We start from the raw sequence: 576,716 nt of genomic DNA, 5'->3' as shown, positions 1-576,716 counted from the left end.
TGATATCCGTTGCTCGTCCCTTTTCCACCGATGCTGTCAACCTGTTATAGAAGGCCACCAAATTGGTCAGGCACGATCTGCCCTTGGTGAAGCCATGTTGGCTGTCACCAACCACCTCCTTGCTCTCCATGTGCCTTAGCATGGTTTCCAGGAGAATCTGCTCCATGACCTCGCCAGGCACAGGGGTGAGGCTGACCAGCCTGTAGTGGCCTGGGTCCTCCTTGTTCCCCTTTTTAAAAATGGGGGTTATGTTCCCTCTCTTCCAGTCATCAGGGACCTCACCAGACCGCCACAACGTCTCAAATATGATGGTCAGTGGCTTGGCAACTTCATCCACAAGTTCCCTTAGGACCCGCGGATGGATCTCATCAGGTCCCATGGTCTTGTGCACCTTCAGGTTCCTCAGATGATCCCGAACCTGCTCTTCCAGTATAGTGGGCGGTTCTTCATCCTCGCAGTCCTTGCTTGTGCCTTCTACAGCTTGGGTGGTGAGACAAGAGCCCTTATCAGTGAAGACTGAGGCAAAAATTCATTGAGTACCTCAGCCTTCTCCATGTCCCAGGTAACCAGGACACCGGTTTCCTTCCGGAGGGGGCCTACATTCTCCTTGGACTTTCTTTTGTCCCCTACATAGCTATAGAAGCTTTTCTTGTTGCATTTTATATCCCTGGCCAGATTCAATTCCGTCAGGGCTTTAACCTTCCTCACCCAATCCCTGGCCATTTGCACAGCCTCTTTGTAGTCCTCTCAGGCTACCTGTCTCCACTTCCACCCTCTCTGGGCTTTCCTCTTCACTTTCAGCTGGTCCAGGAGCTCCTTCCTCATCCACGCGGGCCTCGTGGCCTTTTTACCCGACTTGTTCTTCATCAGGATGCACCTCTGTTGAGCTTGGAGGAGGTGCTCCTTGAATACAGACCAACCTTCCTGGGCCCCTCTTCCCTCCAGGGCCGCTTCCCATGGCACTTGGCCCATCAGGTCCCTGAAGAGGCCAAAGTCCGACCTCTTGAAGTCTAGGGCAGAGAGCTTGCCATGTAGTTTCCTCACTGCCCCGTGGGTCTTGAACTCAACCGTGTCGTGGTCGCTGCAGCCAAGGATGTCCTTTAGTTTCACATCCCCCACCAGCCCCTCCCTCTTGGTCGAGCACAAGGTCGAGCATGGCACCCCTCCTTGTCGGCTCCTCTATCGCCTGCAGGAGAAAGTTGTCGTCCACGCATTCCAGGAACCTCCTGGACTGCCTGTGCCCTGCCATGTTGTCTCTCCAACAGATGTCAGGGTGGTTGAAGTCCCCCATGAGGACCAGGGCTTGTGACTGTGAGACTGCTGCTATCTGGCTATAGAGCGCCTCGTCTGCTCTGTCGTCCTGGCCAGATGGCCTGTAACAGACCCCCACCGTAACGTCCCCTGTCCATCCCCATCCTCTAATCTTGACCCATAAGCTCTCTGTCAGCTCCTCCTCCATCCCCAGGAGGAGCTCCACACACTCCAGCCGGTTGCTGATGTAGAGAGTGACACCCCCTCCTCGTCTCCCCTTCCTGCCCTTTCTAAAAAGCCTATACCCCTCCATGTTGACGCTCCAGTCGTACAAGTTGTCCCACCACATGTCTTTGATGCCAACAAGGTCGTAGCCCTGCTCGTGTGCACGCATCTCCAGCTCTTCCTGTTTATTCCCCATGCTGCGTGCATTGGTATATAGACACTTCAGCTGGGCTGAAGAGGACTATTGAACTCCCAGGGAAAAAAATATACAACATGCAGGAGAAGTTCTGTATTTACTAGAAGCTGTCCAGCTCCCTGAGAAAGTGGCAATTATGCATATTAAGGCACACCAGAAAGTGAGCTCAGATTTGGAAAAAGGGAATGAGCTGGCAGACAGAAAGGCAAAACAAGTGGCCAAAACAAAGGTGAGAATAGAAGGGGCTCTAATTCCTGACAGGCAAATCTCCCTAGAAGGTAAGCCAGAATATACCAAGGAAGATCAGAAATTTATTACAGACTTAGAAGGGTCATATAATGAAGAGGGGTGGGCTCATACCCCACAGGGAAAACTAATTATTCCCTCTTGTTTACTGTGGCACTTGTTACGGGAGGAACATAGAAAAAGGCATTGGGGAATGGAGACTCTGTATAAACATTTGATAAGAGTAATTGTGGCTAGAAACTTATATACCACGGTGAGACAGGTGACTTAACAGTGTGATCTTTGCCTCCAGCCTAATCCTAAAAATACTCCCAAACCAGAAATGGGCCAAATTGGGCAAGGCAATGGGCCTGGACAACAATGGCAGGTTAATTTTACAGAACTTCCAAGAAAAGGAGGGTATCTATATTTACTGGTATTAACTGATACCTTTTCAGGTTGGCCAGAAGCATTCCCAACCAGAACAGCTAAGGCTCAGGAGATAACTCAAGTATTGGTACAAGAGATAATACCACATTTTGGGGTTCCAGCAACCATATCCTCTGACAGAGGACCACATTTTGTCTCAAAAGTAGTACAACAAACTAGCCACCATTTGGGTATAGACTGGCAACTTCATACCCCATATCGCCCTCAGTCGAGTGGCCAAGTGGGAAAAATGAACCACTTAATCAAACAGCAAATTGTGAAATTGGGACAAGAAGCAAACCTGACATGGCCTCAGTCTCCCTTTAGCCCTTTTGCGTACCAAGGGCGAAGGAAGGACTGAGCTCCTTTGAAATTTTGTATGGGCGACCCTATGGAATACAGAGGGGGATGTCTGTGCAAGCTGGGGATTAAATTATGACTTCCTACATGGTGGCATTGAGCAAACAGCTCGATAAAATTGGAAAGCATGTAATTGGGACCTGGAGAAGAAGTCTAGATAAACCTGTGCATGATATACAACCTGGAGATTATGTATATGTAAAGTCTCTTGCAGAAAAAACCTTGGAACCACAGTGGGAAGGACCATACCAGGTACTCTTCACCTCCTTTACAGCAATCAAGATCAGAGAGCAGAATGCCTGGATACACCACACTAGGGTAAAAAAGGCAGGACAAAAACTCTGGACTTCTGAAGTTCAGGGATCCCTAAAGCTTAAACTGAGAAGGTAGAATATGGATTAAGATTTGTGTCCATAATCTTTTATATAGCAATTTGATGAAGCTTGTTGTCTTTTCAGAATACAGGAGATTCCTACAGTGAATGGAAAAAGAACCAATTACGACAAAGACTTGAGTCTAACAAATATTTTGAGAAAATGCTAGAAAATGCTGGAAACACTATACTAGAATTAAATACAGTAAAAGAATTTACTAATTTTCTAGAAAAAGGGGGAACTAAGAGAAGGAGTTAAAGAAATTTTAGTCGATATGGCATTGATTAATTATTGCTGTGCATACTAAGGAATCTAGTTGATAAATAGTGCTTAATGTTTTGCTAACCACGTGCTTAACGATTTGCTAACCATTGTGCAAACTATCTGAAGCAGAAAGTCTTGCAATTCTTTACAAAAGACAGTCACTGGTAAGGAATAGGGGGTCATTTCAAGAACCAGCTGAAACCAACCCTGCAGCTTGAATAAAAGCCAAAGGATAACTGAGTTTGCGCAAGAACAAAAGGTTACTAGTGGTGACGAAGAGGAGTGACCTACCTTCATCCCCACGAACCCCGACGACCACCACCAGGAGGCACTGCGCAAGCACAGATGGGAGGGGTTTATGAAAATGACCCCTTGGGACTAATTTTAATAGGAAGTGGGGATAGGTAATGCATATGTATAGGCGTATTGTGAAACTTTTTGTATATGTAACACTTGGCTATATAAATTTGAAGTGAGTTGCCACATCAGGTGCACACGGTTTTGGTGGGACTACCTCCCCTGTGCTGCCTAACGCTGAATAAACATACCTACTTTACAATCTTACTGATTGTGGAGTCTGTTTTCCGCATGTCAATATCTAATCTGAATCTACCTCCCTGTATTTTAAAACCATTACCCCTCATCCTGTCACAACAGGCCCTACTGAAGATTTTTCCCCCATCTTTCCTGTAGGCCCCCTTTGGGTACTGGAAAGCCACGATAAGGTCGTGGCCAGGCTGAACAGCCCCAACTCTTTCAGCCTGTGCTCTTTGGAGAGGTTCTTCAGCCCTCTAATCATCTTTGTGGCCCTCCTCTGGACGATCTCCATCTGGTCCTTGTCCCTCTTTTGTTGGGGGCTCCAGAGCTGGACACAGTACGCCAGGTGGGGTCTCATGAGAGTTGAGTAGAGGGGAGAATCACCTCCCTCAACATGCTAGCCACGCTTCTTTTGATGTAGCCCAGGATGCAATTGGCTTTCTGAGCTGCAAGCATGCATTGTCAGCTCATGTTGAGCTTCTCATCCAGACTGACTTCCCCAAAATATTCCTTACATGCACTACAGGGACTTTATCTCCCTCTATAGTATGTAGAAATTCTGACTGGGCAGGGCCAGCTTGTCTTGTGGATCCTGGAGTGTTGACTAACCAGGTAGCTTTTGCTAAATGTGTATCCCAGTTTTTGAAAGTTCCATCATCCATTGCTCTCAGTGTAGTTTTCAGCAGTCCATTGTATCATTCAGTTTTTCCAGAGGATGGTGCATGATAGGGGATGTGATATACCCACTCGATGCCATGCTCTTTGGTCCAGGTGTCTATGAGGTTGTTTCAGAAATGAATCCCATTGTCTGACTCAATTATTATCTGGAGGGCCATGTTGCCAGAGAACTTGCTTCTAATGGCCCAGGATAGTGTTTCGGGTGGTGGAATGGGGTACAGGATGTCTCTAGCCACTCAGTAGTTACTTCCACCGTTGTAAGCACGTGGCGCTTGCCTTGGCAGATTTGTGGGATTGTGATGTAACTAATTTGCCAGGCCTCTCCATATTTATGTTTCAATCATCATCCTCCAGACCAAAGAGGCATTAACTGCTTGGCTTGCTTGATTGCAGTAGATGTTTCACATTCATGGATAACCTGTGCAATAGTGTTGCACAGGTTAACTCCACCCCTTGATCACAAGCCCATTATGTTGCATCTCTTCCTTGATGGTCCAAGATATCATGGGCCCGTGGAGCTAAAAATAGTTCACTCCTATCTTGCCAGTCTAGGTCCACTTGGGAAATGTTAATCCTAGCAGCCTGATCCACTCACTGGTTGTTTTGATGTTCTTCAGTGGCTCACATGGATATCTACATGATGTACTTTTACAATCAGATTCTCTAACCAGTGAGCAATATCTTGCCACAATGTGTCAGCCTAGATGGGTTTGCCTCTACACTGCAAGCTGCTCTGCTTCCATTGCTTCAGCCACCCCCACAGGGCATTTGCCATGATCCGTGAATCAGTATAGAGATAAAGCACAGGCCATTTTTCCCGTTTACCAATATCTAAAGCCAGCTGGATGGATTTAACCTCTGCAAACTGACTTGATTCACCTTGGCCTTCAGCAGCTTCTGTGACTCATCATGTAGGACTCAACAGAGAAGCTTTCCACTTTTCATGTTTTTCTACAGTATCACAGGTCCCGTCAGTGAACCAGTGAACCACATGACCAACCAAAGAAATACCATAACCAGTGACTATTAAATTAGTATAATAAGTGCATATAACAAATTTTGTTTCAGCCCCCTCTGGTCAGATCTGTTATTATCTCAACGTTTCCTGCCACACAGTGATCGCCATTGTGTGGGGTTTTTTAGCAATGACCAAGTTGTCATTGCTAAACTGAATGACAACTGCTGAATTAAAATTGAATGCTGTCATTCCTGGGTTTCTACTGAGGTATTACATGAAATTTTCATATCTCCTTTAAAAGATGTATTCAAACAAAGTGTGAAGTGTCTCTATACCAATGTGAAAACCAAGTGTCTCTATACCAAAGTGAAGTGTCTCTATACCAAGGCACGCAGCATGGGGAATAAACAGGAAGAGCTGGAGATGCGTGCACACGAGCAGGGCTACGACCTTGTTGGCATCACGGAGACGTGGTGGGATGACACATACAACTGGAGTGTCAACATGGAGGGGTATAAGCTTTTTAGAAAGGACAGGAAGGGGAGACGAGAAAGGGGTGTCGCTCTCTACATCAGCAACCAGCTGGAGTGTGTGGAGCTCCACTTGGGGATGGAGGAAGAGCTGACAGAGAGCTTATGGGTCAAGATTAGAGGATGGGGATGGACAGGGGACGTTACGGTGGGGGTCTGTTACAGGCCACCTGGCCAAGAAGACAGAGCAGACGAGGCGCTCTATAGGCAGATAGGAGCAGCCTCATGGTCACAGGCCCTGGTCCTCATGGGGGACTTCAACCACCCTGACATCTGTTGGAGAGACAACATGGCAGGGCACAGGCAGTCCAGGAGGTTCCTGGAATGCGTGGACGACAACTTTCTCCTGCAGGCGATAGAGGAGCCGACAAGGAGGGGTGCCATGCTCGACCTTGTGCTCGACCAAGAGGGAGGGGCTGGTGGGGGATGTGAAACTAAAGGACATCCTTGGCTGCAGCGACCACGACACGGTTGAGTTCAAGACCCACGGGGCAGTGAGGAAACTACATGGCAAGCTCTCTGCCCTAGACTTCAAGAGGTCGGACTTTGGCCTCTTCAGGGACCTGATGGGCCAAGTGCCATGGGAGGCGGCCGTGGAGGGAAGAGGGGCCCAGGAAGGTTGGTCTATATTCAAGGAGCACCTCCTCCAAGCTCAACAGAGGTGCATCCTGATGAAGAACAAGTCGGGTAAAAAGGCCACGAGGCCCGCGTGGATGAGGAAGGAGCTCCTGGACCAGCTGAAAGTGAAGAGGAAAGCCCAGAGAGGGTGGAAGTGGAGACAGGTAGCCTGAGAGGACTACAAAGAGGCTGTGCAAATGGCCAGGGATTGGGTGAGGAAGGTTAAAGCCCTGATGGAATTGAATCTGGCCAGGGATATAAAATGCAACAAGAAAAGCTTCTATAGCTATGTAGGGGACAAAAGAAAGTCCAAGGAGAATGTAGGCCCCCTCCGGAAGGAAACTGGTGTCCTGGTTACCTGGGACATGGAGAAGGCTGAGGTACTCAATGAATTTTTGCCTCAGTCTTCACCGATAAGGGCTCTTGTCTCACCACCCAAGCTGTAGAAGGCACAAGCAAGGACTGCGAGGATGAAGAACCGCCCACTATACTGGAAGAGCAGGTTCGGGATCATCTGAGGAACCTGAAGGTGCACAAGACCATGGGACCTGATGAGATCCATCCGTGGGTCCTAAGGGAACTTGTGGATGAAGTTGCCAAGCCACTGACCATCATATTTGAGACGTTGTGGCGGTCTGGTGAGGTCCCTGATGACTGGAAGAGAGGGAACATAACCCCCATTTTTAAAAAGGGGAACAAGGAGGACCCAGGCCACTACAGGCTGGTCAGCCTCACCCCTGTGCCTGGCGAGGTCATGGAGCAGATTCTCCTGGAAACCATGCTAAGGCACATGGAGAGCAAGGAGGTGGTTGGTGACAGCCAACATGGCTTCACCAAGGGCAGATCGTGCCTGACCAATTTGGTGGCCTTCTATGACAGGTTGACAGCATCGGTGGAAAAGGGACGAGCAACGGATATCATCTACCTGGACTTGTGCAAAGCTTTTGACACTGTCCCACACAACATCCTTCTCTCTAAACTAGAGAGGCATGGGTTTGATGGACGGACCACTCGGTGGATAAGGAGTTGGCTGGATGGCCACACTCAGAGAGTGGTGGTCAACAGCTCAAGTGGAGACCGGTCACGAGTGGCGTCCGTCAGGGGTCCGTGCTGGGCCCGGCCCTGTTCAACATCTCTGTTGGTGACACAGACAGTGGGACAGAGTGCACTCTCAGCAAGTTCGCTGATGACACCACGGCTGTGTGGTGCCGTCAACACACTGGAAGGGAGGGATGCCATCCAGAGGGACCTTGACAGGCTGGAGAGGTGGGCCCGTGCCAACCTCATGAAGTTCAACCAGGCCAAGTGCAAGGTCCTGCACCTGGGTCGTGGCAATCCCAGGCACAAATACAGGCTGGACAGATAATGGATTGAGAGCAGCCCTGAGGAGAAGAACTTGGGAGTGCTGGTGGATGAGAAGCTCAACATGAGCCGGCAATGTGCCCTTGCGGCCCAGAAGGCCAACCGCATCCCGGGCTGCATCAAGAGGAGCGTGGCCAGTAGGTTAAGGGAGGTGATTCTCCCCCTCTACTCTGCCCTGGTGAGACCCCACCTGGAATACTGTGTCCAGTTCTGGAGCCCTCCAACACAAGAAGGACATGGACCTGTTGGAGAGGGTTCAAAGGAGGGCCACGAAGATGATAAGAGGGCTCGAGCACCTTTCCTATGAGGACAGGCTGAGAGAGTTGGGGCCATTCAGCCTGGAGAAGAGGAGGCTCCGGGGAGACCTTATAGCAGTCTTTCAGTACCTCAAGTAGGCCTACAAGAAAGATGGGGAGAGGATGTTCAGTAGGGCCTGTTCTGATAGGACGAGGGGTAATGTTTTTAAAATAGAGGGAGGTAGATTTAGATTGGATGTTAGGGAAAAATTTTTTACAATGTGAGTTGTAGAACACTGGAACAGGTTTCTCAGAGAGGTGGTGGAAGCCCCATCCCTGGAAACGTTCAAGGCCAGGCTGGATGAGGCTCTGAGCAACCTGATCTAGTTGGGGATGTCCCTGCTCCTTGCAGGGGGGTTGGACTAGATGACCTTTGAAGGTCCCTTCCAACCCTAACCATTCTATGATTCTATGATTCTATATTTATATTGGTTTCAACAATGTATGATTGCTAGTTAATGAGTTAAAATATAGAAAGTACAGAGGTCACGATTTATCAGAATACAGAATTTATCTATCTGTTCATATCTACTTGATGTAATTTTTCCTTTTTTGAAATAAATTATCTAAAATTACTATTTCCTTTGTCAGTTTTATATTTGTTATGGCTTTAATTTTTCAAAATATAATTGATCTAGGGCTCAGAGTAGTGGGCATGTGTCAACAATTAGCATCATGTAGTATTCTGAGAATACTTATTTCTGGGAAAAATAATTTTAATAATGTGTGTACGTATATACCTAAACTCTACTTAAAATTTAATTAAGTTTATTGCTAAACATAAAAATATGCTGTAGATTTTATTGAAGAAATTTTAATTACAAGTTAGAGACAAAGGGCTTGGATACAGAACCAGTTTATCAGAAGACGAAAATAACCATTATCCATATTGACTGTCCATAAGACAGGTGCTTTGGGCCAAAATTTAAAATGCAAGCAATTTGAACTATTTTGGATGCACTTACAGAAGTTTAAGAGCATTAAGCATGTATGGAAGATCAGCTCACACAATATCTCTTCTTTCTCTCTAGATATCTGTCTTGGTTTTGGCAGGGATGGAGTTAACCTAATATCTAAATTGGGTAAATGGACAATATCTAAACAGTTCATGATTTTGATGAAAAAAAAAAATTGAAATATAAGGTTATCTCTTTTTTTTTTTAAAGCACGTAAGGAATTGCTGCAGTTAGAAGAAGTAATGTTTTTAAACCAGCAGTATCCTCCATTCAGTCTTTTCTCCTCTCCCCTCTCTGCCTCTTTTTGAATTTTTTTTTCTATTTTTGCTATCATTTTCTTCTCTGTTACTGTCATAAGTACATTTTCTATTTAAACTAATGTTATCTATAACATATGCACAGTTATTTCCTTTTCTTGCAGATTGTTGGGAAAAATTCTGTCAACCATACCTTATACCTTGTAGAATGAGATTGGTCATGTTTGTTTTTTTTTATGCTAACTTTTCACTAATGTGTAGTCTATGTTCCAGAATATATAATTTCTGCTATTGCAGAATGCACTTCCTGCATTCACTGTTTCTATGACACCAGATACACACTTCGGCACAGGCATCTTAAATTTAAGGAAGGATTTTCTCCTGGCCATACTTTCAGAGAGATTTTCTAATCTAAATATCAGTAGTTCTCTTACAATTCAGTTGTTTGTATGCAAATGAGTGTTGTAAACTCTTCTTTCTTCCTACTTTTTTCTGTGCTTTCTTTTATCAGTTTGGCCAAGTATTGTGAAGAGTGGAACAACTTTTCTAAGCTATTGAAGAAAAAAAAATGTTTTAAAGAGAAATATAATTTTAATTAAGTCTCCTTACAGGTGTTTCTGATAGGATTCATAAAGCTTATGGCTGAGGAGCTATTTCTTCAAACAAACAAAGTAAGTGTAACAGAAAAACATATAATCAATTGATCAGTAAAACAGGCAAAAAAAAAAAAACCTCAACCCTCTACTTAGTTTATTTATTTAGCAATATTCTAGGATTAATTCACCACATTTCCCCACAAACAATGAGAGAAATTATGAAATGGAAAGAAAAATGTGAAATAGACTAGATGACCTTTGAAGGTCCCTTCCAACCCTAACCATTCAATGATTCTGTGATTCTATGAAATACGTAAAAATTTAAGGAAGCATTGTAGTAATTATGCAAATGCAAACATCATTAACTAGTGTTATTATAGCAACGTGTTCTTTTTGGTTGTCATAAATGTTTCATAGTCAGCTCCCAAAACCTCAGAAATAATTTCTCACGTATTTGATGTGTTCTAAAACACTGAACATAAGTTTCATACTAATTGAACTTATGACCTACTGGTTACTTGATGTCTGGAGAAATAAAGCCTTCTGGAGATATAATGAATTTATTAAACTTTCATTTTGGATCAGTAGATCACAAAATGAAGTGTCTACCAAAAAAAAAAAAAAATTGTACAGTAAATGCCTCTTACTTTTGCAATTTAATATAGGGCCACAGAAGTTCATTTGTTTCTTACATGATTGTATACAAGGAAGCCAAAAGATTTCAAATACAAATGGAGAGGTTAGAATTGTCTTTTTCTGTAATGGAACCAACAAATCTTGGGTCAACCACTTTAGAGAAAATCAGAGAATGTAATGAAACAGTTGTACTGTTCTGTGAAAAGTAGCATCTTTGCGTTGTGAGTGCAGGAAGACCGCCTGGTATAAGAAAAAAAAAAAAGAAGATAGCTTCACCGCTTCAAATGGAAAAAAATAAATTGCAATGATACATTAAATTACATCAAACACTACTATTATATTTGAGTAACAATAATGCATTAAAAATATTCAAACTTACTTAAAAAATTGTTTCAAGTCACTCCTTTGTGAGTAGAAAATTATACACCTTAACTTATCTCTACACTGTTATTCAAACACAGTTGAATTTCCAAGGGAATGTCATATTTTTATCAGCTCAGATACCGTAACTATTACTATCTTACATTAATTCTGACTTACAGTGTGTTACAAAGACAGTCTTCTCTACTAACCCTGACTTCACGCATTGAATGTGAAAGAATACGAATTTAAGACCATTGCCTTCAGACAATGCAGGGGTATATCTAGCAAGGAAATAATTTTTCAGTTCTGTATCATGTAATCCTTCCCTTAGTGTTTTAAATATTTTTCTCTTTCTCTCTGCCTTTTTTTTTAAGATCTAATCATACAAACAATATTATTTAGAGAAATAATCTATTTCTTTATGTATGCAGAATGATTTTTTCAAAGTCTTACTTTTTTTTATATAGAGCTAAGGGCTTTTGTTTAGTTTGAGGTCTCTCCATATTTAATATCAAACTGATTAAAGAAATACTTTTACTTTCTTTCCAATGTGTTGATGTTGGATGTCTATATATTTGTTAACTTTACCATCTTTATTTCAAACTGTCTGATTTTATGACAGTAAAATTGTCTCCAAGTTTATCTCAAGACTCACTTTCTCAAGAGCTAAATCTAACAACGTTTTAAATTGCTTTCTGTCATCATTAATCTTCTCATTTATTTGTCTAGTGATTTTACAGCAAAATTTTTAGAAATTAATTAAGAATTCTGCCTGAAAAGTTAGAAAGTGGATAAAGGATGGAAAAACAGAAATATTTTGTGTCTGTGACTGAACAACCAAAGATCTTAAGAAAAAGAATTTTTCATGATACTAAATACTGACTTTAATGGTGTACATTTTTTCCAGAGCCGGTTAATTGAGGCAAGTGGGACAAAGAGCAAACTTCCAATAGTCTCCGAGTTTGTTAATATCTCACAGGAAATATTGAGTGACAGCTAAACTGCCTTTTTTTTTTTATCCTTCGGCTGTTCTGTCACTTCTCTCTCTTATTACCTACCTACATCCCATTTCATTTTCCTATTTCTGTGGCATCTGTCTTGCTGTGACTTGACTTTAAAAATGCGTATTAAGTATTTAAACTGCATATGAGGTTTTTAGCATTAGCAGTTGTTGAAGCTTTATTCGTAATGGTGGCTTACCTTTGCAATTGTGAGAGGCAATTCCTAGGCAACTATATAGTTAATCTTTTGTCATATTCATTATATCATTCATACGTTTAATTAATTTGCAAATTATATTATTCCACTTCATTATTCTATATAAGGATTTTGAGGCATCTAAATACATACATAATACACACATAATACATAATACATACATTTAGCAAAGCTGAAATTTTGAAAAAATATAAATTAAAAAGCCTCTACTGTTTTTCTTACCTTCAAATGCTTTTTAATTCTTTGTACTGAGCTATGAATGGGCTGCACAAACCCCATCAGTGTAGTGCTATGCAGCAAATTCTTCGTTTTGATTCAGAGAAAATTGCAATGGTTAGAGAAACTAGGATTACAAACAAATGTTAAATGATTTTGACTACAAGAAGGGGGACATCTGTCAAAAAGCTGACTATGTAGGCCACTTAAGTAAGAAGTAGGTGCATTTCCTAATATTTATATTCACAAGATTCCACGTGGTGGATCAGAAACTTTGGTTTGTTTAACAGATCTCCTCTGACGACTTCTGATGCACAATTAAGTCTGAAGCTGTAATCATATAATCCTCCACGAAAATCTTAATCTTATGTTACCTCCACTGTTGGACAAGAATTAGGTTTCACTTACTTCCAATAATTTTCTTAAGAAAATTGTATATACAATTTTCTCAATGATCTGCCGTTGTATATGATAAGTTGTGGTTACTAAATAAATACATATGTGTGTAATTATACATCTACATACAAGTCTAGATGGACTGTCTCAAACTAAAGAGCTCTAGTCTGTGTGTTAGTAACCTACTGTGCTTGCACAAAGCATATTTTAATGATTACATCTAAACATTATTTTATTGATAAATGAAAAATATTAATATTTCTTTCATGCTCTTAAAAGGTCTTTTTCTGCAATCCCTACCAAAATAAATATTTCCATTGTGAATAATTTTTGTGAAATTTAGTTATCTCCATTGGGAAAATTTTGGAGTTTCATTCTTCATGTTTCTTTGTGTTTTAAAACTAGTTCAATGAAAAAAAAAGCACTATCACATCTATGTAGAATCAAATCTCTAAACCAATCTGAAATAATTCAGGACTAATTGATTATTGTTTCCTTACTGTTGAGAAGAAAAAACAATAAAAAATTGAAAAATTATAACAGATATTATTCATTGTATTGATATATTATTGATAAAGGTTATCAAAGCATAGCAAGTTGCTTTGTTTTGCTTGTTAATTTTTTTTCCTTTGATTCATCTTTTTTTTCTCTGTTTTTCTACCTCATTCCAAACTGGCTTTTGATTTACTTGATTTTTTTCTGTTGTTCAGACTTGCTAAAGTGCTCTTGTCAACAGTTCAGTGGTTGAGTGAAGCAAAGTGTTAGTTAATAGTGTGAAAGCTCGGTGTGCTGTCAGAAAAGGGCAAGCCATTAACTTGTGAAATTTTGCATTCAATGTTCCACAGTCCTAGTGCTGGCAGAACAAATCTCACTGATGATTTACTATTGAAGTTACAAATGGCATATGAATTTACGGCTCTTTGTAATTAAGCACCACACTTCTATCTAGAGTAGTTAAGATGGCGGACTATGGAAGATAGTATATAAGAAAAAAAAAGGTAAACAAAGAAAAAAAAACACAGTAAAAAAAAAAAAAAAAATACAGCCACACTGAAGAGCAGCTCTTTTTCACCAATAGCAGTAAGTATGTCAAAGGACTGCAATCTTGACATCACAATGCTATCTTTAGACTATCAGATCAGTCAGTAAACGACTGCAACAACTGAGTTAATTACTACAGTTATATGAACTATAAGAACAGATTATCTTGAATGTAAAAAATAAATATTATCTGATCCCAGTCCTGACAAGAAAGGAAAGTGATACCTTTGCATTGCAACAGAGAGCCCTGAAATGACAAAGATCTTTTAAAATTCTAAATAATATGTAATGATAGGGTACATTACGTGCTATTTTTCTGTCTTGAAAAATGACATATCATTGCATCTAAAACCCTGCAAGACAGCTGATCTCAAGTCTAGTAACTTCAAAACATTTATGTCACTTGTAATTTGTGTCACTACTTGAAGTTACTTTCTAACAACTACTAAATAGCTACAGGGTTATTTGGTACAAATGAACAATGTTCACTTTAAACAAACCTGCTGTGGACCTGCTGATAATATTGTGGTTATGCTTTTCCTCTTCTGTCAAATTTGCTTGATTTTTAGACACGTGGTAAAGTAAACAATGATATGTCACCCTACAAACCTTGTATTTCTGTTGTTTAAGTTGATTTTGAAATATTATGTCATGCAGTTCTGACTACATTAATTTAGTTCCCTCTTTTTGTTGTTCTTACCTTTAAGTTGGACACCTCTTAATATGTCCATCTCCTGTTATAAATAAAAGAACACCATTTGACCGTTGAAAAATAAGCTGAAGGACAGCTTCCTTTCCTAAGAAAGGAAGACTTAATTGTACAAATCCACAGTGGTGGATTAAATTATTCATACTGATTAGAATTTATCTCCTTTAAAACTTCTGTTTCACTTACATGTTCCATCTTGTTTAAAATTATATTGTGAATTCTTCAGGATGGACTTGTGGTTTATTGTGGCACAACATAGACAGTGATTTTTATTAGATTCCTGAGTCTGTCAGAATACAAGTATTGCCAAAATTCAGTAGATATTAAATCAGGCTTTAGTAAACAAAGAAGTAAACATATTTACTTAAATATGGAAGTCTGACATACTAAATGATGTATAATTCTAAGCAAATTACAACTACCATATAAAATTCTTTTGAGGAAACTTTGGTGGTTTGGTGTTTTTTTTTTGGTTAATCTATAAAAGGCTTTTTAAGATGATAGTAAAGGAAGCTGAAATAGCAAAATAGATAACGATAATTATGCTTAAAGACAATGCAGAGGATCAGTGTAGGTACTTCTATTTTGGCATCATGTAGCCTTTAAACATGTCCTGTGGTGTCTTTTTAAATGTCGTTCTATAATGATTTATTTTAAACATCATTACTGCATGTTTATCACTTTCCTCTCCCAGTTTTGAACACTATTACTATATTTCCTATTATTATTTCGAATACAAATGGTGATTATTTTGTCACCAGAATCAGAGGAGTTTTTCTTTATAATTCAGACAAGGTTAGGACAACTACTATAAATTGATGGTTTTTGCAGAAGAATAAATAAATTAAATCAAGTTTTCCAATGAAGTCGACTGAAATTACACAGACATAGGTTCATGCATATGTACAGTTATGAAGTCACCTCAAATGCAGTTATATGGTATAGTTTTTAACAGACTGATTCTTAAAGCATAAATAGAATAAACATGTTTTTAACATTTTTTCACTCTGACTTTTGTTTAGACAGTAAGTGAAACAAGATAAAAAACAACTGGAAAATGTTGAGTCACATTTTCTAGAGTGTTAATGGTTGGTTGTCTGCTGTTGACAGATTGCGAACTACTTTAGCCCAGACCAGATCTCATACAAGGAACTGTCAGAAAAATGTTTAAGAGACAACATTTATAAACGCATTTATAAACACATTCAATTTTTTTTTCAGACTTCTCACTTATTAGTTTCAGCCTGGATTGAAAATATAATCATTGAAAGTATTATCACAACAGAGATTTAGGTTCAAGTTTTAAACAACCGAATTAAAAACTGTAGTTACTAAGTCACTGTAAGTAAATGTAGAGGCCAAATGTGACAGACTTAATAGATTAGAGTCAAATATAGGAACAAAGCAATTCATCCAGGACAGAGAGCTGGAGACAAGCTACCTGCAATATCAATGCAGGAAACAAAATCAGAGATAATGCTGGAGCTTTTTTTATCTAACTTTCAGCAAGATACTTCTGAATGTTTCAGTGTCAATTATAAAACCATTGATTTATTCTTGTATACATATATTTTAGTTTTAAACCTTAATAGCATTCCTTTAGGATTTAAGGAATCAGTTGTGTAAACTACTCAAAATCCATTTGATTTCCTCCATAGGTCCTCAAGGGCCACTGTAATTTTGGTGGAAATGCAAGGAATATTACGCTAAGAACTCGGTGGAAGGGATGTGTAAAAATACCTAAGAACTCCTGTTATCTGCGGATCATTGACATGTTAGAACATAATTACACTTTTCAAGAAGCTGTAGAAATCCATGGTTTCTTGCTTATTTAAGGGCCTTAATCTGCAAGTTGTCATCTGAATACATGGTTGCCTATCAGCTGGTAATGCTGGAGCCTGTGTCTGCTGATTTTACAATTCCTCTTGCTATGCAAGGTCATTTTTTTTTCTTTTCCTTTCCTTCTGTTTTCTTTCTGCCTTTCTTGGAGGAGTTTCTGAAGAAAACCTTATTGGCAAAAAAATAAATTCTGTTTCTTTCCATGCAAAATAGTGTAGTACACTGAGTTCCACACTCCAACATCATCCCTGAGGCAGGGACTGACAGCCCCAAGCTAGGTTGAAACTGGGTCCTGGGCTGTGGGGATAATGGGACAAGGTGCTGGTGGGGCTGAGCAAGGCCAGTTAGGTGTGGTAGTGCCCTCAGGACTCCAATACTCTCTCCAGTCTTGAGTTCAATGCCTTTGAAATATCATGTTTTAGGTTTCTTTTTTGCTGTTTTGTTTTGTTTTGTTTTGTTTTGTTTTTGTGAAGACATAGTCAATCTTATAGCATCTCTACTTGACAGCTCCTCATCTGAACTTCTGTTAATCATGTCCTCTGATACATAATTTTATCCACATATTTTACAGGGATACACATTCAATTAAAAAACAGGGCTCTTGCTGGCTTAACACTGTGATCTCCTGAGTAATGATACCTTTGACAGATCCAGTCTAGAGATTTCAAGGCAATGAATTTCCTTTAATTTTATAAATCCAGTTTAAGGCCAGTAGAACCTGATGCTTTCTAAGTATTCAGTGTTCACTCTGAAAAAGTGTGTCTGAAGGCCAGCTCCCAAAGATTCAGTTTCTACTGTAAGAATTCAGAATTTGTGAAAATATTTCTCAAAATTAATCATAGTAGCCATTGGCTAGAAGGTAAAGTTTTTACAGCCTGATGTTCTGCCTGTCATGATCAACACTGTGTCTATGTTAGTGTGTAAAAGGTGTGCAAGCATACCTGATTTTGTGCTCAAAAATGTTTTGAATTGGATGTGATATCCTTTTTAATTAGTTCCCTCTGAGCTCAGAAGACTTTCCACAACTTTGGCCATCATTGTTATCTTTGAATCTCTTCCTGTCCCATTATATCTTTTGTAGCAGAGTGAGATGAACAGAAGCAAATAGTATTGTAAATGAATATCCACATCAGGCTGGTTTGTGAATAAAATGCTGTTCTCACTCATTGATTTTCCTATTACTTTTCTAATCAGTCCTAGTATTCAGTTTACTTTCTTTCACTGTCTGTTCCAAGGTATTTAATTGTGTGCCCAAAAGACAGAAAAATATGCGATTAGTGACCAACTATGAAATGTTTGGTTAAAATATTCCTTGGCATCACATAAAAATTCTAAGGTAGAAGGCAGATTTCAAATGCTTTAGCCTTCAAGGCTCTGTGTCTATTTCCTGTAATCCTCTTCATCATTCACTCCCAAATGTGAAAATTATGCCAAATAAACAAGTTCTCATGGCAAACAATCTGCTTACAAAAAGCTTTAATTTTTACACCTCCATCCTAGCAAAACGTTAAAATAGAGGATTAACTTTAAACATGCTATTACACTTACACCTAGCACTAATTAGGAATACCTCGGGAATATCTTTTATTTATTGAGACAAAGGGGGAAAAAAAAGAGAAAAATCGTGTTTCTTATGTATACATCAACAGTTGATAAAAATGTTTCTTATGTATTCCACTGTGGTTGGGGTGTATGGATGGCTTACAGACTGTAATTGAGGTGTGATACAAAGACATTGAAAATTATTTTAAACCCAAAGATTTTAATATGACCTATGTGAGATCATTTATTCATCCTTTCCAGGAACTATCTTAGCTCCTCTCACATGTGATGTGCTTATCCCTTCTGAGCTAAGTTATTGCTAACTCTTGTTTGCTTTGAGGTTACAGGGATAGATACTACAAATTTCATGTGTGCAGAATATGTTGTTTCCTTTTGATTCTTCTTGCACAATGCGGCAAGAAAAGAACAGGACAACAATAGAGATAAGGCTGACCAACTGCAATATTCAGTTCAATACTGGAAAATATCTAGAAATATCTATATAGCTCAAACCTACCTGACATCCTAAACACAAAAGCGTAGTGAGTGACATATATATTCATGCACATTTATGCATGGCAGTCACACAGATTTCAAACATGTGAGATATTTCCAGTTAGAGTACTTGGGTAAAATTTGATTTCCTACATACAATACTAAAGGAATCTCTTTAATCCAAGGAGATCCGGGCAAATGAGAGACATTGGAAAAAATTGGCAACTAGGTTTCACTTTAAAAACAAAAGTCCATTGTGCTGTCACTGAATAATATGAAGATAGTCCCTTTTCTGATCATTATTCTGCTACCACCTTAGCATCATTTATTGTATGAACTACTTTTTAAATGCGTAACATCTATGCCTTCTGGTAGTAGCTGGAGTTTGAACAGGAAAATTACTTTAGGCTGGACCCAAATGAGTAAGAATGAAGTTAAATGGCCTGGAAGCTTGACTTATATGAACAGTTATGTTGTCACTATAATTTCAAAGATACATTTTTGTGTTTCAAAATAGCTGACAGCTTTACACTGTGGTAGAAGCCATTCTACTTTTGACTAGCTCTTAGTAACCCTAAAGATAAATGTACAGTATTTTTGTTTTGTTTACAAAAGGTTGTTATTTCCAGTTGATTGGTTGATAGGACTTAGGAAAGCTAAGCTATTTTTCCCATGTGTTGCCAACTCTTATTATTCGTACCAAGGAGTATTCAGAATCCTCAGTCCTTATTATTCCTCTTTCAGGAATAAGTAGTTTTCTTTTATACTAAAATAAGCTGAAAGTAAACATTATTTTCAGAATTATCAGAGGTACTCAATGGCCACTCACAGGGCAAGACTTCAAAACTGCAATCCTTACTTATTCCTCAGATAACTGGCAGCTGTTTAGAAGAGTTGAGCTACACAGGGAGAGTTTGAGTAAGTGGCTAAGGACCTCCTTGTCAAACTGATACATGCTTTAACTTGGTCAGCCCTGAATTGGTCAGGCAGTTGGACTAGATGATCATCATACTTCTCTTCCAAGTGAAAAAGTCTATTATATTCTATTACTTTTTTACCCAACATAAGACAAAAGTGCACAGGCACTGTAAGCAGGGACATATATCTTGGGAAGAGTACAGGGATACTGCCTGGGAGTGTAAGGATGGAATAAGGAAAGCTAAATCACAGCTGGAGTTGAGTTTGGCAAGACATATGAAGAATAATAAGGGCTTCTACAGGTACATCAGTCAGAAAAAGAAGAATAAAGAAAATGTACCCTTCCTAATAAGTGAAACAGGGAATCTAGTGACAACTGACTTCTCATGGAGAAGGCTGAAGTACTCAACAATTTCTTGCCTAGGTTTTCACTGACAATTGCTCTTCCCACATCTCTTGAGTCCTTGAATCTCAAGGCAGGGAGTGGGAGAATGAAGTCCCATCTGTTGTAGGAGAAGACTAGCTTTGAGACCATATGAGGAACCCAAACATAAGCAAGTTCAGATGAGATCATAGAATCATAGAATGGTTTGGGTTGGAAGAGACCTTCAAAGGTCATCTAGTCCAGCCCTCCTGCAAGAAGCAGGGACATCTTCAACTAGATCAGGTTGCTCAGAGCCCCATCCAACCTGACCATGAACATCTCCAGGGATGCAGCAACCACCGCCTCTCTGGGCAACCTGTTCCAGTGCTTCACCAACCTCCTTGTAAATTTTTTTTCCTTATATCTAGTTTAAATCTACCCTCTTTTAGTTTAAAACCGTTACCCCTTGTCCTTTCACTACAGGCTCTGTTAAAATGTTTCTCCCCATCTTTCTTATAGGCCCCTTTGAAGTACTGGAAGGCCGCTATAATGGGTCCCTGGAGCCTTCTTTTCTCCAAGCTGAACAGCCCCAACTCTCTCAGCCTGACCTCACAGGAGAGGTGCTCCAGCCCTCTGATCCTCTTCATGGCCCTCCTCTGGACCCACTCCAACAAGTTTATGTCCTTCAATATCCTTGTTAATGACACAGACAGTGGGATTGAGTGCACACTCAGCAAATATGCAGATGACCTCAAGCTGTGTGGTGTGATCAACATGCTGGAGGGAAAGGATGCCATCCAGAGGGATCTTGACAGTCTTGAGAAGTGGATCAATGTGAACCTCACAAAGTTCAACAAGGCCAAGTGTAAAGTCCTGCACCTAGGTCAGGGCAATCACCAGTATCTGTACAGACTGAGTGATTAACAGATTGAGGGCAGCCCTGCAGAGATAGAGTTAGGGATACTGGTAGATTAAACATTGGATATGAACCACCAATGTGAGCTTGCAACTCAGGAATTATTCTGAACTGCATAAAACAAAGCATGGCCAGCAGGTTGAGGGAGGTGATTCTGCCCCTCTACTCCTCTCTCAGGAGATCTCATTTGGAGTACTGTATCCAGCTCTGAGGCCCTCAGCACAAGAAAGACACAGACGTGGTGGAGTAAGACTAGAGGAGAAAATTATGAGAGGGCTGGAACATGACCCCTGTGAAGAAAGGTTGAGGGAGTTCGGATTGTTCTGTCTGGAGAAGTCTTGGGGAGACCTTATTGTGGCCTTTCAATACTTAGAGGGGACTTATGAAAAAGATGGAGAGAGACTTTCTTCCAGGGTCTGTAGTAATAGGGGTAATGATTTTAAACTAAAAGAGGGTAGATTTCCATTGGATATAAGGAAAGAAATTCTTTATGGTGTGGGTGGTAAGACACTGGAACAGGTTGCCCACACAAGCGACTGATGATACGCACCCCTGTAAGTATTCAGGGTCAGGCTGGATGGAGCTTTGAGCAATCTGATCTTGTAGAAGATGTCTTTGCCTGTGGCAGGGTGTTTGGTCCAGATGATCTTTAAAGGTCCCTTCTGACTCAAATCATTCTATGATTGTATGACCATTTTTCATTTAAAAATCATTTTAAAATGTGATAATTTCTGTTGCTTTATATGTTGTTCTCATTTAAATCCTAGGCTTTCTTAGGCAAGTTTTGATTCTGTTCTCTCACTTTTCTCAATTTAGTTCTGTCTACCTGTCCAAAAGATGAGTGAAATACTGATCTAATTAAATCAAGATTCCAATATCTGTTAACTTCCCTATGCCAGCGTTTCACTCACAGTTGCTATTTTTTGGAAAGCCACTCTACCTTTTATCAAAGCTAGTTTCCTGCATTATGAAAGATCCAGTAATCTGGTAACAAGCAACTAGCTTTGAAATAAAATTGAGAGTAGTTGTAAATATATTTAAGAAGTATGGGTCAAGTTTCTTAAACTGAACTACCTTCAAAATTACTAATGTTGCAACATGGGTGTAAGTACAGTCAGATCTCCATTAAGTCAGAGATTTGTAGCATTCACCTCTGGAAAAACAAAAAACTTATTTTATCTAACAATGCCTATCTTATATGTCACCGTTCCTGAATTTCACTCATCTTACAGTCAAACACAAAGATAACTGTGAACCAGAATGATACCTCACAAATATTGATCAGAGGAACAGTAAGACTAAGAGCCATCACTTTACGGTCATGTTTCAATCATTACTCCTGCTTTCTGTTAATAGCAATTTTTGCCGTATTTCCTATTTTCATTTGCCAAACTTCAGTTTTCTGCTTTTGGTTATCACTAAACATTCCCATTTAAGTACACAGTATTTTCTTTACATTATGGCCTTTATACACTTTCTTCAGCTCACCTCACCTGACCTGATGTCAGGTCTTCACTTGATTTCCTTTGGATTAACTACAAAGAGTAAGTACATTTCATTTCTTGCCGTGCAGATTTTTTTTCTAGCTCTTGCATTATTGTAGGGTTACATTTCCACATTTCTTTCTAGCTTTCTATCTCCTTTTAAAAAGAGGATAACAAAATTGAATAAAACATTCCAGCATCAGTATCACCATTATCTTTATCTAAGTATGCTAAGTTTACATGTTGAAAGTTCTCATTCTCTTTTCTTGACCTATCATTGCACTCCAGCTTTATAAGCATGAATTGCCCACTCTAATGCCTTAATAAATTTTTTAATTTCAATTTGTTCTTTCAAAATTATGTAGGTATTGTCTAAAATTGTGTGCACATGTATATACATACATGTGTGCATTGGAACATTTGTGTGGAGAGAAATTAATGTGTCCTGGTTTTGGCAGGGATGGAGTTAATTTTTCCTCTCAGTAGCTGGTATGTTTTGGATTTTGTGTGTGAAGAATGTTCATAAACACCCTGATGATACCAGTTGTTGTGAATGAGACCAAGGACACCGTCCTGCTTTCCAAGTCTCGCTAATTTGCAGATGCAGGAAGCTGGGAGAAAGACAGACAGCATAATTGATCCAAACTGGCCAAAGAGAGTATTCCATGCCATAAACGTCATGCTCAGTATATAAGTGGGGGCAGGCGAGGGTGGGTATCTGCCTTCCTGGCATCCATCCTTCCTGCTTGTTTTTGCTGGCATCGTTCCCCCTACCTTGCTGGCTCCCTTTTGCTCCTTTGCTTGCTGCTCGGTTTTGTTTTCCGTGATGGCTGCTCGGGACAGGCTGTATCGGTCATTGGGACATCGGGTGGTGAGAAAACACATATTGTTCACTTTGTATATTTTTTAATATCCTTATATTCTGTTATTATTGTAGTTTTCCCTTTTATTTTAGTAAATTGTCTTCATCTCAACCCACGAGTTCTCCTTCCTTCCCAATTCTCTCCCCCATCCCCCTGGGGAGGGGGAGAGTGAGCGAGAAGCTGTGTGGTGATTTGGGCTAAACCATCACAGTCATTTTGGCGCCCAACGTGGGGCTCGAAGGGTTGAGGTAAGGACAGATCTGACTAGAGTGTGTTAAAGTTGTTACAAGTGCTCATTATTTTATTTGAATCCCTGGTCACAATGTTGTACTACGTGTTCACATGGTTGTGTTATGTCTCTCCTAAGTTGCATCACATATTTCCTTTGGTGCTGTTTATCATTTCTCGGAAATGGATGAGAATTCTCATTTTGATTTACTGGGCACTACTGGCTTATGATATGGTATCATCACTGGTCATTAAATTAATCTGGTCCTTGTTTTCGGCATTGCTGGCAACTCCGTACTTTGGATGCCATTTGGTAAGAATTATTAATAATCACACATTTTTCTTTTTCTCCCCGGAGAACCAATCTATGGGGAAGTCAGAGGAGGGTACCTTCCCATACTCCTTTACCTTCCCTTTTTCTTTTGAGCGAGTCACATCAGCTCTCGAGAATTTTGAATATCCTTGGGATGTGCAAGCCAGCATACTCCTATTGCTCTGTGTCCTAAATGGGTTTCAGATGTTGTTTAGGATTAAACAATTATTTACAAAATTCACCCGGAGATCTACCTTGAGGTTGGAGGGGCAGGGGTGGCATGGTATGTGGGAGAAGACAGGCAGGTACCTAGAAAACTTCTCACCTCCAATGGTCTGGAACTTCACTCCCGAACAACTGCAGAATCCAGATGAAGTGATTGAATATTTGAAAGAAAAATGCCATAGCTATTCTAAAGAGGCAAAGCTTACCGCTTTGTGCTGGGCACTGGCTAGTATCTACCAAACACTGCTTAACGTGCAGCACCCTCAGGAAGAAGGGAGAAAAAATCAACCGACCGATACCCTGGCTACTCCAGCCCTGGCTACCAGCCCTGCGGCTACTCCAGCCCCGGCTACCGGCCCTGCGGCTACTCCAGCCCCGGCTACCGGCACTGCAGCTGCTCCAGCCCCAATGACAGGCACTGCGGCTACTCCAACTCTAGCTACTGGCACTGCAGCCGAATCAGAGAACCAACCTGTGTCAGTATCAGTCACCCCTGTACAGAAGAAGAAATCTTGGAAGCGAAAGTCAGCTCGTTTAGTAAGGGATGAGGGAAAACCAGGACCATCACGAACAGATGAAGAAGAAGAGGAACTCATGAGAGAGGAACTCATGAGAGAGGAACTCATAAATGAGACTGAAACCACCCGATCCTTATCCCTGAATGAGTTGCGAGACATACGAAAAGATTTTGGCCGCCGTCCAGGCAAGCACTTTCTCACCTGGTTGCTTCGATGCTGGGATAATGGGGCCAGTAGCCTGGAATTAGAAGGTAAGGAAGCTAAACAGCTGGGATCCCTTTCTAGGGAAGCAGGCATTGACAAAGTAATTGGAAGAGGTGCACAAGCTCTCAGCCTCTGGAGGCGGCTCCTGTCAAGTATGAAGGAAAGATATCCCTTCAAGGAAGATATTACTTATCATCCAGGCAAGTGGACCACTATAGAGAGAGGTATCCAGTACCTAAGGGAATTAGCTGTGCTGGAAGCCATTTATAGTGACCTAGACAGCGAGGAGTCACCCCAAGATCCAGATGAAGTCCGGTGCACACGGCTCATGTGGCGGAAGTTTCTACGGAGCGTACCATCATCGTATGCCAATTCATTGGCAATTATGCTCTGGAAAGAGGGAGAGGGACCAACAATAGATGAATTGGCTACTCAGCTCCGGCAATATGAAGACACTCTCTCTTCTTCCCTCGTCTCAGCTGTGGAGAAACTGTCTCGGGAGGTCCAGCAGTTAAAAGAGGATAGGTCCTACTCCCCGCCCATACAGAGCAGTATTTCAGCTATTAGGAGTAAACGTTTCCCTGCTCAAGAGAGACGGTACACACGGCGAGGTATCCTGTGGTTTACCTTGCGTGACCAAGGAGAGGACATGAGAAAGTGGGATGGGAAACCTACCTCAGACCTAGAGGCACGGGTACGTGAGCTGCGGGGAAAAACATTTGCAAATAGAGGTTCTCCCCGGAAAACTGCTGCTCTGATCTCCAGTGGACAGTTCCCCAGACGGAATAGAAGGGCTGATCTTACCTATGATCCTATGGAAGGGAATTCTGATTCATATTCACAGGAAGTGAGCGATGAATATTATGAACAGGATTAGAGGGGCCCTGCCTCCAGCCAGGCAGAGGAGAGGGACAACAGAGTTTATTGGACTGTATGGATTAAATGGCCTGGCACATCAGACCCACGAGAGTATAAGGCTCTAGTAGACACTGGTGCACAGTGTACCCTAATGCCATCAAGCTATAAAGGGGCAGAACCCATTTGTATTTCTGGAGTGACAGGAGGATCCCAAGAACTGACTGTATTGGAGGCTGAAGTAAGTTTGACTGGAAATGAGTGGCAAAAGCACCCCATAGTGACTGGCCCAGATGCTCCATGCATTCTTGGTATAGATTACCTCAGGAGTGGGTATTTCAAAGACCCAAGAGGGTACCGGTGGGCTTTTGGTATAGGTGCTTTAGAGATGGAGGAAATTATACAGCTGGCCACCTTGCCCAAGCTCTCAAAGGACCCTTCTGTTGTGGGATTACTGAAGGTTGAGGAACAACAGGTACCAATTGCTACCACCACAGTGCACTGGCGGCAATATCGCACCAACCGAGACTCCACAATCCCCATCCTCAAGCTGATTCGTCGACTGGAGAGCCAGGGAGTGATCAGCAAGTCCCGTTCACCCTTTAACAGTCCCATATGGCCAGTGAGAAAATCTAACGGAGAATGGAGACTAACAGTGGACTATCGTGGCCTGAATGAGGTAACACCACCACTGAGTGCTGCCATGCCGGACATGCTAGAACTTCAGTATGAACTGGAATCAAAAGCAGCCAAGTGGTATGCCACCATCGACATTGCCAATGCGTTCTTCTCCATCCCTTTGGCACCAGAATGCAGGCCACAGTTTGCTTTCACTTGGAGGGGTGTCCAGTACACCTGGAATCGACTGCCCCAGGGGTGGAAACACAGCCCCACCATTTGCCATGGACTGATCCAGACTGTACTAGAAAAGGGTGGAGCTCCAGAGCACCTGCAATACATTGATGACATCATCGTATGGGGCAACACAGCAGCAGAAGTTTTTCAAAAAGGAGAGAAAATAATCCAAATCCTTCTGAAAGCCGGTTTTGCCATAAAACAAAGCAAAGTCAAGGGGCCTGCACAAGAGATCCAGTTTTTAGGAGTAAAATGGCAAGATGGACGTCGTCACATTCCAATGGATGTGGTCAACAAAATAACAGCTATGGCTCCACCAGCTAACAAAAAGGAAACACAGGCTTTCTTGGGCGTTGTGGGTTTCTGGAGAATGCATATTCCAAATTACAGTATGATTGTAAGCCCTCTCTATGAAGTGACTCGAAAGAGGAATGATTTTAAATGGGGCCCTGAACAACGACAAGCCTTTGAACAAATTAAACAGGAGATTGTTCATGCAGTAGCCCTTGGGCCAGTCCGGACAGGGCAAGATGTTAAAAACATCCTCTACACCGCAGCCGGGGAGAATGGCCCTACCTGGAGTCTTTGGCAGAGAACACCAGGGGAAACTCGAGGTCGACCCCTAGGCTTTTAGAGCCGGGGATATAGAGGATCTGAGGCCTGCTATACTCCAACTGAAAAAGAGATACTGGCAGCATACGAAGGAGTTCGAGCTGCTTCAGAAGTGATTGGTACTGAAGCACAGCTCCTCCTGGCACCCCGACTGCCAGTGCTGGGCTGGATGTTCAAAGGGAAGGTCCCCTCTACACATCATGCAACTGATGCCACATGGAGTAAATGGGTCGCACTGATCACACAGCGAGCCCGAATAGGAAACCCCAATCGCCCAGGAATCTTAGAAGTGATCACAGATTGGCCAGAAGGCAAAGATTTTGGAATGCCACCGGAGGAAGAGGTGACACGTGCTGAAGAAGCCCCACCATATAATAATTTACCAGAAGATGAGAAGAGATACGCCCTGTTCACTGATGGGTCCTGTCGTATTGTAGGAAAACATCGGAAGTGGAAAGCTGCTGTGTGGAGTCCTACACGACGAGTTGTAGAAGCTACTGATGGCCAAGGTGAATCGAGTCAGTTTGCAGAGGTGAAGGCCATCCAGTTGGCTTTGGACATCGCTGAACGGGAAAAATGGCCAAAACTCTATCTCTACACTGACTCATGGATGGTGGCAAATGCTCTGTGGGGGTGGTTAAAGCAATGGAAGCAGAGCAACTGACAGCGCAGAGGCAAGCCCATCTGGGCTGCCGCATTGTGGCAAGATATTGCTGCCCGGTTAGAGAATCTCGTTGTAAAAGTACGTCACATAGATGCCCACATACCCAAGAGTCGAGCCACAGAAGAACACCAAAATAACCACAGGGTGGATCAGGCTGCTAAGATTAAGTTTCCCAAGTGGACCTAGACTGGCAACACAGAAGTGAACTATTTTTAGCTCGGTGGGCTCATGACACCTCGGGCCATCAAGGTAGAGATGCAACATACAATTTGGCTCGTGATCGAGGGGTGGACTTGACCATGGATACCATTGCACAGGTTATCCATGAATGTGAAACATGTGCTGCAATTAAGCAGGCCAAGCGGTTAAAGCCTCTTTGGTATGGGGAACGATGGCTGAAGTATAAGTATGGAGAGGCCTGGCAAATTGATTACATCACACTCCCACAAACCCGTCAAGGTAAGCGCCATGTGCTTACAATGGTGGAAGCCACCACTGGGTGGCTAGAGACCTATCCTGTACCCCATGCCACTGCCCGAAACACCATCTTGGGCCTTGAGAAGCAAGTTCTCTGGCGACATGGTACTCCAGAAAGAATTGAGTCAGACAACGGGACTCATTTCCGAAACAATCTCATAGATACCTGGGCCAAAGAGCACGGCATTGAGTGGGTATATCACATCCCCTATCACGCACCAGCCTCTGGAAAGATTGAACGGTACAATGGACTGCTGAAAACTACACTGAAAGCAATGGGTGGTGGGACCTTCAAAAATTGGGATAAACATTTAGCAAAAGCTACCTGGTTAGTTAACACTCGGGGATCCACCAATCGAGCTGGCCCTGCCCAGTCAGAACTGTTACATATTGTAGAGGGTGATAAAGTCCCTGTAGTGCATCTAAGGAATATGTTAGGAAAGACGGTCTGGGTTATTCCTCCCCTGGGCAAAGGCAAACCCACCCGAGGAATTGCTTTTGCTCAGGGACCTGGATGTACTTGGTGGGTGATGCGGGAGGATGGGGAAGTCCGATGTGTACCTCAAGGAGATCTGATTTTAGGTGAGAACAGCCAATAATTTGAACTGTATATAATCATTTCCATAGTTCTTATATGTCATATCAAAGGTATTGCAGCAAGAACACCCTGATCAGTGAAGAATGAGTTTCATTAAAACCAAGAGAGATGCAACGATGATGGAACAGGAACTGGCGCCCAACAATTTCCTCAAGATCAACATCTTCAATTTGCAGACCATGGACATGATACACCAGCCACGCCGGATGTACCAACTGCGAGTTCCAGATGCAGCATGCAACAGTCCCATACTACATACCATCTCCCTTGTCCTGAAAGACTGTATGACATATGGAACCCAAAGTCATGGACTAAATGAACTCAACAGACTTTGGAGGGATAGCCCATAGATTGAAGGAGTTACATCTATGTGTGTGTATATGTATACGCATGACGTAGATGGTATGGAATAAGGGGTGGATACTGTCCTGGTTTTGGCAGGGATGGAGTTAATTTTTCCTCTCAGTAGCTGGTATGTTTTGGATTTTGTGTGTGAAGAATGTTCATAAACACCCTGATGATACCAGTTGTTGTGAATGAGACCAAGGACACCGTCCTGCTTTCCAAGTCTCGCTAATTTGCAGATGCAGGAAGCTGGGAGAAAGACAGACAGCATAATTGATCCAAACTGGCCAAAGAGAGTATTCCATGCCATAAACGTCATGCTCAGTATATAAGTGGGGGCAGGCGAGGGTGGGTATCTGCCTTCCTGGCATCCATCCTTCCTGCTTGTTTTTGCTGGCATCGTTCCCCCTACCTTGCTGGCTCCCTTTTGCTCCTTTGCTTGCTGCTCGGTTTTGTTTTCCGTGATGGCTGCTCGGGACAGGCTGTATCGGTCATTGGGACATCGGGTGGTGAGAAAACACATATTGTTCACTTTGTATATTTTTTAATATCCTTATATTCTGTTATTATTGTAGTTTTCCCTTTTATTTTAGTAAATTGTCTTCATCTCAACCCACGAGTTCTCCTTCCTTCCCAATTCTCTCCCCCATCCCCCTGGGGAGGGGGAGAGTGAGCGAGAAACTGTGTGGTGATTTGGGCTAAACCATCACATAATGTTAACTTTAATGCATCAAAAATACATTGTATTTGAAAATATCCCCCATCAAGCATCCATAATGCACTCTGTAATTGCCTTTTACTTGTTGGCTACTACTTTAGCAGCTGGAGTTGGTTAATATCTCCCCATTTATTTCAATTCTTATTAAAGCAGTGCCCTGAAATTAATTTTGATAAGCTATTCCTGCTTCATTATTCCAAAGTTATGATGCAGTCTGTGTAAAAGCTCTTATTCTTCATTCCAATTGTTCTTTTCAGAATTCTCAAGATAACTTTGTTTACCTTTACAAATGATACAGATACAAGTTATAGTTTAAGCCCACCACCACCTCTTCTGTTTAAGGTTTATCATGCTCTTAACATTGAGATGTTTATGAGAATACGAAGAGTTTGAAAGGATTAAAAAAAGTGGAAGTGTTGCAGGCTTTCTACCTTGTTTTTCTGTGCTGCTTTCTGTTTGTGCTTGTGTGTTGGTATCCTAGGAAACCACCGAAGGTGGAATTTGTGAGCTGAGAGTGCGCAGTTACATTAAACATCAAAAATATTTCAGTTGTGAAAAGTTTGTTAGGAAATTAGGTAATGTTAGTTTTATTTCATATGAAAAGATAGAATTCTGATTGTTGTGCAGAAAGATTACTTAAGTAAGTAAGTGAGCCAAAGTACTGGGAAATAACACAACAAATAAACTCACAACTTTGTCAAAATATCTGGAATAAGATTCTTTCAATAAAGTTCCTTTAAAAATCAAGCGTATGATTCTCATTGCTTCTCGTTACTTCAGTACCATGCCAGTGACATCTATGGAGAGCAATGCAAGTGCATAAATGTAAAGGAGTATGTTTCTGATTCCATCAGTCATGAAACTACAATACTTATTAAACAGAAATGTGGTAAGAGATTCTAAAACCAGGAGATCTAATATTAAAATCAGAAATCGAGATTAAATTACTTTGTACTTCACACAGACAGCAATAAACATGCGCAGTGAATTATTGAAGAAGGCAATGAAAGCAGAATGTAAATAAACTCATGTTAAATCTAGATTTATTCATGGAAAAATCAATAGATAAAAGTATAGAATGGAAAAAAGAGGATACTGGCATTAAAACAAAATTTAAAGAGTAAATTATGTTTTAGAGTTTGTTAAATTCTTGTGACAGCTATAAAATACATTGTTTTGAAAACAGATAAAAGTGAACAAAGAGGCAAATTTCAATATGCAGGTGCTCTGTTTGCATGAGTAGATAAGCATGCAATTACTTGACAGCTATTCACGATTAAACTGCTGAGAAATCCATAAATACTGGACTTCTTGGGAAAGCATGTGACTAGCTTTCCACATACTGTCCACAAAATACCAGCAAGCTCAAACTGCAGCTTGTATGCAACAAAAAGAAAAAGGCTACTAAAAATGATAATCTGACTGTGACTCTGGTTACTGGAATCTGGGCATAAGTAAGAAAAGATGGATCACTGTGTATTTTCCTACTTTTTTTTAGGGTTACAGTTGCTGTAGGGAAAGTTGAAAACTGAATATGGAGCATGTCCCTTGTCGGAACAGCCTTCTTTTCAGGTGAGTCTTGCATCATGATAACACATCCAGTCATTAAAGGAAAAACATTTTTGCCACCAGTCTCCCTTGCACTCTTTTGTTCACTCACATGTGTTCAGGATTCATTTTCAGCTATGGAAACTGAAAGGGAAGGTGGACTGTGAGAATACCTGCTTCATTAAGGTTAACAAAACAAGGACCTTTTCAGTTCAAAGGGAGTTGTAATTAACAGGGAAAGTGGTAAACAAAGCACACAGAGACTCACACCTGATAGACAAGTGCTAAAAGAAACAATAACAAAGATCAGCACTCTTCAGTGACTAATTCATGGGCTGTTGAGAAACTCCAGGCATACTTTTGGAGAGGGTCAGCCTGGAATTTGTAACCATAAGAAGAAGGAAACAACAGATTTGAGAGGGGGCTGTTGCAAAACTTACTAGGGAGTGCTTTGTAACTAGAGAGATAGAAAGAGTGAATTCAGGGCCAGTAACTGGAGTCAGACCAGGTGTGATAGGGTTGGTGCATCTGTGACGGAGTTGGTAATCAAATACTGGAACAGGGTTCCTAGAGAGATGGTCAGTGCACCAGGCATGTCAGTGTTTAAGAATCATTTGGATAATGCCCTTAACAACGTACTTTAACTTTTGTTCAGCCCCAGATTAGTCAGATAGTTGGACTAGATGATCATTGTGGGTCACTTCCAACTGAAATTCAATTCAATTCAATTCAATTCTAGTCTAGTCTAGTCTAGTCTAATGTCAGCAAGTAGGTTGTTTGTATTTTACTCTAATGCAATGTGTGGGGGTGCACGTGTTTAATTAATTACCAAACTTCAAGCTGAACTAGCCAGCATGTAGGACGAGAACCTTTCTCTGAGGTGAGTGAGGCACCCTAGGGTGCACGGTGCCTGTGAGACGAGTGTGAGTGTGTGCATCTGTTCACTAGGGAATATCAAACTAGATCCACCATTCAGGAGGATGCCCCAGGTCTGGGCAGGGTTATCAGGCAGGCAGAGGGCCTGTACAGGTATTTGGGGGAGACCTGTGACTGCGGGCTGGCTGTAAGATGGTTGTCTCACTGCATGAGTGTTTACTAGCGAGCACCAAGCTGGACCAGCTGGTAGGAGTAGGAGACCTATGGAGCAGATAAGATGGGCCCAGGATCCAGGCAGGGGTGTCAGACGGACCAAGGAATCCATGATTGTGCATGCAGTTGTGAATCTGTAGTGTTAAGTGTGTGCTTTCAGCAGCGTGCTTCAATCTCTACCGGTTGAAGAGGAGGAAGGGGACTTGACTTTCCGTGCTTGTTTTTTCCATGAGTGCTGGTGACTCTAGTGCCCTGGGGCAGTGCTCCTTCTAAGGTAGTTGCTGCAGTTGACCATGTCAGTGTCCTCTGTGTGTGTCTCATATAGATACTTAGCCTCACCACTGGCTGGACCTGTAAACAAGATGGTAGCAGCCATGTCCCTCAGCGTGGGATGGAGACTCCTGGGCTGGCCTCCAGCAGCTGCGATAGAGGAATCCCCAGGTCCCAGAGCCCACTAGGGTCAGAGGCTTTACAAAATCTCTTGACATAAAGAGAATAAGAGAAAGAACAGGTAAGAGAGAAGCATTGTTATCTTTTTAAAGCTTTGAAAGCACTAAGTTAAAATTGACATGATTTGAGAAACCACTGTCCAAAATGTTTGTACACTAACTGAAACTGCCAATGAGGTCTTGGATTGTTTTATGGGGTTAAGGGCAGCTACATTCAGAGAGCATTTACTAGTACTCACTGCAAATAATTTTTTAGCTTTAGTAGCTAAAGAGAAGTGGATGGAGGTTTTAAGCGTAGATACCCACCTTGCAAAGACAGGCAGTCTGTAGAAAGAGTTCAAGGAAGCAAAGGCTTGCTACTTAAGTGCTTTCTCTGTGTTTTCAAAATGTTTTCAAAATATTCATGTGAAATGTAGATCTATAACATAGTGACTTAGGAAATAATTTACAAACTAAAAATTAAAAAAATCAGAAACTCAAGATTATCAGATACTTTTATTGCACATACTGTCTGCAATTAATTATGTGACATTTGTTATTAAAGAGTGTTACAAAAGGACCGTGTTGCATTTTAGAATGCCATAAGTATAGTTTTAGAATTTTTTTTACAGAGACTTAGCCTTACTTAACTATGGGATTGATCTGAAAGTGTAATTTGGGAGGATGGGTGATCTTAGTATTTGAACACTGGATTAGGACACAAGAGAGTTATTTCTTAACTTTTCCAGAGATCTGCTTAACCTTGGACAAAATCTCACAGACTCACACCTGGAAGACAAGTGCTTTAGTTCTTTATCTGTTTTTTTTTTTAAAGAGAAAAATAAAAGAAAGGAAAAAAAAATTATTTTTCTCTTCTTGTTTAGACAGCCCCACCACCTCAGATTTGCAAGTCTTAGAGATTTTAGCATATAGCATATGTGCAGTTTCACTGAAATTATTTCAAACATATTCATTATTTATTATACTTACTTGCATTTCTTTGATATCATGAGCAGACTTCCATTGGACTGTGTATTGTCTATGATTATATATGAAATGTTGAGATAAACTTTGCAATTCATTTTCTGGAAAAGTATATTCTTTCCTACTGTATGCTTCACTTTATGCACTTACCCAAAAAGGTTGGAAGTACAGTACTGCCTGAGGACTTACAAACCATATAGTAAGGGGAACGGAGTCATAAAAGAAGTTTCTGACTTGCCAAGGACTGCTTACAAGAAATGATCTGCTGTTTGTACTCTTTTGTCTTTGTACATGCAACACTCATTGTATCACAAGGAGAAATAAATCACTATTCACACTGCCTTTGCAGTTAGTATATAAGGCATTGTTTTTCATATACATAATTAAATTATATTTTGTGTATCTAGCATATTTTATGTTCAGTACAGTTGAAAGTTTTCCCTTTTGTAAAACAAGTAAACAAATAGTCTGTAAAGCAAGTAAACAAATAGCCTTATATCACTACAGCCATCCATCTTTTATCTCATGTTAGTATTTCTCCTTTTTATATCCATCATTTAAAAATCATTTAGGTTTTCCCATAAACTCCATGGTTTTGACCTGTGTACAGTACTTTCCAATGAAACTTATAAGAAGTCTAGAAAAAACTTTGGTAGCAATAATTCATCATACGTAAAGAAATATATAACACTCAGTAGCTAGCAATAATATATACCAGATATCTGGATTAAGGCTGAAGGGTGAAAAAAGTTTTACTTGGCATTTTTTCGAGCTATAAGGTATAAGGTCTTGTTATATTTTCATGTCATGCTTTTGCAACTAGGACAAGCAGTTGTTTTCATAGCAAAAATTAGTAAGGTTAATTGGTGACTTTTGCACTGTCTCTCAAATGAAATCAACAATTTTTTCATCTTGCTTCATAAATTAACAAAAAGATTTGTTTGAAGTCAGTGAGTAGTTGCTTCAAACTCAGCATATATTTAAGCATTGTCTTAACTTGCAGTAGAGATAAACATGTGCATAAGTGTTTTCTTGTATTTGAAACTAAAGCACACATAGCATATAGAATGAACTTAAAATAATGGTGAATATAATTATGTATATGCATGCACGTATATAAGGTACATACAAATTATGTACATTTATATACATGTATACACACGTATACATGTACATACAAATTTATAAATATACCCACTTACGTAGATAAAAATAAATATGCATTATTGAGTGTTAAGTCTGAGTGTCCAAAAGTCCTAAATACAGTTATTTTGCAAAGTATTGTACAAATGCAAAACAAACCTACTTAATAAAATGTATATCAGAGTCTGAAGACATACATTTTCTTTCCATTTCTTTCACACCAGAACACCAACACTGAAGACAGTAAAAGGTGATTCGCCTACTACCATTTCTTCCTAAAACATAAGCTTTCACTCTGAAAATTGTATATAATCCTGTATTAATCCTTGGATTGTGAGCCCTACAGAGTGTAGTTGAAGTGAGAACAAGTAGAAGCTGTAAAAACAGGATTTTATATGAATGAATAGAAGTAATTTCCAGGTAACTTGAATTAATTACTGTATTTTAACACTCAAGTTACACTTATGGTCCTGGTATACGAAAGATACTTAACTATTGTATGTGAATTATGTTTAGAATAACAAAGCATAGGAAACTAAATAAGGCATTCCAGTAATGGCATGATTTGACTCTTGCTACAAAGAGGGATACTGTGCCCTACTGATATAATCACGAGCACAGTACGAGTGTGTCTCATTACATCAACACAATTTAACATACTATAAAACCCCACAGAGCAGAAATAATAAGCTGGAGAGAGAATATGAAGGATGAACATTAAATACTTTACAATAGGGATATTGAGGTACAACACAATTGTTAGATTCTAATCACGCGTGCAAAGTGCACAGAGATCTACAGATATAAATTCTAAATACACCTCTGAATATTTTTTGCTGTTATTATTACTATTATGTTATTAACCACAAGAGGACTGAAAAGTATTTTAATGTTATGGATACGTAACAATAGAGCTTGTCAGGCCAAATTGTAAATCATTTACAAACAGCTTGCATGAAGAATGTTTAATTAGACTGTATATGACATGAAGGGGATTCAGACAAAATAAATGTATCCAATTTTATTGTAGCTACAGAAAAAGTCATTCTAAGTCTATCTCTGCATTTTAAGTAGAGTCGGAAAGCTAGGTTTGAGACCATATTTGTAGGCCATACACTGCTGAATCACAGAAGATTACTAAAGGTAGTGTTTAGAGCAGAGCAGCTCCTGTGTCCAAGAAAGATGACTTGGGAATATGACTTATATTTCAGAGTGTTCTCAGGAAAGTACATTCCAGGAACGTAGAGGGTCACTGGCAAGCATAGCCATCCTATTTCCATACATGTGACTTGCCTTGCTTTGGTGGGTGAAACTATGCACTCACTTAGCTGTTCACTCACTCCACTGCAGCGGGATAGGGGAGAGATCAGAAGAGCAAAAGGAAGAAAACTCCTTGGTCAAGATAAAAACAGTTTCATAAGCAAAGTAAAGCTGCATGTGGAAGCACAGCAAAATGAGAAATCCTTATACCCCTTCCCATGGGCAGCCAGACAAGCAGGTACTTCCCGGAAAGCAGGACCCCAGTATATACAGTGATCACCTGGGAAGGCAAATGACATGACCATGAACTTCCCTGCTTCCTCATACTTTTCCTGAGCTTTTATTGCCAAGTACGATATCGTATGATACGGAATATCCTTTCAGTCAGCTCAGGTCAGCTGTTCTGGCTGTGTCCCCTCTCAACTTTTTGCATGCTCCTAGTCTACTCACTGGGGATTCAAATTGGGAAAAAGAGAAAGTCTCGATGTTGTGCAAGCACTGGTGAGCAATAGCCAGTGTGTTATAACTGATTTACTGACAAATCCAAAACAAAGCTTCATATGAGCTGCTATGAAAAATCTAACTCCATCCCAGCCAGACTCAGTACACTTGTCCTTTCAATAATATAACAAAATCACTAAAGAGGATGGTTTGGATTATTCCTGGAAGAACACTGGCTAACCTCAGTGTTGGCTTCTACAGGAATAATGGGACTTACAGAGTCTGTGTTCAAAATACCTGAAGTTCACACCAATTTGCTGATCAGCTTGGCAGGCTGGATTTCTGAGGACTATGAAAATTTTCTATAAGCTGATTTCTTCAGGATGAGTGTGGATAAAGCTAAAATAATCAAGCAAAGTAAGAGTACTGCCAGATGTTGCTGCCAGTAAAAGACATGACTTTGTCTGTTGTACTCATCAACATAAATGGTTGGTTGGCAGATTGAGTACACTTGTTCAATATAAAGTATATATTCCTTTTCGGTATAAAAGTTATTATTCTGCTTCTCCTCTAGAAATTATAATTCAAATTCTATAGCCCATAGAATGTGTGTGTGTGTGTGTGTGTGTATAAAGTGTGTATATATGTCTAATGTAAAGCTTCACATTGTTAGTTATGTTTGTGGGAAAGAATGGTGGAACCAATATTCATTAGATAGTCTACAGAAAAAAAAGGGAATTTCTTTCTCCAAAATGAAACGATGAAGCAGCCTTCTAGGGAATTAACATTTGCATTGGTAGAAATTAGAATAGCATGTCTCTTTTCCAAGTAATTCTATATTTTCATTTGTTTTGGTATGCCTTCAGTTAAGCTACAGTTTCATTCAGATACTATAATATAATTTTCTAATATTTAATAAAGTAAGGGAAATAATTCAGAATATTTTTTTTCTGTCTGTCTTTATCTTTGTAGAATTACAAAGCAACATCATAGATCTTAAGCTGCTTCCAAGAACAGGAGTATTTTAACAAAGCCATGAGGTCAGGAGAAGCTGCAGGTCTGAGGATACTTGAAAACTAAACATTAACCAACTCCTCTAAGTTTATATGTTTCAGTGCAGCATATGATTTATTTTAAAAGACATCAGAAATGTTAATTCAACAGCATATTATAGGCTTACTTTCTAATCACCATAATGCTTCTTAAGTTTCTTTTATGCATAAGGGTCTCTATGGATAGAAATACATATTAAACTTTAGTATCAAATGTCAGGGTCTTGTTTTATCTCATGGAAGTCTGAACATTTCTTTAGAGGCATTTTTCAATTTTGAAAATTTTGAAAATTTTATGCTGCACTTAGTTGAAGGTGGTGTCAATTTATCATTTACCAGATGCAACTACTTTAAAAATATATATATTGGAGAGTGTAAAATATCTTGAAAGCTGGGAATATATATTCTGAAGCAAGAATAAGGGAACTGGGTTAATTCTACTTAGGAAGAATAACCTCAAAAAGACCTGCAGCAAAAAAAATCTTTTTAGGTCTTCAGGTTCTGAAATAGATAAGTGACTCATACCAATAAAGGAATTTAAAATTAAAAGCTACAATATATGATAAAGGCTACAAGATATTATGTAGGCTACAAGAACTAATAATAATGAACTAAATAAATCTATCCAGATACCTTAAAAATTATTGCTATTAAACAACAAGATTTATATGGAATCCATATATCAAAAACTTGAAATAAAGCAAAATCATTGGTCTACTCACAAAGATGCCATATCCCTTAAACACAAACTTTGAAAGATCGTTTTTCCCCTTCCCTGTCCTTCTGCCTTTCAGATAGGTTGTGGGTTTTTTCCTTCTATGACTTTTTAACAATAATAAATAACTTTATTTAACACTTTGAGGCTTTAAAGCATATTCTCTAAAAGTCTTTCTTACTCTCTCATAACATTCAGGTTCCATATCCTACCTTCCACGATCTTCTGTGGGTATAAATTACAACTTATACTTCTTTGGGGTTTTTTCAGAAAATTCTGTTGTTGACAGAGTTTCAATTTAAGTGACATGGAAAACAGTAATTATGTATTAATTTGTGGAAAATAAATTAATTTATTTTTTAAATTTTACTCAGAAAAAAATATTGCTGCCATCAACCCTGCTTTACAAAGATTAAAATTTTACAATTCAACATTTCAAATGGCCACAAATCTCACTAGGAAATTTCCAATCATCTCTAATCTTCAAACTTCTTTCTAAGTTTCTGTCATAGTTCAGCCCCGCTCGAGACCAAGTCTCTCACTCACTCCCCCCACCCTCCGAGGGAATGGGGGAAAGATAATATAACAAAAAGGCTTGAAGTTTGAGATAAGGACAGGGAGAGATTATTGAAGTTACTGTTATGGGCAAAACAGACTTGATTTGGGGAAAACTATTTCAAATTCATTATTAATAAAATCAAAACAGGATAATGAGGAAGAGAACAAACACACCTTCCCCCCACCCCTCTGTCTTTCTCAAGCTCAACTTAATGTCAGTTATCTCTAATTCCTTCCCCCTCCCCAAGTAGCACAGGGGAGGAGTAGGGAATGGCGGTTATGGTCAGTTCATCACATATTGCGTGGGGTCCCTCACGCAGGCTATAGTCCTTCACGAACTGCTCAGTGCAGTGTCCTTTTCCACAGGGTGCAGTCCCTCAGGAATCAGTTGCCTCAGCACGGGCCCTCTATGTGCCACAGCCTCCTCTGGGCGTTTGCCTGCCCTGGCATAGGATCCTCCACAGGCTGCAGGTGGATCTCTGCTCCTCCGTGGGCCTCCATGGGCTGCACGGGGACAGCCTGCCTCACCAGAGTCTTCATCACAGGCTGCAGGGGAATCTTGGCCAGGAGCAGCATTACTCCTCCCCCTCCTTCTTCACTGACCTTGATGTCTGCAGCCGTTCCTCTCACAGGAAATTCTTCACAACAGGTAGGCAGATGCCTCTCAGGTTCTCTTCACATCTCCTCTCTTCACTTCTTGTGGCTGTGCTGGGCCAAGTCAGGCCCAGACAGTTGCCTGGTTGCAGGTCAGAGGGTGAGGGCCACAAGGCCCACAAGGCTCGCATGTCCCCCTCTGCCTCCACTTCTACTTCTTCACTTCTTTTTTTTTAAATTATTTAGTTTTCCCCTTCTTAAATATGTTGTCATAGAGACGTTATCACTGAACATTCCATCACCAATTGGCTCGGCCCTGGCTAGTGGCTGAGTCCACTGGACAAAGGGGAAACTTCCAGCAGCTTCTTGCAGAAGCTGTGACTGTAGCCTCTCCCACTGAACAAAACCAACACAGTTTGTTTTTTAATTCTCTTAACTTCCTTTTGATTATGAGGAAGAATATGTACTGCCAGCCCAACTATCTATAAATAAGCAAATACTCTTTCCACACTCGTCCTTACAGACTAAGAAAAAATAATGGAAAAAGAGCATTGGAAATAATGGAAAAAGAGATTATAAACAAGCTGATAAATACAACTTCCTGCTTGTGTTAAGGAGATGATGCAATACTGATTCAATTGATTGAATTTATGAGATAATTTCACTTACAAACCATACAGACACATACACTAACTATAGGAGCCTGTGTTCTCTTCTATGTATAGGTATCTGCATGTCTAGTACCTATGCATAGTTTCCTGGTCCAGAAGGAAAAAGGGTCCTTCTTTATTTTGGTTAAAATCATGCATATTTTTGGAGGAGTTTATTCCTGATTATTTCTGGCTTGCCATACAGCACATTTCTCTTCCTTTTCAGAAACTCCTCCTTTTCTCTTGTTCTTCTTATGTCTACCTGCTACTTTTTAATTCAAAATGGCCTCTTTTCCTTATTCGCTAACAAAACCCCTCATTGTTTCAGATACCCTAATTTCTCTACTTCACTGAAATTTTCTTGTCCCATGCTCGTTTACTATCTCCACTCTCTCAGGTCTGCTCTCCTGATATTTCTACTTCTTTTCAGATCCCGTTTCAGCTTTAGATCAGGTTCAACTGAACTGTAAATCACATCCTCTTCTACGAAATAACTTTTTTTATTACATAATCAAACTTTTCTTGTAAACCCTTTAGAAACTTGCTGAGCTAGCAGATCGCTTCTGCTGACTGCCCAAAGGGCAAAAAAATCTTGCCCTCTGTTGTACTAAATATGTCAAAGTAATTATTGATAATCTATGTTCCTCCTAGTGAATGTTTAAATAAAAATAAACTGGTCAACAGAGACCTTTTAAAAATAATCTGCAAATGAAAACACTAATGTATTTGCTACTAGTAACAGGCCTCAGAGAGAATTTGTTTAACATCAGGAGTTTAATGACTATCTTGTTCTAAGAAAGTACTGTGGAGTGATGCCTTTAAATTAGCTTTATAATCAGTCAGAACACATTTGAAGAGGATTTTATTTGCAAGGTTTAACCATTAATCTTGGCTTAAATATATAATCTCTGGTGGGTTGGTCATTTCTCCAACAAAGAATTTCAGCACCAGGTGTTCAGCCTTTGCCAAAGCTCTGTAAATTGACTGATCTGTCCGAGTTCATACCCTCAGGACATGGTTGGTCTATTGGCCCCTGTAATCCTGAATGACAGTGTGGATTATAGCATGCACAGCATCTGAATTAATTTGTGTTTTGTGAGTAAAATACATACTGTAAGTAAGCTTTTGAATTTTAAACCATTTTTTTTTTTAATTATCCCCATATACTACAAGAATAGTATTCTACAAACACACACACAATTAACACATCCATATGCAAAGTTTACAGCCTGACTGCACGGTCTGGATACAAACACATTTTACAGCCCTAAATTCAATGATAGGCAGAAGAAGGAGACTTAGGTGGCAGAAGGGTGGAAGAAATATCTAAGGAACAAAAGCTGCTCTTAACCACCAAATGTTTAATGTTCATCATGATGAAATTAGAAAAATACTCTTCTCTGTTTATTTTTTTATTGGATTATTAATAATTGATTATATTAAGACACATAGTAAATACTGGAATAATTTCTTAATCAACATTGAAATAAATCTACATACACTTATGTCATCTCAGATACAGCATGAATATCTTTACTGGCTCTTGAACTCCCCATGTTTTAGAGCACAATGAAAGGATATCTTTTCAAATTAAAATCCTAAATTTAGCAGTAAATTGTCAGATGCTGAAGATTTAAAATAATGATCGGTTCGTTTCCAACTTACTATCAATAAGGATATGGAAAGATGAGAATAATTTGCGACAGAATGGCTTATCATTTAACAAGTCAGTATATTCCCACAGAGAGAGTTCGAAGGCTAAATGAAATCAACGGACATCTTTTTTGTCAATCTACATATGTACATGCTATTTGTGGTTGGTCCCAAAAAGGCATATCATGGGTATATTTTAAAGCAAAAGTCCAAACACTTGAGTTATCGTCCTGTGCTTGTCCTTTAAACACATTTTCTTCAGCTCACTGGAAGTTCTTACCTTAATAAACAGGGAATAAAAAGTCTGCTGATGAAAATATATAAGTTGATTTCACACAGTTGGGCATCCCAGCACGCACTGGAAACAGAGCAAATAAAAGAATCAGGATATTTATAATAAAGATCCCTGCAGACTCATTATTGGTGATATCATTCACCATTACAACAGTTCAGTCCCAAAAGCTCAGAAAAGCACATTAGGCAACTTGGAATTCCTAAAGTACCTAAAAGCATAATGTATTTTCTTACTATTTAACTCATTTTTGTTGAATAAACTAATTGTTTAGTTAGAACTCCTACATCCTTGGTAGTGCAAATATTTTGCTGAGCTAAGGATCTTTTTACATCCTTAAAGCTTTTATTAAAAATCATCAACAAAGTTAGTAAGGTGATTGAAATTATTTCCATATAGTTATAATCTGTGTGTTAACTGTCATCTGCACAAGTGAATTTTAACAGTGAGCTGTGTTAGAGACAGTCACAATTTTTTAAAACTGTTCCTTGATATGTTTGGAAGAGTACTACTCAGAATATTGTTCCAGTTCATATTTCTTAAATAGAATTTCCAATTTCAGAAAAAGTTATTTTTGTAAAATAATATTTTCTGTGTTCCTTTTTTTTTAAATGAAGTTTTCTATTAAAAAATAACACCAGTATTTTCAGTCTTTGAGAAATAAAAATTCACATAATATATATTTATTTTGCATATCAAAAAGCAAACAAACAAACAAACAAACAACCCGAAACATTTCAAAGAAAAACAATTCTGTGTAGCAGAAATAAAGAAATAGCTTGTTGAGGAAAATATAGAAGTTTTAACAGAACAGGTAATTGAAATTACCTTTCACTCTATGACTCCTTTATATTTGTATAATCTAAAATAATGATTAAAACCAAAAGACATAGTTCTTATATATCTGCTTTAGCAACTGTATAGTTTCATACAACATGTAGATATGGTCTTCTTGAATTAGTTGATTTAATGATTTTCCTGAATATTGAAACTTCTGGGGTTTTGAGATTTAAGGAATCAAAATCAGGCTCCTGATGTTTACTATTAGGGAATTACTTGTAGGTAATTTTATTTACGAAGTTTAATTTACACTGTATATGACTAGTTCAACTAGGAATTTTTTCATATTAAATCAAAGGCATACATGTTAAACTTCACATATATATGCACGCATACAGACATGCACACATACATTCCCTCATATACATATTATATATACTACATTAAAAAAAATCTCATGGTCTTTTTTTTTTATAAATTATTTTCAACATTTATGCAAGTATGTACTAAATAAAGAAATGAAAGTAGATTCATGTTTATCTGCTAGCTAATTCATATATTTTTTACTCAGATAGAAAAAAAAATGGTGCAAAAGCTAAGAACACTTCAGAGTGCATATTACACAAAGGCTCAATCCATTGCCACTGACATGAATGGCCAATTATAGTGGCAGGAAAATATTGTGTAATAATGAGAAATCAGCTCTTCCCTCTTTCTAGAGGGCTGCCACATCTAATAGTGAAGCTCTAGCCAAATGGCTTTGAAGGACAAGCTTGAGAGTAGTTGCTTAGATGTCCTCTCAGATTCCTGCTCTCTTATAAGGTATCTTTGCCATCTCCATGCATTGTGATTATGTATCAGAGATCTCTGAGTGGAAATTTTTCTGTTTCCTTTCTCTTTTTGCACAAAAGCTTTGCAATTCTCTTTCCTTATAAGACTGAATCCCTGAATCGGCAGATTTTTACTTAATCTATTATGCTTGTTTTCATATGAAGAGGAAAGGGAATATCAAGAGGGGACAGGAATAACATAAATTAAGGCAGATGCTTTTTAAAGTTGATTAAATAATAATAAAAAATATCTTGAAGAATCTTAAGTGTTAAAAAGTAGACTTACAGTCTGATGTGCTTAGGTAAAAAATATATTCAATCCAGATGAGTGAGTTAGGTAGACTAAAGAGCAGACTGAAGAAGATAATAGTACTGTCAAAAAAATATCTCTTTTTCAAAGATTGCTTTTGAAACAGGAATTTTATCAGCCACACTTTTTATTACAGGTATAATTTCTTAAGAGTTTCAACATGGATATGAGCATAAGATCAATGCCCACAGTTAGGAGGAGAAAAGATTATAACTAGAGGTGAGATGTTGAGTTGATATGACTACTGACTACACTCACAACCTGATGCACAACACACATCTAAAATAATATCTGATATATTAGGCATATAAATAATGCTTATTTTATGAAATAATTCATCCTGAAGGTAAATACGTGGCTGAGGTTTGAGGTCAATGTCTTTGCTTTAAAATGAATACATAAATTAATTCAGAACTCAATTCCATGTACAAAAGGAAGGTGACCTTTAAAACTATGCTTGCCCATATTTAATTGCAAGAATATTGCACTTTATTTGTGCTAGTATAACCAGCTGTTCCAAAACTGTTTCAAAAAGCAGCTCTGTCACTTCGATGGTTCAGAATCTCTAAAGGCTGTATTTTCTCTAGATATACCCAAATTGTTTTAGAAGGAATCTCCTTAAGTGTTTCCCCATAAACTCGATTACAATCTCAAAGGAAAGCAAGGTCCCCTGTACCTATTGTCTACATTGCTGGCTTTAAAATAATTATCATGGCATAGCCAAAATTAGATATTCTCAAATAGGAAACCACTATGATTTCACTTTTTAAAGCAACAGTGCATTCTCTCTATGATAGTAAATGCTTTCATTGCCACCCTGGGAAAATAGATTTTCTAAATACTGTTACTTTTATTGTGACTGCAATGAGAGAAGGTAAGATGATGCAAGTAGCTATTTCTGATCTAAACTCCTGGCTCCTCTCCTGTCTTTGTGATAGACAACAGTGATTCTTTCTGTGTAAGGGAGATTCTTCATCTTTTACAGAGTCCATTCATCTGGTGTGAGATAGCGAACAATACTACAGATATGTGTGAGACTGTAGAATTGCACCTGTAAGTAAAAGAAAAAGAATGGTAGGAGCTAGGGAACAGACAGAAAACATAACAAAAACTGATGGATATGAGAAAGAGAACAGCTGTGTCTAGCAGAAGCAGATACACGCAGAGCTAGAGGAAGACAGACATAGTTGTCTAGATTTAGAATAATTCTGGGTGGCAGGGAGCATACTATTTTTTATTATAAGAAAACCTCACTTTCTTAGAGTAATCTCTGAAAATGATTATACATTCCTTAGTTTAAGGAATTTTAGGAAATTTAAGGAAAATTATTGTCATTCCTTAATTTAAGAAATACTTGTTATTCATTTGCTTGTCAAGTGAATAAGAAGGCAAAAATTAATCAACCAGACTTTCACAGAGGAACATTAAACAATGTTGCTGTCAATTAAATTATATTTTCAGTACAATATTGAGCCTGTAGGAAGCCAGACTTTGGGCCAGAAAAGAAAACCAAAACAAAAACAAAAAAACAAAACTACAAAATACAAAACACAGAAGGATACTTCTTTTCTGTTGCTTAAAACTGCAAATACTGCATAAGCTTAAGACACTTTGTGCATTACCATAATCTCTACATTTTTATTTCGAACTCAAGTAAAGAAATGGCATTCAAAAAAGATAAGATCTAGCAATGTTAATTAATGATTAAGTGAACAACAAATGCAGGCATCAGTACTTTTACAGAAAATGTTCAATGAGCACAGGAAGAATACAGAAACATTATCCAGACATTCAGAAACATTATAAAGCCAAAACTCAGCTAGACTTGGATATGAAGAAGAGCTGCAAAGGGACAAAAGATGGCTTCTACATTTACAGCTGAAGCAAAAATAAAGGTAAATAAAGTTATATTCTCATGCAAAAAGAGGTGGGAGAACTCATGAGAATGGACCCAGAAAAGGGTGAGGTAATCAGTGCCACCTTTGTTTTTGTCTTCAGTGGCAACATTTGTTCAAAAGTGTTTCAGGTTTACGTTGCCTAGTGGCAGAGTCTGAAGGATTACAGTACTATTCATAATATAAGAAGATGAATTCAGGGACAACTTGAGTAAATTGGGTAGGCATAGGAACCGGATAGCAAAAGCACAAAAGGAACTGATCAATTTCATTAGTAGGTTACTCTTTGTCATCTTTGAGGGGTCATGGTAGACTTTCCCAGTGGCAAGAAAAGAAATGTTATGCCCATTTTTCAGAAATAGCAAGAAAATAACTGTAATTTAGCCTTTTTAAAACCAATCTTCTAAGGCCTTCATGTGAGGAAATTTGAAAATACAGATACAAAATACTTGTACCAGAACCAATAAAAACTGTATCACATAACTACTTGTGGTCATTCACTGATTACTTAGATACTGTGGCAGTATTTTCCAGGACTGACTGAAAACTAAACTGATCAGTTTGGGTATGGTCATTTAACTCCAGTCAGCAATCAAGTACTACACAGCTGCTCACTCACTCTCCCCCTCTCGAGGCGATGGAGGAGAGAATTAGGAAGAAAAGAAAACTCATGGGTTGAGATAAAGACAGTTTACTAGGATAGAAAAGGAAAAGACAATTTATATATATATATATTATTATAATAGGAATAACAATATGAATAATAAAAAATACAAAAAGAATTATGCACAATTTCTCAACACTCACTGACCCTATGACTAATATAGCCCATCCCAAGCAGCAATCATGGAATGAAAAAAAAAAACCTGAAAATGATCCCAGAATGATTCTGAACAGCGAGAGTGAAACAAGCCAGCTCACCGGACAACCTCCACTTTTATATTAAGCGTGATATTTATGGCATGAAACACTCTCTTTGGCCAGTTTGGATCAACTGTACTGGCTATACCACTCCCAGCTTCCTGCACCTGCACATTAGTGAAACCTGGGAATCTGGAGAGTGTCCTTGGTCTCTTTAGGAACAACCAATGTCTTTAGTGTATTATCGATATTCTTCACATACTAAATCCCATACGAAATCCAAAACACAGCAGCTACTAGGAAGAAAATTAGCTCCATCTCAGACAAAATCAGGACACAAACATTAGTGAACTGATAGAGCTGTCTTATCTGTTCTTTCATCTGAAAAATAGATTAGGGACTCTGAAATGAAATTCTCTTTCTCTGTGGCTTTACATCATTGAGATATCAAAATATTTAGGATCATCAGTTGTTATGCACCAAGTAAAAGGTGAAAGGGGTTTTTTTTCCTGTTATTTTCAAGATTCTCCTGACAGAAACACTAAAAAATGCAAGAACTTTATTATAATAATACAGTTTGTTTTTTTCTTCTGATGGATTACAAATTTCTAGCTGATAATGAAAATAATTAACTGGGACAGCAAGATAGGTAAAAAGAAGGGCTTCTAGAAGAACATAAGTAGCAAATGATAGACCAGGAAAATGTGAGACTGCTGATGAATGGGGCAGGGGACCTAGCAACACAGGACATTGAAAAGGCTGAGGTACTGAATGCCTTCTTTGCCTTAGTCTTTACTAGTAAGACTATTCTTCAGGAATCCAATGCCTCAGAGACGAGGGGGAAGGCTGGAGTAAGGAAGGCATAGCCCTGGTGGAAGAGGAACAGGTCAGGGAATACTCAAGCAAAGTGGATTTAAGCAAGACCATAGGCCTTGATGGGATGCAACCATGAGTGCTGAGGGAAGTTGGCTTATGTCATTGTGAAGTCACTTTCCATAATCCTTGATTGCTCATGGCAATTGAGAGATGTACCTCAGAACAGAAGGAAAGCAAAAGTTACTTCTATCTTCAAGAAGGGTAAGAAGGAGGATCCAGGGAATTACAGGCCAGCCAGACTCACCTCAGTCCGTGAGAAGGTGAAGAAGCAGCTAATCCTGGAAACCATTTCCAGGCACATGAAGGACAGGAAAGTGACTAGGAATAGTTGACATGCACTCGTGAAGCAGAAGTCTTCCTTGATCAACCTGATAAACTTCTGTGATGAAATGACTGGCTTGGTAGACAAGGAGGAAGTAGTGGATATTGTCTACCTAGACTTCAGGAAGGCTTTAGACACTGTCTCCTGAGTAACCTCCAGAGGTTACTTCTGACCTCAACCATCCTGTGATTCCATGGGACATAACCACTGTGCAAAATACTGGAAAATGAGAGTATTTGCTATAAACAATATCTGACATACTGTTCAATGTAGTAAATTAAAGTAGTCATGGCATTATCTGATACAGAATCCTAGTTAAAAGTTTCAGTTAATTTTCCTTATCTGCAAAAGAGATTGAGAATTACAAAGGACGTTTCTTTGTTGTCAACTCTTTGTGCTTGGAACAAAGCCCAAATAAAACAGTTGTCTTTAAAATCTGCAATTTTAAAGAACTTAAAATGTTTTTTAGATAGTAAAAATTTGCTTTTACACATCTTATGACTATTTTTCAGTTGTGTGTTTTTTTAACAGCAGAAATTAATATGACAGAGTGACATTTTATTACAAAATTTATTTATTTTTCTTCCCCCAAATTCAGGACTATTTCTAATATGATTTTTTTAATTATAAAACTTGAACTTTCTGATGTTTATGACAGTACATGATTTAAGAGATAAATTGCAATGAAGATTTGATGACAGCTTATTTGGGCATAGTACTAATGTATCAAAAATTTCATAGTCAAGCAGGAAAAAAAGCAAGAATTCCATTTAATATCATATACTGACTGTCAAATAGTGTATTACACATTCTTAATTTTTCCAAGAAAAGTCACTTAAGTGTGAAAATACCTTGCTCGTTCTTTTCATCTCAAAGAATTTTCCAAAAAGTGAAAACACTGTTAAAATTTAAAACTTATCAAAAGCTGAGTATGTATTCCTTTAGGTTAGGAAAAAAAATGGCGATTTTCGAAGTTTCTTTATCCTCCTTTCTTTTTGTTGTTCCAAAAGGAGATGTATCAGTATGGCTGAGCAAGAAAATAAATTGGTAAACTGATCCACCTGAAAAATTATCATTTTTTCCTTTCTTTCTTGAGCGAGTTTTCAAACAATTCCCTGATCTAATGTTTAGTATGACACAGCAGAGCATGATAAAGGATTGAAAAAGTAGCTGAAATGGAAAATAAGGATAAGAGATGTTCAAAATAGCTGAAGCCATAATTCCACTGAATGCAAAACTATAGTCTTAGAGATTCAGTTCAGTTGAGAGTTCGTGCTTCAAGAGACTTACATTAAAAGAAGATTTAACACTCAGTCATTAAATTCTAGTCTTTTAGTTGTCTTTATCTCAAGGAAGAGATTAAATGGGAAGGAGACAGTCATACATGAGAAAATAGGATTGAAGAGAAAGGCTAGGAAAGAAAGAAGACTTCAGCAGAACTAAAGAAAAAAAAGGATAACTGGCAATAGAAGTAGGAAATAAGAGAAGGATGTAAAAATACAGAAAACATGCTAGAAAGAAAAACTAATGGAAATGAAATGTGTGAGAATAAAAAAAAAGAGCAAAGATATGTAGTGAGACTAAAAAAAAATCTGTATCCCATCATGTAAAGTTATTACATTAAAATATATGTAAATTTATATATATCTATCTGTCCACATTTTGCCCAAATAAGAGGGAAATTTTAAAATTCTTGAAAAATTCATTCATTCATCTGAGGATATGCTATGAAATTTTCCTCTCAGAATCATTTTTTTTCTCTCTGAGCTGATTTTTATGATGCATCAGCAAAATCAAACTGTAGGATTATAGTATACGTTACACATTTCTCAGTTTCACTGTCAGAATTGCACTGATAGGTCCATTTAATTCACTTTGTCCTTTGTAACAAAAGACATTGCAAATGAATTTCACAATAAAAATTACTCCTTGCAACTTTCAATCAAGATTTATCTCCTGTCTTTCCCTGCTAGTTCCAGCTCAAGATGTAGATTCAAAGTATGTTCAACTGATCTAAATCTAGGCTGCCACTTAAAGTTAGACATTTAGTCAAAGGTAGGTGGGATTAGGTCACAAAAATAAACATGCAGAAAGAAAAGGCTCCAGAAAAGTTTGTCCCAGTTTTTTCAGACACTGGTCTCAGGATGAAGAATTCTTGTTTTTCAATTGGTTATATAAAAAATTCATACAATTATCTGAGACCATATGCTTACTTTTTAGAGGATCACAATAAAAAAAAGAGTTGCAGTCACCTGTCATTTATATTTGTCTTCATGCATGCAGGCATGTGCATGAACACAGATACAGTATTTTAATTTTTTAAATATAAATCATATTTACATATTAGAAAGCCATTCATAAGAAAATGCATTTTCAGAACTAAGCATAATAGGAGGCAATGGACACTCAAGGAATCTGTTTAAATGGAGTTGGGGGCAACAAAGCCGTACAGAAGAAAGGATTGTCTTCCAGTAGTGCAGTACTGTAAATTAATACCTGGAACAGCAAGAGAATAATAACCATTCCTTTAATATTTTTAGGCATTTCCTCCTAGTAATTTTCTTTACATTCAATAATTGTTTTACAAGAATCAAATGTAATTTGCATTACAAGCTAGGAAGGATTTTATGTTACTATGCTAGTGTGCTTCCTTTCATAAACATCTGTGTGCTGTGAAAAATTTTATTTACTTCACTCATGATAAAATGTGCACAGGCTTCTTGTCCTCACTGTACATTCTACCCATAGAAAGCTGATTCATGCAAAGTCATGTAGCAGGACTTAAAGATTCTGTAGGTCTTCCATAGGCTCTGATCTTTAAACCTTAGCCAAATTTTGTATAAGGCTATGTAATCCAGTATATTTTTATTTTGATTCTGAACATTATTGGTAGAACCTGGAAGAACAGGTTGCCCAGAGAGGTGGTGGAAACCCCATTCCTGGAAACATTCAAGGCCAGGTTGGATGAGGCTCTAAGCAACCTGATCTAGTCAGGGATGTCCCTGCTCCTTGCAGGGGGATTGGACTAGATGACCTTCGAAGGTCCCTTCCAACCCAAACCATTCTATGATTCTATGATTATCAAAATGATCTCTTATTTAAGCAGTACAATTTTTTCTGGGGTTTATATTTGGCTACAGAGAAACCTGCCAATACAAGCTTCCTATGAACTCTAAACACTAAATTTTCTTCAAGTGTGTTCTTGTTAATACAAATACAAAGGAAAAATTAAAACCATGATTCCTGTGAAACACTTGGCATTCTGAAACTAAGGCAAAAATGAAATTTCTTTAAATGTATCTATTTTCCAGGTGATATATTTCATTATAATTTTTGTACTTTCAAGTATTTCTAGCAGGTAAATTTTGAATCCACTGCCAATAAACCCCATAGTTTTAAGAACTTTGGGAATCTACTGTGATTACGTTTTATAGATAAAATTTTTCTCAAAGTATATAGTGAATTTTGTAATAAGTGCACTAAAATTGCTAAAGTTAATTATTTGAATATGATTGGGTTCAGTTTTTTTTACACAGAAGTTATAATACACAAAGGTGCTTAGAATTTACATTAAATTAATTTTTCTTTTGTATTTACTTCAGTATGCATATTTGGCTATGGCAGGACCCAGTCCTGCAAATGTTTGTGTAAATGATTACCTTTCTTTATACATAGGTTACCCTGTTATCTTCATTAGGGCTTTTGTGATCTTAAAGCACATATACAGACATGTATCTAACAATACCAATACCTTAAGGGTTGAACTAGATGATCTTAAGGGTCTTTTCCAATCTAAATGATTCTATGATTCTTACTCTTAATTTCAGTGGAAGATTTGAAAATACGAAACTGGAATGAGACAAAAGTTAACTTTCTGCTACCATAGATACATTTTATTTAATGTGACAATTAGTGAGGAAAAAAGTTTACCTATTAAAAGATCTCTGTGATGGTCAAAGCTATCCTCCAGCTCAAATAACAATTAGTTATACTAATCCATAACCAAGGAATGCTCAGAGCGATCTTTGTTTAAATATCACTTCTGAAAGTTAAAATTTGTGACTTCTATTGAAGTTTCCCCAGATTTTCATGGCAGAGAAAGTAATTTCTTATATTAGACTATTTATTTATTGCAAGTTGTAAATAATTGCCCAGGACACACACTCCTAGCACGTACATACTGTGCAAGTAATAATTGCAAATAACAGCAAAGATAGCATATCTGTCATTTATTGATTTACTTGATTTTTATCTTAATTTAGTTGCCCTAAAACATATATGGAATATGATAAAATAGTAATTATTTTATACCATTTGAACTATCAAAATATATAATATATTAAAAATTATCTCAGCTCTGGGAGTAATCTCTAATTAAAATGAGTATCTGGATCTCCTAAACAATTTTTAAAAGACAAAAAATACCATACAGCAACTGTATAAAATCATTGCTTCTGTGCTTCCCTACAGTTTAAGCAGGAATTGAATTGAAAGCTTCTACCTCCAACTGTTGCAGGATAACCAGGAGAACACAGCAAAAACTGCACCAGGCACTATTGCCTGAATTAGGAAAAATGTAGAAAGAGCAATTGCATAGAGGCTCTTCTCTGGAACTAAGTATAGACCTCCAACGTCTAACCCAGAACTTTACACTACAAGTATGAGGAATCTTTAGGTTTTACTTACTCAGCGAACAAAATACGTGGTTCCTCTAATACACAGTGCAATTTTTTTTTATGCAGTGTTATATCTGATGCTTTATTCTGGCAAGGTGCTCAGTGTCTCCTATGAGGTGAAAAAGCTTCTCTTCCCACTGAAATCAGGGATGCAAGGAGGCTCCATACTTTTCAGAATCAGATTTACTGGAAGACTTCTCTTTTACCTAAACATTCATAAATACACACACACACGCAGAGACACATGCACACATACACACAGAGGAATACATACATACGCCACTATCTGGAAACTGTTCTGAATATTCTATTACTATGAAATTTTACTTAGCAATTAATTAAGATAATATCAGCGTACCCCACTGCCATGCATTCGTTGTGTTTTAATAGGACTTTTAAAAAATACTATGTAAGATATCTGATTATAATGAGGACTGTCAAGGTCATATAGGTTCTACATACTGTAAATGTTTATTTCTCATACTTCATGACACAGAGAATTAATTAAGCTTGCCAGTGTGTTCTCAGCCTGTTCAGTGTGGTTTCAAAGTAAATGGAACTTTTTTTTTTTTTTTCAAATTCCTAGCAGTCTAACAACAGAGGGTTTTTTTCTGATTTGATACTGTATGATATTGCTGGGGAATTTATCACTAATTTATTTACTCATTTTCATCATGTATTGCATGAGTTAGGAAATGCAGGTGCATTATTCACCTACGAGGTGAAACAAACTAGGGAAGTTCTAGTGACTTCATAGTAACTGTAAAAAAAGATGAACAAATAATTTTTAATACTTGACTGAAATATCTTTTCTGAGTCTAAATCTTTTCAAATTATTAGGACCTCACCAAGTAAGTATAAACAAATCTGCTAAAATATATTTGTATTAAAAAATGCAAATGCAAAGAAAAGATGAAGGGATAAAAACACTTCAAATATATATGTTTTATAAAATATTTAGGAAAACAATAAAACAATAAAACAATATTTATATTCAGCCATGTCCATGCTGTCAGAAGCCAAATTACCACTACCACAAATAGTGACACTTTTTCATTGCAGCAAATTATCATTGTTTATCTCATTTTACTCAGTGACCCACCAGATACTGGCTATCATACTAGCTGTCCACTAACTAGCATGTGGTAAATATAAATAACTAAGCTGTATCTATTGTGATGGTATTTTTAACACAGAAATCTCTCTGCTTGAGTACAATTTATAACCAAATATACAGATAAAACATTAATAAAACGGGAAAATCTATGCTTCTGAACTCATAAAACACCAGATACATTTATATTAAAGATTTCATTATATCCACATATGTTATCAGCTTATTATTTTGTAGAAGAAGTCGAGTCCTGTGACACACATATATTAGCATTTTACAGATGCATGTGAGCAACTTGGCCACCAAAAGGGCAAACGAGTTGTACATGGATCACATCCAAGTAACAGAAAGCTGGAAAACAAAGAACAAGAGAAATAGAAAAGACTGTAAATATAGTCCTGATCAATAAATTAGAAGGAGTACTACTGGCAAAAATAAACCCAAGAAAAACACTGCTGCAAGTCAATTTTAAAGTTCTTCTTTTGAGAGTTAAAGAAATAGCTTAAAAACATCAAGCATGAAGAGGAAAGGTGGAAACACCATGAGATGTACTGCTAATGAGGAATTTTGTAAAGTTTAGTTTTAAAGCTTAAAACTAGCCTTAACAGTTATCACTAGCTAAACAGTTCCACCACAGTAATCTCTAAGATGACATTTATTTGCAAAACAAAAGTAAAAAAGCAGCAATAAACTACTTTAGTAGCAATAGCTTAATAAAAATAATCAATATTTAGTCTTAAAATGAACTCCAAAAATGAGACAACCTAAAGAAATGTCATTCAAAATTTTACCTTCATGTCTATATCTACTGAGTATACTTAGTCACTGAATCATATTATTTCTGAGTCTGAATTATAACTGACTTTCAATGAGTAATACATATAAGCTGTTCTCACAAGTCCCTTAAAACTCTGACATAGTGTACAAATTTTTATTTATTTTTAGTACTGTAGTAAGGTATACAAAATGCCAAACACTACACTCACATTGATAGAAACAAAATAAGTCTGGCATTGCAGCACAGTCAGTATAACCGGCTGGATTTGGACAGAGGATCTAATTCTTTTGTTTGTAACTGCCTTTTCCTCCTTGTTCATGTCAGCTCGCAGCCCATGTTGCTCCAAATATAGCTTAAAATCTCTGTCCCTATTTGCCATCTTTATCATGTGACACTACTGACACTGTTGCTACTGTGGGCATGAGTAACATCAATACTCTGACAGAAGAACACGACAGTTGTTGTTCCATCTTTTTCTCATCTCTTTTGTAATGTCAGTGATCCTTATACATGCATTATGTTTCAGCCCTGAAAATATGTAGTACAATACACTATTCCATACCAACAATAGATTCATAGAATCATGGAATAGTTAGGGTTGGAAGGGACCTTCAAAGGTTATGTGGTCCAGCCTTCAAGGAGGAGGGACATCTTCAACTAGATCAGGTTGCTCAGAGCCCCATTCAAACTAGCCTTGAATGTTTCCAGGGATGGGGAATCTACCAATGAGCTTCTTAGGTTGGAAAGTCTTCAAGCTTAACATTATTTAGTTTATCCATAAGGTTGACAGATTTTGAACACAAAGATCATCAGCACAAAGAGAAGCTTCCCTTTAGGGAAGAAAAAAATTGATACTAGCTGAGGAGCCTAACAACTTGGCTATTGGATAAACCACAAAAAAAAACCAACCCTCCTCCTAGCATAAGGAATTTTAACCTGAAGTAGCCTGGTGAAAAGGGCTTAAATCTGTTGTGATTTCTGTCCACTTGTCAGTCTCTTGACTTCTTGGAGAGGTCAGATGGCACTGGCTGCAGTAGTTTCACCTCCTGTGAGACAGTCTTGTTGGCTTCCTAGCCCAGTCTAACTTTGAAATATATGTTTTGCATTCCTCCTGGTGCTACTCAGTCAACACGTGCTCTGACCTGTGAATATTGGTCACTTGGTACTTTGGGATAGACCATGTACTTTTACAGTTTTTATGCTAGTCAGACGAAAAACTAAATTCATCTCTACATTTTGCAGTACATATCTAATGTTTAGGTACTTTTTAATTGGTCTTTTAAGTGCATGAAAATAACAGCTTGCTTGAACATTTGGAAACCTTTATTTTTTTTTCCTCATTTTCATATCAGGTGAAATGGAAATTTCAGGCAATATGAAAAAAAAAATTACACAATTCACGAATGCTTTTGATCCCTACTTTTAGTGACTAAAATGATCTACAAAACCAAACCAAAACAACAACAAAAAATAAATAGCCAGTCTTAAAATGATCATAAGCTACAATATTCAGATACTGAATACTTTTATGGTTGATACTTTGTGGTAAGTCAGTGTTAAATAACTGTAGACTTGAATAGTTCAATCAAATGAGCTTGCACAGACTCCAAGCGTTTATTCCCAATCAAGGTTCAACCTAGGAATCATGGCTACAATATTAACTTCTACATGTTTACCTGCTTCTCTCTCCTATACTTGGGAAACTTACTGGAGTAAAATGTTGACCTGCTCTTTCTGTCTTGGTGCTTCATAACAGTTCAAAACTCCCAGCTTTCACCCAGTGCAAATCACTAAACAGAGGAAACAAATCTGTGAAATAGGTGAGTATGTTGAACTTACATATAGTTGGAACCAAAGCAATTCAGTGTTATAACAATGACAATTACATATAAAATTATATGCACTCAGACAATTTGCTTAAATGGAAACTCTTAATACAGCAATTTGTGAACTAGACCATTATGTCTGTCTTTTTGGTTTCAATTTTAGAAAATTAATTCAAAAAATAGATTGTGTCAGGAATGTTCTCAAGATAATTATTGTAAAATTCTGTTTGCTATAATTATATTAAGATATAAGTGCATGATAATAAAGATGCATATGCAAAAAAAATCTTCCTGTCTATAAAATATCCTCAGAAATATTGAACAAATAAATAAAATTCAAGTATTTATTTCATAATTTTACTATTAGAGCTCAAAGAAGACACTTTTGTTGCTACAGAATTAACTGTGTGAGAAATCAACTGGAGGCCCAAATGTAATTTATTTAGAGAATATCATCTAATGGAAGGAAACAAAAGCTTTTAAAGACTATAGCTTTTTAATGCTATAGTAATTCTTGTCAACAATGGGCTTCCATGTTACTTCACTCATTTACAGTTTTCTTTAACAGTCCAATACAAAAGAACTGGAGATGTCTGAGAAATCTCTGATAGAACTATTTTGGAGAACAGAAATATTTAATTTTGTAAATATATTTTAATGAATAAATAATATTCACCCTTTCTTACAACTTACTACTGACTTCATAATTGCTATAGACTTTGAAATTCAACCAAGTAATAAAAAAGACTGATTTTTTTTTAATTATTATTTTATGCGAGACAGAAGTAATTAGGCTCACAAGGTAAATGTAAAATCCTCTATTTGTGGAAAAAGATTTGACATGTCCTAATAAGTATAGAAGTCATGTAAACACAGCCTTACACAAACAGATAGCGTATCTATGAATCCTTGTTTACACTAGGACAAATAATGTATTTTGTAAGTGAAATAAAAGCTATATCAATACAAAATAAATATGTTTAATCTTTCGCCTTAGAAAATCTCGTAAGAGTCCCAAATTAAAACATAAATAAATAAATGATTGAATTTTGCTGAAATACTCCCTGCACTGTAGAAGCTGAGTAATCACTTACTACAAATGCACTGCCTTCAAATGGAAAGTTCATTGTCTCAAGTCTTTTGTATCCACACTGCAAACAGCTTCAGGTGTCAAGTGTGAAACAATACTCCCCTCAAAATTTCCCTCACGGAAAAGTCTGTTCTGTAGAAAACAGGAAGGATTTGGAGACTGATGTAACTGTACATACATTGGTTACATACATAGAAATTATGGTAAACACTCCCTGACTCTTAGAGTCAGATGATTGTGTCCTGACAGCAATAAAAACAAAACAAAAGGCATAAAAAAAAAAAAAGAAACACACCAAGGTCAGGAAAGCCACATCAATCTCTTCTCTGTCTCATGATTTCACCAAAAAAACCCCCTAGGTAGTGGGCTGACTGGAAAGCATAGAAAGATAGAACCTAATCCTGCTGTGTGATCAGTGAAGCAGGAAGCACAACAAAGCATATCCACACACAGTCAGACATACAGATGAAAGATCATCACAAGCTAAATTAAAGTCTGGACAAAAAAAAAATTCTTGATTTTTTTTTTTTTGTGTATTATGGGCATTTGAGTGGGATATATTGCCATGAATTAATATACAGTATCCTTTTCCTAGTTTTTAACATTTCTTCAGTAAATTGAGTTCCTCAAGTTTTGCTCTTTTAGCGTTCCTTGGGATTTAAGTGGCACTTTCTGTAGATTCACTGCAGGGGAAACAAATGAAAAACCAAAGGAATCAAAATAACAAGAAGAACCTCATCCTCCCATCCTCTAAAAAAAATGCACCTCCCCTGAAAAAAAAAAAAAAAACCCTCAAAACTAAGCTTTATCTTTTGTCTTCGGACAGATCCAGAAACATGTAAGGCTGGTCAAATGATCATGATCAAGGGGAAAAAAAGTCTTTAAAACTTGTAGTCTCTATGAAACAACAGGAGGGGAAAATATTCTCTCTCTTAACAAAACAAATACTATAATAAATTCTAGAAAAGCAAGGAAAAAAGAGTTTGTGTTTTCTAATTAAAAATTAAATGGGAATCTGAAACTTTCATCCAACTCCTGCAACCTGCTGCCTTGACATGATTTTTCATCTACAACAAGTCACAAATTAATACTGTCATTTCGGGGGCTGGGGCGGGGGGGGGAGTTGTTTTTTTTTTCCTGTAGGGACAGTATACCTACCATATAGTGGCAATCTTATTTTTTCCTTCCTTACTTTCTCATCTATTATGATTGTAGAACTACACCTGAAGATAAGAATCGAGGCTCAAAGACTCAATAAATAGCAAGGAAAACTAATCTTAAATGTATATATTTTTTTAAGTCAATTCCATAAGGCTTTTTCAAAGGCATGATTCATAGTTGACTACTTTGGACTGTTAATGCTTACGATTACTCCATAAGTAGCTAGCATTGCACTTTGTTCTAACATTCTTAATTCTGTTTCTATTATTCAAGTTTCTGAGCATCTCATTCTTCCTGTATGACGTTTTTATTTCCTTCTGTATAAAACCACCCAACTCTGTGCTACTAGCAGATTTTCTTAGTGCATCCCTTATTTTTTTTTTGTGTAGAAGACAACTGGTGAAAACATTCAGTGAAATTATTCATACATGTTCCCAAAGCTGCATGAATATCCCTTTCCTTCTGTGAATCCACAGAAGTGGCATTCCTTCTTCTGCAATAATTTCATTCCTAAAATCAATCTGATTAGTCTGGAGGAAATTAGATATTGACTTAAATGCAAAAACGGCTGCCTCCATGGGAAGACATCACTGGCCTTCATATGTGCATGACATACTATTTATTCTCTTCCTGTGCTCAGTCAGATAATTCTTCATTCTGGATCACAGAAACTGTTGACCAGGAGGTAGTTTAGCTAAAACTATTCTGTTAAAATCTTTTTTCTTCCTAAAAAGTTAAACATTTAACTACAATTCCACATAATAAGGATCTCAATAGTGCTATTGTAAATCTTTATTACCATTCAGTTGCATGCAGTATTGATTAATACAGAACCCGTTCTATTCATGTGGCTGAGCAATACATTTGAAAAATAACTTTTACAAAATTTCTAACCATGTTAAACAATAAAAGCTTATTTAGACTATCATGTCTATACTCTGAGTCATTCTTTAGTCAAGTATAAATTCAGATATGATAGAACTGTAATTTCTAAAACCCCTAACAAGATAGAACTGGTTGCAGAGAATCCTCTGTAGCAATCCAAACTTAAACTACCTATAAATCTGACTGACTGATGTAAATTTAATATAGGATTTCCTCCACGTGAATGGTTTTAACTCTTCAACAATTCTTTCCACTAAATTAGAATCAATTAAAAAAAAATTGTGGTTTATTTATTTTTCTCCATAACAGACTTTGGGTGGCGGAAAAAAAAAGTAGCTCTCGATGTCAAAAATCTTAGTTGTAAGTTTGCAATGTGACCTTTCATCAGTGACTTCATTATACTTCATGGTTTGTTTATCCTTTTAGAATAGTACATTGATCATAGGAAAAACCTGCATCTGAGAGTGATTGTCTACCAGAATAAAGGAAAAAGACAAATTCAAAGTAAAGATTTCCTAGGGCAATTCCTTTCCAGGAAAGCAATTAATTTTCTTATTCAGTAGAACTGATTAAAAGGAAAACATTATGTATTTTTAAATGTAATTTATACCACATTTCCATTAAATTTCTGAGTCCATTACATTTTTTTCTTGTTTTACTTTTCTATGTAAACTGAATTGTGTCATGGAAAATGCCAATTTGCAGAAGCCTCATTTTTTCAATTCAAGTTTTACAGTTACACTTTCTTCATTTTATTGTTTCCTGTTACATAGTTACATATATTTTTTTGCAACAGCTGCAATTATATATACATTTGAAAAAAAAAGAAAACTAGGGAAGAAAATATGAGTTACTTTTGTAATTCAGTGATTTGTATGTGACCTTGTTCCGAAAGTCAATATACCACAAGGCAGTAATTTTGTTTTCTATAAATTAATACAAGATCAATTAAAACAAAAATCTACAACAAGCTGTGGAACATTTTATTTTAACTTCTAATTTTTCCCTCTTTCTTTCTTGCTATTTTACTGAAATATTTATCAGGAGCAAATGTATCTTTCAACATAAGCACATAGATTCACGATAAGTCTGTTGTTTCGGCCTCATGAATACCAAAACTATGATTGCAGTTCCAAATGATAGTACATTAATCAGACTTACTTTCCTTGTGTTTTCTGAATTGTTTTCCCAGGTTTATAAAGATGTCAAAAATAAATGAGTAGTAATATTTTGTAGACAATAACTAATTTGTTCTTTTTCCAGAGAAAATAGGAGAGATCAAAGCAAAATTAATTTTTTTTCAAAAGCCATTCTGAGGGGTTTCATCTGCAGGGAAAAAAGAAAGGAACAAAACCAAAAACTCCACTGAGTTGTTATGGCCATATACTATTAAATTATTTTAGATTATTATATTAGATAATTTTAAATTTCTCACTGCTGATATGCTATCACAGTGCTCAGGATGTCTGCAGCAGTATATATAGTGTATAGCTAAAGGGCTCATCAGATCTCTAATGATTGATATATATAAATCTTTTGAAAGTTTAATTTCTTTCTGAAAGCAGAGAAGAAAATACAGGACTGTGACTCTGTTTTCCCCCATTTGAGTAGTCCTTTGAAACTCAAATCCTTAATGAAAAAAAAAAAATTAAAATCATACCAAAACCTAATTTTTGTTAAATGCATATTTTTTTTTTGCGTAAAGAAAAAACCCTAACACATTTCCAGCAGAGTTAGAAGAATGTTTTTTTAAATTGCTTAGAATAGACAGACTCCTATTTACTTCTTCTTTAAATTAGCTGTAAATAACTGTTGACCATTTTATGGTCACTGAAGAGAATAAAATAATTTTCAAACTTCTGATGTAAGCGGTAAATGTTTTTCTTGTATAATTGGGTTATCAAGTAACAAGCAACTAATAGAGTATGATTTATAACTCATGTTCTGCTATCAGACTAAATGGAACAGGTTTGTCCCATCATTCAGGAGCACTGCTAAACTACAGTGCTCTTTAGCATCAAAAATTTCTACTTTCCCTTGGACAACTTTTCCTTGAAAAAGTAATCTCCTTGCTAATTTTTCCCAATCTAGTTTTGTATTCTAGCATTCAGCATATTATCTACATTAGAGGGCAAGTTGAAAATTGTTATTTATAATACAAGACTGACAAACTTTCCCTTTAATATGTTTGTGTATATAATAGGAAGAGAGAGATGGTATTCAGAGCTACTATTTTAGTTATTTGCCTAAATTAGAGGTTTAATCTTCCTAAATTCTCTCTACACATTCATTGTGATTAACCTAGGTAAGAAGCACTATCAGGATAAAGCAAAAAAAAAAAATGGAAATCAAGTAAAACCTGTGTAAACTAGGTTATAAAGTCATGCACTGTATACAAGGAATGCTGTTAGTTAACAGCCATGGATTGTACGGGATATCTGTGCTGGGCTAGCAACTGGGGCACCTGGAAAGGCAAGCTACGATTAAGTGACCACCCAAGTAATCCACCTGTAGGTATTCAGGAGTCCATTTAACTCTTTTAGGAGAGGTGAATACTTCCTTCCTTCATTAATCACATAAGGCATCTACAGAAAATAAGCCATCCTGGGAATACGCCAAACACATGGAGAAAAAGACTGTCATTACCTTGATTAAAGTCTTAAATGTCTCAACAAATATAGCAAAAGTATCAGCACTCATACTCTAAATTAATATAGAAAAGTCTCAGTATTTTAAAAATTGCTGTACAAAAAGATCTGATAATATTTGCCCCTTTCCTCTGGCATTATACTCATCCCTCCACCATCCTGGATCCTAAGGTCAATAGCACCAGTCTTCCTCAGACAGGGAGGTGGTGAGAGGTCACAGCAAGTTCTCAGCATCTCAAGTTTTTTTGTTGCAAGTAGGTACTCACAGAGCTTCTCCTGCAACAGGTGAGGCACTGATCACTGGTCCACCTGCCAAGTTAAACCAGCTAAAATCAGCTGCAGCCAAGGGAAGCCCTAACTAGTCCTGAGATGTTGCAATGCCAGGTCAGTATGAAGCTTATGGCTTTTTATTAGTAATGACAAAATCATATTCTTGAGTATGTCACAAAGCATCATCTTATTTCTGTGATCTAGCTGAGTGATGGGATCGAGTATCTTTAAAAAAAAAAAAAAAAGCACAACACTTTAGCCCCATGATTAAGGATGATCAGAATTCATATAGAGGGTCAGGACCTTTGCAAGAACTGTTTTGACACAGGAGATTTATGAGGCCAGATTACTTTTTCAGGGGAAAACAACAAAAAAAAATTTACCTTCCAGAAGTTCATAAGACTTGCATAACAGATTTTTATTGCTTTCTGGAAGCCCTATTTGTTTCGTATAAGAAAATCTACAAAGTTAAAAACCCCAGGCATGGTACTTTTTTTTGTATATTGTTTGCTTAGAAGCTTTTTCACAGGAGATCTGGAAGGTGTAAACAAATATAATATGTTCAGTACTTCTAGCAACAACCACCTAGTAAAGGGTAATGGAAACCTCTGTATTAAACTACAATGTAGTCACTGATAATGACTGATGTTCTGTCAGAATGGTATGCTGAGCACTACCCAAAAGAGTCTATCAGTGCATAATTAATTCATTGTTTACTATATTATTTAGCAGATTTTTGCAACATTATTGTTGTAGTTCAGCTCCGATCGGGACCAGACTATGCAGTCTCTCTCTCACACCCCCCACCGTCAAAGAGAATAGGGGGAGATGATATAAGAAAAACGGCTCAAGGTTTGAGATAAGGACAGGGAGAAAATCCTTAAAGTTACCGTTAAGGGCAAAACAGACTCGACTTGGGGCAAACTATTCATTTATTACTACAAACAGCAGGATAATGAGACAGAGAACAAGATAACCTCCCCCCACCCCTCCCTCTTCCTGGGCTTAACATTATCTCTACTACCTTCCCCCACCCCGAGCAGCACAGGGAAGAAGAGGGAATGGGGTTGCAGTCAGTTCATCATGCGTTGTTTTACACCGCTGCTTCATCGTTGAGGGAAGAACTCCTCACATTCCTTCCCTGCTCCATTGTGGGGTCCCTCCCACGGGCCACAGTCCTTCATGAAACTGCTCTGGTGTGGGTCATCTCTTCCAGGAGGTGCAGTTTCCCCAGAATGGCTGCCCCAGCGGGCCCTCCATGGGCCACAGCCTCCTTCAGACATCCACCTCCCCCGATGTGGGGTCCTCCACGGCCTGCAGGTGGATTTCTGCCCCTCCATGGACCTCCGTGGGCTGCAGGGAGCAACCTGCTCCACCATGGTTGTCACCACAGGCTGCAGGGGAATCTTGGCCAGGAGCCGCATTACTCCTTCACCTCCTTCTTCACCGACCTTGGCATCTGCACCCGTTCCTCTCACAAGAAAAATTCTTCACAACAGGCTGGCAGATGCCTCTCAGGATCTTTTTACATCTCATTCACATCTCTCTTCACTTCTTGCAGCCGGGCCGGGACGAGTCGGGCCCAGTCGGCCACCTGGTGGGAGGCCAGAGGGTGAGGCCTGCAAGGCCCACAAGGCTCACGCCTCCCCCTCTCTGCCCCAGCTCAGCTTCACATCTCCTCTTCTTTTTTTTTCTGTTTTCCTCTTCTTAAATACGTTATTGCAGAGGTGTTATCACGGAACATTCTGCTACCAATTGGCTTGGCCTTGGCCAGCAGTGGGTCCGCCATAGGCACAGTCGAGTCCACTGAACAAAGGGGAGCAATTTCTAGCAGTTTCGTACAGAAGCTACCAGCTTAGGCCCCTCCTCACTAAACAAAACCACAATTATCCACAAATTTCCCTAAGTTATTCAAGAATTTATAATGATACTATTTGCGTAATGTTCACTAAAAATAATATCTCAAGCATTTACATTTTCCCTATATCCTTCCCTGTTTTTTATCTAGTTTTTCTGTGATTAAATCAGTCAGCTGCATTATGTCTGGTTGCATTCTGAGACTGGAAAACTTAGCATCATGGACACAGAACTGAATATACTTATAAGTATAAAAAGGTTTGTAGTTTGGAGAAAACTAACTTTAACTTATATAGCAGTGGAGAAATGCTATGCTGAATACTATTGTAGCTAGATAAAGTAATTTCTTACTAATCTATTGTCATAAAACTTTGCAAAAACATGGAAAACAGCTGCTCTGTGAGGTAGAGTCAGTTTGATTCTATTACAATGCTGAATTTTATTTCTTTTTCACAAATACTGCTATATCATGAAGAAATATAAAGTACTAAATGATGAAGTGTGTGCATATGAAGTGTATTTATACGCCATAGTATTCTGCTGTTCATCATCCCTTGACAGAGAAAATGGAAGCCACAATTGCAAATTCAAAGCTGAGACAACTCAAGAATATCACTGAAATGAGATGCTACAAAGTCTAGTTCCTGAAAGAAAGAATTCTGCATGAAGGAAATTTCATTCTCTGCAAAATATCTCTTCATTTGTCCTTCCTCTTCTGATAATCCTTTAGCAGTTTTTATGGTATTCTTTACTTGCACTATAACTGCTGTCTTTGAAGTGAAAATTACTTACTTCAAACTCGAAGTATCACATTTTTTGTCTGTATATACAACCAGACTATAAATAAAATACTTACATATAAAGTTAAGCTCATAATTGATGTTTATCCATCAGAAAAATGTAGTCAAACAACCTTAGTAGTCACTATATATAACAACAAAAAACCTTCTGGGTCAATTAAAAAGCTGGAGAAAGCTATTCTTCAGCTTAATACTTAGGTTGGAAACAAGCAAGCTGGATTCCCATACTGTAAAATGGAAGTTGAAGTATGCTGACTCTGAATCTACTCTTAGCTGCTTTTGTCACTGAACAATCAATAATACACTTGGCTTTTCGATCAGGTCTTCATTCCTTTTTCAGAGTGACTACATCAATACATCATGCAGAATTATGACCATTTGCTAGGCAAATGTGAGGTCTTATATCTTTCCTCAGAGTTTCTGAACAAATATTTTAGGTTTTGGTTATGCAGATCTGCTTATTTATATGATCTTGTCTGGGTAAATCTGCATTTCTTTTTGAGAATTGAGTGTTTGCCAGAAAATTTAGAAGTTTCTCTGATAAACTGTCCTGGTTTTGGCAGGGATGGAGTTAATTTTTCCTCTCAGTAGCTGGTATGTTTTGGATTTTGTGTGTGAAGAATGTTCATAAACACCCTGATGATACCAGTTGTTGTGAATGAGACCAAGGACACCGTCCTGCTTTCCAAGTCTCACTAATTTTGCAGATGCAGGAAGCTGGGAGAAAGACAGACAGCATAATTGATCCAAACTGGCCAAAGAGAGTATTCCATGCCATAAACGTCATGCTCAGTATATAAGTGGGGGCAGGCGAGGGTGGGTATCTGCCTTCCTGGCATCCATCCTTCCTGCTTGTTTTTGCTGGCATCGTTCCCCCTACCTTGCTGGCTCCCTTTTGCTCCTTTGCTTGCTGCTCGGTTTTGTTTTCCGTGATGGCTGCTCGGGACAGGCTGTATCGGTCATTGGGACATCGGGTGGTGAGAAAACACATATTGTTCACTTTGTATATTTTTTAATATCCTTATATTCTGTTATTATTGTAGTTTTCCCTTTTATTTTAGTAAATTGTCTTCATCTCAACCCACGAGTTCTCCTTCCTTCCCAATTCTCTCCCCCATCCCCCTGGGGAGGGGGAGAGTGAGCGAGAAGCTGTGTGGTGATTTGGGCTAAACCATCACAGTCATTTTGGCGCCCAACGTGGGGCTCGAAGGGTTGAGGTAAGGACAGATCTGACTAGAGTGTGTTAAAGTTGTTACAAGTGCTCATTATTTTATTTGAATCCCTGGTCACAATGTTGTACTATGTGTTCACATGGTTGTGTTATGTCTCTCCTAAGTTGCATCACATATTTCCTTTGGTGCTGTTTATCACTTCTCGGAAATGGATGAGAATTCTCATTTTGATTTACTGGGCACTACTGGCTTATGATATGGTATCATCACTGGTCATTAAACTAATCTGGTCCTTGTTTTCGGCATTGCTGGCAACTCCGTACTTTGGATGCCATTTGGTAAGAATTATTAATAATCACACATTTTTCTTTTTCTCCCCGGAGAACCAATCTATGGGGAAGTCAGAGGAGGGTACCTTCCCATACTCCTTTACCTTCCCTTTTTCTTTTGAGCGAGTCACATCAGCTCTCGAGAATTTTGAATATCCTTGGGATGTGCAAGCCAGCATACTCCTATTGCTCTGTGTCCTAAATGGGTTTCAGATGTTGTTTAGGATTAAACAATTATTTACAAAATTCACCCGGAGATCTACCTTGAGGTTGGAGGGGCAGGGGTGGCATGGTATGTGGGAGAAGACAGGCAGGTACCTAGAAAACTTCTCACCTCCAATGGTCTGGAACTTCACTCCCGAACAACTACAGAATCCAGATGAAGTGATTGAATATTTGAAAGAAAAATGCCATAGCTATTCTAAAGAGGCAAAGCTTACCGCTTTGTGCTGGGCACTGGCTAGTATCTACCAAACACTGCTTAACGTGCAGCACCCTCAGGAAGAAGGGAGAAAAAATCAACCGACCGATACCCTGGCTACTCCAGCCCCGGCTACCGGCCCTGCGGCTACTCCAGCCCCGGCTACCGGCACTGCAGCTGCTCCAGCCCCAGCTACCGGCCCTGCGGCTACACCAGCCCCGGCTACCGGCACTGCAGCTGCTCCAGCCCTGGCTACCGGCCCTGCGGCTACTCCAGCCCCGGCTACCGGCACTGCGGCTACTCCAACTCTAGCTACTGGCACTGCAGCCGAATCAGAGAACCAACCTGTGTCAGTATCAGTCACCCCTGTACAGAAGAAGAAATCTTGGAAGCGAAAGTCAGCTCGTTTAGTAAGGGATGAGGGAAAACCAGGACCATCACGAACAGAGGAAGAAGAAGAGGAACTCATGAGAGAGGAACTCATGAGAGAGGAACTCATAAATGAGACTGAAACCACCCGATCCTTATCCCTGAATGAGTTGCGAGACATACGAAAAGATTTTGGCCGCCGTCCAGGCGAGCACTTTCTCACCTGGTTGCTTCGATGCTGGGATAATGGGGCCAGTAGCCTGGAATTAGAAGGTAAGGAAGCTAAACAGCTGGGATCCCTTTCTAGGGAAGCAGGCATTGACAAAGTAATTGGAAGAGGTGCACAAGCTCTCAGCCTCTGGAGGCGGCTCCTGTCAAGTATGAAGGAAAGATATCCCTTCAAGGAAGATATTACTTATCATCCAGGCAAGTGGACCACTATAGAGAGAGGTATCCAGTACCTAAGGGAATTAGCTGTGCTGGAAGCCATTTATAGTGACCTAGACAGCGAGGAGTCACCCCAAGATCCAGATGAAGTCCGGTGCACACGGCTCATGTGGCGGAAGTTTCTACGGAGCGTACCATCATCGTATGCCAATTCATTGGCAATTATGCTCTGGAAAGAGGGAGAGGGACCAACAATAGATGAATTGGCTACTCAGCTCCGGCAATATGAAGACACTCTCTCTTCTTCCCTCGTCTCAGCTGTGGAGAAACTGTCTCAGGAGGTCCAGCAGTTAAAAGAGGATAGGTCCTACTCCCCGCCCATACAGAGCAGTATTTCAGCTATTAGGAGTAAACATTTCCCTGCTCAAGAGAGACGGTACACACGGCGAGGTATCCTGTGGTTTACCTTGCGTGACCAAGGAGAGGACATGAGAAAGTGGGATGGGAAACCTACCTCAGACCTAGAGGCACGGGTACGTGAGCTGCGGGGAAAAACATTTGCAAATAGAGGTTCTCCCCGGAAAACTGCTGCTCTGATCTCCAGTGGACAGTTCCCCAGACGGAATAGAAGGGCTGATCTTACCTATGATCCTATGGAAGGGAATTCTGATTCATATTCACAGGAAGTGAGCGATGAATATTATGAACAGGATTAGAGGGGCCCTGCCTCCAGCCAGGCAGAGGAGAGGGACAACAGAGTTTATTGGACTGTATGGATTAAATGGCCTGGCACATCAGACCCACGAGAGTATAAGGCTCTAGTAGACACTGGTGCACAGTGTACCCTAATGCCATCAAGCTATAAAGGGGCAGAACCCATTTGTATTTCTGGAGTGACAGGAGGATCCCAAGAACTGACTGTATTGGAGGCTGAAGTAAGTTTGACTGGAAATGAGTGGCAAAAGCACCCCATAGTGACTGGCCCAGATGCTCCATGCATTCTTGGTATAGATTACCTCAGGAGTGGGTATTTCAAAGACCCAAGAGGGTACCGGTGGGCTTTTGGTATAGCCACTGTGGAGACGGAGGAAAATAAACAGCTGGCCACCTTGCCCAAGCTCTCAAAGGACCCTTCTGTGGTGGGATTACTGAAGGTTGAGGAACAACAGGTACCAATTGCTACCACCACAGTGCACCGGCGGCAATACCGCACCAACCGAGACTCCACAATCCCCATCCTCAAGCTGATTCGTCGACTGGAGAGCCAGGGAGTGATCAGCAAGTCCCGTTCACCCTTTAACAGTCCCATATGGCCAGTGAGAAAATCTAACGGAGAATGGAGACTAACAGTGGACTATCGTGGCCTGAATGAGGTAACACCACCACTGAGTGCTGCCATGCCGGACATGCTAGAACTTCAGTATGAACTGGAATCAAAAGCAGCCAAGTGGTATGCCACCATCGACATTGCCAATGCGTTCTTCTCCATCCCTTTGGCACCAGAATGCAGGCCACAGTTTGCTTTCACTTGGAGGGGTGTCCAGTACACCTGGAATCGACTGCCCCAGGGGTGGAAACACAGCCCCACCATTTGCCATGGACTGATCCAGACTGTACTAGAAAAGGGTGGAGCTCCAGAGCACCTGCAATACATTGATGACATCATCATATGGGGCAACACAGCAGCAGAAGTTTTTCAAAAAGGAGAGAAAATAATCCAAATCCTTCTGAAAGCCGGTTTTGCCATAAAACAAAGCAAAGTCAAGGGGCCTGCACAAGAGATCCAGTTTTTAGGAGTAAAATGGCAAGATGGACGTCGTCACATTCCAATGGATGTGGTCAACAAAATAACAGCTATGGCTCCACCAGCTAACAAAAAGGAAACACAGGCTTTCTTGGGCGTTGTGGGTTTCTGGAGAATGCATATTCCAAATTACAGTATGATTGTAAGCCCTCTCTATGAAGTGACTCGAAAGAGGAATGATTTTAAATGGGGCCCTGAACAACGACAAGCCTTTGAACAAATTAAACAGGAGATTGTTCATGCAGTAGCCCTTGGGCCAGTCCGGACAGGGCAAGATGTTAAAAACATCCTCTACACCGCAGCCGGGGAGAATGGCCCTACCTGGAGTCTTTGGCAGAGAACACCAGGGGAGACTCGAGGTCGACCCCATGGCTTTTGGAGCCAGGGATATAGAGGATCTGAGGCCTGCTATACTCCAACTGAAAAAGAGATACTGGCAGCATACGAAGGAGTTCGAGCTGCTTCAGAAGTGATTGGTACTGAAGCACAGCTCCTCCTGGCACCCCGACTGCCAGTGCTGGGCTGGATGTTCAAAGGGAAGGTCCCCTCTACACATCATGCAACTGATGCCACATGGAGTAAATGGGTCGCACTGATCACACAGCGAGCCCGAATAGGAAACCCCAATCGCCCAGGAATCTTGGAAGTAATCACAGATTGGCCAGAAGGCAAAGATTTTGGAATGCCACCGGAGGAAGAGGTGACACGTGCTGAAGAAGCCCCACCATATAATAATTTACCAGAAGATGAGAAGAGATACGCCCTGTTCACTGATGGGTCCTGTCGTATTGTAGGAAAACATCGGAAGTGGAAAGCTGCTGTGTGGAGTCCTACACGACGAGTTGTAGAAGCTACTGATGGCCAAGGTGAATCGAGTCAGTTTGCAGAGGTGAAGGCCATCCAGTTGGCTTTGGACATCGCTGAACGGGAAAAATGGCCAAAACTCTATCTCTACACTGACTCATGGATGGTGGCAAATGCTCTGTGGGGGTGGTTAAAGCAGTGGAAGCAGAGCAACTGGCAGCGCAGAGGCAAGCCCATCTGGGCTGCCGCACTGTGGCAAGATATTGCTGCCCGGTTAGAGAATCTCGTTGTAAAAGTACGTCACATAGATGCCCACATACCCAAGAGTCGAGCCACAGAAGAACACCAAAATAACCACAGGGTGGATCAGGCTGCTAAGATTAAAGTTTCCCAAGTGGACCTAGACTGGCAACACAGAAGTGAACTATTTTTAGCTCGGTGGGCTCATGACACCTCGGGCCATCAAGGTAGAGATGCAACATACAATTTGGCTCATGATCGAGGGGTGGACTTGACCATGGATACCATTGCACAGGTTATCCATGAATGTGAAACATGTGCTGCAATTAAGCAGGCCAAGCGGTTAAAGCCTCTTTGGTATGGGGAACGATGGCTGAAGTATAAGTATGGAGAGGCCTGGCAAATTGATTACATCACACTCCCACAAACCCGTCAAGGTAAGCGCCATGTGCTTACAATGGTGGAAGCCACCACTGGGTGGCTAGAGACCTATCCTGTACCCCATGCCACTGCCCGAAACACCATCTTGGGCCTTGAGAAGCAAGTTCTCTGGCGACATGGTACTCCAGAAAGAATTGAGTCAGACAACGGGACTCATTTCCGAAACAATCTCATAGATACCTGGGCCAAAGAGCACGGCATTGAGTGGGTATATCACATCCCCTATCACGCACCAGCCTCTGGAAAGATTGAACGGTACAATGGACTGCTGAAAACTACACTGAAAGCAATGGGTGGTGGGACCTTCAAAAATTGGGATAAACATTTAGCAAAAGCTACCTGGTTAGTTAACACTCGGGGATCCACCAATCGAGCTGGCCCTGCCCAGTCAGAACTGTTACATATTGTAGAGGGTGATAAAGTCCCTGTAGTGCATCTAAGGAATATGTTAGGAAAGACGGTCTGGGTTATTCCTCCCCTGGGCAAAGGCAAACCCACCCGAGGAATTGCTTTTGCTCAGGGACCTGGATGTACTTGGTGGGTGATGCGGGAGGATGGGGAAGTCCGATGTGTACCTCAAGGAGATCTGATTTTAGGTGAGAACAGCCAATAATTTGAACTGTATATAATCATTTCCATAGTTCTTATATGTCATATCAAAGGTATTGCAGCAAGAACACCCTGATCAGTGAAGAATGAGTTTCAATAAAACCAAGAGAGATGCAACGATGATGGAACAGGAACTGGCGCCCAACAATTCCCTCAAGATCAACATCTTCAATTTGCAGACCATGGACATGATACACCAGCCACGCCAGATGTACCAACTGCGAGTTCCAGATGCAGCATGCAACAGTCCCATGCTACATACCATCTCTCTTGTCCTGAAAGACTGTATGACATATGGAACCCAAAGTCATGGACTAAATGAACTCAACAGACTTTGGAGGGATAGCCCATAGATTGAAGGAGTTACATCTGTGTGTGTGTATATGTATACGCATGACGTAGATGGTATGGAATAAGGGGTGGATACTGTCCTGGTTTTGGCAGGGATGGAGTTAATTTTTCCTCTCAGTAGCTGGTATGTTTTGGATTTTGTGTGTGAAGAATGTTCATAAACACCCTGATGATACCAGTTGTTGTGAATGAGACCAAGGACACCGTCCTGCTTTCCAAGTCTCGCTAATTTGCAGAGAAGCTGGGAGAAAGACAGACAGCATAATTGATCCAAACTGGCCAAAGAGAGTATTCCATGCCATAAACGTCATGCTCAGTATATAAGTGGGGGCAGGCGAGGGTGGGTATCTGCCTTCCTGGCATCCATCCTTCCTGCTTGTTTTTGCTGGCATCGTTCCCCCTACCTTGCTGGCTCCCTTTTGCTCCTTTGCTTGCTGCTCGGGTTTGTTTCCGTGATCGCTGCTCGGGACAGGCTGTATCGGTCATTGGGACATCGGGTGGTGAGAAAACACATATTGTTCACTTTGTATATTTTTTAATATCCTTATATTCTGTTATTATTGTAGTTTTCCCTTTTATTTTAGTAAATTGTCTTCATCTCAACCCACGAGTTCTCCTTCCTTCCCAATTCTCTCCCCCATCCCCCTGGGGAGGGGGAGAGTGAGCGAGAAACTGTGTGGTGATTTGGGCTAAACCATCACATAAACACAGTTCTTTTAGACACATTTCACGTAATAAGTTCTGTTACTTAGGTTGCCCTACATATATATATATTTTTTTTTTAAATCACATAAAACAGATATCAAAGGGGTTTTGTTTGTTTAGGTTTTTTACCATTTAATCCTAAGATACACAGCTGTACATTATCTTGAGAATTTCAAAGGCACCAAACTAAAGTTTATTGAAAATACACACACATGCACACTTATCAATGAAAAGCATTGCTTTAAACTATGAACTATGTTTTAAACTATCTGTTTTTCCCTGAAAATTTAAACTCAAAGAGCCAGGGGGCTAAAATCCTTTTAATTTTGTAGTAAATATACTTTCCTTTCCCCTTTTACAGACATTGAAATTTTACATTCAGGATTTTTTTTTTTTTTTTTTTAACAGAGGTCCTGAGGGAAGATACTACTGTCCGGTGACTGGTGACTTTCATTTTCCAGCCAGCAATGAGTACACACAGGTTTTATTTATTTGTTTATTTCCTCAGTCCTCTGAAACTGCAGTCTAGAAGTCTGTATTCCTTTGAATTTTCATCTTGATTTCCATCTTTCAGAAAGACTTTGCTTCTTTGGTTTCTCAAACGAAAAATTTATTACCTTAAAATCTACTGCACCAATGTAATTTAAGTCAAATAGAGACACCGGAAGTTGTTATTCTGGATGTGATCTGAAGGTCCATCCAACTCTAGACTTTTTTGGACTTGAGTTTCAGATTGATCTTAAGCCTAAAAATACATTGTTTAATATAATAAAAGTATTCTGTCTGTATTAAGTCAAACTAAGAATCTGAGATTCTATAGTGCTGTTTTGACAGTGGCCACTAGATGATTTTTAGAGAAAGAAAAATTAGTAAGAGCAGTACAGGATGATCTTTCCCTGGCATATTGTCCTAGCCTCTGGCAGTCAGCAGGTTAATAGCTTCCAAAGCTAGAAATAATATCTAGCCTTTTTCTTTAATAGCCATCAATGCTGGAGCTTTGTGTTGTATCCTTTTTAAACTAATTGCATATGTTTTATATACATGCTTTTTATATATAATGCCATGTATAATTTGCATATATATATGTGTGTGTACACATATTCATTTACAATAATTTAATGGAGTAGTATATAAGAATGTATATACTTTATTATCTAATTTTCACTGTTTTCAAAGAAAACCAATCCTGCCAATAACTTGCAGAAACTTTTTGCCTGTAGACATAAAGATACATGGCAGCTTTTAACAGGGAGACATGAAGTAAACTTCCCTTCTGTCACTCATGCAAGTGTGAAACTCACAATGCTACTGAACTAAGCCAAAAAGAAATACAGAAAAAGCAAAGTAGGGGAAAAAGTTTACAGTTAGCCTATGAGTTCTATGTATGGGAACACAGTACTTCCTATTTTGTTTTAATTTTGATGCTTTAGGTTATTCCCTTTTATTAATTTTAATCTTGCTAATTTAGGCTACCACTAACTTTAGCATAATGAACAATGCTGAACTCTGTACTGAACTACCACATCATTCTTCCTTATTCATCTCTTCTCCACACCAAACCATCCTAATCTATATCCTTGACTGGAAGACATTTTGTAAATTTGGATTTTTTTAAAGATATGTAATATATCTTTATAGAGAACCCAGTGACCAGAACTCTAAATAATGCTAGAGATACCAGAAAACCGGAATTCCTTCCAGAATTTTAGCATTAGTGTGGCATGTATTTCTCCAAAATCAAATATTTCATCTTTTGGTTTTGGATAGTTGTTTCTTATAACTATGGAAAACAATTTTCATGTGATTGATTATTTCTTTCCTTTCAAAGGCTGAAGTTTAGCATGTTTGTTATTTCATAATGAACGATTAGGCTTTCTTTATTTATTCTGGAAGGAGATATTTGTTAGAAACATACCTCTGTTTCAATTTGCTCATTTTGACCTTGACTATGCTTTGAAAACTACTGTCTCTGGTCCAACTGTGCATCTGCCCTGTAATTCATTAAAGAACATAGTAAGCCCAAGTGTGGACGCGATCCAGAAAGTTTCATGACAAAATAATAAAATATTGCTCACTTCAGCAGTTATATGTGTTTTGACCCAGATTATCTGTGCTGAAATTATCTGGAATGAGCTTGTCTTTTCTTGAAATGTAATACTAGGAAATCTGTATGTGGTATTTACGGTGTCCTTGTTACAGGAAAAAAAAATGTAATCATCTTGCAATCATTAATGTTATCATCCTCAAAATACCCAAGAGAGCTTAGAAAATATTATTATAAGAGTGCAATGTAATGTGTGGCAAGATTTTGAAAGCTGGCAGTGGCTAAGGCATACAGCTTCTCTGTCCAGAATCCACCACAATGAACTGAGGATGCATAAACATGAAGAGCCTGTTTGGTTAGAAATAATGAATTGTTGTCTGGTTTTCTTTGCTTGCTTGCTTGCTTGTTTGTTTGTTCTAAGAAGAGAAGAAGCAGGAGGAGAGGAGAGTGCTTATATCCAGTTTTTCTATGATCACAAGAACCACCAGCTCTGGGCTTACTTCTTTTCAAGTCAGCCTTGTTACTCTGTGGGAGCACATTCTAGGTACTAGACTACAGTAACAATGAGTACAAAGCAGCACCGTGACCTGGACACTATCCATATTTGGTGTGGAAAATTGGATAAAAGCAGAAATAGTCTCAAAATAAAAAGCCAAACTTTGGCCCTTCTTCCAAAATAGCAAAAATATTGAATTTCATAGTCATGTGTCCTCCTGTCTTCCCCCATAAGACTCCACTCCAACCGTACAGCAGCTTAGTCTTCCACAGGGAATGAAGGCCTCCCTCAATGCACTCTTCTGCCAAAGTAGCAGCAATATCTCCTCGGCCTTCACTGCAATGAGACAGGTGCAAACTTAAAATTCCTTCTGACTCTTAGTGCCTAAACACTTTTTAAATAACCCTCCAAGTCTTCAGTGACAATCTTGATGCCTAAGTGCATGTTTGGATCTCACTACTGCTGTTTATTGATTCCAATGGCATTTAAATGTTGTGGTGCTTTCAAAAACCTGATTAAACTTCAATCTGTATTTTTAGGAAGCTATTGCTTTTAAAACCCATCATACAGCAAAAATCTGAACCTGGATTTGCTGAATCACAGGCTGGCCAATCTAATCAATGATGTGGACTTCCTCACTAATCGTGTATCTGCTAATGTACATACAGTTAGATAATAAAAGTCTATTCCAAAAGTCTGAGTTAGTGCATATGCTTACTTTCATACAGCTCAGTGAACCAAATGGTCAATTGTTGAAAGTAACTATTTTACAGTATATATCCATCCCATTTTCATTTACAGAGGTTTTAGTTCTCTCTTAATGCATATAATTTTTCCTTTTATATTTTTTTTTTCCTGAGGAACACTTAGACATAATCTAAAATGTGTGGAAATAGAGTCAATGTCTATCCACTCAATTTTATGTGAGTAGAAAAACAGCACTCCTTTTAGGGAAATGTACTTAAAACATTCGTATTATAGTAGCAACATTTTATGATAAAAAAGGTATTATCTTCTGTACAGATACTAATAACAGCAGCAACAACAAAGGGTTTTTTTTCTGCCACAAAAGTATTCAAGATATGTTAAAGTCACATGTGAAATGTTCATCTTTTGTTTATGATAGTTTCTTTGTCCAGAAATAAATATTTTAAAAAACCCACAGAAATCCCATAAAAGTGTTTTCCTATAAGGATAATACAGAAAGATTTGCTTGTCAGAGAATTATTTCAGCTATACTGCAGACCTTGCATTTCAAGAAGAAGAGCAAAGGAGAGAATATTGATCCACAAAACATACAAGAACACTATGTACAATATGTAATCTTGAAATCACTGTTTTCCTTTATAGTTAGCTTCCAAATAGGTTTCTCTAATAAATAAAAAAAGTATTCAAAAGAATCAAAAGCACTTTTGTGTAGTTGTAAAAATGTTAACTTGGGTAGGATTATGTCCCATAAAGAAAGTTTATTTTACATTTTACCTTTAAAATAAGTTTTGTATTATTATTTAAACATCATTATTTTCTAAATACACCTAATAAAATAGAAAAGACTGCATTTCAGTGTCTTAAAATAGTTCTGTTACTCTTTCTAAGATAAGATACCATGTTTACAGGAAGCTTAAAACATCTATGAATCCTTACTTAGTATTGTCTTCAATTTTAAAGCTAAATGCTTAAAAGATAAGAAGAAATTTTACTGGCTAGTCAAAACATTTGCTGAACATTTCACTATGAACCTACGCAGAACTGCATGATCTGAAGAAAACTAGTATAAAATTTAGGATATTTTTCTTTATCTGGTGTCCTGGTTTCAGTTGGGATAGAGTTAATTTTCTTTCTAGTAGCTGGTATAGTTTTATTATGTTTCGGATGTAGGATGAGAATAATGTTGATATCACACTGATGTTTTGGTTGATTTAAGCAGTACTTAGCACTCATTCTAGGAGTTTGCAGCTTCTCATGCCCTGCCAGCAAGAAGGCTGGAGGTACACAGGAAGCTAGGAGGGGGCACACTCAAGACAGCTGACCCAAGCTAGCCAAAGGGATATTCCATACCTTATGATATCATGCTGCACATATAAACTGGGGGAAGCTGGGCAGGGGGCAGTGATTGGCGAGTATACTGGCTAGGCATCTGTTGGTGGGTAGTGCACAGTTGCATCACTTGTTTTTCTTGGTTTTTTTTCTCTCTCTTTTTGTTTTTTTTTTTTTTTTCCTTTTCATTCCAATTTACTATTATTATTACTATTACTATTATTATATTTTATTTCAATTGTTAAACTGTTCTTATTTCAACTCATGAGTTTTCTTACTTTTACCCTTCCAATTCTCTCCCCCATCCCACCAGGAAGGGGAAAAGCGAGTGAGCGTCTGTGTGGTACTTAGTTGCTGACTGGGGTTAAATGATGACATCTGCAAAGTCATCAGATGGAAGCCACTGTCAGAAAGCTTTATCTGATTTTATATTACAATATCTTTACCTTTTTGGCTTTTACATTTTTACCTTTCTGGGTTCCTTAAACAGGAATAATAAATTTCTTAAGAAATAAAGAGAACATAAATATGTGTAATTATAAAATGAGAAAAGAAATACAGAACAACAAAAAAAAGAAATAATTCAGAACAATGAGTTATAGTGCAGCTTCCAGAGTGCATTTAAGCAGCTGCTTAAATGTTTTGTTAATTTCATAGAATTATAGAATAGTTTGGGTTGGAAGGGACCTTTAAAGGTCACCTAGTCCAACCCCCTTGCAAGGATCAGGGACATCTCCAACCAGATCAGGTTGCTCACAGCCCCATCCAACCCGACCTTGAATGTTTCCCGGGATGGGGCATCTACTACCTCCCCGGGCAACCTGTTCCAGTGTTTCACCACCCTCATTGTAATTTTTATTTTCCAGTCTGAATCTACTTCCCTCTATTTTAAAACCATTACCCCTCATCCCATCACAACAGGCACTGCTAAAGAGTTTCTCCCCATCTTTCCTATAAGCCCCCGTTAGGTACTGGAAGGCCACAATAAGGTCTCCGCAGAGCCTTTTCTTCTCCAGGCTGAACAGTCCCAACTCTCTCAGCCTGTCAATTTGTTGGAAATATTTCTGTCACATGTTTTCAAGGAAAGATACTCGGATAAAATTGTAAAGAATTATTGAATTTGCCTGAATAGATGTTATTCTTGATATTTCTTATCACAAATCATGTCCTATTCTGCTGTTTTTCTATCACTGGTAAAATAAATCTGATTTTGCTAGTATAATTTACCTTTGTTGCTTTGTCATGTTCCGATTTCGGATGAGAGGAAGGCCCCCTTACATTCTAGCCAACCTCAGACAAGTCTGGGAGGCTAGGGGCGGCTAGACCAACCTCTCACACACCGGAGCATGGTTTTGCTCATATTCTTGGGAACAGAATTAAGACTCAAAACGGAGTCAAGCGCCAGGTAACTTTATTTACCTGAGGACAAGCTCGCAAATGCAAGAGAAAAGAGAGAGAGAAAGGAAAGAGAGAAAAGAAAAGAGTTTCAGTTGCAATAGCTACCACCATGGAGCTGCAGCATCCTGCCAGTCCAGTTCACTCGGTGGGGGAACGTTCCATCCGATGTTGATTCCGTTGATGTTGATTTCCATCGATGTGTATTCCCCTTTTATGTTGGTATTTCTCAGAATCAGTTCTGTATTCAGGTTTGCAAGACAACAGGAGTTGGTTTGCAAGATAACTGGAAGCCATTGTTCGGGTGGTGGTTTGATGTTTCGACAATGTTGAGACAAATATTCGACAGTTTTTTACAAGCTTGTAGTGCTTCACACTCCTGGAAGTGTGTGCAAGTAGTTGGAGATGTGGGTACTACAGCTTCACACATACCTAGGTCATTACCTGTAATCTACTAATGCTCGCATCAGTGAGAAAGCACCCTACTGTGCCAGTTACACATCTCAAGGTGTGGGTCCCTATGTGCTGTGCTCCGTACTGTCACTCAAGGAGGTTGTGTAGACTCTGCACAGTGCCTGATGGAGAGGCTGCTCTGTGCAGCCAGAATGGGTAGAGGCCATGATGCCCTGGGGAGACTGGCAGCACCAAAGCAGGTTTGCAGTTTTGACTCGTTAAGTCACCCTGAAATCTTAAATTGGAATTAATGTCTTTCAGGATTCAGAATGCCAAGCATCAAAACCTCTAATAGGACAGCAATTAAAACATTATTTTAATTGCTGCTAATGCTGTAAAAAGACAACAGAGACTTTGCTTAAACATCTGCAAAAAAAGTAAGTATGCATATATCAGTTGCGTAAAATGCTACTAATTTTGCCTTGTCACTTTTTTGACTTTCAGCTCATTTCCACCTTGATCCTCAATAAAATCCATGTAGCACAATTATTTGATAATTCTGTTTTGTAGCATAATGTTATTGCATAGTTGAGGTAGAAACATCAATAGGTTTCTTGTAGTCCTAATATTTTCTAGAGCTTCAGAGTTTCTATGAGCAAATATAGTGAGACAATCACTAGTCCCCAGATCCTCAGACAGATTGTCGAACAAAATATTTTCTTTTCTATACTAACTTCAGTCAGTGCATCATGATCAAACACTGAGCGGTGATTCTTCTTCTACAGAAACTAACCAGGCACTATAAGATGGTCACTGCTACTGGATAAAATTTTTTTCACATACTAATACTGTAGCTATAGGAAAGACTATTCCATAAACTTTGAACATTCAGAAGTCTAGATGGATTTGTTAAATATTTTCCTTTCAATCAAATACTAAAATTAGTTAAAATAATATTATTTTTACCTTCTCTTCTTCAACTGAAATTCTTCTCTTCCTTTTGTGGCAGGCACACCCACCCTAAGCTAGGAAGATTCTAGAGCCATGTGGCTGTTGTAAAGTGGAGTCTTCAGCCAATGAGAACTGACATGACCATATACGACCACAGAACAGATGTGACCAGGTGTTCTGGTTTTGTTTAGTGAGGGGGGGCCTAAGGTGGTAGCTTCTATAGGAAACTGCTAGAAATCGCTCCCCTTTGTTTAGTGGACTCGGCCGGGCCTAGGGCGGACCCACTGCTGGCCAAGGCCGAGCCAATTGGTAGCAGAATGTCCCGTGATAATGGCTCTGCGATAACATATTTAAGAAGGGGATAACAGTAAAAAAAGAAGAAAGAAGATGTGAAGCAGCTGATTGGGGGCAGAGAGGGGGAGACACGAGTCCTTGTGGGCCTTGCAGGCCTCACCCTCTGGCCTCTCGCTGGGCAGCCAATTGGGCCCAACTAGGCCCAGCCTGGCTGCAAGAAGTGGAGAGGAGATGAGATGTGAATGAGATGTAAAAAGGATCCTGAGAGGCGTCTGCCAGCCTGTTGTGAGGAACGGCTGCAGACGCCAAGGTCAGTGAAGAAGGAGGGGGAGGAGTAATGTGGCTCCTGGCCAAGATTCCACTGCAGCCTGTGGTGATAACATGGTAGAGCAGGCTGTCCCCCTGCAGCCCATGGAGGTCCATGGAGGGGCAGAGATCCACCTGCAGGCCATGGAGGACTCCACATCGGGAGAGGTGGATGCCTGAAGGAGGCTGTGGCCCATGGAGGGCCCACTGGGGCAGCCATTCTGGAGAAACTGCACCCCGTGGAAGAGATGGCCCACGCTGAAGCAGTTTCATGAAGGACTGCAGCCCATTGGAGGGACCCCATGCTGGAACAGAGGAGGAATGCGAGGAGTTTTTCCCCTGACAACGAAGTAGCGGTGTTAAACAACACATGATGAACTGACCGCAACCCCCATTTCCTCTTCCCTCTGTGCCACTCGGGAGGGTGAAGGTAGTAGAGATAATGTTAAGCCCGGGAAGAGGGAGGGGTGGGGGGAGGTTATCTTGTTCCCTGTCTCATCCTCCTGCTAGTTTTAGAAATAAATGAATAGTTTTCCCCAAGTCAAGTCTGTTTTGCCTGTGATGGTAATTTTAAGGATTTTCTCCCCGTCCTTATCTCAAACCTCAAGCCATTTTTCTTATATCATCTCTCCCTATTCTCTTCGAGGGTGGGGGGAGTGAGAGAGAGACTGCGTAGTCTGGTCCTGATTGGGGCTGAACTACGACACTAGGGTTTAAATGGAGCTGGCCAGAGGGTGAGCTTGAGCCAGTCCTCCTTGAAGCAGTGGGTGTGCAGCTGGGAACTTCTCCCTTATGTTGAGATACTGCCTAAGGAAACTCCTTGAGGTTGAGAGCCCTCCCTTTGGTAGGTGAGTGATTGTGTGTTTTGAATCATTGGAATTCCTGGATGTAGTATTAATTCCTAAGTGACATTTTGAACCTGTAGATTGTTAATGTTATTGGAGTTTTAAAGCAATTTTGCTTAAAGTAGAGCTAGGTTTGAATTTGTTATGAGTTTGTTACAGGTAACTCCCAGCTGATAAAAACTTGATCTATCTGATTTCCAACCAGTGCTGCTAAACAATTTTGGTTAGAACAAAGTTTACTTTGAATTTATCACCTTGTCAAATTTAATTTTTTGTGACTTCCTGTGACATTCAAATTGGCATACAAGTACTGGTTCTGAACATGCAGAACAGTTATGAAAGTATTTTACATGATAAAGTCATGTAAATGACTTTATTGAATATCCACACTTAATGGTGGATTTTTTTAACTTATCGTCACAGTCAAGAGCACTATGTTTTTATGTTAATGGCAGGGTATTCAGATTAAATGCATAAAAATAGGTTGGAACCTTTCCATGTTCAGATGATATAGTAGTGGCACTGTGGTGTGATCAGGAGATATAAAGCTTTTGTGTTTTTCCAGTCAGTGATTTCTGTAATTATGACAAACAATTTGCTAGATTTCTGCCTTAAATCCAATCATAAAGAATTTGTAAAAAAAAACAACTTTACATAGATAACCATGGCTTTTTATCCATACGGCAAAGTCTTCAATTATATTTGAAGATTAAATCAGGAATTTCCCAAACAGCTTTTATGTGATGAGATCTTCACACAGAAGAAGAGTCTGTATCAAAATAGGGTTTGAAAATTATTGTTCTTTATTATTTTTGTAGTATGGTTCACAAATGAAGTGTAAGGAGGTAATTTCTACTGGTAATTTCCATTTGTATTGAAAACAAAATTAGAATTTTTAATTTTATTCCCTTTATATTTTTTTATACTTTCTGGGTTGCCTGAGATATTAATGACTCAACACTTTACAGAGCATATTCATTAGGAGAAGTGATGACATTAAATAATTACATAAGGAACTCTGTCAAAGGAAATCTCACAGATTTTGTGCAAGAGAAGACATTTCATTTTTGTATGCGTACCTAGATCAGTGTATTTTTTGTCTGTAGTTGTGGTCATAGCTAAACATACTCATAATCCAGGAAGAGCAACACATCATCTGGATGTAACAACTTGAAGAACATGTAAGACAATTCTGAATAACATTTTAAAGACTATTAAGGCAGACATCTTAAATGGGTTATGAAGATTCATGAAGGAGAAACTGACTGAGACCTCAGTGGTGATATTCACCTGAGACACATTAATTACAGACTTCTTGTCATTCAGGATTAATATATGTCTCACCATAATATAAAAAGGGGCAGATTGAACAAAAATGGAAAAAAAGTCATTTTATGCTGAACAAGGGGCAGCATAAGAAAGCAGAGGCTTACTGTGCCTATACTAGCTGCATTATATTTCCCTTCCTTTACAACATAACACATGCTGACTTTTTTAAGGTACTGTGAGACAGAGATCGTAGAAAAAGTCAAACACTACTTACTCATTTCCAATAATGAAGGCAAAAATAAAGAAGCATATGACAAAAATGTTCTTTTCGTGCTCTTACTTTCTATCTAGGTCAAGCAACTGGGATGTCAACAATAAGTAGTACCTTATGTCCCACTTAACTAAGCAGACACACACAAACCAAACCACTTTTTCCTTTTTAACAGGTAAAAGATCTGTCTAGACATTTGTTCTGTCGATTCTGCATGTCCATCTTACACTGGTACCATTTGATTTTTTTTTTTTCAAGGTCTGGCTTGCTGTAAGATACTTCAGTGAAAAGGAATTAAAATATAAACAATTTTTATCTCTGTCTGTTACATAGCCTCTTAAACTTTTATCTGTGGTAAAAGAGCACTCTTCATAATAAATTATCATTTATGCCCACAGGTCAGAAGGACCGTTTGTCTCTCTGTACAAAATGCAAAGATGACACAATGACATTTATCTCTGTGGGGCTTCTCTAACAACATTTCTAATGGACAACAATATATTATACATCTATAACGAAACACTAAGCTAAATGCAGGTCCCCAGAAATTGTTTTTTAAAAGTGTGATACTCATATCACACAATATATTACAGACACTGAAACTATCCACATTAAGTTTTTGTGCAATTAAATTAGACTAGATTAGATGTCACTCATGAATTATCTTCTGCTCTTGTACAGTAATTCATTTAATTGGCCTCAATGATCAGCTCTGAGGTTTCTCATCTCTAGTGAATTTGTTCTGCCCAGGAGCAGAGTTTGCAGATGTATCACTTCTGAACACTTTTTTTTTCAGTTCACTCCAGGTTCTCAGTGATTACATGACTAGACAAGAATGAGCATTCAGCAAAAGTCACCAAAAAAAACCATAATCCAGACAATTTTAAAAATATCACTTCTTTAAAGTTCCTGATTAGTTTCTACTTATCCAGCAAGGCATGTCTTTAAATTTATTTCTCATCAGGTTATTCTTATTAAGTAATATCCAGAGTTAAATATCAGGTGCTAAATGTTATAGCTAGCTATATTCTTTCATGTTTGAAAGCAGTGGATATACAGAATCATCTGCAATAGGTTTTGTAGTTGAATTATATGACAATATTACTAAAGGTATGGGTCAGTAGCTGAAATCCTTCTGATCAGGTTGCAGTGCACATGAGGATCATATTAATTTTTTTTTTTAATACTATTTAAAGCAGACCAGTATCCAGAAGAATAAATTATTTGAAAGTGAAAGGCATACAGATTAGGACAAGAAGAGCAAGATATTAATGCAATGTAGAAAACCTTTTTTTCCTTTACCATTATTGTGTGTATGTATGTGCATGGGTGAGTATTGCATTTTTTGAGTGTGCTGTGATCTGTATTCAGACTGAGGGAAGAGAGATGTATCTGTAGCCTGATGACAGCGATATTCCTCCAGGAAAAGAAAAAAAAAAAATTGTATACTTAAACCTTGTGAAATAAGCTTTCCTGCTTTTGGGAGAATATTTCAACCAGACTTCTATGCTACGCACTTCTTTTCATTGAATGAAAATGATCAGAGTTGCTAATCTGCTTTCCTGGATTCAACCAAGTAGAATGCAATTCAATACTTTTGATGTAAGATATTTTCCAAGTATACCATAATACCAGATAATTCTGCCTGTGTTTAGATGTGTTTCTGAAAATGTGCAGGCATTCAAATTTAGGCAAGTAGTTCATACTGTGGGCCAACATTCATTTCAGACTCTGCAAGTTTAAGTAGCTATGGAAAATAGGTTCTTTAGAGTGTTTTATGAGATCTACATACCTTGACCTTCCTAAATGCCTAAATATGAAACTTGGGTTAGCCTAAAGTCATTTAGATAGTTTTAGGCATTTAGCCTACACTTCAAACATTTCCACATAAGAAATGCAGGAGCTTTACCAAGCTAGTCATTTAGAACATATTATAATTGCATGAGACTTAAGGAACTGACATTCTATTTCCATAGTCAAACAGTACATTCATTCTATACTGAAACTGTGAAAAGAAAAGGAATTTTTTCTATACTTGTAATTACTTCTACAGTGTTATATACTGTAAAGAAAAGTTTTGCATTCTTCTTTATAATAAATTTATAATAAAGCATTTCATGCATTCAGTTTCAATGCAGGCATGATCATCGTCCCAGTGAATTAGTGAGAAATTTTCATTAACTTCACTTGTTCAGGATAAAAAATTAGTAAATATTACTGAAATCTGCTTGTAGAGTCCTAATTAGTTGGGGGGTGAGGGTGCCTTTATGTTATTTTTATATTTTAAAACATGAAATGTAACTTTTTTTTCTGATTTTGAATTCGATGATGGCAAGCATAAGTTTATTTTTAGCCGCATATAATTTACTAAAAGTCACCAAAAGCACCTCCTCCAAACTCAGGAGCAGTGCATGCCAAAGAGGAAGTCAGGCAAAAACACAAGAAGGCCTTCATGGACGAACAAGGAGCTCCTGGACCAACAGAGAAACAAAAAGTAAGCCTACAAAAGGTGGAAACAAGGACAGGTAGTCTGGGAAGATTACAGATACGTTGTCTGAGCAGCCAGGGATCAGGTAAGGAGGGCTAAAGCCCTGACAGTATTAAATTTGGCCATGTACATCAAAGGCAACAAGACAAGCTTCTGTGGGTACATGAGGGATAAAAGGAAGACCAGGGAGAATGTAGGCACTCTCCAGAAGGAAGCAGGAGACCTGGTTATCTGGGACATGGAGAATGCTGAGGTGCTTAATGACTTTTTTTGCCTCAGTCTTCACAAATGAGGGCTCTAGCGACATCACCCAAGTCACAGAAGGCAAAAGCAGGGACTAGGAGAACGAAGCTGTAGCAGAAGAGCAGGTTCAGGACCATCTAAAGAACATGAAGATGCACAAGTCCATGGGACCTGACAAAATGCATCCGCAGGTCCTGAGGGAACTGTCAGATAAAGTTGCCAAGCCACTGTCCATCCTACTTGAGAACTTGTGGCAGTTTGGTGAGGTTCCCACTGACTGGAAGAGGGGAAACAGAATCCCCATTTTTAGAAAGGGAAACAAAGAAGACCTAGGGACCTAGAGGCCGATCAATGTCACCTCAGTGTCTGGCAAGGTCATGGAACAGATTCTCCTGGAAACCATGCTAAGGCACATGGAAAATAAGGAGGTGATTGGTGACAGCCAACAAGGCTTCACAAATGGCAAATCATGCCTGACTAATTTGGTGGCCTTCTATGACAGGGTTACAGCCTTGGTGGACAAGGGATGACCAACTGACGTCATCTACCTGGACTTGTGCCAAGCATTTGACACTGTCCTGCATGACATCCTTCTCTAAACTGGAGAGACATGGATTTGATGGTTGAACTACTTGGTGGATAAGGAATTGCCTGGATGGCCGCACTCAAGGAGTGGTGGTCAATAGCTCTATGTCCAGGTGGAGACTGGTGATGAGTGATGTTCCTCAAGGGTTGGTATTGGGGCTGACCCTGTTTAACATATTTGTCAGCAACGTGGCCTTGGGAGTGCTGGTGGAGGAGAAGCTCAACATGAGGTAGCAATGTGCACTTGCAGCCCAGAAAGCCAACTGCATCTTGGGTTGCATCAAAAGAAGTGTGGCCAGCAGGTCAAGGGAGGTGATTCTCCCCCTTTAGTCCGCTCTCATGAGACCCCACCTAGAGCTCTGCATCCAGCTCTGAAGCCCTCAACATAAGAAGGACATAGACTTGGTGTGGGTCCAGAGAAGGGCTATGAAGATGATCAGAGTGCTGAGCACCTCTCCTATGACAGGCTGAGAGAGTTGAGGTTGTTCAGCTTGCAGAAGAGAAGGTTCCAAGGAGACTTTGTAGCAGTTTTCCAGTACCTAAAGTACCTTAAAATAAAGGGAGGTAGATTCAGACTTGATATAAGGAATTTTTTTTTCTGTTATGAGGATGGAGGAACACTGGAACAGGTTGCCCAGAGAGGTGGTAGATGCCCCATCCCTGGAAGCATTCAAGGCCAGGCGGGACAGGGCTCTGAGCAACCTGATCTAGTTGGAGGGAGGCTGGACTAGGTGACTTTTTAAGGTCCCTTCCAGCCCAAACTATTCTATGATTCTGTGATAAATGAAATGAGAAAGAAAATACTATTGAAAGCGTTGCAAGGAGTAGAAATACCACTTGGAAATTTCTGACTTGCCTCTTGCAATTATTTCTTTAGGTTCTATACATTCCTACGAGCAAGCTACAGCCTGGATCTGAAGTTTACTCTGTTCTGTCTTACCCTACTGATTCTTTTTCATTCTGACAGGTGAAACGATTTCCAGGTATGTCTGAATTGCATCTATCACTTTTTTTTTCTATTCTGTGGATCTCTTTTCATATAAATACTTGATAAAATGGTTCAAGTTTAAACATACAAGACTGGTAATAGTCATCTTTGGTCATCTTTCTTAAATTAGCACTGACTAGAAATGATTTTTTTTTTTTTTGCAGGCACAGCAATTTAATTATAAGTCCTAACCTGTGGATTTGTAAACTGCAGCTGTTTTCAGCTATATTTGTTATGTAATATAAAGCTAAGCTTATTTGAAGTTTCCAATGCTGGTTAAATAATACCAATAGGCAAAAGACAGCTGATGACCGTTAATAAGAGATTCATTGTACAAAAAATCATACATTGATCAAAAAGTGTTTTAGATCTCAGTAATAAGAATTGCATATATCCTAACTATACTTTGCACAGAAAGTTTCCTGAAGTAGGAGTTTTCAGGGACCTTCCTATTCCACAGGTTTCCAGATACTGGACTGGCTTTTCCATGTCATGTAGCCACATTTAAGGCACATTTATTATTCACAACAAGGGCTAGCCTAGCAGACCAGAGGCAAGTTACCATTGCTTCCTTTCCATCCATTCCAGCAACATATGCAGCTCAGCTAAAACAAAGAAAAGTTACAGTCTCCAAAGTTTTGCTTTCACTGTTAACCTCTTAAATCCCATGCACCCATACAACCCATTATCAATATTAAAGAAATCCTTCAGACATTCAGCCCTAGTCCTTGTCCATGAGACAGGTGATGTGTAAATAAGTATTTGAGAGAAATCATAGATTTCCACTAGTAGTTCTTCCTCTGTACAACAGTTCTTGCAAGCATGGGTTCTACAGATTCATTTAGTAGTATCAAGGAACTCAAAATTTTCTTAGACATCTTAAATATTGTCAAAATACAAAGGCTGCTTCCAATACAAAAGAATAAGGTAAAAGTGTTTACAAAGAACTTGACAAAATAAATATCTTCACATACCACTGAGCTTGATTTTAATGATTATATAGTAAAAGATAAACTCTACCCTGGAGTTTTGTTCCTTTGGTATGTTTATGATTAAGTTCCCACCTGCATTTGCAATGAGATATTCCTTTCATAGCAACATAACAGCTTGGGAAAGATCAGCCCTAACATACCAGCCACCTGAGAGCTTTTATTAATTTAAATGTGCAAGTCTTTGAGAATTAAGTTATTTCTGACAGATTATTAAAATTTAGCATTTACGTATTGATTTCAAGCACTGTTTCTATTATATTAATTTGATTCTATTGAGTATGACTTTGTTTTGTGAGTAAAGTTGTTTTAAAATTAATTATTTTACTTTCAGATTGTGTTCTTCTTTTCTTAGCACATTCCAACAGCTTTCAATACTAGTAATGTTTTTATTCCTATAGGATAAGCATTATGCAAGTAAAATAGCATTATTCTACAATTAGGGCAAGTCTGTTCTTAGTTATATTCCCATATCCCAAGATGGTAAAATCACTTTAGCATGACCATGTCCTCCTTAAATGAAGTGGCTGGTTGTTCAGGACTTGATAATTTCTTGTAGTTTCTTTGTGCAACCTATTTAAAAATATTCTTAGCTTGAAGTTTTCACTGCATGATTTTCAGGTGAAGAGTCAAAGACGATTTTCTTGACGATAACTCCACTAAAACAAAACTAACAAACCCACCATATTTTATTAATTTAAGAGGCTAAGATGGTCAAAAAGAAAACACTTGTTTGTTTGTCAGTGTTCTGGTTTTGTTTAGTGAGGAGGGGCCTAAGGTGGCAGCTTCTGTAGGAAGCTGCTAGAAGTTGCTCCCCTTTGTTCAGTGGAATCAGCGAGGCCTAGGGCGGACCCACTGCTGGACAAGGCCAAGCCAATTGGTAGCAGAATGTTCCGTGATAACACCTCTGCAATAATGTATTTAAGAAGAGGAAAACAGAAAAAAAAAAGAAGAGGAGATGTGAAGCTGAGCTGGGGCAGAGAGGGGGAGGCGTGAGCCTTGTGGGCCTTGCAGGCCTCACCCTCTGGCCTCCCACCAGGTGGCCGACTGGGCCCGACTCGTCCCGGCCCGGCTGCAAGAAGTGAAGAGAGATGTGAATGAGATGTAAAAAGATCCTGAGAGGCGTCTGCCAGCCTGTTGTGAAGAATTTTTCTTGTGAGAGGAACGGGTGCAGATGCCAAGGTTGGTGAAGAAGGAGGGGAAGGAGTAATGCAGCTCCTGGCCGAAATTCCCCTGCAGCCTGTGGTGACAACCATGGTGGAGCAGGTTGTCCCCCTGCAGCCCATGGAGGTCCATGGAGGAGCAGAGATCCACCTGCAGCCTGTGGAGGACCCCACAAAGGGGCAGGTGGAGGCCTGAAGGAGGCTGTGGCCTGTGGAGGGCCCGCTGGGGCAGCTGTTCTGGAGGGACTGCACCTCCTGGAAGAGATGACCCACGCTGGAGCAGGGGAGTTCTTCTTCCCCTGACAACGAAACAATGGCATGAAACAACGTGTGATGAACTGACTGCAATCCCCATTCCCTCATCTCCCCTGTGCCTTTCAGTCAGGGGGAAGGTAGTAGAGATAATGTTAAGAGGGATGAGGGGAGGTTATCTTGTTCTCTGTCTCATTCTCCTGCCAGTTTTAGTAATAAGTGAATAGTGTTCCCCAAGTCGAGTCTGTAACTTTAAGGTGACTTTAAGGATTTCTCCCTGTCCTTATCTCAAATCTTGAGCCTTTTTTCTCATATTATGTCCCGCTATGCTCTTGGAGGGTGGGAGGAGTGAAAGAGAGACTGCATAATCTGGTCCCAATCGGGGCTGAACTATGACAGTCAGCTAACCCCAAGAATGGAAGAAGGCTCAGAGGAGAGGGGCAGAGGTGATGTACTCCTGAAGCTCAAATATGAATATAAGGAATGAGCAAAGCTCTTGTAAAGAAAGCAGAACTTACATCAGCTCAAAGGGGATTGAAGCGAGATCTTTGGTTGGTTTATATCAGATGAATGAATCAACTGGCTATATCAGCTGAGGGAAACTGGTTCTGTGAATGGCCTTCCCTGAGTCAAATAAGAGTGAATGTCTTCTTGAGCCAGCCAGACCAGCCCAGGGGAAGTGACATGGGGCAGGCATGTTTATGGCTTGACTCAGTCTGACATAAAGTATACATCGTGAGCAACCAGCAAAATGACCTTTGAAGAGAGCAATAGGCTTCAACTAGCTTCAACCTGTGTAATCCTTCCTGGTGACTGGGGATGCTCAGCATCATGATGGTGAGCTTATAGAGATTGGCAATGGGAATCATTTTTGTATTATGATCCAATTGCAATAGCAATATTGTGCTTGTATTGTGATTTCAGTACATTGCTGTGTTACTTTGCTAATAAAATCAAGAGTAACATCAAATATCTTCAAATAGGAAGTTTACTATTAAAACATTAAACCCTCCTTGTGTGGAATATCTAAAAGAACTTGTTCAGAGAATACTGGACTCTGACACATCTGAAGGGTATGTGACTCATCTGCCTTCAAATTTAACTCAAGTCACTTCTCTCTGTGTTATTACACTCCTGGTTGTCTTCTGAACAACCATCATCGAGTATTTCCATGGGAAATAATATGGTAATTTTGAAATTAAATTAATATCATTATACAATTAAAGTTCCCCTGTGTTTTAGCTTATTTGATAAGATTTGTTTAAACACATCTATTTCATCTGACAGTAAATAACCTTCAGGAAAAAAAAGTATATTAGTAGCCTGATTTCTTTTTTTTTCTTCAATAAAACATAATTACTGAATCTTATTTATACTAATGCACTGGATATTTCAATTACCAAAAAAAAATCCTACATGATAAGTAGTTCCCATTCAATTCAAGTCAATGTCAGTTGTATCTCAATATAAATGGAGTCATACCTTTTATCTTTGAAATTTTAGAAAATAATTCAAGTTGTTACACCCATGTAGAGAAATTTTTGATTGTGTCAGAAGTTTCTCAATATGTGATATACAAAATCCCAAAGCAAATGAAAAGCAGTGATTATTCCTATTCCCTCACCTCATTTTGCCAGTGCCTGACTCCAGTGTGTTCTCTGTCTGTTCTTTACCATAGAATCATTTAGATCGAGTCCAACTGTAAACTGAGATTATGCTGTCAGTCCTTCTGTGCTACCCTCATACTTTATTTTTACTCTGTTTGGCAGTTTGTATTTCTTTCATAAATCATAAAATCTCCTCCAAACAGTATTTTTTCTTCTGCTTTGTGTCAGTAGTGCTAAGTCTTTATATTTGAAGTGAGGATCATTGCTGCTTCACCTATTTCTATTCAGAGTAGCATCTGTACCTTGCAACTAATGTCTTAAAGGATAGGGTTAAGGGAACAGTCTTGACCTCCCACTTCAGCATGATTTCTCTCATTCCAGAACTGAAACTGGGACTGATATCTTGTTCATTGTAAGATATTTAAATTTATCCGATTCCCAGTAGCTCTGATAATAACTACCTTGAGACACAGTAAATTGTTACATTCACTGAAAAAGAGCCAAGATTTTTAAAAAATATTTAGAATGATTGTCTGAAAAATGTTTTGAAAATCTTGTATGATGAATGAGACAGAATAACCAGCAGTCCTGTGAGGGAGTGACAGACAGGACCTCTGAGCAAAGGGCATAGGTTGATGTGATAGGAATGGATCACAAAATCAACAAAATGGGATGTAAGCACCCAGCACTTGCATGTAAGCAAGGAAGGCTCCATTATGGAGAAAACACTCCCAGACACTTTCCAGAAACTCAACATGCTCTGTATACTAATGCGTGCAGTACAAGGAATAAACATCGTGAGTTAGAGATTTGTGTGCAGTTACAGGGCTACAATCTTGTTGGGATCATGTAGACATATTGCGATGGCTTCCATGATTGGAGTGTTGCAGTGGTAGCATACAGGCTCTTTAGGAGGGATAGGAGGAGTTGCTCTTTATGTGACAGACCAGCTGGAGTACTTGGAGCTTTGCCTGGGGATGGAAAAGGAGCCAAATGAGAGTTTATGGGTTAGGATTAAAGAGAGGACAGTTAAAGGTGACATTATAATGGATAATCAGTGGCTACAGGCCACTGATCAGGAAGAACAAGTGGATCATTCCTTCTACAGACAGATAGGAGCAGCCTCAAGTTTGCAGGCCCTGGTCCTCGCAGGGGACTTCAACTGCCCTAGTATCTACTGGAGGGACAGCACAAGAAGACATAAGCAATCCAGGAGCTTCCCGAAATGCATTGATGATAACTTTCTCTTCCAAGTGACAGAGGAGCCAATGAGGAGAGGTGCTGTACTGGATCTCATACCTATCAACAGTGAGGCTCATTGGGGACGTGAAAGTCAAAGGCAGACATGTCTGCAGTGACCATGAGATGGTGGAGTTCAGGATCCTGAGGGCAGGGAGGAGGGTGAAAAGCAAGCTCACAGCCTTAGAATTTAGGAGAGCAGACTTTGGCCTTTTCAAAGATCTTCTTGGAAGAAGACTTACGATAAGTCCCTGTAGGGAAGTGTCCTGGTTTCGGCAGGGATGGAGTTAATTTTCCTCTCAGTAGCCAGTATGTTTTGGATTTTAGATGTGAAGCATGTTGATAAAAACGCCCTGATTATACGAGTTGTTAATGAGACCAAGGACACTGGCTTTCCAAGTCTTGTTAACGTGCAGATGCAGGAAGCTGGGAGAGACAGACAGAATAATTGACTCAAACTTGCCAGAGAATATCCCATGCCATAAACGTCATGCTCAGTATATAAGCGGGGGTTGTCCATGGGAGGGGGCATCCTTGGCATCCACCTTCTATTCTTCCATCTCTCTCTCGCTTGCTGGCATTGTTCCCTCTACCTTGCTGGCTCGCTTTCGCTCCTTTTCTTGCTGCTTGGGTTTCGTTTCCGTGATTGCTGCTCAGGACAGGCTGTATTGGTAATTCAGACATTGGGCAGTGAGAAGAGCCCAAGAAGGACAGTTAATATTCAAGAATCACCTCCTCCAAGCTCAGGAGAATTCCATTCCAACATGTAAGAAGTCAGGCAAAAATGCGAGGAGGCTTGTGTGGGTGAACAAAGAGCTCCTAGCGAAACTCAAATACACAAAGGAAGCATAGAGAGGGTGGAAGCAAGGATGAGTAACTTGGGAGGAATACAGATACATTGTTTGAGCATCCAAGGATGAAGTTAGGAAAACTAAAGCCCAGATGGAATTGATTCTGGCCAAGGATGTCAAAGACAACAAGAAGAGCTTCTGTAAGTAGGTAGGTGACAGTAGGTAGGTAGGTAGGTGACAAAAAGTAGACTAGGGAAAATGGAGGCCCATTGCTCAGCTAAGATGGGAGACCTAGTTATGCAGGATATGGAAAAAGCTGAGGTACTGCATGCCTTCTTTGCCTTAATCTTTACTAGTAAGAACAGTCTTCAGGAATCCCACACCCTGGAGATTGGAGTAGAGGCTGGAGCAAGGAAAACATAGCCTTGGTAGAAGAGGATCAGATCAGGGAATACTTAAGCAAAGCAAACAAAGATAAGTCCATAGGCCCCAATGGGATGCAACCACGAATGCTGAGGGAGATGGCTGATGTCATTTTGAGGACATTTTCCATAATCCTTGATTGATCATGGTGACTGGGAGAAGTGCCTGAAGACTGAAGGAAAGCAAAAGTCACTCCTATCTTCAAGAAGGGCAAAAAGGATGATCCAGGGAACTACAGGCTAGTCAGCTTCACCTCAGTCCCTAGGAAGGTTATGGAATAGCTAATCCTGGAAACCATTTCCAGGCACATGAAGGACAAGAAAATCATCAGGAGTAGTCAGCATGATTTCACCAAGGGGAAGTCCCTTGATAAACCAACTTGATAAACTTCTACAATGACATGACTGGCCTGGTAGACAAGGAGAGATCAGTGGATATTTTCTACCTGGACTTCAGTAAGGCTTTTGACAGTGTCTCCTGTAAGATCCTCATGGACAATCTGTTGATGTATGGGCTAGAGAAGTGGACAGTGAGATGGATTGAAAAGTGGCTGAGCAGTTGGGCCTGGAGAGTGGTGATCAGTCTCATGAAATGTAGTTATTGCCAGCAATTAGTGGTGTAGCCCAGGGGTCAACACAGAGTCCGGTACTGTTCAACATCTTCATCAATGATCTGTATAATGGGACAGTGTTTCCTGATGACATAAAACTAGGAAGAGTGGCTGATATGCCAAATAGTCATACTACGATCCAGAGGACTTTGAGAGGCTGGAGAAGTGGGCCAACAAGAACTTCGTGAAGGTCAAAAAGGAGAAGTGAAAAGTCCTGCGCCCGGAGAGGAACAACCCCATGCACCAATATTTGCTGAGGGTAATCCAGCTGGAAAGCAGCTTGCCAGAAAAGGATCTGGAGATCCTAGTGGAAAATAAGTTAAACACGAGTCAGCAATGTGCCCTTGCAGCAAAGGTGGCTAATGGTGTCTTGAGCTGTATTAGACAAAGTATTGGCAGCAGGTATGTGGAAGTGATCCTTCCTCTCTACGCAGCACTGGTGAGGCCACAGCTGGAGTCCTGTGTCCAGGTTTGGGCTCCTCAGTACAAGAGACACACGATCATACTGGAGAATGTCCAATGGAGGGCCACAAAGATTATTAATGGACTGTAGGATCTTGTACAAGGAGAGGCTGAGAGACCTGAGACTGTTTAGCCTAGAGAAGAGAAGGCTCAGGGGGCTTCTTATCAACGTATATGAATATCTGAAGGGAGATTGTAAAGAAGGTTGGGCCAGGCTCTTTTCAGTGGTGCTCAGTGACAGGAGGCAACGGGCAAAAACTGAAGCACAGAAGGTTCAGTCTGAATGTAAGGAAACACTTTTTTACTGTAGGGGTGACTGAGCACTGGCACAGATTGCCCATAAAGGCTGTGGAGTCTCCTTCTTGGAGATATTCAAAATGCGGCTGAACATGATCCTATGTAACCTGCACTAGGTGGCCCTGCTTGAGCAGGCATGTTGGACCAGATGACCTCCAGAGGTGCCTTTCAACCTCAGCCATTCTATGATTCTGTGAATCATGTTATGTCTATATTCATACACACATGGATATAACAGTAGAGAAAGAATTCCTGTTTGCATGTTTAGTCGTACATACATATATAACCTGAATATATATGAAATAGGCATTCAGTTGAAACAACTTAATTTTCTTTGAACTTGGATTATCTCTTTAGATATCAGTATTTTAACACTCTAACCTGTTTATTTTGACAGATATCACAGAAACTATTAAGCTGTTCTGTCTTGTGTAAAGAAAAATCACCAGTCGTTCAGTAGAGGGGTATACACAGGTACAGACAGCTCAAAGGAAAAAGATAGGGACCTCACATAAATGTTAGTATCTTTGAGCATAAACTCAGAAACATTTCTTCCTAAAGTTGGTTGTTTGCCTGATTGTCAGGAACTGTGTTTAATTTCTAATCTTCAGAAAAATTCAGATACAAACTATTTTTCCTAGTACCATTGTCATCATGTTACAATTTCAGAGTAGTCTCATGTGGTAAATAGTTAGAAATAATTCCTTAAATGTAACAGTCCATTTCAAAGTCCTATTTTCTGAATTATATGTGGTCTGGAGCAATAAGCCTTAGAAGAAAAACTAAGAGGATGGGAAATTTGCTGAAAATTTGAGATTCACTAGGTTAGTTATTTTGTAAATTAGTAGCAAATATGCTGCATCACTTTAGCTGAAAAAAAAAAAGTAAATAAACAGTGAAGTGTAATTAAAGTATTTCACTTGGGAAATTCCTAATTATTTTATTATTTTATTTTACTATTTTATTAGAATATTTTCAAAATAAACTACTTTAAAGTGGTATTTTAATTTAAATATTAATCTAGTTTACTTTAAAAGCAATTTTAAAAATTTAAGTGACCCAGGAAACAAAACATTGTGTTCCATACTGAAGAAAGGTTTTATTTTATACCCATCTGACTGAGAAAAACTTGGAAAAACAGTTTTGCTTCAATGTAAGCTTTTCCCTCCTCTCACCATTTTCCTCTTTGGTTTTAGGGAGCCTAAAAAAAGAATCTATTATTTTTTCATTTCCTGCTAATAATATTTGATTCCACTGAAAGCAGGCAGAAGGAAATTTGAGAGACAAAAGTAAACACGTAAATTTGTAAGAATACATCATTTCAAGGCATGAGGAAGTAGATACTAAAAAGGCTATCCACAGAACAACAAAATTGTATCAACTTCATCTTCTTCACCCTCAAAATAAAGAAAAAAAAAATCCACTCTAAGAGCAAATCTGCAAAAGCCTTATACTAATTGACTGTCTGCATACACATCATTAATGGCTCTTGTGAATAGGTTGTGGATGACAGTGCTCTGCTTAATGGAGATGGCTAGACACACATACACTCAGCACACTTATGAAATAATGCGTGCTTTGCTGAGTAAGTGTTGAGACTAAATGCTTTATTTAAAGCTGAGGAAAAAAAATGGTTAATTTATGCATTATTTTCCAGAGAACTGCTTAAATTAAAGAATATTAGTCAATACATAATAATTCTTAATAAATTATTGTTTCACTCTAAATAAGGTCAAATCTTGTATAAAATGGTGTGCATACAAATGAACTAATAGTCATTTATATCATAAGCATGTTGAAGAGTTACTTTAACAGTACGTGAAAACTGGACATTTGTGCATAAATGTAAGCATATATTTATGTATCTTAACTCAATTATACTTGGAGCATAATGCGATACTCTTTGCATCATACTATAAGCAGTAAAATTGCCTCGTTTCAAGAACTTGTTTCCATAAAATGTCACTTACAACAGATGGGTGTAGCAATAATGCTTTAAAGAATGAACAAATATTTACAGCTCTCAGCATATCATGGGCACCCATTAAAATTCAGTCTGCAGCAGGACTAGAGAATATTCTCACTGATGTGATATTTCAGTGTTTGAAGGAAGAATGCCTCCTCTGCTATTACTTTTATCATTTGGCATATGATGTTACCTGATTCCAATAATAATAAAAATTACTTGTTTTCTGTCATTTCAGTTGAATACATTTTCTTAATAAAAGCATAAAGCCATAGGAAAGATTTTACTAACTCTTAGTCCACCTTTTATAAATATAGGGGTTTTTTTTTCCTAGAGTGTGTGACTCTATAAATAGTATAGGACATATTGCATAGATCTCTGTAGGACTGAGTTTTAAAGGTAGCAAATGAGTATACTCTTTCTCTAAAAATCTATTTCAATTATTTAGGGGAGCAGCCCAGACTTTGTTTTAACCTCTGTTATATTCATCAGTCTTGTCTATCTGACTTTATTTCAGCTACTAAATGGCGTATTTTTTAGGTTAAGATGATTTTAAATATTTGTGATGTGGTTTCTTGCCTGTATGTTTATATATGCCACATCAGTTTTAGAGTTGCCAAAGTTCACTACTCTACTGCAAAAAAAAATTAATCTTAATGGACTTCCCTGTGGTGTCATTCTACCACTGTGCTTTCTGTATTATTTTCTTTAAAGTTTCCCATTTCTCTTCCTGATCACTGTTTCTCCTCCCTTACATGTTCAAAATCTACCTTCAAGTCCATTCTCTGCCTGCTTCTTTAAAAACCAAACTTTTCAGCAGCCACATACGGTTTTTGCTTAAGAGCCACTGTCAAGAATTACTTCTCATGAGATTACTTCTCATCAGATAGTCTACTTCTTTTCATTTGACTTTAAGGAACATACTTCTCATGTCAACCTATCAAAACCTTTTAAAATACTTTTCCAGAGAACTCACAGCTAACATTATTACTTTGACAAGAGAGTTGCTAACATCTGTTCCTTTAAAAAGAAAAAATAAAATAAAATAAAAGGAGTGCTATACTACTCTGTTCAAGCTCTAGTATTGCAATCAATATTTGTACAATAAAAATAAAAAATTATACTAATTTCTCCAAATTCCGTAGACATTTTAAGTTGATAAATTGTTATCTATTTTAGCAACACAGAAAACATAACTTTCAATAATGAATTGCATAATATTTAAAAATAAAATTTGTTTACCTCCTAAGAGATGTTAGCTGCTGTATTCCCAGCAAAGCACACACCTTTGAAGTGTAAAAAGAAGAAATAATTTGTTTTCTAACAATATCAGTTTCAACTTTTTTCTCTAAAATTCATAGGCACATTATTCATCACTATTTCAAGTGGCTAATTGTAGATACTTTTTGACAGTAATAACAGAAAAGCAAGATTATTTTTTTCCTGAATGAAAGATAGCAGGTTGACATTCCTAAATAAATAATAAAAATAATAAAAACTTAAATACAAGATTAGTTTTAAAAAATCTAGTTTTGATATATTAATTGCTTTCCAAGAGTGAAGAGGAAAAAAACAAAAGAGAAGACATGAGAAACAGAAATTAAATGGGTAATACATTCTTCACATTGACATCAAATGATCCATACTTTAATCTAAAACTTAACAGAGTATTTTCAGTGTTTCTCTCCATAGTTTAGCTAAGTTGACTGTAATTATTACTGGAGGAGATTTAGTCCTTTATTTCAAGTATCCATTCCTCACATTCAGATTGTAACTTGATCCTTTTAAAATATTCCTTTGTTCTCATTTCCTGAAGAAACATAATTTCATATATTTGGGAAAAGCAGTATAGAAGGACATATAGTAGTGTTCCTGGTGCCAGAACTAAAAATAAACCTCAGTCAAATACCAAAAATTTTGAAACCGTTTTAATACAAGACTGACTACGTAAGTTCCTCTAAGCAGACTAAAAGTATGAAATATACACAGAATAAAATTTAAAGGGAGATATTACATGAATTGAAATTTGGAACTGTAGATTATTGACAGAAACTAAGAAAATCTCAATAAATAATATATCAAGGAGAAAGTCATTTGCTGTAGATGAAATGTAATTAAATGTTATGAAAGTAAAATAATAGACATTAACTTATTTTAAATGTTAACACAGAGTACCTAAGGATTTAAGTTTAGTCCCTCTATAGGAAGAAAATATTCCTGGGACAGCTGTCAGTAGTATTATACCAGAATGGTGACAGAGACAGAGACATTTTATCACAGATTAGAGAAATGACAAAGGCAGAAAAAAAAAAAAAACAGTAGTAGTACCCACATACAGGTCAGACAGTTTCTGGATTTTAAATTAGCAGGAGGTAATGCAGTGAGGAAAATATTTTACATGCTAAAAGTGATCTCACTTGGGGCAATTAGTCAGAAAAAACTGAATTAGTTCCTTTTTCAGTACTGACCTGTATCTGGCACTTGATGTAACTATTCAAGAAACAGTCTATAACACTGATAATGAAATGTCCAAACTGACCGTTTTATACAAAAGAAAAACCAAAAGCAACAAAAAGTCATTACAACAGTCAACATTACAGTAACAGAACTTTATAAACTAAAACTACATAAAAATGAGAAAACTTGTAAAAAGAAAATAAACAGATCTACTAACAAAGTAGAATGTTTAAACACAGTATAGCATTTGTTTCAGGTCATAATTTTTCAAACTCAAAGTAAGCATATAGTGCTTTTCTAGAAAAGTCTCTAAAATAGCACAGAAACAAATGAAAACAAGAATGTCATGCTGTGTTTCTGTAATTAAAGACTCAAAATAAGAAGGATATATATTTAAAAACTAGAGATTGTACCCAAATAAAAGAAACAGATAGGAACATAAATTATTTTATATGTCAAAGCACTAAAAGACAAGCCAAACTATTACTTTGAAAAGCAACTGGGTAAGGACATAAAAAACAGTGGCAAAAATTTTTCAGTTCCTTCAGTAGCAGGATTACATTCCAGAGAGTCAACGAGACTGATAGGTGATAAAGATATAGAAGAATCACTCCAAAAAGACAAAGCCATGCTACAGGACAAATATAATTCTTTGTCTCAGTGACCACCACTGAGGGGACACAATACCCTGGTATCAGAGACTTTTTACCACAGATACACCTGAGGAATTTTCTGAAACAAATGAGTCAGTAGCAGAGATTTAAAGCAGATTTTTAAAAATCAAAGAATAGTACATTGCAAAGATCAGACCATTATCTTCCAGGAGCTCTAAAGCAACTCACTTGCAGAATTGCTGAACTAATAGCTGTAGCATATAATATATTGCTTGAATTAGCCTTAGTATTGGGAGGACAGAAGGTGGCCAATACAATTGCAATTTTTAAAAAGATATATAAAAGCGATCTAGAGAACCAAGGATTCATAAGTTTTATTTTTCTGTCAGGTAAATTATGGAGTATATAATGAATGATACATTGCCTACGTGCATGCACTGTATTTGTATTAACGAGCTGTAGAGCACAATAGAAGTGGACTTGCAGTGTAAGCAGTTCAACCTGCATACCTGAATCAACATTTTAAGTGCTTTGGAGGTTTTTACTTTGGACTAACTCTAGTCTGGTCCCATGAAAAGAACATCTGTTAGCATTTGTAGTGCATCAGGAACATACTAGAGTAATGTTTATGGTTTAGTTTATCCAAAAGGAATCCAATTCAAGTCAACCATGAATATTTTGAGGTATGAATCAAAGCAGATACAAGAGTGCAGCTTCTAGGCAGCTAACACAGTGGCAGTAGTTGTCACAGCAGGACACAAATGGGCCTAGAGCCTCTGCTGAAGTGATATGTTCAGTGATGATGATAGAATCATAGAATCATTGCAGTTGGAGAAGACCGTTAAGATCATGAAGTCCAACTGTTAACCCAACACTACCAGGTCCACTGCTGAAGCATGTCCCCAAGCACCACATCTACAAGTTTTTTTAAATACCTCACAGGATAGTCACTCAACCACTTCCCTGGGCAGTCTGTTCCAATGTTTGATAACTCTTTCAGTGAATAAAATTTTCCTAATATCCAATCTAAACCTCCCCTGATGCAACTTGAGGCCATTTCCTCTCATCCTATCACTTGTTACTTGAGAGAAGAGACTGACATCCACCTTGTTACAACCTCTTTTCAGGTAGTTGTAGAGAATGATAAGGTTTTCCCCCAGCCTCCTTTTCTCCAGACTAAACAACACCAGTTCTCTGAGCCAGTCCTCATAAGTCTTCTTCTCTAGACCCTTCATGAGCTTCGTCGCCCTTCTTTAGACGCACTCCAGCACCTCAATGTCTTTCTTATAGTGAGGGGACCAAAACTGAACACAGTATCTGAGGTGCAGCCTCGCCAGTGCTGAGTACGGGGAGACGATCACTTCCCTTCTCCTGCTGACTACACTGTTTCTGATACAAGCCAGGATGCTGTTGGCTGCCTTGGCCACCTGGGCACACTGGCAGCTCATGTTCAGCTGGCTGTTGACCAACTTCCCCGAGGTCCTTTTCTGCCAGGCAGCTTTCTAGCTACTCTTCCTCAAGCCTCTAGAATTGCATGGGGTTGTTGTGACTTAAGTACAAGACCCAGCACTTAGCCTTGTTGAATCTCATACAATTGGCCTCAGCCCATTAATCCAGCCTGTTGAGGTCCCTGGGTAGAGCCTTTCTACCCTCAGACAGATCAATACTCCCATCCAACTTGGTGTTGTCTACAAACTTACTGAGAATGCAGTGAATCCCCTTATCCAGATCACTGATAAAGATATTAAACAAAACTGGCCCCAGTACTGAGCCCTGGGGAATACCACTTGTGACTGGCTACCAACTGGATTCAACTCCGTTCACCACAACCCTTTGGGCTGAACCATCCAGACAGTTTTTTACCCAGCGAAGAGTACACATGATCACAGTCTCTAACACGGGCTGGAGCAGCTGTCCCTAGTGCATCAAAGGCTTTGACCCAGGCAGAAATCCTGAGGGAAGATACTGCTGTCCAGTGAGTGCTGACTCTCTATGGGGCTGGGGACAGCATTATCCTTACCTGTGATAGGTGTTCTCTGGCTGCAGCACTGAGTCACCAGGTGAAGAAGCTGCAGAAAAAAAGCGGGCACACTCCATGCCTTCAGGGAAGATGCACAGATCTGTAAGATCTTCAGGTCTTCACAAAAACCTTACAACACCAGAAGCCCAAGACTTGTTTTGGAAGGAAAGACTCGTGAAAGAGAAGGGGTTATTTGAAGCAGTCAGCATGGATCAGCCAGGGATAAACCATGCCTGACCAATCTAATCAGCTGCCCTGGTCAAATGTCCGGATCTGCTTCAGCTTCAAGGGGTCTTCCAATACCTATGCAGAGTATTTCAAGAAGATGGATTCAGACTTTTCACAGTGGTGCATGATAGGAGAATTGGAGTCCATAGGCATTAATTGAAATAGGAGAGGCTCCACCTGAAGTTAAGAGAAACTTTGTCACCGTGAAGAACTGGAAGAGGTTGCCCAAAGACATGACACAGTCTCCATCCTTGAAGGTTTTCAAAATCAAACTGGATCAAGTGCTGAGAAGCCTGGTCCAATCTTATAGCTAAATCTGCTTTGAGCGGGAGGTTGGATCAGTGACCTCCTCAGGTCCTTTCTTATCTTAATAATTCTATGATTCTAATTAGGGATAAAGAGGAGATGGACCTGAAAATTACATCCTGGTCACAACTAAAATAGTAAGGTAGGTGCATCTTGTAGACATGTACCGTATACTGAGGTAGACTTAATAAAGGAAATAAGAGAAATAATGCATCACAAAGATCAGCAGCATATGTTTGTTCTATGGAGCCTGATGTGAAGATACTATGATCTCACAAAGAAATGGGAAAATAGTTGACAAAGTTTGATGCTGCTACCACATTATTTAAGTTAATTGGTGTAATACTGGCTTTAAAAAGCAGTTGGATAATGCAGTAGTAGAGGAAATATAGTATTGATAAAAGCAACATAAAGCATATTTAGAAAAGCAACTCTAATTACACTTGCATAGTGATGCATCTTAAATCAGTCATTAAAAGTCAGGAAACAAACATTAGACTTTTGATCATGCTCTGAAATTGAAAGTGACAGCTGGAAGTGGTAGTAGAATGTTAGAAAGGAACTGGAACTAAACCCTAACATAGTTATACCATTATATTAATCTTTGATGCACCTAGATCTTCAGTACTGTGTTCAGGTCTAGTCTCTGTGTTTCCAAATGAGCTACAAAAGGTGCAGAAAACAGTGGCAAAATGATCACTGAAGTGGAAAGTGATTTCTGTGATTCCCTGCAATGGAAATGAAAAAAAAAAAAGGAAAATAATGCTATATTAGGGGATATTAAATAGACCGTGCTTGTCAATCTGGAAAAGATACAGTCAAAATAAGCTGTAATACAGGTCTAAAAATATCATATGGGATACGAAAAAGCTGAATAGGAAAAGTCTACCTGTTTCTCCTCTTGGAGTAACTCCTCATCATGGATTTTAGGATACTGTGGGGGCCTCCAGTATAAATGGCTTTAAGTAGAATTAAACACATTTCTGGAGGAGAGTTTCGTCAAGACCTATGAAACCAGAAGTTCCTGATGAAAATATTCAGCTCTGAAAACCGCTAAACCCCTGGTTGCCAGAAGTCAGGAAGGTATTTCAAGGAAAAAGGTATCTTCTGTATGTGAATCATTCCTATTCTTTTTTTTTCTTAAGACTTTACATTGCTATCAGAGGCTTACACAACTATTATAATATTTTTTTAACGACAAATGTTAAATTGCACATTCAGATTTAAACACACAGTCAACGAGATAAAGTCAACAACTTATAGGTGTTTCTTTGAGTCTCTTCTCATTTTAAGTGTGACATGGATCCTTATTTTAGAAGAAGATGAGCATACTACCAATCTTCTGCGAATTGTTTCTGTTCTTATAGCTGCTGGCAATCCAATGAACATTTTTTAGAACCCTTGAAACAATGTAGGCTCATGTAAAACTTGCCCATAATTATTAAATGAGCAAAATCACTTCTACTGCAAATAACTTTCTATTCTATTGCTCCCCTACAATAACTCTCATATGAGATAGCATGCTGATAGCTATCTGTGCTAAATGACTAATCAGTGCAAAGACATTAGTGACTTTGCAGCCCTGCAGGATAGCAATGCTTCTCTGTAACACCTGCTTAATGGACCACAGGACATCTGTAAATCCTTTCACTGACATATTTTGAGAAAGCCACCCTAGTGTTAAGCAGCAATGAAGCTGGTCTTACTGCGATCAGATTTTTTATTTGCCTACTGAAAAACACAATATGATGCATACAGAATCTCCTGGAAGTGGTTGTTGATGTTGCTCAGTACCTGCAGTGAAGATTAAATTAGTGACCATGGGATGTGTTTGGTTTTTTTCTCAGCTGGAAATAAAACATGCAAACAGTTTTTCCTACAAAGAAATCTCTCAATGATTCTCCTTTCTCTCGGGAATATTTAGTAAAGAACACACTTATAAACTGACCATGCATTTCTTCTTGGTGTATACATATCTGATATGCATAGCATGCTTGATAGGATCATAATTTTAAAAAACCAACAATTTTTAGAATTATTTTAATATTACCTCCTGTAGTTTATGTATATTGGCACATCTGTTTCTTTCCATAAATCCTGAGGGTCCTCCAATTTCAAAGGTTTAGACAGCAATCTTCCTGTAATCTGAAACTCAGAAGATCCCTCTTTAATCCATGTGATGTACATTACTTTGGAAAATATCAATCATTCTCATATTTTAATATCTCTTCTTCTCTTACAGTTCAGAGTTTATATCTTAATACTCTGATCACTTTATCTTATCCTCTATTCTGTTAATTTCTTTTCTCCTCTTTTTTATTTTGTCAATTCCCTCATGTAAAAGGAATGGGAAGGTTTTTATCAGATGCCAGCAACACTTAGAAACATTCCAAATAAAAATGTACTTTAAAGTGCATGATGCTATGAATCACATATAACCTACAAAAAAAAAACCTGCCAAATTAATTTAATCGTATTCTTGGGCCTCCTTATTCTCCTTCTCCTCTTCTTATTTTAAAATGTTTGATTTTTCATGTACCTGTACCTGTTTCAAAAACTGCAATTGCTCCTTGTGTGCTTACAGTTATCTGACCACATTGAGATTATAATTCTCAATTAGGTGGTATTTGGAATTATACTACATTGGAAGGTTGTTAGCAGGCAGATTAAAGGAGGCAGCAATATATTTTGTTATTTGGGAAAAAAAAAAAGTTTTCCTTCCTATGAGGATAGCCTGTGGAAAAGTAGCATGTGCCAACGCAAACATGGCTGTACCTAATCCAAAGATAAGTTCTGAGAAATGTATAGTTTTGTGCTTCACAGAGGGAAAATACTAGCACCATAGACAATGGAATTGGGAAGGAGATATTGTTGTGGTTTAACCCTAGTCACCACAGTTTCTTGCTCACCCTCCCCAGTGGGATGGGGGAGAGAATTGGGAAGAAAGGAAAACTCATGGGTTGAGATAAAGATAGTTTACAAAGGAAAAGTACAATAATAACAGAATATAAGGATATTAAAATATACAAAATGAACAATGCATGATTTCTCACCACTTGATGTCCCAATGACTGATATAGCCCATCCTGAGCAGTGATCATGGAAACTAAATCAAGCAGCAAGCAAAAGAGCAAGAGAGAGCCAGCAAGGCAAAGAAAGCAATGCCGATGAGCTAGATGCCCCGCGTGGCCAATGCCCACTTAAATACTGAGTATGACGTTTAAGGCATGGAATACTCTATTTGGCTAGTTTGTCTCTTTGTACTCTTTTTGGCTAGACTGTCTGTCTTTCTCCCAGCTTCCTGCATCTGCACATTAGCAAGACCTGGAAAACCAGACAGTGTCTTTGGTCTCAGTAGCAACAACTCATATCACCAGTATGTTTATCAACATTCTTCATATTCAAAATCCAAAACACACCAGCTACTGAGAGGAGAATTAACTCCATCCCTGCCAAAACCAGGACAGATATCAAATATAGAAATGACACTTATAAATAGGAAAAGGTTAACAGCAGAAAATAAAATTGGTATTTTGACAGAGAATAGGAAGAAAAAAAAAATTGTAAACTAATATGAGATGCTGTAGGAAAGTTAAAAGCTGCTAGTATCACAGGAGCTCCAGCAAAAGTTCACACTAGAGACAGAGAGATTATAGCAAAATTGAAAAAACAGTCCATTTGACTGAAATGGAAGTCAATATTTAGTGATAATAGACAGCTGCATATGATACTTTGCAGCAATAAAATCAATGACACCATGTTGAATGGTGCAGTCAACACGAGGGAATGGATGTCATGCAGAGGGACCTTGACAAACTTGAGAGGTGGGCCCTTGCAAATCTCATTAAGTTTAACAAGGCCAAGTGCAAGGTCCGGCACATGGATAGGGCCAATCTCAAGCACAAATGCAGGCTAGGTGGAAAATAGATTGAGAGCAGCCCTGAGGAGAAGTACTTGGGAGTGCTGGTGGACGAGAAGCTCAACATGAGCTGGCAATGTGCCCTTGCGGCCCAGAAGGCCAACCGCATCCTGGGCTGCATCGAGAGAAGCATGGCCAGCAAGTCAATAGAGATAATTATCCCTCTCTATTCACTCATGAGACTCCACCTGGAGTACTGTATCTAGCTCTGGAGTCCCCAACATAAGAAGGACATGGACCTGTTGGAGTGAGTCCAAAGAAGGGCCATGAAGATGATCAGCTATGAAGAAAGACTGACAGAGCTGAGGGTGTTGAGTCTGGACAACAAAAAGGCTCCGGGGAGACCTTATAGCAGCCTTCAAGTAAGTAAACAGGGCTTCAAGAAAACTGGAGAGGGGATTTTGACAGGGACATGTAGTGACAGGACAAGAGCTAATGGCTTTAAACTGAAAGAGGGTAGATTTAGATTAGATGTAAGGAGGAAATTCTTTACTGTGAAGATAGTGAGCCACTGCAACGGGTTACCCAGAGAAGTTGTGGATGCCCCATCCCTGGAGGTGTTCAAGGCCAGGTTGGATGGCATGTTGAGTGACCTGGTCTAGTGGAAGTTGTCCCTGCTTCTTGCAGGGGGTTTCGACCTAGATGATCTTTAAGGTCCCTACCAACCCAAACCATTCTATGATTCTAAGATAATTAAGGTTAAATCATCATCTATTCCTCAGAATCATTCTGGATCATGGACTCTAAGGTCAAATCAGAACAGAATATGAGCCACAGCTTAGTGCTGAAAAGTTCCACAGATATGTAAGGGTTTAGCAACTAAATAAATAAAACACAAAGAAATGTCATCATGCTCATAGCTCAGAGGAAAAAAAAATATGCTGAAAGAAATAGTTGTGAATATATTGAAGAATACCATACTAAATAGTGTTACTAAACTCAAAATAATGAAAGATGTGAAATATATGTCTCAAGGTGAAATTGAGTGACATACAGGGTGAGCTTACAAAAAATAGATTATGCTAGAAACATTTCTTTTTTTAACAATATTGCTTTTATTTTAGTCAAAGGAGACATATTAGATCTAATTCATCTGCAATTTGGCAAAATACTAGATTTCGTATCTAGTATTCTTAGATAAACTATGTCGGATAAATATAGCTAGATTATGTAACTGAAGTACTGGCTGTAGAAATATAGGAGAATAAAAGTTCCTGTTAGAACTGCTGCATTTAATGATATTACTATGTGTTTCTGAGTCTCACACTTATCTTTAAGTTCATATGTATGTACAAGCACCTATATATAAATGTTTATCTATAGTCATGTTGACAGTGATTAAATATAGTCATGTATCCACATACATTTAATATAGATTTTGTATATAAAGTGTTTATGTATGTATCTAGCCTTTTTTCTGCTTCTTGGGGCTTTCACTGCAGATTGCAATTCTTTTTAATCAATGTTTGTTACAAGGAAAGGAGGTAGAATTAGATCTTCAGATAAAATACTTCCATCTGCTTCTGCATATTCTCCGTTTATATAACCTTGTGCATCATTTCTCAAAAACTTTGTTCTTAAATAAAATTAGTATTCTACTTACATTCTACAGGCCAAAAGAGAGCACTTTATATGGTGTGATATAAAATTTGATCATGAGTGTTTAGAAAATTCTCACCAACTTCATACTTTTTCTGGCAAATACAAAAGTACATTAGTGATGTCAATATAATGAGGAGGACAGAGAGAGAAATATAATGTGAAAGACATAGAAAAAGGAACAGATATTTCAGTCTCTGTATTTTTCCTGCAAATCATCTTGGTTCACACCAAGTAAACTAGCGGGTCACACAGACAATCTTTTCAGTTTCTTGAAATGAACACCTTTTTCAATTCTAATCATTCTTATAACTTAACACTTAATGTCCTCTAAAACTTGCTTATGAAGGGGTCAAAAATGAACATGTATTGTACATGAAAGCATATGAGTATACAACTTTTCCGTATTATTCTGATTTAGTTTTACACTTAGACTTTTTTTTTGCTATTATCTTAGCTATTGCACTTGACATGTTCAGTATAATGCCAATATCCTGAGCTGATATAACTAAATTATTGATCCTGTGTATGAGTATTCAAGTAATTCCCTTTGCATTGCTTTTCCTCTATTAGCTTTGATTTTTCTCCATGGTTCTTATTCATTAATCTCTATAAGGTGTCATTGGAACTTTTCAGTTGTATGTCTTCTCGATCACCATTTTAAATGGTTTTCCAGTATCACTGCTTCCACCTTTTCCAGATCATCAGTGAATACCACACTACTTAACACTAGTTCTTTCTCTAAGCCACAGTCGTCCTCTTCCCATCAAGAACGAAATAATTATTCTCATGTTTTGTTTTGCTTTATTTTAGTCAGTTTTTGATTTATGATAACACTTGTCTTTTACATAGTAATAATTTAACTTCATAAATTGCTATTTGTGAAGATTTTGCCCAAAGTATCTGAAAAATACATGAACATGTTGTGTCATCTAATTCTCCACAATTTGTTATTATCTTAAATTCCAACAAATATATTTTTGGCAAGGAAAAAAAGAACAGAAACTAAGCTAGAGGACAAGAAGGATGCAAAGTAAAATTAGACACCTATAAAGGACAAAAGAAAAGGCAACATTAAAAGTAGAGATGTAACATATTAAATTAGGCCATGGAAACATCAAAGTTAAGGTTTCTTGCTTTTGTATTTGTGTGTTAGCTCCCTCCATTGATGATTCATTAACACAGTTTTCATTTTAGTAAAAAACCCAATTTTTCTTTCAAAATGTTTGCCAACCATTAGCTCAAACTGTTCCTTCTTTCTTTAGAGCAATGTCTTAGCTATCTGTTATTTGACTATGTATTAAGCTTGCTCTTTTTTCACTGTCAAGAAGCTAATGGAGAATAGACTGGAATCTATGAATCTGAAACTTTTATTTTAAAGCATTCTGCATACTATTAAAATTTGTTTGTAAATCTTTCTCTAACTTTTAAGTTGTCTTCACATCTTGTCAGTGACATGGTTACTCAGTGTTAGGTGGCCTTCTTTATTGTATATAGTTGATGATCCACATGTTACCATTACAGCTTAGCTCCAATAGTACATTAAACATTTTGAAAACATTCTCTGGCACTGAGGACAGTTAACAAGGAAGAATCTCATCATGTGTTCATAAGCTCTCTCAGCTCCCAAACCAGAATGGCTTCATTCAAACTGTCTGCTGAGAATAATTAATGCATCTCCCTATGTGTTGAACTCCATCCAGTAATTATTGGGGAGAAGACTAGTTGGCATATGACAAACTCAAGCCATATTCTAACAGTTTCTTACTATAGATGATCACATCTCATTGCCTGAGAATATTCACAGGTAGTGTTTAATTTAGTTAAGACACAGCCTCAGTATACCATAATTTAGCTTCAAATATTGGTTTATGGACACATATAGTTTCATTTTTAATATGTTACTTTGTTCAGTGTTCCATTTCTTTGTCCTAATTTGCCCTTAGATTTCCAGAAGTAAATTTTACAATTTGTCACTATTTCTTTTAGGATTCCCTTGTTTGTCACATTTAACGTTCCTTTAAAACTGTAATATATGTGAACACTTATACTTTGAGTGATATTGAAAGCATTTTTATATCTTAATTTTTCATGTCTCGATGATTTTTTTTTTAATAAATCACTGCAACTATAGCTGTGTTTCTAGTTGTTGTTTCTTTTTCTTTTCAATTCTATTTTTTTTTTCCTTTTTCCTTTTTTCAAGTATTACAGCTTATTTTTACTTAGGTCCATTTCTTGCATATACCCATCCTTTCTGCCTGTCCACAAGCGGAAACAGGGTCACTGATAAGTCACCTATTTTCTGGCTTGGTTATTCGGCATGATGTGCTTTATTAAATTTGACAAATATTTTGTGGTAAGCTATGTTACTATGATCATGGAAATTCTACTGATACTGTGTTTATTAATGTGTCAAAACTCTTGATCTGGTTAATTGCAGGAGAAATTAACAATTTAGGGGTTTGTGATCAAGTGGTAAATTGATTTTCTAGTTACTTAATTTTCAGAAAACAAATTGTGAAGCTTCAAGGTACCTTATCACGGCCTTTTTACATTACCTTCCAGGGTCCTACCAGACTCAGTCTTTTTTGCTTAGCATTCTGTAAATGATCTGTTAGCAGCTCCTACATTCAGACCGTTATTCACTTGCATATAGTACACATCTGACAACAGTTCATTATCATACAAAAACTAGTAAATATAACATAGTTACGATTTATGCAAAAACTTCTTTAAAGTAGAATATCATTAAGGCACAGTGGGGGCTGGCTTCGCCCCTGGGGATGGGAAGCTGCAAGGCCTCCCTACGAGAATGGCAGGAGAGGGACTTACCAGTCAGAGGAACTCACCCTAGTCAGCAAACAGGGCAGGCTGGGAATGGACAGTCACCCTCAGCCCTGTACATTGGGCACCTCCATCGGGACAGGGATATGACAAGGCCAGGCCAGGACATCAGCCCGCAGGTCTGGCCCAGATTAGCAAACTGATAGTTTGCAAATTGCATATCAACTGATTTCCTTTAACATTTTACGCAAAATGAATCATACAGAAATACGTGAAAAATGTCACCCTTTGAGATATTTAACTTTGCATTTTTTCATTAGGTTAGTGACTATTAAAATGAGATAAAGGAAAATAAATTAACCCTTCAATAACAAGTCTTACTGTTATTTGATCATTTATTAATATATCTGTTAAGAAAGATTAACACTAAAAAGTCAGCTAAGTAATTAAGTGATGCATTTGATAACTGTGTATGATATTTCAAAAAAAATACCCTAAATGTTAACAAAACCAACAGTTAATTAAAGCCAAAGGATTTTTTTACCCGTAATCAACTTCCTTAATTAACGTGCATTAGCAGCATTAACTCCAGTTATGTCTCAACTCATACACAAATTTTAAAATTGTCAGGACAAAGATCACAGCTCCTTAAATTTTACAGATTACCCAAACATCAGCTTGGGACACTAGCATTACACTAGTAATAATAGTAGCCAATAGTGCCCTATATGCTCTGTCAATCAGTAGCTTTAAGACTGATCCCTGAATCTTTTCATAGGTTTTATAGAAACAACCATATTGCTTTGGCATGAATCTTAGACAGTTGAGTTGATGAATTTTTCTCTAGGCTTAAAATTATTCATGTGCTTAAGTATTAAGTTAGAAGAGGCATTTGTGGACTTGAGAGGAAACCTGTACTCAAGCCTCCTAACTGTATGGCATATTTTTGTTCAGTTAGTTATTTTTGACAGCTGTCATTCCAAATGATTAATAAATTATTTTTTCAGTCAATGTTCAATCAGTTTGTAGTCCAAGAAATAATGCAACATGTAATGGTATGTATTTTAATATCTCATCCTCAGAATATATACAGGCAGAAAAAAACCCATGCAAAATGTAAATTTAGGAAATGTAGCACAAATTATATGAATTAATAATAGCTTCTTTATTTGTGTATACTTACTTAAGGACCTAATATAAAATATACTAAAGTTGATGGGTACTGCTTCATTATTTCTAAATTGTTTTAAATTACTTCAGTAGCACACTTGGAGTTAATTTAAAATTCCATAAGAAAAAAAAAGAATATAGTAGACCAGATATGGCAGAAAAAGAATAGTACAGCTAGAAAAGTTTCAGAGAAAGTAACACATACGAAAAAACATCTGGAACAGTCTCCATAATGAAAGCAGTGAAATAATGGAATCAAAGAAATATCAGTTGGATGGCACTTCTGGAGGTTATCTAGCCCAGCATGCTGTTAAAAGCAGTGTTATTGCCAATTCTAGATCAGGACAACCATGGCTTTGTCTATAAAAATCTGGAAACTTCCAAGGATGGAAAATCCACAGCCTGTTTTGGTAGCCTTCTCTGGACAGTTATAGCACTGTTTTAGCCTCCCACAGGAAAAAAGGATTTTCCTCATGTCCAGTCTCAATCTTCCAAGCCACAACTTCTGATTGTTGCCCATTGTCATACTGTCTGTCACTACAGAGGTGTTTGGCTTCATTATTTCTGTAGCTCAGAGATTCAAGTAATTGTAGGCTGCTACTTTGTTTGTCCCTTCATTCTAGAAATGACTACACAATGAACATCTCAGCCATGAGCTCAGGGCATAGGGCATGCTGTTACCCTCCCACATATTTTCTGTGAGTGTGACTGGCTGTGCTCAAGCACTCCAATAAGAGCTGTTATGAAGAAAGAGCAGAAAGAAACCTTGAAGGGTGTTCCACCTTCATTCATTTAGAAAATGAAGAAAAAACACACTGGAGCTTTAGCCCCTCAAAAAAAAAAAATAATCCTGCTGCTGTCAGAGATCCTGCTGTAAGGAAGGCAGGCTTACAAGTTCACCCAGGTAATATAAGTGCTCCTCAGTAAGCAGAAAAAAAACAGAAGGGGAAATAAATCCACTTTAAAAGTCTTGAGACTTTTGTTCAAGATTGCTGATGGGAACACTGAGATAAGGTTCAGCTAAGGCATGTGGGACAGAAACCTGGAGAGATAACTCTGTATATGAGGAGTATGGACTAGATTTTGTTCTGTGGCTTGTACAGTCTAGTTACCAGATCCAGTTACCTTGGATCTTCATCAGCCATGGACTTTCCTGAGGATCTGAGCCTGGCTGCCATACCTAGGCCTGCCCTGCACGCTGCACTTGGATACTGTGGGACAGAGCTCTGACTGGCTAGGTGCTTGCCCTGATAGATGTGTTATTGTGCTTGACTTCCAGCACTCCCTCCTTTGGAGAACAGCTAGCCCTCAATGCTCCTCTTGCTCACCTTACTGCATACTGTCTTTTTTAACTTGGCTGATCCTTTTCTGCTAAGCTCCTACTCAATGAGCCCCTTTCCAGCCTGTTATAATATATACGGTTATTCTTTATGAGCTTCATAATGCTTCTGTTGACCAATACTAACTCCAGGGATTCTCCACTTATCATCAGCCACCAGACATCAAGCCACTAACCATCACGCTTTGAAGGTGACAGTTCGCCCAGTCTTAAATCTATCTAACAGTCAGCATATTCAGCTTATATTTGCTAGAACAATATTCTCCAGCCTGAAAGAGGTAACTAAAGAGATGAACATGATGGAGGTCTTTAAAATCAAGACTGGCATGGAGAAATTGAATAGAGAAGAACTATTCACTTGGTCATAAGCTGAAAGGAGAAGGTGGTAAATTCAGAACAAAGATAAGGAGTAACTTCTTATAATGAATTAGAGAATACTCACAGCTCTTCACTAAAATGATAAAAATCACTGGGATAAATGAAAAAAAAAGCAAAATTCATCAAAATAAGAGCTACCATTTCTGCATAGCAGAATAATTGTACTATATACCACTGTAATGTGGAAAAGTGTAGCAGAAAAGAATGAGCAACCCAGTTCTTATACACTTTCATTGACTTGTGCTAGTGACCATTAGATCACAGAATCATAGAATGGTTAGGGTTGGAAGAGACCTTCAAAGGTCACCTAGTCCAACTCCCCTGCAAGAAGCAGTGACATCTTCGACTATATCAGGTTGCTCAGAGCCTCATCCAACCTGGCAATGGATGCTTGTTCTAGCACTCTGTGCTATTCATGTCTTATAAAGACATTGGTTTGACTAAGAAAAAGTAAACTTTTTTTTTTTATATAGTGATGGAGCCTGGCAATGTTATTACTCTGTACTATTAACTGAAGTAAGGCAGATTACATAGGAAGTAAAGCCTATTTTTAAAATATTATCTACTGAAATACAATAACAGGTCACTAAGGTACACCAGCAAAAAAATATTTGTCATACTCTTCCATCTTGATCATCTGATCTACTCATAGTAAAGATCCAGTAAAGTTATCAATATAAATTACCTGCTGTTCCTTGGACTGAAGTTGCTGAGGGGAGATAAATATGTGAAACTTGGTTTTGAAGCTTTGTTTCTTTTATCCTTTCCATCTAGCAGTTCTTCATCAGGAAAGAAAGACAAGAGATTTTCTTTGTAAACAAGAACTAACTTGTTAGACATTGCAGTTTTAAGTGCATCCTGTTGTTAGGGTAACTAAAGTTCTAAAAATACTTTAAATATAAAGGACATCACTTTAAAAGCTACTCAAGTAGTCATAGCAACAGTATTTTTTTAGAATAAAAGCAGTTCATAGAGGGTTTTTTCCTCCTGATCCTAAGCTTTACAAAGATACACAGCCAATTTATTTTATAAAGTACATGTGTACCTGAAGTCAGATAAAATCTAAATTAAGAATATACTGAAGTATTCCAAAGAATTTTATGTATATATAGGCTACTAACCAACTTAAAAGCACTTTAAAATTTATATTACTCTTTTCTGTATTTCCAGAAAACATATTCCTATTGCAAAGTGTTACAAATCCTGATACTCAAAACCACTTTCAATTTAAGATTCATCTTAGTGTACCATAATAAATATGCATTTTAAAGTTATTTTCAAACATTCATATACATTCTATATTTATCAGATTGATAATTTCTCAATTATTTTTTCTTTCAAAAATATGTGCTAATGAAATTTTACTCTTTTTAAAGATATTCATTCCTAGACTGAAGAAATAAGTCTTACAGAAACCTAAAGTACAATTTTGCTACACACTGATTACTCAAAAACAGTGCTTATTTTTTGTGAAAGAGTAACCCTTCTGGGCACCTCTCTACTACATTGCTTTTAAGCGTAAATTTGTGAGATACTTATTTTCATGTATGTTTTCAGATAGTTGTTTAAAATTTGCCTTCTTAAAAAACAATTAGCAATACTTTATGTTGTTGTTACTAGCCAACATAGCTAAGAGGGAATGAGAGAGGTATTAATCCTTTCTTGCACTTTATTAACGGTTGTTAATTAAAGACCTTATTTAAAGCTAATTGAAGTCAATATAAAGACAGTCATTGTTTTCAATAACCTTTGGTTCAGGCTTAATATCTGTTTAGCTACAAGTGTACCACCAAAATTAAGGTTATGAAATTATGGAGTTATCACTGAGGACATAATTCGAAAGTAATGGAATTTCATCTATAACCAAGGGCTTAATTTGGCATGCAAATCCTTATTAACAGTGATGACAGATACAAGGAGAAGAACAGAGTTTGAGCCTGACAGCTCAGGTTGTGATTTCAGGAGTGAAATTAGAAATAAATATAATACCATTGTAAATATGCACACTTAATATCATTGAGAGGTATCAAGCATACAACTCATGAAAAAGTGACTCTTTAAAACAAAGATATATTCAAAGTTCCTTACCATCTCAGAACAGAGTACTGCTTCTTCTACACCAATAAAAATTTAATTCAGACAAATAGTATCCATATTTTGAGTAAACACAGAAAAAAAATATATATATTAAATAGTCTTTTTGTGCATGGATAATATTTTAAGCTTCTGAGAAGTTTGAATACAAGCAGCATTGATGAGGGATTAAGGGAAAGCATATGAGTGAACCATGCATGTGGAAAATTCATATTGTCTCCCACAAAATACTTTTTGTCATCTATCTGTGCAACTTATCAAAATATTTTTATCACCATCTATGCAGTTAGTGTTTTAAAATGTTTATGGAACTACCTTAGAGAAATTAAAATATTTGTGGATGCTATATATAGAAAGATGCAAAAGGCAGCATTATAAAATCATAACCAGGTTATTTGTCGAAATGCAACAATAGCAAAAGTCCAGATTTGTGAAGGAGCCACAGATAAAGGCAGTTAAATTGGAAGAAAGCAAATATTAACCGTGAAAATATAATGGAAGAAGAGAGAGAACAGTTAACTTTTCCTCTATTATTGGTAAATACACTACTAATAGTAAATCTAATCAGTAAATATAGGCTGAAAAGTCCTAGTTTACTATGAATTCTAGTCAGGAGTTGTGGAGATGATTGAAATCTGTCAACGAGCTTTATTTCTCAATAGATTTCAGATGGTTATTTAGACATTTCATGTTGTTACCTATTTAAAAAAAAAAATTATAGTTGCTACCAAGGTTTGTAGGTTCAGGACTTAACAGTCAGCATGATCAAAGAATTCTTGATGCAAGAATGTGACTGTATGTACTTCTTACTCTGTTAAGTAAAGAAAAAAGAAAGATGACAAATTGTAAAAATATTATGTCTTCCAGGCTGACAGCACTATTCTGAAGTCTTCCACATGGAAATCCAAAGGAATGGAACTTCATGTTATGAGTCCATTTACAAAGCAGCAGTATATAAGTCTTATTAGCCAGATAATTCTGAATTCATAGGTCGATGCTCAAACCCAGTTTTCCAAAACAAAATGGTCTTCAGAGTCTTTGTCAGATTCACTTATCCTAGAGCACATTTTCAGTCTCCTTTGCAATAAAGGAGAGAGATCCTTTGCAAAATGCTTACATGGTACTACCAAACAAGGGAGACTGGGAGACCAAGAGACAGAGGAACCAGTTTTCTCATCCTTTGTAGATAAGAAATCTGTGCTTATTTTGTGCTGGATTGAGCACAGAATAGGCAAACACAATCCTTTCTGATGGAATGATTAAGTGTTTAAAATTATGTTTTCATTCAATCAATTAAAAGCATAGACAGCATGAGTTTAAAGAATTACACAGAAGCCAATGTGGTTGTCAGCAGAGGTGAAAAATTCATGTATCACCTACACACAGCTTGAATTCTGTAGTTCTCAATTAGATATTACAAAAAACCTACTCTGCTATATCACAGAAGAATAGCTCTTGAGTAAGAAAAAAACATCGCAAAGCTTTTGAAACATGCAGTTAATTAAAATATAGGCAGTCAGCAACCACTGTCAAACATTTAATAAATACGACAGCTTTGTTAGACTTTATTTATTCTGTGTCTTCCATAGACAATTTCAAGAAAATGTTTAATATATTTCAGATTTAGATATGCTTTTAAGAGGGAAAAAAAAAGTTTTAGCATTTAATGAAACATCTGCCTTTTAAGAAAATGTCATTTTTTTATTCAGTAAATGCATTCCTAAAACACGATAGATTAGGAAGAACCATAAATATTTAACTATAGTTAGTTGTGTATCAAGTACTTAAGAAATAGCAATATGAGAGGAAATAAAAACATGCAATTGCTATTGTAAGATAAAATTGCTTTTATCCTACAATACACATATTTGTATGGTAATTTAACATGTTAATATTAGGGCACTACTTTCCAGAAGTACTCAGTTTTGGCCTAAGCGACTATGTGCATCAGTGACAGGAATCATTGCCTTTAAGGTAACCTTTGTTAGAAGGAAACATGGGACATTAGGTGCTTTTGAAAAAATACCTTCCAAAAATTAACACAAAAAGATTGTTCTGGTTTTGTTCAGTGAGGGGGGGCCTAAGGTGGCAGCTTCTGTAGGAAACTGCTAGAAACTGCTCCCCTTTGTTCAGTTGACTCAGCTGGGCCTAGGGCAGACCCACTGCTGGCCAAAGCCGAACCAATTGATAGCAGAATGTTCTGTAATAACACCTCTGCAATAACTTATTTAAGAAGAGGAAAACAGAAAAGAAAAAAAAAAAAAAAAAAAGAGGAGATGATGTGAAGCAGCTGAGCGTGATGAGAGAGAGGGAGGCACAAGCCTTGTAGGCCTCACCCTCTGGCCTCCCACTGGGCAACCAACTGGGCCCAACTCGGCCTGGCCCAGCTGCACGAAGTGGAGAGGAGATGAGACGGAAATAGATCCTGAGAGTTGTCTGCCAGCCTGTTGTGAAGAATTTTTCTTGTGAGAGGAACAGCTGCAGACATCAAGGTCAGCGAAGAAGGAGAGGGAGGAGTAATGTGGCTCCTGGCCAAGATTCCCCTGCAGCCTGTGGTGATGACTATGCTGGAGCAGGTTGTCCTCCTGCAGTCCATGGAGGTCCACGGAGGGGCAGAGATCCACCTGCAGCCTGTGGAGGACCCCACGCTGGAGCAGGCAGATGCCTGAAGAAGGCTGTGGCCTGTGGAGGGCCTGCTGGGGCAGCTGTTCTGGAGGGACAGAAAAGCTCTGTGTTTGACAGAGAACAGCTCTCTGTGGACATCTCTCCCCCATGGAAGAGATGACCCACACCGGAGCAGTTTCACGAAAGACTGTGGCCCGTGGGAGGGACCCCACGACGGAGCAGGGGAGCAATGCGAGGAGTTCTTCCCCTGACAACGAAGCAGCGGCATGAAACAATGCATGATGAATTGACCATGGCCCCCATTCCCTCTTCCCCCCTGTGCCGCTTGCGGGGGAGAAGGTAGTAGAGATAAGCCCAGGAAGAGGGAGGGGTGGGGGGAGGTTATCTTGTTCCCTGTCTCATTCTCCTGCTAGTTTTAGAAATAAATGAGTACTTTTCCCCAAGTCGAGTCTGTTTTGCCCGTAACGGTAATTTTAAGGATTTCTCCCCATCCTTATCTCAAACCTTGAGCCATTTTTCCTTATATCATCTCCCCCTATTTTCCCGGAGGGTGGGGGGAGCGGGAGAGAGACTGCGTAGGCTGGTCCTGATAGGGGTTGAGCTATGACAGGGTATTAAAAGACTTTGGGAACTTTAGATTGCTTTGTTTTAACTACAGTCATGTATATAACCACTAGATTTTATACTGGGAAAAACTTTAGAAAAGCAAATTTTTTACAATTTTTACTAGTGGCATTTTACAATAACTAGTTTCAGATACAACAATAACAAAAAAGAGAAGCTCTTGCTTTATTATGTCTTTACTATCCAAGGAATAGCATAATTTTTTGCAAAAAAGTAACCGTAACTAATTCATGAAGTAACATTTTCAGTCTGCTCAGCTGACGATTGTGCAACTTGTGTGATCACAGTCATTCATAAGAAACAGATCTATCCATGTTTCTGTTCCTCCAGCTGGGTAAAGAATGGCTGAAGTGATTTCACTTCAGAGTTTATTCAAGAAGATTTCCTATATCAGTACTTGAACAGTCACATTTAATACTTCATAGTAAGAAATTTTATAGCCAGGTGTGAGTTGGGCACCCATGTGCATATCACCATTCATTGACATAGCACTGAAAGATGCAATTTCATAACTTGCCTCAGCTCTTTGTTTCTTTTTACATTCCTCTTTTGGCTCCTAACGCATTCTACCTTTGCTTTTTTCTCCAATAGTATTTCTGGTAGTTGAGTCCTATGCCAGTATCCCGTTCTAAGTTTTGCCTGATGATAAAACCTAATGACTTGAGCATCCTGCTAAAGAACAGAATCTTACCTCATCCTACCAAACAAGCTTCAAAGATTTCATATATTTAATAAAGACCTGAGTTACTTCATTTCTAGGCCTAGCTGACAGAAACCCAGAAACCATAAGCTATGTTCCAATTACTTCCATGTTTGTACAAGCTCTTAATGCACTGAACCCGCCCTGACTTTTAGTTTAACATAGACTACTAGTACTTTGAAATTGTCTCAGTAAGTGCTGTTCATTTCTGATACAACCTTTTGCTTATGTTTTGTTTATGCTTTGTGTTTAAATTCTAAATTAATTACCTTCTGCATTATAACTGATGCTTACTCAAGTGAAAGCTCAGACAGATTAGGAGCCTTTATTTAGTCTTTCTATCCAACTCCAGCCCACTGTGTCTTGTAGACCTTAAGGCCTATTTTGATGAACACAGTTAATTGTCATCCTGACAAGAATATTGATAGCAACAGGAATTTATTTCTATGGGACTTTCTTGTGGTGGTGGTGGTTTTGTTGTTTTTTAGCAGTTAACCAGCCTGTAAGAACCTCAAATTGCCTGTGAGCTAATCTCTTCACTGAAACATAGAACCATCATAGACTACTTGATCTACACCTTATTCTCACAACAAATACACTTATGGTGCCCTTGCACCTCAGAATTTTAGTGGTTTATGATTGAAAATTTTACTCTGAAATTTAAGTTTCTGAGGTGGAAGAGGCTATAGGTGAGCCCTGACTCATGCTGTTTCCTACAAATAGGTGATCTTTAAGGGAAAATCTGTTTTATCTTGGAAAGCTATATATTGGTCATCAAACAACCCAAAAACTTGGGAAATGTATGGATCTGGTTTTTGCACTTAAGCAAAAGCTCTACATGTCCTTTCAGGTGAGGGACTTCAAAAGTTTAGCTTTGATTTTTCTCTTCCCTGCTTCAGTGTTTTAGGAGAAATTACACTGGTTCAGTCAATTCTTAAAGAAAGTCTAAAACTTCAGAAAAATATAAAGTGCCAAATGTATCATCTGAGAAAATTAATATTCTTTACTGGATATGAAGCATTTAGATTACTGTAATATCTTTGACAAGAGAGAGAACAAAATATATCTTTGCAGATTAGACTTTGGGTACATTTGTACAGTTTAGTAAAATTAGTCAGATGATAAATAGAAAACCACTTTCCAAAGCAGACACAAATAATCTGAGTATTCTTTACACTTTTTGGCCTATTTCGTGTGTTCTAGATATTTTTCTGGTTCATTTTTATGTGATACCATGATTTATCAGATTATTTTCTAATATAGTTGGATGAAATCCATATTTTCTGAAAGAACACAGATCATCTTAAACAGCATGTGATAACATTCTGGAAAGCTTGTGTTACCACCATCTGTATACCAAATCAGAAAAATTCCACTTCTTATCTGTAATAGAATTTCTGTGTCACAGTATTTTTCTGGAAAGCTGAAAATAGACTCCAGAAAGTGAGGACTGATACAGTACAGTCTTTTGGAAACCTCAGCACTTTCTACTGTTGTCCAACTTAACCGCTGCTTCACTAAAGATTTCTGTCAAGTAAGCTCTCCTATTATTTGTTAAAGAACAAGGTGATTCATGCTCAGCATCCAGTCCACCCAAACTAGCAAAGACACCTGGAAAATGCAAAGTCTAAGCATGCTGGTCCCATATGAATCTCCAAACTTTAATATGAGAAAAGGCCTAGCTTACTGTCAGTCACCTGCTAATACCTCATACATCTAATAAACTGCTTAGAATCTCAGACCTTCACAGTTTCTGCTCTGATTAACCCAGTTATCCATTGCCTTGCTCTATTAGGCTTTTATATGTCCCTTTAAAATTCCTCGATACAAAAGGAAATTGTAGGTGGATAAGGAATAAGACAAGGGTGACCTTGAGGTTACTAAATTAATGATCTGTGATTAGATGTCCTAGATCAATGGTGAGGTGATATTGACAACCTTCTTAAAATTAATCCTCTTTTTAGCCTTCATCACTTTTTAGGTTTTTTTACTCCATTTGAGTCACTTTGTTATTCTATCCAGGTATCAGGTCATTCTGATAGTAAAAAATATGCTGTCCAAAAAGCAAAAGATATGTAGCTGGATAACATCTGCATTATCACAGTGCTCTTATAATTTAAATACAGCACATGATGCAGTCATAAACCAAAGTAAAATTTAAAAAAAGAATGAATGGAAACAGTTCAATACTAAGCATTTAATGATTTAAATTTTATATATTTTTTTGTACATATATATACACACACACAAAAATTTTATAACATATATTACAGAACTTTGCTATTGTTTCAAACATGTCCAAGAAAACTTCAAATTACAGGAAATGAAGCATTTTTTGGAGCTGAATGTCCTTTTTTCTATTTTTCATTTCTGGTGGTAGGCGTCTACTTACATTACCATTTGCTGCTTTTATGGGAAAAAAAGCAAAGTAGGAAAATTGCTTTCACTTATGAAGCTCTTCTAAAAGGGAGAGAGTACCTACTTTTAAAAAGTTTTAGCTGTAAACTGAACAGTAAAATCAAGAATTAACAAAGCTGTAACAAAAAATTTTATGTGCACCACTACTGAAGGAGATGACTGAATTTCGCATTGTTCTTGAAACATTTTTAGACATCAATAAATAAAATACTGGCATTTTAATCCAAAATTATAAGAACTCCTCTATTTAAAACATTTCAGTATGATTTTTTTAAGTTAAATTATACAAGCATTCTTCAAATTTGATTTAATTTTTGAATTATTAGAATCATAGAATGGTTAGAGTTGGAAAAGTTCTTCAAAAGTCATCTAGTCCAACCCCCCTGCAAGGAGCAGGGACATCCCTGACTAGATCAGGTTGCTCAGAGCCTCATCCAGCCTGGCCTTGAACATTTCCAGGGACGGGGCTTCCACCACCTCTCTGGGCAACCTGTTCCACCACCCTCATTGTAAAAATTTTTTTCCTAATATCCAATCTAAGTCTACCCCCCTCTATTTAAAACCATTACTCCTTCTCCTGTCGCAACAGGCCCTACTGAACAGCCTCTTCCCATCTTTCTTGTAGGCCCCCTTGAGGTACTGGAAGACCGCTATCAGGTCTCCCCGGAGCCTCCTCTTCTCCAGGCTGAACAGCCCCAACTCTCTCAGCCTGTCCTCATAGGAGAGGTGCTCCAGCCCCCTGATCATCTTCATGGCCCTCCTCCGGACCAACTCCAACTGGTCCATGTCCTTCTTATGTTGGGGGCTCCAGAACTGGACGCAGTACTCCAGGTGAGGTCTCACCAGGGCAGAGTAGAGGGGCAGAATGCTCCAGAACTGGACACAGTACTCCAGGTGGGGTCTCACCAGGGCAGAGTAGAGGGGCAGAATCACCTCCCTCGACCTGCTGGCCACGCTTCTCTTGATGCAGCCCAGGATGCGGTTGGCCTTCTGGGCCTCCAGGGCGCATTGCTGTCTCATGTTGAGCTTCTCGTCCACCATTATTTTCTCCTGTTTGAAAAGACATGTATGCATTATTCCCAAGCAATTCTGAACTATGTCAAGCTCTAATGCATTAAATGCATCAGAACATGTCATGCTGTAATGTACATAAATGCACTGTATGAAGCTCAGCGAAACAGTTTTTAGTTAAAATAAAGGTCAGTCTAAGCATTGCTGGTTTTATCCTGACAGCAATTAAGTACCTTAAAGGATTAGCTAATGAAGTGTTATTGCTGATAAGTACTAAAGTAGTTGATTATCACAAAAATCATATTTGAACATTCAGCATAACATATCTAACAAAACATTCGTTGATGTTTAGAAAAATAGACAGTAGGTTAAATCTTTTATTTAGATTACTTTCCTATCTAGCTTAATTGGGGCGCAACTACTAAACTAGTATTTATTTTATTCTGTGTGTCTTCTTATAGAAATGCTTATCTAGCACATGAGATACTGAACAACTAATTATAAATATGTACAGAAAACCTTCCAAGCACAAAGGAACACAGAAGGCACTCTGAATGAGTAAAGCAAGATATAGTCTGTTTCTTCCTATCATCTCCAACTCCTTTCCTTACTCATTAATTAATGATAATGAAATCTTGTAGTCTCTGAAGGTCATTAAATCAAAGAAAAAGTAATAGTAAATAGCAGATTTCATCACTGTAGCTCCAATCATCTTCCACTAACTTATATACATAATATACTAATTCAGATGGCCAAATTCTGATCTCTTAAGCTACTCAGAATCAATGTCGATAGAGTTACTTTAAAGTTAAACTTAGGAAACCGAATACAAAATCATACATGTTAAATAGTCAGGTTATGTTTTAAAGATTGGTCTAAAAATATTTATCCATTCATTTTATGCAACAGTTCAGATTTTAGTCTTGCGTGTTCATGATTGTAGTGACACTACAAACTGTTCCATTTCTACCCTATTATAGGTCTTCATCCATCAAAAAAAGGGAGCAGATGAGAGCAGGAATTGGGAGAAAAAGAAGGACATTTCGCCCTAAATACAGAATTTAAAAAGCATATAGATAATAACGGAATGCCTACAGTGATAACTTGTGATTTCAGAGTGCTTCAAACATTAAAAAGCTTTGCATGAGTAATTGAATTTACCAAACATATAACTTATTTTTTAAATTCCCCTTGTTTTCCACAAGTTTTATGTTTACAGGACTGTATTTCTCCACATGTAAGTGTGTAAAAAGGTCTTTATGAGATTAAGATGAAAACACTCAGCTCTGAGAATTGGCTTTAGCATACTAGCTAAATAAAATCTAGACTCAAAAAAATCCTTAATTGTCTCCAAATGTCAATAAAATTGCTTTCTACAGGCCAACCATGTTCCTAAAAGGAAGGAAATGATAATTTGATTATTATAATGAAAAAAAATCAGAGAAAGCAACAAAAAAGCATGGAATTTTTCATATAGCTAACATAATTGTAATTGCAGTTAGTTAGAACACATTGCACTGTATTTTTTTTCGAGCAGTTCTTACATGTCCAAGTTCTATTCTCATCACAGACCACAGTACAAAAAAAAGACTAGGAAAAAATGGTCAAGAGTTTAACACTCCTGAAAAGGAAGAGTTTGAAGTTTGAGTTATTGTAATTTTCCTTAGGAAATGTATTCCTTTCCTCCATTTTTTTTTTTTATAACAATTACACAACTGAAAATGTAATTGTAGAGCTGGGGGCGAGGGGGAAGAATCAGCTTGAATGTCACGTTACTGTGTACATTTTGCAGGTTTATAACAGCAGCAATCTGTTATGAGACTTACTAGAATGAATTCTTTGTGTAATTTGATGTAGCCAGATATTACATGTGCTCAAGAACATATGTCTGCATATACGAAAATCATTCTGAAAAAGCTGGCATTTACTTACTCTGATGCACATTCTTCATCAGCAATTCTGTCGTCTCTCTGTATGTATGTGTGGCTCACCAAACTTATGTTGATGTAACTTCACGTCACAATCTAGAAGTAAAAAAACATTTTTTAAATGTTATGCAGAATCATAAAACCACTTCAAAATATATGTTACTCCATATGTCATGACTACTGTGAGTATAAATGTACTTAATGTATGTTTATGGTATTTTGAAAAGTCATGTTTTAAAGTTAGATGTTAGTCCTTTTCTGGATAATTATATCTGTCAGAAAGCTGGGGATATCTTATTTCCATAAGCATAAAATATAAATTCTGAACTCAGCAGGCAAGATTGAACTGATTTATAGACATGGCATTTTTCAAAGTTTTCTGATCTGGATATGTATGCAGTTTGAGAGAAGGAGGAACTGATTCTCTGGAAAGCAGGTCCAACTTTCGAATTATTACTCTAGGGACCTAATATTGGTCAGTGCAGGGGAATTAAGAGTGCTAGAATGACCCCAAGACTATGCATGAGTGAGAACAATTTTTTGTTTTGCCCTCTGCTCATGGCCTGGTGTCAGCTCTACCGGCAGAACCTCTGTTCTTCATGCAGTTGTATTAACTATATATGGAGTCAAAGCCATTCTGTCTGGTCTCCAATCTAGTAGTGCACACACATCAATATTTTTTTTTCAGGTTTTTTTTTTTTTCCCCTATAGATGGCTAGACTTATTTCTTACACTATTTTCAAATACTTTTTTTTGGTAGCACAGCTTTAAATTGTGCACTGAATTTTGTCAGCTTGTTGTTCCACAGACTACAGAACAAAAAGTAAGAATTTGTTTACAGTTACATTTCCTTGTACTTGAGGCCCATAAACTTTCTTTCTAGAGAAAGAAAGTAACACATTACAAAAAATGGTGTACAAAGATATTCAGAAATCTTGAAGACATAGGAATCATATTAGCTTTGCCAGATTCCTGTGGACAAATATTTTGTATCATGAACAGGTGGAGAGGATGAGACATGTAGTAGCCGAATTACTCATGCATGTCATACCTGGAAAGTATAAATAAGCAAGAAAAGGATCCAGATTTTCTATGATGTAAGCAATAAACAATCTTCCTGCTTGCTGAAAATTAAGAACCCAGAAAATTGTTGCTTCTTTAGACTTTTCCTTTCTAACAGTTTCTCCTACTTATCTGATTAGGACCTCAATAAAATCAGTTCTTCTGTGAAAGGAAGGAAAATACAGGAAGGGAATTATATGGCATATGTTCCTTTTATCAGAGTCTTTAATTATACCTTGGACATTATGTGAGTCAGGACCCTATTCAGCCCTGGCAGGAGCTTGTTCTGCATGTCACAGCGCTGTTAAAGCAACTGAGATCTAGCACTTTAGATTTCCTCTCAGGAACTTGTAGCCCTCAGGGACATCCCCAATTAAACACTTAGCCAACATTTGATATAATTTTACAGTCCTTCTGTAATATGTTTCTGGATATAGCCAATCTGATATTCAATAACAGGGGCTGGAGTATGCCACCTGGGCATTATTAATACCATTGGTTTGCTCAGAGATGACATCCTGAGTAAAGTCTTTTACAAATAATAATAGTACTCTTATTCATTTCTTTAAATTTTTGGGGGTTTTTATGTGAACTAAATTGCACAGTACCAGATTATCTGCTCAGCAAACAAGCTGTATGGTTTGTAGTAGAATATCAGATCTTTATATATATGCCTAGAAGGTGCCTTAAAGTTAAGTCAGTATCATAGCAGGTTGAAGATTGTAATTATTGGCAACATCTTACACCTTCCTTATGGTAATATTTTACACAATTTTAGTAGATTAAGGGTCAGATGTAGTCACTGGTTCAAAGACTAAAGATACCTCCAGGCACATCTTCAGTACAAGAAATATTTCTGGTTCTTGGCAGGATTTTGCACAGCAAGCCACTGCAACAGCAGGATTCCTTTTGCAGCTCCTGTGATCGTGCTGACTTGTTATCAGCCATCATTTGCTAGTAATGGACTCTTATATAGGCTTTAGGTTGAGATACAATCTTCCTTAATGAATACCATGCCTGAAGAGGCAAGTCGTTGCTGAGGAACATCAGTCACGAACCTCTGATTATATACTTCTTAATCACGGGGCTTTGTGTCCAGTTAGGTGCATGATAAGATCCTCTGTGTTTCTCCCATTTTCCCCACTCTTTACAGGGCAATTAACCTAAAATGTTAGAATCTATCTGGGAAACAGTTATTATATTAGCAGTGGAGATAATTAACAAGCTTAGCTGAAGTTACCAACTCCAGGTTGGTAATTTCAGTTCCCTTTTTTTTTTCTCCTTAATTTTAGTTAGTCATCATCTGTCTCTTTTCTGCATAACGAATTATAACTTTATTGTATAAATCCTAATATCAAATAAAAGTCTTTTATGAAATACTACAAAGAATATGTTTTCCAATAATTAGTTCTTCCTAAACACATTCCTGGTGGATATTTTTACTTTATTTTAGAAGCTCAGAATGTTTTTATCACACAGCTACAAGCAGGAGTGCAATGTTATTCTATTAAGGCTAACAAAACTTCTGTAAAACTTGGTTAATATTCATAAATATATAAATAGATGTAAAAATATTTTTAATGGTTTGGTAGAATTTATGAAAAAAAATAAAACCAGAAAAACAGTTTTCTGAAGTGCTTATCTATACAACATTTTACATGAGTTTTCTCTTTCCCTTCGCTCTCCTGATTCTAATAACTGTTAAGAGACTCACTTCACAATTGCCCCACAAATCAGAGAGGTAACATTTTAAACCAATTTTGCAATGTTATAAATGAGTACACAAGGCAAAGTAATGAGTAATCTGGCCTCTAGTGATACTTGCTTCAGATCCAACAAGACTGTAAACCCATTGTAAGAAATACTGACAGAACTAAAACAGAGTCACAGGGACAGAAGCCAATGGGTTACATAGACGTACCTAAGAACATAATGTTGTCTGTAAGCTTTAGCAAATAATCCAAGGAAAAGGACAGAAACTATTGCCATATGTAATGTGCTTGCCACTGTTAAACTTTTTGCTTGTTAAACTCAGTTGCTCTTTTATTGCTTGACTAGTTTTTGTTGGGTTTTTTTTTTTTATATAGCTCATTTCATCTGCTTTTAGTTCACTTGCTTTTGTCAATGCTTACTCCATATTATAAACAATTCTTGTAAATTAAAATACAAACATATTCCTAGCCACACTCCAAACATAGCCATCGATTTGATGTTGATCTGTCAACAGCCCTAGTTTATCTGAGCTGTTAGTTAGCTTTTAGTAAATAGAAAAATATTCATATGCTAGTAGTACTCCATTAAGTAATCCTTTATGGCATGGTTCTTCATTAAGTGTTAACTGATCCTCCTGCAGATCATATGTATGACTAAGAACATAACACTGTTTCAACACCAGGAAACCCATCACCTGATACACACAAACAAGTACAAAAGTACTAGGATAAGGCTTTGTTCCAGTATCCTTCCCATCTGGATTAAGCTGTAGTGCTCAGGCTTCATGTGCAACTTTATTCAATATGTACTGAAATTACAATAGTGTATTGGATTGATCTGTATCTCCCCACAACACAGATTTATTTGTATACATGCTTTTCTGGTGCATTTCAGAAATATAGTTCCTACCAGTTGCCATGGTTGCTGCCTGCAATCTTAATAAACTTCTTAAAGTGTTTTGAAGAGTGCACAGAAATACCATCCTAGGCAGACTGCCAGCTGGAAGGATATTATAAAATACTGCATTTGCTCAGCAGGGGTTTCCCACATTATCTCTCCAGCTGGCAGCCTGCCCTGCTAGACAGGAGCCTCTAGGAGGGCAGCACTGTACCTGTTGCTGGAAGATTTGATCTCACAGTAGGGGTGGGAGTGTCCCAGGAAGAGCTTTTAACAATTTCTTCAAGCCTAGACATTTATGTGGCTTTATTTCTCCTACACCATTGTTGTGCTTGATATAAATCTGCCTATTTAAAAAACAACAACATAGGAACTGAAATTTTCCTCAGTTTACAGAAATCTTCAAAGAATAATAAAATTTCTGAAGATCATCACACTAGATTTAGGAACTTTAAACTTTATATTGTTAGAATAAATAGTGTAATACTGTACCACAGTAATGATCTGTAATGCAGATGTCAAATAGTTCTCTCAGATGTCATTGGTTCACTAAATTAGTATTGACTGGACAGTGTGTTAGCATAAGTTGCAGTTTCCTAAGTAGTTTAGGACCATAACTTTGATAGGAAAAACAAAAAGGATTTAGGTTTCACAAGTCACTCAAACTCATTTTGAAAATCTCATTGAAGGATCTGAAGAAGACTTCTTTATAGTCTGCTTTCTTAGGGTTTCTGACTGTTTTTAGGAGGACCATAACAGAGATTTCTCGGGATAGTTTTTCATTAATGTAGATCCTGCTCTCTGAATTTTAACACATATTATTTCACTGAGTGAAGATTCAGCAACTAATAAATTAAAAAGTTGAAGTTGACCTGAGAAATAATATTTCAAAATATAAAACAGAACTGATAGCTGTAATTCATATAATTCTAAACTTTTCCATCTATGTCTGCTAAGAGAGCACAAATCTTGACAGAGTACAAACACAAGGGAGAAGAACAAAACATAACTGCCAAACTATGCACTTTCAAACATCAAGTTATTTATGGTAACTGGTAACTGGGATAATTTTTAAATTCTGCAGGGTGCCATTGAGAAGGCAAGTTGAATATGATAGAGAATGTTAAAGTTTCATAGGAAATTGGGAATGCTTGAATTCTTCTCTTGACCAGACAAGCAGGTTTTGACATTTTTTCCAATTTGGGCAGAAGTATATTCATAAAATGTTCATGGTGTCATTTTCTTCAGCCCTTGCATGTATAGCACACACGTTGGCAGTAGAGTTTCTGATCTGGTGTGGATGGCCAGATTGAGCTATGACTCAGTCCACTGCATATGAAACAAATATACCTACTCTGGAGGACAGTATTTTGGTGCCAAGTAATAGAGAGCAAGAGCAGGTATCCAAAACATTGTAAAAATTAGTTCCTCAGGCAAATCATTAGAGTTTAGAAGTAAGTAGGCCTTGATTTTGGCAGCCATACTTACCAGATGATGATACTAAAAGAACTATCAAGAAAATGGGCTAGGTTTCAGCAGGCACTTTTTCAGGGCAAGACATTAATTTTGTAATGCTTCAACCAATCAAATGTTGATCAAATACTAGCACTAGCAGTCCTCTGGTACCCAGAATGACAAATGCATTCCTCCAAGATTTACTGTAGAAGAATGAAAGAGTGTTGCAGTCTCCTTATGAATGAAGAATACCCAGATTAACCCCAGGAATTTGTTTTATTGCAGAGAGTTTACTAAATTAACACAGGAGGCTTCTCACTTCTTATTTTCTTAACTTATAAAATATATTGTTTTGGTTTTTTTTCTAAGTACGAAAAGTACTAGCTTTCATGATTGTATTTTTAGCACTGTCATTGTTGTACTCTATCCCACATTTTAAATTTCTGTCTTTCGTCACACCTGATTTTATTCTAGATTATAAACGATGGAACAAATATTATGTAGTTTACCACAGAGGTGTATATACATGGATCATAACTGTGATCTCTATGGGCTACCATTAATAGCCACTTTTCAATAGCTATTACTCAAAACAGAATTGAAATTAATTTATCTTTCTGCTTCATCTGAAGACTCAGTTTAAGAATTCCGAGAGCTCAATTAAACTAATGCAATGTTTTAATTCTGAAGATCTCAATATCAAGTATATTACTTGTGATGATAGCCTTCAAAACACAAATAGTTCTACTGTTACTTGTAGCTGACTGATATGGAACAACTGGAGATATCTGGTGATTTTTCATTTGGATGTTTTTGCTACTTTGAGAACTCTGTGATATAGAATTACATGAGTCAGAGAAGCAGGATGTACATTTGCAAAAGTAGTCAAGGAACAGCATAATTGCATGACTTCTGGGTACACTTCTTCTATACCAATTTGTTTAAGAGAGCACCTCACTGGAGGTCTTTTAAGTGCCACAGAGTAAAATACGACAAAGTAGCACAAAAGTAGAAAGAGATCGTCACTTAATCATTTTATTTTAGTGTTATACACTGGGACTTGCTACACCTTAGGGCAGGCAATAAATTTTATAATCAAAACATTAGAGAAGTCCTACATCTACAGAGGACACTTCCTAAGTTAATCTTCTGGATCGCTCTGTGGGTTCTGTGATCAGAATCCTAACAATTCTAATGCAGACTGACACAGAACTATTTTATTTACAAAAGGCATGAGAAAGAATAAAGCTTTTCCTTAAAAAAAAAAATCTGAATGAATTGTCCCTAAAAATGTTGGATAAATCAAATAATACTATCTTTAAGTTGAGCAAATTATTAACATTTATGCAATTGCCACTGAAGCAGTTACCTTGATCACATCCACCAAAAAAGAAAGGACAAAATACCTGCCTTAGCACAGCCATTTTCTGGGATTATTAAGCCAAGGTGCTTGGATTTGGAATTTTTCAACATCATTCAAATGCATAACTATACTATAATTACAGGAAGATTGATTTAAGGTAAGTGAGTTTAATAAACTATTAACGATAATGCACTCCTTCAGTACCTCTGTACCACCAATTCTATCTTTACAAGTACGAAAATGGTGCACTTAATTTACTTTAACCTCCTTATTTATTAGTTTATATGTTCTCACACTTAAATTTTCTTTAATATAAACTCTATTTTATTAATCTTAGAAGAATTTTCTGCATTCAGACACATTCAGAAGCTTGATAATATTGCCAGAGCACAATCACTATTAATATAAAGTTAAATAATTAAAACTTTTGCATAAGCAAACACAAGGTACTTGAAAAGTTGTTTTCATAATATTTCCTTTTCTTTTCTGTTACAACTTCCTGAGAAAGAGGCATTTGACTATAATATTTTCAAGTTTAAATTCAATCCTATTAAATTTTGGAGAACCAATTAGAGATACACCAGCAGGTGTTTGAGATAAATCTGTAAGATTATTCTGGAGGTGATTTTGCTTTGTAAAAACTGCTAGAACTGAGAAATAGGTAAGTCAATAGTTAACAAAATTATCATAACTATATGGCTTCCTTACAGGGGAAAAAAAAAACAAAAAAACAAAAAACAAAACCATAGTCTTTAAGTTATTAGTCAAGACTTTTCAAATACCACACACTAAATCAGTTACAGTCAGGAAAAAAAAAAAAAAACAAACCTCAAGGAAATGATCCATTAATTTATATGTGATTACACAACTAAAAAATTGTATCTTAACGCATATGCACAGGAGGGTCAAATTAAGACTGCAGAGGGATTAAGTTTGTCCTTTCCAAGTGCTAAGTATATTTCCTAGCTATCATGCTGAACTATATTGCTTTGATAGTCTCAAAGGCAGCAATATCTTTGCTTGAATATCATAACACTCACCAATTGATTGACTATTTCTGTAGCTATTTTTTCCCCCAAATTAGACAACTACTTAAGTGCTAGAAAAAAAAGTATGATTCTATTATTTCATGGTGTCCCTGGAATTTCTGAGGGGGCAATGGTGCTTATAAATGTATAATGATATATAACCAAAAAAACCCTCATAAAATATAGTGATAAATGCTTTCATACAATAATCTTGTTATATGTCGTTTTAACGTAGCTGCTAGAGAAAAGATGTATACCTTTCAAGTGGTAAAATCAACTTCTAATGCAGTACAATAACATAATATAAAACTAAAATTGGAGTAAAGTATATTTCAGAGCACCATATTCATTCAGATGTTGTTAGGATGCCATTTAAGCCCGTGGTAAAATAAGGCTTGTTTTGTGAGAATGTAAATTATAAATAGATGTATCAAAATGAATGTATACAATGCATTTCAAAAATATATAGTACGTTCATTTTAAACAGTTTCAGAGTGTTGAGTATTATTACACTAGTAGAATATCTATTAGCATTTTACCAATAGCAAGCATTTATAGCAACACTATAAATGCTGCACAGAAAAAAATATCTTTAATTATTGTAAATATATTTTCCATACATTAACTTTAGGACCATAACAGAAAAATAATTTAGAAACTATTTGGGTCTGGGAAGTTACTCCTAGCTTCTGCCAGATTAAAGCAACAATTGGTACTGAGAAGTCTTGGCAAAATGCCAATAAATTTACTGATTGCAGTTATCTAGGTATGATCTCACTAAAGTTCGTTGAAACAGAAATCAGTCCTTGTTTTCTTTTCTACTTTTGCTAAATGTACAAATATTCTAAGTCCATAACACTCTCTACTGATTTCAAATATGTAGTTTGAGTGATTAGGGCCAGTTAGACATTTTCTGCTAACATCTTCTAAATCGTAAAAATGCTCATTTGTTAAATATATATATATAGGAGAGAAAACATGTTAGCTACTGCTGTTTTGCAGTATAAATCGTTCTATTCTGCTGTAGGATGGAACTTTAAATAAAAACAGGAAAATACTGCTATACAATACAGTAGCCAGTGCTCAAGGAGTATGCAAGCAGGTAAGAAGCCAAACTTCAAATCTTTGTATTAAAAAAAGCTAATGGTTTAAACGCTCTTAGGGACATAGGAATATTTTAATCACCAGACTTATGAAGTGCTTCATAAAAGGCATCTCTCAAGCTCTCTTTGGGGGAAAATAGTCTTATTTTGTAAAAATAATTAGTAAGTGTGCCAAAAAGAAGGATAACAGGGGGAAAAAAAAAAGTCAAATAACTCTGTATTTTAGTGCTTAAAATATTCAGATGCGTTTTGGATTATTCCACTTTTATGTCTTAAGTCATTAAAGGGTGTTCAACTGTATGTATAAAATTACATCTGTATGATGAAAATAAGAGAGTACAAAATGAAAATAACCAGTTGTTAGACAAACCATAGGAACAGTGATAACAGCAGGCACCCAATTTGAAAGCCCTTGCTTAACAATAGTAGAGACTTGATGTGGTCTGATGAATCTTGAATTCTTTTTCTACACAATGGAACAATTTCACTAAGACAAGCAGGAAAGACACCTTTGCCATTAACTGATGCATCAATCTCTTACATTTTAGGCAAGGTGAGGTTCATCAGTCTTCTATGCTCCAAGATTTTCATATTCTTTTGTCTGACACCTTTTCTTCATTTGTTTGGGTTTTTTTTACTGTTTGTATCACAGTTCCTCCCTATTTACAATTACCACCTTGTATCAGTATAGGGGAGCACAAAGAACAGGGCCACTCCACAACAAAGAGCAATGAAAATTGTCCACAACACAGGCAGACCAATGCCCTTACCAACTGAGGTGAACAGGTCAGTGTGCTGATAATGGAGTCCAGCATCAGTCCCAGAAAAGGCAAGGTGATGAACCAGGCACAGGATCTATGCGGGGAATCCAATTAGGAGCAGCAGAAGACAAGACCACAGACAAGATGTAATATACATATTGCAGGTCCATTCACGAGACAAGCTACCTACAGTGTAGGTCCAAGGTTCATTCAGGAGACAGGACTGGAAACTGGAGAGGCACACTTAAGCCACAGCCCAGGAAAGGGAGCTGGGTGATGAGACCTCAGCTTAATTGAGGTTCCTGGAACCCAAGGCAGACAATGTTAATGGAAGCCCCAGGTGAAGCTTGTCAGGGTCATTAAGACCTATGGGTATCTTAAGAGCTCTGATAATCATAGCATTTAAGCTTCTTTATGCTACCACAACTTACGAATTCAGTCAAACGGGTTTCTAGTAAAGCTGGACTCAGAAATAAAATTAGCCTAACTGTACTATCAGTACAGTTATAACTTTATTTTACCACTTTATGCATATTTTCACTATGTATTTCAAAAGTCCCATTACATTAGCTATGTCAATTTATTTACATTTACACCTGTTCTAAAACTATAAGGTTATAACAAAAAAATAACCTGATAAATATTTTATCAAATCCTTTTAGGATCACAGTAACTTCCCTAATAATTTATAAAAACAGAAAAATCTCAAAAAGATCTTCTCAAAAGTTAGAAAAAAATTAACACAAAAAGTCTTCCATGTTTTCTATTTGATTAATAGAAATTAAATTCCTAAATTTCATAGGATCATAGAGTCATAGAAGCATTGAATCATAGAACAGTTTGGAAGGGGCCTTTAAAGGTCATCTAGTCTAAACCCCCTGCAAGGAGCAGGGACGTCTCCAACTAGATCAGGTTGCTCACAGCCCCGTCCAACCTGGCCTTGAATGTTTCCAGGGATGGGGCATCCACCACCTCTCTGGGTAACCTGTTCTAGTGTTCCACCACTCTCAGTGTAAAAACATTTTTCCTTTATATCAAGTCTGAATCTTCCTTGCTCTATTTTAAAACCATTACCTCCTGTCCTATTACAATAGGCCCTGCTAAACAGTTTCTCACTGTCTTTCCTGTAGGCCCCCTTTAGGTACTGGAAGACTGCTATAAGGTCTCCCTGGAGCCTCCTCTTCTCCAGGCTGAACAGCCCCAACTCTCTCAGGCTGTCCTCATAAGAGAGACATAGAGAGAGAGAGGGAAAAATCATCTAATTAATGAGAGAAACTTAATCTAAATAATAAAACCAACACTTTCTTTGTGATAAAGGTAACTTTTTTTCTATTATACCTATATAAAAAGTTTTCAAGAAGACAACTTTCTCATGAACCTACCCCTCTTTAAGCACAAAAATGACACCAAACTTTCACATGCTCAGAAATTGTCCCTTATGCTTCATAAACCACAAACTGATATTAATTTTGAATATATATGTAATTATCTCTTCGTCTTCACCTTCCCAGGAACATCTCAGCCATGTCATTTTGAGCAAGACCAGACATCAATCAGTTCAGCATTTGGCACTAGTGAGGGCATTTGAAGTGAAGCATTTGAAGTGGGACCAAGGATTTCTAATGGTGGATCTTTCACTAAAGTAGCAAGTTTCAATGCTATTTGACACAAAACCACTTTAAGAGGTTCTGTAGTTCTTCTGTTGTCACTACTTCATCCATACCTCTAGGAGCTGGGGTGAAACATCTATCAACTGACATAGGACCATGCTCTTCAGGGATGAAATTTTATTGGGGAATAAAATAGAGAATGGGTTAAAACAATTATAAAAAGAAAACCTGTGATTCCTTTATGGTCATTGGAAAGGTGATCATCACTTAAAAAGCCAAGCTTTGACTTTTTTGGTGAAAACAGAAGAACAAAAAGATATTTCCAGAAGAGCAGTGAAGTATGCATCAAAAGGGTAAATTCCTCTATCAGTAACTCAAAAGCGAGAGTGTCCTTTTCAAAAAATTGAGGTAAGGAAAAGAGATTAATTTAGCAATGTATTTAGAAGATCAAAGGGCTCATTTCTATTCAGTTTGATTTTTATTTGTCTTGAATTATATACATCAAAAGTACATACTTCAGGCTTAAGAGAAAAAGAGAATAAGAAAGCTGAAGCACTGAAATTAACATCAGGGGAACAGAACAGGAAACAACTTCAAGACCAATAAGTAGCTATGACTTTTTCTGTTATAAAGATAAACATTTTGACCTTTTTAAAATATGACTTCTGGAATTGCAAGGGCAACATAATCAGGGCACTTTCAAAGGACACTGATTCAATGCAATAAATTGAAGAGTTCTCAAAGAGCTGGAAAAAAAAAAGTGGAACTAATAAAATGTTAAACCATAATTTACTTGGTTTTAATAATCTTGGACATTTTAAATTCAAGCATTAGAACACTGATAGATTTCTGTACAGTTGATGGCAAATTTTAAAACTTATTTGAATTATCAATGCAATGGAAGCTGTTTTTCAAAGGCTGTCTATGCAATGGCATTGCAACTGTAAATGCTAACACAATCTTATTGCTAACTGTATATATCTTATTGCTATGTACATATATCTTATGTATATAAAATAAAACACTATTTAAAACATTATCTTTAGCAATGCAGTTCCAAGGAGTCCTTATAAGATACAGAAAGCATGTTAAGAGAAAATACTGTGCTGCTCTGAAAAAAACACAGAAAACTTTAGCTTGTGAGAAAAATAGCATGCAATGTGTCACCTATCTAAAAAAAAAACAGAAAGCTGTTTGTGAGGCTGAGTAGAATAACAGCTGAGAGTAGTTCCCTTTTCCCTGAGGCAAATGATTGATGATTTAGAGGAATCCTTTCTCATCCACTTTTAAGTTGTTCTCTGAGTGTATTTTTTATTATGGAGAAGTCTGAGCCAACAGCGCCCTCGTGGCTGGGAACTGGGAGGCATGGGGAATCCCTAGGCTGGGCAGGCAGGGCCTGGCAGGCAGGGCCTGTCCCACTGCCCCAGCTTGGGGTAGCGTAGCTGGAGGCAGCCCCAGGCCCTGGCACCAGGCACCTCCCTGGGGATGGCGGTGAGGCTGAGGCTGGGCCAGGACATGAGCCCATAGGAGGCTGGCCTGGCTTGGAGGGGCCCATGGCCAGACAGGGCAGGGCTATGGGCAGCTGGAGACCAGCTCTGCTACAGTCTGCCCTGTCCCTCGGGCAAGGACTGAAGTCTGCAGGGGGCTAAAATGAGGTCATGGGCCCTGGGGAGCGATGCAGAGAGGTGTCAGGTAAGGCTGGGCAAGGCCAGTAAGGCTTGACAGTGTCCTTAGGGCCCCGACACAATTAGCCTGTACTTTTACATCCAAATAATCTATTCACCTAGCTTCTATTCTCTCTCTTCATGTTTTAAAGCTCTTCTCATTACCCTTTTTGATTGTCTTCGTGACACCTTAGGGCCTGCAGGTCTGTTGTGGCCATTTTATTTATAGTGAAATCAGAAGTACTTTTTTTTGCAGTTGGAAGCAAACGTTGTTTCATGTTAGAACCAGTGCAACCTCTGAGGTTATTAGCTAATGTTTTGTAAGTAAGGGTGATGATTAGGGGCTAACATCACATAAAGATTCAGCTGTTGCTGTATTTGTGAAATCTAACTTTCAATGTCTCTATTATAAAATAGAAATCAATGCTTTGAATTAGGCAAGTACTGTCATTATCTGGGAGGAGTTAAATATCTGAGAAAGAAATCCACAAAGACCATAACAATGAGTAAGAAAGTACCTCTATTATGCTGTAGAAAATTAACATTCTCCTGATTAAAAGACAATAAAAGGAAAGATGCCTGCTGGTGAGATCCTCTTGTACTTCCCTATCAACTTCTTTCTCCTGGCCCTGTTTTCCACATCTCTTATTCTGCAGTAGAAAGGCTGATGTTTCTCATCTACCTAGGAGTTGCAGCAGTTGAGTTTTCACTCCTGCCTAGAAAGATCAGTGACAACTCCAAGAGAAGCACAGAAACTAGGAAGCTAAAAAAATTCAGCAGTGGGGAGTGAAGAATTTGGGGTCCCACCAGCAAAGACAAAGTTCAAATTCACCTATTTGCAATAAAAGAATAGATTTCTTAGTACAGAAAGGAAAACAACGCAAGTACTTCATTCAACCTACTCATTGGAGTCCTCACAGAAGCAAAGATAACTCTGGTTCTAATTCATGCTCCAGTTATTTTAACTGTTTAAAAAAAAATAATTTTCATTTGCAAACATACTAATTCTGAAGTTTCTGTTGTCTTGAGGAATAGCTTTATTCATCCCCTCTTACCCTTGCTTTTCTCTAGCTTTCAAAAGCATTAACAAGAACACTTTAGACCATCATCAACCTATCCAGTCCAGAACAAACTGGCAATTTGAACACTCCTCTGAGAGGTCCTTATTTCAGTCAGAAATACAATTAATATCTTTCACATTCTTGATAATCCTATAACTGCTAAGATACTGCAAAAAGAACTGCCCATTCTTCTGACTCTTTCTGGGACAAGAATGTTGACACAAACATACTGGTTTTGTCTGGGATAGAGTTAATTCTCTTCATAGTAGCTTGTATGGAGCTATGACCAAAACAGTGGTGTTAATGCACCAATGTTTTAGCTGTTGCTGAACAGTGCTTACACACCATCAAGACCTTTTCTGTTTCTCATACTGCTCTACCAGTGAGTTGGCTGTGGGTGCACAACAAGCTGGGAGGGGACACAGCCAAGACAGCTGACCCCAACTGACCAAAGGGATATTCCATACTGTTTGACATCATGCTCAGCAATAAAATCTCTAAAGAGGATGTTCAGAGTTACCATGTTTGTATTCCCAAGTAAACGTTATATGTGATGAAGCCCTGCTTTCCTGGTAATGGTTGAACACCTGGCCTGTCGAGGGGAAGTAGTGAATGAATTCTTTATTTTGCTTGGCTTGCATGCACAGCTTTTGCTTTACCTATTAAACTGTCTTTATTTCTTACTTTTACATTTCTGATTCTCTCCCCCTTCGCACTGTGGGGGAGTTAGTGAGTGGCTCTGTGAGGCTTAGCTGCATACTGGGTTTAACTCACAACACGCAGCTTACGCTATTTGAGTAATAGTGCCCAAGTAATACCATGAGCAATTGTGCAAGTTTGATGTAAATGAAAATAATTTCACTATCTAGTAGATATTCTGATTAATTAATCAATAAAAATTAGGAAGCACTTAGGAAATTGATAGAAATTAATATTCAATGTTGGCAAATTAAAGAATTTCATAGGAAAAACACTAGGCAGATGTTTTTTTTTTCTACTAGGAAAAATGAAGGAACTAGCTGATGAAAAAAAGCATAGAGGGGAAGAATAACTTCCCTCAACCTGGGAACAGTGCTGGCAACGCTCTTGCTAACACAACACAGCATAATTTATTCAATTATAAAATAAAAGATTGTTAGTTTTAATATGACTAGTCAAAGATTGACCTAATGTGTGTCACAACTGTTATTGCTTTGTAATTCCAGTCCAATCAGAAGGTCAACAAATCTATTCTGCAACAGTTACTTTGGCATTCAGTTTACAGTTTCTTTTCCTTAATGTCATGCCAGTATTCTAGCTACATCATTTTGTCCTAAGTTATTTCTCTCTGATTTAATATTTAAATCCATTGGCTATTTGTAGCCTGTTAATTCTCCCTGCCCTTTATCACTGCTGAGTCAAGTTATACACTTTCTTCTTTTTATCTTTTCTCAAAAATCAATCCCTCCATCTCCTTGAATTTTTTTTTCTGTCCTCTGAACTTCATTCACCTTGTCAATATCTTTTTGGAATGTAGTGTCTAATATGAAATGCAATATTCCAAATATATTCACCCCAGAACACTACAAAGAAAGAGTTCTTTCCTTAGTGGTTTAAACCACGCCAAACTCTTTGCTACCTTATGACCACTTCGTGCTCATTATGCCAGCTGCTAAACCATAATACACCTCCAAGATCCTTCATAATATATATCTCTATCTGTTGCATACCGCTGTTTGACTGGGTTCATACAATTATAGAGTTATTTGGAATGTCAATGAAGGAATCTCTCAGAATTGAACACCATCAGTAATCAAGGCAGAGCACAAAAAAAAAAACCAAACAGCTTTTGTAAACACATTACCTCTCTATCTTTATCTGCTATCTTTACATTCAAAGTTTATATCAGACTTTTAGATTTTGTAGTTTTCACCAAAACTACATAGGTTTCTGTTAAAACTACTCCTGTTAGAGTTGCACAATGACAGTAAGAGGTATCCTTTTAGCTATCTACTATGTCAGATTAGAATATTCTGTATACTCATGTGGTCAGAATATAAAATGTGAAGTGGCTATCCTTAACTTCAATTTCTTCTGTGTCTTTGAAGTTAATGTAGAGAAGAAAATAGTCTACAGAGTGATTATAATGAATCTGTATACCTGGCAGTACTACACACTTTCTGGCAGGATAAAGAATTTAAAGTTATGTCATATTTAATAAATTTTCTTTATTCCTGTACTTAAGCTCATTTAAAAAATATATATTTTTGCTTTTTTTTTTAATACCAAAATCTAAATCCCTAAAAATATTTTTTCTCTTTTCAATCTGAACAGGAACTTCAAAATATAAACCATAAAAATACTATTTTTTTCTTTTTAAAAAGGTCTTTTATTTCCACTTTTTTTTCAGTCAGCTGTAGTTCATCAAAAGACTAAGTTTTATTATGCCAAAACTGAACTTGCCATTTCTTTCTCTCCAGAATCTTTTATTTTCTTCATTTATCAGCTATGATGATAACACCATAATCCTTCTCATACATCTAGAGTTGAGATTGCCTTCTGTTTGCTTTCCTTTATTTGTCCTGCATGTATAGGCTATTTTCAACTCTTACATAGACTGTGACATGCTAAGCCAACTCTAGTTCACACAATCACTAAGATAATTTTGTTACAATTTTAATAATTTTTGTTATAATTTTAATATCACTCCATCATTTTTTTCTCTACTTTTCCGCAAACACATTTAACTGCATCAAGCTTGATTTCTTATGATATACCTGTCTTTTCTCACATAGTTCCACTCCTTTTTACTTAAGCTTTGTAAGTTTTATTGCATCTTTCTCTTCTACTAAAATTTTGATTCTTTTAGTTTCTGTTCCTTTCTGTCAGAAACTGGGTTTCTGAGCAAAGCTATTCCAAGAAAGGAGATTCAACAAGCTTTCTGGATTGCCAGTGCTAGTGTCATACTACCTTCTTAGTGAAAATATTTTTTCTAATGTCTAGTCTGAAGTCCATGCAACAATTTCAGTCTACTGTGTTATATTATATTGTATTATCTTACACTTCACCTCCATCATATTTTTAACTCTGTCAAGATGTTGTGGGCTGCCATTTAGACTGCACCTCACTCTTCCCTTCAATGTACTAAACTAGCCCTGTTCTCTCATTTGCTCCCTGCAGTAATCTGTAGATCTGCCTCCAAGTTTGTCAAGATCCTTTTGGATTGAACCTCCAGAGTGTGGTGTATTAGCTATTCCCATTTTAGTATTACCCACAAATTTGCTGAAGATGCATTTTGACCTGTCATAGATGTTGCTGGTGAAGATATGGAATAATATTAACACAGTATCAAACACAGAGATAGTCTCCTTGTTACCAGCCACCAAATGGATATCAAGGCTGATTATAACCAACAGAAAACAGTGAAAAGGCAGATAAGATTAAACACATTATATATACTTCTTTTGGTGAGTTCAGTCCTCTGAAAAAAAATATTTATTAATGAAAGCCGTTTACTTTACACAGTTCAATTTAGCAAATCTAAACTAAGAGCTAGAGAAGCTAGTGAAGAACTTATCAATACATGATTTTCTAACTTTCCCTTATGATAATTCTTGGCATTTCTGAGGGAATGGAAAAAGAAAATGTCCTAAACTGTGATGAAATCCAAAATGATCTGTCAGTAGCATCAGTTCTGTTGTAGCCTTTCAGTATTAAATTTATTCCATTAGTTGCTAAGTAACTAACCTTTTAGGACCACAGAGCGTAATTCCAAAACAAAGCCAAGTAAGTAAAATATGAAGAGAAGTTTCCAAAAGAAAGAAAATACTGCAGTTTTTCTCATAGTATTGTTCCTTTGTACTTCAATTTATTTTTCTCTGACTCTTAAAATATTATTAATAAACTTCACAGTTGATATGTTTAGACATGTGGAATTTTCACACCTTCCCAGTCTTAATTTTTTTGAGAGTTATTTTTCACTATGACAGAAGCCTATCAACTCTTTTGATTTAAAGAATTTGGAAACTGAAGCTACTACAATACAATACTACAGTCCAATAATTCTACCTCATTGGAAAAAAATGGAAAAGACAAGCTTTACAAATCATTCTCTGAGAGTTTTAAACAGTAAAGAATTACTGGTAGTAATGCTGTGGCCAAACCCTTCCAGATCTTTATCACAGTACGAAGAGATAAGGGTATGCTTTGCCAGGGTAAGTAGGAGCCATCTTTTCTGTAAGCAAGGATTTCTTTATAATATTAATGAAGCTTGGAATTGCAGTTTGCAAATATTTTGAATTGATTAATGAACACTGTATAAATAAGTGTACAACTGGGAAAAGGAGAGCAGAAGAGGGGTTCAGGAAGAGGTATTTTTAATAAGCGTTAGTGGTGTCTACTTAGCTTGTTTATAACAGGTTTCTTAAATGAAAAGACTGTGGTAGCTACATGACATCATGACAATGGAGTTATCTGGTGATTTGACATTGGAGGATTCAACTTTTGTGGCTTCCAGAGAAAGAAATTAGTTCAATTATTTTCAGCAGGCAAGTGGTTGTAAACGCCATAGACAGATTCACTACATCTGCTTTCCTCTAGTGTGCTACAGGGTAGCAATCCTGTTTTGCTCATGAGATTTGATGGCATCAACACATTGTTATCTGCTACAGCAGATGGTCTTCAGCTGTACTTCCCATATTGTGGAATTAAAGCCATACAACCAAAAATTTCCTGAGTATAGATTTGTAAATATTTAACTGGCCAGAATTTCAGCCACTTACTATATTTTTGCAGGTCATTAAGAAAATGTCTTTCCACAGCAGGTTCTCCAGAATTCATGCTGAATACTAAAACCATCCTGGCTAAACCTACTGGATCAATGCTTCAGTGCTAAATAGTTAACAAAATAAATTATGTCATAATATAGGAATATCAGGTATATGAATGTGGCTACATTAAGTCTCTGAGTACCTTCCATGGAATAAAAAGTTTCAAATTGTTCAAATCAGAGATGTGTTTATGTAATAAAAACCTTATTTTTTCCCCCTAGGAAACTTAACTTCCAATTGTTATTGGGAATTTGAATAAGCTACATCTTCTTCACTTTTTTAATTGAGTTAGAACTGACAACCAGGGCAAATGCAGTTGTCTGCAGTTCTCTTTAAGCTGTTGCTTAAAGGTCTTAGGAGTCCTACACTGCAAGAATTCAGGAATTTTCTTGGCGTAAGAATGGATATTATGATGAAAAGTACTAAGATAATTTGCAGAGATTAAAAGAGTAAGGGAAATTAGGCTAGTCTTTTTTTCACAGTATCCTAATTCTCACTTAATGCACTGGCATTCCATCCAGGGGATGCACATGTGAGAAAAATCTCAATTTCTTCATCAAGTGGGTTAAAAATGGAGCCTCTTTTTGGACTAATCTATAAAGAATCCTAATCAGGTGTCCTGACAGAATAGTTCCTGACAAGGCATACTGACAGATATAATGAGAGCAACTTTAAATTGAAGCATGCTGAGGTAAGGACCATAGGTTGGGGAAATAATAATGTAGAAAGAATGATAATCAGTTGAAGATAAAGTTACTTTAATGGACTTTAAGACTCCTGAAACTGTGCAATGAGATGGAGTCAGAATATATTGTTATTTGTTATCAACTGAAGGAAAAAAAAAACAAAAACCTATAATATTACATCATTCTAAGGTAGCCAAGTGCAAGCAAAAAAAAAAGTGAGAGTAAAATATTTAAAATGGGAGGAAAAAAAACCCAATAATTCCATCCTATCTTTTTCCCCCCTTTCCTTCCTTATGCAAATTGTCTAACTAAACTTAAAGCTCTTCAGAGTAGCAACTTACCTTCTGCAATGACTGTATAGCATCTAACAAACTTCTGTGGACCCTACACAAATTTCCTACAAAATGGCTTTAGTGACATTATTTAGACTGATCAAGTTATCAATATAAGACACGAAAACTAACTTCTACCACCTTTGAAGACAATAGCAAGATTTTGACCTCATTTGAGAGAACCATTCATTTTAAATACGAAAATATCTTTAAATACGGGCATATATGCCTTATAATATGCATGTCCCTACATATTTTAGGGTTTTTTTTCTGAATGTAAATCTTCACAAAACCTGGGTTTTTTTCCTGAAGATTTATGCATCCTTTGAAGAATAAATTCAAGTGGAAGGACTTAAGTCCTTAAGGCTCAAATTCCAAAGAAATCACCTGCACTGTCAACCTAAAATAGTATCTCTGAGCAGCCCTAATAAAGCTACTGAGTCCCGAAGAGAGATGAAATTTGAGAAAGTCCTTGTTTTTACTATTATTTCTATGGACTATAACTCTAGGCAGCCTTTTTTTTTCCCTAGAGAGTGGGCTTTTTGTTTTGTTTTCTGTTGAATCCATTGTGACGTGCTTGTTGTTTCCTTTCAGGATAGATGGAGCCTAAGTATTTGACCCAACATTCAGGATGAGTTGGTCCCTTTCTGGATTCAATCTTAAGCACATACTGGTACATCAATTATGAAAACAAATATAAATCTTTTCAGATATAAGTCTAGGCTTTTAATTAATTGCACTAGGGAAAGTCAGCAAACATTTTTACCTCAGCATCTTCATCTTTAAAAGACATTGATAATATTCACTTCATACAGAGAAGTATTGTGAAAATTAGTGTTTGCCCTGCATTTTAAACACATCAAAGGTTATAAAATGCTATTACTTTTTTTTTTGTTCCTGCTGCTTAAGAACCATTACTGCTCATTCTGTACTTGTTGGCTATTGAAAATAATTGATCCCTTCACCTTTATTATGTCCCTCTACGTTTCCACCGATAGTTATTGCATCTCTCCTTAACATTGTTTTCTTCAGGACAAACAAAAACAGCTCTGTTTTGACCATTCTTTCTAGGTTCAATTATCCAAACCTTTCATTGTGTTTTTTTTCTCTTCTCTGAAAATATATTCAATTTCTACTGTAAATTTTGAACTACTGCATTCCTTACTGATTGAAGGGCTCTGACTAAGGTCTACCCATTACTGAATAGGAAGATTTTTTTTTTAATGCACTTTATTAGATTTCCATGAGCCAGTGTTTACATTTTGGTTGTTGCATCAACACAATGACAAAAGATTATTTTTTAGCTACATCAGCTCCCTTATCCATCTCACTGCAAAGTCACAAGAACATTAGTGTTGATGGAAGAGGGCAACAGGCAAAACATGGGGAGTGGGAAAGGCATAATTGCCCCTTTCATGAGTTATGTGTCCTTGTGACAAATTAAAGTGACCAGCTTTATCCTAATGCCAGTTCTTCCTGTCTTTTCAATCCTAAGTAGTTCCTGATTGTATTTAATTTTCACTTTATTTTAACAACTAAAACTTTTCATAGTTCATTTATCTTTGAGGTTTCCATGTCCAGTTTTTTTTTTCACAAATTCTTCCTAGGGTTTCTGCAATCTTTATGGTAATAGCTCAGAAATCCTAAAAGGGGTGTTCTCTGTGTGGAATGAAAGTGTTATTAAATGAGGACAAATACAGAGGTAAATATGAAAGAAACCATAGCTCCTGGCTCTATGTTCCTGCTGGGTTTGAAAGTCAGTAGAATGTGGGAGTCTTTCCTCTTCTCAGAGGCAAGATATTTCTAATCAGCACTATCACGCTCTAAGGCAATAGCTTGCAACACCTATTAGTTGTCAACTCAGCAGGAACTGCAACTACCTACCTCTCAAAGAAACAATTTTTTCCTCTGTGTGATGCAGATTATCTAGAAAAAGGGAGAGAAAGAGATACAAATTAGATGTGAAAATGTGCTATAGTCCCATTCAAGCTGCTTTTGACAATGCATTATACAAAAGTTATGTTCCTACAAGCTATTGAGTATTTTTCACTTAAGTTAATTTTGGTACGAACAGGATTTGCAGATTACTCCTCCTGTGTGCCATGAGCTCCAGGGATCAGGAAAAGATTACTGACTGAATTATCTACATTCCATTGGTTGTAGAAGAGAACATCCTATCCTACAAATGAACACAAGCAGTATTGAAAGGGGATAGGCACACACAAATATTGTAATAAAATGATCATTTTTCTGTGTCTGGGAGCCTAAGTTACCTACATAACTGATGTCCTCAGGAGTCTTTATTGGTAGCATAGCAAGTAAGGGCTGGTTTGAAGTTTGAAACTGTACAGTTAGGCAGAGTTAAAATAAAAGCAGGCTTTAATCCTCAACCTCCCTTCTTGGAATGAATTGTCCTTTTGATATGGATATTCTAACAGATTCAGATTACAGTTCTTGTATTTCAATTCCTACATAAAACATACTGTTTCATATTTCTATTATTTTCCAAAGAGGTAGACAAGGAACAGACATGGAACAGGCCAATTTCCTTTGAAAAGATCAGAGCTTGTCAGGCAACAGTATGGGCAAGAAACGAGTCACAGAAGACTTCTTCTATAGAACAAAATAGTTTTCAATGAAGCAATGACAGGAACTTGAATATTTAGAAAGGGACCACCACAGTTCTTGTCTCACAAAATACTCCACAAAACTAAGACAGGAGAAAAAGGAGTTGTTTTTTTTTCACTTAGACTTGAGATAACCCTCTTCACCATTTGTGTGAAGAAACACTTATTTGATGACACATCATTGCCTTTTGCTGAGACAGCTTAGAAATTCTCAAAACCTCGTACTTTATTTCTCATCTCTTCACATTCAAATACACTCTTTTTCAGCTTCAGCACATCAAACTCACAAGGTTCATTAATTTAAAACAATCTTCATACAAAAAATTTTCCTCCTCACAGCACTCTGTCAATTATGTTGCAAGAAAGCAAGAGTTTTGACTGAATTAGTATTCAAATATTGTCTCCCAGCTACATGAGAACTAGTGAAAATACTTCGATCTTTGCCAAGCTAGAGAAGATGTGTAGGCTTTGTAATAGGTTAGTTTCTAGCTGGAAATGAAATTCATTACATATGCTCTTGATATTTCCTAATGTAATTTATTTTTATAGGGAACATACTCTAACATTATTTGGCCACTAGTGCCCAAACTATAAAGAGACAATCCTACTAGAGAGTACATAAAAATGACATTCAATCAACCCCAGTTACAAATGTATAAAATAATAGGAACAAAATTACAGAATCATAGAATCATAGAACGGTTAGGGTTGGAAGGGACCTTCAAAGGTCATCTAGTTCAACCCCCCTGCAAGGAGCAGGGACATCCCCAACTAGATCAGGTTGCTCAGAGCCTTATCCAGCCTGGCCTTAAACGTTTCCAGGGATGGGGCCTCCACCACCTTTCTGGGCAACATGTTCCAGTGTTCTATAACTCGCATTGTAAAAAATTTTTTCCTAATATCCAATCTAAATCTACCCCCAACTATTTTAAAACCATTACCACTTGTCCTACTGCAACAGGCCCTACTAAACAGCCTCTCTCCATCTTTCTTGTAGGCCCCCTTGAGGTACTGGAAGACTGCTATCAGATCTCCCCGGAGCCTCCTCTTCTGCAGGCTGAACAGCCCCAACTCTCTCAACCAGTCCTCATAAGAGAGGTGCTCCAGCCCTTTTATCATCTTCGTGGCCTTCCTCTGGATCTTCTCCAACTGGTCCATGTCCTTCTTATGTTGGGGGCTCCAGAACTGGACACAGTACTCCAGGTGGGGTCTCACCAGGGCAGAGTAAAGGGGGAGAATCACCTCCCTCGACCTGCTGGCCACGCTTCTCTTGATGCAGCCCAGGATGCGGTTGGCCTTCTGGGCCTCCAGGGCGCATTGCTGGCTCATGTTGAGCTTTTCGTCCACCAGCACTCCCAAGTCCTTCTCCTCAGGGCTGCTCTCAATCCATTCCCTGCCCAGCCTGTATTTGTGCCTGGGATTGCCATGACCCAGGTGCAGGACCTTGCACTTGGCCTGGTTGAACTTCATGAGGTTGGCACGGGCCCACCTCTCCAGCCTGTCAAAGTCCCTCTGGATGGCATCCCTCCCTTCCAGCATGTCGACAGCACCACACAACTTGGTGTCGTCGGCGAACTTGCTGAGGGTGCACTCTATCCCACTGTCCATGTCAATGACAAAGATGTTGAACAGGGCCAGGCCCAACATGGACCCCTGAGGGACACCACTCGTGACCGGTCTCCACATGGACATTGAGCCGTTAACCACCACTCTCTGAGTGCGGCCATCCAGCCAACTCCTTATCCACCGAGTGGTCCGTCCAACAAACCCATGTCTCTCTAGTTTAGAGAGAAGGATGTTGTGCGGGACAGTGTCAAAAGCTTTGCACAAGTCCAGGTAGATGATATCCGTTGCTCATCCCTTGTCCACCGATGCTGTCACCCCGTCATAGAAGGCCACCAAATTGGTCAGGCACGATCTGCCCTTGGTGAAGCCATGTTGGCTGTCACCAACCACCTCCTTGTTCTCCATGTGCCTTAGCATGGTTTCCAGGAGAATCTGCTCCATGACCTTGCCAGGCACAGAGGTGAGGCTGACCGGCCTGTAGTTACCTGGGTCTTCCTTATTCCCCTTTTTAAAAATGGGGGTTATGTTCCCTCTCTTCCAGTCATCGGGGACCTCACCAGACCGCCACGACTTCTCAAATACAATAGCCAGTGGCTTGGCAACTTCATCTGCCAGTTCCCTCAGGACCTGCGGATGGATCTCATCAGGTCCCATGGACTTGTGCACCTTCAGGTTCCTCAGATGATCCCGAACCTGCTCTTCCAGTACAGTGGGCAGTTCTTCATTCTCGCAGTCCCTGCTTGCACCTTCTACAGCTTTGGTGGTGGGACAAGAACCCTTTTTGGTGAAGACTGAGGCAAAAAAGTCATTGAGTACCTCAGCCTTCTCCATGTCCTGGGTAACCAGGACACCAGTTTCCTTCCGGAGGGGGCCTACATTTTCCTTGGACTTTCTTTTGTCCCCTACGTACCTATAGAAGCTCTTCTTGTTGCATTTTATATCCCTGGCCAGATTCAGTTCTGCCAGGGCTTTGGCCTTCCTCACCTGATCCCTGGCAACTTGCACAGCCTCTTTGTAGTCCTCCCAGGCTACCTGTCTCCGCTTCCACCCTCTATAGGCCTCCTTTTTTACTTTCAGTTGGTCCAAGAGCTCCTTGCTCATCCACGCTGGCCTCCTGGCCTTTTTGCCCGACTTGTTCTTCATCGGGATGCACCTCTGCTGAGCTTGGAGGAGGTGCTCCTTGAATATGGACCAACTTTCCTGGGCCCCTCTTCCCTCCAGGGCCGCCTCCCATGGCACTTGGCCCATCAGGTACCTGAAGAGGCCGAAGTCAGCCCTCTTGAAGTGTAGGGTAGAGAGCTTGCCATGTAGTTTCCTTGCTGCCCCGTGGATCTTGAACTCCACTGTTTCATGGTCACTGCAGCCAAGGCTGTCCTTCAGTTTCACATCCCCGACCAGCCCCTCCCTGTTGGTGAGCACAAGGTCGAGCATGGCACCCCTCCTTGTCAGGTTCTCTATCGCCTGCAGGAGGAAGTTGTCATCCACGCATTCCAGGAACCTCCTGGACTGCCTGTGCCCTGCCGTGTTGTCTCTCCAACAGATGTCAGGGTGGTTGAAGTCCCCCATGAGGACCAGAGCCTGTGACTGTGAGACTGCTCCTATCTGCCTATAGAGCGCTTCGTCTGCTCTGTCTTCCTGTCCAGGCGGCCTGTAACAGACCCCCACCGTAACGTCCCCTGTCCGTCCCCATCCTCTAATCTTGACCCATAAGCTCTCTGTCAGCTCCTCCTCCATCCCCAGGTGGAGCTCCACGCACTCCAGCTGGTTGCTGATGTAGAGAGCGACACCCCCTCCTCATCTCCCCTTCCTGTCTTTTCTAAAAAGCCTATACCCCTCCATGTTGATGCTCCAGTCATATGTGTCATCCCACCACGTCTCCGTGATGCCAATGAGGTCGTAGCCCTGCTCGTGTGCACGCATCTCCAGCTCTTCCTGCTTATTCCCCATGCTGCGTGCATTGGTATAGAGACACTTCAGCTGGGCCCCCGACAAAGCCGACTTGCTGGCTTGAGCAACAGGGGTGCTATTGGACTGCAGTTTAGGTTCATTTGCACTTACCTGTGATCCATCCTCAGCTTCTGGACCCTTGGTGCTGGCACTGGCGCCATGCTGACAGCAGTGGGCTGAACTGTGCTCCCCCTCCCCCAGCAACACTAGTTTAAAGCCCTCCGGACGAGCCTGGCAAGTCTTTGTCCAAGCACACTCTTCCCCCTCTTGGTTAGGTGCACGCCATCCGCCCCTAGCAGCCCGGGCTTCTCAAAGCACGCCCCGTGATCTAGATACCCAAAGCCCTGGCTGTAGCACCACTCCCTGAGCCACGAGTTAACCTGCCAGATACATCTGACCCTTTCAGGTCCCTGCCCTTCGAGCAGGAGGATTGACGAGAATACCACCTACGCCCCAGAACCTTTGACTGTTGAACCCAGAGCCCTGAAATCCCTTTTGATGTTTTTTAGACTGCTGCCAGCTGTGTCGCTGGCCCCCACATGAAACACCAGTAGTGGATAATATTCCATGGGCCGTATGAGGCTAGGTAGTCTCTCGGTGACATCCCTGATACGAGCGCCCGGGAGACAGCATACCTCCCGAGAGACCGCATAGGGGCGGCAGATGGGTGCCTCCGTACCTCTCAGGAGGGAGTCACCCACTACTACCACTCGTCTCTTTTTCTTGGTAGCATTACTTATTGCACGAGCCAGTTGGTCTACCTCCCACAGCTCCAGTGCCTCCCCCGAGGTGTTGGGTCTTACTTCTTCAGTGTGCAGAGCAGCAAAATGTTTCTGCAGGGGCACCTCGGGGTTCTGAGGAAGCTGCTTCCTCAGAATACATAAAGAGAGAGTGAAACACCACTGTTTCACTCTCTTACTTTTAGGGGAAATCTATTTTTTGAATGTTAGAATAACTCCACAATCACTTTATTAAAAGTACATTTTTACTGAACAAGACTTTTCTACAACTGAGAAAGCAAGGCACAAGACTTATCCAAATTAGATATTTACCCAAGTTGTAAAAGTTGCTTAGTTCTTCCTGCTGATGTAAAATGGTACAACTACTAGAGCTGCAAAGGAGCTATTCTGACTGCAAAGCAAGACCATCCAAAAAGCCCACATATTGGAAAAGCAACCAATATTTAAATAGAGATGTGAAAAATGAAGCTAGGGGTGGAATTTCCAAACACAATGTGTTCATTGTAGCCCTGATAATTATAGCCTCCAGAATGATGGTAATACCTTGCAGAAGATGCATGAAATTTGCACTGATTATTCATTGGGAGTAGGAGTGGACTTACTAAAATTTCTGACCTGTCTGTGTGGTCACTGTAGTTTCTTCTCACTGCACACTGCAGTGATGTTGTTGCATGAAAAAGGTTTGTCATGTTCACTGACAGTGATTCATCTAGAAAGGATGGTCACGTGTTTCCTACTATGTAGAGTAATTTCCTTTTCTGAATTAAGTACCTTTGCTACACCTCACATTTATGACATTTTCCTTCCTGATACTTAGTTTAAAATTTTATTACTTCTAATTCATATTTTGACCCCTTTAATTATACACATCTTTGCATGTTTTACCTTTATTTGGTATCCTCCAGAACAAGCCATTTATTGTATCTTATTTGTACGTTCTACTGCAGGACTGATTTCGTACTATAGTTCATACTATATATCTTTTACATAGCTGGCCCCTTTTTATGGTGGTACCACAATATAAGTATTAATAAAAGTAATATAACAAGAATTCACCCCTAACTGGATCTCAGGCAGTATTTTTCCTCCTCCCTCATGTGTAAAAGCATTCACCTCTCCCGACCTTTACAAATCCTTTTTAAGATTAATAAATGTTGTTTTGTCCTGTCTCTTCCCATTGTATACATCAGCTAAGAAAAGGCAGGGGTCACAGATACTTATCCTTCACCTTGTTCTCTTTTAAATTTTATTAAATTAGTTACTACTGTTAATGCTTTAGCAATCATCATTCTGTATAAAGTATTTTCTTAAGTGCAGTGATATTTCTTAATGTTTCAATAATTTTAAAGGATTTTAGGAACATCACACATCTGTTAGATATCCACATGCAACACATCCTTGAAATGAAAATATTAGTGTGGAAAAGCGTATACGAGGATTTTTTTTCATTAAAAATATAAAAATTCTAACAAAAAGTGGAGAACACACATTTAAATGGCAAAGAGTATTCAGCGCAGCATGTTGCAGCCTCATGCAACAGAGGCAGTCAGACTACATCATTACATTCCTGTTCTGCATGATACTTCTTTTGCCACTGCTTTCATTGAAAGGCAGAGTATGACTAACAGCGTTCAAGCTAGCAAAGGAAGAAGCTGGAAAAAAATCAGATTTTTATTCAGGTTTCTGCTGTTGATCATAAAGTTGTGGAAAACTCTTATAACCCAATCTCCTTAGAAAAATGTTAAAAATGAAAGTTTACAAGAAGTATATGACGTGGAGGGCAATGAGGGCAAAAGTCATTCTTCAGTTCTTACGTTTTCTTTTCTCCACTTGTGGCAGAGGGTACAAGATAAAAGGCTTTCCTTGTTGTTTCTTCATGTGACTAACATTCCTTCTGTCCTCTGTATTCTTTCTAAGTAGCAAAATGCCTCTTTAGGTTAAATTCCACGTGGCCTCTTTGTCCACACAAACTTCAAGTTTGAATTAAATGTTTCCTCTGAGTGACTTGTAAGTGGTATCCTCAGTAACATGTAAAAAGAAACATAAATTAACAAATACAATAAGCTGCATGCAAAGGCTGAAGTGCTATTTGGAAAAAGTTCAAGATTTTAATGTTATGAAGATTATATTATAACTGGTAACTATTATACAACCCATCCCAAAGTAAAAATTCTTTTACAAGTACAATATGTCTATATTAATGTGAGCCACTAAAAGAAAAGACTTGTGATCAACAATATTCTGACTTCCTAATTTTAAATAAACTTTACTTATACTATTCCTGATACTTTATATGCCCTCCTCCTGATTGTGGCTAAATTTGTATTTCCTGTTTCTTTAGGATTTCAGTTTTCTATAATGTTTTCCATAATAAAATTCAAACTCTGATCCTATTATTACTGAGAATGAACTAACACAGCATACAGAAGGTTCTCCACTGCTAGATAGTTACTTTCACATGTTGATGGGTGGCTGAGCTTCTTCCTCATTCTCTCCTGTCACCTTAGGGCATCTCAGTAAATTGTGATTTTCTAGTTATAGAACATACTCCAAAGGTGAATCACAATATGGGCCACCTCAGATTTCCTTATTATTGTACTTCACTTAACCAAAAGTATACCGCTAAGGAAATATATGGAAAACTTTATGAGAAAGAAAAAAAAAAATTAAAAAGGGGAGAAAGGAGCAGGTAAATATAGTTCTACTTCACTCAAAGGTCAGATATCTTTCAACTGCAGACATTTTATTGCAATACACTATGTGCCCTTCTATCCCAAAAGACTTAATGAAATAATCCTATTCATAGTCTTTTCAATATTAATTTCTCTCATGCTTAGAAACATTCCTTTAATCAATAATCTAAATTTAGTCTGAGAGAGATTATACCTGTTTGTTATCGTGCAAACATTGTCTTTTAGCTTAAGTAATTCTTTTCTCTGGTATTTATTTCTAGAAAGCAAACATATCCTCTCCCAGGCTTTACTTTACCAAACAGACTATGCTCATTGAGTTTCCTTCCATAAAATAAACTTTCCATCTTTCGAATCATCTGAATAACCTTTCTATACACTTGATCTTAAAAAAGATGTCCAGAACTCTACAAAAGATGCTATGAAGGATTTTACCTATGCCTTGAAATACGTCATTACTGCTTCCCTTTCTGTAACAGAAATACCTTTTCTGACAGAATCTCTGATGTGTCCCACCCCGCACCTCTCCCCCTTCCACCTTGGAAACTCTAGTCATTCTGTAATTGCTTAGAATGTTCATTTCCTCCATTTGGATGTTTTTGAGTAGAAAAATCCCAGTTTATGACACAAATTATTTTCATTAATACATAAATGGATGATCACACATATTTCATCCCATTTTTAAGGTCATCTAATTCTTCAGGCTGAGAGAGTTGGGGCTGTTCAGCCTGCAGAAGAGAAGGCTCCGGGGAGATCTGATAGCAGTTTACAGTACCTCAAGGGGGCCTATAAGAAAGATGGAGAGAGGCTGTTTAGTAGGGTCTGTTGCAATAGGACAAGGAGTAATGGTTTTAAAATAGTGGGGAGTAGATTTAGATTGGAAATTAGGAAAAAATTTTTTACAATGCGAGTTATAGAACACTGGAACAGGTTGCCCAGAGAGGTGGTGGAAGCCCCATCCCTGGAAACATTCAAGGCTAGGTTGGATGAGGCTCTGAGTAACCTGATCTAGTTGGGGATGTCCCTGCTCCTTGCAGGGGGGTTGGACTAGATGACCTTTGAAGGTCCCTTCCAACCCTAACCATTCTATGATTCTATGATTCTATGATTCTATGATTCTATGAACTTCTTCTGTATTGATGATAACTTCCAATTTTATATCATCAGAAAATTTCATGAGTACCTTATGGCTTTTGGTGAACATTAACGAAAATCAAATTGCTTCCACAAAGATCCTTTAAGATAAATATAATCTAATGGATACAGTTTTCTTGGGTTTCAAAAGGCTTTGAAAAGTTTATTCCCAAATGCTTTTAAAGAAACAGAGCAGTGATGGCATAAAAGAGCTTTGCAAGATTAAATTATTTACAGAAAGATAGAAAAGGAAGGTACGAAAAGTCAGTTAGTTCTCACAGGAAAGAGAGGTCAACAATTGGTGGCCTACATTGAACTGGTAGTGATGAGTTACACTGACATGACCTATAGAAATATTCATATACAACTCAGGAAATGGACAAGAAGCAAAGTGACAAAGTTTGCTGGTGACAGGAGTTTATTCCAGATAGGAAGCATAAAGGCTGGTTGTGAGTAATTGCAGAAGGATCTTACAGAAACTAGGTACTAAAATGGCAGATGAAGTTCAATATGAATAAATATAAGATTGAAGGCAATAATAATCGTCTTTACAATTCTAATAACAATTTTAATTAACCATTCTAATTTTTCATTAAAAAATTACCAACTCTGAACTGACAATCAACCCCTCAGATGCATGTTTTGGGGGTGCAAAAGCAAGCACCATAAGAAACATTAGCTTGATATTCAGTAGTGGTCACAAAAGCAAATCAGGATATTAGGAGCTAGTAAAAAAATTGCATAGAAAATGTCATATTTTTTTTCCACTATACAAGTCAAATATTCTCCTACATTTCAAGTACTGTGTAAAAGTCTGGTTTACTCTCCTCAGTAAGAATAAAACAAAAACGGAAAAGGTTCAGAGAATGGAAACAAGTATGATCAAAAGTCTAGAAAAGCATCCCTAAGATTAAAATCTTAGTATAAGCAAAAGGAAATGCATCATAAATGTTATAAATATATATACATATAGCCAAGAAGTTTTGTTCATAAAAACTGAGCAATCTAATCAGAATAAAACATGTGATAATAAAGCCAGCAGTCACAGTCTGAATGAATACACAGAGACTCATTAATAATAGTATCTTTAATTGCTTTCTTTGCTGTTAAGTTCACCTCTATAAAGTCCCTCTAGGTCCTAAGGTCTATGTTACCATTTTTCCTCAAGCAGAGGAGTTGGACTCACGGGGAACTGTTAACATCCTTCAGGGAAGATCCCTGCTTCTTCAATGTTGGGATCCATTTGGGGATTATTTTCTATGTTTTCCAGTCACAGTCCTCTCCTTCTCACTGGTTCCCATCTAGTTTCCCCTCAACTGACAAAGGATTGTACCGTAGTTCAGCCCTGAACAGAACCAGACTACGCAGTCTCTCTCTCACTCCCCTCACCCTCCGAAAGAATAGGAGGAGATGATATAAGAAAAAACAGCTCAAGGTTTGAGATAAGGACAGGGAGAAATCCTTAAAGTTACCGTTAAGGGCAAAACAGACTCAACTTGGGGAAAAGTATTCATTTATTTCTAAAACTAGCAGGAGAATGAGGCAGGGAACAGGATAACCTCCCCCTACCCCTCCCTGTTCCCGGGCTTATCTCTACTACCTTCTCCCCGCCGAGTGGCACAGGGGGGAAAAGGGAATGGGGGTCACGGTCAATTCATCATGTGTTGTTTCATGCCGCTGCTTCGTTGTCGGGGGAAGAACTCCTCGCATTCCTCCTCTGCTCCATCATGGGGTCCCTCCCACGCACCACAGTCCTTCATGAAACTGCTCTGGCGTGGGTCATCTCTTCCATGGGGTGCAGTCCCTCCAGAACAGCTGTCCCAGTGGGCCCTCCACGGGCCACAGCCTCCTTCAGGCCTCCACGTGCTCCGGTGTAGGGTCCTCCACGGCCTGCAGGTGGATCTCTGCCCCTCCGTGGACCTCCATGGGCTGCAGGGGGACAACCTGCTCCACCATGGTCATCACCACAGGCTGCAGGGGAATCTTGGCCAGGAGCCGCGTTACTCCTCCCCCTCCTTCTTCACTGACCTTGGCGTCTGTAGCCGTTCCTCACAACAGGCTGGCAGACACCTCTCAGGATCCTTTTTACATCTCATTCACTTCAACTTCGCATCCCCTCTCCACTTCTTGCAGCCAGGCCGGGCCGAGTTGGGCCCAGTCGGCTGCCCGGCGGGAGGCCAGAGGGTGAGGCCTGCAAGGCCCACAAGGCTCGCGCCTCCCCCTCTCTGCCCCCCGCTCAGCTGCTTCACATCTTCCTCCCTCTCTTTTTCCTTTTTTCCCCTTCTTAAATACATTATCACAGAGGCGTTATCACAGGACATTCTGCTACCAATTGCCTCAGCCTTGGCCAGCAGAGGGTCTGCCCTAGGCCCAGCCGAGTCCACTGAACAAAGGGGAGAAACTTCTAGCAGTTTCATACAGAAGCTACCACCTTAGGCCCCCCTCACTAATAAAACTTACAGCTCCGCCAGAGCCCCGCCCTGGGCCACAAGCTGGCCCAAGCTGAACATTGATGTCCTGGCCTGGCCTCAGTCTTTCCTCCACCTCCCCAGGGCTGTGTCTGACAGTGGTTCCCCTTAATGGGCCCAATCCTGACCCCTATGTGCAGGCTGATGTGCCAGCATGTCCTCAGCACACCCCACCACTGCCACCACCATCAACTTCTGTGGCAATCCGCCTGTTTCTGGCCCTGGTCACTGTCGTTGGATCTGATCCTGACTTATGTTCTTGACTTGCCCTTGGTCTTGCTTCAACTCCATGGATTTGCCTGGTGGCCTGGGCTCTGTGCTGACTCTGGCCACCACTGCTGGCTGTCATGGGCTAAACAGTATCAACTCAGAAAATTTCACTTAATTAAATTCAATGCCAATTATCAGAAGCGTTTAATTATTCATTCAGATACTGAGAAACAAAAAATATAATTAAACAAACACATAGCGAGATGCCTTTCCTTCCTCTTCTCCAGGCTCAGCTTCAGTTCAATGCATCTCCTCTCCCTTCCTCATCTCAACTACTCTTGTTTTCACCACGTATTTTACTCAGTCCCTCCAAACCCCTTTGGTGAGGAAACAAATGGTGCAGGAGGTTAGGAACAGAGCACAGAGGTTTCTTTCTACTACTCCTTGCTTCTTACTGCTCCCGTGCTCTGGCATGGATTATCCCTGGGCCACAGTCCCTTCAGACATGTCCCTGCCCCAGCACAGGTCACCCAAAGAATGCAGAACCTCAGGGGTGCCCCTCCTCTAGCATAGAGCACATCCTTCCAGGAGGGCATCGCTATATGTGTCCCCAAAAATGTTGCTTTCCACTAGTCTCGCCATTCGTTCTCCCTTTTCTCCATACATTCCTCTTCACATACCTCCTCCTTTGTCTCCTTTTGAATGTCCTCCTGTGTCTCCTGTCATATATCTCCTTCTTGCATTTCCCGCCTCCTGCAGCTACCACTCTTCCTCAAACATGCCTGAAGAGAAGTGTCACGTGATCCTCTGTCTGGTTGAAGTTTTGAGGTATGATGGACTATTTCCATCGATTTAGAGCCATCTGGAACCCACTGTGAGCAGTACAGGACAGTTCATAGCCTCCTCCCACATAAGGTAACCTGCAGTCTCTGCTATCTAACCCTGCATTTTGTGCATCAGGCCTTGCCTGCTCCCTCCCTGGGGTTGGTGGGACAGGCACTGGCTGGTAAGGATTGTGCCCTGCCATCCCTTGTGATGGACTCATATTTCTTATGACTTCCCAACTCCCTAGGGAGCTGCTGTGCCGTAATTAAAAAAAAAAATAGTTTTCTATCTAACAAGTTTGTATCTCGTGAGACTTCTACCATACCAGACATTCAAGGAGATAAAGTTAAAACTGGTATGTGAGTGGCCACCAGCCAGTTGTTAAAACAAGACAAAATAAGCTGAGGTCAACCAAACCCTGACATATGGCTCTGTAACTTCATTAAAAATCCTGTGACCTTTTACTAGGAATTACAAAAATTATATTTTATGGGTTATATATGAGGACCAACTAAAAAATTCATTTTTCTGGTCAATATGAAAACTCAAAAATCAGGAAATGATAGATAAATCAGAATGGATGGAGCTTATATATATAATTATTCATGAAAGAGGTTGAACTTGTTGCCAGAGGATATTGCAAAAGTTAAAAATGTACTAAGTCTGAAAGTGTCAAGGGCAGACCATATGTAAGAGATCCACTGAAGGTTGCAAAGTAAATTTCGTGTCTGGATTAGGAAGTCTAGAGCTGAGAAGAGTTAGAGGTTAGGAGAGCATTAAGATGAAGCATCGTATGTTGGCTGTGTTCTTATTCTGCCCTAGGTAAATATATGGTCAGTGTGGAGGTGATACTAGAGGAGATAGACTTCTGTCACACTTACTACAGATATTCCTACATTCTTGTGTTCTAAGAGTAATAAGTACTAAAACTGCTACTCCCATTCATTCTCCATTCTTCAAACACTTTTCTTATGCATTCTTATGGAAAAGAGCCAACGTCCCTAAAGACAAGTCTGGTTTATTTTCTAATTGTCACTTTTGTTCCAACTTTTTAATTAGCATTTCCCCTGTGAGGATAAGTTTCATCTTTTCATTTGTTTTTGCACAGTAAGGTTTTCTCTTTAACTGAGTGAAAGAGAAACACAGAACATATTTTGCTAGTGGCCACAAGGTAGTCCAGACTTATTTTCACTTTAAGTAGAGCCTCCCTCTGCAATCACTTCATAATGAGCAAGGGCCAACTCAGTAGCACAGTTTGGCTATTAATAATGAGTTATTCTTCTAATGAATAAATTTGTTCTACATATGATGTTTCAGTAATTGCTCTCCAGAAAGGGGTCATTCTGTGGATTTTGCAAAGGGCCTAAAGCTGACAACTTCATCCCAAGCTCAAAATGCAGGACTATCTGTCATCTGGAATATTAGATACAGTTCAAATCCTGAATCCAGTCCACAGAAATGTACATACCAGTTCTTTAGTAGAATACAATCAGTGATCATCTTTGATCCATCTTTTTAGAGGTAGGACCCTGCTCCTGTATGGCATGAAAATTTTTCAGAGCCTTGTCCCTAGACAAAGTAGTAAAAAACTGGTGGCCTACAGAACCATTTCAAACAAGCAAATAGCATTCAGGAAAACATGTTTATTCAAAATGTGTTGATTTGGAAACAAGTGTCCAAATTTCTCACAGAGAGAGGTGTCTGGAATCAATGTGAAGCCAGCATGTGAAGGCATCTACATTGTGTAGAAAAAGGTAAATGGAGCTCCAGTTGATTCCAAAACTTAGGCATCTGACTCAGCATTTAATGCAAAAAATCTTTTCCTAGTTTTTTTTAATAGAATTCATTAAATAAAATTCAGAAAGAGTCCTAGCAGCAGCGAGAATAACCTATGTCTCCACCCTATCAAAAAGTTATAGCCATAGTTTGCAGGATCATACTTCCTTAAATCTGTTTTCTCTTTTTCACACTTTATTCCTCCCTCTCATTCTTTCCCCAGGAACCTTATCTTCTTAACTATATAATGACAGATTTAACAGGAGGGATGGAAACTTTCTTTTTCATATTTCTTTTTTCTTCCTTTTCAGAATTGTCCCAGACTACAGGCTGTTGATTAAAGAATTAAGTTGGGGATGAAAGTGAATCTGGATGTCTGACTTTCTTCACTCTGAAAAGGTCAGTGGTATGGCACTAGCATATTTTGAGACAGTTTTCTATCCATCCAGCTACTACGCAATAAGGCAGTCTCCTTTCAGTGAACTACATTATAAAATAAAGTAATCTCTCAAAACAAAGTATATTTTTAAAGAGAACAGTCACAAGTGTACTTTCCCAGATAATTTCTTCTGATATCAGACATATGTAAGAATACTTGCTGCACTGAGCCATTCAGAGAATTTAAATAAAGGAACATCTGAATCATTTATTACCTTAATATGTAAGCATGTATTCACCTGGCAGAGGACATTCTAGTAACACCTCAAAGTGGATGAATGTGTATAGGAACTAAACATTGCAATGTTTGACTCTTACATGGACCATTGCCTGGTAGAATCCTTTGAGGCAGGCAGTCAGTTTTGCTGTACTGTTTATATGGAGAACAGTATTCATACATGCTGTTTAGAAAACTACCTAATTTATTATGTACAAAATGAATACAAATGGAAAAAAAACAAATCCTTTTTCAAGGAGTAGAGTGGCACGTTTTAGCTTTCACTGCTCAAAGTCAGAAAATGGATTTTGAGATAAGAGAGCTAAACAAGGATCCTCGTATTCTATATCCTAACAAATATCTAGGATGGGAAAGACTTGGATTCAAATTATGTCTTGGTTGACCTAGACATAATTGAACACCTAGAAATACCACTAAAATATAAGACATTCTAAAACAAATTCAGCTGATTCCCTTTTGAAATTAACTCAGTATAAATATTTGACTATAAATGTCTAAAATCACTGTTACACAGAACAAGACATTCTCTTTAGAAATTATAGAAATAGGTTTACAGACCCCCAAAAGCATGCAAACAAGGAATTATATAAATCTAGTACTCTACTTACAAGATTAAAATGCATACAAGTACAATTTCACAAGCATACAATGTACGTGTTTACTAGACTGAAGAACCTCTGTCATCAGATGTCTTCTTCCTCATAGGGTCTCATAGATTCTACATACAGTCTGATAAAATTTTTGTTAGTTTTATATATATTTTTTTTATCAAAGGGATGAAGAAGTCTCCATCCAGGCTCTATTTGTATTCCAGATATCACATATTTACAAGAATAACTCAACTTTGTGATGTAACAGAGAATTACTGTAGGATAAATATTCATTGTAGCTATTATTATGGCTAGGGAATTTGGACAGTAAATTCAAATATCAGAAAGTCTTTAATATATAACAACGTCTTAAAAGGTTGAAGAAATTTTGAGTGAGAAAAAAAACAGAAGCTAGTTGAAACCTTTTCTGGATTTTATTTTATTTAATCACTGAAGTAAATATGAAATACTCATTATATTCTGCTTTTGGATATCTGTGTAATTCCTGAACAGGAAAGGTATCTCTTTTCTCACAATCAGTCACATTAAATGTCATGAAGGACTTAAATGACAGTAGTATATATAGTCAAATTTTGTGTTTGTAGGTGAATATATAAGCCGTCAATTTTTGATATTTTTAATTTTCTCAAAATATTTATTTGCTGTAGGTCATGTTGCCAGAAGAATGTAAATAGCTAATTAAAAAAAAATATCTACTAGGTGATGAAATCAAGTCCAAAACTAGTCTTAGTCATCTAAAAGAGGGAAGGGGTACCTAGTGACAGATCAAGTCCAGAATCATTCTTCCATAAAGATTCCATTCAGCAGCTATTTAACTTCTGTAGATGACATATCCTGTTTGAGTTATATGCTTCTTTACAGATGGTTATTGTCCTTTTTTGTGTTCAGAGAAACAGTCTGATAAACAGTGTTCCACCTAAGGCCAGTGGAAATCAGAAACTAGACTAGGTGTCGATGTTTAGTAGATGCTGCCAAAGAAAGCCCAGCTCAAAAATGATTATGCCTTTAAGAAATTACAGCTGTAGCTACCTTTTTAAAACTCAAACAAAAATGGTTTGGAAATGCCCTCAATGACATGAGCTCAAAAGTCGGAAAAATTTTGCTAGATGGTTCAAATATGCTTCTGAGATGTGAGTTTTGGAGATGACATTAGAACATGATGAATGTTTATTATTTGAATATTTCTTCAAATTAATGGATTGTTGTTTCAGGGATTAAAACACTGTGCAAACTAGACCTTATTTTTTCAGCCTTGTTTCACAGAGAAGAACTATTCAGTTCCCAGAAAGGATGTATGTGCCTATCCCCAGGATAGGATTTCACTCTCAGTAGCTCAAATGAATAAAGGCATTTAACTGAACACCTGAGTTTGATAGTTACTTATCAAACAAAAGACAGAATCTCAAGAACTAGCCTCATACGGCCCACAGACTACTATCCATTACTGGTGTTTCATGTGGGGGCCAGCGACACAGCTGGCAGCAGTCTAAAAAACATCAAAAGGGATTTCAGGGCTCTGGGTTCAACAGTCAAAGGTTCTGGGGCGTAGGTGGTCTTCTCGTCAATCCTCCTGCTCGAAGGGCAGGGACCTGAAAGGGCCAGACGTATCTGGCAGGTTAACTCTTGGCTCAGGGAGTGGTGCTACAGCCAGGGCTTTGGGTATCTAGATCACGGGGCGTGCTTTGAGAAGCCCGGGCTGCTAGGGGCGGACGGCGTGCACCTAACCAAGAGGGGGAAGAGTGTGCTTGGACAAAGACTTGGCAGGCTCGTCCAGAGGGCTTTAAACTAGTGTTGCTGGGGGAGGGGGAGCACAGTTCAGCCCACTGCTGTCAGCATGGTGCCAGTGCCAGCACCAAGGGTCCAGAAGCTGAGGATGGATCACAGATAAGTGCAAATAAACCTAAACTGCGGTCCAATAGCACGCCTGTCACTCAAGCCAGCAAGTCGGCTTTGTCGGGGGCCCAGCTGAAGTGTCTCTATACCAATGCACGCAGCATGGGGAATAAACAGGAAGAGCTGGAGATGCGTGCACACGAGCAGGGCTACGACCTCGTTGGCATCACAGAGACGTGGTGGGATGACACATATGACTGGAGCGTCAACATGGAGGGGTATAGGCTTTTTAGAAAGGACAGGAAGGGGAGAAGAGGAGGGGGTGTCGCTCTCTATGTCAGGAACCGGCTGGAGTGTGTGGAGCTCCTCCTGGGGATGGAGGAGGAGCTGACAGAGAGCTTATGGGTCAAGATTAGAGGATGGGGACGGACAGGGGACGTTACGGTGGGGGTCTGTTACAGGCCGCCTGGCCAGGAGGACAGAGCAGATGAAGTGCTCTATAGGAAGATAGGAGCAGTCTCACGGTCACAGGCCCTGGTCCTCATGGGGGACTTCAACCACCCTGACATCTGTTGGAGAGACAACACGGCAGGGCACAGGCAGTCCAGGAGGTTCCTGGAATGTGTGGATGACAACTTCCTCCTGCAGGCGATAGAGGAGCCGACAAGGAGGGGTGCCATGCTCGACCTTGTGCTCACCAACAGGGAGGGACTGGTCGGGGATGTGAAATTAAAGGACAGCCTTGGCTGCAGCGACCATGACATGGTGGAGTTCAAGATCCACGGGGCAGCAAGGAAAATACATGGCAAGCTCTCTACCCTACATTTCAGGAAGGCGGACTTCGGCCTCTTCAGGTACCTGATGGGCCAAGTGCCATGGGAGGCGGCCCTGGAGGCAAGAGGGGCCCAGGAAAGTTGGTCTATATTCAAGGAGCACCTCCTCCAAGCTCAGCAGAGGTGCATCCCGATGAAAAACAAGTCAGGCAAAAAGGCCAGGAGGCCTGCGTGGATGAGCAAGGAGCTCTTGGACCAACTGAAAGTGAAAAAGGAAGCCTATAGAGGGTGGAGGTGGGGACAGGTAGCCTGGGAGGACTACAAAGAGGCTGTGCAAGTCGCCAGGGATCAGGTGAGGAAGGCCAAAGCCCTGGCAGAACTGAATCTGGCCAGGGATATAAAATGTAACAAGAAGAGCTTTTATAGGTACGTAGGGGACAAAAGAAAGTCCAAGGAAAATGTAGGCCCCCTCTGGAAGGAAACCGGTGTCCTGGTTACCTGGAACATGGAGAAGGCTGAGGTTCTCAATGACTTTTTTGCCTCAGTCTTCACCGACAAGAGCTCCTGTCCCACCGCCCAAGCTGTAGAAGGTGCAAGCAGGGACTGCGAGAATGAAGAACTGCCCACTGTACTGGAAGAGCAGGTTCAGGATCATCTGAGGAACCTAAAGGTGCACAAGTCCATGGGACCTGATGAGATCCATCCGCAGGTCCTGAGGGAACTGGCAGATGAACTTGCCAAGCCACTGGCTATTGTATTTGAGAAGTCGTGGCGGTCTGGTGAGGTCCCCGATGACTGGAAGAGAGGGAACATAACCCCAATTTTTAAAAAGGGGAATAAGGAAGACCCGGGTAACTACAGGCCGGTCAGCCTCACCTTTGTGCCTGGCAAGGTCATGGAGCAGATTCTCCTGGAAACCATGCTAAGGCACATGGAGAGCAAGGAGGTGGTTGGTGACAGCCAACATGGCTTCACCAAGGGCAGATCGTGCCTGACCAATTTGGTGGCCTTCTATGATGGGGTGACAGCATCGGTGGACAAGGGACGAGCAACTGACATCATCTACCTGGACTTGTGCAAAGCTTTTGACACTGTCCCACACAACATCCTTCTCTCTAAACTAGAGAGACATGGGTTTGATGGACGGACCACTCAGTGGATAAGGAGTTGGCTGGATGGCCGCACTCAGAGAGTGGTGGTCAACGGCTCAATGTCCATGTGGAGACCGGTCACGAGTGGCGTCCGTCAGGGGTCCGTGCTGGGCCCGGCCCTGTTCAACATCTTTGTCGGCGACATGGACAGTGGGATAGAGTGCACCCTCAGCAAGTTCGCCGACAACACCAAGTTGTGTGGTACCGTCGACACGCTGGAAGGGAGGGATGCCATCCAGAGGGACTTTGACAGGCTGGAGAGGTGGGCCTGTGCCAACTTCATGAAGTTCAACCAGGCCAAGTGCAAGGTCCTGCACCTGGGTCATGGCAATCCCAGGCACAAATACAGGCTGGGCGGGGAATGGATTGAGAGCAGCCCTGAGGAGAAGGACTTGGGAGTGCTGGTGGATGAGAAGCTTAACATGAGCCAGCAATGCGCCCTGGAGGCCCAGAAGGCCAACCGCATCCTGGGCTGCATCAAGAGAAGCGTGGCCATCAGGTCGAGGGAGGTGATTCTCCCCCTCTACTCTGCCCTGGTGAGACCCCACCTGGAGTACTGTGTCCAGTTCTGGAGCCCCCAACACAAGAAGGACATGGACCAGTTGGAGAAGGTGCAGAGGAGGGCCACGAAGATGATAAAAGGGCTGGAGCACCTCTCTTATGAGGACAGGCTGAGAGAGTTGGGGCTGTTCAGCCTGCAGAAGAGGAGGCTCCGGGGAGACCTGATAGCGGTCTTCCAGTACCTCAAGGGGGCCTACAAGAAAGATGGAGAGAGGCTGTTTAGTAGGGCCTGTTGCGATAGGACAAGGGGTAATGGTTTTAAAATAGAGGGGGGTAGATTTAGATTAGAAATTAGGAAAAAATTTTTTACAATGCGAGTTATAGAACACTGGAACATGTTGCCCAGAAAGGTGGGGTGCCCCATCCCTGGAAACGTTCAAGGCCAGGCTGGATGAGGCTCTGAGCAACCTGATCTAGTCAGGAATGTCCCTGCTCCTTGCAGGGGGGTTGGACTAGATGACCTCTGAAGGTTCCTTCCAACCCTAACCATTCTATGATTCTATGATTCTAACTATGATAAGCATTTGCTAAGAGCTAATGCTTCACACCTCCCTGTTCAACAGGCTGGTTGAATTGGCTAATGCTTTTATGTACTTAACCGTCTCCATATAGACTTCGTAGGGAGTTAGTAGTTTTAGCCACTTTGGATTCTACATGTTAACACCTGGTTGCACAGCTGGTGTTGGCAGCCGAGTTTCCATTTCAATGACCATAGGATCCTCTTTGAATGTCAACAGCTGTTTGGAAGAGATGGGATGCACCTGACAAAGCAGGGAAAAAGTATTTTTTTGCTAACAGGTTGTCCAACCTGGTAAAGAGAGCTTTAAACTATGAATGAGGCAGGAGGGATAGATTCCTCAACAAACAGGTAAGGAAGTTGTGAAAGGCATACACAAGCCCCATGACTGAGTTAGATAAGTCTAACTTTGATCTACAACTTCATTCAGAACAAATAGAATCAGTTATTGGCACCAGCCACTTATTGCTCAGGGAAAACATCTTGATCAATCTAGAACGGTTGGATAAATAGATGCCTTTCTAGCACTGCTATCAAATCTTGAATTTACTACATCTGCAGTTTAGCCATATGGAGCATTACATGAATATCTCTTCATCTATTTCAGTTCTAGATCACCCTTTTTTATCACAAATCTTTATAGGTGGTTTAGGATTTAAGCTGAAGCTAATGAAGAGCACTCCCATTTCCTTCTGTTTTTCTTTTTGCAATTTCTTTATCATATTAATGAAGTGATCCCTAGTTAGAAAATATTTTGTAGCCTTTTAGAATGACTAGTGAAAAATTTCATTTCCCTTGCCCCCCAAATGATCATTAATGAGCAGTAAAATAATTTGAACTGCTACAGTTTGAATTATTTTTAATCCTTTCCAAGGCAGATTACAGGAAGTAATTATTCTCTTAGTATTACAAGTGTCTGATTGCTAGCAGTCTCACATCTCTAGATGCCTTTAATTATCCATAATAATTTGTTAATTCAGAAAGACTGTTTCTTCTAATACAGAAATATAGAATGATATGGACCTCTTTCCTCACGCAGTGTACTAATTGCTAAATTTTATTTTGTATAACAGTATAACAGCATCTGAAGGTTCTGTGAAGAAATTAACTTTCCCATTCCAAAGACAGAATAATTAGTCTTACAAATTAAGTAGCCCTCTCTGTCACGAGTGAAGAATCTAATTCTATTCTATAATCTGTGTAATTGATGGTCAGTTCATATACAAAAAAAAAAATAGTATCAGCTGTTCAACCATTATTTGAAGATGTTTGCAGTAACTGATATAATTGATCTGAATTTTAAATACAAACATTGTCAGTGAGACTGTAACATGTATTGAGCATATATTTTTGTTCTGGTTTTGTTAGTGAGGGGGGGCCTAAGGTGGTAGCTTCTGTAGGAAACTGCCAGAAGTTGCTCCCCTTTGTTTAGTGGACTCAGCCAGGCCTAGGGTGGACCCGGTGCTGGCCAAGGCCAGCAGAATGTCCCGTGATAACGCCTCTGCAATAACGTATTTAAGTAGGGGAAAACAGGAAAAAAAAAAGGGAGAGATGTGATGTGAAGCAGCTGAGCGGGGGGCAGAGAGGGGGAGGCGCGAGCCTTGTGGGCCTTGCAGGCCTCACCCTCTGGCCTCTCGCCGGGCAGCCAACTGGACCCAACTCGGCCCGGCCTGGCTGCAAGAAGTGGAGAGGAGATGAGAAGTGAATAAGATGTAAAAAGGATCCTGAGAGGCGTCTGCCAGCCTGTTGTGAGGAACGGCTACAGACGCCAAGGTCAGTGAAGAAGGAGGGGGAGGAGTAATATGGCTCCTGGCCAAGATTCCTCTGCAGCCTGTGGTGAAGACCATGGTGGAGCGGGTTGTCCCCCTGCAGCCCATGGAGGTCCACGGAGGGGCAGAGATCCACCTGGAGCCCATGAAGGACCCCACGCTGGAGCAGGTGGAGGCCTGAAGGAGCCTGTGGCCCGTGGAGGGCCCACTGGGACAGCTGTTCTAGAGAGACTGCACCCCATGGAAGAGATGACCCACACCGGAGCAGTTTCATGGAGGACTGTGGTGCGTGGGAGGGACCCCATGCTGGAGCAGACAAGGAATGCGAGGAGTTCTTCCCCCAACGATGATACAGCGGCGTAAAACAACGCGTGATGAACTGACCGTGACCCCCGTTTCCTTTTCCCCCCCATGCCATTCGGGAGGGGAAGGTAGTAGAGATAATGTTAAGCCCGGGAACAGGGAGGGGTGGGGGGAGGTTATCCTGTTCCCTGTCTCATTCTCCTGCTAGTTTTAGAAATAAGTGAATAGTTTTCCCCAAGTCGAGTCTGTTTTGCCCGTGACAGTAACTTTAAGGATTTCTCCCTATCCTTATCTCAAACCTTGAGCCATTTTTCTTATATCATCTCCCCCTATTCTCTCGGAGGGTGGGGGGAGCGAGAGAGAGACTGCGTAGTCTGGTCCCGATCGGGGCTGAACTACGACACTTTTAAATAGAATTTATTAAAAGTATTGTCAGGAGTATAATTCATTGTAAGAAATAAAAGTGAACAATGTATTACACACTAAAATCATATGCATCACATAATTGCATATTCTTTACTGAAATATTTTTTTTTAAATGTACAAAATGTGTGTTCAGTAAAACTCAGCAAAGAAATGCAGGTATATATGCTCTAATTAGTATACCATTTTTTAAAAATTGGACCTAGATACATACAGTAGATTAAGGATTTAGCTACACAGTGTGATTCAGGCAGAACTGAAATATTAAACTACAAATCATATTTTTCAAAGTTCCAGGCTTACATATTCATCTGTTAAGTAAAGTTGGTTTCTTCTTACTTGAGGAACATAGACAGTGCATAAGTGACACTGTTGTCTCTATTTATTTGATAAACCAGTTGTTAGGAAGCTGCATCAAAAGAAGTTCGGGTTTTCCTTGAACTAAGAAAATTCAAACCTATGCATTTCTCAACAGTGTTCCATTTACTACCATATTGGTGGTAAGAAACTATTGAAAGGAATAGAAGATCTATAAACACCTATGCAAGCAGAACTTTGACTTCACCATTATGAGTGGAAAGCCAGGATGTGAGTCCCTGTTCTGTATCTGTTTGGTATTAAACAGTCATTGGACAAAATTCAGAAAGAGTCATATCCCTTCAGAATAGAATTTTCCAAGTGTTTGACTTTTTATGGTTTTTTTTTTTTCATTCGCAAAGTGACTTAAAGTCAGAGAGCAAATAGTCTAAAAAGTTATCTAGAGAATTAGACTCCCTTTTCATCTTCTGCTATGAGCCAATCAGTGTTTAATTATTTCATGCAAGACAGGAGTAAATGAGTGAGCTCTATTTAAACGTGGTGGTTAGGCATATACTGCTGATAGAATTCTGCTAGTAACTGATTAAATTCTTCACAGATAAAGGAAATAAATTGTATGTCTTATTGTCGTAGTTCAGCCCCAACGGGGACCAGACTACACAGTCTCTCTCTCACTCCCCCCACTCTCCAAGAGAATAGGAGGAGATTTGACAAACAAAAGAAAACCAGGAAAAAAAAAACCAAACACGCGGGTTGAGATTGAACAAAAAGTAAATTTAACAGTAATTGACAGAAGAAAACAAGAGAGTGATGGAACACAAATACAGTACAATAGTTCACAACAGACCTCCACATCCAGTTTCTTCCAACTAGGAGAGCCTCCCCTCAGCACCCTCCTCACTTATATACTGAGCATGATGTCAGATGGGATGGAATAGCCCTTTGGCTAATTTGGGTAAATTAACCCCAGCTGTTAGCTAATTAGTTAACTATCCCAGCCATAGGGGCTACCAGCTTCAGTTCTCCACCCAGCTCAGGTAAATAATAACTCTATCCTGGCCAGAACCAGGACATTTATACTTAAAGTACTCTCACCTGTATAAAATTCAGCAGAAGGTAGTGTTATTTATCTCATATTTATCTGTGATCCAAATGTATAATGTCCAACTCCAGAACAGTACTGAGGTTTATGAAATTCAACTGCAAGTTGTATTTAGTCAGATAAGTAGGGTCAATCTATTTTCTATTCCTAACAATATGACACATTTTAGTTAATCATGAACAGATTTTCCATCAGAGATTAAAAAGAGAAAATAAAACTTCATTACTTGTAAATAGCTTTGTTTTTTTTTCAAGAGAGAAGAGGAAATAAATATTAAATAATTATTATTACTATGAATAAATAGTTTATGAAAAAATTTAAAAGAACAAATATCAAACTCTAACATTGATTCATATTACAAGGGTGATACAAAAGCACACAAGCAGATATTAATATAGAAACTGTTTATTAACAAGTAAATTACAGCTATGTATGTAGAAAACATGTAAAGAAAAATCAAAATTCTATTCTTCTACTAGAGATGATTACTTAAACAAAGTAGTAAGTTTTAATTGTGTCCGTCAAAATAGGTTAAACTCTTTAAATCACTACTGTGTCAATATTATGGTTACCATTATCTCTGGTCTTTTCTGAGATATACTAAGTCAGCTTATTCATGCAACTATTAGAAGTATGACTAACAGATTTTGCGAATGTGAACTATGAGATTTATATGTGACAAAAATTCACAATGGAGTTTGAATGATTCCTAGTGAGGAAGAACGCTGTGTCTCACAATGAATTTTTATCTTGTTGTTGTGGTTTTGTTTAGTGAGGGGGGCCTAAGGTGGTAGCTTCTGTAGGAAACTGCTAGAAGTCGCTCCCCTTTGTTCAGTGGACTCGGCCAGGCCTAGGGCGGACCTGCTGCTGGCCAAGGCCAAACCTATTGGTAGCAGAATGTTCCGTGATAACGCGTCTGCAATAACATATTTAAGAAGGGGAAAGAGAAGATATGAAGAAGCTGATCAGGGGCAGAGGCCCAGAGGGGGAGGCATGGGCCTTGTAGGCCTCACCCTCTGGCCTCTTGCCAGGCGGCTGACTGGGCCCAACTTGGCCCGGCTTAGCTGCACGAAGTGGAGAGGAGATGAGCTGGATGATGTGAAGAGATTCTGAGAGGCATCTGCCAGCCTGTTGTGAATAATTTTTCTTATGACAGGAACGGCTGCAGACGCCAAGGTCAGTTCAGAAGGAGTGGGAGGAGTAATGCAGCTCCTGGCCAAGACTCCCCTGCAGCCTGTGGCGATGACCATGGTGGAGCAGGTTGTCCCCCTGCAGCCCATGGAGGTCCACGGAGTAGCAGAGATCCACCTGGAGCCCATGAAGGACCCCACACCGGGGGAGGTGGATGCCTGAAGGAGGCTGTGGCCCGTGGAGGGCCCACTGGGGCAGCTGTTCTGGAGGGACTGCACCCCATGGAAGAGATGACCCACGCCAGAGCAGTTTCACGAAGGACTGTGGCCCGTGGGAGGGACCCCATGCTGGAGCAGACAAGGAATGGGAGGAGTTCTTCCCCCGACAATGAAGCAGCGGCGTAAAACAACGCGTGATGAACTGACCGCAACCCCCATTCCCTCTTCCCCTCTGTGCCGCTCAGGAGGGAGAAGGTAATAGAGATAATGTTAAGCTTGGGAAGAGGAAGGGGTGTGGGGGAGGTTATCTCATTCTCTGTCTCATTCTCCTGCTAGTTTTAGTAATAAATGAATACTTTTCCCCAAGTCGAGTCTGTTTTGCCCATAACAGTAACTTTAAGGATTTTCTCTCTGTCCTTATCTCAAACCTTGAGCTGTTTTTCTTGTACTGTCTCCCCCTATTCTCTCAGAGGGTGGAGGGAGTGAGAGAGAGACTGTGTAGTCTGGTTCCTATCGGGGCTGAACTACGACACTTGTTAGTAGCTCAGCTAAGCATAGACTATTTGTCACAAACCTCATATTAAAATTGTTCAGTCCATTCGTAATGCATTTATTATTTTCAAATGAAAAGGTAGAAAACTGTAGCTTGTTAGAAATACAGCTAAACACCTTAGTTGGGTTAAAGAACAACAAATAAAGGGAGAGAAAACTATTATTAACCGAAGTAACTTCCAACAAGAGAAATTAATTACAAAGACATCCAGATATGGAAACTGTTAAAAAGGTTGAAGGACTGTGTGGCTGATATAGTTGTCTTCTCCAATGAAAGGCATACCAGTTTGTCACATGAACCTTGAGGGGAACAAAATATTTTGCATTCATAGTAATTCAGCTGTCTTATGTGGTTAAATTTAATTGGCTAAATCTTAAGCATTCTTCTTTACCTATTAGTAAACAATTCTAAAATTTAGCCACATGAAACATTTTTGACAGCCGGAAATATAGGATGTTTGCTAATATTCAAAAGACATGGAGGTGATGTTATGTCTATGCTAAACATGGCTGGGACCATTTTCTGACACTGTGACCAGCTAAGGAAACATCTCACATTCATATTTTCAAATTTGAAACAGGTGACTGGCATTCAGGGATTTTTCTCTGACCTATGCTAGCTTCAGAACTCTGTCCAGTAACAGTTTGGGCAAGTTCAAAATCACAGAGCAAAAGCATTTCAGGGATCATTCTAACAATTTTAAAGTATAAACAGCAAAGTTTCAAAGCCTGAAAATGTCCCTTGCCTCTATCTAATTTACTAGAATTTCTTTGAGTAACCTTGCTTCATTAGCAAGGAAAATCCTGTGACATGCATCAAAGTCATGGAAAGTTAGCCTACACCCTGAAAGTGCTGAGACACACACACAATTCTTGCATCCTGCTTAATTTAAAAGAGAGAGTCTTTTTTTTTCACTGGGAGCTGAAATACCAAACAAGTTTTCAGATGTTTCACTAGCTACTAGATTTCAAGGTGCAAATATAAGCCCTTTCTCAATGTAGATAGATCCTGGGAAAACTATAAAACCATGCTTCATGGAGAAGAACGAATGTTGTTGAATATCATTCAAGAAACTATTGTTGAAACCAGGAAAAAAATTAGAAATGCTCCCTTAGCTTAAGTTTGTTTTAAATCCCAGATGCTGTTTCTTTCCTTGGAATTCCATCACAAGTGAAGACAATAAAAAAAGAGTATATAATGTGTATAATCAAAGAAGAGAAACTTTAGGAGAGAGAATAATATAGGAGGCTGCATGATACTGGAAGCTTATATAGGCTATGTTTTCTGTCAGTGGCTACTATGGAGAAGTAAATCTCCAATAAAGGGAGAGAAGGAGAAACCTATTCTACAAACTCAAAGTCATCCTAAATTCTGATAATAAATATTGTCTTGTGATATAAAGACAAATTTAGCATTCATTCCAATTTTATGGGTTTTATTCAGAAGGGCAACTGAATATTTTGTGTCTATGTTACAGCTCCAGTTGAGTTTTCTCTGCTGGGGGGAAAAATAAAAATTGAAGAAAAAACTTACATTTTTACAAGAACACTGCTTCCAGATCTAAGTGTTCTTTGCCTCCAGAACCGACCTCTAAAAACGTCATTCATGTTCTTTAAATGCAAAGTTTTCCCAGACTTCAAATTTTGTAGGTTCTTCTTTTTTTTTTTTTTTTCCCCCACAGTTCTTCCTTCCAGAGGTACATACTATGAGAGAGATACAGATGCCCAAACTTTACACAGATATTGTATGGCTAAAATGGCAAATACAGTTCTACAAACAGAAAAATATTCAGATTTTTTCTGTCATTCCCCAGGAGGTTTCTTGAACTCAGGACAGTCTTTTGGAGACTACAATATCATTCATTGGTTCCTCTTTTCATCTAAATTATAGAATCATTGTGCCACTACCCTTGCAAAGAAAGGATCACGAGTTGTCAGGTACAAAGTCAACATTTCCAGATAATTGCAATATGCAGTAATAACATGCAAGTAAATCAGTTGCCAGAGAGGATCGCTAGTCTTTGAATAGAAGTTACAAGTTATCTTCAAGGGTGCTTCCCTGTCAATGCAGAATAATGAAATCCTCTTATTAGCTCTGTTTTGTTACCCTGGAAATGCAGGACAGAGATGGAGATAAAAAATTGCAAGAATCAAAAAGGAATTGTTAAGATAGCAGTGGTTCTGCAGCCTGTACTATCAAATAAAATTTCTGCCTTTTATACACATGCATTCCTCAAACTGTCTTTGCTTCCTTCTAAATTAATAGAGTTAAATTAACTCGCATGCATACAGGAATCCTCTTATATTTGTCCTTTAAAGCAAGCTTTTGCTCTTTCTTTTGGTTTAAATGTACATAAGTGTTCAATAAAGTAATCTCATCATTCATACCAATATATACTTTGATGAAAACATATTAGGTTGAGTTGCATTGACTCAGGCTGGTAAGCCTTACTTCATTACTATTTCAAAGTCCTTTGCTTACTCAGACACTTCTAGGAGCTTAGTTGGCCATGCTCAAGGTCACCTGATAAGAACTGTTCTGAGGAAAAAGTTGGAAAAAGCTCCAGTGAGGCCCTGCACCTCCATCTTTCAGGAGCTGCTTTTAAACTGAGGCCCTTTGCCCCACTTAACTACTTTGCATCTGCATTGCAGCCTTGCCTCTATGCCTGACCCTGTACCCCACTGACTTAAATCCTAACCCATGGACTCACTTGCTGGCTTAACCTCCAACCGGCTTCATCAATAGGGACATTTTCGATGATCTGCCTGCAGCTGCCTCCCCCGTTAGCCTGCCCTGCTCCCATGCTGGGGGTGGTAGGATGAGCCCTTGCTGGTGAGGCCCCAGCCCTGCCAGCCCCCCTGGTTATCACCTGCAGTGCCTGTCTCTCAGGGAATTGCCAGCCCATAGTGCACCTTGACATTCCAGACAAACAGGTTGAAACTGTTATTAATGACCGAATTACAAACCATCTCAATAAAGTCATTACAAGCAGGATAAACCAGCATGGCTTCTGCAAAGGAAATTCAAGCCCCTTTAATCTACTCAAACAGTGGATAAAAGAGAATAGGTTCATATAATTTATTTTGACCTTCAGGTTTTACAATAAACTTCCTAATCATGTCATGAAAGGTAAAATACTGTGATGCACTATAAACAGATTTAGATATAGAAAATAAAGTGTAAGAATAAATTACCAACTTGCAGCATGATAATAAAGTTAATAACTGGATTCCCCAAAGGTTTGTATGAGGAATGTGGTTATTAGATATACTAAGTACTGATATGGAAAAGGAGATGAAGGGGAAGGTGGTAATACTTGCTAGGAGAACATTATTCAATGAAGATTAGTCAAGATTGCAGAAATAGTGTAAGATTTCTGGAGAAACTGAGATTTACTTCCATAATGACAATTGGAAGTTATAGAACAAATGAGGAAATAATTTCACATACATAAATAACTAGCAGTCTTACATTAATTCTACCCAGTCACAAACTTAGGTAATAATCGATACATAAATGCATACATAAACATGCACATTTATTTTGTTTCATTATGAAGTCTCCATTGCTGCTTTTGTGTGGAAGGATAGTTGGACTTTCAAATCCTAGTATTTCTGTGGGATTAGTTTTTACTGTTTTAATCTCTCGAGACAGAAAATAAAAATGAGACTTGCTGACCAAATCTACAAAGTTATTTCTTTTACTTATTTTTGAAATTTCATCTTCCTCAAACTCACAAAAAATATCATAGAGAAATCCTATCTTGTTCCCAACAGTGATGATGTGAAGTTTATGAACTAAATTCAGTAAATGAACTGTGAAATGGAAGCTCTTAAACTTACTGAAAGAAAAAGATGGACTTTGTAATATCCACTGACACTTTCTTTGAATATGATATATAAGGATGCAGAAAACACTGTATATGAAGTAATTTACATGAATAAACCTGAATACGCTTATGGCATAGACATAAATGTGAGATCTATCTTTCCGTTTAATAGGTAATTATGTAACAGTGAATGAAACAAACTATTAGTTGTATAGTTTTTTGATCTTACTGGTTTGTGGAAGAAATTAAAATACGAGTAGATATAACTTGACACTGCAGATTCTGTTACAGCTAGCCAATATTATAGTCTATTAGCCTAATTAATCTGCTTAGAGATCCATATTGGTACCTGAAGGATCATGCAAAATTGTATCCAAAAAAATACTATTAGTGATAAATGGAGGCAGATAATAGAGAATATTGTTAATGACTCCAGATAGATATTGCAGTCCTCTGATGTGTAAAACGCTGAACAGCCCTACACTTCTTGTTAAACTTCCCTCCTTGTAGACAGTTAAAGACTTTCAAATCTCATCTCATTTGCAGAACATGAAATATTCCCTATTGATGTCTTTTTGTCTCTGCCTTTTATTTCCTTAGATTACTATGAGATTTAACGACTCTGATTTCCAAGATCTGTTAACAGTAAGGAAAAATAAACTTCTTCCCTCCTCTCATACACCACAAATCAATATAGGTAAGATGAAATTCAGTTTGCAAGGGAGATAGTAAAAAGGTTTTTTCAAGGATTGCACAAGGCTGTGGAAATGTGTCTTCACTAGTGCTTTGTTATCGTGTGTTCTAAATGCAACACACATTGCTTTGACATCAGCCAGACAAATAAAACTCATAAAACATCTCATGACTAGTTTATTGCAGGGTCAAAAGTTGTGGAGAAGCCACCAACAAGAATTCAATTCAGATACTAATTAACAAGTCCAAGGAGGTTCTGGGGTAAGAATCTACAGAATATTTTCTCACTAGAACAACAATAATCCATTTTCTTTTCTGTTTCATTTTTAGTGTTAGAAGTATGATATTGAGGAAAATCTGTCAGTAAAAGTATTATGAAAAGAAGAAAAATATTTTGTTTGAAAAATAACAATTCAAACATCTACTGAGTCATTTCATACAGCTGGACTGTATCTTTATTTATGTGCAAATGAATATTCATGTACATACCTTTATATATAAACTTCTATTTATTGTTATACACCAGCAGCAGTATCAGTATCAGTTTTGGTTTTCAACTAATTTTTTTCCACGAAGAAGTATAGATATCCAATGTGTGACAACTTCTGGCCTAAAGATGCACTGTTGATAATGATTCCCCTAGAGGCAATATTATCTGTTCAAAAAGGGATAAACCAAACTACCTATCAGATTCTAATGGGCAAAGGTCAGTGTAACATCTGCCCTATCTATTTTCTACTTGTCTCTGAATTCATGCACAGCATTCCTCTATCCCAAAAGTTGTTCAAGCATATAACTGCAGTACCAATGAATTAATTCTTCTTTTACTTTTTCAGTTGATATTGTGCTAAATTGTTTTTCAGCTACAAGAGCAGCTTTTTTTTTTTTCTAGCTTTGTTAAGAGTGAATAAAGTGGCCAGAGACTGTGTACTTTACAGTCTCCTTGCTACAAGAAGTCGGTGATAATGAGCAATTTGTGAAGTGTGATGCTTATGCTCTAGTATCAAAAGTAATATTATCCAACAAATTTTTCAATTTGTACAGTAGCTTCTTTGCTCCTTTTTCAGTTTTACTTTGCTAGTAGCACTAGCTTTTGGGCCACCCTTATTTTTAATCCTCTTTTATAACAGGAATCAACTGGTACTCAGCTTGCATGTCTACTGTAATCCATTCCTATAAAAGAAACTTTGAGAGACATAAAGAATTCCAGGCTCAGCAGAAGTTCTGTCTCCAGACCTGCAGGCTACAGCAAACTAAGTGCCTGTTTTACTTTCATTTCTGCAGATACTGGAAGAAATTTTCAGTAACTGGAACCAGAACTGAAGCTTGTTACTATAATGAGTTTTATTTGATCACTTTTTACACTAATAGCTTCTTACTTGGTATGTTTGCTCATTTTTCCTAACAAGGGAAGATAAATATGAGCAAAACAGTAAATCTAGTTAGAAAGAAAAAGTCAAACCCGCAGATTAACAGAATGTTTTTTTTTCAAACAAGACCTTGGATCACAAGGAAAATATAGAAAAGTACAATGACATGGCAGTGAGTTAGCAGAGGGCTTCACAGTACTATGACATTTAAGTTCAAAGACAGTATAATTCAATGATTTATGTGAAAGGCATAGGTTGTTCCAGTCTTAGCATATGCACATACCATACCACAAGAACAGCATTGCAGTTGACGTTAATGGATTTTGTTCTTGCAGCTTGAACAAAGATGCCAAGGGCTAAGTGAGCTTGGAGGCTGAACCAGCTGCTGATCACACTAGGTCAGAGTTTGCAATTATGCGTGAAGAAGGAAAAAAGAAAAAAATCTCTATAACCATTGGGCTATGTCTGATTCATTTGAGTACAAAAGCTAACAATGCTGTGCTACTTTGTAAGGCATCATTTCCCCACATGGAGAATTCACCTTCTGCCATGCACAGATTATTTTGGGAAAGGCAGAAATATATGCTGGGGATACACAAGACTAATCTGGGAAGAACAGATTACAAAATCTGACAGAGCCTCTGCCTTGTAGCATCAGTACAAGGGTTAAAGGGATAAGAAGAGAGGATTAAGGTTTAGGAAAGCATTGTTTTTGCTCTCCTCAAATCCTACTGAGTTCAGATAATGGTTCTTTTCCTGAGGGATCCTTCATATGGGACTCTCCTTGCTTTTCTCTTTGTGGTTACTTGAAGCAAAAAGACCTCAAGAAGCAAGCAGGAGTTGTGAGAGAATGAGGAGGGACATTGCTACAGAAGAAGACTGAAGATACTGAAAACAGTGGTCAGAAGTGAGCCACTCATCTGCTTGCTCGCTGCTCTGATTTCTGAATATATGCTTAATTCTGATTGTTTCTTTCTTATACATTTATTTAATTGTATACCTCTATCTTTGTGACTACTCTCCCTGTTCCTGTATTTATTTACTCATACATACCATCATGCACAATCATTTGTATACAGAACTGAAGGCAAATGACTTGTCAGTGAAGGTGCAGCATATGCGCCACAGAAGGCATTTAGAATGAGACAAGTATGGAGTCAATGGCCTCGGAAAGTCTGAGAGCAAGCCATCATCCATAAAGAATTAGATATGAAACATAAACTCTGAATGAATGGAAGAAAAGTGACTGTATCTATGTGATATGTTGCAAGTAAATACTTTATATGTAATGTGATATGATCTCATAATATATGATATATATTGTATCATATTTCATTGTATTTGATACTGTGTATCATATTTGATACTGTGACTGAGCACTGGCACGTGTTGCCCAAGGAGGCTGCAGAGCCTCCATCCTTGGAGATTTTGAAAAGCCATCTGGACATGGACACCTGGATCACTGCTCGCTGGCAGACCAGCCTTTTTGGACACCTTCAACAAGCATCATGGGATTTAACTATATGGATCTTTGAGGAACTTCTTTATGGTATCTTTAGAACAATCAGCTTTCAGTATAGATTGGGGTTCCATGGAGTTCCCAAGATTTTTTAGAGAGGTTTAAATAGTGGTCATATTGATGACTACATTCCAGTAAATACCTAGATGTGGACTGGTTTTCTCTTTATGTAAAAATAGTATGGAAGTATCCCTGAGTACTACAGAGAGAAGAGCCTCTTCCATGCATTTGTTTTGTTTTTTTTTTTCATTATTGAGCTGAGTAAAGGCAGAAATCTATGAAATCCAGTGGACGTTTGGTCTGGAATAAGCTTTTAGCAGCCCAATGAGGAAAAGTGAACAAGGGTTCAGAAACCACTTCTTGAAGGTACAATTTAAAAATTATAGCAGCACATTTTGCTATAGAAAGAACAAGACATATTTCATAGCCACAGTAACTCTAACAGAAATTTAAATCCCAGCAAATTAGGAGCAGACATTTAAAGAAGGCAACATTGAACGTATGATGAGGGAGGATTTTTTTTTCCTTTTTCTTCCTGAAGAAGAGTAATACTAAAAGTTGCAACAAGTGCCTTATGTGAAAACAAATCTGTTCTAGCAATGTGCACCACTTCTGGAAATCAAATTAAATTTTTTTTGAGCCAAGGGATTCAATGTGAATTGGTTTTATTGGGTTTATTTCTCCTTTTCTGGCTAGTGAAGGTAAATTCTACTGTCAGTAGTACATTGTAAGGAATGTTAAACATTAGAGCTGAATAAAAAAAAAAAATGAATTGCATAATTCCTGTATTCACTGTTTTTATGATTGCTCAGAGTTACATGATAATGAATTTATATTTAAGGTAAAAAGAAGTGATCTTATAAATCAAATAAGGGTTTTTTTAAGTAGTAATAATTATATTAAAATCTTAAGTATTACTCTATTTAAACTCAGTTTCACTTACCCTGTTTTTCTTTTTTGACCTTTTCTATATTCTTTTTTTACCTTTTCTATATTCTTTGTTTACCTGTAAGGCAATCTTTCCCTCCTTTCCCACAGTTCTGGTGCAATGACTGTTTGGAGGAGTGTCAAGAACACCTAAGTCCTCAAAGGCAAACAGATGGCTTTTTTTTTTCCAAGTGCCAGAAGACATAATGTGCCTTTGCACAGGTACACAAGTAGGGGTAATAAGCTGATTGCAGCCTGTACCAGCTGTTACCAGCCTGTAATGATAATCAATATACTTTACCAGAAAAGTAGTGTAGGAGTAAATGGAACTATACCTGTGAAGTTGTATTTCTTCTTAATTTTGTAAAACCACACTGTGTTACCAAAATGTAATGAATATATACGTATGTATTACAGATTTCACAGTTGCCCTATGTTGAGATTTTGCTGCTTCTCCATACTTCACATCTTTCTCCACAGTATGTTTATATCTAGAATATATATCTAGTTATGACATTTTACACTGATAATGTGAAAATTGAAGTACTGATGTTCTCACTCTGAGAAACTGAATCATACACAAGTATATTTAAATGCAGTATATTATTCTTATTATCAAAGAATGAAGTCTTCGGGGAATTTTTGTTGGAACAGTTCCTTTCATGACAACAAGAATATCATAAAGATTTTAAGCAAGACTATTGGCACCATTTATTATTAAGGTTGGCCAACGGTTTGTATTTTCAGTTGGTTATACCTTTGCTTAGGTTCAACAATTTGAACTCAAATTTTCCATACTGAGTGAACAACTCAGGATGGATGTATTTGCCCTTTTTTTTTTCTGTCAGATCTGCTATTCCCAAGACTGTCTAAAGAATACCAAAGCAAAATAAAATATAGTTTCCTTGTATCGATAAAGCTACAATGCCTATTTTGGAAAAGAGATTTTTGCAAAGTCTGTCAAAAAATTGTCTGTGGTTATCACATTAAAATCTTCAAATTTGCTCAAGGTATAAGCCCCTGAAAATCTTTCACATGCTCATCATTACAGAACTGCTAACAATAAAATCTATGTGGATTGACTGAATCTTTACTCAGATAACTACTATTGCCTGGAACTCTTGACATCCATACTGGTACTAAATTCAGGAAGTTCACTTTCTTAGGCTACTTTAACACAAAAGTAGCCTTTTTCAATGCAGAGGCAGAAATAGACGTGCACTAAGTTAGAAAGAAGGACATGGCAACTGGAACTAGGAACATGATGGACAAGGAATCATAGGCTCAGTGCTCACTTTTTCATGAGAAGGAGCATAAGACTAAAAGATTGAAAGAGAAGATGTCAATGGTTGGACAGAAAGCTAAAGCATTGAACTTGTGATGGTAAACAGAAATTACAAGGAAAGATCCAAGAATAAGCAGAGCAAAAGAAATGGAGATGACTGGTGAGGAGCCAATGTATTTGGATGAACCCTAACTGATGGCACAGAAAGCCTAGATGAAATAATAAAGGGGATAAGTGAAATAAAAAATGAGCTGGAGGAGAGAACTGGGAGTACACAGAAAGGCAATTGGGTTAACAACTGAATTATAGTGGTGCAAACTGGGACTCCCTACTCTTCAAACTATCAGTGTAGGCCAAAGAGATTTTTATGCACATTATGGCAGTGAAACCCTCAAAGACTAGGAAGACTGGTTTCTACAGTTGTACGATAAACCAAACCATGTGATAGTTCATTGCATGTTATGCTTATAGGGGAAGGTTTAACAACAGGGGAAAAGGCTACTTGTCCAGGCTGCTGCTTTCCTAATCAAAATTCTTATGGGGAAGGGAAGATTGCTGTCTTAGGACGAGCATCTGGTCAGCATGAAAAATACTGCATGAGGCAGGCAGGCACCGAGGGGGAGCCTACAGGATGAGGGTAACTGAGACCTTGTGAAAAGCAAAGGGGCTGTTGTTAGGTAGAAACAAAAGACAAGCCTGGGAGGGAGAAGATTTCTTAAAGGCTGGAGGGAATCCATGGAGTTTCTTCACCCAGAATGTATGGAATTATTTGACTGAAAAGCAAAGCTGGGAAAAGAGATATAGTGGGAGTAAGGAAGAATTGTTTCAAACCTTCTCAGGTAATTCTGATGTGTGAAACAGAATACATCTGGCATTTACTAGGGAGGTTTCTTTAATTTTTTTTTAATAAAAATAATTACCTTGCTTCAGTTTATGTATTTTTATGTTCTAAATAATCCAGGATTAAAGACTGACAGACTTTGATGTCTTTTGGTGTATCCATATTTAAAAAAGAAATATGGAGACCTACTCCCTTCAAGGTTCTCCTCTACTTGGGTTTGTCACAATCGAGCCATGCAAAAAACTTGTGATACAAGGTAGAACACTTAAATCACATCATTTACATCATTTTCTTTTTTCATGTAGCAAGTTGTGAGTTCCTCTTTTTCTGGATGTTCAGTTAATACCATGAACGGCTAAACTGCTGAACTACAGTATGCCTGCAGCTGCAGTTGAAGATTCTGGGAACAGTACTCCAAATTGAAGGGCTTGAGTACTCCAAAAATCAGTTTCTAGATACTCAAACCAGTCTTAGATTTATTAGATAATGCACCTCAGTGTCCTAACAATAAAATCAGGATAATTCTACCTCTTTACATCTCCAATCTATGTTGAAAAGAAATTGAATGATATGTTTTGAGGCAGTCAAATAGCATAAAGTGATGACTGCTGTAAAAGATAATGTTAAAGTTAACAACCTTGTCAATAAACCCATTCAGAGCAGGTTTTCACTAGTATGAATTGGATAAAACATGGGTCATCTCATAGAATCATATAATAGTTAGAGTTGGAAGGAACATTTAAAGGTCATATAGTCCAACTCCACTGCAAGGAGTAGGGACATCTTCAACTAGATCAGGTTGCTCAGAGCCCTGTCCAACCCAGCCTTGAATGTTTCCAGGGATGAGGCACCTACCACCTCTCTGGGCAACCTGTTCCAGTGTTTCACCACTCTCATTGTAAGGTTTTTTTTCTTATATCAAGTCTGAAACTACTTTGTTCTATTTTAAAATCACTACCGCTCATCCTACCACAACAGGTCCCGTTAAAGTGTTTCTCCCCATCTCTCTCATAAGTCGACCTTAAGATACTAGAAGACCACTATAATGTCTCCCTGTAGCCTTCTCTTCTGCAGGCTGAACAACCCCAACTCTCTCAGCCTGTTCTCATAGGAGAGGTGCTCCAGTCCTCCTCTGACCACCTTCGTGGCCCTCCTCTGGTCTCAATGCAACAGATCCACGTCCTTGTTATGTTGGGGGCTCAAGAGCTGGATGCGGTACTCCAGGTGCAGTATCATGACAGTGGAGTAGAGATGCAGAATCACCTCCCTCGACCTGCTGGCCACGGTGCTTTTGATGCAGCCCAGGATGTAGTTGGCTCTCTGGGCTGCAAGGGCACATTGCTGCCTCATGTTGAGCTTTTCATCCACCAGCATTCCCAAGTCCTTCTCCTTAGGACTGCTCTCAATCCATTCTCCACCCAGCCTGTATTTGTGTCTGGGATTGCCCTGACCCATGTGCAGGACCTTGCACTCAGCCTTGTTGAATTTCATGAGGTTTTCATGGGTCCACCTCTCAAGTTTATCAAGGTCCCTCTACACTATATCCCTTCCCTCCAGCATGTTGACTACACCACATAGCTTGGTGTTGTTGGCGAACTTGCTCAGGGTGCACTCTATCCCACTGTCCATGTGTAAAAAACTGTGTCAAAAATTTGTCTTAACATTGTTGAAACATCAAACCACCCTCCGAACAATGGAACTTCAGTTACTAGAGTCTTCCTGTTATCTTGCAAGCCAGCTCCTGTTATCTTGCAAGCCAATTCCCATTAACTTGCAAGCCAACTCCTGTTGTCCTGCAGTCCTGAATGAAGAGCTGATTCTGAGAAATTTAGCCCTAGCCCCCAGCATGAGCCCAAACCCGAGGCCAGAAGAAAAAAACAGAGGGGCCCAGAGACAGTAATGGGCATGCATATCACTGCCAGGTGAGGGGTGCGGCTAGGCAAACCAGCTCTTGGAATACAATGAATATACAATGAAAGGAACAATAAAAGAACAAAAACAACCAACATGAAAAAGAGGAACAAACATCAAGGAAACAACACATTGACAGAAATCAACATCAACGGAATCAACATCGGACAGAAAGTTCCCCCACCAAGTGAACTGCACTGTCGGGATGCTGCAGCTCCATGGTGGTAGCTATTGCAACTGAAACTCTTTTCTTTTCTCTCTCTTTCCTTTCTTTCTCTCTTTTCTCTTGCATTTGCAAACTTTTTCTTGGGTAAATAAAGTTACCTGGCGCTTGACTCCGTTTTGAGTCTTAATTCTGTTCCCAAGAATATGAGCAAAACCATGCTCCGGTGTGTGAGAGGTTGGTCCAGCTGCCCTTAGCCTCCCAGACTCGTCTGAGGTTGGCTAGAACACAAGGGGGCCTTCCTCTCATCTGAAATCAGAACGTGTCACCATGTCGCCAACAGAGATTTCAAACAAGGTCAGTCCCAATATCAGCCACTGAGGAATGCCACTCATCACTGGTCTCCACTTGGACATCAAGCTATTGACCACAAGTCTTTAAGTGTGGCCATCCAGCCAATTTCTTATTCACCAGGTGGTCCATCCATCAAATCCACGTCTCTCCAGTTTAGAGAAAAGGATATCGTGTGGGACAGTGTCAAATGCTTTGCACAAGTCCAGGTAGATAACATCAGTTGGTCATCCCTTGTCCACCAATGCTGTAACGTTGTCATAGAAGGTCACCAAATTGGTCAGACACCAAAGCCATGTTGGCTGTCACCAGTCACCTCTTTCTATTCCATGTGCCTTAGTATGGTTTCCAGGAGAATCTGTTCCATGACCTAGCCAAGCACAGCAGTGAGACTGACCGGCCTGTAGTTCCCCAGGTCTTGCTTTTTTCCTTTTTAAAAATGGGGGTTATGTTACCCTTCTTCTGGTCAGCAGGAACCTCACCTGATCATCTCAACCTGACAGACTGTGGCTTGGCAACTTCATCTGCCAGTTCCCTCAGGACCCACGGATGGATCTCATCAGGTCCCATGGATTTGTGCCCCTTCACATTCCTTAGATGGACCTGAATCTGCTCTTCTGCTACAGTGGGCAGTTCTTCATTCTCCCAGTCCCTGCTTTTGCCTTCTGCAACTCAGGTGATGTGTCTAGAGCCCTCATTGGAGAAGACTGAGGCAAAAAAAATCATTAAGTACCTCAGCCTTCTCCATGTCCCAGGTAACCAGGTCTCCCGTTTCCTTCTGGAGAGGGCCTACATTCACCCTAGTCATCCTTTTATCCCTGAAGTAGCTAAAGAAGCTTTTCTTGTTGTCCTTTACATCCCTGGCCAGATTTAATTCTGTCAGGCTTTAGCCTTTCTTACCTGATGCCTGGCTGCTCAGACAACCTCTCTGTAATCTTCCTAGGCTACCTGTCCTTGCTTCCACCCTCTGCAGGCTTTCTTTTTTTTTTTTTCCAGTTTGTCCAGGAGCTCCTTGTTCAACCATGAAATCCTCCTGGCTTTTTTGCCCAACTTCCTCTTTGTTGAGACGCATCGCTCCTGAGCGTGGAGGCGATACTCCTTGAATATCAGCCAATGTATTGAAGAATACTCTGGACTGAACAAGACCAAGAGTCCTTCGGAAAATACACCCAGTGTTCAAGTTGTTGAAAGCACTATCGAGAGATTGGATGTTAATAAGGGTGTGGAGCCAGGTAAAACAAAACAAAAAAAAGCTTTGTTACAATCAAATACCTATAAAAAGTAGAATACCTTTAGATTTATAATTACTACAAATGAGCTTAATAAAAAATTGTATTATCTATTTAAATGTCTTCCTTTTTATAATATTGTCCTTCCAGAAAAAAAAAGTGTATTAGCATCAAGGCTATTAATGTAATCAGCACTCAGCTATTAAAGATATTTTCAAGACGTTTAGAAATGTCAGAACTAATATCTCATTTTTAGTCATTTAACCACATTTTTTTAAGTATCACTTTTCTTTGACACTTTTAACTCTGCATCTATTTTCCAGACATTACTAGAGTCACTTTTGCCACAGCTAAAGACAGTTCCTCAATTAAATTACCCTCCACTGAAATCTACTCCTAAATAACTATCTTCCAAAGTTAGTGTCTTTCCTGGTTTGGGCTAGGATAGAGTTAATATTCACCTGAGCTGGGAGATGAACTGGAGCTGGTGGCATCTATGACTGGGGGACACAACTGGGATAGTTTAGTAGTCAGCCAACAGTTAGGGTAGTTTACTCAAATTAGCCAAAGGGCTATTCTGTACCATGTGACATCATGCTCAGTATATAAATTGGGGATGGTGCTAAGAGGTAGGTTTTGCCACTCAGGAGGAAACTGGGCATCAGGATCCACTGTGAGCTATTGTACTCTACATTATGTGCTTATAATTTTTTTCCGTCTCTTTTTTCTTTTCCTCAGTTGTTCTCTTAAGATGTTTTTATCTCAACCCATGAGCTTTGTCTTCTTTTCTTTCCTGATTCTTCTCCTCATCCCCCTGTGGGGGAGATGGTGAGAGAAGGGTACTGAGTGAGCAAGCAACTGTGTGGTATTTTAGCTGCTGAGTGGGGCTAAACCACGACAGTGTCCCAGAATTAAATAATTTGCTGAAGAAATTCAGTGTAACTTGTGAATAGACCTTTTACAGAAGCAAGGATTTATTCCCTTTAAGGACTTATGCTCTACCTTAAGGGCTAAGTGCTAGACATAAAATAATTTGTTTAGGAAAGCTTCAACCATCATAATATTTGTATTGCTATATGCCAGCTGGAAAATGTATTATCAACAACTTTTACATATTAAGTTTTTTTCAATGTAGGTAGCTTTACACAATTCTATGAATTTGTTTTCAAATATAGTTCACAGTAATTTGTTAAGAATTCTTCAGAATCTGTAGGGCTGAATGATTATAACAATTTAAAATCAATAAATAAAATGTTTTAAAATCAAGAAATTATCTAAGCAAAGAATAGGATTTATTTTGAACTAGGGGTTAGTAATTTAAAAGGAAAAGATAGTGTTAGATTGTAGATGTATTCTGTCTGATAAGATTTGGGGATTTTTTTTATTATGAAGATACTTTTCTGCTCTTAACTTTTTAATGAAACTACAGAGCTTTTATGTCCAGGTAAGAAATGGTCATTTAAACTTGAAAGAGACATGTAAACATCTGAAGACTGTATCTTAGAATGGATTCAACACGAATGATGGAGTAAAATATAAAGGATTCAGAAGGAAATGTCCCCATACTCAGTATGAATTTTAAAGAAAACAACAATGAATTTGCATTTTCTGTCGTACCTGAAAAGATCAATGCTCATTGAGTATGCTTGGAATGTTGAATTGAGCCCTTCTGAGAAAAGTTCTGAATCTTGCTGAGTTTAAGCATCAGAAACATCATAGTGAAGGGTATGAGACCATAAACTTGATTAATAATTTAAGAAATTCTTCTACCAGATCATATACCATGATTTAGAAATGACAGTAGGAGAAAGATCAATCACTGCATTGCTATGAGATATTTAGATGACTCAGAAGTCAGGGAAAAAACATGATATGGAAATGCGATGGAGAATTATTTCTAATAGAGATAGAAAAACATTAATACTGTCTTATAAGTCACTAGTGAGACCTCATCTGGAATTCTGTGACCAATAACTACAAAATATTCAAACTGGTGAAGTCTAGAGGAAAACTGCTGAAACAACTTGAAGAAAAAGATTAAGAAATTGTAGCACAAAAAAAAAAAAAAAGAAATCTTTAAGAAGGATAAAATAAATTTTTGTCATAGAATGATAGAACACCAGGTTGGAAGGGACCTCAAGGATCACATAGTCCAACCTTTCTTAGCAAAAGCAGACTCTAGACAAGATGGTTCAGCACTCTGGGCACTTTTAAGATTCAGCTGGACAAAGCTGGGGAATCCACCACTTCTCTGGGAAGATTATTCTAATAGCTGATTGTTCTCATTGTGAAAAATTTTTCCTCAGGATCTCCCCAGGATTAACTTGTAGCCATTCCCCCTCATCTTTTTCATGTAACTCTTTGTGAAAAGGGAGTCTCCATCTTCTTTGTAGCTGATAAGGAATATGGTGATAAGGTCTCCTCTAAGCCTTTGTTCAGCCTCAAGGCTGAACAAACCCAATTCTCTCAGCCTTTCCTTACATGGCAAGCTTCCCAGTCCTTTAATCATCTTTGTGGCCCTTCCCTGGACTCTCTCCAGCATGTCCACATCTTTTTTGCATAGTGGGGACCAAAACTGAACACAATATTCCAGGTGTGTGTGTGAGGGATTTCAGTGATGGTCCATGTAGGGCCACTGTGGGAAATTACAAGCTGCACACAGCTGTGAGAACGCGACCTTGGAGAGGGGAGCTAGGAGGGTTGTTATCTCAGAGAGGGGAATTAGGAGGGTTGTTATTGAGCAGTATGTTGCTGCTATCCGGGAACCGCTGTTAGCCAGCAGGGCACGTACTTGGCAGGCCTTGCTGCATGCACTGGCCATGCGTGCATCAACACCTGGTCAGTACTCTTCCACTGAATCTGCTGAGGGTATAAACAGAGGCGGCTCGGAGTGGAAGAGAGAGAAAGGACCCAGAGCACATTCTACGAACAACAGGGAACACCCTGAAGGTGCTGCGCCTACCTCCCTTCTCTGCTCTGACCCTGCTGGTCATCATCCTCCTGCTCGGCGATGTCTCCGGTTTAGTCAGGTTGGTAAGACTCTCACAAAGGGAAAACAACACGCTGGTAACTGCTTATGCTAGGAACTGTAACTGCTTATGCTGGTAACTGCTTATGCAAGGCTATAATAGAGCAATAAATACTGTTGTGCTTTTAAATATCATGTTAGGCGAACTCTGTGCATAGGAATCCTACGAACCGGTTACAGTGTGGCCTGACAAGTGCTGAGTAGAGTCGGATAATGACTTCTTGATCTCTGCTGGTGATGCCCTTGATGTGACCCAACATCCTATTAGCTTTCTTTGCAGCAGCAGCATACTGTTTACTTATATTGAGCTTGTTGTCCACCAGGACCCTCAGGTCCCTTTCCACAGAGCAACTCCCCAGCTGGGTAGATCCCAGCCTGTGCTGCACTTCTAGATTATGTTTTCCCAGGTGCAAGAACTTTCAGTCATCTTTGTTCATAAGGTTCTTGTTAGCACACTCTTCCAGCCTATACAGGTCTTCCTGCAGGGTGACTGTCCCTTCCAAAGTGTCCACTTCCCCACTCAGTTTGGTATGATCAGTGAAACTTTATCAGGGTACACTTGATCCCATTTTCCAGATGGCTTATAGGATATTAAATAGTGTTGGGCCCAATATCAATTTCTGGGGCACCCCATTTGTGACAGGTTGCCGGTTTGAAAAGGAGTTATTTACTACCATCCTATGGTCAGCCAGTTCCCCACTCACCCCACAGACCACTTGTCTAGACCATAACACATCAGTTTTTCTAGGAGGAGGCTGCGGGAAACCGTATCAAAAGCCTTGGAGAAATCCAGGTAGACAATGCCCGCTACTCACCCCATATCAATCAAGCAGGTTACTTTGTTGAAGAAGATGATCAGGTTTGTCAAGAACAAATTGTGCTTGGTGAATCTGTGATGGTTTTTCCCAATCATGTGCTTCATTTAACTTGTGATAGAACCCAGGAGGATTCATTCCATAACTTTCCCAGGGACTGAAGTAAGATTCATGGGCCTATAATTTCCTGGATTCTTCTTTAAGCCCTTCTTCTAGATAGCTGTAACATTAGCCTTCTTCCAGTCTTCTGAGACATCCCCTGATCTCCATGACTTCTCAAAGATTATGGAGAGCAGCCTCACAATGATATCAACCAGCTCTTTTAACACCCTTAGGAGCATAATGTCAGAGCCCATTGATTTATACAGGTCAAGCTCCTGTAATAGTTCACATAACTCTTCCTTCACTGATGGTGGGTCTGTGTTTGCAACAACTTGGATTTTTGCTCCCAAGGCCTGAGGCCTAACTGTGCTGGTAAAGACAAAGGTGAAGAAAGTGTTGATTTAGAAATTGTGTTTGGACAAAAACAGGAATTCAGGAGATATTTAAGGATGGCTGTCATCCAGTATCAAGTGTACTATCAATATAAGTTGATAGCAGCACACACAAAATATGAAAGAATGTTGTCAAACTGCTGGATAACATCTTAAAAAACTTTTGAAATGTGAGACAAGAATAATGGAGATGAGGGACATGGTGACAAGAATTCTAGATTTTTCCAAGAGGAAGCCAGAAACATTCTATTTACATATAGAGTCGTATGGAGTGGTATGGATTATGAAGCAGCAAAAGACAGGCAATCCTAGTAATTAAAGTTTGTGAAATAGCTTATCATGTGTCTGATTTGTTGATAATAACAGTTTTGGTGTAATTTGTAGTTAACTAATTTATTCAAAGCTTCTACGGACGAGTGCAGAAGTGTGATTTTTTTGCCCTTTGCCATGATTTGGCACTGTGAAGGATAATAGAGGTTCACCTTTCTCTAAAGCATCAAATACAGATGATACTCAGAAACAAGAGGCTTCTCTTGCCCACTAATATTTTTTCACACCTTTTTCTAAGCCAAATAGTGGAAAAGATATCAGGAGTAGTTTGGTCATACAAGATGAATAGAAATTTCTGAGTTTGAAGAGTTTGGGAGAGCAGAGCCTGCTACTGAAATGTCTGCCTTCTAGATGAAAATATTCAGATCCCTAGTATTGTGAATACTCAAGAAAAACAGGTTTTTGAGTCTTTTGACTTTCTATACAAAGTACAAAATGAATTAAGAGGTTCTGAGGTGGATTTCATGACTTGCAGTATGTCACAGTGTACAATGGCAACAGAATGAATATTCTCTTAGTATCTTGTAATTTAACATGTAGTTGTCTCCTCTCACCTCCTGTTATTGAGGACAGAACTGAAGGACTCAGAATATCTCAGATGAAAAAATAAAAATCTACATTTTTTTCTTTTGCTTTGTCATCTTTATTTGATATATGCAGGTGTAAGGTAGTAGTCAAATGCAGTTTAGATGTTTTAAAGATAAGAAAGGCTATACTGACTTCAATTAGCTGAATAAAAGATTTATTATACTGAGGGGATAAATACTGATGAACTTATCTTAATTCAGCCTGGATAAATTTATTTTCCCCTGCAGTCTAAATCAGCTAGAATTGTACTTTCCATCTGTGAACAGGTAGATATTTTTTAAATAAATAGAATAATTTTCATTTACATTTATATTCACAATATTTATATAGAATAGATTTTGATACAAATAACAAAAGGACATTAAAACAATACCTTTCCTCAACCCTCTTCCAGGCTCAACTTTTCTCCTTCACTCCCAACTCCTCTCTCCAACTCAAGCGGCACAGGGGTGATGAATAAGGGTTATCCCTGCTGCTCCTTCCTCCCCATGTTTTTCCTCTTCTCCAATGTGAGCCCACCATGGGCTGCAGTCCTTTAGGAGTATTCATCTGTACAACAGGAGAATATCAGCTCTGTCGTGGGGCACCACCCTCTCCTTTTTTTCTGACCTTGATGTTTGCACTGATATTTCTCACTCTTTCCCTTCTCTTCCCTTCTCTTCCCTTCTCTTCTCCCTGTTCAGCATTTTTTGCCCTTTCTTAAACACATTTTCACAGAGGTGCTACAGGTTGGCTGACAGGCTCAGCTATGTCCTGTGGTGGGTCCATTGGAGCTAGGTGGAACCGACTGTGTCCTCACAGAGGCTGCCCTTGCAGCCCCCAGCTGCTGCCAGCACCTCACCAGTAAACCCAAACGTGGAGGAAGCTTAGCACAGAACATTGTATATGAACTGTTTAATAAAGAAGACAAAAACACAGGAAGGAACAACAAGGATGGGAACACAGGTCTCTAACTGAAAATTTTCATCACAAGATGGCAGAAACACTCACATTTTCCATTCAAGGTGCAGAGTTAGCCTCAAGATCCAGCTACATAAAAATTACACATATCAATGAGGCAGCTTGTTTCTATTTTAGATCTATCCTCAACATGCTTTTAGAAAGATATCTCCAGATCTTAATCAGTGTGCAGAATCAGAGCCATCATAGTTTTCCATTGCTGTATTTTTCTCCTAGGAACAAACACAATTATGGACCATCCCATCTTTCGTTAAGGAGATATTACCTACAATTATGTAAAGTATAGGACATAATTCAGTACACAGGCCTATGCCTAAAAAGTAGGTATCTAGGACCTTTCCAAAATTCTAAAAGCTTAGGCAGATTTCCCTCTGTTTTCAAAACAGCCAAAAATGAGCATTGCAGTATTTCTGTCATGCAGGGCACTGCCAATATTCAATCTAAACTCCATGGTTACCAGGAATTTGCTTTAGAGTTGCAGGTGTGATGCTATACTGCTTCAGTATTATTTTCATTACTGGAAGTATATTATTCCATTAATACATTTCAGAATTCTAAGGAAAACAAAAATGTTTTTGTACTGTTCAGCTGACATTACATACCTGCCTGGTCAAATAGAACTTTCCAAAATGTGTCCAAATAAGAATGAAATGTCACTGTTGAATGAGATGGAGGGAGTGGAATGATGTCAGCAACAACTATTTATTTCTACATACAGTAGCCTGTGACAGCTAGCATATTTTAGGGCAAAGTGAGGCAAAACTAAAAATATACGACCTCTATAAATAATTTATTTTCCTATAAAGTATAGGAAAGTATATATATATATATATATATATTTTCTGGCAGTATAACTTAGAAAAATAAAATATTTGTATTTTTGTTAAAAAACAAGGTTATGGGTGACATTTGTACCTTCACTTCATGTTTGCATTCTGTTTTTAAGGGACCTCTAGAGCTTTATTATTTATTCAAGGCATTATTTGCTTTGGAAGAATGATATTCTTTTTTGCAGTGGTTCCTTACTTTAATTTCTATTTTATTTCCCCTAGGCAGATCTTTGTAAATATTTATCTGAATGTTAAGCAATATTCTAATACAGCTTTCAAAAAGTTCTTTGTCACTCTTTTCATACTTTGCTCATAGTTACAATATTCTTTCTCAAACAGTCATGATATACGTAATTGTGAAAGCTGCTTTGATCTCTGAAAGACGCTTGTTGGAGCTTATCAGTGTGGATTTGGAAAATATGTATAACCAACTCTACACAGAATTAGAATCTGGATTCGTATACTTACTAAACAACCTGACTCACCTGTCCTCATAAACAGTACAATTTTTAGCACTGTGTCAGAACATGCAGCATGAGAGCCTTGCTTAGAAAGAATTACCTTAGAAAAAATTAAATCCTCCTACTTTCTGAAGAGATCGTAACATCTTTTTCTTCATACTGACGTATACTCCTTGTACCTTCTGTAATCATATGCTTTTTGTCAGTGAGTTGTCATAATCACTTACAAGTTGTAGAAGTATAGACCTTTAAACAGAGGTCACTGTATTATTAAAATAATCTGACATTTTGTAGCATCTTCTTTATAATTTATAATTATAAATTATAATTCTATATAAATTATAATATAAATTATAAAATTATATATCTATATAATCTATATAAATTATAGTTCTATATAAATTATAATAAATTATAAGTTTATAATTCTTTGATAAGAGGTATACTATGTCTATATGAAGCCTAGGTTTGGTTTGTAAATCCCTGGATGTACAGAAAAATATTTTTGGTGAACACTTTGCAATCCCTAGTAATGTAACTAACTAATTACCAGGAGCAATTACTTAGAGATGTAAATATGTACAACTTTAATATTTATAATGGCAAGGTTCTAAACTCACAAATCACATAAAGTTCTATCTTCAGGCTAACTCAAACACATTAAAAGAAAATTCAGAACTAACCTTAAGACTACTTGTGATGTTTTATTGCTTTTAGATCATTTAGGTTGCAGTATAATTTTTCTTTTTTTACAGGACAAGCAGAGGTAGAGCTCAGAATATGCTAATATTCATGACTTGTATTATGTACTGTGTAATTTTCTTTCAATATTTTGCTCCAATAACCTTCACTAAAACATACTGGGCAACAACAACAACTGACTGACTTTAAAAAACACAGTGTATTCAACAAAACCACTAAAAGATACATGATATTTAACTTCATTTTTACATATTTTCATGGTGTGATTTTATCATTAGAGTGAATTGAATAGATTAGAACAGAATAATGGAATAATATAAATTCTTAGGATTAAAGTGGTGCAACTGAAAAAGGATTGATTGACAACTGAAGAGTTGGATAGCAATTGTCTTCTGTTTCACAAGATTAATATGGAGAGCCAGATGGAGACATTTCAGAGAAGGAGGAAGTTAAAGAAAAGCAGAAATGGATGTCTTCTAACAAAGACAAAACAAATAAAAAGAATAAATTATTCAAAAACAAAAAAGGCAATTTCTATAAGTAAATAAGGAATTAATCAATGGATAAGAACATCCTAATTCTTGGGCTCTACACTTAATTGAGAAACAGCTGAATTTTTTACTTTGATATGGAGTCAGATCCTTTTTGAGGTCATGGTTAAATGTTGTAAGCATCCGGAACAAAAAATTACATGTGATCCTTTATTTTTAGCTATAATGCAAGGGCTCTGCTGGTAAAATAGCAACAATAATAAATGACAAATATAGTAAAGCAGACATCATTCAAACACATTAATAACATGTGTTGATTTATCAAAGTACATTCTGAACACTCTGTTCCATTAGCCTGTCAGAATTTTGCCTGTGATCCTGTCCAAGACATCTAATTTCTTTAAATCTCCACTTTACAGATATAAAACATCAACTCAAAATATATCTAGGTGTTTAATATTTCATGTATTAATCAGTACATGGGAGATGCACAGAAGCAGAGCTGACAGGAACACTTTGAATAATACAAATAAAACTTTTGTTTTAGAAGATTTTTTATGTCTAATCTGCTCAGAAAAAATTAAAATAAATATTAAACAAATATTTTTAGTAGGAAGGTTATACTTATTAATGAATCTGTAGTTACAAAATAATTTTATAATGGTGGTTGCCATGTGCAAAAAAAAATATAAAACCTAAAACAAAAACCCAGTCAAATAAACCATTAACACGAGAATGATCCCATCTTTTACTTATTCTGTTTATTTTTTTTGAGGAGCTGGTAGCCACCATGGCATAGTTCTGGTAAATATTAACACAGGTATTTCTAAGGCATTCTAACTCTAATAGAATGTATAATTAACTGTTGAATTTTATTACATTTTTTTACTTCTCTCTTCTTTCTGAAGTTCATACATTCAAATTTTCTACCCAAATCAACAGAAGACTGAAATTTGCAGTTCCATGAGTGAGTCTGTGAAGAAAGAACTAGTACCGCTACAAAGACAATGATACTTGCAAGCTCCACTGTCAAATATTAATTATTTTTTTTTTATTTGCACCTCATTCACTATTTATTTAAAAAAAAACCAGAACTATGAAGCTTCACTTTTGAAGACCTTGCTACCAGGTCTAGAGTAACCTCATTCCACATACCACTTAACTGTAATGCCAAGCAAAAGGATACTGAAAAGCAGAATCAACTTTGAGAAGTTTGGTTATCATTCAGTAATAAGACATACGAATAAAACAGAAGGCTTCCAAGGCTTCCAAATTTGCTATTCCTTTCAGTTCCTTGAAACTGGATCAGCAGAGGCTGGAAGTTTTTTGGGCTATGACATATATTCTAGGCATGAAGACTGAATACCCCTTGAAAGTGAAGTTCCAAACTTACAGTCTTTTTAGAGATTCAAAGAGTAGCTGAGCTCACACAGCTTTATTGAATGGACAGTCCCATCCTACATTCCTTTAAGGGGCTGAAGGAATGAATGGACAGAATGAAAATAGAAACATTCTTAAGACATGACAAAAAGTTCCTGGGAAACTGAAATATCAGTGGACTGATTTACTAGCTTGATTCAAATTTTAAAATATTATAGTAACTGAAGAAGTTTCACTTGTGTGAAATTTACTGCACTCCTGCAGCAATAATTCGTGATACATGGTTTAGCATTTTAAGTATATACGAACTTTAAGTATATGCCAACCAATGTGTTATGAAATTACCTCCTCGGAGGACATAATAGGTAACTTATAAGGTGTCTCCACAATACACTCATCAGTGCTTGTTTCACCTTCTATTCCTTTCCTAGCAAGTGGCTTGGTTTACCAAGGAGCAAAATCTTAGCATGTGGAGAGAGACCATACGATACGTATGTACTACTCAAGATATAGATATGCAGCCTCATCTCTGCATTGCAACATGTCTGTAGTTACTTTCCAGCAGTGCTTCCCTCTGTAGCTACTGAAATATCCTACTTGGATAATGACAGTATACATTTACTTTTCATTATTATTACTGCTAGTAATATTATTTCCTACCTCTGGCATATATGATAGTTTTACTTACAAAGAGAGATGAAAGAAACCATTGAATATCTCTTCCTCTGAGTCTGATTCAAATGATTCCTTTAATTCTGTATGAATTTATTTTACCCTTTATTAGTATGTACTGTTTTATTCTTCATTTGAACTTTATATCCAGCATGCTGTCATAGAACATGGTTATGTGTTGCCATTCAGTTTGAAAATTCTGTTTTCTGCTTTATTGGAACTTCAGCTTCTCAAGAAGGGCACAGTATATGGACAGGTCGAAAGCTTTACTATGCCTTACCTACTACTTTGTGACCTTTTTCTCTATCTTTCCTCAAGGTCGCTTAAACTAATACTGAGGAGTGCTCTCAAATCAAGGGATCTCAAAAAGAGTGCTCTTCTATATATTCAGTATAAGGCAGATACTTAATTTACTTGCTGAAACAATAATAATAATAAACCATTGTCTTTCACAGCAAAAAAAAAAAAGATAGTTTCAAAAGATGTGCTATCAAATGAGAATTACCTGCATTGAAAACTCTGAATGTAAAAAATCAGTGTTATTGCTTCCTTTCAGATTTGTATTCACTGAAAACATGACATCTGAAAGAAAATGCATTAGTTTTTAAATCTGTTCTTTTTAACAAAGAAATGATAGTTAAAAACATTCAGGACAGAACTAGAAGCTGAGGTATGAGAGGAAATAAGCATGCATTTATTTATTTGCAATGAAAACAAATATAGTCTTTCAGTGCTAAAATTGTAAGTAATTATATAAGACTAAACTACAAAAAAAAAAAAAAAAAAAAAAACAAAACACTAAAACCCAGTCAAAATATGGGATCCATGGATCTCATCAGAGTGGTAAAAATCATGAAAATTCTTGCAGCTCAAAACTATATTGACCTGAATTTTTCTGCTGATGTATTTTATTCTTTTTTTTTTTTTTTTTTTGCCTGCTAGAGCCAAAAACTTATCACTATGTGTAGCCCTAGAGCCAAAAAGAATGCACAGCTCGTGTAATATGGTAAGTGCTATCTCCAGTCAGGAAGTCCCTCCTGTGATATTTAAGTGCCAAAAAAAAAGATTATCTGCAAAGTGAAGAAAAGTACATAGAATTTCTGAGTATCTGAAACTGCTAACAAGACAAATTGTTTTTATAGTAAGTGCCTAAGAAACCCATTAGTACTACTTCCACTTGGAAACCAAAATGAAACATAAGATCACAGTCTGTTTGTAAAGCAAGCCTATGGCAGACAATGACATTGTTGGCACCTGCAGCATAAAGGAGGAAACTGAGAAAAGTTGTCCTGTGTGGAGATAACTAATTCAGTACTATTAAAGTGCACTGTACCTCTGGCCGGATTGAGTTTTACAAATACACACACACTGAGGCAGCAAATCCTGCAAGCTGCACAGCAGGAGCCCAGTACTCAAGATGGCATATTCTGAGCTTCTACTCTTTTCCTTTTGAAAGATATTTTCAAATGAATGAATATCAGGATGCAACAAACACATTCAGCTTCACTGGATAAATACCTTTGCCTGATTGATGTTTCCAGTAACAAGGTCAGTCCAGAAATGGGTAACACTAATCAATGAGAAAACCACCTATTCCTCTTTGGTTTGTGTTTCACCTAGCCTTCACAGTGATTTTATCTGTCATTCACAATATTCCTGATATTTAACAGTTAATTAGAAGCGAAAATTGAGACATTATTTTTTAGATAACTTCCAAATATCGTCAGTTTTAACTGTCTGAAAAAAAGCCCACACTCAAATTTTTCTCTATTTGTTTAGGTATCTCTTTGCAAATGTCCTAGATCACTTGGATAGATAACTTTTATATAAATTAAATTATCATTACTGTTGTTTCAGCTGCTTTTGCTGATAGCTAAGAGGGATGTGATATTGTGTATGTTTACATTGAAAAGTTATCTTCACAACTAAGAGGGTAAGAAACATCAAGTTTCATCCTACAGATTTTTGTCATTAAAAAAAAAATAATGTTGAAGGATCAGGCCTTTTAGAGAGTTTAATTTGTTTGTTTTCTCATTACAAGTTTATCACCCAACACAGTTTCTAAAGAATTGGAAATCACATTACAGACTTAGTCCCCTAAGTCTATGAAAATCCAAAATAATCTGGAAAGATAAAATTAATGTCTCTTATAGATTTTTCCTTTGTAAAATGATCAATTTTACTGTGAGCAGTTTTGGCTGGAAGGGACCTTAAACAACATCTAGTTCCAACTCCTTGCCACGTGAAGGGACACCTTCTACTAGACCAGGTCACTCAAAGCCCCGTCCAACCTGGCCTTGAACATTTTCAGGGATGGATCATCTACAACGTCTCTGAGTGAACTGTTCTACTGCCTCACCACCCTCACAATAAAGGATTTCCTCCTTACATCTAATCTAAATCTGCCCTCTTCTAGTTTAAAGCCATTACTCCTTGCCCTATCACTACATGCCTTTGTCAAGAGCCCCTCCCCAGTTTTCTTGTAGGCCCCTTTCAGGTACTGGAAGGTTGCTACAAGATCTCCGTGGAGCTTTCTCTTCTCCAGGCTGAACTCTCTCTGCCTGTCCTCATAGGTGAGATGCTCCAGCCCTCTGATCATCTTTGTGATCCTTCTCTGGACTCCCTCCAACAAGTCCATGTCCTTCTTTTGTTGGAAGCTCAAGAGCTAGACACAGTACTCCAGGTGGAGTCTCACGAGAGCAGAGTAGAGGGGCAGAATCATCTCCCTCGACCTGCTGGCCACGTTGCTTTTGATGCAGCCCACGATGCAGCTGGCTTTGTGGGCTGCAAGCACTGAATGGTGCCTCATGCTGAGCTTCTCATCAGCCAACACCCCCAAGTCCTTCTCAGGGCTACTTTCAATCCATTCTCCGCCTAGCCTGTATTTGTGCTTGGGATTGCCATGATCCACATGAAGGACCTTGCACTTGGCCTTGTTGAACTTCATGAGATTCACATGGGCCCACCTCTCAAGCCTATCAAAGTCCCTCTGGATAACATCCCTTCCTCCAGTGTGTCAACTGAACCACACAGCTTGTTGGTCGTGCACACCACAACAAACTTGCTGAGGGTGCACTTTATCCCACTGTCCATGTCACCAACAAAGATGTTAAACAGGACCAGTCCCAATACTGACCCCTGTGGAATGCCATTCATCATGGGTCTCCACTTGAACATCAAGCTGTTGACTGCAAGTCTTTGAGTGCAACCATCCAGCCAGTTCCTTATCCACCAAGTGGTCCATCCATCAAATCCACATCTCTCCAGTTCAGAGACAAGGATGTCATGTGGGACAGTGTCAAACGCTTTGCACACATTCAAGTCTACTAAAATCATATTTGTGCTAGATTTTTACTCATATTAAGCAAATTCATTATTTCTCCCAAGCTCATATCTCTCCCTATATATAGATAGATAGAGATGATACATATATCTAGATATCTATCTATATATCTCTCAAGAAGTTTTGTCTGGGCTTTGTATCTCATATATTATGAAATATGTATTCTATTACACATATATACATAATGTTCATAATTACACTGCTAACATAATATCGTTTTTAAATCAATGTATATTTTTTCATGCCTTCACAGACAATTGCTTCTCAAAGTGTTATTAATTCTTAAAAAAACAAGCATGAACACTAAAAGATCTAGTCAGTTCTCAGTATGTGGAGGAAGCCTGTACTGCAAGTAGCATACTTGCAGTACTAACTCTTGATTTTGTTGCCGGTCTGTCAAGAGATATTAAAATGGAGGAATCCAAACAACCACACCAGAATAAAGATTTTCTCAAAGAAAGATCTTCCTGGCTGTCTTGTCTGCCACCTAGTGTCAAGCAAGCTGATAATTTTGAGACTGCAGGGGTTTTTTTAATATTTATTTGATGGTTATGAATCAGTTGGAGGTTCATCTTGAATGATGACTACTAAGATTCAAGATAATATTAAATGCAAAACAAAAAATACATCAGGGTTTGATCCAACATCTTCTGAAACTGATATTTAATAATCCAAATGTAAATTTCACAAGGACAGAAAAAAAGTAGTTAAAAATATTAGTCAATAGGATTTTTAGGCCAATTCTGAAATATACACATGGACAAAAAGACGCTTATAGGCATATTAAAATCTAAGTAGTCTAATTTTAAGGCTGTTGAACACTCATAAATCTCATTGGCTTCACAGGATTTGCAGAAAGCATGTCTATTTCAGAACAGAAGAAAAAGATCTATGAAGAAGATCTACAGTAGGAGTTCTTATTTAGTAACTTATTGTTTTATTTCAGGGTTAATCAGATCTAATTACTTTTACACTATATTTTAAATACTGCATAATGATTGAAATATCTATTCCATGGCTGCCTGCAAAAGAGGTGAAGTGGCCTTGATGACTCCTGTTGTTATTCCTGTTACAAAACATACATCTCCAATATTTATTGTATACATGATCAGGTCTCACTTGCTGATTAATTATGAAGAGTTTTAGACTTTGATCATATCACAACCTAGGCATTGAGCTCTGCAATGTCTAAGCCTCTCCCAGGTTTAAAGGGTTTTTGTCTCTTTTATCTTAAAATTTGTCTTTTCTGTCTTTCTCTAGTCCCCCTCCAGCATATAGAAAACTTTTTCAAAAACTTGTCTTTTCGGAAGCCCTGAAAAGTTGAGGAAACAGCAGCATTTTTGGTGAGAAGATGTCTCAAGGGTGTTCAGCTGCAATGTCTAAAGGATTTTCTCTTCTTCTGTAGCAGGCAGGTGCAGAAATTGATCTTGATCTGATAGAAGGTGCCCAGTACAGAAAGCTAGATATGTTTTCTTTGACCAAGGAAGGATGTCCTTTGGTTTGCATATGCCAAAACAGCAACCATCTTCTGTTGTTTTACCAGGTCATTCTAATAAGATCATGAAGAGATAAACTGAATCTTTTGTCATGATCTGTGGTTAAGCTATCAGAAACACTTCATTCAGATTTTTGTGAAGGTATCCTTTTCGAAGGACTGGGCCTCCACTTCTTATATTTAGGTCAGAAGTTCATAGTGCAAACATTCTTTAATTGAGCTTCCAATATATACCTCTGTCGTAGTTCAGCCCCGATCAGGACCAGACTACGCAGTCTCTCTCTCGCTCCCCCCACCCTCCGAGAGAATAGGGGGAGATGATATAAGAAAAACGGCTCAAGGTTTGAGATAAGGACGGGGAGAAATCCTTAAAGTTACCGTCACGGGCAAAACAGACTCGACTTGGGGAAAACTATTGATTTATTTCTAAAATTAGCAGAAGAATGAGACAGGGAACAAGATAACCTCCCCCCACCGCTCCCTCTTCCCGGGCTTAACATTATCTCTACTACCTGCCCCTCCCGAGCGGAACGGGGGGGGAAAAGGGAATGGGGGTCACAGTCAGTTCATCACGCGTTGTTTTACGCCGCTGTATCATCGTCGGGGGAAGAACTCCTTGCATTCCTCCCCTGCTCCAGCGTGGGGTCCCTCCCACGGGCTGCAGTCCTTCGTGAAACTGCTCCGGCGTGGGTCATCTCTTCCACGGGGTGCAGTCTCTCTAGAACAGCTGTCCCAGTGGGCCCTCCATGGGCCACAGCCTCCTTCAGGCCTCCACCTGCTCCAGCGTGGGGTCCTCCATGGGCTGCAGGTGGATCTCTGCCCCTCCGTGGACCTCCATGGGCTGCAGGGGGACAACCTGCTCCACCATGGTCTTCACCACGAGTTGCAGAGGAATCTTAGCCAGAAGCCGTATTACTCCTCCCCCTCCTTCTTCACTGACCTTGGCGTCTGTAGCCGTTCCTCACAACAGGCTGGCAGACGCCTCTCAGGATCCTTTTTACATCTTATTCACTTCTCATCTCCTCTCCACTTCTTGCAGCCAGGCCGGGCCGAGTTGGGCCCAGTCGGCTGCCCGGCGGGAGGCCAGAGGGTGAGGCCTGCAAGGCCCATGAGGCTCGCGCCTCCCCCTCTCTGCCCCCCGCTCAGCTGCTTCACATCTTCTCCTCCTTTTTTTTTTCCTGTTTTCCCCTACTGAAATACGTTATCGCAGAGGCGTTATCACGGGACATTCTGCTACCAATTGGCTCAGCCTTGGCCAGCAGCGGGTCCGCCCTAGGTCCGGCCGAGTCCACTGAACAAAAGGGGAGCGACTTCTAGCAGTTTCCTACAGAAGCTACCACCTTAGGCCCCCCCTCACTAACAAAACCAGAACAACCTCTTAGGCTTTCAAACCACAGAATCAGCCAGCCTCAGGACTTGGCATCTGTAAAAATTTCCCCTTGTGTTGTAGTTCAGCCCCGATCGGGACCAGACTACACAGTCTCTCTCTCACTCCCCCCACCCTCCGAGAGAATAGGAGGAGATGATACAAGAAAAACAGCTCGAGGTTTGAGATAAGGACGGGGAGAAAAATTCTTAAAGTTACTGTTACAGGCAAAACAGACTCGACTTGGGGAAAACTATTCATTTATTACTACAAATAGCAGGATAATGAGACAGAGAACAAGATAACCTCCCCCCACCCCTCCCTCTTCCCAAGCTTAACATTATCTCTACTACCTTCCCCTCCCAAGTGGCACAGGGGAGGAAGAGGAAATGGGGGTTGCGGTCAGTTCATCACACGTTGTTTCACGCCGCTGCTTCGTTGTCGGAGGAAGAACTCCTCACATTGCTCCCCTGCTCCGTTGTGGGGTCCCACCCATACGCCACAGTCCTTCATGAAACTACTCCAGCATGGGTCATCTCTTCCACAGAGTTCAGTCCCTCCAGAACGGCTGTCCCAGCAGGCCCTCCATGGGCCACAGCCTCCTTCAGGCATCCACCTCCCCCGGTGTGGGGTCCTTCACAGGCTCCAAGTGGATCTCTGCTCCTCCGTGGACCTCCATGGGCTGCAGGGGGACAACCTGCTCCACCATGGTTGTCAATACAGGCTGCAGGGGAATCTTGGCCAGGAGCTGCATTACTCCTCCCACTCCTTCTGAACTGACCTTGGCGTCTGCAGCTGTTCCTCTCACAAGAAATGTTCTTCACAACAGGCTGGCAGACGCCTCTCAGAATCTCTTCACATCATCTATCTCATCTCCTTTCCACTTCTTGCAGCCAGGCTGGTCCGAGTCGGGCCCAGTCAGCCACCCGGTGAGAGGCCAGAGGGTGAGGCCTGCAAGGCCCATGAGGCCTGTACCTCCCCCTCTGCGCCTCTGCCCCGGCTCAGCTTCTTCACATCTTCTCTTTTTTTTTTTTTCTGTTTTTCCCTTCTTAAATACGTTATCGCAGAGGCGTTATCATGGAACATTCTGCTACCAATCGGCTCGGCCTTGGCCAGCAGCAGGTCCGCCCTAGGCCTGGCCGAGTCCACTAAACAAAGGGGAGCGACTTCTAGCAGTTTCCTACAGAAGCTACCACCTTAGCCCCCCGCCTCACCAAACAAAACCACAACACCTTGTAAGTCTGCAAGCAGTATGAGCTTCCAAAGATTAGAACGTATCTTTCTGAAAACAAAATGTGATTTATTTGCAGAGAGAACAAGTTTCCACTGATGAAATAAAATGCATATGCATACTTTCCTACCTATTCTTGGTATTTCCTTCACATCTAGATGAAAACACAATTAACCCTGCCTCCGTTTTCGTCTGCTATTACATTTGTTTTCCTGCTATGTTTCTCAGCTGTATTTGCTGTCCATCTGACTGATTCAGATGATAGTCACTCACAACTCCATCATGTCCCATCCTGCAGGATAGATCTGTTGTCTGAGTTAGCCTTTTGTTTTGGCCTGTATTTTTAACTGCTATAAACTGGTGAAGTCATAGAATCAGCTTTCCACAGCTATTATAGTGACTTTTGTGTTCAGATGATTGTCAACCTGCTCTCCAGTCATGTTTCCAGATTTTCTAGGTTATGTGTGAAATGACATAGGATAAACAAGTGATGGTATAATAAAATATTATTTAACATCAACAAGTGTGTGCTAATTGCTGTTACAATTAGCGACTGAGAGTAACCTTCCTGAGTTAAATATTACACAGTTTATTCTATTTTATTCAAAAGTTTTCCTCAAGAAAGAGTAATACAACATCAATTAGTGTAATTAATTCATCTCGACTTTAATTAAACAGTGACAATTCAATATAACTAGAAGATAATTATGTATATAAATAAGTAAAACACAACTAAAAGTAGTTTAACTGGTATGGTGGGAATACATGTTACTTTGAGAACCTCTAAGTATGGAACATCAGCTTACCAACAAGATAACATGCAGCCCTCTTAAAGGAAATTACTGGTTTAGAAGATTTTATTTCTATCTGACTTGAAAAAAGGACGTAAAATATTCAGTCATCAGCAGAGGATACACATAATTCATGTTTAAAAATAAACTAACTGTAATACTGAAGTAGTTAAAAAAGGTCTTATACTACCACAGACCTATTTTTTTTTCTTACTTGACAATAATTGCAATTGACCAGTAATTATTGGCACCTGCAACAAAGTCAAAAACAAGGGTGAGATAAAGTCTAAAACTATTTCTGTTGAGTTCAAATGTAGTCAAAACAGTTGTCTGTGTGCTGTTGAAATGAGTGTGACTAAACCGTGGACTGAATCACACATTGTTCATAGAAAAGGATGTTTGCAAGCACAACTTCAATGAATTTGCCCGACTACACAGCATTGTGCTAGTTCACATAAGAGTAGCTATGAATACCTTTAAAGGCTTACTCACAATATAGCTTCATTAGCCTAGCAAGAACATAGTCCTGACTTTGCAGCTTTTTGTTTAGATTTAGCTTGCTTCTGTACAAATTTAAAGTAGGTGTATGGAGACATTTGCAATCTTCTGCAAAAGGTTTCACAGACATGCGTCAAGAATTGTTTTATTTACCTGTGTAATGAGTAGCTTTTCCTATCCAAATTCCAATAGCACTGCATTTTTGCAAACTCTAAAATAAAATTCTTCTGAATTAGAAAACAAGGATACATCCCCAATGAAAACATACAGGATGCCTTTGTTTAAAAGTTCTCCCTCTGAGCCTTTTTTCTATTCTTTTCATTTTTAACTACCATTATTAAAAGGAAATTACTATAGGAAAAGGAAACATATTCATGTTGTTTTAATAATTTGCCTTTAACCCAAGAAAGTAAGGAAATTCAAAGATAAGTCTTCCAATTAATCTTTAACTTGTATCATAAAAGCACTGATTTCAAGCTTTAACAACGTTCCAATTATGAAGGCACATGGGGAATGTACTGTGGACATAGTAAAAGTTTTAATGCTAAATATGTCTGGTTCTTGTGAATTTATTAGAGCTTTAAAATTTAACATCATTTCTGTGTGTGATATAAACATATATGTTCTTGACCCACTTTGAAAAGCAACCACAAGTGAAATACCATTTGCATTAATCATTCAAGAGCTTTGCAAAAAGATTGCATCTCAAGAGATGCCTTTTCTACTGAAGTTTACACTATTGAGCTTGGTTTCACTGCTTTTTACTTATACTGAATTGCAGCTGTTTGCTGTTCAGAACATTGGTTTTAGAACTTTTCCCATTATTGCATTTCAAAGGTATATGTTGTCACTTAATATGCTGAAGAGAAAAATTAATTTCTATGTAATTATAGTTTTACTCTGACAACTACAAACATTTCATTGTAAACAAATACTTTGCAAATGAAATTCTATTTTCACCTTTTAATCACTATGTAATGAGACTACGAAGGAGATGCTTGTACCATGTTGAAATAGTAATTAGATCCAGCAATGATTTTTCACACTTTTCAGTGCATTTTTGTTGAATTTTCAATGGGAATAGGGATCCACACTAGTGGCTCTCCTTGCAAGACTAAAACCTAAGATTATTATATATTTGTAGAAATTACTTTTTCTATTCATGACGTAATGTTACACTATCTTGGAAATATTCTGTGATTGTTATTGGCACTAATAAAACAGTAGCATTTAAGGAACTATAGTAAATTAATCCTTGAAAACATGTATCTGGATATTAGACTTAGCAAAACCTAGCATGGCCACACTGAAGTTATTTCCAGCTCTGAAAACCATTATTTATGAAGAGCAGATTTAAATCAATACTGAATGGTTTAGAATCCATACTTTATATTTACCTGTCTGTGCAATAAAAAGTACAAGGAGATTTAAAAATATTGATAGTTTAATATTTGTGCTCAACCTTAGGAAGCTGCATGATCATTGATACCTCAACACCTATGTCAGATAAGGAAGACATTCTAGATTCTTAAACTGAATACCGATTTCATTTTTTTACTTAAGAGAAAATTAGCTTGTAAGACTAGACGATGCAGAAAATTTTAAATTAAATATGAAAGATACAAATTGTCAGGCATAAATCTTCAATATTATGCTTGAATTAGTGAAGCTCAGTGCTTTCAAAAGGGTCTCTGGAATGCTAGTTATTGTAATAATTTTTGAGTATATTTCATAAGAAGTCCTTTTCCAAAACTGGTAGGATTTGTAACTTTATTCAGCACTAATGTTTTCAGATACTTCCTGATCTAAGATATTTTCTACAGACACTTATTAGCTTGCTAAATGATAACATTTTCATCCACAATTTTATTTGGAAATAGAGTGGGGCAAGTCCATTTTATTTTTCCCTGAAAATAGTAACTATGTATATTGTTTTACTAGTGTTAAAATACCCTTGACATCTTTTCTTTGAAATGTTCTAGCACCTGCCCATTTTGGAATAGGGTCTTGGAATCTGGCAGGAGGAATGGGGCTTTGTGGCAAAGATATAAATCTGAAAACAAATTCTGTCAACTCTGGAAAAGTCATAAACGTGCAAGAATCACTGTCCATGCTGCTGAGTACTTGACAGAGTTTGCCTAATAAGTTTCTGATTATTTTTTCCCTCAACAAATATATTCTTATCACAGCTCCAAGAATGGTCAGACTGTGCATACGCCAAAATATGAAGGAAATGAAAATCCAACTCAGAGGCAGGAGAGAACAAAGGGATTTTTCCTACTCTTGGCTGCTCTAGATTAAGCCCTAATGCCTGGTTCTCCTGTACTTGAGTTACCATCAACATCACTGATAAAAATAAATTATTAAAGATTAATCCCTTTGATTCAAATATGTAGGGGATTTGGCCTGAAGAAGACATTGGACTCCTATGAAGTCTCCCAGGACTATTAGAGGAAGTGGAGACAGGATCAATTTACTGAGAATTAGTGGTGGGTTGATATGGCCAACAGCAAGGATCCCACAAAGTCACCCGATCACTCTCCCACCCCAGCAAGATAAGGGGGAGAATCCGAAGGGGAGGAAAATGAGAAAAAACTCGTGGGTCATGATAAAGACAATTTAATAAATGAAGAAAAGAAAGAAAAAGAAAAACAAACAAGTTGTGCAAACGCAGTCACTTACCACCTCCCACCAGCAGACCAATGCCCAGCCAGTCTCCAAGCAATGGCTACCTTGGAAAAACTGAAAAAATTACTTCTCTACATGACATGGGGAGCATGACATCATATGGTATGGAATATTCCATTGGTCAGCTGGGGTCAGTGGTCCCGGTTTTGTCTTCTCCCAGCCTCTTGCCCACCTCTAGTCCACTCCCTGGGGGAGCAGAGTGAGAAATAGAGGATTCTTTGACATTGTGCAAGCACTGTTCAGCAACAGTTAAAACACTGGTGTATTATCAACACGGTTGTCGTAGTTTAGCCCCGGTCGGGACCAGACTATGCAGTCTCTCTCTCACTCCCTCCCACCCTCCAAGGGAATAGGGAGAGATAATATAAGAAAAAAGGGTTGAGATGTGAGATAAGGACAGGGAGAGATCCTTAAAGTTACGGTTATAGGAAAAACAGACTCGACTTGGGGAAAACGATTAATTTATTGTTAAAACCTAAGCAGGATAATGAGAAAGAGAACAAAATAAAGTCCCACCACCCTTCCCTCTTCCCAGGCTTAGCATTATCTCTACCACCTTCCCCCCTCAAATGGTACAGTGGGGAAGAGGGAATGGGGGTTATGGTCAGTTCATCACACGTTGCTTTATGTCGCTCCTTCCTCCTCAGAAGAACTCCTGACATTCCTCCTGTGCTCCAGTGTGAGGTCCCTCCCACGGACTACAGTCCTTTGTGAAACTGCTCCGGCATGGGTCATCTCTTCCATGGGGTGCAGTCCCTCCAGAACAGCTGCCCCAGCGGGCCCTCCACGGGCCACAGCCTCCTTCAGGCATCCGCCTGCCCCAGCGTGGGGTCCTCCACAGGCTGCAGGTGGTTCTCTGCTCCTCTGTGGACCTCCATGGGCTGCAGGGGGACAGCCTGCTTCACCACAGTCTTCACCACAGGCTGCAAGGGAATGTTGGCCAGGAGCAGCATTAACTCCTCTCCCTCCTTCTTCACTAACCTTGGCATCTGTAGTCATTTCTCTCACAAGAAAAATTCTTCACAATCAGCAGGCAGACACCTCTCAGGTTCTCTTCACATCTTATCTCCTCTCCTCTCCACTTCTTGCAGCCTGGCCAGGCCAGGCTGATCCGGGCCCAGATGGCTGCCCAGCAGGAGGCCAGAAGGTGAGGGCTGCAAGGCCCACAAGGCTTACGCCTTCCCCTCTCTCTCTGCCCACGCTCCAGCTTCTTCACATCATCTCTTTTTTTTTTTTTCCTGTTTTCCCCTTCTTAAATACGTTATCACAGAGGCGTTATCAGGGAACATTCTGCTACCAATTGGCTCAGCCCTGGCCAGCAGTGGGTCCGCTCTAGGCCCGGCTGAGTCCACTGGACAAAGGGGAAACAACTTCTAGAAGCTTCTCACAGAAGCTGCCACCATAGCCCCTGCCCACTAAAAAAAACCCAGAACAACAGTTTTGGTCACAAATCTAAACCGCAGCATCATATGGGACACTATAAAGAAAATTGACTCCACCTCATTCAGATCTAGTACAGAATTGCAGCAGTCTCACTGCAGTGGAGGAAAATCAGACACAGAGATTGGAACATGTTGAAAAGGGAGGTTGCTCAATATACAAAATAAATAAAGCTCACGTCTGTATTTCAATTGAATGACCTAAAAATTTATTTACTGCAGACTAATCAATTTTTCTTATTTATTTTATTTTTTTCTGAAGGAAGAATTATTCATTTACATATTGGCTTTTCTGAGTTAATTGAATGTTTCACAAATATATTTTAGTATAATTTCACAACACCTATGTGAGGCAATGGAAGGTCAGGGACAGTTGTTAGGTAGGGAAAAGAAACACAAAGTTTAAGAAGCATCCATAAATTTAGAGTAATCAAATCTGATATTCATTACAAGAATTTCAGACTACTTTGTACTATCTGGCACTTCACATGTTCAAAACCATTCTCATTTCAGTTGCAGCTGAGAGTTCAGCAGTTCAGCAGTTCAGATTTCAAGTTCTCTAGATATGCTGTTACTAAAAAATTTGGTGTAAATTATTGTCCTAAGACAACAGAAAAAAAAAATTGTGTTAGAGACAAAAGGTATAATTCCAATAGTTTAAGGAAATATCTGCTTTTTTTTTCCTTCATTTTTGATATGTTCAGTCTTGAAATGAAATTATGCAGCTTTGTTTTAAAAAATGAAACAGGAGCCATCTGAAGGTAAAAACTTATTAACTAAACCAACCTACTTTATATTTCTTCAATGGAGATGGATGGAATGGTGTCTGACATCTCCTGTTTAAATAAAATTGTGGAAATCACTAAAAGCCCCATAGATGATCACTCAACCCCAAAGCATGATGGGTACTGTGACAGTTTGTCTTTTCTAAATAGAAGGACTCAGAAAGCACCACAAGCTACAAAATGTTTTGGAGCTGAAGCAAATAAGAGCTGCCCTATTGAATGATGGAAGTATGAATATAGGACACTTGACCTGGTCAAGATATTCCCATAAAGGCTATGAAGTGCTGCCAAATATATTAGCCACACATACAGCTGTTTTGTACTGAGGGCACAACAGTGCTTTTTTTTTTTTCCCACTTTCAAAGAAAATGTGGCTCCCTGAATCTTTCTTCTTCTCTAGTCAACGTCATGTTTTCTTGTTACTAATGGTACTATCAGCGAAACTGTGCAACGGTATTAACAGAAAAACACGAGTTTTATCCTGGAGTTACGTTACTGTTAAACCAGAATTTTGTACATTGGGAACATCATTTCTAGGTATCATTTTGATTTGCATCTCTTAAAAGATGGTTGTTTGAGTAACAAGAATTAGTATTAAATCCCAGATTCACTTTACCTGATGTTATCAGCTAAGCCTTTGAAAGAACATTAGAAGCACCTGTATTTTAAATTGCAGCTGATAAAATAGCAAAGCTCTTGCTGAAGATAATGACCTAAAAAGGGATAACATCACAGTAGAATCAGGCAGTGCCATTCAATTGTCTGTTCTGCCATTTGTAGAGAAATATGTTATTATTTTTTGATTTAAGATTGTGAAGAGCACTGTTCAGGTAATATTCATTTCTTTTGGAATGTTTTTCATGCATAGAATCAGATAAACAAGATACTGTCTTCTGAGACTACTGAAAACCTATGGAACACAACAAATTCCTGTTGTCTTTTTAAAAAAGTCAAACAGTAAGCTTTCTTACACTATAAGCAAGTTAGGATATGATTCAAGATCCAAAACTTAAGCCATAAATATAGGTCTCATTGAGTTTTAAGATGACTGAAAGAAGAAAGAAATTGCCTAGGGTTGTCAGTGCTGAAACAGCAAAAATAGGACAAATGCACAATTTATTGAAAGGAATTTGTTCATAACAAAGAAAAAAGGTAGCCAGCTACTTTGAAGAAAACAGCCATCTATAACAGGTTCAAGGGACATACTGATTTTGAAAGTCTATACCTTTAGAGAGTAAATGTAATCCTTTTCAATACTTAGACAGCAGTTATATACTATGTTTATAAAAGATGAACTTATTAATATTTAAAGAAGAAAATCAAAGGAAAAAACTGAAGTAAATTCCCTGTGAACTTGTTCAGTGTGTGTATATCATCTGTGTAGGTGCATGTACCTGAATATAAGATGTTTCTTTACACTTACACATGAAGCATAATAGCAAAAAGTCACTAGAGGATATAAAACAGAGAAGGAAAGCCCAGACTTCAGATTTACGAAGACCATTATTTTTCTCTTGTGCTAAGAAGAAAGTAATGGCACAAATTACATCTTTTTTCTTTCCTGTTCTTCAGAGAACTGATAATCAGAAATGTTGGAGCAGTTTTCTTTTGCAAGCTACAGATTAGTGCTGAGTGAAATACTCACTGCTAAGGGGAAAATTATTCAAATTTCATGGAGCTTTTATCAACATTTGACCTAGTCAATGGTACTTTTGTCTATGAAATAGCACGTGTTATTTCTTCAAAAGCTAAGTATTTTCTGGTAATCTTTGAGGTATTTTAAGCATAGATACAGATAAGTTTTAGAAAATGCTACTTTTTCCTTCTTCTAGATAGGAATTGTTTTTGATTTTCAAATGAAAGATAGATAGCTGCACTTACAACTCTGTTTTAAGAAAAACAGACATGTCACTTATTAACATCAGAGAAGTGTATCATATAACCCTTGCAGAATACTGAAGTATTTCCTGGCTTTTTAAAGAAAATTAAGAAATGAACTGTTATGTTATCATTAAAGGCTTTATCCTGTGGCTATGAAAGTTGAAAGGATCATTGTTCTTAAAGTTCAAGCTCTAATTACTTTCAAAAGGAAATAAGGGAGGAACAGAGAAAATTAAGAGTCTAGAGGTCAGGATGACTTCTTTAAACCGATAGATCTAAATTCTAGGTGGCTATCTCTGTAGGAGAGATGAGGAAAAATCCAATTCTTAGAAAAAAACAGGGCTTAAATTCCCTACTTAACCAATGAAGGAGAGGCAGCATTTCTGAAAATCCCCATTACACCTATATTAAGTAAAAAAATAAACCTCTCAATTATGCGATTCACTACATCTAAGTTAGGTGGCTACCTTTTTCCACTAGGCAGTTCTTTCTGCTTGGGACCTAATTTGTCTCAACTTCTTCGGAGAATGATATCTAAGGGTAGCTCTTTTAAAGGAGATGTAGCAGTGGGTTTTAACCTTTTGCTTAATACTTTATGCTAGAGCACGTTCCTAGGAGTTTGGAGAGATGGGTTCTGTGCCTGCTTCAGCTGCAAGGGAGTTAAACTTATATCTTAAGAAAATACTGAAAGGGTTGAAAGGGAAAGAAGCTTGCCACTTAAAGCTATCTGGTTTTTTCATTTTTTTTTTCTTTTTTGTGTAGTCAAAACCACAAAATGCCTGAGGACAGAGTAGAATAAGAGGGAGCAGAACTCTTATCTAGAAAGGATTAAAGCTTAAAAACCTGAAGCCTGTATACTATTCATTGTAATACGTATTTGTGCTGTAATGCATATTTGTATTGCGTTAGGCCATCACTGGAAAAAATTAATGGAAATATTTGTTGAGAGTAGACCCTCCTATATTACAATTTTTAACTATTTGGAGGCAAATAGCCTCTGTTTCTTTCAGTATCAGTAGAAATTCAACAGTGGCTTCTTCCTAGAATTTAGAAGACAATAATTTTTTCTGTCTCAAGATGATTAAAATCTAAACAGGAAACTTTCAGATTTTTCTGACAAGTACTACAAGCAGCAAGTGATTATGAAGTAGCTGAATAGCACTACAAGCTAAATAATAAGAGTTATTTTTTCAGAATGCCCTTGTAGATCTGGGTGCCTGTTTAGTTGTGTCTTACAAAGTAGAGACATAAGTATGAAATAGATAATTATATCCCCAAAATAAATACCTCTTAAAATGCACGGAAGCATTCAAGATGCCAGCTAATCCTTTAGACGCTTATAAGCTTAAGCAGGGCTGCAAAAGGATACACACATAAGAAATAGCTGTTTGGAAATTTGGTAGGATTTCAGGTGCCCTTGATAAGATTTCAGCAGAACCAACACCATTCAGAAACACACTGATATGTTTCAAAGGTATTTTTATAACCAAGCCTGTAACTTGAAGCAGGACATTAGGTTATCTTTCAGAACAAGTATGCCTAAATCATAACTTATAGTGAAACGTTGGTCACACAAGAAAAGAAGGAATAATACAGCCCTAATAAAAAGAAGAATGATTTTAAGCGTATTTTAATGAATTTTGGTTAGCTACTTTTTCATCTGCCTATGACTCTACTATGACTGAATCTTTCTAATTCTTTCCTCTTTCATGTGATCAAAATTAGCACTAATGTATAAGACAATGGAAAATTGGATACAGTCCTCAATCATTTATATTTCATTGAGTTAGCTAACAAAATGAGTGACAAAGATTTAAAGGTATAAAACATACATTATTAAATCTACCAAATAGGAGTCTTATGCAAAATGTACCTTTCTGAGTAATAATTTTTTTAATTGCCACAATTTTACACCATTTCTGAGTGTGTCTGAGGGGTAATTTGCACTGATAAGTGGACACATTCTCCACAGTCACCAGCACATGCCTATTCTAATATTCCTTAAGCATAAACTTTGTTAAAATCAATGCAGAGTTGAAAATATGTTTTGATGGAACTCATCCAATTCTGATTATCAATAGTATTCTCCCTTTGCAAAAATTATTCACATGTTTAAAAATTCCCAAATGCTAGAATGTCAGAAAATGAAAAATTATGGAATCTAGCCCATTCTCAGCTAAGGTATAAATCTTCATTACTTGTTAGCACATACCTGAATAATGGCCTCCCCTGCCTCAAATATGTAAAGATCTCCAAAAGTCGATATAACAGCTTTTTAGGAGATTGTTTTGGATGGAGTCTTTAAGATATAGCATTTTGTAATAAATCTAGGATTAGCGTACAAGTTTAAAATCCAGCCTGTGTGTACACAGCATCATTCCAAAGGATAAATGTGATCAGGCTGACTCCATCACGAGTTCTTTCTACTTTACAGTTTATTTTACTCTGTGGTAATAATGATATCTTTCTGTGTCTGCCTGCACTTAGGCAAGTGAGCGAGATAAGTAGTCTACTTAGAGGAAAATGTTTTCACATGTCCCCTTGTTTTCTGCACTGGCACACAATGAAGTGAACTGGTATTTATTTAATAAATACCTTTTCTGTGAGTGGTGACATTAGTATTTATGCTTTATATCTCTTCATTAACATCTGTTAGTATGAAAAGGTATAAATATGTCTTTCATACTTCAGAAAAAGGATTTAAGGAAATAGCTGAGAATACTTATAATAAACTGAAGCTATGTGCTACTTACCTGTATGAATAAGGAAAATAAGGTAAGAGAGATAACCTTCCTTCCCTTTCTTTCTCTGGTCTCTGCGCTATCTGGAGGTAGAGGAACAAGAGGGTAAAAGTTATAAAGAAAAGTAATTTTGTTCATTAGACCAACTGATAAAGTTGGCAAAGAAAAATATTTTTTTTTTGTGCACAAAAGCCTTTCTTCAGAGATAAATAAGCACCAGAACACCTTTCCCTGCATTGCTGATTAGGGCATAAAAGATGTAAAGGATTTCTTCCCTGCCCCCTGTTTCTGCTGCTGCACTCAACACAGCAAGGTGTGAAAGTTTCAAAGTCACTTATCCCTATTAAAGTTATACTATGGTATTGCAAATATTAATTCCTAGATGATGCCTTGCAGGAAGAATCGTCTTTTCTGTTGTGGTTCCACTAAACATTACAATGACTCCTCTTGAGGATGGTGACAAAAAAGCAGTCAGTCACAGCTCATGTCCTCCTTTTCTCTGTTGTCTGCTTGCCCCAATGCCTAAACATCTTGCCAAATTTAATCCAAGACAAAAAAAAAGACAGAAACAAGGTTTAGAGCCATGTTTCCTGACCCAGCATGTTTACTTCAGTAATGAAAAATGCCAAGCTTGTTTTAGAAATATATTTGATTCTTGGTAACATGTATAGAAATAGTACATACTGACTACAAACTTTACCAGAATTAACATGCATGTAAGCACTCTTCAGAGTATTTTCAAATTACTATGTAACCATATTTTAAAAGACAATATGCATACACAAAGTACGGCTTTTAAAGTCTTGCAGTCTTATATAACGTGTGGAAATCACTCCCACAACTTGGGGCTTACCATGCTTCAAGATTTAAAAAAGTGTCAGGACAATTGTTCCAATCAAATTTCTGTTACATATGGGAAAATCATCTTTGAATTCCCAAGAACCTGTTTCACACTAAAATAGGCACAAAACTTATTTTAGCATTTTTTAATTATACATTCTGTCTGATTTTACCCCACTGACTATGTTATATCTAAATTCAGGGATATATTGGTTCTTTATAATAAAAAGAAATAGGAAAAAAAAAGTGAGATAATAACGAGAGGAGTTTCTTTTAATGCTGATAACCAGTAAAATACATAGGATAAAATGACATTGCTTTAACAATGAAATCTTAAAGGTCTAGAGTCATTTGGACACTGGCATTACTATGAGAGTTCAGAGAAAAACACACTCTGTCTTATAGGTTATAGAATATATCTTCAGCTTTTATCTTCCGATATAAAAGCAGGAAAGTTCAAACAGGTTCATATTTCTATAAATAAACAATACTGTATTACAGTGTTCTGTGAATGTGTCAAGTCTTGAAGAGCCAGATTGTGATCCTGGCTTTGTGCCCACACCAGGAACTATGAGGCTGTTGAGCATTCATGCTGCCTCCACTTGCTGCCTATATAACTGCTATCAAGATTAGAAGCAAGGAGTTTCTATAGGACCATTGATTCACTCTTTACTGGTGGATGGAGAATGGTCAACTAAAAATTTGACCATAAATGGTATAGAGCTCTCCAGTACATGGGCTGAGTAGTCATAGGAAGTTATCTGCTCTAAATAAAAAACTGATACATACTGGCATATTTCCCTACCTGAAAAAAAAGAGAGTGGGAAAGAAGTGTCAGAACACAAAACTTTTTGTGGCTTTGAGTCGTGATGAGACTTTTTTTAGGCTTGTGCATTATCATTGTGGTTAACCTACAAGTTAATCCTAATTTAATCTGTGCACAAAGAGGAAAGAACACCCTCCTAGCTCCTGGTATCTCTAGTTCCATCTGTTCTAATAGTCTCAACTTGCTGTCCATTCACTGTCTGTTACTGTCTATCTTTCCCCTGCTATATGTCTATTAATTTATGAAAAATATCAGTAGTATAGCACTGCCCTGTGTGGGGATCCATAAATACAAATCATAATTTTAAAAAGCAGACATTTACATCATTTGGGGGTCTTTTACACAGGCAGCATTTATCATATTCTTCTTCAAATGCACTAACAGATGACTGTAACAACTTCTAGTGCTATTGTGAAGGCAGACCTCTTTTATAAGCTGAACACTCCAGTTGTCTTCCCACTCATTACATCCTACATGTTGTCAATCTTAGTTTTAAGAACTGTCAATCAGAAATGCAGTGGGTGATGTGTGTAGTATGTTTTTTAACCACACTAAGGTGGGCATTTCTTTGATTTTCCTTTATTCTCTTGACTGCAAAGTACAGTATGGGTCTTACACGCATGCAAGCAAACACAAAAGTATATGAAAAACAGTATTTTGAAAACTGAAAACAGAACTTTCATACAGTAACCCTTACAGCTAATCAAAGTCTTATTGTTAGTCAGACATCATCCTGATTATTTAATACAGTGGTTTGAGATATTATAATTTCCTCTTTAGACTTAAGGTTATTAATTTAGTAAGAATAATGATGAAATACTAACAAAAGATACAAAATAAAAGTCAGAACATTTTGTTGAAGTACATTGTCATTTCTACAGTTATATCAGTATCTATGATCAAGCTGCTAGGAGGAGAAGGAGAAAGAAGGAGAAGGAGAAGGAGAAGGAGAAGGTATAGGAGTGGAAATAAAGACTATATTAAATGGGCGATTAATCTCACTCAGAATGGAAGGTTTTATGTTTTAATAATAATATAATAATTGCTACTACTGTTATAGATGTACAGATGTCTTGTATAACACTGTAAACTACAAGCAAAACACTGCTTTTATTTAATTCATCTATGGTATTTCTGTGAAAGATTTTTTTTTTTTTTACTATCTGAGGAACCACATTGCTGACAAATCCTTCAGACAATCTCAAGAGGCTTACCTGCTGCCATTGGTATCAGAAAATGACAGTTTCACTTATCCTTATAAAGCCTCTGATGACATGTAATTTAAATAACTTGCCAGACTTGCTGAGCTGGTTTGCCTCAAAGGCATTAAGGCTGACCAGTTGATGATCTATTACAGTGTTATAGAACTGGTATAGAAATCATTTTAGCAATAGGTATAAACAGAACAAAAAGTCTTCAACAGAGAAGAGAATAAATGAAAACAAAATTGCACGTTATATTCTGGCACTAAAAAAAATATTTTCTTCCTGTCTTCCCTAGTAGCTGGACTTATTTCAGTGACGATTCGTAGAACTGCTTGCTGAGGTATTTCATCAACAGGGTACATTTCCAATTCAGACCTGAATGACTTCATGGATTTTGTGGGATGATCAAGTTGTTAGGCACCGATGGTAGTTATTACATCTTTAAAAAATACTCTACTTACACAGTTTGAAATAGCTAAAGCCTTCATGTCTGACAAATATTGCTTGTAATGAAAATATTTTCATTCTCCTAACTACAGAAATTGTCACGTGTTACTAAAATTACCACTGTTGCACAATACTGAAGGCAACATGAATGATTGTCAGCCACTAAAAGAAACAGGTGCTGTGTTCTAAAAAACTTTATCAACTCTAGCTAGTCATCTTTTTAAAACTTCTTTTTGTGCCTCAAAAGTACTGACTTTCTTTAACGGGGCAACGTTATCACTTCTCTTCCAATCTTTGGCACACAGGATACCAAGAGAATAGACTAATTTTCTATTTATCTGACTACTGTTTTCTGCAAGGACTCTTTGAACTATGATCTATTTTATGGATAATCCTTTAGTGTAATTCCCTATTTATTGGCATAACTGACAAGAGAGAGGTAGCTAAATAACATTCCAAACTCCTCACCCCATGAAGTGGCAAAGGAAGTCAGGAACCCAGAGAATGCAGATAGTGTACAGATGAGCTTTCACACCCCAGTTTGACACTATATTTTGAACTTTCTCAGCATTCTTCTCCATAACTTCCTTTCAAGGTTTCATTGCTTTATTTCTTGTGAGAAGCAGATATTTATTTCCTGTCCAGGGAATGGTACATGAAAAAAATTCTTGATTATACCTCTGTGTCACCATTTTCTGCATGTGACATGCAGAAGTGAGGGTCATTTCTAACAATGATGTTTTGGAATAGAAGAAAACTAATAGCCCATGTGACCAGAGTCACAAAGTAGTACTTGAAGCATACTGAAAGAGTGTGGAGAAGATGGACCAGAGCTAATTTTTGAGTGACAACTCAGAGCTTGGTACTTTTTTTTCACACACGTTCTGAAGTGCTTCTGACCTCAGCTTGCCTTGCCTTTCTTACTGTTGCAAAGTACTTAGAAGTTTTTAGGAAAGACAGTATATGATGCCGAGAGTTTTAATTCTGTGAGATGCCTATGCATTGAAGTAAGGGAGACTTAAGACAAAGGAATGCAAGAATATGCAAATTAAGTGCATGTTGTCCATTCTTTAACTCCTTTCCAGAAAGTAAATATATAAGATGAATGGGATAATCATAATCTGCCTAGACCTGGTGAACCAAAGTCAGAGTGGGAAATAAGACTTTAATTTGTTGTTGGCACTTGTCAGTACTGACCATCCCAGTCCTAGTGCCAAGGTGGCACAGAGTTGATTGAGACTTCCTAGAACCACACACCTCCCTTTGGAACGCTCAAGTAGGAGCAATTCCTGTTTCCATTTACTGAGTTGTGTCCTGGAGATTAATCTAGCCCTAAATTAACAGCTAAAATTGTTTCTACTAAATTTGTTTAGAATAACAGAACTGTATTTACAAGTACTACAGAGTGGTGTTGATCCACAAAAGTGAATCTTAAACTACATGTTAACTTTTCACTCCTTAAAAAAGAGAGAAAGTAGAAAGGATAATTCTTGGAGAAGCAGAAAGGATAATTCTTTACTATCTGTCTGCATCCAATTGCTGTGTAGCATGATTCTTCAAAATTCAACTGAATTGTTTCCTGTTTGTGTTTCCTTTAAAAACATCGTTATACAGACATGAACTGAGAGATAGCAAGAATTTTTTTGCTTTGTAAAAATCCACTGGAAAGACAGTAATAGGAAATTGATTAAATCACGCAGGTGACAAGATTAATTCAGAAATTCTTGAAAATTTTATATTTATAGAGTAATCGGTGAGTATAAGCTATTTTAAATCCTTAACAAATCATTCAGTGCGTTCATTCAGCAAGGAGTAGATAGTGAAAAGGAGATCTTATTAATACAGACCGTATGCTTTTCAGCATTAATTTTTCACTCTGAGAAAAGTATTAAGTAAAAAAAGGTTCTCCCAAGTACTACAATAGGCTGTGGCAAAGAAATTGACAAAATTATTAAACACATACATGCCAGATGGTTGTGTTTTCACTTTCCAATGGAAAGATGTCATAATTCTATTCTTGACTGCAGTTCTTTACATAAAAGACACCGAAAACAGAATGTATCAGAAACCCATATTCTACTGTGAGTATCAATTTTAGGAATTCCAATGCATAAAAGGAACTGACTGGCTACATCAGAGTTATTAAAAATGTTAAACATCTCTGTACAATAAAAAATTAAGGACAGGCTGCAAAAAAAAAAAAAGTTGTCTAAAGCTACCCGACAAAGAAACACTAAAGAAACACTAAGTATAATTTTGCATTTCAGCTCCTATTCCTTTTTCTAGATGTTAGGTGTCTTGTTCAATCGGAGTAGACTTATCTTTTGAGAGTACCTAGCAAGTCGAATTTCGCTTTTTTAAATAGTGGCTAATTGTCCAGTTTTGCACAGCAATTTACACAGAAATCCAGAAAAGGGCTCAACTATCCCAGAGATATTCACATCTACCTTTCAGATCTATACTTCCTATTGAAGTTGTGCTACAATTCAGCCATGTATGCAGGAGATCCCTGGCCTGAACCAGAGCATGCAATTTCTGTACTGTAGTAGACAAAGCACAATGAGTATGGTCTGAATTTTGAGTGTGTTCATTTCATATCAGAGATACACTGAACTAAAAACAAATACAAAGAGAGGGCAGTTTGGAAATTTAGGGGTTGGGCTCCTTCCTGCCTGTTCCTCTGGCCAAAATCTTCCCTGTCCCTCTTAGACAGTATACCAGAGATTAAGGATCACCTCAAATTTAGTCCAAAATGTGAGTTTCTCTGTTATGAACTAAGGCTAATACAGAAAATCTGAAGTGTTTTTTTGGATGTAGGGGTTTAATTTCTGCTTAATTTTCTGTTTAATTTCTGCTTAAAGTCCACTTTGATTGTATCTCACTACCAATACGTTACTCAAGTAAGTGAAAATTTATATTCTGCTACTAGGCAATGTTCTACCAATGGTATTTCATAGAGCAAACTTCAAAATGGCAGGCCTTTCCAAACCAAGGGAACACTTAAAATTTGTTATAGACATTTTATACACTTTTATACTTTATATTTACACTTTCTTATGGTTAAAGAAATTAAAAAGGAAAGAAGGTTTTCAGTGGCATGTTCTCAAAAGTTCTCCTTTTCTTTTTCTGTCTAATCTCTAGAGATAAAGTGAATCAGGAAAATATTTCTGTTTAAAAGACAATACAAGACAAGTACAGATGTAAACTACTGCTTTTACAGAAGTTATTTTTACTGAAATAAAATTTCTTACAGGAATTTGGATAAGGGGAAGGTAAAGATAGAAATAGAATTTTCTAATAATTGGATAAAACTAGACAGAAGTAGGATTTTTTGACAAAAAAAAAGGGTAAAATTAACAGGGTCATTAAAAATAGAGTACAAATAATAGAAATTATCAAGAGTAACTTTGAAATTTCTTATATAACAAGAGACATAAAGAGTGGTCTTTGAAAATAAGGACTTCTTCTGGAAATAATAATTTATAATAGAAGGAAATTGTAATTACATTTTTCTGTGTTGTATCAGAGATGCATTGAAAATGGGAAAGTCGAGTACATTGAACCAGAAAGGTAAGTAAGTGTATGAGAAGTGAAAGATATTGACACTATAATGTCTTCAAAAACAAGAAAGTACGCATGAAAGAAAAGGAACTAGTTACAGTATGCATGTGTTTATGCAGGAATCTTTGCAGAGTTAACTCAAGATATGACAATGGTGTTTCAGGGTATGTCTCCTCAGGACATCAATGCCATACAGAAATACTTGACAAGATACATGTGAGCTAAGTCACCTGTGCATGCTGTCAAACAACTTAATACTCCATTTCACTTCACTCAGCAGTTCATGGACTGTTCACACTGCTCGCCTGTCAGTTTGCTCCTGGGCTCTCTTTTGAGCTGTCACAGCTAGTTTTCTCTCAGGGAAACTTCAAGAGGGGATAATTTACTCCAAAGTAAACCTATAGGTTGTATGCGTCTGAACCACCACAGTCAAACACAGACATGCACATGCATGTAGATGCTGAGTCTTCCACAGAAAAACCAGACCTAAGAGTTCTCATGTAATACTTCCAGCCATGCAACACACACTTTTGGTATAGTTTTATAAAAACGCCACTTGTGAGCTACACAAGACCTTTGCCTTCCCCAGGACCCCTAAGCCCTATGAGGATGGATGACCACAGCAATGTAGATCACCTGCAATGCCAGAAACTGGACAGCCATACTAGTGAAGTCCTTAGCTCAGATTAGTAACCATCTTACTAGCTGTTCTATTATGCTGAATACATACACATTTAGAATATGCACTCCTATGCCTGAATTAATACAGCAAGGTTCATAGATGAAGATAGGCTTGCTGGGTTCTGGCCTGCTGTATGCTGTGTACACTGACAGTTTATCAGAACAAATAAGTAAAATAAAAGGTGTAGAACTTCAATATTCAACAGGACCATGCTGCCCGAGTTGCAGGTGGACTTGGTGGTGGATTGTTGAAAAATGGTTCAGTTCAGAACACGAAAGCTTCGCACTATCAGTGTCATACATTTAATATTGTATAACATTTTATTAAAACATACCTTAAAGTTATTTACAAAGGAAGCTACTATCTTTGAAATACTAGCACTACTATGAGAAAACTCTAATGAATGTGTGATGAGTTTTTCATTCTCTAACTTCTTTATCTATTCACAGCATAGGGAGCCAGAGGACACAGGCTGAAGTTTGAACACACAGTTCGTTCATGGAATAAATTTCTTCAAAACTCAGGGAGTATGTTTAATATCCAGAGTCCTTTGGAAATAAATGGATGTGATGATATATTAAAGACAGCATGACAGGACTAAAAGAAGATTCTGCAAATATTTCTATGTATATGAGAACTTATCTTTTAAATTTTATCTTTTATTACTGGCTTATATTTACATTTAGCTAATACATAGCAATCTTATTATCAATTTTCTTACTCAAGTAGATATACTTGAACTGAAAACTCATTTTTATGATACTGATTGTATTTGTCATAAGAACAAGATAGTATCAGGGTCAGCACCACTATTTATGTCTATAGCCAAAGAATTAATGTTATTTTCACTTTTTTCCAGAATTGTTCATATGAAAATGACACAACTTGAAACCAGTTAGAAAACTAAAAATCTGCCAAAATTTATTTGAAAGTATTTGAATATTTACCATGCTATTCATCTCTTTTCCTTAGTTACAGGGAAACTTTACAGTGCTTAGATAACAAAAACAGACCAGGGGAAGAGTACAAATCAAGAAATAGTTCTGCTCACAGGACTGAAACATATTCTACTATGGTAGGTTTTTTCTGTTTTCTTAGAGGAGAGGAAAAAAACCCAAAACAACCCAAATTAGAAATAAGGTTGAGAAAGCAAAAAGCAAAAACTCTTTAAAAATGAGGCTTCAGTCTTTATGGCTTTGACACTATGCTGGCTTTCTCCCAAGATTTCTACTGAACAGTGTGCGGAGGCATCTGCACTGCTTCTAGGACATACACTTTCCTTTGCCAAGTACGCCAGGACTCAGTAACATACTCACATAGCCAACACATCATCAGTGTGTTTAAAGTCTAGTCTAAAAAAATCCACTGACTAAATTGAAGGGAAATCAATGCTCACATATTGAAGAAGATTTGAGTCAAACCTACCTCAATTTAAATCATTGGCTTGGAAAATTCAAACATTTCCATTATGTTTAGAATAGTAAGCCACTCCCTCCAGCAGTGCCTGAAAGAGCCATTTTTTCTCCCTTTCTTCCTTTCCTTTGAAATCAGTTTCTCTCACCATAGGAAACATGCTGGGAAGTTGTGAAGCACAAAGAATTATTAAGATGTCAGTGAAAGGGGTGGGAATAGAAATCAGGAACTCTAGGCCTAATTCATGTGCCTTGAGGCTAAAAGAGAATTGTATAGTATGAAGTTTCCTCTATCAGGCACCCAGTATTATACATTACACAAGAAAATGTGTCTCAGAAATTTTTATGGTAATGCTTTTTCCTTGGTTGGCAATGCCGAGATATCAGCATATTTTTTTTAAAAAAAGGAATAAGAAACTACTGTATAGTTCATGCATCTTAATGTTTCAATCTATATAAAGAATTCACTAAGTTTATTATACCATCTACTTGATTTGAAGGGGGAGGAATTAATGAAATGCCAAATTCTAGTGAGGCAGGTCTCAAAAACTTACTTACTAAATTACTTGTTCTGTCACTGTAATGATGACATTTGAGAAAGTCTTTACTGGAAGCAGAGAACTGATTTTTCATCACAGTGGGAAAATCAAATTATTTGCTATACCCTATATTCAATATACTCTTTCACAACTAGAAGAATAAAGTACATCAATAAAAGAATAATTTAAAAACAGAAGATGGCAGGAAAGATAGTCATTCCAAAAGCAGCAGCTGCTTCTGTTCATTCAGACTCAGCATAAAATCAATCTTTAGAAGACTTTTGCACTACACTGAAAAGTTTAGAACACATTATATATATAGAAGACTTAGGCAGCAATGGTTCAGATGTTTTTTTTTCTTTGTTATTGTTAGGCTAATTTTTAAGGCCCTTGGTCTGAAGATAGGTAGGTAGGGAGTTATCTACTGCCATCTGTTGATGAATTAGGAATAGAATCTAAATCCACAGGAGAACAAGCTTGCTCCCACCATCCTTTGGTGAGCAAGAGGGAACCGGAGCTTGGAAAAGAGTCAACCTACATCAGCTTTCCCTGGGAAGCTCTTCAAGACTCACCAGAAATGCATGCAAACTCCCAACGGCATGGCAAGGTTCTGTTTTGTAGTTAGGGTTCTGCTCAAAGGTCGTGCGATTGATCCCATCCTTCTACCAAATGTTTTGCAAGGAAATTATACAGATGTAATTGCAGGAAGACATGTTCTCAGTAAAGAGCATTTTCTTAAAGTGACAGAGAGTAGTAACAGAAAACTTAATTTTGGTTGGTATCTTCCACTCTGATATGACATGAAGATTTCAGAAGCTAACCCAAAAGTACAATGGATCAAAATATATTTTTAAATATCCATAGTGTCTCACAGTTACTGTATTGCAAAAAGAAGAAGAGGAACATATATACTCAGATTAAATACTTGAAGGACAGAGATTCTAGTTGAATAAGAACATTTTTTGCAAACAGACAGACTGAATGTGCCTAAATCTGTATTCATTGCCAATTTTGGACAGAAATACAGTAAGATTAGTACTGCAATTACGGGGTTTTTTTTGTTGTTTTTATAGACATATGTTCTTAATACATGATCTTTGCAGAGAATTACAAAAATACTTTCTGTATTAAAATCTAATTCATAAGAAAGCACAATTTCTAGAAGAAGCCTAATAAATCTACTTTTTCTTGTTGCTTTTAGGAGCGAGTCAGCTTCTTTAACACTCTTTTTCCAGTGTCCACTCTAACTTGACTTAACATTCATCAGTACTTCTGCATTGCCAGGAAGAATGTAGTTAATTGTCCATTTCTTTATCCTTTCTAAACAAAAAAGTAAAAGTCTTACATAAACCTTTTTAAAAATTTTAAATTACCTGAGACTAGTAGAAATTAGCCCAAAGTACCAGGGCTAATAGTTGCAAGATAGTAGAAAAAGTTGATATCTAGCTTCATCTGCTCAGGAATAGAAGGAAGTGTATTGTTTCTGTTCTGCTTTCGGCTTCACTGTTGATGTGACACATATGTCCAGCCTTACTGGCTGGGAACTGGTGATTTTCAAAACTCGTGATGTGGTAAATTAGTTAATTTGTTCCTGGGACACTTTTTTTATCCCCAGTTGTCAAAGCTTCAGAAGGCTTATGGAAAATAAGTTTCACTCAGTGAAAATAGTATCTCCAATTAAGATTTAATTTCTCATGTTGAAACCCACATGTTTCACATCAAACACAAAAGACTGGCAATCTTGAATCTGAATGATCACTCATTCCCTACTGCAACCGGAAAACTGTTCCCCTTGTAAACTGCTTAGATCATGCGAAGACTTGATCTATAAGGCAGCATCAAGAGACCTAGTCTCCAGAGAGTATCTTAGTTCTCCAGGATAACACAACCCACCAACACCAAACTACAACTAGTACCAGACTACTAACGAGTGATTTGACAAAGGGATATTTGCTTATCTAATGTATTTTCCTGTAATCAGAGAGACAGAACACTGGCACCAAGCTTTTCAGAACTACTGTGGTTTTTTTTTGCTGGCAGCACCAGTCTGGGCATAGAGCCTAAGTTAATACATTCATTGGATTATACTCTATTCTGTGCTTCACCTTTAGCGCTGGCTCATTTCTCCAGTGAGAGCAGGCTCACCCATTGGGAAACACTGAACTACAAGACTAAAGTGCACTAGGTGTTTTACTAATTGTTCATATAAACCAGTGGTTATCACATTCTTCTAGCACTTTCCCCAAGTAGATTATTGGGTTCTTCTATGCAATGTTGACATATCTTTCTTTATTTTACACCTCAGTTCAGTACTTGCATTTGAGTCAACATTACATGTTAAGAGATGCAGGGAAGGCATTTTGCTTTTCTAGGCTTTTAAAATAGAGGTTAAAGTTAGGCCAAGTAGAGATCCAAGAAATTTGCTTCAGATAACTTAGCAGAAAGATTTAAACAGGAACTTTGGATTTTGAAATTCAAATGCGAAATTCTGTAGTAAAATTTGATTATTCAGTTTCCTTCAGCTTTTTTTCTCCATGAAGATTTTTCTTTCCAATATTACATGACATTGGGTCTTTCTAAAGCTAAATTTTCCCCGAATGTCTAATTCTTTATATGTCTAAGAACTATAACAGTGAACAGCTCAAATTCGGTCACATATTTGATGCTTCCCTTTATTGTATGTTAAAAGCATAGTCTTGTAATGTTTTCCTTATTTCCTCTCCCACTACCTCCACAACACAGTAACCTTCACACTGAATGAGAATAGCTGGATACAGCTTCCTGCATGGCTTCTCAATTGCTGGCAATTTAGTCGGCCAGATGGAGTTTCTGTGGAGGAATGTGAAGGCTAAGTGTGCCCCTGCAGAGCTCTTGGATCCTGCTGACTCAGCAAGTGAAGGACACAATCAAATAGTGTCATTTCTACCTCTTTTCTCCCCTTCTTTGTATCACCTCCTATATTCCCTCCTTCCACTCATCCAGGACCGTGTCTGTACTACTATTTCAGGTGACTTCCCCCCCCGCCACCCCAATTAGGATCTACAGTACCTTGAAATTAGGGGAATCTTTGTCAGTCTTACTCTAAGTTCCTACAGGGAAAATGTGAAGTCGCAGAGACTAAAGTGAGGCGTGAAGCTTTAGCAGACACACGAAGCAGAAGCAGTGAGTGTAGATAATATGAAATGGCAGCACAGAGCTCTTCCGCCAGGACTGGAGGATAGTGCAGTGTCTGCATATTGTCTCTGTACAAGTAGCAGAGAGAGGTATCAGTTGGTTTCTGCTCTTACTGATACTAGGAAAGCATTAAGAGCAGGAACAGCAGCTGAGATATAATTTTTTTCCGGAGAAGCCTTAAAAAAGACTAAGTGAGGGCAGATATTAAGGGAAATGAGATTTAAGCCCCATTATGAATGGAAATGTCTTCAAACAGTCATTTTGAAAATGTGCTGAGGCACCAGTCCATTTTAAAGTCATGGGAACGTATTCATTAACCACTTAGAAGTGAAGGAGGGTCCGATAAGACATGCTTACATTTACAACTGACTGACTTCAGAATGCCTTAAATTGGCACATAGATTTTTTTTTTTTTTTAAAGACAGCTCTGGGAAACAAACACTGAAGAAAGCAAGCCAGTCAAAAAAAAAACCTCATCTAGAGCAGGATACAAGCATGTGGGATTCTAGACACAATATACTTGTAAATCAAATATGACAGTTTGGCTATGCTAGATCCTTCTTTAAGATAGAAATGTGCCCTTTTTTTAGAAAGGTATGGTTTTTTTCTTCATGAATATGTCTTAAGTCCCACAGAACAGCCACAAGATGGAAATATTTTTGTCTCTCTCCAGTTTGCAATCAGATTTAATAAAGAATCACTAACAGAAATCTTACTGCTGTAAAGACAAGGCAAGAGCTTAATATTTCATTTTTTTTCCCTTTATAAAGAAGAAAATACTATTTTTAAAATAGTATTTCATGACTGATTAGTCCACAGTATAGCCAAGAGATCAGGTTTTTTTTAATCAGCAAGTCAGATGTGGCAGTGGCCTTGAATGGTGGTTTAGATGAGAGTGCTTGTGTGGTAAGAAAGCATTATTACATGGGCTGTTCGCAGTCTCAGATCTTACATTTCCAGCATGACTGAGGATCAGTAACAATATTTCTATTCTTCTACAGGCAGTTAGTTGACATCTAATCCTTCTTGCTAATTAAAAACAAAACTATTTTCTAAAAAGATACTATTTTTGCTTTTAAAGTACATGTAACAGGAGCAAGAGCAACCTAAATTATTAGTTCCAAGGTTTTCTACCAATTAATCTAACCTGGGAAAATTGACCATATTCTGTATATCGCTGACAGTAATTTTGATTTCCTATCAGCAGCTCTAGCAGTTTAATAGAATTTTACATCTGTCAGCAGCTGCTTGACAAATATTTTCTGGCTATTATCAGGTAACCAAATTTATATATACTTAAAAATATATACATACAAGACTATGTATAGATATTGAGTAGGAATCTCTGAAACTGGCCCTAGATAAATCAGTTTATCTGGTATGACTTTCTTCCATTTCTCTCAACAGGAAAATATTCTCAAGTTTACTGACATATATCCTTAAGGTTCATTCTTCCTATCTGCGATACAGTATGGTGGACAAGAGGCTTGCCACAAGTTGGAGGAAGGGTGGAAGTGTAAATCCACCCTTGGATTTACACTGGAGGAAAAGGAGGAACAGAAAACTTACCTAATTCTGCAGCCTAATAGTTAGGATACTTAACTGAATAAAGACTGTCTATATGTCAAATGACTTTGAATAAGTTTTCTGAACTGCTTGTATGTTTTACATTACATATTCCTTTGAGAAAAACAGAGATATCGCTGAATGAAGGGAACTGACTCAGGTCTCTTTCACAGATAGATATTCCAGCCTAACCTAATCCCAGTAAAATTACTGAAGGCAATTTAACCGGTCATCCAAAGTTTTGTTTACACAAAAATATTTAATTGTCATTACATCTATGTTACCTCTCTGGACTCAACTCTTTCTAATTCCTAATGGAATCCATTTCATGTCTGAATCTTCTATCTTTCAAGTCTTTCCACTAAATTACATTCCATCTGTGAAACCTATAAAGCCTTAATCATGCCTTCTAACAAATGTTAGCACACTTATATAGCAGAAGATGCCCAGAGAGAAGACTAGAACATTTGGGAACTTCTACCATCTGTGCATCTCCTGCTTATGCTTATTCAAGAGTCCTTCCCCCCACTCTAGTTCCTTCTTCTCCAAAATGTTGCATACCTAAATATATTTCTTTTTGTAGAGATAGCGAACTTTGCTGTCCTCTGTCTGCAATAGAAATTATAATATACCATACCATTAAATTAAAAATACATTATTAGGGTTAAAAAATTAAATGTTCATTGCACAGTTAGACAATTATCAAAATGAAGCTATAGGTGAAATTGTAGTTGCACTCACTTGTACTTGTGCAGGCTGACGTAGTCTTTCTTTGGAGTCACATTTTTTCCCCTCAAGGCCCCTACTTTATTCATTGTACAGGTATGATCTTCTTTGAATTGAAATCAAGGAGGAAAACAGTATTTTATTGTGTTAGAACATTGTACTTAAAAGCTGGAGACTGACACTTCCATCCTAGAATTCCCCCATGATGTCAGTCACAGAAGAAAATACTTTGATTGTGATTTCATCTATTTATGAGTTCTTACCTGAAATCCTGAGACTGATTTGCAGAACAGTGAGTATTCCTAGACATACTTTATGTCAGTGAAAGTTTTAGTTTACACCTGTAAAAGCAATGTAATTCTAAGCATTCTGCAAAATATGGGCCTAAAAGGCTCAAAGTAGATATTCTAAATCTGTGAATATTTTTGACGAATTTCTCCATATTGCCTTCCAATTTATAATACTGGTATCGTAATAACTCCCAATATAATGCAGATGTTCACAAATTAAATAGTATTTTTAATTTTTTTAAGTAATGTAGTGATGTATATAAGAAAAAAAATCCACTTAATAATTCTATATCCAGGATGTCATCTGAACAATGTGCAGTAAATAAGGTCCTGAGACAAATATTGAATGTGGAAAAATAAAAATATTTTAAAATGTCTCATTAAGTGCAATCTTACATATTTTTTTCTGTGCAATTAAATAAAAATATGTTTAAATTTATTAAAATGTATTTGTTTATTTGTTTAATATGTGTTTGTCCATTTGTGTTTAATTAAATTATTACTTTATTTATTTACTTCTCTGATTCCAGTTTGAAATCCAGTGGAGAAAGAGTACCTAAACATGTAATTAGATTGTAATCAAAAATTGCAATGGGTGGTGCAGTGGCATCTGAATTATGTGTCTGCTGACAGTATTATTCTGCTATTTCATAACTTCTGAGTATTTGATCTGGCAACATGAATAATATTCTGTTTGTTTGGTTTTGTATTAGTTTTTGCTATATCATTTCCCAGCCAAAACCCAACCAAACAAACTGAAAACAGAACAAAAGTTTAATTATATACTACATTAGTATGCTCACATGATGGGTCATTTTGATCTGCTGAATAAGCCTTTTCTATTTGAACAACAACCAAACATATGCAGTGTTACCATTGTTTATGGAGAGCATGAATGGGACAATTTTATAGGAAATGCCACAGTTATTTTTTTACACCACTGATACTTAGGACAGTCAATAACCTTTCTTCATTCTTTTCTCTCTATTCAGATCTAACTTTCATCCTTCTGTGTTCAAACACAGCAGCTTCATGTTCCACCTTATCACCTCCCAAAAGAGAGGTCACATAATACTGGAGGAAAGTAGTTTCTGGCCAGAGTTGAAATTGTCCAGAAAGTATTAGTCAACCACATGTGGGGCCATACCCAATGTGAAAGAAATATTTCAGGAATTTATTTTCTAAAAATGTAAGGTCCTTACCAATTTTACATAAAATTCATTTTTTTAGTGGATTGCAACTTGAACAAATCTGAGTGGATGGATTTTAATATTCACACAAAATATTCACTTGAAAACTCAAATTCAGAGTGAAATGTGTGAAAGTACTGAAATTATTTAAATAAAACTGTGTATAAATTTCATCTTGAGTAAAATAACCCAGCTTCATTATCAGATATCATTGAATCAGTCTGACTTTAAAAAAAAAAAAAATATAGCTTCAGACCTGGAAAGAAGTAGTTATCTGCTAAAGCTCAGTAAAGTAATAAACAACTGAAAAAAAAAAGAGATATATTATTTGAAGTGTCATGAAGTCATAATAGCTAATCTTATCATTCTTACTTATAACTTTTGTAGTAGTAATAATACCAAGTTAAGTCAATAACTTCTTCCAAGAATGACACATTAGATGAAAACTAGAAAACTTTTATTCTCATTACTTTGTGTTCATGAACTTTTTGGAACTGTAGTAAATTAAATATATCCTCTTTAAACCACACTATGAATCATATAGTCTCCCTTGAGAAAAACAAACAAACAAAAAAAAAAGTTTAGTACAAAAATGCCAAAATGTTTTTAAAAGAAAAACAGAAGTTAATAAATAAAAGATAAATAATTTAGTTTCAGAGTGGATTCATCCAGCTGTGCTGATGCATAGTTTTAAAACGAAAATTGGAACTCTCTCCGCTTTCTGAAGTCTGCTTTTTCTCATTTCTTTCTTATAAAATTTTAATTCTATTTGTTCATAAAATTAAAAAAAAAAACCACTTCCTTATCTTCCCCCTTCCCCTACCATTATTATTATTCTATTTCTAATCTTCCCTTCCTAATATATCTCTCTAAACTTCTCTAACTTACCTTCTCACTCTCTACTGAATAGAAGAATCTTCATAGAGGGATATATTCTAATATCCAGATTGCTTGTTTATCAAGGACTTTATATATATATATATTTTTTTTTTTCTGTATATTCAGCCTGGTAACATCTGGTAACATCTCGCTTTGTTTGGATTGACCTTTGACATTCTGGACAGCTCTGTTCTCGTAAAATGCCAAACCCAGGCATGTTTTCAGTTTCTTTTCACCCAGTTCTTCTATCCATGCACTATTCAACTCTTTGAAGTTGCTAAGTTATTTTTGGTCAGATATAGTCTCTTTTGTCCTGGAATGATCTACTTCACTCTCATTCTCCTCTTTTTAATATGAAGCATTTAGATGTGCAAAATAATTAACTTGCAGATGAATGATGTAGACCATATGTGGGCAATACATAGACAAGACAGACACACTAACATGTAGTGGCGAAATAGCGGAATAGGTAAATAGTATATCACCTTGTAGACTTCAATGAAATGTCAAATTTAAATCCTCAGATTTTATCAGAGAATTCCTAAAAAAGTAATGGCTTCACTTTTGCAGAAGATGCTATAAATAAGCAAAAAAAAAAACCCCAAGTAAATAGATAATTATTTACCTAGAGATAACTAAATAAATTATAGATTGTTTCAGCTTTCAGCAAGGATCATGATGTTGAAATGAGGAAAATGATTAATGAAAGTAAAGGTGTGGAATGAAAATTATCACACCTGAAATGAAATTAATTCAAGGACTACAAAATAACTAAAATCAAGGAGTCTTGATAACCTTCACTCCAAAATCCTGGAGGAATTAATACATACATCTGAAGGGTCTAGAACAAGGATTCCTAATAAGTATATTAGGATGAGCATTTATGGAAAAGAGGAAATGGCTTACCTACATTTGAGAAGGGAAGCTGAAGGGAGGAAATAAATAGATCCCTCAAAGTGATTTTTGGATGGTTTGAGAATGCAAAGCTTCAGAATATATTTTGAAGCAAAGAATGAGTGACTGCACAGAAGTACAAAGCAAACTTAATAAAAATCTATCTAAAGGTTTCAAAGAGTAAATTATACCATTTACCTGATATTTTTCTTTAATAATTTATCTTCTAAGCAAGGCATGCAGAGCAGATCTCACCTATCTGGATTTCAAAACCATTTTTGACACTATCTGATAGGAAAAGTATTAGTTAAGATTGAGAAGATAAAGAATTGACTAATCAGGAGAAGAAAACAGATTGTGTCAGCTGTTTGCATCATTACACAGTAGCTGCTAAGGGGTTTTTCAAGGGCAGTCTTGCAATAGACATTTTTGATACTTAAATTAAAGACTAGATCACAAAAACTTGGAGCATGCTGTCAAAATTTACTGGTAATCAGATTACCTTGATGACTTCTGTAATAGAAATGGGATTGAACTTAATAGTACAAAGAGCAATGTAACAAGATTTTCTGCTATAAACTGTGAGTTCATCAGCTGGAAATGACAGAGAAAAAAAAAGAAAGATCCAGCCAATCTACTACAGAAGGACTATCAGCTACCAAAACGTGATGTAGCTATGAAAAATGCTAATATGGAGTACTAGGTAAGGTATTTCTGGGAAAGAAAGGAATGTGCAATGCTATTGCATAAGGTAGAATACACCTTCATTACAGAAATCATGAACAATTCCTGTTCTCCATATTAAAGAAAGATTCACTGAAAGCTTTACTAAAAGTGGCGTGGAGGTAAAGGGGAAGTCTGTCAGTGTATCAGGAATGCAGAAATAAATCCATAAGAGGAAACTGAAAAATCTTGTATTATTTTGCAAACAAAACTAAGATGAGAGATACGCTTTCTGTAAACACATGGATGAGTAAAAAGAGCATGTGGATGTTTATAGTGATGTATGGAACATTGCAATCAATATCAACACAAGATTTTTATATAGAGATATATATAAAAATATATATATTTTTTAAATATGGCTTTTATGCAACATGAGTGCTTGCACTAGTGGAGGTTAAGGCCTCAGCAACCAAGTATTCACTGCCAGTTTTTTCTGTCATAAACATGATCTCTGTGGTCAGGCAAAATAACATTCACACCACCAAGTGGTTTAATGGCATTTCTTTTTATTAAAATGCACATCACTTTCTTTTTCACCCATCTGCTTAAGATGTACATGAATGCTTTAAATGTCATTCACTCACTAGGTACCTAATGCAAGGCTTATTTAGTCAAAGTACTTCCATTGACTTCTGTATGCTTTGGATTACATTCTATATCCTTACTCATCAACCAGCTGCTACAGGCTTCCAGTTTTACCACAATATTAGATTGCTTTTCTCTTTTTCCCATGATCTTAAAAGGCAATGAAAGTGGTATACTTTGGTTTGCCCTGTCTGTTCTTTAATGTGCTTAGATTGCAGTTATTTCCTGCTGAGCCCTGGATGAGGTTTAGTTTGTTGAAGAGCAACTTTTTAATCATCTCACAGAATAAATGAACTGGAAGATATGTCAGGCTTCCATCAGAAGATGAAAAATGTGGAAACTTATCAGTACCTCTCTTCCTCTAGATATATTGTAGGTCATAAAAACCCACTCTGTACAGTACTTATTACTCTTACAAAGGAAGCTAAAAATGTAATTATGAAAAGGATGATCACCAAGAAACTTTGCAAAACAGTTAAAGCAAGCATAAAAGTACGGTGGCCTGTGCGTGGAAAAAAAAATGCAAAGGAGGCAGCAAGAGAACAAATTATTTCAAAGAGAGGCTATTTAATCTTTCCCACAGGAAGGGTGGCTGCAATCCCTTCACTCTTATTTTGGAAAATTAAGGTAGCAGTGCAAAACACTTCAGAAGCAAAGCTGATCAGGATTGTACCAGTATATAGATCGGTGCTTAACAACCTGAAATATATTTGGCTACTGGATGGATTTGGCTTTATTTTTTTTCCTGTTGGTGCTTACAGGATCCTGTTTCAGGGTGATATAAACAGGGCCTTCCCCAGCCTCTAATTCTCATTTTGGCTAAACACCAAAGCTCTTCACTAGACCTATGCAGTACAGGAGGGGATATATATGTTTATGTTTTAATTCAGTTGAGGGAAAGGTGTAAGAGACTCCACCTCTTCACACGTGCTTTCCCTTGCTTACTGTTAACAGTAGATGGTAGCAGATGAATAGCCCTTACTTTTTTTTTCAGTGAATATTCATGCCTCTGTTAGGGTCAAACAAAGGATTAAGGAAAAACTTGTATGCTTCTGCACTGTACAGCTAGAAAAGAATCATAACAATATGACCTCTAAGGGTTGTAATGTTGCACTTTTCGTATGAAAAGAAATGGCAAGTCTAACATTATAAAATACCTAATAAAGCAATTTTAATCATTGCAGAACAAGGCCAAATAGACTGTCCAGTAAGCAATGAACAGCTTTGTCCTGTTTTAAATTACTTTCCGTGCCACCATATTTATTTCCCTAATTTATAATAGTTGTGCATTTATATGACCCTTGTTTCAGTTGGAAAGCAGTTACTATTTTTGGTGAGGGAGACTGAAACATTAAAGCTCCCAAGTAAGTAAGCGATTACACATGTAGACTTAAAAAACACATTTTAGGTGTAGCCAATAACATATATCAGTGCTAACATACAGAATGTAATAGAGTGCCACAGAATTCAATTATCCATAACAGCATTTGATTTTTATTATCAAAGGTTCTTCCTCTGAACTCTGCAGAGTTGCCATCTTGCTTGGATATTTTATCTTCTACTCAACAGGCAGCTGACACAGTAGATTCACAAAGACACGCCAGATCTTTTGTGCTATCTTGAATTATACTACTAATAAATTAAAGCTTCACAGGATGCCCTAGGAATATCAGACAAAAAAAAAAATATGATCTGATGATTTTCATTTAAAAACAAATGTGAAAAGCAAACTTTAACTCACAGCAAAGATACTTGCGGCATCCTAAAAAAAAAAATAAAATTAAAAAAAAAACCAAAATGCAGAACATAGAACTGAAGAACAATACTAGGTTGAGAAGTGTTCAAGAGTGCATAGAGCCAAAATGGTTTTACAAAGTCTGTGTACTCAGTTCTGTATATAAGGGATAGCTGACAGAACTAAGTGGGAACAGGAGCTTGACAATAACTTTATTTCAGTATATCTGCAACAGTTTAGTATATTTTACTGCTGTCCTTCAAATTTCATTCTACAAGATTTCCCTTGATACATGTAGTTCTCTGGAACATAAACTTTTTTTAAACTCCCTTCAGAATGAGCTGCTTTGACACTCCAGCAGTCCATCAAATAAAGCAGAAATGATTACCACTTATTCAAAAGCAAATATTGAGGTGAATATAGAGTATATTTAAAAACTATAGAAATGGAAAACTGTGGTCTGATTAACTTAATCTGGGAACACCCATTTGTTAGTGGCTTGCTGGGTGACTGAGCCAGGTCATTGTACTTCCTTTTATCTCATAGGGATAATTTACAAAGCACTGTGAGACCTTCAGTGTGCTCACTATTGATATCAATCTTGGAAATATTATGTAAAAAAAATTTTCTACATTATTTCCAAAAGTAACTGTGGTGTTCTCTGCTAGTGAATCTGTATGCATATCAACTGTATCCATTTAATATTTTCAGTGACAATGAACACATTTTTCAGTCTTTGTCAGTGCTACCTGCTTCTCATACATTTCATTTAAATTAAATCCAGCTTTAATTATCTCCCCTGAATGTCTCATTGTATCTCTTTATGTAGAATATATATTAATGATTCATAATTTCCCTCTATTTTTGATAGGAATTTGTCCAAACTCACTTTAAATGCTTCCCCCACCCCCCATAGTTTAGTTTGCATTTAGATAAATTGAACAATATTTAAATTAAAAAATAATTCTGTAAAATAATGGGGTTGGGTGCAGCACTCATTTATATCCCTGCGAATCCAGGAAAGCCAGTAGTTGCACGTGAAGCATAAATCTAAACAAAATCTGCCTTCCTTCATGAAAAATCATACTCTTTTTTAAAATCTTTCATTAATTATTCCTTCTGATTTTAAGCATAATCTGTCTGTCATTTCTGGATGATTTTGAATGGTTAGATTTTTGTCAGCATCTGGAAAAAAAAAACACTCTGTCTGTAAAAGACCTTTCATAACAGATTCTATAGAATAATGTCATTAAAAAAAATAAGAAGAAAGAAAGAAAACCTCAGATGTAATCATTATGATTTGTGAGGAATATATATATATACTGCAAACATCCTAGTAAACAGAAATCCAATCACATTTGCTAAGTGTTACTTTTCATCATTCTCTAAATGTGAGAACTCAGAAACACTGATGGAATCATGCCAATGCAAGAACCTTTTATTTTGAACAGACCTCAAATATTACTTTAAGGATGAGCAATTATAATCATGTGAGATTTAACCACTGTTATTCAATACAGATTATTTTTGCTCCATCAGTAACTTTTATGGTGCATTATCCAGTTCAAAATCCTCACAGAGAGTAAACGAGAGGATTTAAACAAAGTAACAGGTTCCATGCTTAGCCAGCGTTCAGTTAAGTAAGTACAGATGCAGTTGTTATCTGCTTAAAAGTAAATCTGTGGTTTCCTTATTTAAACTCTTAAGTTTTAATGTCCATCAGAAAGGCTGTTGCTGCAATGAATAATTTAATCACTTCTATTACATGCTACTACACAGCAAGTGTATTTGCAGAGCTGTGAAAGACACTGGGCAAGTGTCAGCACTCCCTGTAACTCAGCCGAGCTCCCCGTGTATTCACTGCAGCGCACTAAGGGAGCTCTGAAGGCTGTGGGAGGGAAGGGAGGTGAAGAGATCACAACAGAATTGCACCAGATCAGCAGGAGACTTCAGAAAGATGAAAGGTCAACGCAGGCTTAGTGCTGTTGTGGTGTCATTTCATCTGTTTGTCCCTTGGTGGAGTTCTTGAGTTAGTTTCTCCCTTCCGTCAAACGGCTTTAACTGCTTTATGGAGGGTTTTTGTTCCTGTTTTTCCCCTGCTTTTCGAATTTGCTGTCATGTTTACTGTATTTAACCTTTTCTTCGTGTTATTATGAATATGTTACTTTCAAGCCCACCTGATTTTTTTTTTCCTTGGGGAGCGTCTTCATTTGTGTGCACGTGTGTGTGCACGCAGACAGTAACAACAGTAATAGCTAATACATATTTGTTAATGTATAGAGTGGTACAGATATTTCAATAATCTGTCTCTCTTTAACCCTAGATGGATTCCCACTGCAGATCCCAGAAGCAATTTTCCAGTCAGAGCTGCCGACATTCCTAAACTGCGAAAAACAAATTGTCGTGGGCTGAAAGCGCCGACCGCGGACGCGGGTTCGGATGCCAGCGGCAGAAACCGGGCTCCGCCAAGAAATGCAGATAAACTGGCCATTAATTGCTTCTGCATGTTTTAGCGATGACCCCTGTCTTTCCAATCAACAACTACAACAGCGACAACAGAGCCCCGCTGCAGAGCATCGGAAAGGGAGCTTCGGGGAGGGGGCGGGTGGGGGGAGGATGCAGAGAGGCTGGGGAAGCTCCAAGGCTGCTTTAGGATTTCCCCACGTACAGCAGGCTGCGAATGTCAGCAAGACGGATTCCTTCCCACACGCAAAATGCCACCTTGGTGGCCTTATCAGATGTTCGCTTTAAGGACACAAGCTCTTATTTCCCTTCTGTGTATCTCCAGCATCTCGGGCTATTTTATTTATTACAGCCGATTACATTTGTGATCCTGCTTCCCACTTGATCTCACCAGATCAGGAGGACAAATGCCGTGTCGTGTCTGAGCGCGCGTGGGCGTCTGTGTGCATCTGGAAGAGGGGGGAGCGTGGCGGGGGGAAGAGGAGAGGGAAGTTACACTGCGCAACAGATTTGACCAAGAGGGCCAAACCTCCACCCGCCCGAAACAGCCGGGCTTGTTCCTACCGGCAGCCAAACAGCCGTGCGCGGGCTGGCCGCAGGACCGAGGGTCCGGAGCGGGGGGGGGGGGGGGGCGGGGGTGATTCCTCTCTCCCCCTCGCGCGAACGAGCGGGCTGCGGGAGGGGGAGGTGGGAGGGAGGGAGGGGGAGTGGGGCATGGCCAGCACAGTCCCGTCCCCCTCCGGGCGGCCGGGAGCAGCGCTGCCATCCACCATGCAGCGCACGTCGGGGCCATTTCCCACGCCGGCTGCCTGCCCTGGGGGAGGAGAAGAGGAGGAGGAGGGGGAAGAAGGGGGAATGGTAGGAAAGCCGTTACCTCTGCTCCGAAAGAGGAACCAATCCACTGTGAAGGACGCAGCACTCCCGAGCAGGAAAGACATTGCACATTCAGAGAGAGATTGCATGTGAAGACACTGCAAAAGAGAAAGAAAGGCGGGGGGGGGGGGGGGGCCTTGGGGGCGCAGACCGCATGTGAAAGGCGTAGTGTGTGTAAGAGAGGCCAGCGGGGGTAGGAAGGGGAGGGGGGAGCGATTGCACATGGCAAGAGAAAGAAATCACTCATTCGCTTGAAAGAGGCTCTCGCAAAGCAAACCGTAGTGAAAGTAGACATGGGAGACAACGGGAAAGGAGACGCAGACGAGAGGCGAGGAGTCCATGGCGTGCAACAGCCGAGAATCCGATTAAAGTTTATGGCGGGGACGTTAAAAGCGCTTTCATCCCGCCCCTCCCCTGGCGAATACATTAAGTTTCCTGGCCGCGTTTAAGAGGACAAAGGGAAGGGAACAGCGGGAGCTTCGGGTTGCGATTGTATTGCTAGCGCAGGGAGCCAGTGTAATGCAGTATGCTGGTATTCCTACGTACTGGTGTGCCTGGATCTTACACTGTGGGCAAAATTTCCTCCTCTCGGAGCTCCGGAACAGCGAGGGGGAATTTTGATAAATTCAAGTTGCTTGGCAAATATAATAGGGATTTGGTAGTAATCCTACTTAACCCGCTGCGAAGATGCTGAGCTCCCAAGCCCCCCTCCTCCGTCCGGGACTGCGGCGGTGAACACTGAGCCTGCGCCGAGCCGAGCTTTCTCGCTGATGCTGCAGATATAAAGCCAAGCGCAAGCGTCTCCAGAATCGGCGGGGAAAGGTTTTCGCCTCTTGGTGAGGCAGGGAGAGCGGCCGGGGCCGGGGCAGCAGCAATCTCTGCAGCCTTCCGGAGCGGGGAACAGTCACTCACTCCTCAGCGCCGATTCCACTCGGCTCGGCTCTGCCCCTTTGTGCCTCTGGACTCCCCAAGGAAAGAGGTGGAAACCTTCCCTCCCTCCCACATCACTCACGGCCTCAAATGACAAAGACACTCTGTGACCGTTGCTTTGAACCCCCTCACCATATCTGGCCGGTTTTCGCTCGAATATGTCGTCGCGACGAAAGAGGCATTCCATTACACTCGTCTGCATGCGTCTTTATTCAAAATAAGCATTTAAAACTAGGAATGCGCACACGCACACACAGAACCCGCAACAACTTGTTTTCCCACATGTGTTCACAGTGGGAGAGAGAGCAGCTGGATGCCTGCTTCCCCCTGGCTGCGCGCACACACACACATGCACACGCACGCACACACGCCGATTCTCTTCCCACTGGGTGCCCCATGCTCGACCAGGTCCTCCCTCTCCCGCCAGCCCCCCGGAATCTCCCTCTTTTCCCTCCGGGTTCGAGTGGAGAGGACAGGTACAGGAGCCAGGCATCACCCGGGGCGCAGGGGCAGGGGCACGCAAACGCCATAGGCGATTGAACGGCACAAAGTCAAAAGGAGAAGCGAACTAGAGACGCCAGAATAAACAAAGTTGAGCAGAGAGCTTTAACGTTAAAGTTTATTTCCCACTTACCCAGGTAGGTGACGCTACATTTTAGCAATCATCGAAGCAGCAAGTCTCTGTTCGGAAATAAATCTGTTACTTCTTACATGTGTTTATTCTCCTAACCCTCTCGCCCCCTTCCTGATCATCTTCTCCGAGGGATTTTTTTTTTTTTTTTTCTCCTAGGAAACCCACAAACACGCTGAAAAGACACATTCAAATCATGGTAATAGGAAGAACATGATCACAAAGACCAAAAGGCTCAAATAGCACTGGGCAACAGGAGAAAAGTCTGAGAATTAAGGCAGCCCCCCCCTTCCTCCCTGGAGTTTTATGCAGTTACAGTGACTGCAGCTATTTCACAAAAGCACCGACACAACAGGGGAAGGTGGGAATCTGTGCGAAACGAGTTTTCTTACCAGCGTGATTCCGCAAAATGCAGAGCCCCGAACGTGCACCAGCTCTGCCTGAAAGAAAGACGAATAAACATTTGCTTTAAAAATCGTTGCTCGGTTCACAGTCTACAGCGGAGGTGGGGAGGGAGAGGGCAAGAGAGAATCACTACCGATTGCGGGTTTGAGAAGGCAGCAGCAGCAACACTCGGGCGCGTAACAAGGATCGGTTTTGAGGACTGAACTGGTGTTTTGTGACGAGCAGCTATCCCACTTGCAGCGCTAGCAGCAGCAGAGACAGAGGGTAAGGCTGGGCTTTCTGGAGTGCAGCGCTTGACTCGTCCTCCCTCCTCCTCCTCCTCCTCCCTCCCTCCCTCTCTCACTCTCGCTCGCTCTCTCTTTGCTCTTCCTCTTTCTCTCTCTCCCTCTCTCTTTCTGTGTGTATGTAGCGCAGGCGGCTCTGCTGCTGCAGCGTCAGGGAAGAGCTACCGAGAGAGCCGTCAGCAGCTCCCACCACCACTTTGGGCAAACTTGCCGGTTTACTGCTTCTTTTTTTTTTTTTTTTTTTTTCTTTTCCTTCTGAGTGGGAAGCTTCTCAGTTGCCATTCAACATTTTAAAGCACAAGCCGCTCTGCCGTGAAAGCGCCTGAGCCACACTTCTCTGAAAGACACAGGAGGGAATACACAATTGCAGATTTCACCCATCGTGGCGGTGCAGATCACAGGAAACAACTGACTGATATAATTTTATTTGCAAATAGAACTCTCTGTAATTTTTTTTTTTTTAATCGCGTCGCAGCTCTTTTCCCCTCCCCTTTGCCATTCCGCTTATATGGATGTAATTCAGAATCTGTGTTAATTCACGTGGGGGAATCCAGTTACATCTTGTTCCGCTCCGAGTATATTTACGAGAGACCAATAATCGCCTTTGGACACATAGTTTTGTTGCTAACCTTTGAACTGAAAGGATCAAGTTCAGACCTGGTTACCTGCATTGGGACGGGAAGGAAGAGGAGAGAGAGAGAGAGAGCAGAGGGAGAGAGAGACTGCAATCTCATTTGTGAATCGCTCTCGGTGCTGCAGATCCAGATTGCTATAACACATGCAGTGCAAATGCAGGTAAGGCATACACACAAACTGCGGATGCAAAAACAAACTTGGGCTGTTGTGTGTGTATGTTCGTATCTACAGCCTTGCGAATTCTGGGCAAAGGGCTTCTGCAGTTTTTGTATCGTTGCTTTGTGACTAATGACCTTGCGCAGAGTTGTTAAAAAAAATCCTCTCCGGAGAAAGAGCTGAACATTTTAGGCGATCTCTGAAGATGGATTTGGGTGCTTTTCTGCCAACCAAAGGGGATATTCTGTGGACTGCTGTGTAATACACGGGGTTCTTCTCCTATCAACTGTGCAGCTACCGACATTATTGGGATTTTTTTTTTCTTTACGTTTTTAATTTTTTTTTTTTTAAAAAGAGCTGCCCATTGCTAAGAGGATTTGGAGTTTTCCCGGGCACAAGCCCTTTGAATAAAGCGAATCACATTTTTTTTTTCCTGTGTGTGAAGAGAGGGGGAAGAAAAAAAGCTAATGCCTCGGTCGTAAAAGGCTAAGAGAGAGAGAGAGAGAGAAGGGAGAAAGAGTATGTGAATTGTAGTTAACTCTAGTGTCGAAGAAGACGACCTAGGGGGCTTCGAATAGCACAGTGCTGCTCCTGCTTTTATTGCAAACCTTGCAAAGTGATTACAGTAAAATCAGAGAGGAGGAGGAGAAGGGGGAGGAGGAGGAAAATCCCATCCTATCTACCGAGATGAATCTTTAAAAGCAAAATACACTGTCCCGTGAACTGTAAGTATCTCGCAACTGGAAGGCAGGGAGAGCACCAGAGGAGCCAGTCAGCAGGGTTTTGACCACCAATTGCACCAGCCATGAGACAATAAGTTTCCAGGAACAGAAGGATTTTATAATTGATCACCCGGTCGCTCAGCCGCTCTGTTGGCTTATTAGGGGAGTTTACTGGGGGGCGGGTAGGAGTGCGAGGAGAGAAGGGGGCGGGGGGGGGGATCGGTGCGAGGAAGATGAGGAAGATGCGGACTCTCCTCGGCTTTGTGCATTGCTGCTGCTGCTGCTGCTTCCTGCTCCTCCTGCCTCCGCCGCTCTGGGTCACCCTGGCAGCGGCCAAGCAGCTCCTGAGGTACCGGCTAGCCGAGGAGGGACCAGCCGACATACGCATCGGCAACGTGGCTTCCGACCTGGGAATCGTGACGGGCTCCGGAGAGGTGACATTCAGCCTGGAATCGGGCTCCGACTATCTCAAGATCGATAACATGACCGGGGAGCTGAGCACCACGGAGCGGCGCATCGACCGCGAAAAGCTGCCGCAGTGCCAGATGATCTTCGACGAGAACGAGTGCTTCCTGGACTTCGAAGTGTCCGTCATCGGCCCCTCGCAGAGCTGGGTGGACCTCTTCGAGGGCCGGGTCATCATCCTGGACATCAACGACAACACCCCCACCTTCCCGTCCCCTGTCCTCACGCTTACTGTGGAGGAGAACCGGCCCGTGGGGACCCTCTACCTGCTCCCCACCGCCACCGACAGGGACTTCGGCCGCAATGGCATCGAGCGCTACGAGCTGCTGCAGGAGGCCGGCGGGGACGGTGGCCGCCGCGCTGGCGGAGGCGGCGGTGGGGGCGGGGGGGGCTCGGCCTCGGCAGCCTCCGAGAGCGCCCTCTACCCCGGTGGCAGCAAGCGGCGGCAGGAGGCGGACGCGGCGGCCCGCAGCAGCGTCTTCGAGTTGCAGGTGGCCGACACCCTCGACGGGGAGAAGCAGCCGCAGCTGATCGTCAAGGGGGCGCTGGATCGGGAGCAGAGGGACTCCTACGAGCTCAGCCTCCGCGTGCGGGATGGCGGCGACCCGGCGCGGTCCTCGCAGGCCATCCTGAGGGTGCTGATCACTGACGTGAACGACAATAGCCCCCACTTCGAGAAGAGCATCTACGAGGCAGACCTGGCGGAGAATAGCAGCCCCGGGACCCCCATCCTGCAGCTGCGAGCCACTGACCTGGACGTGGGGGTGAATGGCCAGATTGAGTATGTCTTTGGGGCGGCCACCGAGTCCGTCAGGCGCCTGCTGCGGCTGGACGAGACCTCAGGATGGCTCAGTGTCCTGCACCGCATTGACCGGGAGGAGGTGAACCAGCTTCGCTTCACCGTCATGGCGCGGGATCGGGGCCAGCCCCCCAAGACAGACAAGGCCACGGTTGTGCTGAACATCCGCGACGAGAACGACAACGTGCCCGTCATCGACATCCGGAAAATTGGGCGCATCCCGCTGCGGGACGGAGTGGCTAGCGTGGCCGAGGACGTGCTGGTGGATACCCCCATTGCCCTGGTGCAGGTGTCGGACCGGGATCAAGGTGAAAATGGCGTGGTGACCTGCACTGTGGTGGGCGACGTGCCCTTCCAGCTCAAGCCGGCCAGTGAAGGTGAAGGGGAGCCGCAGAACAAGCGCAAGTATTTTCTTCATACCTCAGCCCCTCTGGACTATGAGGCTGTTCGCGACTACAACGTGGTGATTGTAGCTGTGGACTCGGGCAGCCCCAGCTTGTCCAGCAACAACTCCTTGCTGGTGCGGGTTGGAGACACAAATGACAACCCTCCTGTGTTCAGCCAGGCTGTTCTGGAGGTCTCCTTCCCAGAGAACAATTTGCCTGGTGAGAGGGTGGCCACAGTGGTCGCCACAGATGCAGACAGCGGCAAGAATGCTGAGATCACTTACTCCCTGGAGGCCTCACCCCTCTCATCAGAGGCACCAGGTGGCATCTTCAGCATTGACCCTGACTCCGGGGATGTGTCAGTGCAGGTGGTGCTGGACCGTGAGCAACGTGACACCTATGAGTTCCAGGTGACTGCCCGGGACAAGGGGGTGCCATCACTGCAGGGCTCCACCACAGTGGTGGTGCGGGTGACGGATCGCAATGACAATGAGCCACGCTTCATGCAGGATGTGTTCACTTTCTATGTGAAGGAAAACCTGCAGCCCAACAGCCCTGTGGGCATGGTGACTGTGATGGACTTCGATAAGGGCCGCAACGCTGAGCTCAGCCTCTCCATCCAGCCCAGTGACCACGACCAGGCGGCTGGCATCTTCTCCATTGAGAATGACACTGGAACCATTTTCTCCACTGTCTCTTTTGATCGGGAGCAGCAGACTAGTTACACTTTTAAAGTGAAGGCAGTGGATGGAGGTGAGCCACCACGCTCTGCCACTGCCACTGTGTCCCTCTTTGTGATGGATGAGAATGACAATGCTCCCACTGTCACCTTCCCCAGCAACAGCTCCTACACCGTACTGCCACCCTCCAGCAACATGCGCACCGTGGTGGCCACAGTGGTCGCCACTGATGCTGACACAGGTCTCAACGCTGACCTCAACTACAGCATTGTTGGGGGCAACCCCTTCAAACTCTTTGAGATTGACCCGGCCAGTGGCGTGGTGTCGCTCGTCGGCAAGCTGGCCCCCAAGCATTATGGTCTGCACCGCCTCGTGGTGCAGGTGAATGACAGTGGGCAGCCACCCCAGTCCACCACTGCACTACTCCATGTTTTCGTCAATGAGAGCCTGTCCAACGCCACCGTGGTCGAGAGCCAGGTGGCCCGCAGCCTCCACACACCCCTGGCCCAGGACATTGCTGGTGACCCCAGCTATGAGCTGAGCAAACAGCGACTTAGCATAGTCATTGGCGTGGTGGCTGGCATCATGACCGTCATTCTCCTCATCCTCGTGGTGGTCATGGCCCGCTACTGCCGCTCCAAGGGCAAACACGGCTATGAGGCCGGCAAAAAGGACCACGAGGATTTCTTCACGCCGCAGCAGCACGACAAGGCCAAGAAGCCCAAGAAAGATAAGAAAGGCAAGAAGGGCAAGCAGCCCCTCTACAGCAGCATTGTCACCGTCGAGGCTTCCAAGCCCAATGGGCAGCGCTATGACAGTGTCAACGAGAAGCTCTCAGACAGTCCCGGTATGGGGCGGTACCGCTCAGTCAACGGTGGCCCGGGCAGCCCCGACCTGGCCAGGCACTACAAGTCCAGTTCGCCACTGCCCACCGTCCAGCTGCACCCGCAGTCCCCCACCGCCGGCAAAAAGCACCAGGCCGTGCAGGACCTGCCCCCGGCCAACACCTTCGTTGGCGCCGGCGACAACATCTCCATCGGGTCGGACCACTGCTCCGAGTACAGCTGTCAGGCCAGCAGCAAGTACAGCAAGCAGGTAAGAGCGCTGCGCCCCGCGGTCCGCGCACCCCCCCGCCACGCACACGCCACACATACAGGGTGCGGGAGCGGCGATGCCGGCCTCCCACCGCCCCCGACACTGGCACAAGCAGACACGACCGTCAGGTTCAGTGACCCGTTCAGCAGTATCCCCGCCCCCCCCGCCCCGCAGGCAGTCAGGTGTCAGGAGCAACACACAGCAAGGAGAGTCAGAGATCTTTATTATTATCATCATTTCTATCATTCCCCTCGCTTTTCAAACCCACCAGCCCGTCCGTGCAGCCGCACAGACGGGACCGCCCCATTGAGGCGGCGGGCGCGGAGCCCCCCCCCCGCCCGCAGCCGCAGAGGCAGCCGGGCGCGGGGGCGGGGGGCGGGCCTGGGACTCAGTCGCCAGCCCAGACAGCGAGCTGCAAGGCAAGCTGAGATGCCTTTATCAGCCGCCCGCCCACAGGCCAATACTGGCTGTTGGGAGGGGGGGTCAGGAACCCCGACCTGGCAGAGCCGCGGTCCCCCGTCCGCCCCCTCTGGCCCCCGCCTCCAGCGGCCGATCCCGCTCGCAGGGGTCGCTTCTACCGCCGAGATGCTTTCCAACCCTCACAGACAGTGACCTCCGTCTGAGGAGGAAAGTTTCGCCTCGGTGGCCAGGTGTTTTGGGGAAAGGGGGCTGCTGCCCGCCTGACGCTTACTAAGGCTGTGGGTGAGAGTGGATTTGCAGCCGCCGCGCAGAAGCGCTAATGGCTGTAATTACCAGGTCATTCGTTAGGACCAAAATGCTGAAATAATCTACAAAGCGTATCTGCAGTCTCATTTACACCGCCGAGATTGCACTCATTGCAGCAGTTGCTCCGAATACACATAAATGCTGGTGAGCTTAGAGTCGCACCCCAGTATGTTTTCACTGCCTTTTTTTTTTTTTTTTTTTTTTGTCTTCCCTTTCCCTTATTTATCACATGGAATTCATTCATTGAAGCTGAGAGGCTCTAATTTGCCAGCCCAGCTGCTGCATACCTGTGTCTGTAAGAGAGTGTGCTTGGCGTGAGACCTCTCGGTGCGAGCTGTGGTGTTAGGAGTGTCACGAGTGACCGCCTCTGATCTCTGCTGTGTTGGCGGAGATGGGTTCAGTGAAGCTCCGGTAGCCTAAAACTGGTGCTGGTAGGAAATTCTTCACAGTCCTTGAAATAAAATAGGGATAGCACAGAGGAAACCCAAGCTCCTAAGTAAAAGCGTGTATTTTGTTTATTTTGTAAGACGCATATGTAGCCTGAACAGAGGTCCCTTTTCTTTGGGCGAGGACTTTTTGGGAGATAGCAAAATGAGATAGATACTTAACTTCTGGTGATTTCCATTACGTCTTTCCATGTAAGATACTATCCTGAATGTTTGCTCAGCTATAGTGCATGTTGCACAAGAATCTAGAGATAAATGAATGCTGATTCATGTAAATATAGAGCCAAGCCTGCAACAGGGAAATTCTGACTAGTTTGACAAAAAATACTTTCCCTTCAACTTATTAACATGCAAATATGGCACACTGACTTTTTTTTTTCATACTTTGAAACGTCTGCTAGTCTACTACAATTGAAGTTTTACAATGTATTGCCAGTATTTGCATTCTGCTCAGAAATACTTAAAATACTGTAAAGGAAAATGAATTATATGAGCCACTCAGTCTTCCAGATCACACACAAAAAAAAAGTGTGATTGATGTACTATCTGCCAGTATTTTCGTGTATATCGTTTGGCAAGTGATACAGATTTATAGAACATTTGAGACAGTAGTTTCTGGCTGATACATTTCATTAACTCTCTCCTGGAGAGTACATGATAATTTCGGTTTGAAAATACAAAGTACTAAGAAAGTTCTTAAGTTTCCATCTACTAAGGCTTATTAAGCACATAGTAGATTATGCCGGTTTAGTGAACACTGGAATAACAAAGTAGCAGTAGAACATATGCTAATTGGTTACTACTTCTTTCTTTCTGCTGTAATTCACCTAAACATATGAATTATAAATTGTCAAAGTGTAATTTATTTTCAGTGTAAAAGAATTACTTCCATCCTAAGTGTAGGAATGGTAAAGGATTACATCATATAAATGACTGTTTTCCTTGATAAAAAAAAAAACAAACTTACTTAAGATTATATTACAGAAATATGTTTTGAATTATTTAACATTTTTCAAGGATACATTAGAAGACTTCTTACTAGAAGAAAATGTCTTTATTGCATTTTTATTTGCAACAATAAAACTGAAAGAAGCTGAACTGCTCCATTATTTATCTAGTTTTTTTACAAAACTAGTTTCTCAATGTTGATAGTTTTCCTGTGCTAAATAATTAATTAGTTATGAAGGTTAGCTTACCTGAGTAGCTTATAGCCAATATTCTAATGTTTTGTCTTTTTATTTTTAAATACATATAAAGTATGTGCACACTTGTAAAGCATGCACCTAAGTTGAGAAAGGTGTCCAAGCAAACAGTAAAAGTAGTGCTAAATAGCAGACTTTATAGGAGAAACTGTCAGGCACGAAACTTCTGTTACTGCTTTCCTATGTGTACTTGCCAGCTTGTTGCTGAGTGACATTTATATAGTTTTGTTCACACTTATGCATAATAATGGAGATATTAAGACTTATTTGTGTAAACAATATGTAGACTTTTCACATCTCAAACATTGACAGCGGGGCATGTCTCAGTTTATCAGGCAAAACACACGAGGATTTTTAACACCCAAACCAGGTGGAGCTGTTCAGCACGTTGTTTTTCAGAGAAACGTGAAGCAGTTGCAGATAAAGTGTTCTGATGTGGTGCGTATCAGATTGTTTCAAAGTTCAGCTGTACATGTGAAATAGAACCAGTGGCATATTGACATGACCATGATAGGGTTGAAGTCTCCAACGCTGCCTTTAGTTACTTACTGGCCGTTCCCTTTGTTCTAAGGAGACATTAGAAGGTGTATAAAGTTTTAGAACAAATAAGTGGGCACAGCAGAACATACCCGCTCTAAGTTACCAGACATGAGACCAATACTAATTTCCCATTAGTGTAATTAGAATTGGTAACAGATACTTTCACATATCTACAATATAGCAGTCAGGAAATAAAGTCTCTATTTACGTGACCGACTGGTGTACCCCAGTGCATACAAGTTGTTTTCATTCTGATTATTTGATACTTCCTTTTTAAGGTAATGCATTGAATTTATTACATGAGTTACCAAATGCATCTTGTTTGATACAGTACTGCATAGAACTTCAGTGGAGAAAAACTACAATTTATAACTCTCCTCCTTCTTGACATCAGGTGTTTTGTCTAAAGCTTAAAATTAAATTGTTATTCAGTAGACTTCTGACATTTCACTATCACTTTTTTAGGAGATCTTTCACAAGTTTGACTCCTATTCTTGTCTTATTTTGCATGGTATTACTCTGAAATATTATTTTAGTCTCCCTTTTAGCAGTTCTCTCCTCTTCAGTAAAGCACTGATATCTCCTTATTTAAATCGCTTAGTATTCCATAGATTTTAATCACTTGAAAAAAGTTAAAGCTGTACAGAAGTGTTTTGCTGAATGGGGATGAGTTTAACCAAGTGTTTTTCTGGATCATATATTTAAAATCTGAACCTTCCAGGTGCTGCACATTGCTTGTGAGGAACCTATGTACACTACTCACTTCCAGCAAAGACTGCCACAGATAAGGAAAGCTCAGTGCCTAAGAGGAATCATTTAGCAGCTTGGAGCGTTGCATCCTTAATGATAATTCTAATAATAGATTTTAATTGTAAATAATTGTTTGTTTTCTCATGTTAGTAACAGATATATCTTTGTAACATATGCTATTTTTTTTTCATTCGGTTTCACAGTGCAAAATAGTGGCATTTGAGCAGGTTTATTTCACTGAAATTTTTAGTCACAAATATGAGATTAGCATGTTAACAACCAGTGTTTGAAGAACAGGCCTTTTAAACCCTGTTTATATGTTATATTTTTTTGGCCATCATATTCTTTTGGTTTCTTTTTTACTTGCTCTGCTCGACAAAGAATGATTATTGACTACTTAAAACACTGCAGTTGTGGTGGTGTTTTGTTTGTTTGTTGATTTTTTTTTAAGGACATACTGATCATCGTCAGTTGAAATAGCAGAACCAGTACAGGAATTTCTGAGTAGCACTATTTCTTTACGTCTAGTATTGGCTTCTTGGGGATTCTGTAATCCTTTCTGAATTATCCCTATGCCTTTTCTCATTGAAAATTTACTGTTTAGTGAAGAAAAATGCTTACCATACCAGAGTATCCTAACACATTAGTCAAAACTAGAGGCATTTCCTGTAAAGTCTTCTTTCCATGAAAGTGAAATATGTAGAAATTAATTTTTGAAGAAAAAACTATTTGTATGGTAGCTAGTTAATTTGTTTCCTAACATTTCAAACATTAATCAGTCCATTGCAATGTAGAAGCATTTTGACTAGTTGGTTATGATGTATAGGAACTGTATCTATAACCCAAATTGATCTAGTTCCTTATAAGTATGCACATACAGCCAGCAGCCGTAATAGGACTCAAAATGTATCCATTAAGGGGGTTATCAGTTTTACCATGCATGAAAGCATCATCTTTTTTCTTGCTTATATACAGGCACACATGTACACGCAGAGGCTTATCTCAAAGACTGCTTTTTGTAATTGCAAAGCAACTGACAAGCATAAGTTTTTCACAACTTTCAGCTAAGCAAATGTCCTACAGTATAATAATAATAAAAATAACAATGTTATGGTAGTTCTAAGTGCAATGTAGAGAAAAAAAAATGGGAACATTATCATTAACTATAGACATTTACATTGGTGATTTCTTTCATACATTTGACTTTAATGCTGTTTGGTGCAAAGTGTACAGAAGTATATTTCCATTTTCTGTTCTCAATTTGCATTATATTAAATACTTCAAAATTAGTTTCAAAAGTGACCCACATTTGACCTTCAGTAACAAATTACGATGAAAGAGGGGCTAATTAAACATGAAATAGATGGATTGTTGACGCTTTAATTATCTTTATTTAACACAAAGTGTTCCACTGATAAGTGCAGCCTTTATTTTTTTCCTCTTCAGTAAAATCATCTCTTGTACAGTGCGCAAATGACTAAGTTACCACTGAATCATTCTGTGCTCCCAGGAGATGTACAGAGCCAAAAGGGACAGGATCTGAGTAAAGGGGGACTCATGCTCTGAATAAGTAAAGAACTGTACTATTATAGGCAAGAGGTAGCAAGAAACACCTTTAAAAGGGTAGAATCTGATTTATCTACTCAGACAGCTCTCTGGCATTATACATAGCTATATGAACCTGGGTTATAACCATGGGTAGCAGTTTGACTATCCCTGTGTCAGGCTTTTTACTGTAGCAGTGTATCTCTGAGCGTGTTTTTTATTCTTTCTCTTTCTTTCTTTTTATTTTTGTTTGTTTGTTTGCTTCCTTATTTTCTAGTATTTAGGGTATTTGCAAGTTTGTTAACTGTCAGCTGTGTTTCAGAGAAATACTTGTCCTGCAGCTTCAGGGACATTTTCCTTTAAGGATTTTCTTTCCACAATTTTAGAAGGTTTACGTAGTTAATGATCTACTGGTCTACATTGAGATGTAAAACTTATCAAATCTGGTTTGCACTATAATATAATAGAAAATCAACATACTTCAGAAGAAGTTAGCATTGTGCTTAAGAGTCAATTAATTAAATCCTTCGCAAGTACTGTGACCTCTTCACTGTATTTGCTGAACATTTTATTATTTAATTACTAATCTCAACAGAACACATAATTTTCATTTTCTTTGACTATATATACAGGAAATATTGATGCAGACATATGAGTAATTAGTACAGTAACATGCTGCTTTTCTAAGTGATTTTTAGAGGTCTGTTTCCAATTGATTCCTAGAAATTGTTAAAGCTGCAAAACAATTTCATTTTTTTTCAGTCCTAGATGGCATATAATATATTCCATGTAATTTAGGTTCTACATTTCCCCATTTTTTAATTATATTTCTAGGTGGTTTCTATCTCACTGTGTGCTTAGGCAATGCTCTTTCTGTATTTTTTTCTCCCTTAATTGGTCTTTTCCAGAAGAGTAGGCTTGTTGTCGATCTGCTACCAGATTTTGGACTTTGCTAGCATATACTATATATTCCTTTTATGCCTTTATAATCAATAGTTAAAACAACAACAAAAAAAATAGACCAACAGTTACTATCCAGAATCAAAATAAAGTTCTTTTATTTATTATTTTCATATATAAATCTGCATTATTTCAAGTTTTTAATCAAAATTGTAAAAGAAAACCCTGGCATGTCGGTGTATGTCAAGTTTATTGACTGTGCAGTTTAATGAAAAGTGTTTTGGTAATATGGACTGTGTAATTCAAGTTATTCTAATAGTGTACACTCCATAGCCCAGTATCATTATAAGGAGAACATTTTAAATACTATTATTAAAAGTATTTTAAATTATTTTCCTTTAGTTGGTCTCACAATACCCAGTCCTATCTAGCCTTGTTAGCATGCTATCCTACAAGACACATGTCACTAGGTAAATAGTAAAAATAAAATTCACCTATATTCTGTATCCTTTCACGTTTTTTCTTATATGTACTAAGTTACACAGTTTGAAATTTTAAAACCTTCATTAAATGTAAGTAACAATAATTTGTGAATCTAAGGTCTGAGTAAAACAGCAGACGAGATAAAACTTAGGGTCCCTTTGAATTTTGACTTCTATGATAAAATGTTTGAAGAAAGGGAGGAGAATATACACACATTATGAAAAAGCTAGGACTGACTTACTGCCTTCTGTATACTTCAGGGAACAGAAGCTTCCCGAGGTCACTTTTATTTTGCTGTTGTGGATGACAAAATATTGCACTAATGCTGGAGTAATTAAGGTTATTTGAGGCATTTAAAATGTGATTTACAACAATAGAAGATGACAAAGGAGGATTTAAAACTTCTTAATTTATTATCTTAGTGACATTTCCTCCATAAATGTTTAGCTGATAGCAGATCTGAACAGATGTCAAAATCTCAAAATGTGATTACAGCAAAGCACCAGTTAGTCAAGTTCCTGAACGATGTCAGTGACACACATTGGAGTTGCCCTATAGACTGTGCTCAATATGAGTTTGCTCACTTTTGTGTGCCCATTTTTCGCTCACAAGAGTTGTAAAATTACAATTAAGAGCAACATTTGACTGTATTAAAAAAATAGAAAATTTGATATATAAAATTTATGAGCAGTGTGGAGGAACCACTTTATTATTAGTTTTTTTTTTTTTGTGGAAGGAGAAGATGGGGAAAATTAAGAGTAAAATTTTTTAGAAGTTTGAACAGAAATAACACTCTGGTCACATTTAAAACTGAAAAGTATGTAAAAGTGATGTGCTTTCTTTTTTTACTGTTTATATAAATCAAACAATCCTCACCTTTAGGTAATACAGCTGTTTTGCAATCATTAACTTGTAAAATGTTGCGGCATAACCCCAAAAGTATAGTTCAATTTCACTCAGAGTGGATCACAAATTACATAATAATTATAAGCTGAAGAAAAGCATTATGTTTGTCTTTCAAACATTAATTTACCTTATTAACTATTGACAAGAGTGAGTGGTTTGTTTTTTTCTTTTTAAAGGCAAATATTCATTTCATCGGCTGAGATTTTGTTACAAATCAGACAACCTAGTGGCTAAGTTTGTAATCCCTGAATGAAAGACACTTCTTGTTGCCAGCAGCATTCCAGGAGTATTAGGTAACAATAAAATTAATATTTATCAAATAATTTGATGCAGGGTCTGTTGTTATCTACAGATAATATGAAGTCAAATTGCAGATAATGTAAAGTCAAATTTTTAAGACTACAGAAGGTAGATACCAGCTGACATTCTGAAAATCACTCAGAATATGTGGCAGAACTAGCATACAGAAATACTCAATCTGCCAGCAATTCAGAGAGAATTTTATCTTGCAGCCTTGTCTGATCCTATTCCTTTATGGTACCGCATTGTAAGCAAGAAAATATTTGTAACTTGACAGGATAAAAATTCCTGCATTACATGGTCAGATGATTATTACGAAGAATTCTCCACACACTCCCTGCAAAGTAGTTTCTCAACTAAGGTTGTGGCCAGGATGCTGAATAAATGTGTGTCTTTTGTGCTATGTGCCAAATGTTTTCTCTGTGGTAGCACTTCTCAGAGAGAAGTGGGGTTGGAGGGGGGGGTGCTGCCGTAATTTATTCTGTCTATCTATACATAGAATCTATAGATGTCAAGGACTTTTCAGCCCCGGAGCAGTGTAAAATATGAGGAGTGGCCGTTATTTCCTCTGGATATCAAATTCATGTGAGGGAGAACTGCTTTAACACTTTCTCAGAGACTTATCCTTGGGGTAAATGTCCTTCATCAAAACAATACTTTTACAGAGATGTAACTTTACATAGAATTGCATTTCTGAGTTCAGTGTTATGCTGAAAAATGCACTAAAGAAACTTATGGAAACTGTCATAGCGTTCTGGGTGTGATTCAGGTATCTATTCCAGTGTCACTTCAGGTACCCTAAAGTTTCTGAGCTATCTACACAGAGCTGCACAGAGAGGGTGTATGACGTAAGACCTGAGTGACTTCTGGGGCACTCTTCTGTAGCTGCAGCTCAAGGCCAAATAAAAAAGGCAATCACCAAATCCTTTGGTTTATTTAAAAAACAATAATTTAAATAAAATTAAGCACTCTGTGGATGTGGTGCACTTTGGCAAGGTTGAGAATTACTTTTCCATCAAAATCTTAAGCACAATTCTTAAATGTCTGTGCCACACACATGCCTATTAATAGAACACACATGTGCAGATATATGTTCACATATATACCAATGTTATGTTAACAAGATATTTTTGAATTGGCACAAACTTTTTCTGTTTTCACAGAAACAATACTGACAGCAGTTAGCTTAACTGGATTTCCATTCATCTTCAGACCTCTCAGGCTGATGTTTGTCTTGTGTTAGGTGAAACTACAGGTAGTTCCACAAGTCAACCAAATTTAACTAATATCAATTACTGTAAGTTAAATCAGGTGATATAATATTCAGAGACTGCTTTATATTAACTCAAAATACAGTTACAGAAGACCAGTTTATCAGTTTGGATGTTATGTTTCAAATCTCTCCACATTTAATTTATCAGCATGTATATGTGCATAATTTTCAAAATAACAGAGAGTATGTTCTCATCATGTGTTACATCCAAATGTAAAATTATCTTTGTAACAGGTTCTGGGAATGATATGGCTTTAATGAAATTTTTGAAAATATGATTTTAGTATTAAACACATTCTTACTCAAACTAATAGTACAGCAAGAGTCTATATGGCAAGCTACCTTGTTCAGTTACCTGATAGGTCACAGCGTTTATTTGTGGAGTTGTATGTTACCCTTTGGAGGCATACTCACAAGAAAGACTTGGCCTGAAAAATCATATCCAGTTTGTAATGCAAAACTTTGTGTCTCAGATGAAATCTGGCCATTTGCTTAGGCAGATCTGTTTAATCTATTTGGGAGTCCTTTTTTAAAATGCTATATTTAACAAGAGAAAATACTCCAGTAGTTTGCAAGCTTTCTAAAGTTGAAAGACAAGAGTCGAAATACAGATAATAAAACAACAGCAAATTAAAGTATTGGTTATTTCACCTGGTCCTGGCATTTTCAGTAGTATTTTAAGTCCCTGTTTACTACCTTTATTGTTCAGAGCTTTTATGTCTTCTGGTTTCAACATACGTTTGGTCTCATTCTCCATCGTGTCACTCCTGTTCTAAGTGAAGTTCCATTGTCATAAAATTTGAGTAATGAAATGGTGAATCAGTTTCCTTATCTCCATCCATGTGTTCTAAATTGGTTATAATCACATAATGTGTGCCTTGTGTGATACTGAGAGATGATATCCATCACTGTTGAATCAGAAAAAAATGCTATTTTCAATGAGCATGTAATTATGTTCCAGTCGCAGAACAAGTTTACAGAAGGAAAGTAATTGATTTATTTGACAGAGAAGTATTTGTTTCATTTTCAAGTAATGTTGTGAGTTCTTTTACAGAAGGAATAATTGCACTGGAAACTACAAACCTCTACTTAAGACAGGTCACTACATGCTCAGACACTGAACCTCAGCCCAGATCTGTCATGTAGATTTAAAAATTCACTCAGAAAGCTCCTCTGACTATATGCTGATGTTTTTAATCTGCTTCCTAAAACTTAAGGACCTGAATTTATAATTTTATTTCAATGGAATTTTTCTGAATACAAATAAAATTCAGCTATTTCTAGAGCAGCTGTTAATTCATGTGAGTGAAAATGAGAGCAATGGGTGTGAAACAGAGCAGTACCTGTTTTTATGATGGCTTTCAACTACGAGTGGTTTTCCTAGAAATTACAACATATAGTCTAGGTCATGTATTTTACCCAATTCATTGCTATATACATATAAAATAGATTAGAATAACATATCTGAAATATCTAACAACAAAGCAGATGGGAGTAGTATTTTACAGGAATGACAAAGAACTACCACCGAGGTGCAGTAGATGTTTCACCCGGATGTGGTGAAACGTTGTGTAATGGATGACTTCTTACAGTAGGTTCAGACTTAAGGCTGGCAGCTGCCCTGAGCAGATATGAAACCAGAATAGATTGGTGCAGGACAGTAACTCATTCAATTTAAATTCTCCAAGACTACACGTGGGATTGTATGTTACTAAAAAAATTACTGGTTGTGGTGTTTTTATGTGCTTTTTTTTACAATTAGTTTAAGAAAATACACAAAAGAGATTTAGTTCAGAAGTGAAGGAAACTTATGTAACTTTGCAAAGTGGCACTATCTTTGTTGTCCTGAGTTTTGCAAAGATCATTGGACAATTATATCATTTGCCCTATCTTTTTTCTTTTGTGCTACAGCAGTTCTTTAAATATTTATTTATGAAATGTTGCTAGTATTCTGGATATTTTTGGTTGTTCTTTACTGCAGAGGAAAAGATAAACAACAGTGTGAAATTCCTATGTGCAGAAGAAATTAAGATTTTGGTTTTGTTATATTGCAAAATATTTAAATATTTTATTACTTACGTGGTATTAAAGGAAATGGGAGAACATTATATTCAATTGGCCCTTCAGACACTGCTGAACAAATTGAAAATTGAACTTGGACTTTCTAACAGTGAGTCTTAGTGCACCTTTCAGGGAACCTTGGAAGCTAAATTTATGTTGTTTTTTTTTTTTTTTCTTTACTAGTTCATAATTAAATATATAAATTGATGAACTCTTCAGATTATACAGTAACCTTCCTGGAGAATTAGTTACAGAAGTATGAAAGGTCTGGCTAAAGCATCGCTCTATCAAATATTTCTAAAGACTTCATGTATTTATAAGACTTCATGATCTACTATTGATGCAAATTACTAAGGATAAAAGAAAATCCATCTGTTATGAAAGAAAAAAAAATAAATGAAACAAGTCCAAGGATTTGAAAGACTTAGCATTAAGGACTAAGGAATCATACTTTGTGATGGGTTTATAGTAATTGACAGTAGAAAAGACTTCTTTTTAGCATTCACAATGTGGTGGGGTTTTTTTTAACCGAAAGAAAATGACTTTGCCGTAAAAGCTCCTTGTGTAGTATATCCTGTTTCATTTCATATTATTCACTGAAATATCTCAATTAAAATATGACATACACCATTTCATGTCGTGTTGGGCATTACTAGTTTTGTTATTATTACCCTTACATTTAATCAAATTGTCTGTTGCTAAATATACTGCATTTAATCAAGAGCTGTTGGTTTTCAATCAGCTGTTGGTTTTTTTTTCTCTGGCATGAGAACAGATCTGGTGTCTCCGATCTGCAAGTAATCGTGCACTGATAATAGTACTGCCCACAGGCAATTCTTACTCGCTGTCCTGATGTATGATAGATTTTCCCGTATGTTAATATTAAATCAGATGGAGACATTTTGTAATACTGTTACAGTTACTATCTTTAACCTTTCCTTTTTAATTTGAAATATATACTGTTTGGAGATACTATCTCTGTGTTTCATTTCTGAAAAGAAATGAAGAAGAGAAAAATGTCAAGGAAAACATAATAGCCATTATTTTTTTTTATTTAGCTTCTCCTCTTAAAATGGTCACTTCTTTAGGAGATAAAGTACTGTTGATACTTAAATAAATATTTACCCGTAAAATCGTATATTCTACTGCTTGGTTCAGAGAGGCGGGGAATGTGTCTGAGAATTTGCAGCAGGAAGTAGCGCTTTGCTCTAGCTTGGTGCTGTGTGGGCTAGCTGTTGTGAGCGTGGGTCCCAGAGCTCTCCTTGGCTCAGCTGCAGACCACGTACTAACCATATACCATATATGCGGATTACTGCATTAAGACAGTATAAACATTCGTGTTTTTCCACTGTGAGGATGATGAGGGTGTCTAATGGAGTACCTAGGAGCCTCTGTACTATACTAAGACTCCATCATTTCAGGCTCTTCACAAATGCAGAACATACTGTAGTCAGCACATTACAGTGCTCTGAAAGAAAGCTGTCTTCTGGTCTGTGTACGTTGTTCTTGTGAAATGATTCCAACAGTTTAAATTCTGTTTTTTCACCTTGCTAGTTATGCAAACAGCTCTTCAGTTTTTCACTAAAGCAAGTGGGAATTGTTCACTGTCACAAATAATAAATAACAAGAGTACCCGATCTGCACAGCATGGAAGTGATAAAAACACATGCTTATGAGTGCTTGAGATTTCACAGCTATTAATTTTGAACTTTTTGATTGCAGTTCTGTTTTACAAGAGTGGATGCTGTTAGGGCAGCAGTACACTGTGACAGTGAAAGATTATGACAACATGCATTTATCATTATGAGCTCGATAAATTCAGTGTAAGAATCCGTCAGAAAATGCCCCTAAACCTGAAGTTATAAAATGCATCTCGTCTTTACTCAAAATGAAACATTTTTTAATTACTGCTGATAACCTTAATACTAATTTAATACTAATATTAATGTATTTAAGAAGATTTCTTTGTCCATAATGAAATATACAGCTCTTATCAATGTTAATGAATTCCTTAATGTGTACATTGAGGGACCCTACAAGTTTATATGCAGAATGCTATTACATATAAAACATGTATTCACATACAGAAAGGTCCTTTACAAAAGATAAACAAATACTATAGCACATTTGGATTTAAAAAGGTCAGTAGGACTCTTCAGACTTCAAATAATATTTTTAATTTTTTTTCTAAAGATGACTTATCATTTAAAGTCTAAAGTACAAGTTTTGCCTAAAAGTATACTCCTCAACTATTTCTAAGTAAACCATAACATGGTAGATCATGTCTTCCATTTTGAGACTGCAGTATTTACAGTGTGGCAGGAGTGTTTCAAATCAGAAACCACATTTTTAGTTTATGGGTAGAAACAGAGATTTCAGTAATAATTAGGCATTATTCTGAAGCTATGTACTGTAAAACAGCAGAACACAAAGAATCTGAATCCTGAATCTATAGTATTTCTGTTCAAATTTTACAGCCATAACAGAGAAAAGAAATCCTATGATGTACAGTAGAAAAAGTCCTAAATAAGGGAAGCGATTGAATAAGAACATGTTCAGAAATGTTAGTGCTTCATTTTTTTCTTTTTTTTTTTATTTTTATCATTCTGGGGAATTCATCTCCAACCTTTCTAAAATCCTCACTGAGCTGGTAGTGTTTTTCTTTTTCCCATTTTCAGAATATCATCTGCTAATTTGGACCTAGAGCATGTCCCAAAGTCTTAGAACCTCTGAAGAAAACATTTTGCTGTCTTTCCTGTATTCGACATAATAAAGATTGACCTCACATTTAAAAAAAAAAAACTTATAGAGAGGAGAGTTTGTTTATTTACAAGGCAGATGTTAGAGGCTGCAATCAACAGTTTACAGCTTATCACAAGATTAATAAGAAAGAATTGCAGATCCAAGAGGCATATGCTGTCAGTGAATATCTAGCTCAATAATTAGACAGTTTGAGTATTGGCTGCAGTAAGTTTCTGATAGGTTGTAATATGTATCCCATGTTTAAGGCATTGTAAGCTGGAGGAGGAAAAGGAACAGTCTCATGAGAAAAGGAAATCCTTGTAGTAAGTAGCTTTGTAGTAAGTAATTCTTTCTGCCTAACACTTTTTTTTTTTTTCTTAGTGGAAAATTGCAGGTATTTGTTTTGTCTCTCTAAGGAAAGGCCATTTTAAAATAATTCTAGCATTCCAGTTTCTGGCAAAGTCTTTATTAAATAATTGAAAAAAATATTTTGGGATAACTTCGTCAAGTAAAACTGATGCTCTTTATCTTCCTCTTCATCAAAAGCAGTGCACATTTAAGACACTGGGAGATACAGATAGGAAAGCTGGATCTTGCTATGCTTTTAAGACTCCCTTTTTTTTTTTCTCTATGCTTGTATTTGGAATGATTTGAAAGGGCTTTGACATGAAGCATAGGCTAGCTAACCAATACAAAGAAATAAAGGAATAAAACAAGAATCTGTGGTGGAAACAGTTGCTTCCAAAACTTTTTCTCACCAGTTTCTGACAAAATAAATTAATCTAGTGAACCTTAAAATAATTATCTACATGTTGGCTTTATGAGGAGTTGTTTCAAGAGCCAAATAAAGTTAATCTGTTAAATTGTTTGGTGTTTTTGAACGGAGGACATTTCTTGAGGAGGCAGTAGAGTATGTATACTGACATATACGGGATTTTTACTCACATATAAGGTACCTTGGAGTCCTATAATATCTGTGTTCTAATCCCAGTTATCATGCTCTGAGTTTTTAGTCTTACCCTCCCAGTGGCAGTGTAAAGATATCTAGAATTTCATTTCAGCCTCTCTTCTGACCAAATCAGTTTATTCTTCTCATATAGTAGAAGCCAGATACTACTGTGCACTAAGGGGTCAAACATCAAGAAAATGTGGAGACTGAACATTATTTAAATTTTACTCTTTCTGCTGGATTGTAGAAAGTGTTGGAGATCCAGAGGTATGGTACTATTAGTTTCTTGTTGGTGTTGTGTTTTTTTGTGTGTTTTTTTTTTTTTTTAATAATTAACTTCTTCCATAAAATCTTAAATATTTGAAGGTCAAAGCATATATAGTGAAAGGTAAGACAATGAAGACAGGAGAGATCTTCATTTACAGAATTTCCCTCTCCTACAGAATAGCAGTACAGGTCTGTATGACATTTTGGACAGTTTTCCCAAAGATGGATCTTTTCTCTGCTGCAACAATGACAAAATCAAACCAAACAATGACAAAAAAAAATTCTCAAAATCAGACTGATTTGTTTCCATGAATCAATATCCCAACTTAAATTTAGAATCAGTCTGGCAAACATCTATGGCTGACCTGTGCTGTAAAGAGTAAACAGAGGAAATGTCAGTTTTATGACTAATCCTCCGTTTTTCATGAAACCTTCTTTCCAAAAGAGGCTTAAGTATTTCAAGCACAAATGAAATAGTTCCCATATTATCTACTTTTCCATAATTCAAGAGCTAGGAAGCCTGATTTGTGAGAAGCTTATTTTGTGACTTTGTGTGTAATTGACAGTGAAGGGGGAAAATGAGGCAATGTTACGCCTTTGCTAGCTCTTTTTAAAGGAAGGAATGTACTTACTCATTAATGATCCAAGCTATGACTAGATTCATGGTTTATAGCACAGCCTTGCAGGGGATAAGAGAATTTAAAGGTTTATCGCATAGCCTTAAAGGTGGCTAAGAGAATTTAAAAGAAAGATATTAATTTGAATATCTGGAAAATTCTGGGTAAATATTTATCTATCTTCTTGGCAGTTCATTATTAAATTGTGTGTTGACATTTTGCAGACACAGAAGGAAAAGAAAGGTACAGACAAAGAAACAGAAACACATTGGTGTCCTATTGTTAGAGTTTAAGCAGAATAAATGGTTAGCATCTAAAGTATGGAGCAGAGGTAACAAAAATCATTGCAAATTACTATCCTCAGTGCACAGTATCCAGTAATACAATTTAGTTAATTTCCTTGCTACATGATGTTGTACTGTATGATGCAGTGTTATACTTTCTTTGTGTCCTGGGCTTAAACTTCTTCAAAGTCTTGGACTAGTTCTAAACAGTAGATGTTTTGTCATGACCTGCAAATGAATCCATTAATATAACTGTAAAATAATGAAATCACATCAAAGTGTGAGTGGCTTTTTGAGGGTGGGGTTTTTTGGGGGTGTGCTTTTTTTTTTTTTTTACATCAAATATTTTCATTATATGTGTTTATAGAGTTGGCTTACAACACAATGATGAATGAAGTGTAATGGATTTCAACACCTTGACAGAGTTTAAATTTGGTTCTCTTTTCAACAAGGTGTCTATTATTAAATTTCTTACATGTTTTTCTTCTGTTTACTACATAAGAATTATATTCCTATTTACTGATTTATGTTGATAGTAGAATAATTGATATCTACATTTGTCCAAATATGCTCATTCTCAATCTGTATCTCATTATTAAATTATAGTAGATGTTTCAGCCTAATGTTAGAGCATAGTGGTCTTATTTAGCATTGTTAAAATAAGCTTAAATTCATGCACATCAACTGCACAGGGATAAGATTTTAAAAATTTCCCTGTACTAGTCTAACTCTGTGTTCCCTGCAAAGATTTAATTAACTGGGGAAGAATTAACTTATTTGTATCAATGTATTTTAATCAAAAGAACTGTTGTTTTGTCCCTATATGTACATTAGGTTGAGTTCTCAAGGTAAGAATGAGGTACAAATGCCAATTTTAATGAAGAATGATATTTTTTAAAGTTTGTTACTTAAAGGTGTAGTTTGGCCCTTAGACCAGTTCAGCTTACCTGTCATCTATCACAAGTTGCTTATCTAGGGCCACTTCAAACAAAAGGGATGGATACCATCAGAAGTCAAGCTGTTCCATCTACCTTAGGTATGTATTGTTCTCTGGACCTCTGTTGCCATTGATCATAGAAGAAGAGTAGCTTAGGTGGCTTCTAAGTCACTGAATTGGGATGAGATTTCAGCTGTACTGGGATTTTTCAGAAGCAGACATTGGTTAGGATTTTACTGGGTGTATATTATATTTCACCTGTACAAATGATCATACAGACCTATTATTAAGAAAAATATTTTAAGATATTTCTGTATGTTTTGATTGTTGGAGCACAGACAAGTGGACAACTGTATTTGGTAGTGGCAGCAGGTGGTAGGAACACAAGGAATAGGTCTGCTGAAGGAATGCAGCTACACATCTGTCTTCCCACTTGCCTGTTGGCTGCATTTGGTTTCTGGAAACATGGGAAATAATTGGGGGTGTTGGGAAAGTAAACAAGATGCAAGTGCTTTATAGATATTCTCTCGAGATAACGTATCATTATTTCTAAAAATGGTATTTAGCTCTTTACCATAGTTATTTGAAGTTAAAAGTGACAATGATGGAAGTGATAGCAGTGATATGACACTGTCCTGATACAAGAGGCTCTGGGATCATCATCAGGATTTGGGCAGGTTTTACTTTCACCTGTGAAGAATTTGCAGAGAATTTTAATGCTTTGCTTTGTCCTCTTGCCCTAGGCTATCTTTGTAGTGAATAAACATCAGAGTTAATTAAAAAAAAAAAAAGACTTGTAGTATTTATTATGTCATAAATAACATCATTAATAAATTTTGCTGTTTCTGTATTCTAGCTTAGAAAATGAGGAATATGCAAACTGAGATATTAGAAAGTATTTATAGCCTTTCTAATAACTAAGAAAACATGCAGCAGCCACAACTTTTTAAACTGTTTTATGTTTTGTCCTCTATTTGACATTTATCTAACAAATACAGCTTGAACTCTTATAGTCAAGTGAAAACACCAGGTAGATCAATTTTATGTCATGATACACACATAGAAGTGGTATATAAATGTGCCAAAGAAAGGATTTTTGTTTTATTGTGGTTGTAGGAACATCTGATTTTTATAATGCGGTTTTTATTCTTTAATCATAATGTTAATGCTGAAGATTATGAAAAGGTTGGTAAATTTACCTCTAACTTATACGTCTTCAGGAAGAAAAAGGGAAATAATAGTTTACCTAAAAGTTAATAATAGCAAAAAAAAAGTGAAATTGTAAAGGTAACTTAAAGAAGTTCAAAGAAATAAAATTCCTGCTTGTAAGATTAAACTTGTTTGTTTGCAAACCAATTTGTGAGAAATTTCTGTTTGATAAAAACATATTTTTCTGGCCTTCTGATAACACAGTATAGCATTTTGTTATAATTTCTGCAGTATTCCTTACATTGTGACTTCATAAAAATGATTTCTGTCATTGGTCTTTCTTTACCCTTAAAATATATAATTTATTTGTAGAAATATGAAATAAAGTAAAATCAGGAATACAGTTGCTCTAATACACAGTTTCCATTTTGAAAACAGAAAAACTACAGTGTTCTGAATAACAGATTATTGTATTTCCAAAATCTGTGTCTGTACATTCAAAGTCATGTCCTGTTCCCTCTTTACTGAGCAAAACCTGATAGTTTTCAGGTAGAAAAAATCATGAGGTAGATCAAGGATATTCAACTGAGAAAATGACAAGTATGCAATTTTTTTTTTTTTTCTTCTCTATGAGAAAAGAAAAAATCTCCCAAACTTGGAAATGTTGGCACATAGGAATATAGTGGCTGTCTGAACAGGGAGATAGAGATGCACTGGGAATCTTAACAGAAATGATTCAGAGGGATCCATCTGACTAACATGGATTCTTATGTCCTTGATAAATGTTTGCGTAGCTGCAGATGAGAGCTGTATGGGTTGTCATTGATTATGGCTTTGTGAAGAGTTAAGATGCTGTGACAGAGAGATCCTTACAGACTCTTGCAGTAGCTACAACAAGGAGCAGTAACTCAGTACCTTGGATTTTTATGGCAGATTCTGTAACTGTCTTATTTCACACATTAGTTGTGTAGGGGACCAGCATGTCGTTATTATGATTGCTTATACATGTCCTGTAGACTGTAGGTTTATTCTCCATGCCCAAACAACATAGTATATAGGTTACCTGGACTTTGAATAATCAATTTTAACTTTATTAACCTTTATTCATTAAAATATAGATCTCTCTAGATATTTCTCACACATAAATGATTATATTACATAAATAAGCCTCCTCTTATTGATCAACTTTCACAAACTTTTTAGACGTAGACTATGAATTTCTAGGGGTCTATATATGTCAGATGGCTAAAAACAATTTTATAGACTGTGCAACTATTTCCTGTGACTGGTTTCTCTAACATTACAGGATGTTAATGTCAATCTCTGCAAAAAAAATTGCAAGGCCACATATTGCTTCCTGTTCTCGCAGATCTGTCATCTATAGAGCCATAAAACAGGCGAAGAGCCAGACTGAGCACATAGTTAGTAATGTCATCATTCTTATGTTATTAGTCCTGGTTTAGTGGATTTGCAGAAGATATGGAAGATTTAATTGTGCCTGTCTCTGAGCTATTGTTTTAGTGCAGGCTTGACTTCTGTTATAGCACAAGATCATTTGGGGAGCACTACGTTGCTGAAATATAGCTATTTTGGTCATTCAGATTGAGGGGTGACCTGTAAAGGGAAAAAAGACGACTGCCAAAATGGTTTGAAAGAGGTAGTTTCTATCCCTTTCTCTGATCTTGAAGTGAACATATTTTGAAATAAAAGACCTGTGTATTTCTTTTATTTCAAAATAAAAGGCCTGTGTATCTGAGGTTTAGTATTTATATCTCCCATTAAAAAAGAAATATAGAAACAGAGTTCATATGTGAAACATAAAAGCAAAAAAAAAAAAGACTCAGATCTGCATATGCTGATGAACATTGTGTTTACAGGACTTAAGGTTAATATTTTTTATGTACTGATTATCTTCAGACTTACTATTAAATCAATAGAGTTGTTATTTTCAATGTTTTTTCACTAATTAGTGTTCTGTCCAATACTAATTAAAAAGTTGGTTTTCACAGAATCACGGAATTATCAAGATTGGAAAAGACCTAAAAGATCATCCAGTCCAACCATCACCAATACTTCTCAGCTAAATCATATCCCTCAACACAACATCCAAACGTTTCTTGAATACCCCCATAGTCAGTGACTCCACCACCTTCCTGGGCAGTGCATTCCAGTGCCTGACTACCCTTTCCGAGAAGTAATATTTCCTAATGTCCAGCCTGAATCTCCCCTGGCGCAGCTTGAAACCATTGCCTCTAGTTCTATCACTGTCTACACGAGAGAAAAGGCCGACCCCTAGCTCACTGCAACCTCCCTTCAGGAAGTTATAGAGAGCTATAAGGTCTCCCCTGAGCCTCCTCTTCTCCAGACAGGAGAAGATGCCACCTCTCATATAGTCCAATTCATTTGGTTTACTTTAAAGAATTAATTGTTATTCTACAATGTTGAATTTATTTTTGGCATGACAATTTAATTATTTATAATATTGAATGTAATTATAACTCTCTATACTTATTTAATAATAATAATTAATAATTACAAAAATTTAATTACTTTAAAGAGAAATGGAATAAAATTTTTTTTTTAAGTTATTACTCTGGATTTTTTTCATTAGCTAACATATTAGAAACTTTTCAGACTTAGCACCTGCACAAGCATATAAGCTAGTTTGCATTTATTTTAGTATAACCTTTCAATTCAAGTAGTAAATAATTTAGAAGAAAAAAAAGTCGCATCCATATATACTAGCAGTGTATTATTTAATCTTTTCATAGACTTCATTTTCTCTTTTTAACCTTTAAAGTTTAATTTTTTAGTCGGATGGCATTCATGCAAAATGTGTTATTTTAAAGAAGAGTACTCAAATGACGTGTAAACTCTGAAATCAAGTGGCTGTGGATTAAAAAAAAGGCATGAGAAATACTTCAGAGTAGAGAGAGTAGGAACTGGAAAAGGGTTTGTAATATAATTGTTTTTACAATTGTAGTTAATATAATTGATACAATAATATTTTATAGGACTGAATGTTCAGAAGTATACAATGAGTAGTGTTATCTGTTACATTTCTGTTTAATTTTATACAGAAACTTGTAAGGATGTGTTTGTGTAAATTTGTGTGGTAAGGCAGATCCTGTTCAAAATGAGAGGTTTATTGTTACTTGATCACCAGATGTTGTATGCTTATCCCACGTTTTGTTTTGGTTTATGGTTTTTGTTTTGTTTTGTTTGAAGAAACATTGCTTACCAGAGTACAGAGATACGAATTCTGCCATGAATTTTATGCGCTGGTTGATTCCTACTGTGCTTCACTGGTTGCTGCTGGCACAGTGGCAGTGCAATGTATTAAAATAATTCATTACACTTCTAGCAGCTACTGAAAAGTGATGTTCTTTGATGTTTCTGTGATGATTTAAAATTTTTGGACATAAAAATTCTTACTGGCCTACATAAGGAAAGATTCTGGCAAGTCTTATAACTGTATAACCGTTTCATTTACCCACTGTGAAAGTGATCCAGGACTAAGTACCTTATGTAAGCGTCTGTCTACTAGCTTTCGGAAGTGATCGAAATTCACTGTGATATACCGAGTAGTATCCTATTCTTCTCCAGTAATCCCAGTAGGCAAAGTCCAGTAGAAGAGAACAGCTAATACAGTATCTTTGATAAGAAGTTACAAATGTCAGCACAATCTCCTTCTAAGTTATCACATTCCCAGAGGATGCCAGAGAAGTTAGGATATTACTCATTGCAGCTTCAGCATTTATCCTCTGATGAGACCTACTTGAGGATAATCTGCATTATGTGTTTTGTGTAGTACCCTGTAGTGCAGTATCAGTGTAGAATTTTATTTTGATACTATCTTTGTAGAAGAAAGCTAGCTTTTGCTTTCTTTTGAAATAGCCTCCAAGCCAGTGATACCTGCAGTTTGTTTCCATTTCTTTTTAAAAAATGACCTTGTATGTTGGGGCTCTGACCTTTTTCTATCTAGGTATATGAACTGCCACGTTAACATGTTATTTTAAAGAAAAAGACAGGTTACATTTTCACGTAAATATTAATGTACATTTATAAAAGACGAAGATGTCTCTTTCCTGTTCTTATCCTCAGGTACTATGCAAGTTGCTGTTACTGCAGAGTTCTGGCAACAATGTTCCAGAATAATTTTTTTCTGCTTTTTACATTTTATGTAAAAATTGATTTAATTAGCATAATCTAATTAATAGGATCATACCTGTTCTTTGTAAAACTATCTACCATGCTTCTCTTACCCTCCAGAATAGGATGGCTGGGTTCAAACTGCCCTTTGGGAATGGTTTCTGGCCTGTGGTGGTTGTTGAACTCTGGCTAAGCACTCTTGAGGACAGAGTGCTTGTTGGCATGAACCAAAACTATACTGAAGGTCATGCTGATAATTTAGTCCTTTGGATATTCACTGGGCCTATGCCATGGCCTTGCATATTTTACTGTAGATAGTGCTTTACTGTCCACTCCGAAAGTTTTTAGTATATTCCAGTACTAGACTTTTTTTTCTTTTAATTTGAAAAGGAAAATATTTTATGTGTCACAGCTACTTACTGAGATGTTCATATATGGAAAATAAAGTTTTATGTGACAACTGAATATAGATATACTTAAAAGATAAGCAGACTTTTAAGTGACTTTGCATTCACAAATACTATTTTTTTTGCATTAGGCTTGTGATTCTGTGCAGACTATTACTTGTTGGTTCATTGTTTTTAGTTTCAGATGTCAGCTTAAAAAAAAAGGTTAAAAAAAGAACAAAAAAGCAAAGCAAAATAATACCCATAATATTATCTGGTAGGTATGTGCATTTTTAACTAGATTTAGTTTGTTTTTCTGACTCTCTAAAAGCTTAAAAAAGTTGGTTTTTTTTTTGTGGGTAAAATATTTCTAATATAAATATAACCGTTGCTACTCTGTTTACAGTGCTCTACAGAATCAGGGATCTTTTCCTCTTTCCAATATATGATTATTAAGCAAACCCTCATGGGAGGAATAATGCCCACAGCATTTCCCACTAACCACTTGGAAGTGCTTTTTGTAGGAATATTACCAATGAAACTGTGGACTCAAATTCTCATTTCAGCTTAGGTGTAAAAGCACACTAGGAAAATTATCCTAAATTTACATTTGTATAACTGAAAGTAGAATATGTCCCATGATACTTTTACTATATATCCCTACAAAGCAGCAATTGAAATATTCCCTCATTTAACACTAAAACTGAAATCCCTACTGTTGGGTAAGAATTTGAATTCCTGTTATTGGGAAACGTGTTAGCTCAGGATGGCCATGGGTACCACAAATTGCCAAGAGCTGCCCCTGAATAGAGTACAACTAACTAGTTATCAGCAAGGGTCAGTGGTATTGAGTGAATCTCAGGTAATTCTGAAAATGTGAAGTTCTGACAAGTTCTTAGTAACTTCTTGAAGCAAGATTGGAATTTCCCATTGCAGTAAGCTAACAGAAATGCATTAGGGTTAACAGTAGGAACTCTGGAAAGGTTTTGTTAACCTCTTCGTTCTGGGGATCCTCATTAAGAGACCTGATAGCGGTCTTCCAATACCTCAAGGGAGCCTACAAGAAAGATGGGGAAAGGCTGTTTAGTAGGGCCTGTTGCGATAGGACAAGAGGTAATGGTTTTAAAATAGAGGGGGGTAGATTTAGATTAGAAATTAGGAAAAAATTTTTTACAATGCGAGTTATAGAACACTGGAACAGGTTGCCCAGAAAGGTGGTGGATGCCCCATCCCTGGAAACGTTCAAGGCCAGGCTGGATGAGGCTCTGAGCAACCTGATCTAGTCAGGGATGTCCCTGCTCCTTGCATGGGGGTTGGACTAGATGACCTTTGAAGGTCCCTTCCAACCCTAACCATTCTATGATTCTATGATTCTATGATTAAAATATGTCAATGCAGATATGAAAGCTCTGAAATGGCTAATACCTGTGAAAAAAAATGTACAACTGCTAACATCACAGTTTGATGCATGCGTAAATCACTGAGGAAAGAAGTACTGATTTGCTTTTTAAGTGAAAAAAAACCACCTAAATATCAATATTTCACAATCAGATAATTCCCAGATGGCTAGCAGGATAGTACTCAAATTAGGGGGAAAAAAATCTGGCCAAGTATGAGAGTTTTCAGCACCCAAAATAAATGGAGAATTATATGGGAAACAGCTGCTGAGAATAAAAATTCTATTTCAACCTCACCATGTGTAAAAATCACAAAAGCAGCAGACTAAATTTGTATTACTCTAGCTACATAAAACACTTCAGTGGGACTACTGTGACATGCCATTCCAAAGCTCATGTTGCTCAAATTCAAATACTTCTGGTTTCAATCAATCTTTATTATCCACTTAAGTGCTTGGGATTGATCAAAACAGCTGGCAATGCTTGAAAAAAATGTTTCAGGTGTATGTGAGCTACTAGCGTTTAACACATTTCATTAGAAAATGTCCTGAAATCCCTTTTGCTTCATACAGGACAGGCTGTTGTACACTTGGAAGTCATCCATCAAACGGCTGGGAAGATAGCTGTCACATGGCAACTACAGTAGTGATACAAGCACAAATGTATCACTTTGTTCTTATGTTTTTCTAGGGGAAAATATGTATTGATTTATTAAAAATTGTTTGGAATCTAAGAGGTTTTCTACATGTGAGAGTTATGAATTGAAGACACTAAAATACAAACTTTTAACAGGAATTAAATTCTCATGCAACATAAGAACTGTTGGTCCACAAAAAAAAAAGATCTGAGCAAACTCTAGGTATTTTTTGGCTGTAAAAAAATGAACACTGATAATACTAATATATTATAATAATGTCCTGGTAATTATACAAGATATTAAAAGATGGATTGTAGCAAGTATTACACACTGGTATATTTTCAGCAATCCTGGTATTCTTGTGTGGTTTTCAGCTTTAACATTGCTTTTTAAAAAATTATAGTATGTTACATTGGCTGTTGTTACTGGTTGACCCCAGACAACAGCCAAGTATCCACATAGCTGCTTGCTCACTGCCCTCTCCCACAGATTGAGGAGAAAACAGGAAGAAGGTGAGAAGACTTGTGAATTGAGATAAAGGCAATTTTGTAGGTGAAGCAAAAGCTGTGCACACAAGCAAAGTGAAATAAAGAATTTGTTCACTACTCCCCATCAGCAGGCAGATGCTTAGCAGCTTCCTTGAAAGCAGGGCTTCATCACGTGTAACTGTTACTTGGGAAGACAAATGTCATAAGCCTAAACATTCTTCCTTTCTCCTTCTTTCCGTGAGCTTTTATTGCTTCACAAAGTGGTACGGGATATCCCTATGGTCAATTTGTCAGATGTCCTGGCTGTATCTCCTCCTGGTTTCTTGCTCACCCCCAGCCTCCTCACTGGCAGAGTGGGAAAAAGAAAAAGTCTTGATGCTGTGCAGGCACTGCTCAGCAGTAGCCAAAAGATTGTTGTGTTATCAACACTATTTTAGTCACAAATCCAAAACACAGCAGCATACAGGCTGCTGTGAAGAAAATTAACTCCATCCCAGCCAGATGCCATACATTCATCTAATTATTTAACTACCCAACATTTGTAAGGCTGTTTCGTATGATTAGATGAGCTACTGTTTCCCCCATCTTTTTTTTTTTTTTTGTCCTCAAATTACTAGGTCTTAATGATAAGTTCATGGTAATAAAAGTTCACCTCTTCAAAGCAGTAAAATAAATGCATCAAATTCACCATTTTGCTTGTGTCATGAAGCAGCACAGAGCATTAGATAGAAACTGATTAATCTGTCTTGGAACCTAAAGTAGGTTGAAGAGCAAAGCCATTGGAAGTCTTAACATTGACCTGAGAGTCAGCTGGATCAGCACCTATTTAAAAGTTCACACAAACTAAGGAAAAATTGTTCATAGCTGCATATATCTACTCATAGCAGAAAAGAGATTTATCAAATATATATTTTTTTCTTTTCATTTGGATTAACTCATGGTGTGTTTTTTTTCTGTTTTATTCAGTGCTAGTAGTTGCTATGGTATGCTGAATGATATCTGTAAATAGTTATTTCTGAAGCTACAACAAATGTCAAATTATATCAAACTTTGTGATAGTGTCTTTTATAACTGAATTCCTGAAGGTTCCTGGATAACATACAGTCAGACAGAAATACCTTACATTCATACCGAATTATGAAAAAGAAAAACTAAAAAAGGAGTATACATTGTTCTGAATAGCCAGCGTGATGATATCTTAATATATCAGGATGCTGACCACAATCTTAGATGAAGTTAACTGTATGACACAGCACGATATTTTGTAACATATGTGAATATTTGATCTAGTAGAGAAGGAACAATTTCTTTACCTTCAGATATTCCCTATTTTAGCCCCTGAACATCAAAGGACCCTGAGAATCATTTGGGAAGCATAAGTTAATTATAATTGTTTGTCATTGTAAACAAGAAACTTCTAATTCTGAACTTTGAAGATAAATTGAATTTAGGACGCACTCAGACAGGCAATTCCAGTTTAACGGAAACACTTTTTAAACAGATTTTTTTTTTTTTTTAAAAGGAAACCATTTTGTCAGAACTGGGTTAAGAAGTAGTTGCACATATGGTTCTTCTGGCAGATGTGATGAACTTCTTACCTCCAACAGGAAAGACTAGGGAGAAGCAGCTGGTAAAAACAGGGGGTGATAACCTCCTAGGCTAGAACAGCATGCTTAATTGTCATCCTGTGGTAGGCATTTCGAAGTTCATTTAGATGTAGAGACTGGTCTTCTGAAGAAAAAGGAAAGGCAATAAAGGATTGGATTTTAACTGGGTACCATGCTAAATGTTCAGGGGTTTTTTTTGTAGTTCTGAGAAATTTGAAAGTGTTGAGATTTGCTTATTTACTTTGTTTATAGATGACTGCAATGCTTGCTTTTGGAAGCCAATCTATATTTCTTTTGAGTCATCTAATTGTAAGAGTAATAATCCAGTTATGCCTCATGGAGGAAAGATGAGAACCGCTTTTTTTTTTTGCATATTCCTAAATGACATGTTGTGAACAGTTGATAAATCTGTGGAATAGAGTTCCAAACAAAATAGCTGACTGAGGATTATAGTGGTCACGCAAACAAATCACAGGACTGATAGAGTAAATGGAGATCTATATTGAAAGGACTGTAAAGAAAAAAAATGCATAGTTGGACTGTTTTCCTTCAGGCTGTAATTATTACCTATGAGAAGTTTGCCTGTTAAACCAATAACTTACAGGAAGTCACAAGTTGGAAGCCATAAAAATCCCTTCTGTTTACGTTGATGCTACCTAAAAAGAACAAGGGGAAGAGGCTAATGGAACAGATAATACTAAGCAAATGCTGAATGTTGGCTTTTTACATTTGATCTAGTCAGGGATGTCCCTGCTCCTTGCAGGGAGGTTGGACTAGATGACCTTTGAAGGTCCCTTCCAACCCTAGCCATTCTATGATTCTATGATTTCCTTCATAAATGTCTCTTTTTCATTAAGTGTTTTAGCTCTACTTTTGCATTAATTTAATCTAAGGTAATGAATATTGCTTGTAAATCTTTTCCTACATTGCCTTGGCCACAGAATTAGAAACTCAGGCTGAATCTGACAGGGAAGTTTATTGCTGCCCAGTACATTTCTTAGATATTTTTGTCCAAGAAAAAGCTACAACTCTTGCAGGAGGAATTAAAATGTACCGTTAGAAGTATAGTGTTAGATATCTTGCACCTAAATTCTTAAAAACCTTCAAAAAGTTTTCATGCATTCACTGTGTACCTAGGTAGAGTGTACTAGTATTTTACAACTGTTATGTATTTTTTTTTTCTGAAAGCTTTACTGATACTGCTATGATTCTTTATGCTGTTTAAAGAGTCCTTCACCTCTGTCCCTAACTGCTCAAGCACTCTGAACATCTGGAGGCCACTTCCACTTGTTTTTATACATTTTAAGTTCTTAAAAAATAAACTCCCCCATTTCATAGAAACATTTGACTGATATAAATTAATTAGAGAAATACGAAGCATACATCAGGCAGGAGACAAAAAGGGAAGTCAGTGAGTGTGGTTTGAAAAAAGGCAATAAATGCCTAAATCAGTTCTGTTGAAATGGTAATGTGGAAGCAAGGGCTGAGGTAGTTTCATCTTTACCTCTCCCTAGTGTACAGGGAAAAAAAGTTCTTCATTGTCTTTTTATATTGTTTTGAGGAATGTTATTAGTCCTTTGGTGTGTTTGAATAAGCTAATGTCGAGAAAGCTAGTTCATGTTTCATGGACTTCTCATTGTTGCTGTCCTCTGGATTCTCTCTGACTTATCAGTGTATCTGGCACCAGATACTGATGCACTTAGGCAAATTCTGGTGCCTGAGGTCTGCTTATTATTATAACTGAAGCTTTACCAATTCTGAGTAGAAAACAACTTTCTCGGTGTCCTACATACCAGCATTCTTTTTCCTGTGTTCCCAGCATTTGACTTATTTACTGCACATCTTGGCTAATTTTTAATTGTAATTCTGCTATAATTTTTGTACCATTGTAACGACTCCTGTCTGTGAGCATGTGAAGTAATTTATTTGTTTCATCTTTGTGTGCTTGATTTTTTCCTTTTTTTCAGTGCTACATTTTGCAGTGTCTACTACTGAGTTTATTCTGTGTATTTCTCAAAGTTGTTTGAAATCAAATCTTGTTTCCTCATGTGCTCATAGCTTTTCCCTGTGTTGGGTCATTCAGTTTCCACAAGTGTATTCCATTGTTCAAGACTGATGAAATATTGAGCCAAGCCCAAGAAATATTCCTATGGCATCTCATTTGCAGTTCCCTGTTTTTCCGCCAGCAAACTGTTTATAGCTACCAAAAGACAGTTTTTTCAGCTAACTGAACATCAGTACATGAAGAACACTAATACCATGGTCATTTGATCTGGGCAAGTGGGATTCAAGCTCTAGCCTCTACCCTCTTCCAGTGACTTAAGAGTCTTTCAGTTCTTTAGTTCCGATAGTCTTTGAATGAACAAACCTAGTCATAAATAATGAGTGTTAACAAAACCAAATAAAGGTAGTACAATGCCTAGAAAAACAAAACCAAAACAACTCCTAGAAATAAATGATAGATTTTTGTATTTTTTTGCATTTTCACTACAAGTGAAGTGAAAATTTTAATATTTATTGAAAAATTTATATACTAAATTAAAAGACTGTGGTTTAAAAACACGCTGAATACTTATCAGGCACAGAGACAATTATTAGATACTGAAGGCATTGATTATATTGTAGTCATACCCTAAAGAGGAATATATCAACATAACAAGCTGGTTTAGGTAGTAACAACAGCATGGAATTCAGAATGAACTGCAAAAACAAAACCCTTAAAAAGTTCTGTGTTGTGTAGTTGCACACAACCACACACTGCTAACCAGTTGGTTAACACTGGAACTAAGCTGGTTCCATGAACCAGTAACACCAGGCACTGTAGCAAAAGCCTACCTGTAAATCAGAGACTGAAAACCATTGAGCTTATGCCAAGTTTGGTAGTTGTAGAGACTGGCTTGATTCTACAGACCAAAATACTTGCTACTGCTATACAGTCTATTTTTTTTTCTACATTGGTAGTTCAGTGATACCCTTTCCTGCTGCTGCAAACTCTTCTTTTTGGTATGAGTTAATCTGAGTGCTGCTGACTGTTGAAATACTAACTCTATAGATGATAGCTGATAGTGCAGTTTGTGTATTGGCTGTTATTCTAATTGTCTGGACTTGCTAATTAAATCCATCTGTATTGTTGCTCTTCCTAAAGTTAGGAAGTAAGAGTGGAGTAAGTCAACGGCAGCAATTCTAATTTCTTCTTACCATGGATGTAGGCACATCATTGCTATTACCATGGTTAATACAAGGCTTTCCTTTTAGTTTGACATGCTGCAATGGAGCAGTAGCTACGAATAATTTTTTTTTTTTTTTCATGGGTTATGCCTATGAGTTTTCTCACTCCGCTGTAGTTACTGAAGAAGGAAGAACATTTTATTTATTATTTTTCATCTCCTGCCCTTTGAAACCTTTTTGTTGGTTTCAGGGAGAGATCTTAATGAATTTACAATTCCTCCAGGTTTTTCTGATAGAGGAAAGCGGAACAAGAAAGAGTGTTACTATTTTGTTTCCACCCCATTTTTTCTTTGCCATTTATTCCATTGTCAGGCTTTATTATTCTTTACAACTCTTTCAAGCAGGAAATGGCAGCAGGAAAAAAAATATGACTGATGAGATTTTAACAAAGCTGTTCATAGAAGCAAAGGGAAAGGAATATCTGTTTCAAGATATAAGAGAACAATACTGTGTCAAGAACTTAGTCTTGTAGGTATTTACATACATGATCAGGATCGTAATGTACAGCTCATATGCTTCAGTTGAACAGTTTGCCAAAATAAGGTCTTAGTTCACATGTGCATGCATTTAGAAAGTTGTTTTCAAAATGAGAAGAAATTTTGGAATAAAAAAGATAAATTATCTCCTGTAGCTTTGATTTTTTTAAGTTCAATAATAGAAAATTTTTCATTAAATGTACTTGATTTAAAATTTTTACGTGGAAAATGTGATTTGCAAATCAGCTTTGGTTTGACATATAAAACCAAAACTACTGTATAAATGTGGCTTTATACTTTTTTGTTATACTTTTGGGTAAATGCAGCTATGCTTCTACGTTTTGTAGTTCATTATCTACTGAAATAACACATCCAAGACTTGTTAAAAAAAAAATAAAAATGCCCACTTTGTGTCTTATGGAGAAAATACCCCAAAATTTCCTCATATTTTTCATAATGATAATTTTCATAGTTATTTACTTTTTAAATCTTAAATTTTTTTCTTGTTTTTATGAGTACTTTGGTTTATTTATTTTATTTTTATTCCATTTGTATGCACAATCCCTCTTCTTTTATTGAAATGTAGTATTTGCAGATCAGTGGGAGGAGTTCAATTAAAATGGCCAACCACTAGAAAACATTCAAAGACCAGAAGAAAAGTTGGGTTTTTTTTTTAAAAAAAAAGTTATTTGTTTTATTAGTATAGTTTGCTGATTTCTGGTTTTTCATTTGAGCATAAAGTAAAATTCTGAGTAGAAGTCAGATTATTGAGAAAATACAAACAAAAATAAAATGACAAAATTACAAATCACAAAAAATAATATATGAAATTACATTGTGTTATGCCAAACCATTAAAAGCTTACTTTTCATGCAGATGAATAAAGACAATTCTCACTACAATCACTGAAAAGAAATGGGTGATTAGTGCCTCTTAAGATATTTCCTGCAGGCTAGACTAGATCCATGTTAACTGTTAGGATGAAAGAATTGAAAAGGAAGAATATTCAGAGTTGGAACGAGGAGTATTTACTCCAGAGGGCTGTACCACCCAGCATCTGTGTATCTGATCAACAGATTATTTTATTAAAGGAAACCTCACAGTGAATATTTTCTGTATAATATATTGTATTTTATAATAGTTTTGGAAAAACTATTTTGGAACACAGCCTGATGTAGGAATTAGATTTTAAAGAATTTGCCTTATGGAATTGAGGTTAGTTTAAATTTTCAAGCTGGGGATGTAAAAATTGCTTCTTTTTGTTAGTTAAAGAAGTAGTTCAGTATGCTGGAGCTGTTGCTTAGGGAGGAAAAAGAGGCAAGTGCAGACTCCTGGCCAGAGCCCAGCTGCCTATTAGAGTTCCAGAGCTTGTCCTGATTCACTTCTATTTGTTCTTCTCTCACTTGTTCATTCATATCCTTTCCACTGAATCATGAAACAAGAAACTGTGAAATCTTCGGATCAGTGGATTTTAGTATACTTTTGGTTCTCTAGGCATTCAGTAATTGAATGTAGTTGACAGTATTTTTAATATCATGTTTCTTTAGAGTTTTTTTTTCTAGTGTATGCAGTGGTAGATGGTAGATTTTTTTTGTGTCTAGAAATACTGAATTGAAACACTATCACTGACATTATCAACAGTTTTTCCAAAAGGCTAGCACTGTAAATGAATGAATAAATAAATATTTCTACATACATTTCATAAAGTACTTATAAGCAAGCTTCATAAAATAAATATTTTAAAATCAATTTAATGAGCTAAATTCTGGTCAATTACCAAATACAAACAGTAGATCAGGTTTTATGGCACAGATTTATTTGATTCTCATTTCTCTATGACAGTAGTCCACAGGATTTGGTCTGTTGCTAGGTGTGAAGTAATGATGGGTGGACCTGCGGAACTTTGCTTCTGACAGAATCTAAAAAAAATAATTCCTTGGCATTATCACAAAAAATCTTAATTTAGCATCAGAAACTGAATACATGTTCTGACCAAGTAAGTATATAGGTTTGATCTCATAAAATATAGAAGAAAAAAAAAGTGTTTTCTTAATTTTCGACTTACTGGAGAAATAAATGTATAAATCTATAGAAAAGATTAAGGAAATATTACCCTAATAAAATAGGATGGAATATAAGTGAAGGAAGTCTGGATGGCTGGTACTTTGAGCCTGAGCTCTAACAAGTTTCCAAAGTCTGGTTTTGTTTTCTTCTGTTGTCATTCTGCTAGATTCTGACAAATTAAAAGTGGCTAAGTACACTTTGGTATAAGGGAGGCAAAAATAGAATAATACTGCTTCTACTTCCTCCAAACACAATACTTTTATAGTTGCTTTATAGCCACTCCACCTTAGAGCTCTGATTCATGAGTGTGAATATCTAACTTTATGACACTCGGTACCCTTTTTTGCCTTACTATACTAGGCTGTAAACTGTTGTTATTAGCGGCTGCCTCAGAAACAATCTTGCTTTTCCAAGTGTGGCAGTAGAGATCTGTGAAGGATCAGAAGGTGGACGACTGAAGCAAAGATCACTGTCAGCTGTCTCTAGGAAAGCTACTTGTTATTTTGCATCAGAAGCCCTCAGTTCAAACTCAGATCCAGTTAGAAACCCTTGCCTTTTACTTCTTAGCTTGGCCAATTGATTTTAAGAAAATACACACATCATGTACGTGTGACAAAATGCACACAGAAAGTCTGAAAGAATGTAGAAAGTAAGCAGTTTGTGGCAGACCTCTCTCTTTGCTGCTCTGATAGGTACTTAGTCCTTAGTGCAGGGAATCACCTTTCTTTTTCCCTTCTGCATCAGTTTAACTCCCACATAATGTTTAACAGTTTTCTAGGCTTGAGTTTAGATTTGTGTTTCTATGAAGTAAAAATCTGTTGTATTTTATTCTGATCCAAAGACTTTGAACATCTATCTTTATGCAAACTTAACTCTAAAATATCAAAAGCCTCCAAAGTCTTCAGATTTCAGTAGTAGGGTTTTTTTATTTTTTTTTTTTTTCCCTGAGTGAGTGTGTCAGCTGTAAGAAAATCCAAGTCCTCTTATAAGGCTCTGGAGGTCCTCTGAGGAGTTAAAACAAAGGGTGCTGAAAGAATCTATCCCTTTAAAAACTTCAGAATGTTTAATTAGTACTACTTCCTTTGTTCATGATCTACAACGAAGACTCTTTGTCAGCTTTGGGTTAAACCATTAATGGAAAAGGTGTGTTAATTAAACAACTTGCTTATTTCTAATTGGCAAAAGTACCCTAGCTCCCCTGAGACTTAGAACTAAATACAGCAACGTCTTCTAAGAGACACTCGTGAATTGGTAAGAGACGTCATAGAAAATATTAAAGCATCCAAGGGAAGTAGCAATAATTAAAATCTTGTGTGCTGAATGCTTCACAAGAGGCAAAACATGTTGATATTCATATTCTCAGGAGTCTTCCTTTTTTTTTTTTTCTTAACTTTTACTTTTTCTTACACACTCCCCCTGGCCCCGACATGCAATTTGCAGGACTAGAGTTACAACTAAAATCCATTATTTGGAAGGAAAATGGCAAGACGGCTTGATATTTTATTTTTTTTTCTTACAGCAGGTAGAAACAATATTCAGGTGTTTTTTATTTTTTAATTTTTTTTTTTTATTTTAATCTTTACTTGTTCTGGATGCCATTGATTGAGAGAAAAGGAGAACTGAACATGTATAGAAACAGCTTCTGAGATGGAATGCATTGATTTCACGTAGCAAAGTGGCAGCATTGCCTCTTTTGAGCCAGGTTTTTTTATTGACATTCACTAATGTATTAATGGGAAGTCTTGCTGGTAATCTTCTCAATTTAAGTTATGTTGCATAGGAGTATCAGCAGTTGTGTTAATAGACTTCCACAAAATCATTCTATCACAGTATTTAATTTCAGTATACAGAAAAATATTGTGAGATGCTATGTATTTTAGTTTGCATTTTTTGAAAAAAAAAAACCAACCTGACATTAGCTGGTATCTGTGACAATGTCTGTGCTGTTTTCTTAAAAATATAGGTCATATTAAAAGTTTTACATGTATTTTTTTTTTCTCTACAAGTGGTTATTGCAACTATCAATACTGATATCTTTATTATCTCCATATTTTAATAAGTTGAAGAGTCACATTTATGAAAGGTATTGAAGAATCACATTTATAAAGTTTGCTATATATTGAAAGGTGTTGTAGTGGATAACTACAAAACTGACACTCATGAGAATCAAGTTTGAAATTTGTCTTATACATTATTTATAGATGCTAATCTATGTTGCCCATTTGTTATTTAACTGAGAGAATAACTAATTTTCATGTGAATTTGTAAGCATTTATTTTATGAATTTCAATAGTTGCTGTACATTAATGGAAAGATATTATCTTTTTTGTCTTTGATTACAGTAACTCACTTCTTTATTTTCATTGTTAAAGGTACTGCTTTATTATTGAAAGAAAACTAGTGTCTCTTCTGTATAATTTCCTCTATATGTAGTCCCACAGGTAGTAAGCTCCTTAAGGACACAAAAACTAAAGTGGCAAACTAGATCTGTCATTAATGTGCTATGTGGTTAGTTTGAGAACTCATGTGATGACTTTAGCTTATACATTTCTTACATTATTTCAGTGAATACTTTGTCAAGATTTTGAATTGATGCCAACCTGTATGTGATCTAGTTCACTGTTCCTTTGGGATTGTCTAATACAGGCTTGCAAAAGACTTTGGAAGTCTAGGCCATAAGCTGCTAAACCACACCGTTTAGCTTTTGGCAGTGTGGCAGGAATTACAGCATCAGTATTTCAATTTAATTCAGTAGGACAATTTGTATGAGTAAAATGAGATTAATTTAGAGAAATACTTTAAAATTTTTATGATGAGACACAACAGGTGCTATATATTGTTAGAAAATTCATCTCCAGATGAACACATGCATTGTTTCTTTCTAAGCTGTTGAGCTTTGTCGGGAGATGTGTAATGATTCTTTAGAAATGGCAGATTATAGAGGATAGTGGCTCCGAAAATAGTCACACAAGAAATGATTGCATCAAATGGTTTAAATAGTACTCAGGAAAAAAAAAGAAGATTCTTCACCCAGAAGAATTGTGTATTGGTTACAAGTTGAAGTCTGAACCTTTGCAAAGAAAATATAAAGGCTAATTTTTGGGTTTTATGATTACAAATACCATAATATTTTCGGGTTTATGATTACAAATACCATGAAGAATGTTACACTGGCATGAAGACTTTAACAGGGAATTTTAATATTGGTCTAAAAAGTAATCAAACTGACAATATTGGTTCAATAGTTACAGAAATTGTTGATGGATTAGTTCTCCTGCAGGCAACAAACAATTTTGTATAACATCATCTTACTCAGTTCTCTAAGAATTAGTAGAGTCATAATGCTCAAATGTTAAATTTTCTGTACTGAGGGCTATACTGTGTTTCTCTTGACAAGGTCTTGGAGATATGCAAGATTCTGGAAAATAGGAGAAAAAAAAGAGAAAAAAAAAAAAGGTCAAATGGATATAGTTTTGAAATCCAGATATTAAAGAAAGAGGGTATTCTTTATTCTGTCAGCTGCATAGCAGTTCAGGGAGTGGTTTTAAAAAAATGCTTTTTGCATCCAAGGAATGTCAGATTGGCCAGGATTGGTTGCTTATCCATCTTCACAAGGATGGAAGGCAAATGATCAACACTGCTTCTTGTCTTGGATTCTAAAAATATTTGAAGAATGATTGTGAGATAACACTAATGGTCTTGTCTCGTGCAAATTCCCAGTGTTGTCAGAAAGGTCAATAACTTTCTCTCAAGTTCTTTGGACTGAACTACAGAAGTGTTTTCAAAATGTAAGCAATTGTCTGGTCTTCCTGTTAGAAGTCCCAATACTTAAATGATCTTATGAGAAAATGGATGAAGTAACCCTTAGAAGAACTTGTTGTACCTAGGCTTTGGGATATTATTGTTTGATTATACTAGAATATTTATATTAGGTTATGTTTGTATTTTTCTTATTTTTTTTTCCAGAAATATTTCAGCAAGGCCCTAATGGGTGATGATCTGAGTAGGAAAGAACTGTCAAATAATCCCCAAACCTTGAAAATGAGGGGTAGAATTTATAACAGTGTGCGCATGCAAGTGTCCTTGCTTAGAAGAGGATGTCTTTGACCTTATTTGTTTAGTTCCTATGTTTGACTGAGTGAACTTGAAAAAAATCTTTTGTTTACCTAGGACTATTTCCTTCTTAGTAAGAAACTTGAAATTGATTTTAACTTGACACATTTCTTCTCCGAAGTAATATAAAATCTTTGTCTAATAAATACGTACAGAGGCTTTGTGGCCCATCAGGGTACCATGACATTCCAGTGTATTGATTCTGCAGTGTTAAAGGGTGACACATTTGGTGTTAACAGGTCATCAGAGTATTGGGTTTTGAATTGTACACAGTAAGAAGCACTAACTTTCCTGTAACATGACAGGCTTTCTAAAGCACTAGAAGTGTAGTCTTGCATAATTCCTCATATGTAAACTTCAAAGATTAATAAGTTTTTTGTATAATCCTGCAGAAATTCAATTAATAAAATCAGAAAATCTTAGAAAAATTTCAGGAAATAAAAAAAAAAAGAATACTTATTGACCTGTAATGACCAAGAATCTTCTGCAGTTTGTAATCTGTAAAAACCTCTTGATTTTCAGTATTTAAAAGTCTCTCTTAAAAGGAACATTTTATTTTATACTTCTTTGGTTTTTTTTCTTTCTGCAAAGTGTAATATGAATCCTAGGTTAAGATCTTAACTTTTGACAGTGTAGCTCATTTCAGCATTTAGGATCTGTTTACATGTCATGTAATGTCTTTTCTGTTTAGTTTATATTGCGGACTAAAGGCCTGTAAGAACAAAACTGTTGCAATTTTGTGTTATCTTGTGGGACATCAAATGCTGACCAAAAGAGCACGTGGACTAAAGAAGGTTAAAAATGATCATCTTCTGTTTCACTTTCTTCAGGTGAAGTGTTCTTTTTAGTTTTAATAAGCTTGAGTGGTTTCTTTGGAAATCGTATTATAATTATTGCTTGATTTTATTATGTTAATTATAATTTTTGCTCAGAAAAAAATCAGGTAGGTCAAAAAAAGTGGGCTAATTCTAGCCATCTTTGGACTCATGAGAGTACCAGATTTACAAATTTAAAAGAGTCTATAGAACTCAACTTCCAGATTTTTTTTACCTAAGTAAAATCTGGTAAGATGAGACTGAAATGAAGGATCATATTCTTCAGAATTATATTATTGCTCAGAAATTTGAATATTTTGTGTTCAAATTCATTTCAGTAACAAAAATTTTGTTTTAGGAATAAAACCAGGTTGTAGCAGATTTTCTAAACATTTTGTAGTACTTTGTTTTAAAATAAGTAATGAGATAGCTGTGCCAGATATTTTACATGACATCCATCTCTTCAGTAAGGTGGTAATAGCTCCTTACCACTTATTTACATGGTTGAAACCCTCTAATGTAAGCCATAGATTTTTTTAGAATATATTATGTAACCATGTTTCTTGTATGACTTCAAGTCTTTGCTCCAAGACCTGGCCACTGTTACGAAGGATGCCGTTTTCTCCTGCCTAATATCAGCAGACATAAGAAGTAGCAAGGAAAATTGAAATAAAATTTGTTTCATTGACTTTTACTTTGCTTTCTCTGAGTTTCATGAATTTCTGCTACTCTCCTGTGCACCAGGAAAGTGACATGACCTGCTTGTTTCAATCTTCTTGAATTTTAACAAGCATCCACAAAAATGTTTTCTAAAAAGATTGACCTTAAAAGGCGGAGAGGTAGAAGAGTTTATTGAACATGGCTCTTCCTACCTGAGCACATATAATTGCTCACAATAAAATTCCTATTCATCCCAGCAGCAATGTGGTGTATATGCCCATCCTGCTCCATTTTGAAGTGACACCAGACTTAGCGCTAGCATGTGTTCCCTTCACGTTTAGTGCAAAAGAAAAATAATATGCTTAAAGACTTTACTGATGTTTCTAAAGTTCTGCCCCCACTATTCACAAAGCAAAAGCTACTTCAGTGTGGTACTCACAGTCTGTGCAGGTGTTGACAAGGAGACACCGAAGTTCATCTTGCTACCATTTTCCTCATTTTCCACAATGAATCATCCTTACTTGGTAGTCTGTTCTAAAAAAGACCTTAGCTACTCTATTATGCTAAAACTTGTCATAGATCTTTTCCTTCTCCTTAGTTCCCTCTACAATATCTCAAAATGAATTTACATTATTTTAAATTTAACAGGCTGAAGCCTACAGCATTTGATTTCTTGAGTTCCTGCCTGATACACAGAAGGACTTAACTATTTTCCTTACTGCAAAGCAATTTTTTTTTTTCATGGACCTAAACGATGTACTTGTTTGTTTCTAGGAAAGCCAGAAGTTGGAGAGTAAGTACTAGGTTTTTTTTCCCCTGATACATGACATGAAGGCTTTAAGAAAAAGAAGGACTCCAAAGGTCTCTGATTTTCTTGAAGAAGCTAAGCCATCTCACTAGCTTTTAAAATAATTAAGGAACCTGTAACTGAAAAACTTTAACTGTTAAAGTTACTCCTTCTAATTCCACTCAGTAGTTACGCTTTTTTTTTTTTCCAAATATTTTGTGAATAAGCAGTTTTAAGTAGGGTTCTACTGTTGTACTTCTCTCAGGGAAAGAAGAATAAATTGTCACCACCTATCGATAATCCTGGAATAACTGCACAATGACTGAGTGCTGTCTGTATATTTCTAGCACGTTTCTGTCTGGTTTACAGAGCCAGTACTTACATACCATTTGCAGATAGAAGAATGGGAAAAATGATAATTAGACTTTCCTTTTTTTTTTCTTGTAACACATGCTAGCTGTTTTTCAGCATTTCACTACACCAGTGCATGACAGCTAACTACAGAAATATGTCTTTTAAAAGAATTCAGAAATTTCTCCACAAAGTTTTCTGTTTGTGGGCATCCTGATTACAGAAGGAGGACTCAAATTAGAATAAGTAACTACTGAAAAGGTATCAGGAAAAAGGTTATGCAAATTTTAGGATGAAATCAGCTCAGTACTCTTGATATTTGAAGAAAGAGAGAGAAGGCTTTCATTTGTAAAATGTTATACTATGATGCAGAAAACCAATTATAATATACATGAAGTATGTTCCTGTTATTAATTTATAAGGCATCCTTCTATTTGAAACATATCTAGATTTGTCACCTATCAACCTTGGCCAGTGTACTCTACTTGCCAGCCAGGCAAATCATAATTTCATTGGTGTAGACGTGTCTCCAGAAACTTATTTGGAAAAGTACTTTTATTCCCCTCCACCCTCTGCCCCAAGATATAGAGTAGCAGTTCTAACCCATCTTACTAATGAGTATTACAACTGATAATATGTGGAGTAGGGCAATAGTGTAGAAATAAACTGAACTACACTTCTATCTTACATTGATAAAGTCTTTTCACAGTATGCACAGAGTGCATATTAGATGTAATTTAATCTGAAAGAAATGGAGACACACTTAAGACTGATTTTGGGTCCTAAAATAAGCATTTTGCTATTTCACTGGAAAAGGGTGCTTTTTATTTTTGATTAAAAAGAAAGAAAAACCTCAACCCCAAACTCTAAACCAAAACAGCATATAGTGTTAATTCCATATTCCCATGTACCAATTCTGTACAAAAATTAATTTATGGTGAGGAATTTGTGAGGAAAAAGGATTAGTGATCACCTAATACCTGTAAGCATGCAAAATACACTACCTTTGGATCACCAGAGTACAATCTAATGTGAAGTAATTTAGCTGATCTTACAAGTACTTGAATGCAACTTTCACTGCATTCCATTGTTCAGCTACTTTCTGATAGCTGGATTTGGGCACATGGTGTAATTTCACATATATAACTACTGTCAATCTAGCTTAATTTTGGTAATTTTAGGTTTAATGTAAAAGGATGTTCAAGAAATTAAAGGCCACTTTCATTAACTGTTGATTTTTCTTCCTTCTTTTTTCTTTATTCTACATCATATACTAAATATAAAACCAACTTTCTCTGTTTCCAGTAACAAAAAGTGAATAAAGAAGAAAAAGCAATTATTTACAGAATGTGAAATTCTTATGGTAATTTGACAGACTAATTAAACCAATCTAGCATGCTGTGCTCGTAAGACAGACTGTGAAATAAGCTCTTACTTGTTAAGGAACACCATCCTGCTTATTGATAAAGGACTTAAAAAATTGGAATTTATTTAGAAGCATGACATTTATGTTTCCTTTGAAAGAGAAGACATACATATAAAAACCCTTCTTGATTTGAACTTAATTTTAAGAAAGTGAACAGTTGACAATACAAACAGGTTTTACATTGTCAGTATAGTAATTTCCATAGTATTTTGTGTACATATAGTATCTAAAGATCACTGTATTCTTTATAAACTTAGCTCATTGTTATGATGATTCCTTAAAGTAACTTAAGTGAGTATTCAGATGAAGGTATGGAGTAACTGAGAATTTATAAATCTTACAAACCTTCTGATACAACTTTGAGGTCCACCAAAGAGAGATTCAGGAAACCTGATTTCAGTTTTTGTCAAAACACTCATTTTTAAATAATGTAATTTTATTAATCTGTATTTTACATCCATGCTTTCTGTGCTCTGTTCAAATACTGGATTCGGTCTATGCCCATGTAAAAGATACAATACGTCTCTCCTCTGACATTTCTTTTCAAGCTAGTGATAGGCTGGTGACAGTGCTTACTTTTGTCTTCTGACATATTTTCTTACTGGTTTTGCTTATCTTTTTTTCTTTTTTTTTTTCTTTTTTTTTTTTTTACTATAACATCCCTACAAGTTGGAGTGTTGCCATGATCAGTGAGTTTTCTAGGGTGAGAGTGATACCTAATTGTACTTCAGAATTTGATATAAAGGCTGGTAGGTCTGTCCTAGCCATTTCCTGCCTAAGGATCATACATAAGCAGTTAAACCCGGCCCCCCTCCCCTTACATCTTTCCCTCTCACTTCTTTCCATAGCTTTTTCTTTTAGTTTTGGCCACTCTGTGAGACTCTACCTTTAAAGCCCTACTTTGCCTTTGGCATAATCCTCTTTGCTGCCTGACGGCTGGAGTTTTATCCACCCAGGAACAAGCAGCAGGTCTCCTGCTGCTCAGGCAGAGTCTCTGCTCCAAGCAGCACTATTGCATTTATTCTTCTCTCTAGTTAATCTCTTGCTTGCCCCCCTGAAGCAAGGGAGTGGCAAGGCAAGAGAAGGCCTTGAAGCCTTTTACACCCCAGATACAGTAGGAGGGTCTATATTGAACAGGGATTACCGGCCCAGTGTCTCCAAAGGGCTGAAGTGTAAAGCATTCCTGTGAAGTCTGTTGTGCCCATGAGATGAAAAGTAATACCTCACATTGCAAAGTAAGCAATAAACATATCAGCTTGCTGTTTCTGCCACTCATAGCAGTCTGTTTTAAATATATCTATAAAGCATTTAATTCTATAAATAATGCTTCTATCTCTCAAAAATATTTCTCTAGAAGTCTTCTTTGGTTTTGTATGTGCAAATGAAGACAAATTTAATTTAATTTGTAAGCACCAAATTTAATTGACAAGTACCATTCCATGTAGATTATAAATTAGGCAATGATTAAAAAAGCTCCCTTTAAAATAAAAGTTATTATTGCCTTTGAAAATAAAATTGCATTTAAAAATACATATTTGTCATTCACTTAATTTTTTGGCAAGACTTCAGTGTCTAATGTATACAATCTTTATTTTCTTTCTGTCTTGATGAGTACTGCTTGGTGGCTGGAGAAATTATAAACAAGTGTAATACTGTGTCTGAAGTGAGAAAAGATCACTAGCAGAGAACAGACATTGTGCCTTTAGGCGCATTAATTTTGGGACTTGGAAAAGTACATTCCCTGTTCAGTTTTATTCTCTTCAGCGTTGGCCTTCAGTGCTAGGTATAGACAATAATTGTAGTGGTAGTGACAGGTAGGACAAATGTGGGGAAGGTGACGTGGAAATAGTTTTCATACACATGTCTATGAGGTACAGTATCTCAAATACCTTCTCAGAGGCTCAGATGTACAGGTGTCAGTTATGTGTACAGGCATGGGAGGACTTTTTTTTTTATGGAATAAGTTACATGATCAGGAAAATTACAAGTGAGAAAACGGAGGAGAAGGGAAGTCAGATAATCAAAGAGAAGTACATTATAGGAGTGTGGTCAGAATAGGGATAAAGGGCTGACAAATGTTGACTGAGATAGACATTAAAGGGATGATTAAAAGAAAATTTTATTAAGCTATATTAACAAACAAAACCAAGAGAGAAGCAGGACAATTATTATAGTTAGATTTGAAGTTAAAGATAACACAGATGTGATGCAAAAATGAAATTAAAACTTTGCCTTAGTTTTAAACAGAGGTGATAATGTTGTACATGGCAGGCAAAAGCTAGAAGTGTCGGAGATAAAAGGAGAACTTGGGAGTCTGATGTATATAAGTCAAGGAGGAGCAGATAAGCGTCATCAAGGAATTCTGAGTGATATAGAACAAAGCATCCCATGTCTTCTTGTAAATAAACCTGTTAGGGCAAAAATGGTGCTGTTTTGTTGAAGAACAGCAAATACAGTATTTATATTTAAGTAGCGGGGAAGATGGAAAAGAAGGGATAAAGGTCTAAAAGTGTGACCTCATTTTTTTATCAAACAGTAGAGCAGAATTTATATGAAAAAAATGAGTTGCTGACATAAAAGAAGAAGGAAGATGGGATAAAATGAAAATTGAAAATTGCTTTACTGAAAGGGGTTCATACAAACCAATCTGATACCTTCCTTTGAAAAGATAACCAATTTCCTAGATAAAGAAAATTTCTCTTTGGACTTCAGCAAGCGGTTGATACTGTGCCACCTGGGAAATTATTTATGTGCCTAAGGAAGATGGGAATTACTAGCGGAATTACAAAATATGTAAGAAAATCACTAAAATGAGATCACAATTGGTGTTGTTGCAGAGGTATGCATTATAAATAGAGGGAAAGTTACTCACTCAAGTGAAGCATCAGTCTTAAGGAGGATTTTACTTTTTATTTTAACCTTTGTGCATACAATGCAAGTGTAATAATGAAACTTGATTATGAAACAAATATGATAAACATCATGAGTTTGGTGAGGATTAGACTGTAGCAATTAAAATAAAACTTAACAACTCAAAATACAATAGCAAGAACAAGACAAGTTATACATTCAGTTAGGAAAACATGAGATGATAGCAGTAGAAAAAGAGAACATAATGAACTAGGTAGATTTATTATGAACACTAATGTGACATAGGCAAATTTGTTTCTGCAACAGAAGGCTGTATCAAGTTGTGTGCTGCTGTGAGAGAAACGGAGATGCTCGTGTTATTCAAGGAGTCATTCATGAGACTTCATCTGAAAAATCATTATATTATTCTGGTCAACAATTTTCAGGAAGAATTAAGCTTACATTTAGAGATTCAGAAAACACTGTTTAATAACCATGGAATATAGAGTTAGCTGTGCAAGAGATGGCTAAAAGGGCTTTGCTTATTCAGACTTAAGGCTCTGAAAGACATGCTGTAGCAGGCTAAAATTGGATGTCAGAAGCTGTTGTTATCCTCAAGGCATGAATTCTTGAACTTCCTTTGAACCACTTTGTGAACCACTGCTTGGTATATTAGGGTAAACCAAAACTGGAATTCTTTCACGCTAATACACCCAGATGAGGACTGCCATAGTACATGAGTTTATTCATAGGCATATCATATAACTCTTCCCTGAAGGCTTTAATGCTCATCAGAGGGGTGGATCAGATAGATGAGGGTGGTAACTATTCCTGCCATCTGGTTTTAAGCTACTGCTACATGTACCTCAGAGCCTTGAGAAAATAAGTGGTAAGGGGAGAGGAGATTTGATTGCTCTTCATACAAACATTTGGAATAAATACCAGCAAAAAGTATTAAAGAACAATGTTGCTATTACAGCAATTATAATTTAATCTAGAAATTGAAAAAAAAAAATTCAGCCTTCTGTAGGTATGAGGTGATGTAAAAATATCTTACTGGTTTTGAAACAGAACTTCATCAGTTAAGAAAAACAATTATACAGATATTTTCCTTCCAGTATGTTACTGTGCTCTTAAGAAAAGGAAAAAAGAAAAGAAATAACATCAAAATGTGGGCCAGACTTTTCATGCCTGAGTTTCTTAACGATAGAATAACTATTAGTAGCATTATCTACACCAAGATCAAGCTATGTTCTTTAAGCTGTTTAAAGAGCAGCACAAACCTCTCAGCGTGAGGCTTGCAGCATCAGAGGCATCTAAGGATATCAGTACTTGCTGTTCTGTTTTTCTGTGAGTATTTTTTCTTCTTAACATAACAGTATTACTCAGTTTTCAAGGAAGTCCAGAGTGTTGCTGGCTTAAGATTGTAATACATAAATTAAATAAATAACATTCTTATTATTCCAGTGCTTCTTAATGCATTAGCTCAGTATAGCAAGATGACAGAATTTTAATAAATATATTAGAGAAGTAATATGCAAACCACATGGAAGTTTGTATTGTTGAGACTTTTTAGCTAGGTTAATCCTATGTTATTCCACTCTATGCCTTCAAAAAAACTATTAGCAAGTTGTATTTCTGAACACTATCCACCTGAAATAAGTCAATGTATATGTATTGAAAACAGAACAATAGTACCATTATACTGGATTGTAATGAAGATGGTTCTGTGCTTTCAGGAATTGCAAGGCATTGTAGTAAATAGCATTAAATATGCAACTTTTTTTTTATTATGACAGTGTTTGTGTGAGAGTGGATGAGAGAGTTAAATGGGATATTTTATATTTTGGTTTTCCTTCAGTGGTAAGTTGATCCTGGCTGGATGCCAGGTGCTCACCAAAGCTGTTCTATCACTCCCCTCCTCAGGTGGACAGAGGAGAGAAAACATAACTAAAGGCTTGTTGGTCAAGATCAGAACAGGGAGATCACTCAGCAATTACCATCACAGGCAAAACAGACTTGACTTGGAACAAAAAAAAAAAAAGAAAAAAATATTACCAACGAAATCAGAGTAGGAAAATGAGAAATAAAACTTAAATCTCAAAAACACCTTCCCCCCTCCCCTCTTCCCAGGTTCAACTTCACTCCCAATATTCTCTACTTCCTCCCCTCAAGCAGTGCAGGGAGATGGGGAATGGAGATTGTGGTCAGTTAATCACACATTTCCACTGCTCCTTCCTCCTCAGCAGGAGGATTCTTCACACTCTTCCCCTGCTCCAGCATAGGTTCCCTCCCCACAGGAAACAGTCCTCCGTGGACTTCTCCAGTGTGAGTCCCATGGGCTGCAGTTCCTCATGAACTCCTGCAGCGTGAGTCCCTTCCATGGGGTGCAGTCCTTCAGGAACAGATTTATCCAGGCTCCTGCCAGAAAACCTGCTCCAGTGTAGGCTCCTCTCTCCACTGGTCTACAGGTCCTGCCAGGAATCTGCTCTGGTGCAGGCTCCCGATAGGGTAACAATCTCTTCTGGGTGCATCCACCTGCTCTGGCAAGGGGCTCCCCATGGGCTGCAGGTGGATCTCTGCTCCTCTGTGGGCCTCCATGGGCTGCAGGGGGACAACCTGCTCCACCATGGTTATCACCACAGGCTGCAGGGGAATCTCTGCTCCGATGCCTGGAGCACCTCCTCCCCTTCTTCTTCACTGACCTTGGTGTCTGCAGGGCTATTTCTCTCACTTATTCTGTCTTCCCTCTCTGTCTGCCGTTGTACAGTCCCCCCCTGCCCCTTATTAAGTATGCTATCACAGAGACCCACCAATTGACTCAGCCCTGGCCAGCGGCAGATCTGTCTTGGAGCCGGCTGGCATTGGCTCTATTGGACATGCGGGAAGCTTCTAGCGGTTTCTCACAGAAGCCACCCCTGTAGCCCCTCCCCACTACCAAAACCTTACCACACAAACCAAATACACATTCCTACCTACTACTAGGAGAAGTTATATATTTATGATTAATTTACAACATTTTGGATTTTTTTTTTAGAAAGAACTGATTGCTAAATAGTTAACTATATGTGATTTTTTTTTTTTAATTCTAAGGTATAAATTCTTTAGTTTGTGAAGATAAATGAATGCATTTCAGGGCAATGGCATGGACATAGTCTTTCCATCTCTAACCGCTATCTTTTTGAGCTAGCAATCCTTTGATGCTTAGCATGAAGAGTGGTCGATACATCACCATACTACTGTAAAGTGGGACTATGAACAGAATATAATTCTAATATCCTAATAATAGGAAGTGATGGGATTCACTGGATGCCTAAATGTTCAAAATTCATTTACAGGTATAGTGTGAGCAGTAAATCACTAAACCAGAGAGTTTGATAAGTAATGAATGATACATGTTTTTTAATCAATTTTATGCTTGTAATGATGGGTTGAAAATGATAATTTGTTTATTTTTCTGTTTTTGGTATGAAGTAGAAAGCTTAGTTTTGATGGACTTGGTTTACCTTTTACCTAACATGCTGGAGTCAATAGTAGCCACAATGAAGTTGCAGAACTAGACCCATACTAGACTGAGGCAAAGTAGTTAGGACTATGGCAAACAGAATTTAAGTAAGATCAAATAAGAATACAGTCAAGTTAAACTGTGTACTAGATCCAGGTGTGTTGCCCTTTTAAGCTGACGTCTTTTACATTTTTTTTTCTTTTAAACTTTCATCATCAGGATTATTAATAGATTTTCTTATATTAAATTAAACCATATATGTTGCAGAAATTCTAATGAGTAGAGTCTATGCATCTTTTTTGTGGTCATATGTAGCAGTCCTAATTCATTTCTTATTCAGACAAACTTTTCATCAGTTTCATTTTGCCCATTTTTTTACCCTATATATGGCCTTTAATGATTCACAAATACCATACAGATGGTACAACATAAATGTATTGAATATTTTATTTACTGATTCTTTTTTTGTTTGCTTGTTTAAGAATATGAGAGCTGGTATTCCTTATTCAACATGTATATTTCAAGGAAATATACTCAATATACTACTTCCTATAGTTCCCCATAGCCTATTTTGATTTCTGTCACAAACTGAAAATGAAGTTGTGTGTGTAAAAGAAGATTAAAAATAGGTTAGAAGCATCTTGTGAAATGTAACAGGAAATCTTTGGAGATATATTTTTATCTGACATTTGCTGTAGTGGGCAAAAATGAGCATGTTGTGTCTTTCAGTTCTGTTTAAGACATGAATGTTACAGAAATGTGTAATGTCTTGAATTTTTAGTAATATACACACATCAATCAGAGCAGTATAAAATATATACTGCAATCATAATGTATTTACAGATACAGTTTTAGCACTAAGAATAAATTGAGATGAGTGGCAAAAAAGAATCAATGATAAAAAGTTGCTTGCAGAATTTAATAATTCTGAGTTTGTAGCAATATTTTGTGGCTGTGACCATCTATACTTTGTTAAAGTGTGTCTTCTCACTTATTAAATGAAAAAAAAATTACATATAATAGTAAATATATATCACGAATAGTAAAAGTTTACTTCCCAATGTCAATGAATATGTGAGTTAAGAAAAAAGAAGAAACAGATGTTGTTATTGTAAGAATTTTTATATACTGTAGCATTAAAATTCATTCAGATTTCCCATTGAAATATTCATGCAAGAAAATTGTAACGTATCAAGGAAAGATGTGAGATTATGCCTATGATAAACGGAAACTGGACTCAGCCTGTAATAACAAACTTTCAGGCCTCTATTTCAGTGTTTGCCTAAGATTGGCATGTGGTACAAACTTTATGACCTATTAAGATGCAATGTAGAGAGGCACAACAAATTGCACTGTCATCTTTCTCTTTTTATACTGCATCAGCAGGTAGTACTCAACAGACACACTCAGACTGCTATGATTATTTCAATTTATGAAGATATAATATATTGCATTTTTTGATAAAAAAGATTCAGAACTTTATCTATTATGTGTCAGGTAATTGGTTTTGGTTGTTTTAGTTTTTCTCTTGCATTAATTTATGATTTGATTTGTTAACTGAAGAAATATAATGAGTGTCTGTCATAGAAGAGAGCTCTAATTATAGAAAAAAATCTGTTACATTTATGAACATTTTTGACCTCAGAAATATCTTGTAAATGCACTGAATGCTTGCAATTGTGTTTGTATCTTGGAGAAAGATACATGTTAGCAGATGTCTGTTGATTGCATACTGGACAAATCTATTATTCCAGTGAATGCATTCTCTTTAAAGGTAGCAAAAATTTTTATATGAATTTGAATAACTGTTGAAGTTAGCAACTTTGAAGTACTCAATGTACTTAAATGATAGGTACAAAGATAGATCAATCAAGCCAGATAGATAGAAAGATAGGTGTATAACCTATATTTTGATAAATTTTTTTTGGTCAGTTTAGTGTTTTGGCCATTTAATCAAGATAAGACAATGGAAACTGAACAAAGAGATTTGCATATAATTAGATTGATGATGAAGAATTTTACTGAAGCGTAGATATATTTCTTCTGCAACCAAAGCAAAATGTTTTGCTTGCTTGTCCCAGATGGCTTCCTATAAGAAGATCATATTTAGATTGAGGAACAGACGTTACTTATTTGAGGACATTTGGGAGTCTTTTATGGATTATGTTCATAGAGCAAAAGCTGCTTTGTAGAGATGTTTTATATTGCTATCCTACACTTGTGTAATTTGGTTTTAACTTTGTGTATATGTAATAGATTAGAAGAAATGATTCATTAAAATGTTGGATAATAAGGACTTAGTAGTGAATGATGTAAAATAAACATAAAATATTAATAATATGAAAATTTTGGAAAAACTTAAAAAAACTGGTGAATGCTGACCAAACATGTTATGTAACCAACACATAATGGGTTGAATTTTTTTATGTAGATGACTTGCTTCTGTATGATATTTTAAGAGCTGTTTTTGAAGAACATATTGGACAAAAACCTTCACTGTTTATCATTAGACATGCATGTCTCTTCAGTGTCTTGTTTCCTACATAAATGTATTGATCAAAGTGATTCAAAGAGAGCATGTTTTCCTCTAGTTCTCCATTTTCTTTACATCCACCTTTTAGCGTAATAGTTGATACCAGTCATTCTGAATAACTTAGATACTCACAGAATTGTCATTCTATATTGTATGTTGCCCTCCAAATCTGATTCGCTCACACCCTTTTTTTTTCATGGTGGAGGTGAGGTGGATAAGGGGAAGAAGAGTTGACTGTTTTCTTATAAAATTCCTATACTTTGCTTCTTTCAACTATCTGGTATTATTAGCGACTTACCGCACTGTTTATCCCATCACTTCATGGAGAAAAGTTATGCTTGTCACTGATACCTGAAACATTTATATTATTTTTTACTCTACTGAAGTAACTATAGGTAAGAAAAGGAAGAACATATAAATCACTACAATTTCTCCATGATTTAAAACTATCCTGTTCCTGGACATAGTTCACTTAATTCCTTCTTTTTTTTTTAAACAATATATAACACTATCCTAACTACTTTAACTTCCAAGTGGTTATTTTATGGAGTATGTTTGGACCTAAGGGAGAGAAGAGAAATCTTTTTGCTCACTTATAAGATCCATGATACAGGATTAGGTTAGTCAAACCCTACTCACGTCCTGGTAAGCAGACATATATTTTTGTATTTTTTGTAGGTGGATACAGTGCAGACTATGCAGCACCCTGGCCACATTGAGGGATCATGCAAAATGAATGTATGTGCTCGTAAGTGAATTATTTGTGAAATGAAACTCCAACTCTAAGGGGTGTTGGATCACAAAATACATGTACTTTTTTTACTCTCACGTTAAGAAATTGATTCCCGGGGGCAGAGTTACTGCACAACTAAGTGGACATTGAAAGCAGAGCTATTAAAAAAAAAAATGACTCTACCAGCCAATAGGGAAGCATTCACATGTATACACATACAGTTTGGTTGTTAAACACAAGTTGATTCACTTGCCTAGAGCATCCCAAACTAGAATAATTCTGCCAAGGATTGTACATTTACCAATATCAAAACCACATGTGGGGAAAACCTCTGACTCTACAGTCACTATTAAGCTATATACATCGTATAAAGACAAAGACCATAGAGCCAACTCCAATATTCTATATACGTATACCAATTTTTGTATTTATTTTTATATATACTTGGATATTACACTATATAGTATATCAGCTTATGATTTAGAGAAAGGAAAGGCTGAATATTTTCTCCTAAATAATTTCATTCATATACTTCATCTTCAACATAAGGAACAACAAAGAGGATATTTTAAGTCTTAATAATTTTTCAACAAGCTCCTTTTCTTATGAATAAAGCATAACTTCATCCTATTCAAGTTTCTGATGTAAAGCTGATATAACTGTGTGAGGAAATTATACTATATTTGTAACTAAAGTGTATATTATCACTTGCCTTCCTTCATAATATGACTTTTCAACTGTGTGAACAACAATGCTGACAACTACTTTTTCTCTCCTGATTCTTACGCATTTATGTCTGAATTAGCTCACTCTCTGCATCTATCCCTTCAAAACTGGTAGTCTGCCACTTTTTTTCCACTTGTAGTAATTAATTCCAAGTGGAGGAATTTTTGATACAGTAGGAGCTTTGACTTCTTTATTGTGCTGAGATATATTATCAAACTTCGAAGTTTGTATACTGCTACTATATTGAACAAAATCAATGAGCAAAATTAAAATGAAAAAAAATAACCCAATTCTTTCTTTTTTTTTAAATGTGCTTTGTTTATTTAACCTTAATTGCTACTCTAGAACTCATTGAAAGGAGAACACGTTGAGATCTTTAGCAATTTTACATGAAAGAAAAATATGGAAATTAATAGAATACACAGAGAAGGAAAATTAAATTTAACACATACAGGAATGGGAAAGAAAATATGCAAAAGAGATCAAGAAAAGCATTGTTCTCAGTTCAGATGCATTGCTTAGGAATATCAAAGAAGCTATAAAAAATAGTACCAACAGCTTTGTCAGAAAAATCAGTATACAGATTGTTTCTTTTACATTTTCCAGCCCTCTTCCTTAGTTCAATAAATGGTTAGAAGTGGTATGTGAAATATCTGCAATCCATTGACCGAATCTGATGAGTTCAGACCACTTGCAAAGCTTACCTAAAGATGAGAAAAAAAAAAATGACAAAAATATTTAACTTGTAACATTTTGCAGAAATAAACCACATTAAGTATGCAAATACATTTATGAACTTTTCAGCCTTTTTCTGAATATAGACATTATCTTAGTAAGAAAAAAATTCAACCTGGAAAGTGTAAAAACAAATATTAAGGACCTCTGCTCAGATTCTTAGATACAGCAACTCTGTATTTCAATAAAATTATTCTGCAACCAGGAATGAAATCAAAATTGTGTCTTCTGTGTTCATTGTAGTTTCATTCTTCTATATTTAATTTTCTGGTCAGAAGCAATTATCAAGAAAGGATCCTTGAGAAATATTGTGCAACTACTGTAATTTTCAGATTTCACAGAGTTTAGCATCCAAGTGATCTGTATGGAATAAAAGCACTTTTATATTGCCTCCTGCTACAACACCAATGGAGAAAGGTCAGCAAAACAGTAGGAGACCAAATGAAGGATTTTTTCTTGTGTGACATCAACTTGCAAGGCACTGGGAGTTTCAGAATTACAAGTGGTGATACAGCTTTTTTCAAGTATTTATTTAATCTTTGCCTCCTATGGCTGCTTCATTGTTGGGCAATGTCTTTTTTTTTTCTGTCAGAATGAGGGAGTGAAAACCTATTTTGACAACTGACATTCTACTTTCTGTTTGCCATTGTCCCTCATGGGTGAGTAAAAAAAAGTACATCCATATGTCTCCATTTTCCTACCCTTTAGTAACTTAAGTTAGATCTTTTAAGGCCAAATCTGACTTGCCTTACTAATATGAACAGGCCAAATAAACCCGGTGAGACTGCTTGTATGAACAAAGACAACTTGTTCTTAAGTATCACTTTATTTTAATGTCTGTTTTACACAAGACCACTAAAGAACAAGATAGGTCAGTAGCAAACTATCAGGGAGGATGTGATATGCAATTACTTTAGCTAGTTAAAACACAAGTTAAAACACAAGTTTTAACTAGCTGGGAAACGAAGCTGTGTGGAACAAAATCTATTTCTCTTCTTAATGGTTGTACTTCTAGGGACTGTGTACTGTCACAGTTTGTAGAGACACTCTCACTGATGCCAATCTCAAATTTAAATATAGATGGAGAAGTAGATATGGTCGTCTCAGTAGTACTCAAGTTGCGAACCTATCCATCAAACCTAAACTAGAGAAATAAATTAAGCAAGCTTCCGCCACCTAGACTACATTGTAGTCTCAGGGTGAAGAATATAATTTAATTTAAATAAATTGTTTTTGCAAATGTTCATTAAGCAGTTTAAAATCTTCACTTGAGATTTCTCAGGCTTATTAAAAACCTCTGTCCCTTGTCTTCCTGCAAGCTTCATTTAGGCCCATAAGCATAGGGTCTTGGATTTACTCACTTATCATTTAGAAAGTCTGGTGTGATAATCCATACTTTAACCTATTACTCATTTTACTGTTTAAGAGTCATTAAACTGACTGAATTTTGCTGAGCTAGTAAAAGATAGCTTTGTACCCTCAAATGCAGTGGCTACATTTAAATTTCCAATGTACACTTATTATGCATACTTACAAACGCAAGATTATCTCCTTCTGCACTGGTGAAAAATTAACCTATTGTGTTTGCAGACATTTGACATTACATTTGACATTACATTTAGGGAAAACTATAATTGTATGAAATGCTGTTCCAGCTTCTATACTGTTTCCAGTATTTTACAAGAATCTACATTCACAATGTAATATGTGATGAATGTCTTAAATAACCCTTTCTAGCACCATGAACATGCATACACAGTTTCATTGTTTAAAATTATGCTATTTGTTTTGGTTAGAAAGTCTGAAAATATCAAGAAACTGCAATGAAATTACTATTCTTCATCATAACCTGGTAGATTACTGTTTCAGCAGTGAGTTTTCCTTGGCTTGTTGCCTTTTCTAAGGGAGTTACGATGCTAACAGAAAAAAAAAGTTCATTATGTCCCCTGGCAGTTACAACAGAGCCCTCAGTGGTGGAATTCAAGGCAGGCATTAACATGTTCAAATATCGTTTAAAATTAATTTTCTTACAAATCAGATTACTTTTCACATTTAAACAGCCTCGGTTTAGCCCAGTAACACCATTTTGAATAGCAAGGGCCAACTAAGCCAATTTCAAAAATATTTCTTTTATTTATTATTTATATATATTAATACTATATTTATTTATATATTATCTTTGAGAAATATGACAGTAAAATGTTCAGAAGGATTTCAGTAAATCTAATTATACTCTGTAGCCTATCTTATCAGGCTTAATTATCTGTTTATGTTACATTTTGCAGAGTTTCTATGCAGGAAAGTAGCAGGACTTTAAATTGTTTTTTGACAAAAAATAACCTTTCTTTAAACTGTGAAATTGTACACAGACAATTATTGTTTTTGGAAAAAAAGTATCACTTCTTGAATACTGTTCAGAGCAATTTTGTTTTAGCAAATATGAGCAAGAGAGTGGTATGTAGACCGAGTAACCTCAGAAGAGTGTGTGGGCATAGTTCTACATCACAAATGTCCATCTGCTTTTCCTTTTTACTGCTAGAAGAATGACAATTTACTTCTGTTATCCACCCCTATATTGTGAGAATGATAGAAGTATATAGGTAGTAAAGATAATTCTAGGCTGATTTGCCCCAGTTTCAGCTTCCAGCCCTAAGAAGGAAGTTAGCAAGTAACCATGGATTATTTTTAACAGGTGGATTATGATTATTGCAAAGCTTGGTGTCTCACCTAAGCTAGCTGTACAGTTTCAATTGAGAGGTTTTATAGTGAGAAGTAGGCATCTCTGGGCACCCATTCATGTTGGCCTGAGTTGTCTTCTAATATTTAGGATGAAACTTTTTTTGATGTCCCTCTCTCTGAGATTACAGACTTGATCTCAGAGGAACTTTAAACACGTTCAAGCTCAAAACATGTCTGCATTTAAGTTTAATGTCAGTTAACATGGAACATGTTTAAGTAGAAATGTCTCATCTCACTTGGTTTGCTTTAGTATACATCTAACGATAGAAGATAGTTCATGTATTTGACTTTACTAACCTCATAATGCCATTTCTACAGAAGGGCAGAAAGATAGGCTTATATTAGCTGTTGCAGGGCTAGAAACCAGGAGGTTCAGTCTTCATTCCTAGATCTGCCACTAGTACCCATCTCTTTGGAGCTACACCTGTGAAAACAGAAAATACATTTTCATTATCTCAATCAGTGAAAATTGTTTGACTATACTGTTTTGTGGAGTGTTTATAAGTTATTTTGATGATATCCATAGAAATGTTTGTAAAGAGTAGTACGATATTGTAGAAATACTTTAAAGTCCTCTGTTTCACTAAAGTTGGGAGAACTGGTTTTCAGAGCAAAGCCTTTTTTTTTTTTGCATAAAATCTATAAACTGCCTCCTGGCCAAATTTCTGAAACAGATATTAATTTTCATCATTATGTATATAGGACAGTTCTGTATATATATTTCAGTGTACTTTCATCAAAGAATGCTTTAGATTTAACCATGCTGCATTTAAGAAAAAAAAAATATTTTATAGGTTACCTTTTTTTTTTCCTGAAATATCATATTAGGCAAGCAAATTAAACCTTTTTTTTTTTTGTTGTTGATTTCAAATATAGATAGCGTATTTGTTTTCATCTGAGTATTTCATGACTGTGAAGTGTGAATGTATTGACATTGTTAGTGGGTAAAGACCTTCAACAAATTGGAAAAAAGATATAGAATGGAAGTATCTAATTCAATAGTAGTGTGAAACCGTTGATTATGTACTCAGTGCTGCCAGTGACACAACTATACATAAGCTTTGTCCTGAGGAGCCTACATTATAGAGAGGAAACTAGATAAGCTGTGGGAGACTCAGTGTTTTTCTTATTCACCTTCAACCTGCTTCCATCCTTCATTTTAAAATGCTTCCCGTGGACGATATTAGAAACTTGTGGATTAAAGCTACAGGGAGCCTGAAAGAAACAGCTATAGGTGGTGTTTTGGAATAAAAAGGGTAGATTTCCCGGTCCAATTAGTCAGGTGTTTACAATGCATGATGAACTGTCTGTAGCATAGAGAGGACGGTGAAAGGAGGATGCAAATAGTACAGTTACATGTGTTTGTAAAATTCATGTCATGTTGGGATGTCATGCCATGGTCACCTTGTGTTTCAGATGCTTAAAAGTATATGAAGTTGATCTGAGTACCTTGCAGAGCTAGGAAGTTTATAATTGCTGGTTTTCTCTTGAATTCAGTTAGTTGTCTTTCAGAGATGATCTGTTTGGATATTTTTATGAATCCCACCATTGCTCTTTGAGCAAAGCTTGTGCCTGTACTATGTAAAGACATCAGAGCATTCTCAAAGTACTTGACATATATACAGGGAGCTAAAACCAGTAAACTTTTCTGGAGCAGTCTCTAGTTTTCCTTTATTTTTCTAATGTTGTTAGTAACAATTTCTGGCATTAATATTGAAATAATAAATGGTAAAAACATAGGTGCAATACTAATAAACTGTATTTTAAATTTTTATTTCATTTAAAAAGTAAATTTAATTTTGAAATATAGCATTAGATTTTAAATATAATACAATTTCATTTTGTATTGTGTTGTGGAGTGCTTCCACGCAGCCTTCCGCACTTTGCTTTGAATCATTCTCACTGAAATCACTGAAATCAGTGCAAAACTCATGAAGTTCAAAAAAGCCAAGTGCAAGGTCCTGCACATGGGTCAGGGCAATCTCAAGCACAAATACAGGATGGGCAGAGAATGGAAAGACTTGGGGGTCTTGATTGATGAGAAGATCAACATGAGGCAGCAATGTGCGCTTGCAGTCCAGAAAGACAACCAAAATCTGGGCTGCATCTTGGGCTGACAAATATATACTGTTTTCACACATGTTGTTAGAGTGCTTTCTATATTAATTTGCTTGTAGTACCTTTGACAGAGTTTGTGGCTTATTGCAATACTTTCCAAGGTAAAAAGAGCCTTTCAAAAATAAGGTTTACAACTATGGGATGTCATACAGTAATGTCAAGACCTCTGCTTTATAGAATTAATTACTTTAAGTGATGCAAGAAGATGATACATTAGCAAGGCTTAAAAGAAGATGGAAGACTTTTGAAATGCCATTTAGTCTATTAATTTTCTAGAATTCTCTTGATATTCTCTTTTAGATTTCTACATATATATAATATGTGCATACAATAGGACATATTTCTGTCCTATTGCCTATCTAAGTAAAGGTTGCATCTGGGGCACGAACTACATTCATTTCAAATAAATAACCTGTAATAATGTAGTGTGCTACATAGAACTGGGAACTGGGAAGTGGGAAGTGGGGATCTTGCATTACATTCTTGCAGATGACACTGACCTGCATTTGCGGGGTGAGAAAAGTCATCTTAGCTTTCTGTGTCTTGATTGTCTGGTATATGAAATAGACATAAAACATCTTACAGTACAAGATATACTGAAGATTGCTTAAGTGAATTCTGTTCACAATTTGTGAGTGTCAATAGGAATTTTCTGATTGAAGTTATGGAACACTCTTCATCTGCACATATTCAGTGCTTTTGTATGCTGAAGTTAAAAAATCAGAATCTTGAGCTCTAGTATAATAATTTTGGTTTTGCCATTTTCAGAATACTGATTTTTCTCCACTTCTATGATGAAAATGTAAAGGGCAGAGAAGTGTCCTTAAATGTACCAATTTCATTTTTGTCTAAGTTATTGGAAATACAGTAAAATATTTCTCTTTTAATGCATTGGGCACTGACTCTGCTGAATCTCTGATATTATGGCCATGTAGAACTGCACCAAGAGAGAATTACAGTAGCTATTACTGTGCATGTAGAAAATAGGGTTGAATTTTCAAAAATGCTTACTCTAAATTACTCCAGTGATTAACTCTTTGAAAAATATGACCCTTAAGTGTCAGTACTAAACAGATGTACAGATGGATATCCACATCTTGCAACAACCAGTGTGAATTCCAGCCAGGTGGCAGGTGGGAAGGTTCTGGACACCTGTATCGTCTCTCTAGCTTGTGCATCTGTCTCTCAGGGCCTGTACAGCTGCAGTGGCTGCTTCCCTACATGCCATAAACGGGAAAAAAAGGCAATTGGAATTCCAGTCCCCAGATATGGATGTCAATGGCTGACACCTGATATCAAATTCCTAACACACTGTGTGTATTTCACAGTTTTTGCACATCAACAGACTTTTTACGTTGCACATTGTTAATATCTCAGTGTACACTTTCAAATTTTTCTAGTACTTCTTTGTAATACTGCATTTTATTTTAGGATAGAATATAAATATTGCATTTTTTTTTCCTACAGGAAAATATAGTGACTATTGAATCCTGGAGAAGTATTACTTTATTAAAAATGGAAGATCAAATTATCACTATATCTTTTGATACTCAGTTTTACAATCCATTGAAATTCTACTGAAGAGATTTGTACTTTGTGTAACTGGAATGGCTGCCAATCATACTTCCCTCATCTATTATCTTATTCAAATTAATACTAGTAAGCTTGAAATATAAGTAGCTTTAGCTCTTCTGTAATCTACTTTTAATAGAAGGAATGAAATACACTCCATATGGTAACCTGAATGATCTGTCTTGAATTGTTTCTGGGATAAAATCAAATACATACCTGAGTTTTGGTTACATATCCAGTCTCAAATTATTTTCATTAAAAATTTAAATCTCCTTTAAATATACTTTGTCTGAGGCCATCTGTTGATTTCATAAATCCTATAGCCTCAGTTCTTTTACTGGATAAACCTCTTCTACACTAACTTTCCATGGAGGTTAAAACATCAGAAGTGGCCAGTGTGAGATGACCTTTGAGTGCTGCATGCTGAACTGAAAGGGTAAACAGCATTTAACTTCTAAAATACTTATGTCTGACTTAAAGTAAAAGAAAAAAAAAGTGTATCAGTGACTTCAGTGGGTTTTGGATTAGGTGTCAGTGTGGTAAACTAGCAAGCTGTCTGATGTGAAGTATGAGTGGATGAGCATAAACAGTGTGCTACTCCTTATTAAAGACTTTTATGTGTAATAGTATCAACCTGTAATAGAATAATAACATGTGCTTTGGGGTTTTTTTATGAAGTTATGTGTTTCTACTAATTGAAAGAGCAAGTATTTCACAGAGACAGAAAAAAAAGGTGGTTTTTTTAAACATATTATTCATTTAAGTCTCTAGGGGTCTCAGACTTGTGTTTGAAAAAATAGTCCTATATTCCTGTTTCTGAAGTAGTCATTAAGAAGAATACACATTAGAGCAATAATAATTTTGACTCCTCTTTATAATTACTGATCTATTTCTGTATTATACTGTCAAAAGACTACTATAGGTGCTTAAAAACAAGCCTAGCATCAGCAATGAGAAAGCAACACATCATTCATTAAAGTTAACAGCAAGCATGCAAATCCTAAAATAATTTATCACCAAGGTGGTGGTGGTGGTGTTGGTGGTGGTGGTGTGTTTCTAAAACAGGGGGTTCCAATCAAGCTGTGTGCAGTCTGCAGTGGTCAAAAGGACTTTTCTGATTGTCAGAAGGTGCTATGTGTTAGTAGGTTGACTGTACATTTCAATGGCAATATGAAGTGTTGTGAAAATATTGAGTCTTAATATATATTAAAACTTCCTTATATCAATTTTATTCTTAGTAGACTCCAGGCAGTTGAACACACAAGAAGAAATTATATTTACTTAAACTGTTTCATTAAAGTTGTTGAATTTCCCGAAGATATCACTACCTGTCACTAAGGCCTGTTGATGTGACTATTTTTTGTTATGGTACAACAATAGCATCACTTTCCTTAGAGTAATATATGAGATTTGAACAGCATAATGGACTTCCAGGGCCTTTGAGAAACAACTTTTTTTTTTTTTGCTGATTTTGTATTAAATAAGTACCAGCCTCTATTTGTGGGTTAATATATGCATACCATTTGGAATGTACTTAGTGACACAGATGTTTTATTATTCATAGTACTGTGCATTCATAGCTCTCTGTAGTCACTGTTGTGCAAAATCTAACGAGGAAGAATCTGTGTGTATTTACTGGCCTTTTAGACTTGTCAAACTCTCATTCAGTCAATTCAAACCATGAACAGTGGGATGTGGTACCCTTTTCTCATTATTTTGCTATATGACTGATTGAGTGGAAAGGAGTAAAAATATTGATTTCTCATAATTTGTGTATGTATATTTCCTGTTTTAAAAATACAGAAGAGGACATAAGAAAAATAAGATATTATCTCTTCTCTGAATTTGCATTGTGCTGTAATTTATCCCTTTGAGAGGGGATACATTATGGTTATTATAAGTATTACATAAGGATTTTATACACTTTTCATAGGCATAAATGAAATCACACTATAGATAGAACTGAACTAAAACAAAATGAGAAAGCTCCTCTGTTTCTGTTTTTGTTGTTGCTACTGTTATTTTAAATCATATTAGAAATGTTTTCTCCAGCTGGTTTACTAATTCACTCTCCTTGATTTCATCATCTGATCAACACTAGACCACTAGCTGATGAAAGAGAAAGTCGGTGTTACTGATCACAGTGGCATTTATCATTTTCTAGTAATATAAAACCACGCTGTCTATTAATATAAAAACCGCTATGTCTCAGTGCTGTAGTTCTACTGAGGAAATAATAAATCATAGGAATTAAATTATGTCCAAAAATCCTTACTGGAGTGAGAATTTTAATTTGGAATTTTGTTAGTATTTTTTTTCCTAATTAAAACCTCTATTCTTTTTTTACTTTTTTTCTTATTAGTCATCCCTTTTCTCTGTGACTATTACATTCTTCATTCAACATTTCCGAAATAGTTTCTTATCTTCATCCTTCCGTGACTGAACTTTTTGGACTGTGCTACTATGAACTTTGTAATCTCTGTTTTTTCTTCTGTCACCATGTTTATCATTAATTTTTTTGCATGTTATCATTTTAATTATTGCTGTGAAATGTAGTAATTCACTTGGCAAAATGTTTGTTCATGCTTAAAGATTCAGTGCTTTATGTTTTGCTTGTGGATTTTTTACATACTGTGGCAAATGCTTGGCATAATAGTTTTTTTTCTTTGTTTTCCTGTTTCTCCATAGGGAAGCATTCCTCCCTGGGAGTGCTTGTGGTGAATTTAATCCTCTTGAGTTTAAGCTCCCTGTTATACAGCTTTGTACAGCTCTTCCATCTCTGACTACCTGCCTTTGTGGAAAAGAAATATGTGGTCCTATGTAGCTTAACCTATCCCTGACTGTAACGTCTTGCAGGAAAAACAAAACAGTTTGCGATGTTCTACCTTGCTGTGCTGTGCTACTGATAGTCTTGCCTTTGCAGAATCTGGGATCAGTATTAGGAAAGTAAATACATTGAATAATGAATTTGACAGTTTTTAAAACACGGTACTTTTCCACTCTAAGTGTTTGTGAAACTGTGCTTTTGATTTATTTAATATTCAATCATTCACTTTGATGTTCTGTTCATTTATACACCACTTCAGTAAATAAACATGTAAAGCCCTTTAGAGTAAATCATACACTTCAGTCAAAATGCCCATAGGAGAGTGATGACAAATCCAAGGAACACAGAGACAAATGTAAAATCTGAGACTTGTATGGAAAAGTTGCGCTTTCTGTCACATTTGAGAGGAGTTAGTGTAAGCAGCTGGTAGGAAAGTGATTTTTTTTTTTTTTTTTTAAATCGTCCATATCCAGTGAACTTCATTAATGTGAGATATGCTCTTGAAAACATCTTTCCTTCTGTGCTACCATTCTGGCTTCCTATGACTCTGTCAGGGATTGACAAGCTGCAATCTTCACACTGGATGAGGGTATAACATTCCATCTTGCTTTTCAGAGCTGTGTTATCTTTGTAATATTTTCTAATAAGACTCTCATAATGTGAATATTAAGAGGTCAAAAAACCACTTTGAAGTCTTCATGCTTAAATTTTTTAGGAAGTTCTTGCTTTCTTACTGACCAGAAGGAGCAGAAAACATAAAGCACAATTTGTTTTGCTTCAAGTTGCAACATTTACAGAATAGCAAGTCAATGTTGTTTCAGCAAAATAGCTTACATAAAGTCCCCAAAATGGTGAAAAAGACCTCTTTTGAAGCCCTAGTGGATATCTGTCAGAACAGAACTCCTCCTGCAAGCAGACAATGCAATTCTAATGATGTGCTCTGCTTCTGTTGCTGATTTACTCTATGACGAGTAATGGCTAAAGGTTTTTAACAGTTTTATATCTAAATTTGAGGAGCAGCAGAAAATATTTGGTTAATTCCTATTATAAATCAGGAATTATTTCAAGAGACATCTGTTCTTTGATGGCTGTAGTACTTTCTAGCCTTTTAGTCCATCTTGTCTCATGTCCGGGCAGGAAACTGAATGCACCTTACTAATCTCGCTCAGACATATTGATACCATCTTCACTCCATACAAGGACATCAAGAGAATTTCCAGTCATGGAGATCACATTATCATACACAGGAGCAAGACAGAAGTTAGATTCTGTCTCTGGTTCTCTGTCAGCATGATAGCAGTTTCCAGATTTAGGTCTGATGAATATAAATGGACAAGAATATGTATTCTACACAATGTCTAAAGAAAAATGCCCAGGGCAAACTAGCTTCTGATTGATTTTATGTGAAAGAAAATGTAAAAAGCAGCAGTTAGTTTCTCCCTGTGCTTGTCCCCCTAGAGTTTTTTTCTTCATTCACTTAGCTCCCCTACTGGAGACAGTTTTGGATTTTTCTATTTCACATTTTTGCTTTTGTATGTGTAGAGAACATTCCAATGGAGAAACACAAAGAAGACAGATGAGGCAGCTGATATCTTAAGATGGGGCTGCTCACTGTAGTGCCAAAGGAAGATAGGTGGAGAAAAACAAAAATAGGGAACAAAATGCAACATATGGTTCTCTAAAAGGGAACATTTTGTCTCTAAACAAATAGGTTCTAATTCTCAAACCTGAATCCAGCACAAAATAATAATACCTCTTAAGAGGAAGATACTGAAAGAAACTTAGTTGATTCAAAATAAGACATGAAATCCTTCAAATAAATATTCTACTTACATCCATGTCTGAGAGGGAAATTTGGAAAGACCCTTTCCTCTGGCAAAAAAACCAACCACGCCAAAATGAAGACTTAAAAACTGAGCACAAAATATCAAGTTTAGAAAATGAGTTTTACATTCCACTCTAGAAACATAGCATCATTTTGAATATGTGTTAAATAAAAATTATAAGATAACAGATGCCCTGAAGTGAGAGCAAAACTAGAATTCATAGACTGCTCTTGATCACTGTTGATGCACTGTTGTACATTGCAGGAGGGCAATTTGGTTATACTCTTAAGGTGCTGTGAAGAAGTAACAATACTTGAGTAGAATGATCATGAGATTGTTAAATTTTGGGTTAATTTATATGTTCTGATATAGAAAGAGGAGTTTTAAGCAAGTTGTTTGTTTGAGGAGACACCAGAGAAGACAAAATCTTCTGTACAGTTTTATGACCTGCCTAGTGGTCTCTTTCGAAGTACTTCGCATGCTCACTTGGCTGAGGTTAGAAATACTATTCTCTTCTCAGTCTTGTCAAGGCAGGAAATCTTTAGCCTGTTCATACTTTTAATCCTGAACTATCTCTGGTCCCTCATCTATATAGGGGCTTCATCCTGTAAATATGAGTTTTCCTTTTCTCTGAGGAGTTCTCCTATCAGCAGAACATTTGGGTCTTTTGTATAAATGACCTCAGAATCATTGCTTTTTTTTTGTTTGTTTGTTTCCCTGAAAGGGCTAGCACACTTCATAGTTCAGAAAAATATGTATTTTGGGTTGTATCCCAAAGTTCCTGGTTTAGTTTTTTGTTGTTGTTGTTGTTGTTGTTTTATTTATTTCTTTATTTTTTAATTCTGTGAAGATTACCTGCTGAAACTCTTAATGAAAGAACTGTAGAACTTAACCAAATGCTTACAACATCATAATCGTTATGGGGTAAGCATATGGCTAAAATAAGAGAGATATGCAGTGGTTAATGTACATGCTTAAAAAATACTGTTATTAATATTATAGTTTCTGTGTTTATCAGACAAGTAAACATAGTAGTGGAATGTGGCTAAAGGTTTTGCTTGTCTTTTGGGGGATGGATTCCATCCTGGCAAACCTAAACAAATTCTTCCCCTGTTACAGACAATGTGATATATGAAGCATAAAGAGAGGAAGCCCTTTCAGTATAAACCTAGATTTGAGTATTTGAATACAGCAGACAGGGACTAAGGGGGGCTCGATTTACATAAGCTAGGTGTAAGAAAAGGAAAACTCATGGATACAAATTCTGCAAATGTTTCAGATTGAATTTGATCAACATTTGTTATGTTTGGCTGTGATTTCCTCCTACAAGACAGAGACAAAGCAGCTGTTCTAATTGTTGTGAGTAACTTACCTTTTCAGTTTCAAAAGCACTGATATTCATAGTTTAGTTAAAAAAAAAAAAGAGATGTATTTTTAAAGCAAAGGTAAGCAGAATACTTTCATAGTTCTTATGATGAAACATTCTCTGTTCATAGCCTTTGTGACAGCTCTGGAAACACTATAAATCTTTCCAACCTTCTTATTCCAATTTAGCTATACTTGTGAGGATATATGTTGAGGGCATCTTAAGCATAAAGAAAACAAAGATGCTAACCTATATAACAAATATGACAACTAGCATTCTTAACCTATGTGGATTTGGAAAAGATTTATACACTATATCAAAGGATAATTCATCTGTGTCTCTCTGCTGTTCAAGAAATGCACATATGATTTTCTATAAGTGCCTGGATTGTTCTATTCTGTTTCTCAGCTCTTATATTCTAGAAAGCTCCACAGTTGAATAGTTGAATATTTAAGAAATGCAGAATATTGTCCATGTTGGCACATATAATTCCCAAATTGTTTGGCAATTAGATTTATGTGCTAGTGTAGTGATACAGATGAATCTCAGTCTCATCATTTTCCTTCTGGAGCAGCAGGGAAGGCTATGGACATAGCAGAAAAGCCCTTGGCAGGCAGCAGTAGACAGTTCCTCAGCCAGTCTTTCTTTGCGTTTAACTGCAGATGTTCTATTTATCCTGTAAGGACACTTAAGTCATCTCTATGCTCATCTTTAATAGCTTAATGTTGGACTTTAAGATATCAGGAGATTTTGGGGAAGTAGGAGGCAAAGCAGTCTCAAAATAGGTAAAGCAGGAACAAAGGAAAATGGAATTTGAAGTGAAGATGGAAACTATCCTTCAGGAAGAAGGAAACTACCCATCAGGCAACAAACACAGAAAAAAATAAAAGCGTCAACAAATAAATAAGTAAATAAATAAATAAATATTGTTTTATAGTGCAAGTACATGACCAAAAATGAAGAGGTGTTTTCTAATTCCTTATACACTCTTTAAATGACTTTGCAAAAGAAAAAGGTCTCACATGCATAACATCTAAATTAGTATGGATATGGCGCAAGTGCAGTCCCACTGTCACATTACAGTATCCTCCCCTTTCAGTTCTTACTTTATTACTTGCTATTCAGAACTTGTTTGCCTTGAATTTTAAAATGAAATTGAAGAGTGAGAGAAAGAAGTTAGGTATTATTTTTGGTTGGAATGATAAATGTGAAGGTTGAAACAGCCTCCCGTACAGTGATACAAGCATAAGCAAAGGAGCAGAAAAATGCTTCAAAGGGCTTGAAACTCATGGAGCAAAGGAAGTAGTGTATTTGTTGATGCTTCTCCTTAGCCCACAGAAACTCTTCTATATCTATACCTCATAATTAGGGCTTCATGTGCCTGCAGGGAGGGTATACAGCCAGGGAGCAGCCTTTATGCACAGCATGCTACCCTAGCAACCTGATAGATTTCCAGTAGAAATATGTGTGGGAGTCAATGCTGATCTTTGCATAGTTAACCCATTTTTGGAAAGAGAAGTATGCACAGCTGTTGTGAACTAGTCAGCATAGTATGGCTTCTGAAATCTGTAGAAAAAAATAACTTGGGTAGTGTATGTTCATATTCGATATATGTATCTGGATTTTCCTTCCTTCATCCACCAAATCCCTGTGTGGCAAGTAGTATGATGCCACATGAGAAGATGCTCACTAACTGTGCTTTTGACTTGTCCTGGGTTTGCCATTTATTTCTCACCTAAGCATGATATGAGCTTTGAGTATGTATTTTTCACAGTTATACCAGATTAGCCTTTTAAAAAGTGAATTTCCCATTTGCCATTCTTGTGCTTCAGAAGAACTCTGAGGAACTGTTTAAGACATAATGTTTAAAACATTACGTTATAAACTTTGGCTATTTGGGGTCAGATTTGCACAGCTGTCCAAGCTGTAGTGGTGGGGTGGCTAGCAGACAGAAATTGTCATCTGAAGCGGAGCTCTGCCAGTCCCAGCCAGAGCCCTAGCAATAAACTGAGTATGAGAAAAAGTAAATGAGCACAGAAATGAGAGGTAAAGAGGCTAAGGAAAGGAGAGGAATTCTTATGTCTCACTGAGAACTGACTTCAACAACAAAACCTGGTTGGGACCAGAATGTTCATACTTTCTGTCTTTACACTTTCCTCTAGTCAGATCTAGAAAAATGTCACTACTGCAGAGTGAATACCATGTATGCATCTTGTGGCTCTGTTAATCTCATTCAGTATTTTAAAGGCATAGAGTAGAATATCCCTCGTGAGTGTGCAGAGGGTCGGAAATTGCTTAATGGTCAAATGTGAAAGTAGGACTGTGGAGGAGACAATTTTCAGAATCTCTGACAGGCTGTAGGGACTATTAGCAGCTTGTGTAATTTAATTTTTAACCACCAGAGAAAGAATTTATGTGCACAATTTCTGCTGTTTTCCATTCCCAAAGGAAAGCATTGCTGCATCACAGTCTACCCAATCACCTGATATCCTCATTAATAAAAAAAAAAAAAAAAGACGTGTGACAGGAAGCCTATCTTTGCACACACCCTCTATGACATAAATCTATAAAAATCCTAATTTTGTCTGTCAATTTTATTGGTAAAGTAATGAAAAAGACTTTCACCAAGATACTTGAGTACAAAGATTTGAGAGTCATATACAGCAGGGAGCTAAGTTTCTAGCTTTACTGAACATCGGTGGGTTTATCAGAAACAAAAGTTGAAAGCATCTCACTGAAGGTTTCACCTTTCTTTGTATTAGCATGTAAAACCTTAAAATTCTGCTAGTGCATTCCAGTTAGGACCTCTGAATTCTTTCCTTGGGTTTACTAATGTAATCTAAGGGAAAATTGTTAAGGAAAGCTATTAGGCCTAGATCCTCTGTTATTTTGACTGAAGAAAATTGAAATTGGTTTATACATAGATTAGGCTTGTTTGGAGTTCCAAACCCTTTCTCTCTGGTAATTGACTTTCGACTACTAGTTAAAACAGTAGGGCAGAATAGTAATACCTGAATGGATTGAAGGGAAGTAGACTATTTTGTGGGAAGTTTTCTGTATGTCTTCCTACTGTTCTGGGATGCCCACAGTACTCCCTAAATAAGAATTATACAAGTCTCCACATAACTGGTGTGTAAATGACTACTTATTTGGCCAAAACCAAAATGAAACAGAAGATGAGGAGTCCTTGTGATGTACTAGTTTGCTGCAATGCATCTCCATTATGCTTAGAGAAGTCTAAGTTATGTCTGTTTCTTCACTGGGAAAGAGGTGTATCGCTTTAAGCAGAGAATGCAATAAGCAGCACAGTATAATTTCTGATGTTTTATTGTGTATTAACTATAATTTTATTTTACCCAGTTGGAGACGTGACATTGGTTTGAACTATTACAATTAACTTTATAGATAAATAAGTCTTTCTCTGTTACATGGTTCCCTATCAGTCTTTCTACCTACTTTGGAATTTTATATTGCTATCTTTCAATACTACCATGTATTGGATCATCTTCCACAAAAAAAATCAATAGCTTTACTGAAATCTCTGCTAGAACTGAAGGACCATTCACCTGAAATAGCAAGAAGGAAGGCTTTGTAAGGTTTTCTAAACATGCCTGTCTGGATTTACTTGATCTGGTGTGGAATATTATTGATAGAATTAATGAAAAAAGACTATCACTTGGACTGTATGAGAAGTGTTGTTGGGTTTTTTTTACCAATGGAAAATGATGGAACTAAAATATTCAATTTTTGGTTTGCACCTTAAATACTTTAAATTAATATTCAAAGTGACATTTTTTCTTGTAAGTTTGAAACTTTCATGAATACGGCCTAAATGAAATTTATAATAGTGAAGGGAGGCCTTTCATGTTTTTACTCATCAGTTGCCATTCTTGTTCAAAACATCTAACTAATAAGAACATAATGTTTGCTACTTAGACTAGTTCTGGCCTCTTGAAAACAACACATTAAAATAAGAAACTATTAATCTCGCACCTGGGTAACTTCATCAGGCAATTAAACATGGAAGATACAATTAATCTTTTTCCTCTTCATCATAGCATACAAAACTATGGAAGTTAATTTTCTTGTTTTCAGAATTAAGCCAGATATCTTAATGATAAAAACTGCATTCTGCATGTTTCTGAACTAGATGCTTGTACATATATTCACATTAGGCTTAAAGCCTTGTGCTCCCACAGTAATGAATATATGTTGGGATTTTTTTCCCTCTTTTTATCATTAAGTCTCTCATAGGTCAATACTTGATGGCGTTTAATGCCTACATCCTTTTCTAGTAACCTGCTTTAGATTTTTGATTTCTCATAATCATAACAGAGAAAAATTATTTCTGTTTGGCAAGAGGGTCCAACAGACCCATATCCTTTCTGATTCAACATTTGTGTTTGTAAGTTACCAGAATCAGTGTCCACACTGACCTTCAACTTAGTTATTCTTCACATATTTCTTGTGATTTTAGCCAAATTTTCACCAGAAATCTTGTTCCATTTCTCATATATATCCTTAGGACTGAGACCTATTTGCCTCTTTCCTGGGCTATACTGTCTTAAGAAATTGATTTCTGAGTCCAGCCTTTGTCTAATGTTGCTTCCTTCTTTTCACAAACACTACTAATTATCACTAAAATTCATTAAATATCACTATGACAATGGCAGCCTGATGCTTGTACTTTTCCACTGACTCCCATTCAAATTCCGAACATTTTAAAAGCTTTTCAAACATTCATCTGTCTTAATTTACTTTGCTTCTCATCCAGTTCCTCTAACACCTGCCCCATCCTTCCTACAGAGTCGTGCCTGCTGGTGTGAAAATATGTTCTTCTGCATAGTTCTGTGAAACAGCCTACTTGCATTTTTACTTCTGATCAAGCCTTAATTGCCTTTCCAAACTTAATTATAAAAAGACTACTTTTTCTATTTTTTTTTCCCATTGGCCTATGTTTACATATGTTTGCTTTCTACAATGCCATTATGAGAATATGTTACGTTGTACATACTTCTGTCCGCTTTGCTATTCTAATACATATATTTTTAATAGTTCAGGGAATAAACATGGTACAAATTGTATTGTCATTGGTTTGATTCCATCTGTGTATTCTAGGATGGCTGATCTTATTAAAGTGTATATCAAATACTTACAATACTATCTACAATTCTGTTCTGCATGGATATAGAGGGAGTTTGTATGATAAAGTAAGTATCATCTTTTGGCAGGAGTGCCTCCACTGTGACAGCACTGCTACATGCCCTTTTGGTTTGGTTCATATTTTTTCAAACTTACCTTTCAGAAGTCAATATTGCAATAGGAGAAGAGATAAAGGCATAGACTTTGAGAGCACTTTAGGGCACTAAATAAATCACTGGAACACTTCAGCCAGGGCTGCTGATGCAGCCTAACAAGAATACAGGATTACCAAATTACAGTGTATGTACTCACAGCACTTTTATGAAAGTGAGTCAGCAGAGAAGGGTTTGAGGGGACTATTTCAAACAGAGTTAGAGTGACTGAGCTGAAACACAAACTAAGTGTACATCCTCATACAGCCCATGAACTATTATCCACTGCTGCTGTTTCACGTGGGTGCCAGTGACACAGCCAGGAGCAGCCTGAGGAGTATTAAGAAGGATTAGAGACCCCTGAGAGTAACAGTTAAGGACTCGGGCGCAGGTAGTCTTTTCATAGAATCGTAGAATCACAGAATAGTTCGGGTTTGAAGGGACACCCGAAGGTCATCTAGTCCAACTCCCCTGCAAGAAGCAGGGACATCTCCAACCAGATCAGGTTGCTTAGAGCCTCATCCAACCTGGCCTTGAATATTTCCAGGGATGGGACATCTACCACCTTTCTGGGAAACATGTTCCAGTGTTCCACCACCCTCATTGTAAAAAATGTTTTCCTTATGTCCAGTCTGAATCTACCTCTCTCTATTTTAAAACCATTAGCCCTTGTCCTATCACAACAGGCCCTGCTAAAGAGCTTCTCGCCATCTTTCTTAGAGAGCCCCCTTAAGTACTGGAAGACTGTTATGAGATCTCCTCGGAGTCTTCTGTTCTCCAGACTGAACAGCACCAACTCTCTTAGCCTGTCCTCACAGGAGAGGTGCTCCAGCCCTCTTATCATCTTCATGGCCCTCCTCTGAACTCACTCCAACAGGTCTATGTCCTTCTTACATTGGTGACTCCAGAGCCGGATGCATATGTTACACGTCTCATTTTACATAGAAAGAAGATCAGAGTGTCCCTGTTGCAGGACTTTTTTTCAAGTTTTTCATACAGTCTGCACTATGAAACAACATACTGTGATCTTCAGAGATAACCCTGTTGTGCATCTTTCAACTGGTGACATTATTCCCTATTGTTAGGAAGGCTGACATTTCTTGCCTTAAATCAAGATTTGTTCTGCTGCTGAATAATGACATTGTGCACTACTTTGGATATGTGGCTCCCTTAGAACCAAGGTAATCCTTCCTGCAACAGGTTACATAAATGCAGTTAGTTTGTGGTGTTTTTTCAGAAGCTACAGAAACCATAGTTCTATTCTGAAAGTTTAAAAAGTTTGTAATTAATGCAGACATTCTGAATCTTTTTAGCAATTTCATTCCAAAGTCTATTAGTGCCTGAGCATTTGTTAAGCGTGTATAACTTATGGTCAAGTGTAGTTTGCATCCTCTATACCATCAATATCAAACTCATCATTTTTCAGTGTGGTGTAGGATTTTCAAAATATAAAGAGACTCTGTGAAGTGATTTTTTTTTTCATGTGATAACCTAATCTTATGATGATCTTAATCATTATATAATGTTTTAATAAATATTTAATCGTATTTTATTTAGTATTATTGAATGCAGTACTAATGGTCTTTAATAATAATTTGTAATGAATTTTTGTATAATAAAGTATTATAAAGCTTTTTTATTATATGTATTATAAGGCTTTTATATATCTTTAAGTCTTTTAAGTATTACATAGCTGGGGATGTAAATTGCTCACTAATACTTCTGCTGGCATCAAGATGAAATGCAGTATCTTTCCTTAAGAGTCCACAAAGAGAGTGCATACAGGCAGCTGACTTTAGATAACGTGATCTCCACTGAGTTTAAGCAGCCATCTAGGTCCATATAGAGAGGAACAGAGCTGTAAGATGAGTTGTGTCCAGGAATACAGAATTGCAATTTATATTTCTTGTACTGTGACATTATTTCTACTACACTTTACTTACAGATCTGAGGTAATTACTGCCCTTCTCACTAGCTAGTGATGGCAGGAAAAAAAATCAATTTTTTTTCTTCTCTTTTTGAAAGCTGAAAGAACTAGTTATGCTACCCGATTGGGGGTAGGGCAATCCAAGAACGAAGCTTAATTAGTTATGTTTTAAAAAAGGAAAATAAAGTTTTTTGTTTTGTTTTTTTTTTCCCCTTTCAGTCAGAGCAATAAAATACAGATGTGTTAGCAAACAGACTCTGTTTGGTCTGCTTGGCCTGTTAGAAAGCCTTTACATGTTTTCCATTGACTTCACTTCAACAGTATGAGACCCACACCCACTTGCCTCCTTCTTAAGGAGAATGGTTTTAAAGATGATTTTCTACTTTCTTAGATCCTTATCTTTCTAGGTATTGCATCACATATTTAAATCCATGTGTAGTTCCCTTGACTTCCATGTGGTTGTTCACTTGCTAAGATTTTAATACATACATAATGCTAGGTCTGATTTCTCAAATTTAGTAAATATTCCCATACTAAATTCTCTAAGTGCTATAAATTTATTCATACTTCTGATTAGAAAATTAAAAAGATGTTAATGAAGATTAATAAATAATAAATAAATAATGCAAGGTTCATAAAAGCAAGCAGGACAGTGAAAACTAATTGCAGTGTTGTGAAACTAAAAAACCTGCTTTATATCAGTAAGTTTTTCCTGCATAGTAATTAATTTTGTATTTTAAGTATTAAGTAAATTTTGGATGAGGAATTATTTCTTTTCTTTTTTTTTTTTTTTTTTCCTGCGGATAACATTAAAATGTGAGCTCATTTAAAATACTACTTATTCTGAAAAGGAAATTATTCCTTTTTCATTAATTGACAGATTGGAAATCTTGCTATATCTGTCTGAAGTTATGAATATGAGTGGCAGATCGACCTGGTACAATAATTATGTACATTTCAATACTAGTTTGAGATGTTTAGTCCTATAGTGATAGATATGCAGATACACAGATTTTATAAAAAGGCATAAACTATGATGCCTAATGAGATACTAAGGCACATCTTACTTTCAAGGAAATCATGTGTTACCAAAATGTCACACAGGATTCAACAAAGATAAAACCAATTCTTTATTTTGCATATACTGAGAACATACTTTATTGAGTCCACATTAATCTTATTGCAGCTTTTGCTTCCTCTGTAACCTCAGGAAAAGAAATCTTACAGTACCAGTTCCTGCTTCCTACTCATTAAATATCTTTTAATTCATTTTATCCTTCACTGTACTTTTAATGTTTGAAATGCAGTCGCAGTTTAATCTAGTCTGTCCCTTCTTCTCTGATAATAATAACGATACACCTTTTTTTTTTTCTTTTCCTACACTATCCTTTGGTCAGCTAAGATTTTCTCTTTTGTATTATTAGGCCTTTATTTGAAATCAGACACCTTGCAGTAGATCATGTTTATCATACCAGAAATGGCTGCTTTTTTTTTGAGTATGAAGGTGAGGCATATTTTCAATATATAAAAGTTGGTTTAAAAATACATGTGTATAATGATAATAATATACTGTTTATGAATAGCCCATGTAAAATATATAATACAAACATTTCAGTACACTTACAAAATTTTCTAAAGCACAAATACCCATTTCTTAGGAATTTTGTTCTTGATTTCCTTCCACGGATGTTGGAAAAACCTTAAAATAAATTGCTTTTAAAATATGAAAAATGAAACAAAAAAGTTGAAATGAAAATAATTTCAGAATATATTTATAGAACTACATGCTTAGATAATAATTAGAGGTAACAATCAGAATGATCAAATTGTTAAGGTTGCAAGGGACCTTTAATGGTCATCTAGTCCAACTTCCCAGCAAAATCAGTAAGAATAAATAAAAATTATGAACATACTCAACATGTTTTTTAGTTATTTTACATTTATTTCCCATTATTTTTTAAATTCTTTCTCCTTGTCTTGTATTCTACATTTTTAAATTCTTCCTTGCATGTAATGTTTATTTGCCACTCAATGTAAAGTTTCAATATGGTCTTTTGACATGTTTTCATAGAATTTCATCAAAATTGATTCATATGGGAAGACAAGGGGTGTTTTGGGGGCAGAGGAGTTATTTTAAATAAAGACCTACATAGGTTTAATTTTCATCTTCTTAAGTGGATGAGATGATATTCACTAGTTAATATGCAGTTTTCTAGCTGACAGGATTCTTCTAAGAAAATAGACAAGTACACATGAATCCTGAGGATCATAAGCTAATGATTCTACCAATAAAGTTGTTATTAAAAAAAACAAAAAGAAAAACAAAAGATCCAAAAAGAAAAACAAAAGATCCAAAACACTGTAGCATTAAACAAACATTTCAAGACAAATTGTGCTAGTTTACTAACTGTTGGGTTTTTTTTCCCCCTATCTCTCTTGTGATGATCTTAGAACAGACATTCTATATGTTCTATAAATGTCTATAAAGGCCTTTCCTGAAGAAATTATTCAAATAAAGTTATTATTATTATTATTATTATTATTATTATTATTATTATTATTATTATTATTATTATTAATGTGTAGGATTCCATTCAGTTTAAATAATCTAGGTTGTTTTTGAGTGGTTACAAAAAGTTACTAAAGTGTACGGTTTGGTTTACCACATATAAATCAAAGTTGTGTATGAACAAGTTTGAATAAATTCTAACCGCACTGAAAGTCCAGAACTGAACTGAGTTAATTCAATAGCTTAACAAGTTCCTCCCTGCCCTAGCAAAGGGATAGCTTCTGACAGAAAGAATAATACATTTTTTAATGTTAATGGTAAGTTGATCAGCCTCTGTTTTACGATGCGATACAATAATATATCGTTAAAAAAGAAATACACAAGTATACATATTCTTGCTAGACGAGTGGTGATGAACCTTCAGCAGCACTCCAATATCCTTTGAAAATCAACCTATTATTATTTTATTGGAGGTTGGAAATCTGACAAGCATTTTCTTGTAAAAATAATCAGGAATGCAAAGGAATAATTCGTGGTAGAACTTCCACTCATTTTTAGTCTTTCACATATTAATATTTGTTTCTCTGTATTTATGATTTTTTTTTTTTTTTTGCATAATACCAATAGATTTCATCCTCACAGTTAACTTTTCTAAAAAAGAAATATTGGAATTTCTTGTGCTTTTGGACTGCCTTATCTTTAAGAATTCCACATAAGAAATTGAATGTGGGATCAGGGAGGGCCTTATATCATATTGTAGAACTAAACATTTTTATAATTACTTTCTAAGATGGAATTTGTAGATGTATACTGTAAATTGACTATACACCAGTTCATACACCAGTCTTCAAAAACCATTTGCTTTCACTGTAAACAAAACAAGGCCACATACCCAAATTCCGTGTAGTCAAATCCTATGACTTAGCTTGGTAGAGCAAACTTTGGCCTTTAAATCTTGTCTGTAAGTGTAATTTCCAAGAGCAATATATTAGATTAGCATTTTGCCATAATTGTTACTGATTTCCATGTAGTGATACATCAAGTTCATTTGTCAGGATATTGATTCAGTGGTATCTGTTTGGAATTCTCTTGGCCTAGTGATTATGTGGTGATGGAGTGTCTGAGGAATTAAGTGCTTATGCTTGGTGGTTATATGAGAGTTTCACATTGTTAAGATGTAATTTAAATAGACAAAATAAAAATAGAATTCTATGCCTTTTTTTAACAAGGACAAATTAAATAATTCATCTGTAAACTGCATGTCTCCAAAGCACGTGAAGGAAGAAATTATGTTCTATGAATAAATAGGTTCAATGTGGGTCACAAAGTCTTTTTTTCCCACAAGACAAAATGTTAAAATTAAAAAAAAAAATCTCTGATAAGTTACATGATGACCAACTTCAGAATTGCATTTTGTGAAATATTTCTTATATATTTTTTGTAAAATTCTTCATGTGAACTCTGGTAATTTTCATTTCAGCTTAACTCATCACTGTCCTTCAGTACATTAGAGAGTTTTCCTGGCTAGCTTTGGTCACTGAATGATTCTTCATGTGCACATTCCATGTGAGATACCAACACCTACAGTGGGTTGTGCAGCTAGAAGGCTGCCTGGTAAACCCTCCTTAGAGCTGTAGGGCAATGGGTAGGTGTTCTCCACAATGGTGTAGTGTTCCAGCATCCAGTTTTAATGAAGATTACATGCTAGTCAGCAATCCTGTGATGTTAGCTACTTCCCTCCTTCATTCATCACCATTAAGGTAAAAATGAAATATTCATAGGCAATACAGTGACAAGGTCATATAAATACATACTGGCACAGAAGTGGGAAACTAAGCATGCCTGTATCTGCCTTGTATTTTTATTAATTCCCAAGGTCACTTGGCTGAATATTGAGTTCTTATGCCTTCTCATGTCTTAAATGTCACATCTTCATTTTGCTTTCACAGATTGCAGACCCACATTTTCTTTCGTACCTCAACTCCATCTTTGACAGTAATTCAGTTATCCCTATCATTCTCTCTTTTCCATACCTCTCTACAAAACATGAGGATAATATGACTAGTTTTGAATGAATACAGAGTCATATGATTTTGATTTTGAAGGATATTAAGACTATATTAATAAAGGCAATCAGGAGTTTTAAGCCATTTTGAATAAGCTAATTTTGAATGAACCATTATGAAAACAATGAAGACAGAACAGCAGGAATATAATAAAAATGTGTTTACCTGAACTATTTAGTAGTTTTTTTTCTGCCAGCAGTTCCAAGAACTGGAATGATAAACATTCTGATAGATTAGAGGGTTTATTGTTATTTTTATTATATAACAAGACAAGAATGACAACTATTTTCAACTAATTCAGTTAAGACACATCTGCTTTCAAAGCTACATGATAATGGTGAGGGAGAGTATTTCCCTCACGGCATTTGTTCTTGTGGCCCTTGCTCTGAAGTGCTTTTGTTCTTTCATGTACATACTGAGGTAAGCAGCCATTTCCAACTCTCCAGCAACTGTGATTGAAACATTATTTTACAGGAAAGCAGAAGACATTCTCTTCCCATGAAATGCAAAGTGAAGTTAGTACATTTTAGCTGTCTTAAGGGACTATTTCCAGTTCTCTTTCATCTGTCTCATTGTAGTGACCATCTAATGACATAATAACACAATAAAATATGACAACCATGAAGTCTTAACAACAGGCGTTATTATGCTCAGGCTTCTCTATGGCTGCAAAGTTGGAAAATGAAGGTAAGGCTGTGGAGGCCTTATCTGTGCATCAAGTTTTCATGGAGGCTAGATATTGACTGATTTTTATACAGATTTTAGATCAGTTAAATTATTTTGTGTAGGACCACGGTATTTTTCCCAATGGAAATGTATAGCATTAACATGGATGTGGTTTTATCAGCTTACAATTGCTTTGGTGACTCACATCAAAACATATTGTCCTTTTCCTTACAACAACATTGGTCTGGTTTCTAATACTATTATATCTATATCTACACTATAGCTAAGCACAGCTTTAGGCACATAGGTACTATTAAAGAGACCAAGCTTTGTGTGTAAACAAACCCAGAGTCTTTCAGGAAAGGGAATCTTCATCTATAGCACTTCTCTGCCAGAAGAGCTTGTTCTATGAAGGTGCACCACAAAGACAGCTAAGCAAATTCTGCATCCTCAGAAACAGAGCAGTTCTGCCTCCTCCAGCACACTAGGTCCCTTTCTGGGTTCTGATAACAGTGTATACTTTTTCACTCCCCTCTAGCCAGATTTAAAGGCTGAACCAAAAGGAAGCCTTGAACATAGTTTCTCAGAGACTAGGTTGAAATAGTGATAAATTATTTCAGCCTGATTAAATTTATTTTGAGATTAGTAATATGATGGTTCTTGTTTTAATTAAAAAACACTTGGATTTTATTCCAAACCTATTAAGAAAACAAGGAAGACAGAATTTCTGTTGTGAAGATGCATGGATTAAAATATTTAAGAAAATCCTTTTTAAAATTTTCTCATTGCTTCTAAGCAACCTAGATAGCTTTACAGCCTATCTCCTAAATAATCCTTTGGCCTGGACAGCATAGCAGCACAGCTATGTTAGTAGAACAGCGCACGGAGATCTTTAACATATATCTGTCTTTAGATAAAGCATATATGTATACAGGAAGTCAGTAGAATACTGAAGTGCCAGTTAAATCTCACTGAAGGACTTTGACTTTTTACAGAGAAATGAGGCTCGTTCCTGTACTCAGCTGCTAGTATTGCAAAAGTGGCAGCAAATTGTCAGAGCCATTTTTACAGTCTCACAATGTTTTCCAGAGGAGGCAAGATCTCCTCCATACTCTTGCTATGTAATCTACACGTAGAGAAGAACAAAAAGAAGCAGATGGCAACTTCTCCTACTTTCCTCCTGGAGTACCACAGACATCCTGTCTTAATGCTACACATTTTGTCAGACAGCAGCAATAATGTTTAGCCTGTAGATACAACAGAGTTATAATGGAAACATATCCAGTTAGGACAGTATTTGATATGGCAATGATGGAGAGTGCAGTATCTTTCTAATGTTCTCTGTAATCTGTTTTTTCTCTTTATCTGACATAAAATAATTTTTTAAATCCAAACTATTTAATGCACATTCTTTTTTGCTGAGCACTGTGGAGTCAGAACTTCACTCAAAAAACCATGAGTCAAACAGTCTCTGTAGACATGCGAGAATTAATGAAACAAGAATATTGACTAACAAGAGTTTGATAAAGCTTTATTGCAATTACAAATATTTGATAGGAAACTTCAAAGGAAGAAAGAATACACGTACAGTGTTAATTACCATGGTATTACACTAATGTCTGGAGTGAAAAGCATCTACAGTTGTAATATTACTTTACAGATTTAAAGACAAAGAGTAAGTGAGAATATGGCATACCATGGAGTTTTTTATGGTAAATAATGCAAAACATGGTTAGCGTACTGAAATAAGAGCATAGTATTCCATACAGTACTTCTCTTGTGCACTCCCTTAGAATCATAGAATCATAGAATAGTTAGAGTTGGAAGGGACCTTCAACGGTCATCTAGTCCAACCCCCCTGCAAGAAGCAGGGACATCCCTGACTACATCAGGTTGCTCAGAGCCTCATCCAGCCTGGCCTTGAACGATTCCAGGGATGGGGCATCCACCACCTTTCTGGGCAACCTGTTCCAGTGCTCTACAACTCTCACTGTAAAAAATTTTTTTCTAATATCTAATCTAAACCTACCTCCTTCTAATTTAAACCCATTACCCCTTGTTCTATCACAACAGGCCCTACTGAACAGCTTCTCCCCATCTTTCTTGTAGGCCCCCTTGAGGTACTGGAAGACCGCTATCAGGTCTCCCCGGAGCCTCCTCTTCTGCAGGCTGAACAGCCCCAACTCTCTCAGCCTGTCCTCATAGGAGAGGTGCTCCAGCCCTCTGATCATCTTTGTGGCCCTCCTCTGGACCCGTTCCAACTGGTCCATGTCCTTCTTGTGTTGGGGACTCCAGAACTGGACGCAGTACTCCAGGTGGGGTCTCACCAGGGCAGAGTAGAGGGGCAGAATCACCTCCCTCGACCTGCTGGCCACGCTCCTCTTGATGCAGCCCAGGATGTGGTTGGCCTTCTGGGCCGCAGATGAAATGAGATGAAATGAGATGAAAGATCATACAAAACAGTGCATTCTCAGCATATAGCGTTTTTTGACATCAATCTCTGTTCACATGAGTAGCGCCATTGAGTTAATGGGTCTATTCATGTTAAAAAAGATTTCTCATGTGACCATGGTTTGCAGGGTTGCTCCCAGGTTCTAACAGAGACCTTTATAGCAGTGCAAATCAGTAAATAAGGGAATTATGTGTTATTTCTTACTACACAAGCCTTTGATTTCAACTATTTGGTGACCTGAACCAGGTTGAAGCTAATTATTTGAAGCTTAGAAAAAATGTGTAAGTGGTAAAGAATGCCCCTGGACACGAGTGACTGAGCACTTTGAAAATACTCTTGCCCTCCTCTCATTTATAAATGAGATTTATGTGTAACTATTGTTTCCTAATACAATTAATCTTCATGACAAATGACACATATTAATGTGCAGAGAATAATTTATAATTGACTTATTTCTTGTAGTGCTTCTGTGTTTCAGACAGGTTGAAGAAGGACAGGAAGTGCACAAAGTTACAGTATCCAGTGATATCCCATGGAAATACTTACTGAATGGTGTAAAAAGAGAAGGAAGAACAGGGATCATAAACTGCATATTCCAGATGATTGTTTATGAGGTTTCTGAGCTGCTCTCTGATATTCAGCTTGTCTTGAACAGTAAACTAAGTGAACAGTAAATTACAGAAAAAATTACTTTGAAACATTTCTTCAGTTAATGATAAAGCAGTCATTTTTAAAAATAAGAGTTAAGAATATAAAATTAAAACTTCAGAAACACACTGTAGAACTTTGTGAGGTTTCTGAGGTTTCTGAGTTGTCCTCTGATATTCAGCTTGTCTTAAGTCGTAAAGTAAGTGAACACCATAATGGCAAATTACTTCATAATATTTCTTCAGCTAATGATAAAACAGTCAACTTCTTGATAAGTTTTAAGAATATAAAATCAATATAAATAAAATCAAAACTTCAGAAACATACTGTAAAACTTAATTTCCAAAACTTGATGTTATGGATCTAACTCATCAAATTAAAACTGTTGATTGGAAAGTCAGCATCAATGAAAGCCAATAGAAAGACTCCATCGATTTAGCTGGCTTTTCATTAGACTCTTGTTTCACTAACAATTCTGGCTAATTAAACTCTTTGGTAGTAAAACAAAGATCCCATTAGCAGCATTGCAATTTCAAAGAGTGTAAAGCTAGATATTTACTCTTGTGTCTGGCATTTGTTAGCTTGCTTTTTTTTCTTAAATAGGAACTCAAGTCAGAGCCCAGCTCACTGTCTTCAAGAACATAAGTGAGGGAGAGACTACAACCAATGATTTTTTTTTCCCTCAAAACCAACAAATATGCAAGTGTAATGTTCTGTCTGATATATTAGGAGATGGTTTATGGTTTTTTTTTTTTTGTGGAAAATTAAGACTAGCATTTTGCTTTGAAAAACAACGTTAGGAAAATATCCATTAAGATTTTATTTTCCAGTAGGTTAGAATCATAGAAATATAGAATAGCTTGGTTTGGAAAGGACCTTTAAAGGTCATCTAGTCCAACCCCCCAAGGATCAGGGACATCTTCAACTAGATCAGTTTGCTCAGAGCCCCGTCCAAACTGGCCTTGAATGTTTCCAGGGGTGGAGCATCTACCATCTCTCTGGGTAACCTGAGCCAGTGTCTCACAACTGTCATTGTAAAAAATGTCTTCCTTATGTCTAATCTAAATCTACTCCCTTCTAGTTTAAAACCAGTAGCCCTTGTCCTGTTGCAACAGGTCCTTCTAAAGAGTTTCTCCTCATCTTTCTTGTAAGCCCTCTTTAGGTACTGGAAGGTCCTGGAAGGTCTCCCTGGAGCCTTCTCTTCTCCAGGCCAAACAACCCCAGCTATCTCTGCCTGTCCTCATAGAAGAGGTGCTCCAGCATTTCGATCATCTTCATAGCCCTCCTCTGGACTCCAACGGGTCTATGTCCTTCTTATGTTGGAGGCTCCAGAGCTGAATGCAGTACTCCAGGTGGGGTCTCACGAGAGCAGAGTAGAGGGGCAGAATCACCTCCCTCGACCTGCTGCACACCCTTCTTCTGATGCAGCCCAGGATGCGGTTCACTTTCTGGGCGGCAAACACATGTTGCCAGCTCATGTTGAGCTTCTCATCCAGCATCACTCCCAAGTCCTTCTCCTCAGGGCTACTCGCAATCCATTCTCCACCCAGCCTGTATTTGTGCTTGAGATTGCCCTTACCTTTGCATTTGGCTTTGTTAAACTTCACAACATTTGCATGGGCCCACCTCTCAAGCCTGTTGAGGTCCCTCTGGATGGCATCCCTTCTCTTCAGCATGTTGACCACACCACACAGCTTGATGTTGTTGGCAAATGTGCTGAGGGTACACTCAATCCCACTGTCCGTGTCACCAACAAAGATGTTCAACAGTGTTGGTCCCAGTACTGAGGAATGACACACAGGTCTCCACTTGGACATTGAGCTACTGACTGCAACCCTTTGAGTGTAGCCATCCAGCCAATTCCTTATCCACTAAGTAATCCATCCATCAAATCCATGTCTCTCCAGTTTAGAGAGAAGGATGACAAAGTGTCAAATGCTTTGCACAAATCCAGATACACTACATCAGTTGCTTGTCACTTATCCACTAACTCTAATATCGTAGACCACCAAATTGGTCAGACACGATTTGCCCTCAGTGAAGCCATGCTGGCTGTCACCAATCACCTCCTTCTGTTCCATGTGCCTTATTATGGTTTCCAGGAGAATCTGCATCATGACCTTGCCAGGCACAGAGGTGATACTGGCCTGCAGTTCCATAGGTCTTCCTTTTTTTCCTTTTTATAAATTGGGGTTGTGTAATCCCTGTAAGAACCTCTATAAGGTTCTTTAGATGATGTTGTGTGCCTCATTGAAAATATTCAATCTTTTCATCCCATCTGGAATTTAATGGTAAAATTTTAGTGAGTAGGATTTTAAAATGGCAATGCTGTGTGAGATGGAAACATTTTTTTATCTGTGCTTTACTATGAGCAGCTAGAGTGTTTCTTGCCATAACACAAGCATACTATGAAAATTTCCTAGTCTTTCTGGATAGATTCCCAGTTTTAGAAGGAGAGAAGCTGACCAACATTTTGCCAGTGGTAACAGAAGCCTTTAATCAGAGTCTGGAAAATTAATTATCTGTAAAAGCATCTGGAAGCTTTTCCTGCCTTGTAGTCATCTTCATTTGCAGTTCTTTATACTTTACTTGTGGACTCTATCATAAACTGAAGTTAAAAAAAGAAAAGCAAAAGCAAACCTGCTGCCATCAGCAGAAGACAACAGATGCCTTCGCGGGAAATGAGTTTCAAACTGAAAATTAATACAATGAATGGTAGGGCTACAACATGTGGAATACAGAGTGAATTAAAAAGGGGAAATTGCTCTTTATACTGAGCAAGCTTTTTTGGCATATTTTTATTCATGCATTTGATAACACTGTTATCCTAACATTGTTCTGCCTGTAAAGCTTTTCCAACTATAATATACAAGAGCTTTGTTTTTCCCTTCACTGTGATGACTCTGTCCTTTGGCATTTTTCATAGCTTGACATGAGGCAGTAATGGTTCTATTAGCTGCACTGTATCTGCTGAGCTTGCTGTTTTCAGGGAGCATGTCATCACCAGTGCCTTTCTGCAGTTTCCTTATTAGCATGTGCCCTTTACTGACTCTGCAGGAGCTATCACCTAGAATTAAATATTTTCTGCTAGACCTGTCCTTACTCTGTGCAAAATTATTACAATCCATTACGCCACCTTTTTGCTGACAACTAGGTACCACTGAGATTACAATAGAATTACTCCACATTTAAATATGATAGCAGTTTGCTGCACTCAGTATTGATAATATGAAATGTTTGAAAAAATCCTTTCAGTTCAGTAACTGGTGATGAACTTTTGAGAAGAAAATGAGCCTACTTATTAAAATGATCATATCAGCTATGCTGTAATAGTGGTGATAACCATAATAATGAAAATTGTAAAGCTTTCCAATACCTTATTGCTTCATTAAGATTGCTAATATGGTATACAGTAGCATAGATATTTGGAAAATGCAAAAGAGTATTAATGGAAAACAAAGCTTTGAAATTTTTCATATTTAATTTTGCATTTAACATAAAAGACAAATGAAGTATTCTTCAGCATTACCCAGTGCAAGATCTTTACATGTTGTCCAAAAAAACCTATTGTTAAGATTTTTCATTGGAGAAAAAGGAAACACCATAGTTATCATTGCTGATTTGAATGTAAACATGTTCTTTCTCTTTGGGACATATTTATTTTCCTTTCAAACTTTTATTTTTACGAAGATACTACCTCCAGCATTGTAGAATGTTTTGGTGTGAGCTACTCCCAGTGGGTGTAATGCTATTGCTGCAGCTTCTTTGGAGCTGGTAAGAATTGCTGCTGTGTACATAAGAGAAGGCAGCTAAACTCCCCCCAGGTGGGTGCTTTCTGTTTGAGTATTTTGCTTCTAAAAATTTTGTTCCAGAAGTAAAGTACTGCTTGGACTCCCGCATCACTGCACTGCCTCACAGGTAGGGCTATGCTTACACGGCACAATGAAGTCTTCTTTGTCTGTGAAAACCTGAGTACCCATTTTGTAAGTCTGACACATATGAAGCTCAGACTATGTGACTTCCCCATAGGGTTCATGTCAATGGCAGGAGACCTGTACTGCAGCAGGATAATCTGAATCAGGGAAAGCTGATCAGCAACTGCTAATTAAATCAACATTAGCAACTGCTCTGGGACCACTCTGATGCTCAGAAAACTCCATTCTGCACAAAAGCCTCTGTAAGAAAGCCTCTGAGGAACTGCTGTTACCTCCTACCTGTGAAATATATCCAGAGCTCCTCCTTGACCACTGAATATGTATCATGGAGCTCTTGATCATACAGGCATATTGGTATACAGTTCTCCTCATTCTAGCTAGGATAGAGTTAATTTTCACCTGAGCTGGGAGAGGAACTGGAGCTGGTGGCCCCTGTGGCTGTGGGACACAGCTCGGGTAGTTTACTAATTAGCCAACAGCTGGGATAGTTTACCCAAATTAGCCAAAGGGCTATTCCACACCAGGTGAGATCACGCTCAGTATATAAAGTAAGGAGGATGAGGAGGGTAGCCTCTTGCTTCTTGGGAGGAAGCTGGGCATCAGGTTCTGTTATGAGCTATTGTACTGTAAATTATGTGCCTAAGTATTTTCTTGGGTTTTGTTTGTTTGTTTTCCATCTCTGTTTTCTTTTTTTCTTTTTTTTTTTCTCTTAAATGGTTTTGATCTCAACCCGTGAGTTTTACCTTCTTTTCTTTACCAATTCTCCTCTCTGGCCCACTGGAGAGTTGGGGGAGCGACCAAGAGACTGCATAGCTTGCTCATGAGTGAGGCTAAACTATGACAACAGCCTGTAAGGTCCTGTTGCTACGGCATAACATTACAACTAGAAACTGTTGTCATTAAAGTCCATGCAAAAATGTCATTAAGCTCATGGAGTGGATATGCAAACACTGTGTGTAATATATTTTGAATGCCTTTGTGTATGAGCTAGGATTTCATAAACTTCTCACCAAATAATCCAGGAGATCTTGGGACAGCATGAACCAGTCTTTCGTATGTGAGTTGATGTGAACACGCACAGCAATGGAGCTAACTCTGCCTGCAGGCAGGCACTGACAGAAGTTGTGAGTTTCTTTCCCGTTATACTTCCTGGCAACTAACAACACATATCTTCCAAGTGTGTGGGAATATAGGTGTAAATGTGTGTTCATTTATTTATTTATTTATTTTCAGCTGCGCTTGTTTTGTAGACCACTTGCTGATATCTGAACTACGAGTTATCTATAAAACAGAACTGGATTAAGAATGCCTTCATGGAGTCTGGTATAAGCACAAAAAGTAGGCATGTACTATTTATTATATCTTGAATTATTTATTTTACTGGGTAAAGCAGTCAAAAGTGCTTGCCATATTGAACCACTAGAGAGAAATAGATTATTGAGATATCCTGGGAACCAACACTGGTCAGAAGGGGCCAAATCAGTTGAGTTTTAAGTTCTGCCTTCACTGTGAAGTGAAGTGAAGTGAAAGCAAGGACAAAATCTATACCAACTGTTGTGGTTTAACTGTGTAGGTGGCTAAACACCACACTGCTGCTCACTTACTCCTCCACTGAGACAGGGGAGAGAATCAGAAAAAAGGTATAAAACTCATGCATTGAGAAAGAAACTGTTGAATAGGACAGAAGAGAAAGGGAAAATAATAATAATGATAAAAGAATTTCTAAAACAAATGATGCACAATGTAGTTGCTCACCACCTGCTGACCGTTGCCTAGCCAGTCCCCGAGCAACATTGCCACCCCTCGCCCAACTTCCCCAAGTTTATATGTTCAGCATGATGCCATGTGGTATGGAATATCCCTTTGGCCAGTTTGGGTCTGCTGCCCTGGTTGCGTCCCCTCCCGGCTTCTTGTGTACCGCCAGCCTCCTTGCTGGCAGCGCAGTTTGAGAAGCTGAAAAGTCCTTGACTTACCTCAGCAACAACTAAAACATCAGTGTGTTACTAACATTATTCTCATCCTAATTCCAAAATATGGCACTATATCAGCTACTAGGAAGAAAATTAACTCTATCCCAACTGAAATCAGGACACCACTGAAAAGGGCGAGTGAGACTGGAACAAGGCATAGTGTTTGTAGCCAACTTACACATAGGGAATATGTAAGCATATGGGTCCAGAATTTTGTGACTTAAATATAGATGAATATCCAAATCAGAGAACTGCAGTAGAACTATGTAAGTGTCCCCAGTTATTTCTGTCTAGCTGCCAGTATACAGTGTGTTTCCTCATTCCTCAGAACAGATTCATTTGAATCAGAAACGGTTGACAATTCTCTGCTAGAAATAATATTTTTAGCTCCAAATTTATGTTACCAGTCACAGGTACATTAGTCTTACATATAGATTTTTTTTTCAGATTCCTCAAGCACAGGCTTCCTGGAGAAAGAAGGATACATAGGATATTCTCAAATGTAATTCTTAAGTGACAATATCTCTTCTGCTTCATTTGGTCATTTTCTAAATCATTCTAAAATGGAAGTTTATCCAGGGCAAAACACTTCCTAGAAAGTGTTATCATTGCCACATAAATATACACATTTAAAGATATAGCATTGCTTACTATTTATAATTTCTCTTGGTTTTTTTGGTTGTTTTTTTTTTTTCCTCAGAACACAACAAAACCTACAAAAATGTGATTGATTTAATGTACTTCATTATGGCCTATATGTCACATACTTTGTGATGTGACAGTTGCTCCACTGATAAGTTGTTTTCTTTTATACATATATATACACATATATTATACACACACAGTTTATGTATGTCTACCCAATCTGAAAGTGTTGTGATAAGGGTAGAAGGTTCTGCCTTTTTTTTTTTTGGTTTAAATTGTTTGTATAGTACTAGACAGAAAAAAAAAAAGGTCTAGGGTTCAGGAAGAGAAAATTTAGGACTCAGGAGGGACAAATTCAGTAGAATATTAGATATTGAAATATTTTTCTTAAAACTAAAAATGTGATGAGACTGAAATGTGATTTAAATAAGAGTTTTATCTCAAGTATCAGTTACATATGAATAAATACAGTGAGAATTGTATTAAACTATTCCTACTTAGAAGAAACTGCTTTGCTTTCTAGTCTACTTAGTTGTTTCAATATTGTCGTGCTGCCTTCAGTAGTAGTTACGTTCAACTACAAAAAATTTTCATGTAAAAATGCATCCTTAAACAAAAGTGCACAGAAAAGCCAGTAGTTACAGGCAAAATTTTCAGGTAATGGGCTTCTACTGCTGTGTTTAGAATTAATAATACTAAAAGACATTTTTCATTTAAATTTACTGAGTGCTATTGAAGCTTTAACCCAGTCCATTAATTACTTTTTTTTATTTAGCTGTATTCACCTTACAGCACATATAGTATGTCTTTCTGTCCCAGAAGTGCAGAGCAAAAATTGTAATTGTCTACATATTTGTAGAAAACTTACAACAATAAGGTCTAATCAGAAGGTACCTCTATACATTACTCTAAATATTGCATCATTTACATAATATATGAACAATCTCTTTTGCATCTTGCATTTCTTTGCATAATTTAAATTTGAAACTTTAGAATTTTAAGTAGCTCACAACTATAAATCAGATAATACTGCATTCCAGATATGTATACAGTGTGTACGCTGTCTATAGGTTCAAAAGAGAAGGCTTGCTTTACTTTTTCTTTTTACTTTTAGTTTTACTTTACTTTAAAAGTATTTCCTTTAGTGTCCTACTTTGTGTGTGGTTAGTTTCTTTCTCTTCAGAAATTCTCACCTTTTACAGGTTCTTTTCTGCTAAGGTGAATAAATAGAATTTCACTTAAATAGAATGATAAATGATATGTATTGTAATTACTGAAAACCAGCCCAGAAAAGACGTATTGTTTATAAGTAATTTTAATAATAAATATTTGGTTTATTATTTTACATGTTATAAGGTCAAAACCTTGTAACAAGAAGCAGCTTTATTGTTACAATCCTAAAAGTACTATTGTTCTGAAATGATTAGTATTTCTAGCTCTAAAAATAGAATTTCTCTCTTTAGAGAATGCATTTGTAAAATGAAAAAAATGCAGCAATATATATGTGTGTATAATCTGCATACTTACATGCATTAGAATTTAAAGTATACCATTTGTTTTATGTTACTTATACAAACAAACAAAACCTTATTCGTTGCCATTCGCATTTTAATTAGTTTGTAAATACCAAGGAACAAGCATAGGGGTATTTAGTAATCCAGATTTTTGTAACACTTTTTTTTTGTATACAAAACACATTCCTTGTCCTTTAGCACTTTTCCACATCATGTTGTATGAAAGGAAATGGAAAGGAAAGGGTGTGCTAGTTATGCTGAGTTATTCATAGAAAAGAGAGCAGAGCACAATTAGCTTGTCTTTTGCAGACTATTCAGCAGCAAGGTAGCTGCTTGGTGACTACCATGTATCTATGACTGGCAGTATTAGCCCTAGTTCAAAGATTTCTAACATAGGAGTAAGGAAAGCAAGAAAGACAGTTTATTAATAATGTTTTTCACTGTGTTTTGAAGTCACTTTTAGCATGTGAAGGAATTATTTTAATAGCACTCATTTCTTCTTCTTAAAGCGTATCAAAGGCAAAATGTTAAAACCAAGAAATATAAAATATAGACTGTCATGAGAAAGATGATTTGTCATTTCTGCAGCCTTGCATTTTCGATTTTGTTAATATGTCTCTCTCCTCAGTAAAACCTGCTCTGCAAATTCTGTTGATTTATAAAAGTGGCTATTATTTCAGCTATTTGTCTGTACTATTATCCTTTGATTTGTTTAATTTGCTGAGAGGGACAGAGTTGCTTTAGTACATTTGTATAGACCTATAGTTGTTCAGCTGATCCATGAGCCTAATGAAAACAACTATCATTCCAAAATAGTGATTTTTAAAGACTGACTTTGAACTTGATGCCAGACAGCATTTTGTTATTTCAGTGATACCTCAGTTGGAATATACCATTATTGTGTGCACGCAGCTCTTGCTTGTGTACTGGTAGTGTGAATGATGGACATATGGAACTGAACATAATGCAGCGAAAGCGTGGACTTTTTTGTTGTGAAGTCTTGCTTAATTCATAAACAAGAGACAGTTGTCTTGACATTATATGAATTTGAACTCAAGCATAAATTCAGTAGTTACTATTGGAAAGGTTCAAATTCTCAATGTCCTGCGAAAATTGTTTCTGCAGGAGGTAAGCATGGGGGGATAAATTGTTTTGTTGTGGCATTCATGTGTTGTTATGGGATAATATTATCCATTTACTTACATCGCTGGTAATAATGCCAGCCTGATTAATGTGTCTGTTTTTATGGGTCTGTTTTCACACAAGCTTCAAAAGGTCTCAGTGTTTTATTTCAGTGCTTCCTGGAGCTGATCGTATCTGACGTACTTCAGGCACACTGGGTTCATCTGCCTCAGCACACTGGAATTTTCTTGGCTACCTGACATAAATGTAAAATCTTTAAGGTGCAGAAACTAGAATTCAGTGCAATATATATTGCAGGGCCAGGCAGTCAGACAGGAAAGTCTTCCGTTGCTTTTAAATGTTTTAGAAATTTAAGTGGGAGGCTATAGCATTCTTCAAGTAGAATGGTCAATTTTGTGGTAAAGAAAGATGAGCAAAAAAAAAAAAGGCATTAAAGGGGGCAAAAAAGTCCCAGAGGAGACTTTACATTCATCTTGATTAAGTAGATTTAGACATAAATGAAGTGCTGTTGTTACTGGTGTCTGCCTGCAACAAAAAGTTATGCTCTTATAGCTTCCTACAAGGGCACAAGAGTCATTGTAGGGCTGTCTGGTTTGACAGTATTACGAAGAGACAGGTATGCAGAGAAGGAGAGGGTAATTAAAGTAAGCTTGTTCAATACCAAGCAATTTTTTTTTAAGACTGATGATCAACATATTTAACAGGATGAATAACTGGATAACTTTTGAAATATATGTTATCTTGTGTTTTTGTTTGTTTCACCTCTACGTGCCTTGGGTTTTTTTAAGTTTTGAAGGAATATGCATTTAATATTTAAAAAGCCAGAATACTTAAATATGCTGAGAAAAGCCAGCAGCAATTATGGATACAGATAATGTTAAGAGAATTCTTTTAGAAAAAGATATATTTTTTTTTTAAACTCTTTCTTTTATTAAGAAATCTTAATTTCCTTTGAGGTAATATTTAACTTTGAAACCTTAAACTATTTCTCTTTTCTTTAGAATCTATTTCCAAATATCTTTTTTTTTTTAATTTATGTGACGGTTACATGTGACCTGATACACCAAGATATTATTGGTATGTCAGTATTGTCTGAAATTAGCAATTGTTCTTCCCAGTGAACATAAACCAGAAATTTAACATGTATCGAAAAATTTCTCTTTGCTGATCCACCAACTAATGCCTCCATAAGCTTGAACCATTTTCTAGTTATTTCTAGTTTAATTAAAAAATATTATGATTTTTTTAAACAAACTTTCAATGAATTACATCCAATAAGTAGCAGAAATTAAGGACATTTCAAAGTTGACAAACTCAAATTTTATTTAATTCCTTATATAAAAAAAAAGATTTTCAGAACAGAGAAATTCATCAAAAGATGGAAAAGAAAGGAAAAGTAAAAAACTCACATACTTTCATGTCATGTCTTGACAACATCTTCTAACTTCTGAAGGAAAAAATATAAATAATATCCTTTGTAACTACATGGAGAAGAGAAGGCTTCAGGGAGATCTTATAGTGGTCTTCTAGTACCTAAAGGGGGCCTACAGGAAAGATGGGAAGAATCTCATCAGTAGGGCCTGTTGTAATAAAACGAGGGGTTAATGGTTTTAAGACAGAGGGAGGTAGATTTAGATTAGATATTAGGAAAAAAATTTTTACAATGAGGGTGGTAGAACACTGGAACAGGTTGCCCAGAGAGGTGATGGATGCCCCATCCCTGGAAACATTCAGGGACAGGTTGGATGAGCAACCTGATCTGGTTGGAGATGTCCCTGCTCCTTGCAGGGGGGTTGGACTAGATGACCTTCAACCCTACCCATTCTATGATTCTATGGTTCTGTGTTTAAGTAGCTTTATTAACATACATCTGCTTAAAATATCAATGTGGAACTTTTATGTATATTTACAACAAATCATACTATTTGTGACAGGCAAATCTTTTGTCCCTTCATGAACCTTGTATAGTGAAAAATTGACAAAGTCCTCAAAACAGATATACCACAAAAAGACACAGCTTTTTCTATAGTGAGCTGTTAATTTATTTTTTTCCCATTCCTTTAAAAAAAATCCAGTGTGATCAGACTTAGCATTTTATTGTACTAAATTTTAATCTGAAAATACTACACTCTAACGGAATGAAAGAGGGCCCAGGATGTCTAAAATAATTACTGCAGATGATCTTTCATGATTATCTCCACTGTTGGATTTTTTTTTTGGGTGACTAAGTACTGAGAAAAAATGAAAGACTTTGGGAATGTCACCATCTCCAGTTTATTGTCCCTAGTGCCATGGGTGAAAACAATGGTTAATAATGTATTAAGTGTAGAAAAGAGCATATAAATTGTGAGTAATCTTTTATCCCTAGTACGGATCAGTGCTAAAATTTGAATTTCAGGAGATCATTATTGTTGAAAGAGAAAGTTTTTGTATGGAATCTCTTAAATAATTATGAATAGAGGATCTATTCTTATAAATACAAGTTTATTCTATTCTGAAGATACAGTAAGCAACCAATATTTTTAAAGTATTGGTTATCTGCAATTCTTTTTCACTATCTGAGCTGTGCTGAATTGAGCTAAGCAACTGTTGTAAACAAATATTAGATTAGAATATATAAGTATAATCTTCTTAAAATGAAGATCAGTGATTAAAATGACATATGTTTCAGATTTTATTCTTACTATTCAATACAGCAAAATGTGAATATTGTTGAAACTGAAATCAACAATTTCTTTTTTTTCATTTTCCTTGCCATAGAGGCAATATTGTTATCAAAATATCCTTACAGATGTTTCAGTCTAATTAATCAGTGGTGTTTTATTTGTTTCTGTATTTATCTATTTGTACTTTTAACCAGAGTCGTTACTTGTCTTTTTTTTCCCCCTTGACAACCAACCAGTGCTACCAGTATAATACTGTTTGCTTAACATGGGCATTTTAACAAAAAAAAAAAGTTGCTCTAAAACATCATGCTTTAACTGTCAAAATCATTTGGGTTAATTCTTGCATTCTTACTCACTCTGCATAGTAACTTACGCTTTAAAAAGTCATACCAATTTCACTGTGGAAAGTTTCTGAAAAATAAGTCTACTGCTTGTATTCTAATTTATGAAAAATCTCTGAGAAATTTGGAAAACAAAATGAATCATTAACAGTAGGAATAGAATTATAATTTATTTAGATTTTAATCCAAAATAAGCACTCCAGAGGACACCTAAGACTTTGAGCAACCTTGGCATGTATTTTAAAACATAATGTAGAGACTGCAATAAATAAAACTTCCAAAAAAAGCTGCACTCTTCTGTCCTCCCACTCTCTAACACCCCATTTAATTTCTAGTCATAAGACCCGTGCACCTCCATCACACCTTCCCACGAGATATCCCACTTGTTACTGTCTCAGTCAGCTCACACAGATGGACTTTGTAGCATACCCAGAATGTCAACAGTTTATGGCTATTTTAGACCTTGGCAAGGAAAAGCATTCCAGAGGAAAAGTCCTTTGCAAAATAATGCTTTGCCAGCAGCTCTGAAGCCTTTTATAAAGAGGGGAATCGAGTCTGAGGGCATCTGCAGGTGTCAACAATGGTAATGTAAATTGTACAGACAAGTGCTGACTACAACTCAGATCAGCATTTTTGCAAAAAATCGGTCTACTATATCATTGACTCAAGATGCTAGTTTGTTATATATTAAGAAAAATGGTCTCATTTTTTATAACGACCTTTCTGTACCTATGGTTTAATTACTACCAGCTGCTCTTGATTACATTTAATATATCATTGTTTTGCCTAGTATTATTGAATATTATTTCCATATGTAATAATGTTAAGCACAAATTAATAATTAATTGATTAAAATAATAAACTTTCTTGTCATTTGCATTTTCCTCTATATTGTAATTCTGCCCATTAAGTAGTTTCTTATTGTTTTCCCCATCATAACAGAATATGTATTTGTCATAAAATTCTCCTAAATAATTTTCTGCAGTTTATTAATATTTGTTAATTTGGAATTAAATTCAAAATTACATTATAGAATGAAGCTATGATCCTTCATAGATATATATAAGCTTTGCTAGTAATCTTTTAAATTTGAATGTAGTGATAAGCAGCAAAATTTTTTCGTGTTCACAAGTTTTTGCAGGATTTTACGTTAGTCTCATGCATGTTAAGAATTATCCTTCTGAGAGTAAAGCTCTGTAGAAGACATCAAAGATGAATATATGTATATTGTGTGGGTGTGCAAGCATTTTATGTGTGGTTGTAAGATGAAGATATGCAAGATCCTTGTGTGTGGACACATGTATTTTGATTTTATGTTTTCCATAGTCATTAAAACAACTTATAAAACAGTACAGAATAGTAACACTACAAGAACTGAAAGTTTTATCACAATAGTTATCTCCTTAGTCCATGCATATGAGTCTCAGTTAATTTTAATTCCTCCCAAAGGTTTGATTGAAAAGCTTAAGCACTTGAACTCTTTCTGAAGTTGTATCTGTTGTATTTCTGCCTCCCACACAGTGAATTAAGAAAAATAAATTTGATCTTCAAAGGAGTAAAATGCCCATAATTTTGCTGCTGTGTTCTTTAAAATGTTGGTCATGTACAGGGCAAAATGGCATTTTCTGTTTTGCACAAAAAAAAAATATCAGTCCATTACAGTGCCATCATTGAGAAACAATAACTACCAATAGTTTCTCACTAAATGTTAAAAACGAAAATGTATGTATGTGTTTAAGATGGAACTGTATTTTGAATCACAGAATTCTTTACTGCTTTGTGTATACTAGGATGATCAATGTGAGATTGTCCTAGCTGGAGGCAAAATCAAAGCAGCAAGTCATTCAAATTGTCCTGCTGCTGGTGAAGTAAAGGACCAGTCAATCTGATACCTTGTAGTGAAGTCTGGGCTTTTGTCAGGCATTCTATTTAACATACTGCAGTGAATCCAGAAGAGGACCACCAAAATGATTAGAACATAAGACACCGAAAGAGAGGGTGAAAGAACTGAGTTTTCTGGCTGGATGGAGTTCTTGGATGCTATTTTCAGCTGTATAATGGGTGGTTGAGCTGGGCTTTTCTCAAAGCTGAACAGTAAGAAGAAAAGGGACAAGGCTTACAAGCTGCAACAAGAGGAATTCTAATTAGCTATTGGGAAGAAAAAAATCACTGCAAAGGGTGGTCAAACAGTACAACAGGTTGCCCAGAGAGACTGTGGAACCTGCATTTCTGGAAACTTGACTGGGCAAGGCCTTGAACCTCCTGCTTCAAAGCTGTCTCAGTTTGGGGCAGGAGGATGAAGCAGAAGGCCTTCATACCTAAATCATGCTATAATTTACTGTGCAATACACTTCATTTTCCACCAGAGGCAGTGATTGGTCATTAGTATTCACTACAACACAGACAAAAGCTCCCTGGAAAGATGAATTTTATTGATAAGATTTTCACCTGTTACAAATTGGTATAGCTTATTTGAAGTCACTGAAGCTTAACTAGTTTTGTGTAGGTGAGGCTCTGCTCTCGTATCCTTTAAAATATAAATTGTGAGTCATATTTAGTGAGATCTCTTTTTTGCTTCAAAGTGTTTAATCTAAGGGCTTTGGAAATACTCTGTTCTCATCATGCTGTAATATTATCATGCTGTTCCACATCCACCTTTCAACTACAGAAGGTGGAACTTACCCATGGACAGGCACACAAACTTCTTATGCTTTGTCTCTAAGAAATCTGGACTTTTTAAAAGAACTAGGTACTCAGATCTCATTGATATTCTGTTCTGACATTTCCAGACCAAATTCTCTCATGACTTATAATCTATCGATCTAATTGGAAAAGATTTGGGCCCTGAATTTCTCAGCGTCAGGTGATTAAATTTATTATTCCCTTTATATTTTGGTTTTTTTTTTTTCTCTCCCCCTTGGTGTCAGTAAAAACTTGTCTTTGTTGCCCTTACTCTAGTACTATACTTAGACTAATAGTGAATCACATTCGAACTTTTATGTTGCTTAACAGAAGGATCCTTTGTCTTTAACTTACTTCTCTGTTCCTCTGTTTGGAGGAAACTGTCAATCTAGGAAGCAAGAACTGCAAGGGAAAAATATTTCTGCAATAGATTTTTTTTTTTTTGGTAGTTGTCAATGATGTGTTGAGATATATGTGCATGCTACGTCATCTGGTCAAAGAAATATTTAAACAGTTAAAATGTTATTATTCTGTGCTAAAGCTCAGAATTTATCACAAACTCTGGAAATAATTTAAGCACCAAAACAATTAACATTAAATTATTTTAATTCACTCATTCCAACTTTTATTACATGGTGTCAGAGATCCATGCACATTTTAGCAGGCTACTTTTGCACATGTCACTACCACACTGTTATCAGACATTTGTGCACATAAGTGGATACATTGTATTAATTAGCTCAGACAGTTTTACAAATGTATGGCTTGCCACTGAGCATGCAAAAGTACTCACAAAATTCAAGTCTTACAGTATGAAAAGCTGCTCATTAAATTGTCAAGCATTAGGATTCACCCAACATAAAAGCAGAAGTACAATTGTGATCATTTTTATAGTAATAGTTTCAGTCTGTCTATATAAAAAAAGTCATATCATAAGAAATTCAGCATAAGAAATATCTCAGTTCTCAAAACCTAATTAAAAATTAATAATAAACTGTGCAGAAACTGATGATAGCAGAAAAAATGCTGGTACCGTTTCATTCCAGTCCCTGATCTGGAATGACAAGAATCTCTGGAGTGATGGTATCTTTTAGCTTCCTTCCTGACACAGAAGAATGTCCTTGAGGATGTCTGTAGAGGGTGCAAAGTATAAAAGGAAACCAGAGCTTTCAAACAGAATTTTTCTGCTTACTTAAGAGTAGGGGGATTTGTTATGACAATTCCTAGTTGTAAAAGGCAATTCAGTTCACATACATAAGAGATAGGACTGGAAAAAAAAAATTAATGTGTTTTCAAATCCAGTTGTCTTTTTTGAAGCCCAACATACAATCCCATTTACCAAAGTCATCAAATACTGTCTTAAAATTATTGTTTTCCCTTACTGTTTTTAGTGGAAATAACCTAATTTATTTAAAGATTTATAAACCTTTCTGATTTCTAAGTTTTCTTTGTGGTTAGATTGTAATAGTTTGGATCTTTCAGGCAAACTGCTTTTTTTTTTTTTTAATCTTTCGCATTTTCCTATTTTCCCCGATATTTACAGAACAGTCAGTAACAGTTTATGTATTATCAGCTTGTATATGAAGCAAATTGTCTGACTCTGAGGCACACATTTACAATAAAAATATTCTTTTGAATGATCCAGCAGTATACTTTTAATGCCTGATTTTTAAATAGTGTGTTTTCCCTGCTCTGGAAATGAAACACGATTATTTGATTTCATAAAGTTTAAGGAAATACAACTCAATGAATTCAGGAGACACTGTGGTTAACCTAAGGATTCTGTTTTGGTTTACTTGATTCAAAGTTTTACAGATAATCTGTCTTCTCTTTAATAAAAATGTCAGTCTGCTCATGGCCTTCAGAAATGCTGAAAGAACACCTTTTATTTGATTAGCATTAACTAAGACTATAGCATTTAGCCATTCATTTAAGGGAGAAAAAAATCAATATACTATAGCTTACGAACACCAAAGTTCCAAAACTATGCTTTGTCAGTTTGCAAGTCATTACCCATTTTAGAGATAAGTGATTGCAACTTTATACCTGTTCTTTATAGAAGGAACACCTGACAATAATTACACCATTGTTAGCAATTTCTCCTGAAATGGTTTAGGGTGTAGTAGCTCAAATGAAACGAACTTTGATTTGGTACAATGAACTGAATTAAAAATACATGTCCAGATTTTCCATTCTGAGGGGTCTTTTTTTCCACTTTGAGGCTAGAGAGAGTTTCTAGACAGTATCCAGACAAGTGAATAACTAAGATAAAAATTGACTCTTGTACAAGAATCATTTTCTTAGAAATTTTTATCATTTTGTGTGTGTGTGTGGTACTTTTTATTATGAGAAAAGAAAGCAATGCATGCTAAAGGGAAAAGTCTGTTTAAACACTGTTCCAAAAAGCTTTAAGAATTACTTGGTAAATTATTACCATTGAGGTTACAGCTGAGCTTAGGGGTTCATATGACTCATATCTCACAAGTAAGAAGTCTTCTGTTCTGCTTCCTCATGTATAGAATTCCTTCCTCTGCTTATTTTACTCCAAATATCTTCTTAGATGCACACTATAGTGAAGCATGCTGGTGCTTAGTTCTGTATTTGTAAAAGTTCATAAAACACAGCTTCTTGTATTCATGTCTGGGCATCCCATTTATAATGGGAGTATACTAGATCAGTGAGGCTGTTGATAGCTGGCTGTTGATAGCTGGCTTCTGATTCCTTTATAAAGACAAACAGCAGCCCGATTGAGTTGATAAATACATTCCACATACTTCTGATATTTGCCATTGACAGCCACTATTTACTCAACACAATGTGCTAATGTGATCTTAAAGATGAAAGCAAAAGCAGTTTTGGTTGAGACAATGTCTAATTATTGGCACCAACTCTTTCTGGATACCTCCTGTCTACAATTCTTTTAGGGCTCCTATTACTGTGTCTGTGCACTGTAAATGAAATTACAATAATGATGTTAATATTCAGAAGAGTCTTATTTGTTTTCTTTTTTCTTCCATACAGTATTTTAGTCCTTTTTTTCCCTGCTTGGGTTTTCTTTCATTAATCGTCACTTGACTGTTCTATGAAAACCAGTTATTATTTGAAAAAATAATTTAAACAGGCTTAAAAAAATACAGATTATCTCTTTTCATCTGTACAACAATTTTGGTCAAAGTTTAGGATTCCAAGAAAAGAAAAAAAATTATTCTCCAGACATTCAACTTGAGATAGAATTCATTTTCCTTGTATTTTTAAAGTTTAGTGCTTCTGAAGACCGTCAGTTAATACCAGTTATAGCCAACGATACTTCAAACAATCTCTTCAAATGCATTCATTTCTTTCATGACTCAACTTTATGGAGTGGTACTGGCAAACCACAGTATCAAGTTCCAACTTACCAGTTTTAAAAATGTTAAGAATGAAGTTTCCAATGTAAGTAGCCAAATTAAGCAAAATTAAGTGAATTAAGCTATATTAGTTATCATCCCTCCCCATCAGTATGAGGAAAATTGGCTTTCATATACCTGCCTTGACTACACAGACGCAAAGTTCACCTTTTACACAGAAGTGTGTAAATACAAGAAAAAACAAATTGTGTACAAATCAACTACCTTCCAGAACTGCAAATCTTAAAGTACACTATTATACAAGCTTGTACTACTGCTGACTGCCTGTGTCTCTGTGGTAGTGCCAACTCTTCTGAGAAGTTTGAATCTTGTCTGAATGATGGACAAAATTGTATCAGAAGATAGGAGATGGAAAATAGGAAATGGAAATAGGAGATGTCCTCACTTTCATAAATCATTACCAGTTTTCTGGTTTAAATGTATTAGATTCTCAAGCTTCTTTCAATTATGGTTACCTTAAGAGTGATCTATTTATTTAAAAACTGGCTTCCTCAGTGCAATTCTGTTTTTTTTTAGTTGTCAATATATATCCTCTTGAGATAAGTGTGGACCTTACAAAGGTAAGAATCAAAACAAATGTTCCCGTCTTCCTACAGAACTCTGACAAAGATAAATTTATTTCCATATTTAACAGTAAGTTAATTCAGGAAATAATAGAAAAACATATCTAGAAGATTGCTACAGGAGAAATTGTCAACCAATACCTTGTTTTAAGTGATTTAAAGAAACTTCACCTGAAAAGTAACTAAATTTTTGTTTACTTGTAAGCATTTTATTTGTCTTTTGTGCCACAACAGGATAGCTCTGAGTGCTATTACTCAACCAACAATTAAGGAAATAAGAATACCAATAATAGTATGTTTATATTCTTCATAGTACAAACTTACTGGAGAACTATAAATATAGTAAAAATAATACGCTTTTAAAAATGTGAAAATCAGGAAAAAACAACAAAATTTCCAACATTTCCATGTCTTACAGGAAAAAAAAAAGAAAAGATAGGATTTACTGTTGTATTCCTCTTGATGAAAGAAATTATATATTTTTCCTTGTCCTGCACCCTTTCTATAGGTAGGCATAGCATAATAAAATAAGCCTTAAGCACCTAAAAGCCTCTAAGTTTCTCCTTTAGTTTATGAAACCACACACAGATATCACTTTAGGGAACAGGTCTGCTTTGTTTCAAACAAATTCATTCTTCAGTAGTCTTTAGAGACAAAACTGGATCTTTCCTACTTACATACCACACAGGTTTAGGAAATGATTAATGCTGATTAGCAACTGTAGTCATTGGGGAAACAAAATCCATCTCTGTGACACAACAAAAATACCCCATCAAAACCAAAACTAAACCAGAAAACTACCAAACTGTCTGATCACTTGTTAATACTCTACTTAGGCATTAGTCTGAGGTAATAATTTGCAATCTATGCAAGGCTTAATTTTTCAGTTGGTTACATCAGTTTCATATGCTGTATCTCCACCAAAAATGAAAACAATACAATTAGTTGACAAAAGTAATACAAACAGTAAATCTAGCATTAAATGGATATGCTAATCAAGAAGCATTGATGTGTTTTATCAACTCCTTACTATGTTCATTAATTGTTATATCATCCAGGGGAGTAATTAAAAGTTGTTACCAACAGTGTTTATAGAACACCTGAAAAGGATGGGTAAATTGTCAATTGTACCTCTGTAGTTGTTAGTATAACGACACATATAATTGCTTATATTAATGGTACCTATAATTCAGTTACGTATTTATACAGTCCACTTATTCAGAATTTATATTTCCAATCTTTAATTAATATGATCGAGAGTTCACTTGAATCATGAGAGAAAATTTATTAAAAAATCAATGCTGTATTTCTTGTATTCAGAGCAAACCTATATTCAAGGAGCTAATTTTTTTTTGATATGTATTCTGGTAGTTCAATTTTCATATTCTATTATTTATATATTCTATGACAAGGCTGATTTTGTTAGTATTGCTTACCAATATTGTTTATTCATGTTCGTAGGCTACCCACTGAATTATTAGATTCTATATCACAGATTTAACCAGTCTGCTTATCTTTCTTATATTTTGCTGTTTAGGTTTTTTCTGTAGGAAGTTTCTAAATGGCAGACTCAGTATGATTCTTGTCTTAATTCAGCTGTATAGTCATTTATAGTTCCTTTGTCGTTGTACTGTAGAAAGAAAGAAAAATCTACAGAAAATTATTAAAAATAAAGAATAATCTTTTAAAATGTGCTTGGACTATAAATGGTCTATTTCTATTTCTTAGAAGAATTGAAATAGGAATTTTAGTTTTCTTTTGTCCTGCTTCCAGCTAGGATAGAGTTAATTTTCACCTGAGTTGTGTTAAAACTTGACCAAGAGACATTCAAGCCAGTAGAGATAAGGTCTGTCAGCAGTTCCATTTATAACCCACCTCTGTCTCTCCACACTGTTTTAAAAGCTTTTGCGAATTGATTTTTAGATGCTTTGGCAGCAACAAACTTATCACTGGTTACATACAACATATAAAATAAAATTAAAACTTAATAAGGTAGGTGATAAGTGAACAAGTCCATTGAACTTCACAGAACAGTATCTGTCCTTACAGGGTACTAGTAGCAACTTCTCCTTAAGCTTAATACATTAAGAATACACTAAGGCCATCAACAAAAACTTTTTCTGAGGTCAAAACAGATTCAGATATTTTACCTATTATTTCAGAGATACATATATATGTATATATTTACCATTGACAACTCAGTCCTTTCTAGTGAAATTAAGGTTAAATTTTATATAGGGATCTCTTTATCTTCAAGTATTTAGTGATGTCCCTGGGAAATAGAGGTGTTTATGGCTCACACAATACTATATTATGGTAAGATATCAAATGACTAACTTTTCAAATTTGTCTAGGAAGCCAGATAGTTTTTTTTTATTACTATTATTATTATTCTGCTTAGTTCAGAAGCACAAAAAAAAATTCTTAGATATGTCTGAGTTTTCAGACTTCTGTGGAGTTTGGGATCCAGTCATAAAGCATCCGGGGTGGTATTTCAAATTAAGGCATTCAATGCTTTGTATTGATTTAAGACGCTTTCACTAGCTAATGCTAGCGAGTAAGCATCCTGAATCAGTCTATGAGACATAGTGATTTGAAGTCTGTCCAAAATTCCAGGTTTGTTGCAGAATAGCTAAAATGTGAGTAGTCTCATTCTGAGAGCCCTATGAAACACAAAGGTAGAATTAATTTGATGAATAAAAGCTGTGTAATGATTTTAGTTGTTTTTGATGTGTGTTGTAAATACACTAGTCATTTGTGCTTGATTGTAACAGGAGACAGAGCTGCAGAAATTACAGGTGATGTAAATTATAGAGCAAAAAGCATACAACATAAGTATTTATCATTGAAAAGTGTATTGCATCCCTTTAGTCAGAATTTTGGTTTTCGAGGCTCTGATAGCCAATCATTTCATGTAAAAATGCTTTAATGCAGTAAGCCAGAACTGAACACAAACCAGTAAATTTCTTGTTTAGACAACTAATTAGAAAATACCTTCAAATCAGGTGTTCATTTAACATTTATCCTATCTTTGTAATTAAAAGTGCTTTACTTTTTTGCACCAACAATTATTAAGATATTGTCTCCACAGAGAATAAGAAGTTTGGCTTTTCACTTTGGCTTTTCTAGAATTTGTGTATTTTTTTTCAGATGATACTAACAATAAATCATACTTCATCTTATGTATGAGTTCATTGCATTTTTCAGCAAAGCTGTATGCAAGGTTTTTCAACAGTGCTTGAGAAGGTAAATGTTTAGATGGAATTAATTTACATAAACATGGCATAAAGTAGTTATTCCAGATGTGAGGAGATATTCCAAAGGATTAGTCAGCCTCAGAACTGTGCTACAGGAGAATATGTTCTCCAGTGTCACTGTTCTGTCTAATCAGCTACAATTCTGATACATCTCCAAGTGTACTTCAATGCAGTAAACTTTCTGTTAAAACTGCAGATGCACAACATACAGAAATAGTATCTTACCAAAAGAAGAGAAGGTGATCAGCCAGATAAATGCCAATGGAGGGAATATAAAAAAGCCCAAAGTAGCAGAGATTTTGCTTTTGGCCAAGAATATTTTGCAAGTTTTTTTTAGCTACTCTTCATAAAAACAAATAAATAAAGCTTGTTAAATGCTATTATTATTAACATGACCATAAAAATGTATAAAGCAGATAGTATGAAAGGATATAACACATTTTTGATAAGCTCATTTTTGTTCCTTATGTTTTCATTATTGTAATTATTTTCTTTTAAAATAAGTATAAGATAAAGGATTTTCTAGATATAGGATTGTTTTCAAGGTTAAAAGTTGGATTTCTTTTAAATTTATTAGAGAAGAACTTACTTCCGTCATTCAGAGCCAGTTCTTCTAAAGATGCAAAATACAAAAAAGATAAATGATGAAAACTGTTATCTTTCATATTCTCAATTTCTGTGAATTATTATTATTTTACAGAGAATCAAATTCTGGTGCATAGTTTTACTAAGCAAACTGTGACCAGTGCTGCTATCCAGATTCTGTTGTGGCCACCAAAAATAGAACTACATATTATATTCAGTAAAGTCTCCAAATATCCTTATAACTTGCAACTCTCGAATTATTTGGAGATACATATAGTTTGTCTGCGGGAAGACATAGATATTTCAATATAAAGCTCTGAAGTGAATGTAAAAAAACAAAACAAGACTCCTAGGGAAAGTCTAAAGACCAGAGAAATCTTTATGGCAAAGTAAATTAGAAGTTTTCTATCAAACATTATAGTAACAATATTTTAATTTTATTTTTAATGGGAAAATTCTGAATCATTTGAGCTGGAACCATTTCTCAGTCTGCTTCAAAAATGTTGTGTTTCTTTTCTTTTAGCATGCATTTAAGAATAATGAAATATTCTTAGAAAATAAAAGTTAAATGCTTGATTTCAAAATGATTTTACATTCTGGAATTGTGTTAGTAACATGCTACAGTATGTATTACAATGATGCACTTTGAGTATGTGTTGGTTTTGTTTAGTAGGGGGTGGTGTGGCTACGGTGGCAGCTTCTGCAAGAAACTGCTAGAAGTTTCTCCTTTGTCTGATGGATTCAGCTGGGCACAGGGCAGACCCGCTGCTGGCCAGGGCCAAGCCAATTGGTGGCAGAATGATCTCTGATAACGCCTCTGTGAGAACGTATTTAAGAAGGGGAAAAATAAAAAAAAAAAAAAAAAAAAAAAAAAAAGAGTAGATGTGAAGAAGCTGAAGCAGGGGCAGAAAGCGGGCGGTGTGAGCCTTGCGGCCCTCACCCTCTGGCCTCCCGCCGGCTGGTGGTCTGGGCCTGGCTGCAAGAAGCAGAGAGGAGATGTGAAAAGAACCTGAGAGGCATCTGCCTGCCTGTTTTGAATAATTTTTTGTGAGAGGAATGGCTGCAGATGCCAAGGTCAGTGAAGAAGGAGGGGGAGGAGTAATGTTGCTCCTGCCAGAGATTCCCCTACAGCCTGTGGTGATGACCATGGTGAAGCAGGCTGTACCTCTGCAGCTCATGGAGGCCCAGGGAGGATCGGAGATCCAGCTGCAGGCTGTGGAGGACTCCATGCCAGAGCAGGCAGATGCCCAAAGGAGGCTGTGGCCCGTGGAGGGACCATGCTGGGGCAGCCTGTTCCTAAGGGACTGCACCCTGTGGAAAAATGACCCATGCCGGAGCAGTTCACAAAGAACTGTAGCCTGTGGGAGGGGCTCCATGCTGGAGCAGGGGAGAAATGTGAGGAATTCTTCCCTAAGGAGGAAGGAGTGGCGTAAAGAAACAAGCGATGAACTGACCGTAACCCCCATTCCCTGTGCCACTCGAGGAGGGGGAAGGAAGTAGAGGTAATTGACATTAAATTTAAGCCTGAGAAGTGGGAGGGGTGGGGGAAAGTTTTTTTTTTTTTCTCTTCCACATTATCCTGCTTTGGTTTTAATACTGAACAAATAGATTTCCCCAAGTAGAGTCTGTTTTGCCTGTAACAGTAAGTTAAACAATGTCTCTCTGTTCTCATCTCAAACTTCAAGCCTTTTTTCATATATTATCTCTCCCTGTTCCCTTGCAGGGTGGGGGCAGTGAGAGAGAGACTGCATGGTTTGGTCCTGAGTGGGGCTAAACTATGACAGAATATCTCAGCAAAAGGTTTTGATTGATGTGTTTCTAGACTTTTTCCCCAGTTATTATTTCGTAATAAAAATCTGAATTATCATTTTTTCATTCCAACTGGTGATGGGAAAATTATATCAGAAAACATTAAAAAGAAAGAACTAATTAACAATATTGTGCTAGATTATGGCCTACATATATCTGGAGAAGTATGTAAGTTTTACCACCTTAAATTATATATTCAAAATGTATGTAGTAAACTTTCAGTGTATTGCTTCAGAGAAAATCTTAATCAAGGTAAAGCAACTATAACTGAAAATAATCCATGACTTTTTAATTTAATTAATATTTCATTATAAAAGCGTTATAAATTTAAACAATTCCAAATAAATTTTCACATTACATGTGTTCATACAGAGTTGATTTAAGCAGTATATTTTTTTAAGGTGTGCTGACATTCCTAAAGCTCCTTTGTATAAAAAAAGTTACAATTTACACTCTTTTATGGTTTATGATAAAACACTTAATAATGACATGTGACCACAAATTTGTTCAGCTATTTTTTCCTTTCAATAAATGCTGATTAGATAGAATGCATTTGGATTGCTTTCTGTGCGTATGCAGCAGTATTGCAGGATAACGCAAGCTTTTAACTGAGTCAAGCTATATTAACGTAAATACAACACAATTCAGAATACATTGTAATTGATAGTGCTTTGTAAAGGTTTTTTTAAAGGTCTTGGTCCTTCAGATCAAATTGTTTTCCTATGTAAACCATTGTTTGCACTAAACCTTTTAATAATTTCTGTTACTCCCATTTCTCATGTGAGTACAAAGAGAAGTTTGACTAAAACTTTTTGACCTTAGTCTGTAGAATGTTTCTGATTTTCACAGCCAGCACCTTCCTCCTGAGGAATTAAACTTTAATTCTACAATAGCCTTAATTATCTGTGGAATAAACCCTTCCAAGGAGGTTGCTTCAATTGTGACTTGCAGTTAACGCACCTTTATGAAGAAACCAAATGGGGCTATATAGTAATACACTTTTAATTGCTTTTGGTCCTTTAAATAAAATGAGGTTTAGCTTCAAGTCTTGGGATTAGATTGGTAAACTTGGTTATGTGTCAAAGTGAGTGGCAAAGATAAGAGTCTTTTAGAGCCTAATCCTGCTCTTTTTCTGCTTAAAGCAACGGGAAAGTAATTTATTATTTGCTCTTAATAGGTCAGAAGCAAGAAACTTCAGAGTCTTTAATTTAAAAGTACGAAGATATTATGAGATTAAATCTACACTGAATTGTGATCTGTTAGTCAGCCGTTATAATCAGCAAAATATGTCAGCATTATTAATGACAGAGACATGAATCAAGTAATCAGCACCTGAAAGCAATGACATGTAACTTTACCTCAGTGTAAACATGAGTGTTTACATTTTTTTTTTTAAAAAAAGTTATTCTTTCCCTTTAGTTCCTACTTTGCAAAACTAATTTGGTTATTTCTTCATACCAACTATGATTATGAAAAAAATCAAGACAGAATTTGATATTTCTAATAATTACTCTCAATCATGTCCATCACACTGATACTACTGGAACAGTAGTTGCATGCAGATAGATTACTAAATATCATATATCTATCACTGACTGTTGTAATTACAGGTATTTTATGAACCATCAAGACATAGGAAGATTCCCAATAGATATAGTACTGATGATTTTGAAATATCGCTGAGGTCCCTCATGCTGACACCTTTTTTAATCCCTTTTTTTTCATTATCATTTTGGACTGCTTTTACTAACTGTTTTATTGGGAGGTATTACAAGTTAAGGGTGTCTTAAAGTGCAGAGGGACAATATCAAATAGTATGAGATCAGCAAGATTATAACTAATAGTGGAGAGGGAACAAATGAGCAAAACTAGAACAATTGAATAGCTTGATTTCAGAATGGTCATCATCAAACATCATTTTATTATGAAATACTACTTGATAAGAAGATTTCTCTTTAAAAAGAGAGTATTTCTGTAGTTCCAGCAATTGTCAATGTTGATAAATCAGGCAAATCAATGACAAATAAACCTGATGGAGCTTTCATAATTTTTGTTTCCATTAAAGTAAATAGAGAAACTATTCTAACTGAATGTGTAAAGTCAGTATTATATCCACAAAGTTTAATTTTTTTAAAAAGCCTTTAAAAAAGGAAATATTAATTACTTCTGATATCACACTTTAATCTTGTTTTAATTTTATTTACATTTTGCAATTACAGTGGAAAGTGAGCGTGTGTGTAATTTAGAAATTTGTCTGTAATTAATGCCTTTTTAAGCATTAATCTTATAAATCTTTTTCTCCAATATTTACTTTAATCACAGAGATCTTTCCAGAATAAAATAGGACATTTGCTATTTGAACTTAAAAATGTGAATATGAGCATATAGGCAATATTGCTGAAGTACTTGTAGAAATTCTTTCAGACCTGTCTCTGAGCACCTAGAACTGCAGGGAAAGGCTGAACTGCGTAAGAGAGTGAAATAGGCTGGTGCTTAGCATAATTAAATCTCAGGTGTGTTAGTTAATTCTGACTTAGATGTGAGACACAAAACAAGAAACGCTGAACGCTAATGGTTCTGTTGCTTCCTTGAAAACAATAACACACAGCAGGGTGTGTGACTGTTGATTAATAAATGAGCACCTAAAGTGCATGATGAGTCACACAGTAAAGCCAAATGTTTTCTGACACCCTTGCTAGGCAGTTGCATATACAAGTGCCAAGGTACTAAGGAGACTGTAACTGAAATTGTTCCATAAGTAGTTAAGAAAAACAAAGCACCCACAAACCTTGCTCTCCTTCAAGGATGTCTGTGCAGAATATAAGTGAACATTCAACTGATATGTTAGGTGGTGATTTTTTAAAATAATGATGTTTATGGGGGCTGTCTTCAATCTATTCATGACATCACTGTTACTCCTTGCTGCCCACGCCAGTCAGAGTAAAGCTAAAGGGTGTCCTGTCTGCTACCTTCCTGTTGTGGTTTAGCCCCAGCTGGGACTAAGTACTATGCAGCCACTTGCTCACCCTTCCCAAGGCAGGAGAGGAAATACAAGGAAAAGCCCAAGAGTCAAAATAAGGACAGGGAAAGATCATTCAGGAGTTACCATAACAGGCAAAACAGACTTGACTTGCGAAAAACTGATTAAAATTATTAACAGTCAAACCAGAGCAGAATACTAAAAGATAAAACCAAATCTTATGAACACCTTCCCCCCACCCCCTCCCTTCCTCCTTCACTTGAATTCTCAAATTCCTCCCCATCTACCTCAAGCAGTGCAGGGGGAATAGGGAATGAGGGTTGTGATCAGTTCAGCACATGTTGTTTCTGCTGCTCCTTCCTCCTCAGGAAGGGGACTCCTCACACTCTTCCCTTATTCCAGCATGGGGTCCCTCTCACAGGAGTCAATCCTCCACAAACTTCTCCAATGTGAGTCTTTCCCATGGGCTGCAGTTCTTCACAAACTGCTCTAGCACAGGTCCTTTTCTACAGGGTGCACTCCCTTAGGAACAGGCTGCCACAGCATGGGCCCTTACAGGCCACACCCTCTTTCAGGCATCCACCTGCTCTGGCATGGGTTTCTCCACAGCCTGCAGCTGGATCTCTCATCCTCCATGGGCTGCAGGGGGACAGTCTGGCTCACCATAGTCTGCACCATGGGCTGTATGGGAGTCCTGGCTACGGCAACTTTACTCCTCCTCCTCCTTCACTGACTTTGGTGTTTGCATACTTGTTCCTCTACACATGTCCTCACTCCTCTGTTCTCTCCACTCCACTAGGCCAGATTGGGCGTATTTAGTTTAAATCTAGTTTAACCTCTCTCTACTTTAAAACCATTACCCCTTGTTTTATCACAATAGACCCTGCTAGAAAGTTTCTCCCCATCTTTCTTGTAAGCCCCCTTTAGGTACTGCAAGACCACTATAAGGTCTCCCCTTGGAGCCTTCTCTTCTCCAGGCTGAACAGCCTGTCCTCATAGGAGAGGTGCTCTAGCCCTGTGATCATCTTTGTGGCCCTCCTCTGGACTCCTTCCAACAGGTCCATATCGTTTTTATGTTGGGGGCTCCAGAGCTGGACGCAGTGCTCCAGGTGGGGTCTCATGAGAGCGGAGCAGAATCACCTCCCTTGACCTGATGATTACACTTCTTTTGATGCAGCCCAGGATATGGTTGGCTTTCTGGACTGCAAGTGCACATTGCTGACTCATGTTGAGCTTCTCATCAACCAACACCCTGAGGTCCTTCTCCTCAGTGCTGCTCATAATACATTCTCTGCCGAGCCTGTATTTGTCCTTGGGATTTCCCCAAACCATCTGCAGGACCTTGCATTTGGCCTTGTTGAATTAATGAGGTTTGCCTGTCAAGGTCTCTTTGAATGGCAACCCTTCCCTTCAGTGTGTTGACCACACCACACAGCTTGGTGTCATCAGCAAACTTGCTGAGGGTGCACTCTTTCCCACTGTCCATGTCCCTGACAAAGATATTGAACAGGGCTGGTTCCAGTACTGACCCCTGAGGAATGCTGCTCATTATCGATCTCCACTTGGACATTGAGCTGTTGACCATGTCTTTCAGTGTGACCATCAAGCCAATTCCTTATCTACCAAGTAGATCAGTCAAATCTGTGTCTCTCCAGTTTAGAGACAAGGATGTGATGTGGGACAGTGTCAAATGCTTTGCACAAGTGCAAGTAGATGATGTCAGTTGCTCTTCCCTTATCTACCAACTCTGTAATCTTGTTGTAGAAGGCCACCAAATTTGTCAGGCATGATTTGCCCTTAGTGAAGCTGTGTTGGCTGTTACTAATCACCTCCTTATTTTCCATGTGCCTTAGCATGGTTTCCAAGTGGATCTACTTCATGACCTTGCCGGACACAGAAGTGAGACTGACTGGCCTGTAGTTCCCCGGGTCTTCCTTCTTTCCTGTTTTAAAAATGGGGTTATGTTTCCCCTTTTTCAGTCAGTATTTCGCACAGGGGATTGCAAAAGGTATTGTTTCACATCGGATCTGTGAAAAAACAGGTTTTATTCAATGAGACAGGCAAAGTCATCAGTAACACTAAATCATAGAGTCTAGAACATCATGCTTTAATGATCTCAAACAAAACATGGGCCCAGGAGGTCCATTTCAGCTCAGACCTGGCTGTTTCTGAATTGTATTTTGGATTTCCTGGGTTGACCTTGAACCCAGCTTATTAGTTTGGTTTAGCCTGATGCTGGCTAGGCTGTTAATAAGACCTCTTGGTTTTGCCACTCCACTCTGCTTGCCCTGTTGAGGTATAGTGGGGCTGCTCCCTCTTGGTGCAGTCATTGCCTTGACTGGTTCATAGCCATGCTCGGTTTCTGGCTCACTTTCCTGGAACCAGCCCAACTCTTGCTCCTCCCAGATATTAAGCATGTTTTCTGACATTGGACTGAGAGATTTCCTTTCTAGTTGACTTCAGAGACATTCTGGAACACCTTCTGGGCATTTCCTAATAGGATTTGGCAAGCACTAAAGGAGTGGGAGAGATTGCAGTATTTCACTCCGAAGCAGTGAGTCAGTATAAGAACAAACCACAATAGCTGACTAGCCAGAATTACAGTGGTATGCGTTCAACATGTCACTGTCCCTATTGATCCTACAGAGGATACTGACCATATTTATTCTCTGTATTTTTATTCTTAGTGTAAGCAGGAGAAGACCAAGCTTCCTCATTAGTATTTAGATCATTGACATAGAATGTGAGGCCAATAACCAACGGTAACAGTCGGAATGTCAACAAAAAAAAAAATGCTATTATTGTGTGCTGGAGCAGCACCGTGAAATATTGCATTCCCTACTGGATCTCTACAGTTTCTAGAATTGATATCACTGGAGTGAGATAACAGTGATAGTCTTCCCCTGCCCCTCGAGGAATTAATGGCACTCCAGAATTTTCTGTAGCAAGCAGTATATCCAAACACAAATGACCATTTCAGTCATGGAAATTAAAGAGTTTGTTTATTTGTTTGTTTGTTTTTCAGGAGTAACTCTGGATTTCAAACCCTTTATTCTAGGGACGCATAAATCAGTCTGGATGTTTTATCCCCACAGGAGAATAAGATTGTTTTCTCTTTTCTTGTTGTTTCTTCTGGTTTTGACATAATGATCAAGGTTTAAAGAATGAAAAACCATGGTCTTTATGGCATAATGACCAATGAAATTTTTCTCAAAGACTAACTTCTGATATTTGTTCATGAACTAATCCTGCTTGCAGCCATTAAGACTCATGATAGTACGTGGTTGCATGAGTATCGAAACACTTGGAACAGAGAATGTAATTCCCTGGATTCTTTTATGAACCAGGAAGAATATTTTTCAAGTGGAAGAAGTTCTTGATTTATCCTGAAATCTAGGCAGACTGCATAGCCCTTGATACTTACATATTTTATTTTATCCTGCATTTGAAATAGGTCATTATCTCATTAGTTCAATTGAATTTTGTCACAAAACAATTCCAGCTTGTCACCTGTTGGTGCAATTTTATACTGTTTATTCTCATGGTTATGATATTGTTATTTCTTAAATTGCCATTCCAGTTTTACATGCTGGTCAGACTATCTACTTTTGATAAACAATTTTACCAGGATGCATGAAACAGCATTTTGATCTTTCTCAAAACATTCAATTCTTCTGATTTTTAAATGACTTCAACCAAAAAAACCAAAGGAGGTCAAGGCATTCAAGACTAAATTTTACTTATATGATATTTTGCCAGGACAGCATGATACTGAAACTAGGTTTTATCCAGAACATAATTTTATAATTCCGTTTGAAGCAATCAATTTACCTGGCCTTTTTTATTCTGTATTTTTCTACTAAACCTCCACATGACATTAGAAAAAAAGAAAATTAATCGCAGAAATCCATGTCTGTTCTTTACTTTATGCAGATAACTTGGCCATTGTGATTTTGTACCATCTTTTTCTTCGTAAAGAAAAAACTTTCGTAAAGTTTGATATACAAAATTGTCTAACCATTTAATATCAAAGAATGACAACATTAATCATGTAATGCACATTTCTGCATTATCAGCTAGCTTGTAAAAGTCTTCTACGTATCTGGCTTGCTTCACCAGAGTTCAGATGACCACAACTTCCTGTATCAGAAATATACCAATGTAATTCAGTAGCCCTTAAGAAATACTAAGGCTTAGACTGAGTTTCTAGGTTCAAAACCATGTACTGGAAAACATATTACAGCTTCTATTTGCCTGAAGAGTCCTGAATTCATCGCTACCATCCCAAATGGGTATGCATTTCTGCTCTCCTACAGTGCTGAACTCAGAAAAATACTTGATCTAGCATACATTTAAAATACAAAATAATTTGCTTTATGGTTAATAATTTTTTCTATGTTAGCACATGCTGTCAATATGAATCAGATTATTAATACTTTTAAGAATCCTGAGCTGCTGCCGTCTTTGAATGAGCAAGTAATGGAGGTCTTTAGAAAGAGATGGCTATGGACACTGTTCCTGTTCCTACCTGCCCACTATTTGTGTTTTCCTGTAAGACTGTGTGGAAGTACAAGCTGTATGAGTGGCTCTGAGGGATTATTTTATAATAATAAATAAAATAAAACTACTTTCAGTGGCCAGGTAGCATATCTGTAGCATGAAAAAGTAATTACATCAAGCAGAGTGTTTCCGGAAGTTTCTGTTAGAAATGTAATTTGTCAAGTTTAACATAGTTTACAGAAATGTGCTAATATTTACTTTTTTTTTTTTTTTTCTCCCAGGGAAACAAAAGGTTTATTATTATGGTTACTATTGAAATAGATTTTTTTTTCATTTTAATATTATAAATAAAATTAAAAGCATCCAAGCCAGTTGATTTATTCAAACAGCATACTTTAATTGGTCTGAAACTAAACATGACAGAGTTTTCCATGGAAAATTTATTCTGAAAGGAAAACATGGTGTGCAAATCAATACATAACTCTCTATAGTTAGGGTTGGGTTACAGAAATCTTGCATTATTACATTGAAATCAGACAGTGAAACTAGAAGCAATACTTTGATGTCAGTTGCTTGTAACAATTTGCAAAATATTTATTGTAACTTCTTCTAGATTTTAATTTGTCTTTTTAATGTTTCTAATGAAGACTGTAAAAATTAATTGCTTTCATAATTCAACTTTATAAAAGATTTTCAGGTCTTTTGTACCTTTTCTGAGCTGGTTTAAGGCCAATAGCTGTAAGGATGCCAGGACTCTCTCTTACTCTTCTCTTTGCATCCTGTGTGCAGCCCTGCTTTCTACTCTTTCAGTTATATTTTTCATATTGCTTTACCCACAAATGTCCTCTCAGGAAAGAGTGTGCATGCTAATTTGTCCACAGAGTTCATGAAGAAGGAAATATAACTGAGTATGAAAAAACCCACAGGAAAAAAACTTGTAAAAGTGCATCAGATAGAAACAAATAACTTAGTGCTGTTCTTACTCACTCTTCTCAAAAACAGCAAAAAAAAAAAAAAGATAATTTCTGGAGAAAAATTATTGGCTACTCTTTCCATTAAATATTTTAAAATGCGTCTCCTCCAGTACTATTTATTTTTGAAGGTAAAGTAGTTTTTCTTAAGGACTACCATGGAGTACCTCAGTAAATGCATGTATTTCTCAGCACTGTTTCTCTTCCCCTCCCCTTGGGACCCCTCTTAGACACCCACCTATATACAGATGTTTTCTGACCTTGTGAATTTTAAAACATGCATTCTGAACAGCAGAGAACTGCAGTAAATGAGGTTGGTAATTAACCATCCCCCTTAAACCCCTAGGAGGCACTCACTTGCTCGCTTGCTGGAGACCCATCATCCCCAGGAGACACCTATTATTATGCTTGCTCACTTCAAATTTAAGTGTTCCTATTTCTGTCTCAAATGTTGGAGAATAGGTTAGTGCAGACTCAGGGCATATTGCTGCCAAGGGTTTACTTCCATTTACAATGGCTTGAAGACAGAGCGATCTGGAAAGTGGTAGTGATATACCAGCTTGCTACTGCAAATGTATTTCAGGGATTTTGAATTCAGTTGCTCATTTGGTTTTTTTCTCCCTTTTCTTAAACATAATTTATAGTTATATTGAGAGCTAATGGTATATATGTCAAACCCAAATAAATCCCTGTACTTGAAAAGCACCTAGAGAGGCTTGAACACATGTAGGTTGGCAGATAGAACAAGTTTCTTTTTGATCCTAACCTATTTCTGTGTAAACAAGATGGTAAAGATTGTATTATTAATTATTAATTATTTTATTTAATTATTAATTATTAGTTTTTAAGCTATGACTTGTACTAGGACATCTCGATTGTAATGGCCCTCTGTGGTTGTTCTAAGTCTTTGTAGCTCCTAGAAATATGCTCACATTTATTCTCCTATGAGGTGTGAGTCTAACTCACTATTGGTTGCAATGTGCTTGTCATTTATAGCCTAGAGAGCAAATCAGCCCACTTGAGCCCTTACTCCTTCCCTGAGAATATGTATGGAAGCTGATTACTCTCTTCTGCACTCTAGATTGTTCTCTGATACCTTTGGGAAGAACTAATTGTACAGTTCCTAATGCTCCTGTGGCATTCCTCAGAGCTGCTTAAAGAAGAAAAAGAATTCTTGTAACTACCCTTTCAATCTACCATTGCCATGTGTCATGGTTTACCCTACTCTGCAACTAAAATACCATGTGGCTGCTTCTGCCCCTGGAGTGGGATGCAGAGGAGAATTGGGGAAAAAAAAGAGAGGCAAAACTCATGGATTGAGATAAAAACGGTTTAACAAGACAGCAAAGGAAGAGAAAACAGAGAAGAAAAAATAACAGATTATACTAAGTATGTGATTGTCGTGGTTTTGTTAGTGAGGGGGGGGCCTAAGGTGGTAGCTTCTGTAGGAAACTGCTAGAAGTCGCTCCCCTTTGTTCAGTGGACTCGGACAGGCCTAGGGCGGACCTGCTGCTGGCCAAGGCCGAGCCGATTGGTAGCAGAATGTTCCGTGATAACGCCTCTGCGATAACGTATTTAAGAAGGGGAAAACAGGGAAAAAAAAAAGAGAAGATGTGAAGAAGCTGAGCCGGGGCAGAGGCACAGAGGGGGAGGTACAGGCCTCATGGGCCTTGCAGGCCTCACCCTCTGGCCTCTCGCCAGGCAGTCGACTGGGCCCGACTCAGTCCAGCCCGGCTGCAAGAAGTGGAAAGGAGATGAGAAGTGAATAAGATGTAAAAAAAGATCCTGAGAGACATCTACCAGCCTGTTGTGAGGAACGGCTGCAGACGCCAAGGTCAGTGGAGAAGGAGGGGGAGGAGTAATGCGGCTCCTGGCCGAGATTCCCCTGCAGCCTGTGGTGACGACCATGGTGGAGCAGGCTGTCCCCCTGCAGCCCATGGAGGTCCACGGAGGAGCAGAGATCCACTTGGAGCCCGTGAAGGACCCCGTACCGGGGGAGGTGGATGCCTGAAGGCAGCTGTGGCCCGTGGAGGGCCCGCTGGGACAGCTGTTCTAGAGGGACTGCACCCATGGAAGAGATGACCCACGCCCGAGCAGTTCCACGAAGGACTGTGGTGTAGGGGTGGGACCCCACAACAGAGCAGGGGAGGAATGCGAGGAGTTCTTCCCCCAGCCATGAAGCAGCGGCGTGAAACAACATGTGATGAACTGATTGCAACCCCCATTCCCTCTTCCCTCCTGTGCCGCTCGGGAGGGGAAGGTAGTAGAGATAATGTTAAGCTCGGGAAGAGGGAGGGGTGGAGGGAAGTTATCTTGTTTTCTGTCTCATTATCCTGCTGTTTGTAGTAATAAATGAATAGTTTTCCCCAAGTCGAGTCTGTTTTGCCCGTGACGGTAACTTTAAGAATTTCTCCCTGTCCTTATCTCAAACCTTGAGCCGTTTTTCCTTATATTTTCTCTCCCTGTTGTCTCGGAAGGTGGGGGGAGTGAGAGAGAGACTGTGTAGTCTGGTCCGATTGGGGCTGAACTACGACAGTGATTCACAATGTAATAGCTCACAGTGGATCCTGACACCAAGCTCACTCCCAAGTAACAAAACCCTACTCTCAGCGCAGTTCCCACTTTATACACTTAGCATGATGTCACATGGTATCAAATATCCCTTTAGCTAATTTGAGTAAGCTATCCCAGGTGTGTCCTTTCCCAGCTTCTTGTAAAAATTTACTCTATCCTAGCTGGAACCAGGAAGCCCTGTTTACACAGAACAGAACATATTAGGAAGACTGCTCTTGGTTGATATGGGAGGTCAAATGAAGTAGAGATTCTTTGCAAGTTAGAAGACTAGTTTTGACTTTACTCATGCCCTTGTAACAACATCATAACTTCCATGAAGTCACCCTCTGATTTAAATTGTGTTGAATACAGAATCTCTTTCTGAAACTGTCTGTGTCCCATTTCTGTCAATTATCTTAATCTAGGATCACAAAGGGATAATTTTTAATATTTATATCTTAACTGGACAGGAAAAGAGATGTTATTGACCATCTGTGAAAGATCAAAGCTTGACTATTTATCAGCTGGCCTGGAGAGAGCAATGCACTGCGATACCCTTGTTATGGCACGTGAATTGAAGTGAATCAAAACTTCCTCTGCTGCTCTGAAGATTCATACATCTTGTTCCTTTGCTTACTTTATATAGTTACTTACAAATAACAAACAGATATTTTGGATTCTGGATTACTTGTAAATTACAATGTTATAGCCTAATCTAAAATAATGATTTGTCGTTCAGAAAAGTGAAGTATTGACAAATGTCTTGATATCTTTGAAGTGCAGGTACTTATTTACTGCAAAAGAGCTATGTCCAAGAGTTGTCTTTATTCTGAAACATTGGACAGTAAAAATGTTGGATATAAAATTTAAGAAGAAACTCTCTGTGATTCTGCTATTGCTGAGTAAACAGGTAACAACTTCTAACAGTTAACAAAATGTCTGGAAGCATATAAGCGACTAGTTTATGTGCCAGGACTATGAGATGCATTGGAATGATATCCTGTTTTCTGAGCTTAGTTCCTATAAATCTTTCTGCTCTGATGTCATTGTAGAAATTTTCAGTATGTTGAGGGCAAAAGGCCATCTGTATTGTTAACATATGTGCCCATAATACTAATTTTATGTCACCGCAGTACTTGCTTACCCTTTTTTCAAGCCTGAACATGATTGAATCTGCTACATCCTTGTCAAGTGTAGTTCCTCTTAAGCAGAAAGAAGTCTAAAATCTGAGTTTTATTGTGAAATATCAGTATAGGAGTACCCAAAACAGAGATTAATATAAAAATATAAAATAGCTATAGAGTTCATTAGTCTTAGTCAACAATTCAAATTTAGAATAATATTTTGAGCTGCGTATTTCTCCTACTCTGATTAAGTGACTTGGAAATATGTGTATACTAAAGAAATCTTAAGTATTACAAAATACATTGTATAACTGCTGTATGCAGGATCAACTACTTGCTTACTGAAATATCTCCATTTAGCATGTAATTGGCAACACTGTATAAATATCTTGAATTTTAGAAATGTATTAAAGATTCATTAGCAAGCCAAATAATATGGTAAGTATAAACAAAACCATTAACACATAGGTTTTTGCTTCAGTGCTCTGTATGAACACTCCTAGAGGCTTCAGGCAGATTTTCAGTTTTATAAGTTACATTCCATCCTAACTGTCCCATTAGAGGAATCTGACATCCATCCAGACTCAGATAAATCTGTTTAACTAGCTGACTGTCTTAGGAACTTGCTACATTTCTTTCTGTCTAAAATCCATAGGAATAATAGTGGCAAAATACTCCTTAATTGTCATTAAAACCTGATTTTTCATTACTGCTTCTTCGTATTAGAACTCTTCAGAGTTTTTTTTCAATTTGTTCATTATACCTTATCTGAACTATTTAAATGAATAGTATTAGGCTAGCTGTGAGAGCCCTCCCTTGGGCACCAGATAGTATAGAATGTTGCTTCTTGTGTTTAGGTGCAGAATGTGGTTTCTCATCTTTGTATTGTGGATTATATATGTTATCTGTAGTTTGCAGTAGATACAGGTTAATTTCCTTATGAATTACGAGTTGCGAACTCAAAACATTGTATTGGAAATAATTTTCCCGTAGTACTATAATGAACTTTGGAATCAGCAATGTCGGTTTGGTTATTATTTCCCAGAGATAAATTCATAGATGCCATGGAAGTCGTGTTCTTAGCATCAACTGGTAATTCTGGAGTATGCTCTTGATAGTTTGAGCTGAGTTTGAGCTTTTGGTAGTCATTTGGTATTGTAATTCCCTTACCAATGGGTATAATGAGTGGTTATCGCTCTGAATCTGTTTTTTTAGTTAAATGTGCAGGGTAAAGAAGATAAAGTTAGAGGAGTGGAATTTTTAAAAAGTCCAGTATAATTATCATTATGTGAATTCCAATATTATGTGCTGTTATTAACAAATATCATAACAGTAATCTCAGCAAGGGCTTTAGCATTGCTGAAAGTTCTCTCCACTGTTATTGACTTCTTATTTGATCTTAATTGTGAAATAAGTGTGAAAAAAGAATAATTTGTCAATTTGATCCGCCGTGGTTTTAACCTAGTTACCTGTCATCTTGACTTACTGTATAGATTAACATTAAACTTTGCATATCACATATATAGTAAAGTGAATTATTCTCTACTAGTTTGAATTATTACACAGCAGGTAATTCTTGACACATGGGAAAGTTCCATATATCCATTAAATATGAGACTTATCATACCTCAGTGATCACACAACCTATATGCACTAGGTCAAGTGTACCCAGATTTTCCAGAGAGAAAAATGTGAAGCCTGTAGTTTTCTCAGGCTCTTATTCCTTGATGAAATAATCAGTATTGATTTATTTCTAAATAATATTTTATAGTTAAGATAATTTTTATTTCTGGAGTACTCAGAGCTTCTCAAGTATCATTGCATTATTCCTAGGAAATATCTGAGCTTGTTCATATTAAGCACTTTTAATGTCAGTATACTTGTGTGTTTAATATTGCTTAGTATTTTCTGATAAATCTCATAAGATATTTACTTCAGTCTAAAATACACATGGTCAATAAATTGTTTTATCAACAAAACACTATTTATCAAGAAATATATATATGGGTAGTCAGACATCTGATTTACTCTTTTAGTACTGTCCTTTTCTTTTTACTCTTTTGGCTTTTATATCACTTTTACTGGAGAGCCCAGAACTGGACACAGCACTCCAGATGTGGCCTAACCAGTGCTGAGTAGAGGTGAAGGATCGCCTCCCTTGACCTGCTGGCACCACTTGTCCTATTGCATTTCAGGATACCAGGATACTTGACAGGACAAAAGGCAGTGGGCACAAAATGAAACACAGGAGGTTCTCTCTGAACATCAGGAAACACTCTTACTGTGAGGATGGCTGAGCACTGGCACAGGTTGCCCAGAGAGTCTGTGGAGTCTCCGTCCTTGAAGATATTCAAAAGCTGTTTCAACATGGTCCTGGAAAACTGGTTCTAGGTGATCCTGATTGAGGAAAACGATTGGATAAGATGACCCCCAGAGGTCCTTTCCAACCTCAACCATTCTGTAAATCTATGATTACTTACAACATAGACCTGAGGTAGCAAAAGAAAACAAAAGCTAAAGGAACTCAGCCTTCTTGTATTTTTGTTATTGATATTAAGCTACAAACTAATCTTAGATTCTCTCTGAAATGTGTGTCCGTATGTCAATAGGGAGAGGGGTACCAGCTGGATTATGGCTTTTGTAACCTCTAGCACTGTCCTATCAGCTGAACCAAAGACCAGCATGTCAGACATACACAAAAGGTTTTGTGTAAAAGAAAGAAAATGAGAAGCACGAGAACAGTGAATGTGAAAAAAGGGGTTACACAAATGATCCTTTATGTAAATACATTCATGCCCAGGGAGTGTGTACAGATTTATGAAATTTCCTAGAGTTTTTATGCATATATTTTAGATAAAGTTGTGTGAATTATTGTCTCTGTAGGATTCAGTAGAGAGCGCTTTTCTATCTAGAAAATCTGAGTGCATTAGATCTGTTGCATGTGATTAGTGTGTAGGGATCACTGAAATATAATAGTTTTGACACTTATAAAACCTATAGGACTTTTCCACTTATAATAAGTAGGGAGAAGAAAAATACAGAAAAGAAATAAGATTGAGTTGATCTGAAAAGATACATTTTTGTTATCAGAATGAAAATTGGTGAGAGGAAAAATGGACTTAACAAAACAGTCTTGGAAAGCATTTATCTTCTATAAACATTCATTAAAAACATGTATTGCTCAATTCAGCTTAAAATCCAGTTACATTCTGAAAGAAAAAACAAAATAAAATTAAGTTAATGTTTTACTTTCTTTCAAAATTCCTTTTTTTTTTTTTCCACAAAAATCTAAATTAAACTTGCTCTGAAGTCTCTTTGCCCTGAAATGAAACTTTTGGTGTCAAATCACTTGCAGAAGAAAACATTTGCAGCTGAGCTTTAATGTATTTAAATGTCTCAGTGTTATTGAAAAATACATTCTTAAAAACATACTTTAAAATATTTCAGGAAAATATATATTTACTGAAAAACCAGAAATATTTTTATCTATACCAGAAAGATTTCAGATATTTGCATACCTAAAAAGATAATTTCTCCTTGTGTGCATTAAAATGGGATAGAAAAGTAAGTAAACATAAAGAAAATCTCTTACACAGTTTTTTTGGGCTTTAAATTTTTTTTTTTAAAGTATAGTCTTTCAACACTTTAAACTTTGCTTTCTTTCCCTGTGGTTTACCAAGTATTTTTGTATATGTGTTGTAAAGTGTCTACTTGTGCCATGTAGTTAGATGCTTATCAGACCAAATTTAGATGATGAAGTTAAAGGACAGTGCCAAAGAGTGTCTATGAAATCAGACTTGATCTTAAAGTTAAAATTTGAAATATTAGCAAAATTGCATGGTTACACAAAGTCTAGTTTTAGTTGTTTTAATAATTCAATGAAAATGAGCTTTTTTTTTGAGAGTATATGTAGCCATTACAAATTCCACTGAGACAAAGTAGCCTCAGAGTGTATTCTTGAAGGTTGGACACAGTTAATATTTGTGATATCCTAGTGATGTGCCCCTCACCCTCAGTTGTTTTTGCCATATTCGCTTGCAGAGGCTTATACTTTGGAAACAATTGAAAGATAATTTACACAATGTTTTGCAGTATTGGAAAGATTATATCAGTGATATGTTTGCATATTTATAGTAGTATTGCTGTCCAGAAATTTACATATGTTTTTGTTCCAATTTCCAAGAAGATATGTAGCAAATTATAAGTATGGAAATCAGCAGTACCCTCTGTGTTCTGTATTGTTAGGGGTGTTGCAGGCCTCAACAATAACTTATTTGAAATACTATTACATTAGCTTGTGCGACTTCCCATCTGTGCTCCCAGCAGTCTTTACCATGAACTTACAAAGTCAGTTTACAAGGTCAGGGTAATTATTATAGGAAGGTAAAGATTAATCCTTGTTCTGAATCTACAGACATGTGAAAGACATTGCCAAAGTAAAACATTACTTTTATGCTGAGCCAGGAATTAAATACAGACTTTACAACATTCTTTTCCTTTCTTTTCAACTTCCTTCCTTCTGTCTGAAGAGTGCTGTGAGAAATGTAATTATATGAACACCACTTAAATATGTTACAATTAGAAAATTGTGCATTTTCTGTTACCTTTTGCATAATGTTTAAAAAAAGTACAACCTCCTCTTTGAAGGCATGAAATAATAAAAAAAAAAGTAGATTAGTCAATAGAACTGACTACCTCTAAACTTTTTTCCATTCAGTTTTGAATAATCGTATAGAACAATGCGAGAAAGCAATGTCACTTAAGATGAAGATATCATCACGAAATCAATTTATAATCAACTTATTTGAATCTGGCTTAAAGTAGTGCAAGTCTTGAATTGCTTATTCAGTTTAAAGTTCTTGAAGTATTGATTTTTCTGAAGGAAGTTGTGCTCAAAGTTTCTTTCCCCTACATCTGAGCAAACTTTCTGCTTTGTTTGTCCTGAACCGGAAAGAGAAACATCTTTTTCTACCACTTATGTAGGAGAATTTTTGGACAAAGCTCAACTGTAAATATTTGTGCTTTGAAAGTAGCAGACAAAGCTGATACAGTGCTAAATAATCTTGTTGGCCAGATGGCATAGTGGCAGCGATAAAAGCAGCCAAATGGGAGAGCTGCATTTAATTCTGGACTTTGCAATGCGGGTCTGCTGTTGGTGAGATTGATCCTTTTTTATTTTTAGAGGGCATTGACCAGAAAGTGTTCTTGCTAAGCCAGCTGGCTTTATGAAGTGCATGCTGCCTCATCCAGTCAAGATCCAAGACTGTCTGCAGCCATGACAATATTGTTGCCCATTATGTTGGTTTGTCTGGAAAAAGCAAAATATCGTGCTATAACTAGGGAAAGAACAGATGCCTAAAGTCAGACAACAAGAGTACATTGATTTATATCATCTGAGGATTTGACCTCTGTAATCTTATTGGTTCACATGAAGTAAATGAAGAATAAATAGTGACATTAATCCTGAAAGTTGCAAAGTTCAAAGAGGAAATTGCACACATTGATCTATATGATGTTGTATGAATAGATATGCAAAGCACTTAGGAAGCTCACAAACAGCCTTTCAGTGCCACTTGTTTAGAATTGGCTTAGGTGACTTCACACGGCAACACAATTTGCAGTACAGATATAAACCAAGGTTGAGACTTAAGCCCAGATTCCTGTGCCAGAAAGGCTGTTTCTGTTATATTCAGAGAGGAAACTGAAGAGCTGTACTTTCCCTGGTGAATCATAAGACTGACCATCTCCTGTGAGAACCCCGGGACTGGCAGTTTATTAGAATGTGCAGGATAGCCTGACCTCGTGTAGCCTGGCCATGCTATTTAGAGAGCATTTCTGGTGGAGAATTTTGATATTTTCATTATGTGATTCTTTTCTAAATGACGTGATATTTTCATTATGTGTTCCTAATTTCTTTCTGAATTACAATATTGTAAAAACTAGGTTTTAGAATGAAAAATTCTGATTTTTTTTTTAATTATGTTTTGAATGAATAGTATCAAGTTACTCTTTTTCTGTGACACCTAATTTTTATGTTCTGCATTACACTGTACCATGAAAGTATAGAATTACATTAAGTGTCCAAAACACTTTTTGCTTTTGGTACTTCCTGTACTTCAGTATCAGAGAGAAATAGAGGTGGTTAGGCAAAAAAGTTACTTGTCTATGTGACACCTCTTAATGGTAGAACAGATGAAGACTTTTTTCACCTTGGCACATTTTTTTAATAACATCTTAATATTTAAAAGCTCTTTGGAACTGATAAGAGTGATTGTCTTGAATTACAGTCACAGTATTAAACACATTCTTAGATGAATATTTGAGAGAATTCATAATAAGAATGAATTTGGCTATCTGAAAAGGCAATACGGACTACTTTTTATCATCTTTCAATCACAGTACACTTATGTGGACCTCTGGTTTCTTCCAGGAAGTCCATCAGGCTGTTTTCTCCTCTTGACCTTGAAAATTACCCTTCTGGTCTACAGCTGTGGAATAAAAGAACATGAACTCTAGTTTTTAAACTCTTTTTAGAGCTTTCTTGATTCTCAAACAGCATGTTCATGGACAATGTTGATAATGTTCATATGATCAAAAAATATCTCTAAATGTGATTGACACGGATGACTACGCAGTGGCTACTGAAAATGTAGGATTTGGTGAACTGTAATCTGAACTCATCCTTCCTCAGCCACATAACAAAATGTATCATAAATCCTTTGTTACCTGTTGTGTTTATTTGATATGCAATCAAATTCAACTATTTATTAAGCCTAGGGTATTTTTCTTTCTACTACTCTGCTTTCAGAATGCCCTAAAGAGACTAAAGGAATATGCACTTTAGCAAGTACATGTTCCTGATAACCAGAATTCATCCATCTTTCTCACAAGCAAAAAAAAAGGTAATCTAAAGAAATATCCATTAATATTTGTTACAGTTGAGCTCTGCTGAAAAGATCTTGGAAGGGACTGGAGCAAAGGACCTGAATCTTTTAAAAGGGAATCTTTGCACCAATCTTTAGTTCTTGTCACTGAAATACATGCTGTGTTCATCAAGAGGAGAAATGATTTTTTCCAGATTTAACATATTGTTGCATATTGATAGCTATCACACCTACAGTTTTACACTTCATCTTGATTAAATTGGTGAAGAAATGTTACATGTGTAGCCATGTTTTTAATTGAGGAGGTGTTCCTTTTTTTAATGCTAACTAGTTCCAGAATACTTCAACTAGCTTGACTATTAAAACATATCTGTAGTAAGGTGATACTTACAAAAATAGATCTGTAAATTTTTAACTATGAACATTTTAATTGTGTTTAACTACTTTTATTGTAAGCTACACTTTTATCTTTGTATTTTACAGTATTGTATGCATAATAATTTGATTTTTCTTCAGATACATAACTTCTTTAATGATTTTGTTAAGTGTATTATGAAAATCTTTTAAGTGATTAACAGATGTCTTTCATTTTTGGGTCTAAATCTGAAGTGAAATATAAAAGTGATTTTGATTTGGAATGCAAAATGAAAATGAAACTGCACATGTGGAAATCAAGTCCTAGGCTAATAAAATTAGGCATATCCAAGAAGTTAGCAGAGTCCCCACTGTTGTTTTCCAGGCAATCATCTCATCGTCACCTTAAAAAATCATGCTTTTAATACTAATTGACTGGAGTATGTGTCGGCAAACACATGCCAGGATTGTTTTTATTAAAAAACTTGTTAAAAATTTTTCTGTAGAATTTCTCTGCTAGAGTTTTGAATGAAAAAAAGAAATCAAAACACAAACAAATGTATTTTTCTGTGACATTACACTGTTTTCTCATTCAGTAATAATTGTATAACAAGTTAATGGCTGTAATCAATTCCACAGATAAATATTCCAGTACTTCTTATCAGACTGTACATTTAAAGCACCTTTACTGTGTTAACTACATTCTCAAATAATTACTGACATTTTGAGTCAAGTGTAAAGTAATAGTTTAACATTTCAATAGCTCTTACAGTTAAGCAATTTGCTTCAAATGGCATCACTGACAATTGCAAAGTTTTAACCTAAGGAACAGGCCATAATAGGAAATAAGCACTGATATCTACATATGAATATATTTCTAATTTATATAACTAATTTTTTTAAAATATATTTTTGTTTGTGTGTTTTGGATATTTTTGCAATAATTAGTTTACTATCAGCTAAAAATATCTCTTTAATTAGTGTTTTAAAATGCTAATCAAATTCTATATTATTTTATGGTTCACAACGTTTCAAACACTTTCCTGCCATGGAAGAAAAAGTAAATTCTAATTTTACAGTAGTGTTATAGTTTTAAAGGTTTTTCAGTATGAAATGTGAAAGGAAAAAAAGCCAAAGAGCAACCCCCCCCACATCTTTGACATGAGTTTTAATTATACAAAGTGGCTGTATGGTTGATTAGCCTTGGAGTATAGCTCTGGACATGGGCCTCATCTGTTATTTTATCTGAAACTACCTTTTTATCAGTTTCCTCTTCAATTGCCTCTTTTAAATATATTTCTTCCAACAATCTATTTGTCACAATGAAAGTGTATGTGACCCTGATTAAAATGAAATTATTGAACAAATTGTATTTTTGTGTGCATTCATGCCTCAATTTTTCCCATCTAATCTATAGTGCCTTTTCAAATATCTGATTTCTGAATAAAATTAACTGCTTTCCATTCCAAGGCCTTGTATTTTGAGCTCATGTCATGTTTATTATTATAACTTGCATAGCTACAGCGTCCAGCAAAAATAGCATTTATTTCATCTAACTTGGGTGATCTAAAAGTTATGTAGCTAATTTAAATTCCTTAATTTAGTGAAGAATATTTCTATTCTATTAAATATCTTCCTAGATGGGATAAATTTCCATTGTAAACAAACACTGAGGACTTCAAAATAAGTAAGAATAATATAAAATATTGAGTCTATTTTGTAGATTTTGGAAAATATGTCATCATCGATAGAGTTTTGGTGACCAGTCCAAAAAATTCTCGTTCTTAATCTCACAAAATGCATGAATACCTGTATTTGCATATCTGCCCTATTAGACTTGAAGTCTCTGGTTTATATATTCCTATATATTTAAAATTGAACCTATTCTTCTGAGAGCTGTTGCTGAATTTTCCTGAAGTTTGGTGCTGTGACTCCCCCTGTTCATATTGCACTAGAGTCTTTTCTTGTGAACAGCTACAAAAAAGAAAATATTCTAGATAGTACTAATAATTAATCTTTTTAACAATGACAGCAGATAAAGTCAATAAAATGGTGAGACTCAAGACCCAAAGAGTTCTGCTTTGAAGCAATGTATGTATTAATAATTCAAATCTTTATTGATGGTTATTTTTTCCCTTTTATCTAATGAGTTCTATACAGAGCACTGTAGTCTATTAGTATTATATACAAAATATTTTATCTAATCTTAGCAGCAGGAATATTTTTAATTACTTGGTAGAAGACATTACTTCTTGAGCATCAGTGCTTTGTTAATACTAAAGCTTTATGTTTTGAAAGGTTCATATATGCTTTAGTTATGTGGATCTGTGATTTACATGGCATTCTGGAAAAGATCTCCTTGCAGACACAAGCCTCTCTTTGTACAGGAAAACAGAACATTGATAAAGTAATTTTTATAAATGGCTGTGTCTACATTAGCAAATAGAACAGCACAAGAGGAATTATCTGTATGGTGAAATAGTAGGTGCTGAAGCTGATTTTCATATTATATGCATTTTGTGGAGATTTACTGTTGAATATCTCTAGTCTGATCCTGTGAACTGAGCTTCTGTTAGTTCAAGCTATCTAGGCATGCTTTTGGATCATATCCTTCATTTGAATTGAATACAGAAAGAATACAATGTATTTGCTTCAAGATAGTTCTTCTAAGGGTAGCAAAGTACAATAATTGGGGATTATTAATTTCTGTAGCTCATATCTTATATGAACTAAAATATTAATGTAGATTCACCCAAAATGCTGCATAGAATATGACAATTTGTAACTACTGTGAACTATTTTGCAGTTCTAAAATCTTTTAATATATACACATATAAATGTATATGTATATATATGAAATAGAATGATGGGCAGAATTTCAAGTCGTATATGTACCTATATGACTATTGCTTAATTGGATTAATTGTTTCTATCACATCACATTTTGACCCAGTTGCACTACAGACAACTAAAGCATCATCATTCTATAGCTGATGAAAAATGTGTGGACAGTCTTTCTTGTTTCATCTTTTGTCTAAGAGCTGTTTTGTGTAAATGACTTTGGAAGTAGACTTACTAAGTTGTACCTCCTATATTAGGACTTTTTAGTGCCTAATAGCTAGGGTAAAGGATTATATTAATTTTCCTTTCAACACATTAAAATATTTTAGTAATGTTTCAGATTCATGGGAAGCTGCTGCTGATTTCAATCAAAATATCTGGGTGATTGAGCTGGTAGGATGGAAATAAGGGTTTTGTTTGTTTGTTTTCAAAGAATAATATTTAAGCCAATGTGAAACTTTAATGAAATAGTGTAGCAAATAGACAAAGACAAAAATTGTTCACATTTGTGCTGAGAGGTAGGAGCAAACAGACATTGCAGCCCTGTGAACTAGCATCCCTGGGCTAGTTTTGGGCAGCAAATTCTGTGCTGAAAAACAGAAGGAAAAGAAAGCCAGACAAACCTCTCCAGGAAAGACAGACTGTCCAAATATTTTGCAAAAAGAGAAAGTTCTGATCACAGAGAAGTGTGAAAGTGAAGAACGTGACGCCAGTGTGAGGGTGTAAGTAGTGAGTAGTGTAAGATATTGGAATGGCACTTAGCTAAATGAACATTGTTCTAGTGCCTTAGTAATAGATTTCAGTCAGACAAAAAAAAAGTATTCAGAGGATTTTCATAAAAATTATTAGAAAGAGTTGGAGTAGAATACTGGAATCTAATGCAATGAATTTAGGAAAAAAATACTAAATACACTGAAGCTGTATTTATTTTACACAAAATATTTAGGACAACTTTTTTTTTTAAGAAAATAGGAATATTATAAAAGTCTTATTTCACATTATAGTTGTTCTTGGGAAGACAAAGTGCTACTTTGTCCATTTCTTTCTTGTGGCAGAAAAATAAGAGCTCTTCAGGGTCATAGATCTTGTAATTCTCAAACAATGGGATACCGAAGTGATAACAAAAGTATATTTTTATGAGCAAGAAAAAGAGTATAATAGAATTATTTTGACCATCTCTGCTACAGATTCTCATTTATTCTTGGTTTCTTTATGATCATCTTTCAATAGCTACCAAGAAGAGCTCTTGAGAATGCTAAGAATATTGACTTCATTTAAAAGCCCTGTCGATCTTGTCTAATTTTTCTAAATGAACTTTTGTGTTATATTTTGCTATGAGGATTCTGTCACAAAAGAAGATTGTATCTTTGAGAAAGGAATATTCTTCACATTATTGGTGTCTTCTCTGGTGATATTCACGGAAATAATAGGCATGCCTTTTATTTGTTTATTTGGAACAGAGATGAGAGTTATTAGGAATCTACTTAATGAATATAGCAAGGTGAATGAAAAGGAATTTCAGCTGCTGAGAAGTCATTGCAATTAAGAAAGGCAAATCTGGATAACAGGCAAGAAAGGACATTTGAGGAAAGCACTAAACTTAAAAGGAAAAAAATGTATGTTTGAATGTTACAGTAAAGATGTCCATAATGTAAAATGCATTACGAAGTATTATCCCTGAATATCAAATCTTAACACGCAGCCTTGGGCTTAAGCAAATAGGTATTAGAGGATTTGTATTTCACATTCATACAGAACAAACGAAATACGCTTCTGGTTCATGACCTGGAGCTCACTACTACAACTAAAATTAATAAAAATGTTACCAACTAAATGGCAATAATAGTGGAGAGTCTTTCTCTTGTGTGTAGAATTCTTACCTGATAGCTGAACCAATCACGGTTCATCACAGGTAATGCCTGCTACAGAGCTCTAATATCAGAATATTTTTTATTTTATTCAACTTCTGTTTAAAATTGCAATTGTTACTACTTTTTGCTAAATTTAAAAGAAAAACTTGATTGTTTTTATCAGTATGTGTCTCCTCCTTTCCCCTCCTGTTGTAATACCTATCTCAGGTGTTTGAGTCTTCTCATTGAAAAATAATGCCTGTTGAATTTAATTTCCTGCCAATTTTATATTAACCACAATGTTAGAAATTTAGAACAGTAGAAATATGTGATTTGAATGGAGGAAGGAGTTGTGTGGGTTGAAACTCTTCATGCAGAATAACAATTATTCATTAATATTTTATTTGTCTTCCAAAAAGCTTCCAGTAATTAAGAATGAATAGAAAGAAAAGGATAATGACATGTTTTATCAAAATTCAAGTGCTAAAGAAACACTTTGAGTTTATGTGATGAGTTGATGTATCTCTTCTGCCTATTTTTAAGATCTACCCTATATGTATCTTAGAGTCGCTCTGTTAATCTTACAAGCAGCTTGACATTGATTGACTTTCTGAAGCTAACAGGAATTATAATATTATTTAGATTTGACTCATCACGAGTGCTTTTTATGGTTTGGCACAAATTGAAATAAAGAAATTCCATTCAAACATAACAAAAAGTTTCCTTACTATGAGAGTGACAGAACAGTGGAACAGGTTGCACAGAGAGGCTAGGGAGTGTCCATTCTTGAAGATATTAAAAACTTGACTCATTACAGCCATGGGAAAAGTGACCCTACTTAGAGCACGGGGGTTGAACTAGGTGATCTCCAGAGGTGGCTCTTTGGCCAAATTAAATCCTAGTGAATAGGCCAAGATATAAAAGTCGTTAAAGTGGAAAGTCATTCAATTGGAGAGTTAGGGAAAAATAAGAACCTTTGTTCCTGATCTTCCAGGATTTGGGGTAATGCTCAAGCTAATGCTGAATGAATTAGTAGAAATATTTAAAACAATATATCTTACTTGAGCTTGGTACTCAGTCTGGGCTGGGTTTTTTTATGCTTCTCAACTTACTGTGTTGTTTCTTGGGTTGCATTTTACAGTTGTTTAAAATGTTTTTGAAATCCTGGTTCTTTTGAGATGTAGGATTTGTGACAGCAGGAAGGCCTTATAGAATCTTACTATTTTTATCCAAGTGCTAAGTAATTAAGAGACAAAATTGCCAACTCTTCTTTGTTACACTTTAATGAATCCACTAAAGTGTATACTTTACACTTTACAACTGATACCTCCAGAATCAGTTGTGAGGTAACTGGCTGAGAACGGGTTGATGGTTGCAACCCTGGCTCTCAATTAAAAATAAAAAGGATTCACTCTTCCACTTCACCATTATAGTCCAAATGCACCAGAATTTGAACAGACAGTATTTACAAAGTTGATAGCAATTGCTATCAGAAAGCATGAAAACATATAATCCATTAACAATGTGAAGTAGCACGAAATACAGTGCAAAGCTAGAAATCTTAGGAAATGAAAGGAAAATCCCTCTCATAATGGTGAAAAACTGTCATGATTAAGCCCCATGCAGCTACATGAATATATTGCTTTTCACCAAGTTTATCCACAGTCTGTCCCTAATGCCGAACTCTGAAAGTAGGACTCCTCAAGAGTTGAGCGTATAATATTATTTTACTTTCTAGCTTGCATAAGGAAGAGTTAATTATTATAGGCTAAGATAAACACTGTACCATAGAATAAGTTAATAGAGCTCAATTAGTACAGACTGCAAGAAGTATATGTCTTTGGTATTGCAGTGATTTTTGTTCTGCTGGAGAGGGGAAAAGGAAATATTTGGTGTATGAAAGGCAGTTGAAACAAGGAAGAAATGCTGATTTAACTTTGGAGTATAATGCAAAGTTATCTGTTTTCTCTGTGATCTGATAATCTCCATGATCAAATATAATTAGGAATAATTCCATATGGTGTTATTAGAAAATATGGTATCAGTTTTCAGAGGGAGAGAATGATCAGACCAATTGCATTCTTACTAAATGTGAATCTAATAAAGACTACCTCTACTAAAGGACTAGCAAAGGCTTAGGGTTGCTATTTTGCTGGGAAAGACAAATTGAACAGCTAGTGGGCTTATTTGGGTAAAAGCAGCTCTACCATGTTGATTCACAGTGCTGGCAGATGGAGCTGTATTAATGTTGTGCACTAAAAATCAATAAAGCTAAATATAACCCTCTCCTCTCTCCTCATGGGTATGTGCCTTATTTTGTCAGCACTTGGAAATTTCTCATGTTCATTTTTCTGTGAAATGTTACTGATGTAGTTTTATGAATGGCAACATAAAATTAAGGATGTAGTTTGTTTCTCCTTGTTGAAGTGCAGCTTATATCCTTATTTTTGTCATTGCAAGAAATGTATGAGATAATCAGCATTTTACCAATAACTTTTTTTGAAATATTAATCCTGATGTTCATCCTCCTTGCCTCCTGTTGTCTAATTAATATGTAGGTTTTTTTGCAACCTCAAATGTTTTACAGTTTAGGATCTAAATGAAAATTAGAGTATGTGAAGAAAGTTGTCATTTATGGAGGGTTTTTTTTGCCTTCATAGCAACTGATGCATAAATAGCATTTATTATGTATCAACATTCTAATGCTCCTAACTTTCTTGATAGATATTACATCTCATTTAATTTAAAAATTATTATCAGTAACAAAGGACTACTATGATCTACATAAACAGTAACACACATACATAGGTTTTTTTCAGAGGCGTTTTATAGCAATTGACAGACTTTTGTGTTTTTGTCAACTTTAAGATTTCAGGTTTTTGGGTTTAAAAAATAGGTACCATCATTAGTCTAGCCTCAATTTTCAAAGTATATGAAAATTCAGTATCCCTTATGACTGATAGTTCTGACTATTGCTATGTTTATCCAGATTACACTGCCTAACGTATACAGTGTTTTACATATCAGAAGTGATGATATGTAAAAGGAGACAGTAAACTACAGTGTAGATATCCAATTTTTTTTTTCTGTTCTTAAAATCCATTAAATTAATAAAATACAGTGTTCCTTAACTGTGTAGGTAGCAAACATATATAATGATCAAGGTCTATTTCTTTTTATCAGAAAGCACAGGCCATGATGTTATTCCACAAGGCATGATGCATTCAAAATTTGCAATACATTTGCCTGAGAAGATCTAGTTCTGAGAAGTGAGGCAGTGTAAAGGTCAGGATTCTGATGTTTGTACTGGAAGTAGAAGTTTTAAGACACGCTGCAGAATAGCAATTAACATGCACATCATTCTTTCAGAAATTATTTTGTCAGCATTCTATTATACTCATTGATATTCTGTGGAATGGGCTGAATTGGCTGTATGGAACTATATGTGTTAGTTTTGTGTCAGATAATTGATAATTCCTGCTCCATACAGCACAAGGAAAAATGCAAGAGGAACACCCAGATCTGTTTAAAAACTCATTATTAATAACTTAGTAAAGACACTTTTAAAAATTTTTTAATTTTTTTAGTTTAGAGGATAGATAATGATATTCTTAGGGTTTTTCAGCCTTAGCTATAAAACAGCCCAACTTTGCATCTGTCACAGGTATTCTTCTCTATATGCCATCTAGGTAAGACGTATATCTTTAAGAGAATATGAGAAGAGGAACAAGGTTGTGCTAAATCTTTCATAGTTCTTTCCAAAACTTGTTTTAAATAACATTACTGCCATTCTTGTGATAACTGCAGATGTGATAACGAAGTGTTCTATGCTTGCAATCTAGTTGGGACTGATTTCCAAAAAAAAACGATGGGAAAGGGAACAGAAAGTTCTGAATACCTGATAATTTATTTTAATTCCCATTTTAAGTTGCATCACTTTATTCTTGCTATAACTGTTCATGATGCAAAGTGTTTACGGTGCAGCATGTCTTTGCCACAAAGTGACCCCAGGCAGGTGATATATCTAGAAAGGTAAGTGGATTTGATTCACCACAATCATTGAATAAAACCTTAAAAAAAGTTTAAAGAGAACCCCGGGGAGAAGGTAGTAATATTTGTTTCTTCAGATTAAATCTCTGCTGAGAATTTTCAAAGAGATTATGCCGAAGTGGTCTTTAGAATACTTTGAATGTAGGACCAAGATGTAGGAGTGTGGTAACCATGAAGTATAGCTTTATATCCCACCCTTGAATTCTGTGGTATCTCTGAGTGTCATACTCTCCATTTATCCAGGGTCAGAGCTGCAGAGCTGTATTTTTCCAAGGAGAAACCTGAATAAGCGGCAAGGTCTTAATATTTTAAGGGTAGGGTCCATTGAGCTTAGCTCTGAATTACAAGGCATTGCTTTTACTACTTCACAGGCCATCTGTACCCAAAAGTCTTTAGCATCTTTTAAAAAGTGGTTGCTAAACTGTGGCCTGTGGTTCCTTAAGAGTCTGAAAGTTGTCAGGTTGTCATATGGCTATCAGGTCAATAGGGCCTTTCAAACGTAGATTTTAGTGTTTCCTCTGGAAGGCAAACATAGTAGTCTGTGGAAAATTATGGGAATTTCTTCCTTAATTTTCATGTTTTCTCAATTTTTCACAGTATCTCTAGCAGCTAATTCTTTCCTTGAGAGATACTATGGTATTCAGAAATAGGAATGGGACAGGGTCTAAGTAAATCCAAATTCTGGGAGATTCACAAAGTTTGCATCAGTGGTCCATAACTTAGTGGTAACTAAGCTACAGAATACAGAATTTTATTGCATGATGTTTTGGTCCATCAAACAGTTCACAGGTTAAGTACTCATCTAAAGAAGGATTTATAAACCTAGTTTTTGTGAGGTCAATAAGATTAGTTATGATGTGATAATCTTGAACTCTGGTCAACATAAATTCTTACGTGGAAGTTTAGGAACCATTTTAATATATCCATTAGATATCATTAGTATTCAGTAATAGGTGACTTCTTAAAATGGAACTTCACAGAACTCCACAGAAATTGATAATTTTTGCACCTATTTATACCATGTAAAATTTGTTCAATTTTTTTTTTCCTGAAACATGTTACATATATACTTACTAGTACATACTAAGTATACTGAGCAGTATGCTTAAATATTTAATATGAGGGAGAATGTACAAATTACTCTTCCTTGTCTGTGTGATTCCACAGCAATATATTTTACCATCTCTTTTCAAAGTAAGCTATGTGATTTACACTAGATCTTACTTTAAGGCAAAATACATTTTCCCGTCAAGAACTAGTATATTCCTTAAATACCCAGCTATTATAATTAAAAGCAGATTTCTTATACTCCAAACTTATATATTTACTTCCACTAAATACTATTTAGCATGCTAGTATAGTATAAATATGCATACATTTACCCATACATCTACCCATGTACCACCCATGCAGTCTGAACCCCTGACTGCACAGAAAGAGGAAGAACCAGAGGATGTGCTCTCTTGGAGAGAGAAGACTGGGAAGATATGACAGGGAAGACTGTAGGCTTGTGATGTCTTGCAGCACAGGACAGACAACTCTTTCAGTTGCACAGTTGCAACTGTAGAATAAGGTCAGTCCCTTGGCAGCAGACAGTAGGGTGGAAACTCTGCCTGAAGAAGCATCAGAGTGAGAGACTCACTTCTAAGGTGGTTGGAGGCCCCATCTGCTGATCTGACCTGCTGTTTAAGGAGGTTTGCAGTGTACCGGGTGTTCAGATGTAGGATGCTTTGCAGAGACTCCTGAGGCTTGTTTACTCATTGGACTAGTATCTACTGTTCCTCATCCACACGGGCACCAGTGGCACTGTGAGGATGCTGACTGTGTCAAGAGTGACTACATGGCTCTAAGGAGAGAGAGTGAAGGACACATGAGTCTTCATGGTGTCTCCTCAATCCTGACAGTGACAAACTTGGGAAGGAGCAGGTGGGTCCTGTAGGACAGGGATTTTGCTTTTAGACCCATAGATCCCCTTTTGAAGGATTGAGGATATCTGGAAAGAGACAGAATCCACCTGACAAAGCTGGCAAAAACATTTTTGCCATGAGGCTGGGCATCCTAGTGAGGAGAACTTTAAACTAGGAATGTCCGCGGAGAGAAGTTACAACCCACAGTCAAGTCAGGAAGTGGTGGGTAGGAATGGGCAGAAAAAAGTGCATGGTGGTGGGTACAAGAAAGACCTCCATAATAGTAAAACAGAGTGAAAGAGGGTCCACCTCAAGGATATCATATGTACAGAAATGTATGCAGCCTGGAAAACAAGCAGGAGGAACTGTAGCTCTGTGTGTGCCCTCAGCAATACGACATTATTCAAATTACTGACCTGTGGTGGGACAACTCGTGCATCTAGAGTACAAGCTCTTCAGGAAAGACACCAGAAAGTTCTATCAACAGTACTACTTATAAGAGGCAAGACTTGATCTTAGGATTCATCTGAGTATTGCACCAATGAGTTAAGCATGAGTGAAAAGAAATTCTTACATCCTTAGGCAGTTCCCTGAGCTGTTTCCTGAATAACAGTAGAAGTACAATTTAGATTGTATTAGCAGCTTTGGCATACTTTGTACGTAGTGAATCCATATTTTCCAGACTAAAATATCTAATTTCTAAAGTACGAAGGAGTGGTAGCTTGTCACCTGACATGGTAAAAATATGAAGAAATGAATGTAAATTCAATGGAAAGACAATGGAAAGATGCTGTGAGTTTGGTCAGTGTAACAAAAATAATAAAATTTACTAGACTAGCGAAACCTTAACTTCTACTTGCATGTATTCCTGAGAAATCTGAGAATGGTCATATTGGAAAGAAACAACAGAGCCTACTTACAAGATGCAAAATATAGTCTTTGTTTGACATCTTTTGATATATTTAGGAGTCCATCTGTGGAAAGCACATGAAGGGAAATCACTGCTTCCATAAATTAAAAAAAAAGATGAAAGAAAATCAGTTGCTCACATCTAAAACCAAAATCCATAGTTTGGATAAAGACACTTTACCTTTCTTTACATTAATTTTGTTATTTCTCTCCGGGAAAGAATATGTATGTAAATTACCAATAAATAATACAGATGCTATTATTTCAATACAAAAAGATAATAAAAACGATGCAGACGTTTTGCAGGACAGACTACTGCAAAAGGCCTTTATCCTTCCTGCATGATTCAGAACCAGTAGGAAAGCTTTTAGAATTCCTGTGCAGTTCAACAAAGAGATCCCTTCTGAATACTCCTGGAAGGGAAAGATCTTACTGAGCATCTATAGGGAAAAGATATTAAAATCGTGTATTGTAGATAGAGGGTTTTAACATAGCAGTTCCAATCCTCCTCTATGCTTTCTACTATTTCCGCATTAGTGAAAGGAGCAGCAGCTCTAACTATTTTAATGTGCTCTTTTAATGTGCATTATTTGTGCTCTCCATTCTTTTATTTTGCTCTCTATTCTCCTTGCATTTGATAAGAAACAAAGCTCTAAATTAAACTGATAAAAAAGCACTCTGCAACTGAAGACTAGAAGAAACTTTGAAAGGTCAACAACTCACCATGAGAATACCATGACTCCTGTCTTAGAATTTTCTCATATTTCTAGCAACACTACGATTTATAACTTTTGATCTATTTGTGCCAGGAAGACACAGTGTTATATCTGTAGTCCAACCTATTTATCATCAGCATTTAATATCTTTATATCTTCCGAACTTTGTATCCTCAAAAAAAAAAATTAAAAATTATATCTGAAACTCCACCCACTCCTGTACCTGTAAACCTCACGTGGACTTCTATTCTTCAGGGCTTGTGCAAGTGGTTATAGTTGCTGTTCCTTCCCTTTGAGCCTGCATACGTGTTTCTACCCTATAATGACCAGAGGTGCCAGTGAGAGTGATGTGTGCCTGTGTCTCGTTCTAACATAGGGCTTGAAAGACATCTGAATCCAAAGGTGAACAGCACTCTTAGACCCCACATTTTAAACATGGGAAAGTCTGCATAGTGTCTTATAAAACAGATCTATTGGTTTTTGGTTTTGATGGTGCTTTCTAGAACATCAGATATTTCTTTGTGGTTTTCTAGTATTGTGAACAGTAAATTATTTCAAACATATCATTAAATTATTTGAACTGTGTCATTACTGCTTGAGTGTAGTTCAAATCGTAGGAGAATCCCCTAGCTTCTTACTGAAAATCCTCCCTGCCCTTAGTGTCCTCTGAAATGTGAAGGATCAACTCTCCCACTTCCTGGGATGCTCACTGGTGCCAGGAATCAGCATGCAAGCTTCCAGAGCAACAGTAATATCTGTCATTTTGAATGAATACAAATCTCGAACAATCTATGTTTGTATAGTCCCAGTGGAAACATGTGGTGTCAGCTGTGCTCGCAGTACTTTAAAAGCTTTATTAAGTCAGCTGGCAACACACCCTGTCTTCAGGCACTGAGTTTTATGGCAAAGAAGCTAAGAGACTGAACCATTTCCTTGCCCTCCCCTTCTTTTTTTTTTTGATCCTTTCTTATGTCAACTAGCTTTCAAAACCACAGGAAGTTATTTTAAAAAAGGCTTATGGGTGTGCTGTTATGTTGTTAATACCCACAGTATAGTTTACAGGTGAGCATTTATACCCACCCACACAGTCTTACACATACAGACGCACACACCGTCAAGTACCTTTATGCAGTCTGATATAAACTCTGTTCAAATTATTACTATTAAACAAAAGAGGAATTGTGCAGCATTTATGAGTAATTGTAAGATAGTTTTCTTAGCTCACGCAGCCATTTGAAAGTAGGCTATGCAAAACTGTGGGAAGGTTCTGGACCATGTATCACAATAAAAATCCACAAATACTCTGTCCAGTGGCCATTAAAGGACTGTACTTGCTGTTTGTTTAATTTAGAAAAAATTGTTTATTTGATAAATGTTAAAATATTAGTTTACTTAAGTCATGTTTTGAGAATCAGTTGTTCAAAGACCGAACTCTTCAGTGACATTCAGAATCTTTTCTCTTGCAGCCATTTCGTAGAGTGACGTTTTCTGTTGTGAGTCAGCCTCAGGACCCGCATCAAGGGTCATTGCAGAGTTGCTATGACAGCGGTCTGGAGGAGTCAGAAACACCAAGCAGTAAGAGTTCATCAGGGCCAAGACTGGGTGCCCTTCCACTCCCAGAGGACAACTACGAAAGGACTACGCCGGATGGCAGTGTTGGTGAGGCAGAGCATATGGAAAATGGTAGGGGCAAACACAACATTCACACATATAATCTCACTAGCAAGTGATACTAAGTAGACTTCTGAAAGGTTAGTCCAAAACCATAAATAAATATATTAAATAGCTAAAACTGTAATTATTTTGTTTTAAATTTTGTTAAAATGCAGATATACAAAATAATGGATCATAACACTAGTAATAAACCCAGCACTTTCTTTTCTTTACATGCTTTTAAAACTATACTGCAGAAGCAGTTAAAATATTGGAAGAAATACCAGTAGAGGACTCGGGAGATGGTAATTGAATTAAATTCCTTACTTTTCATTTTAGATAAAAGAACATAAAGGACATATTCTCTTTTCCTTACATTTTTGGTTCAGCAGCTAGTTAGAAAATTTCCCAGAATGCAACATGTACAACATAATCAAAAGAAAGTAGGTTTTAAATAGCCCACTGTAGGTAATTCCCTTTTCCCCAAAAATGTTATATAGACTATTTTCAAAATAACACTGTCAAGTCCATTCTTCATTATTTAGGAAAGAAGAATGTTACTTTCTTTTTCTTCACACTTTATTTTGTACGATACTTTTAGAACATTTAATTTAAATTCAGGGTCTATTTATGTAGAAGGCAAAAGTACTAAATCCTTATTTATTCTATAGTAATTCTCCAGCTATTACAAAAGAAACTTAATTTGAATCTCAGGTTTTCAGGTTTCTTTTTCTGTCTAAAACTATTTAGAATTTAAAAAATATTTTCAATTTGATATGTGTTTCATAAAATCTGCATGTTTTACTTTTCTCCACTTACTGGCCTTCATCTAAAATTTTATGAAGTCAGACACTGACTTCACTGTCTTTTAATTTGCCCATAAAAAAAAATATTGTATGTCAAAGTGTACAGTTTTTTGATAACCAATGAAATAATGGGTTTGCTAATCCAATTGATTTGGTGGGTATATGCAAGAAGGGTGGTATATTTTCTGTTATAGAATGAATGAATTAGTTTGGCTAAGTGCATGTTTTAGTTTTTCGGATATTACAGCACTGGATAATTGTTCTTTGGTTTTTTTCTTTCCTAAGATAGACATGTTGACTCAATAAAAATATATTAATCTCCATGGTAAGATATTGCCAAATCTAGTATGTATGACTGAAGAAAGGCTACAGAAGTTTACATGTTCTTTTAATGACTATCCCAACAGTAAATGACTAATTGACCAAAAAGGAAGATGGTATTATCCATCTAAAATGAAGATATCTTATCTTATATATGTGTTTAAGTGTGTGTCAACATATTCTTCTTGGTTATTTGTATGAATATGTCTCTTTACATTTAATTTTTCTGGGTGTGTAGTAAGGGAGAATGTGATACTGATATTACTAGAAAAATGTCAGAAAAAAACTTTCTAGACTTTGTACCTAAACTGGGATGATTATTTTATTGTCTTTTTTGTAGTGAGATTTCATACCAATAGTTAAGGTAATGAAACTAAAAAATTTGCTGACTATCCTGAACATATAGCAGTGTAGTAAACTGCTAGACATTAAATTCTGAGTTCAGAAAGTATGCTAACATGCAGAATGCCTGAACCATATTGGGAAAACTGTAAATCTACAACTGAATACAATATTTAATATATTTGATAGTCAGTAAAAATAACCACACTTACTGAAGTGTAATTGAAAATGAAGAGCACTTGAGCAGTGTCAAAAATTACAGCAAACCAGTTTTTTTTAAGTTTTTGTGTTGATGAGAAAACTGGCATTGCATTCTAATAATTAAAGTATTTTAGACATTATTATTGCTTGATTTTTTTTTTAAAGACAACAATTTATGTTTGGTAGGATGAATTTGTTGGACTCAGTTCTAAAAATAGTATCATATAGATAGAATCATAGAGCTAGACAAATACATTATTTCATGAATAAGTGAATGAAAACAAAAATACCATGGGAAAAAAAAACCACATGGCAGGACTTACATATAGTAATCAGGAGTTTGTCCTCCTTTATAGAACCCTGAACTGAGACCTTTGAAAGGTGGGTGACGTTGTGATGAAAATTATACTCTACAGAGTTTTGGATATTGCTGTCACATTTTAAAAACAAGATTTCAACAATGGCATGTCATCTGCCTCCAGAAATTTTTGTTAACATTAATCTATAAATAATGACAGAACAAGATGGAATGTACTTTTGTTCTTCATATAGGTAATATCTGACATTTGAGTGAGAGTTTTCTGTGATCTGACTCTTAAGTCCACTTGTGTTTTAACTATTTTAAGCACAACTGTATTGTTCAAATTCTGATAAGGTAATCTTCAGTATTAATGCATCATTCTGACAGAAATAGAATTAGAATTGAAATAAGTCAAGTGTTCGTTTGTCACAGTTTTTAGCTTGGTTAAGTTTTAGTCAGAATTTATACTGGATTTTCATGCAGATTTTCCATGGAAACAGCACTTTGGAAGCTATCTTAGTTATTAATTGTTTTACTTCAAATATTTACAATTTAATTTCAGTTGATATGAAACAATGCACTTATAACTAATTGCTTTGCATTTCCTTTCATTTTACAGTTTGAAATGATAATTTTCAGCACAGTATTCTAAACCCTCTGATGCATTTGATACTTTTTTTTTGCAAGCTAAGATGACAAAGGAAAATAAGTAATTTTTATAGTTAGAGCAAATGTTAAAGGTTGAATCCACAGTCGAAGTAAATCGGAAACTCAGCTTTCTGTTTACTGGCAAGAGGCCTCTTTCTGTTTTCTCAAGCAAGAAATAAAATGCTGGACAGAAAAAAAAAAAAGAGTAAGGGGGTTGGTTTTCTTAGAATATGCTGTACATTACTAAATTACGTACCAGCCTACATGACTGTCAGATGTAGATTGAAGTTTTGTTCTGATGATTAGCTGTGGTGTCAGATGCAGAAGAAAAAAAAAAAAGGGAGAAGAAAAAAAGAAATGTTAGCAGATTGACTGTGAAAATTCAGTATGCAAAGATCCTGTTAATTAGCAAAATCTGCAGAAACAGAAGTAACTTCTGAGTTAATTTATCTCCTGCCCTTGGAGCTTTCCTTACAAGGAAATTCTGCTCATATGTGCAGCCGCCTTCTCTAATTTTACTGTTAGAATGGCACCATCTTAATGTAAATTGCACAATAATTTTCTTTAGAACATTTTTATTACATTCGTATTTGTTTGTCAAGGGTAAAGACATTACCGTGGTAAATTAGTTTCCCGGTCTTTTAGTCATAGCATTCTGTTTTTGACAGTGCCACATACCTCAGAGGAAAGTTAAAAAAAAACACCCTGTGGCAGATACTTCCAGAACTACCTGTCCTCCTGACTCTAACAGTTAATCGTCAGCATGTGCTTTAAATTGTGTTTTCTTAATAATAATAACAATAATAATAATAAAGAAAAAAAAGAAACTAATTTATCACAAGTTATTAACCCTCTTCAAGGTACTGGCCTGAAGGATACCTTTCAACAGGAAGTTCTTCTGAAGGCTATAAAAAATGTTTTACTTTTATTTACTTTTTTTCTCTTAGTTAACAGTTTTAGTGACTGTTCCTTTTTATCATGATGAGAAAGAACATAGAAGCATTCCATTTTACTTTTTAGTTACTGTGGATTATTATGTTTTCTTATAGTTTGCCTTTCCTCTGAGCTATATATATTGCTAAGTTTTTCCATCTTTGATCATCATGCTCCCATTATCTTTTTTCTTTCCATTAAAATCTATTTCTTCCAATGTATGTAAGGATAGCTGGAGATGTATTCTCCCCATTTGAGGAATGGACAATACAGCCTTTTCATATTAATTTCTATGTTTTTAATTACACATACAATCTCTAAGCAGAGCTTTTCATTGTTCTTTTTCATGTCCGTTCACCTGGTTCTGTCAGGTCTCTCCCATGTTTCTTGCAGCCTTCTTAGAAATATTTCTTTATATTCAATTCTTTTCAAATTTCTGTATTCTTACTATTTATTTATATATGTAGTGGTGTAATCAGTTTTAATTTTTGTTTAATTTAGCTAGAGTACCTGTAGTGGTGAAACTGCAGCACTGTAGATTTTGGCTCACATGTTCTTCCCTGGAGATTTGTTTCCATGCAGTCATATTTAGGCTATTTGGCACACTCGATATACCTGCATTAATGCTAGCTCAGGTATTCCTACATGAACATAGCTTTAGTCTGCAGCACAGTATTTTAAGATAGCCCATGTTTCAGTATCAAATATGTAAAGGTTGGACAGCAGCAGTCATCTCTGTGAAAGAAGGAAAATAAGAGAACTGTTTACAACTTCCATTTTTACAGGGGGAAATGGAGTAAAGAAAGATTAACTGACAAGTCTGAAGTCACAGAGGAAGTAAGAGGCAGAGCTTGAAAAGGAGCTTAGAATTTTTGTGATTCAGTTACTTGGCTTCCACAAAGAAATCAGTATATAAATATCACTCTTGCTGACACACGAAAAACTAAAAGGCAAGGAAGAGAAGTGCATTATCTCAGTTCATATAGTCTGATAATACGCTGTGTTCTCAATTACAATTTCAGATTTAGACCATAAGTGTCAAAGTTCCACTGTCAATATAGAGAAGAGGCTCATGGCATGTGAGATGATGACTTGAAAATGTGAATGAAATTTTGACAATTAATAAATGTAATTAATTTTATCTGTAAGAACACTGTCTCACTTTTACTTGTAAGATAGCGTATTAGTCTCTTCCCTAGACCAAAGTGTTAGTAAAATGAAAAAAAGAATCCATTAGTTTACAGTCCATGTTTACAGAATCCATTTCCCTTTAGCTTTTTGCAGTGCAAATAACACAGATTAATGTTCCTGAAGTCTTAAATTTCCTAGTTGTAATCATTGAAAACCAAACATTCATCGACTTATTCCATAGAATTATTGTACTTGTGCAGTACCCATTTTCAGATGTTCTGTTCACTTGATTTCAGGTCCTAAAATTGCATGTGAATAATTTTGTTTTTAAACTCTGTCCTGAAAATGTTAATGTAAGTACTCCATCTGAGAGGCTGAGTCAGTAAAGATTTTTGATGTAGTGACTACATGCTAACAGTTCTTTTTTTGTTTGTTTGTTTGTTTCTTCTTTCAGTGCTGCTATATCTACTTTTTCTTAAATATTACCCTGCATGCATGAACCTAAGATACCAGAAAGTGTTGCACTAATTATTATGTAATACACATACATAAAAATTCTTATCCTTGTTTCTGATAAATACTAACTTATAATTAGGCACACAATGAACTTTATATTGTGTAGAAAGAGCAACATGTATGGGTAGTGTTTTGGAACACATATTCAGTGATAGATTACATCTTAAGCCAGTTTGTTTTAAGAATGGAGTATTCTAGTAAGATCCATAAAAAGAAATTTTGTAAGAGGGAAAAAAACCCCCAGTTTCTAAGACAGAAGACAAACTGTGCAGGGATCCCTGTTATACTAGAGCAGTCTTATGTAAGGCAATGAACCTGTCTGGGAAGAACACTGTCTGTTTTCCTCCTTCAACTTTTTTCCTTTTTAATCTTTTTCCATGTTCCTTTAGATGACCTTACCCCATGTATCTGTGAGCTTATTCAGCAGACGAATATGTGGTTTGCTAACTTATGTGCATGGTAGTACTGTAAGTTTCAAAATTATATGTATGTTATTTGTTTTTTTAAAAGTTATTTGCATTTTGAGGTGTTATAAATGTATACTTACAATAGAAAAGAGGGGAGTGTATTTTGATTTTGTTACAAATTCCTGGTGCTGATATATATTTTTACATATATTTTTACTTTAATGGGTTAGTAACATATGACAGAAGGATGAGCAATTATTTTAAGTTGTGCATTGCATTGCATCTCATTGCACTAAGGTTTATTGTATCTTACCTACTATTCTATGTTTACATTGTAATTCGAATGCATTATGCAAAGCAAAGGACCAAATATAGGCCAACCACAAGCAGAAATAACTCTCACTGAAGCTACTAGAATAGAATATTGTTTATGTCCTCTTTCCTTACCTTTTTATTTTCCAAGACTGTCCAGGGAAATACCAACAACTTCTGTATGCTATCTATTCATGAAGTACACCTGAGTATCGCTGTGAATTGTTTTCAGCTTGATCAGGATTTTGGCTGCTCAGAGAATGTATGCTTGCATCTGCTGGAATCAAAGAAGAAATACGTATTTCTGTATTGGAAATCCAGCTCAACATATTGATAGCAAAGCTAACAAATCATTCAGCATTTTTCTAATTTCCTGAATAGCATTGTTATTTCTCTTACTGTTCTCTGTCTGTTGCTTTCCCATCATAGTTGCTCTAGTTCTCTTTGTGCTTCATGAAGAATAGCATATGGCTCTTTTTTTTAAACCTATATTACAAAATTGCTTCCTCCAGTCCTGATTTCAGTATCCCACTCTTAAAAACAAGATAAATACAGCAATATTTGTTCACCACTCTTAAAAGCAGTATATTGCTATCAGAAAACTTGAACTGCCATTTACTAAAACTTATCTTTCATTACTGTTAAAAAATGAAATCCATATTTACATTCCATCAGGTTTTAATCAGTAATTTGAAAATGGAGAAAGACTGTGGATTCTTAAAGAACCATTCCTGCAGTTATATCTGTTAGGATGACGCAGTGAGGGAAAGGTTTATATGTGCATGTGGGTGGGCAGACGTGCATAACTTGGTGAGTCAGTTCTTACTGCAAATACTCATGAGATCTAGACAGTTGCACTTACATAACCTGCCTCAACTAAACCGTTGGAAGGTGAAGTGGTATGTCCAATGTCGTGCTATGAATTGATCTTTTATTTGGTAATTGATCCAAACACTGCTTACTCCTCAAAAAGTAATTTGGACACCAACTTGCAGTTTGCAATCAAGTTGATGAGAGTTTTGCTATTGACTTAGAGGAGTTAGGCTTTTGTCCAAGTCCTCTGTGCCAGCTGCTAGCTCAGGCTTCCTCCCACTAATGCAGACTGCAGAACTCCCTTTGATACTGTTGGAATCCTGAATGTAGACGGAGGACAAAATGCATTCCAAAATTTACAGACTCAAGGAAGAAGAGACATCTGGTTTATGAATGGAATATTTAGCAACCTTTGCATACATTGCAGCCTCTTTCCTGGAAAAAAACTAACGCAGATAGTCAATGGAAATTTATTTTTCCTCAGTTCAGGGGAGTCCTTTCAGCATACTGTATTTTACCAGTTCTCTATTTGTATTTAATGGCAGTTTCTTCAGTTTCCTGGATAACATTAGATCTTTTTGTCCCTTCTAATCTTCAACTATAATGAAGATCCAAAATAAATGCTTTATAGGGTTATCTCTTCTCCATTTCAGTGAAAAATTGATTTTGTTTTCTACTGCTAGTTCCCAACTACTGTTCTATTTATTTAGTTAGTTATTTAATACTCATTGCAGCAAATGTCAATATTTCATTATATACTACCTTTATAAAATATATGCTTTCACTGCTTTTGTCTTTTTCATACAAATTTGACGTTTTGGGTTAATACTTTAAAAGCTGGAGTAGTTTTTCCTATATGCAAAAAAGAAACTGTATCTTTTCCTTGAGTCCGTTTTTAAAATATCAAGTATTAATTACTGATACAGAATAAAAATCTGACTATATTTTCAAAATGGTGTACTTGGACTGAAGGAACAAGAGCACGTCTAATTGGCCCCAGTTGAACCTAAAGGGATCATAACATTCACAAAAATCTATTTTTAAAAATCTGCAAACAAATTCGAATCTAAAGCATATTAAATTGGCATGTGCCCATCTATGTCATAAACAAAAGATTCAATGTTAACTACCCTTGTTATACTAAGACTTTGAGTAAAAGTGGAGTGCAAGTATACAGAACAGATATTGATGTTGATATTGATATATACACTAGTTTTGTAAGTTGTTGCAGTTTCACATTTAAGTAAAGTAACTTCTTACAGTGTTCTCTTTTGTTTCTTTTTAAAATAATGTAATTTGTAGGAAAGATTTGTGAAATGTAAAGGTCACTGTGACAAAATATGGAAGAATATATAAAAAAGGTAAAAAGACTCAATCTTGGATTTCTTTTTGCATCCAAACCTTCAATTTTACATTTGTTTCAGCCTGTAGCTTATCCAAGCAACTCAAAAAAGTTTCCTAAAGGCAATATTTTTTTTTTTTTTACCTGCTGATATGTGAATTCAGAGTTGGAATAGCAAGTCTACTTATCCATTAGCTACATAACTTAATTCTTCAAGTCTAATCATAGTCTGGAAAGGTTCATGGCCCTGGTAGTAGTCCTGTGTGCCAGCCTTCTACAGAACTATTAATGAATCACATATATGAGAAATCCAACCAATGGATAGGGTCGGACCAAAGATCATCTAGTGGCCAAAAAAGGGTGCTCAGGGAAGAATATAGCTGGGCAGATAAATTGATTTGTCTTTCAAGTGTTCTCCTGTATATCAACACTTTGTGACTCAGATTCCCTGAACAACATACAATGACTTTAATAACCTTTATGGATTTACATATACAAATTTGTGCAGTTTCCATTAGAGTGCACGTGACTATTAACTTATCTTTTTCCTAATGAGAGTTTTTAAGTGATTATGTGTCCCATTAATCCTGGATTAGACAAAGAAAAAATAAAACTTGCTAGCTTAGTAGAGACCAGTAGACATGAATTTTCTAATGAGAATGTATTGCTTTTGTCCTGGTTCTGGCTAGGATAGAATTAATATTCACCTGAGCTGGGTGGAGAACTGAAGCTGGTAGCCCCTATGGCTGGGATAGTTAATTAATTAGCTAACAGCTGGGGTTAATTTACCCAAATTAGCCAAAGGGCTATTCCATCCCATCTGACATCATACTCAGTATATAAGTGAGGAGGGTGTAGAGGTGAGTCTCCTGCTACTTGGAAGAAACTAGGTGTGGAGATTTCTTGTAAGCCGTTATGCTGTATTTGTATTCCATCACTGTTTTGTTTTCTTCTGTCATTACAGTTAAATTTACTTTTTGTTCAATCTCAACCCATGTGTTTGTTTTTTTTCCTGGTTTTCTTTTGTTTACCAATTCTCCCCCTATTCTCTCGGAGAGTGGGGGGAGCGAGAGAGAGACTGCGTAGTCTGGTCCCGATTGGGGCTGAACTACGACACTTTGTACCCATGATGATCTTTGCTGTTGTCTCTGAAAGTACTTTTTTGCTGTTATTGTTTCACTTCCTGAGAACAGCAAGTAATTTATTCAGGAAAACAGAAATAAATAAGGTCTGAAAAGCCAAGAGTGAAAGGAAATATATGTATTTCTTACATATTTTAGCAAATATTAATGTCAGGTTAGTATGCTACAATTTACAGAATGGTATCTAAAGGATTTAGAAGCCCTGGTATGATATGTGACTTCTGGAGTTCTGAAAATTCTATTTTATAGGGGTAATTTCTTTTTAGAGAAAAGTAACAATTTCTCTAACGACCAGAGGATTTCAAGGCCAACATAATATGAATTCAGACATTTAGGTATTTTTGAATATTTCTATAGAACCATCTATACATGCTTTGTTTTTTTTTTTTTTTTTTTTGCCTCAGCAGCAGCATAACATTCAATGTGAATGTCAAATGGCTGAATATCTAGAAAAATAATCATGGCATGTGCAAAACAAAATAAATATTAGGTTTTAAAATAAATTGTGAAAATGTATTAGTACAATAATTTCAAATAAAAGTCCAGAGGAATTTGACTTGTTTTGGGCAAGGAACAACAATAACAAAACCCCCACCACCAAGAAAAAAAGGATGTTAGTCTCCAATATAATTTTTATGCACAGTTAAAAGCAAAAGCAAAGTCAACACTTATTATGTGAGAAAATGTGCTTCAGTAACTTGATTTTTATAAGAATTTTTTTTTTTACTTTAGACTGGATTATTAAATTCTAATGTTACTAATTTCAAATCTTATATCGCAGTTAGCTTGGAATGTGCTATTAGAGATAAATTCACATCAATGATTGTACCATTCATGTTTAAAAGACCTATCCATTCTCATACTGCTTTTAAGAATTATGAAAAGGACAAACACATCACTCAGTAAATAATAATAATAAAATATTTGTGTAGCTATATATGATTCGAATCTGTGCTTCTTTCTACCATATGAAATAATGGAAATCAAGACATCAGTTTAAATTTCTGTTGGGATGATAGAAATAGTAAAATTTAAAGAAGGAAAAATAGTATTGATGGAGTTAATTTATTCTGATGGTTGTGTGCTCTCTTGCAGTCAAACAAATGTGCCCATACCGGCTTTCTCAACATGCTTGTCTTAACCTGGTTTTTTTTCTGTATCTAAAGGACAAATCAATCCTAAAGAGCCCTACAGGGGCACTTGTTCTTTTACTAAACAATCTGCATTACTTCATTGACAAAAGAAGTAAAATTGAAGTGTACCATATCTAAAATTGTATATAAATAGGACATATGACAAGCTTGTGCCGAAGTGGTTTGTTGTTTTTTTTTTTTCTATGGTTTTATGGCAGCTTTGTTTTCTTGATCCAAAGATTTTTCTATCTTCTTGTGAAATTGTAATAGTGCTATAAGGACTAGTAGTATCCATAGAGGAAAAGGTTTTTTAAATTAAATCTCAGGAAACCAAAAACTGTGTAGTACTTGTACCCTGCTGTCTTACTATCTTTGCAGTTTTCCATCTGCACTGTAGATTGTGTTCTTATATAGGGTTATTTTGCTCACAGTTAATTCATACGATCTTTGAAGAGGAGAATCTATGTCCCCTTTTGAAGCCATGCAATGAGATTTACATTATCATGAAATGTTAAAGTAACATCTATCGGTGGAATTTGACATTGAAAGCTTTTATTACAAAGAGAAGGCAATGAGATCTGATGTAATTTCACATTCCATTGGTGTTCATAACAGAAGCTTCTATTCTCTAAATGGAGAACAGAAACCTTTTTGTTTTCTTTAACAAAATATTTGAGAAATAAACTTCAGTATATATTATATGGGTTTTTTTTTTATATCTTTCAATAGTTAATTTCATTAGCAGTGGCCATTGTTTCCCCTTACTCTATTACATAATTTGTGCTAGCATTCTTCTCATATTCTACCATGCATTGCAATAATATAGGGATTATTGTTGTGTGCCAGTAGATTTGACAGCTCTGGAAATGGGTTTGTTTCTGCTGTCTGCTTCTGCTGTTCAAGTACATAAGAGAGCATAATAAAAGAATTAACTACAGTTGTTTTCTATGTTTCTAGTGGTTTTCAGGGGTGGGAGGATTAAGTGGGGGAAAGGGGAGTAACCATGAGTGACGTCACTACATATGCTGATTTTTAAAGTGCAAGCAGTGTATTTTAGATGTGTTCGAGGATGTCTGATTCAATGCCTGTCCTGGTTTCAGCAGGGATGGAGTAAATTTTCTTCTCAGTAGCCGTTGTGTTTTGGATTTCGTGTGTGCCCCACAGCATGATAAAGATACTCTATTTAAAGCAGTTTAATTATTCAGTTAAAATGGTTTTGGGGAAAAAAAAAGTGGACAAAAATAGTTAAAATGAAATATTTTACTTAAAAATAAGTACCAACTATTTTTATGCTTACTGAAAGTTTGTAATAGCATGATGACAGAAAACTCATAATGTCATGTAAAAGCATATAAGAAAATATTTCAGCTGTTCCAGAGCACTGAAAAAATGGGGATTGAACCATTTGACAGTTTGCCAGGAACCTGCACAATATAACTGACAAGTCATACAGAACCTGCATGTAAGACTCACATCCTTCCTGAGATCCTATTTCCAACATGTTTATGTACAGGAGTACAATGAACTGGCAGAGGAAAGAAACAGCATGGGCTTTGGTTCTACTCTTAGCATGCTCTGGCCAGCACTGTTGGACTTTATCGATTAGCACAGGCCTGAGGAAACCTGAAAGGAAAACGAGATTTAATAATTTTGACACCATATGTTATCGTAGAATCATAGAATGGTTAGGGTTGGAAGGGACCTTCAAAGGTCATCTAGTCCAAGTCCCCTGCAAGAAGCAGGGACATCCCTGACTAGGTCAGGTTGCTCAGAGCCTCATCCAACCTGTCCCTGAATGTTTCCAGGGATGGCACATCCACCACCTCTCTAGGCAACCTGTTCCAGTGTTCTACAACCCTCATTGTAAAAAAATTTTTTCCTAATATACAATCTAAATCTACCCCCCTCTATTTTAAAACCATTACCCCTTGTCCTATCGCAACAGGCCCTACTGAACAGCCTCTCCCCATCTTTCTTGTAGGCCCCCTTGAGGTACTGGAAGACTGCTATAAGGTCTCCCCCGAGCCTCGTCTTCTCCAGGCTGAACAGCCCCAACTCTCTCAGCCTGTCTTCGTAGGAAAGGTGCTCCAGCCCTTTTATCATCTTCGTGGCCCTCCTCTGGACCTTCTCCAACTGGTCCATGTCCTTGTTATGTTGGGGGCTCCAGAACTGGATGTAGTACTCCAGGTGGGGTCTCACCGGGGCAGAGTAGAGGGGGAGAATCACCTCCCTCGACCTGTTGGCCACACTCCTCTTGATGCAGCCCAGGATGCAGTTGGCCTTCTGGGCCACAAAAGCACATTGCCGGCTCATGTTGAGCTTCTCGTCCGCCAGCACTCCCAAGTCCTTCTCCTCAGGGCTGCTCTCAATCCATTCCCCGCCCAGCCTGTATTTGTGCCTGGGATTGCCATGACCCAGGTGCAGGACCTTGCACTTGGCCTGGTTGAACTTCATGAGGTTGGCACGGGCCCACCTCTCCAACCTGTCAAGGTCCCTCTGGATGGCATCCCTCCCTTCCAGCGTGTTGATGGCACCGCAGAGCTTGGTGTCATTGGTGAGCTTGCTGAGGATTCACTCTATCCTACTGTCCATGTTGCTGACAAAGATGTTGAACAGGGTGGGGCCCAACATGAACCCCTGAGGGACGTCACTCGTGACTGGTCTCTACTTGGACATTGAGGCATTGACCAGCACTCCCTGAGTGCGGCCATCCAGCCAACTCCTTATCCACCGAGTGGTCCGTCCATCAAACCCATGTCTCTCTAGTTTAGAGAGAAGGATGTCGTGCGGGACAGTGTCAAAAGCTTTGCACGAGTCCAGGTAGATGATATCCGTTGCTTGTCCCTTGTCTACTGATGCCATCACCCCATCATAGAAGGCTACAGAATTTATCAGGCACGATCTGCCCTTGGTGAAGCCATGTTAGTTGTCACCAACCACCTCATTGCTCTCCATGTGCCTTAGCATGGTTTCCAGGAGAATCTGCTCCATGACCTTGCCAGGCACAGAAGTGAGGCTGACTGGTCTGTAGTTGCCCGGGTCCTCCTTATTCCCCTTTTTAAAAATTTGGGTTATGTTCCCTCTGTCCAGTCATTGGGGACCTCACTAGACCGCCACAACTTCTCAAATACAATGGCCAGTGGCTTGGCAACTTCATTTGCCAGTTCCCTCAGGACCCATGGACGGATCTCATCAGGTCCCATGGACTTGTGTTATACTTTTTTGTTTTTTCAGAAGTGAGTGTAAAATAATCTAATTTACCCATAGTTCTCTACCTGGATGACACCAAACGTGGAGGGGAGAGGGTGATAGGAAAAAAAAAAATCAAATTTTCATCTGTACCAAAATGCCTTTGTGTCTTTTTTGATTTGAGGAACTCATCAACAGTGTGCAAAGGTCATGAGTAGAATTGATTTGTCCCACCCTTTGTTTCCACCTACATTGGAAGTGGTCATATCTCCAAATTTAAACTTTGGGAAATAACAGTGGCATAAGAAGCTGGCTCATGGAGAGACCCTGATGAAGCAAAGCAATCTGAAAGTCAAAGAGGAATAACTACTAGATTTTATAAACAGCAATACAGGGGACAGGCTCTACAGTGCCACAGTGTACAAGGAACAAAGGATGTTCCTTAGAGGCATAGCTCACTTGCCAGTAGCATAGATACAGGAAGTCGAGAGACAGTCAGATCTAATCTCACAAATAGTAATGTGAGAATACAGAAAAACTCAAGATACCCCCAAAAGGTTCAGATAAGTGAATATTTTTCTCTTGCTTTTCTCTTCAAAAGGAAACAATTGACTTTAGCTTTTACCAGGTAGAGTCCCCCATGCCATTGTTCATGCTATGAATTTTAAGTGGAAAACCAAAACTTTTCCAAAATATAAAGACCTTATAATGAAGTTTATTGATAAATGTTATATTAACTGAGGAACTTAAGAAAATTGTCAAACTAAAATATTTTCTCTAACACAGTTATTCTTTGTCTTTTACTGTTTTCTATCCTGCCACATGTAACTGACTTACAGAAGGTGCTTTTTCAAGAAGAGCCTTAGTAAAGGAAGTGTACTGACAAGACAAATTTGTTTATTACTGTGAAGATAAACAGTAAAACAATTGAATCAAGCCGAGGTCAGTAGTGATAGAAAGTCATTACTTTAAGGTGGGAGTTAAGCAGCTTGTGTAAAACGAGTTAGCACTTGGAGAATATTTCCTACTGGAGAGGTGTTTATGCCCTCAAAAGCATTAACTGGCATCCTGGTTGGGACTGTCAGCTAAGGAAAGAGGATAGCTGAGGACAGCTAAGGAAAAAGGGTTTAATACAAAGTCCATTAGTCTTTGAATTGCAGTCACTGCCAAATGCTACTGTCTTGGCTGGCTTTGTATCTTGGACAGAATGTTCTGTCTGCTCACAACCTGGCACTTCCCATCAGCATTAGGTATATGTGGGAATAGAACATCCACCTAGGATTGAATTTCAGCAATGGATTAAAATGGTTTTATTGAATAGACTAGTAGTGAAGGAGACTAGTCAGGGCCTAACCTTCAAAGTAGAATTGGTTCCTATATTTCCTAGCTCTTGTACTAACCTAGTTTTAAACATTTTTAAGTGGAGGGACTCATTCAAGTTCAGATCACTCCAATATTAAGAGGTTTTGTAATGCTACTACAATTAAAAAATGCTATCTGTTGCCTTCTGGAAAGTGATGGTACTTTACAATAGTATGACTTAGGAGTGCTTGCATTCTGTTAACTGAAAATAAATGCAGTTGTTCTCTGACAAGAAAGAGTGGAAACTAGAATGGAATAAACACATTTTTTTTTCTAGTCTCAAGATTTTCAACCAATTCTGCTCTCCTGCAGAAAGGAACTTTTTTTTCCTTAAATTTTACCATATTGGTTTACTGTTTTCTCCCATAAATATCTCCTGAAACCATCTTATGCTGTGATTTTCCCAGAGCCTTGACTACCTCTTTGATAAATAATCCCGTCTTTATCCAATTATATAAATACACACGTATATACATATAAATATATACAATGTAGTTTCCAAATAGGTCTTTAAAAAATAATCAAACATGAAGAAATCCCATTAAAAGTGACTTTTAAAATGTTTTTGCTGTATTCACTGACATCCTTGGAGAGCAGAGAATCCCTGTGTTAAGACTCATAATCTGATCTCAATATCTTCAATGTCTTGAGCATTGACAAGGTTTTCTGCATCATCTCTTTTACTAGTAATCTTGAAGGGATTATTAATTTACAACAATTAAACAGTAAACTCATTTAAACAGTCTAAATCTGAGTTATTCTTACCTTTCCACGTCTCACACAGGACTAAAATTTCCTTAACACAATGCTACAATATTAACTTCTTTTTCCACAGGAACTATAGTCTGCACAAGGGATAAAATATTTAAGCATACAATATTTCTGAGATTCAGGTATAAGGAGATAGATTAAAACTTCATCCACACTACTGTAGCAACTGTGTAAAGAAGGGAATTACAACTACTAGAAACAGCTAAATGTAATTCCATCCTTAAGGCCCTATATTTTGCAACTGCTCTTCACTTTACTAACACTTTGTACTGAGACATAGTGAAAACACTGCAAGTAGAATCTATTCAACCAGGCAAGCCATTATTTATGGATTGTGGATGATTAGGTTGTAACTAATGCTATCAGTAGGGATATAGAATAATAGGAAATATCTAAACCTGTTATATTTTATGCTTATTTGATTACAGACACTTTGGACCAAATACCAACTGTATGCTAGAACACATAGTCTAAATCCTACAAGTCTTGACCTGCTTGCATATAGAATAGAATATTAATGTCAGAGGTCATGGAAAGCCACCATAAGAAAAACAAACAGACAGTAAATTGACCTCAAAACAAGGTATAAGCATACATAAATTTGTGATTTTTTTTTATTTACCTTCATATATTTCCATATTTATTTTCCATATTTTTGTGCCTCATTCCTGAAACCTGAAGTCTAGAATTTGTGTATTTCTCATAACTCCCAAAGGTGTCTTTAGCAAAAATATAAAAATTCTGCAGACTAGCACTTCTCTGTGTTCTACAAGACACTCATCTCTGAAGCATAGTGGAAAAATTTGAAGTTCATTTAGAAGATTAGTAAAGAGAACTGTATTTAGAAATTTTCTTGCTATAATATAATGTCATGTTGCTATTGCAAAAGACCACTTACATTTTTAAATTTCACCAGTCTTAGCTATGTATACAGTCAGTTCTGGAATAGTGTGACTTTTCCTCTTTTAGCATGAGATAAAATGCTGCTGACCTTAGTGAGAGTTGTGGTACTCTGAGTCATGAAAATTCTGGCAAAATATGCAATGTCTGTGCTTTTGAAACTTGTGATCACTGGAGTACAACCAGAAAAGAATGACAAATGTTAAGATAATTTAAAAATTATTTTTAAGGAAAGCACAAGAACTATTTATTTTGGTTTTCTTAAGCTTTCGAGAACGCATGAGTTTTGTGAAACTTTTAGTATATTTTCTAATCTCTGAGATCTGAACTTGGACAGTCTTTGAAATTTTTACAATTACTACTGTAGCTAAGTAGAGAGAACTATTTTTATCACCTCAGCAGAACTGTCTTGCAAAGTCTTTTCCTTTGGTGAAATGAGAGAATGAAAATAGAAATACCTTTAAGGCTTATCTTTGAAATAATAGCTTTTAAAAATGAAAAGTTGGAAAATTATTTACAAGTAAATAAAATTATACCTTCATTCAAAGGGTAAGCAAACCATTAATCAGTGATTAATCAGCTACTCAGGTAGCCAAATACTAATCTTTGCAGGGGATGCAGTTGCATCATGCTGTGTCACCAAGAAATAAACTGTTTTCACCTTTCAGTCCAACTCAAGAGTTCATTTCACAGCATGAATAGGTATAGAAACTGGGAGCTGGAGAGTCTAGGCAGTTCAGAGGCACATTCAGTGTAACACAATGTAAAAATCTGTTGATTAAAAAAAGAGATCAAAATCCGTTTCATAAAATTAAGAGGAAGTTCTTCATAAAGATCAGTGAGCTTCTCAAAGGAAAAGCTGCTGATAATTGCAACTTTCAGGTATGTTACTTCAAAATTTTAGTTTGATTAAGCTTAACTTTTATCCTGACTATTCTCATAATCCAAAGAATCTCTATATGAATTGTGTTTTCCAAGCACATAATTGTGAAAAAAAGGAAAAAAAAATATTATGGTGGCTTGATATGGCCCAGTACATTCATTTTCCTATATAAATATTTTCCCTCACAGATGAGAAAAGTGTATTAAATAAGCTAAGCTCCACATGCATGTCCTATTGAGTTTGGAAATGAATTAGCAATGCTTAATTAAAATGAATTCCTCTCACTCTTTCCAAGCCTTTTGTTGGTTTGTTTTTTTTTTTCCTCAGGGGTTCTTCATTGTTAATAAGTATATCTAGTATCTGAGGCTGGAGGGGAAGAAGTTTACAAAACTTCCACTTCTCTAGCAGCATTCCTGAAAGGCTTTTCCTCTTAAGCTTAACAGTGAACTTTTATGCAATGCAGTATTTTTCAGAAGAATTTGGAGAAGTCTTTGTATTTTAGATACTTAGAAAAAATGATCTGTTGAAGAATATCTTGCTTTTAGTGCAATATATATGAGTACCACTGCTAGTAGTATAATGCAGGTTATTTTGCTGAATGTTTTAGTAGGGTTAAGGAATAATTACCCTTTTGTTACACATGAAGAAATAGCTAACACTGTAATTAAGACAATGTTAAATCGTCTTTGTAGATGCTTAAAATATGTTTTAAAGCATTCTGGTAAAAGTGACAGTCTGTTCTCTGATAGTGTTGGAGTTCAAAGCAAGCAGCAGTGCCCTTAGTGAAGATGTGTACTAGTGAAAATGCCTCTTGGTGCCTCAGAAAAGCAGATTTATGTTTCAGTTTGGGTTTTTAATAAGTTGAAAGATTCTATGTCTTCTGCATACCTTTCAGAAACATATTAGCCAAGATAATAGTAGCTTTTAAATTTTTATAATTGTCATAAGTAATAAAGAAACTTGCAGCAGATAATTATACAACAACAGTATAACCACTAATGTGAAAATGACTTAAACAAAAGTAACTTTCCAGCATTAATTATAATAAATGAGATACTTTAGCTGGAGATAATGAAAAGGGCATTTTATATTTATACTAGGATTACATTTAATGTTTTTTCTACATTTTAAATTGTCATAAATCTAGCATTTTAAATTGTTTATGTTATGTTCAATTAAAGGTTAAGTTCAACTAGCTAACAGAAAAAAAATTGCATCAAATGCTTAATTATGCAGTTTTTAAAAGGAAATGTGTTTTAATGATTTCAAGCACGTAGATACATTGGTGTACACTGCAGTGTTTTTCTGTTCCATCTATTCTATTGAATTAGAAAAGTCTATTTTCCTGGACTGGAAAGAACCTCCAGATAGGGCTGGAAGAACATATACACTTCCCTTCTTAGTGCATCTTTACCATGAACCTCCCTATCATTATTTATTTATTTGTTGAAGTACTTAGAGGTTCACAGCTCTGGTGAAATAATTAAAACTGTTTTCATGTAGATGAAAGGTCACTTAATCTTCTATATTTTCATTTCTTTAAAATACTAGCTTACAAAGTTTTCCTGTACTCAAGGTGGTGTTTTTTAATCCTTCAGTAGAGGTAGTAAAAAAAATGAAAATTAAATAAATAAACCAAAGAAAAAATATTTAAAAATACTTTCTTTACAAGAAAGCTGAATCTTAGGAGAAATCAGCATTTTAAAAGTGGGGATTTTGTTTGTTTGGGTTTTTTTTTTCTGAAAAAAAAATAATAAAAAAGTTATAGTCAAATCTTATTTAAATAATTCATTTATCCAGAATTGAATTCCGTATATAAACTAGATTATTCCTCCCTGATGTTGCAGGCAATAATAACGTACAGTATATTTTTTAATAATCTTATTTTGCTTGAGTATGCATACTATTGAGGTCTTAAGACTTTCCAATCCTTTCCAACACTTTATTTTTTTTCTTCGCTTACATTACTTCACTACAAATGTGGATTATTTTTTTTGACAAATGATATAATTTTTGGAGTTAACTTTACATTGTATAATTACTTTTTAAATTATTTTCCTTTAATATTATGTGAAAAAATGAAGGGGAAATTCAATTAATTTATAATATATCTTTCTTCTCTGGAAAACTATTTTTTTTTTAAATCTCTAGTTACCTTTGGTAGCTGTGTAGGTTTGGAAATCCTTTGGGCTTTTTTATCCTTTTTCTATAGATATTTTGTAGTGAGTAGTTGATTATACTAATGGTAAAGGAAATTATTTGTCTTCAAGTATAATAAATGGTAAAATACTTATGTCTCTTGTGAGTGTTACCATCACCTTATGATGATAATATATCATGTAACTTATTAGCCTTGCAGGGGTACAAAAATAAAACAGCAGGAGAAATATTTCTATCACTGTATAGTGATTTCCTGGCTTATAATAAAATATTATTCAAACCACTAATATCAAATGGAGACATCTGTAAAAAATAATTCCTGAGGGTTTTTTTCCCAATTCATTTAGAGGTTTGAGGAGTGACCCCATTGCTCTCTACAGCTTCCTGAGGAGAAGTAGAGAGGGAGGTGTTGTTCTCTTCTTCTTGGTATCCAGTGACAGGACATGTGAGAACGGTTCAAAGCTGCATCAGGGTAGGTTCAGACCTGGTATTAGGAAGCATTTCTTTACCAAGAAGGTAGATAAACACTGGAACAGACTTCTTAGAGAGGTGGTTGGTGCCCCATGCATGTCAGTGTTTAAGAGGCATTTGAACAATACCCTTAACAACGTGGTTTAACTTTTGGTTGGACTAGAAGATCATTGTAGGTCTGTCCCTTCCCCATGGAGCTATTCTATCCTATTCTATTTTTTTTTAAAAACAACTGTTATTTTCATGTAGCACAATGGAATGTTCTGCATAGGGAAAAAAAAAGGAGAGGAACGGAAACCAAATCTACATTCTAAACTATTTTACTAGGCTTTTTTTTTATTTTTCCATAGTATGTTTTCCAGAATTATTTGTTAAGGATATGAAGTTCAGAATACACTTGCTCAAAGTGTAAAGCTCAAATTTCTGAAAATTTCTGATCAGACAATGAAACTTACTTTAACACGAGTAGTTTTTATTTTCAACATAATCCACAAATCATATTGTAAGAAAAATATTCTTAAGAGATAAAGGAAGCATTTATTTCACACTGCGTAGCTTTACTGAAGGAATCCACAACAACAACAACAAAAAAAATGGTTTATTTGTAAATATCCTTTTAAAAAAAATTGTTGTCTTTAAGATTGATTTTTTTTTTAAATAAAATAGATACTCTAATAACTGGTAGAGGCCTCCCACTCAGTGGTCCTGTTCGCTCCCAGACAACTTTATCATATACTTTGTGTCATAAATTTGTTGAGCTCTGACTTAAAATCACTACCACAAAAGGAAAGCCAATTTCTACACCTCTGTAGTGAGATAGACAGGAACTATGAGTCTGAAGATGAAAAATGATTGTGCAGCCAATTCATTCCTTTTTGTCCTTATACTTGTAGGTTTTCTCATCTCAGGGCTATGAGATAATCGACATTTCTAAGTGCAAAATGTTTCACTGTTCAAGCCTGTGACCAGCCTGGATGCCTGGATCAACGATCTCCAAGCTCCAATGCTTTTTCTTTCCCTACATCTATGAGATATGAGATCAAGCTCTCATCCTTTTTATTATTTTTTTTTCCTTAGCTAATATTAAAATCCAGACTTGGAAAATGGTTCAGAAAGTTGTAAATTAAGACTTGTACGTGCAGTCTTCTGAGTTGTCCATAACACAGATGAGTCCATGTGTAACATGTGCAAAGGTATGTGGGTATATAGGTATGTATTTATATAGAGAGAAAGTATGTACACAGTAGAAAAAAGGTTTCTATCAAATATATTAAAAAATTAGAAACAAAAAGTTTTTATCTGGACTGTGAGACAGCAGCAATCACCAGTTAGTAGCTGAGACTACTATATGCCTAAGTGAATTATCCCACTTTGCTCTACAAATGGTTTAAGGTAAGCTGTAGTGTTTTGCTTGCCAGTTTATAAAATTAAGCAATTTAAATTAAGCAATTTAACAGGGACAATTAGCAGAACTAAGCATGTTAATTAATTCAGAAAGGCACATGACTTTACTGGAAGATACTAATCACAGCTAGCTTCTGCCAACAAATGGGTTTGAGATGTGTTACTTTCCAGCTAGAACCTTCACCTGTCCAAAGAATCAACAACAAAAGACTGAGGTGAGCCAAAATCTATGCTGTGATGAAGCCAGGTTCAACCAGACAACTTTGGAAGAGCCAGCACTCCTCTCCTTTCTTCACTTATTGTTACATACTTTCACCTACTCCTTACTGTTGCTTACAGAAAACCAGGGCTCCTTCTCACCCCTGAACAAAATTGATGCTCATTATCACTCCCGGCTCTGACAAGCAGCAAAACAAAGTAGAGAAAATATTGCCAGGCAAGACTTTTAGTCCAAGCCTTTTCCCTTGGTTTCAGTACTAGCTTGTGCAATTCATTCCCTCAGTACCTATCCCCAAATCACTGGGGCTTCCAGAGAGTATTATGCCTATTATTCCTTTATATTTAATGTAGAGTGTAATAAGCCACAGCTGTCACAGTGAGTCATCAGTATTTAACCTGAAACTCCCTATGGGGTTCTAGCATCTACTACTAGAATGATAATTTTGTTAGCTTACACTTTGTTTTTCATATCTTATTGAAGTGTGAGAAGTAATAGTGGTATTTTTCATTTCAGAGAGTGTAAGAAAACGTCTAGAAATCATGTAAGTTGTCTTTGTGTCAAAATAATGATCATTTTTAAGGCATATTTAAGATATGTAAGGGAACAAGTATCAAACTGAGCTAGGTCTTTCTGAACATGCTATTACTAATACCAAGTTTATTAAAAGTAACATTATAGGAAACACTCAAATGAAAATACATACATCTAAGAGACGGAGTGCAAACTAGGCCAGTGGCATGGGAGCTAGAGGTAGCAGGAGATTCGTGAAGAAGAGATACTTGTATACTCTTCTTTTCAGGCAGTCATCAAGGGTAAACTTCCAAACACAGGGTGTGTGTTTTGTGAAGGTAACTCTAAACAAATAACTGAACTAACTAGGGAAAAAAAAAACAAATAAATGTGCTAAGTGAGCTCTCCAGAACTACCCAATATAAAACTCAAGACACACCTACAATGCCTCATTTTTTTTTAAGCTTACACTAGTAAAGTGAAGTGGATGGTGATATTTCTTCTCATGTGGAATAAAGAGCACTGAGTTTTTTCTTTATAGTAGGTACGTTTTTGGTGGTTTTATTGTCCTTTGGTTGGTTGGTTGGTTGGGAGGGTTTTTTTTTGTAAAAAGAAATTATTTTGAAATGATAGGAAGAGAATGGTAAGGAAGATCAAATTTTGCCTTTTGTATAATTATATATTGTTTGTACTAACTGATTATTAGAATATTTATATGGGAAATAGAAAAATTCTACTTGACTTTTATTCAAGCTTGCTTTCCTCTTTCATGGGAGGCAATAGGGTTGGGTGAAGCATTATTCTGCACCTGAAAATGTGACATAATGCAGAAAGGAATACAAAATTAATTCACTTAGAAGAAAAAATATGCAAAAGAAATGTAATTCTTGTAAACAGGATCCCTGTATAGGTGGTGAGAATCCTACTTTCTAAACTACGAGAACCATGAAATTATTATTATTTTTTTTTAAAAAAAAGTTCATCAAGTAACATGGTTCAAGAGCTCAATATGTTTTGTTCACAAAAAAAAATAAATGTCTGGATGACTTAGAATTTTTTCTGTCTTAAGAATATACTTCAGATGTTCTTCTCAGTCCACAAAAATACAGACAAAATACCCATTCTGGAAGACCAAGACTGACAAAATAAAGACACTTTTAAGGACATAGGAGATTCCTTGTAGAACAAACACATAACATAATTGGTTTAATATTTTAATTCTATGTTATGCAGAAGGACTGCTCATACAATACAGTAATTTCTGAGATTATATTCCAATGAGGTGGATACTGTAGAGAAGACTTTCTAAAGATATGGAATAATCTTTATTTAAAATTATTATTCTGTTACATCTGCAATTGAAAGTTATTTCATTTTTACTACTTCACAAGCATACCTCTGTAAAGAGCACCTTTTACTTAAAAGAAGAAAGAGAAATACACTTCTATGACATAATCTACTTTTAATGTATTTTTTTTTATTTTATCAGTTTTAGCTTATCTTCAACGTGTCTCATGGGGAAAGAGAGCACTATAGGTGTTTTTATATGTTTAAAAGATTTATTTTTCCTTTCAAACTGCATATTTGAGCATTTTTAGTCAGTTATGGTGTTTGAGTAGAAAATGAAGCTTTTAAGCATGAAAATGGAGCTTTTAAAAATGAGAATGGCTGGAAAGAATTAATCCATTTTTAAAAAATGGTAGAGAAACTTTCCAGTCATTCTTGATGTTTAAAATCTTTGTACTCGTATCAAACAGCAGAAGTGGTGTTCTGCTTTCAGGTGATGACATTTACCAAAAGTCATCCCGTTTTGTATCAGAAGTAGTTTAAGGCAATGAATCTTGGTATATGCCAACTTTTAAAATTGTACCCACACATAATGCAAGTCATGCTCTGAACTATGTGCCAGTATGTTGTTTAAATTGAATATTCATTTATCAAAATTTGAAAAGGAAGGGCTTAAATTCATCTTGGCTGAAAAGACAAATAAAAATGCACTTTTAATATTTTTTATCATTTTGTGCAATAATATTTCCGTTGCAAAAGGTCCATGAAGTAACTTAAAAGATACAAAAATTAATTCATTTTGTCATGCAAGTAAAACAAAATGCTTACATGAAACTGTCCATGAAAGGAAAACTACACTGGCGCTTATGATACTTAAAGAACATAGCTATCAACTAGTAGGAGATATGACAGCAAGAGATGCTGCAGGTTCTTTTAGCATCTCCAGTGATAAGTTATGTGACTAAGATGATACAGAGAGAGCTTCCAGTCTCATTCACAGGGCATCTGCTCCCCATCCTGGAATACAATTTAGTTACCTGCACTCAATTTTGAAGACTTAGTGGATAGTAAACTATGTATCCCTTTTAGTCTTTCTTTGTACTCATCTATGAGTATAATTTACAAAGAAATAATAGTATTGCTATCAAGTACAAAACAGGTATGATTTTTCAAGATAATTCCATATTAGCAGCTTGGTTTCTACTTATAGAAATTACTCACAAGCATGAGTTTCTGTTTATTGTGCTCTCAAACAAATCTATTTAATATGGTTTTGTGCAAGTTTCAATACTTGCATGCTCACTAGATTTTTGCCTTTTGATTAATTTCTGCTGCCAATGATAGATTTAGCAGATCCCAAGAGTCTGTTTGAAGATTTTAAAAGGCTAATAGTCAGGAATTCTGAAAATTTCAAGATAATTGCCAATGGACTGTAACATAAATGTTGTTTATTCAGGTATAAAGTTCTTGTTTGTATTGGAGAGTCAAGACTATTAAGTTGCTTCTGTTTCACCTGTAACTTGAACTGTTCAGTCCTCCTTGTAGCATAAACAAGATTTTAATTATGTAAATGTGTCTGTAATTTACTCAGATACTATCAGATTTAAACTGAAATCTTTATGAAAGAGAAATAAAGATTTGGATATGCAATTGCAGAATGCTTTCTCTTCTGTAGTTGCTTTAGCTTTGACTGTTGACTGCATTATAGGAGGAAATGGGTGAGCCATATGAATTAAGACAAAATTTACCCCCAAATAAGTGAAAAGCTAATATTCATACCTGTAATCTTTTCTTATTGTACTGCTAGCAATGTTCACCTCTCCTTTAAGGCAATTGTTGTTTTAATTACTTCAAGCGATTGTCTAACCATATGTGCTCAGTCTCTCTGATCTAATTTATTGTTGTGGGTTATTTTTTCAAATAACCTGAATAATTTCTGCAGTAGTGCTGTTAGTGTAGTAGGATTTCAATTAAAAAAAAAAATAAGATAAATCTATGCCAACATTTTCATAGAATCACAGAATCATAAAATGGTTTGGATTGGAAAGGACCTCAAAGATCATAGAGTTCCAGCCCCCTGGGCAGTGATGCTTTCCACTAGACTAGGTCATTCAAAGCCCCATCTAACCTGGCCTTGGACACTTCCAGGGATGGGGCATCCACAACTTCTCTGGGTGACGTGTTTCAGTACCTCATCATTCTTACAGTAAAGAATTTCTTCCTTACTTTTAATCCAATCCTACCCTCTTCCAAGATAAAGCCATTACTCCTTATCCTATCACCACATGTCCTTGTCAAAATATTCTCTCCAGCTTTCTTGTAGGTCCCCTTTAGGTACTGAAAGACTGCTATAAGTTCTCCCCTTGGAGCCTCCTCTTCTCCAGGTTGAACAATCACAACTCTCTCAGTCTTTCTTCATAGGAAAGGTGTTCCAGCCCTCTGATCATCTTCATGGTCCTCCTCTGGACTCACTCCAAGACGTCCATGTCCTTCTTATGTTGGGGGCTCCAGAGCTGGATACAGTACTCCAGGTGGGGTCTCACAAGAGCAGAATAGAGGGGCAGAATCACCTCCTTTGACCTGCTGGCCACACACCTTCTGATGTTGGCTTTCTGGGCTGGAAACGCACATTGCCAGCTCATATTGAGCTTCTCGTCCGCCAGCACACCCAAGTCCTTCTCCTCAGGGCTACTCTCAATACATTCTCTACCCAGCCTGTATTTGTGCTTGGGGTTGCCCCAATCCATGTCCAGGACCTTGGGTGTGACCTTATTGAACTTCATGAGGTTCACATGAACCCAACTCTCCAGCCTGTCACAGTCCCTCTGGATGACATCCCTTCTCTCCAGTGCATCGACCGCACTGCATAACTTGATGTTATCTGCAAACAGCATCAGTCCTGATTTTATATGACTAGAATTTTTTTTTTGTTGCTTCGGGTGAGAGACGTCTCCACTGAAGTATCAACTCTTTTAACATATACAATGATCTATTTAATATATACAGTTTCAGCAAGTTAAAAATTAATCAAAATATGACTTTGCTAACAATGGAAATTTCATTTAAGTTCTGTGCCTTTTAGGTGGCTTAAAACAAACAACTTCTCTCTTCTCCCAAATTCAGATGTAACAATACCAGATTTATGAGATGCAGAGTGATTCACCTCTTCTTCTGGCTTCATGCCTAAATGTAGTCAGTCAGTCAAGACTAAGACTTGCAAGTGTAGAATATCGTGCCAGATGTTGACTAAGCCTATGTTGTGAGGCTAGAAGTCATCAGAGATTTCATATCATCAGTTAACATAGCCAAGTTCTATTTTCTTTTGAGGAGAAAGATGAAGTAAAGATAGACTTTTTTTTTTCCTGTGGTTTTGCCTCCAATTCTGAAATAACCTATTATTCACTGTTGAAGATATTTGTGTTATTAATATGATTTTCTGAACTAATGATTCATAAACAAGTTAATTGATTGCACAGTGTTTATAGATTGCATACTTCTGTTGGCTTTTTTTTTTCTTCCTCATTTTCCTTACAGTTTCTGATAAATAGAGCTAGACGTTTATCTTATCATGCAAACATGCTTGTACCAGTGTATCCTCCACTGTAACAACTTTATGAAACTTCCCAGGTATGAAAACAGAGATAAGAATGTGTTTGTTTTTTGGTTTAGGTTCTTTTTTTTTTTCTTTCTTTTCTGATTTTTATCCTAGAAAAAAGAAAAATAACTTCAGTTTGGCTCCAGGCAGCTGTAACTTACGTGACCCACACTACTTACACAGAAGATTGTTCAAGGTCTCACTGCCCTAAGCATCAAAAAACCAATTACTTTTAAGTGGATTAACCATTTTGGGAAACTTTTCTAGTGTATGAGGTATCTAGCATATGCTTTTCTTCAGAAAGAGATGTACGTGTCTTATCTTTCTACCTAATTATTTTTTTCAGCAAATAGATTTATTTAGGCTACTGAATGGAAAGTATAATTTTTCACTGAATGCTTGAGTTTGCTTGCATATTAGTTCATGTTACTGGTGGAGCAACTGATCATACAATGCATTTCTCTTATCTTTTTCCCAACGATCTGTTTTTAAACTTTACCATTCAAAGTTTTAGAACTGATCACTGGTGGTGGGCATTATTCCTCCAGTGCTTATGCTGATATTTGTATACTGACTTTCATTTGTTTTGCATCTTTGCAAGTGTAGAAACAACCTACAAACAAATTGAAATGTTTTCATAGATAATTTCATAGAATCATAGAATCATAGAATGGTTAGGGTTGGAAGGGACCTTCCAAAGTCATCTAGTCCAACCCCCCTGCAAGGAGCAGGGACATCCCTGACTAGGTCAGGTTGCTCAGAGCCTCATCCAGCCTGGCCTTGAACGCTTCCAGAGATGGGGCCTCCACCACCTTTCTGGGCAACCTGTGCCAGTGTTCTATAACCCGCATCGTAAACAATTTTTTCCCAATTTCCAATCTAAATCTACCCCCCTCTATTTTAAAACCATTACCTCTCGTCCTATCGCAACAGGCCCTACTAAACAGCCTTTCCCCATCTTTCTTGTAGGCCCCCTTGAGGTACTGGAAGACTGCTATCAGGTCTCCCCGGAGCCTCCTCTTCTCCAGGCTGAACAGCCCCAACTCTCTCAGCCTGTCCTCATAAGAGAGGTGCTCCAGCCCTTTTATGATCTTCGTGGCCCTCCTCTGCACCTTCTCCAACTGGTCCATGTCCTTCTTGTGTTGGGGGCTCCAGAACTGGACACAGTACTCCAGGTGGGGTCTCACCAGGGCAGAGTAGAGGGGGAGAATCACCTCCCTCGACCTGCTGGCCACGCTTCTCTTGATGCAGCCCAGGATGCGGTTGGCCTTCTGGGCCACAAGGGCTCATTGCCTGCTCATGTTGAGCTTCTCATCCACCAGCACTCCCAAGTCCTTCTCCTCAGGGCTGCTCTCAATCCGTTCCCCACGCAGCCTGTATTTGTGCCTGGGATTGCCATGACCCAGGTGCAGGACCTTGCACTTGGCCTGGTTGAACTTCATGAGGTTGGCACGGGCCCACCTCTCCAGCCTGTCAAGGTCCCTCTGGATGGCATCCCTCCCTTCCAGCGTGTCGATGGCACCACACAACTTGGTGTCGTCGGCGAACTTGCTGAGGGTGCACTCTATCCCACTGTCTATGTCGCCGACAAAGATGCTGAACAGGGCTGGGCCCAGCACAGACCCCTGAGGGACGCCACTCGTGACCGGTCTCCACCTGGACATTGAGCCGTTGACCACCACTCTCTGAGTGCGGCCATCCAGCCAACTCCTTATCCACCGAGTGGTCCGTCCATCAAACCCATGTCTCTCTAGTTTAGAGAGAAGGATGTCATGCGGGACAGTGTCAAAAGCTTTGCACAAGTCCAGGTAGATGATGTCAGTTGCTCGTCCCTTGTCCACCGATGCCGTCACCCCGTCATAGAAGGCCACCAAATTGGTCAGGCACGATCTGCCCTTGGTGAAGCCATGTTAGTTGTCACCAACCACCTCCTTGCTCTCCATGTGCCTTAGCATGGTTTCCAGGAGAATCTGCTCCATGACCTTGCCAGGCACAGAGGTGAGGCTGACCGGCCTGTAGTTACCTGGGTCTTCCTTATTCCCCTTTTTAAAAATTGGGGTTATGTTCCCCCTCTTCCAGTCATCGGGGACCTCACCAGACTGCCACGACTTCTCAAATATGATGGCCAGTGGCTTGGCAACTTCATCCGCCAGTTCCCTCAGGACCCGCGGATGGATCTCATCAGGACCCATGGACTTGTGCACCTTCAGGTTCCTTAGATGATCCCGAACCTGCTCTTCAAGTACCATGGGCAGTTCTTCATTCTCGCAGTCCCTGCTTGCACCTTCTACAGCTTGGGCGGTGGGACAGGAACTCTTGTCGTTGAAGACTGAGGCAAAAAAGTCATTGAGTACCTCAGCCTTCTCCATGTCCTGGGTAACCAGGACACCAGTTCCCTTCTGGAGGGGGCCTACATTTACCCTGGACTTTCTTTTGTCCCCTACGTACCTATAAAAGCTCTTCCTGTTACATTTCATATTCCTGGCCAGATTCAGTTCTGCCAGGGCTTTGGCCTTCCTTACCTTATACCTGGCCACTCGCGCAGCCTCTTTGTAGTCCTCCCAGGCTACCTGTCCCCACTTCCACCCTCTATAGGCTTCCTTTTTCACTTTCAGTTGGTCCAGGAGCTCCTTGCTCATCCACGCCGGCCTCCTGGCCTTTTTGCCCGACTTGTTTTTCATCGGGATGCACCTCTGCTGAGCTTGGAGGGAGGTGCTCCTTGAATATGGACCAACTTTCCTGGGCCCCTCTTCCCTCCAGGGCCGCCTCCCATGGCACTTGGCCCATCAGGTCCCTGAAGAGGCCGAAGTCCGCCTTCCTGAAGTCTAGGGCAGAGAGCTTGCCGTGTATTTTCCTTGCTGCCCCGTGGATCTTGAACTCCACCATGTCATAGTTGCTGCAGCCAAGGCTGTCCTTCAGTTTCACATCCCCGACCAGTCCCTCCCTGTTGGTGAGCACAAGGTCGAGCATGGCACCCCTCCTTGTCGGCTCCTCTATCACCTGCAGGAGGAAGTTGTCATCCACACATTCCAGGAACCTCCTGGACTGCCTGTGCCCTGCCGTGTTGTCTCTCCAACAGATGTCAGGGTGGTTGAAGTCCCCCATGAGGACCAGGGCCTGTGACTGTGAGGCTGCCCCTCCATGTTGACGCTCCAGTCGTATGTGTCATCCCACCACGTCTCCGTGATGCCAATGAGGTCGTAGCCCTGCTCGTGTGCAAGCATCTCCAGCTCTTCCTGTTTATTCCCCATGCTGCGTGCATTGGTATAGAGACACTTCAGCTGGGCCCCCGACAAAGCCGACTTGCTGGCTGGAGCTACAGGGGTGCTATTGGACCGCAGTTTAGGTTTATTTGCACTTATCTGTGATCCCTCCTCAGCTTCTGGACCCTCGGTGCTGACACTGGCGCCATGCTGACAGCAGTGGGCTGAACTGTGCTCCCCCTCCCCCAGCAACACTAGTTTAAAGCCCTCCGGACAAGCCTGGCAAGTCTTTGTCCAAGCACACTCTTCCCCCTCTCAGTTAGGTGCACGCCATCCGCCCCTAGCAGCCCGGGCTTCTCAAAGCACGCCCCGTGATCTCGATACCCAAAGCCCTGGCTGTAGCACCACTCCCTGAGCCAAGAGTTAACCTGCCAGATACGTCTGGCCCTTTCAGGTCCCTGCCCTTCGACCGGGAGGATTTCAAAAAGTTATTTAGGTTAACCCCCTCCACCTCCCCTATTTACCCTCCAAAAAACCCAAACAACCCACAAACACATCTTTTTAAGCATAAAGGTGTCACCATTGAAAGCATCACTATAGTAAACTCCTAAACACCTCTACCAAGTCTATTTTAGTCTTTCTTAACTTTAATGTGAAATATTTCATGTGTGTGAACATACACATACATATGTATTTTCTAAAGTCTTCAAATGCATATTATAGTTCAATTTTTCTATTACATGAATAGAGTGATCTAAAATGTACATTCTTTTCATTTCTTCTACTCACATAATTTTTTCAGACATGATTGTCAGAATCATAGAATCATAGAATAGTTCAGATGCAACATTTTTTTTTACTTTTATTTTCCTGAAACGTACTTAATGCTCCAAAGCACGGTGAAACTTTACTCTCCATTTCTTTCAACAATGTATAGTGATAAGTCTTAAACTGCACTTCCTAAAGGAGGTGTAACAATATCATAATATTTGTCTGCTTCAAAAGAGGCATATATGGCAATGGATGGACTCTATATTTGAGTATGGAGACAGGGCTGTTTTATCTGCAATGCTTAAAACTTTTTACTACTTAAAATAAGGTAAAGAGTTTTCCAAAATGCTATCAAGGCATCATTCCTGCTTTGGAGTTTGTACAGTTAATAATAAGATTAGGAAACACTTTTAAGTTGTATACAAAGTTCTCAGACTTAGTTAAACTCTGTACCAAGGCTACATAACATAAAAAGAGAGGGAATTACACTGTAGAACTTAGTAACTCTTTATCTAAACCTTTAGACCATTCCACAGATGTCACTAAAACTTACTTTTAAGATTATTTTTATCTTACAGTTATGGTCAGTAAAATCTCCTTAAGTTATTATAAAGTTGGCAGGAAGAAATCTTTCTCTATCAACACCAACATCTGCAAGTCTTTATTCAGAAACTTTATTATTATTATAGCAATTTGAAGTAGCCTATCCTTTAACTTTATGGAGCTTTTAATTATTTAAATGGTGGTTCAAGCATTTCTTAAAAAATAATTACTTACCTCATATTAAATTATTTTCTTTAAACATAACAAACTAACTTCAGTGGATTTCTTTTATATTTTTTTTTTCCAGAGTTTTTAGTTTGCAGCATGTGGTCCTAGTGTGGAAAATGATTGCACTGTGCACAAGGTTAATACTCACTTTAAATAAAAATATATGATCTATAAACCAAGTTAGTAGTGAACATATAACTTCAAAATGAGATTTTTCCATTTAATCTGAAGCAAACTAATATTAAAAACGACAGAAAAGCCTTTATTTGGAAGCAGTTTTTGAGTTCTATTTTAAATGCTTTCCTCTGTACCCAGTATTAGAGACATATTGGTTGAGACTCAAAGAGGAAAAGGAACTTCAGCATTGTTTTCCATTAACTTTCATTGAATGTAAAACTGATCTCAAAACTGTGTACTTAAGATGGATGCTAGGAAAATACACGATAAACATCAATAAATTACTAAAAAAAAAAATTCTAACAGTGTATTTATCTGTAAAACACACATAAAAAAAATTGCATGAATTTCCCTTTGTACAAGCAAGTCAAGCAATAGAAGGAAGTCAAAGATGGTTTCTTGCTCTGCAACTGCTAGTGTTTATATATGTGTCTATTGATTCTCCTGTAATAACTTGACTTTGCTAATTATTTCAGCTAAATCTGATTGCGGAGTAGAAGTTACAGTGATGATGAACAATACATCTATAAGTTTCATGAAAATAGGTTCCTTACAAAAGACAGAGATCTTATGGCGTCTGCAGTTACCAGGAAAATCTACTCTTATCTTCAGTGTACACCAGAGAATCTCTAAAGGGCACAAACAAGAACAGATCATGCTCATAAATTTAACAGTGACTAGAAAAACCTTTGGAAGGTACTTAAACCTTTTTAGACACCATGATAGCTCATATGTGAAATACAGTATAATTCAGGTTGGAAGGGACCTGAGGAGGTTACCTAGTCCATCCTCCTGCTATGAGGTCAGAACAACTTTTTAGGTCTTTAACAAGTCTGGTCCTGGAGACCTCCAAGGATGGAGACTGGACTATGTCTTGGGTCAACCTGTTCCAGTGCCTGACTTTCCTTATCAGGGAGAAAGTTTTTAAGTTGGAACATCTTTCAGCTTAAATCTGTTTCCTTTCATCTTCCTACTGTGTAGCACCATTAAAAACTTGTCTTGAACATCATTATTATAATAAGCATCATTTTTTTTTTATGATGTATGACCAAGGACTTTCTAAAAATGGTAAAGAAAATATGCTGTAGAAGCAATTTTGAAATAATTATATCAGGAAAAGGAAAAAGTAATGTCATCAGTTTTATTCCTCAAAACAATAACTGAAGAAAAAAAAAAAGAGCTTTCTAATTCAGGAGAGTCACATCATTTTAAAGCACTTGTTAATCAAATAAGTCACAGAACTGAATTGTGTAGGCATATTTTAAAAAGAGTGACAAAAAAAAAGAATGTGTGAAAATTGACAGGTTTGCAAGACAATGTTTAGAACATGAATGGGATCCTTTTAACTTTTTGAAGCTACAGGATAAAAGAAACTTATGTTAATGTATTTAAAATATCATTCACATGTGGAAGGATTTTTGTTGTGGATTTTTTTGTGGAAAACTGATAAATGTTTTCCATTTTACAGAATACTTATTTTCAAATATAACATACTAGTGAGTGATATATTCAAAAGTTGCAGTGGTGGCGGATGTATGAAACAAACATGTATCTTCCAGGAAACTCACAGGAGTTGGAAGGATAATAGTAAGGCTTTGATTTATAATAATCCTCATCATCTTGCATTTAGACATTTTCCATAAATTTAGAAGTATGTAAGTTTTTAATGATATATACAGTATGTTCCTGGAATCAGAAGTACCTGAGAACTCAGGGTGTGCCTTAAACATTATGTAACTATTTTTAAGTGCTCTTCCAACTGAAAAAAAAAATTGAATGTAAAAATTATTTGCAGGAAAATATTAACTTGTAGTCCATGGAAAAAGACATCTACACTCCCAGAATTTGAGAGAAGTAGAACTACAGTGAGATATTGAGTGAAAAATCTTGCTAGTGCTAAATTTCAGTCCTGTGAGATTCAAATTCTATAGCTTTGTTACATTTTGCTTTTTTATTAATAATTTTGTACATAAAACTGGATGCTTACTTTACCATTGCTGATTAGCAATGTAAAAATCAGCTTGCCTATTTCTGATTTACTGTTTGTCGTCTGAATGGTCTTGGTTTAAAACTGGAGTGTAAACAAGTGATTCTTTATATTCTGTAACAACACAGAGTTTGAAATTAGTTGCTTAAAGGCATATAATTTTATAAAAGTTCTCACCTCTGAATTAGTGTCAGATTAGCCTCTCTTTGTTGGCTCTAGAAGACCGAAAAATTATTTAACCCCTTTAATAGGTGCTAGATAACCCATATTAAGTTTATGGTTCCTTATTTCTTCTAAAAATCTAACTTATACATCTATAAATTTAGATTATAAATCTGGAAAACAATATTTGAAAATGTCAGAAGTCTTTGGTTGTCATTCCCTTGTTTGTAGAATCAATTCACACTGGAAGAAAGCTTTTTACTCAAATTAGGATCAACCTCGAATTCAGACTGAGCCTTGATCAAAGGCTGGGTTCAGCTGGATCTTGAAAATCTGCAAGGATAGATTCCAGAACCTCTTTGGGCAACTTGCTCCAATGTTTATAAAATTCACAGTTATGTTCTTTTTCCTTAGATCCAGTCAGAACTTCACCTGTTTCAACATACAATCACTGCCTTTTCGTCTCCCACTGTGCATTTCAGTAAAGAGCTTCGTACTTCTCAGTAACCTTGTCTTAAGGTCTCTCCCAGCAGATTAACCAGTAGTTGACATTAGTTGTTTATTATTTGCAAGTAAGTGTTTCGTTCTGTAGTTCAGGAGGGGGAAAAAAAGAGTTTTATTATGGACTATAGCACCCTTAGCTTCTTCAAATAACTTGCTGATTTTTTGGTAATGAGGACTGAAGCTCAGATGAGAGGCTTTACTTTTGTGTCTATTCCTAGCTTCTTGTGAATTGTTAAAGTATCATCTGTAGAATATTAAGCAGCAGGTGGCCAGTAGGCTATGCACTAAACACATCATCAGGTTACTGCAGTGCAGATTATTCCTGGTCATCAGAGAGAACATAGATATCAGAGTTGCTTATCAAAAATAGTTAATGAACTGTGTCTCAATTTTCACAGCTTTCACTGCATTGATACTAGCTAATGGGTTGCAACAAATTGCAGTTAGGTTATTTGTCTAGTCAGACCTGTTCCTTTTTGGGTATAGTTCATGTTGGTTTACCAATAAAGTCAGAAGCACATTTACTGTATCGCTGTCTGGAATATCCTCATTATATCAGCATCCATTGTAGTGGTTTGGTTTTGGTTTGTTTTTATGGTTTGGGTTTTTTGATTGTTTTGTGTTGATTTTTTAAAATGCTGATTATTATTAATAATCCTTTGTGTTCCTATATGGAGATATATCAGTATGAGTGTAGTAGTGACTATCTGATGTAATAAATAATTAGACAAAATCAAAATCTCTTAACTTTGTGTGTTATTCTGTTTTTCCTATTGAGTCCATTAAATTAAATTTTACTGTTAAATAATTATAGAAAAAACATTTTATGATCATTTCTACAGATTGATAGCTAGCTACCATGAGACAGGCAGCCTTGGATCTAACACATCCTCTTTACAGAAAAAAAAAAAGGAAAATAATTTATTTTTTTTAAGTTAAATTGTAGGACATCATCAATTTTCAAACTAAAAATATATCAGAAATAACTTTGACATGCTTTCTGAATGAATGTTTTCAGCTCATACGTGTGAGAATATAGGCCTTTCATGATGACGTAATGTTGACCCAAGCCTTATCGTGTTAAAGTCACCATGTTTCACTTCTTGTGTAATGTAAGTTAGTGTGATTATAAATATTTAACCACTTCCTGTTTCATCTTTTTAATGAGTTGACAGTTAAGAAGCTTGAAATTAGGTGTGGCAGGTGCAAAATAAGTTATTAAAATTAAATTTGAAAAAGAAAATTAACTGCTAAGAATTTTTGCTTACAGATAAAAAGTTATAGAATATTCTTGCAAAAGAAGAGATAGAGGCCTCATATAAACATTTGTAATTCTAGAGCAAGGAACATCTTTTGCTTGAAGGGTACTCTGTTAACCTAGTAGGCATTTCTAAAATTATTTTATGATAAATAGTTATATCTACCAACTGCTGCTAAGATTTTTCAAAGATATGTAGTAGTTTATCTCCCTGCTTTGAGTACTCATTTAAATGTCACTAGATAGTCTCAAAGAAACTCAGCTGAATCTAATCTTTCAAGCATTTACACTCTTATTGGTGGATATGTACAAAGGCATTGAATTGTTGCTACCTTCCTACACCCTTAAGCTCTGATGTTAGACAAAATGCTCAGACTGAACAAGGATTCTCACAATAGATGTTTTCCTTCCCTTTTTTTTTTTTCACTGATTCCTTTAGCTTGCTGTAAGATCTTCTAAGCCATCTGTATGAGTTTCTTTTCTGTGAGCACAGATCAGTGACAAAAGAATTTAGCTAGACAAGCAAACTGGGATTCATGTCTTTTTAGTTTTAGCAGAGCCTTGAAATTCATACTCCCACAACCTCTGGGAATGCCTTAACCACCAAGCGTTATCCAGTGACTGTCTTGTGTAAAATCAATTCACAACTGCTGGGCTGGGATACAAGATTCTCTGTCTTTTACTGCTGTAATCACAAGCAAGAGTCTTGAATAGTAGTTTCTGTTCCCAGGTCTAGATCAGTAATATGTGCTCAATAATGGTTAGATTAAGTATAAAGAATTTCCAGAGAATGAGGATTCTGCCTGTCCATCTGAAAGTCTAGCACTAGGACACAAATTTCTGCTTTCTCAGACTTGTGTTTTATCTTTATCCCTGTGAGTTTGTATTCTTAATGCAAAACAAGAGTATCGAGTGTAGAATCCTTTACAGTTTCTTCAGCTTAGCTTGCAACTTCATGGTTAGCACAACCTTACAGAGTCAAAGAATCATAGAATGTTAGAGTTGGAAGGGACCTTCAAAGGTCATTTAGTCCAACCCCCCTGCAAGGAGCAGGGACATCTTCAACAAGATCAGGTTGCTCAGAGCCCCATCCAACCCGGCCTTGAACGTTTCCAGGGATGGGGCTTCCACCACCTTTCTGGGCAACCTGTGCCAGTGTTCTACAACTCGCATTGTAAACAATTTTTTCCTAATATCCAATCTAAATCTACCTCCCTCTATTTTGAAACCATTACCCTTCATCCTATCACAACAGGCCCTACTGAACAGCCTCTCCCCATCTTTCTTGTAGGCCCCCTTGAGGTACTGGAAAACTGCTATCAGGTCTCCCCAGAGCCTCCTCTTCTCCAGGCTGAACAGCCCCAACTCTCTCAGCCTGTCCTCATAAGAGAGGTGCTCCAGCCCTCTTATCATCTGCGTGGCCCTCCTCTGGACCTTCTCCAACTGATCCATGTCCTTCTTATGTTGCACTTTTCTGAAAGAAGTGAAGTGTTAAATATTAGTAGATTGGCTTTTGCTTTCACACAGAGGGTCAGTTGAAGTTTTCCCTTTAATATATATGTTCCCTTTAATCTGTGAATATTATAATTCCTGTACATAAAAGAAAAAAATATATACTTATTTCCTTTACATCACTTATGAAATTATTTCCAGCATTACATCATAAACAGCTGGAAATTCTTCCTGATACCACAGTTTGACTGTAAAATAGATATCTACTTTTCTTACGCAAACTTCTTACAGTCTGCAGAATAAGCCATCTTTATATTTGCTGATATCCTCACGTATGAAAGAAACATTTATCTTTGATTGATATCATTTCATATGTGGCATAAACCTGAAGAGATAGTAATAACTCTTTTGCCATTCTTTTTAGTTTTTATTTTGTAACTATCCTTTTCATTTTAATTTCCTACAGCAATTTATGGTTTTTATATAAAAATAAATTGCAATATTTTAATTTGTTGTATTCTTTTTTTCCATTAGTAAAATCATAGAATCATAGAATGGTTAGGGTTGGAAGGGACCTTCAAAAGTCATCTAGTCCAACCCACCTGCAAGAAGCAGGGACATCCCTGACTAGAGCAGGTAGCTCAGAGCCTCGTCCAACCTGGCCTTGAATGTTTCCAGGGATGTGGCATCTACCACCTCTCTGGGCAACCTGTTCCAGTGTTCTACCACCCTCATTGTAATTTTTTTTTTCCTAATATCTAATCTAAATCTACCTGTCTCTACTTTAAAGCCATTACCCCTCATCCTATTAAAACAGGCCCCCAAGAAGGTCTCCCCAGAGCCTCCTCTTCTCCAGACTGAACAGCCCCAACTCTTTCAGCCTGTCGTCATAGGACAGGTGCTCCAGCCCTCTGATCATCTTTGTGGCCCTCTTCTGGAACCTCTCCAGCTGGTCCATGTCCTTCCTGTGTCAGGGGCTCAATGTCAATTGGAAATATAAAATGCAATTTCCAAGTTCAACATTGGGTTTCTTATTGACATAATAAGTGTTCAGTTTCTCATCAGGCTTAGAAATATGACTTTTTTTTTTTTTGTTAAATGAATCACTTTTAGGTTTTAATTTTTTTTTAGAACATGTTATTAATTAACGTACCAGCTGACCTGAGTATATATTTGGTAGCTGAAGTGTTTCTAATATAAAAAGAACACTTAAGTGTTTGTTCTTTATTGATATAGCTCTGCATTAAATGATAGGACTGTCTGAAGATTACACTTCCATATTATTTTCTAAATAAAATAGAGTTACAGAATTGGAACTCTTCTTAACCTTTTAAGTAGTAGAAATTGACTACCCAAATAATCAGCATATATTCAAAAATTATTTTAGTTGAATACACTTTGAAGTGTAAAATAAAGATCTGAAATGCTTAAGTATTAATTTAATGCTAAACTGTGAAGTGTAACTTACTGACTTCAAACCAAGTGGAAGGTGAGCACCTGGAGATAATAGACTACCACTTTAGACAATTGAATGTTGAGTTAGGTGCCTAATTAGGGGGATGGAGAGAGAAGATAGTAATCTATAATTTTACCCTTGGTATTAAAAAACAAATAAATCTGCCAATCACAAAGGCCAACCCCTCAAGCTAAAAAAACCCCTCAAGCTAATACTCATCTGCTAATCATTGCTGTTCTAACACCCAGCAAAACCTTTGTCCCTATGAGCTTCTCTTTATTAATTGCATTGTATTATCTGGCCATCTGCTGTATCTACCAGAACAGCAGCATTCCTTTGGTGGCCATTATTAACAGATTTCATGCTTCATGTTTTACTTGTGCTACCTGCTGTTGTCTACCAATTTTTCATCCTCAAAAGAAAAGGAGGAAAGAAAAATGAGTGGAAATCCCAGCAATCAGTTACTCTAGGAAGATTAGCCCATATGACTAAAAGATGCCATCTAAGAACATTTTTTTTTTATTCCTGCAGCTTCATTGTCAATGTTTTCAAACTATTTATCTTAGCAGAAGGACTGCCTTCAGTTCATGCCCAGTGACAGAAAAAAAGGAAAAAGTTTAAAGAAAATTATGTATCTTGTTTACTTGCTCTATCTCATGCATCTATTACCAAAGAATCTACATGATAAGTAAATTCTTCAGGTGTCTTGGCATTTCTAAATGGGCACCACTTACTTACTTTTTCACTTTTTTTTTTGCTGGATGTTTTCTGAACACTGATAAAGTGGTAGGTGTACATGACTTGCTATTTCTCTTTGATATTTTTTTTTTCTCTCATGGGGAGCTCAGTGCACTGGAATGCCCGATAGATGAAACTAGAAGAGTATACAAACAATAGTCCACATTAATCTTCAGTGCAATCCCTTAGACTTCTGTGAAAGCAAAGTGTGAAGGAATTTGGCTTTTTACTTGCAGGCGCTATTACAGGTTCCTCTAAACCACAGCTAAAGTAGAGGCATACTCATAAAAATAGTTTTCTGGTTATTGTATTTGTTGTGTTTTTTTTGCTGGCATTTTATTTCTTTTGGAAGAAAAAATAATGTTAGTAAATGCACATGAGTATGTGAAACTTACTTTAACTCATGTTATGTATTTTATTTGTCTAATGCAGCTTCCTTCCTAGCTCAGTGTAGGTTAAACAACTGGGATGTGATATGTGCATGAAAAGAATCCTTCATGGCATTCATAAAGCTGTGCCGTAGTTTCAACAGACAGTAGATTGTACTTGCCAGCTGGATAACTAGGAGATTTTGGGGGGAGACCACCCACCATGCTTAAGCAGACAGAGAAAACAGAGTAATTTACTATACTTTTTAAAAAAAAAATCCAGTTGTTTTGTTCTCATCATTTGGGAGTGTAAAGCTGATTAAAAAGAATTAAGTGTTTTACAGATTAATTATTTTAAAACTATGTACTTAAGGTTGGATAAACTAGCCAAGATCCCGCAGCACCTCCTGATGTCTCTGCAGCACCTTGAGATTTACATTCAAGATTTATGCTGTGCATGACAAACACAGATGAAAAAATCTATTTGGTCTTTATCTGAGTTGGTTACATCATTTCTCCTCTGATTCATTAATGTATTAAAAGACTATTTCCTGACAAAATGCGTTTAATGCGCTAACCCTCAAGGTATTACTAGTATAAAGAAAAAACTAGGTCATTGAATTTGATCTGATTATGTTAGTTATTAAACTTATTTCATTGACTACCATAAATTTTTCTGGAGTAGGAGATGGGCTTGCACTAGCCTTCAGATAAATAACGTCCAAATCCAGCTCACAGAGTTTGGCAAGATCTTTCTTCATGTTAGAGTTATTATGAAACAAAAAAGCAACAGTATTTGTGGGCGGCTCTGTACTTACACGTGGGAGGGGAACATCTCAGATTATGATCTCTGTTCCCATGGCTATTTTTGTTTGTGTATTGTACAGTTGTTGGATAAAATACTATGATACTTTCACTTCCTTTCCTTGCTCTATGTTACAGTCAGAAAGTTCTAAACACTTACATGGAACCATTTTCTGTGTTTGCTATTTCTCTTGCCCAAATAGGCTTGACCTCCTAAACAATGTCCAAACTTCAGCAAAAGACAAAAATCCTAGTTGCAGACTACACACAGTGTTTGTGTGTCATTGCCGGGGAATGAGGACATACGGTATTTAACACCCACTGACTAAGAACTGAATCTTTCTCACCCATATTGGAGTGAATGCTTTGAGAAGGCCTCCTTTTTGCTTGTAGGTAGAACAACATCTGTTTTCCAGAAACTGATTAGACGCAGCTTGACACCTAGCTCATACTTATCTAGCCCTGTCAAAAGCAATTTAGTTCTGAGTGTGCCTGGATGTGTGTCTTAAAACTTTGAGGCTAGAAACCAACATTCTTCAAAAGACCAAATCACTTCAGGTTTTTACTCTCAGGATGCTGGACTTTGGTTATGTCTATGTAAGAATCTTACTTTCTGCAAGAGCATACTTTTAAACCACTGACTGCCATGACTTAAAGAGCTTTGTTTCCTATTGCACGGCAGTGTTGCAGTGTGATGACTGGATTATTTTTGAGTGAAGCTAGGCAAAAAAAAAAAAGATACATTCTAGGAAAAATCATAAGAAAGATGGGGAGAAACTTTTTAGTGGGGCCTGTTGTGATAGGATGAGGGGTAATGATTTTAAAATAGAAGGAGGTGGATTTAGACTAGATAGAAGGAAGAAATTTTTTACAATGAGAGCAGTGGAACATTGATGGTAGATGCCCCATCTCTGGAGACATTCAAGGCCAGGCTGAACGGGGCTTGAGCAACCTCATCTAGTTGAAGGTGTCCCTGCTCCTTGCAAGTGGGTTGGACTAGATGACCTTTGAAGGTCCCTTCCAACCCTAACCATTCTATGATTCTATACCCCAACTGCTAGTAGGTATTTAGTTCATAGGACCAGCATACTTGGAAGTAAAATTCCCCAAACGTGTATTGTATCATTGGGAAGTCCTTATCAGTAATGATTTACTCTTTTACAGGACAGAACTTAAAAATGTTATCTGTACTTATATTGACTCTGGCCTGGCTCACAGTTTGATGACCTTTTTTTCTGGATTATTTTCTGTATTTTGATTAAATATTTAATCAATAAAAGTCTTCATGGTGTTAGCATCATATGAATATCAGCTGACTCTACTGAATGGCTAATTTACTCACACAAATCCAGTATTTTTAAGCCACGTCTATAAAACATACAGCAATATATGAAGTGACATTTTACTGTTCTTGTTCCAGTTATTTTAGTTCACATAAATAAATGCAGGTTTTGTGTGTACTAATTTATCAGTCACATATAGAATTAAGTGATCCTGATTCTTTTATAATGTGATGACTTCGTACATTCAGCTGCAAATCACACTGGTCTTTTGTTTCATGGCATAAATTACTGCAAATCAACACCTAATTTAGTGTGCACTTTTTACCAAATTTCTTCTGGTATTAAGTATTTTTGAAATTTTTATTCCTGTGTAATTTTCCTTTCTGAGTTATTTTCTTTCTTTTACATTTTCATACTGAATCTTATTTTACAATTTTCTGTCCATGTGACTGATTATTTCCTAATTCCTATGAGTTTTTCCCATGTTTCCCTGTATGGTAGGCAAGAGATTATTACTATCTAGCTGTTTGAAAATAAATAAATAAATTGATTTAATCCTGTCAACTGACATTTCACTTAAAATATTTTAACTAAGAATAGTTTGTACAATGAAAAATTATAATCACTGTATCTCCAGTAAGAAAATGAAACATGGATGAAAAGACTGTTTCTGAGGTTTCAATAAGCTAACAGCTTACTGTAAATTTTGACAATCAGTGGATAACTCCCTACAACTGTGGCAAAAAATAAATACCTGAGTATCAGTAGATTAACCCCATCAACCCATTTCTTGTCCAGTAATGGATTACTTGAGGTGAACACTCGAGTTGTCCAGTTTAATTTACTGTCTTAGTTTTTAAGACTGTGTGTATTCGACAGTAGCACTAATGACAGTTTAACAGTGACATGAAACCAGAGCATACTGAAATGTTAAGAAACACCTATATTTTGCTTTTGAACAGCACATAATAACTCAATGTGTATACTCAATTTGAATTAAAAAGTAACTATGAGCTTAGTCACTCTGCTTTGGCAATAATGGAATATTATATACTAGCTCCTCATTTAGTCTTCCTTAATCTCTTTTGCTTTTCATTTAGATCAAGATATTTTATATATTCTGTTATCTGTGATCTCTAGTTCATTAGAGAAAAGCTGCCAGTCACATACCAGGAATTGACTCTGCATCTGCCTACCCTTCAAGTATACTGTGACAGCGAGTAAAAGAAGTAAAAATATACTTATGAACAATAAGTGTATTTAAAATCCATCTCTGCAACAAATTTCCCTTGGCTATACAGAGGGATGTGAATATGTTGTAAAATGAGCCAGTAACAGATGCTGGCTTAATGAATAAACAGCAGTAATTTAAATGATGAGATTTATTAAGGAAAGATGAGTGGAATAAATAAAGGAAGAAAGAATAAATTCAGACACAATTGTTAGATTAAAAGAGGAGTGCGTCAAGGTTTTGTCTGACTATAGGATGTGATATGCCTACTTCTGACCAGATCATAACAGCAACAAAGTTGTAGTGGTGTGGATTTGGAAGAGGATAGCCAATGTATAGTAAAACAGTATCTTGGTATTGGACTTCTGGTCACTGTACTAAACCAGGCCATAAATAAGGCCTACAACTTAGGTATGCATGCTATATTTTACATTTTGTCTGTTGTGGTGGATTAGTTCTACAAACATTTACATACAGTGGCAAGTCCATTCATTTACATAAAACTACACATAAACATCTTTATATTTTTATGATTTGGCTGTACTAGTACAGAAAGTGTTACTGAAGCTTTCAGCTTAAGCTTAGCTTCAGTAAGAAAGCAAGCACTGAATTGTAAACAGTGCTGTGAGCCACTGTGAACCAGCAGACTCTGAATATTACCATTCTGTCAATAGTCTTGCAAGGCCAGATGGAAACAAAATAGTCGACTGGTCATTTTTACTCTCTGCTACATGAGAAAATACACGGATGATTGTATTAAACTCATCTGTGTTACAAGTTTCAATACTGGAAAATATATTTATGAAATTGCAAACAATGTGGTTTTGCTAATCTTAATTCAGGCTAAAGATCTGATAGTAGCAGAGGCTTGCCTTCAAAACTCAAGACACAAGTTTTCTGTCACTCTTAGAAACATTTACATAATTTGCATATGAATAGCAGTAAGTAAAGATGCAACATTTTAGCAACTGAGTGATGAGACTGCACCATATGCCTTTGCAGTAAAGTCTCTTGATGTGAATTACTTCATAATATGGTGTATGTTATATTTTTTCCGTCACACAAGATTGTGATGAAACTGTCATGAACTTTCATGAAAATATTGTAAGACAAAAATATTTTTCCAGTCAGTGTTATCCAAACAATCCTGTTCCAGTTCATTCTCAGAGGTTGTATGACACTCTCATTTTTATAGGAACTACTTTAATACAGTTCACTACAAGTTGTTAGTGAATAATATGACAATGAGCTACTCTGATACTTTCCTGTACTATGAAATATGCAGAATTTTCACATATTTCAGAATATGCTCAGATCCAGGCAATCCAGTAAAAATATCTTTTCTATGCTGGATAAACATGAGATATAAAAATAAAATAAAAAAACCCCATATAGTCTTACATTGTTCGTGTTGCTTGGGCTTTGAAATGTTGGTCCTTATTGTATAACATTATGGTGGGAAAAAATAACTGCAATCCTGTAAGTGGATTTTTCATAACCATATGCACCATTTGTCTTCAGCCTCTTTAACGAATTGTTTAATGGTCTGAATCTTCTTAACTCATATTGGAATGATTACCCTTTTATAGCAGAAATGTAAGTTGATCCTTTTTCAGAAATGAAACAAGCAGCTTTTTGATTAGCTTTGTGGAGGTGCTATATTAAATAGCACTTTGATCTTGGAGATCTGAGTTCAAATAATACATAAATTTACATAAATAAGAAAAGAATAATAACTTTAGCAACCTTCTCATTTTCAAACTGCTGGACTGAAGAGTATAACTTATGTGCATAACCTATTTGGAGAACCGTAGTACTTTTTGACATAGTTTTGCAGTTGCTGGGAAGGGATGATAAAAGATGAGAAAAGGTTTGTGTATGTGAAATCTCAATAGTGTTAACACATTTCAGTATTTCACAACATAGTCTCTCTTGATCAAACCAGTATTCTTCCCATTTCCCAAACATTACTAATTACCTTTCACAATAACTCCTTTCAAATATTTCAGGAAAATGCTAACTATGTCCTTTTATATTACTTCTAGAATAAAGTAAGAAACAAATCTTAGTCCAAAAGTTACACCAGTCAAAACTATATTCAAAATACTGCTAGTTGATTTTTTTTCCTTTAAATTCTTTTTTTTTCAGTAAAAATTTCCATAAAATTGAGATAAAAAATCATTAAGTGAAAATCAGAAGTTGTACGCTCTAATTACGTCCAGCTCTGGACCCCCCAACATAAGAACATGGACTAGTCTAGAGGAGGACCATGAAGATGATCAGAGTACTGGAGCACCTCTCCTATGAGGACAGGCTGAGAGAGTTGGGGCTGTTCAGCCTGCAGAAGAGAAGGCTCCAGGGAGACCTTACAGTGGCCTTCCAATACCTAAAGGGGGCCTACAAGAAAGATGGGGGAAAACTCTTCAGTAGAGCCTGTTGTAAGAGGACGAAGGGTAATGGTTTCAAAATAGAGGGAGGTAGATTCAGATTAGATATTAGGAAAGGATTTTTTACACTGAGAGTGGTGGAACACTGGAACAGGTTGCCCAGAAAGGTGGTGGATGCATGACCCATTCATGGAAACTTTCAAGGCCAGGTTGGATGGGGCTCTGAGCAACCTGATTTTGTTGAAGATGTCCCTGCTCCTTGCAGAGGGGTTGGACTAGATGATCTTTAGAAGTCCCTTCCAACCCTAACCATTCTATGATTCTATGATTCTAATTTTAAAGTAATACCAGACAGGTTTACTTTCAGAAAAAAAAAAAAATGGTAATGGTGTGAAAAAAAAAAAGAAGCTGAGATTTTTGGGAAGAAAGAACTTTTATTTTTATACACAGTCTTCATATAAAGTAATATTGAACAGGTTTCACCTGTATAATTCTTCCAGTTTCAATTTTGATTTAGATTGCATAACTAGTAATGTTCAATATCTTTTCTTTTTTCTTTCCAAGATATCCAGCAATGCATACAGTGGAAGGCAAGGCTGAGATCTCAAATAACTGATTTCAGAAAAAGCTACCCCCACAAATGTCACTAAAAATATACCTAATTTTATTTTTAGACTTAAGAATAAAAAGATTTAATAGATCTGTATTACAACTACTGAAATCTTCTACATGTTTAGAAAAAGTTTTTCTCATTCTTCATACACTTCATACACAAAACTAGTAGGTTAGTAGTATTTATGCTATATGTTTATTTTATTTATGTTTATTGAACTTTGACAAAATTGACAACCTGCAGTAGTCTAATGTCATTGTTTTGATTTTATTAGGCCACCTATATTTATAAAGTAGCTGTAATCAGTATGCATTCCATGTGGAACTGTACCAAAACTGATGTTTTGAAATATGTAATTTCATACTCAAAAGTGTTACTGGATATGCTATAGCCAGAATAAGACCCTGAAACCAATTACTGTGCCTTCATTTATCAGATTTAGCAGAGTTGTTATAAATACTTCTAATGGAGTCGTAACAGATTTGCGATTGTCTGTAGGGATATAGTGTTAGAGAGTTAAGCTATAGCGCTACTGTATTGAAGCTGTTCCTTCTTGTCATGATTTGAACATAATCACAACTGATTTCCATGTTCAACAAGCTTCTCAGAGCTGTAACATCTTCCAAATATTAAGACCATGAAACTCAGGGAAACCAGTGCATAATGTAAATAGACTCTAGCACATTGTTATTTGTAGTTTTTTTCCTGCTTGCAACAAAAAATATTTGTTACATAATAGAGTAGGTTTAAGTGGTCATGATAATGCTGTAAATATATGAAGATTTACACATTTAATAGTAAAGATCATTCGTAAAACAGAAAAGGAATAACAGAGGTGCATAAATCTTTTACTTCGTAGGGAAACAGATCATTTCATTTTTTCAGATAGCTCTTCTGTGAAGTCGTTGACTCACATAATAAAAAAAAACTTAAAAGTGTGCCAAAGGGGTCATAGAATCATGGAATATCTCAAGTTGGATGAGACTTAACAAGGATCATCAAGTCCAAATCCCTGCTCCTTACAGGACTACCTAAAACTAAACCATATGACTAGGAGTCATCCAGATGCTCCTGGAACTCTGACAGGCTTGATGCAGTGATGACTTCCCTAGGGAGCCTGTTGCAGTGAGCGACCACTCTCTCAGTGAAGAAGCTTTTCCTAATGTGCAGTCTGGACGTCCCCTGCCACAGCTTCATATTCCATTGCTTTGTGTCTTATTGCCGGTCACCAGAGAGAGGAGATGAGTACCTCCTCCTCTGCTGCCCGCCTTAAAGAAGTTGTAGACTGCAATGAGGTCACCCCTCAGCCTTCTCTGAGACAAACTTTCATCAGAAAATGCTGAACTGAGTTTACCAAATAATGTTTTCACTGTCTACAAAGGTTCTGCAGTTTAATTATTGCTTCTTTGACATACAGATATTGCCGCAAAATCTAGTACTTTTTAAAAATTCTGTAAACAGTTTGATGCAGCCTTTCTATTTTGGTATTCAGAAATGTGAAGGATAGAGACTTGTGTGTTACCCAGAGCCCATGTACCTCCCTGCTGAGTGGATTTTTGCATTGAAGAACACCTGTTGATTTCAAAGGAATACTGTGTGTTATTCCTCAAACAACAGGGTAGAATACAGGACTTAAATAATTAATTCTTATCATTTACCACTTAGCATATAGAAGAGTATATTGCAGCACAGAGATTTAAGAATAGCCTCTAATTTTTATTTCTTCAATTACTGATAAACTTTTGGGTTTTCTTCTTTGGTTTTGTTTTGTTTATTTCTTTTTAACCAGTTTAAGCCTTTCTTGACATGATTTTTAGAAGTCCTAGGCATTCCCATATACTCACTGAGTTAGCGAGGGTTCTGAGAATTAAGAAAACATGTGAAATCAAGCTGAGCTCCCAAATTAGCAAAAATGGGCTGCTCCAAAATTAAAAGCCCTTAAAATAAAAAAATGTTTAATAAAATTTTATTTTATATGACTAATACTGTAAAGTTGCAATTCCTAAATGTTTTAAGTAATACCAAATCACTTTAAAGGTGTTAGGCATTTTAAAAGAGCTTCCTATAGATGAAATTGAGAATTCTAATAGAAGCATTTAATAAAAAAAACCCTGACACAAAAATCAAATTCTATGCACACTAAAATAAAAACATAAACAGCAATGACATTTTTTGAACTATATAATAGATTACTTCTGATACTCAATATATAAAGACTATCACTTTTCTAACTGTTCAGCTCTAACTTTTTAAAACACTCTAGTAAGCATCAAGTTGAAACAAAGTTTCAATAAAAAAGGAAACCTAACATTTTCCATATGCACTGTCATATTCCATCCCTTTTCTAATATTCATGTTCCATTAACATTCAATATTGGATGAATCTAGGCTTGAGGATACAAAAGATAAAAACAATCTAAAGTATTTTTTTTGCTTGTTTTGATATTTGCTATCTATACATTATTTTCTCAGCCTAAGACACCTTGTTTTATGAAAAAAAAAAGTACAAATTCTGAGGCAAATAATCAAAACCTTGATTTATTATACTGTTGGATATAGAACTGCCACAGAAGCATACTACATTGGCAAGACTGAGATTTGCAACACTAAACACTACTACAGCTTTGATCATTTCAATGCTAAAACTTAGTGTTGGAAAATCTTATACTCGGCGTTGAGAGTTAAAGATATGACATGAGACTGGGAATGGAAGACCTCAGTTTACCTGCAGGCTATCTACAACAATGGTAGTGTCAATGCATGTTTTTCTGTGCTACTCATAACCTAGCTCAGTCAAATCAGTCTTTCCCAGAAAAAGTTTTGCAGAAAGGTAAATGTGTAAGGTGTCTTGAGAAATCAATCATTGTTCTTTATATGTCTTTGTAGAAAAAAAAAAAAAAAAAGGGGTTATACTAGACAATTCTTGGTATTTTTCTATTTTTAACTGAACCTATAATGCTTTAAGTCAAGTTATAAGTTCATTAATCTGAAGGATGTTTTTTGATATTAGGAAGACAGGATTTTTGCAAATGGCTATATATACACATATATTTCATAAAATCTTACATTAATTTTGAAAAGATAGCTCACATGAAAATCAAGCAATTGTAGTTAAAACAAAACATGGCTAACATTTTGGCGCATTGGAAGTACTGAGCTACAAATTCTTATCTCTCAACTGCAGAAAGCCACAGATATTTGGCAGAGTGTTTAGTAGCCATCTAATGGGGTAGCTTATTTTTCTTTATGGTTAGGAATTTTGGTTTATAAGAATGTTTAATCAGTAATGGATCAATCTATAATTTAAATGATAAGCATTACTCATAGCTGGAATACCTACCACCTGTAGTGTGCCTGCAGCAGTGCATGTTCTGTTTTATATGCAAATATTTTATGTCTGTAGTGTGTCCACAACTTTCTGTAATGCACCTGTAAGTGTATGTGCTAACTAACCTTTCACAGGTGCTACAACCAGACTTACCAACTCTCCAGATTTTATCATGAATCTCACAATATTTGGGGTGTGTGTGTGCTTTGTCTATTTGATATAAGTTGGATTTTCAGTCCAGTCTCATGATAATTGGTAGAGAACATATGTATTTGTTCTAATTACTTGTGAACATGTCTTCCATTACTTTCCTTTGGGCTGAATTTGTCAAGATAACTGCATTTTAACTGTCCTTTCTGCATTGGAAGTGAGGTTTCCCTGACCCAATGTGCTTATGATATTGCGTTGTTCTCAGACCACCTTTATATAGATCATTAAATATTCAGGGAAACAGGGACTGGAAACTGAATCTTCCACAATGAAGGTGAGTGCCCTAGACATTTCAGTAAAAAAGTTAACAACCCTCTGCTCTACAAACCTAGTCAATAGTTTGCTATTATAAAATATAGAAGGGCAGAGACATTGAAGTAAAGCGCTCTCTTATTCCTATGACTGCTGGGGTGCTAAAAGAGATTCTCCTTCTCTAGCCTTCCCTTCAAAAAGGGCTTACCTCACTGAGCACCTAAGGTGGTCAAGCAAAAACAGGTTCAATGAGAGTAGTCAAATGTGAACACCCTAGCATCTAGCTTGAATTTGATGTTAAACCCCAACCTGTCTTAGTGGCATTGCTTCTGGCAGGCTTTGGCAAGTTCCTTCTCAATTGTGTGTCCTCTTTAAATAACACTTATAGTTACCTAACTCTCTACACACATTGTGCAGTGTAACATAGCACCACTCTGATTACAGAGGCTGATTAAGTTAACTCATATTCTGCAAGTCTTCAATGTCCTTTCATAGGAAGAAATGGTTTAAGAAAAAGAAATTAATCTAAGACTGACTAAGCTTATGAGGATGACCTGTAGGTTGATACAGCTTCTTTAGTGTCAAACGTAACAGATTCAGGCTATAGCCTTGCTTAATATGAGGAATTCTTTGCTCTCTCTTTCTTCCTGTTTGCATGTAAATAGTGGGAACATATAATCTGTGAGATAACTAGCATATTGCCAGATCAGGTCTAGATTGACTATAAATTTATAAAATATTAGAGCTTAGAGAGTGGGTGGGCACACAAAACCAAGCTCTTCAGGAACTATTTCCAACTATTTTATGTGTATCATCAACTGTCAGCATATTGTTTGATGAATTTTAATGTTTTAATATGTAAAGATTTAGCCAGGAACGTAACATCATCAGTAAGCTACAAAAATTAGACCTTATTGACCTAAACTGGCAAGACAATAGCAATAAAATAGAATTTTTAAGTTACAGAGAATCTAGGTTAGTATTACACTGAAATATGTTACAGCAATTTTAAAAATATGACTGATTAGAAATGGCATGGGAACAAAAAAAAATGGTTTATATTATGTAAAAAATATGTGTGATTCATAGAATCATAGAATATTTAGGGTTGGAAGGGACCTTCAAAGGTCATCTAGTCGAACTCCCCTGCAAGAAGCAGGGACATCTTCGACTAGATCGGGTTGCTCAGAGCCTTGTCCAACCTGGCCTTGAAAGTTTCCACGAATGGGGCATCCACCACCTTTCTGGGCAACCTGTTCCAGTCTTCCACCACCCTCAGTGTAAAAAATTTCTTCCTTATATCCAGTTTGAATCTACCTACCTTTATTCTAAAATCATTACATCTCATTCTGTTACAACAGGCCCTGCTAAAGGGTTTCTTCCCATCTTTCTTGTAGGCCCCCTTTAGGTATTGGAAGGCCACTGTAAGGTCTCCCTGGAGCCTTCTCTTCTCCAGGCTGAACAGCCTCGACTCTCTCAGCCTGTCTTCATAGGAAAGGTGCTCCAGCCTTCTTCTCATCTTTGTGGCCCTCCTCTGGACTCCTTCCAACAGGTCCACATCCTTCTTATGTTGGGGACTCTAAAGCTGGATCCACATCCTTCTTATGTTGGGGACTCTAAAGCTGGATGCAGTACCCCAGGTGGGGTATCATGAGAGCAGAATAGAGGGGGAGAATCACCTCCCTCAAACTGTTGATCACACTTCTTTTGATTCAGCCCAAGGTGTGGTTGGCTTTCTGAGCTGTAAGCACACATTTCTGGCTCTTATTGAGCTTCTCATCCACCAACACACCCAAGTCCTTCTCCTCAGGGCTGCTCTCAATCCATTCTCTGCCCAGCCTGTATTTGTGCTTGGAATTGCCCTGACTCATGTGCAGGACCTTGCACTTGACCTTGTTGAACTTCTCACGGGCTCACCTCTTCAGGCTGTTAGGGTCCCTCTGGATGACATGCCTTCCCTCCAGCGTGTCGACTACACCACACAGCTTGGTGTCATCGGCAAACTTGCAGAGGATGCACTGATTGCACTGTCCATGTCACCGAAAAAGATGTTAAACAGGTCCAGGCCCAATAACAACCCCTGAGGAACGTGATTTGTCGCTAGTCTCCACTTGGATATTGAGCTGTTGACTGCAACTTTTTGAGTGTGACCATCCAGCCAATTCTTTATCTGCCAAGTGGTCCATCCATCAAACCCATGTATCTGCAGTTTAGAGACGAGGATGTTGTGTGGGACAGTGTCAAATGCTTTGCACAAGTCCAGGCAGAGGATGTCAGTTGGTTCTCCCTTATCCATCAATACTATAACCTCATCATAGAAGGCCACAAAATTCGTCAGAATTTGCCCTTAGCGAAGCCATGTTGTCTGTCACAAATCACCTCCTTATTTTCCATGTGCCTTAGCATAGTTTCCAGGAGGAACTGCTCCATGACCTTGCCAGGCACGGAGGTGAGACTGACTAGCCTGTAGTTCCCTGGGTCTTCCTTGTTTAAAAATGGGTGTTATGTTTCCCCTTTTTCACTCAACAGGAACCTCACCAGACTGCCATGACTTCTCGAATATGACAGATAGCAGCTTGCCAATTTCATCTGCCAGTTCCCTCAGGACCCACGGATGCATTTTATCAGGTCCTGTGGACTTGTGCACCTTCAGGTTCCTTAGATGATCTCAAACCTGATCTTCTCCTACAGTGGGTGGTTCTTCATGCTCCCAGTCCCTACTTTTGCCTTCTGTGACTTGGACAATGTGACTAGAGCCTTCGCCTGTGAAGACTGAGGCGAAAAAGTCATTGGATATCTCAGCCTTTTCCATGTTCCGGGTAACTAGATCACCCGTTTCCTTGAGATAGGGCCTACATTCTCCTTCATCTTCCTTTTATCCCCAGTGTACCTGTAGAAGCTTTTCTTGTTGCCCTTGGTGTCCCTGGCCAGGTTTAATTATTGGGGCTTTAGCCTTCCTTACCTGATCCCTGGCTGCTTGGATCAGAGATTCCTCCCAGTCTACCTGTCCTTACTTTCACCCTCTCTGGGCTTTCTTTTTGTTTTTCAGGTGGTCCAGGATCTCCTTGTTCATCCATGCAGGTTGTCTGGTGTTTTTGCCTGACTTCCTCTTTGTTGGGATGCTTTGCTCCAGAGCCTGGAGGAGGTGATCCTTGAATATTAATCAGCTTTCTTGGGCACCTCTTCCCTCCAGGGCTTTATCCCATGGTACTTTGCCCAGCAGATCCCTGAAGAGGCCTAAAGTCTGCTCTCCTGAAGTCCAGGGTAGTGAGCTTGCTGTGGGCCCTCCTTACTGCCTTAAGGATCTTGAACTCCACCATCTCATGGTCACTGCAGCCAAGGTTGCCCTTGAGCTCCACATTCCCCACCAGTCCCTCCTTGTTGGTGAGAAATAGGTCCAGCATAGCATGTCTCCTTGCTGACTCCTCTGTCACTTCCAGGAGGAAGTTATCATCCATGTATTCCAGGAACCTCCTAAATTTATTGTGCCCTGCTGTGTTGTCCTACCAACAGATATTGGGGTGGTTGAAGTGCCCTATGAGGTACAGAGCTTGTGACCATGAGGCTGTTCCTATCTGTCTTCTTGTTTCTCCTGATCAGGTGGCCTGTAGCAAACCCCCACTGTAATGTCACCTATCCCTGCCCTTCCTTTAATCGTGAACCATAAGCTCTCTTTCAGCTCCTCATCCATCCCCAGATGAAGCTCCATGCACTCCAACTGGTCGTTGACATAGAGGGTGACATGCCCACTTTGTCTCCCCATCCTATCCTCCACAAAGAGCCTATATCCCTCCATTCCAATGCTGCAGTCATAGAAGCCATCCCACCCGACAAGGTCATAGCCCTGCAGATGTGCATGTATCTCTAACGCTTGTTTGTTCCCAACACTACATGCATTAGCATAGAGGCACTTGAGGTGGGTCCTCATTAGTTAAACATGCTAAAATGCTGGGCTTTGAACTTTTTAATTACTCTGTCATAATGAGAAATCAAATGTATTTTGTATTTCTAGATACAAGTAAAACTAAATTTTTCTGATCCCTCCACCAAATGTTGTTGTAGTCCTCTATTGATTTAAAAGATTTGAAGACAAAAAGAAGATTAAATCCTCTGAGAGGAGGACAAGAAACTGCACAGATATACTAATGAGATATGAAAATAGAGAAATTATTCTGCAGGTGCCTGGGTTTTATTATTACAGTCATTTGTAGGGATCAAAGAAATGATTCTGAAATTTATTTGGAAGAAGCTTTTCTCCGGGGAGTAATGCAAGTCTCAGAAATATTTTCTCCCTAGCCTCTTCCTGCTAATTTTGTTGAGGAATGTATGAAATCTCCAACAAAATTAGAATTATCATTATATATATCTGGTATTGTGATTACACGTTCAGTCACAACAAGAATTTGTAGACATAGCTATGTCAGTTGTGTTAAGAGCAGAAAGTGTTATTTGAACAAGGTGCCTGTATTGACAAAAGTTCAGTCTGTAGAGGTTGTAATCTTAATAGTCTGATGTAACAGTTTTCATGACATAGCATCTTTTCCCTGGGTGTGTTTTCCTGGTGTACTAAAATATGAAATGGATGTAACAAAAAAAAAAACCAAAAAAATAAACCACGGAACATAAGCAAGTGTAATTTAAACAAACAAAAAACAACAACAAACAACCCCTTATGCGTAGGAGAAAAATTGAGTTGGCCCTGCATTCTGAGCTCAAGCTTTTGAACAAATTGAAAGCTGAATCTTATAAAAATGTAGGTTGATCTGAAGGAAGAAAAAATTCCGCTCGCTCTAAGTCATTTGACAAACGTAAGACATCAAATTATAAGACTTTTTCTTTGCTAATTGCCAGTCTTGGAAATATATTTATCCTGTATTTCTTTTTTAATGTGTTATCACTTGTAATAAAGTTTGTTCAGGGTGAATGGTGCTCGATGATATTTGTGAGGGTTAGTTACTCTAATTACTCAAGTTACTCTAATTTAGTCCTCCTATGTTTGTGTGTAGTTGAAGAAAAACAATTAAAAGTTAAAGCATGTATAAAAGAACTTAAGAAATAGAATTTAGGCTTGGATTTCATATACTTCACGTATTGATTAAGTAAATCCGATGTTTTGATTTACGACTGCTTAAAGGTTACAGGCTAGTAAAATATTTAGGTTTCTCTCAAGGACCTACAGATACAATTTTCTCATTAAACTTAGATGGTTCAAGAATGTAGAAAGATGAGGGGTTTTTTTTTTGTCCAGATCCATATTCTGTTACTTTTACATTCCTGTTGGATATTTTCTTAATGCAAGTATGTATCTTTTGATGGAGAAAAAGGATTTGCTTTTTGGTTCTCTGAAGTAATTAGACTTAGTTTTTTATGTCTTTCTGTGAGGAACTTTACAAACTATTAAAAAAAAAAATCACATTTGGAATGTGCTGAGTGTGCATTCTTTTTAAAGCCAGCTGCTTTGAGATACTGCAGACTTTGAGGCCTAAAACACACAGGAGAAGATTTTGGGAAATGTGGACTCTGTATTGGCAAAACAGTTGATATAGCAGAAGAGAACATTTTTGTTAGTTTGAGAGCATGAACAATTTAATGTTTAAAAAAGTAACAGGAATAAAAGATAATAAAAAAATTAAATGAGGTATCTTAAAACTACAGTTTCCCTCCTGTTCATAAATTATAAATGCTAACCCATAGGACTTTTGCTGTTGCCAGGTATTATGTGTGCCAGCATTACTAAGGACATTATTATACAGATGATAAAAGAGTGATGACATGTACCCAAGCTAAATATAGTATAGTTTAAGCCTTTAGGCCCTTGAAAATTGATACAAAATAGCTGTATGGGTAGATAAAACATGCAATTTTATGTTAGTAAAAAAACTAATTACATGAACTTTTTGACATTTGTGCATGAATGTCTGTTATAGAAAAGTTAAATGTGTAGAAGTTAGTTAAGTGTCCATACACTTAATGAAAATTCTGTGCTTTTTGTCTTGGAAAAGTTAACATCAATTTAATAAATATGGACTATGTTAAAAGATGGAGAAAGAAAGGTGTTTAATTAAAAAAAAAAAACTGAAAAAAAAGAGAAGGATGCTTTTTGCTGTTTAGGACCTGACTAAGTTTTCAGTATTGCAATCAGTTAAAGAAAAATAAATGTCAAGGGGACATTAAGTAACTGAATTATTTCTTTTATGGATATATTTAAGAGTGATGTAATCTAATTGTTCTCACTAATGCAAAGCAAGATCTTGCTTCATACAGCATATAGGAGAGAACCCCGAGTTCTTTAATAGAGGTAAAAGTATTATGTGTCCATTGGAACAGCTTCACTTGCTCTGTGGAAGCTGAACCAATTCTAAGACTAAATGCAGGTGTTGATGCTCTCTCTTACTGCATCTGAAACCACTAATGTTATTCTTGTTCTTTATAATCAGAAAATGAAAATCAAGTATGATGGATAGGAATTCTGTTTTCAGTTAGATGGTATTTGATTTTAGCAAACTGGATGTCAGGTATTGTAAAACCAGATTTATCTCAAGCTCTCAATTATTCATTGAGATACATTCAATTTCCCTCTCAAAACTAAAGTTATTTCTTTGACATTGGTTTATTTTTCTTAGAGGATGAAGTAATAATTAATAATAATCTTTAACCTTTCCATTTTCCACGTAATTATGTAAAGTAATCTACTCTACACCATGAGGCCACAAAATAATTATTTCCTAATACATCAATGTGTGTAACAGGTTTGCTTCTTTCTGCTTAAGTAAACAATTTTAGATTATGCTTATATAGAGTTTTTCCTGGTCACTTCCCCACCCCCCCCCCACCCATTAACTTAATAAATCTTTCTTGGATCTTGACTTTTAATGAAACTGGCTTCTTTGATCTGTACTTTTTAGATTACATTATCAACTGCCTATGTATAAAAAAGACGGTTTTGCTATCAGACAAGGCAGACTTTTTTTTTGTGTCTGCAGTTCCTTAGATTTTAAAGTCAGGAAGCAAATAAGATAACATCAGGCAGGGGGAATTTCTAAATCATATCTAGAACATGATTTGTTTGTCTCTTGGTTTCTTTTCTAGTCCCTGTCTTTATTAATGCTGTAGGTTGATTTCTTCCATTGTTCTTTCTCTTCTGTAGGACTCTGTTCATGAGCATATGGGTGAGGGGGGTGACAGTGGTGCATTTATGTCTGAAAACTGTTTCCGAAGATTCCTCTGGTTAGGGATATAATGTAAGGTTTGAGGTTTCGTAGTTCTCTATATGTGGTGTAATTGTAGTTTCTACTAATTTTCTTAAGATGATTTTATAATACAAATATTTATCTAAATAAATTGGAGATATCTTCACAATGTATTTATGTGCAAGATTAATTAAACATTGTTCAAATTATTTTCTTTCTTCTTGAAATTAAATTTATTTAAACCAAAGCTGGGAAAACAATTCAATACTTTTGTATTCGGGCCATAACTATCTGGGTTCTTAATTGCCAAAGAGAACTAAAGGAATAAAATTAATGATCCCTAAATGCACTGCTATAAATATAATATGTATTTGTTTCATCATGAACACTCAATTTTAAACAGTTTCATTTTTTTTAACAAAATATTCTTTATAATTTTCTTGCTGTTTAGCTAGTATTTCAAAGGAGTACTATAGAGTTTAGAGTTACATTTGCTTAAGTAAAATATATCTGTAAATATGAGATCTAGAACAGAAAGATTTTTTAGAATACAACCTAAATGATCTGATTTTGGCTAAAGTCTTTTTTTCTAAACATTGAAAAATATTCTCTGGTGAAACATTGATGTTTAGGCCAAGGGACTTGAAGTGTTATTAATTTATTTTAAGGCTAGGGAATTCCACTGATACAGTCTTAATTCAACATTAAATTTGGGAATGTGTTTGTACCAAGTAATGATGAGCTGTCCAGATAATTGCCTCTATTCAAAATTCAAGAGCATACTAGCTGAACTAAAATAAATGATGCTTTTATTTATCCCACAGTGCAAAAGACATAAGAAGGCAGTTCAGTGTTTTTGAAGAAAAATGGAAGGTGCAAATGTGAAAAAAAGGCTAGTTCCCAATGTCATAAAATTAATGCTGCAGGCATCTTTTTGTTCTTGAGCAGTTAGATACAACAAGGTGTCTTGGGCAGAATCTGTCGTTTAAGATATTCATATGCAGCACACTGCACTTCTGTAGAGATCCATTGAAGTTCTGAATGTAGGTATTAGGTAAAGGGACACTGAAGGTTGAACACTTTGCTAAGTTAGGTGTTCAGCAGGATGAATAGACAATTTTTGATCTATGTTTTAACTGTAACATACTATATCCACAAATAAGTAAAATTACTTCCACCAAATACTTTTTATCACAAACAGAAATAATGAGGACAGTTAGCTATCATACAGTAGATTGCAGGGCAGAACTTTACCTGCATAAAGGAATATTAGTGATGTGCACCTTGCTAGGGTTAAAAAGAAAATAAAATTTTATCCCAAATAGCATCATGTTTTGCATGATACTGAGTGTTTTGGGATTTTGTTTTTTAGTTGTTTTTAGGAGGATTCTTTGGTTTTTTGGTTTTTTTTGTTTGTTTTTTTTTTTTTTTTCTTCTTAAACAACAGCTTAATCTATGGGAGCTGCTTTTAAGCAAAGCACATAAGGCAGAACCTGAGATGGATTTCACATCTTGATATACGCATTTTACTTCTATACTTAATAAGTATTTTCCTGTTAATGATAATTAGATAATGGTAATTGAAAGTAAATTTAGGCAATGATTATACTTTCTCAACATTGTTTGGAAGAAGAGACTCTTTTACAAATCTTACATTGTCAGGTAAGATGCTAATGATACATTGATGCATTCTGAACCATGCAATTTAAATTCTAATTGTAAAAACTACTCTGATAATACTAACTTAAATGCAGCAAAAGTTTCTTTTGGACAAGAATAACAAACAGAACTCTAGACAGCTGTGTACTGTCAGTAAAGGCATAAATGGGTTAGTAATAAGTTTCATGATTAATGAATTCCCACAAATTTCAATATGGAATGATCAAAAGAGTAAGTATTAATTTGTATATAAATGACATAAGAAGTTTTTTATAGTAGCTTGTTAGACAACTGCAAGATCTTATGAGTATTCTAAATTTTCGTTAAACCTATGAAATTTATCTGAACTTAAATCAAAACTTGCTTCTAGCAAACAGTAGTTTTATGTTAAATGCAAAGTGGAAGTACAGTGAGAAGTGGAAAGGAAGTCAACATACAGTATGGAGCAAATTCACAAATGTTAATTTTTGTAGTTATCCCTCTCTAATTGTGTCCTCTAACCTGTTGTAACACTTCTGTTTTGTATTGTGTTATATTGTAACCTGGTTTCTCTGATGCAGCAATAATACCTTTTGCCCAGTCAAAAATGACTGTTACTGGATAGATATAATATGAATTGTCGTGTTTACTCAGTCAGAGTAAACTGAGCTGGAATTCTACAAAAAAAATGCTGCAGAGAAACCAGACACACAGAGAAGAAGGTCAGCAAATATTTATAAGTGTGTGATTTCTTTTTTTCCTGTATGTCTTTTAACACAACGAAACTCTACTTAGAGATCAAGTGCTAGTACAGTAAAAATACTTTATTTAGCTAGAGGAATTATTTTCTTTCCTGTGCATATGAACAGTGCTTGCTTGCTTAACTAAGTACATCCAGAATGGGTTTGGCATAGACTATACTAGGATTAATAAGGTAGTTACGGATTTATAAATTCTTTCAGTGTAAAACTTATACATAAAACTGATATGCCTAGGGTCAGGATACAATCAGAGAAGAGTTGAGTTTTGGGGTATTTTGGTTTTGTGTTTTTTTCCCTAGGTGCTTTCTTATAAGAACAAAAAGCTTTTTTTATATACAAATAAAGCTACAATTCAGACTAGTGATATGGTATTATAATGCCATACATAATTTGCCTTAACGAAAAAAAAATATTTCTATTAAAACTAGGTTCAACTAGATGTGCAAAACTACACAGAGAAGGAAAGGTGGTGTTCCTTCAGGGGTGCAACATGAATCATTCTGACTCACTTTTCAGAAAGCACTGTAGGAATGGGGAAATGTACAAGAGGCATCATGTTTCGATGAGACACCTTTTAAAGTCTGTGAAGTTTCAAAACTGATATATGGTATCTTTAAAGCACACAGGTAATTGGGGAGTGATGTAAACAACTACAAAGACATAACATGCTTGGGCAAAGGCCCATTAACACTATGCATGTTGTGGGGTTCTCAGGGCGTAGCAGATGAACTTAAAAGCTTAAAATAATTAAACTGATGGCTAAATACGCCGGTTTCAAGGAACTGAATTATGAAGAAAAGATAGGACTTAATAACCCTATGAGTAATGTAAGAAAGTTGCTAAATCCTCCAAGATATTTTAGCAAGTTGGCAGATGACTTGCCCAAAGGCAGAGGCCATTGCTGCGTGGTAGGTCTGGTGCAAGATAAAAAAAAACACAAACATGCTATCTAGAGGCAGAGTGAAAAGGAAGTTAGCTGAAAAGTTAAAACCAGGGCTTGGTTCAGCTAGACTTTTGTGATTAATATCTGTGTAAGCTTTCCCAGGAATAGTAAAGGATTTTATCTCCTCAAGTGAGATGTATAGAAACTTTTTTTTTTTATGTCTTACGGTTTACCTATGTTAATATTACATTTTTTTTTCTTATACTTGTGTTTTAGAGTATTTCTTTCACTTAGGATGGATGTATTTTTATTCATATATTTCTAGTTTAATAGCAGAGCAAAGCAAGATAACTGCGTCATCTCTGGCTCAGTGCTGAGAACACCATCCTAGTTCTGCTAACACATTCTGGCCATAAACGTAGGAGTATAAAGAGAGTATAATTTTCAAAGGGGGTGAACTAGTCACTTTTGCCTTTCAGATCTCATATTTTCAATGTACAAAAGTGCTTCAAATTACAGGAGCTCAGGAATTAAGGATAAAAATTGAAATACCGTGTGTATCTCATCAGATCATCTTCCACTATTAGATGCTTATCTAAAAAAAAAAAAAAAAAAAAAAAGCAGATAGAATTCAGCATAATTTATTTATGTGCTTTAACAGTGAAGTTTCCATACTGTGCTGAACTGCGCTGGGTTATAGCATTCTATGAAGCAAGCAACTCATTTGCTATCCAAATGTTTCTAAGCTTAACACAACTAAAAATCAACTTTTGAATTTCAGGGGGGTAAAAAAAATTAATACACCACTTGGCATACCTGTACACAATGGATCTGTAAGAACCACATTGTGATGTATACTGCAGTGTATACAAACCTGTCATCTTAAGGGCATGATGGAGTTTTTTTAGCATTTACTTTTATTCTTAAGTTAGAAAAACATGATTACTACTTAATACTCTTTTTTTTTTGTCCTTAAACACCTATTTCATGATAAAGTATTTGGAATTTATTTGAAATAAATTTTCCCGCCATAATAAAACTCAAATACTGCTACACTAGTGGATCAGACTCAAAGAAGCAGGGAATTTCTATTTCTGAAAAATTCTTTTTAAAGATTAGTGCTAATTTAACTACGAGTTTTGCATATGAATTGTTTCCTGTTCTCCTAGAGGTCAAGATTAGTGTTTGTGTAGCAACCTTGTCTGTAATATTAATCCAAAAATATTCTTTTATAGTTGTTCCTACATTTTCTAAAGCAGTTTTCTGTTTATAATTCCTTTTCCTACAATAAATATATTTCCTTATTCTACTTTTTCTCTTTATACTTAAGCTCTACTTAATCTAAACTGTTCTCATTGCGTTGATTATCAGTTTTAGATAATAATTAATAATAATAAATAATAAATAATAAAATTAAATTAGTTACACTGAAATAATAATTTGAGCTAAGGTGAAAATGTGAAGACTTTCGTATTTGTCTCTTGAATTGTAGAATAAATGCAGGGTTACAAGCTGGCTTTTGATTGCATTGACATGCCAACAGTTTTGTGACACACCATAACTAGAACAAAATGTATTGTTTTGTAGTAAAGATGGATGTGGGCAAAAGTGGTCTTGTTCATGATTATGAGTACCGTGACTTTTTCTTTCAGTTCTTATGTCCCGTTCATCTAGAAAACTTAGACTTTTCTTTTGATGTATTAGTTGTTATGCTAACTCTTTGATAGGTTTCTCCAACAATGGAATTTAGCCTCTGGTGCCAGACAACTGAACATTCTATGGTTCAACAGAAGTACTAATTAGAGTGTTGGTTGTTTTTTTTTTTTTTTTGTCTTGTTCAAGTAACTTCACCTCCCTTTTCTAAAAGCTTTCTGTAAATTTTGCAAAACCTTATGCTTTCTATCTACCTGAGTCGTTCCTTGGTCCTTCAAAGGAAATTTCTGTGCAAGAACAATAGCAGCCAGTTGTCTTATTGGAAGGGTCTTTTTTATATGTGGGCTTTTTTTTTTTTTAAGATCTACCATGGTCAGGAAAGCATCAAAAATATTTTAAACTATAATTAAACCAACTTTTAGTGCCAGTACAATTATACTGCTGAGTTTAGATGTTTTATGAAATCGTGGAATAGGTCACAAATTTTACAGGAATGTTACTGGCAAAAGCTGTGTTTAACACCCAAGAGTTATTTATCTTCTCCAGGAAAGCCTCTTGAAGTTACCAACAATGGTGTTTTCAGCGTAATTTTTCCAGCTGTACCTGATTTGTTTCCCCTTGAGTGACTAGTAGTGTTAGAGACACTAATCAACAGAAACTGTTCTAGTTCTGAAAACTGACAAATGCCAATGACATCTACTTTTGCACCAATTCACAAAGTTAGGAAATTATTCTTTTTATTGCCTTGTTTTCATTTTTGTAGGCTAAGCACCACTTGTAAGTTTTTTAAACTTTTTTTTTTTTGTTGGATTTCTTTCTAAGCTAATGGAATGCAGATCTTGTTTCCAGTTGACTTTAAGCTGCTGATATCCATTGGCCAAACTTTTAGTTGGCTTATATTTAAGAAAAAAAAAAAAACACAAAATCCAAACAAACAAACAAACAAGAACAAACAAAAAACCCCAATAAGCAAACTAAAAAACCCACAAACCCCACCATATTTGAAACAGCAGAACTAGTTAGTTTCTTCAAAAGCTGAATCCAAAATAGTTTATGAGAAGTATTTTTAGGGGAGTTTTGGGTTTGTTTTGGTAGTTTGTTTTTTTTTTCAAAGCCTACTAAGATATTATTCTATCTGTTGAATATAAAAGAAACTATTTTTCTGTTGTATAGGCATTGTATTCCTGATACTAATGTGTGAGATCTTCAGTGAAGCAATATTCCTGTATTACCCTGTCATTTATTTTCCTTTGCTGCTTTCAAATTAATGTGTAAACTGTGTGCAACAAATGCAGTATTATTATTTAGTTTCTAATTTCATCTTATGCTGACTTGAGATTCCAGTCTAATAGGGAGAATTATTGCTTCATTTTTTTAAGTTAGGAAGAAAAAAGAAAGACTGGTAGTAGAATCTATTGTATCAGCTATCTAAATGGTCAGAACTGTGGGCTGGCTTATTACCATTCCTTTTGTTTACAAGAGTGTTTTGGAATGCAGGCAAATGTGGTACAAAAATAATCAATAATGAATTTTGGAAAAATAGTGGGAGAAGCTGAGAAGGAAAGAAAAAAGTTTTCCATAACAATTTTATAGAAAAAAAAAGGAGTGTATTGTATTTTTTAAAAAGATAAATATAAGAAGTTTTAATTCTAGATAAACATCCGTCCTAGAAATTGTTAGCTACTTTTTCCCATATTATATACTTGTAAAAAGCTACTTTTTGCTGTTCCCTGAACGTTTCATACTGCGCATTGCCATCAGGATTAATTTCAGATGTAAAATGTAGCATGGTGCTATTTGTATAAAAAACTTTTCCAGCAACTGAGCCTTGCTTGTTATCAGCCTGGGGATAAAGTCCAAAGTCTTTATACTGGTTTTGGTTTGTTGCCATATAATTGATGGAGGTGCATCTCTTTTTAGCTATTAATATAAAGAGTTAAATCTTATTAAAAAAAAAAAGTTGATTTGTCTTGCCTGACTTTCTCCATTCAATACCCCCCTGCCCCCCTCCATGGTCTGGCACTGCTACACTATCTTTGACCTTATTCACTGCTTGGGTTTAAACTGTGTGGCAATTATCAGTAAATAAACTGGCTCAGTTTTTCTAGTCTTGCTTGCACAATCTGGCAGAGTTTTTGCTTCCTGATCTGTCCAGTTACCTTCTGTTGTGCTTTTTTATATATACCAGAAAACATAATCCATCAATGCTTTTAATCTCTGTCTTCTCATAAGTCCTTCAAAGTCTTCCTCTTGTTCCCCCCCCCCCCCCCCCCCAATTATGTTCAGCTATTCTATCACAGTTTTATTCAGTCTTGAATACTCCAGAGTCTACTGCTGGAATATATTTCTGACACGTGTATAATGTACTAACACATAACTCTTCTGTCATCAGCCTATGCAATACTTTGAAGTTCTGTGGCATTCATTTAGGAAACTAAAGAGCAAAATTAATAATGAAATTATTAAATATTATCAATAAAAGGATTTGCACCCATATAATGATTGTTTATAGTGCCTGAGATAATAAACATGTTTTGATAGGCCCTTTCTATTTATTCAAGTGATTCCTGGAAGAGCAGTGTAACAGCATGATTTTAATGAACTTGAGGTCCAAGGTCAGTCCACCATTTTTTGTATGCACAGTTACTGCAGTAAGAACATGTTAATTGAAGAATTTTTTGCACTGGGAGATATCAGATATACATCAGCATTTTGTTTTTTTATGATTTGTGCAAATACATGAAGACCTTTGGCTTTCACATTTTGAAAATGAGACCCAAAATATTTCAATTGTGATATTAATTAGAGGAGTTGTATAATCCAAATGACATTTTGTCTGGTCTAGCACAGTTTCTACCCAGTGATGAAACCTGCAGCAATTCAGAAAATAACTTTCCGTCTCATAGCACAGATAGTGCTGCTGTCTTGTATGATACTACCCATTTCTCAAAAAATATCTTAAACTTGGAGACTAAAGCATACAAATGTGTATCACTATAAGACACAGAAGGAGAAAGTGATGATAAATGAGTCCACCTGTACTGTAGTCAATAATTCATTTATGATGAGCTTCATTCCAAACTACATCTAATGTAGACCACTTAAAAAAGCCTCTTGAGAACTACTGAGTATTTCAGTGATGATGACTAAGCTATTTTTATGCCAAGGGAGAGTTTAAACCTGAAATTTTAAACAGAGTTCAGGATTAGGTACATACAGGCTGCACGTGCATTTGGTAGTTACACATTTGAAAAATGCCCATGAATTAATGTTAGGTGACATTTCTGCAAAACTCTATCCTGATGGATAAAGGATGTCTTCTCCTTAACGCTGTATACACTTGTATAAGTCTATTTAGGCCAATACCTGTTATTTTACTTTGATGATAAGAACATATGAATATTTTATAAATCGCTGTGGTCATAGCAATGAGAAAACAATACAACCATATCTATTGTATTAATTTCTATAATATTATATTTATGGAAATGTGCAAGTAAAAGAAGGAACACTTAGGAGTGGAGAAGAAACACCCAGAAAATACTTTGCAGTTCAAGCAAATCTTAAAGTAACTTTTCAGCCATGAAGCAAGCCATGTTAATGGACCAGTAAGTCAAATGAAATGACAGTTTTCCATTATTGAGCTCAATTGCTACATTATACACCAGCGTATGTGTAACGATATATTAACAAATATTGTGCATGAGAAATTAATCATCAGTAAAATAGAAGAAATATTTTGTTGAAAAATAGTGTCATTTTTAACTGATAGTCTATGATTCAACATGCCATTTTAAACTTTATCTTGAATTTTTTTTTTCTTTGGCTGCTTTTTTTTTTTGCTGCTTTTTTTTTTTTTCCCTCCACTTTGGAAAGAATGCTCATATTCTTCAGTACTGGGCACAAAGAATATGAAGATATGAGGTATTGCCTTTCTTATGTGTTTTAACTGGAGGCAGGCATGTTTCCTGGTCTCTTAATTGAACTTAGTTTGCCAATTAGGATGCACTTGCTCTGGAAACAGATAAAACGAATTAAGAAAGTATTGTTGGATTGCATTTCTTGACAGACTTTGTCCAGAGCATCATCTTTAATCCTCCCTCATCAACTTTTGCTAGGTAGTATCTCGCCCTACTTAGTTCTGTATCTAGCCATGCTATATGAGAGGAATAAAATGAGACAAACTGTGAGACGTCTCACAGACTAAGTCATTCTAAACTATAAGAAAAGGGAGTAGAGGCTGTCCTCTTTAGGCAAAAAGGCTTGAATAAATCTATGTGCTATAGGTGAAGTTATACTGGATACTACTGGAAGTAGTAGGGAAAAAGAGATTTGTCAAAGTATGTAACACATATGCTGCAACTCATTTATTTATCATTAATCCTCCACTTTATGTCAGCTGAGCTACTTCTGATGGAGTGATTGAAGGAGGGTGGGCTGAGGTTAATGTTTTACCTTCTGATGGCCAGTTTAGTTTCCTCTGTTTGCCACTGCATACTGTAAGTCCATCCAAAGACTGAGAGAAGTGGTTTTTTTCCCCTTCCATCTCTAGGATGAGATAAGTGTGTGGGGGATATTGATTATAGCTACATTAGACTTTGGTTTCAGGTGTGTTTACTTGTACTTTAGAACTATAAGCCTGTTGTAGTTAAAGTGAGCTGGAGTATCCACCAAGTTATATGGAAATAGATTGGATATTTTAGGGAATGTTGTATCTGTCAGCAGTGCCCATGTGATTTTGTTTCTTCACTTTGCTGGTTCCAAGAAAATAGCAACTGCAATAAAAGGAGAAGAGAAAAGGTGGACAGAACTGACATTGTTCGTAAGGGAGGCTTGGATCTATGTTTAAATTGCTTTCTTTTGTCACTGCTCTGAAATAAGGAAGGAAATAATACTCTGAGGATCTTCTGCATGTGATGAGAACATCAACAGTTTGTGTTAAGTTTTTTACAGCAGCCAAATTACGAATTGCAGTTCACCTAGGGAACAGAATAATTTCCCCACCCCCATACTTGAACTGGAGATGGAAGGGAAACTTTCTACTATATTTTTATACCTTTTTTTTAAAGTTAATTCTATTCATGGTATGACCTAATTTGTGTGAAGAAGAGTTTTCCGTGAATCTATCAGTTCCATGGGAAAAAGGATATTATTCACACAAGTGGAGCTTAAACCTCCTGAGACTGAAAAATGTTTCTGTGCAACAAATAGCACTTAACATGAGCACTTGAAGTCAATGGGAATTGGGAGTACTATGCTCCATTTAAAACATGAATAGTGTTTCACAGGACCAGGACTTTATTTCATTTGTATCCATCAGAAGAAAGAAAAATATTTTGTGTATCTTCATCTGTCATAGTCTGACAGACCTCAGTTGAGGTTCTGAAATTTTTTACTGCTTCATTATGATGCAAGGTGGGGTTTTAAAAATGAAACTTTTTTTCTAATGTGAAAATGTCTTTTCTCCTCCAAATCTATGGTCTGCACTTCACTTATTTATTTAGAATGGGAATTGAGATTGCCATTACTTCTCAGCACCCATTTGGAAGTGTTTCAGATTTGGAGAAAGGTTAGACCATGACATTTTTTTTTTTGTCCCTTGATTTACTCAGACAAATAGTGGCATGAAAAGAAATTTAAAAAACCCAGAATTTGAGTTTTCTTGATTTGTGTTTAGAGTTCTGTTTCCTGTTACCTACTTGAGATTTCTTTGGATAAACAAATCAAGTTGTATCAGGCTTTAGAAAGTAAATTAGTCCTGTACCAAAGAGAGTAAGCTTTGACTGAAAAAAAAAATGTTTAAAAGCAGAAATAACTGTTACTGCTGCTCAACTAACTAGAGTTTGCCTTTTTACATGTCCTGAGGTATTACAGTTTATAAATATTATTGGAAATATTTTTATTTTTGCAGTAGTACCTAAAGACAAATTGTGATAAGATCTGTATTTTATTGTAGAAATCAGTGGAAATACTAATTAGTAGTATTTCTTGTAACATTATATATGATATATAGTCCTTGCTCACAATGAATTATTATGTCTTTTAGTAATATTCCATTCAGTAAAGTTGTTTGACGCTGTAACTATCCAAATCTGAGTTTAAGTGAAATTGTGATGAGAGGACACGGTGTAAGCTCCCAAGCTTTAGTCACCTAATGAATTGTATGGTTGGCTAGTTCACAGGTATGCAGACTGAGGGAGACAGTTGTTAGCTATGACACACAATTTTTTGTTGTTGTTGTTGTTTTCTTTGGAGTATTTAGAGCAAAAAGTTAAATTACAAAGCAGGAGCTAGGGACTATGTGAATTTTCAGCACTGTTATAAGGAGGAAGGAGAAGGAAAGGTTATAGCCTTCTTAGTCTCAGTTTTTATTCTGTATTGTCCTCTCTGCTTCCTCATGCACCCAGTAAATCCATGTGCATACAGATTAAAGTTGCAATATCTTGATTTCACAGTTTCTTATATCTGTATAGAAAACTGAAAAAAAAGGAACATTAATTAGATATGATACATACACATTTCTGTACATTAATGTTGTATGTTCCATTAGTAATGTGGTATTAGAAGTGAGCATGAGCAGCTGAAGTTTCTTTTTCAGAGAAAGAACCTATTATACCATGGTTGGATATTTCATACTCATTCTCTATGTAGCTGCTGAAGTATGTGTGTGCCAGATTACACCATCTGCACATAAAGAGTAAGAGATTTTCTTCAGAACTGTTTGCGTGTTGGTCAAAGGGAATAATTTTTATTCCACTTTCTGGTTATGTGCCTTACTTTTAGCAAATCCAAATATAGTGTATCTCCAGAACCAAATTTATTTTCTGTTTTTTTTTTTTTTAAGATAAATGAGAATCATTAAAACCAAGATTTTATTCATGTACATGTTATGATGAGACAGTGCTTAGGAAAAACTTTGTTTTGTTTTCTTAACATTGCTTAGCCAAAATAGCAAAAACTAATCTTACAGCCTACTTAGGGAGCTATAATATTTTTACATCATTGTTTAAAAAAACCAAAACAACCCCTCCCCCCTTTTAATGATAACTATCCATATGTCTTTTGATTTATAAGTGATGATATAATGAATAATGATTTTTGTCAAGGAAATACATGGCAATGTAAAGACTGAAGATTCTTCAAGTCTGCTTATTTTAAATCTTACTAGAAAAGATCTCTAGTAAGAACATGCTATTCTGTCAGGGCAATAACTATGATAAAGTACCATGGATTACATATTTTTTTTTTAATATTTACAGTATATATAGTAAAAGAAACACCTTGATAAAGTGTCTGCAAGAGTAATCCTGAGATAAAGAGGTTAAATCTAATTAAATGAAGTCAGATACTTGCCTGTTTACAGTAATACAAAATTGCAGGGCAATGTTCACAAAATGTTTTTGTTTCCAAATCCCATTTAAGCACTAACAATAAACAAATGTGTTTCACCAGGACTCTTGCAAGATCTCCAATTCAGGCTTTGTTTTGTGATTTGGAATGAAAAAAAAAAAAAAAAAAAAGAAAATCTCTGTGAAGGAAAAGTATTATGACTTTCTTTCATGTGTCAAATCATTTTGTTTAAGTATTTTCTCCTTTTGTAACAATTTTATTTTTAAAAAGTGTGATATATGGAAAGGGTTGCAGAACAATGAAATATTTTAACAATAAACACTGAAATAAGAAACAGATGGCTTCAGTCTTTCTTCTCAGAAAGAAATAAAGACTATTCAAACCTGTGAAATTTCTCCTTTATACTTTTCAAAATTAAATCCAAGTGAATTTACCTAACAAATTTTAATAAGTATTTATTACCGCTTCTCTTACGTAAGATTTATCTAATAATTGACTTCTGTATTTTATCCTTTGTTGCTAATATTCCTGGTCTGTGCATATTGAACAGCGATATGATATGCTCTGCTTTCTCAAACATTTCAGAAAGGGACTTGGGTTTAGAGAAGGGAGCTGATCTGACCCACATGTGGACTGACACAGTGGCAGAGATGAATTGGAACCAATTGTGTGATGATGTGCAATGTTACAGGCCGTGGAGTATCCAACACGCAACATAGTACTTCACACATATGTCAAGTCAGATTGACCTAAAAATGTACTTGCTTGAAGATATTGAATCACTGAGGGAACTATGATTTTAAAAACTTGGTTTACATTTATGAAGCTTGCTGAACTAGGTCCACTGCCATTAGTATTAATAGATTGCATACTGAGACTGTTGTTAATGCCATTTAGTAGAACAGAACAGAGAGACTTCTATGAATTTCAGTAGACTTTAAATTATACCCTTTTATCACAGAATCATTTCAGAAATTAAAAAAAAAAGTCAATGAGAAAACAAATTCCTATGAATCAGGGCATTTATTATTATCCTCATTAACAAAAAAAAAGATCTGAGAACAGCAACTTGGAAGTGGTATTTGCTGTGTTCAGTACAGTAAATCCCCACAGTTCCTAGTGAAGTCAATGGAGATAACATCAGAGTAAATTAACATAAGGATTTTAAAGTCTTAGCTAGCATTGATGTAACTGGTGACTTGCTGCCATTTCTGCAAAACAATAAAAAATATTGGTGTTACATAACAAGGATTACAACTATGCTGCAATGTTTAAAACATCTTTGAGAAATGGTGTGAAATATTGTTTCTTAAAATTTATCATATAAATGGGAAGAAATAATCCATTTTGTTTGTATTATTTGGATGAACTGCAATTCACTAGAACTAAAACCATCTTCATAGTTAACCTACGTAGTCTGTACTACATTCGTTTATTTTTGAGTATTATTTTTTCAGAGAGACAGATTAGGTTTTTTGCCTAAAAGACCTGGAATCCAGTACATGTTTCAATTAATGATTTATTTTAAATTTCTTTTTTAAAAAATATATATTTGATTTTTATGTTCCCAGGAAAGAGTCCAAATAGGTCTTAAATCTAGGGCTCAGGTTAATTCCCCCGTTTTCCCTAATGACTTCATATTCCAAGCAGAGAGGTGTGAGCAAAGAGATTATATCTCAGACTTTGTAACTCAGTGAGAGCACTCTTGAAGTGTGGATCTGTGTCCACCGGACACCCGGAAGGATTGTGGTAATCCACAGCCTCAGTTATATATAGAATCATAGAATCATTAGGGTTGGAAAGGGACCTTTAAAGGTCATCTAGTCCAACACCCCTGCAAAGAGCAGGGACGTCTTCCACTAGATCAGGCTCAGAGCCTCATCCAAACTGGCTTTGAATGTTTCCAGGGATGGGGCATCCACCACCTCTCTGGGCAACCTGTTCCAGTGTTCTACCACGCTCCTCATAAAAAAATTTTTCCTAATATCTAATCTGAATCTACCTCCCTCTATTTTGAAACCGTTATCCCTAGTCCTGTCGCAACCGGCCCTACTGAAGAGTATGTAGCACTTTAATAAACAGATTGGAAGAATAGTGTTTGTGTGACACTTCATCCTGAGTCCTAAAGGCAGAGCACAGGAGGAGTTTGGGTACTTTCATGCTCAAAATTATCTGAGTTCAGGCTGTGGCTAGAGATAGTCATTGAAGCTGCTACAAAACACTATTAATATCAATTTAGATTAAAAAAATTACTCTTAATATCAAATTGCATTTTTAAACATCAGATTTACTTTACAGATGATTAACAAAGTCCACTTAATCCTTTTATGTCTCTTGATTTTGCTTTCTCTTGAAAGACCTTTAAAGTATCTTAGGTACAAAATAATGAATTGTACAAACTAAGTGGACGTGAGGTAATGGAAATCTTAAGGAATTTGATGAAGCTTGATGAGAGTCATAACTCAAAAAGCTACCTGAGATGAATCTGTGTCATCTGATTTTTTTAATTTCAATGGTTTATAGACACTCTTTCCATGCTTGGATTCTTTTTAAATTTTCTTTTCATAGGTCCTCTTGTTGATGGGATATTCTTGTTGATATAGTTCCATTTTCTTTTATGTACTGATAGAGGATAAGCAGGATTTGTATATGATTACTTTGGGAGAACAGAATGGCTTTAATTACTGTCATTAAATGAATGCTGTTTATTAGATTTTTGTCCTCAGACCTATGTCTTTCTTAGCTTTTTATTTTAAGGGTAACGTGTTTCCATAAATATCAGTCAGTGAGTTTTACTTGACTGGTATTCTGCAGTCAGCTCTGCGCAGCTCTGCTATGTGCTTGACAGGAGGACTTACATGGACTGCATCAGAAGAGGCTTCTAGTCAAGTCAGCATCTCTACAAATATGCAGATAACTTTGACTAACTGAAATCTTGTCTCAGGAGTACAAAGTGGAAATAGTCCATGAATTGCAGAAGTGAACTACATAGTGTTCCTAGAACCTCTGTGCTTTTAATTACTTTTGAACTGCTCTTTATGAGATTCTTTTTTTTTTGTGGGAAGGAATACTTTATTAATAGCTAAAATTCATACAAAGCACTAAGAGAGTATGATTAAGAAATTGTAATTCATAGTCCTGATTTATTTCTGTAGATGAAAAATGTATACAATTTTTAAAGTATTCCATCAGATAATCCCTTTCTAAACTTAATTTTTGTGAAATTGTTTTAAAATTTCATGTCAATAAATCTTACTTTATATTGTTGGCAGAATAGGTATTGTACTGAATTATTTTAAGCTACATTTCTACAGTCCTTTATGGAATGAGGAAAAACTGTGGAAAAAGGATCATAACATTAGCTTTGAACTTGCTTATAGAGTGGCAAATTAATGGAGAAATTGGTGTTTGATTATCTTCTTTTGCAGAGGTGGAGGGGGAACCTTTTCTCATTCTAGAGTAGCATCATCAGGTTTTTTTTTTCTTGTTAAGCAGTACTGCAAAATGATGTCTAAACAACATAAAATGCAGTCATATGTGACACTTAAATGAGAAATACTGCAGCAGGAAAAGTTGCCTGTTACTTTTTAAGATAGCACTCTGATGGAATATCAGCTATATCTGAAGTCAGAAATTGTTTCTCAGGAAGACACATGCTTTTTGTACATTCTAGGAATGCTGGTTTACCCTGGTAGCAGCTGCTCTTCTGTTTCTATCAAGTTCTACTGGAGGACTAGCTGTAGTCAGGTTGTGATCCATTAGGGCATAAACAATCTTCATAGCAAATTAGCTATTGTAGTTCACAGACCATAACTGTCACCCAGAGGAAATTGTTTAACACAGTGTAAATATTTGGTGTGCTCTCCATATACCTGAGTGATTCTTTATTTCGGTATATAAGCTTAGTTTGTATGAACAGTAAAGTAAATTAAAAAAAAAAGTTTTCGCCTAGTGGTGATGGCAGTTAAAGTCTTGTCAGACATGTTTGGTGCTGTACTTTGACTGAAAAGTATCCTGGTAATTGTAAATTCTAAGCAATACTGCAAATGCAGTATATGTATGTATTTGAATAACTTTCATACCAAGTCTTTAGAGCTACTTTTAATTCTTTTTTTTTTTCCCTGAGATTTACCCTTAGATTTAAGAAGTTATATCCAGATATAGTGACACAGCTACATCTGCTAGGCATATTTAGTTGTTTTTGCCCTCAGTAGAATCTGAAGAAAACCTCACTGACTTCATTCCATATGTCTATTGTTACTCTAATGCTTCCTGGGTAACCACAGGAATTGAATAAAGAGAATCATAGGAACTCAAGAATAGCTGCAGCAATTCTGATCTCATTTTAAAATGATTTTGCAATTACAGTTCAAGAATAAGTCATTCAGCACTATTGGTTTTCTACTGCTGTGAGGCACTCTGATGCTGTTGTTTTGATGCAACTTTGGATTGTTCATGCAGTGCTGGAGTGCTCAGAGGAGTGACTGAAGCTGTGATAGGGAGAGCCCTGAAGTATTGGGATGGCTAACATCATAGCACCCTTTCTAGATGATGCTTTTTTTTTTTTTTTTTCATGGTAATTGCAAACCAGTCACTTTGGAGTTGATGGTGCTAGTTTAAAGCTATTCACCCCTCACTGTCATTCTTGTTTCTCTGAGGAGATTTGAGATGTGGCATACGCTGGCTTTTTAAAGTACCAGACTCCAAATGTAGATTGCAGTCTGAGTGAAAGGTTTCAACAGTGCTGTGCACAACAGCACGCCAACTGTATTCCTCTGCTAGACATGGGTATGAGAATTTCAGCTACTTTAAAAGCAAACAAACAAAACCCTCCACCCAGTTCTTATTGCATTTTGATTGTACACTTACGTAACTTTGGAAACAACAGTCCTGTGTTGAAAAGAAAACCTGAACCTCTTGTGTTTGTAGGCCCCACCCCACTCCTCCATTTGTTACAACTGGTAAAACAAAGACTTTGATTTCCATTAGCCAGTCATACATCAAGATTAATACTTGAAATTAAATTGGGTGTTTTGTTTTTATTTTATTTTGTTTTGTTTTTCCCTTCCCCATTTAATTAACAGGTTAGAGCTGGAAAAGGAGATAAATGAACATGTTTCAGATAGTATCTAATAGCCTTTCCTTGTGTCCAACCCAAACTAATTTTAAACCCCAGACATTGATTTCTTAAAAATCATTAGAGGAGGAAGCAAAGACTATGAATTGGTTGCTTCTTTAAGGGAAGGGTAAAAAACCAAACCAAACAAACCCCTACAACCCACCCTTGAGTAAAGTAAATCATTATGAAACAAACAAGACCAAGGACCTGGTCTTACTATCAAGACTTCTTATGATCTGACCTCCTCAGTTTCCGTGAAAAGATTCAGATGCTTCTGTTACATGATTAAACTTTTTTTTTTTTTAATTTCCAAAGAGGTTATGATCTCCCCCACTGTTCCTAGTGGAACAGTTTCCAACCCTCCCACTTTTCAATCCTCCTATTCCCTGTGAAACAGTTTCTTAGGAACCCAAACAATTTTTTTTTTCATTCATTATCCTCTGCTTCTGTTTCAAACAGTTTTTATTTATTTATCTTCAGATTGTTTTAGAGGGAAATTCCATGTAACAGTTCTGATAGTCTAATGCTGTCTGCTTCCAGATGGGTTAATTTCACTGCCAGTCATACTTGAAAAGTACCATCTCTTCCATTTCCCTGGATCTGGTATTTATGTTGTTTTCTGTAGGGGTGACTTGATGAGTCAGGCAACGGGCCTCACAGAAGGATAAAGAATCCATCCCTGACAACCACGCCTCCCTATTTTCGTAGAAGCAAACTATTAAGTTGCTTTTAGCCATAACGTGTGATTCTGTTTTCAGCACATTTCACTTTGTCAAATATTTCATTACCAGAATGTGAATGTGGGGGCTAAAAGAAATTAGTGTTGCCATTAATTTACTTGCTACTTAAAAATAGAAGTGAGAATTGTAGCAATTGCTTGATGCAATCTCCTTTTTCATCAACTCCTGAGTTTATAAATGTCTTTGTTATTAAAAAAGTAGCAGTAGCAAGAACTATTGACATGTATTTTAAAAGTTACAGTTTTGCTGATCCTTGGAAACTGACTGTAGCAGTAATGTGGTCCTGCCAATACATAACTTCTACTCTTTTCTGGGAAGAATAAATATAGTAGACTGTTTAGGAAGAATATATGAACATATATAAAGTATTTATTTTTAAAAGTCTTAATAAAAATAGCAAATATTAACATTATGGTGTATCTTGATGTATTTGCACACATCAAAATGACTGACAAAATGGTAAACAGGAAAACATAAAACCTGAAATGATAAAACAGTAGAACAGCATGAAAGAAGTTAAATTTTTAGTTTTTCAAAGCTATTAAAATTCATGCTTATTTAACACAGGAAATATGACTTACTTGTGCATCTAGTAACTTTAAGGGTTTTTAAAAATAATTTCCTGATGAATTATCATTTAAAATACAGGTAGAGGTCGTATGACCTGATTTCACATATGTTGCATTATTTTACGTTGCTTTTCAGAGCTTGGGGAATTCAATTCCACCTGGAGGTAAACAATACTAGTGGCAGACATTGTGGGCCATATTCATCCTGATTCTTTTGAAGTGTATGAATTATACCACAAGGAATCCAGCGCCTTGGAGGTCCTTGGAGGTATTCCTTAGCAAAACATATTTTAGGGGCAGCTTTACTGGCACAAAAAAACCCCAAAAAACTATCAAGTGAAATATATTATACTTACACATATTAATTCTTATGAACATATTATAGGAATATTCTGTTTTCTTCAAACAGGAAGTACTACATTTCCACCCTCCCCTCACTCCCAAACTATAGCTTTTTTAATTTTAAATCATTGCTGACCTATGAGAAAGATAACATTTAGGTATTAGAAGATGATAACTGAAGTAATTTTTAACTAAAAATTCCTATAACAGCATTGATGACTGAAATAGGGCTGATATACTCATGGTTTTGCCTACTGTTCTCAGAATAGCAGTTCACCTAGATACTTTTCTGTCTGTGAGAGCCTTTTTTTCAGATGTTCTTGTATGTATAAACATGTGTGTATAAACAATGGTTTATTGCATGCAACCATTTGTGCTATCAGGACCACTTGATATAAATGTATCATGTTGTGTAGATTGTTCTTACTTAGCTGCTGGTTAAGGCTAGATCAGGTACTGACTTCAAAAGAACTTTAAGTCTGAACTGTTTTCTTATTCAATTTTTGTGGAGTATGAATGTGCTGTAATATCTGTAATAACTGTAATATCTTTGTAGATAGGCAAGGGTAATGTGTCAGTTTCAAATATCTTGGGAAAACAGAAGCTAGCCTAACTTTCAATATGCTTCAACCATGCAATCCTCAAAAATTTTAATGGAAGACATTGTTTATGTTATTGCTAAGTGATGGTATTAAAAACACTAAGTTTTCCTTAAGGATGCCATTGTGTGTGCTTTTATATAAAGATCTTGTTTACTCCCAGAGGAAACCATTTTGTTTCAGAAACCAAAGTTGATCAACTTAATAAGAGTGCAGCTGCATTATAACAGTTCGTAAATCCATTACTTAAAATTGACCAGAGCTACCAGTCATTTCAGGCTATAGTGTGGCTTTTTTAACATGAGAGTGAAGAGATTAAGTCTGCATTTAAGCTCCTTGTGTAACCAAGGCATACAAGACTTTAACATTGTACACTTAATAGCTTATTTAACTAGTTGTAAATGGAAGCGTAGTCGTAGATTACTTTGCCTAAACAATGTTTTTGCTGTTTGGAAAGGAAGTTGGAAGCCAAAACTTGTTGAGCTTCCCATCCTAATGACTTCATACCCCTTGAAATTACACTGGAAGGAAATGAGCAGCAATTAATGCAGAGAAAGTGATTACCTGGTTAGGAAAAAGTATTGACACCAGCAGATGGTTTTGTTTACAGCTTTTCACTGATCAGTTACTGGAGAAGTAGACACTAAGAACAGAGACTGTGAATACAATCTGGTTCTGTAAACAGATAGACTTGCCCATTAGTGATGCCTGGCTATGAAGCTTAAAAACTACTATACTGACTCATCTAGCCCAGTGCGGCTTGTGCAAATCTGTGTGAATGCTGTGGATGCCATTCAAATACTCATTGGTACAATCATGTTCTTTATCAGTTTGTAATTTTTCCTAATTCTATTTGTGTTTTAGTTACTAATAAGTAGTGAGATGGTATAGTCAAAGACAGATATATGGCAGCCTCAATGTCTCATTCCTGAATGCTCAGCTTAAAGCCCCAGCCCATCACTCTCATATAAAAGTTAAAAATATTTTATCCTGTATTTTTCCTTCCATCTGACTTGGTTTTCCCAGGAAAGAAAAGGTAAAGGAAACATATCTACCTGAATGTCTTCTAAACACAGCCACCTGCATTAATGATAATTACTTTTCATTTGTGTGTGTATGTATTTATGCATATACACATACATACCTATGCATATATGAACACATATTATATAAATATTTATATGTTTAATGAGGAATTTTGAAGTCATTCCAAAGTACAGGAAAACCATGGCAAGATCTTCAGAAAATACATTTTGTATGAAGTTTTAAATAGATTTGATGTTTATTGTTAGGTTAGCCTAAGTGACTCATTACTGTCACATTCTGCCAATTAATGATTTTTTAAAACTAAATAATGAAAAGAATATGAGGACATCACTATACTGTTTTTGTCTTCTTGAATATGTGAGCCTTGGAAACTAACTTATCCTTTTGTATTTTTCTGCTCACTGGAGAATTATTTTTCTGCCACCAAAAAAACCAAAAAGTTACTAAGTATTTTATAACATACTTGCTTCTTAATGTAACAGGTGGTATGGTTTGAAACAAGTTTGGAATAAAAATCTGAATAAAATACTTTAGAAGAAAAGAGGCATTTTATTTTTTTTTAAATTGTTTTCTAATGCTTGGCATCCTTTCAGATGATGATTGTTTTATTGTTTCTTGGCTGTCAGAAACTTGCAAAATTGCCTTAAGTCAATGAACTTCTGCGTATTACAATCTGAAAATAGATAAAAGAATTCAAAATAGTTTGATCACTCTAGGGGAAAAATCAGCTCCTTTTCTTTAATTTTTCTACTTACAGCATATGCAACAGATGGCAAGATTTGACAAACAAAAACATGATGTATATCTTGTCTGTTTATGAATTAGTTATGCCTGATTATTGCTCAGTTTCCATGTAATTGTGCTCTAGTTGAAGTCCTTCTGAAGTCTAGATAAGCAGACTTTATCAATGGAGGTGGCTTAATGTGGACAGGGACACTTACTTAGCGTGCCTGGGTTGTTCTGGATGGTGCAATGATACTTGCACAGCAGGCAGCTTATGCTTTCAATGACCTTGGCAGTGTTGCAGGAATAATTCTGCTTCTGCAAGAGTGAAGTTGGAATAAGTGTGTTTGCCTTAGCCATCTGGAATGTGTTATTTGTTTGTACATGTTTTACTGCCCTAGTGCAAGAAAACAAAAATTAAAGCAAAACCCTTTCCATTGTGGGCTACCTTTTGTCTCTTCCCACACACAGTATTTTCATAGACTGATGAGTTCTATTATTTGTCTGTGATATTTACTCTGCAACTCTAGTTCTGTTTTTTCTTTTTTTTTTTTTAACTGGGTTTTGAAAGCTTCAACCAACTTATTATAAGGTCATATCTTGAGCTGTGTTCTATTTCTTGGGCTCCATCTGTGCGAAACATCTCTAACCCTCTAGTTGAGGAAGACAGTTTAAAAAAAAATGAGGTGTAGTCTGAAGTAACATTTTGTGAGGAGGAAAGCTGTACATAGTGTGAAGGATGGCATTTGCTCAGCCAGTATGCTTCATATCTGCTCCTCTATCACCTACTCGGGGAATGCAGAAGCCTCTTTCTCTGAAACTGACTCTGCTACAGGTTATCAACTCCAGAGAGTAAAGGGGATCCTTAGACCTGGTATATATATTAAAATTAGGAAGAAATATTTTCTTAATCTGTCATTCTGTTTTTTTTTTCTTTATGTGTGTTTTAAAGTCACTTGAGACTTAATTATATGCAAGTACGATTTCTACATCAGCTTTTCTGATATGAGTATAATTTTCCATATGATGGGGAAACACTAACCTTTGCTACTACTTTCAAATTGCACTATGTAAGACAATGGGAGTTAGCAGGGAAAACTTGAAGGTGTTCATTAAAATGTTGAATGTTCAGAAGTGGAAGGTAAATATTTGATACTAATGGAGCTGTGAAAACAGATTGAATATAGTCAAGTAGCTACTAAATTTGTTATCCTGAGAAAAATACTCAGTATGTAGCACTTTCAACAAATTTCAGTAAAAGAATAAAACCAGAAGCCTGTCTTGAGTGTTACGTACACTAATAGTCTTAATGCAGGTTGGTATGGTTAATGTCTTACTGCCTAAGTGGCTAGATCCAAAGTTGTAGAGCTGCTTGTGGATTTAATGTGCTTTGGGTCACATTTTACCAGAACAATGAATATAATAAGTCTATTTAATTTTCACCTGGCTTCTACAATATGGTTATAGTACATTTAAGTACCTTTCTTTGTCACTTCTGTGACTGAAGTGAGATGTAACAATTCTAGAGCATATGGTATTTCAAACATAACTAGAAGATATTAGCTACTATTTGTAATAAAATCATTCTTTTGCAGGGATAAGAACCTATTTTGTATTTTCCACAAAGTGATTTCCAGTTGTGGATAGCCTCTTATTCTCAGTGCATTCTTGCACTTTATAGGCAGAATGAGGTAAGATACGTAACCTATATGGTACATAAAGCCTATAGTCTGTTTCCTGAATAAAGACAGTATGTACCACTGAATGTATTGAGAAAATTTGTATACGTAGCAAGAGAAATATTAGCCTTTACTGCTTCCTTTCAATCTCATGCACAGTACAAAACAGTGTGAGGTTCTGAAAAAAGGTGGTCATTAGAGTGTACAATTCCAGAAGCAGATGGTAAATATTCAATAGCAATGAAGAAAAGTAGGATCAATGCCATCAGGTAGCTACTAAGTTTTAATGTAACTCATTGTGAAAATTCAATTTCTTAGCTATTTTGCAGTGAAAGTGTAATAGAGATTAAAAAGTGTTTAGTAGGCAGATAGCACTTAGGAAAAAATAGAACTACTTCAGAATACCAGTTTTAGCAGCTTTCATAGGTTATATCATGAGTGTATTTGATTTTGACATGGGAGATTATGCAGGTAGTCACACAAGTTTTTCTTCTTACATGATTAAAAAAAAAAAAAGTTGTAAGTTTTTAGAATTTTTTGCTTCTTGCCTCCCAAGCTCATTCTACTCACCATGACTTATTGGCTCCATTCCTACATCCTCACCCTAACTCCAGCTAAACTGAGGAGATGTGTGAGTAGCTGCTTCACTGGGGTATAACAGCATTCTTTAGCTGGGGCAGTAGTTCCACATACATTTTCATTAAACTTGTGTATAAAGCTTCTGGGTCAGCAGAGCATCTATGAATTTATTAGGAGACAAGAAATCTTACCTTATTGAAGGAAACACAGCAGTTGACTCAGTGCAGAAACCACTGCTTTGCGCTGTTGTATCAGGAGCTAGTGTCTTCTATGAAGGCAAGTTACAATTCATTCTACATGTTTGTGGTTCTAGACAAGGTACCATTTTTGCTTGTTCATTTATTTAAGGCTGGTATTTTTTTGGTTTGGTTTGGGTTTTTTTTTGTTTGTTTGTTTGTTTTTGTTTTTTTTTTTAACTGCCTGATAACATACTACAGCATGTACTGAACCTGCCTACAGCATCTTTGTGCTGTTCATTCAAAATAGCGATGTTTGCAGAACTACTGGCTTAAAAAAATACATGAGTTATCATTAGAAATTTTGGAGATACTAAGGAAAGTTATGTCTGTCAGTTTCATTTAGAAGATCAACCTGATATTGTATAGCTTGCATTAATGTGATAGAAACACATGTATATATGGAGGAAAAATGTTTTCTGAGATGCATAATTTTTATCCATTCGAAGCAGTTATCATATGTAAAAGCACAGCAGAAAAATGCTCGGGAAAAATTCTGCTGATTCCAATTATTTATGGCTCAGCATCAGTAACTTAGAAACTAATTTGTCCAATAATGAACTCTCTCTGTTGCTGAGATAGATAACAAATGTTATTATAATATTCAACAGCACCTACTTGTTTCAGTGTTTGAGGAAGTTGCTGTGAATAGTGTTTGTCTCCGACATCATTTAAACTGATGAATATTACATATGGCTTGATCTTAGAGCAGTGGAACACAAGATCTGACAGGTTAAAATGCATTTCATACAGCTGACGACTAATAGTGGTTAAGGGGGTTTGTGTCTTGCAATTTTCTTCACACAACTATAATATGGTAGTCAAGCTACAAAAAGTAGCTCTTAAAACAAATTGCTTGTGTGAGTAGTATTAGAATAGCACACAAAGAAGAAGCCTAGGAAACACCCTTTTCTCTTTCCTCCATGCAGTGATGCAGAAGCACAAAAGATTGCAAATGGATGCATTCAAATTATTAATGAATTGTTGTCTAAAAGATAAAAACAATTTTTTCTTTATTGTTAAATATTTTTTCCCTCAGAGAAGAAAAGCGGCAGTGCTCTTGTCTTTGTGAAGATCTTTGTACTAAATTTAGAGTTGCTGTAATTTCACAGTTTAACTTATTTTCTATTATATCTTTCAACAAATATAACTGATGTGCATTTGTAGTTTACTAAAAGAATCTGACATTTCAGTTCCAGTTAGAAAGGGTCAACCTACACCTTATTTGTCTATAACTTAGACAGTCAATTCTTTGTTATTTGTGGGTGGATTACCTGGTTTGTAGAGCAACTCTGCTGCAGATGCAGTGACATCAAGCTGCTCTAGTTTTGCCAGGCTCATTAGGTCAGATTAAGCATTGTGAGAAAGCAGACATGATGCTTTCAAGATCAAATTAAGTCCAGAATTGTCTTACTGCATGAGAACTGAGCTAATAAAACCTGCAAAGCTGCAAATTTGCTTGCTTATACCTAGCCATTGCTACTGAGTAGCATACTTTAGGTCTATTTTAATGGAATATACAGACACTTGAACATTTCCATTAGGATCTGTCCATTTATAACTGCTGTAAATCTCTGGCTTTGAGCTAAAAACACCAAAGGTGAGAGGAATCCAAGTCTTTTTGTTTTCTTTCCTTCTTACTCATCTTTTTTCTCCTGCTGTCCAGGGTATTCCAGTTCTTTAGTACCCAAGTAGTGATGTAGTGATCTGACAGGTCAATTTATTTATTTATTTAAGGTTTTTTTATACTTTGAATTTAAAATGTCTCTGTATTATCATGTAAATTATTTTTATAATTAAATGACAGTACTTCAATACTAAATATTGGTAATATCAGAACTGCAATAGTTTGATGAATGTTTTTTTTTTATATGAACTCCATAATTGTTGTTTTAAACATGTTTGACATGTATTTAAGTATCTCTCACAGCTACCACTCCTGTGATGACTATGTGGCTTAAACTTATCTATCCTTCTGTCTAAAAGTGCAGTTATCAGAAAGAAACACAAGTAAAAATTTTTGTATATTTAAATTACTGCAACTGTAGTCTATGCAAAGGCAAAAAGGAAAGGGAAGGTATTATGTACATAGAAATATTTTGAGTAATTTGGACTGGGTCTAGAAACTGACTTTTAGAGAATTTGTCACTGAATTCACAGTCCCTATTAAACATCTCAACCCCTTATGCAATGCATAACATATATGAGTAAGAATGAATTCTGCAACAATCAGCATGCAACACGAGTCAGTCAGCTATTGAATTAGCTGATAAGAAATTCAAAGGATATTACTGAGACTTTAATCTTAGACTTCTTTAGGAGCCTGAATGCCTGAGCTGCAAGAAGTAAACGCTCCTGTTAAGAGCTGCAGGTTTGGACTCTCTGCAGGGGTTAGGCTCTGTCAGTGTTAGAATTCCCTCCCACCAAAAAGCAGCTGAAACAATACTGTATTTTTTCAGTAGTATAAGTGTTGCACTGTAGCTATGTGGGGTTCTAGGTATTGGTTATGTAGGCTTTTATATGCGTGGTAGCTAATGTCTCATGATGTACTTTCCTGTACTGAGATCAACACACACAAAAGGGTTTTTGGGTGAGTGAAGATCATATTTCTGAAAACACTAATGTAAATAAAAATTCCCAATTCATCTCAGAAATTACATGCAAGGATATAAGTAGTTGTTGTAGTATATATGAATGCATACGGTATGCTATCTATGTTCCTGCATACGGGAAATTTGTGGGCATGGAAATACCAAAGGTTGTCTACTTCTCTTCCTCTTAGGTTCCTTTTAAATTGGAACTCTATGCTATGATTTTTAAAAATCAAGAAATCATCAACATTTGATTCCTTAAAGCCTAAAAAAATGTTGGGTACTTTCTATGTATAAAGATCAGCAACTCTTTCAGAATGCTTCCCCTTTCCTTCTTGACTAGATAGTACTTCATATTATTGTGTTAACATTTTGGGTGTGCCAAAAAGTACAATTTGAATAATTGCACCTTTGGCAGTTGTGATATAAATAAAAGGGGTGGCATCGTTTTGCAATAAAGAACTTGTGCATCTGTGTTCCCCTTTCCATATTCCTTTAGAATGGAACTTAAATGCTAACTGTGAAAATGGGAACTGCTGAGCAAACACTAAATTCTTCCAGAAGTTAGTCTGTTCCAGAGACTAATTAACAGAAATAAAATTTTGAATCCAAAACTACCCATAGTCAGAGAAAATAAATTTTCAGGGTTGAAACAGGTTTAGATCTTTGTTAAAATACTTCCAGAAATGCAGCCTGAAATGTCAAAGTTTTAACTGCAAGATTTGTGTCTACCGACAAAGATCACAGAGAAATTTTTTAGGAGTGGCTAATGTTTTGGGAGGTTCTGCTTTTGAGATACTCAGTTTGGGATGTTGTCAGTAAACCTAGTTTCTTTAGAAAATACTAAATATTTACTCTCTGAAAATTGCTTTCCCTCCTGAAATGTAATACAGATCTCTTCGGATAAAACTTTGATACTTCTCTGCTCTGTATATGTAATGGTACAATGGTATTGTTCCTTCTTACACACCAGAAAGAAAAAAAAATATCCTTGAAAAACCCTCACTGGGTTAAACATTTCTTTCCAGAGACTTCCTATGTATTGCCACAATTATTCAGAAGACATTCCAAGGTACCTGTAGGCCAGTGTGTTCAAAAATACTGAAACAATTTTATTAGGCAGGAAAGAAGTATCACAAGAAGTATTGAGCAACAGTGCCTCTAAGAGGATTCGTGTGCAATAGATTTCCCCAAAATATATAGGGTCTGGGAGAAAATGCCCTATTTGTTGTGTGTAGTTCCTCTGTCCTACTCAGTCATGTCAAAGTGCATGAAATTTTTTGACTAATGAATCTGCCAATTCATCTCCTTTAGCAGTAGTCATGATACATGCTATACACAAAACTGTGTTTCTGTTTTGTTTCTTTGGGGGGTGTTCTCTGAGAATGATCAATGTGGCTATCACAACGTAGTCCTTTGAATCCTGGTAGAAACTGTAGAGACCAGATTACAATACTGTGAATAAGTTCACCACAGCATAGCAGTGTCCTGATACCAGGATACTTCTCAAAATCCAGTCACTACTAATTACTGACAAGTGGATATCAAACCACGTTCTTTGGTGTGCTGTAGGCTACGCAACAATCCCTTCTTGTAGGGAATCCACAGAATGATAGTGAGAGAATTATGCTGACTAAAATTGCTATTAACCTGGCACCAACTGTGTTTTAATGCAAGTAAAAGCCTGGAAGCATAATTTGGGTTTTACTAATGTACTAGTTTGCTTATGTACTATTAGTTTACGTAAATACTGCAAATAAAAGCCAAAAAGCCTACTGAGAGAATTTTTTTTGCAAATGTTACATGGTACATATGATTGTGTACCACGAGTTATAGAATTTGAGACGTAATAACTTTAAAGTATGTGCAATCTCAGCTTGCACATAGTTTTACAAATCAGTAACTGAATAAAGCCATATATTCAAGAACGTGTGTAAGACACAAATGCACCAATAAAAGACTTTTACAAATTTGCTTCCCCCCCCAGTTTGTTAAAATTTTTGTGCTAAATGAATTAATGAATATCTAATATTTAATATGCAGAGTAACTACAATATTGTTTGTGGAACAAGATTTGTTTATCTGTGGTAGTGTATGTGGCTCATTAGGATAGAAAAAGCAACAACAAGGCTAAGAAAGCTAGTATAAAAGATGTTCATGTGTTACCTTTGTAAAGCCACCAGTTTTTCTGGTCATTCAAACCCCTTCCACATGGCGTAATGATGGATCTATCAGCTTTATAAACATCTGTACTTTGGGTTATTGGGTTAAATGTCCAAGCCTTGGCTTGTAGAGTTGTTGTTCTATTAAATTTTTTCTCCTGTATGGTTTCCACCTATTTTACGAAATGCAAGACTAGAAAGCTTGATAAGGATAACGGTATTTCTCCCTGTTAATTGTAACATGATTGATAATTTGTCTGCTTTTGACATGACAAAGAAGGATTGTATCTCTACTGCTCTGCTCTAAGCACAATAAAACCATTGCTAGCTTTAATAAAAAAATGTCTGGCAAAGAACAAGTCCTTCTTTACTAAAGAATATGCGATGAATAGTAAAAGCAAACAATATGCACATTTCATGGGAGAATAATCAGTATCATTTTGTGATGGGTGCTTAGTGAGAAAGGCACTCTTTCTCCTTCTGTCCTTTGAAAGTGGAAGCCATGGAAAGTAGGAGGTTTGGTGTTGACTTTTTTTTTCAGTGGTTGTGACAAGGAATAGTAGACATGGTGCAAATATAACTGTAAAGCTTTCAGAAGACGTTTTCATTTCAAATATCAGCTACTTAGGAATCTCAAGGGTCTGTGTATTGACTGCAGCTGTGTTGGAATGCGATAATGAAATTTTGTTCATATTTTCTTCTATAGACTCCATGAATTATCTCCAGGTGCAGACTACCAGTTACTAACCCTGACATTAAAACTCTTCTTTAAAGAAGTGTAAAAACTTTGTAATCTCATGTACCATAGTAAGACCAATCAAGAATTCCCTGTAGAGCTAATTCCCACTATGCTTTAAAAAAGGTAATTATTTGACTTGAATATAAATAAACCAATATCTGTAATAGAGCAGTTTGCTGTTCTACAGAGTGCATTAGATGTTCCCACTCCCCAAAGACTGTCAATTCTCACCTCTTGATTCTAAAACTGATCACATTAGCCACCCTTTGTGTACACTCTCCTTAGTTTTTTTCTTGTGTCTCTAATGAAGCAAAAAGCCATCTATATTTTACCTTTTTCCCTCCTATTTAACTAACGTATTCCAGGCATCTCCTGACACTGCTGATGAAAATTTTCTTCTTTCTTACTATTTTCACCACTGTTCTCCTAAATCTCTGTACTGGGTTTGAATAGCAAGGTTTTGGTATGGGGGAGGGCTGCAGAGGTGGCTTCTCTGCAAAGCTGCTAGAAGCTTCCCCCATGTCAAATACAGCCAATACCAGCTAACTGCAAGACGGACCATCTGTTTGTCGGTATTTTTATGGTGTCAATTTAGTAATTTGACATTAAACACTTTAGTGTCGCTAAACAATTTACTGACTTGACATCTTGACCACTTGTCTTAGTGTTTAATCCTGTATGACATTAACTTCCATTCTCTGTTGGTTCACTTTTTGTTGACTGTTCTATCTTAACGGTAAGTTTTGCAGCGCAAAAAATGTTTCTTGTTTGTTATAATGCCTTATATTTTTAGACCTCAGTCTTTTGGTTCTGTCTGTATTCCCTTCATGCAGATTATTATCAATATGCTGAAACCTCTTCTGCTATTCTGCATAGTTATGAGGTCACTTATCTAGGTGTATCAACTTTTATATTTATGTCCATCAATTTGAACATGCTCCTGTGGTTCTGTAAGTGTTAATCCCCACCAGTGTTATGAACTGACTTTGGAGACTACAAGACTTTGTTTTATGAGATTAAATACTCTCTTACTACAAGACAGGGGTGGTGCTTTTTAGTATGTATAGATCAAAATCTGTACAATTTTGAGAGCGGAAAAAAATTATGATTATTTGGAAACCTCTAAGGTTCTGAGCAGTTTGCTTATAATATTTCTATAAGAATTTAAAATACTAGCTTTGGTTTCCAGATAACTCCTGCCAATGTGACAATTAGTAGTAGCTGTAAGAATACCACTACTAATACTTTTATTTGATAAAGAAACACCAGTAACGCCTCCACCCTCCAAATATACAAATAAAACCTCCTCAATATTGCAAATCACCCAACCAACCAAGAAAAAAAAAAGTCATCATGAAGTACATTTCATTGCAGTTAATGGTACCAATATTAAGTATTCAAAATCCTGCGTTTGTGGGATGTAGAAAGGAGTGTCATGCTTCTGTAATAATGTACAACTGACCGTGGTGGTATTTTTCACTGCTTTGCTAGGAGACAAATACACAGAGACTCAAACCAGGAACACTAGCAAAATTACAAAACATGCTGGAACATGTACACAGTTAAAAGAGTAACTTGGCATGCCTGTCTCATAGTTATCTGATTATTGCTCCTTCAGCAGTTAAGTCAATTCATCGGCATCAGTCTCTGGTGTGTGATTGACAGCTTCAAGATCCATCAGGCTTTTAGGTTTCTCTCTGAGTAAGTTATCATGTCTGGAGAGCAACATTCTGAGTTGCATGTAATTGTGAGAAACTATATCTTTGAAAATAAAATGTTCCCAAATACAGAATTGGTAAGTGTGAATTTGTTCTTTTCCACATACAGCTCCAAAAGAAGATGTGGGTAGACTTCCCAGTTGTGGATGTGTATTCAAAATTTTGACTAATGTGTATATATGCTGTGTATGTGTACACATAATTTTTGGTGAACTGTATTTCTAAACCAGGATAAAAACAGAAAGAAGAAAAAAAAACAAAAACAAAAAAAAAACAGAAAAAGTGAGCTTCTCCTCAGTTAAGATTTCCCAATTAATACTGCTGTTTTACAATAAGAGATTTATTACTACTCCTCAGGCTTGATGCCAGTAGGAATATTTCCATGTCAGTGGACTTCAAGACTAATTTTCTGTGATTATCAGGGAATTACTTTGTCAGACTTCCTGTTCACTTTTGCAAGGACAGACCTGTTAATTCCAACTCATTTATTTTATGTGGAATGAAAGGTAAATTCAACAGAAGTGGTCATAAGCCTCAAGCTTTTGCTAGTAACAGTTGATGTTGGTTCTGCATACTGTACTCCTAAGATAAAACATCACAATAGTGCTTTAAAAATGTCAGAATGCTGAATTCATCAAACAAGGGCATTATTGCACTGCAGCAAAGGAAATGCTTATAGCTGAGCACTAACTGAGCTTTTCAGACAAGAGATACAGCAGAAACATTAAATCAGAAGGTTGTCTTAACAAGGCATCTTCTACAGTCATCAACACAATAGGACAGAGTGCTCCCTTAGAATTTTGAAGGCATTGGTACACAGGAAGGACAACGAAGTGCATGATGTGTGTTTCAGATTAAAATCAGATGTTATGAAACAAATGTTTTAGAGCACAGATTTAAATTCCTGCCATGTTTAGAATTGCACATGACACAAGAGAAATTCAAGTTGAAATGGAGATGAATTATTTAAGTAAAGTCAGCTCTTTTAAAGTTGACTATAATTATTTATCTAAGTAGTCTTTTTCTTTAAAATGATGATACTGTGCAGTACTGATATCCAATATAATCTGATTAGAACCTTCCAATATTTTATAATTAATATTTTTTTAAAAATACTTATTTTTTAAACTTAATTTATATCTCAGTTATAGTATTATGCGTATTTTAATTAAATGTATTTTATATATTAATATATGTATATTATTTATGTGATCTGGAATATTTATTTTGAACTTTATTTAGAACTTCAGTGGTCAGTTACTTGCTTCAAATACTGAGACAGAGTTGACATATTAATAATATATTTGAGCTTTAACACACAAATCAAGGAAGCTTTTAATATGAAGGTTTAATTTTAATACAGATTAATAACTGTAAATAAAAAACCCCAGAATTTAAAATTAAATTAAAATATTGGTTATGTGACATTTTTATTTTTCTGATTATTGCAGTGTTCAATAATGTGTGTACAGTCATGAACACAATAAAATATTTTTTATTGAAATATAATATGCAGCAGAATTAATTTATCTGTGTTCTGTTTTGCTGAAATTAAACCGATCTGCAGTTTGTGTTATCAAGGAAAATGCATTTCAGTAAACAAATTGTTTAATCTTTGTGCATGTTTTTCTTTTTTTATTTTTGTTTGTTTGTTTAGGCAAAAGAAAAATTACTCTGTTTCTGTAGGTTTTTTTTTTTGTTCTAAGTTGTCATCATATGATGTGCTGCACATGGGGAAAAAAGCAGATAGGAATCTTCATTCTGAAGCAAATGATGCTGAGACATGCTAGCAGAAAAGCTGGGCAAATATTTTGTGTATGTTTCAGTTGTTATGTCAGGGATAAGTTGAGAGAATGCAGGGAGAAATTCAGAAAGGTGATAATGATAGTTTTTTCCATGTGAAATCCCTCATCAATGGTTTGAAAACAGCCTGTTACAATGACAGACAACCCATTCCATGTGGTAACAAAAAAAAAAACCCTTTTGAAAGCATGGCCAACTTAGAGCAATTTGCTCATGGTGTTGTCCAGTCAAGTTTCAAGTGTATCCAATGATGGAGATTTCATAACCCGTCCAGTAACATTTTCCAATATTTGACTACCATTATTGTGACTTGGTTTTTTTTTTCTAATGTCTAACTGAAATTTGTCTTCCTGCAACAACTGTTACTAAACCATCCCTTCAGAACATGGTTTAATAGGCATGGTGTTGTTAGGCTGATGGCTGGACTTGATGATCTTTGAGGTCTTTTCCAACCTTAAAGATTCTATGATTCTATGATTGTTTTATTCACTTCTTGTCTTTTATCTGTGCATCTTCAAGAGGAGTCTGTGTCCATCTTCTCCATACTATCTTGCTGGGTAGTTGAAGGTTGCAACAAGATCTGCCCTTGATCTTCTCTTTTTACAATCAGACAAACCAAAGTCTTTAAGTCTCTCCTCTTGCATCACATGCTTCAGTCTCCTAATAATTTTAGTGCCTCTTCTGAGACAAAACAGTAAATGAATGTCTGTCTTGTCATAAGGAGCCCAAAATTAGGTACACACACGCTCCCGTAACTTGCTGAGTAGCAGAGAAAGATCACTTCTCTCAATCTGCTCTTGATGTTTTTAATGGTAGATGCAGGTATGAGGTTAGCCGCCTTTGCCGCAAGGTGAAATTGCTGCTCCTCCTCAACTTGTTCAGCAGGACACAAGCCTCTAGGTAATTTTCTGCAAAATTAAGTTAATATGTAGCAAAATAAAGTGAGAAGAAGGTTAGTATTCTATTTTAAGTAGAAATAGAGTTTTATAACTCGAAACAACTGCTAGCATAACTGTATGTGGACAGGGAATTTCTATACCGTTGAACACAGGACTAGTATGACCTTATCTTTAATAACGTATGATTGTCTAATCTGTGATTGGAAAATATAATTGAAGTAGTAAAAAGTGCAGAAAAAGAGAAGTGTGAATGAAGGATTACAAAGGATGTCATACAGAGGAGAAACAAGAGACCTGGAAAAGATAGAGAAAAGTATTTTTTTTATTGCAAGTATTTGAATTGCAGGGATTGTCAGGCATCTTTATGTAGTTTTGTGCTATATTAATTATCTTTTACCATTAGGTGGTAGTATAATAGCAGACATACAAAAAATAATTAAAATTAATGCATTTACTTTATAAATATGTGATATATAAAATATAAATTCTGTTGTTAGTATTTTTCCTTTCAGATATCAATATTTTACTTCTAATGCTTTTAGTAATACCACCTATATCAATGCTTCACTATAATCTTAAAAATCCTTTATAACAAAATCATATTTCAGCTTTTGATAGACTAGAGAGAAGATTATAGAGTTTTAATAATTCCAAAGTGGTCTGAATAGGGATCTTGTATTACCATGGGCATGAATGTGTGCATACTGGCTTTACTGTGAACAGTATCAGCATATGCAAATCATGAAGAAGTACCAGAGTAAAAAAGCCTCAATAGGAGGTGGATAAGTGCATTTTTCAATAAATGATTCTTTGTATCATAGGAAGGTCTCTAGAAAAGTAGTTATAAAATGCTTACTTACACTACCTGCTTATATCAATTTATGTGAAATACAGAGCCTACTAATATTTTCTTTACTGTGTGAGTTAAATTACAGAAGGATTGAATAAATTATTTCCGGTTTTGCTTTTGTCTCAGGAGCTGGTAAAGAATACTCTTTTTCTTTATTACTGCATAAAAGTAATATAATGACATTGAATTTTTCTTAGTCTAATATTATATTTATCATTCACCTACAATAGACCCTCAGATTGGTGTAATACCTTTTTCTTTTTGAATTTAGTCTTTTTCATTACTTCTGACTTCAAACTAGTTACAATCCTTTCATTGTAGTATTTTTTGGAAGCTCTCCACTTTCCCTCATGTCCATAAAGTGTTGTAGATTTGAGATGAAGGGAAAAGTCGTTTATTTTTGCTCTTCTTTCTTTTATTAGTGTTGTGTATTGTATCACAGTCTTTTCCCTTAAGATGTTTCAATTGTATAAGAACAAGGTGCATTTAAAATGTTATTTCTGTGGCTTGGTTTTATTATAATTTCTGTTATTTATCATCTCAGCTCTGTGCACAAATAATCTGTTTTTAACTTCAGAAGCACTTTTCCTCATACATTATAATGTAGCTTTCAAATCTATGCCCTTGCCTTTATACGATTTGAGGCTTCCAGTGGGGTTTTATATCTGAGTACAATTAACAGATGTTCTGGAACACAGTGGCTTGGTTTTGACTTGCTTGATTATCAGTGCTTAGGTAGTGAATCACATTTTCTGTAGCAATGTACCCATCTTGTCTGATTTTATTGATCAGAATATGCTATCTTGTTTTTTTCCCTCTCATTTTCTGCTTCCACTCCACCCCCCCGCCCCCGCCCCACTTAAGTAGTTTATGCTTTTTGCTCATTTGTTTTCTTTATCAATTCAATTGCTTGTAAAGTGCAGGAGTGTATGCTATACATGTTCTCATTCTTGTGAAGGTTTTGGGAGTCTTTACTTAACTCAATATTGCTTTCTGATGGACAGTTTGATTCTGAGATGTGAAGCTGAAGTTATTATTTCTATACTGTAACAAAGGCAAATCAATGTCTTAAGATGTTTCTGTCATAGGAAACTCAGCTGCACTGTGTTCATTGTGTATTTTAAAACATATTGAAAAGAACTAAGCAGGCTTTCTACATCCATACGAGAAAACTCAGGGAATAGCAAGCTTCTTAGGCTATATACTAGCTCTAAGCATTAAATGCATAAGGTACAGTTCCAAATAAAATATTCAATAAAAATAGAACCAACAGACTGAGCTCAGAACTCAAGCTGAAAATTATAATCTTGTTGTCATGTTGCCTGTTTGAAAAAAGAAAAAAACCAAAAAAACAAAGTAAGAAAAGGTATTTCAATTGTTATTATTAGGGGTATACTACTGAATACTTGTCTGACGGAATGGAAAAAGATCCATGGAATGGGTGGCTTGGAAAAAGAAACAGTCAAAGAATTTGTTAAAAACTATTTAAAATACAGTTCTTGTTGAACAGCCAGGGAACCTTTGCCTGATAACATAGAGTAATGCTCTGATAAAAATGAAAATGCATGAAAAATAATAGCACTGTAAGAGGGGCAAGACCATGTTGTATAGAATCTTTTTTTTTATGCATGAATTTACATAGATACATCTACATCCATACTAACATGTGTTACTTAGCTTCCCTAATTTTTTTTTTTCTTCTTTTGATGCAGTTGCCAGTTATCTATCTATACTGCTGCTTATCTAAATATTTTGAGGATACCTTAGGTTTTGAACCAGAATCTTACAGTGTTTGTTACAAGATAACATCGGTTGGTTTTGAAATTAAGGAGTTTTGTTACTCCAGAATATATTCAGAAATAACTTATGCACTCACTTTCATTTCTGTTCTATATGAACTGTTCTGTTCCCACAATTTGACATGGTCGATCTAGTAGTTCTTGTCAGCTTCTGTCTTGTCTCATCTAGTCCATTTCCTGCCTTGAAAATCTTGAATAAGTTGTAATTCCTCAAACATTATTGTCTGTTACTGTTTCATTGATATTCATTAGAAGTTTTACTGCTTTCTGATTTCGGCTCTTGTTCTTCATGTTATTTCAAAAGTAGATCCTTGCTTTGTAAAATCTTCAAAAATATTTTTTAAATTATTGTTACTGAAGTTTGCTGAATTCCTATGTTTGTTTTCAGAATGTTTAAAAACATTCTCCCACCTCATCCCTAACTTAAATCTATGCGCATAAAAACCGGAAGTACTTGCCTGAAAACATTTTGCAACCAATTAAACATTTCTCTTAGTCAAAGTCTACTGTATTAGTACTGTCTCATAGCAGATGTTTCACAAATATGCTTTCAAAAGATCATTTTCTGCAGGCCACATGCCAGACTTAAATTCTGGTTAGATCTGACTTGCTTAATCACAAGATAAACTTTAATACATAATCTTATTTAACTCTTCTGTCCTCTTATCTCTCTTTAAAAAAAAAAAAATTAACTGTATATTTAGGCTAGTTAAAATGTGAGGTTTTTCCCTCCTCAAACGAAAATAAGCTTTTTAGAGAAGCGGAATCCTAGGAGTCATAACCTGTCAAAATGCATTCAGAGTGAAAAAAAATGAGGCTGTACAATTTTATAGTAAGGCATTCTGCTCAGAGAGGTTGTGGAGTATCCCTCCTTGGAGATATGCAAAAGCCATCTGGACATGTTCCAGGGCAAGTGGCTCTAGATGGCATTACTTGAGCAGAGGGATAGCATAAGATGATCTCCAGAGGTCCCTTCCAACCCCAACCAACCTCTGATTCTGTGATTTTTGCTTGCAGTTCTTTGATCACTACTAGGTAATAGAATATCAGCATGTTTCTTCTTACTATCCATCTGTCTGGTGAAAGAAACTGATTATTATAAATTTTGAGTTCATATTTATATATGTGCATTGTGATACTTTATATACTTTCATGTAAAGACATCATCTGAAAAGAGGACATGGAAAGGAGATTCCTAAATTAAAAATGCTAAAAATATATGTATGTTAAATGCAGCTAATATGTGTTTGACAATGCTTTTGGTAAAACTTTTGATTGTGACCTGATCTTGAATATCTTTAGAAACAATCAATCACACTTACAGTATAGTACAGCATATCATCAACAACCTGGCTGTATCAGACAGGTCAGTCTCCTGCAGTAGTCGCTTTTACCTTATACTATGTCACTTAGGAAGCAAAGGGATCACTCACCTAGAGAAATGGACTTCCAAACACATCTACCCCTGTTTTCTTTTCACTGTTTTAAATATAGACATTTGGCATATTAGCAGTCTTGAATTTAACTTCTTGTTGCCTATTTCTTTTAATCTTTCAGTTCATCTTAGGTACTGTGAGGGGTTTTTTTGTTTGTTTGTTTTTCTTTTTTTTTCCCAGACATTGTGTATGGGAGTGCAATATGTCATCTCTTCCTTTTAGGAAGTAGAACACTAATAGTTAGACAAGATAATGCTGAGCATTATTGCAGGGATGTGATATCTTGGGATATGATTCCAAAAGTGAAACTGATTTGCTTAGAGCGTAGTAGTGTGTTCTAACAGTCCATTCTTTTCCTGTTTTTCAGAGGGAGGCGGTAGTGGCCTTGCCTTTGTCCTAGATGAGAAAAATGTTTAACACACAGTTTAATCTAGAAATATTTTCAGAATTTTTAATGCTTGTTTATGAGGCACAGATTGCAATACCTGACTTCATTCCCTCTTCATTCACCATCCTGGCCATTGATATTCAAGAGATATCCATACAAAGAACTGAGACACAAAGTAGCTTTTATGTAACGACTAAGAATATTAACTTTTTATGATAATGTTGACTTATCATTAGGGAAAACTGTGTTAAAACTAAAAACTGCTTTGGCTTCCAGTAAAACTTTACCTGAAGTCATCTTTTATTCCAGTTGCTTCTGGTTAGGAGGCACACAGCTCTCTTGTTAAAGATAAGACTCTATGTATTTCACTTCAGTATTTTAAATGTGTTGAAGATAGTGTACTGTTTTTGAATTGATGTCTAAACTATCTTTTCTGTGATTTGTGTTTAAAAATGAAATTTAAAGACTGGACAAGAACAGATAAATGTTATCTTTTTTTTCCCCTCACCCTTCAAAATCTTATTGTTTTGCATCCCGTTGTTAAGAAAGAGAATAAAACTGCAACCATTTAATAATAAAGTAGAAACGGAATGGAAACAGAAAAAGTAACGGACTCAGGAGACAAGGAACGGCCCTGAAAAAAGCACTGCTTTATAACAAAATAAATCATACATATTGTGTTATTATGGTGAGTTATGAATTGTTCCAATTTCACACACTTTCTTGCATACAAGGCTGTTCTTTACACAAAAGTCACGACTTCATGTCTGACTTCACGAGCCACTTCACACCAATTTTACCTCAGCAGGTAAATTCCACTGGCCTTTGTAGAATTATTCTCAATGTACATAAATGTAAAAGAAGATACAATCAGGCCTTATGATTGAGTCTTGGTCTTGCACAGTGAAGCTATCTGCAAACTCAAGAACACAGAGAGAATAATAATTATCTATTATGGCTGCGGTTTTGTAATGTCTCAGGTTTAAATAGGAAAGGATCAAACAGTCGTGGCACTATACTCTGATATACCTGAAGGCACAGCAGTTATTGCAATCTATCAGCATGATCCCAGCTCAAACTGTTCCAGCAAGCTAGAGAATAAAAGTGTTACATAAAATAAACAATGAAAAATTCTGCTTTCCTGTCCTGTTAAGACTTTTATTAAAAAAGCAATGATTATAAGAATAACTACTACTTAGTTTACTTGCTCAAAAAGACTGCAGATGAAGACTTCTTACTGTATGCATTGTGTAACACTTAACACAGTGGGATTCTAATTCTACCTGAAAGCACAATAATACACTAGTATTAGTACTGTATACTACATAGGAATAGCACTCGTTCTTTATAGTATTAGCACTATATGTGAGTTTATATCTCTAATCTTAACATTTTTTTCCCAATTCCTTTAATGTGTATGTTTGATGTGTTTTGATTGGTTTTTTTTTAAAATTCTTCCCCATTTTCTGTCGCTATAAAGATAAATACCATAAAAATACTAGTCATTAAAAGATGAGAGGCAAACTGTGACTAAGCTATGTGTAGAGCTTCTTGATGAATTACGATCTGCTTTTTATAAATACAATCCATATGTTATGAGATCCACTGCCAGTAAAAATCAATACAAACTATTTCCATCTCCATTCATGATCCACTCTTTACTGGTTTTTCCTCCTTATTTTCTGGATCTACTTTATAAAAACATAACGGGGCCCAGACAAAGTGAAACAATTTATGTATTCATTTTTCCCCTCTGACTGAATTTATGGCACCCAATATCTGTTTTTAATATTAAATGTCTTTTGTCACTTTGAGTATACAAAATAGAGAAAAAAATGGGCTGAGAGATTCAGAATGGTAGCAGCTGGTACTCATCTTTTTAGTATAGATTTCAAGCTTTTGAGCTCTGGGTCATAGGAGTCAACAAAGTGAGGTTAAGTCAGGACCCGCATACTTATGAGGGTTAGAGAGTACATTTGTGTAGCTCTGAAAGGAGATAAATGTGCTATTATGACAAATAGATGCAAGAATCTGCATTAACTGCAGATGTTTATGACTAACAGAACAAAAAAAATCTTGAAAATACATTGACAAGACTTGCTTGTAGGAAAACTTGTAAGGTCCTTTTAAGTATTTTGCATGGTTTAAAATATTTCTGTATTGTCGTAGTTCAGTCCCGATCGGGACCAGACTACGCAGTCCCCCTCACTAAACAAAACCACGACATGAAATTATTATTTTTAATATAAACTTCTGGATGTCTGATCTAGAAATCTTTTTTTCTTTTTTTTCTGACTACTTTCTCCTTTGCATCAATTGCCAATGGGTGGTTGTATATTTTTCCTTGGAGGTTGTCGGCTTTTTGAAATCAATATATTTAATAGAAAAGTCAACAGCAAAACATGTTGAGGAAATAAGATATTTGTGTGTGTGTGTGTTTATATATACACAAAAGCTGTATGTATTTGTAGATATATACAGTAAAAAAAAAGATTGCTCACATGCTGAATCTACCAATTGTACATTCATACAAAGCAATTAGGATGTGAGGAAAGCTAGAAATGTATTACTGTTTTATTATTTTCAGTTGTCTTGTGTTTAAACACAAAAATGGCAGTGTTCTCTCCATCTAATTTTTTTTTTTTATTTGTATGAGTTTCAACTGACTGTTTTTCAGTGAGTCATCATGTTATCCAGGAAAGATGTGCTCTGGAGTGAATTAACCCTAGTGATATGGCTGTGTTGAAAATCTGGAAGAATATAGAGTCTGATTTCAATGGGAAAGAATCTACCTTATATTCAGGCATGTAATTCCTGGTCTCTGTTGGAGGAGGTGTGTTTTCTGTAACACATAGGATTGCTAAATAGGGAAGAAGAAGTAAAAATATGGAACTGGTATCAAATGTAGAGGTTACAAACCACATACTTAGGGAATAAGCTCAGGTGATGTTATTTGCTGTAAAGTAAATCTAAATGATAGTAAGATACCTTGACTTCGGGTAAAGAAACGGGTTTTTTTGTTAGATGGTTGACTGTCCATTATAAAATTAAATTAATATGAGGAAAATTATACTAGCAAAAGACTAAAATAAATAAAAATAATTAAAATAAAATAAACCATGCTAAGGCACATGGAGAGCAAGGAGGTGGTTGGTGACAGCCAACATGGCTTCACCAAGGGCAGATCGTGCCTGACCAATTTGGTGGCCTTCTATGACGGGGTAACAGCATCAGTGGACAAGGGACGAGCCACAGATATCATGTACCTGGACTTGTGCAAAGCTTTTGACACTGTCCCGCATGACATCCTTCTCTCTAAACTAGGGAGACATGGGTTTGATGGACGGACCACTCGGTGGATAAGGAGTTGGCTGGATGGCTGCACTCAGAGAGTGGTGGTCAACGGCTCGATGTCCAGGTGGAGACCGGTCACGAGTGGCGTCCCTCAGGGGTCCGTGCTGGGCCCTGTCCTGTTCAACATCTTTGTCAGCGACATAGACAGTGGGATAGAGTGCACCCTCAGCAAGTTTGCCGATGACACCAAGTTGTGCGGTGCTGTCGACACGCTGGAAGGGAGGGATGCCATCCAGAGGGACCTTGACAGGTTGGAGAGGTGGGCCCGTGCCAACCTCATGAAGTTCAACCAGGCCAAGTGCAAGGTCCTGCGCCTGGGTCGTGGCAATCCCAGGCACAAATACAGGCTGGGCAGAGAATGGATTGAGAGCAGCCCTGAGGAGAAGGACTTGGGCGTGCTGGTGGATGAGAAGCTCAAAATGAGCAGGCAGTGCGCCCTTGCGGCCCAGAAGGCCAACCGCATTCTGGGCTGCATCAAGAGAAGCGTGGCCAGCAGGTCGAGGGAGGTGATTCTCCCCCTCTACTCTGCCCCGGTGAGACCCCATCTGGAGTACTGTGTACTTCTGGAGCCCCCAACACAAGAAGGACATGGACCAGTTGGAGAAGGTGCAGAGGAGGGCCACAAAGATGATAAAAGGGCTGGAGCACCTTTCCTATGAGGACAGGCTGAGAGAGTTGGGGCTGTTCAGCCTGCAGAAGAGGAGGCTCCGGGGAGACCTTATAGCAGCCTTCCAGTACCTCAAGGGGGCCTACAAGAAAGATGGGGAGAGGCTGTTTAGTAGGGCCTGTTGCGAAAGGACAAGGAGTAACGGTTTTAAAATAAAGAGGGGTAGATTTAGATTGGAAATTAGGAAAAAATGGTTTACAATGCGAGTTATAGAACACTGGAACAGGTTGCCCAGAAAGGTGGTGGATGCCCCATCCCTGGAAGCGTTCAAGGCCAGGCTGGATGAGCCTCTGAGCAACCTGATCTAGTCAGGGTTGTCCCTGCTCCTTGCAGGGGACTTGGACTAGATGACCTTTGAAGGTCCCTTCCAACCCTAACCATTCTATGATTCTATGATTCTATGATTTTTATGTTATTCTAATAAAATTAAAAAAATCCAGCAGTTGAAATTGGTTTCATTGTTGTTTTTTTTTCCACAGGAAAAAAAAACCAATGAACATCAAGAAGAAATTTTGTAATAGATTAAGACTATTGCTTTGAATGTTAAGACTTCTGCTTTGAATGTATTTTCTGTGTTTATTTCAACATCTTTCAAGAGGGAAAGTTCTCTCTGTAATCAATCATTTAAATATACAAAGAAAATAATTGCCTCAGATTATGAGATCCATGGTTTCTAGCTATAGAAAGTGCTAAATAACAGAGTTCACATCCTCTGGCAGTGTACTGTGGGGACAGTAAGTCACAAACAAATTTCGTTGACATCTCAGTGAGAAATGTTGTACAAGCTCTGAAGTTTCCCAGATTTCTGTGGGGATTCTTGACAATAAATGTCAACTTTTTATTGACAGTCACATCAAATATATAGTGGAAATGTAAACCTACAAAGGAAAAAGATGAGGCTGTTCTTGAAACTCAGTGTTAACAAATCTGGATAAGAAACGAGTATTGGAATTCCACTCCAAGAAAGAAAAGAAAATTTTCTTCCCTTACATGGCCCTTTTGCGTGTTTAACACAAACTAATGTCTATGTCTGCAGCTGCCCATTACCATAAGGTGAGGTTTTCCCCTCTCCTTTTCCTGACAACTTCTCTTTGTATTTTTTTCCTGGTCACATTTGAAAAAAAACACAAACAAACAACAAAACCCAACAACAAAAAAAGGCTTTTGGCTCATAAATTCATGTGCTAACAATTTGGGAATAGTGTTGTGTGAGTTCAGAGTACAAGTGTATGCCCCTAAGATGGAAGGGATGTGCTGCACAGGAGAGGTAACATCTGTTAGCAAGTTGAGGTAACACTTACTGTCTGCTACATAATGACATGTTAGATGAAAAAAACTTCTGATTTCCTTTGCCTGTTTCTTTCACTGCCCCCTTTCTCCCTGGAGACCCTGAGTGAACAAACATGGTACAACATCCGATGTTCCTGCTGTGTACATGGCTCACCCTCTGCCCTAGAGTATATTAACTCCTGATAATGACTAGCACAAGTGGAAGCTGGTGATTGATGATATTCAGCACCTGCTGCATCTGCTAGGCAGATGGTTGCACATATGAATTTATTACTGCATTGATAAAGGACTTGTTCTGTAGGTAGGGAGATACAGGTGACAAGGTGGGGAAAAAAACGAAGAGACATCTGCACAAAGACATACAAGTGTGTGCTTTTTCCTTTTCTCCCCCCCCCCCCCCCCCCCCCCAAATCCCGCTGGTGCTCCATTTTTATGGTATACTGTGTCTGGTTTTTAGCAGTATGGGGTTTTTTTTCTTTTCTTTTTTTTTTTTTTTCTTTCCATTTTATCTCAGTGTCCTATAGTGCACTTCAGCTCCTTAATAGGCTGCTTAGAGTTGAAAAAGCAGTCTATACTGCTTGTTTCTACTTTATATCCTGCCTTTGCATCTGAGGAAGGGAGAGAAGTCTGAATGCTGCAAGTTGCTGGAATCTTTTTGCATTTTTTATTACTTTTGAGATATGCAGATATTGTTTACAGAGAAAGAAGGGAGAAAACTTGGCAGAGGGACCCAGGTCAAACCATAGGGAGTAAATGAAGCATTGTTTTTACTCCGTGGGCCAATCTTTGAGCTACTGGATCTGCATCTTAGTGGAACATTGCAAAACAGATGCAGTAGGAGGTAAGAAACTAAGCTTTATACAACTCTAAATCATGTACACACATGCAAAGCTGTAGATGCTATGCCCATTACTGAGAAGTTCGCTGTTTAAAATTCCTTCCTTTCTTGAAGTTACACCTTTGTGCACAGAGGGCCACAAAGATGATAAAAGGGCTGGAGCACCTTTCCTATGAGGACAGGCTGAGAGAGTTGGGGCTGTTCAGCCTGCAGAAGAGGAGGCTCCGGGGAGACCTGATAGCGGTCTTCCAGTACCTCAAGGGGGCCTACAAGAAAGATGGGAAGAGGCTGTTTAGTAGGGCCTGTTGTGAAAGGACAAGGAGTAACGGTTTTAAAATAAAGAGGGGTAGATTTAGATTGGAAATTAGGAAAAAATGGTTTACAATGCGAGTTATAGAACACTGGAACAGGTTGCCCAGAAAGGTGGTGGAAGCCCCGTCCCTGGAAACGTTCAAGGCCAGGCTGGATGAGCCTCTGAGCAACCTGATCTAGTCAGGGTTGTCCCTGCTCCTTGCAGGGGACTTGGACTAGATGACCTTTGAAGGTCCCTTCCAACCCTAACCATTCTATGATTCTATGATTCTATGACATGTTTTGTCAGCTTATTTATAATTTGTCTGCTGAAATAAATGAAGAAACACAGTTTTGTAGTTCCCATAAAGTTTCTTTAGCATAATTAATCTATTACAAAGAAATAAATTTGTTGGAGGGGCTGGCAAAATATTAAGGATGCAGTTTTCGGATAGGTTGATTTTATGGTTAAGATTTCCCATAAATTTTACTTATCATTTACTTATTTCTGAAAGTGCCTAGAACCTTTGAGTTTGTGTTTTGTTTTTGTGCTGCCTTACTGAAAAGGTTCATCTGTTATCATAGGGGGGGGATCTGGATAGGCCGGATCAATGGGCCAAGGTAAACTGTATGAGGTTCGACAAGGCCAAGTGCCGGTCCTGCACTTTGGTCACAACAACCCCATGCAATGCTACAGGCTTGAGGAAGAGTGATTGGAAAGCTTCCTGGCAGAAAATGACCTAGGTGTGCTGGCTGACAGACAGCTGAACATGAGCCAGCAGTGTGCCCAGGTGGTCAAGAAGGCCAACAGCATTCTGGCTTGTATCAGGAACAGTGTGGCCAGCAGGAGTAGCAAAGTGATTGTACCCCTGTACTGGACATTGGTTGGCCACAACTCCAATACTGTGTTCAGTTTTGGGCCCCTCAGCACAAGAAGGACATTGAGCTGCTGGAGAGTGTCCAGAGAAGGGCAGTGAAGCTGGTGAGGGGTCTGAAGAACAAGTCTTATGAGGAACAGCTGAGGGAACTGGGATTGTTTAGTCTAGAGAAGAGGAGGCTGAGGGGAGACCTTATCACTCTCTACAACTACCTGAAAGGAGGTTATAGGGAGGTGAGTGTTGGTCTCTTCTCCCAAGTAACTAGTGATAGAATGAGAGAAAATGGCCTCAAATTGCATCAGGGGAAGTTTAGATTGGATATTAGGAAAAATTTATTTACTGAAAGAGTGATCAGGCACTGGAACAGGCTGCCCAGGGAAGTGGTGGAGTCACCATCCCTGGATGTGTTGTTAAAAAAATGTGTAGATGCGGCACTCTGGGACATGGTTTAGTAGGTATGGTGGTGTTAGGTTGATGGTTGGACTTGAGACTTGGAGGTCTTTTCCAACCGTAAAGATTCTATGATTCTATTATAGTTTTGGCTTGTCAGATAACAGAATATTGTAAAAATACAAAAATCAGATAATATGAGAGTAAAAAGCAATATTTGTTTACAAAGGAGATGGATGTGTCCAACAAAGGTAACGTCTCATGTCTGATGAAAGGAGTGTTGTAAATAGAGCAAGTATACTGTGTTGTACGTTCCTTTAAAACGGAGAATTATTCTTGCCAGTACTGATGCTGTTGTTACATGCTGCTGATGGTAGCATGTGAATTTGCTAGATTGCAGGTCAGTTGTGACCTGTCTCCAAGTAAGCATAACTCAGGAAACCTCTGTGGAAGTAAAATTGTGTAACAAAGAAGTAGCTGCCAGTTCAAGGCTTGAGTTTTGCTGCTCACTCCATTTACGTGCAATATTGTGTATATGTAGAGTGCTGATTTTCCTGTTCCCCTATTCTGCACTCTCCAAACCCATCCCCAGTCTGGCATTTCTGTGCTAAAAAAAAAAAATAAAAAAATAGAAAAATTAGAAATTAATGTGAAGATTGTAAATTATTCATTTTAAAAATATACTTTTTAATTTATGAAGAACCACTGTAAAAGTGTAGAGTTTGGGGTGTGCAATGCTTAATGACTCACCTGTAATATCTGAAATTCTATAGGATTACAGTATAGTTTTTGAAAGTAACAAAGATACTATGGCCCTGTGAAAAACAAAGGCTTCTTTACTTATATTTGTTTTACAGTTTCCTGATAAATCAACTGTGATACAGTCAAAGCTTTTCTTTTAAGTACTAAACAAATGAACTACAGCTCTATCTAAGGTCCAGTATGCCTCTCTGGCTCCAGATATGCTTCAGCATGTATTTGTCTGGCAGGGTGAGTTATTGATCTATCACACTAACAAAATCAGTCAGCAACACAATATTTGAACTGTTTCATTACAGTGAAATAGGCTCAAGTATTTAGACAGAGATATGATGATTAAGGCTTTTCAAACAAGTTGGGAAGTGTTTGTCCTATTCATTGATCTTATAAGATGCAATACACAGAATGGCTTTCTGTTTAAATTAGGAGTCACTACAGAATGTGTGGCTCTGTTAGAGACTTTTAGTGTTTCAAACTGATGTTTTGAAGGGCATCATGCACCTAGAAATACTTACAGAAATGCACATAATGTTACTGTGATTGCTATTGCATAGGGATAGTTTTTCCACAATAAATTAAGATATAAATGGACATACTAGATACAGATGTTAATACAGAAACTACTTTTTCTTTATTCTTATCCATAGTCATATTAACATTTTAATATAGTTTAAGTAATGCGTATAAAAATGACAACTACTGCAAATACATTTCACACTTGTATGTCTTGAAATTGGAATTGCTCTAGGTGCTGGTCAGTGGACACAAGTCTCTCAAATCAATAATCCCAAACTGAGTTTCCATTATTGCAAGCTCAAATTAAAAGAAAAAGAAGCTTCAACCAAGGGAATTATACAATGTTTAGCTGAGCTTGTTTTAAGTGCTATAGATGTGTTCAATCTCACCTTTTGTCTCAGAGCAAAGCCTAAGTCTATCTAAGTGAGTTCAGCAGCCTTTCTTCTCTGTATTTGCTTTTAAAGACTTGTTCTGTTGGGATGGTAAATGGATTTGACAGAAGAGAAGTAATTCAAAGCCCATTCACAGGTGGAATTGTTTTAGATTCTTACAAAGAGAAAACATCCCTCCATTTTCTTTATAGAAAAGCATTAAGAAAATTTAGTGTTAATCTATTTGGAGCAAGTTATCCATCCAGCCCTAGGAAGACTGTCAGTTCTCACTGAAAATATGTTTAGTAAGATTAAGTAGGTGGTAGTGGGTTTTGTTTCCTCGTGAGCAGGATGATACATTGATTATCTGAAACAAAACTTGCATAGAGTTGAAGGAAAATAATTATTTGGTGTGGTAATGGACAGATTTTATGGAAAAAGCTATTGCAGAGTATTTGTTGGCAATCATGGATTAGTTGTGAAACTGATCACATCCACATCCATGACAATATCATGCTATAATATCTTTTGCAGACACAGAAAATAGCGCAGGTAAATCATGGTACTTCATACTTTGCAGCTAGTGGACTACTAATCAGTTTGTTACAAATTCAAGCATATTATAGACTTTATGTGGAAATTTACTTTATTGCAGCTATCAAAATACCTAGTTCATCTGAGGTCAAAGTTAGTCCATTTTTCAGTGTGTATCTTTTTGCATTAAAATTTAACTGTAAAATTCTTTCAAGTTTTTGGACATTTTTAATGTTCATTGAGGGTTGCAACCTGCTATTTCCAGATTTTTTTTTCTGTTTTCAGTTATGCATGTGTTAGATGGACTTCAGTATTCAATTTTGAAAAAAAAAGGTCTATTAACAGGAACAATTCAATGCCTTTAACTTTTAGTTTTTATACCTGTGGAGTTATGCTTACAGTCACACTTATTTCTATGCTTAGCTATAGAACTAATTCAATGACTTGATCTGGCACTGACTTTACCAGATTTTATCCTCCTGCACACACATGAATATATTTCTATGGGCCAAGCCTAAACTTGTTGGACGACTGATTCACAGGATTAATGAATGCAAAAACAAGGAATAATTTATTTACTGTCTTATCAAAACCAGAAATGTTACAACAACAGTAGCATATAAGTGTGTAGATGGTCTGTAACCATGACCTGAAAAAATATCTAAAGCATTTATTGATAAATGAGAAGGAACAGTGCAGAGCCCAAAGAACACTCTTTAAAAATAAATCCTTAATGGAACAATATAGTTGTTGTAGGATGTGCACACCAATGCCTTAATTTTTAACATTCTGCTTAATAAAGTAATGTTAATACATATTAACTATTATATTTAATTCTAAATAGTAAATCACAATGACTTGACCATGATTTCAAAATACCCAGTTGTGGAAAGACACCTGACTGAAGACAACTCTTTATTCTAGTAGAACAAAGTTTTATTGGTGTACAGTGATTGGAAACCTAAGGAAAATATATTCAAACAAGAAATAAAATGCTCTTCTTATCCAGAAGGTCAATTAATAATTGCAGTATTTGTTTGGAGACTTACTAAAATCTATACTAGTTGAAGTCTAATTCAATATTTAAGTGCTTTTATTTACAAAAGTAGAAATACTCTCTTCAGCACTGTTTCTCAAATGAAAAAAAATCCTTAAGGCTCTAAATTGTTATTCTGATAACCTAGCACAATTTTTTGGTGATTTTGTGATTACTTGAAAAAACCAAAGCACTAGTTTAAGGAAGAAAAAAATTGTCAAGAAAGATTTAAGAGCCTATTCTGCTTTCTTTGACAGAGCTAAGAACACCGTAGAACAGCTTTTTGTCTCCCTCACTTTCTTATTCCATGTCCTACAATTATACTCCAATATGTTTATATTTGATATATCTTACAAATTTTTATCCTCTCTCTCAGCTCCTACTCTCATACATTTCTTCTTCATGCTGTCCTGTTTGAAGTAATTCTTAGCAGGGTGAAGAAGAAGTCCGTATGTAAGCACCGAAAATGAGCAGAAGTTTTTTGCTTGTGTAGGACCAGGGCAAGCACTATATCTGTCCCCAGTGAAAGACTGAGTAAAAGCTGCCTGCCAAGATTTTTTTTACATTTTCATTTTACTGAAGAAATACCATACTGAGTTTATTCTCAGTTTTATTATCATGTTTTCTGAGATAGAGGCTTTGAGACTGGCCTGTCTTTGATCAGAGGTGTCTGAAGAAGGTATTTCAGACACTGCCGTCCCTTTAAAATTCCTGACTTAGAAGTTAGAGTACAAGACCCTCATATGTACAATATCAGACATGATGAGAGATCCTGATAGGGATAACGGAGTCTGAAGTATATTCTACAGTCTGTGAATCTACTCCTGGGTATGAGTATAACAGTGTCTGACTTCTAAGTTGTAAGTGACATGCATGCCTTTTCTTTGAATTTGTGTTTGGAATTCTGTACCTTGAACACTGAGAGAAGTAAATCATTGTTGCTAAACAGATTATAAATTTGCTGCTACTTAGAAATATTTCTATAGCCTCTTCTTCATTAGCATATACAGGCTTAGACATAGTAAATGGGGTGGAAAAATTGTTTTGAGGAACGTGATAATGAAAACCTTGTTGCTGAGGAAAAGCACATATTTTTGGTTAGTTTTAGTTACAAACTGCAATGCAATGAATTTTATTTTCTTTTTGTAGCAGAATAATTTGTACTATTGTTTATGTTTCTGATTATGCAACCTGTAGTTTTTTTGAGTCTTTCGGTTTAGAAATATATAACTTAGTAAATAAGTAGTGAATCACACTTTTTTTTTCTTGAATATGTTTGAAAATACATATAAACTTCAATTAATCAATATTTCATTACTGAAATAAATTATATAAATTGCTGTGTAATTTGTGAAGGGTTTCAATGTATTTACATTTGAAAAACAAGACAATTTATAATATATATATCAAAGTTAATAATTACTACTTATTATTCTGAAATCAGGCTATTCATTGATGGGATAAAAATAGAAATACTAATCCTAAATAACTTCATAAACTTCTGGGTTTTTAATTTTTTTTTATTTAATAATAATTAAAAATTCAGTCTGTTACTGAAAACTTTAATCAGCGATTAAAATGTCACTGAAAAGTACTGGGACTTCTGTGTACTTTTTAGTTAATTTTACTTAGGATATATTATTTTCTTATATTAACAAAGCAGCTATAAACAAAATGAACAAACGTATCTAGTAAATGAACAACTGTCCAGATACTGTAGAAAAGGATCTCTATTTTGTTATGGATGTTAATGTGAAATCTTTGGAGCTTCCGAACTGTTCAGCAGATGACTCTCCCAAATAACTAAGTAGCATGCAAGTTAAACCAGGCAACTAATCTAATTGAAGGTCCTATTACAATCAGTGGACTCATATGTATTGCTTGGAATTTGTATGTGCAATGTAGAATTTTAGAAAGTCTTTTGGCAAAGCACAGATATATCAAACTTTGGTCCAAGGTACGAAAATACTACTTCTAATGATAAAATGTACAGCTATAAATTGCATTTATTAGAAAGATGTGGATTTTTTTAATTGGTGTCTTCTTATTAAAAGTCATCTGTACCTTCAGTGAAGTGGAAAGGAAACATTATTTTATAGTAGCGTTGTGCACAAACAAACTATGAAGTAACTTTATTTTTCCCTTCATCTAAATCTGCTTGTAGAATGACTATAATGGCTAATACGTACCCATTTTCTTTTATATGGGGAGTTAGTTACAGTATTTCTAAAAAAAAATAAATTCTCGTAACTTCAACATAATTTAACCATGCTTTTATCAATGTTTCTGAAAGGCCCTTTTTTATTATTATTATTCTGTACTTGAAATTAAATTTAAAAGACCAAACAAGAAACTTAACACCATCTCTGTTTCCTCCCACTACACATTGAAAAGAACGTATGTGTTTACATGAAGAAATAGCTGTTTTTCTGCATTTGCTTGTAAAGACTTAATTCTTCAGTATATATGCACACATTGTAGTTTCAGATGTATAACTTGAGGATTATCTGGTCTAAAAACTGAGTATAAATTGCCACATATGATTCTGTGTTATACATGTTGATACTTTTCTTAAATATAAACTTGAAGGTGCAATCAAAACATCCTTAAAAATACTGTTACCTAAGTGAGGTGATGTTATGTGTATGAAAATATAATCAAAATGTGTCATGCACATATACTTTTTGCAACCACAATTCACTGATTTTGTTTTATAAATGAGCTAAATCCTGACTAAAACAGAAACAACAACAAAAAAAAACAAAACAAAATACCAGGAAGTTAAACCTACCCTAACGATAAACATAGCAAGATCCAGCAGCTAGAAATCTAAGTTGACAGAGGTGTTCTCTTCAACAGAGTAATTAGTCATTGAAATATATATAGTTAAAAGAAGTTTTATTTTGATGACCAACAGTAATTTTGAAGCAAAACTGTATGTTTCTTTTAAATTATGCTTCCTGAAACAGTACAATGTTATTGGGTATTTAAGGGTGAAATTTTTGACCTACAAAACAGTAGGTCAAAAATAAATTTAACTATATTACCCAATCTGGATGTATTTGTTTAGCAAAAGAATGAAAGATTTATTTATTTTTTATTTTAAAAAGTACAAAGTACTTCAACAAACTGTGTAATGCTTAAATAAAGATTTTTAAAACTGTTCATCTTGTTTTGGAGTGGAAGGTGGGAGGGGGAGTTTGGGGAGAGTTACTGACTTGTTCTTTATCATTCCTTTACTATAAAAAAAAACCCAAAAAACAACAAGCTTTCTTCTCTGACTTTTTGTCCCTTTGTGCTCCTGTTACTATCATGGATGAAGAAGCATAATCTCTCTCCTTGTTTTGAAAGAATTATTTGAATAGCATTATAAGAGTATGAAACTACAATAAGTTGCACAAGATTTCTTATTTTATGGCAGTATCTAATTCATTTAAGGGATGTCTAGAAATTGATTCAGCTCAAATAAAAAAATAATTTTTATTTCTTTTGAAACTCAAGATAAATTTGAAACTTTCTTGAAGTTAATAAAAACATATTCCTTTAGTTATTTCTTTTTATTCTTTTCCTGACTTGATTTGCAACAAGAAATTGAAAGAGGTGGCATATGAAAAAATATTCTAAGGTTATTCTATAAACAAAATCTTTTAAGACTGAAAATCATTGCCATAGAATGGTCCTAATTCAGATTAAATTGAGGAGAGGACCATTCAGGTTCTCAACTGTCTTTTTTGAAGAGATTTGGTTTTGTGGCCTGGTTACAGGAAAAATTCCTCCTTCAAGCCACTTCAAATTGTTCTAAATAATTGTCATAGATTTAATTGGGAATGTCTTTGCTCTACTCTCCCTCTTCTCAGTTAGTGGAAGTGTGAAAAAGGGCTCTCGGTTCCAATTACTGAACTTACCGTTTCTTTTCACCCCCAAATTATTAATGATCTATAGTTAGCTTGAGTTAGCCTTCTACTTTTTCTTCCATTCTTATTTTCCTGCTAGTAGAAGTCGTATTAGCTTAACTGTTATATACAAGCTTTTACTGATGTTGCTCTGGATTTTCTTATTATTTTGCAATTCCAAAGGAACACGTGTATGTACACTAAATATATAAGAAGGTCTTACATTTGCATGAAATGTCCCAGTGTCCCATTAAAATTAAAGGGATAGATAAAAAGAGAAATTTAGATAGCACTGTAGCTCCTTCACTTTTATGTAGCTTCTTGCAGAGGAAGCTCACTGTACAGTAAGTAGGGAGTGTAAAGATTCCCAAAAGGGGATGGTTACTACTCAGTGCTAGTAGCAGAAATTGTCCTTGAATTACTGAGGTTAGGGAGACACAGGATTGAGATGCATTTCTCCAGTAAGTGTTCATAAGGCTTGAGTGCCTTTTTAAAGTTCATTGTTCAAGAAGCAACTGTCATGCATTTTTTATTATTTTTAGGATATGGTCAGTGAAAGAAGAAGCTGTTTTTGTCTTCTATTATCACATCCAGCATACTGATGGTGTGAGCTGGCTTTCTTTTTTTGTCTTTGTGGCTTTGATATAGTCCTTTCATCCTTGGGGCCATGACTAGCAGGCTGCGAGGAGAGTAAACTTACATGGAATAGTGTCATTTCTTCTGCTGCCACTTTTCTATATGGCTGAGAATAATTCATGCGGTTGAGAACTGGAGCTATATCACATGTTGCTGTAGCCCAAGATACTCACTGTGAGGGCAAAAAAAAGGCTTGGACTTCAAATGAAATTTCAATATGTATTTTATTATTTTTCATAAGCCTAAGAATATCTTTACTATTAAGATACAGCTATAGAGCCATACATTTATTCCCACGAGGGCCAAGAGGAGGAAACCGATGAATATTATTTTATGTAATACAGAACATTCATCAGGTAGGAATGAGTATGTGCACAAACACTAAGTTCAGAACAGCTGAAGACTGAAAAGTAGGATTATATTTTGAGCAGAGGACGTAACCGAATGTGGTTTTCCAGTGTTATTAATAAGCATTAAAACCACTGAATTGTAAAGTGAAATGTGCACAGCTCCACCATCACTTTCTTTAGCTGCAGATGTGTCTGCAACATCTCGATCATGCATTGTTGTTGCTATAGGTATTATATGAAATGTATGGATTAAACCTCAGCTAGACTTCAAGCTGTTTATCCTGAGGCCTGCCTGTTTATGAACAGAAGCATGTCTTAAGACAATTCTGGAATTTTTGCTCTTGACTGCTTGAGTATCTACTGACTTCTTAGGCTAGTGAAAAGCCAAGCAAGACATTTTTCAGAATTTATGTTTTAAAGCTGGGTTTAAAAAAAATGTGGATGTGTATGAAAGACAACCAGAATTTTGTCGTATGCTTTATTTACTTAAGCAGTCTTACATTTTGAAAACTGTCCTGTCCTGTATTTACTACCCTACATTTCTGTGCAGAATGTGTATTTATTTATACAAGTGATTCAGTACATTTCTAGAAAGCTTTCAGATTGTTCATGAAAACCTTTAAAGAAGAAAGGATATAAAGTGTCCTAGTAATTGTCTGATTATTTAGTGTGTGTATGTACAAATGCTAATAAAGCAGATGGGAGAATTTAAAATAAAATGCTAAATTTTCAGCATAGATATATAAGAAGTCATTCAGTACCAGCTTCAACTTTGAGCCTGTTTTGTTTGCTTCTTAGCTGCATAAAATAGTGTTTTAAACCTTGTGATATTTATTTGATGAACTTCACCTCTCAAACAATTTAATCAGAAGAACTAAAGTGAACATAGATTAGTACATTTACTGTGCTATTAATGATACTTGGTTGGAAAATAGTCATGAAACATACCAGTTTTCTGACAACCTAAGAGACTTTTAAAATATCTCTCTATTTTAAGTTCTCTCAATGTGTTAAATTACAATAATTAACCTTGTGTCCAGAGTACTGGATATTAACCTCTTGTGGGAAAACAATTCCCCTAAAGGGATTATTTTTACACTTCATTTTACTAGCTTTTGTGCTTGTCAGTGTAAGGAAAGGAAACAGATGAATGGAGACTGTGTTGTGCTTTGAAAAATAGGAAGATTTCTTTTGTGAGTAAAAGAAAATGAAAATATAAATATATAATCACTGATAATAAACTTGTTCTTCATGGTGAAAACATTATGTAAGATAAATTCATAATTTAAATGAGTCAAAATATTCTTCATTCCAAATACTTATGTTAGTGATTAAACTATCTCAGTTTTGTTAGGATGGAATAAATGGTTTTTAAAATGGTTCTTAGAATAACATCCTTATAAACTACTTCGTACTCCAATAGCTGCTCTACATGTTGAATTGAAAAGGTTTATTTCATAGACTAAGGAATCCAGATACTGGACTATAAAGGTGTACCAAATCTAAGCTTACTCTGTGGTAGAACCAAAAACCAAACCGGGATCTCTGGACTTAATGTTTGCTGCATAACAGAAAAATGAAAACAGGATTTTAATTTTTTTTTTAGTATGATTAAGAAAAAATAGTTTCTGCTGTTATTCACTGTGCCTTGAGCCTTAATAGTGTAGAATGTTGTAGTACAAGTAATCATTTAGGCTAATATTTTCTAAGCAACTAAATACAATAAATCAGTGCATTATCTTGGCCAATTTCATTGACACTTGTTTCTTGAATGAGTCTAATCTTCCCTTTGTTAAAGCAACCTAAATTACCTCAGTAATTCTAAGAACAGAGAGAAATGAGCAAAAGTAATGGAAAGGGAAATTAGCTGCTTCTTCATTATACAGGGGCTTTATATATACCCTAATGACATTTTTTTTGTGTGTGCATGCATTAATATTCCCAAATGCAATGGTACTGCAAACTACCTAATCAAAAGATACAAAGGATCACTATTTAGACAATTATTTCCCTCTCCTTGATCAAGTGAGATGCTTGTTCAGCAACTGAAGGTCATGCATGAGTATCAATGTTCTTAATCCTTTATCATAAGATCACACAATAGTTCAGATTCGAAAGAACCTCAGGAAGTCTCTAGTCCAACTTCCTGCTCAAAGCAGAGTCAGCTATGAGATCAGATCAAGTTACTTAGTGCTTCATGCAGTCTGGTCTTGAAAACCCTCAAGGATGGAGTCTGCACAACCTCTCTGTACAGCCTATCTCAACGTTTGACACTTCTTGAGGTGAAAAAAGTTTGTACTCATATCCAGATGAATTCTATCTTCTTTCATTATCTCTTATCCCTCCATGCCTGTGAGTAGCCTGGCTCTGCTGTTTTCATTACCTCCTTGTAAGTGCTTGGGGGCTGCTGTTAGGCCTCCCCAAAGATATCTCTTTTCCAGCTCCCTAAGCCTCTCCTCATAGGGCAAGTGCCCCAAGCTTGAACATATTCCAGTTTGTTAGTATCTCTTGTATTGACCAGAAGGTCCAAAACTAGACGCTTTACTCCAGTCTCACAAGTGCTGAAGAGAAGTGATAATAACTTCTATGAACCTCCTGGCCATGCTGCTGTTAGTACAGCCCTTTTTTGCTGTCAGGACACACTGCTGGCTCATGCCCAGCTTGTCATCTAAGAGCACCTGCAGGTCCTTCTCAACAAAACTGCTCCAAAGCCGGTGAGGTCCCAGCCTGTATCACCTCAAGGACACTTCCTTCCCAGCTATAGTACTTGGAATTTGTTAACCTTGAATTTCATAGGGTTCCTGTTGGCCAATTCCTCCACGCCTGTCTAGATTCCTCTGGATGGCCCTCCTGCCCTCAACAATATGTACTGGTCCCCTAGTTTGATTTAATCTGAAAACCTGACAACACTGCGTTCTGTTCACCTCCTCCAGGTTACTGACAAAGGTCTCAAACAGGACAGGTCCCAGGAGAGATCCTTGTGACACTCCCTTCATTGCCGGAGTGCAGATGGACTACAATCCACTAACCACTACCCTATTTCCCCAATCATCCAACCAGGTTTTTTACCCATCTGGTTGTCCATCCACGGGATCATAACATCTGAATTTGCATACAAAAACAATGTGGAAAGCAATGTTGAAGAGTCCTCTAAAGCTGAAGTAGATGAGCTCCACTGCTTTTTGCTAATCCACAGAGTGTTCTTTTATTGTAGAAGTCAATTAGTTTTGTCAAGCATGATTTATCTGGAGTAAATCAATACTGACTATTCCCAAACACCATCTTCTCCTTCATATGCTGAGAAATTTATTCCAGAAGGACTCCCTGCCTCATTTTCACTAGGACCAAATTTTGTCCTGTTTCTCTGGATTTTGAGAAAATGGGTGCAACATTTTCCCTTCTCCAATTCTGGACTTGCATGAGTGAGTTCTCTTATGTAAGCCCTGATTTAATCCTCATGCCTTGCTGATAATTCTTCTCCTCCTTATCCCTGTCTGTAAACACAAAGGCTTTTTAGATGAAAAGTGAGGCAAAGAAGGCATCAAGTACATCAGCCTCACTGTTGTGGTTTAACCCAGTTAGGCAGTTGGGCACCATGCAGCTGCTTACTTATTCCTCTCATAGTGGGATGGGAGAGAGAATCACAAGGGTAAAAGTGCAAAAACTCATGGGTTGAGATGAACACTGTTTAATAGGTAAAGCAGAAGCTACATGTGTAAGCAAAGCCAAAGAAGGAATAAATTCACTACTTGTTAAGCATGATTTCATATGGTATGGGATATCCCTTTGGTCAGTTAGGGTCAGCTGTTCTAGTTGTCCTCCCTCCCAACTTCTTGTGCACCCCCAGCCTGTTCACTGGAGGGGCAGCGTGAGAAGCAAAAAAGGCCTTGGTACTGTGTGAGCACTGGTCAGCAATAACTAAAACATCCTTATATTATCAACACTATTTTAGGTCACAAATCGAAAACATAGCACAATAAAAGCTATTATGAAGAAAATTAACTCTATTCTAGTCCAAACTAGTATGGTTACAAAGTCACTCACCCCATTTACCACCGGGCTCATGTTTCCCTAGACTATCATTTTGCTACTAATCTAGCAGTAGAGGTGTCGTAGTTCAGCCCCGATTGGGACAAAGGGGAGGAACTTCTAGCAGTTTCCTACAGAAGCTACCACCTTAGGCCCCCCCTCACTAAACAAAACCACAACAGGAGGCTGTTCTTGTCGCCCTTGATGTCCTGTGTTAAGTCTCACCTGTGTTAAGTCTCAACTCCAGTTGAACTTTGGCTTTCCTGATAGTTTCTATGCATGACCAGGCACCTTTTGCAAATTTCGCCTCTTTGTCTGCATATAGCTTGTGGCTTTGATTAATTTCTGAAAATAAAATTAAAAATATATTTATGGTTCTATATATTAACTATGCTATGTAACAACAAATTTCTATATTAAGAATTACGGTACCAAGTCTTTCTGTTCAATGAGAAGAAATAGTAAACTGATTTATAAGAGATCTGAAAATCAGTTGATGTTATTGAAGAATACTTCAGTAGTCCCAGAAATGGGAGCTATGAATGTAATTTCAATTTTATGCTTTCCTCTTCCTCTCTTCAAGTATTTTTAAGGTATGAATATAAAACAACAGGAGATCAAAGAAAGTTGTAGTTAAGCACTTAGAATATTTTACAGTGGACTAGATTTTCACTGACAATGTGAGATTTTTTTTTTTTTTGTGATGTATATAAAAAAATGACTGTGAAACTGTATAGAACATTGCAAGTCCATTTTTCACTTTTTTTAGCTTACTACTTCCGATATTTGCTTCTTTGTACAATGCAGGAAGTGGACCACCTCCTCAAAATATCTAATTAACCTTAAAACTTTGTGACATTCTTAGTGTTATTTGACATTGGTTCCTGCTCCATCTCTCTCTCTCCTCCTCCCTCTGCCTCCTGCTACTTAAAAGTAAGAATATCTCCTCATTTTGCCCCAACCACCTCCACACCTCAAAAAAATGTAACTTATTTGTATAGTAGCTAAATACCTGAGAATTGTGTTTTAATTCTAACATTCAAAGATGACATTCTAAGATGTTATAAGTGTTCCAAAAACATTAAGTAAAACCTGCAGAATGTCTGTATTCCTCAAGTCTGTTTCCAATATGCTCATTTTTCAGTGACAAAGAACAGCAGAAGTTATTTAAAATCAAGCTTCTAGACTTCATCAGACAAAACCGATCACAAGAAATCTTACTCTGGTTATTTTCGTTAATCTATTATTACAGTTTATCCAATAGGGAGGTGCCAAAATATCTTGCTAATAATGAAACACACAGTAGAAAACAATAGCACTGAGTTAAGAAGCCACCATTTAAGCAAGAATGAAAATGAAAAGACTCTAGGGTTCTCGCTGAAAAGTCTAAAAATAATGAATCCACAAATTTTGTTCAGAAATATTCACTAAACAGGAAAACTGAAAATCAAATGCCATGGATTTTAATTTCATCTGGCAAGCTACATAGTTGGAAAAAATTTGTATATTTTCATACCTGAATAATGATGTAAAATGCCTTAAGGATGATGATCTAGTCTGAATTATATAATGTGCAAGACAATAAGAAAATTGAGTCTTAAACCTTAAAGTATCCTTCTGAATTTTGTTTTGTGGTGAATACAATATTGAAATTAAAACTTGTGAGTAAACAATTTTTTTTTTCCTGATGTATTTTACAGTTCAAACTGTCAGTGGGAAAACTAAAAGGAACGAAGTGGTAAATATAGCAATTTACCTTCTATTGTCTTATCTAAAGATTAATAGATTGCAACAGTGGTTTCTGTAGTGCCTCAAATGATAATGTTTTATGTTTCAGATTTTTAAGGTCTGGGGTATGCATTGATATAGCTGCAAAACCTCTAAATTTGCCATGTTTAGATCTTTAACCAGACTTTACAAACCATTTGGAGCAATCTTGTTTTGCACAGTTTTCAGAAAGCAAATTAATTACTAGGATTCAGAGTACTGAAGGCAAAGGAATAGTAGTTGTGTATGGAATAATGATAATGATGACAGTGGTGTTTGTGATATTGAAATATAATGTTAAGTACTATAGGATATAATCTTAGTAGGACATACTGCACCAAACATTACACAAAATAAAAAGGAATTTCTACTCTGTAAAGCGCATGTGTAATATTTTCATAGTCCCTTCACATAATCTGGTATTGTTTGACCAGAATTTGTTAGTTCTCTAGATTCCTGTTTTTACAAAGTAGAAGTCAATTCAGCTGGTTTAGTCAATAAGGAAGAAGACAAAGATCCAAGGAGGTGTCACAGAATTGTTATTATTTATTAAACAACTTTTATCAATAATATGGCTAATGATTCTATAATGGTATTTAAAAAAAGTCAAACTCAATGGTAACATATTTTTCATATTTCCACACCAAAATACAAAAATTAAATGCACTCACAGCAAGTTTGCAGGCAACACCAACACCAAACTAAGGTTGACAGGTCTGAGGGACAGCATGCTATCCAGAGAGACCTGGATGAGCTCAAGAAGTGGGCCCATGTGATCCTCTTGAGGTTCAACATAGCCAGATGCAAGGTCCTGCACATGGGTCAGGGCAACCCCTGGTATCAATACAGACTGGAGAATTATAAGACTAAGAGCAGCCCTGTGGAGAAGGACTTGGGGGTGCTGACAGATGAAAAGCTGGACATGAGCCATGAGCAATGTGCATCTGCAGCTCAGAAAGCCAACTGCATTCTGGGCTGCATCAAAAGAAGCATGGCCAGCAGGTCAAGGGATTCTGCCCCTCTACTCCTCTCTGCCCCTCTCCTCATCTGGAGTACTATGCCCATCTCTGGAGCCCCCAACATAAGAAGGACATGCACCTGTTGGAGCAAGTCCAGATGAGGGCCATGAAGATGATGAGAGGGCTGGAGCACCTCTCCTATGAGGATAGGCTGAGAGAGTTGGGGCTGTTCAGCCTGGAGAAGAGAAGGCTCCAGGGATTTCAGCCTTTCAATACTTACAAGAAAGATGGAGACAAATATTTTAGCAGAGCCTGTTGTGATAGGACAAGAAGTAATGGTTTTGAAATAGAAGAAGGTAGATTTAGACTAGAAATAAGAGAATTTTTTTTTGCAGTGAGGGTGGTGAAACACTGGAACAGGCTGCCCAGAGAGGTGCTAGATGCCTCATGCCTGGAAACGTTCAAGGCCAGGTTGGACGGGGCTCTGAGCAACCTGATCTAGTTGGAGATATCCCTGTTCCTTACAGAGGGATTGGACTAGATGACCTTTAAATGTCCCTTCCAATCCAAATTATTCTATGATTCTGTGAATCTGGCAAAATGGTTTATGATGTCAGGAACACATGTCTGGATTAAGTATCTTCTCAAAGATACTTTTGCTTATACTTGTATTAAGTCAACTCGGGAACCATTTCTTTCTGTAAACAGGTGTTTGCTTGTGGATATTTTGGGCCTTACTGATGAACTACAAACATATTCATGCATTGCTATTAATCGTATAGATGGTTTTGGAAATGTTAACTAAACAGGTTTGTTTCTTAGTTACAGGCTATATCTATGTTTTTATCTTTGTTATCTTTCAGCTTTCTATATTGGTTCTACTACTTGCATGAATTTTTAAAAAATCCACAAAAAAAAACAAACAAAAAAAAAGCAACCCACAAACCAAGAAAAGCAAACAGTTTAAAAAACCCCAGAACAACAACAAAAAAAAGAAAGACCACCTTAATGTGGTCATCAACATGCCTCACTACTACCTGTAGACAAAAAAGGAAAGAGAGTATGACTGTTGGTATCATTCCCATATTCTTTTAAAATAACTTCACTCAAGAATCTAAAAGAGAAGGCAGGTATCAATGCAAACAACGAATGACAAAATTTGTCACATAGGAATAGAGCTTGCAGTTCAAGAAATCTCTGGATAATCAAGTTCAGAGTAGTACTGTTTGCATTTTTAAAAAACATACTTATATATCTTTTCGTTCTCCATCCATTTAATAATCTGTTGAATGAGAAGTAAGAAAGTTTAAGAAAAAAACCCCCGCATTAGAAATACTGTTACAGGAAGCCTGTAGCTTCATTCCCCTGTTTTCCTCAGATTTGGAAAATTAAGGAAAAAAAATCGCCTGTACAAATACATTTTGGTCTTTGAGTTTAAAAGGTCAGCTGGTTGAGGGGTCAGCTTCTCTGCCTGTAGAAGTATAGGTACATTGAACATTTTCTGATGAAGAAATAAATATTAATCCTTTAAAAACCTAGACCTCTATTTTTCCCTTCCCATATGCAGGATTAAAGAATAGAGTAACAGACTTCCTCCTTCACCTGCCAGATTAAAAGCACACATCTCAGAATAATGTCTGAAGGTGTCAGTGTTTGCTAAAGGTAAGAGAGAACTCAAGGAAGCGTACGTATTTGATCAGGATTCGTTTGCTAGTTAGGAAGTGATTGGCAGAGAAAGAAGTATTAAGCTCTCAGGCTCAGAGAAACTGGAATGAATGTACAGCCAAGATTACCATCTGTTGAATATAAAATGCTTGGATCAAGACATTATAGATACATTTCCCCAAACAGCAGGGACAGCAGTCTTTTTTGGAAACAGTATGACAACAGAGTACAGAAGCATTAAGACAGAGGCAAAAAGCTGTTCACTAAATTTTAGAGAGCAAATTACCTTATTGGTGCAATTGAACTGTATTTAAATTGTGCTGGATCTGTGGAGGACTTACAACCAACCTCTAAATTAACATGTTAGATTTTTGACAGCTATCATACAAGCATATTATATTATTACTGATAGGTTTTGGGGGATCCAATCCCAAGTGGCCTCTGAGCTGTGGTATGTGACCTTTTAGTTTGAATAAAGCCAGAGATTTTTATCACTTTCAAACCTCAATTTCCTGAACTAGCTGACCTTTGACAGACTAAAGTAGTGATAATTATTCTACATCCGTATTCAAATAATTGTTGTAGAAGGTAGAGGGTAGATCTAACTCATGAGGGTAATGACAGTTTTTGTCTGTGCAATTACTCTTTTCTACCTTCTTTCTTTAGTTGTAAACTAGAATGTGGAAACCACAACTAGATCTTCATCATCCAAGATTGATCACTTGTATGCAGTCAGGAGCTTAGATGGTATCAGGAACATGTAGACTTCTAAAAGGATTAAAGTATTTATTTAGTCCCTTTCAGTTCTTCCTTCCCACGTTCTGATTTTTAGTAAGTGTCGTAGTCCAGCCCCAATCGGGACCAGACTACGCAGTCTCACTCTCACTCCCCCCACCCTCCAGTGGGACAGAAGGGAGAGCTGGTAAACAAAAAACAAAAACAAAACAAAAAAAAAACCCCAGCAAAAACACGTGGGTTGAGATTGAACAAAAAGTAAATTTAACAGTAATAACAGAAGAAAACAAAACAGTGATGGAATATAAATAGAGTATAATGTCTCACAACAAATCTCCACACCTAGTTTCTTCCAAGTAGCAGGAGATGCTTCTCAGCGCCCTCCTCACTTATATACTGAGCATGATGTTAGATGGGATGGAGTAGCCCTTTGGCTAATTTGGGTAAATTAACCCCAGCTGTTAGCTAATTAGTTAATTATTCCAGCTGGGTGCCCCAGCCATAGGGGCTACCAGCTCCAGTTCTCCACCCAGCTCAGGTGAATATTAACTCTATCCTAGCCAGAACCAGGACAATCAGATAACTAAATTATTCAGAGTCCTACTGCCTTTAGCATTACTGAAAGATCCACCAAATGACTAGAGAAATGTAAAAGTGTGTGGATAAGCATGATAGGTGTGATGTATTTTTACTTCTTCAAGGCTTTTGACTGTTTTGTGATATTCTCCTAAGAAAACTGGGAATTATGACCAATGAAGTTGGTATGAAGTAAGATACACCTGGCTGGAAAACTGCTTTGAGAACACGTGCTGAAGTTTTGGTGTTATATTCTGGAGAGATTTTTCTCAAGTCTGGACTTGCTAAGCATTTGCATTGAAAATGGGATGAAAGAAGGGTGAACTTTTATATAATACCAGTACTGTTCTGGGAGAGACTTGGAATATTTTAGAAGAGAGAAGTAGAAACCAAAATGATCTGCGTAATCAACATCAAACAATTTCATAAAAGTATATGCAAGAATATTGCCTGTAAGATGCATGATGTATTTGTACCAGGATCAAGTAATGTGTCATCATTTGTGTATTGCTTTTTAAGAAAGATATCAGGTAAGTGGAGAGAATTTGGGGAAGAACAGCAAGTTCAGAATACTAAGAAATATGATACAAGAGCAGAAAGTGAAAATGAATGGGTTTGTACTAGTCTAGAGAAGAGAGAGAACACTAAGATGATAGCCTTCAATCGTGCAAAATCATGACAGAAAAAAAAGTTGTGATTTGAAGCATGGGACATTTACTTTTTATATTAGAAAAAATACTCCAACACTAGATAAAGTTAAGCTAGAACTAGATGACTTTTCTAAGTCAAGCAAGCTTCACATTAAAGGTTCTAGAAATAAAATCAGATAATAACTGACAAGTGTCCATCTAGATCATTTCTCTTTTAGGAGAAGATGAAAAATAGATATTCTTTGCACAATTTTTAGGTTATGGGATATGTACTGATTGATTAAAAAATTCATTTCTTCAAAATCCAAGATAAACAAAAGTTTTATTTGTAAAACACATATAAGTACTTTTTATCTAAGTGTTACCAAACATAACTGGTGTAAAACTGTCCAGAGACAAAGTGAAAATGTATTTGGGTCAGAAGATAAAACCTTTCTTGCTAATTTCAGGAATATTAATAATACAGGACATTGAGCTCAAGAAAAATTACAACTTTTTTTTTTTTTTCATCTGTACCTCTCTCTTACTTTTTGTGTATCCCTCCCCCCATTCCCATCTTATACTTTTTTATATTTGGGGAAAAAAAAAAAAATTACCGTTAAAAAAAAAAAAAACAAAAAACCTTAGAGATTATATATGGCTTCTTTTGTCTAGAATGTACCAATCCTTTACCAAATCATTCTGTTTTATATCAATGGGTTAGTACTAATAGAGAATGCTTCCAGTGGTGAAAATTTTGACAAACAGCACAACAGAGGATAGCTGCAGAGCATAAACTGCAGAGAAAAAAAAAAAATAGGCAAAAGCTGTACAGTAGAGTAGTCAGGAAAAGGACATTTATCTTTATATCCTTACAGTTAAAATTAGTTGTGGGAAGTATTATTTATTATACAAGATCTGTTGCTTGATACAGCAGTTGAACAGAGACGAAATTGTGGCCAAAAGGCAATGTTTTTCATGTTTGGGAACTGAAGTTCTGCAAAAGAAAGTTTACTTTTATGCTGCTTTCTCCAAAACTCAGAATCACATTGTCACTGCAAGGTTGTTTAGCTTCTTTTTAAAATACTGAAAGATTTCAGACTAATAGTAATACTAATTCTTTCTCTTTGTAGGATAGATGCTAAAAGGATACAGACTGTAGAATTTAAAAGGTTTTTGGTGAGAAAGACTTTAAAATCAAGATCTATAGGAATTCCTCTGCCTAAAAAACCCAAAGAATTAATAAAAGTCAATTCAAGATGATACTTGCAGTATAGTTGGCAGAAGTTTGGCTGGGTTGCAGGCAGTGGGAGAGCAAGAATTTTCTCAGAGTTGGCAGAGTGTGGTTCTGCTCTAATGCAGTCTCTCAGTATCAGCATCAGTGTGGAGCCAACTCCAAGTTAACATACCTCACTGTTCAGTGTGTCTTCTTAGGCCAGGCTCAGTGTTGTACTAATGCTGCTGTTCAGCTTCCAGTGAATTCAGAGGTGTTGACAGAGGGAAGCAAACTTTTTCTGTAACACAGAATGTAGGCACATTTGAAGACAGAAGGTTTGTTTCACTTAGGTCATCAAATTGCCATGAAAGTCTTCAGATTTTTGAAAACCAAAATTTTGCTGCCACGACTACAAGCAAATCAACCACTTAGCTGACAATGTTGTGAAATATGTCCTGACATGTCTATGTGTACATAAGTTATAATATTATGACAGTAAGGTTTTGGTTTAGATTGTTAACATACTTATCTCTGTTCACTTTATATACTATTTGATATTATTAACTTGTAGTATAATTTAAGACCTTTATTTTATGGACTTAGAGACTTCCATAAGTATTGTCTTTTCTGTCTTCAACAAAATTTCTATTATCCATCACCCTTCATTGTTTCAAATTTTTTTACATTACTATTGAAAGAGCAGACTGTTGACTGGACATAGAATATTTCCTTTAGCCGAAAGAGATGTGTATTTTCTCGGTAGCTTTCCATGTGATGAGGATTTCCCATTACCATTGCCATTTACCATTAAACTATAACTGTTAAAGAGCATTAAGAGTGAAGTTAAATGGCTGGAGCAAAAACTGTGTAGTGGCATTTCTAAACAGTAGCGTTGTAAGCTGGCACGTCATGGGGAAGAACACTTAGGGTCACCAACTTCACAGCACTAAACATTTTGCTAACTATTATAGCCTATGAGCATTACTGTTTGGATTTCTATTTACAGTTTACTCTTGAGCCAGATTTTTATCTGGTATAAAGAAAAAAGTGCAAGTGAAGTAAAAATGCCTTCATTGGAAATATGTCAGTTTACACTAACAGAGCAGAAGCCCCATTATGCCAAATATGGTTCCTGATAACTTTGTTACAGTTATACTTAAGTATATCCTGATTTGGTTTCTCTCTCTATAAAGTTCAAAACAGGCCATTTTAGTCAATAGAGTTGGAATTCATGACAACAGAAATGGAAGAGTATGATATAATGAATGCCAACCTTCCCACTGAAAATAAGTTCTTAATGTTTCTTTTTGTTTGTTTTCTAAGTGTTTTTATTAACCACATAAGGTATATTAATTCCAAATTTCACATTACAGTATGTTATCTTCTGCATGTAGTGTTGAAGAAGTGAACATATGCTATCTTGTAAGCAGGAAAGAGATTATACTCTTGAGAGAAGCTTATCAAATGTGATTTGATCTACCAATTATCACAGAGATCGTCTGAGTGTCAAAAAGAAAAAAAAAGTTGACTCATTTATTTTGTTTGTTTTACACGTAGTAGTCATTCAGCTTCTCATGCTTTCCTCCCCTTTTCAAAATTAACAGGAAAAAAAAAACTTTTTACGTGCGATATGTATATCTATCTATTATTCGTTTCAGAGTTTAAAAGAACTCCAGTTCTCAAGTCTGTGGTAGTTTGGTACCATCAAAATCTTGGAAATATACAGCTGTTTAACTCAGGTACAGTAAATATTTTTAGGTGAAATCCCAAATGAAAATAAGTAATCCTGTTTATTAGATATAATATTTTGTAAAAGTGTTGTGAACAGTAATGGCATCTTTTATCAACCTGTTTGGGAAGTAGTGTGTGCACTGAAGGACCAGCAATGCTCTGTGAGCCAGTAAGATGGAAAAGTAACCAATTTTGTACAGAACATTAACGTTTCTTGGAGATGAAAGTTCTTAGAAAGTCAATTCAGAATTTGGGGACAAAAAGCAGAGGAATTGTATTTCATGCAAGTAGTTACCTATCCTTCTTGCTCTGTTTTTAACAATGGAGCAGTATCATCACTGACTTTAGGAGCTGCCTGTGTGCTGGCAAGAGTCAGTTTAATCAGGTGTTTGAGTCACATCCTCAAAAACTGGAAATCAAAAAGATTCATTGGTTCTAAAAAAAGCAAAACCAGACAGAGATCTGAAAAAATTAATTTAAGCATATGTAGGTAACTAGGAAATTAATTCCCTCTGCTGGGTCAAGGATGTGGCTTGGCCAGTGTTATGTTACTCATTCACCTATAAATTAATTCTAAGTTCTCTTCATTATTTCAGGGTGCTTTTCTCCCTAGAACTTGTCTGTACATGTCCTCATTACATCACACTGCTGAGGCCTGCAGGCATTTATCCAGCCTGCAGATGGGTTATGATCTACTAGCTGCCACCCCTTTGCACAGTTATATATCTGGTATATGTATGAAAGAAATCAGCTGAGCATGTATAATATTCTTTTTGTATATTTTAGGATATATATTCTTTTAATAAAGCAAATATTTCCACTCACAATTTCAAATAGATTAAGGCATTCTCTAAATATGTTTTTTTTTTTAAAAAGATGAGTTAATATATTACAAATTTATTTGTACTACTACACCATTAGCTATGATGACTAGAAAAAGAAGAGTAAAAGTCATGTGAATAAAAGCTAAAATAGGATTTAAAATAAAACACGAGTGTTACAAAAGAATAATCTAGTGTTTAGTCTTATGATGATATACAGTCAGCCTTTTGATAAATTCTTTTTTTTCTTTTTTTTTTGTGAATGGACAGAAGAAAAATCAATATCTAAGCTGTGATTCATTTATAGCATGGGAATGTTTGTTCAATCTGATATTTTTCCATAGTATGCATCTTTATTTTTACCTCTCTGTCCTGCTCAACTTTACTGAAATCTTACTGCCTTATTATGCATGAGCATTTCCAAATGGTCTCCTTTGGAACAGAATCATAGAATCATAGAATTGTTAAGGTTGGAAGGGACCTTCAAAGGTTATCTAGTCCAACCCCTCTGCAAGGAGCAGGGACATAAATTTCAGAAGTCACTGTCCAGTAGAGATTCTAATTCAGTAGCTTGTTTTAAAGAAGGCATGATACATAACATCCTATCACACATACTGCCAACTCATTGCAGACAACTGCTGTTGATAAAGTTTGATGCACACCATGGTTTAACCCCAGTCAGTAACCAAGTACCAAACAGTTGCTTGCTCCCCGTCCATAGGAGGATGGGGAAGAGAATTAGGAAGAAAGGAAGATTGAGATATAGACATTATTATTATTATTATTTTTTTAATGGGATAATAATATATACAAAACAAGTGATGCACAATTTCTTATCACTTGATGAGTCAGTGGCTGATATAGCCCATCCTGAGCAGCTATCTTGGAATGAAATCAAAAGTGATCCCAGAATTATCCTGAGCAGCGAAAGAAAAGAGTGAGAGAGCTGCCCACGGGCCAGCCACCACTTAGATACTGAGCATTATGTTTATGGCATGGAATACTTTCTTTGGTCAGTTTGGGTCAACTGTACTGGCTATATCCCTCCTAGCTTCTTGCACCTGCACATTAGTGAAACCTGAGAAGATGAAAAAAGTTCTTGGTCTCTTTGGCAATAACTAACAACATCAGCATATTGTCAACATTCTTCGCATAACAAATCCCATGCTAAATCCAAAATAGAGCAGCTACTGAGATGAAAATTAGTTTCATCCTAGTTGAAACCAGGGCAGTGCATTATTCCCAAGATTTGTTCTCTTAAGGTAGAGACATCAAATTCGCAGTAAAGTGTTTACAAATACAGATTACAAGATTACTTTCAATATATCGGAGGGAATGAAGAATTAGTGGGATTCTCCATAGTGACATAAATTTAAAAGAATAACCTGCACTTGTATGTTGTGGTGATCTTTCCATTTTAATATTTGAAGTTCTAGGCTGCAGTTTTCTAGTGGCTGAGTGTTGGCTCATCATGTGCACGTTTGATTGCTTCACCATCTTGCACCTTTGTTTCTTGTATTGCTTTTTATTTATTTATTTATTTATTTTTTTTTAGGAGATTAAGGCCCGATTTATGGTCTCTAAAGTCTACATACTCCTATCATCTGTTTCAAGCATCTGGGAGACCAGGGTTTCACTTTTAGTTTGTATATTGTCTCAGATTATTGTTTTCAAAATAGCTGACCCCCCAAAGTTAAAGCAAAAGTAACCAAGTGCCAGGACAACAGAACTATAAGTAATGTGATCTGTAATGGACTTTACTCCTGCTCCTTGAAAACTTATATGATAGAAAAGTAACATTAAAAGTGGCACTGAAGTAGATTTCCCCAGGAAAATCTACAGCTCATTTGAATTTGTGCCTTGATTCTTCTCCAGAGTTAAGGAAGAAGTAACAAGTAAGCCTGATGTTCCAACCAGCAGTGTCACGGTGGCATCTCCACTAGGGTCCCATTGGCAATTTCTCAAAGGTTGTGTACACTCTTATCACCAGAGTATTTGAACTCAGGTCATTTAACTAGGCATTACATTGCAGTTCAGAGATGTACCATTTAAGTCTCACAACTACTTGATCATTTATATTCGTGTTTTCAGAGTATATCTAAATTTCTATTTCCTTACTGCTGACAATGTTCTAGAGAGAATAAATAAACTTCTTCAGGATGGTTGTTTCTTCACTCCCAGCTTTTTTGTTTTTTTGGTTTTTTTTTTTGTTTTTTGTTTTTTTCTTCCTGCTATTTCAGTTTACTATGCTAGAAAAATCAAAGAAAATCAGAGATAAACTTCAGGAATGGGGATGGCATGAGATGCTATGAGGTTTGCAGCTTTCCCTGTTCCTTTGCTTAACTAATAAATACTGATATCTAGAAAAGTTCAGCATTTGCGTAAGACTGTTATAATGGGAATCTGGCATGAAGAGATCTCAATGAAACACAGATAGTGGCATATGCCTGTTCTTTAAGATGTAATAATAATCACACTGTTGCTCAAGCCTGCTATGTTTTTATTTACAGTCCCTGTTCACTTCAGAGTGAGGAGAGCAAAGTTTGTTGCCTCATGTTGTCATATGGGTTTTTAAAAGTGCAAGCATGAGACATAGCTATCCATAGGCTTGATTTTGGGGTTTTTTTTGGTTCTGTTTTGGTTTTTGCTTGGCTTTTCCCTCAGTTAATACTTTCTACTACCACCAGAAAAGCTCTTCCATGAGACACGCCTGGAGTTCTCACATCTGCAACCTAAGTATGAAGCATTATCTTTTCAGCATTCTTAATGGTCAAAGATATTACTTAGCCATAGGGAGACAAGTCTGCTCTCTTATACAATAAAACAATGTTACAGGAGTTAACAGCAAACAAACAAACAAATAAACAAAAATAACCCTACTTCCCTACTTATTTAGAAAGAATTTTTTTTAAATATTAAAAAAAAATAAATCAAGAGAGTTAAGTTATCAGTGGCAGATACAGAAGAAAGGCAAAAATACTGAGTGCTGTTAGCTCCTGGTTTTTAGTAAGCAGAGTTGAACTTGCTTACTTTGTGTATTAGTAGTGGCATTCTTAATTTCTTCTCAATCTCCAGTTCAGAGAACATTCCCTGAAATATTGTTGCAAAACAGAACTTTTCTCTCCATCTCATATTTGATATTTTATTTTATTCTATTTTCTAGACAGGAACGAATGCAGGAAAGAGGTGCAAACCTTAAGAGAAATCCCTGGAGAAGGCAGTGCTCTTTACTCACCTAGGCTTTTGCTAGTGAGGAACAAGGTGTTACTAGGGCAGAATTGGGAACTGCTCGAGACATTAGTGCTTATGGTGAGAACAGAACTTGCTTTAGAGTAGTAAATATACAAGCTGTGCAAAACATTGGCTTATTTCGTTTCACTTTGGTGTTTCTGAGTGTAGTTGTTATGAATAGATCAATTGGAGAATGGAATTGCTGCCAGTTCAAGATACACTTTATTTGCATATGCTGTGCATAAGATGGGAAATGGATTGGTAAGATCATTGATTAATCATTAAAAAGGGCTTCAAATGTCTCAGAGAAAGGTGACTTTATCCAATAGACAAGAACAGCAAATCAGGTAAATGATTAAAGGTAGAGCAGGTTTGCAGCTAGTGAGTGAAATGTTGAAAGTGTTCTTCCAGTTGCATCTTCTTACAGAGTCTAATAGGAGGCAGCTATGGTGAGAAAGGGTGACACAGACAAAGTCCACCTGATCAACGTGATATTAAATTTTCTACCATTAGAATGTAATGTTTCACATAAAAAAAAAAAGAAGATTCAGTCTTGAGAAGAAGGTGATTGAATGTTAAAAGATTTATTATCAAAGGAGAAAAGAAAAACTAGAAGATAGACTGATCTCTAAATAATTTAGGAGACCAATGTAATATAAAAATCAGCAAGTCTCAAAAGTGTACATGTCCAACTGATAAACAGGAATGACTGACTTTGCTATGAAGAGAGTTTGTGAGCAATTCAGTTCATTCTAGAGTGTAACTTGAGTGGATAATTAACTTGAGAAAAACAAGGTGGAACAGGGAGATTCCTTTATTTCAGAAAATAGAAGATAACATCATGAGAGCAATTTAATATAGAACCCAGGAAGGAATTATTGCTGTATCTATCATAAAATTTTCCTGTGGAATGATAGGATTGTTTTAATTTTTTTTTGTTAGATTTGTTGGTTAAATAGTTGGGTTTTTTGATAAATATCAGGACAATTAATTAATGTTATTTCTTCTAAAAACTCCCATTAAATTCAATATGAAGAGTATAATTTTCAGTACTATTTAGATTTAGAATCCAGACTGGTATGGTCATGATCTTAAAGACATAAAGAAACTGGAGAATGGTTCTTGCATATTCCCACAGTGTACACACACACCGCTCAGTTCAGGGAGACTGATGTTCTTTCTGAAAGCTTTATAAAAAGAACACTGTCTCTTGTATTTTTATATTTGCTAGCCTTGTTGCTGTTTGTTTTGGGGGCACTCAGCAGAGCTTCCTTGAGAAGGTCAATATCTGTTCTATGGTTATAGATAAGAATTTGATATCCCACGAAAAACTCCACTGTAGGTGGCAGTTGGGTTGCTCAGCCCAAATGCCTTTCTATCTCAAAAAAAAAACCCCACCAAACCCCTCAAAAAAAAAAAAAAAAAAAGAAAAAGAAAGAAAGAAAGAAAAGAACCAACCAAACAAAACAGAAAAAACCTCCAGAATTTTTTTTTTGAAAGACTGCCAAAAATACTTTTCTGTTACAACTAAAAGACTGAAAGCCAGAAAGAAGTGACTTTATAGAAAGAAGAAATGCTGCACTGCTCAATTTTTTTTTTTTAAAGGAAAATTAATTTTGAATTCAGGACTATATCTGAAGTTGATATGAGCAGCAGAAAGAGGTATGGAAATCTGAAGTCACTCTTAATTTCAATGGAACTAACTATGGATTCAAGTCATCAAAACAGATTGTAAAGTTATACTTGGAAGCAATTTCTTTCTTCTTCCTTGCTTTTTCAGCTATCAGAAGAATACATTTTCTCTTAATTAAATGACATATAGAAAACTAATGTACAACAGACCTAAAAATATAATACATAGCACAGCAATTTTTTGCTTATGATTTTAGTAGTATAGTGTCAGAATTGATCAGATTAATTTTACTTGCAGTTATTGTCCTGGCATTACCAGATCATTCTTTGAGGTCATCAGTTACTTACAAATATAGCTACAGCTGAAAAATTAAGGAAAAAAAAAACAAAAGCACAGTCTTCCCCAAATGTTTCAGTGTTGGCTATCAGGTATCGCTAATTCCTTCAGCAGGACTAACTCTAATTTGTAAGAAAATCCAGACAGAAATTAAAGTAATGTATTAGCTGTACTGGAGAAAACATTAAGTCAATTACACTCCTGCAAGATTTATAAGAACTAAAATGAGTTTAAATTTGAATTGTCAAAGGAAATTTTACATGCATTAGCCACTCAGTAACATCCATTCCATGTATTTAATTATGTACTGAGTTTTGAACCGCTATCTCCAGAGCAGTGTAAAAAGAGTTTTCCTAAACTACTGTTCATAGATATTGCTGTGAATTACACATGTAAAAGATTTGGAATTTTGAAGCTGAGGTCTCGTCAAAAAAAGAACCTAATGTTAATATTCTTCTATTCCTCTCCTGGCTATGTGTATTACAGTAAGATAGACTTCATCTCATTCCCTTGAATGTTCAACTAGTCAAGTGTTTCAAGTAATTTAAGGTTAAAAGATTGCATATGTACATTCCAACGTATTTGATCTTATTTTACTTACTAGGATATGCAGAAAAACACAACTTGGAAAAGAAGTTATGAAAGCTGTGTCTGGCATGATGAAACTAATTTTAATCTGCAATTAATAACCCAAATATTAAGGCAATGTTTTTGCAGTATAACTTCTTTCTGTTATGAATCATTAATGTTAGAAAAATATTATCTATTACTAATGCAAAACAGCTTAAAGCAAAGTGGAACTAAAATAGTAAGCAAAAAAAAATTTAGAAATTGTAAATCTTGTTACATTTATCTTCAAGGATGAAAGATTTAGCTTCTTTATTCAACTTTCCCATATGCTATTTCAGAGATATATATCCCAAGAACATTTCAGTTCTCAGTGAATTCGCAACCTAAGCCAAATTTCTCAAACTCAACTTGTAAGTTCTTCTCTTTTGCTTGCATGTGTGAACTGTGTGCACTAAGAGCATAGTGAAATGGTAACTGTGTTTGTAGCATTCTGCTCTGAATAAAATGGCATAATGCAAAAGTTTTATTGGATTTAGGGGGTTATTACAGGTTCACACATTTGCAGGATGTGTATTTAGATATCTATTTTAAATGACTACTCTCTACAATACTGGACCAGAAAGGCACAACGGAAAGACAGATGCAATGTAAACGTAAAATAAAGAGTTTATGTTTTCCTAGAGATTATATTATTGGTACAGACACTTGAAGATGACCAGACTGAAGAGGAAATAGAAAAATGTTAAAAGATTGGTTCAGTCCACTCAAACTGTGAGCAAGCACAATGCAAATTCAATTCACCTTAATCAGAACATTTCATAGGAACACACAAGTTTTGATGGAAATATTGTCAATAGGTTTCATAGATTAATTCCCAGACAGAATTGCAGGTTGTTATTGCAGAAAGTCACCCAACCTGGAGTAATTCTCATGTGTAAGACAAACTACAGATTTGAAGCTCTACATTCCTACATCCCATGTCAGAATAAAATAAAATAATTTAAAAATAAAATAAAATAAAATAAAATAAAATAAGAAAATTTTAAGGAAGTCTAAGTTGGTTTGTTTGAAATTCTTGCGACAGAAATAAAAAAAAAAAACAGTAGAAATGTATTGTACTCTTTCTATATATGTTTCTTGGAGATCTAGCTAAGAAAATTATATTAACATTTTTTTTTTTCTGTGTGCTCACAATTTCCTGTATGTGATGAAATTAAGACAAGAAAGGCTTGGTTTTTTTTCTACTGTAGGCAAATAGTGTAGCAGTAAAACTCCTGTGTCCAGTACATTTCACTGATTGCATTTGCTATTCCATTTTTCTCTTTTTCTTTAGTAAACACTATCTGTGTATAAAAATATATTATTGTGGATTCTGTTTTCCAAAGCATTTTAAGTAGCTACTCATTATGATTTAATTTGTGAGACTCCTGTGCCTAATAAGCTTTCCATTTAAAATCCAAGCTCTGAGCTTTATAAAAGCTACGTGGTCTACATGTAAACACTGTGTTAATAGCATCTGAATGAAAGGCAGGGACACACATTTGGAGCTGCCAGAATTGTGTTTGTTGTGGCTGCCCTGCTAGCTGTCGCCTGAACAGCTGAAGTAGAAAAGTACTGATCGACTAGTGCCAGCTCAGGCAAAAAATATGTCAGCGCAGAAAAAAGCTAGAAACAAATACAGAAATGGGTTCTAGGAAGTGTATATATCTATTGGTAGACGGGCAAGCAGAGCCTTTTAATGTGTGGTTGTGAAACAAATGTTTGCTTGTGATTTAATTTAGCACAGAAATGGAGAGATCAGGTTCTTAGATTTAGGATCTGTCAGATGATACTACTCCACATGGTTTTAAAGAATCTGACAAATCATTCTGCCTGCAATATTGTTTGAAAGGGGTTTTTTTTATATATTTATACAATCCAATATGTTGCTAAACTGTTGTGACTGAAACACAAATTTTTCATATAGTATAACAGAGCAGGAATGTGTGTGTGATAGAAGAGTTGTTTTGCCTCAAAACTGTCCATGATAAAGATGAATGTGGGACTATAATATCTAGCATACTATCCGGAGAACATCTATTTAAATGAGAAAAAGTGTTCTTAATTGCTAGTTACGAATTGAAAGTTTCTAATGGCTTTTGCCTCACTGTCCAGTTTTGTTGTTTGCTGGGAAACTGCATGTTTGTATTTATCTGCTCTAAGCAGTAGATTATGTTTTACTCAGAGAAGTTGAAAGTAATCAAGCATATGTTATTATCCACTGGCAAAGATTAGTGTGTTGTTTAGAACAGCAAATTTCTAAGGAAATTTGGAATAATAATAAAAGTTAGATTGTTAGTTTTGTTATGAAGCATCTACGAATCATTTTGTAGGTATACTAAATTGTTCACATACATGTCTTTCATAGATAAACATCTATAGTAAGTCCATTATAGTATAAATATAGTACCAATGTAATAAGGCTTTCAGGCTAACCAGTGATCAAACTACCTTTTTTTTTTTCTTTTTTTTTTTTTTTAAAAAAAACCATCTTAGTAGTAGTGAAAAATATTAGAGAGATACATACAATTAAATTATATTATCTGTCATATAAAGTGTTGTGGTAGCAGAGTTTAGCTCAGAGATAGTAAAGGTCTAAGAAGAATAGGAAGAACAATTTGTGCAATCAAAAGTTAAAAAAAAATGTATCAAGAAGATATCTTTGGACATGTATGATAAAATGGATTGCTGAGATGCTTGTTTTTCCTTAAATAGGAGGTAAGCATTAGTTTTAATGGAAAAAGATGTTCTAAAGATCTTGAGTTCTTTTGGAAATAAAATTGCACCTACCAATTTAATCTTTGTCTCTTTACAAATACTTTTTAAACTGTGGAAAACTGTCCCAGGTTCCTAAAAGAACCACTCAGGTTCTGTTCTAGGGAAATACATTACAGTTGATTATTTTTTCAACTATTATTATTTTTCAGAAGCCAGGAACTTCTTCATGAAGTAAGAAAGAAACTATATAGGAAAGGGGAAGGATACTGCAATATGTATACTTATGTAGTAAGATAGGTTTTCCAGTTTTGTAGGTTTCTAGTAGGCAAAGAAAAGATGAAACAAGCTCCTCCAAAGAGGAAGAGTAAGGGTAACTAAAATAACAGTTTACTAGGGGATATGATAAACTCTACATTACTTAGAGTCTAAACCATACTGTTTTCTGGAAGACATACTTTTATCTTGCTTTTGAGAGGGGGAAAATCTTCAATTTCTGCATTCAAGGAACTATCTGGAATATCATAATGGTACTTTCTGGCCAGAGAAAATGAGTGTGAGTAATTTCACTGAACATGTTCCTTTTTATATCAAATAAATACTGACATTGTAATGCCTGTAAGTGATTGAATTAGTGATAGTTATGGAGGCTTAAATATACATCCTGACTGATAGTATTAAATTCTCTGAAAAAGTTTGAAGGGTTAAAGTCATGAAACTTTCAATCTAATTTGTCTAGTAGACTGATGGGAAATATTAAATGATGATTGGCTTAGACTACTTCTAACACTCTTCTAACTTACTCAATCATACTGGTTAGTGAGACATTAATTAGTGTTGGGAGACTAATGATAAGCTGAAGAAAGTAGAGTATAACTGGAAAAGAGGAGCAATTGCTTTTCACGAACTATCATGACTGATACCAATGGCTCAGAGGCCTTCAAAATATCTAGCAAGCAGCATGGTATTGGTTCACGAAAGAAAAAGTTGGCCAACCAAATGGCTTGCAGTCATTGTGTTAATTTTAGGTCATGTTAATAAGCGAATGACAGCCCTTATTTGCTTAGAGCAATCACATCTTAGAAAAATATGCAACGGTTTCATTTGTGCAATTATGGAAACTAACAGACTTGAAATTCAGCTAGAAACAAAGTGTCAAGTCTTCCTGCTCAAGCTGACAGATCTCTAATCAGTTGTCATCTTATATTTACTTTAAAAGACTTTATTGCAGGGTACTGAATATTTTGCAAGGAGAGCTGATGGCTATGGACTTCACGCTATTAATCTGTTGAGAACAAGGTGGTAATAAGCTAAGTTCTAGTCTTTTGAGGGGCAAAGACTTCATTAATAAACTCAGCTGAATTTTAACCATCTCTTTTTTTTTTTTTTAACTCTTATTGAATGTGTCATACCAATTAATTGATTGAAATAAGTACTTGATATTGAGCCCTAGAGAAAATGTTGTTAATTATTGCAGCTCAAAATTTAGTATTTACTTTAGAGTTTAATTAACAGCATTATGACTTGTGTCATAGAGCAGGTTTAGATCTTGCCATTTTCAAACTAAAAACCTTAACTCTCCTTTGACAGTTTTGGCGTCAGACAAAGCTTTTATGACTGGTTTATTCAGGCAAATAGGAGAGATCAAGAACACCTATTTTGGCTTTGGAGGTGAGGCTTAGGCATATGTGCCTAAGAAACTGTTTTAGACAGCTAATCTTCTAGTAGCTACCTTACTTTAATTGTGACTGTGTTTTGAATCACAAAGTTACCTACAAACCTAAGTTAAGATTTGCAGTTACAAAATTATTTCATCTGGAAATCCATGCCCTGGTGACATCCAGAAATAAGGCAAAAAAAAAGAACAGTTAAGTTCTGAATGCTCCTAAAACACATGAACTCAGCACTTCTCAAAACCAGAGCAGAAACCACAAACATTTTCATTCAAGCATGGCTTTTAGAAGTTGTAGGTACTATATTTAGCCTAAGGGCATTCAGGTCCAGAGCTTCCAACTTTTCCCGGTGAAAGCCATCATCATGCTGTAACTGTGTGCTGTGCAGCCACTGTCAACAGTTACTGAGAGAGAAGCAGAGTGACCTTGACTCTGTAGCTGTCAGGCATTCAACTAAGGAAAAAGGTCTGCTCTCTAAAATCTGACCATAGGTCCCTTCCTCCCCTTCTAGCTAAATGCTGACCATTAAGCTAGAGAGGCAGAGCATATTCCTGATCTCTCTTATAGTCAATAAGAGAACACTTGCATGACATTACCTGGGAGGGAGTGGGGTTGTGTATGAAACACTCAAGTTTGACCACAGACATGATGACTTGAGCTATTGGTTACATTAAATAAAATATTAAGTAAAAAATTGCTATTAAGTTCACTATTCTGGAATACAAATTCTGTACCTGGATTAAGCTAAGCCACCACATGTTTTGCTGATGAAAATTTCATCTTAATAACTCTTACTAACTAGTTTTAAACTATAATATTTTAATGACACCTTTTTGTTTCAAATCTGGGATGATAAAATCAAAATTTTTCAGAGGATCAGTATTGAAGGTCATGGCAGATAGTATAATAAAGAAATGCAATAATGCAAACCGTCATAAACCTTCTTGTTCCCTGAAACATGCTGATACAGCTTTATGGAAATAAAAGATTCTTTTTAGAATTGGTGTGCATAGCAGAGCTCAGAAGACATATACTTTCAGAACAAGTTAAATACTTCTAATAGTGAGTCACTATGACTTTTCATAGACAAACAAGAAATCTGAAAAAGCCTGCTGTTGGTTGAAAGGCTTTTCTCCATATCTTAACGTTTCCACATATATTCTTTTCTGTACATGGCAAAAAATGCTTAGTTCTTTTTACTTCTACTTGCAACAATATTTATTTCTCAGTATTTACAATATGGGAAATTCAAAATACATCTTTTAGTTAGGTACTAGAAAATGATACCTTTTCACAATCAAATTGCATTTGGTCTATAGAGGACTATTTTCCTTTTTAAGTTGAGGTTGTGCAGTTACTAATAGTAAGCAATTCATTTGGGAAGTTATTGTGAAAGGCTGTGTTTTCAAATAAGTCTCTTTACCTAGGAAAGGGTTGTGTGTCAGTTACAAGCTGTGAGGTGTTAAGATCTTCTGTATTTCAGAACGTATGAGGCGGAATTCTTCTGATGTTTCTAGCCTTTCAAATAAATTGTTTCAGTTCTCATAGAATTGCTCCCTGCAGAGAGGAACCTCATAATTAAAAATAGAGAGTAGGATAGAACTGCAGTGCAAGTGCTTTGATGTGTTGAATACTTGATAGATTTTCTTGAAATAAGATGACCTGTACTTGCTGGTAATACTTTTCTTTCTAAACTAGATTTGCAGAAATACCTGATGTTAGCGTGTTTTGCATTTCATTTGATTAGCAACAGAATGCTAAGCATGAAGAAGGGAATCATACTATTTGGAGTAAGTCAGGTTTACTGTCTGGGATGGCTGTTCAAAACACTACATAAATTTCATTATTGCTTACCTTCTGTTTGGGTAAAAGTTGATTTCATTTAAACGTTAATGATTTCCTTTTAAAAGATAGGCAAATTTTAAAAGCATTAATATCTCTTTTACATTATTTTTAACCTTCTTTTGCTGTCCTGTACAAAAACCCCAACAAACAAAATCCCCCAAACCAAAAAACATCTGACAGTATCTTAATAGGACAGAAGAAAGTTCAAAGTAGTACACAGTTGTAAATGTTTGTATTTCAGTTTCATGGTAGACAGAGAAAACTGGTGAAAACTAGTCTTAATTTCTTTTGAAAAGTTTTCCTAGCTTGTAAACTTTAGTTTTATTCTTTTTCCCTCTGTAATTTCGTACAGTACAATGCCCTTCTATAGTCTGTCAGTTGTGTTCCACCATCAAGTAGGTATATATAACTTACAATTTGTATGTTTAATAGGGTGAAACATAATATTTGTAAAACAGTAATGATAGATCATAGTAGGCATTTGTTTTCTTACAAATTATTTTTTCCTACAAATTATATACTGAGTTATTTGCAGTATTGCTTAGTGATGAAGTATTAGGTCAAGTTTCTGTTACAGTCCTTTTGAATCTTACATTAACATCAACAAATAAATAACTGCAATTTCAAACCAAAAGTTTTATTTTGCTTTATGAGATTTTTTCTGGGTTAGTGAACTTTTAGAGGTGTACCCAGTAGGTAAAGAAAAGCTGGTATGGCTCCATAGGTAGCTTCAGCTTCTTTTTTTTTTCTAATATCTCTCTATAAATTAGTACTTTTTGATTTATTAATGTTCCTTTGTTTACATTTTTGTTTGATGAACTGCTTGATTCAGTGTTGCAGTGTAAGCAACACACCAAGAGATGTAAAAAGCATCCTATTCTGCAAAGCCTTGCCTTATTAGATCAGCAAGTATTAAGCGGAAGATTTTTTTTTAGTAGTGAAACCAAAGAACTTCTGAGCAAGACAAAATATAAATGTCTGAAATCGCATTTTACCACTCCTCTTTAGTATCCTTTCTTTACAGACTATTTGAATAAACAACATTCAGTGGCTTCCTCTATGAAGTAAACTACAGTCTCCTTGAAGTCTTTTTCCATTACTATGGAAAGAGTATCGGAGGTCCCCCTCTGAGCTACAGAAACTTCTCTCAGCTGAGCAAGTTAAGTTGCTCTTAAGAAAGGAGCAATCTTCCTTTTTCCTCTAAAGAGTTCCACTTGACCCAAAGTTCGTCAGTCTGAAAAACATGCGCACTGCAGCTGAGCAGCTTTGCTGAGCAGCTTTACACTTCTGAGCTGAAAAATACATTATGCAGTATTTATATGACAGACTAGAAACAAATCTTTAAATTGTACTTTCTATCGTAATGTTTTATCATCTCTGTCCTTGTAACATTAATAGTAGAGATACAGCCAAATTAGTTAAAGTTTTGGTACCATCTTTAATGTACCTGTTTGAGGAAGGTCTGTTATCTTTTTGGACACGGAAATTATCTAAGATTTGGGAATACTATTGATGTCAATGTCTTAGCAGAGAGTTTAAAGTTGCATAAATCTTCATCTGCTTTATCATAGTTAACATGCAAAACACATAAATCTCAAGAGACCTGATCTTTCCTTTCTGTTCAACTGAAATTGTCAGTTGCTATCCTTGAAACAGATCTGGGTCACAATTTTAGTTTATTTCAGATTTGTGGCATGCCACTAGCTCTAGTTGATTACTTTGAATTTGCACGTCTGATTGATGACGGAAATATTAGATTCAAAGAATGTCAAAGCAGTATGAGGTCAGTCTCTGAATATGCAAAATAGTTGTTCTTTTCAGAAACTTAAATTAAGTTGGATTGACCCAACTTCTAAATGTTATATCCTAATGATGTAGTACATCTTGTGAAAGCTATGCCTTAGGTGTGTATTAGCTCTTCCTGAAAGACAGATTAGGTAAAATTGAACTAGTGAGAAATTTTTCCAGACATTTATAATTATAGCCATTGCTCACTTCTCTGGCAAGTTTATGTAGCTGAGGTCTTAAAAATAATTTTAAAATTCCTAAGGGAGTTTTCAAAATACAGATTATTGTGGAAAACTCTATAAGCTTTGTTTTGCAGATAAGAGATGCCTGCAGCTACACAAATTTTCAGAGACTGACATGTAATAAATGGAGAATGTAACAAAGAGAAGTTAAGTGGCACTTGCTTTTTGTGACATTAGAAAGGAAATTTTATTCCTGATCTACTCATTCTGCCTTTTCCACCAGTTATACCTCCTGAAGTTTGAAATCTAAGGTATTTCTGAAAATCTTAATTCAGATTAAAACCTTTCTATGAATAACAATGTTGTAAGGTAACAAGAAGAATTGTTCTCTTACAGCATGAGGAGATTTATAAATAGAGTAACAAATTGCAATTTTGTTATTTGAGAAGAAAATATAATTATTTTCAAATAGTTTCAACTAGAGACAAGACATTTCTTTACAGAGTTTCAAACAGATGGTGGTGTAAAATACATTAAGTCCATAGAATAACTCAGTGACAGACAAAAACCTTATAATCATTTGGATACTGCATTTCTCCAATGACTTTTAATCTTGTGGGTTTAGTGCATGCTATGAGTCATAAAAGCAAAGAAACTTACTTCTTTAGTCTTTCTTTGGATGCAGCATCCAGCATTTTACAAGGAAAAAAAAATCAGATATACACAGCTACTCTAGTAAATTACTTTGATGTAGAGTTACACGTTTACTTACAGATCTAGTTTTGAAACAGATAGAAGGGTTGGGCAAATCCTTATTATCCATTGACAATTATTTGGATGGTACTTGCACCCTGCTAATGTTATCTGTATAGAGACAGGGATATGCGCATTGAGACAATAAATCCAGGAGAAGAAAAAAGCACTCATATTAAGCATTGAACTATGTTAAAAATGAGATAACCAGATTTTTTTTTTCTGGGAATGATTGACAAGAGAAACAAAGGTGTAGAAAATACAAGTAAAATTCAACCTATTAAGATCAATCCCTTAAAGGAAAATAAGGAAGGCCTGTCTCTCATAGACATTTCTTGAAGCATGAAAATTGTTTAAAGGGCATCCTAATTTATCCAGTTCACAAAGCTATCTGTGATGGCAGGAAAAGATTTTTTCTTGAAATGGATGCCTTATTCTCTTTCTCCCAGTAGCTGTTCAGAGCCTTTTGTATATTTATATTCATTATTGTTACTGTAAGAACAGTGCTGTTTTTCATTATTTCATTGGCATGAGAGGCTCTGATTCAGTTTTGCTGTCAATCTTGACCTCTTTGTGTACCTCCTCTACTTTCAGTGACTAAGAGCATCAGTGAATAGAAACAGAGAAAAATCCACAAAATACTTCTACAGCAGCACAGAATTAAGCTTATCAACACTCAAGATACATGTAATTGAAGTTCATGTCTATGGTAGGGTAAGGCATGTAACTGAGAGTTTGTTTAGCTGTTTATTGCACTGCTACATATTTAATGTTTTCACATACCTGATGGGAAAGAGATTTGAGAGTATATAGAAATAGTTTAGTAAAAGATAAGATTCTCAAAATACCTTCACACAAACAGCAGACTAAAATCAATGTTAATTTTAATACTGATAAGTATTTTTTATAAAAATGTTTTGAGAACACATTAACTTTTCCATTTACTTTCTATTCGTATCATTCAAAAGTAAAGATAATTTTCAACTTTGTCCAGCCAGTCACTTGTCTCTGATTTAAAATAGAATATATCTATATATGACCATGCTTTACCAGGCCAATTAAATTCATTAACTTGAAGTGTAAGTTTCATAAACTAATCATTGGTGTCCACCACTGCAGACTGTGAGTTTATCCACTATGCTTAGTCTAGGACTAATTCAATGGATTATTATCAGAGATACTTTCTTTACAAAGGGGCACAAAATATGCTCATTGCCTCTCTCTACTGCTCACTCCTGTACACGGGCCATGAAACATCCAAGTGTGATGCTCAGTTTCTGATAGGACTTCATTCAGCTCTGATAGGAGCACGCCATTCTCTTGGAATAATTCTCCTGGAATAATTCCATCGTCTGACAATTATGGTGGCTCAGGTGATTTATATTTGGGAACACAACTTTTTGCCTCAAATTGCAGCATCAAAGCTGACACAAGTAGAAACCAATTATACTATCCCATAGTGAATCTACTATATACTACTTTCACTGAAGTAACTCCTGACAAAAATTATTCCATTTTTACTTTGAGCATAGGAAGTATTTAACATATTTTGGAGGAATATATCAAGAAATCTATAGAGCAATATGCTCAACTGTCCACTCAAGTAAGTGGCTTAGGAAATCTGAAGAAAATGTTACCTAGTAGTTGGTGAAGCAACAAAAAACCCAGTATCTTCACCTCAGGGATGAGAGAAAGCTCCTGACTAGTATTCTTAGACACCCTTGCTCAATTCAATTTTGCCTTTGACTTTCATCAAGACAGAGTTCTGCTTGTAAGGTAAGAATTCTACTTCTTTACCTCCTGTAACTGTTGAGTGAATGAAGGATACTGTACACACACACTGATACACTGTAGGATACTTGGGCTCAAGTGCAGGAGTCAAAAAACTGATACACACTACAAGCTCCATTAGATTCCTCCTCTCACAAGACGAATTGAGACTGCTGTTTCTGACAGGCTTAGACTTTGCAAATAAAACTTGATTTTCTTATTTTCTCTGTTTTGTTTCATTCAAAATTTTTCTGTACTTTCCATTAGTTAAAAAAAAAAAAATTCTGCTTATACTTTTCTGTTCCACAATGACATGAACAGTGATACTCTAATCTCTCTCAGTATAACATCTCTATTATTCATGTATATGATTACAGTCTATCTACTGTACATGCACAAGGGGAATTAGTGCTGTGTTTAAAACTTAATTACTAATGGACTGTAACCCATATGAATCTGTCATAAGTATGTAACCATTCTGAGATTATATTTGTAATTAATTCACTAACTCTAATCTGCACACACAGCTGAAAAATCAATTTAAAAAAATGAAAAAAAAAATCCCTTTGAGCAGGACATAAATCACTCTGAGAGATTCATTATCTTCCTGTATTTATCTCTCCATTTTTTGAGGTGTGAAGAGTTTTCCACATACTTACTATAAAAACAGCAATAACAACAACAAAAAAAACCCCAACGCTCCCCTTCTGTAGCATAATCTCAATGAGTAAGTAACAATACTTATAACAAAAGTACAAACTTACTTAGATGGATTAACTCCAGGGTATATTTTACATCTTCTTAGGCAAAGTTGAGGATTCCAAAATAATTGATCTAAAGACTAGTGTGACGCTACGGCTCATGCCACTAACATGGAATAAAAGAGTCTCTAACTAGTCAATCAGTAAATCATTTCCTTTCCCTGTGACGGGTGGAAGTATTATCATTCCTGAGTTTTATGATTTTACACTTCTGTTATACTTCCTGATTAATGAAGATAAGCACTATATTTTATAAAATTTAACCCCTTTCTTCTGGAGTATACTTACACAAACAGGAAAAATGTGCTTTAATACAATAATTATATTTTTTCATTTAGGTCTTTCATCATGTAGATCTTCTGCTAAAGGACTGAAAATTCTTTGTGCTTTTCAATTCACTGAATTAAATTCGGTGCTGTATCCCAGATATTGCTAGTGATATTAAGTAAGTAAATTACAAATGTATATGTGTATTTGTGAGAGAAATGTGTCTGACATAGAATCATAGAATCATAGAATGGTTAGGGTTGGAAGACACCTTCAAAGGTCATCTAGTCCAACCCCCCTGCAAGGAGCAGGGACATCTTCAACTAGATCAGGTTGCGCAGAGCCTCATCCAACCTGGCCTTTAATGTTTTCAGGGATGGAGCATCCACCACCTCTCTGAGCAACCTGTTCCAGTGTTCTACCACCCTCATTGTAAACAATTTTTTCCTAATATCTAATCTAAATCTACCTCCCTCTGTTTTGAAACCATTACCCTTGTCCTGTCACAACAGGCCCTGCTGAAGAGTTTCTCCCTTTCTTTCCTGTAGGCCTCCCTTAAGTACTGGAAGACCGCTATAAGGTCTCCCTGGAGCCTCCTCTTCTCTTTCTATGACATGAAAAGATAAGTTAGTATTTTTTTCCATTGTGTGAGTTAAGGTTCCCTTTATGTGACATGAAAGGTTAAATAGATGCCTCACATGTCTGCTATATTTCTTCTTCGAACACAAGTTCTTCTTGACAGCTACTAAAAAGACAAGTAATCACAAGTTATTTTTTTCTCCTTCATGCTGAGCTCTATGTTATTTAGATGATATTTACATGCAGAACATGTAGAAATTTCTTCTTCCCTCCATTTTAAAATAATGTAATATCAATTACTAGAGCTTCAGCACATTTAACAGCTGCTGTTCAAGTTTAACCTTTAAGGGTCTATGACTTGTAACAAAATAAACGTCATCTGAGTCACACAGAGAGCCTCTTGGGAACACAAGTAATTCCCTTTTTATGAAAGCAGTACTACTATTTAACATATGTTATTATATAATATTTTATTCTGTATATGCAGGAAATTAGCAATGTATTGCTGCATGAAGTAGAACTGTATGAAGTATTTCATTTTCAGGAATGCAGTTGTTCCATCAAGATAACCAGTTCAATTTACTGTGTCATATGGCAGAAGAATTTACTGAAAAAAAAACCTCACTGAAAGATATAAAAGAAATAAATCAATATTCTCCCTTAAAGTCAATTCTTAAACACTGAAGCATTCAGTAAGAATTTTATTTTAGTTTGAGCTCTTGGCCATAGTCACAAGTGGTTCAGTTTTGCTGTTTGTTTTTTTATCCTCCCTCGCCTCATTACTTAGGATAAACAATTAAACAGCCATGTGTGTAGGACAGGTTGTGTCTTTTTAATCAGTCACTCTTTGAACCTAAATTTTAGTCATATCTAGTGCATTTTTATATTACTTCATCAAATATCAAGCTTACAAAACAGCTCACAACTCTGCCAAATCACTGTTTTTTTTCTATATATTCAGGTTTCATTATTGACTCTGGATATCCTCTGAGATACTTGTGAGATATCCATGAGATCTAGTGACACTGAATATCTTTTGGGATTGTGCTTTTAGTTTCTAAATGAAAGCAATGCATTAATTAATATTCCATAGAAAACATTACTTGGACTATCTCCAAAAAGAAGTTGCCTTTTGAATGAGATGGGTATAAATTGGAGGGAAACAAGGCGAAATCATGCAACTTTTTTTTTTCCTTGTGGTAAGAGAACTAGTTTCCTATCTGGTGTCCATTCCTGATGAAGAAAATACAATATTATATCCTTAGCACCAAGAAATAAAATAAAGGGGAGGCAGAGCATAGAGCTGAGCTGAGATGAGATAAAAATGGCTGCTAGCTACTCTGTTCACTTAGAGCTTCTGCAGTCCCATCACTTTGGCATGAGTATCAAGGAAATTATGTTGACTTCTGAGCCCTGATTCAGACTTTTCTTAAGTCATGTTTAGAAGAGATGACATTTTAATTGCTCCACGAATTGTTTCAGCTCAGAGTTTAAGCACTGACACCTTTTACTGAAAAAAATAGAGGTATGTAATTTGACACAGTGACAGATTAACACTTCAGCATCAGATTGACAGAACAATTAGACAGCTTAATTGTTTCCTACATCTTAATGTCTATGCTACTTCAGGAAGCCATGGTAAGTCTTACTTTTCTGAAGGTTATGTTGCCATTTCAGTGCTAGAAGTAAATCAGGATATCAAAGGATTTAACAGGATTACAAGGAGTCTTGTAGCCATTACATTTAAATCTAGAAAAATTGATACTAGAAAATTAAAATCTAGGGAATTTAAGTTCACTGTGGTGTATTTAGTACAGTATTCACCACTGGTATCATATATGCTGATACTTCTTAGTCTTCATTACATATATGCAATTGATCTTGTGAATTAAATTGAAATAATAAAGTCTGAACTACAGGATAAAAACAATTTTAAAAAGAGAAAACTCTACGTTTCTAATGTGCCTCCTTTTGTATTATAATATAATCAGGGCTTAAAATGAGTATTTGTCTAGAATTAAATCTGTTGAATTTTATTTCACTTACACATAATATTGTATGTAACCTATCTTATGGTTCTCCACTGACAACCAACTGATTAATATAATTCAGGCTTGGAAAAGCACACTAGTTTTTCTTTTTCAAATAAATATAAAATCACAGAATAATAGAACAGTTTGGGTTGGAAGGGACTTTTAAAGGTCTCCTAGTCCAATCCCCGTGCAAGGAGCAGGGACATCTTAACTAGGTTAGGTTGCTCACAGCCCCATCCAACCTGACCTTGAATGTTTCCAGTGATGAGGCATCTAGCACCTCTCTGGGTAACATGTTCCAGTGTTCCACCACTCTCATTGTAAAAAAAAAAAAAAATCTTTCTTATATCTAAATCTACTTTCTTCTATTTTAAAGCCATTACCTCTTGTCCTATCACAACAAACTCTGCTAAAAAATTTATCTCCATTTTTTCTTATAAGCCCCCTTTAGGTACTGGAAGATGGCTATAAGATCTCCCCAGAGCCTTCTCTTCTCCAGGCTGAACAGCCCCAACTCTCTCTGCCTGTCTTCAGAGGAGAGGTGCTCCAGCCCTCTGATCATCTTTGTGGCTCTCCTCTGGACTTGCTCCAACAGGTGCATGTCCTTCTTACGCTGGGGGCTCCAGAGCTGGACACAGTACTCCAGGTGGGGTCTCATGAGAGCAGAGTAGACGGCCAGAATCACCTCCCTCAACCCCCTTGCCACGCTTCTTTTGATGCAACTCAGGATGTGGTTGGCTTTCTGGGCTGTAAGCACACATTGCCAGATCATGTTGAGCTTCTTGTCTACTAGTACCCCCAAGTCCTTCTCATCAAGGCTGCTCTCAATCCATTCTCCGCTGAGCCTGAATTTGTGCTTAGGATTGCCCTAACCCATACACAGGACCTTCCACTTGGCCTTGTTGAACTTCATGAGGTTTACATTGGCCTGCCTCTCTAGCCTGCCAAGGTCCCTCTGGATAGAATCCCTTCCCTTCAGTGTGTTGACTGCACCGCATAGATTGGTGTTATGGGCAAATTTGCTGAGGGTGCACTCAATCCCACTGTCCATGTCACTGACAAAGATGTTGAACGGGGCCGGTCCTAGTACCAACTCATGAGGAATGCCACTCATCACAGGTCTCCACTTGAACATCAAGTCATTGACCACAACTCTAAGTGTGGCCATCCTGCCAATTCCTTATCTACCGAGTGGTCCATCCATCAGATCCATGTCTCTCCAGTTTAGAGACAAGGATGTAATGCAGGACAGTGTCAAATCATTTGGAGAAGTCCAAGTAGATGATGTCGGTTGGTCATCCCTTGTCCACCAATGCTATAGCCCCATTATAGAAGGCCACCAAATTGATCAGGCATGATTTGCCCTTAGTGAAGCCATGTTGGTTGTCATCAATCACCTCCTTATTTTCCATGTGCCTTAGCATGGTTTCCAGGAGAATCTGCTCCATGAGCTTGCCAGCCACAGAAGTGAGACTGACTGGCTTGTAGTTCCCTGGGTCTTCTTTGTTTCCCTTTTTAAAAATGGGAGTTATGTTTCTCTTTTCCAGTCAGTGTGAACCTCACTGGACTGACCCAACTTCTCAAATACGGACAGTGTCTTTGCAATTTCATCCAACAGTTTCCTTTGGACCTGTGGATGTACCTTATCTGGTCCCATAGACTTGTGCACCTTCAGGTTCCTTAGATGGCCTCAGACCTGATATTCTGCTACAGTGGGTGGTTCTTCATTCTCCCAGTCCCTGCTTTGTCTTCTCTTACTTGAGTGATATGGCTAGAGCCCTTGCCCATGAAGAATGAGACAAAACAGTCTTTAATTCAGTTGTGAAATACTGATGATTCCTTCAAGATCATAGATGCAATACTACAGAGCTGCTACAATCATTAATTTAGGTAGGAAACATTTTATGGAGCTATTCTGTAATTAGAGGAACAGTTAAAGACTATTGTACCTTAACCTGCTAGAGGCAACTATGGAATCTAAGCCAGTAATTTGATTGCTTGGGTAGTATTTCTTGTGATATGTCTGAATCATGTTAAATAGCTGTATAGTCTGGTACAGTTTGTTTAATTAAACAAAGGAAATCAAAACAAAGTCAAAATCCTATACATTCTTTATCTTATTTGGCTCTGTTCCTCCCTAAAAGAGAGGCAGGTATTATGTAAGTATAAACAAATCCAAAATGTCATATAAAAAGTAAAAATTGTTGAAATATTCTGCTTTACAGAGTCTCTGTTACACCAGTTTCAGCTTTAACAGACTTCAGAGACATTATATTTGTTTTGCACCACTATGGGTAGTAGTATTCAATCTTTAACTTTCTGATGAAACTATAAAATGGAATGGATGTGCTGGGACTCAGGCAAGAAGACTTGATAAATGTTAGGTTATCATGTTGGAACTTGAGAGTGGGTTTTTTTTTTTAATGTTACTGGCTTTTTATTTCTTATTCCTTTGAATAACATCTGTCTTAAATGGTCTGACTGTTTTGTTGGTTTTTTTTTTTTTGTTAGTAGTTCTATTAACATAAAATTTTGAGGAGGATGTAATTCTGAAATGGACTTTTAGCTGAACCTAAGCCGAACTTCTAAGGTTGATTTGTCAAATAAATCAAGAATATTAATCCAGAAACAGTTAAGGATGGGATTGAGGCCAAAGTATATAAATGTGGTAATTATATTAACAAAATTGCAGAGCTGAAGGAAACCTTTGGAGGTCACTTAGGGCATCCTTGCTTTCCTAAGGTAGGATTAGCCACATATGTGTTACCCTTGGGAGAAGTTTTTCTAACTTCATAAAACCCTTCCAGTGGTGGAGACTCTATAACGTTCCATCACTACATTTATCCTGAAAGATTTTTTTTTGGCTTTCTAAGCTTATTTTTCATTGTTGTAATCAAGCCATTATGTTTGGTCCTTTCCACTATGGGCATGCAAAATAAGATTGTTCCCACTCTTGCTTTACTATAGCCTTTTGGGTACACAAAAAGTGCTGTTTTCTCCCTCAGCTGCCTTCTCTTCTGGTTAACTCACTTTCATTCATCTAGCACAAGCTTTTTATAAATGTTAAAGAATTAGTTACCTATTTCTCTTTTCTTATTCTCATTTTTTAAATTTTTTTTATTAGTTTTAGTGATAGAGGACTATATAGCATCTCATATTTGCTTTGAAAATTCCACTCTATTCTCTTTTGAAACCAGCTAAGTACTTAGACTTTTGACATGCTACAACAGTGAGTCTTGCAGTTCTTAGGAATTGTTTAAGGGATACTTTTATTTTACCATTTTTCAAGTAAAGTATTGAAATTTTTCATTTTCATTCTATGTTCCCTTTTTTTTTGTAACAAAAGAATAAAAAGATTCAGAATTCATTATTTTATATCCTTCTATCATACCTCCTTTCACAGTATTAATCATTCAATCAATGTACATGTAAACCTTTCTGTACTCTGTAGTATTTTCTTAAGCACTGAAAAGAATTTCAGAATTTAGCATGATATACATGAAATTATTCTAATGCAAAAGCAATTAATATATTCATTACTTCAGTGCAGTTGGCGTATCTCAAACAGTGGATTTGTGTTTGACTTTATTCAGTAAGACTGTTTTAGAGATGGCATGCACTATCTCTGCAGTACACAATAATACCACATTCAGAATGACAGCGGTCTAAGCCTTGAGGCACTAAATGCTTCTTGAGATATGTTCAATTGCTGTTTAACTGTATTTAGCCTAAGGTGCAGAGAAAGAAGTTGCTGATGCCTTCAAACATGTTTAAGTATTTTAATAGTGTCTTGGCATCTCAGAATATGCCACAGCACTAACTGGGGTGCAGTTCCTGAATTACTGCAATTAAGAGGCAGGAATTTCAAAGATAGTACTGCTGTAGCTGTGTATCACTATAGCTTAGCTTTTTTTTTTCCCCCTTAAACAGTGATTTCCTACAATATGTACCCTCTCAGATGTTTTCTGCATTATTGTTCTCTGATCATTTAGTCAATACTTGAGCTTTAAGAGCTCTATTATGTCTCCAATCACATAGCTCATAAAACCAACAAACAGGTAGTATAAAAGCTATGTAAATGGACTCCTATTTAATTACACAGTTTTACTGGTGTTTCACTTGAATTTTGGAAGGTCCTCCAAATTTATTTGTGTGTAGGGTGCAGGACAAGGTGGGATGAAAAGTGGCTTATCCAAGCCACAGTCTCTATCAGTACTATATGTTAGTTGCTATTCATTTTTATTTTCTCACAGTAGTCTGGAACTACTGCATAGGCATCCTTTACACAACTTCAATAACTGGAAACATGTAGGGATATTATGAGTCCATCAATGGGAAAAGGCAGTAAAATCTGCATGTAGTTGTTGATTTGTCATAGACACTATTCATAACTTATCTGCCAATGACTCCTCAGATCCTGTGGACCAAGCTGCATGGTTTACAGAAGTACTGTTGCACTGCTGTAGTACTGTGTGTCTATTGTGGTCATGTACTCCTCCAAAAAAAAGGTCTACACCTAGGAATGCTTTCTAGTCACAGAGTTCTTTCTGGCAGAGTTCAAGTTATTGTATCTAGATAGGGTGTCAATATCGCTATGGAGGGTTTTATGTCTCCAGAGACAACAAGTGGAACGGAAGTCTTGACTACTTAAGCACATCTAAAGTCCGTCATTACCATAGAATTTGTGTGTGGTTTACAAAAGACAAGAAAATGAAAATCTCCTTGCATTTTTCTTCAAAAGTGTTTGTGTGCTAGGAACATGTCATGACTAATTGATAATGTTGAGTTTGTGTAAAAAATATTGTACCAGAATGTTGTTTAAAAATATGCAGTGCGTAGCAGAGACAGAGTAAGTGTGTATCCTTGATTATATTTCTGCAATATGTGAGCACAAAAAAGCATAACTTGTAACATTTATTTGTTGACTACTGTGTTCATAGTACTTTTTCTGTACTTTAAATATATTTATTTTCTTGGTAAGGAATGGGAGGAAAGAAATGAATTAAAAACTTTTGGGTATAATATTTTGGTTAATTGTTTTTGGCTTAAAATTGGATATAGAGCAACATATTTCCCCTCTCCACACTGCCATGATAGGTGCCTTCCTTTTTTGAGAACAAGTAATCTTTTTAGCCCTGAAGCAAGCCAGCTACAATCAAAAGAAGCATGAGCATACATATAAATAACAGCATTAATTTGCATGCTTTCATACAAATTTTTTATGGGAAACATAAGCTATCACTGTCTCAGACAAGAGTGATAAATGTTTAAAGATTTGTTGGATTAATGATAGCTATAATTTTTCGAAAATTAACTTTTGTCGGCTAACTCTGGAAATTAGTGGTGGAAGCTTATATTGGATGCAATGACAAAGCAGATTGTGAGACTTTGTAAATTAGTCCTCTATTTTTTTTTTTTTTAAACTGAAGTCTGAGTAGTTGCAAATCAAATCTGATTTACAAATATTCACTTTTTAAGTCTCCATTTACATGTATAACTAAAAACTTGTCTGAATATCTGCATTTTAGGGACTGGGTTTACAACGGCTTTGTAAATGGTCAAACAATACTTATTTCTGATGTAGAGACACCATAAGACAGTATGTTTGAAATTCACTTAGTTGACAGCTTCCATTGTAACTCTGAAGATAATTTCATGAAAATAAAAGCTTAAATTTGAGTAATCTATGTATAAACTGTTAAAATCTAACCCCAAATCTACAAATTTCTGTATGACAAGAAATATCATCCCTCTAGGTTTGCTTTCTCACTAATTAGCATTGTGATTTTTTTTTTCATAATTGGCATTTTAAGCACTTATTTGAGTCAGTTTCCAGATATGTAACCCTGGTAGAAATCTGTTGTATTCTTCCTTGATCATTTGCCAACTATGCTGACAAATTCTTTGCTGTGTCATATTCTATTAGGCTTGTCAGCTAGCAGTGTGATCAGTACTAAAGCGTTTAACTTTTAAACTGGGAAGTACTTAAAAAAGAATGTCACTTAGAGAAAGATATATTTGGATGTAAATTATACTAAAGGACAAGAGTAATTTTGTTTTTCTTTTTCCAAGTTTGGAGATTGTTCACAACTCCATGGGCTAGACAATGTAAAAAGAAGAACATAAAGTCACTACTCTGCAAAAGAGGGTCTCTTTGTTAAGGGAATTAGCAAAAATACATTTTGTTAATTTGTAGGTAAAGCACTGTGGCAGTTTATTAGAAATGAAGGTTAAATCTCTGTTATCTACTACAGTGTATATAAAGTACCCAAGTTGTCCTTAACTGCCTAGTTTAGGTACTGGTAATAGTTTAGTTCTGACAGGACTGGGTGTTTTACCTGTCTTCTGGTACATCATACACAAAAAGTTCCCTCTTCCCTGCATGGCCTCCTCCCCCAGCCAAATGGTGAAGTGATGTCCATCTTTTAAATAGAAAAGCAGTTAAATACAACAGATTTCAAAACATGTTAGATTAAATGTATGCTTAAATGCTCTCCTGATTCGAGCTCTTAGAAGAGATGCAAGAAAGAAATGGAGTAGAAGGCTACATTAAATGTATGTGCCAAATACTAATTGAAGGGTGTTTTAGATGAAAATATATCACACCAAGTCTGACAGCCTGAGGCAGGTAAGGCAGCTGCTGTTGCTTCATGTCCCCAACTCCAACCAGTAGCAAAGATGAAGATGTATTCCTAGTTGGCACACACACAGACCATACATATACACCAAACATATACACAGTTGGGCCACCCAAGTCACAGACACTCAGAGCACGCACCCAAACACAAACAGTACCAGTGGCCTCATTCTGCTCCCTTCTCTAGCTGGGCAGGATGGAAGTCCACTAGTGAGACTGGGCATGCACATATGTATACATGCCTATGCACACATACCCAGGAAAGAGTTAGAAATGATTTTAATAAGAAGATAGGACAGACGATCCAGGGCACAACCAGACAAGCTTATTAGCGAGCAGACTATTTACATGTGACTAGCCCTTTTATCCCCTTATCCCTCTATTTTCCCACTTTCCTTCCTCCCAAAATCACCTAAAACTCTTCCTTGTCCTCCCTTTGGCTTCTCCGCTAAATATCACATAAGTCCTGTGCTATCCCAAACTTCTTTTCCCCCATATCCCATAAATTGTCCTACATACCCAGGCAACAATACCCCTGTCAGGAAGAAATGTGAGCTGGAAAGCAGCTGCCAGTGACTTATGGTGATGGGTTTCACACCTGGGCAATGGGACTGACAAGAAGGTTGTTGTTCCTCCTAAGTCCTTGACTTGTGTTCCTACCTGCCGCTGTACACCCCTGTGCTCCTCTGGGCGTGGGTCGATGGGCCTTTGATGGGCTGATGGCTCCTGTGATGGGCCTGGGAGTAGCCTGTCACGGTATTATTTGGGTTAGTATTATCCTTCCAGTGTCTCTCTGAGCTTTTCTGCGGGTGTGAAAATGAGGTTTATCACATAATCCAACAGAGTGAGTCAGCCACATGCTGACTTAGAGGTTGTTGCTTCGTAGAACAGCACTATAAGGCTGAACTGAACAGCAAGTCCTCAAACTTTATAAAAAGGGATTCCAATATTTGTCCAGAAGTAAGTAGGGGATGCACTACAATGCAAAATGGTAATTTTTCAAGTGCATGATTTAAGGGTCATTAGCAAGGGAAGGATTTTTATCAACCCAAGAATTGCTGGCTCAAGACTTTTTTTGCACCAAAAAGAAACCATCAGATATAATGAGACATTAATTGTTTCAGTCTGGGGAGAAAACCTCAAGCAACAACAACAAAACTATTTTCCATAAACACAAATGTCTGTATTTTAAATATAAGTCAGACATATTGCCTTGATTAGCATTTGCTAATATTCTACCAGAGTAATAACTGAAATACTAGTAGCAAGCATAGTATTTAATGGTCACTCTTTGTAAATAAGGCAATGTTTGAAGAGTTTATTGAAATTTTAGAAGGGAAGGCTATTTATCCTATTGTAAAAATATGAAGAGGATTTTTTTTTTTTGTTTAAAAATCAAAGCACATCAGATGCACTTCAGCAGTTAATTATGCCTCTTCACTTTAGGTAGTGCCAGAATAATATGAGATTTAGCTGACAAATAGAGAATTTTCCTGTTACGGTCCCCATTTCCTGTCTACATCTCCAGAAAACAGTCATCTGAAAATTGATAGGCTGGTAACTCTCCATTGCCTTTCTATTCTTAATTGAAAAAAAAATGTGAGAATAATGACTGAGTCTAAGTGCAAAAGCCTTAAAACCAGGGAAAAAAATCCAAACAAACAAACCAAAAAAACCCTCAGTTCCTTCCTCCCAGCCTTATACATTTCAGCTACAGTTTCTCAGTTATCTAAATATCAGCACTGTTTTCCTCATTAAAATCAGTGATATATTGAAGTATGAAATATTATACAGTATGTTTACATAGAATACATACAGTATATTCTATTAAAATGTTGACAAATGTTAACAGTAAATAAAATGCATAATCTTTACAATATAACAACAAATTACTAATTAAATTAATTTTTAAATGCATGGAAAAAATCAAGATAGGATGAACATAAATCTGACTTTCAAGAGCTTTTACAATTTTTTTTTTTCATTTTACAGTATCAGGATTAAATCTGCAAATGCTGAAATGAAATATACTTGCTCTGCAAGGATCTGTTGTAAATATTTTAAATTAAAACCATTTATTTTGGAAATGGTAAAGGATTTTTGGTTACTTTTTAAAAAATCTCAGCAGGGGTCTTTTTGGTGAATTTATAAAAATTTCATAGTTGGAATTGTCACTGTTTAAGAAGGTCATCTGACAGTCAGACTCGAAGAAAAAATAGGCAAAAAAGAAGTAACAAAATGAAGGCTGAATAGGCCTTTGAAAGATATTTTATAAGGCATAGGTTTTTACTGATAAAATTAGTGTTCACATTAATTTAGGGAAGGTAGAAAGTTGCATTGGCCCATATGAAGTACCTGATTGTGTTTCCATGTTGAAGCTTCTTGCTCCTTTTCAAGATAATAAATTTTTTAATTAAAAAAACCTAAAAGGTTCATCAAATAAGTCATATCATATGAAAGTCACAACAAATAAACAAAAAAAAAAGTATTTGTTGATTTTTGTTTTGTCAACTGTAATTATTTGAATATCATGTTGTCTTTGTATGCAGCTCTAGTTATTACTTGTAGACCATAAAGTACAGTGTAACCGAATAAAAGCAAGGTTTCAGAATCTTACCCAGTGCTTAAAACAGTTGAAGTATCTTTCTAATTCTATTGTAATGAAAGTATTAAAATATTAATATTAAAAACCACCTGTGTTTTTATCAGGTAGGAGTCAATCCTGCAGTCCCCTGAATTTTGCTAGTTTTCAGTGAAAGCTCTTCCAAGTACAGTAGCTAGAAAGCTTAGACGCAATGATCTGGAACGGGACACCTTCTAACACAACAAGCCGCATGTAAAAAGTCAGTGCATCTATTTAGGCAGCACTGAGATTCTTCCTGTCCCTCCACACACACATACAACACTCTGAATAGCTTTATCTGTACGTGTTAGATTACATTTATAACCAAAAGCAGGTTTTTGTATGTTCCTACTAATCATAAATTGAACAATTCATGTAACATACTCTGTACCAACAATAAATGCCCAGTCCTGAGAAATACAAGCAGAGGTTTACATGATGTGCAAATTCAGTGACATTGTCAAAAACAGAGCTGCTCACTTGCGAGGAGCTAAGCATGTTCATAAATATTTGCAGGGTAGGGAGCCTCAGGTTCCTTTCAAGTAAAGTCAAAGCATTCTTGACAAAAAAAAAAAAAAAATCAAAGAAAGGTATTTTTAATAATATCAAGAAAATTGGCAGCATGGAGTTAAGTGCTTGGTTGACTCTTTCAGACATGAAAATTCATTCAGTATCTAACTCCAAATGCTTTTGAGATTGATTTACAAGCACAGGAAGTGAGTTAATAGTCTTATTTCTCAATTCTTGAGGTTGAGGATAACTGTACAGATATGCTTGTTGCCTATGGGCACACACAATTTAGGAAAAAACCTATTACTGAGAAACTTATTGCAACATTTTTATCAAGACCTTTAAAAATACCTTTTGTGAATTTAATGATTCTCAGTTTCACTGGAAGTCATTGCAATATTATGCATTTGTAAAGACAACTCTATTTTACTTTCAGATTCAAGGCCTCTACCAGATGTAGCCCTGACAGGGAAGTGTACCCGAGAGTGTGACGAATATGGCCACTCGGACTCCTGCTGGATGCCAGTTCGCACTTCTCCTGAAAGAAAGCAGAAGAGCCAGCCAAAACTCTCCACTTTCATGCCTGTTGATGAACGAGGCAGTCAGGAAAAGCTGGCCAATGGAGAAGCCTCCCTCATGGGCGATCGCAACAGAAACCTCCTTAACAAAAAGTTGACCTCATCCTATGAGACCTTCAGCGCAGCTAGTTTCAGCAAAAATGAAGAAGGCAATCCAGAGGATATCCCTCTTACACAGACAGGGGAATACAAGCCATCTCCTGTCAATACTCTAACTAGAAGAGAAGTTTACCTGTAGGCTAAAATTCACAGCAGCGAAGTTCTTTCATATTATAAGAAAGAAAAGGGGCAAGAGTCTTAAAGTCAAAACAATTTTAACAAACAAATAAGAAACAAAAAGAGGGGGCCACCAAAGAGACAAAAGATCTGCCTGCCACTTCTGCCTCCATAGCAGGCATTTAATTATACTGTCTGCCTGACTATAATGTACAATGTAGAAAACATTACTTGCATGTCTAATTCCCCCTCACTGATTTTTATTTTCCTAAATATATGGTTGCAAATTCCTCCCATAGTAATGAGCTTGATTAAAAAGGACACAACACACCGTTGTTTCCCCTCTGCAGAAGCATGAGTTAAGCCGCTCATTTTGTTTGATTGTCATCTGGCTTGTTGAGGATAACAGGTCAGGGAAAATGTATTCAAAACATATCATCTGAATATTGCTGATCCCCACCAGAGACAATCCTTCAGAAACCATACAGATGTAGAGAAAAAATATAAAGGAATAATCATTAATAGGCACTTTGTGAAGACCACAGCTTTAATATCCTCACCTCTCATCCGAGGCTGGAAACAACAGAAATACGTTCAGCCTGAGACTGCAGTCAAAAACATTACATACTTTCCCATGAGTCATGAACCCTGGTTCTGTTTTAACCATAGAACAAACGTGTCCTTGCTATGTCCCTTTCTCTCCTTCTCTCTCATTCTCTGTAATGATTACTTCAACGTAAACACAATTAGTAACACATATACCGTAGGATAGTAATGACAAACTGTTGAAATCATTATTTTGGGCAAGACTAACATCTAGCTGGGAAGATGGTAATAACAAAAAGGCCAAAGACCACAAAATGGATCAGGGGAACTGCTGAGTATTGGGGCTTGGCTTAGAAAACTAATATATTCATGAACACACACATGTACTCATAACTCACCCTTAGTTACATTTTGCACAGCAGCACAGATCGCAAGCCCAGATGACACATTTTTTTTTTTCCCAGAGCGATTCATTTGAATGCCCAAAGGAACTAATGTGGGGTTTTTTGTAATGACATGATATGTTGTAGCAGAGACTGCATATGATATGCTGTATACGCCAGTTCCAGGGAATTTTTAAGATCAAAATTAAAAACAAATAGTAGTAATAGAAGGCTATGTTAATGGGTGAGATGAAAAGGGTGCACAATGGGATGATGCAGTGACAAGAGAATATTACAAGTCAAACACAACACCTACTTTTCAGAGTGTGAGGAATGATTGCTAAATCTTTTGTCATCAGTGTTGCAGGTTACAAATTGCTTCAACTATGTCAAATATATAATACAGGTTTTCTTGAAACACAAGTGCATTAAAACCAAGAGAAGTGCAATACTAAATGATGTCAAGACTTGGAACATTTAGGCTAGGTAGAAAATGGTCTGATAAACAGTGGTATGATACTCATCTAGCAGGTCAAGATGAGTCAAAAGGAGTTCAAGCTATGGTGATATGCAAGAGCTCTGGGCTGTAACCATTCTCATGGTGAGCGCTTCTTGAAAGGAAAGGAAATGAAGCAGGTTTTTGTGCAATAAAAGCAACAAAATGTGCAGAACTTCAACCAGTTGCTTTGTAGCTGATGCTGTAGTAATGATCACAGACTGAGCTCAGATAATCGGATGAAAGCGACAATCGAACAACACAGCAAAGACAGCTTGAAAAGGGGGAAAGCATTCAAATCCCTGGCTGTTTAACCTGGCATTAAGGCATGGCTAGATGGTTCTCTAGTATACTGTAGTCACAAAGTAGCCTTGGGTAGTTTCTTGCTTTGAAGAACTGCGTAGAGATAACCTTAAACAGCGTAAAGTAGAGGTTGGTAAATCAGTACAACTCATCACTTTTATCTTTGAATTCACTTTTGCATATAGTGGGTTGTGCCATTATTGGCCATTTCATTCTCTTCTCTTGAGTTTAGTTTCTTCAAGTAACATTAGTTTGTGTATAGCAGTTATGACGAATGGGTACATTTTAGAAAGAAAATATTAAAATCAAAGATTAATAATGGCTGAACATTTTTATGTTTAATTATTTAAGTAATATGGGGAGATGCAAACTAGTACTTTGTTATGAGACTGCATACAGCAGTTACTGCTTTGTATAATCTGTAAGTACTTGTTTAAAAATGCTTCTAAAAATGCTTGTGTAAAATATACACATTTTTCTTGCACGTTTCAACAGAATACACAATTGCATAACACAAATGTTCAACAGAATTTGCTTTAATAAGATTTTGTTTAGTATTACACACACACACACACACAAATTAAATTAGATAGCTGGATTCCATATATTCTTAGACCCTTTTTCTACAAGGCTAATAATACAGGTCACAGAAGACCTTCAGATTAAATGGATCAGACATCACTCACCAATTTTTGCACCACATAAGACAGTCATTAAATACTTTACTTGTGTGCATCTCCTTAGAGCTAAAATGAGTGTGAAAGAATTTTTTAAAAATTCTGTCTATTGTAAGTATTCACAGTAATTCTAGTGGAACTAGCCACTATTAATATTCTGATTACTCTTCTGACCTGGCATGACACACAAATATATTTTGTGTTTGTTTTTTTCCTCTTTATTTGAAGTAGGTTAAATCTGGTGCGACTCCATAAATAGAGTGCTTTTGTATAAAAATAAACCATTAAAGCTATAAAAATTAATTAGGGTGAATGCAAAATATGCAACTGTGCCTTTTATACCTATTATTATGGTAAAGTGGTAGTTGGGTTTGGACACTGAGGGATAAGGGGCTATTCTCAACTTTTCTGAACCTGTATATTTACCTGTGTTTATTTTCTGAGAAATTATAAATAATATATTTAAAAAAAAAAGCCTTTTGCCAAACTCAGTTAATGGACCAGTCTTAAGCGTTAATAACACAAAGTTGTGGTTTAAGTAGATCTTGAGGATTTTTTTATTACTATTTGTGTGGAGTTTGGGGTTATTTTCATTTGTTTTTAATTCTGCTGCCTGGAAAATGATGATCAGTTTATATTATAGTTATTTAGCAAAGTGTCACCAGTTCATATTGCCAGGAAAATTGACAATTAATTTTTTAAATTGCTTTTAGCCATCATCACATTTCAGTTGTACAGTGTAGAAATAATCTTTTTATTTCCTTCCATGGGAAACTAAAATGAGCTTTGCATGTATTTTACATTAGGATACTTTTATAGATTGATGCGTTGATGTATAACTTTATATGTATTAGATAATTCAATAGCTTTGGTCTAAAATCTAATGCTCATTCTGGATCTCAGATCCACTATGTTAATTCAATATGGTTTCTGACTGGCCTGCTGCCTGAGTTTCAGGAAAAAAAAAGTTAAACATTATTTTTATGCAGGGGAAGAACTCAAATGAGATTGAAATGATTGGCTGAAGGCTACCCTAGGAAGTTGTCAAGCAGGAAAAAAAAGAATACGGATAAAGACCTTGCCATAAATCCAGCCATTACAAAATACTTGTAAGGAACTTGAACAACAAAATATTTTTCCTTTTGTTTCGTTGGTGATAAATATACAGTGTTTCCTTAAGGAATGAAGCAGATGGAATAGCAATAGAAATGAAAGTCCATCTGTTAAGATGTATTGCTGACTGAAGACCATAAACACAAGGAAGAAGACAACATTCACCAGCTACCTGGGGTATGCTTTCAGACAACTTTTTCCTAAATTTTAAAGCACTTGCATTCGGTGTGGTACGATCTGTTTGTAATATTAATCATTGACTATTGTTCTGCAACTTGGATGTTGATAGTGAAGCAGAGAAAAAATTATCATTGTTTATTATGAGTCACTATGCACGCAACTATGCTAAACATGGCAAAAATGTATTAAACGCTAGTCCACCTCTATTTATGAAATATTTACATAATTTAATTTGCTTTTGTACAGTTTTATGTAAATAAATTGCTTGTCATTTTTGTCTCTGCAAATTAAAATATAACATGTTCAACTGGTTTCCCATTTGCCAGTGTACTTTCTCTGACAGGCTATTCCACTTTTACTGGATTAAACCACACGCTAGTTTGCATATTTAACCTATATTTTGCATGATAATGATGAAACTGCCTTTGCAACTGGCCACATCTGCAGCTGCTGTTGTAGCTGAGGTTTTACTTGTCTACAGAGTGTAACTATTGTCACTCAGGACAGCATATATCAATTTTTACAGTAGAAATAAAATACTTTTAATGATAGTAGTTGTTTCTTATTACTGTTCAAAAGGCCTCTAATTAAGGTATGTTTAAAACCTTCGTATTAAGGGGAATAACAAGTCTTAAGTAAAAGCTCAGGTATTTCCATTATGGATTGGCAATTTTCATATTATCAACAAGGTTGCTATTTTTTTCCATGAAGTTTAGACATATTAACAAATTCTAAAATGTCAGTGAAGCATCTATGCTGAAAAGAACAACACAATTAATGCAGCATTTGAGAGCAAAATGTGAAACAAAAACCTCCAGTTCTTTCTAGCTGTGAATCAAATTATCCATCTCAGCACAACTACAGATCAAGAACAAACCCTCCTCAAGAAGGATCATCTAAGAAGCAGAGTTTATTCCTTAGCTGTCTGGATCACACACTGCTTTTTTTTTTGTTTGTTTTAAAAAAGCAGGTTCCAAAACAGCCATTAAATTGAGATTTGAATCAGTTGTAATACGTGAAAAGTATGTTTGTGGGGAGAGGGATCAAAGGTTAAAAATCACCACCTCCCCCCTCTGTTGTTTTCTACAAAATACAGTATTGCTACAGAGACCTTGCAAATCATTGTGTACAATTTCCCACTGAACACGACAGAAAGTAACTGTTTCTATCTTTATATCTTAGTTACAGATTAGGCTTTGATTTCTGTGAATACAGGCTGGCTGGAACTTTTTTTTTTTTTAAATAAACTTTACATTGCAAATTTATTTCTCTGACTGTGCTTTCAGTTAACATTGCCTGGTCTTCTCTAATGAACACGTCAAGGAAGATTCTTCCTTCCATAAGTAGAGGTCTGAATCTGCATGCCTGTGGAGAGAATTCAATACACCAACTGACCCCAGATCTCCCATATCACACTCGAATAAGCTACCTCTCAACCTTTTTCAGCAGTAGCAGTGTTTTAATGAGTAACTTCAATCAAGCTTTCATGTTTATTTTATACTAGATGTAGTATGCAAGGCATGACCTTATGTTTGTTTATTTTGTCTTTTATCTGCATTCTTCTTGTTTACCAACTGCATCCAGGAAGGTGATTACAGGAAGATAAAATAAATTTCCTGAACCAGACAGAGTGGTAAGCGAGGATAATATAAACTGACAAAAGCTAACAATTTATGCTCCCCTTTAACCCTGGCTTCATTTCTCCCTCCTACACTGCAGTAAAATGTAAATCTTACACAGAGACTGAAATTAATAATTGTGACCTAGGCAGAAATAATTTCATGTCTTTATTGAGCCTCCTGAGGGGAGCGTATAGAAGATGCTTAATAGTTCATAAATGTGCAAATCATCTAGTCTATGCAAAAGAAGAAAGCAACACCAGAGTTGAATATTTAGTATATTGCTCGGTAAAGTGATAGGACTCCAGTTAGTCAGTTCATACATCTATTTCTTCTAAAGCAAGTATGGCTAGTTTAAAGACAGATATACCTACCAAGAAACCAGGGGAAAAAAAAAAAGAAACAAACAGAAAAAAGAAGCAAAATATGTAATCTATAGTGTCATGGAATAGCCTCTGGGAGAAGAGGGAACAAAAAACAGCAAATATATTTAATGTAATTGGCACAGAAGTGTTAGAAATAAATTCCTTTCGGACTTTCAAAATTATTTAAGGATCCCAAAATAGGGAAATATTCATGCATAATTTGTAGCTATCTACAGTATAGTGCTGTAATTTCTAAGAAAGAATTCTGGCTAATTATAAGGCATACGATTCTATTTAAGATGATGTTTTTAAAGATTTAATTATTGGTTAAAAATATTTGTATCTTGGTATTCCTTCTTTGTAAGCTTACTAAAGCAAAATTCAGCACACTTCTTCAGCATTCACTGTAGGAGAAGGCACATTTGGAAAGATCAAGATAGTCAAGATATATTTTTCATATTGCTATTCTATTTTCAGTAATGCAACCAACTTCTTCATGTTTATACTATAGCTATTAATAAAAAAATAATCAAATCTAGACCTTTGAACTGCTTTCCAGAGTATTATAGAAGGAACAAAATAGCATAAAAGTACTTTTAGTATGTATTAACTCCCTCTTTGATAAATTTTACACTCAGCAAACCCAAAGTCATGGAGAAAGCAGCTTAAATAACAATAAATCACTGAGTTCTTCCCAATTCTGTGGAGAATCAGAGAAGGAAGAAAGACTAGAGCAAGAAGAAAAAAAAAAATTGCTGTCTCATTTTATTACCTACCTCTCATGGATTTCCAGCACCTACAGAAAATTCCATTAATGTAATCTCTAATACTGGAGTCTATCTTTTTCCCACACAAGTGTACACCTCCACTTCTTCAAAAAAAACTTGCAGGTTTTATAACTTGTACTAAGTCTGGTTGGGGTAAACCATCTTCTTGACAATTTTTCTTCTTATATAGTAACTGTATTACACAATTCCAGAAAACGAAGCTGATTCTAATTGAGACAAGATTATGGTGGTAGTAATCTGCTCTAAATTAGTAGAATATATATTTAATGAGACAAGTAGAAGTGAAGAAATCAGAAGATTAAAGGAATCCTGTTGATCTGAAAGGAGCCGCAAACTGCTTCATACACTGTAATGATTTATTATTTAGGTCATATCAAAACAGAAGAGGCTGAAAATTTCACAAGGAAAAAAAGAGAAGTGATGATTAAAAAAAAATTACAGATGGAGACCTAATACCAGCTAAATGTGTGTGTGTGTGTGTATATGTATGTATGTGCATGCATATACACAGATACCTCTCACCTGAGGCTTTTGAGGCAGATTTTAAGATACTCTTCAAGATTACAGAAAATTGTCCACTTCTATCATTAACCAACATCAGAGAGACAGAATACTGGACAACGGGGACCTTCAGCATGCAGTCCTGTATCTATTCTAAGGTTTAGTAAGACAGAATAAAATACATAAATTAGTGGCTATCACTTAATGTGGCATGGTAAGTTGATCACAGAGATAGAAAACCAGGTGACTACCAACTTGCCTCACTTTCTCTCTAGCCTTCTATCTCACGTAAGTTGCTAGAGGAAAAGTCAGAGCATTTTTTTTTAATCTTAGTTCATCTCCTTTTGCTGAAAGTTTCTGGAATCAGCTTGGCACCTACTTAGCTTTTTCCCATCTTGTTCTGAACTAGAAAAGAGCTCTGGAACAGTAGGTGATTTCATATTAGTTTTCAGTCTGACCTCTGAGCATACTGGCAGTTGTTATGTTGCCACCCTTACCTTTAGGAGCATGAAATCATGGTAGACTCCCTCACACATAACTCTAAATATGAGTTTGAATATTAAAAGGGTCCTCATAGGTGGTAGAACAAGAAGTGTGCCTTGAATTTAGAATAATCTGGTACTACGCTGATAAAAAATAATATCCTGAATTCCAGAGAGGATTGAAAAGCTGCTATGTGTGATAAAGAGCAAACCACATGCTGGGTACAACCCTATAATAACAAGTGGTGCATTTCTTCTTGCTCTAATCTGCACTTTACGTAGAGATGAAAGGAAAATGTACAAATGCCCCAGGTCCCTCTGCAGTGCAGTTAACAGTGTTTTATATATACGAGAAAGAAGGAACAGTCTTTTGCCCAGCCTTGATAAGCTTGTTTCCAATCAGTTTGGATTCCCCTGTTGAATGTTCTGACTGTATTTATGTGTCATCAGTACAATGATAATGGCTAATTAATGATAGCTAGCATGACATGCTCATTTAGGAGGACATAGAATTGATCAAGGGAAATGTAATGTAAAAGTGCAACCTGGAAAACAAGGTATTCAAACTATAACACCCATTAGGTGCTGTAATGTATCAGCTAGATACATCATTACATGTTAATATAAAAGTTAAATACCACTTTTCAGTTCCAAAGAAAACTCAGCTAGTCAAAATAAGCATTCAGAAAGAAATAAAGAAAGGTGAGAGTTTGGTTAGTCATGGACTGAGAAGGTCGCATCTGAGAGTTACAGAATAATTTCTCTGTATTGAGTGACTGCAGATGAAATAAATTTAGCAATATTCAGAACTAATGCATCTTGTCTTTTCTTACACAGTGATGGGATCTCAAGCTTCCAGAAGTTTACTGTTCAGTAGCACTCAAGAAAAAAAAACAGAATGAAGGCTTAGAATTAAGGAAGGATTGTCAAACAGGAAGGATTCTGCTGCTTAAATTAAGATGCAGGTGCATCATGAATACTTTGCAGAGTTCTGACCTCCACCCCTCTATATTAAAAAGGCTATAAATACTAGAAGAGATGCAGAGTATGGTGGTCAAAGTTATAGAATAAATAGGGTAGGTGTCTTCAGTCTGGAGAAGAGAACAGAGAGATTTGACAGTGGTCCATATAAAGTCATAAATGGCACGAAGACAAGTGGAGAAAGCATCAATTTCTCTTAATAAATGGGCTACAAAGTACCATATGAAACCATGAAGAAATAGGTTCAAGATATGGAAGATGGTTTGTTTTTTCACAGTGCATCAAGCTGCTCAACTTATTGTCAGAGATCACTTTTTGAGATGCATCCAATGAATCTAGCTCACATAAAGAATAAAATAAAAAAAAAACTAGAAGATTTCTAGATTGATACTTTTAATGAATAACATAAGTTAAGAATAACATAAGTAAAAGACGTATCTGTTAGTTTCTCCTACTCTCTTACCTAATCAGACACACTAACAACTACTGGAAGCAGAATACTGAATTGAAAGTCTCTCTCCCTCTAAAAACACCAAACCAAAACAATACAAATACATAAACAGAAAACCCAGAAAAAAAAAAAAAAAAAAAAACCAGCCATCAATACCACTCTTTTGTTAACCAACACAGTAAAAAGTTTTGCTTCAGGAATTTATTATTGATATTCGGTGCTTTTAATGCTGTTTCTCCAAGAGACTGATGAAAAATAATCTATGCATAACCACAACTACTTGTCAGAAATCTTTGGTTGCAAGCCTTCTGCTGAGAAAACTTTCAATGACAAAAAAATAAAAAAAAGTTAGATTTTTCTTTTCTCCAACTTGCAATAAACTTAACAATTAAACTCCAGAACTCTGTGCCTCAGGAAAAAAATAGCTGGACTCACAGAATTATGTAGGTTATATGCACTAGAATAGTCTGTTACTGGGTTTATTTGGACATGTGAACAGCCCATTACATGGTTTTTCAAGATAGTCATGTAGTTAAGTTCTGCTGAAACTAGTGAAATTAGTGAAAGACATTTTTCTTACTGTGCACTCCTGATTGTGGAGATTCCTATAGACAAAAACGTGTGGCAACATAACAAAGCATTTACAAATAAGTTACCAAGGGTTGCATTGTTTCAAACTTTATACCCCTTGAATACATGTACAAAACAGAAGATAGTAGAAAATACTTGAAGAACACTTGAACTTGAAATAATATGCAAGTTCTCACCAGGCAATGTTTGTGGGTTTTGAAATATCTGGAGATACCTGGTTTTCCTAATCTCTAGCTACAACTTTTAGCGTCAGTGATATAATTAGCACTTCCGCTATATCCTCTAATAACAACTAAAAGGTACATTTTTTTTTTTCAAATAAATTTAAAAAGAGTGTTGTTTCTTCACCTTCCCATTGGAGAAAGCAATTGTGTATGAATAGGACTTCATCTTGGAGTCATTAGAACCACTTTAGGTTAATCTGCAATATACTAAATTTAATTTTATACTATTTATCTTTAAATTTAAATTTAAAATCTAGATTAATACTCATGAAACAAATGTACATAACAGAAATATTATTATTATTTAGTACTAATAATATTAGTATTATTTTAATTTAAAGAACTTACAGTAGTGCAGCAGTTTCTAAAAATCATACTGTAACACGACAGGAAAATTGTGAAAATATATTAGTTACTTTTACATTAATATTTTTTATGGATTATTCAGAATGCTGGAGGAGTTCCTTATCTATATAAAAATCATTCTTTTGCAGCAATGGTACTGCAGCCACCTCAAACACCAGACGTGGCTTACAAAACAAACTACTCCCTACATCTCATGCAGAAGCATAAGTTAAAGAACCGAAAAAGTGCGTATTGTTTAACCTTAAAATAAATAAATGAAAAGTTAGCTTTTACACAAACTCACATAAGCATTAAGAAAAGCATGTTTTGGTCAAAGTTAAGAAACTGGACAATTTGATTAGGCTTAAATGACTGTATATCTTGAGGGCTATAAAGGAAGAAATGCAGCTATTTAAGTGACCAAAGTGAATACTTAGTTCTCAAAAGGAGAAAGATATGACCTTATTCCTATTTTTTTACTGTTTTTCCAAAAAGTAGCAGTCACTGGTGCCACATGAAAACTGCTATTGATGTTTACCTTAAGGCTGAAAACAAAATGGCTTTTTCTCCCCAACCAGGTCCCCCACCTCTCTCAGGGTTTGAATTTTCTTGTACTATCATCAGTAATGTTTCTAAGTGTCAGATCTGCAATATCTCTTGAGAAACAAGTTCTGGTATTTTTTTTCAGCATGGAAATGAGCAGAATCCCTTCTCCCTCAAAGGATATTACTACTGTACACAAAGCAACACTGCACAGATATTAACCAAGTTATCTAATATATGACTGGTAGCTTACTCAAATAATTTGGAACTAGTTCCTGTATCTTCACATGACTTGATGAAAGGTTTGTTTGCAATGCATGGTGCAGGGCTCTGGCCTGCAGTACACTCTGCAGAAGATTAAACAGGAGAATCTATTATAGCTCTTAAAACATGACCAACTTAAAGTGGACAGTCTGACATGCAGGAGATTCTAACTTCAAAGATGTATCACCACCTTTGTGAGAGTACCCATTTACAGTAGAAAAAGCTAGGACCAGATATCATGCCTCAATGAGAGACTTTTCTGCCTCTAGGCAACAGAGACCATGCAATTTTTGCAGACTCTTACAAGCTTCTGTTCTTTGCTTTCACACTTCTACTGTGGAAAGGGAAAGGAATCAGGTATGCCTAAAGACCTTTATTTGTAATCCTTTAATCTACCTGCTACTCATTTGTGAATAGATCAAATTCTTAATGAAATCTTTTAGAAGGAAAAGGCTGTTAATAGACGAAGTGAGAAGCTATAAGAGTTTTTATGCTCTGTTCCAGAGAAAGCTACACCATCTCTTAGTCATAGAAATAAAATCTTGCCTCTGGATCACTGCAGCAGAATATACACACTGAAGAATAGCTACTCAAATTCTGCTTTCAATTTACCCATGTAACCGGAACTAATCTGCACAGGGATAAATCAGAACAGAGTTTGTCCCAGTATACTCAAATTACAAGGAAAGGGGGGAAAACAGCCAACATTTTTATTTTTTTTTTCCAATAAATTCTCTCCCTTGCTAGAGATACTAGATCTTGCTAGACATACTAGATTCTAATACACCCTAATATAGCCTTGGTTGGCATGCTAGAAATATGAAATCTTTCTAACCTTGCTTTTATAAAAATAAGTCTCTCAAAACTACATTGGGATGACTTCAGAGCCTCAGAAGATCTGCTTGAATGCATTATTTTAGTGTAATTGTAAACTATAGGTGTGTCTTTTTTTTTTTTAATTTATATTTATCATTGGTACTTCATTATTTTGGCGAAATACACCTTTGTCCAACAGATAAAGGAAAGCAATCTTCCTTTGACAGGTTTTTATTAGTTTTTTTTCCAGTCAAACTTTTTCAGAAACTTCTGCTTTTGCTTACTGACTTGAAAGTCATTATAGAACATTTACCCTCTTGCTCTCAATAGCACTTAAAGACTTTTAAAAGTGTTTCCTGGGGAGAAAAAGCAGCAGTCGGTGCTGGATTAGCACAGCAAGGGTTTGGTATACATGACAGCAGTATCTCAAGTCTCCCCTTGCTCCACCTTCCCAAACCACAAGAAAGAAATAGTGACCCAACAGCAGCAGCAATTTAGTTCACAGATAAAGTGCACTGAGATTTAAAGTCCCTCCTGAGGAATTATAATAGTTTCCAATCCAAAAATGAATATAGACATGCTATTTGAAGAATTTTAAAGCATGTATTTTTAATCTATCAGAAGTGGCATCGAGATTTGTTGGCTAAATCCTCATCTGCAATAAATAAGTACATTGAGATAGGTGAGAAATTCATTATCCCTAGTATTCTTTCTGGCTTGGATGATGATTTCACCACAGCTTTTATTCAAGAGCTGGTTCATCAGAAAACTTTGCAAATTATAGTATATAGTACCAGTTATTTTAAGAATTTTTTTATGGATTTATGTAGCTGATGTCTTCAACAATGACCTTGCTTTTAGATCACAGGGCACTCTTTTTGAGGACTGAAGACAAAGCTGGCAAGAGCAGCTTTGCCAGTAGGCTAGCCAACCTAGTTGTGGAGGGAAATTACAACCTGCAGTCAAGTAAGGAAGTGGTGGGCAGGGCTGGGGAGCAAAGAGTGCAAGGTGGCAGGTAAGACTTCTAGAATAATAAAACAGTGTGAAAGAGGGGCTACCTCAAGTATGTCATATGTACAGAAATGTACACAGCCTGGGAAACAAGTAGCAGGTACTGTGCCTTTGCATGTGCTTACAGAACTACGACATCATTCGAATTACTGAGCTATGATGGGACTATTCACACAAGTAGGCTATTGCAATGGTGGATACAAGCTTTTCAGGGAAGACAAGAGGATGAGGGAGGAGTGAGGTGAAGTTCAGAAGGAAGCTCAGAAGTATGTCAGTCCTTCTGTAGGACAGACAATAGTTTGACTGAGAGTTCACAGCTTAAGATCAAAGGAGAGGCCAGTAAGGGAGACACAGTGGTTGGAGTTTGTTACAGTTCACCCGATCAGGGGAGAAAATGGATTAAGCTCTTTCAAAACAAGGAATACTGGATCATCGATCTTAGTTCTCATGGAGGAACTCTTTGATATCTTCTAGCAGGGTACCACAGCAGGAAAGGTTTCTGGAGGGTGTCAGGGATAACTTCTTGATACAAGAACTGGTACCAACCAGGGGTTATGTACAGCTGGATCAGCTGTTCACAAACAAGGAAGAACCAGTTGAAGATGTGATAATCAATGATAACTTTTTCTAGAATGACCATGAAATACTAGAGTTCAAAATCCTGAGAAAAATGAGGGAAACAAGAAACAAAGTCTATATCCTCTACTTTAGGGGAGTAGCTTTCAGCTTATTCAGGGAATTGATAGACAGGTTCACATGGGAGAAGGCAGCTCTGAAGGGCAAAGGAGCTCAAGAAGCCTGGAAAAGACACCAGCCAAACACAAGAATAGTCCATCCTAGTTCCCAGGAAAACAAGCAGATATCTCAGGAGGCCAGACTGACTAAACAGGGAACCCATAGTGGAACTCCAATGGAAAAAAAAAAGGGCAGTATACAAGAAATTGAAGTAGGGAGATGCTAGTAAGGAAAAATTTAGGAACATTGCTCAGGCATGCAGGGATGGTGTTAGGAAAGATGCAGCTCAGCTGGAGTTGAAACCTGTTAGGCATGTCAACGGCCACAGGTAGAGCTTCTAACACTGCAATGGTAGTAAAAGGCTGAAGAGGGACAATGCAAGCACAGTGTTGAGAGGGGTCGGTGAATTAGTGACAGCAGTTGTGTAAGGATGAGGTGCTCAATGCCACCTTTGCCTTACTCTTCACTGAGAATGTCTTCTAGACATTTGTGCTCAGTGAAAGGATTCAGAGAGCAGAACAGCCAGCACTGGATGAGGATAAAAGAGTTTACTTCAGACAACTCAAGCCATTCAAATCCAGGTGATCAAACGGGCTGCATTCAAGGGTGCTGGGCGAGATGGTTGATGTCCTTGAAAGGCTGCTGTCTGTCATCTTAGACAGGTCATGGAGATCTTAGAACTGGAGAAAAGCAAATATTGCAGTCATCTTCAAAAAGGCCAATATGTCAGCTCTGGAGAAATACAGGCCAATCAGCTTCACTTTGGTGCCTGAGAAAAAAAACAATGAGCAAGCCCTTCTGAAACATAATTCTGGGAACATGAAGGACAAAGTGCTTGGGAAGAGTCAGTATGAACCAAGTGCAAAACATTCTTGAGAATCCTGTTTGCCTCCTGTGATAAAACAAATGGATTTATGGATGGGGTTAGACCATTGGAGGTAATTTACCTTGACTTTAATCAAGGCTTTCAACATTGTCTCCTATATTATTCCTGTAGCCTAGTTAGAACATTACAGTTTGGATGGATGAATAAAATTTAAAAATCTAACTGGATAAAAAAAAAAAAAAACCATGCAAAATCTGATAGAACTCAGAGAGTAATAATTAATGGGTCTTTCCCTTCCTAGATGCCAGTGACAAGTGGAGGGGTTTATCCTAGGACCTGTCCTGTGTAAGAGCTTTATCAATGACTCAGAGGTGGTAAATGGAGTGCACTCTCATCAAGTTTGCATTTGACATCAGATTGCTGGATCAGTTGATACACTTGAAGGCAGGATGGCCATCCAGAGTAGACAGGACAAAGGAACCTCAGTGAGGTTTCTCAGTGAGAATAAATGCCAATTCCTGTGCTTGGAAGGGAAGATCCCCCTGCAATGATATGGTCTAGGATTTGACTCTCAGAGGTGGAGCTCTGTGAAAGTATCCTTGCAGTGCTAGTGGATACAAGCTGGACATGAGCCAGTAGTGTGCACTGGCAGCACAGAAGGCTGAAAGTACTAATGGAAGGACAACTAGGAGATCTACGGAGTGATTATTTCCCTCTCAGCACCACATCTAGAGTCCCATATCCAGTTTTGGGCTCCTTTATAAAAGAAAGATGTTAATAAAGTGGGTTGTTTTTAGCATAGATGGTCCAGAGCTGGAGCACTTAAACTGTGAAGAGAGGATGAGGGAGCTGGAGAAGAAAAAGCTTTGAGGCAACATAACAACAACCCCAAGTACTTATGAGAATGCCACCAAGACAACAGAGCCAGGTTGTTCAGAGCTGCATCAAAAGAGGATGCGAGACAATAGACACAAGCTGAAATGCAAGAGGTTCAGACTGCATATAAGGACAAATATTTTCCCCCATGAGGACAGTCAAACACTGGAAGAGGCTACCCAGAGAGGCTGTGCAGTCTCTGTCCTTGGGGTTTTTCAAGAACCAACTGGATTAAACTCTGACCACCTTGGTTTGACCTCATAGCTGATCCTACTTTGAGCAGGAGGTTGGACTACATCTTTCCTGAAGGTCACTTCCAACCTGAATCATCCTATGATCCCAATATTTTCCAGTTATTTTTTTAATATGCAGTACTAGCCTGGCTGTGCTTCCACAGAGCTGCGTGACATGGAATCAAAGATGTTTAAATAAGTTTAAATAAATAAAAAATTAAATATTAAATATAAACTTCTTTAAGAAGTTATTTATGTCATGTCCCTTTAAAGATGTGTGAATATGTATATTCACTTATAGGCATCATAATGAAATTTATTAAATTGCTTACAGTAATATGGTCAAAACCTCAGAGATCATCAGTGATGCAGCTCCACTGGTATATGTCTAGTACTCAAAACTAGATTTGTGGTTTCCCAGTCCTGCAAATTCTACTGTTCTAAGACATATCGTTAAACATCTTAATCTAACTTAACATCATACTGCCTTGGGCGTATTGCTGCCCAAGACACCCTGCAGTTAGAACCTTACCGGATATATTAAAGTAAGTATACCAGCCTGACAGTCTACGCAGAGACTGACAGAGACTGACAGCATTGTGTTCACAGATAACTTGGTATGTATAGGATCTGTAGGTAACACAGTAGTGAAGTGTACTAAACCTTAAGCCTCATACTCAGGAGAGGCTGGACTTGCTGAATACATATAAATCAGATATGAAGCACATTTGCAGGTGGTCTGATATGTTCCCAGCTGAATTTATGGCTGATATTGATATTCCAGACTTTGTCTGAAAGCAACTCTAGAATTTCTAGAACATCTCCAAATTACAGATGGAGTCATGTGCTATTTTCCAGCCACCGTAATACCTTGGCCATCTTCTTGCCTTTTGCAGCAAACCAGCCTTCTGCCTCTGCCTCTCTCCTTCCAACTTTTGTTTCTTGCAAGCTTGAAAAAAGATTGAATTTTTTGGTCTTAAGATACACTTAGCTGAAATGAAAAGGAACTGTTTGCATCCAAACTGTACAATGATGTTCTGAGCTGAGATACAAACAAGCAAAGTAGTGCTGCTGCGCAGGCAGGACTAAAGGCAATGCTATGACTGATGAAAGAGCTGCAATGCTGTCAAGACTCTTAGTAACACCTCTGCGCATCACCACACTGCTTTGTGTAAGCAATCCAACTTGCTCAGGGCTAGCTCTCAGATGTCTGTACTGTTTGAGATAAAAACACTGCTTTTCCATCAAACGTTGTGCCAGGGAGCAGGAAAGCATAACACAACCAAGCCTTAAACTAAAGTGAGAGTCAAGTGCTTCAGGGCAAGCTTAACTTTAGTTGGAATAAGCTATACCAAACAGCATATTATAACTGCTCTCTACCTGCTGATCTATTGCTCACCACTATTCTGTAACATCGAACACTTAAACACATGCTACAGATATGCTTACCATTAGCCTGGCATCTACAAATGCTAAGTCACAGTGGATCAGTAGCTTTGAAAATAGCTGACTTTACATTCATTAATTAACATTGTGATTGACAGGAAATTTAGATGAATGCAGAAACAGATCGCATATGTAATTATCTCTACACAACATCAAATGTGCAGTAAGCAGTTATACATACAAATACATAGCCAAGGAATGATTGATCAAGATTAGGTTCCTAACAGCTATAATGGTAAGCTACTCTAGGAATGTTGACTTTCAGTACCAATTATGTTGCACATCACTTGAGTGTTTGTTGCAAAGTGGCAACCACACACCTTTAATCATATTCTTTTCTTACATATTGTTTTCAAGTCATCAAATCTTCTTGTGCTGGAACAACTTTTGAAGGAGTCTTGCTGTTTGTTTGATTTTTTTTGGTCATCATTATTGATGTTTTCTTCCTCGTTATCAGTATATTATGCAGTATTGTTTGTATTCTGCAGTAGTTCATATTTTAGAATCTTTGTCCCTCAGACCATCAGTGGTGCATTTATGGACACTCCAGCTCATCCATACAACAAATACAATCACAAATTCATCAGTGCACTATTGTAATTTAAAAGTGAATTCAAGAAAGGTGTTTTCCTAAACTGCTTTGGATTTATTGTTCAAGGTCAAATTTACATTTCTCAAGAATTAACTGGTTTTATACACTTCTCCCCTAACATTTTTCCAGCCAAACATTTTAAGTTTACAAAATTTAAATCAAGTAAGACTGTCTCACTCTGTGACATATCAAAACATAATTATATATTCTGGTAGTCAGCTGAACTTTGTCCCTAATTTGCATCTTATCTTGAACAATTTATTTTCCCACTTGTCATGAAACCTATGACTGGAGCTGAGCTTTTGTAGACCACTTGGCAAGAGTGAATAATTAGAAATATAGTTCCATCTGCATTAGAATGGGTTTTGTCCAAATTTTGGATGCAGACCCTGCTATATGCCTCCCTAAAACTCCCTAATAGAAGCGCAAGAGATAAAACATCAAGATGAATATAATGAACTACCATATTGGAAATAAGTAAGCCTTATCTTTTCTAATGTAGTATGTAACTATTTTATTCTCATTTAAGACTGATTTCAGCTGAATAAGTGTTACTGGATCTATACGATCTTTTTCTAATTCTAAGGAAAAATCTTTTGTACTCATCATGATACATAAAAAGTTATATACTTTGAGGAGAGTGCCTAGGATTCTGGTTTTTTTATTGCTCCAATTAAACTGTGTTTAATAAAACAGCTTTGAGGAAGTAAAACACTTACTTGTGTTGTGGTTTTGTTTAGTGAGGGGGGGCTAAGGTGGTAGCTTCTGTAGGAAACTGGTAGAAGTTGCTCCCCTTTGTTCAGTGGACTCAGCCGGGCCTAGGGCGGACCTGCTGCTGGCCAAAGCTGAGCCAACTGGTAGCACAATGTTCCGTGATAATGCCTCTGCGATAATGTATTTAAGAAGGGGAAAACAGAAAAAAAAAAAAGGAGAGAGAAGATAAGATATGAAGAAGCTGAGCGGGGGGCAGAGGCCCAGAGGGGGAGGCGCAGGCCTCATGGGCCTTGCAGGCCTCACCCTCTGACCTCTCGCCAGGTGGCCGACTGGGCCTGACTTGGCTCAGCCCGGGTGCAAGAAGTGCAGAGGATAGGAAATGGATGATGTGAAGAGATTCTGAGAGGCGTCTGCCAGCCTGTTGTGAAGAACTTTTCTTGTGAGAGGAACGGCTGCAGACGCCAAGGTCAGTTCAGAAGGAGGGGGAGGAGTAATGCGGCTCCTGGCCAAGATTCCCCTGCAGCCTGTGGTGATGACCATGGTGGAGCAGGTTGTCCCCTTGCAGCCCATGGAGGTCCACGGAGGGGCAGAGATCCACTTGGAGCCTGTGAAGGACCCCACACAGGGCAGGTGGATGCCTGAAGGAGGCTGTGGCTCATGGAGGGCCCACTGGGGCAGCCGTTCTGGAGAGACTGCACCCCGTGGAAGAGATGACCCATGCCGGAGCAGTTTCACGAAGGATTGTGGCGTATGGGTGGGACCCCACGATGGAGCAGGGGAGGAATGTGAGGAGTTCTCTCCCTGACCATGAAGCAGCAGTGTAAAACAACTCGTGATGAACTGACCGCAACTCCCATTACCTCTTCCCCCCTGTGCCGCTCAGGAGGGGGAAGGTAGTAGAGATAATGTTAAGCTTGGGAAGAGGGAGGGGTGGAGGGAGGTTATCTTGTTCTCTGTCTCATTATCCTGCTATTTATCGAACATATATAATTTATACATGTTCCTTTTCCGGGTTAAGTATAGGTGGCCCGTCCACCTTGGACAAATTCGGTAATTTAGTGTCAAATTCAGTTTTCAGTCAATCCGGTAATTTGGTCTCAAATTGTTGGCAGTGACACGTCATGATTCTGACTCCAGAGATGTCCCTACATACTATCTTTGGTGTTAATAAAATTCATAATACAGTGGAATATCGTTCACCCACTAATAGATGATGGTTTAGACCATCGTACCAGGATGTTAATATTGTGTCCGAATCGCCTCCGGGGCCTCCACCTCGGCTCCCCTTTCCCTTAATAAATAGATAATAAATAACTTTATTCCCAATTCATAAAAATAACAGTCATTACAATGATGATCTCACGACGCTTCTCGATTTGCTCATAAACATATGCATAATATCCACAGATGTAAACAGCGCTCGATTCGACATTTGTCGAGCTACTTTTTCGCGTCGGGACGAGGAGAGTCCCAATTCGGTTAGTAGCTGATAATTGCCTTGATGCCATTTTCCGCGTGCACCGATTGGAAAACCATAGAATTTGATATTCTCACAATTAGTCAGATCTTGAATTTGAATTTTTAAAGGTTCATACTTCTTAACTTTTTCATTGGCCGCATCTACAAGGGAAGTGATTTTACTCTCATACCTAATTGTTATATCTACCACCATAGCTTGATTTTCTTTAACGAATATTAAATCCGGTTTGTATAATTCATTCTGCTCATTTTTGAGTACTGGTTCATTAAATACAATCCAATTTTTCTTTTTGGCTTCATTTGCCAACATTTCGCACAGTTGATTATGACGCTTTATCCTCGCATCTTGTACAGCGGGACAAAAGCCTATAATATGGGAACAAGACTCATTTTCCGCCAAACAATGTCGGCACGCTTTAATTTGTATTTCTTGTCTGCCTCTCGCTAAGAATTCCCTTGTAGGGCAGACGTTTGCTCTTAATTGTAATGCAGTGATTAGTTTTCTGTGAGGAATGCCCCTATAGTATTCAAGCCAACTGTTACTGATTTTATCCTTTTCAAAGTTGGAAATACCCCGGCCCTGGGATAAGAGTTTGGTCCAATTCACAAACTCTTGTTTCCTCCAGTCGCAAGGTCTCGGAAAGATGGTTTTCGGAGCGGCTATCTCCCATTCCGAGGCTGGTTCTTCACCACCCACTCCCTCAGATATTACCATGACCGTCCCTGGGTCCCAAATCGATGGAATTTTGTCCATCTTTCCTCCAGCTGTAACCCATAGTTTTTCAAATTCTCTCTCTATACCCTCTTCTTGGACGAAAGATCGAATTAGTTCGTCCGATGACTGCGCTATTCGGTGCAGTCTTCGGGCCTGGATATTAGGAATCAGGCCCACAAGTCTCACAATCCCCAGACCGCCATCTCGAGTGTTGGAATATAGAATGGCGTCACAAGTACTAGTTGGTAAATGTAACCACTCCTTGACCGTAGTTCGTATAATCAGGTCAAGGGATTCAAGATATGTGACTTTCACATCGGCCTGATCTGCCAGATAGATCAAGCGAGGAATGGTATACCCTTTCAAGATGTCAACCTTCTGAAACGGCTTCAAAGGAGCCCTCCCAATCCGTTGGAGCCAATCTTCAATTTTCGTACGTAATTCGGGCTTAGATATACCAACCCATGGATCAATCCGTAGACCCAGATATTTCTCAGTTTCCCCCGGTTCAATCATATTCAGTGGCGTGCCGTTTATGGTCCAAGCTGGACAATCATTGATCGTATATGAGTCCTTAGTCGGTTTGATGTAAAACCCATGGCACTTTTCACCTTGTGTTTTGAGGCCAGTCAGATGACAAAATGCCTCTAAAATTTCTATATTTTGCTCCATACCCTCCCAGGATCCACTCAGCAGAACCAGGTCGTCTGCAAAAGCCAATGCTGTTATTGCCCTCGAACAATGTTGGAACCCATTCCCTTCCTTATCCAACTTACACAGCAGAGGGTCAATAGCCAAATTAAATAATATCGGAGACATTGGATCGCCTTGCTTTACACCAATATGGATCCCAATGGGATCAGACTGCTCATTCTTCAGGTGGATTCGAGTACTGATGTTACTGTACAAGTTCTTAATTAGGGCAATAATGTGGTTGTCCACGCCCCATTGGATAAGAGCCGTAATGATGTGATGATGGCTCACCGTGTCAAAGGCTTTTGCTAAGTCAACGAATACTACCCCCAGGGGTCGATGGTTCTTTTTAGCGTTCTTAATTAGCAGTTGTAATAGCTTTAAATTCTCTGCACATCCAGCAGATTTAATAAATCCCCTTTGTCTTGGATTAATGGGGCACGCTTTGGTCAGCCTCGCAGTTAAAATTCTTGAGAATAATCTCAAGAGGGTGGAACCGATAGTAATAGGGCGCCAGTTATTGATATCCCTCTGACGCTCAGGCAAGGCCGATTTAGATATTAATACTGTTCGGCATTCTCTCACCATGTTCGGTATAGAGCCAGTGACCAGCCACAAGTTAAACACCTCCATCAATTGATCACACTCTGGATCCATCTTAATGAGATCTCTTAAAGTTAGTCCATCTGGTCCTGGTGCTGCGTTCTTACTCATCTCTTTGATGTTTTTTGAGATTTCCTTTGCCGTAATCATGGCCTCGAATGCGGAATTGTCCGCTTGCACGTTGGTCCTGAAAGCACCCAGGCCCTTGAATGTTCCCGGTGATTCCCATCTCGACTTGAACACACTGTGCACCTCATCCAGTGGGATTTCACACTTCAGGGATTCCACATCATCCAGGATAATACCGGCAAGTTTCCCTCTATCTAGGTGAAACAGCCGCTGGAATCGTAGAAATTGCCCCCTTTTCCTGGCCCTCCTCTTCATCCACCCTTTCGGTGGTTCCGAGGGACGAGCCCTGCGAGCCATTTGCTGCTTTCTCTCTTGGCAAGCTTTCAATTCAATAGATGTTCTGAACGTGCGTGCGTAGGATTCGTCCACCGCTTCATCAACCAAGGTTGATGGATCTTCCGATCCTTCTAACACACTCTCAAAGGTCCCCTGAAGAATGGGTAACTTCTCTGATGTTATCCATTCCGAAACCGTCCTTCTATAATGAGATCTTAAACCCCCGTTTTCATGCGAGCCAGTCTCCACAAGATGTTCCCCTTTTTCTTCCAAAAGTTTCTTTCCACCTTGATCTTTCCCACCTCTCTTTATTGGACTCTTATGAAGTCCCCTTCTCTTATCACTTATTTGTTTAGCGGTTTTTGATGGAATATGCTCCGCAATCAATTTATTGATGTTCTTACTTCCCTCATACCGCTTATCCAACCTTTTCAGCAACTCCACCTCCTCTTCCATCCAGCATTGTCGGTGTAGCCCTCTAGCAGTACCTTCCTTAGGGCGGGAGGCTATAATCCGCTCAATATTCCTCGCAGCTGGGTGGACCAAACGCTTATGTTGTCCCAGGCCGATTTTCGTTTCAAATGCCTTCCCACATTCCTCACAGACCCAATCACCTTTTGGGGGAGATGTAATATCCCCTTTGCACTTAGGAAAATGGCACGCAATACTATGATGTTTCACATTAGTCCTTCCACATCGGGCACACTGGAATAGGATCTTTCTCTTCCCATGCGCTCTCCGGAGATGTTCGATCAGTCCCGACATTTTTCCCATCCGGTTGCCACAGCAGGGACATGGTGGATTATTGTCTGGAACCTTCACAACCAGTGTGCCTTCGGTTGGATGTTCACTTCCAGCACCAAGGATAGGTGTTGATGGTATCTGAATTGGGTGAGCCGTTGCCCCTGGAGGTGAGAGTACCTCCTCCTCTTCGCTCTCAACCTCCACTGGGTGGGGGCTAGTTGTAACGCCCTTAGGACCCACATCAGGGACCTCGTACACATCAGGTAAAATGGCCAAAGTCTCAGTCGGAATGGGATGGTGGGCCATCACACCAACAATCTGTGAGTTTACAAACTCCAGTCCTCTATATTCAATTTCCTCTCCCACCACTTCCCTGTGGTCAATGATGGATTTAATGACCACATCGTCTCTCAAGTCCAAAGGACTTGTCTGTGTTGCCACCGATACGAAGGCCACTCGTATCGGTCGGCCCATTTTGGCACGCAATGTGAGGGGTCTTATAAGCCGGATAGCAGCCCCCTCCAGCCGCTATCAGACTCTGCCCAACTTTATACCTGTGGGCAAGGCTTTGGGCAATGATACAGAATCAATTGCCAGAAATTTGTTTCACCTGGAGTACTATCGACAGGTCGGCGAAGCCAATCGATAGGGAGGAAGGAACTATAACTCCCTCTCACACTGGGGCAGAGGTCAACTTGGTTACCCAAAGGGCATCCAGCAGGACCACGTGGAGGTGTGACCTCTGCAGCTCTGCCCAGCTAGTAACTATGATCCCGACTTAAGAGAGTCATAGTTACTCCCCAAGTCGAGTCTGTTTTGCCTGTAACAGTAACTTCAAGGATTTTCTCCCTGTCCTTATCTCAAACTTCGAGCCGTTCTTCTTGTACTGTCTCCCCCTATTCTCTTGGAGGGTGGAGGGAGTGAGAGAGAGACTGTGTAGTCTGGTCCCAATCAGGGCTGAACTACGACACTTGTCAAGCATAGCAAACCTTCTGTTTTAAAGTAATATTAACAAATCACTTATTGTATTCAGTAGAGTACATATTAGAAGTCCATGTATACAGGTACACTTGCCCTAAATTCCAGCAGTGTGGAGGCTATGCCAAGAGTTTCATAAATGTGACATATTATATAACAAGATGTGCCAAATGACTTAATAATTAAAAATTAGGGTATATGAAACATAATTGAAATGCAGATCTTCAATAACTTTTTTTTGTGAGGTTCCTATTAGACTACAGCATCTTGCTTACTTGGAAAGACAAGAATGGAGTACTCGAATTACAAATTGAATTTTCTGGAAGATTAATGAATACAGAATAGATCAGCTTCTGCATTCTCTTCCTGTTCACAAAGGTTTACTCCTCTCCTTCCACTCCCATAAATCAAAGAACTGTAAATATAAAGCTATAGGATGAGAATAGGAACACGTGGCCTCAATCATATCTCAAGAATCAAGAAGACAAATTTTCTCTTATTGCAATACTGTAATAGAAATAGTGGTACCAAAGCGGATGAGAAGACTTGAACAGATCAAAGATGGGGCCACTGTGGGTGTTTGATCTCCATGGGGACTTGTTAACATAAGGCTTATAGCAGCACTTTCTGACACCTAACCTGTGGAGTATACTTCTAAAGAGATTTAAAAATGCTACTCAAAACAACAGGACAAGAGCTAGAAATAGTATTGCTGCACTCAATTTCTGTGTAAGGGAATAATAAATGTTAACATTAACTTAAAAGGGGCAAAAATTAAAATAATCAAGAAATTTTCAAAGCTTGGTGGGATTTTGAGAATTTAAACATCTTAAGCACATGAAGAATGTGCTCTCTTGCAATGCCCTCTTCAAAAATGTATTTATTACAGAATAATAAAACAGACCTATAGAATTACAGAATAGTTCGTGTTGGAAGGACCATTAAAAGTCATCTAGTTGAACCTCTCTGCAAGAGGCAGAGACACCTTCAGCTAGATCACATTGCTCAGAGCACTGTTCAACCTGGCCTTGAATGTTTCCAGGAATGGAGCATCTGCCACCTCTCTGGACAACCTGTTCCGATATTTCACCACCCTCCTTGTAAGGAACTTTTTCCTTATAGTCAATCTGAATCTACCTGCCTCTAGTTTAAAACCATTACCCCTTGTCCTGTTGCAACAGGCCCTGCTGAAGAATTTCTCCCTGTCTTTCTAGAAGCCCCCTTTAGGTCCTGGAAGACTGCTATACGGTCTCCCCACAGCCTTCTCTTCTCCAGACTGAACAGCCCACACTCTCTCAGCCTGTCCTCATAGGAGAGGTGCTCCAGCCCTCTGGTCAGCTTCACGGCCGTCCTCTGGACTTACTCCAACAGGCCCACGTCCTTCTTATGCCTCCGGAGCTGGATGCAGTACTCCAGGTGAGGTCTCACGAAAGTGGAGTAGAGTGACAGAATCACCTCCCTCGCCCTGCTGGCCCCCTATCTTCTGATGCAGCCCAGGATGTGGTTGTTTTCTGGGCTGCAATTGCCAGCTCATGTTGAGCTTCTCATCCACCAGCAGTCCCAAGACCTTCTCCTCAGAGCTGCTCACAATCCATTCTCTGACCAGCCTGTATTTGTGCTTGGGATTGCCCTGACCCATGTGCAGCAACTTGCACTTGACCTTATTGAACTTCATGAGGTTGGCATGGACCCATCTCTCCAGCCTGTCGAGGTCTCTCTGGACGGCATCCCTTCCTCCAGCATGTTGACCACATCACATAGATTGGTGTTATGTGAAAACTTGCTGAGGATGCACTCAATTGCACTGTCCATGTCACCGACAAAGATCTTATACAGAGCCACTCCCATTAATTAATTCCTTTCCCCCTGAGGAGCACCACTCATCACTGGTCTCTACTTAAACATCGAGCCACTGACCACAACTCTTTGAGTGCAGCCATCTAGCCAATTCCTTATCCACCAAGTGGTCAGTCCATCAAATCTATGTCTCTCCAGTTGAAGATGTCATGCAGGAGAGTGTCAAAAGCCTTGCACAAGTCCAGGTAAATTATGTCAGTTGGTCATCCCTTATCCACCAATACTGTAACTCATCATAGAAAGCCACCAAATTTGCCCTTAGTGAAGCCACGTTGGCTGTCACCAGTGACCTCCTTATTTTCCACATGCCTTAGCATGGTTTCCAGGAGAATCTGCTCCATGACCTTGCCAGGCACAGAGGTGAGACTGACTGGCCTGTAGTTCCCTGAGTCTTCCTTGTTTCCCTTTTTAAAAATGGGGGTTATATTTCCCCTTTTCCAGTCAGTGGGAACCTCACTGGACTGCCATGACTTCTCAACTATGATGACCAGCGGCTTGGCAATTTCATCTGCCAGTTCCCTCAGGACCTGCGCACACATCTGATCAGGTCCCATGGACTTATGCACCTTCAGGTTCCTTAGATGGTCTGAAGCCTGATCTTCTCAAATCTGGGTAAGTATGAATGGGAAGGCCAAGGAGGCAGATATCCTGCTGGGAGTCTTTTAGACCACACAAACAGGATGAAAAGGTAGATGAACCATTCTACAAGCAGCTAGCACAAGTCTCACAATCACTAGACCTTGTTTCCATGAGGGACTTCAACTTACTGGATGTCTGCTGGAAATAAAACATAGCAGAGAGGAAATAGTCTAGGAGATTCCTGGAGTGTGTGGAAGATAACTTCCTGACACAGCTGGTAAGTGAGCCTGCCAGGGAAGATTCTGGTGCCTCACTTGACCTGCTATTTACAAATAGAGAAGGAGCTTCCTGCATTTGCACCTTAGTGAGACTTGGAAAGCCAGAGAGTGTCCTTGGTCTCATTAACAACAACTCATATCATCAGTGTGTTTATCAACATTCTTCACACATTAAATCCAAAACACACCAGCTACTAAGAGGAAAATTAACTCCATCTTTGCTGAAACCAGGACACCAGAGAAGGGCAACAAAGCTGGTGAAGTGTATGGAGAACAAGTCCTATAAGGACCAGCTGAGGGAACTGGGATTGTTTACTCTGGAGAAGAGAAGGCTGAGGGGGACCTTATCACACTCTACAACTACCTGAAAGGAGGTTGTAGGAAGGTGGGTGTTGGTCTCTTCTCCTAAGTAACTAGTGATAGGATAAGAGGAAATGGCCTCACGTTGCATCAGGGGAGGTTTAGATTGGATATTAGGAAACATTTATTTACTGAAAGAGTGGACATGCATTGGAACAGGCTGCCCAGGGAAGTGATGGAGTCACCATCCCTAGAGGTGTTCAAAGAATGTGTAGACGTGGCAGTTCAGTACATGATTTAGTAGGCATGGTGGTGCTGGGTTGACAGTTGGACTTGATGACTTGGAGGTCTTTTCCAACTGCAATGATTCTATGACTGTCCTACACCAGGCAGTTCTTCATTCTCCTAGTCTCTGCTTTTGCTTTCTGTTATTTGGGCAATGTGACTAGAGCCCTTGCCGGTGAAGACTGAGGCAAAAATGTCCTTGAGTACGTTAGCCTCCATGTAACCTCCATGTCCCAGGTAACCAGGTCTCCTGTTTCCTTCTGGAGAGGGCCCACATTTTTTCTAGTCTTCCTTTTATCGCAAATGTACCTAAAGAATCTGTTCTTGTTGCCTTTGATATCTCTGGCCAGACTTAATTCTGTCAGGGCTTTAGCCTTCCTTACCTAATCCCTGTATGCTCAGAAAATCTCTCCATATTTGTCCCAGGCTACTTGACCTTGCTTCCACCTTCTGTAGGCTTCCTTTTTGTTTTTTCAATTGATCCAGGAGCTTGTTGTTCATCCATGCAAGGCTCCTGGTGTTTTTGACTGATTTCCTCTTTGTTGGGATGCATTGCTCCAGAGCTTGGAGGAGGTGATCCTTGAATATTAATCAGCTTTCTTGGGCCTCTCTTCCCTCCAGGGCTTTATCCCGTGGTACTTTTCCCAGCAGATCCCTGAAGAGGCCTAAAGTCTGCTCTCCTGAAGTCCAGGGTAGTGAGCTTGCTGTGGGCCCTCCTTACTGCCTTAAGGATCTTGAACTCCACCATCTCATGGTCATTGCAGCCAAGGTTGCCCTTGAGCTCCACATTCTTCACCAGCCCCTCCTTGTTGGTGAGAAATAGGTCCAGCATAGCATGTCTCCTTGCTGACTCCTCTATCAGTTGCAGGAGGAAGTTATCATCCATGCATTCCAGGAACCTCCTGGATTGCTTATGGCCTGCTGTGCTGTCCTTCCAATAGATATTGGGGTAGTTGAAGTCCCCCATGAGAACCAGGCCTTGTTACTGTGAGGCTGCTCCTACCTGTCTATAGAGGGCCTCATCCACTCAGTCTTCCTGGTCAGCTGGCCTGTAGCAGACCTCCACTGTAAAGTCACCTGTCTCTGCCCTCCCTTGAATCCTCATCCATAAGCTCTCTTTCAGCTCCTCATCCATCCCTAGATGGAGCTCCATTTACTCCAGCTGGTTGTTGACAGAGAGGGAGACATTCGCTCGTTGTCCTCTGTGTCTGTCCTTCCTAAAGATCCTATATCCCTCCATTCCAGCTCCCCAGTCACGGAAGCCATCCCACCACATCTCTGTAATGACAATGAGATCATAGCCCTGCAGGTGTGCACGCATCTCTAACTCTTCTTGTTTGTTCCCCACACTACGTGCATTAGCATAGAGGCACTTAAGTTGGACCCCCGATGAAGACTTGCTGACTGAAGCAGCTGGAATTCCTTTGAGCTGCACTTTAGGTGCTTTCCTACTTGTGATCCTTCCCCAGTTTCTGGGCACCTGTTGCTGAAACTGGCACCATACTGACAGTAGTGGGAGGTAGTGTGGATGTTAGTTTAAAGCCCTCTTTAGCAACTTGGCAAGCCTTTGGCTGATGCTCTATCTCAAGTAAGAGCAAATATATTGGGTTTTCTGAAAACAAAACAAAACAAAACAAAAATACAATATGTTATGAACATCAGTGTAAACCCATCCAAATATATTATTTTACAACATGATTTATGGGAATATAGCTGCTGATTATGAGACCAAAGCATTTTCTCAAAATTTCTCCAAGTGGTGGTTCAAAGCTGCCTTACACAGTACTATCATCCAATTAGATCAGATTACTTAGGGACTTGACCTGTCAAGTTTTGCGTATCTGCAAAGGATGGAGATTCCAAAAGCTCTCTGGCCAACCTGTTCCAGCATTTAAAGTCTTGTTATCTAAAGACTTTACTTTATATCTGATCAGAGTTTTCCACATTCCTAATAGTGGGTTATTTTTTCTTTACTTATAACCTGGTTTTGTAGTGCTCAGTAATATAAAATGTTTGTAGCTCAGTGTTGTACTACAGTAGAACCTGAGGTCCTCAGTTCAGGATTGAGACCTCATTGCTGGGGTTTTCTGTATGGACATGCAAATCCACCTTTGCCTCAGAGAACATAGGGTGAAGTTGACACCTCTTACAGCTTTAAATCTGTTTGCCAGATTTGCCCATATTCCCTCCTTCCCTTTCCGCTGATGTACATTTGACTCTTAATTGTACCAGATGAATTAAATCACACACACCCCTACACCCCTGCAAAAAAATCCAAACCTAAACAACCCACCAAAATGAAAACCCTAAAATAAACAAACACACATCTCCAAAAAACCCTACCACACAAAAAAAACCCCCACAAACACACCTACCAAAAAAAAAAAAAAATCCCCAAACTACTAAAAAACCCAAAAGGAGAGTTCTCCAATAGTTTGGAAAAACTGAATTGACTTACTACAGAGAAAGACAAACAGAGACAGTTGAAAGAATAGGAATAAAAAACTTTGTCCTTTCAACGTATTTGGGGCATGATTTCAGCTCAAGCCGCATCATATGATTTCAGCGCAAGCCACATCATATAATTTCACCCTTTGGCTAGATTTCAGAATATGTTTAGATAGCTGAAATAAAATATAACTGTGCAAAGCCTTAGGCTTTTGTTGGAGGTTAGAGTGCATGACAACCACTGTTCTGCTAGCCAGATAAATTATAACTCAGAAATTTACAGTAGTACATTCCCATCAGACATTTTACATGCAAACACAGTTCCACTAACTGCTGACTATACTGCACAGGATTACATTATCTCAAGACAGCAAAGACTCACATACCTCAAAGTATACTGCAGGTTTGCTTTTCACACAGTATCTGTCCAGAAGATGTATAAGCAGGGTAAGAGATATGCTACATTGAAAATTTTTTCACAGATCAATCTTTGAGAATAACCTAAACCTCTTTATTATGTTTACTTCACGTTACTCTGGTAAAATGAATTCAGATATCTTGAACAGAAATAAAGAATAGTGAAACTGAGGTGACATAGGCTCATAATTATAGCAGTCATAAAGCACAGAGAAGAAATGGAATATGTGTAATACTGATACTGAGGAAAAAAAATAAAAATCACTTATGCATGAAGTTAACTGTAGAAAGCAAATCCCCAAGCATCTACCCTTTCAACAGCTGAAGACATAGCTGTTTCTAAGTGTTATTATCCCTGCTTCTAACACATCTGGAAGATGACCTTAGAAAATTGTGCATTTTTTATATCAACCTATGGAAAAACCTATGCACTAAACCTCATCTCACGCTGTGTTGATGCAAGCCAAAAGCAAATATTATTACTTAGAGGACCTGGAAGAACAGAATTTGAATGTGGGTAACTACAGAAAAAGAAGCCACATGTACATGTACAGCTAGAATACAGGATATATGGTGTCATTCTGTCATTTAAGCTGTCTTCAGAGATCTGGAGGGTCCTTTGTCATCAAACCTCAATACTTCACCAAGACATATGGGATCTGTACACAACCTGAATTGAGGCTGCTCCTGTAACAATGTCATGGTGGCATGTAAACTAGAAGCACTACACCTTTATGAAGGAACCCTAGTGGCTTTCTCTTGGTAAAACAGTCTGGGTAACAACATCTGATAAAATAGGAATTTGAATGTAAACAGTGTATATGAGTAGAATACTCAAAGCTGTTTAAGAGGATACTTGCCAAAAAAAAAAAACCAAAACTAACCCCAGAATAACCAACCAAACCACACTGATAACACCAAAGATGATGAACATCTGTTGGATCAAACAATAATCAGGAAATTATAATGAAAATTTTAGGTAAGAAAATCAACCAAACAAAAAAGATCAGTCATTTTGAAAAAAGATATGAAAGAATTATGAAAAATTGTATAAGTAAAAAGAGAGAAATACACTTAAAAAGGTTTGGTGCTGACAAAAGTCTCCTCGGACCATAACAGCCTTTGCCCAGGCTGGGCAGTGCAGCTTCACCATCAGACACCCTAAGAGGTCTGCACCAGCTCCTAGTTTAACAGTATGGGGCACAATGAACAGAGATCTACACTTTTTGGGGCTGGGGTGGCACTTGGCCTCCTGGGGGGCTTCATCATCTGTGCGTGCGTTACCAAGCTGCAGGGAGCAGGCTGCATGGGTATACCCACATCTCCCATACAGGTGAGTGCAAGTAGGGTACCACATAGCACCAAAAGATGGGGTCTAGTTGTAATCCAGCTGTACTGTGAGCACATGTGACTGTATGAATGTGTCCATGGCATTAAGAGTTTGGGGGATTTGTTAAGGAAGAGTGCTCACAAATTTGTGGTCATTTATTAAGATTTTGTGAGTGTCTAGCTATTGGTATGTCTGCTGTATTACCCACATTGATTCTCAACGTACAGCTCCCTGATTGCTAGCTAATCATGTACTACTAAAAAAATAAAACAAAACCAATGAACTGCTCTTATCCTTACTTGGTCTTATGTGTTATTATTTCTTGGAGTTGACTCTTTTTTCTGAATATGCTGGCTTTGAAGAAGCAATGCAACACCCATATATGTATTTCATTGTAGTTTATTTTAAAAAATTTTTCTAAAGCTACTAGGGACGTGACCTTGCCATTAAATTAAAACACTGACAAATGAGTGCTACACCTGCTTCCATTTTTTTATCATTTGGAGTAATGTCAGTAACTGTATACCAGTGAGAAGATAAAAAAAGAACCACCACAACTGACCCTTCTATTTAGACTACAGATTTAAAGTTATTTGCCTGGATAAAAAACAAGAGCTATCTGAAGTTAGAAGCTGGGAGCATACTTAATACCAGCAAGCTTGCTGCAATTTCTGCAGTGTTCTCAAAGCTAATACATCTTAAGTATTAATTACTAAGAATAAGAAGCAATTGTCTAATCTAGACTCCAGTGGATTGAGACATTTTTATAAAGCTATAAGACACCATTGCTAAGTCATCCCTAGAGGTACCTAACTGCCTACACTTGAAGAGAGCAACTGCTTAGGTTATGATGAGAGGTGATTATCTTTCAGGAAATTAATCTCCATTTATTAGCTGAGTAATTCTCAGTTATATTCTCTTCTCATGTATGTACTGTTGTAAAACACTCATGCTCTTGCTATTGTCACTCATACATTTAACATCTCTGTTTTGAAAACCTGCCAAAATTCAATGTTATGCAGTTTATTCACAACATAATTGACTAACATGATAATGTGATTTTGGTTATCTGTGTTCACTAAACTAAAACTTTCCATACTCAAGTCAAGATCATATGCTGGGTACCTTTAGAGAACTTAAATATAAACACATATGCATACATACACACACGCGTGCTCTCTTATATATTTATAAGTATATAATATATATGCGTATATATACACTTACACACACATACATAAAATCTTTTTAAAAACTCCACCATAGACAAGTATTTTGCTTATTTAAAGCTAACTTATTTAGTCAAGGTAGTTAATTTCACATAAAATCAGGAAAAAATCCTACTATATTTAAATTAATAAACCTTGTTTGCTTTTTGCACTAGAAGCCTTCTGTAGGTGTTCACAGGTTGATATTACCTATTTCAAATACTATTATGAGTATTATGCTTTATATAGGTAGACAGCTTTCTAGAAGGTCATAGAGCCTGTTACTCAAGAGCTCCATTTCAGTATGTGGTAGAATGCTGATTTTTCCAAAACAGATCTTCTGTTTGAACAGTGGTAATTTAATAATGTTTTCCCTAAGAGCACTAGCTTGGACCTGTTGAAAGAATAACTGAGAGCTTTATCAATTAACCTGTTTTAAAGTTTCCACAAAATGGAAAGTTACCTCAAAGCTTCTGTTGTCGCTCAATATGCAAGTCATCCTCAAGCAGAAGCAACACATGACTAAACCTCCTTCAGAAGGCAAGTCTGTCACACATGTCTTTCCAAAGTATTTCCACACTCAAGTCTGGAGATTGATAAACTCTCAGACATTAATACCTGCTAAGTATTTAGCAAGAACATGTTTCTATGTGGTGTTACTTCAGTAAGATAGAGTAGAAGAGCACACATTTTTAGACTATGAGCATAACTTGAATACTCTTCTACCCTAGCAACTCAAGTGTACATCAACATTAGAGGAAAATTGCACTGTTAGTTAATTTAACCATGGGGAGGTCAACTTTAAATATTTGTACCTGTGGTCTACAAGTATTCCTGAATTCAAATTCAAACCTGTCTGCAGAGATGGTCATTTACTTAAAAATTCACCATAGGGAAACAGATTATCTGAGAAGAAGGAATGGAACTTGTTATTCTTGCTTAATTCTCTGCTTTGCTCACTGAAACACTCTTATTCTGACCCAACACTGCTTAATCTTATTGATAGGATGAAAGTTAGATTTATGTTTGCTGCTTGCTTGTCCAGTGTAAGAACTACCCTTTTCTCCCTAGAGTGTCTAGTATACCCATAAACCAACTGTAACAGTCATTACAGGTATTAATTTAATGATCAGTATCTTTTTGTAGCATTAAGGCATCCAGATGCCTCACCTGTACATGTGTAGCAGGAAGCATAAGGAAATAGTTATTGCTCTTGTCCTTTGCTTAGCGATTAGTCACACAGGACAAGCAGGAGGGGGAAAATCAAACAAGAACTCTGAAATGAAGCTAGTCACATACGTAAATACCCTACATTGCTATTGAGAGATTTTTTACTGTATGACTAAGCCATTTTCAGAAGCTAAAAAAAACCTGAAGTAGTAAAGATAGTAAAGTAATACAACTTTAGGAAAGATAAGCAATTTTAAGGGAGGGCTTCGTAGTCATGTTTTAAATGCTTAAGTATCTCCCTTAATTTGAGAAACTATTCTGATTAGAACTGTTATTTCTATACTGCAAAGAACATCAGCAGCATATTTTTTTTTTTTAATCTAATGAAGGAAGTATCTTTAACAAATCTAGGTGGCTTTGTTTGACAACTTTAAGCTTTTGAGCTACTGTTAGGGACATACTCCCAACAAACACATGTGAAATGTTTAAGGGGAATGCTCACACTACTGGAAAAATTGTTATAATAAAAATCAGTTTTCATTTATGCAATTAAAATATGACAGACTGAGTCAATAAAAGCATTTAGCCCACCAGACACAACAAGTTGGATTTTAATAGGGAAATAGAATTTTTTTTTGAACAGACTTTCCATATATCAAATAGGATCATTACAGTAGCTTTCATTTCTTTCAAGGCAAGTGCTAAGGCACATTCTAATCTATTAGAGCAGATATCCAATAAGCAGCACCTGTCTTGCATTTTAAACACAATTTTTCTTCACATGTATCCAGTAATGAAACAGTTCTGCGGTAAGGTGCTCTGACTTACTCCATTGAAACTTGCAGAACTGAATATTCATCAGGAGTGATAACAGTCATTCTTTCTTTACTTAACTGTCCTACCACTAGAATAGATTAACCTCCCATCTCCTTTTACATAATAGACAGAAGAGAAAATGGATTTCCTTTGGGGAGGGGAAAAAAAAAATAAAATCCTTCCTAGAGTGTCTTATAGCTTCATGAGTGTACTCTTTTACAAACTAACAAATATCTATTAAAATACTGTCATTAAGGATCAAACAGAACTACAATTAGCAGTTCATATGGAAGTGTCCAGACAAGGTGATTCCTTGAATATTTCCCTCTGATTCTGTGACAGAGAGCAGCTGTCAGGACCAACTTCTTCGAGTGCTAAAATGCTGTCAGAAGAAAAGTCCTTTCTTGCAGTGTAGTTCCTATTTCAAGCATCTATGCGTCTCCATACTTTCTATTAGGACTTAACACAGGCAACTACAATATTAATACAGTTTTGTTCTGTTTGTTACTACAAATAACTAAATAAACCAAGTCACTCAAATAGGGCCATCTTCTCTGGAGTTACTCAACATGGAGCTTGCATGCACAACTTCAACATCAGTAACCATTATTTATCAGCAGAACAATTTTTATGTTTTTTTTTTTTTGTTTGTGTGGCTTTGCTTTTGGGATTTAACCACTGCACTATAGAATTCTAACTGAGCTTTATTACCCTAGGAGTTTTATAGTTCTTTCTACAAAACAATTACTTCAAAAGAAGGCAAGAAAATCCAA

The 576,716-nt window shown here is 37.0% G+C and overlaps 1 protein-coding gene and 1 long non-coding RNA gene across 2 annotated transcripts; one reads left to right on the top strand and one right to left on the bottom strand.

Moving 5' to 3' along the window:
* Positions 1–125,363: 125,363 nt before the first annotated feature.
* Positions 125,364–240,661, bottom strand: LOC147601006 (uncharacterized). Its single transcript, XR_015258530.1, has 3 exons — positions 240,567–240,661; positions 146,788–146,829; positions 125,364–125,456 (listed from the first exon to the last, which is right to left on the bottom strand). It is a non-coding gene; the product is annotated as an uncharacterized LOC147601006 (long non-coding RNA).
* A 3,901-nt stretch (positions 240,662–244,562) lies between these two features.
* Positions 244,563–545,547, top strand: PCDH7 (protocadherin 7). Its single transcript, XM_086747707.1, has 3 exons — positions 244,563–247,754; positions 385,133–385,325; positions 541,180–545,547. Exons 1-3 carry the CDS (start codon positions 244,563–244,565, stop codon positions 541,557–541,559), a joined length of 3,765 nt encoding a protein of 1,254 aa, XP_086603833.1. The 3' UTR covers positions 541,560–545,547.
* Positions 545,548–576,716: the final 31,169 nt, after the last annotated feature.

This window comes from Chlamydotis macqueenii, chromosome 4 (assembly GCF_036417535.1).
Source record: "Chlamydotis macqueenii isolate bChlMac1 chromosome 4, bChlMac1.mat, whole genome shotgun sequence".
Lineage (NCBI taxonomy): Eukaryota > Metazoa > Chordata > Aves > Otidiformes > Otididae > Chlamydotis > Chlamydotis macqueenii.
Note: the sequence above shows the minus strand (reverse complement) of the source record. Positions and strands in the feature narration are given on the sequence as shown.

Bases quoted from the DNA above. Each gene is read 5' to 3' on its own strand.
- PCDH7 (XM_086747707.1), top strand. From the start codon at position 244,563: ATGAGGAAGATGCGGACTCTCCTCGGCTTTGTGCATTGCTGCTGCTGC. The intron at 247,755-385,132 runs GTAAGAGCGCTG...TTTCTCTTGCAG, and splicing joins GCAGCAAGTACAGCAAGCAG to CCATTTCGTAGAGTGACGTT. The intron at 385,326-541,179 runs GTGAGGCAGAGC...TTTTACTTTCAG, and splicing joins TACGCCGGATGGCAGTGTTG to ATTCAAGGCCTCTACCAGAT.